Source organism: Panthera onca, chromosome A1 (genome assembly GCF_046562875.1).
Source record: "Panthera onca isolate mPanOnc1 chromosome A1, mPanOnc1 haplotype 2, whole genome shotgun sequence".
Taxonomy (NCBI): domain Eukaryota; kingdom Metazoa; phylum Chordata; class Mammalia; order Carnivora; family Felidae; genus Panthera; species Panthera onca.
The window spans coordinates 227,775,656-228,272,831 of NC_138339.1; the positions used below are offsets into that span (position 1 = coordinate 227,775,656).

At 38.2% G+C, this 497,176-nt stretch overlaps 2 protein-coding genes and 1 pseudogene across 9 annotated transcripts; 1 reads left to right on the forward strand and 2 right to left on the reverse strand.

Annotated features, from left to right (window-relative positions):
* Positions 1 to 41,447: 41,447 nt before the first annotated feature.
* On the reverse strand, positions 41,448 to 66,406 carry RFC3 (replication factor C subunit 3). 2 transcript variants are annotated; one of them, XM_060637374.3, is made up of 10 exons: positions 66,223 to 66,406; positions 63,541 to 63,678; positions 60,347 to 60,414; positions 58,256 to 58,353; positions 54,843 to 55,024; positions 53,686 to 53,822; positions 53,502 to 53,600; positions 43,297 to 43,366; positions 43,192 to 43,207; positions 41,616 to 41,749 (listed from the first exon to the last, which is right to left on the reverse strand). In XM_060637374.3, exons 1-10 carry the CDS (start codon positions 66,307 to 66,309, stop codon positions 41,724 to 41,726), a joined length of 921 nt encoding a protein of 306 aa, XP_060493357.1. In that variant the 5' UTR covers positions 66,310 to 66,406; the 3' UTR covers positions 41,616 to 41,723. The 2 variants fall into 2 exon arrangements, with proteins under 2 accessions (XP_060493356.1, XP_060493357.1); XM_060637373.3 differs by lacking the exon at positions 43,192 to 43,207 and having other exon boundaries at positions 41,448 to 41,749.
* A 125,673-nt stretch (positions 66,407 to 192,079) lies between these two features.
* LOC145715376 (uncharacterized) lies at positions 192,080 to 474,235 on the forward strand. Of its 7 annotated transcripts, XM_081795364.1 has the most exons (7): positions 192,080 to 192,273; positions 339,090 to 339,247; positions 348,695 to 348,830; positions 412,473 to 412,551; positions 418,314 to 418,347; positions 453,050 to 453,206; positions 460,181 to 460,360. In XM_081795364.1, exons 3-7 carry the CDS (start codon positions 348,784 to 348,786, stop codon positions 460,317 to 460,319), a joined length of 456 nt encoding a protein of 151 aa, XP_081651490.1. In that variant the 5' UTR covers positions 192,080 to 192,273; positions 339,090 to 339,247; positions 348,695 to 348,783; the 3' UTR covers positions 460,320 to 460,360. The 7 variants fall into 7 exon arrangements, 2 of the variants coding, with proteins under 2 accessions (XP_081651490.1, XP_081651491.1); XR_014137478.1 differs by lacking the exons at positions 412,473 to 412,551; positions 453,050 to 453,206; positions 460,181 to 460,360 and adding exons at positions 472,171 to 472,246; positions 473,230 to 474,235; XM_081795365.1 differs by lacking the exon at positions 412,473 to 412,551.
* LOC132682184 (small ribosomal subunit protein eS24 pseudogene) lies at positions 279,681 to 298,322 on the reverse strand (annotated as a pseudogene).
* Positions 474,236 to 497,176: the final 22,941 nt, after the last annotated feature.

A 497,176-nucleotide genomic window follows, 5' to 3' on the forward strand; every position in this document is an offset into this window, starting at 1 on the left:
CCCTGGCAATCCTCGCTCCATGCACTGAAGGAAATGAAAGTAAAAGCGATAGACCACCTGTAAGGTCCATGTTTTCTACCTTCAGTTGACACAAAACAGGAGAAATATTTGGAAGGGAATAGACCTGGAAGTACAGCTGTAAATAGCAGCGGAAGTACACTCACGACAGACAAACCAGTCCCCTTGCCTACTTCCATTTTTAAAGCAAAAGATTCTATTCAGTTTTGCCTTCTGGAAGGACATTTTCTGAGCACATATGTCCTCATGGACTGAGTCATTCTCAGTCAGACTCACGACCTTCCTAGAACCACAGCACCTCAGATGGAAGGAAAGAGCCCACATTTAGAAAGAAAATACCCAGCTAGCCAGTGGCACTGCTAGGCCAGAACCCAAACCAGCTGGCTGCTAAACCTCAGTCGGGTTTGTTAATAATTTAACAATGATTAGTTAGTGTGCCGTGGAATGGAATGATGGAATGTATGAAAGAGAGTGGTGGCACACAAATTAAAGCAATGCCCAAAATGGGATGTTTTGAAAATGTGCAATCATCCCCCAAATAATAACCTACAACTTCAGAATCCTTGACGATTTAAAGAGAAATGAAGCTTCGAGGAAGACTGGTTCTAATTAAAACGAATAAAAAATTGAACAAGGCTTTGACTTCCCCCAAATAATTACCACTCACACTGACTGAAGCACTTCCTACGAGCCATAAACTGGATTCACATGGGTCCCTCTACTTGCTCTCCCAAGCACCGCCGTTCTGTCTTAAAGATGAGGAGGGCAGGGGCGCCTGGGTGGCGCAGTCGGTTAAGCGTCCGACTTCAGCCAGGTCACGATCTCCCCGTCCGTGAGTTCGAGCCCCGCGTCAGGCTCTGGGCTGATGGCTCGGAGCCTGGAGCCTGTTTCCGATTCTGTGTCTCCCTCTCTCTCTGCCCCTCCCCCGTTCATGCTCTGTCTCTCTCTGTCCCAAAAATAAATAAAAAACGTTGAAAAAAAAAAATTAAAAAAAAAAAAAAAAAAGATGAGGAGGGCAGGCAAAGGTGGGGCTGAGGGGACCGTTTGAAGTCTCTAGGGAGTAAATGTGGACTTGAGATTCTAGGTGCCCGAGTGTAGCGCTCCTGCTTTTGTGGCCCTTTGCAAAACTGAAAGTCAAGTCCTCCTTCTGCCAGTTTGTCACCATAAAACCTTCTTTTGAAGATGTGTGAAATGTATGACCTCACTTCCTTTCAGACACTCCGTGTGGATATTCTCTTAGTCTTTTCACTTAACTGAATTTTTTGGCATAAAAATAAGCCAAAGTCAAGTCAAAAGAGCACTGGATTTGGCACTGAAAAACAAAGGCATCGGAATACTTGGATTTCCCAAGTTTATCAAAGGTCACTTAACCTCCTTCAAAGTTTCCTAATCTGTAAAATGGAAGCAACATCCATTCCACAGATCTGTTGAGAGAGTTTAATGAAAGAACATATCTTAAGAGGCCTGGGACACGATGGGTGCTCAAACATTTTTTAGTTCCAGTGACCACTGTCCTCCCTCACCCCACCCCCCACCCAAATGGAAGAAGCCTGGGTATAAGGAGTTGGTCACTAAGACTCTGGATTGATAGAAGGAATTTTGTGACTATTTTCAAACACTCGTGAAGGCCCTACCAAAGCCCAGCAAAATATTTTCCCTTAATTTGGTCTCCTAAGCATACCAAATCTGGCACATTTCTGACCATGGGCCTACATTTGTTTAGCTCAACTTTAAAAATTAAATGACAATCTTTAAGTCATCAATAAACGTAGAGGAAGCCAACAAGCTCAAATGAAAACATTCCTCATTTATTTTTCATGCAGAATCAATCAACCAATGATGAGATTCATTCATTCAGCACTCTGCAAACATTTATTGAGTGCCTACTATATTTGTTTTTAATAAAATATAATGCCAGGTGTTCCAAATATTTGGAGATTGGTAAAGTTCATATAACTTGTAAATATTTTTATTCCCTCTCCAATCATTCTCCAATAAAGAAATTCAGAGAGTGACGAGCTTAATCTGTCTGTGGAAAGCACAGAAATGACTGAACTCTCCAAGGTGACAACCTTCTCTTGCTAATGAGGCCTCCTCCTCTCCCACAGCTTCCTCACTCCATTGCCTTGGGTAACAGGCACCTCCCTGTTCTGATTCAGCCACTTGCATAATATGTTTAAGATTATGGATAAGCTTTCTTTACCACACACTCTGCCCATTGGCACAGCCCAAGGACATGAAGTCAAACAAACAGATATTAGGCAAATGTTCTCTTATCTCTTGCCATAGAGATAAAAGAAAAAAAAAATGATTTAGACAACAAATGAAACCACCTGCTTTGAATGTTAACAAAAAAAGTCAGGAACATCAGGGCTTTGAATACTGCTGTAAGTCTGAGTACAGTTCAATATTAATTGATTCAGGCAGGGTAGGCCTTCAAGACCAGAGTCTAATGCAACAAAGTTAACCTTCCCCTTTGCTAATCTGTAAAATAGGGGTGATGCTGGCCTTTCACTTATCTGTGGGTCAGGGAAATGGACAGAAGCAAAAATGCTGTGTCAAGTGAAGAGAACCACCCCACTGTTCCATGAGTCTTACTGTATAGTTTTGACCCCAGAAATCTCTTATGCCTTCTACATTGTTTGGTTTCAGGAGACAGGAGAGGGGGATAATGAGAGGTAGGATGGAGTATAGGCAGAATAGTGCCCCCCAAAGATGTCTACATCCTCATCCCTGGAATCTGTAAATATGGCCCCTTACATGATTGAACTTTATAGGTATGACTAAATTAGGTATCTGGGTATGGGAGATTATTCTGGACTATCTGGCTTGGACCTTTGTAATTGCAAGTGTCCTTACAAGAGGGAGGTAGGAGGGCCAGGGGCAGTAATGGAAGATGGGACAGTAAAAGCAAGAAGGTGGAGAGATCCAAGGAAGAGGCCCCAAGCCAAGGAGTGCTGGTGGCCTCTGGAAGCTGGAAAAGACACAGAAACAGATTTTCCCTCAGGCCTCCAGCATGACCCAGCCAGTGAAACTGGTTTTAGACTACCAACCTCCAGAACAGCAAGATAATAACTGTGCTGTTTTAAGCCACTGAGTTTGTGGTAATTTGTTATAGCGATATAAGTGGGAAGCTGTGTTCTCTAGTAAAAAGAGCAAAGGACTGAGGGTCAGAAAGACTTTGGCTCCTGTTAGAAGATTGGCACTACAAGGTGCCTGTGTGGCTCAGTCATTAAGCATCTGACTATGGCTCAGGTCATGACCTCACAGTTGTGAGTTTGAGTCCCACATCCAGTGAGCTTAAGTCCCACTTAGGGTGAGCATAAGCCCCACCTTGGGTGAGCATGATCCTTGTTTCAGGTAAAATATGAGCCCCAGGTGAGCCCAGCTTCTCTCTCTCTCTCTCTCTCTCTCTCTCTCTCTCTCTCTCTCTTTCTCCCCACTTGCTCACTTGGGCCCCCTCTCTCAAAAAAAAAAAGAAAAAAAAAGATTGGCACCACTAGCCATGGGACCCTAAATGAGTCACATTACCTTTCAGGACTATCCATACACCACAGGGTTTAACTCTGGTTAATGCGTTAGTCCCTTCCAGCCCTGAGAGACTTTAATGGGAACAATGCAGATTATATTCTAAAATTTAGTTTACATTCTCCCTTCCATACCATAACTCAAATGACGATATAGCCAGATCACAAACCCCAGACATTAGTACTAAAGATACAGCGGCACACAAAATTTATTTCTAAATCCTGGGATGTATTTGCCTAGTACACAAGACTTTTTAAAACACATGGTGCTTGCCTTAGGTAGTTTTATTTTGGAGGAGTTTCTTAGTTCTGGCCAAACATATGGTCTGGCAGTTCTACTACACCCACTGAGTGTTTATCTTCTCTGCTCCTGTGCAGTAATTTTAATAAAAGCCCTGTACCAGCCTTCACCCCAGGTGGTGAGCCCACCCCACCTGTCTCTTTCTGACAGACTGTTGAACATGAATGCCTTCCAGCAACTAAAAGTCATTATTTTGCCTCCTCAACCTTTCTGCTTTTGCACAGTGTTGTATATTTAGAAACATGATGTCAGCTATTTCTTATCTTGCCATCTTTAAGATGTCATGTGTCTTAGAATTTCCAACAAAACAGATTCCTCCTTGTAGCACTCCCTATTCTAGACACACTAAAGAAAATAAATGGATTAAAGGAATCCCATTATTTTATCTGGGATTTATCTATTTCATCATCTTCAGAATAAATAAGCCCACCCACCCAGGCACTTGGTGCTGGAAGTAAGCTAAGGAGGACAGCCAGGTGATGCTTTTTGCCCTTCACTGGCCCTATACAAAGGACAGGGCCTTTTTTGTCTGAGACTGAGCTGTTAATTGCTTTTAATCAGACAGATCCTTTGAGAACATTTTCACCAAAATCAAAATAGAAACCAAAATATTCTGAGTATATACATTTAAGAACCAGATCCCAGGAACTTGGCAATTCTGAGAGTTCGTGAGAACACTCACTGTATTTTGTCAACTTAACAAAGACTCACTCTTTCCCTTTGTGAAGCTAGCAAACATCAGGAAAAGAGAGAGTTAGATTTTTGTATTTCTTTCTCTCAGACTTTTGCGGGGGGGATGGGGGGAGAGGGTTTCTGTACCGACCATCTTGAGGAATCTGGAGCCTCTGAAAGCTTAAACAATAAAAGGGGGGCCTTTTAGAATGTGACATTAAAAAGATGATAAAAATTATTTAGGAGATTAAGATATAAGAGACATGCTAGGAGATTAACCTTCACAGTGCAGAAAGGTCTGACCTTTGTGATACTCCTCCTGAAGGCCAGATGATAATGAAATTCTTTTCTTTCTCTTCCCTTTACTTGTAGGATCTGAAGCACTCACTTCACCTTATCCTGCACCTGCAGGCCAGTTCCATCCAGCAGTGGAACCACATGAAGATGAGAAGGGCAAATAACCCACACTGGAGACACAAAGGCAGAACTCTGCAGGCACAAGGCTAAGAAAAATTCAATAGTATCCTTCTCTGCAGAGAAACACTCACCTCCCTGAAAAGAGTTTAATTTCCTATTAGTGGAAATTATTCCACATTTTTTTCCTACTTTTTACTTTGTTATATAAAAAAGTAGATGAGTAAAAAGAACAACAATCATAAAAAAAAAAAAAAATCTGCAGCATTTTTCATGTAGCCCTCGATTTTTTGTGGTTCACTGTCCCTAGACAGAAATCAAATGTTATCCATGAATCAGTCTTGTAAAGGTCAAGGTTCTTGGTTGCAAACAATGGAGACCAAATATCACTAACCTAATGAAGCAGCAAGGCATTTATTAAAAGAATACTGTGTTGCTAACTCAGTCAACAGGAAGGCTAGAGGGCCCAGGCTAAGAAAACAGGCAGGGCCAGAGTACAGTGACCCAGGAACACCCAGTCAGGATGTGACCACCAATTACCAGCACCACCAAGAGCTCAATGTTGCCACCACCGGACACTTCATGGCCTTGCCTCCAGAATTTTGACACTGACCACTGCCATTGCTGAGCTCCACGAATCCCCAAGCTAGCACCAGGAAGTGGTGCTACTACTTTTTCACTAGCTTTGTGACTTAGTGCCACTACCCCAGGAACGCTACAATGCTCCTCAAGCCTAGGTAATGGAGGCTTATCCCAGCACTGGGGGCCAGGCAGGAATGTCTGGCCATTTTAGCTTCTATAATGGGAAGTGAGGCCTGCGTTCCACCAAGGTTCGCATTTTGCAGGATTTCCCACCAATGGAAGGGTGTTGGGACGCCAGGTAGCCAAGCAATAGCAGATGTCCAGCACAGTCCAGTGCTTTTCTTACCAGATTTCTACATACAGTCCTCACTCGCAAATACTCCTGGTTCATCATGAAATGCTCTTTAATCAAGATATTTTCAGCCCCTCCCAACAAAGGAAGGTAACCTTCAGCCTTGCTAGTTCTGCCTCTAGATCAAAGTCTGAGACCTCGGAGTAATCTTTTTTCCTCCATTTCTGTTGAATGCCTACTTAATATTCTGCAGCATATAACCCAAAATGTAAAGTTATTCAACAAAATTTATTTAGAAATGGTGTGGGAAAGAGGTAGGAAAGGAAAAAAATAGTTAAAATACACAAATCTATACATGACATGGCAAGGAGGGAAACAGTGGTCACAGGATATATAGTTGATTTCTCCTTCTATCACACATTTTGTTTACCCATCGTCTTTAGCCAGCATTGTAACTGGTTATGGGGTCTTTAGCCACATGGATGATACAAACCTTCTTTCTCACCTGGGGTATCTCAGTCCTGTGGGTTAGCCTATAAGGGGTATTTGTAGTGTTTCAGTAACTCGTTTAACTTGATAAAGTGGTAATAGGATGCTTCCCAGGGAATTACCTGTACTCATCTCTGACTCTTTTCAGTAAGTGAAACTGTATTTCTTCTCAAAAGTCAGGATGCATCACCCCAGTTTACCACCATGATCCTCCTTTTCCTCTGTTTTACCAAAAGAATGAGTGGTCTGAAATGGTTAATGTTAGTTTCCAGTTCAGTTGAAAACTATTGCTATTTCCTCTGAAAGAAGTATTTCTCCTTGGGGTACGATAATTAGTAAACTAACAGAATCCAGAGTCACAGAACAGAAAACAAGGTTTATAAGTGGGTCATTAGTCATACTAGGTAAAGGATCCACCTTACTTCCAGTTCATTATTCTTGGACATGCACATTCTGGCTATGGGAGAAAGAACACCATATTTCAGTTGTCAGTTCAGAGCACGTTCTGAATTTTGTAAGACAGTATCCAACTTCACTAGGCATTGGCACTAAAATTGAGTACCTCATAGTCCATTGCACCATTTCATAAAGCTAACTGCTTCTAGTCATAAAGATATAAATTTAGTGAATTCCATGGACATCAACCATTGCCTTGTTTCTCATACTGTAGCTTAACTTCCACTTGGCCCTTCCTACCATACAGTCTTTACTTAATGAATCAGAAAACTAATGAAGATATGCCAATCACTCGGGATACTATTCTATGTAATATGTATACTTACCTTACATTTATTTATATATACATATATATACATCTAAATTTATAGGAACTAGGTAAATAACCATGTATACAAACACACTGAACCTGCGATAAGGTGGATCTGAGTCAAAACTCTATTATCTCGCTTTTTCAAACCCCATTCTTCTTGGTAGACCTTAGTGGAATTTGGGGTCACCAGAAACTAGCCTGAATTAGAACCATTGTGAAATCCTCCCCAAAGTAACTCGGTATTATACATTTACAATGGTAAATGGCTATGAGCCCTTAAAGAACAAGTAGTGCCTAAAGTATGTAAAGAGTACACACTTGTTTGTGACTTTCTAATATGTCCTTTTTTAAATTTTTTTTAACGTTTATTTATTTTTGAGATAGAGCACGAGTGGGTGCGGGGCAGAGAGAGAGGGAGACACAGAATCCGAAGCAGGCTCCAGCTCTGAGCTGTCAGCACAGAGCCCAACAAGGGGCTCGAACCCACAAACAGTGAGATCATGACCTGAGCCGAAGCTGCACGCTCAACCAACTGAGCCACCGGGGCGCCCCTCTTGTCCTTTTGGAGGGGTCCCAGAGCCACCTTTCTTCAGGGTCTCCAGGTCTGTGATGTGGCTCAGGGCTGGGCATTGGGTGAGGAGACACTACTCTATCATAGAAGCTCGTCAGGCCTTTTTTCACCACACCTACAGATATTTTTATTTTTTACTTAAATACATCAGGGACCACAGAGAGCTTCCAATCAGGTATCCCATGATCAATTATCCACCTCCAAAACCTGTATGAGTCACACTCTTCTAGTCAGCCATTATCCCAGCTGCCTGTGAAGGTAACCACACCAGTTTGCCTCTGTCAATAAACACCATTACCTGGCCTGGGCATCTGGGTGCTTCCCATCCCCACTGAGTTTATGAGTCCATTTTCCTGCAGCACTTTCCACTGCTATCGCAGCCTCCAGAATAGAACCCCTGGACTGCTTCTCAAAGCTGCTCACCTCATCACTGCTTTACTCAGGCTTTGGTGAAGAGTTTCCTCTGACGCCTCTTGGAAGGCATAGCTATAGGAGTCACACTTGATTAATGTAATCAAGGACTCCTGCCTTTGTAGACACAGGCTACCTTGCACTATTTTCTGACAGATCACGTTTATTTACTCTAGATCTCTGTGAAACCCAGTTTCCACTCAACTAGCCAAATCAACATTAAGAACTACTTCCAGCCGCTTGGTCCAACACACAGGACCCAGAATCCGTGGGGCATATGCCTGCACTGATAAATTCAGTCGACTCTGTGATTCTGTTCTTCCCTCCTTGATACAGCTTCCTCAGAAGTCATTCCCCTGTAGATTTTGCCGACGTGAATTAGCTAGCAAAGATGTTTACTTCTTTCCTTACGTCACCTTCTCCTCCTGTGTTTACTTTTGTAATTTCCCAAGCACCCACTCCTCCATCACCCACATTCAACACACACTTTGGTTTCAAGTCTAAAGACATCACTAGGGTGAGTAAGTGCAAAGAGAAAAAGTACTTCTTCCAGGGCAACTCTCTCAACGTACTGTGAAATAGAGTTGCCTTACTCTGAAATTCAACAATGCTTATAGAAATATTTTTGCATATTTTACGGGCTTTCCAGGTGTTCTGAGTTGAGAGGATTACTCTGAACAGCAAAAGCACCATATTCCTGTAAAATTCTCCTGAAACATTTGATGCTTGTAATCACTGTCCTATTTGGAAACCCTTCTCCTTCTAACCTTCTATCCTTCTCCTTCTATCCTGTGTCATTTCATGTTCCTGGTTTTGACTTTCTCCCTCAGTTTCTGGCCATTCCTCACTATTCTAAGATAATCTATTATCTTCTCTATCTTCTCTCTTCACTTCCCATAGTTCCAACCACAATCAATTATTCATCTTTTTTCAACCATAGCTACATGCCTAGGTTTTCTCTCTCTTGTGAACTCCATTCCCACATTTCCAGCTGCACAACAGACACCCCCAAAGTTGCCACTGCAACAAGACCAAACTCCCCTTCTTCCTATAAAATAAGTTCACCATCACCCAATTTAGGTTCTGGGAATCATAGTTCAGTTGTTCTCCCTCACTCACATCATCTATGCCAGTTCCTTTCAAATATCTCCAGTCTCTAGGATCCATACCATTTTTATGCCATTTTCTGCTAAAATATTTTCAAAAGGTTCCCATTGCCTTGGAAAAAAAAAAAAAAAAAAGAAAGAAAAATCTATGTAGTATAAAAGGTCAAGCTATCAGTAATCTACAGTCTTTTCCCAGCCCTATCAGTCTCTAAGCAGATCTCCAGTTCACCCCTTGACCTCCAACCATACTCCCCAAGGTAATCTCAAGTGTCTACTATTTCTGATATTCACCCTTCACGAATTCACTTCATCATCTCTGGTCATGCTATTCCCTCCACCTTGCCACTCCCAACCCTCCTTTCTCAACTGGATCAGGTAAAGAACCCAAGAACTGGAGGATAGATATAATAACAGAAACAGAGAGAGAGGATGCAACAATGATGTCCTTGAGAGGGTATCCTATGCTTAGCCATCTCCTTTCCTAAATTATAAGGATGAGGAGGGGGAAAAAAACTACAAAAACCTCCAGATGGATGTTTAGGAGGCACAGAGCAAAAGGAATCTGTGCTCTATGCCCAGTAGAACCCTGAAAATTGCCAAGATCCTGGTGTCCTAACCTCAGCATACATGGGAGAACAGACTAGATATAGCAGTGGAGTGGGAAATCCAGAAGAAGAGCCTTACATGGTCTCAGAGAGGGCCTGGGTGCACATTCAATGTCACACAAGAGAATGAATGACTTCATTGCACCAGAAACAGTATTTCAGAGCAGCAAACAGCATGGAAGAGGTGACTCAGCACTGACAACCCCTCAGTGGCTGAGAACATGCTTATGTTTGGAATGGAAGACACAGGAATTGCCTGGGTGAAATAACTCAAGACCAACAGGAATGAGAATGTCTCAGCTGATGTCGGAGAGGTCAGTCACAAAGACCCATGCAGCATATGGCCTTTCCAATGCCTGAATATCATAAAGCTACTCTGCCTTCCCTCAACCCGCTCTCTCTTTTCATGAACATGGCCTTGGGTTGAGGAGGGGAAGGGTGCTAAATCGATGAAGACTTAACACCTGCTACCTAGCAGACTGAGGACTCTGAACAGAAATTAAATTCATTTACAGAACAATAATCATTTCTTAATCACCTAATTTTGTGTTTGAGATCCATATCTGTATATATGTATTAAGTATATACATCTACGTGTATATATATTTTTCCTTTCATCCATAAACCATCAATGTGTGTCTTAGTCCGTTTAGGCTGCTACAACGAATATCACAGACTAGGTGGCTTATAAACAGAAATTTATTTCCCACAGTTCTGAAGGCTGGCAAGTACAAGATCAAGGTGCCAACAGATGTGGTGTCTGGTGGACTTGCTTCCTGGTTCACAGATGGCAGTTTTCTCGCCGTGTCTTCATGTGCAAAAAGGGACAAGGGGGCTCTCTAAGGTCTCTTCTAAAAAGCACACTAAAATCATCCCAGAGGGGGGCACCTGGGTGGCTCAGTCAGTTGAGCATCCGACTTCAGCTCGGGTCATGATCTTGTGCTTTGTGGGTTCGAGCCCTGCGTCGGGCTCTGGTCTGACAGCTCAGAGCCTGGAGCCTGCTTTGGATTCTGTGTCTCCCTCTCTCTCTGCCCCTCCACCACTTGTGCTCTCTCATAAATAAATAAATAAATAAATAAATGGATAAATAAATAAATAAATAAATAAAATCATTCCTGAGGGGTTCCAATCTCATGACCCCCCCAAAGGCCCCACCTCCAAATACTAGCCCACTGGCAATTAGATTTCAACGTATGAACTGGGGGAGGGGGCACAAATATTCAGTCCATAACAATGTGGTTATAAATATTGTGACGAAAGATAATCTGTCAGTAAGAGGAGTTTGTGACTATAGAACATCATTCTAAATACTTCTAGACATGAAAATCAACCAACTGGTAAAACAAACCAAAGTCCTCTGCGGGAAACACTATCCTTAAGGACCTCCAGGAAGTCATTTTCTAAACTTTCTTGAAAACTCAAGTAAGAGTTTATTATAAATAATAGAATCTGACAGCACTGGGAGGCAGTTTGTAAATTCCATTCTATGATGAAATCATGCAGCTGGAAACTTGAGGAATAGACTAAATAAAATGACCTTAGAGGTGACTTCAAAACAGCAACCCTCATTATATTTCTGGATCCTAAGTTTCCTACTTCCTATATAATTTCAGGACATTTAAACTGCCAATTGCAAGAAGAGATCAGATGAAAATACTCAGGAATTTAAGACACAACTATAGAAAACATATATCAAAATATATATGTTGACACACACACACATATATATACACACACATACACATACACGCATAAATAGTAAAAATACATAAATATGTAATACATAAGAACTTTTTTAAACCTTTTACAATTTTGTCTCATTTTTTTAAAGTATTTGCATATGTGTGTATGTGTGTGTATATGAATCAGTGGGAGACATACTGATTTATATAAAATCATGGACAAAAGTAGCTTATTGATGTAGAAAACCAGCAGAAAATACAGGAACACATCTAATTATAAAAGATGGGAACTATAAATGGAAAAAATTGCATAAAGACATTGAAGCTGAGTCAAGTCAAAGGAAGTCTCCAAGCTCTTCTTTTAAGAATAACTGTTAAACAGATTTCATTGAAATTATACTTCACAACATGTTAATTCCCTGTCCCTAAGGGATTCCATTTTGCATAGAACCTAAATAAACTGCCTGAAGAAATTTTGCTGAGATTGGATTTAATTACCGACCTAATTCTTCAGTAATGGAAATTCAGCCAAACAACTGGGAGAAACTGCTGACTGAATAGAGACCTGAGTGACCTAGCTAACTGGAAGGGAACAACATTTTTGATTAATTGAAAGGACAAACACTTCATCTTAAAATATCTAAAGGTGAGACGTGTCGCACTAAATAAATCTACAACACTGTTTGATAGCACTTTCCCAATAACCCTGTGGAGTACCTTTTCATATGATAATATATTAAATAGCAAGAAGCATAATTTTGCAGGCACCTTTCTACACCCAAAGTAAAATTTAGCATTTTTTAGAGGCTCCTGAATAGGCATTTCTACTACCCATAAAAACAATCTCTTACATTTTCAGGGTTATTTTTACCGCAAAGGTCACCAATTGTAATTGGTTGCAGTACTTTTGTATGGCACACTTTTGTTTGAAGTTGGTAAGAGGCTGTTAAGTGAAAAATCATTTTGGGAGAATCTAAGTGGAGTTGTAAATGTCTTTACAAGATAAACTGCCTCCATAGCAATGAACTGCAATGATTCTACATGTTATTTGAAACATGGAAATGTCACAATTCTTCCCTTTGCAAAGCTATCCCGAAATCAGCAACAATTAGTATGGTTGTTAAAAAAAAGGTGACTTTACTGATATTAAGAATTCAATGCCACACTAGAATCAAGTTTATTATCACTGTTCTAATACATCTTGAAATTAACATGCCGCCTTTAAATGGTGTGTTTTGTTTGTATGTTAATACGTTTATAAGTATTGTATGATCTGTTCAAATATGTTTCTTAAGTAATAGGAGGGGAAAAACAGGTTTGGCTACTTTAAGAAGTCATTGTAGGACTTGTTTATGAAAATGAAATATCACTAACTAGGGGAAAGTTATTTAAAGGGACATAACATGATTGTTGCCAAAGTAACCTCCCTTGATTGGAGGAAAATCATGACAGGGAATCATGCTGCAGACAGAAACATAACACATCTCATTTTCTTTCTTCTCTCCTTGTTTTAGGCTAAAGGGAAAGAACAAGGAGTTTCTCTCTCCTCAGAGCTGCCTGGAACTCATATGGAGTCTAGAGTCACATAAAGAAGCCAAGGGATAAGCAGAAACACATTCAGAGATGAGCAACCGGAAGGACATGAGACTGGACACCAAGTCACAGGATGTCTGGTTTGGAGAGGGGGCAACTAGGGAAAAATACAATAACTAATTTAAATATTTGGAGTTCTTTCTTTAAAATTCATTTTACTTAAACTAAAACCAAAAACAGTTCACCTGTTTCCACCCCCCATCCCTCCCACCCTCTGCTTCTAGGAACCACCAACCTGTTCTCTGTATCTATGAGCTTGGTTTGGTTTTTAAAAATGTTTTTTTAGATTACACATATAAGAGAAATCATATGGCATTTGTCTTTGTCTGACTTATTTCACTTAGCCTAATGCCTTCAAGGTCCATCCATGTTGTCACAAAATGGCAAGATTTCAATTATTTATGGCTGAATAATATTCCATGGTATCTATATACCACAATTTCTTGCTCTATAATGTAGAATGTGTCTTTAAATGTGTTTGTGCAGGGACAGAAAGCAACATTTACCCACATCTGGGCAAGCATCTGAAGGTAGCACCCTGCCCAAACTGCAGGCAATGGACTTCTGGCCTTCTCCTGCATATTATTATTCCCTTGATTTTCTTGTGGGGGACTTTGCTCCCTCAGGTTTCTCCCCTGGGTCTTTTCCCCTTTTTTTAAAATACAAGTAACACAATTAGACAGAAGTAAGTCTTATTTGGTCATCATTATATAAAGGATGCTATTTGCTTGGTCTATAGGAATCTTTATTATTTATTTCAAACTGTAAATATATACATCTATGTGTGTGTGTGTATGTATATATATGTTTATGATTTAATTCATGTTCCTTCGAGGGAAAAATTGGAATATGTAGAAAATAGAAATTATCCATAGTCCTGCTACTCAATCACTACTAAAATTATGCTCCTTTTCCTCATGACTTTTCTGAGTATTTTTAAATTTTTTTTAATGTTTATTTATTTTTGAGAGAGAGAGACAACGTGTGAGCAGAGGAGGGACAGAGAGAGAGGGAGACACAGAATTTGAAGCAGGCTTCAGTCTCTAAGCTGTCAGCACAGGGCCCAGCATGGAGCTTGAACCCATGAACTATGAGATCATGACCTGAGCCAAAGTTAGACGCTCAAATAACTGAGCCACCCAGGTGCCCCTTTTCTGAGTATTTTTGTAAAGTTCTAATCTTTGTACATAGTCACTTTTATAAGCAGTTCTCCTCACTCATTAAAACAAAGATTTTTATGTTCTTAAAAATACTTTAGAATCTTTAATGATTTTATAGCTTTCTATTATAATATTATTTAACTATTTTATCATTTTGGGGCATTGAGAGTGATTATCAACTGTCCCTGTTGTCAATATGTTGGGTTAATCTGTTATTAACCCATCTGGGGTTTTTTGTTTGTTTTTGATTTTTTTTTTCCCTGAAAATTCTCACTTTGCTCCATGACCTCTCTTTTGGTCATTTAGGCTTTGCCTCAGGGAAAGGACAAGAGGGAAAATGAAAAGAGTCCACACTCAGCTCCCGAGATTTAAGGTAGACTTCTGCAACTTGCAGCAAAGATGAACAAAAAGTTACCTTTGAGCCTTAAAAGCCTGACTTTTGAGTGTCAAATAAAATCATGATGTTTGTGGTATTTATACCATATACAATAAATTTGAAAGCATGTGAGATTAGCCAAAACAGGTTAGAAGGGATAAAAACATACAAGAGAGAAGTCTGAGACATGAGGGTAGAGCCATGGAGTTAGATGGTGTGGGTCTCTGAAAAGAGATCCTGCCCTCTGACCATCATCACCAGAGCCAAAACTCTTGGGAGAGGGTGAGGGCAACGAACCCCAGATAGGTTTGGGGCTTTGAGTGAAGAGGAGACCAGTGCCCCACTTCCTGACTAGAGACTAGGCAAGAGGCAAGTCTTATAGAGGGCTCTACCTCAGCAAGATGACAGTGGGTAGAGATGATGCCATCGGGGGGGGGAGGGGCGGTCTATAGGGAGACACCTAAGAAAGCTCCACAGAGTTTCCTTTGGCCACATTGTAGAAGAGAAGAAGAGCTTAATTTTGCCTGTGCCCCACTGAGGCATGGAGTCATTAAAAGAGAGCTCACGCTCTCATTAAAAGACATCTTAATGACATCTTATTAGTGTCTTAAGAGACATCTGTCTTAAGATGTCTTAAGAGATATCTGTCTTAATGTTGGGATTAATGACTGAAAGGTGTGCCAGTGGAGTATAGCAACTAGACCAATGAGAACCCAGATGCCTCGGCAGATGGTGCAGTGGAAAAGTTACGGAGCCCAAGGATCAGTTAGAATAGTGTACATCACCAGATGCCAACTTGGGTAGAGAATATCCCAGGTGCACCCTTTTCTTCATGCATTGATGTAATGTAACTTCTTCACAATTGAGATGTAATCTCAGAAGGGGGAATCCTGAATTTACTGAGAAAACCATAATTTAACTCAGTCTATCCTGAATTGCCTAAGATTAACTATCCAAGTAGAATACGGAGCGCAACAACGTTAATTTTAGTTGGATAAAAATTATTACATTTTTGCATACCCAAATCTTACACCACACTTCACCACTCGCTGATTTGCAGCAGTAAGAACTTGAATGCCTTTGTATCTGGTTTTAGTCATTTACCTTCATACTCATTTATTCCTTCAATGAAATTTTTGAACACCTATTTTCTAGGCACTATACTAGCCACTAAGGTTAGAGCATGGAACAAAACAGATATAGCTCCTCTCTGTTTTCATTGACTTCCAGTTAGGAAGACTGACAATGGAGAAGTTATTACAACAAAGTAATGTGGCCCTTTTGACAAAGGAGGGGTACTAACCGGGTCTTCTTTAGGCAAAGCATGAGAGACTCAAAATCCCAAAGAATTAACAGACATAAGTCAGAGAATAGTATCCTAGTATCCTTTGGAAGAAAACAGCTTATCCAAAATGTCAGGGATCAGAGAGAGAAGGATGATATGGCCATACATTAACAACCATGCACTTAGCATTTGAGAATGTATCTTGTGTGTCTTATAAACGGATTTTCAAGCACCATGTTGCTACAGTTTAAATAAAAAGGTAGGACTAAGGGCTAGAATTAGAAAAATAAATTCTGTGAAAAATACACCCTCTGTATTTGATAACCTACCACTTTTATTTCCACTTAAATCAGTAAATAGATACTTCATTTTTCCATGACTGGAAAAGAGACAGATAATTGCCTACCTCAATATTAATTTTCTACTTTTTCTCTGATTGTAAAAAAGGATTTTACTCAGTACAGTCATATCCTCAGCTTTTCTCCAATTTCAGATGTGACCAGGGAAATAAATTCTGGTCATCTAGAAATAAGCAAAAGTATAGGAGGTACCTTCAGGAAATCTTCTTAAGTTCCCTTCACTCTGCTGCCATCCTAGAGTGCAAGCATGATATATGGATCTCCAGCTGTCATCTTGAAACATGAGGACAACACTTATACTGCAAGATTTGTGGAGTGAAGAGTGAGAAGGATCTTGGTTACCAATGGTTTTGTAAAAGCCACCAGACTAGCTTCAAAATTGCTTTTACATGAGAGAAATAAACTTCTCTCATATTTGATATATGTTATTTATCAGGGATATCATATAGGTAGCCAAGCCTAATCCTACCTAATACAGTGTGGTAAGGAGCTGATTTAGGATAGCTGAGAAATATTCTAAATCTGTGGCAAAGGTCCAAAACAAAAATCAGAAAACTCTAAGGCTTAAAAGAAATGTAGAAGTCGTTATGTCCAACCGTTTCATTTTGTTTAACCTGATCATTATCACTCTCAGGGTTCAGGCTGTTCATCCTCCTCATTGATAAGATGTCTTAAGTCTAATAAGCTTCTTGAACAGTATGATCTGGTTCCTTCTACTCACCATCCTTATTTCCTAACATTGAAATTATGCTTTAAAAAAAATGAAGGAAGGAAGGAAGGGAGTGGGAGAGAGGGAGAGGGGGTGGAAGAGGGAGAGAGGGAAGGAGGAAAGGAGGGAGAGAAAGAAAGAAAAAGAAAGAAAGAAAGAAAGAAAGAAAGAAAGAAAGAAAGAAAGGAAGGAAGGAAGGAAGAAAAAGAGTTGTATGCTCAGGAATTATCAACTATTTCTAGTATCCTGATATAACTTGCATCTCTCCATCAAAAATATGCTTCCCCTGCTTAGTCATTTTGCTCAAAAATTTACTTCTCCATGACAGCTGCCTACCTCCAAATTACCAGGCAGGCTGATCACTTCCTCCTTTGTGTTATCTTTTTGGTGTATGTGTTTTTCTAATATTATATATAAACATGTAAATAGTCACTATCTAATGAGACATTGTTTATTTCTGTATTCCCAGGGTCCAGCACAATAACATATAGTAGGTGCTGAATTTGTTGAATTGACTTTTATTTCAAATTAGAAAAATTAAGAACTCTGAAAAACTAATCAAACTAGGTTGTAACACAGCAAAGAGACCCAAGGGTTATATCAGGGGCCAAAACAAAAAAGATGAAGCCAAAACATCACTTTTATATATAAAAGAGGTCAAGTTGGAGGGCTTGGCCTGTATATTGACACCCATTAACACTGAACTCCAGAACTGGACTAGCAAGGAAGCACTGGAACGGGGCTAGGCTTCCATGCGTCATAATAGGGGGAAACGCATGTTTACTTCTGAGGCAAGGAAAATGGGAGCTGAGCTGAGCATGCCCTACTAACTGAATTCAGAGGCTAAAAATCTCTCAGAGACAGAGCAATTAACAGGGAAGAAGGGAGCCCAGAGTTATAAGAACTTGAGCTCCTCTCATAAGAACAAAGCCTCAGGAGTGGGGAAGAGGTGAACCCCATCAACATCCCCCAGCCTTTCATTCTCTTAACTCATTGAGCTTAAGCATGAAGGCTTTGGTCACAAGAGTTGTGGCTCTCTCCCTCAGTAGAACTTTACCCCTGACCCTCATGAGACCACACTCTACACCAATTTCTGCTCTTCTGGGTTTCCTCCTGGGTCCAATGGCAAAGCTTAAGCTTTTAAATGTTTAAATATTTAAATGTTGTCCCCAGAAGAATCTGCAATGGGTCAAAACAACACATTCATTGTATCAGCTTTGAGTCCACTCCATGCCAAAAGCAGAAAATGTATTTCCTATTCTATTTTCTGTCCAAAATTCTGTCTAGGCATGCTGTCCAATGTAGCATGACAGAGGTTCTGCAGAGATTAAATGCTATCTTAAAGATACTTCAATAATAAAATGACTTTAAAGAGATGGTTCATATTTGAACACAATTTCCCTTCTATTATTAAATTCCAAGAAAGAAATTAAAGCCCGAAGATTGCATTCATTTACAAGTTGAAGACATTAAAATCCGAAAGAACTAAAGCCTGAAATCAAATTGTCTTGTCCTGTGTGTTGAAGTTCAAAGTGTAAAGTTCAATGGGGCTTCTTCAGCAACTGTAGCAATCTTTCCCTGGAATGGGTTTGGAGCTTCAAAAGCCTCAGAAGTCATAGTAATACAATGCCTAATTTCTCAGAAGCCTCACTTCCAAAATTCCAGAGTTAACAGGTCACACAGAATTATCCCAGGCCTTTTCCAGATCTACCTAATATAGAAAGCCATTCTCCTGCCATTAAGTCAATTAGTGCAGGCCAAATTACATTCCCAGCACCAGGGCTGCCGAGACCCCAAGAGTAATCCCATGATATCTGAGAGGAAAGGAAAATATTCTTGGCCTCAATCTCAGCAGGAAGTCTGTCATTCAAGACCAACGGTCTGGATTCCATGACCTGTTTACTTAAGCCAAACTAAGAAAATTCTCCCAACAAGTTATTTGAGCCTACACATTTAGCATTTTCATTTACACTTCTTTACATTTTTGTGAACAAAATAAACCCATCTCTGATTCCTACATCCTCACATGAAGTGTCATGTGAGGCATTTCTGTCCCCTTCAAATAATTGCAGTGGGGCTTCAGGTGATTTCTTCCACATCCAGCATACCCAGTACTTCTTAAATTTTTTTGTTTGTTTATTTATTTTTGAGACAGAGAGAGACAGAGCATGAACGGGGGAAGGTCAGAGAGAGGGAGACACAGAATCTGAAACAGGCTCCAGGCTCTGAGCTGTCAGCACAGAGCCCGACGCGGGGCTCGAACTCACGGACCGTGAGATCATGACCTGAGCCGAAGTCGGACGCTTAACCGACTGAGCCACCCAGGCGCCCCTACCCAGTACTTCTTAATCCCTTTCCCATGGAGTCTTGGGCCCCTAACACCACCCTGAGGACAGGTTCTGTCTGGTGACACAACTGCACCACTTCCTGGGAACAGGTATTTTCTGTCCTGTGCCACAGTGGTTGTCTCACTGCCTCTAGCTTGGGGGTTGCTTGCACTGTGAGACCTGCCCCCTTGGGAAGAGGTCTTAATTCCCCCATTTGTTTTAGCTGAGGAATCAGATTCCTGCACGAAGAGATGTTGATGCTTCTCAAGCTTGTGCCCTGAGGAAAAGCCGTTTCAAATGTCTTGGGGTCTGAATAGCTTTTTTTATTTTTTATTTTCCTGCTATATCTTTTTCTGAAATACTGGGACATACCACTGGTATTTAATTTCCCTCTGCTATTTCCTGACAGCTTTCAGGAAGGCTATTTGAGTTTGTTAACAATTTAATCTAATTCTTAAAGTGGCCTCTTTCCTTCTCTAATCCCAAGAGCTAATGTTGCTTTCTGGAACTCAGTGCCTCCCTTCTGTTTACTTTATCTTTACTTTCTGGCCCAGATGGTTATTTTTATAACAACTCTGCATTATTAATAATAAAAGAGAAGAAATCAACAAGTTCTGGGTTTATTGTCCAAATATTTTCTATTCTCAAGGAGATGGATAATCCCCACCTCCCTGGAGATATTCTTCCATCAGACATGTAGCTAAAGCTTGAACTTGTTCTTTGTCACTGGATTTCTTCACATCTCTTCTCTACTTTCCTTTAGGATCCTCACTTCATAAATTTACCAGCTAGATTCATTAAAAGTTCCTTCCCCAAAGTATTATTTCAGTGAGCTTCTATGTGACAGAATCATAGTATACAGAGAAACAGGCAATGCCATTTCCCTGAGTAATATATGAAATTGTTGAATCATTACGTTGTTCACCTGAAACTAATATAGCACTGTATGTTAATTATACTTGAATAAAAAACCAATTTGCCTATTTCACATGCATTTCCTCTCTCAGTTCTGCCCAGATTTTTTTGTAACCACTTGGGGTTGCTGTCCCACTCTCTAAGAAGTGGTTCTTCAATTGTTCTGAGTGATGGCCTGTGACTTTCAGAAATCATCTCTCAATGACTTGGCCTTTCTTGGAGGAATCACTCAAGGTTGCTGTTAGGTTTGTTTGTATCCCAGTCACCATTTCTGCTCTAGTAACAACAAAAATATCTTGTCTTCTTAAGAGCAGTTAGAATCTGGATACTTTTCTCCCCTGCTTGCATTTTTGTCATTCAGGATGCCCTTTTCCCCTTATTCTTTCTTGAATGAATAAACAAAAAAATCTCTTCCTCCAGTTTAATCAGCTGTGTTCCTTTATTTTCTTAATCTTTTTGTGCTCCTGGGTTTGACAGTAAAACTGAAGTACCCTTTTCTTTTTTTAAAAAAAATTTTTTTTTTTTCAACGTTTATTTATTTTTGGGACAGAGAGAGACAGAGCATGAACGGGGGAGGGACAGAGAGAGAGGGAGACACAGAATCGGAAACAGGCTCCAGGCTCTGAGCCATCAGCCCAGAGCCTGACGCGGGGCTCGAACTCACGGACCGTGAGATCGTGACCTGGCTGAAGTCGGACGCTTAACCGACTGCGCCACCCAGGTGCCCCTGAAGTACCCTTTTCTTTTTTTTTATTTTTTTTAAATTTTTTTTTTTTTCAACGTTTTTTATTTATTTTTGGGACAGAGAGAGACAGAGCATGAACGGGGGAGGGGCAGAGAGAGAGGGAGACACAGAATCGGAAACAGGCTCCAGGCTCCGAGCCATCAGCCCAGAGCCTGACGCGGGGCTCGAACTCACGGACCGCGAGATCGTGACCTGGCTGAAGTCGGACGCTTAACCGACTGCGCCACCCAGGCGCCCCTGAAGTACCCTTTTCAAACCACTCTGGTTTCTCCTTGTTTTCCTAAGCAAATGGGATTATTACAGGCAAATAGTTCCAAGCATAGAACATTTTTGTTTCTAACTCTGTGTTTGTAATAATGTAATTTGGGTGACTTTCCATCTTAAGGGGATGGCATTTTCTTTCTAATAGGGGCTCACATCTCTTACCTGTTCATTAAATCTAACATAAGTTTATGGTGAAGCCATGTATCAAGTCAGAGTTAGAACTTATACCAACATAAAGCCAATGTGAGATTCTATAATGGGACAGTGAGTCATAAAAATAGGCAGAAATGCCACATGAAGTCAAGGTCTCTCCACGGTACCCTCCTTGATCCTGAAAGAGGAAGAGAATGTGGAATACCCAATGTAGTTGCCTAACCAGCCATGGTACTAACTGTATAAAGTTAGGGCATCTCTAAGTGTTCTGTTATCCATGCAGAATTCAGCTGCCCTTCAGTTTAAAAGTAGCAAATATTCTTTTGTCAGCCAGTGACTAAAATACTTGCAAAATTCTCTACAATGGAATCTTTGCCTTGGCTAAAGAAAAGCTAGCCTGTGCAGTAAGCTAAAGCAGCCTCTACCTGAAGTTCCCAACACAGCTAACGGGTTCTCTTATTTTCTCACATAAGTTGTGTAAGTCATAAGCTGCAGTCACCTGCCAAGCTCAAAATACCTCGTGATAGCTAGAGCTTCTTTCCTAGGCTACAGAAGTTCAAAGACATGTGCAAAAGTGTAAAAACATGTTTGGCCTAAAATAAGTCTCTGTAAACCAGGCATAAATATCTTTTCTTGAAATTTTCTCTCTCAAAATGTTCTTTTATTTCTCAATGTTCCTGATGAATAAACCACACCTGTGAGAGCCCCTACCCGATAAATCGCACCCTTATCCCACACTGTTTATTTATTTTGAAAGTGAGAGAGCACACGGGAGAGGCAAGAGAGGGAGAAAGAGAATCTGAAGCAGGCTCCACACTCCCAGTGCAGAGCCCGACCTAGAGCCTGAACCCATGAACCACAAGATCATGACTGGGGCCGAAATCAAGAGACAGACACTTACCCGCTGAGCCACCCAGGCGCCCCCTACCCTCAGTTTAGAACAAGTTGAGAAATACAACAAAACATAAGAGTGGGAGGCCAAAATAACACCTGTTACTGATAGAGAGCAGCCTCTATGGCATGGTTTGTTTGGTAGGGCAGTGCTGGACTCGGGTAGGCCTCCCCATTATGTAGGAAGCCTGACTAGGTAAGGTTTACAACTTAGAACACACAGGCTCATTCTCAATAAGAAAAAAAGTTGGAGCTAACTCAAGCCGGTTCACGTACTTTTCTCAATGCTGACATTCAAATAAAACACTTCATCTCTCTAGGAGCTGAATAGATAAAGGATAGAGAGGCCTGGAGTTACATTAATAGAGCCCACTTCCCAAGAAGGAAATATTAGGAATGGAGAATTATTCGCAGCTAACAATATTTGCAAACACAGTTGAAATCCTTGCTTATTCGTTTTTGAACGGACAGTAACTTTTCTCAAGATGTTTGTGTTATTCTGATGGTATAATATTCTCATGTTTTTAATATCATATTGCACTGCAATTTAATAAGTCCCATTCATGGAATTCCAATGTTTAAAATATCAACATTATTTTCATAAAATTTGACATCAGAAAGTCCATTTTAGAATTCAGTCTTCCACTCTACAAATGGGGAATGTATTCATAGTAAGCTCTGTTATTTAAATATCTGGAAATGGATTTCCCATAAAATTGTAGGCCAGATTATTCAATTATTCCCTGCCAAATAATTTCCCAAATCCAACTTCAGTAGATGTATCAGAAGAACATAGATGTGTAATGGTATAACAATAACTCTACATAGAAATATTCACTGTTTACATGTGTTGTATTATCAACTAAAGAATCCAATTTTTGCAAAGCAGGAGGTTGGAGGTGGGGAAAGTTAAAAGGATGTGGTTAAGAAATGTACCAAAATGGAGGATGCATACTCTAAACAAAGCCATTCCTCAGCTCCAATGAATTAAATTCTAGAAAGGAAAGGAATGCCTATTTTTTTTCTAAAAAAAAAAAAGAAAGAAAGAAATTCATTCTTTATAGGATATTTCTAGATTTTTAAATATTGATAACAAGATATTTTAAAGCAATGTGTAATTCAACACTATGTAAAGCAAATTAAAAACTTTGTAAGCCAGGAGTTTGCAGCCAAATGTTTATACAAAGAGTAACTAATACTCTCAACCCAGTGGCTAGATTCTGTTAAAACATAAACCTGATCATGTAATTTCTCTAAAACCCTCCACTGACCTCCTTTCTGGAAGGAGCAGCGGAAGGGAAGGAAGAAAAAGAAAAGAAAGAGAAAACTTAATTGTGGTTTATAAGACTCTACATTAGTGGTGTGCTGGAGAAGACGTACCAGCTCACAAGGTCTAATAAATTTTATGGAATTTTTGAAAGCTCGTTGTTCTCATGTTAGTAGCTTGAAATTGCCGTGGCAGGAATATTTACACCAGAGAAATTAGTAAACAGTGAAAACCAGGGATTTTTATTAATTTTGCCCCCAAGGAGCCAGCTGTTAAAACATTTACCAGCACACCAGTGCCCTATATGATCTATCCTACTCCATGCAAACCCGATGCAGCTCTGACATCTTTTACCACTTCCCCATTTTACCCAACTCACTCCACTGGCATGTTCCTTCCTGCCTCAGGTCTTGCCTATATTGTTTATTCTGCTTAGAATTCTCTTATCCCTGATTAGTTCTCTTGTTGAAGAGGTTTTCCCTGACCATCCTATGTAAAACAAACCAATGCTCCACATCCATAACACATCTGACACACACTATTTTATCTATCATCTATCTTTGTGGTATAATGTAATTCACAAGGGGAAGTGTTACCTATTTTGTCCTGCTATATCCCCAGTGTCTTTAAAAAAATACCATGGCACATAACAGGTGCTCAATAAATATTTTTCTGACCTAATGAATGGATAAAAGTTGCACTTAGTGGTCTGAATCTAAATATTTATAGTTATGTGTATCTCTTTCTTGCACAGAAATTAGGTGCTAGATCACTTAAGGCGATGAGTATGAAGAGTTACAGGTTTTTTTTTTTTTTTAACACATATCTATGTTTTGCATTATATCCATGCTTTCTAGAAATCTGTTGTGTCATCAGAGTGAGTCTAACCATGAGTCCACATAGTCAGTCTGTTCTCAATTTAGTGGCAGGTACAATTAACTACATACACCAAATGGGACAAGTACAGAAGGATGAAAATAATACTCATATATCAGAGAAAATAACCAGAACCTGACAACTGGCTGTTTTAAAATAAAGGGAGAGGTTAATTTACTCCAAAGTTTTGGGGGGTTTTTTAAAAATTTTTTTTAGCATTTATTCAGTTTTGAGAGACTGAGACAGAGTGTGAGTCCGGGTGGGGCAGAGAGAGAGGGAGACATAGAATCTGAAGCAGGCTCCAGGCTCTGAGCTGCCAGCACAGGGCCCAACACGGGACTTGAATCCATGAACCATGAGATCATGACCTGAACCGAAGTTGGAGGCTTAACCACCTGAGCCACCCAGGAGCTCCAATTTACTCCAAAGTTTTACACCATGTACTAGGAGAAAAGTGGTGTACTAACACAAGCAAGAAGCTAAGAGGAGTAGTTGGTTTAACAGAAAAGCTGGTGAATTATTTTTTTGATAAGCTAAAGTTAGTGAAGATGATGTTAGGAAACACACCAAATGTCTCAACATGTGAATCATTAGCATATGCATCATTTATAAACCCCAAACTGAGTTATCTCAGGCTACATATAAACTGGTCATTGAATAAAGAAAATTAGATGGAACCACAAGAAATTCCAACAGTTGTAGAACATGAAAAACAATCCAAAAAGATGACTCTGAGAAAAGAATACCGGAAAAGATCTAGTTGGGAGCTGGGAAGATCAAAAGCTCAGTTTGGGACATGTTCCAAGTTGAGACGTCTTTGATGTATTTGTGAATAAGTATCAGAAAGGTGTTTAGGTGTAGAAGTCTAAAGTTCAGAAAAAGTCTGAGCTTATGTAAATGAAATTATTGGCTACAAAGTGGTATCTGAAGCCCTAAGCTTGAATAAGATCACTCAAGGAGAGTCTTATGAGCAGAAGAGTAAAAGATAAAGCCATATTCCACATTTGATAGTTTAGTAAGAATAGCCTGTAAAGTTGAGCACCCAAAGAAATAGTTAAAGAAAATAGAAGACAGCATTTGTCTCAAGGAAGCCATTAAAAAAAAAAAAAAAGAGGAATTCAGGAAAGAGTAACACATGTTGCTGAGGTCAACCAAAAGAGTTCACTGGATATAGAGCAGATATTCATTGTGTGGAGATATAAACATATACCTGTTTTTTTGACTAGATGGGTTTTTGAAATTATGAGAAGAAAAAAGATTGAAAGGGATTGAGAAGTGAGAAAACTATTGCAATGAGAACAGAAAGCATTATTTAGAAGTTTGTAAAGAGTAGTAAAAAAGGCCCAAAGATGGGGCTACAGTCATATAAACAACTTTTTTTCTTAATAGGAGGGACTTGAATATATTTACAAGCAATAGGAATAACTTTCTGCTTTTTGGTTTGGCTGATTACTTCTACCAGGCCAACCTTCCAGTAGATAACAAGGATAAACATTGAACAAAATACAAATAGCAGTTGCTGTACAGAGAAGAAAAACAAGCAGAAACTGGAAGGGAGTCAAAGTGGGATATGGTGGAGCACCAGAAGAGTTTCCCATTTTTTTAGGGCTTTTACTAAGAGCACGCCCTCATCTGCATTAAGATAGGTATCTAATATCTCATGGAAATCCAGTTTTATTGAAGAACTAGAAGACTAGGGTAACCAAAACTGCTAGAAAGTTGTAGAGACAATCCCTGAAAAGAGAGAACAAGAGAGCCTGAGCTCCAATTCTGCACATACACTCTCTGACTAATGCCTGAATCATTCAGAACTTCTGGTGCAATTCGCAATTATTCAATATACAAAGAACAGGACGTATCAAGAGGAAGGATGACCCACACAGACCAGCCCCATAGAATCCAGATTGTGAAATTCACACACAAAAATACTCAATGCAGTGACTATAACCAGGCTCCAGGATATAAAGGAAAATACACTTATAATAGATAGAAAAGTACCAGTACTGAAATAGACACTGTTAATAAGAACAACACAGAAATTCTAGAACTAAAATACACAGTATCTTAAACATACACTGAATAGTCTTAATGGGAGAATGAAGATGACAAAAGAGCTGGAGAACTAGAAGTCAGATCTGTAAAAATTATCCAGTCTGAAAAACAAAGAGACAAAAATGTTTTTAAAAATGAAAACACAGGGATCTGTGAGATAATAGCAATAAGTCAAATATATGTGTAACTGGATTCCTGGTAGAGCTGTAAGTGAATGAGTTGTAAAAAATTTTCATAAAATAATAACTGAAAATAATCCCAAATTTGGTGCAAAATATAAATGCATAGATAGGAAGCTCAATGAGCCCCAAGTAAGATGATTACAAAGAAAACACCAGGCATATCATAGTTAAATGTTAAAATCCAAAGCTAAGAAAATACTTGACTGAGGACATTTTGCTAAGTGATATAAGCCAGGAGCTCAAAAAAACACAAATACTGTAGGACTCTACTTATATGAGGTACCTAGAGTAGTCAAATTCATAAAGACAGAAAGTAGAATGGTGGTTGCCAGGGGCTAAGGAGAAGGGGGAAATGGGGAGATGTTATTTAATGGGTACAGAATTCCTGTATTGCAAGATGAAAAAGTTCTGGAGATGGATGTTGGTAACAGCTGCGACAATGCAAATGTACTTAATGCCACTAAACTGCATAGTTAAAAATGGTTAGGGTACCAAATTGTGTATGCATTTTATCACAATTAAAAATAATAAAAAATTTAAATAAAGAAAAATCTTCAAAGCAGGCAAAGAAAACAAATTACACATACAAGGACAAGAACACATATGACCAAAGACTTCTCATCAAAAATAATGAAGGACAAAAGGTACAAACTTCCAGTTATAAAATGAGTAAGTGTGGGGGATCTAATATACAGCATGATGACTATAGTTAACAATGTATTATATACTTGGAAGTTGCTAAGAGAACAGATCTTAAATGTTATCACTACAAAAAAAAAATGTTATGGACATGTTAACTGACCTTACTGTGGTAATCATGTCACAATACACAGGTGTACCAAATCATATTATACACTTACAGGGTTATAGGTCAGTTAGATCTCAATAAACTTGGGGGAATAATCAGAGAAGAAAATGTGAGGATGGAAGCAGAGTCAGAGAAACATTTGAAGATGCCACATTGTTGGCTTTGAAGATGCAGAAAAAAGGAATGAGCCAAACAATTCAAACAGCCTCTAAAATCTGGAAAGGCAAGGAACTAATTCTCCCCTAAAACCTCCAGTGAAACATATTTTAGACTTCTGACCTCCAAAACTGAAAGATAAGCTACTAACATCAACATCATCATCATCACCACCACCATCATCATCTAACAGCAGAGCAACAACTAAAGAAAATTCTGCCAATCTAGAATTTCACATCTAGTGAAAACATCCTTCAAAAGATTAAGACAAAATAAACACTAAGAGAATCTGCCAACAGACCTACACTGTAAGAAATGCTACAGAAAGTTACTCAGGCTAAATGGAAAGCAAAACAGATCAAACTCTGGATATTAAGGAAAAAATGAAGTTCCAGAAAAGGTAAATAGTTAATGTTAAAATCTATTATCTTTTAATGTTTATTTTTTAGGGACAAAGAGAGAGCACAAGCGGGGCAGGGGCAGAGGAAGGGGACACAGATTCCTAAGCAGGCTTCAAGCTCTGAGCTGTCAGCACAGAGCCCAACACAGGGCTCAAACCCACAAACTGTGAGGTCATGACCTGAGACAAAGCCGGACACTTAACTGACTGAGCCACCCAGGCACCCCTAAAATCTATTTTTCCTCTTAATTTCTTTTAAAGTACTTGGGTCTATTTGTTTAAAGCAAATTAATACTGTATTATAAGTTCTACAAGGTTGTAGATGTAACATGATAGTCATAAATCACAAAGCACTTTGAAGACAATGGACATCTTGAGTCTTCAAATCCAAGACAAATTTCTCTATTTATATAGGTGTTCTTTAATTCCTTTTAAGAATTTATTTTGAATATACAGGTCTTGGGGGCAAGGTTGGTTAAATTTATTATTTATTATTCTAGGGGGTCTCTGATGTATTAGAAATTTAATCAATTATTTAAACTTTATTTTCCACTAGTATCCTGCTACTATGTAAATTGACTTCTGTACATTAACTTTACATCTTGTGATCTTACTAAATTCACCCATTTGTTAAAGGAATTGTTATTTAGAATTTTTCTAGGAAAACAATCATTTTGTCTAATACGAAGACTTTTCTTCCATCCTTTTGTTTCCTTATGCCTGTTATATATTTTTCTTACCTTATTCAACTAACTTGTTAATGATGTATGTGCTAACAGTCTTGGGAAAAATGTACTGATGTCTGTAACTTGCTTTGAAATGTAGCAAAAACATGAGGACTGAAAGATGGAAGGATAGACATATGATAAAGCAAGTACTGGGACACCTGGGTGACTCAGGGAAGCATCTGATTCTTGATTTTGGCTCAGGTCATCATCTCACGGTTCTTGAGATGAAACCTTGCACTGGGCTCTGTGCTGACAACACGGAGCCTACTTGAAATTCTCTCTCTCCCTGTGTGTGTGCGTGCGCGCGCTCTCTCTCTCTCAAAAATAAACTTAAAAAAAGAAAAAGTACAGTTAAAATTCACATTAAACATTAGTATGAATGCTGTCAATATTTTCCAGTTTTCTGTATGTTGGAAACTCTGATGATAATATGTTAGGAAAATCAAAAGCAACACAAGGGTCTGCTTTTGAGAGGACTGAAAATACAAGACAGAAAGGACAGAAGATACTGCCACTTTTTTAGACACAGGCTACAACTGATGAAGATTAGACTCGAAACAAAGACGACAGCTTCTCTTTATATAAGAGAATATGCATGCATAGATAGTACATAGGATGCATACAAATGAACATATAATACAGAATGCATACACATTTGGTTTTATTAGCTGGTTGATAAAGAGGTAAGTTTTAAAGAGGCATTGTGGAGACTTGATAGAGAAATGTAAAATTTATTAGGCAGTATTGAAGACCTATTTCTTGGGTTGGTGGCTTTCAATTCATTGGAATAGAACCTGTGCTCAGCTGCCTGGATCGTTTTCCCACTTGCAAAACAGGGTAGCTCTGAGACTATTAGGAGAGTTAAATGAGGATGCCAAAAAAAAAAAAACAAAAACCTAGCACAGTGCCTCACACAGAGGTACTTAATGCTATTCTGGAAAGGCTGTGTGGAGTTCTCTATGTGCCTACTATGAGTGATTATTTTGTACAGCTTCTCTTCAGGAAGTTGCTAAAGTTTCTTATGCTGCTGTATTAAAGAGCTGGTAACTTCAGTAGGCAATCAGCTAATCAAAAGAGCTGCAACAGGCAGAAGGTACCAAGTCACAAAGGTACCATACAGTGTTTATAACCAGCATTAGGCTGCAATTCAGACATGAGCTAAGGTTCAGAGGGACCACTATTTTTGCAAAGCTACTGAGAGGAGTAATTTATTGTTAAGTCATGCATACCACGATCAAACTGATAAATAGCATCTTGTGATAATGTTCCAAATTTCCATAGGAACTATGAACAGAAAAGAAACTGGGGTGAATATCTAGTGGAATTTAGTTCACCAATTTGAAAAATATGAAAAAAATTATGTTTTTCTTGAGAACTAGGTACAAGGAAAATTGCTGCCAAGACTTGATTTTTTACTTTTTATGAACTGTGTTTCACAACTTGGAGTGCTATAATTTGGAAAGAACATTTAAATCTCTATCATTCAGTTCTGATATATCTGAATATAAAACAGCACTTTATTAAAACCGCAACAAACCTTTTTGTTGTGATGTATATTGCACAACTTCAAATCTTAGGAACAAAATTTTAATTTATATGCTAAAAACATAAAAAGAAAGGAGAGTCAGCATCATAACAGCTTAAGTCCTCCCTGGTTTTTGTCCCCCATCCACAGCAAAACTTTGGTATCCATGGACAGAAGTGCCTTTGAGAAAGCTGTGGGGTTCAGCCCCATATGTCAAGGGACTCTAGAGGAGTCTCACCCACCTGTGCAGTGGAGTCACAGACAGACCTCGGTCCCCGTTGTTGACCCTACAGTGGCCTGTAAACTGGGTCCAGGCCCTCTCCAATCACAGTCCCCTGAGAACATTGAAGAACACTAACTTAAGACAATCATTTTAAAAGGAGAGAACCTTTGTGGAAGTCCAGGTTTCTAAGAAGTTCTAGCACTCCACTGGAGCAAAAAAAAAAAAAAGAGTTTCAATGAATTGTAGTGGGTAACAGTAACAGTTTAACTTTATCCATATCACCTCCTCCCCAAGGCATCACAACTTAGGGCCAAAAGACACCTTCCTTCACCATTATTTGTCCCACAGGGGAAGAGTGTGTAAGCCCCTGGCTTCATCTGTACATGATGCTGCTCAAGAGGTCCCTTTCTTTATTGCCCCATCACAGTGCAGAATCACGAGCTACATGACAGGAAAAGATGAGGAGAGTGGCAAATATAACTACTGGATGAAAGTAAGGGACTCAGATCTTAACTAGATCACAGATTCCATCAGAACTCTGCCAGTGAGCTGATGGGAGCACCTCACTTGTCGATCACTTCAACTGGCCCACAGAAACCTCTAGCACTCTGTGTACCTCACGTACAAACCTCCCTATCTTGTGGCCAGCTATCTGTGCTCCCAATGGTGGCAACAAGAGTGAGCTCTGGAAGATGGCCAGTGAACATGTACATAAGTTGGCAAATCTGCGGGCCAGGGAAAGACCACAAATTTGAACTTCAGTACCACCTTTAAGGGGAAACAAAAGAGAAACTGTTAGCACTTGGCGTGTTGCATTATAGAATACAGGAAAGGCTTAAAGCTTAAGCACTCTGCCATCGAGGGGCAAGAGGTATGAACAGCTGGACCCAAAAAAGATCTGAGATAGCTTCAGAATATCTCATGGCTGATGGAAGGTCTCTCTCTCCCAAAAACAGTTAGTAAAGCCCAGAAGAGGTGACTCCTACTTCAGAAGTGAAGAAAGCAATGCAAAACTTCAAAGAGCATGAAAAATCAAGGTAACATGATTGCACCAAAGGATCACAATCATCCTCTGGTAACAAAATCTAAAGACAAAGAGATCTGTGATTTACCTAGTAAAGAATTTAGGCAACCTAGAAAAAAATGGATAAATTCCTAGAAACAACAATCTACCAACACTGAATCATGACGAAATGGAAAATCTGAACAGACCAATTACTAGGAAGGAGATTTAACTGGTAAAAACCCTTGACAAATAAAAGTTCAGGACCAGAAGTCTTCACTGGTGAATTCTACCAAACATTCTAATAATTAATACCAATACTTCTCAAGCTCTTCCAAAAACTAAAGATAAGGGAACTCTTCCAAACTCATTTTATGAGGCCAGCATCACTCTGATTTCAAAATTCAGACAAGAATACCACAAAACAGAAAATTACAGGCCAATATCCCTAACAAGAATAGATATAAAAATAATAAATTATTAGCAAAGCAAATTTAAAAATACCTTAAAAGGATCACACATTATAATCATGTAGGATTTATTCCAGGGATGCGAGGATGGTATAAAATCTGCAAATCAGTCAGTGTGATACACATTTTAATCAAATAATGAATAAATATCATATGATCATCTCAACAGATTCAGAATAGACAGCTGACAAAATTCAACATCCATTTATGATAAAAACTCAACAAAGTGGGTAGAGTGGAAAAATACCTCAATATAAGGGCCATATAGGACAAGCCCAGAGCTAACATCATACTCAATAGTAAAAAGTTGGAAACCTTTCACCTAACATCAGGAATGAGACAAGGATGCCCACTCTTGCCACTTCTATTTAAGACAGCAATGGAAATCAAAGCCAGAGCCATTAGGCAAGAAAAAGGTGTAAAGGGCATCAGAACTGGAAAGAACAAGATAAAACTGTCAGTGTTTGCAGATAACCTGATTATTATATCTAGAAAACCCTAAAGACTCCATCAAAAAAGTGTTAAACTAAAACAAATTCAGAAAAGTTTCAGGATACAAAATCAATACACAAAAAGCTTTTGTATTTCTATACGCTAATAACAAACTACAAGAAAAGGAAAAAATCTTTTTATAACTGTATCAAAAAGAATAAAATAAACTGGAATGAATTTAACCAAGGAGGTTAAAGACGTGTATATTGAAAACTACAAGAAATTGAAGACAGAAAAGATATTCTGTGCTTATGAGTTTGAAGATTATTAAAATGTCCATACTCCCCAAAGCAATCTACAGATTCAGTGCAGTTGGTAGCAATGGCATTTTGCACAGAAATAAAAAATCCTAAAATGTGTATGGAACTACAAAATAACCCCAAATAGTCAAAGAAGTCTTAAGAGAGAAGAACAAAGTTAGAAGGATTGTGCTCCCTGGTTTCAAATTATATTACAAAGTTATAGTAAATAAAACAATATGGTATTGGCATAAAAAGACATAGAGATCAATAGAAAATAGAGAGCCCAGAAATAAACCCATGCATATATGATCAAATAATTTATGACAGAGGAGCCAATACTACAATAGAGAAAAGACAGTCTCTTCAACTAATGGTGGTGGGAAAATTGGACAGCCACATGCAAAAATAATGAAACTCAACCACTATCTTATACCACACACAAAAATTAACTCAACATGGATTAAAGACTTGAAGACCAGAAACCATAAAATTCCTAGAATAAAATATACGTGGTAAGCTCCTTGACACAGATCGAGTGTAACAAAGCAAAACTAGTTAATTTGAATTAAATCAAACTAAAAAGCTTCGGGGCACCTGAATGGCTCAGTCAGTTAAATGTCCAACTTCGGCTCAGGTCATGATCTCACCGTTCCTGGGTTTGAGCCCTGCATTGGGCTCTATGCTAACAGCTCAGAGCCTGGAGAATTCTTCCCATTCTGTGTCGCCCTCTCTCACTGCCCCTCCCCTGCTTGCACTCACGCTCTCTCTCTCAAAAATAAACTTAAAAAAAAAACTAAAAAGCTTCTACACAGCCATGGAAATCATCAATAAAATGAAAAGGCAACCTACTGAATGGGAGGAAATTATTTCTGGAACATGTCTGATAATATCCAATATCCAAAATATGTATCCAAATACCCAAAATACGTACAGAACTCATACAATTCAATAGCAAAAAAGGAAACGATCCAATTAAAAAATAAGCAGATCTGAATAGGCATTTTTCTAAAGACATACAGATGGCTAACAGGTACATGATCCATGATTCAGCAATCCCACTTATGTATACCTCTAAAGTAAAGGAAAATGGAAAATCTAAGGGATATATGCACTCCCATGTTCATTGTAGCATTATTCACAATAGCCAAGGATAAGAAAACAACCTAAATGTCCCTCAACAGATGAATGGTTAAAGATGTGATGTGTGTGTGCATATATACATATGTACGTACACATGTGTACACACACACACACACACACACACACAAACGATGGAATTATTCAGCCATGGGAAAGAAGGAAACACTGCCATTTATGACAATATGGATGGACCTTGAGAGCATTATGCTAGTGAAAAAGACAAAGGCATATAATGTATGACATCATGTATGTGGAATTTTAAAAAGCCCAACCTCACAAAAACAGATAGTAAAATTATGGTTATCAGGAACTGAGAAGTGGGAAAATGAGAAGATACTGGTCAAAGAATATAAACTTCAAGTTTTAAGAAGGGTAAGTTCTGGGGCTCTAAGGTACAGCATGGTGATTATAATTAACAACACTGTATTATATACTTGAAAGTTACTGAAATCTAACGGTCTCACCATAAAAATGAAATAGTAATTATTTGATGTGATATGATGATAGAGGTGTTAGCTAAAACTATGAAGATAATCATTTGGCAATTATGTATATCATATCAACACACTGTATAACATAAACTTACAGAATTTTAGATGTCAATTATACCTCAATACCACTGGGAAAAAATACATTAAATCATAGAGTTTTACAGAAATTAGGGCTTTCAGTTAAAATCTTTAAGACTTTCACTACCAATTATGTAAGAGTAACTGATACTGGACTTGCTTTCCCACTGGAAACAACTAGAAAACTAGACAAAATACATAAAGCAACTCTGTAACAGATGTTGAACAGAGAATGCAAGACTGTAAGGCATAAGAGAAAAAAACAATGAGGTAAACTAAAGTCACCTGATTTTTGCCTAGAGGCACTTTCCTGCAGGATAAGAAGGGCAAATCCAGGCAGACAACTGTGATAACAATGAGCTGGAGAAAAGAGAATTCAGAAGCTAAGGTGGTTGAATATGCACAGCAGAGATCTGGAAAAAGAGCGAAACAGAAAAGGCGTACAAAAATCTGCATAAGGGTTTCTTTTCTTGCATTTTTGGATGATTACTAAGCTACATATGCATTGAGTGTGACTCCACAAAGCCAGACCCAAAAAAAAAAAAAAAAAAAAAAAAAAAAAAATACTGGGAAAAGATATGCTGAAAAATTACCAGAGCTCACACAGGGCTGGAAGACATTTGATTTCTGGTGATCCAAGACACAGACACCTTAGTGATCTCCAGGGTATTGAGTAGAACACCAGAAAAGTAATGTCTCAGTTGTCAAGCTTAACTACTCTAAAAAAGGTGAAAAACAAGCAAGAAAAGGGATCAAGTAGTTAATCAAATAAGTGCCCGCTAAAACAAAGTTCGAAACTGTTTAAAGACAACAGAATTCAGACATTCAAAAATGTAACATTACCATGTAATATTCAAAATAGCCAGCATCCAATAAAAATTAATGCACATACAGAACAGCAGGATATATGACCCACAACCAGGAAAAATACCAGTCAACAGAAACAGATCTAGAAATGACAGATGGAATTAATCAAAGACTTCAAAAGGGCTATTATTATTTTTTTTTTAATTTTTTTTTTCAACGTTTATTTATTTTTGAGACAGAGAGAGACAGAGCATGAACAGGGGAGGGGCAGAGAGAGAGGGAGACACAGAATCTGAAACAGGCTGCAGGCTCTGAGCGGTCAGCACAGAGCCCGACACGGGGCTCGAACTCACAGGCCGTGAGATCATGACCTGAGCCGAAGTCCCGAAGTCGGATGCTTAACCGACCAAGCCACCCAGGCACCCCAAAAGGGCTATTACTAATATAAGAATTTTTTTAAAAATCATGAACAGAATAAGAAATGTAAAATACAAAAAAAGAATCAAATGAAACTTAACTTCCAGAGTGGAGGAACTCAGTATTTAAAATGACAATTTCACTGCATGGTCTTAAAAGCAGATTAGACTGTGCATAAGATTAGTGAACTTGAAGGTAACAGAACCTATTCAAACTGAAGGACAGTGAGAAAAGGCCTAGAAGAAAAAGAGAGACTCTACATGACACTATCAGGAAGTCAGAAATATAAAACTAGAGTCTCAGTGGACAGGGCAGAAAAATATTTCAAGAAAACAGCCAAATTTTTCCAAGTCTAATAAAGTATATAAACCCACAAATCCAAGAATCCCAATAAATACAAAGCAATATAAACAGGAAACTACAAAGAAAAATAGGTCAAGACACATCTTAATCAAACTCCAGGAAACTAGTTATAAAGAGAAGTTGTAAATCTCACAAGTAGCCGTAGTAAGTAAAATAAAAGAAACAAAAACACATAGGGAGAAAAATTAGGATATAAATCTCTCTTCAGAAAAAATGTAAACCAAAAGACAAAAAATATTTTTCAAGAAAAAAAAAAGAAAAAAACCCCATCAAAGTACAATTCTATATCCATTAAAAATGCTTTCCAAAGAACACTGCATACTAAAGACATTTTAGGCCCCACCAAAACCAAAACCAAAACCAAACCAAACCAAACCAAACCAAACCAAACCAAACCAAACCAAACCAAAACAAAAAACAACCCTGAGAGAATTCACCAGATCTGCCCTGCAAGAAAAGCTAAAAAAAAAAAGGTTTTCAGACTAAAGGAAAATGATATCAGATTGAAATTTAGACCTACAAAAAGCAATGAAAAAATGAATCAGTGAAGGGCTACTTATGCTAAGTGAAACAGGAGGAAATTGGGTGATCTCCCTCTACAGAGAAGTATTAAAAATGAGTGGATAAAACTGTCAAAAACAACCAATCGGGATACTTAAAACTGATCCAAATTAGGCAAATTAAACAATGTTTATTGCTAAGAAACTAGCTTTACATAAAAACGGCAGCAACTCTATGGCCATCTCCACCTGGTGTTGTTAGAACACACCTGTCACTTGGTCAGTAAAAATTGTAGCTTTGTAAGTTCAAGGCTGATTGCAGCCAGAGTAGTGGACTCAATTCAGGATGTAGACATATGAAAACCTATGGCTTTGCTGGATAAAAGTGGCAGATGTGGTTCAAAAAGGATGGGGAAAATCTATAGCTTTGCTAGCCCAAGGTTACAATTCTAGTTCATGACCACTGAGAGACCAGTCAGTTATTGAACTGAGATTTCCTGGAAATAAAAGAGCCATAGAGGGACTAAGATACAATCTTGACTGACACATAACCAAATGAATGCTAAACTGGGGAAGTGAAAACCAAAGGATACTGAGAACTGGTTGCAATCTTGGAATGTGTTCCTCAGCCCACCTATAGCTCAGCCGACTTCAAGCCTCATTTAAGATGTTGAGCTCAAACTGCCCAAATGATTATCTGGTCACGAAACTATGCAGACAGAAAGATGAAGCCAGGCTTAAAAATAATAATAATAATAATAATAATAATAATAATAACTGAGCAGAAACATCAGAGACTGCACAGTGAAAGGAAGATAAATTACACAGTTTAAGTCTACGTAAGCTATGAAACAAAGAAAAAAATCAGAAAAAAAAAACACATAAAGATGGCTAAAATGTATTATCTAAAATTAAGTTTTCAGCCACAAATTACCAGACATGGGGTTATGGGAAGGAAAGAAATATACTGATACTGAGTAGAACCAGATGTTGAATTTAGCAAAGACTTCAAAGCAATTATAAATATATTCAAAGAATTAAAGGAAAAAGATAACAATGAGACAATAGGGAATTGCAATAGAAAAACTGAACCTACATAAAAGAGCAAAATGGAAACTCTAGAGTTAACATGCACAAACATTAAAATGAAAAATTAAATATCAGATTGCACAAACATTAAAACAAAAAATAAATTAGCTATCAACTATGAAATGGCATAAGAAGGAATCAATGAACTTCAAGATCAATGAAATTATCCAGTCCAAAGAACATAAAGGAAAAAGACTAAAGGGGCGCCTGGGTTGCTCAGTCAGTTGAGCGTCCGACTTCAGCTCAATCATGGTCTCACGGTCTATGAGTTCGAGCCCTGCATCAGGCTCTGTGCTGACAGCTCAGAGTCTGGAGCTTGCTTCGGATTCTGTCTCCCTCTCTTTCTGCCCCTCCCCTGCTCATGCTCTGTCTCTCTGTCAAAAATAAATAAACATTAAAAAAAAATTAAAAAAAAAAAAGACTAAAAAAATGAACAAAGCATCAGCATGGGGGGGGGGGGGTGGACATCAAGCATTCCAGCATATAAATAATGGGACTCTCAAAGAAGACGAAAAAAAGGATCACAGAAAAGATATGAATAAATAATGGTTAGAAATTTCCCAAACCAGGGGCACCTGGGTGCCTCAGTTTGTTGAGTTGGCTCAAGTCATGATCTCATGGTTCGTGAGTTTGAGCCCTGCATCAGGCTCTGTGCTGATAGCTCAGAGCCTGGAGCCTGCTTCAAATGCTGTGTCTCCCTCTCTCTCTACCTCTTCCCCACTTGTGCTCTGTCTCTCTCTCAAAAATAAACGTTAAAAAAAAAAATCCCCAAACTGATACTACAATACTACTACTCATAACAATCTAATCCAAGAAACTAAATAAAACCCAAGATAAACACAAAGAGAATTAAAACTAGACACGTCTTGGTCACACTGCTAAAAAGCCAAAGAAAAAATGAAAATATTGAAAACATCAAGAAGAAATAACAGAAGGTAGTAGAATGAAATATTTAAAATGCTGGGGGGGGAAAAAGTAAAATCAACCAAGAATTCTATAGATGAAGACAAAACAGATACATTCCAGATAAAACTGAGAATTCATTGCTAGCAGAACAAGAAATATGCCTACCATGCAAACTCTCATCAAAAGAAAGATAGAGAAGCTATCTTAATATTAAAGTAGATTCAGAGCAAGAAATATTATCTGAAACAAATATTATCTGAAGTAATGACAAAGGTGTCAAATCACTAGCAAGACATAATAATCCTAAATATGTTTGCACCTAATAATGAGATTCAAAATGCATGAAGTAAAACTCAAAAGAGTTGAATGTGATAAATCCATAATTATGGCTGGAGATTTCAATATTCCTTTCAGTAAGTGAAAGAAAATTAACAATAAAGAAGACTTAAAAATATATCTGGAAAATCTTAAGTATTTGGAAATTAACACATTTCCAAGTAATAATTCAAAGAAAAAATCATAAGAAAAACGAAAAAATAGTTTGAACTAACGGAAGTGAAAACACATGATATCAAAGTCTGTAGAGGAAGCTAGATCAGTATGCAGGGTGAAATTTGTAATTTTAAATGATTATTAGAAAAAAAACGGTCTAAAATCAATGATCTAAATTTTCATGCTTAGACTCTGGAAAAATAAGAGCCAACTAAGTCAAAAGTAGAAGAATGGGATTAATAAAGATAAAAAGGTAATCAATAAAATATGAAACAGACAACAATACAGAAAATCAATGCAACCAACCAATTTTATAGGAACAACTAGAACTCTCTTTTTGTTGACAGGAATGCAAAATGGTACAACCTCGTTGGGAAGCTTGTTTGGCAACTTCTTAAAAGTTAAACTTACACCTATCTTACGTCCAGTCATTGTATTCCTATAAATTTACTCAAGAGAAATGCAAACAGTATGTCCACAAAAAGACTTATACAGAAATATTCAGAGCAAGTTAATTTATACTAACCAAAACCTGGACACCCAAAGGTCCATCAAGAATAGCCTTAAAACATACACAAACATACTGATCAATAAAAATTGAAATTAGTGAAACATACGTGTTTCAACAACATAAAGGAATCTCAATTATAATTGAGACAATGAAGCCTGAGAAAAAGACCATACAGTATTTGACTTTAAATTCTTGAACAGGCAAAACTAATCTATAACTACAGCAAGCAGATCGGTGGTCACTTGGGCCAGGGTAGGGGTAGAGTGACAGCAAAGGGATGTGGAAGAAACTGAAGTTGATAAAATCTGTATCCTGATTGGGATGGTGCTACTCTGAATACATTTGTCAAAAATCAAATACAGACAAAGTGGGTTTTAGTATAAATTACACCTCATTCCTCTAAACTTCAGCCTCTTTATTTTTATAGAAGATAATACCTCTCTCCTAGAGATATAAGGGTCTAATAATACATAGAAAGTCCCTAGTGCAACGTCTAGCATATGTAAGCATTGCATTCTCCGACAATTTTCTAAACATTTCCTGTTTATAAGGAACTCTCAAGCTTGCCATACAATTACAAGACAGCTGCTGTTAGAAAGTTCTTCTTCACTTGCAACTAAAATGTCTCCCTTTAATCTATGCACACTGATCCTAAGTACACATTCTCTAGAGCAGTGGTTCTCAAACTTAAGGGTACACCAGAATTCCCTGAATAGCTGATCCGATTCCCATAGTTGCTGATTCAGTAGATGTGGAATCAAAGTTGAGAGTCTATGTTTCTCAGTTCCCAGGTGATGCTGGTGCTGGTCCAGAGATTCTACTTTGAGAAGCACTGCTCCAGAGGAATAAAAATTATAAGACCACTCAGACTTCCTAAACATCAGAAGACAGTCACAATATTTTCACTTTTTGTTTTTCAAATTAAAAGTCCTAACTCTGCCAAACCTCACTTTCCCAGTTCTTTAGTTATAGTCAATATCCTTCCTAGCATGTAAGTGCCCCAAGGACTGGGACTGCTAACTGGGGCCTAACTAGTACCCCCAAAACAAACAAACACAAAAAGGTCATCTTTCCTGACCTTAACACTTTCCCATAAGCCTAAAACTGCTACGCGTTTTTGTATGTGTGTAGCTGTGTCCATCAATTAAATACTTCCTGACTGATCACTAACTACTACAAGAAGTCTCCCTATTATCCTCACAGAGGTAATTTAACTTATTGGAACTTAAAATCTTTTATTTCACCCTTGTTGGTTTAGCTTTTGAGTCATGCTTCTGTTGCCCCAAATTAAAGAAACTATTCAGGGCCTGTCCTACAAATCTGTCAAGCAAATTCTTTGTTCCATGAACCAAATATCTAATGAAAAAATGTTCCAAAGGATAGGATCAATGACAGAAAAATACACTTGTTCAAAGAGTAATTTCTATACTAATATACCTTTGCTGTGAAACACATGATGCATGTTCTTCAACAATCTCAAGTATTCAATGAAAACATTCTTATTTCTTAGTAGCCCACCTAATATGTGAATTACTGAAATAAAATTGGATTTCTATAGTCTCAACAGGAATGGTACCAACAATGTTCTTCACACTCAGGCTATTTTGTTTCAAAATTAATCCTTATATTTCCTGAAAAAAAAAACACAAAAAACCACAATTCTTGACTGAGAGAAAATATGATTAAAGGTAATGACTTGCCAAGCAGAGTTATGTGCCTGTGGCCAAAAATGGTCATTTAGAGGATAGAAAACAACCTCTGCTTTTGTATGTAGTAAATTTCCTCCAACAGATGAGAGAAAGGATGGAAAATGGGAAGACCAACACTGCATAGTTGAATAGCAAATTTTGAAAGTATATTAAACTCTGAAATCATGTTTCTGGACTCTGAAGTTTCTAAGTTGTGTCCTTTCAATAACTTCAACAGTATAAAAGAGCAATTATTTAAGTATAATAATTAATAGTTCACAGAAAAATTACTACCAAAAAAAACCACAAAACACCACAAATAAGGCATGGTTAAGTGAAGTTAGTTTATTTTACCTGCAGCTCTTCCAATATAAAATGGATGTAAATGATGATACTGAGATATATTAGGAAGAATTAAGGATAGCTGTCAAGATGTCAAAACATCATGCCTTCCAATCCATCCTCCATGAACTTCTTATAAAGCGCCATAAATTTGGCTACAAATGCTTCCAAGTGATAAATGGCTTTGCTACCCAGCTGTAGACGATGTTCATAGTAAGCTGCCATCTGGGCCACTTCCCCTTTCAGCTGTCCATCACAATTATGTAAAAGTTCTGAGAGAAGGCCCTGAAAAAAAGATAACCAGTAATTTAAAAAGTAATCATTAAAAAAATAATAAGCTGAACAAGTTTTATTTCTCATTCAAAAAAGAAGCAAAACCTCAGTATGTTCTTTTTACTTGTGCAATCTCTTTTGTATGTTCTTTTATATGGTAGTTTTCATCCAAAAACAAAAAAACCGCATACCTTTTCCATAATGTAAAATGTGGTAGCTATCAATCATATTCCAAATGCCAAATACTTAATGTATGAGGGTGCAAAGAGAGAAGTAAAAAGATGCTCACTGCAATGTTACTAGTTACAATAATAACGTGTAGCCAACCTAAAGTTCCACCAACAGCATCATATTCAAAAAACTATGATATAGTCCCATAATGAAATTCCATTCATCCACTAGAAAGGATAAAATAAATCCATACTGTCATGAAATATCATCCATGCTACATTATTTAAAAAAAAACAAACAAACCACAGTGCAGAACATTGTGAAGCTTTGTGAAACTATACACACACAGCCATACATATGGGCATATTTCTACGTGACTAGAATACAGGTCTGTTGGAAGTGCTCACTCTTGTAGAAATGGATGGGTAGAACTCACTCTCTTTTATATTTGGCATAATTAGAATTTTTTGTGAGTGTTGCCATATAACTTTAATAAATACAAACAAAACCCCCTGCATTCCCTAACATCTAAATCAGTCAACACACATGGCTTAGACCTACCAGACCAAACCTAAAGCTGTGCCTTACAAAATGTAACAAAGTCTAGACTCTGCCTACTTCTTTAATGTCATTCCCTATGTGCACTAAACCTCACTGTCTGAAATACAGCTGACCCTTAAACAACGTAGGGTTGAACTGTGAGGGTCCACTTTTAAGCACATTTTTTTCAGTAAGTCCAGTAGCATAAATGTATTTTCCTTATGATTTTAATAAGTTTTTTCTCTAGCTTACTTTATTGTAAGAATACAGTATATACACATCTACATAATGTGTTAATCCAGTGTGTTATCAGTAAGGCCTCTGGACAGCAGTAGACTATTAGTAGTCAACTTTTGGGATAGTTAAAAGTAATACACAGATTTTCAACTATGCAGGAGGTCAGGGTCTTAACTACCACATCGTTCAAAGCTTCAAGGTTTAAAGGTTAACAGTACTTGTTCCCCAACTATTTACACGCTGCCTCTCTTTTAATCTTCCAAGTCTCAGTTTAAACACGCCTTCCTCACAGAAGCCACTGCTGACCTTCCACAGCCCACCTTCCATTATTACCATTTCACCTTCTTACTTCCTTTGTAGCACTTATAACATTCTGAAATCCTTTTGCTTCTTGTTTCCCATTTCACCCCACTAAAATGTATATTTTCTGAAGGCAGGGCCTCCCAGGTCTTCCTCAACACTCCCCTAATGGTATCTGGCACACACAGGAAAGGTTCAATAAATACCTGTTGAATTAATGAGCTGGAGAGAAAGAAATGACAATGTGTCTCAGTACTGCAAAAGTACAAATTTCATGGTTATAAATGGTTCAGGAACTGAAATCAGATTACCTTCATTATAATTTCAGGAGGAATACAATGAGTTAGAAGCTCATAAAGTCTTCCACGGACTTCAAGAAGCCTATATAAAACAAGATAATTAATACTTTGTAATGAAAATAAGACACAATTTTTTCAAGAACATACTGTGCTGTTTTAGTTTATGAATTAATTCCCATACATTTTGTTAAATGGCTTATCATACTTAAGATACACATTTAAGCTTTTCCTAATTTCAGTTCATGCTTCTAAAAGAAAATGTTCAGAACTCATTTAAAGTCAGACATTTATATTCAGTTATTAATTACATCAAAATACCATGAAAGTGCCAGATAAAAATTAAGACTTCAGGAAGAGTGAGGGTTGACATTATTCACACTGCATTTCAACCTACTTTCATGACATATCAAGTGACAATGTTTATTTTTCCTCCAGATAGATACCTCGGACATCTAGAAAATGGTCATGAAAAGATAAGACAATCACTAGTTAATTATACAAGTAAGAAAAGAGCATACAAGCATGATTCTATGTATCATTACATACTACCTCAACTGCAAAGTAAAAAAGCAGTATGGCAAGGAAACAAAGCGGTCCTGTCACAGAAAGGCAGTACAATAGGTCATAGGCAAGCACAGAATCAGATTGTCTAAGTGAATATGAATACTCCAACCTCTGAGCTCTTAATTTTCGGCCCTTTTCATAATAGTTCCAGGAAAGAAAGAATACATATGGCATTTTAAAATGGCAAGACGAAAATGACAAGTAAAATTGTAAGTACACACAAAACAACTATCTTTCTCCGTATATATACTTAGTACCCTAAAGGGAAAACATGTTTTAAAGCTTTTAGTAAAATATTAGTAAGATTTAGGAAGATATTAGTAAATATCACAGATGTTCCATATTTAGATCAGAGAAGTGACTCATCAAAGATTTATTTTCTTTTGCAATACTAGAACACTTCCATTCAAAGCAAGTTTTCATCTTTTTTTTTTTTAATTTACAACCAAGTTAGTTACCATACAGTGTAATAATGATTTCAGGAATAGAATTTAGTGATTCATCACTTACATATAACATCAAGTGCTCATCCCAAAAAGTGTCTTCCTTAATGCCTCTTGCCCATTTAGCCCATCCCCCCCACCCAATACCCCAACAACTTTGTTCTCTGTATATGAGTCTCTGATGGTTTGTCTCCCTTGCTCTTTTTGTTATTTTTGCCTCCTTTCTGTTATGTTTACCTGTTTTGCATCTTCCACATGAGTGAAGTCATATATTAAGCTTAGCATAATACAAATGGCAAGATGTCATTCTTTTTGATCCCAAGTAATATTACATTATAGATATATACCACACTTCTTTATCCATTCATCAGTCAATAGACATATGGGCTTTTTCCATACTTTGGCTATTACCACCAGCACTGCTATAAACTTACCACCAGCACAGCACCCCTTGTATCCTTCGAGACAGCGCTCCTGTGTCCTTTGGAGAAAGACCTAGTAGTACAATTGCTGGGTCATAGGTAGTTCTATTTTTAATTTTTTGTGGAACCTCCATACTGTTCCTTCAGAGTAACTGCACCAGTTTGCATTCCCACCAGCAGAGCAAAAGGATTCCTCTTTCTCCGCATCTTTGACAACTTCTGTTGTTGCCTGAGTTGTTAATTTTAGACATTCTAACAGGTATGAGGTGGTATCTCATTGTGTGGTTTTGATTTGTACTTCCCTGATGATGAGTGAGGTTGTGCATTTTTTCATGTTATGGGTCTGTTAGCCATCTGGATGTCTTCTGTGAAAAAGTGTCTATTCATGTCTTTTGCTCATTTCTTCACTGGATTATTTGTTTGGTGGGTGTTGATTTCGAGCAGTTCTTTACAGATTTTGGATACTAACCCTTTGTCTGATATATCATTTGAAATATCTTCTCCCATTCCGTCAGTTGTCTTTTAGTTTTGCTAATTGTTTCCTTCACTGTGCAGAAGCTTTTTATCTTTTTTTTTTTTTTTTTTTTTTTTTTAGCTATTTTTTTTTTTTTTAAGTTTTTTTTTCAACGTTTTTTATTTATTTTTGGGACAGAGAGAGACATAGCATGAACGGGGATGGGGCAGAGAGAGAGGGAGACACAGAATCGGAAACAGGCTCCAGTCTCCGAGCCATCAGCCCAGAGCCTGACGCGGGGCTTGAACTCACGGACCGCGAGATCATGACCTGGCTGAAGTCGGACGCTTAACCGACTGCGCCACCCAGGCGCCCCAACAGAAGCTTTTTATCTTAATGAGGTCCCAATAGTTCATTTTTGCTTTTGCTTCCCTTGCCTCCAGAGACATGTCAAGTAAGAAGTTGCTGCAGCCGAGGTCAAAGAGGTTGTTGCCAGCTTTTTCCCCTAGGATTCTGAGGGCTTCCCGTCTTATGTTTAGGTATTTAATCCATTTTGAGTTTATTTTTGCGTATGGTGTAAGAAAGAGGTCCAGGTTCATTCTTCTGCATGTTGCTGTCCAGTTTTCCCAACACCATTTGCTGAAGAGATGGTTTTTTTTTTTTTCCACTGGATGTTCTTTCCTGCTTTGTCAAAGACCAGTTGGCCATACGTTTGTGTGTCCATTTCTGGGTTCTCTATTCTGTTCCATTGATCTATGTGTCTGTTTTGTGCCAGTACCATACTGTCTTGATGATTACAGCTCTGTAATACAGCTTAAAGTCCAGAATTGTGATGCCTCCAGCTTTGGCTTTCTTTTTCAGAATTGCTTTCACTATTTGGGGTCTTTTCCGGATCCATACAAATTTTACGATTGTTTGTTCTAGCTCCGTGAAGAATGCTGGTGTTATTCTGATAGGGATGCATTGAATATGTAGACTGCTTTGGGTAGTGTTGACATTTTAACAATATTTGCTCTTCTGATCCATGAGCGTGGAATGTTTTTCCATTTTTTTGTGTCTTCTTCAATTTCTTTCATAAGCTTTCTAAAGTTTTCAGTGTATAGGTTTTTCACCTCTTTGGTTAGGTTTATTCCTGAATATTTTATGGTTTTTGGTGCAATTGTAAATGGGATCGTTTCCTTGATTTCACTTTCTGCAGCTTCATTAGTGGTGTATAGAAATGAAACTGATTCCTGTATGTTGACTTTATATCCTGACTCTGCTGAATTCATGTTTCAGTTCTAGCAGCTTTTTGGTGGAGTCTTTTGGGTTTTCCAAATAGATTATCATGTCATCTGTGAAAAGTGAAAAGTTTGACTTCCTCCTTGCCATTTTGGGTGCCTTTTATTTCTTTGTATTGTCTAATTGCTGAGGCTAGGACTTCCAACGCTACTCTGAATAAGAGTGGTGACAGTGGACATCCTTGTCACATTCCTGACCTTAGAGGGTACACTCTCAGTTTTTCCCCATAGAGAATATTAGCAGTGGGTCTTTTTGTACATGGCTTTTAGAATCTTGACATATGATCCTTCTATCCCTACTTTCTTGAGGCTTTTTATTAAGGAAGGAAGCTGTATTTTGTCAAATGCTTTCTCTGCATTTGAGAGGATCATGTGGTTCTTATCCTCTCTTTTATTAATGTGATGTATCACATTGATTTGCAGATATTGAACCAGCCCTGTATCCCTGAAAGAAATTCCACTTGATCATGAATAATTCTTTTAATATATTAGTGGATCCAGTTTGCTAGTATCTTGTTGAGAATTTTTGTACCCATGTTCATCAGGGAAATTGGTCTATAGTTCTCCTTTTTAGTGGGGTCTTTGTCTGGTTTTGGAATCAAAGTAATGCTGGCCTCATTGAATGAGTTTATAAGTTATCCTTCCATTTCTATTTTTTGGAACAGCTTCAAAAGAACAGGTGTTAACCCTTCTTTAAACGTTTGGTAGAATTACCCTGGAAAGCCATCCAGCCCTGGACTTTTGTTTGTTGGGAGATTTTTTTGATTACTGATTCAATTTCTTCCAGATTTGTCCATTTCTTCCAGATTGCCCTATTGGCATATAATTACTCATAATATTCTCTAATTATTATTTGTATTTCTGCAATGTTGGCTGTGATTTTTCCTCTTTCATTCGTGATTTTTATTTGGGTCCTTTCCTTTTTCTTTTTGATCAAACTAGCTAGGGATTTATCAATTTTCTTAATTATTTCAAAGAACCAGTTCCTGCTTTCATTGATCTGTTCTGCTTTTTTGATTTCAACAGCACTGACTTCAGCTCTAATGATTATTTCCTGTCTTCTGCTGGTTTGGGACTTATTTGCTGTTCCTTTTCCAGCTGTTTTAGGTGTAAGGTTAGGTTGTGTACTTGAGACCTTTCTTCCTTCTTTAGGAAGACCCGAATTGCTATATACTTCCCCCTTATGACTGCCTTGGCTGCATCCCAGAGGTTTTAGGCTGTCATGTTTTCATTTTCACTGGCATCCGTGCATTTTTTAATTTCCTCTTTAATTTCTTGGTTAACCCATTTAGTCATTAATAGGGTGTTCTTTAATCTCTAAGTATTCATGATCTTTCCAAATTTTTTCTTGTGGTTGATTTCAAGTTTCATAGCATTGTGGTCTGAAACTATGCAAGGTATACTCATGATCTTTTTGTATTTGTTGAGGGATGATTTGTGACCCAGTGTGTGATCTATTCTGAGAATGTTCCATGGGCACTAGAGAAAATGTGTATTCTGCTGTTTTAGGATGAAATGATCTGAATACACCTGTGAAGTCCATCTAGTCCAGTGTTTCACTCAAAGCCATTGTTTCTTTGATTTTCTGCTTAGATGAAATGTCCATCGCTGTAAGAAGGGTATGGAAGTCCCGTATTATAATGGTTATTATCATCAATGAGTTTATGTTTTGATTAATTGATTTATATATTTGGGTGCTTCCACGTTGGGGGCATAAATATCTACAATTGTTAGATCTCTTTGGTGGACAGACCCCTTAATTATGATATAATGCCCTTCTGAATAATAATGCCCTCTTGTTACTGTCTTTATTTTAAAACCTAGTTTACTTGATATAACTATGGCTACATCAGCCTTCTTTTAGCCACAAATAGCATGATAGACAGTTCTCCAACCCCTTACTTTCAATCTGTAGATGTCTTAGGTCTAAAATGGGTCTCTTATAAGCAGCATATAGATGAGTCTTGTTTTCTTATCCATTCTGATACCCTACGTCTTCTCATTGGAGCATTTAGTCCACTGACATTTAGAGTGAGTACTGAAAGATATTAATTTAGTGCTGTTGTATTGCCTGTAGAGTTGGGTGTTTCTAGTGATGTTCTCTGGTCCTTTCTAGTCTTTGTTGCTTTTGGTCTTTTTTGTCTTGTTTCATCTTTTCTCCACTCAGAGTCCCCCCCTTAAAATTTCTTGCAAGGCTGGTTTAGTGGCCACGAACTCCTTTGGTTTCTGTTTGTCTGGGAAACTATCTCTCCTTGTAATTTGAATGACAGCCTTGCTGGTTAAAGAATTCTTGGCTGCTTATTTTTCCAGTTCAGCACACTGAATATATCCTGTCACTCCTTTCTGGCCCACCAAGTTACTGTGGATAAATCTGCTGTGAACCCGATCTGTCTTCCTTTATAGGTTAAGGACTCTTTTTTCCCTTGCTGCTTTCATAATTCTTTCCTTGTCTGCGTATTTTGTGAATTTGACTATGAAATGCCTTGGTGATGGTCGGTTTTTGTTCAATCTAATAGGAGTTCTCTGTGCTTCTTAGATTTGGATGTGTCTTTCCCCAGATTAGGAAAGTTTTCTACTATAATTTGCTCACATTAAACTTCTGCCCCTTTTTCTCTCTCTTCATCATCTAGGACTACTAAGATTTGGACATTATCTCTTTTTTAATAAGTCACTGAGTTCTCTAAGTCTTATATTGTTTCCTGTAGAACTGAAACTATGAAGCACTCTATAGTCCATACACTAAGCAGGTAGACAGACCTGTGTTGGACTTTTAGGGGATGTGCCTGGAGGGCACAGCTGGGCAGGGCTTGGTGAAAAGGCTCTGTTCTCCACTAGGTGGTGCTGCTTAGCTTACTGAGCTGGATCAGTGTGATCTGCGCATACCGTTATGCATGTATGTGGGGGAGTTGGAAATGGCTTCACCCAGCTTTCTAGCCTGACAAAGGAACTTTGTGCTCTCACCAACACACAATCAAGCACCTCTCCTTTGTCTTCGGCTTCCATCCACTCCCCACCTCCACCTTGTCCATGTCCAACCCATCAGCCTACCAGGCAGCATCTCCCTCCAGAGTTTTATCTCAGATGGGGTTGTGTTTCAAAACTCCACACTTCATAGACCCCTGCAGCTTAGACCCCTGCTGTCTCTCTGGGGGAGGCGCTCGCTGAGCAATGGCTGGGTGGTGAATTACCCCCAGAAAATGTTTGTGCAATCGCACAGTGGTAGAAGTTCAGAGATTACGGCAAATCCCAACACAGAGCCAGTGCCTGGTTTCAACACGCTCAGGTGTCTTTGTCTCAATAGCAGCAAATGTGGCTGCTCTCAGGGGTCCGCTGGGACCACTGCCTGTGGAGAGGCCATACGGCCTCTACCAAATGTTTTCCAAGAAGGGGAACCGTATCTCCCTGTGTGGCACATGGACCCGTCAGACCCCGCTGCCTGCTCCTGCAGATTTGCCCTTTTTCCTCTCCAGAGCACCACCAGGCATTGAGCTCCAGAATTTCCAACTCTGTGCTCCACAGAGCACAGAGGATTTATAGAATCCTAATGGTATTGAGACCCTCTTCTTCCTTTCTGTCACTGGTTTTAGGGACCAGATTTCTTATTCAGTCACTTGTTAGTGTTTTCACTCTTTCTCTCTCTCCAGCTACTTTCAGGAGAGTGCTTTTCCTGCACTCTCCACCCCTCTTTCCTCTCTCCACAAAAACAGCTCCCTATCCTCTGTGGCTATTCTCTCCCCCAGTTCACTTCTCCACACAGTGTACCTGCCGAGTTCTATGACTCAAGTTATGCATATTGTTGTGTTAATCCTCAGATCAATTTCCTAGGCATGCAAAATAGTTTGGTGCTGATATAGCTGCATTTCAGAGATAAGACAAACAGAACTTCCATGGTGCTTCGCCATCTTGCCTCATCCCCTCATCAAAGATTTCTTAAAAGTAGAAGTTCAGACTCTTCTCCAGAGAGCCCAAGTGTATGAAGTTGTATCACAATAAAATAAAGTGGGAAAAAAACCCAGCATCTTTTGAACATCTGCTATGTGCAAGACACTGTAACAAATTATTTTACTTAAGTCCTCACACTAGCTCTGAGTGGGGGCATTATCTCCATTTTTTTAGATGAGAAAAAAAAAAAAGGCTGATAGTTTAAGTAACCTCACAAAGTTGACTACAGAAGAACCATGAATTAAGAACAGATCTGCCTTACTCTCAAATCCATACCCTTCCAATGTTTGCCAAAGTATTTAACTCTTTCCTCTGTATGAGCCTGACTGCAGTATGCTATTTATACCTCACAACACCATTCTTTTACCTAAAAGAGAGGTTAGGCTTTCATTTAAACTCATGTCACTGAGGCAGAATTTTAATTCAAGTCTGATTCCAAAGGCCTTGATCCTTCTTGGACAGGATAGTATTATCTTTAAAAAAAAAAAAAAAAAAAAAAAAAAAAGCAGGGGTGCCTGGGTGGCTCAGTCGGTTAAGCATCCATCTTCTTGGTTTCTAGTTTAGGTTCAGGTCATGATCTCACAGTTCATGGGTTCAAGCCCCACATCAGGCTCTGCACTGACAGTGTGGAGCCTGCTTGGGATTCTCTCTCTCTGCCTTCTCTCTCTCTCTCAAAAATAAATAAGTAAACATGAAAAAAAAAAAAAAAGTAACCCTGATTATTAAAGAGTTAAGAAACAGATACAAATGACAGATGGTATTAAACCATTTTAGGGAATCTATACACCCAACCTGACATCAACAGTTGCATGCTCTATCAACAGAGTCAGCCAGGCACCCCAAAATTATTCTAATAATTATGCATATCATTTATTTCTAAAAAGTTAATTCAGGATGTTTTCCTCTACAACTGTTCTATGCTGTGTGCATTGTGTGCATGTTACATGCATCTTGTCTTAGTCTGAGTTCATTTCTAATATAACTTAGTTTCTTAAAAATGAATATATTCTACAATTTCTTTGTGTCATTATTTCTTGGGGATTGCAAGTGCTAAAGAGTACAAATTCTTCTGTCAGAGAAACATGGTATTATTGAACTGTCTCTGATTCTTAACTGAATGTCTACAAGTAAGCAATAATCTCCCAAAACAGTTTTCTTACCTATAAAATAAAGATAATAATAATACTTTTCCACGTAGGACTGCTCTATGAATTAAATGAGATGTCACAGTGTAAGAACATTAATAATTGCTCACTAAAATTAGCTGCTATCAAACTAGAAAACTATGACTCTTCTAAAATAAATCAAATAAGAATCAAGACTGTAAATATCACAGCAAGTCTAATGGGTCAAAAATAAGAAACAATTATTTGGTACTGTGTGGGCCAATAATCAGAATGATACCAGCCCTCCTAGTATTTCTGGTCAACCTGAAAGCTTTGAAATTCAAATTTCTTTTTTGTAGCAAAACGAAATCAATTCCTACAACTGTTAGTCTAATCAGGAAATAACAACACCTCTTTTTAAAAAAGTATATTTGTGAGCTGCCCAAACTTGTTTGGAAAATTGAAAGAGATAGCAGCTGCTAGAAGAATTAAGCAAAGCAATGATCAACTAAAGTCTTACGAACAAACTAGTAATTATCAAATACTACAACATCTGTACCTAGCTCTCCTAAAATTAGGAAAGTTCTACAACTGCTCCTACCAAGTTTTCGTCTTTAAAATCAGAAAACAAGAAAGTCATCTTCAATGCAGAAATATTTTACAAAAGTAAAAGTCTCCTAAAACATGTTTTGCATTTTATCTCTTTTAAGGCTGAGATTACTTCACTGCTTAGCAACATTTTACAAAATGGAATGCACACTTTTTCCTAAAGTAAAGTTTTCTCTTCTGAAGAGACTACTTACAATGTTTGGCACTTCTTAAAAACTATTAAATTCTTCCATTAAAATAAATGAATTATAGGAATTCAAAGCAAACCCTGATGAAATACTAAGAACCCATTATGTATGACTATCCACAAATCCACATGGTGGCCAAAGAGTACATGTTATAATCCTTTTGAAGAATCTTTACAAAAATTAGAATTCATCAAATATATCACCCAAGAGGAGAAACAAGGTATATTTTTCTCACGATTATTTTCACATGAACCAACGAAGATTAAACTTTAGCAGATGAACACAGTCCAGTGTGTTTCTTAAAGCAATCAACTACCCTCTCTTAAGTCCAGAGATGGTTTCTCAGGTCTGACAGGCATTAAGAATAGGAGACTACATGTCAACAAGCCTTAAAAACCTCTGGGCCTTAAAACTGCCACTCCTGATTTGGAGAAAAGTAGATGGCCCTTCTCAAAGTTGTCATAAATCAAACAATTAATGGCTGACATATTTTCAGTATGAGCCACTACTGAATAATAGACCCACAGAAGTAAATGAAAACAACTGTTCAACAAATATGTTATAAAACACTTCCTAAACACTGGTGGCATATACACAATATTGTTAACAGAGCTTATCATCATACTTGAGCACAGAGTTCATGTATGTTCTCAAACCATTATCACACAATCTTTTTTGCTCTTCATAGCAAAGGAACAAGTATTCCCGGCAGAGTAATAACAACATCTTCATTATAAAAATGAAAAAGTTAAAACTCGTTAAAATGAAGTTACCTGCTCAAGAGCATAAAAATCAGTAGAGGTATGATTCATAGCCTGGTATCTTTCTAAGATATGATGCATCAATTACAATTATAATATTATTCTTTTCAATATTAGAAAATTAAGCACATTGAGTTATAAATTAAGTCATCTGAGATTCTGAAAGGAAAACTAAAACTTCCAAGATTTGTTTTAATTTATATGTAAGTTCCATATGCAAATGTCAATAGCTTAATAAAAGCCACATTACTACATACCACCTATTCTGAACCACTAAACTTCTAAAATTAAAATCCTATCTTTTCTTTGAAAGTTTAGTATTCATATTCAAGATTTAACTATAATTCTAAATGGCAATGGTGGTAGTATGAAACAGCTAATCCAAAACTCAGACTATCTGTTCTATTTCTATGATCAAACTTTTATGGTCATTTTTGAGACTACTTACCTTTGTGGAGTCTGCTGACTGACAATAGCATTAGCAGTCTCCCTCAGATACACCTCCCAATCTGTTTCAGGGATTTCTTGATCTGCAGTAAAAGGATATCTACATGATAAAAAGAGAACACAATAAATTATATGGAAGCCTGTGCCCCAAAATGTTTCCTGTGGTAACTGCCCCTTTCACTCACTGTTGCACTCTGCAGGCTTCACACATAAGTAGGGCTTTTCGAAGATTCCTGCAGGACTTCTCTGCAAGTCTATGAGCCAGTTGTGAAGGAAGATTCAGACCTTCCTTCTTACACACAGTAGATAACACGTGACAAATCTACAAAAAAGACAATTAACAAAAACGGGCAATCTATCAGCACACTGAAGCAATTTCTGTTGATAACACCTTTATAGACCCTTGTTATTTATTTTTGTCGCTCCCAACCCTAACCCACAGGCTCCTTTAGCAGAAAGCCAGGGGTCAGTCAAGTTGTCAGGAAGAGGCAGCAACTGGTCCTGCCAACTACAGAAAGAGCTGGTTTGAGCTCCAAGTCCTGCTAGCCATCTTGGGGGGCTGGGTGTGTGTGTGTGTGGGGGGGGTGCTGTGAAAAAATACACAAGGCCTCAGGTCTTTGACAAGGACACCGATCAGAGGGCTGCCAAGTAGAGTCTCATAGGCTGAATTCTGCGTGACTCGGGGGGTATTACTTGCATGCCCTAAGAAGCGAATAGTGCCCACAGGAGTGGTAACCTGGTGGTCCCTTTTAACTATGTTACTCTCAAAATTTTTATAAGTGAAACTTCTAATAAAGTTACTTCACCACTTTGCAACTAACACAAGGTGACATATTATTCCTACTTTGCATAAAATCACCCCAAATCTATTAACAGCAGGAAAGCTGCTTATTGTGAGAAATTTGCATTTTTACTTTGTAAGTGTTAAGAAAAGAAATCTATCTCAAGTCTCCTCCAAAGCCAATTAAATCAGCTTGAGGTAGAATAACTAAATAACTAGAATAACTAAATAACTAGCCCTTAACTAGTTTAGTGAAATTCATACCTACTTAAGGTAAAAAATGACTTAAAAGGAAGAACTTCTTAAATATTGATGGCATATATGCAATATTATTCTTAATAAGAGTTTATAATCATATTTTCTATGTATTGGTGATATCTGGTATTTACTACCATACGTATTCATTTATATATCTACTACAGGTTAGTAACCAGGCCATAGCTGTTCCTGAATCACTAATACATTTCACTATGTTTTTACAAAACAAACATGACAAAGATATACACACAATACTCAGAGAATCCGAAATGAATGACTTCTGAAAAGTTTCACTTGACTTACATCTTCAATGCTGGGAGCAGGCACACGAACCGCCAGGCACCTACTACGAATAGGTGGTATCACTTTAGATGTAGAATTGCAACACAAGATCAATCTGCAAGTGGACATATACTTTTCCATGGTTCTACGCAAAGCATGTTGAGCGTCTTTGGTGAGTTTGTCAACCTCCGTCAGTAATACCACTAGTCAAGGAGAAAGAAAACAAATTTTAACTTGAGAATCTATCTCCTTCTCTTCCTTCTCATTATTTGGAGTGAAATTCTAAATAAGAAATCTGATATACTACTCTTCCCTTTGGCAAGGACATATAAAAGTCTCAGGTATGGTGAGAATAATTTATTTTATTTATTTATTTTTAAGTTTATTTTGAGAGAGAGAGGCAGACTTCATAAATGCAGAAGAAGGGCATAGAGAGAGGGAGAGACTCCCAAGAAGGCTCTGCACTGACGCAGGGCTCAATCCCACAAACTGTGAGATCATGACCTGAGCTGAAATCAAGAATCAGGCGCTAACAGCATGGAATCTACTTGGAATCCTCTCTCCCTCTCCCTCTGCTCCTCCCTTGCTTGTGCTCACTCTCTCAAAATAAAAAAATAAACATTTAAAGAAAAGATGTTAAAAGAAAATTCCAATCACACTTAAGAAACTCTAGGCTAAAATGAAGTTAAAGATGTTACTTTTTTGTAGAATTCACTGCAGTCTTTATTATATTTATATGAACCAAAACTCACCAAGACAGAGAGGTACTAGGCTGTACTTCCCCAAAATATTTTATCTCAGAAGCACATTTCTGGGGAACACTTTAAATCTTATCATGCCTAAGAATATACTTTGGAAAATACTGATGCAAGAAACAGAGCCAAAAAGAATAAAGACAGCTGGTCACATGTACTGTGAGATTCCACCGAGCCATAATAAAGGATTGACTTTAAAGTGTTTCAGGAATACTATGTAGCTAGAACTGAATGTAACTATTTATTGTATTTTTCATCGTATTAAGTTATTTCTAGAAGATGGCAGTGGTAGCAGTATAGATTTGAATCTCTCCCACAAAAGTAGAAAGATTCCAAGACCAAAGACTCATGGACAACATTTATATCAAAACAAAGTGATAGGTTTTACCTAAGAACTCCCTAATATGAGCAAATGAGAACAAACAACTATGTGTGGGAGGGTGGCAAGAATGTACCATGTTTCTGACAGCCTTTGGTACAGAACCCAAATCCAGGTACCTGTAAGAACACACTGTGAAGTATAATGGGACAATTTGAGAACAGCACCCACAGGGTTCAATTTATGGGTTAAAGCAAAGGAACCTGGATACAACAAGGTTTGACAAGAACAGAACACTGAAAACAAAATGAAGCTCCCTTCCAAGACAATCCTTCACAGTGAGGAGAAATTCTAGAGATAGAATCCAAATGGAATAGGACAGGAAAAATAGAAACAAGGAGACTGATCCCAAAATCTAACAAATAGCACCTAACATAAAGTACTACAGACCAAATGATACAAAAATAAGTCCTTGGTAGGCAGAAAACAGCAGCATATTTTAAAAATTAACACATCATGACCAAGTGAGGTTTACTCTAGAAATAGAGAGCAATTTCACTAGAAGAGCCAATAATATAATCTACTTGACCAACAGAGCTAAAAAGAAAAATCTTAATACCACATTCACGGATGAAGAAACAGCATTTGAAAAAATTTAATACACATTCACATTAGGAACACTCAATAAAATACAAACTGATGCTTACTTTCTTATTTCTTACTATGATCAAATAGATACAGGGACGCCTGAGTGGCTCAGTCGGTTAAGTGTCCAATTCTTGATTTCGGCTCAAGTCATGATCTCATGGTTCGTGAGTTAGAGCCCTACGTTGGGCTCTGTGCTTACAGTGCGGAGCTGGCTTGGGATCCTTCCTCTTCTCTCTCTGCCCCTCCTCCACTCGAGTATGCGTGTGCACATGCATGAGTGTGCTCTCTCCCTTTCTCTCCCTCTCAAAATTAAATAAATAAGCTTAAAAAAAAATAGATACATCTCAGGCCAAAATCCAGCAACTAAATGGGGAAACCCTAAGGCTCTCCCTCCAAAGTCATGACAAGGATGTCCACTATCTTTCGTACTATTAAACACTATACTGGAGGTATTGGTAAACATAATTAGATAGGAAAGAATGTTGAAAGCCATACAAATTGGAAAGGGAAAAAATTATCTCTATTCAGAGATGATATAAATATATATCTGAAAACTCAAAAGAAACCATGGAAAGGCTATTACAAACAATACAACAATGAATATAGTAAAACATAAAATTAAGATATAAACATCACAGCTATCACATATAACAAAAGTTAGAAAACGTAAGACTCCATTTACAGTAGCAAAAAATAGATAAATGTAAATTTATTCTGAAATACAGTGAACTAAGGAAGATAAAAACCAGCTGAAATATGCATAGGCAATTCACAAAACAGTAAAATGAGCAACAAACAAAAGAAAAAATTATCATACTAACTTAAAGAAAAAACAAACACAATTTATTTTCTCCATTCAAACTGATAAAGGTTAAAAATAATTGACCACAATGGTGATAAATGTCAAGGAATAATGGCACTCCCAAACACTTCAGATGGTAGTATAAATCGACCTTTTGAATGAAGAATTTAGCAAAATGTATCCAAGGCATTAAATTCTGGCATATTATCACAGAATCTTCTATGAGAACGTACACATACATGTGCATACAGGTAATACCGGAAGGTAATGACAAAAATGTTAACAGTAATTGTCTCTGGATGGCAAAATTATACCTGATTTTGTTTAATATTTGATAATAAACATGTAATTTTGGTCCTAGGAACAGTTATGCTTTTTTTTTAAATGTTTATTTTTGAGAAAGAGAAAGACAGAGTGTGAGCAGGGGAGGGGCAAAGAGAGGAGGAGACACAGAATCTGAAGCAGGCTCCAGGCTCTGAACTGTCAGCACAGAGCCCGACGCGGGGCTCAAACTCATGAACCGCGAAATCATGACCTGAGCCGAAGTCAGACGCTTAACCAACTGAGCCACCCAGGTGCCCCAGAATAGTTCTGCTTAAATCATGTTATTTCTTATTTTAAATAAAGTGTTTTCATTACTCATCTAGTTCTAAAATAACAAATGAGTGGCATAAATTGTCCTCTTTCCACCAAAATTCAATTCCATTAGGCTACAACCTACCATGAGCAGAGAGATCATGCCTGTCTTACTTTTATGTCCAAAACTAAGAGAGCATTAATGCTCAGTATAGAACAAGTTAATAAATATTCGCTACATAGATGGAATTTATGTTTCCCCACTACATTTTCCCTTATACTCACTATGTACCAGGTCAGTGTTCACCTTAAAAGAAATATGTTTATCACATACCTTTAAAATCTCTTTGAGAGTTTGTTTCAAGTTGCTGTGATTGTGCCACTGTTTTCAACATCTCTTGAATTACTACCCGGTCACTATTTCCAGCATCACTATATAATACAAAAATAATAGTAAATATAGACTTAGGTATTTAGAAAGTATTATCCCTTTAATCTGTTATTATAAGAAAAACATTGAAGATTTTAAGTGGTTAAAATATTAATCAAAATTATTCACACCTAATGACATTCACAAAACTTTCAAAGTGAAATAGTTCAGGGTCATTAAAATAACAATATTCCAATATTCAATTACAATATGATAGATAACACTGAAAACAGTAAACATGTTCTTATATTAAGTCTACTGTTACTTAAAAAAAAGAGCAACAACTGGGGCACCTAGGTGGCTCAGTGGGTTGTGTGTCCAACTTCAGCTCAGGTCATGATCTCACGGTTCACAAGTTCAAGCCCCGTGCTGACAGCTCAGAACCTAGAGCCTGCTGCAGATTGTCTTTCTCTCTCTCTCTCTCTCTCTCTCTCTGTCCCTCCGCCACTCATGCTCTGTCTCCCTCTCAAAAATAAACATTAAAAAACAAAAAGCAATAACTAATACCTAAGTTTATCAAATACTTTAATACTTCTGTACCAACTATAGTTAGTATCTAGTTACAATTAATTTCTCAATCATCTGTAGTCACTCAAAATGTGAAAATAACTCAAACAAAAATTTAACCTCCATGCCTCTTCTCCACCCAAATAGTAAAGGTCTGAGAGAGAACATGCTTAGACAAGTCTGCTCCCAGCACTAGCATGGAGCTGATTCAGGGTCTTGGCAAGATGATGAGATAAGCAAATGGAATTTAAGATAGTCAGAACTCTGTAAGCTACTGACTTATGATAAGCATTATCTGTCATTTACACCTACATTATTGCTTTAGCACCTAAGTCCTGCACCTCACAAACCAACATAAAGTCACCTAGTTAATTTAGGCTGTCAATTTCAAACACGTGAAAAACAATCAGCTCAATCTCTAATGGACTACTCTTGCCACAGAAGAACTCAAGATGAGAAACAGGGCAAAAAAATCAGCTTTAGTTTATTTTCCCAAATAGCCATTAAATCTTTCTTAATTCACTAATATTGTATCAATATGCCTCAAGTGTCTCTTATGATCATTTCCTAGTCAAGAATCAAAAACATTTCCCTCTGTCTATGAAATTACCATTTTTCCCTACTTTTCTAATCAGACCCTTTCTCACCAGTCATATTTCTCTTAATTTTCTTGGACACATCTAAGGAAAGTAATAATGCCTAAGCTGTTTTGAAAACTATATATAATTATCCATGTAAAGTAACAGTGCCTGTTACTGAATACATATTAGCTTATAACTATATTCCTCCTGCTCCATTCAATCTTGATATAGATGCTCATCCTCATCTCTGTGCCACTGCCCAAAAAGGTTGCCTTTGCCTGAAGATGTCCTTGATTTTCTTCTCCTTCAAGAACATACCAGGCCCCAGACAAAACTGAAGCTTTACTCAACTTTGCTCCCAAGACAATCACTTCTACACTATTAAGCAGTACTACGCTGCCATGGCATGCGTTTTCAATGTGTCTCCCAACAGGAGCCTAATCTTTGATTAAGTCATGATAAATAATATAGACATTGGTTGGTGGACTATTATAACACACTTTAATCAAGAAACTGAAACAAAGGAGAGGCAAAAAAAAAAAAAGATTTGGTAATCCAAAATATATCCTGAAATATTCACTCCAGACATTACAAACTTTTTAGCCATACTTTATCTTGCTATCAGTTCTGCTTGAGCCAAAAGAACAAAAATTTAATGACTATGAAATGTACTTTGTATAAAACACTGAGTTCTATAGAGCAAGAAAACTTAATTATTAAACTTATTTGACTCAGAAGTCAGAGAAAAGGGGAAATGGAAAGGTTCTAGTCTCCCTATTTCACAGTGGGCATCTTTACTTTTACCTATTGCACGTATGGTGTTTCCACACATGATTCTATTTCAAGAATGGGTTTAACTCTTAAAAAAAAAAAGAAGAAGACTTGTTTCTATATAGTAGAAACCTACCTGGGATTAACTTCAAGGTGATAATTGCTCGCAATAGTGCTAATTTCAATTTTCTTTTTAGATGGAGTCTGTGGACAAAGAAAATAAATGTTCTGAATGTGTAATTACTGGCTATTTCTCCTCTTTTCTCTGTTTCACTGTTTGTTTTCAAAACAATTTATTCTTAATAAAAAAAACTTCAGATAACCACCAAGAATATTTTAACTTCATTAACCCCATTTTTTTCTCTATGTGCAGATGAAAGTATTTCTATATAAATTGGGTCATATCACACATCCTGTTTTCTACTTTTCCTTCTATCTCCAGAAATCTACAAACCATCTCATTATGAATGATCATCCCTGTAAACAGTCTGCATATGTCCTTGCATAGACTTTTCCATAACACACAAAAATAAACACATAGATATGTATCTATTTATATATATATATATATATTTAATATATTTCTATAGTGTTTCTTGTAAAAAAAGTTATAAAAAAAAGAGTCAATCATACCCATTTCTCTGTGTTTTACTTTTCCTAGTTAACAACGCATCTACACAATTCCCCTAAGATACTGGTGTAGGTTAGTTGCATATGACCTATAACGTGGATGTCCCAAAGCCAATCATACTGATGGGCATTTTGCTTCTTGGTTTTTGACATCCCAAACTATCCCACAATTATCATCCTTCTCCATACATCTATCATGTACTGACTTCATTTCTATGCAATAGATTCCCAATAAAGGATTTGCTGGATTGAAGAGGACACATTTTCTAAATTTTTATGTATGTATGTATGTATATATGTATAATCAGCCTATCTCCCCAAAAAAATCTAACAATTCAGTTTTCCACGAGCAACAAATACACTTGCCCAACATTCCCTTCTGGATATATCATGCCTTTAAGTTCTGCCAATTTGATAACAGACTCACTGCTTCTCTTTATCAAAAATGACAAACATCTTTACACACATTTATATTTCTCTCTTATGACTCTTTTATTCAGTTTTTTACCAAGTTGTCTTTCATTGTCAATTTGTAAAATCTCTTATCTAACACATTCCTTTCAATTATTTTTTGACAATCATTTGTTTTTCCACTGATTCTATGTACATTATATTCTATAATAAGAACATAAATTTCATATACATCCAAGTACATATTTCTTTTTTTCTATCACTTCCTTATTTTTTAAAAACTTTTTTTAACGTCTATTTTTGAGAGAAAGAGACAGAGTGCAAGCAGGGGAGGGTCAGACAGAGAAGGAGACACAGAATCCGAAGCAGGCTCCAGGTTCCGAGCTGTCAGCATGGAGCCCATTACGGCTCGAAGTCACAAACCGTAGGATCATCACCCAAACCAACGTCACTTAACCAACTGAGCCATCCAGGTGCCCCTGCCCCTTCCATGTTTTCTATTAAAAGGTATTCTCGACCTACAGGCTGCTCATATAGTCTAAGAAATTTAGTGCTTCATTGTAACATTTAAGTTTTTAATTCGTCTGGAACTCATCTCTGTAAATTATGAATCATAGGGATTCAACTTTATTTTCTTCAGAGTAGGTAACTAGTTATGCTAGCACATCTTGCTAACTCAGGTTTTTAATAGTGATTTGAAATAGATTTTCCATCGTATTTCTGGGCTCTCTAATAAGTTCCACTGATCAAATTCTCTATTCCCATGCCAATATACTATTGTTTTGGTTAAAACAGCCTTACAATATGATTTAATATCTCATAACACAAGTCCCACTTCACAAATCTTTTTTGTATGGTCTCAGAAAGGTATTCTTTCATATGTACTTTCAGATCATTTCATGCAATTAAAAAAACAAGTTGGATTTTAATTCTAATTTCACTGAAATTTATACTGTAACTTGGGGAAAACAGATATTTTAAAATATTAAGCCTCCTACCAGAGAACTTGCTGGATCTTTCCATTTGATCTTTTTTTTCCCTTTTATAAGGTATTACCGTTTTTTTCCTACAGATCCCACACCTTTCTTGTTAAATTTGTCCCTGAATATTTTATAAGAGTTCCCACCAGGATGTACCACAAGCCACCTTAAACTCAATGTGTCTAACACAAGCTCATCAATATTAGCTCAAAATCGATTTATCTTCCTAAAGATTCTATTAATAGCACTACTTACCATCCATCCAGTCACTCGGCATTCATTTTTTCAGTGCCTAATATGTACAAGATGCTACACCACGGGCTATGAAGGATATAAAAATGAGTAGGACATGTTCCCTGCATAACCAAAACAAATACAATCTTCTCAAAAAAAAAAAAAAAAAAAATGTATGATAAACTATAATGAAGGCAAAACAAAGTAAGTACTAAAAAGTATAAGCTATGGGTTAAAAAAGGAAAAACTAGGGGTGCGTGGGTGGCTCAGTCAGTTAAGCATCAGACTCTTGATTTCGGCTCAGGTCATGATCTCATGATTCATGGCTTCAAGCCCCGTACTGGGATCTGCGCTGACAGTGCAGAGCCTGCTTGGAATTCTCTCTCTCTGCCACTCCCCTGATCGCGCTTTCTTTCTCTCTCAAAATAAACAAATAAGCTTTAAAAAAAAAAAAACTTCAACAACAACAAAAAAAAAGGAAAAACTATTTCTAATGGGGTTGGAGAGGGGCACACCAAGAGAAGGTAATTTCAACTAAATCCCAACCACTGTCTATAAGAAGAGTATGAAAATGCACTGCATGGTACAGGCTGGAAAGCTCAGCCAAGATAAATCATAGGAATTCTCTGAACATCCCAGAGCTTCATGCTTCCTTGTCTAATCAGTCAGCTGTCTAATCTTTACCATGTTGCCTGATTCCACATTTAAAATTTTTCTCAAAATCATTGTTTTTCCAAATCCATTATTGCTCTCAGAATAATGAACTGTAGAGACTTGAGTTCCAGTTTCAGCTGAGGTACTGATTTGCTAGATAATCTAAAATAAATTCCACTGCCTACATTTTACCCCAAATCTCTGGTTGCTCATATTTCCTCTCTAACATAACTGACTTTGTTCTGGTTTTAACAGTTAGGTCTATAAATCAGTAGCTCTCAATCCTGTGCATGTGGGTTATCTGTGAAATTCTTACTTAAATCACACATTGGGCAGCAATGGACAGGGCCATGGGAATATATATGATAGGACTGGAAATCCCTCCTATAAATATTTGGAAGCCTCAAAGCAAAATGCTTACCGTGATGGTCTGATGTTCAATTCTCAATTTTTCCACTCCAACACCATAAAGTTCACGTAGAATACACATAATCCTTGTCTTTTTTCCAGCACCTGATGGTCCATACACTAAGAGATGAGGAAAATCACCACATTGCACCTGGGGGGAGGAAAAAAAAGAGGCATTTTCCCTAGTCAAACAACTGCTCTAGAGACAATTAAACTACTTTTTTAGGTATCAAATATTTTGTGTCTCCACTTATGAAACTTCAAAAATATGTATGTATGAGCCTATATAGAGACTTTTATATTTACTTATTTTTATTTATTTCCTTTTTTCTGAGAGACAGACAGAGCACAAGTGGGGGAGGGTCAGAGAGAGAGGGAGACACAGAATCTGAAGCAGGCTCCAGGCTTTCAAAAACTCCTAGAAAACTTTTTAAAATAAAAAACTTATTACTGGACCCCATCCATGAGATTAAGATTCAGTAACTAAGAAATGATGCTGACTTAGTTTGGGCTATAGTCTCTTTTTTAAGAATTGAATGTATGTGGTTTATTTGAAAAATAAAGGAAAACTTTGTAGGGGAATAAGGAAGCAAAGCAAGGAAAGGAAGGCAGCCAATGAATGCATTATCTGCTTAACCACTCTGGGCATCTGCGGTTTAATCCTGCTGGGGATACTGTTGAAGCCAGTGTAAAAAAAAACACCACAATAGGGGCGCCTGGGTGGCTCAGTCAGTTAAGCGTCTGACTCAGGTCATGATGTCACCGCTCGTGGGTTTGAGCCCACATCAGGCTCTATGCTAACAGCTCAGAGCCTGGAGCCTGCTTAGGATTCTGTGTCTCCCTCTGTCTCAGCCCCTCCCTAGCTCTCTTTCTCTCAAAAATAAACAAACATTGAAAAAAAATTTTTTTTAAAGAAAAAACACAAACACAACGTTAACCCACCCAAGAGGTGGGGAAGCTGGATTACAATACGCTCTCTCTCATCAATCCTTTGATGCAACTTGCTTGGGAAAGTGGTTCAGATAAAGGAAGAGCATCAATTACCAGGCCTTTCAAGTCTGCTTAGGAGTGTCAGCAAAAGAAAGCCTTCAAGAAGCACAGATCCTGGAAGGTGGAAGTCAATCTGTGCGCATTTATGAGTCAAGAGCAATGGGATGGAGTAGGGCACTGACAGTGCTGCAACAGAGTACAAGACTGTGCTTTTAAAAAACTTCCCAGGTGACCCTGGTGATCAGTCACGTTTGGGAGTCAGTGCTATGAAGGCTAAAAAAACAAAACAAAACACTGAGAACACAGGTCTTAACCTCAGGGGCATAAAATCTTGTGACAGAAGTTTCTAAGTAAGCATTATAGAAAAAAATGAAATAAGTATCTTAACAGAAAAGCTTATTGGGGTGAATTTTAATACTTTGGAAACTCATCTATGTCTGGCACTGAAAAAAAAAGTATCAAGGAAAAGAACTATTCACCTGAAACAGTGCCTGGAAAATAGCAGGTGCTTCACAAATACCTGTTGCCTTTGCTTTTTAAACTCCATCTAGCCAAAAATTAAGGGTATGCTTTAAATGTTCCAGTTTTACTAAATTGTAGATTCAACAGTAAAACAGTTGAACAGTTTTTAAAAGCAAATCTATAGACATCCGACAGCAGTATATTAAATTTCTGTCCAAAATATTTACTCCAAATTCTGTATAACAAAAAGACAGCCATAGAAAATAAAAGGTGTCGTTTGCCTAAGAAAATCAAAGTGAAAGCTATGGTGAGAAAATGCAATTTGTCTAGAAATGGAAGTATAGAGCTGTATACAGCTGTAGTAGAGCTTAAACTACCATAATACCAATAATTAAAAAAAAGGAAAAAAAAAACCTTCAATCTCACAACACTATCAACTTTTCCAATGACTCTGAATAAGGATAGAGTTCTTTTTTTTTCCATTATTTCTCATTTTTTTAAGTACTTACCAAATAGTACCTGTAACAGAAAAAAGGTGGGTACTGAAGAACCTGAGAGCTGAGCAAAACACTTCCGTTAGCATATGGTACTACTTGGTTCTAAAAAGGAGTGAATAAATAGCTTACACAGACACTAGATTTTTCTCAAGACCCTTCTCCCCTCTCCATTTCCTAAAATATTCAGTTTGCTTCTCAGAAAACATTGCCATTAGACACTTATACCAACTACAACACGAAAATACACATCAGGATGGAGAAAAGAAAAAAAATCTTCTATTAGGAATTACACTCAAGGACGATCTAATACAACCTTTTAAAATTAGAAATGACCTCTGAAGTTAATAAATAAAACACCCTCCTTTTTATAAATAAGGGAAATGACACCAGGAAATTTTAAGTTACCCTGTTAAAAAGTAAAGTCAGATGATGTCACTTCTCTGCCCTAAACCTTCCATGGCTTCCAATCTCACCCTATAAGAATTTACTGGATCTGCACCGCCCCCCGCCCCTCCCTCTGCCCACTATTATCCAGCTACACTGGCCTTCTTGAGGTTCCTAGAATAGTCCGGACACACTCCTGCCTCAAGAAATTTGCATTTGCTTTTTGCAAGTGCACTCTTCCCTCATGTTCCTCTATTTCAATGCTTTCTCACTTCAGGGCCTACCACTCCTTAGGGGCTTGAAACTCCCGAGATGGGGGCCTACCCTCTCCCCGCTCTCCCTGCCCCGTTACGCGGACTCACCAGGTTGCGCAGCTGGGCCGCCTGCTCCTTGTGATAATCCAGCCGTCCCAAAGAGCAGGGACGGTACTTGTCCACCCAGAGGCTCATGCCAGCTCGAATTCCCGGGGTCGGCCGCTTGAAAATCCCGCGCGCGAGCGCTCTCTCGGTCCGCACGCAGAGAGAAGTTCTCCCGCGAACTCCAAATCTCGCGACGTCACTTCCGGTCCTGGTCGCTTACGCGACCAAAGAACTAAAGACTACGGAAGCTGGGTCGGGACAGTACTAGCCGCAGTGTTGGTGCCGTCTGGTCAATGATGTTCATTGTCTTATTAATCATTTTTTTTTGTGTTGTTCTTACCCTCTATGACAGTCCAAAAATTACCAAACAAAATTGGAAATTCAGCTCCGGGCTTCAAATACAGATACTCAGAGGAGCCATGTTCCCTGATTAATTTCGTTCGTTCGCTCGTCCACTCATTCGTTTTACAGAAACCTGAAGAATAAATACTGCGTTGGGCCCTGTTCCCGGTACTAGAATATTTAAGACCTTGGTCAGTTCTCACTGGGTAGGCTCTCAATAAAGCTGTTTAAGACAAATTGCTAAAATTAAAATCTAATCTTCACTACCTTTCCTTACTTCAATTCCTCAAGAGTCTTACTGGGTTGAAAGCAAGAGAATCAAAAGGCCACAAGAAACTACAGAAGTGTGCCCTGTAGAAGAGACAATATGACATTAGTATGTTATTTTAAGTCCAGAATGTTTGTAGAACCTTCTGATTAAAATGAGAATAATGGGTGCCCAGGTGGCTCAGTAGGTTAAGCCAGTGAACTCCTCATCAGTCTGTGGGTTCCAGTCCCACGTGGGACTCTGTGCTGACAGCTCCAGAGCCTGAAGCCTGCTTCTGATTCTGTGTGTCCCTCTCTCTCTGCCCCTCCCCTGCTTGCACTCTCTCTCTCTCTTAAAAATAAACATTTAAAAAAAATTTTTTTTTAATGAGAATAATGTGAAACCCTTGGGAAAATATTCTGCAGAGCAAGCCTATGTAAAACTTTCATTGTGCCTCTCAAACTGCACTCTCAAATGCACCCTTCTAGTTGTACATAAAATTCGTTGTTTAATTTATGCTTTTATTTTATATATTGTTATAAATATTTGCTGTCATTAGGTTGCAAGTTCTTACAAGACAGGTATTGATTTCCAAATATGTCTTATAACCTATCAGAGTACCCCCTCTCATTCACTTATTAAACAAGAATTTATTGTGGTCTATGAGTCGTCATATTTACTGAGTTATTTCTATGGGCAAGACATTATTGGGCACAATCAGTAGTATAACCAACTATAAGATATAGTCCCTATTCTAAAGAAACTTTCTGAAACAAGCTCCAGGGGGCTTCTACCTCAGGGCCTTTGAACTTACTATTTCCTCTTCGTGGACCACTTTTGTCTAAGTCTCAACAAAGATGGGTCTCTCACCTCTCTCAGGGTATTTGCTCAAAGTCATCTCTTCAGTGAGGCCTCCTTGGCCATTCTATTTAATACTATGAAACTTTTCATATTCCCTATGTTACTATGTTGAATCAGAATGGAGGGGGAAAAATGTTTGAAATTAGAAGGTAAAAGAACTCGGAAGCAAAGATATTGAATTGTCATCTATGTGGGTAATATAATCCTCAAAAAATGATAATGGAAATAATTACTCAGAGGAAGAAGGTGAACCAGGTGCTGAAATGATCAGTAAACTGATAAGAATGACCCTGAGCATGACAGACAACTTCAAATACAAGGAAGGGTAATAGTGGAGTTTGAAGACATGTAGACACATGTTTCAAAGTTGCCAGAGGTTATAAGGAAGGAGAAATGGTGTGAAGAGAACAATACATAAGAAAGACACTTAGCTCACTTAGGATTGTCAGATTTCATAACTTAAAAATACACAAAGCCCAGTTAAATTTGAATTTCAGATAATTGTCACTAAATATCACTACAAATAATATTTAGTACTACTAAATATTACATAAATATTTCATAGGCATATGTATACAAAAAATATTCATTGTTTATCTGAAATTACAATGTAATTGTGTGTCCTGTATTTTATCTGGCAATCCTAGACTCTTGAATATATGGGAAGTGAGGGAGGGCTGGGAGGAAATAGGATCCTCAGGGGACAGCCAGAAAATGAAAAATATGTTCAGAGAAGAGGTTATACATATTAATCAGTGGCCGGCAAACAATAGCTTCAACAGCTCAATGACTCAGCTTCCTCAGCCCTAAAATAGGGTTGATAAAACCTGCTTTATTTACATGGTTCATCTGAGGATTAAGTGAGGTAATGTAAGCAGCAACCACATCAAAGGTACTCAATAAATAGTGGTTATATTTTATTGAGAAAAGACATTTACGGTGATACAGGGTAAGGGGGCTTGAATACAGAGATGGTTAAGAACACACCAAGTTTAAATTTGCACTGAGCTCATCCAAATGAAAATGATAAAGCAGTCATCTTTTAGCTGTGACTAAGGGCTAGGCAAAACCAACCTAAACTTGTAGAGACGCTCAACATGAAGGAATGAGTTACCTGGGCTTTTCTGCCCCTAACCCTTGGCAGTTTATCCCAATGCACCTCTCTGGAGCAAACCTGTACTTGGCTGTTGCCAGAATCAGAAGTAAGGTATTTTTATAGGCTGGATCTAATTTTGTTGCTTTAAAAAGAAGTAATGAAGCAGATATGTCATGATCTCAAGAGGTCTAGAGAGGAGTCAAGGAGTGTGTGTAATTTTACTTCCTCTAAAGATACATTATCACTTTGACTTCACATGTTTGTGAGTTTTCTCTTTCATATATCTGAACAGATCTGGATCTTCCTTTGCGGAGGGCATACCCAGCAAATTTTGCTGGCAATCTTGCCCCTATCTTAAAGTGAGAGAGTGTTCTGGTCCTTTATACTTATAATGTATTCTTTGAAATTGTCACCGATAGTGTCCAGTTATAATTCCATTTCAACATTTGGGGAAGGGCCAATGGGCAAATCCCTCTCTGCACTTTAGAAAAAACATGAAATAGTAAGGTGGAAAGAATTTTGAACAGAGGTTTCTCAGAGCAGCTTTACATAATGTCACGTTCTTTGATAGCAATAATATGAAATTTAACATTCTGAAATAAGTGAGCATAGATTTTGCTGCAAATAACTTGGGAATAATTTAAAACTCCCAAAGAGAGAAGGGAGAGGTAAAATTCATTTTAAAATTGTGGCAGAGTCAATGCTCTGTGCTCACCATAGCTCCTGATTTTCCTGGATACACAGGTGCTTTCCCCAGCTTTCTCTGTAATTAGTGGAATCACGTGACTGAATTCTGGCCAATGGCAAGTAGGCGGCAACGATGGGCACCATTTCCACTCCTGTCCCATTAAAACTCCCGGGTGCTCCTCCACGCTTTCACCACTTTTGGTCAGTTGGTTGCAGAGAATCTAGTGGAGGGCTCTGAGGTTCTAGGAGACACCTGAAGCACTGGAGGGAGGGGACCTAGATGCCCGTGTCTTAGCCCCAGTTACTCTCCACACAGCTGCAAAGCAAAGCAGGTAATTTATTTGGGATGTGATTACACATACCAGCAGAGATGGACTTAGGAAAGAGAAATAGGGGAGAAGTAAAGCCAAAGCAAGAATGAGTTATCAAGGTCACCTCTGTGGGAAACTGGGGCTAGATCACTATCTGAGAAGTGTGCAGATTTCTTTCAGTAGTCTTCTGAGAGGATTAGGGAGAAATGTTTATCCAGCAGCTCCCATACTCTATTGGTTGAAGGCATTCCTTGAAGATGCTAATCCCCAACACCCACACACACATTTCTGTGGCACTAGGCCTGCATGCTCAGCAGAATCCTGCTGGTGCTGTGCCATCAAAGTCCAACAATCCTACCGTTTCTTTTTCTTACTCATTATCCATCTTTTTATCTACTTATTCTCCCATTCTCCCAAGAAAACAGATAATAATGATTTTGTACTTTTCATATTAATTTGCCATACAGTACCAAAATATCCCAAGATAATAAAGACAACTTTTACAAAAATAATTACAATATAAATGATAGCTTTGATTTATCAGAGAGCAGACAAGTACTTTTCACATAAAAAGCAAAATGGCGCCTCGTTAAAATGGCAGCGATTCTGCGGTTAAGTGGGGATGCAGACAGTTCCTGGACTGGGGCCCCTCTGCCCCTTTTCAGTTGGCACATGCAGTGCTTCAAAAAGTAAATCTAGGAATTCAAACTCTATAGGTCCATTGTATGTTCAAGGGCTGCTTCAGCCAATTGTCACCAGTCAAGAATATGTGCTTGCTGAATGCCCTCTATTACCAGAGTAAATTTTGTTCTAATTTTAGTTTGATTTTAATATGAAAATTGTTTCCCTTCTAAATGTATATTTTTTTCTTATGATAAATCTAAAAATTACACAGTATTAAAAAGAGGAGGGTCTAGGGGTGCCTGGGTGGCTCAGTCGGTTGAGCGGCCGACTTCGGCTCAGGTCATGATCTCGCAGTCCTGTGAGTTCGAGCCCCGCATCGGGCTCTGTGCTGACAGCTCAGAGCCTGGAGCCTGTTTCAGATTCTGTGTCTCCCTCTCTCTGACCCTCTCCCGTTCATGCTCTGTCTCTCTCTGTCTCAAAAATAAATAAACGTTAAAAAAAAAATTAAAAAAAAAAGAAAGAGGAGGGTCTCTGAAATAATGTATTGCAAAAACGAAGACAAAGTACAATTGTGGGGCACTGCAACACAGGTTTTTTTGTTTGTTTTGTTGTTGAGGGGGATGGGGGGTCCGTCATGTGAGGCACTTTGGCTCATGACCTAAGTATCTCAAGTAGACTTCTGTGTCTTTTGGGTGTGAACTGGCATTGCTGGTATCCCTGGCTCTTAGGGTCTTAGGATGACAGGTATTGGTTGTAGACAATGGAAATGTCAGTGCCATGAATCAAAGAGCATGAAGGGTCTTAATCCAATGTTCTCTGAGCCATAGGACCCTGTAACACCTCCCATCCAAACAAGAGTCAGAGCACAAGATCCAGATCTGTACCGGGTGAAAAGGACCTGGAGGTATAGGCAGCTGATACCATGAGGTGCTTTTATATTCAATCTGATCAGTATTGTTACTTATGCTTTCATATACGTTTATATCTGTGTATCCACAATCTATATCAAGATATAGAACATTTCCACCACTCTAGATGGCTTTCTCATGCGTCTCTCCATTCAATACATTCCCCAGGGCAGTCACAATTCTAAATTCTATCATCATGTATTATTTTCCAAATACTTGTACCAGTATTTCCAAATACTTGTACTTCCAAAATACTTGTACCAGTTTACCTACCCATCAGCAAAAACTCAAAGACATTTCACATCCTCCTCAACAAATTTATTTTTTATTATGGTAAAATATTCATAACATGCCATTTATCATTTGAGCAATTTTTAAGTGTATAGCTCATTATCATTAGTACATTCATGCTGTCGTGCAACCATCACGACCATCCACTTCCAGAACTTTCCCATCATGCCAAACTAGGACTCTGTACCTATTAAACAGTAACTCCCCATGATGGTAACCCCCAGGCCCTAGAAACCATCATTCTACTTCCTCTTCTTTATGAATTTGACAATTGTAGGTACCTTAACGAAGTGGAATCATATAATATCTGTCCTTTTGTGTCTGGTTTATTTCACTCACCATGTTGTCTTTAAGGTTCATCTACATTGTAGCACATAATATACTTTTATTCCTTTTTAAGGCTGAATAATATTCCAGTGTAAGTTTATACTTCGTTCATCCATATCTGTTGATAGATATTTGGGTTATTTCCATCTTTTGGCTTTTGTGAATAAAACTGCTAGGAACATTTTTGTACAAATATCTGTGTAAGCTCCTGATTTCACTTCTTTGGGGCATATACCCAGAAGGGGAATTGTATCACATGGTGATTCTATGTTTAATTTTTTGAGTAACAACCATACTGTTTTCTATGGCAGCTGCACAATTTTACATTCCCACCAACAATTCATAAGGGTTACAGTTTCTCCGCAACCTTACCAACCAGCAAGCCTTTTAATTTTAGCCATTCTGGTAGGTTTGTAGAGAAATCTCATCATGGTTTTAATTACCCTAATCATTAATGATGTTAGGAATCTTATGTGTGTGTATCAGTGATCAGAATATTCTCTTGTAAAGTGCGTATTCAAATCTTTTTGCCATTTTTTTTTATTTGTCTCTTACTGATTTTTCAAACACATGTATTGTAAATATCTCTTTCCTATGTGTGGTTTTTGGCTTTGAACTCTCTTAATGGTTTCTTTTTCTTTTCTTTTCTTTTTTTTGCTGATTTCTTATTTTATTTTTTTAATTTACATCCAAGTTAGTTAGCATATAGTGCAACAATGATTTCAGGAGTAGATTCCTTACTGCCCCTTACCCATTTAGCCCATCCCCCCTCCCAAAACCCCTACAGTAACCCTCTGTTTGTTCTCCATATTTAAGAGTCTCTTAGGTTTTGTCTCCCTCCCTGTTTTTATGTTTTTGCTTCCCTTCCCTGTGTTCATCTGTTCTGTGTCTTAAAGTCTCATATGAGTGAAGTCATATGATATTTGTCTTTCTCTGACTAATTTCGCTTAGCGTAATATTCTCTAGTTCCTTGATGGTTTCTTTTGATGAACAGAAATTCTTAATTTGAACGTGTATACTATTTTTTAAAAAATCTTTGCCAACTCCAAAGTCATAAAAATGTTCTTGTGTTTTTTTTAAAGCTTTATTGTTTCCTTCTCACATGTAGATTTTAAATCCACTGAAAATTTTTTGTATGGTGTATGACATAAACATCAAGATATATTTTTTCCCATGTGGATATTCAGTTACACCAGTATTATTTATTGAAGAGAACTTTCTCCACTCTGCTGTAGGATCACCTTGTCATAAAACAGGTGACCATATATGTGTGGATTTGTTTCTGAACTCTGTATTCTGGTCCATTGGCCTATTTGTCTATCCAGGCACAGAAACACACTGTTTTGACTACTATAGTTTTGTAATAGGTCTTGGTTTCTGGTGGTTGGACTCTTTTTGTTCTTTTTAATCAAGGTTGCCTTTGCCAGTTTTTGTCCTCTGCATTTTCACATAAATTTTAGAGTCAGCTGTCAATTTTACAAAAATCTCGGTTAGTATTCCTTTGGGGATTGCTAGTTACAGGCATTTAAATCTATATTTGAACATTGTGGATTTCATCTTCTTGGTCTTGGAAATCGTAAAATGGATTTTTTTCCACCTCAGCACATTACAATCCTTTCACCCATTTTACTCAAGCCTTTATATACGCAAAAAATTTCAAAAGCAAAAAAAGCACTTTTTTCTGCATGATTTAACCGTGATATATATTTAACACCTCTTCAATTGCCCTTGCTACCTTTTTGAAAGGTAATATATTAAAACTGAAAATACTTACTTGCAGATGTTAAAAGGAGACATTTATTTTACATGAAATGGCATAAAAAAACCAATTAGAAATGTAAAAACACAAAATGTCGTTAAATGTCTGATATAAAAAGAAGAAAAGGCCTTTAGTCCTTTGAGGTTCTGTGGCTCTTGTCACTGATATTACCTCATCTCAATGTTTTAAAAATGATCAGTGTGTGGCCTCTGAGAGAGGGATCTTGAGAACAGGAGATCCCATAGTGGAGCAGAGCAAGGGGACATTCCAGGGCACCAGTGCAGGAAAGGTCCAGGCAATAGTGATGGACAAAGCTTGGAAAACGACTACTTTAGGCTGAAGCAGGAGGAAAACTGTCTGCAGAAGATTAAATTAATATCTGATGTTCTCACACATACTCAAATGAGATTTACACCTATGCGAGAGAATCTGAGGGTAAGTTAGCAATAGGTACGTTAAAAACTAAGCCAAAGAGTGCTCGCTTCGGCAGCACATATACTAAAAACTAAGCCAAAGAGAAAACAAGACAATTAGTAACAGCAAGAAACCTAAAAATTATATAGAAGGGTATTTACTATCTAAGAAAGGAAATGTTATAACATCATAGCATGTGGCTGAGCTGTAAATAGTACATATATAATCAAAATTAACATAAATACCATATGTTTACCTGACCAGAAACTATGATATAAATGCACTGGTAATTGCATCTTGGTAGGAGGGGGGACTGGTGGAAGACAGATAAGACCTCATTTTCCTTAGTAGGGAATCAATAGCTAATTTTTCAAAATCAAGAAAAAGCAGGATACGTGTTATCCAGAAATATGGAGTTAATACTAATACACAAGTGCGCGCGCACACACACACACACACACACACACACACACACACACCCCCCTATGCATACACACACACTAAAAGAGTTGAAAGTGTTTTCTCCAGGAAGCCTAAATCAAGTCGTGGGGCAGAGACAAGGGATGTGGGAATGCCATTTTTCATACCAACCTTTGTGGAATTTTTTTGGCTTTTCTTACCATATCCTCCAATAAAAGTAAAAATTAAGTGAACAATACAATGATTAATACAAAGTGAACCCAAGAATATACTGGCCTCTATTGCCACACATATTCAATTTATTTATTTCAGTACTAGCTTTAATCAGGATTTCTAGGGGGACTCACCTAAACAGGTTGGTCAGGAAAGGTTTCTTTCGAAGAGTAACACTTAGAATGAAGTTACAGTTAGAATCAGCCAGAAAGGGAGGAGAGTGTATTTCAGGATACAGGACCCAAACTGGCATAGATCCCGAATGGGGAAGTGTCCGGGCTCCTGCTGAAAGACTTGTTAGCCCAAGAGGAGAAAACACAGAGGAGAAAGTCAGGAGATGTGGCAGGCTAGGCCAGTGAAGAGACTGTGCTAGGCTTTTAATAAGGATATATTTTTATTTTTTTAAATATTTATTTATTTTTGAGAGATAGAGCATGAGTAGGGGAGGGGCAGAGCGACAGGGAGAGACAGAATCCAAAGCAGGCTCCGGGCTCTGAGCTGTCAGCACAGAGCCCGACGCAGGGCTCAAACTCACAAGCTGTGAGATCACGACCTGAGCCGAAGTCGGATGCTTAACCGACTGAGCCACCCAGGCACCCCAATAAGGATTTTTTTTTTTATGTATCCTGAGTTTCCTCTAGTTACCTCACAGGTATGTAACAGGGTTAAGCTGGTCCTTCCCGACTGCAACATTCTGCAATTCTAAAACCCTGAGCTGTTTTCCCAGGGATTTTGCTCAGCGATGGACAACTTTCTGCTGGGGATCAGGGCACAGCTCAGCCTGGCCCTGCGCCGGCCCCGGCTTCTTGTTTGACTTTGGGCAAGTCACTGTTTAGGCCCGAATGGACGTGTCCACAAAGTGAAAGGCTGCACCAGGTAACACCTCCGTGCCCTGCCACCCCTAACACTGTAGCTCCTTGCACTACTCTGTGCTTATGCCAGAAGGAAGAATACCCAGTTCTTACAAGTATTCACACTTTTGCGTGAAACTCCTTTTTTTGACATGATATTCAGCAATTCTTTGACTTCGTAATTTTTCACATGTTTCTACGAAGTGGAATAGAGATATCAGTGGATGTCGGTTTTAGCAAATGTGATGCAGAGATGATGACCTAGGATTGATGGCAGTATATTATTAGACCAGTTCATTGCAACATTGTTTTCAAAACTACAGTTTGGTTTTTTTCCTTAGAAATTAATCATTATTATATACATGTTTATTAACTAGATAACTTGAGTGACATTCTAAGCTTTCCCTGTAATCGCAGCAGCTCGCTACCGTTATTTGATGATTTTTTTTCAGTTCCCATATATCTTCTGCAGCAGGAGCCTCTATGCACCATCTCCCCCCCCCCCAGCGACAAGACAATCCCCTCATCTGCCTGATCCACCTGACTCCCGCCCAGCAGCATTTTGTGGGGGGAAATGGAACGTCGTGAGTGGGGAACAGCAGGGCAGAGCTTTCTCCTATTTAGTTTCTCACTTACACGACCACAATGATCTTGATGGTTACTTTCCTTTTGGCTTACTGTCTTAATGGAGAGCCCTAACACCTGACAGCTCAGATCTCACCAACTTGGCTCAGTCTTGACAACACCCTGTCACCAACATGAGATACAGCACATTTCAAGCTCTAAAACAGCCAGGTGTATGGGATGTAGAAAAGGGACTCTGTGAAACATCGCAGTTCTTGGAGGCAAGACAGTGGCATCTGAGCAATGAGTGTATGTCATGACTGTATTAACATTAACAGGGTGATATCTGGTGTCCCAACTCTCACATTCCCCCTTTGAGGAAGACCCCGCAGGGCAATGCAGCTCAGTCCTAGAGAGAGAGAAGGCCTCATTTTGGATCCTCCAGAACACTGATGCACAAAAAACAAAGCTATGGCTTTATTCAGGCTGAAAAGGACCCTGCTCTGCACTCTAGAACAGCTAGGTTGAGCAGAATCAGTTTGCCTTTTAGTTTAAATGTCCAGGTCTTGCTACCCAGGCTGCTGTCATGAACTGCTCCAGAATAGTCAAGGTGCAGCTTGCTTTCAGTGTTGCAAGGCTTCTGCAGGGCAGAGGTAGAGAGAATAATGAACAGGTGGGAATAATACAGGGCCTCTTTTTAATACTTTGTTTCAACCTCCTTCTTGAAATAGCAACATTTATTATTAAAAAAAAATTTTTTTTTTTTAATTTTAGAAAGTGAGAGAGAGCAGTGTGTGGGCAAGTAAGAGTGGAAGCAAGGGAGGGGCAGAAGAAAAGGGAGAGAGAATCTTAAGCCTCCCTAATGTGGGGCTCGATCCCATGACCCTGGGATCATGACTGGAGCCGAAATGAAGAGTGGAAAGCTCAACCTACTGAGCCTCGCAGGTATGCTGAATGAGCAACATTTAAATCATGAAGGTATTGTTCCCTTTTCCATCTCTTGTCCTTCCTCTGTTTGTAGCAATAAACCGTGCAAGTGAGTTCTACAGCTGTCTGTGTCCCTCTCCCCTGATGGGTGGTAGGGAACAGTGAGCAGCCCACGTCTCACAGCTTTGGCATGCATGTTGTATACGCTCTCTGTTCTTACATTCCTACCTTTGCTACCTCATTTTCGCCGGTTTTAAGATTTATTTTGCTCACAGTTATGTGTCTAACCACCTTCGATCTTTTCGAATAGGACAGGGTGTGCATAAGTAAATACACAAATGATAGATACATTGGCAATTTAGAAAAACAGCAAACAACTGGACAGAACAATTGGAAAGGTCAAGCTGTGGCTAATTTACCATCTTGGTGATTCTCTTTGAAAAAATGGGAAGGAATCGCTACTTCTGCTAGGAGGGGCTGCTAGGAGGGGGCTGATTCTGATGTGGAGTTTTCAAAGGCCGCAGTAGTCTGAAATTTCCGCGAATCAAACCAGATTTCAGGAATGCAGTCATGAGCCGGCCCTGACTAGAGCCTCAAGAGTCTAGGGTTGGAAAGGCCACACTGAAGTCATGGTTGCTGTTTTGTATTATTTTGGGTTTTGTTTTGTTTTTCTTTTGAAATACACTAATGGTAAGAGCAAGAGGAAAAACTTTTATGTAGAAAAAGCAAAGAAATTTATAAAAGTCTCATCCTCCTTTTTTATATTTAAAAGTGTGCCTTTTATATTTAAAAGTAAGGGCCAATCACATTTGTCCTATGATATCAAAATGCGGGTTTTGCTTTTTTTAAGGTGTTGTGGTCCTGTTGATGCAAAATGAACAAACCTTTTAGAATTTCAAAAAAAAAAAAAAGAAAAGAAAAAAAAAAAAAAAAAACAAGGAAGAGAGTTTTGTTTGAGCCCAAGTTACGACAGCTGTCTGGGATATACAAGCTTCACCAGAATAGAGTGCTCCTGTAAGGGAACATTTGGTGTAAAGGTATACACATTTTTTACATAAAAAGTTACAAAGTATTAGACAAAGACCATTTCAGAAAGTTGCAGACCTTAAGTTTCTATTATATGCAGGGCTGTATGACTTTAATTTTATGGGAACCAGGGAAGTTTCTTACTGTTTCTTATCCTCTGTGTTCAGAATGCTCCTTTTTGGTTATTTTCTTTATCAAAGCAGATGTACAATGTGTGCTCCAGGCAGAAATAGAACCCATACTTTGAAGTTTTGCTGAGTCATTTTGACCTTGGGAAATGTTAGAGTACTGCTTCCCTGAGAGCCCAGGAGCAAAGCCCATAAACATGAAAAGTTGCAAATTTCCTTTTTGGGTTCCCAGTTGTTCTTAGATGGTCACAGTTAAGAAAATAACATGAAATATGCAATACCTATGTATTCTGTAACCATGCCTTAGCTTTCATTTGAAAGACTTTATTTTTTTATTCTGCTTGGGGCTGCCACACTATCATTTTAAGAAACAATAGGAAAAAAAAAAAAAAAGAAAAAAAAAAAAACAATAGGGGCGCCTGGGTGGCTCAGTCGGTTGAGCGGCCGACTTCGGCTCAGGTCACCATCTCGTGGTCCCGTCAGTTCGAGCCCCGCGTCGGGCTCTGTGCTGACAGGTCAGAGCCCGGAGCCTGTTTCAATTCTGTGTCTCCCTCTCTCTGACCCTCCCCCATTCATGCTCTGTCTCTCTCTGTCTCAAAAATAAATAAACGTTAAAAAAAAATTAAAAAAAAAAAAAGAAACAATAGATGCAGTGCCATTAACAAAAACCGAGAAATACGAAGAGGACAGAGTAAATGATTCCAAATATGTGAAATGTAAACCTAAATGCAGCTATTTTGACTTTAAGAATTACAAAGAGTTTAGAGAGGTCATAAACCTCTTGGGTTCCTTATTCTCTACGATTTCTACATTTTATTTAAAAACTTTGAAATTTGTCACGAAAACTTCAAATTCATTAATTCAACGATGGAGGTATACTTTTTCTGATCAAGACAGGAAGACCCCAACACATAATGTAGGTAGAAAGAAAAACAAATATATTTAACCTAAATTAACAGTTGTTATTTCTTTGTTTCAGTATCAGCTCATTAAAAGGAAACTAGAGGGTGCCTGGGTGGCTCAGTCTGTTAGGCTTCCAACTTTGGTTCAGGTAATTATCTCCGGTTTGTGAGTTCGAGCCCCACTTAGGGCTCTGTGCTGACAGCTCAGAGCCTGGAGCCTGCTTCCGACTGATTCTTTGTCTCCTCTTTGTGCCCTTCCCCTGCTCGCGCTGTGTCTCCCTCTCTCTCAAGAATAAATAAGCATTAAAAAAAAAAAGAAAAGAAAACCAAAAAAAAGGCAGGTATTTGTCAAGGAAGTTTTTTTTTTTTTAAATATTTTTGTTCAGCTCCTGTGAAGGATCCAATCCATTATAATAAATACATTTGTGTTGAGGTGTTACTAGCACAAGCAATTCCCATGTTTTCTCTTGAATAAAGATTTAAGTTGTGGAGTTTTTAAACCTTTCTCTGTTTCTTCATATCACCGCCCCTCCACCCCCATTCCTCTACACAGAAGTTACAAATAGAAATGCCAACAGGGGCCAGACAAATACTTGGTCCAAGCTTTGGGAGAACAAAACAGGGGGAGAACACAGGAAGTTTGTCTTCAGCTTCACTTGATCCCCCCCCCGCAAACAAGATGCCAGTCACTGGTGATAGAATTTCAAATGTTTTGAGAAAAGCCCTAATGCAGATTTCCCCCCTCAATCTCCTGAGACAAACAATGCCACTGTGCAGGCCTACAGAGCACATCTGCTGGCCAGATTCAGCCTGCACGCCTTGGCTTGCAAACTTTGCTTACACCTTGTAACATTTTGCTCAGATCTTCTCAGAAAAAAACAAAACCAAAACACAAACCAAGCACTATTTGATTTATTTCCCCTTGAACTTAGTGATTTATTACCCGTTGTTTGATATACCCCAGCTAAATTTTCTAGTATAAGAGAAAAGGGGCTTAAAGAACACATAGTTAGCCTCTGCCTCACCAAGCATCTGTGGCTGCATAGATTGTATAATCCTTGTTTGATACTGGAGGGAAACCTTTGGGGCAAGCAAAAGCTGAAACAATGGACTGAAAGGGGAAGTGAGGACTGCATTCTGTCATTGATGCAAACCTTCCCTGCCCCCTACTATTGTGGATTGCCAGCAGCTGATATGTTATCTGAAGCCTATCATTTTGGTTTAATAAGCTCAAGGAGATCTGCCTGTTTTCATTCATAAATATGTTTAATATAAGAAAGTACATTTATTTATATTTTCCGCATTTGAAGACTAATCACATTTACCTACAAATAATAGCTTGCCCACAAATGATACTCAGAGAGGGACAGCAAAGCAAATCTGATCAGTTAGTAATTTCTTTACACAGTAATCTGTTACATGGAAATCAATTCTCTGTTTCATTCCTGGAATGAAAAGGCTCGGAAATTCCTTTAGTTTCATTTATTTTAAGTGATGGGCAATATATGTTACAGCCAATAGTTATCATCTTATGAAATATAAATAGCTTTTATTATACACAACTGAAAAAATGCAAGGATTAGTAATGACTTCTAATAGAACCCTGTTGATTTTCCTTATATTTCTTATACTTCTTTTATGTCTCTGATGCCTTCTGGCCAAATATTCTGTTAAATTCCTTATCCTCTTACCTTCCAATTTAGGAAAGATTTTATAGGAACTTCTTACCCATAAAGGGAATTTTGAATTAATATGTCTTTCCTTTGGTGCTTTCGAATATTATTCTTTAGCAATAGATTTTCAAAAAGCAGTTCTGTTTATTCATGTGGTGTGTGTGTGTGTGTGTGTGTGTGTGTGTGTGTGGTTTATTTATTTATTTAAGAGAGAGAGAGTGCATGCATGCAGGGGAGGGACAGAAGGAAAGGGAGAGAGAGAGAATCCCAAGCAGGCTCCACATGCAGAGCAGAGCCTGACCTCAAGACCCTCAAGGCCCTCACAACTGGGAGGTCATGACCTGATCTGAAATCAAGGGTCTGACACTTAACTGACTGAGCCACCCAGGCACCCCATGTTTATTCACAGTTTTGAAGACATTTGTAGATTTAGATATTTTCCTAATTTATTTGATATCTTAAATTTATTTATACTTTTTTTTCTTAACTATTATAACAAAAAAATTTTCATGCAATTTCCGTGCTGCATTTCATTGGTGAAACCAGACACATTCTAAAGAATGTGATTTTTTAAAATTCTAAATAAAACAGCAACTATTCAAATTAGAACATGTTTTTTATGGCATATAATCAGCCTCATTCATCCACCTGTGACTGTGGGTGTGTGTGTGTGTGTATACATATATATATATGAGTACATATATATGTATATGTATACACACACACACACACACACGTATAAGTATATACATATAAAAAAACTTAGTTTAACAGTAATTTATATTTATAAACACCCCCCCCCCCCCACTGAAAACCTTAGCCAGTCCCAAAAATACCAATCCTACACTAATATTGTGGTATGTTTTCACCAAATTACAAAATTACCACTGCTTTAAGTAGGGAGGAAACTTACTGTAAAAATAGACCCCCAAATGTAGAATTGCTCAAAAATTATACAACTTTATTTCTCACTATGTTAGCTCAAGACTGAGTTATCCTAGAATAGTAGGTGGCTCTTCCAAGAACCAACATGGGGTCACATGCTCCTTCCATCTTTTGTCTCTGCTACCTTCACCAGCTGGCTTCCAAGGTCACCATGCTTGTTTGAATCAAGCCAATGAAAAGGGAAAGACACATAGGATCACATATGAAAGTGCGTCGGGGCCAGAACTGGGAGCAGGACATAGCACATCCCATTGGCTAGACTTAGTGACATGGCCATATGTAGCTTAAGTAGAAGCTGGGAAAAATATCCCACCTGTATGTTCCAGTATGAGACACAAGGGGCTTAAAGAACACACAGTCAACCTCTGCCTTGCCAAATATTTGTAACTGTGCATAGATTGCATAATCCAAAAAAATGAAGTAGAAGAGGACCATACCTGTATCAAGATAGGGGCATTTTCCTACAATACAGGTAGCTTAAGGCTTCACTTGGTCCTTGCCACTCAAAGGGTGGTACCTAAACCAGCAGCCTCTGCAACATTTGGGAATTGTTATTAATACAGACTCACAGGCCCCACCTTGCTGCTTCTGGTCTAGATGTTGATGAGATACCCAGAGAATTTTCATACACATTAAAGTCTGAGAAACACTGACATATATCTCAATTAAGACATCTTATGTTAGTTCAGAATTATTGTTCCATTTGTACAGAATTTATATTTTTGTGTGTGCAGAGTTACATATTTCATGCACTTACATAGACACATCACATATGCCATGTGTTCAGATGTGTGTATATTCATGTGCATTTACATATATATACATATATATATGATTGTTCTAACTTAACTGTGTATACCATATTAATTTGTTTATATAAAATATTATTAAAATATTAAAATTATTAAAATATTATTTCTGGGGCGCCTGGGTGGCTCAGTCGGTTGAGCGGCCGACTTCAGCTCAGGTCATGATCTTGCGGTCCGTGAGTTCGAGCCCCGCGTCGGGCTCTGTGCTGACAGCTCGGAGCCTGGAGCCTGTTTCGGATTCTGTGTCTCCCTCTCTCTGACCCTCCCCTGTTCATGCTCTGTCTCTCCCTGTCTCAAAAATAAATAAAACGTTAAAAAAAATTAAAAAATAAAAAAATAAAAAAAAATATTATTTCTTTTTTTGACTTTATAAACTATGAGTTAAAAATTTTTTCAGACTTTGCTAAGGAAAGAGCACTTAAGTCAGGTGGACCCACTGACAATTTCAAGTAAGGTTTATATTCCAGACAGTGCTATGAGGGAAGCAGCATGTCTCAAAGAATGATGCCTGAATATTGCCTGTTCATTTTAGGGTATGCCTCCAACAGGTAGGGAGACTGAGGTAGAATAGTAATTGGGATGCAAGTTGTGAAATGCATCTATGAGGTGGTACCACTTGAATTGGATCCTAAATGATAAATAGGAATTTTCCAGACCATGAGAGAAATCTACTAAGACACAGAGGCTTGATAGCAAATATTTATTCAAAAAAGATGAATGATATGTTGTCAATGGCTATGTCTCTTAGGATTGCATTTGGTTATATGTCAAAGTGGCCTGAGTTAGTGGCATAACCAAATAGAGATTGATTTTTTTCACACACACCCACACCCATAGAAGAAGAAGGAGGAGGAGGAGGAGGAGGAAGAGGAGGAGGGGAAGGAAGGGGAGAAGGAGAGGGAGGGGGAGAAGGAGAGGGAGAGGGAGGAAAAGGAGGGGGAGGGGGAGGAGGAGGGGGGGGAGAAAGAAGAAAGAAGGAGAAGAAGAAGAGGATCAGAGGCAGGCGCCCCAGTCCTGGTGCAGCAACTCCATGCTATCTTCCATATCCTAGGTTCATTCAATCTCTGCACCCCCTCCAATCTGTAGCTAGTAGCTGTTCTTATCTGCTGTTTTACTTCCAGGCTTCTGTCCACTTAGCCAGGCAAAAAGAAGAAGAAGAAATAAAAGCAAACAAAAAAGGGGGCACTATTTCAAGAAACCAGGGGCATCTGGGTGGCCCAGTCAGTTAATCGTGCTGTCAGTGCAGAGCCTGCTTGGTATTTTCTCTCTCCCTCTCTCTGCCCCTCCCCTGCTCTCTCTCTCTCAAAATAAATAAACTTAAAAAAAGAAACCAAACTCTTCCCATGGCTTTTCGACAGGCAATTGCTTACATCTCTCTGGCCAAAAGTGTATCAGATGATGACTCCCGGCTGAAACAAAGATAAGAAATGTCGTGTGTGTGTGTGTGTGTGTGTGTGTGTGTGTGTTTTAAACTGGGCATATTGATGCCTTAAAATAAACTGGAGTTCTAAGAATAGGGAAAAAGGAGAGATTAGATTTTCAGTAGGCAACTACCAGCATCTGCCAAAACAGGCACAGTGCAAAGATTGGGGAATAGGGAGAAATGATGAGGAACTAGGCAAGTGCCAGATAAGGAAAGCTCTTTTGTATCATGCTGAAGAATTTGTATTCACATGTGATTTAATTCATGTGATTTGTTTAAAATACATATGTAACTCTAGGAGCAGCGTAGATGGTGGATTAGAAAGCATAGACAATAGGACAGATTTTCATATGACACTTTAAAATCAAAATATCACAGAACAGCTGAGCACAGAACAGCTCTGCTAAGCAACCATTGCAAAGAAAATTTGCTTTTACTTAGGGAACTAGTTACTAAATCATTATTTTCCCCCAAGAGTGTTAAGTGTTATACAATGAAAAAGCAGAGTTTTCCATTGGCCCCAGGGTGGTTGAGATTCTTTTACCTGAGTCTTGAATTTGTCACTGTTTTTCCCCAAAGGAAACTCTCTGTTCCCACAGAGCCTACCAAAGCTTTAATTAAAGACCATTCAAAGTCTGCTTCCCAAAGACACAGATTATAGTGCCCCACAGTGGTCGGCAAAGGAACAAGACATTGTGTTTCGCATTTTTTTTTTAAGCCATCTTTTTTTTTTTTTAATTTAATTTTTGTGTAATCTCTACACCCAACATGGGGCTCAAACTCAACCTGAGATCAAGAGTCGCATGCTCTCCCAACTGAGCCAGCTGGGCTCCCATGTTTAGCAAACATCAAAACACAAAAGTCTGTTAAATAAGTCATGGGTTTGGGGGGGGTGCCTGGATGGATCAGGTGGTTAAGCATCCGACTTCGGCTCAGGTCACCATCTCACGGCTTGTGAGTTCGAGCCCCACGTCGGGCTCTGTTCTGACAGCTCAGAGCCCGGAGCCTGTTTTGGATTCTGTGTCTCCCTCTCTCTCTGCCCCTCCCCTGCTCACTTTCTGTCTCTCTCTCTCAAAAATAAATAAACATTAAAAAAAAATTTAAATAAGTCATGGAGATGAAAAGTACAGCGTAAGGAATATAGTCAATAATATTGTAATCATGGTGGGCATTTCATAATGTATATAATTGTTGAATCACTGTGTCATATACCTGAAACTAATTTAGTATTATATACCAACTATCCATCAGTTAAAAATAAAAAAATAAAAGCTATTTCAAACATTATACAACTATGTTTGTTTCCTGTTATTCCCTTAACAGATTACCACAAATTTGGTGGCTTAAAATGACAGAAATGTATTCTCTCATAGTTCTGGATGCCAGAGGTCTGAAATCTGGTTGTCTGCAGGATTGGTTATTTCTGGAGGCTCTGAGGGAGAATTCATTCTGGGGCACTCTCCCACCTACTCTTTTCCTACTTTGCCCATAATCCTTTGCATTCCTTGATTTATATACACATCATTCCGGTCTCTGCCTCTGTCTCACATGTCTTCTCTTTGGTTCTTCTCTGTGTCTGGATGTCTCAAACCTGATGCATGTTGCTTATTAGAATACTAATCATTGTATTTGAGGCTCACCCCAAATCCAGTATCATCTCATTTTGAGATATTTAACTTAGTTTAATGTACAAACTAAGACCCTATTTAGGAAATAGGGAAAGAACCTATTTCCAAATAAGGTCACATTCACAGGTAATGGGGGTTAAGACGTGGACATAATTTGGAAGGACGTAATTCTACCCACTAGAACTACCTCAGGTAGAACACCAAGATTTTGTGATGTCGGGGATGGGGGGCTGCGCACAGACAATGAGACCCAAACTTTAGTTGATTGATTGAACCCATGAACCTAAGAGGAGACTCTATTGAAAATAAATGATCTCGGGGCGCCTGGGTGGCTCAGTCGGTTAAGCGTCCGACTTCAGCTCAGGTCATGATCTCAAGGCTTGTGAGTTCCAGCCCCGCGTCGGGCTCTGTGCTGACAGCTCAGAGCCTGGACCCTGCTCTGAATTCTGTGTCTCCCTCTCTCTCTGCCCCTCCCCAGCTCACACTCTGTCTCTCTCTCCCTCAAAAATAAATAAACATGAAAAAAAAATTAAAAAAAAAAGAAAATAAATGATCTCATGGTACTCTATTCACACTTCTTTTTTAAGCTGATGGAGACAGAGAATCTTGTTTTTACATTTTTCTACATGCTGCATTTTTCTGCTATAAAAATGTGTTTTTTCATTAGTTTAAAATGACAAACGTTTTTGGAATTGTTGAGTCATTATAGCTTTTTCTTTCCCTTATGGTAATAAATCCAAGAAAGACAGAAGACTGCCTACCTTGCTTGTACACCTTTTTCTCTCTATATTGCAATTTTATTCACTAGATGACTTTACCCTGAATATTTTCATATTTCAGTTAACTTTTATTTACAGTTTTGAAATAGGAACCTCTGAACCATGAAAAGGGTGAAAAAAAATCAACTGAAGTTCTTTGATGCCTACATAAATGTGTATATCTGCTTCATAGCTAAATAGTATTAAATACATCTATTGAGACTAAACTTTAGCTTTACTTTAAGAATTTAAAAGAACTCTTAAAGGGAATTAAAGTTTTAAAAAATGCAGTTTGCATTTCGGCGACTTTTGCTTACAGATCTCTCATCAGTAGGTGGCAAATAGCATGGAATATAATTTTATATTTAAAAAATTTTTTTAATATTTATTTTTGAGAGAGAGACAGAGTACAAGAGTGGGAGGGGCAGAGAAAGAGGGAGACACAGAATCCGAAGCAGGCTCCAGGCCCTGAGCTGTCAGCACAGAGCCCGACATGGGGCTCGAACTCACGGACCGGACCGCGAGACCATGACCTGAGCTGAAGTCGGACACTCAACCAACTGAGCTAGCCAGGCGCCCCTATAATTTTATATTTTAAATGATTTTCCTCATCAACACTGTGAATAGAGGTGTTTGAAAGAATTTAAATGTAGATTCTACGTAACTTTTGTAAAATTTCTCTCTGAATTTCATAGTAAAGTTCACTCCGAAATATTCATTGACTGCCTGCTCTGAGCTGAGCACTGTTTTTGTTGTCATTGCTTGTTTTTGTTTTTTTTTAAAGTAAACTTTTTAAATGTTTATTTATTTATTTTGTGTGTGTGGGGGGGAAGGGCAGAGAGGAGAGAGAGAATCCCAAGCAGGCTCTGCACTGTCAGCACAGAGTCCGACTCAAGGTTGTAACTGTGACATCATGACCTGACCTGAAAGCAAGAGCTGGTCATTTAACTGAGCCACCCAGGTGCACTGAGCTGAGCACGCTTTAAGGATCCCATGAACAGGTAGACTAAGTCCCTTTTTTCACTGGGATCATTCCAGTGGGAGGAGGCATGTAAAAAATAAGCACCAGGATAATTTCATATATTGATCAGTGTAATGAAGACCATAATGTAGGGTAACGTGATTGTATGTCACATGGTGGTATGGGATGAGGAGTGTCTGCTTTGGCTACCATACTCAGGGAAGCCCTCCCCAAAGAGATGATTCTGGAATCGAAGCTAAAGGATGAAAAAGTACTTTTAATACGGCAGACGTGGCTGACATTGTATTAGCAAGGCCACATCTATTCACGTTCACACTAAGCACAAGCAATCTGAAGAAAGAAGAAATGATGTCAAATAGCTTCAGGATAAGATTTGAAGCCAGAAAATTTATTTCCAAGATGATGACTCATAATAGAGCTGGTGTATAAGGCCAGAAACCATCTTATACATATGGCCAGAAACTAATTGGGAGTATTCCAGACCTAGGCCTGTGGTCCTGTGCCCAGAAGCAATTTTATTCTATTGATTCTGGGTATGACAGCAGCAAGATCTCAGCACCAAGTAGCTGCAGCTAAGGGCCTAAACTGAAATCCTGGGGAATCTTTCCTCCAACCTGCCATAATTCCCTTTTCGTGACACACAGTCATCACATGGTTTCATGATACTAAATTTGTGGTTTCTAAGGCTTGGAGGGGTCAATCTAGAAAAGCTTGGAGGGAGGAGGACTTAAGACAGAACCTAATTTTTGGTAAAGAAGCCAAAAAAAAAAAGTTTATTACCTCAGTCTGTCAATGCTGCATAATGGTTGCCCGGATACAACAATCCAGCAGAACACCTACCTTAAAGTTATGGTCATATTTTTATTTTGCAAGGAAACCAAAGTTTGGATTCCATTCACTATAAAACCAGTGGTCACCATTACTATTTTTGCTTTGGTTCCCATTTTTCTTTCTAAAAATTCAACTACATTGAGGTAAAATTTATATATCATAAAATGTTTACAGGTCCATGTTGACATATGTAAACATCTGTGTAAATGTCCTACACGAAGAAATCAAGTACTGCCATCACCCCAAGGGTTTACTTGTGATCCTTCCCATCCCATTCCCAACCCCTACTCTCAGTCCCAAGAACACTTGTCTACTTTCTATCACTATAGATTTGTGTTTCGTAGAGGTTTGTATAAATGGAATCAGAGTATGTGGCCTTTTGTGTCTGGCTTTTTCCATTTAGCATAATACTTGGAGGTTCATCTCTGTTGCTCCATGTCTCAGTAGTTTCTAGGTTTTTATTTTTTATTTTTAAAGAGAGTGTGAGGGGGGAGGGGCAGAGGGAGAGAGAGAATCTTAAGCAGGCTTCACACTCAGCACAGAGCCCAACATGGGGCTCGATCCCAGGACCCTGGGATCATGACCTGAGTCGAAATCAAGAGTCAGATGCTCAACTGACTGGGCCACCCAGGCGCCCAGTAGTTTTTACTTTTAATAGCTGAGAAATAATCCATTGTATGGATATAGCACAATTTATCCATTCACCTGTTGATGGACATTTGGATTGTTTCCAGGTTTTTGCCAAAATGCATAAAGATGTTATTAACACTCAGGTACAAGACTTTTGTGGACATATGTTTTCATTTTTCTTGAGTAAATATCTGAGTCAAATTGCTGGGTTATAAGGTTAAGGGTATATTCGGCTTTTCAGAAAACTGCCAAATAGTTTTCCAGCGTGGTTGTAATATTTTACACTCCCACCAGCAATGTATATGTGTTCCAGGTGCTCCTAACTTTGCCAATATTTGACGTCTTGCTTTTTTTTTTTTTTTTAACTTTTTTTTTTTCAACATTTTTTATTTATTTTTGGGACAGAGAGAGACAGAGCATGAACGGGGGAGGGGCAGAGAGAGAGGGAGACACAGAATCAGAAACAGGCTCCAGGCTCCGAGCCATCAGCCCAGAGCCTGACGCGGGGCTCGAACTCACGGACCGCGAGATCGTGACCTGGCTGAAGTCGGGCGCTTAACTGACTGCGCCACCCAGGCGCCCCATTGACGTCTTGCTTCTTTGTGTGTTTGTTTTCAGTCATTAATTGATTGTATAAGTGGTAACTCGTTGTGGCTTTTTTGTTTTTCCTATAATTAATGATATTAAGTATTTTTTCATGTGCTTATTAACCATTCACATATCTTTGTGAAGTGTTTACTCAGATATTTTGCCCATTTTTAATTGAGTTGATCTATTTTATTGAACTATAAGAATTATTCACGTATTGTGGACATAGTCCTTTGTGAGATACATGTGTTGTGCATTATTGTCTCCCAATATGTGGCTTGCCTTTTCATTTTATTAATGGTAATTTTCAAAAAGTAGAATAGTCTCCTTTTATTTTTCCTATTAGGATGCTGATCTTTTGCTTGTTTTTTCTTCTTGTCATACCCCTGAATTATGTATGTTCAGAAACTAAGATTATAATTTGCAATAATATATATTGCTAAATATTAAATGGGTAGAAAATTATGCTGTTATAAAAGTGAAAAAATGATCTATAATTACAACTGCATGTACTAGTTTTCTAGTGACCACAAATGGAGCACCCTAAGAGACACCTATTTATTACCCCATAGTTCTGTATGTCCGAAATATGGTCACATACAGCCCAGGTGGTTCTCCGCTTCCAGTTTCAAAATGCTAAAATCAATCAGTTTCATTCAGGGTGTTGGCAGTATTCAGTTCTTTGTGCTTATAGGACTCAGACCCCGGTTGCTTGCTGCCTGTCAGCAGGGGATTATTCTCAAGGCTGTCTTTGTGCCCTGGAGCATGACCCCCTTCACAGCCCCCACTGGCAGTTGAGTCTTTCTCAAGGTCCCTGTGTCCTTTTGCCTCATTTCTCCTGTCTTCTTCTTCTGCATTTCTCTAACTGACTCTTGTGCCTTCCTATTCTACTTATTAAGGGTTCACATGATTAGATGGGGCCCGCCAAGATAATCCTGAACAATCTCTTTATTTTAGCTTAGCTGATTAGTAACCTTAATCATATCTGTTAAAATGCCTTTACACAAGTAGCTAGATTAGTCTTTGATTGGGTAACTAGGGGATGGGAATGTCAAGAGAACATCTTTAAAAATCTACCTAACACACTGCCAAAAACTAATATCTATATTATGTGTGGGAAAAAAAAAAACCAAAACAAGTTAAAATTAGATTCAGCAAGAGGTTGCAACTAGGAATGCTAAGGAGATATTTTAATTGGAAATAGTCATGCAAATGTTAAATATTAGCTTAGAAATTAGAGATAGTAAGGTAAAATTCACAGCTATTCTGCATAAGCATTTTATTCAAATTGTCAGTTTTCACCTCTAATCACTATCACATTGAGTATGCAAAGAAAAGGAAAACTTTGTCATTTTGCTTTTCTTCTCTTTGTTTAGCAATTGATTTGACTGACACCTTTAAACAACTAATAATTTGTATCTGAAAATCTATAGGTCTAGTAAATACAGGATTTTTTGAGAAATTGTCAACAGTAGAACAATGAAAAAAAAGAAATCATAACTGTAACACATTGTTAAAAGACTGCAACTTGTTCCTCCGCTTTTACCCTCTTTCCCTGCTTTGTCCTTTTTCAACTCGAACTGCTTCTTCAAGTTCGAAGAGGAGTAAGCTATGTGAAATGTATAAGAAAACACACATGGTGTTTTCCTTGTTAAGTTTCCATACTGGTCTGCTACAGCTGTCGTAACAAAATGCCACAAACCAGGTGCTTTAATTGTGGTAAAAAACACGTAACATGAGATCTATCTACCCTCTTGACAAATCTTTCAGATTTTCAGACAAATCTTTCAGTACTGTATAGAACAGTACTGTTAACTATAGGTACAATATTGTACAGTAGGTCTCTAGAAATTCTTCATCTTGCATGACTAAAACTTTATACCCACCGAACAGGAACTTCTAATTTTCCCCTCCTCCCAATCTCTGGCAACCACTGTTCTACCTTCTGCTTCAATGATTTTGCCTTCTTTAGATACCTTATATCAATGGAAGCATGCAGTATTTGTCTTTCTGTGACACCCTTCCACTTGGCATAACATCCTCTAGATTCATCCATGTTATAGTATATGACAGGTGTGACAGTTAATTTTATGTGTTACCTTGACTGTGTGTATCTGTGAGGGTGTTTCTGGATGCAATTAATATTTGAACCAATAGACTGAGTAAAGCAGAGCATCCTCCCTAATACAGTGAGCCCATCAAGTCAGTTGAAGACTTGAACAGAAAGGCTGAATGAGAGGGAACTCTTCTGGCCTGGCTGCTTCATCTGGGAGATCAATCTTTTCGTGCCTTCAGACTCCAACTGAAAAATTTGCTCTTCTCGGATCTTGAGGCTTCCAGCTTTCTGACTGGAATTTATAACATCAGCTCTCCTGGTTCTCAGGCCTTAGGATTTGGACTGGAACTATATCATTGGCTCTTCTGGATGTCTAGCCTGCTGGATGCATATCTTAGGACTTCTTAGCCTACAAAATTGTATGAGCCAATTCCTTGTAGTAAGTCTCTTTGGTTCTATTTCTCTGAAGAACTCTGACTAATACAACAAGATTTCATTTTTTTTGTGGATGAGTAATATTTCACTCTGTGTATATACCACATTTTCTTTATCCATTCTTTCATCAATGGGTATTTAAATTGTTTCCGCATCTTGGCTATTGTGAATAGTGCTGTATTAAACACGAGAGTACTAATATCTGTTCAAGATCCTGATTTCAATTATATTTGATAAATTCCCAGATATAGGATTGCTGGATCATATGGTATTTCTATTTTTCATTTTTTGAGAAAACTGATTTCCGCGGTGGTTTCACAATTTTGTATTCCCACCAACAGTGCACAGCTGTTCAAATTTCTCCATATCCTCATCAATACTTGCTAACTTCTGGGTGCTTTTGTTTTTGTTTTTCATAGTGGCCATCCTAACAGGTATGAGGTGATATCTCAATGTAATCTGGATTTTCATTTTACAGAGAAGCAAAAATGTCAAGCATCTTTTCATATGTCTGTTGATGGTCTGTATGTCTTCTTTGGAGAAATGCTTATTCAAGTCGTTTTTTTTTTTGTGTTTTTTTTTTTTTTTTTTTTGAGATAACTTAGTGTTTTGCAATTGAATTGCAGCATATCTTACACATTTTGAATATCAACCCCTATTGGATAATATGGTTTGCAAATATTGTCTCTTATTCCATGCCTTTTCACTCTGTTGTTACCTTTGCTGCACAGAAGCTATTTGTTTGATATAGTCCCATATGTCTATTATTGCTTTTCAGATTGGGTATCCATTACCATATTTATAGTTATAGTTACTTTTATACTTTTGACTTTTACCTCCTAAAGTGATGTATGCACTTCTGTTACAGTATTACGATATTCTATTTTTGTCTGTATTATTATTGTCTTTGTTAGTTTTATAGTTTCATGTTGTTGTTTGGCATCTTTTGTTTCACTTTGAAGGACTTCTTTCAGTTTTTCTTTTAAGACAGGTCTAATGGTGAAAAAAATCCTTTCGCTTTTGTTTATTTGGGAAAGTCTTTATCTCTCCTTTGCTTTTGAAGAACAGTTTACCAGATATAATTCTTGGTTGACAGTTTGTTTGTTTGTTTGTTTTTCTTCCAGCACTCTAACTATATCATCATAGTCCCTCCGGCCTGCAAAATTGTGGCTGAGAAATGCACTTAGTCTTATAGGGTTTCCTTTGCATGTGATGAGTCACTTTTCTCTTGCTGATTTCCAAATTCTTTCTTCGTGACTTTTGATGATTTGAGTGTGTGAGGTTTCTTTTCTACCATCTTTCTGATGTCACTCCCTGGGTCTTCGCGGATTTAACCAAGTTAAGATGAGATCATTATGATAGTGGGTCCTAATCCAATATGATTTACAAAAAAGGTGTTCTTATAGAATGGGGAAATTTGGATCCAGACATACACAAAGGGAAGACAATGTAAAGACACACAGGAAATAGCCATGTGATTACAGTGATGCCAAGGAAGGCCAAGGATTGCTGGCCAACACCATAAGCTAGAAGAAGCTAGGAAAGATGTTCCCCTGGTGTTGCCAGAGAGAGCATTGTCTGCTTGCTGACAGTTTGATTTCAGACTTCTGGCCTCTAGAACTGTGAGACAATAAATTCCTGTTATTAAAGCCACCCAATTGTTGGTTTGGTATTTTGTAATACGACAACCCTAGGAAACTAATACAAGAGCTTTATGACAAGCTTTACTAAACTTAGTTTCACTGAGGATTCCCTTCTACCAAGAGATATGCATAGACACAACCACTTTTGAGTGATTCTTATTCTCTCCAAGAGAACAACTAAGGGACTGGGGGAGGGGAATAAAAAAATACATCAGGGTTTATTGAGCTAAAATGAATGGTTCTTTTGAGAAATTTGTTGAGGTATCCAAAGTTTAACTTCATAGTGTAATATCAAAAGCAAAATGTATTGCAGCAGACAGTTGCTTATTGCTTCCTTACACCCTCAACAAGTGTCACTAATGCATCTCTTTACCTAGGTGATCTACCCTCTGAGGAATTGTTTAAGCCCTTTTACCTTATGATTCTTTTTATTTAAATAAACATGCATGCAAGAAAAATAAAACAAGAATTAAACACATTACAAAATTACGTAGAGTAGGGTCATGACATTTAACCAAAATATGTTCAAAAAATCCAAATGTGTGAATACCACTATAGCATAAAATAGAGTGAAATACAACTGAAATATTGAAATGACCAATCAGCACTGAAGTTATTCATATAGCGTTTAAAATGTTTCTCCTTCTAAAATGAGTATCATATTTATTTTCTGTTTTCTTTTATTGTACAGTGTACTAGTGGACAGTAGTTTTTGTGACAGAACTAAGCCAATACCGAACTCAACACGTCACTTTTTACTTTATGCAAAACATAAATTGTAAATAAAACTTCTTTACTTTCTTTCTCCTTGCATGTCCAGGAGTAGCAGCAGTTGGCTTTCCTTTGGTGTCTCTTTATTTCACAAAGGAAAAAAGTTTGTCATTTCACAAGAGTGGAGAATAACAAACCAAAAATGTGGTCACCAGGCCAATGCAAGGTGCACTCAAGAGCCAAGTGACATATTCCCATACATCAGCCTCAGGCATAATGTATGCAAATCTCTACATGTCATCAACCTTTGAGGTCAAAACCATAATGGCAAATGGTAAATCCACAAATGCCTACGGGCTACTGTAATTAAAGGTAAGCCCTGACTGACAGTAAACAGGGATGATGTGTCTCTGTCCAAATCATACCAAGTAACAGATATCAGGGGAATTTGTGAGATAGCCTTCCAAATTACTTCCATCAAATACTGCTGGGCTCCTGCAGGATAAATACCACCCTGAACAATACTTGGAACATACCAACACTAAATATCATGCATTAATACTAATTTCAAATTTTAAAAAATGAAACTAAGAAAAATAAGAGTACTGAAGAAGAATACATTTATTACTAAGGAAATCTTTTAATTTATAGAGCAATTGGAAAACATATTAGTTAAAAGTGCATTAGAACATAAAAGCAATAACTTCTGCCCCAGTCAGATCTCTTTAAGAAAAGCGTTCTTTCTGTGTGTGTTCTTTATTAAGAACATTCATCTTCATGCCAATCAGTGCCACCGGTTGGTTTTAAACTCCATGGTAACAACATTAACTACCAGGAATACCAAGAGTAGCAATAAAAATAATAATTATAATAAATGCCTACTTGGGGGAAATTTTCAGCTCCTTCAGGAGTTTGATTTCTCCTTTGTCTCATGGAGGAAAATTATAATAATTGTTTTGTCAGTTGCCACTGGAGATCTTTTAACTTCATATCACATCAATTCAGAGATCCCAAGTCTAACTGTCACTCAGAGAATGTTAAATAACTGTTTGGGACACTGCAGGAAGCCGCTGCTTTCTGATTCATCCCACTGAGTTGTAAGGAATAAAATAGCATTCCCTTGATGCAGCACTTCTCCAGTCCCACAATGCCTCGGGGTTATTTTCAGTCAGATACATTGAAAGGATAACAGGTTTTACAACAACAATGTGCTGGGAAACTGCATATGTGAATTTAAGAGATTGGAGGAGTCTTCAGTAGTGATTTCCCATTCAACAATAACTGACAATTCTTATGTAATTGAGAATTAAATTTTATCAATAAACAGGATTCATGGGGAATAATGAATGAATTGTTTTAGTAATTAAAAAACCCTGTTGTAATGTACCCTTTAGGCCAAAGAATAGCTGTGTAGAAGCATGAATAAATAATATATGGGGAGCGTGGGTGGCTCAGTTGGTTAAGCGTCTGGCTCTGGATTTCAGCTCAGCTCATGATCTCACGGTTCGGTTAGTGAGATAGAGCCTCTGTTCAGGCTCTGGGCTTACAGCATGAGCCTGCTAGGGATTCTCTCTCTCTCTCTCTCTCTCTCTCTCTCTTTCCACCCCTTCCCCATTCTCACAGACACGCATACTCTCTCTCTCTCTCTCTCCATGAAAACCTTAAAAAATGTGTTGGTGTAAGTATGCTTCATGAAACATGTGGGACGTACATATATACTAAAACACTGTTATTTTTCTATTCCCTGCAAATGAGCACAGGGGATGTTTTGGGGGTGATGAAAATGTTCTAAAATTGGATTTTGGTGGTTTCACAACTGTAAATTTACTAAAAACCATTGAATTTCACACATAAAATGGGTGAATTGTACGGTGTGCAAATTATACCTTTAAAAAGCTGTTAGGAGATGTCCATGTTTTATTTTAGATGACTCAAGGCTAACATATTTTTTATTTGATGGCTGAGCTCCTTATTTCTTGTGGCATTATTGTGATGAGCAGATGGGGTGATAATAAATGGAGGGATTTTGTAAATGCTAGAGTACTGTATAAGCACAAGGTAGCATACTAATATTTCTTTTGTTAATTGTAGTGTGTATATTTCATTATTTTATGTTGTTATTAAGATTACTTCTATCTATAATAAACTCTTGCTAGATGTTATTCTTGGATTTTGACTAGTTCAAAGTCACATCACGACAGAGGTAGGGTCATCCCACCAGAAGTCATCTGACCCCTGGCACAGTGTTGTTCTAAAACACCATGGGTAATTAATGGAGAAAAGAGTTATACTTACCCTTTTCTACCCATCTTTTCATTTTGGACTGTAATAAAAATGTACAGATGGAAAAAAAAACACCAAGATAAAATTTGTCAAAGTAACTGCATATAGGTCTTTTATGATAGTCACCATGCCTTTCCTTCAACCTTCAACAGTTGTTTATCGCGTGCTGACTGCATGTTGAGTAATACGTTAAAGATGCAGTGGTCATGAACAGGGAGAACACTGCCCTTGTTCTGATAGAATTCCCAACGGGAGGGGGATCTCTAGAATTTCTGGTTTTTCCATTTTGACCTATATTATTTAGTCTTTTTTTTTTAAGTCTATTTATTTATTTATTTTTGAGAGAGACAAAGAGAGCGAGAGAGACAGAGAAAGAGTGCAAGTGTGCCAGCAGGGTTGGGCGGGGAGGGCAGAGAGAGAGAGAGAGAGAGGGAGAGAGAGAATCCTAAGCAGTCTATACCAAAACATTTCTTACCATTTATTTGAAATTTATGTTTAACCAGAGACTATATTTTATCTGTTTACCCTACCAAAACAGGGACTTTTAAAACTTATTTTTTTAGTATTGTTGATGGATTTACACATGCTTATTCACAATCTCTTCATTAGTAACAAAATATGCTTTTGTAAGATGCCTGACCAAGGACTTATGTTTTACAATTCTTTATACATAAATTACTATTAGAATAACTAAGGAGTTCTAAGTGTTTCTTTTTTTTAACAATTTTTAAAATATTTATTTATTTTTGAGAGAGACAGAAACAGAGTGTGAGCAGGGAAGGGGTAGAGAGAGAGGGAGACACAGAATCCGAAGCAGGCTCCAGGCTCTGGGCGGGCAGCACAGAGCCTGATGTGGGGCTCAAACTCACAAACCAGGAGATCGTGACCTGAGCCAAAGTCAGACGCTTAACCTACTGAGCCACCCAGGCGCCCCAGGAGTTCTAAGTATTTCTAAGGAAACCAATCCCCATGTCCCTTTCACATGTGAGTGCAGTCACCAGAGGACTTCAGGCAGAAGGCCAGGCTTGGTGCTGCTCTGGGATGGTGTGTTTATGATTCTATCTGATGTGTCCTGAGGCAGTACACTTGTACCTCTGGCATTCTTTAAGGCAGTTGTGCATTTTAAAATTAGCTACAGTACGCAGTACACCTGCCATATGCAGTGAAGGCACAACCCACTACACACACCGCCTCTAGTAGAGAATCTAGCAGAGAATGGAAAATCAAGCAACGTGGAAACCACAAAGAAGAGATAGCCCCACTCTATTCATATCCTCATTGCATCGGAGACCAGAACCTCAAGGCTGGGACTGTTTAGTTGCCAGAGACTTTTTTTTTTTAATCAAATAGAAGCTTCCACTGAAGCATTGGTGTTAGGTTTTTACAAGGTGAGGCTAAACAACTGTTAGGTAGAAAATATTCTAAATGACCTCCTCTGGTCTCTGTGGTACGGTTCCTATTTGTTTCCCTCATTCTGTAACCTTGATTTAGTCATTCAATCAATGTGTCAACAAATGCTTCCTGAGGGTATCCATTTGAACACTAGATACCGTTGTGGGATCTAGAAGTTCAGGATAGGGTTTAGTTTTTGTTTGTCATTTTGGTCCTGGTGCCAAGCTCAGTGCCTTGGTGGGTCAGCACCCATATTCATGTGCCAAATGAGTGTGTTCAGCAGTGAGTATGACGGAAACAGTTCTTGTCCTCCACGAGTTTACAGCCTGTCTTCCTGACCTTTCTCAGAGAGGTTTTGAAGCTCAGCAGAGAAAATCAGGCTGCCACAGTCACTGCTGTTCTAGTTTTCCTCTACTTTAGCCTTTGCTTGAATCCTGAAAATCTTTTGATTTCCTATTTTAGCCCTCTGACCTGAAATGGGAAGCAAAAACACTACATGCTTTTTCCATGGCTCACTTCATGGGGTATCATCAGTCAACCTCACCCCAGAACCTCTTGTCTGATTTTCCTTAGATTGAGGAAACCACCTGGAAATGGCAGTTTCCCTTATTTCCTTGGATTACAATTTTCCTTGGATTACATTAGATCAATTTGTGGTAGAGTAGTGTTCTGACAATCCAAAACCCTGAATCAAAACAAAACAAAAACTAGGCAGCAGCAAAATGGCACATTACTAAATTTACTGCTTGAAACTAATGCAGACTACTGAAAGCTCAGTTATATGATAGTCCAGTAATCTTGTATTATTGGCATTTTATTAGTATTTAATAATTACTAACATCACTCAATATTTAGTTAATATCATCTGTCATAAAAAGGACAATAGTTTGGTGGAAATTTAAAATGGTATAACCCAAGCAAAGGAAACAATCAACAAAACTAAAAAGCAACTGACAGAATGAGGAACAATATTTGCAAACGACATATTGGATAAAGGATTAGTATCCAAAATCTATACAGAACTTATCAAACTCAACACCCAAAAAGCAAATAATCCAGTAAAGAAATGGGCAGAAGACACGAATAGGCACTTTTCCAAAGAAGACATCCAGATGGCCAACAGACACATGGAAAGATGCTCAACTTCACTCATCATCAGAGAAATACAAATTAAAGCCACACTGAAATACCACCTCACACCGGTCAGAGTGGCTAAAATTAGCAACTCAGGAAACAACAAATGTTGGAGAGGATGTGGAGAAACAGGAACCCTCTTGCACTGTTGGCGGGAATGGAAACTGGTGCAGCCACTCTGGAAAACAGTGTGGAGCTTCCTCAAAAAATTAAAACTAGAATTACCCTACGACCCAGCAAGAGCACTACTAGGAATTTATCCAAAGGATATAGGAGTGCTGATTCATAGGGGCACATGATAGCAGCGCTATCAACAATGGATTACTACATACAATGGATTACTACCCGGAAAAGAGAAAGAATGAAATCTTGCCATTTGCAACAACATGAATGGAACTGGAGGGTATTATGCTAAGGGAAATAAGTCAGTCAGAGAAAGACAGATATCATGTGTTTTCACTCATATGTGGAATTTGAGAAACTTAACAGAAGACCACGAGGGAAGGAAGGGAGGCAAACCATGAGACTCTCGAATACAGAGAACAAACTGAGGGTTGATGGGGGGTGGGGGAGAGGGGGAAAATGGGTGATGGGCATTGAGGAAGGTACTTGTTGGGATGAGCACTGGGTGTTGTATGTAAGTGATGAATCTACTCCTGAAGCCAAGAGCACACTGTATACAGTGTATATTAGCTAACTTGACAATAAATTATATTTAAAAAAATGGTGCAGCCTCTATGGAAAACAGTATGGAGGTTCCCCCAAAAGTTAAAATACAATTATCATATGATTTAGCAATCCCACTTCTGGTTATATAGCCAAAGGAACTGAAAGCAGGATCTTGAAGACAGGCTTGCACATGCATGTTCATTACAGCACTACTCACAATAACCAAGAGATAGAAGCAACCCAAATGTCCATTGACAGATGAATGAATAAATAAAAAGATATATACATACAGCATAATATTATTCAGCCTTAAGAGAAGAAAGAAATCCCGCCTTATGCTATAAACCCTCTCATGAATCTTGAGGACATTATGCTAAGTGAAATAAGTCAGTCACAAAAAAAACAAATATTGTATAATTTCACTTATATGGTGTATCTAAAGTAGTCAAAATCAAAGAAACCAAAAGAAGAATGGTGATCTCCGGGGGCAGGGGAAGAGGAAAATGGGGACCTTTTGTTGAATGGATATAGAAATTCACTTTTATAAGATAAAAAAGTTATAGAGATCTGTTGCACAATAATGTGAAAGCACCTAGCAGTAATAAGCCATACACTTAAAAGTGGTTAAGATAGTAAATTTTATGTTATGTGTTTTCTAATTTTTAAACACAATTTTTAAAAGAGGACAACACTAGTTATGCTGAGACCCAATATTTTCTTAGTTATAAGAAAAAGGATTGAAGGTTCAGCTTTTAAACCCTGTAATCTCCATATAAAACAAATTTTGTTGTAGACTGGACAGAGATTATTTCCAAATTTGCATTGGAGATTGATGCTAAACATGCATCACTGTGTGTGAATCTAAAAGGGAGAGTTATTTAAAATAGATTAAATGATGTGGAATAAAACTTCCAAAAGCTGTAATTGAAAGTGTCAGAAACATTAGCTTTGAAACAAGTAACATTTAATCACATAGATTATACAGAAGCATAAATTTTTGTAGGTTGTTTTCTTCAATCAAATTTACATTTTAATCTGCTGAGACTATTCATCACTTTTGGCTGTCTGGTACCAAGCAACTTGTCAGAACTTATAAATGCAAACCGCCTACATTGGGAATAGGACTTTTCCTTTAAGCACAAAGATGATGAAAGTTTAATTAGAATACTTCAAGATAGCAGGTGTCTGAGAGTGGTGAGATTAAAATAAAGGGCATTTTGTTTATCTGTATTTTTTCAGCTACTAAATGGTAAAAATTATAATCATTCATGCCTATAAGACTGCTTTAAGGGCCAACAAAATTTAAACTTTTAAAAAATAGACACTTGCCATAGGAGAGAATTTGACAAGATATATACTGCGGTTGGCAGAGGGAAGCCATGAGACAGACAGACCCTCTCTTCAAGGGTTGGGCTGGAAGAGGACAGTTATTGGTCATTTTGGAGGACTTGCTAAGATAGGAGGGTTCCAAGGAGAAAGAACCTCCATATGGGTGCAGATTTTGGCAGTTTTCTTAGGTAAGTATTAAATTCCAACTGTTTTTCACTGTTGTCCAGGGGATTTGTTTTCCATATTATCAGGTTCTAGAGCAACTCTTCATTTTACTGGCATCACAGAGGACTGCTGCTGTACTCTTGATACAGCCCAACCATGTGTGGTTGCTGAGGTCATGGTAACAAACTGCAGTTTGTTGTGTGTGTCTTTATTTATATTATTTTCCAGGACACAAGTGCCACCAGGTACAAGTGTCATAAGGTAGAACAGTTGAAAAATGTGGGTGAATCTACACAAAGGCAGAACTTTCTCAGAACGTGCGTCTTTGGCTAGCAATGACAGTAGGAAGGATTTAAATGTTACAGTGATTAAACATTTTACCAAACTATGGCAGTTATCCATTTCCCCCCAAAAAAATTTATAATGGATTTGAGCCTGTTGAGGAGTCAAAGCCCAGAAGACCTGGCATAATTTGCTACCATTGCATTTAGTAGCAGTTCCTTGGGCATGGCCGATGAGGAGACCATAATATCACCAACAAGCATGTACTGCAAATTTACTTATGAAGCATTATGCTACTACCCAAGTGATCCAACCTGAAGGAAATCATCCCTGTTCTCCACAGATATAGATAGATATAGGTATAGATATAGATACAGGTACAGATATAGATATAGATATATAGATACATACCTAAAGAACTAGAGAATAGGCATCATGAAGACTCAAAGAAAGAATAAATTATTTCAGTTAGAAATTATTTATATAGAGTTCCTGTGTTATCCTCTTTCTCTTTCTTTCTTCCTTCCTTTTTCTCTTTCTTTCTTTCTTTCTTTCTTTCTTTCTTTCTTTCTACTGGGAATCTATCTGAAGAGGGTCAAAAATATGACACTTATATTTTATGAACATAAGAAAAGTAATTAATAGCTTCTTAGTTTCATGATACTAACAGTAAACTGCAAAATCTATTTACTTTAGCATCAGGATAGGATAAATGTTACCATAAGTCTAGTACTGAGTAGTAATTGTAAGGGAGATCTGGGAAGCACAATTACAAAGTAGAATTCTTTGCTTATTATTCCTTCTTTATTAATATCGTTCCTCTATTCCCTGTGCTCAAACAATTCCTTACAGCCCAGTGAGAATTATTTTACCAGACAGCTTCTCTCAGTAACAGTAGGAATCAGCATAGACGATGGCAGGCTGGGGGAAGGGTGTTGGAGTGGTTTAAGATGAGCTCAGTCTTGGCTTCCTTGAGTCTGAGATGTTCATGGACCATCCAAGTGGAAGTGTAAAGGAAAAGCTTGCACATTCACACCCAGAGTTCACAATGGATGTCTACACAAAAGACAGACTTTGGTGTACAGAAGGTGAGTGATGTTGGCACACTGGATGAGATCAACAAGGGAAATCATGCAGTGTGACAAGACAGGAGGTAAAGAATGGAGCCATGTATGCTAGACTTTGAGTTTCTCAGGGAGCAGCCTCTGACAGAGTTTTGTGTTCAGGGTGTTTATTGGAGTGCACCTGGGATCCACACCTACAGAAAGGGTGTGGAGGAAGCAGGATTAGGCAGAGGGAGAAGGTGAGCTGCAATGCCACCCCTAAGAGGCTCTCTCCAGATGGAATGACCTGTCAGAGTTGTCCTATATTTGGCCCAAATAATGAGGCCTTTATGCTCTGCCTTTATCAGCTAGCCATTGGATATGTGTCCTGGGAACAGTGTGGACCTTCCATGAAAGCCCTCTTTGCAGCTGAAGTCACAACAGGCTGAGCTGGAGGCAGCCTTGTCTATACTCTAAGCAGTTATGGTAGAAAGTCCCTTCCTGTAGAGGGACCTGGGAAGCATGTCCCCAGGTCACCCACACTGTGAAATGCATAAATGTCAGGGATGGGCAGAGAAAAAAAAGCCTACAGTTCAGAATTTATGAACAGCAGGTAGAGTAGGACCATAAATAGATTGTACTATGTTGGAAGTGCTAGAGGCCAGAGGAAGAAGGAGGGAGTGGACAACAATGTCAAGTGCTACTTTTAAAACACAAGTAAAATAAGGACCATCAAGTATAGATAGATGTCAAGAGTTGACAGCTACCAGTAGAGGTACAGGCTTCAAGGAGTCACAGCTTTTACATGAAGATGAAGCACTCACGATCCAAAAATGGCATGGAGTATAAAAAGTTGCTGAGGTTAAATCTTAGCCCAAATCTATGTGCGGTTGGAATAATAAGCCAAATCCACTTGAAAGGGCCAGTTCATATCCAGTGTCTTCAAGGTTCATATCCAGTATCTGTCAGGTGTCAGTCAAGGCAAGAGGTGCAAATGGTTTCCAATAAAGAAGCGAAGCATATCAAAGATTTGGCTTACCACATTAAATATTCCAAAGCACAACAGGAAAGCTTAGGAGGCAGAAAAGGAAGGAAATGAAGAGAAAAAGAAGGGAGAGGTAGGGCAATGGGCAATATGATCTTGACCCAGGTGAAAGTGTTCACCCAGCAGTCTGGGAGGGAGTGAGATTATGGGAAAGGAGGGATGCTCAAAGGGGCTTCTAACACTTTGGATGGGAATGGGAATCATGGGAGGACTTTCTAGCCTCAAGATTGCTAACATAACCTGTCCCAGAAGGCTCAGTCTGAGAAAGACACAGACCTCTAGGGAAGGAGTGAAAATTTTGCTTGATTAAAGATGTCTCAAGGGATTTCTCAGGTGAACTACAATAAGGTCGACTTTGTTTTCAGGAATCCTTAAATTCAGCAGAAGCCCTCAGTGGACGGGAGAGCTCTTGGAAGCCATCAAAGAGTGTATTAAAGGGCTATCACAATGGCAATGTTCCTTTCCCCCTTTTTTCCTCCTCTGTTTTGTTATATGTATTAAACAACAAATATTTGTTGAGAATTTATAGTTACAAGTAGCTGTCCTAGAGCTTGGAGATACCGAGATAAATAAAGCACACCATCCATCCTCCAGATACTCAGAGCACAATAATTCTAGCATAGTTATAACTGTCAAGAAAAATGCTATGTGACAGTCATGCAAACAAGCACTCACAACCTGGAATAAATCAGAGCCAGTCAGATATCAAGCTGTTGATAATTAAAGATTTTAATAAAAGTTGAGACATATCCCTTGGCACCATTCTCCACACATTCCTACTTCTACTGCACACTGCTGTCAGGTGCAACATTGTAAAGACATTACACGAGGAAAGGACAGTGAAAGTAGAGTTGCTGACAGATTTTTAGAGAAAATACATGCGTAGTTATTATTCCACTCATTGAAACATCAGTCTGGAAGAACAGAACACGTCAACTGTCTTAGCCACCTACCTTCTGGTCAAGCTTCCCTGCTCACTAGGCAAGGAGGGATCCCTTGTCTTTCAGAGAGGCCATATCCTTCTCTGCCTGTCATGGATCATGACTCATCTTCTTGTTCCATCGTCCGCTTCCTCTCTTCTTGTCAGCTTGCAAGTGTTGGTAGAACAGTCTGCACTAAGGGCTGATGTGGGACCAACCCCAAGAGCTCAGCCTTCCCCTCTCCCCATGACCCCGGTCATCTGTCACCAAAACTAGGTTCTCACTAGTGTATAATTATTCTGGCTTCACATCTTAACAAGGGGTTTTAGCCCTCATTACCAAAGCAAATATTAAATTGTGATAATTTATCCATGAGACATTTGTTGAGTGCTCGCTAGGGCCTCAGAAGTCAAGACAAATAAGACTTGGTCCCTTCGCTAAAGAGTCAAGGAGGAGAAAACAACAAAATATTCTCAGAGAGAAAAATGGATTGCTTAGGGAGCAACTTACTTCTTCCATGGAATAATAAAAGCCTGTAAATAGGTAACAGCTAACAATGTAACCTATTCCTTATCATCACTGACAGGATCCCGGTGCTATAAATCAAACCTTATTTGCATGATCATACAGGTATTTAACATATGTGAACATGTATCACTCATTCATATAGTAATCATACACATAGAGATGTTCAATTCTGAAAATTAAGTGTGTCATGTCTACATTTCACCTATTAATATCTTTTAGGCCTCAATTCTGTGCAAAGGTCTATTAGACGCTAAGAGTGACACAAAGATGAATCAGACACAAAGTCTCTTTTAAAAATATTTCATTTAAAAAATCAATATTAGCTTTCTTATGGATAGTTTTCACCAAATTTGGAAAGCATATTTGGGATTTACTGAGTTAAAATATATACTATGTGGCATACTGGAAATTCACTCAGGGGAACCTTAGAGAACCCCTCAACCAGATGGGCTATCTTTCCAGATATTAGCTATTTGGAGCCACGCAGCATCTAATAGTACCTTGTTTTTTGAGAGAGGCATTACTTTTCTTTGCATGCAATCTTAGCAAGATGGTAAATCAATGTGTCTAGCCCTCTCGCAACAGATGCTGAAGGGCCTCCTATGAGTGCCCCCCATCTCTGAGAACAGCCAGAGGCAGACAGGTGAACTAAGACTGACCAGACAGCCTCTCTCCCAAGACTTAGAATCCTGAACAGAATAATACAAAAAAGAAATAAATTACTGGAGTTGACTCACCCTGTGGTGGATTCTGAGTGAGATTGTCTTCCCCTAGCAATGAAATCTGTAGTAGTTTCGGGTCTCTGTTTTATGCCTGGTTCTTCAGTCTTCCATGGGATTCTGTAAGTTTTCTTACAGTCTTTTAATAAATTACCTTTTAAAAAAATCCATCCAGGGGCGCCTGGGTGACTCAGTCAGTTGAGTGTCCGACTCTTGATTTCTGCTCAGGTCGTTATCCCCGGGTTGTGGGATCCAGCCCCATGTCAGGCTCTGTGCTGAGCATGAAGCCTGCTCAAGATTCTCTGTCTCTCCCTCTGCCCACATGGATGCTAATGGGAAGAGAAATACAAAAATCACTTACACACAGAGATTTCAAATTTGAGTCCCACAGTGTAATTTGTCAGACGTTCCAAACTGCCAGCACGGGTTTGTGACAGAGCCACTTCTCACTTGGACTCTTTGAGGTAGAAACAAGGACTTATTTAATTAATGATGGCTAACATCCTGAAAATGTGGAACTTAGATACAACATGATTAAAATTCAAAAGGAAACAAGGTCATTGTTATAGGAGGACAGGTAAAGTGTTATAGAATGCCAAGTAAAGAAACTGTGAAGAGGCCAAGGAGACATCTCAAAGGAGACAACATTGAGCTAGGTGATCAAAGGAATAAGGTGGGGAATAAGATTAGCAAGTAAATCATAGAGGCATGAAATTATGGATGTTCAGTAGTTAAGCTTTGCTAAAGCTTAGGGTCAGTGATGAGGAGCAGTGGAACGTCAAGGTTGGAATACAAGTTTGTTGATACAACTAGGTGACACATTAAGTTTCATATCTATATCTACTCTAATCAGCAGTGTGTGTGTGTGTGTGTGTGTGTGTGTGTGTGTGTGTGTTACACGAAAGCAAGCATTGAACTTCATGTACCGTTCTATGTGTTGAATTGTCCAGTTTTCAGTTGCATCTACTAAGTTTAGGTATCTAGCTTTAACAAATTGTGGAGAGGTTCTTTTTCTCATGACTTGCTATGAGCCTTTGAGCAGTTTTAAGGAAACCTGGCAAGGTTAATATTGTGCTTGTGTTGTGCTTGTATATACCCCAGTCATAAATTCAGGATGCAAAAGATGTAATCTTTTATTTTCTAAAATTCACCTTAAGTTTTAACCCTCATTCCATCAGTCCCTGGCATGTGGTAAATACCCAACATCTGTTTGTGGAATGAATCAATCAATAAATGAATAAATGAATTTGTTAGAACAAAACTTGAGTCAGCAAGTCTGATTCCCTACCTGTTGCATTAATTCTTTCTGACAATGAGGCATACAGTTTTTTCAAATCATTCTAGTTTTTGCTACTATCTTTAAAAAATATACTGACATCTTACAATAATTGTAACCAATAAGAAAACCATGTGTGCTAGTCTTCTAAGCTAGTTTGGATTTTAAATATTCTATCCTAATGTCAGATCACAAATACAATTTTTGTTTCAGGAAATATGATCCCTGTATACGATTTTTATTTTTACTTTCGTACTTAGCTAATTCTCATCACGTTTGGTTTTCTTCCTTCCTTTTTTATTCTCTAAAGCATTCAAAGAGAGTCAGGAGAGATGACCAGCTGCCATGAATGAATGGAGCAGAGGGTGGGACAAAGAGATGCTCTAAAGCTACCATGAAAGGCAGTTTGACAAAAAGCCTGAACACATCCTGGCTGTGCAAGGGTGGGGGGGCGGCAGGGAGCAGAATGGGGCCAACCACCTGGGTAGCTGTGGGTCAGAAGGGGGGAGTGGTCCAACAAGAGTCAGAGTCAGCACAGGCCACTGAACTGTTACTGACCTAAGTAATAAATGCTGTGCCTTCAAGTCATGGGCCCTTAGTGGGCAATTGTAAATTGATGGCTACATGCTGTGACATCCCATGACTTAAGTGTGTGGCCTTTGGCAGCCTTTCATTTGGAGATATCCAATAATAGGGGTAATCAAGCTAAGTTTCACTTAAGCTGAAAGTATTGAACCAAAGAAAACCACCTAACTTGGGGCATAGTTTTAAATCAACTCCTTTTTATTTACTTTTTATTTTTTTATTATATTTTTAATTAATTAATTAATTAATTTATTTTTATTTTTATTTTTTTTCCAATATATGAAGTTTATTGTCAAATTGGTTTCCATACAACACCCAGTGCTCATCCCAAAAGGTGCCCTCCTCAATACCCATCACCCACCCTCCCCTCCCTCCCACCCCCCATCAACCCTCAGTTTGTTCTCAGTTTTTAAGAGTCTCTTATGCTTTGGCTCTCTCCCACTCTAACCTCTTTTTTTTTCCTTCCCCTCCCCCATGGGTTTCTGTTAAGTTTCTCAGGATTCACATAAGAGTGAAAACATATGGTATCTGTCTTTCTCTGTATGGCTTATTTCACTTAGCATCACACTCTCCACTTCCATCCACGTTGCTACAAAGGGCCATATTTCATTCTTTCTCATTGCCACGTAGTACTCCATTGTGTATATAAACCACCATTTCTTTATCCATTCATCAGTTGATGGACATTTAGGCTCTTTCCATAATTTGGCTATTGTTGAGAGTGCTGCTATAAACATTGGGGTACAAGTGCCCCTATGCATCAGTACTCCTGTATCCCTTGGATAAATTCCTAGCAGTGCTATTGCTGGGTCATAGGTAGGTCTATTTTTAATTTTTTGAGGAACCTCCACACTGTTTTCCAGAGCGGCTGCACCAATTTGCATTCCCACCAACAGTGCAAGAGGGTTCCCATTTCTCCACATCCTCTCCAGCATCTATAGTCTCCTGATTTGTTCATTTTGGCCACTCTGACTGGCGTGAGGTGATATCTGAGTGTGGTTTTGATTTGTATTTCCCTGATAAGGAGCGACGTTGACCATCTTTTCATGTGCCTGTTGGCCATCCAGATGTCTTCTTTAGAGAAGTGTCTATTCATGTGTTCTGCCCATTTCTTCACTGGGTTATTTGTTTTTCGGGTGTGGAGTTTGGTGAGTTCTTTATAGATTTTGGATACTAGCCCTTTGTCCGATATGTCATTTGCAAATATCTTTTCCCATTCCGTTGGTTGCCTTTTAGTTTTGTTGGTTGTTTCCTTTGCTGTGCAGAAGTTTTTTATCTTCATAAGGTCCCAGTAGTTCATTTTTGCATTTAATTCCTTGCCTTTGGGGATGTGTCAAGTAAGAGATTGCTACGGCTGAGGTCTTTTCCTGCTTTCTCCTCTAGGGTTTTGATGGTTTCCTGTCTCACATTCAGGTCCTTTATCCATTTTGAGTTTATTTTTGTGAATGGTGTGAGAAAGTGGTCTAGTTTCAACCTTCTGCATGTTGCTGTCCAGTTCTCCCAGCACCATTTGTTAAAGAGACTGTCTTTCTTCCATTGGATATTCTTTCCTGCTTTGTCAAAGATTAGTTGGTCATACGTCTGTGGGTCTAGTTCTGGGGTTTCTATTCTATTCCATTGGTCTATGTGTCTTTTTGTGCAGGTACCATGCTGTCTTGATGATTACAGCTTTGTAGTAGAGGCTAAGGTCTGGGATTGTGATGCCTCCCGCTTTGGCCTTCTTCTTCAAAATTACTTTGGCTATTCAGGGCCTTTTGTGGATCCATTCACAATTGCACCAAGAAGCATAAAATACCTAGGAATAAATCTAACCAAAGATGTAAAAGATCTGTATGCTGAAAACTATAGAAAGCTTATGAAGGAAATTGAAGAAGATATAAAGAAATGGAAAAACATTCCGTGCTCATGGGTTGGAAGAATAAATATTGTCAAAATGTCAATACTACCCAAAGCTATCTACACATTCAATGCAATCCCAATCAAAATTGCACCAGCATTCTTCTCGAAGCTAGAACAAGCAATCCTAAAATTTTTATGGAATCAACTCTTTTTTAATATAATCACTCTGCCTTGTGTTTCAGTTCCATGCTTTTTAAATATGTGTGAATTGCAAATGGGTTTGCATACACTTCTTCACTTTGACTCGGGGGGAGATAAGCATTCTTCTCAGGCTCTTCTGGTTCATTCTGAAGAGCCTGGGAGCAAAGGTCTCAAATCTCAAGTGTCAAAAGTTAAATTTGCAACCTGTTTAGGACCTCAAGGTCACACTCCTCAGAAACTCATTTTTCATTGAGATATAATCAGGACACATATTAGCCCCAAATTACAACTGTGGACAGAGATTCCAAGAAGTGATGGTAATTGCCCAATGTCACTGAGGGCGGTAAAGTGCACAAACTCTACCAACACTTGCTGGCAATGTTAGCAGTTCTCCCTATATTTCTGAACTCAAACTTGTTTTCTGTGACTCCTGTCGTCTCTAAAAAAAGGGTTGCAAAGATAAGGGCAAATAGGGAAAGAATATAATTGAGAATTTCTCATTTACAGGCAAGAATTTCCTCAAATTTTGAAGTAACTAGCCCCTGTCTTGCACTAAATATCCAAATTCTGGAATTCCAAATTCTGTGAACTTTCTCTTCAAGACAATCTGCAAAGTAGGTAGTCGAGGATTTACAAACATCAGAGGGCTCTGAGCAGATTCTGCCAAGGTATTATTCTTTTTAAACCACCTATTTCCTGGTTTGTAGCACAGTGTTAAAATGATTGATGAACAAATAAGTTCATAGTAGTTGAAGCAAACAGTGCCTATCCAGCTGAACCACTACAAATCATACATCATCTTGCAGCATTAAATCCTTTGCATGTTGCAAAAAAAATAAAAAATAAAAAGCCACACACCCACAATTCTTAACGACAACACATAGGGAAACGGGTGATTTTTGCATCAATCAAATGCTGCTGTTATTCTTAGAAACAGTTCCCAACCCGAAGGCCTCTGTAATGGTGAGCTGTGGGCTAGATATCTTATTCCTTCTTTCTGGGCTACTTCCAGAAACATGTGCAGTAGTACAAGCACATCTTTCATCTTTAATACACTTACAACTGAAGATGAACAAAGCACAATGCACTGCTATCAAGATACTAACCTCATTCATCTTGCAATGCTGTTGAAGTAGCTCATGGTTTTAGTATAGAACAGTTTTCAAGTCAACTCTATACACATTTGTGAAGCACCTATATTTTCAGATTGTGCAGCAGAGATAGAAAGAGGAATAAAACTTGACACGGCCCCTGTGCATTTTGGTTAGGGATATATGAGAGATAAAGAGGGAAGAGGTGACCACACGGTGTGATAAATGCAATGACAAGTGTGCATAAGAGAGACGAAAAGAGTCCTGGAGGGGGCACTTGTCACCCGCTCGGAGTGGTCAGTGGAGACTGCCCAGAGGAGATGAGGTCGGAACTAGACTCCAAAGAATCCGCAGTAACTCTCATTGTCAAGAACATGGGTGTGCACTCTGGGGACAGAGGGTAACAAGTGCAGAGCTATGACCAGCAGCATCTGGAGGCTGCTGAAATACAAAGAAAGGGGGTGCGGAGATCTGTCAGAATACTGTGGAAGGGGAGACAGGAGGCAGCATTTCTGGCCTGAGGACCAAAAGACCTTTGCTTATTCAAATCTTCCCCTCTCTCTTTTAAAAACTCTTCTGGGCTGTACCTGCTGGATAGAAAAGTGTGCTGAATATTAAAAGCAGAATTATTTTTTTTCCAAATAAATAGATTTCTTCCCCTCAAACAAGGCTTTCTAACAAAACTCAGTGTCACAACTGTCTAGTGGTTGGAGCACTGGCTTTTGAGTTAGGCGGGTCTGAGCATGATTCTGTGTCTACCATATATATCCTGAAAAGTTATTTAAACCTTTAAACTTATGTTTCCCTACCTGTATTATGGCTGCTATGAGAATTAAATAATATGTACTTACCACAGTGTCTGGAGTATAATAAGTATCAGAACACAATACCTGCTGCCATTATCATTATTTTTTTTACTGGCAGTTTCCTAGCATAACATTGCTTTAGTGTCAGGTGGGTAAATAAAATGTCTCACTATAAATCCCTCTAACTAAGCTCAATGGCAAATAGACTGGATATCCGGGAGCAAAGCTCCACCCCTGGGGGCTTTAAAATGTGCTAAGGAAAGAAACCACAAGGGTCCTAAAGACAGGACACAATTCCCAACTTAACCTGTCACTTGCCTCCAGTGGGAACTCTCTCAGGTCCCTGAATGATGAAGTGAAAATGCCCAGAATTTAGACAGATGTTCTCATAAAATCCTGATTGTACATGTAAGGAAATCATGGCACCTCCCATCCCAGTGGTATGCTTGCGATGGGAATCTGGAGCCAGGTTTTGATGCTACTCCCTCATTCTATACTCTGCAGAGGCATTTGGTAAAGCCGTACAACGAAAATAGCTTTATTAGCAAGCTCTGAGAATATTTATTCCCTCCACAAACAGTTTCTTAAACAACCTAAACTAGTCATGCAATCTTGAACATCAGAAGAAAATCAGGAGTTGGGGTGAAAGTAGTGGGACAATCACAGCTGATCAACAAAGAGTGAAGAATTCCTTCAGAGTAGAGAAAAGGAAGTGGGTCAGGCCCTTTTCCAATAGGAGAATCACATGTTCGTTTGTGGATGAAAATCTGTTATGTATGAGATTACTCTGGAGTTTTTCAGTGGTTAACTTCCATAATTTCTATTTTCAAAAACATGCCAGTCTTATTAACAAGATGATATCTGTCACAGAAATGAAACTGCCTTATGATTTCTGAAGTATATTCTGCATTGCCAAAATGCCTATCTGGTGCCACCCCCGCCAGCCCTCCCTCACCAAGTTCTAGGGCAGGCCTTTGTTTCCCATGCATTCCCTGGGGGCATGAGGTCACTGGTAAAAGCTGAGCTCCAACACCAAACTTCATGAAAGTCAATTTATGAATTAAACTTCACTGCCTAGCCACCAGATCTCTACCATCCTGGCCATAAACAATCAACAAATATGTGTGTCTGTAGTGGGGAGGTGGTGTCTAGTTTTATGTACAAAACTGTGCTGAGCACCATGCAGAAATGGCAAAGTATAAACCATGCTCTTTGAGATTAGGAATTTGTAATGTCGTGAGGGGAAGAAGGTCACAGAAATTAGTATGCAAACCCAAGAGCAAACAACAGAAGCAGAGCAATGTAGTGTTATTGAAAAGGCTGAATATTGGGGCGCCTGGGTGGCTCAGTCGGTTAAGCGTCCGACTTCGGCTCAGGTCATGATCTCGCGGTCCATGAGTTCGAGCCCCACGTCAGGCTCTGTGCTGACCGCTCAGAGCCTGGAGCCTGTTTCAGATTCTGTGTCTCCCTCTCCCTCTGCCCCTCCCCTGTTCACGCTCTGTCTCTCTCTGTCTCAAAAATAAATAAACGTTAAAAAAAAATTAAGAAAAAGAAAAAGCTGAATATTTAAAACAGAGTAGGTTTGAAATCTTGTTATGTAACTTTGTACTTGTGAAATCACAGCATTAATTTTATTTTGCTAAGTTTCAGTTTTCTCAACTCTAAAATGGGGGTTAGATTTATGGGAGTGTTGTAGGATCAAGCACAATAATCTATGTAAAAAAGTGTTTTTGTAAGCTTCAAAGTCCCATACAACCATTGGATATTATTGTAAGTACCAAATCCTATGGTATATACTTTACATTCTCTTTTATTTTATTTTATTTTATTTTATTTTATTTTATTTATTTATTTCTTAATGTTTTTATTTTTGAGAGCGACAGAAAATGAGCAGAGAAGGGGCAGAGAGAGACAGGGAGACACAAAATGCAAAGCAGGCTCCAGGCTCTGAACTGTCAGCACAGAGCCTGACATGGGGCCCAAACTCACAAACTGCGAGATGGTGACCTAGGCCAAAGTCAGGTGCTTAACCCAACTGAGCCACCAGGAGCCCCCTTTAACATTCTCTCTTAAGTTTTCCTAACAGCGACCACTGAGTGATTTGTAATAGCTAGCTTAACAAGTTAGCATACTACAACAACAGCAAAGTTCTAAGAAATCTAGAAAATGCAAATTGGATTTCTCACTGCATTCAATGATTTTCTTTTATTTAATGTTTTTATTTATTTTTGAGGAAAAGAGAGTGCATGTGAGTGGGGGAGGGGCAGAAAGAGAGGGAGACAGAGGATCTGAAGTGGGCTCTGTGCTGACAGCAGAGAGTCGACGTGGGGGGCCTGAAGTCAAGAACCATGGTATCATGACCTGAGCTGAAAGGGGACACTTAACGAACTGAGCAACCCAGGCATCCCCCACATTTCATCATTTTCTTAGGTTTTTGATTTTGGGTCTCTTAGGCCCTCTCCTACCCCCAATTTTTGAGACTTCAAGTTGAAAAATAAGTGTTAATAGTTTCCAAACTAATTATTCATTAGTTGGGAACCTCGTTGCAAGACAACAGCTTTAGAAGACCTGGAAACAGGCGTGATTTTAACATGATCTTGCCCATATAGATTTTACTTTTTGTTTCTGGAACTATTTTTGAAAACCTGATTTTTCAAGCATGGAAAAATGAAGGATCATGACGAAGTTTCAAAAGATGCCCTAGTACCACTCATGCAGATTTGCACCTGCGTGTATTTACACGCAAACGATTTCATTTGCATGTACAAATTGACTAATTAGGCCGCTAACTATAAGATCAGCAAATGTAAATGCTTATTAGCCCATCAACAAATTTGTGCTCATAAAAAATTTCCAATCATAGCTTATAGTCCAATTTCTTTTCACCTTTTCAATATTGGCAATATTCCTATATGTTCTTTAAATTTCCAAGTATCGGGGGATATTTTCCAAATAAACTTACTCTCTGAAGTGTTAATCCTCCATAAACTTTTCAGTTTCAAACAAAGATAGAAAGATGCTCTATTATTAGCAAAAATGATACATTTCCCACAAAATCCAATGTTGTATATGTGTGTATGTGTAGGTATATGTGTATGCGTATATATATACGTATATATATATTTATATATGTACAAATACACACACACACACACATATATATACTCCTTATTTATAGATACATTTTTTAAATTGAATTTTATTACTGAATCTTACTACTTTGTTTTTCAGACCATAAAACTAAGAAGTAGAATAAACAAATACCTCTAGTTAGTTGCACAGCTGGGGATTTGATTCTAGGTCTCCTGATTTATCCTAACATATTAGCGCATTCCCTCAGCGTCCTCTTAGGAAAGACAGAATATCCAAATAAGGCAGAAAGTTAAAATGCAAAACTTCTGGTATTATTCAAATGAACTTTTTCTTCTTATCTTTTAACAAGATAACTTGAAAAATGTAACATAATTTGACAGTTGGAGCAGAGGTTGACAGTTAGAAAAACTGGAATTCTTAGGCTTTATGAAAGTTTGGGCCTATGAAACTTCACATAATGTGTTTTATGTTGCCAAGGACACTGAAAACAACGACTATAACTCGGTCACAGTGTAATTCATAAAAGGGAGAAGATTCTAGTACCAGAGAAATTGAAAAGATATCATCATAGAATAAAGGAGTATCTTATGTATCAAATGAATTTAGTTTTATGTAAAACTATGTAAACAAAATTTATTTAAACACATTTTTCTCAGTCTGTTGCAGGCAAGTTAGGAAGTTCTTCCATATGTTGGGCCGAAATTGACCTCCTCATACTTTCACTCATGACTTTCACTCATACAACCAGTATGGGTACTAGTGCTCCTTCCAGAACACACAAACAAGTTCAATGTCAGATCGCTGGATACTTAGGCAAGCACTGCATATGGGGCAGAGACAACCGATGTTAAAATAAAGAACCCACGTCTTAAAGGGCAGACAGAATGATCTAATCTTAAGGGCAGACAAAAAGATCTAGAAGACGTTACTTAGGATTTCAGGAAATATCTAACAACATTCCATGCCAAAGACCATTTGAATAATTGTGTCACTATCATTTTTACAGCAATGACCAAACCAGAACTACTTGAGCACTGTGTCACTTGAAGGTAATTTTACATCTGTTATTTTATATTTGCATTACTATAATGGTTACATATATATTTGATAACTATTCTGTGTTTGAAGGCATATCAGAACTTTTTTTTCTTTTAAAAAAAATTTTTTTTAACGTTTATTTATTTTTGAGACAGAGAGAGCATGAACGGGGGAGGATCAGAGAGAGGGAGACACATAATGTGAAACAGGCTCCAGGCTCTGAGCTGTCAGCACAGAGCCTGACGCGGGGCTCGAACTCACGGACCGTGAGATCACGACCTTAGCCAAAGTCAGACGCTTAACCGACTGAGCCACCCAGGCGCCCCAGAACTTTTTTTTTCTAATGAGAAATTATAGGATACAATGAGTAAAAGTGAGCACACCTTGGGATAAAGTGAAAGGCATGAGTGTCTGATATCATAGATTTTAACCTGGGTACCTTTGTTCTTGTTGCTTTTTCTACCTAAAATGACCTTGATCTTATGATCTTGGGAAAGATTCATTATCTTGATTTATTACAAGGCTTTCCACCCTATCAGGTCTCATTACTTTTCCATACTCTTCTTATTTGTACTTTATACCTAAAAGTATTATTGCATCTACTGTTGGGTTTGGCTTGCATCCTTTTCCTTGGTGTACCAGAATAACCTCAAGCACAAAAACTGAATCTTACTATTTTTTATCTTTTTATCATATCTCAGGTTAAATGTCACCTTCTTCAAAAAATCTGTCTGCATGATAGGGTAAATTTTGGCTCATGGCTGGGTGTCAGGTCAGCACTAGCACTGTGCTCATTAGAACCCTTGCCAAACTATGAAACTGCATCGCCTCTTGCCCATCTCACCCACTAGAGAACATCCACCACAGTGCATGGCACATAGTGAAACCTCTGAAATATTCTTGCGTAGCAAAGCGACCCACACAATAGTCATTACTCAATGAACTTTTTATGTGGAATAGTTGATAGAAGTTCAATATTTTCATTATTATTATTATTATTATTATTATTATTATTAAAATATTATTCAACATTTTATTGATTTCCTGCAATTTTCTAGATTTCCTGGAGGGTAGCTAAATAGGGACAATTCAATGGTTACCCCAAGTATAACACTGAATTGCAAAACGCATCATCACCTTCCAAAACAATTTTCTCTACATCTGTAAGGAAGGTGATCCTTCTCCACGCCACTCGAGTTTCCTTAAAGGAAGAGAAGTGTACTGATGCATCTCCAAAGCCTAGTAGGAAGATCTGCAAATAACAGGCATTCAAAAAGTAATTGTTGAATAAAGAAAAGTTTTAAAACTTTGGGGAATTATTCAAAGGCTACAATTGTATTGGTACAAACATTTACATTTCTGGATGAAGAGTACCCAATGTTTGCAATGTAATTTTAACTTATTTTTTGTAAGTCCAAACTATTTCAGACTACAGTTATTTTTATTGTGTGAAAAAACACATAATATAAAATTTACCATCTTAACCCTTTTTTTTAGTGAAAGGTGAAAGATATATTTGATCTTATCCTAAACATTTTCAAGGATACAGTACAGTAGTGTTTACTGTATGAACCTTATTGTACAAAAGATCTCGAGAACTTTTTCATCTCGTAAAACTGAGATTCTATACCCAGTGGACAACTCCCCTTTTCCCCCCTCTCCCAGCTCCTGGCAACCACAATTCTACTTTTTTCCCTAAGCATTTGACTACTCTAGGTAATTCATGTACGTAGAATCATGGGGTATTCGTCCTTTTGTGACTGGCTCATTTCACTTAGTAATGTACTCAAGGTCCATCCGCTTTGTAGCCTGGGTCAGAATCTCCCTCCTTTTTAAGGCTGAGTAATATCCCATTGTATGTATATACCACATTTGGTTTATCCATCCCTCCATTAATGGATATTCAGGTTGCTTCTATCTCTTAGCTATTGTGAATAATGCTGCAATAAACAGGAGTGTGTCAGAAGAAGGTTTTTAATAACTTTGGATCATCTCTGACTCACATATTACCAAGTTCTTAAAGCTTTTCTCAATCTCTCTTCTGTCTCTGCCTTCCTCTCTAATTGATGTTTCTTTCAATCTTGTTCAGGCACTCACCAATTCATACCTGGAGTGCCAGAACAGTGCCTTAATTTTTCTTCCACTCTTCAATTTCTTCCTACTTAGCTATTTTATACAATGTCATCCATCCGTCAACTTTCCTAAAACTACCACATTAATCATATTCACATAGTGTGGAAAACCTTTACTGAATTTTCACTGTCTGTAGTAAGCGGGGTCTGACTTAAAAGATCCTCTTTCCCTTCCAACTTCATCACCTTTCCCCCTAGTCTAGGTTTTGCCAGTTGCCAGCCTGCTTCCAGGCACAGTGGTAGCAGAAAGGTGGCAGAGGGAAGGCCCTGGAGAAAGGAGCAGGTGAACCATGTCCCCAAGGAAGATGCCATAAGACTTAGGGGCCCCAGGACAAAGCCAGTTAGACACATTTGGGGGTAAAAGTTAAGCCAAACAGGAGGAGGAGACAGAGGAGTCACATGCATGCACAGACACATACACAGACACACTGCAGCTGCACCGTAGACTCACCAAGACACAGATATCGGCATACACATGACACATTCATATGCAATGACAAAGCTGTGAGTCACTAGACAGGGATTTGAGCATGAAGCCACATCCATCTTAGTGAGTCAGTCCTCCCACAAGACCAGGGCAGCTGACCCAGTGGTCAGGAGAAAGGAGTTCAGATAACTCAGAGAGGAGAGCAGTGGGTGGCTAGTTGACTTGTTCCACCTTCCCTTGTCCATCTGATTTTACTTAGTTTTAAGTGATGTTTAAAGTTTAAATTGTATTATATGTTCATGTGGACAATTTTGCAAAGATAAACAGGAAAATAAATAATGTACATGTATATAGGCACATATACATGTAGATACAACACCCCTACATTATTTTTTAACGTTTATTTATTTTTGAGAGACAGAGAGAGACAGAGAACAAGCAGGGGAGGAACAGAGAGGGAGACACAGAATCTGAAGCAGGCTCCAGGCTCTGAGCTGTCAGCACAGAGCCCGACGTGGGGCTCAAACCCACGAACCATGAGATCATGACCTGAGCGGAAGTCAGTTGCTTAACCGACTGAGTCACCCAGGTGCCCCCAATTGTACATTATTTTTTTGATGTTTATTTGTTATTTATTGTGTGAGAGAGAGTGTGTATGCATGTGACGGGGAGAGAGAGAGAGAGAGAGAGAGAGAGAAAGAGAGAGAGAGAGAGAGAGAGATTCCCAAGCAGGCTCTGCACTGTCAGCACAGAGCCCCATGTGAGACTTGATCCTACAAACTGTGAGATCATGACCTGAGCCAAAATCAAGAGTCAGACTCTTAATCAACTAAGCCACCCAGGTGCCTTTAACATTCTTATATTATTAAGAATTTATCCTATGCATCAACTTTAAAACTGCATAATATTCCACAGATGTATTTAATCAGTCTTCTATTCATTTACATTTCTGTGAATATATTTTGCAGAATCTGGCCATTTCTGAAAGGTGGATTCCTAGAAGTTTGAATATGTTAATGGGTATAAGCAACTTTAAGATTGCTGATAGATATTGTTCAGCTTCCCTCAGTGAGTCCATACCAGTGTATGAGAACTCTGCCTTACTACTTTTCCCAACACTAAATATTTTAAGCCACTGCTATATAAACCAGGCTGCCCTTCATTCACAAATAACATCAGACAAAAAAAGAATCAGCAGATATTTGAGAGAGTTTATTTGCACAAATGGAAAGAACCAAGATGAGTAAGTAGAACATCCAACTCCAGTGAAAACATATAATTCAAGAGATATAAGGGAGTTTAAAATTTCTTTTTTTATATCCTCAGAGAAATATGAGAAGATATTGAAACCATAAAACAAACGACAGTATAGGATGCTATGAGAAGGAACAATCACAGAAAAAGATATTTCTTGGTAATTAAAAAAAATAGGATTCCCAAAATGAAAAAAAAAAAATCAATAGAAGTGCTATGAGATGACCTTGCAGAAACCTCCCAAAATACAGAGCAAGATAAAGAAGGTAAAAAACCTGAGTGACTAGTTGTCTGGACTGGCCGGTCTTCCCACAGAAAATAAAAACAGAGAGAGAAGTAACAAGAGGGTGGGGGGAAGTACAAGGATTAGAAATATCCACATTTTAATTTATTTTAATGTTTATTTTTGAGAGAGTGAGAAACAGACAGACAGACGAACACGAGCAGGGGAGGGGCAGAAAGAGAGGGAGACACAGAATCTGAAACAGGCTCCAGGCTCTGAGCTGTCGGCACAGAGCCCCACTAGATGCTCAAACCCACAGGCAGTGAGATCATGACCTGAGCCGAAGTTGGACGCTCAACCAACTGAGCCACCCAGGTGCCCCATAAAATACCCACATTTTAAATCAGCAAGTTAGAGTTTGGCAAATCAAGAAAGAGAGGTTTACATGTACTGCTCCAGAGTCAGACAAGTAACCACCAGAAGAATCAAAACTTCCAGAGTCCATCAGAACTTAAGGGTGCCAGAGTTAATTCTCCTTTCATTTCAGTGAGACAAGAGATGCTGCTGATAACTTTTTAATCAAAAATTAAAGAAGTCTCCATATTATTCGGTGTCACAGAGGTAATTGCCAGAATTGCTGCAAGCTAAAATGATTAATTTTAATTTAAAATTATTACTTGTTAATTTGTACTTTTCCATGTTATAGTCTTCTATGCTGTTGGAATTTTTTTCACTAGGTGCATATAATTATTTTTTTACTAGGTGCATATAAAAAATTACATTTCACCAAGATGGGATGATTCACCAAGCTTTTTCAAACACGCAAATGTATGTTTACACCGTGCAGAAGCGATGCATTGGGTGTAGTTTATTTATGAGGCAGCATGTGGGGAGGACGTTGGGGACTAGGCTTGGAAACCTTTCCTCTCTAATTACTCGCAAGAGACCATTCAGGGAGCTTGGGAGGGCATGACGCGGTTCTGAGTATGAGGTTCTTCCATGGTGTATTCCACTGCTATACAGGTAGGACTTGCAGTTAGGAAACATATATTGGGAGAAGGGGACAGAGAATCCTTTACATTCGGGGGAGTTAGTTGCAAGGGACAACAGGAAAGAAGAACAGATAATAGAGCAGCAGATTAGGCTAGAGCTGGTAGGTAAAGGATCTTGAAGATGACAAGAAGGTAAAGATTTCAGTGGCAGGCTCACTTGTCAAAAATTATTGAAAAGAACTAGTAGCCAAATTCAACAGATAAACCACTTTCAGAAAGCTATCTGGTTTTCTCCTAGCACTTCATGTATTCATCATAGCCTTGTGATGATGACCAAAAAAATAAAAAATCATTCTTTTTTCTAAGGTATAATGGCCCATAAAATTACTCCATCCCTACAGCACTGAGATACACACATATACCCTGTGAATTACTCTTCTTCAGGAAGAATCATCTTTGCCTGAAGCAAACATCTGTTGCCTGCCCCTGCAAACACTATTCTACCTGTAGTTCAATTTACTGGGATCACACACATAGGAACCCTTTTTGTTATGCATTTCTTATGGTTATCCAGATTAGAAGTAATGAGCCAGAGCCTCAACATCCAAAGTAACTGAGGAGGAAACTACATTGTGACTGCCATTGTGTTCAAAGTTACACATATGTTGTGTAAACTTTGGAAGAGCATAATCTTCCTCCTTGACCAGAACCTCCTTCTTTGGTTTGACTATCTTATTGCTTAAGCAATATGGCTAAGTTTTAAAAACATCTGGTATCTGCTAAAAAGAAAGAAGAATAGGAGCTCCTGAGTGGCTCAGTCAGTTAAGTGGCCAACTTCGGCTCAGATCATGATCTCATGGTTTGTGAGTTTGAGCCCCACATCGGGATCTGTACTGACAGTGTGGAGTCTGCTTGGGATTCACTCTCTCTCCCTCTCTCTCTGCACCTCCCTCCCTTGTGCTCTCTTTCTATCAAACTAAATAAATAAACTTAAAAAAAAAGAAAGTGGGGTGCCTGGGTGGCTCAGCTGGTTAAGTGAACGACTTCGACTTGGGTCACGATCTTGCAGTTCATGAGTTCAAGCCCAGTGTCAGGCTCTATGTGACAGCTTAGAGCCTGGAGCCTGCTTGGGATTCTGTGTCTCCCTCTCTCTCTGCCCTGCCCCCACTTGCATTCTGTCTGTCTCTCTCCCCCTCTCTCTCTCAAAAATAAATGAACATTAAAAAACTCTTTAAAAAAAAAAGAAAGAGGGAAGTACAAGGCTTCTGGTACTTCTGATAGAAGAGAAAAATGTAAGTAGCATTATCTATAATAGTAATAGTAATAGTAATAATAGTCTTCTGCTATTTCAAACAAGTACTCAGAGGCAACCAGTGAGTTTTTCCTAGCAACTACTGTTAGTGAAAGGAAAGTTCTCTCTCACCTCAGAATTTCTAATGCCTTACCTCAAACAGGCATCTTTTAAATAAGGCATCCATTCTAAGTTTACTCTTATGCTGGATCAAAAATAATAAGCTAGATTTATAGAATTATTTAAGGAAACAGGGGCACCTGGGTGGCTCAATCAGTTAAGCATCTGACTTCGGCTCAGGTTATGATCTCACGGTTTGTAGGTTTGAGCCCCAGGTCGGGCTCTGTGCTGACAGCTCAGAGCCTAGAGCCTGCTTCAGATTCTGTGAGTTTGAGCTCTCTATCTGCCAATCCCCCATTTGTGCTCTCTCTCTCTCTCTCTCTCTCTCAAAGGATTGTCTCAGCTAAGCAGGAGTGCAGTAGAGTGCTGCATCATTCTCAAAAAAATGAACATTAAAAAATAATAATAAAGAAACAGTGTCACACATAAGGAATCCAAGGAGTAACAAATTCCAATGAACTTGAATCTTTACTAAACCATTCTTTGGTTTAAAGATGCAGAAGGGCTCAGTTAGGGAGTGTCATTTTAAAGCAATGGCAAGAAGCTTTGTGTCACTCCTCCCTTTTGTCATCTAGTTGACTAAATGTGCTGGCTGTCATTCTTAATCTGGTAGCTGGTGATAGCTAATTTGTTACATAATCTGGAAGATTCTAAATATCTTCGTTTAGGTATAGGTAGAGGCTAGTGTTTAAGGTGATTTCTTGGACTTTAGTTTCTCTAATTCTTTAATAGGCATCTGGAACACAGTGGTGCCTGCAGTCAGACACTATGAAGAATCAAATTTCCAGAAAGATATTAATTAATAAGGACTCTCTGAGAAAAATGAAATTTGCAATATGAGTATTTCCATTAAAATTGACACTGAGTGTGTCAAAGTGGGTAAATTGTTTTCTGTTGCCTCACCATCCCTTCCCAGGCCTTTCTCCAAGATCTTAATAAACAACACTTTTACCACTGTTGTATTCTAGAGACAACTTGTCTCACCGTGAATGCATTGCTCTGTAGGTGTTCACCATGATCGAACAGAATGTCGGCAAACCATCTCCTACTGGTAGACTTGAAAAATAAAAACAAAACTCCAGAATCCATGGGCTCTTTGGCTTCCAGTCATGATAAATACTTTGAAAGAATACTGGCCAAAAATGTGTGATAAGATCAGGTGTGATTAAAGGTGCCATCAAGATGGCAGCAGTATCAGTGTCCTTTTCTTGGAAATTTGATTGGAACCACAAACTTGAACAAGAGTGGTGGCTGCAGACTTCTTACCAATTTCAGGTCTGAAATGTGAGGGAGATCAGCACTTTCATCTTTCAAGGAGGAGATGAGTTTTTGTTTTTGTTTTTAAGCCATTCCATTAAAGAATGGAGGGTTTTATTTACAAATTCTGGGGAAATTGTCTTGAATCCTCAAGAAATATAAGGGCTAATTTTAGGATCACAGCATTTGCCTTTTGATAATTTTCCCTTCCCACTACCGTCACTAGCGATAACGTGCAATAGAGACTTTAGGTTCACACTCCAGGAGTTTCTAATTGCCAGGCAAGGTAGAAAAATGTATATATTTAACCCTTTTCTTTTCCAGGCAAAATAGGAGACAGATTATTTAAGAATACAGGCTCTAGAGTTAGATTCACCTACTTTAGGCTTACTGGTTCCTTGGCTTACTAGCTGTGTGACCTTGAACCTGTAACCTAATATCTTTTTTCCTCAGTTTCCTCATGTTCAAAGTGAGGATGACACTAACACCTACAGCACAGGGAGACTGGGAGCCAAACTATGTAACATCTGAGAAATACATAGCTAGGGTCCTGATTCCCACTGTTATTTAACTATTTTAAGCCTCCATTTTTCATCTGTAAAAAGAGATAATTATTTTTGCCTATCTTATTATGTTGATGTGAACATAACATTTGCTGAGTCTCTTGGTGCATAATAAGACACTGATAAATATCAGACATTATTTATTGCTCTGACTTTTCAGTAAAACAGCAGTTATAACACCAATTATGGCCTCTTCAGAATGAACTTCAGAAACACTGCCATCTAGCGACCCATCTAAACTTCCAATGCCCTCCCTTTTTCAGAAGCTCTAGCTCTACGCCTTTTATTATTTCTAGCTCCTTGACGAGACATGCACTGCTCAAACCTTTAAAGGTGTGCTTTGAAAATGTCCGTCACTGCCAGCCTCTGCTGCCTGCCCCAGACATCAGGGAGCTAGGTACAAAAGAAAGGAAAACACGTTGGCCACATTAGCCTGGGTGTTTCCAGGTTCTAACAATCCATTTGCTTCTCTCCTAACTGTGTGTGTTGACCCAAGCATGGACGGACACAGTGTTTCCTTAAGCAAACACATCCTGCATAATACTGAAAAATCAATAAAACAGCAAAGCACGAAGAATTAGCTATGGCATTACTCCACCACCCCATACTACTATTAGATCACCTTGGGGTGGAGGGTGGTTACAAAGGCTACGGAAGAGCCATGGCAGTTAAGCAGCAGGTCATGTGTGACCAGAGGCCAGTGAGCTAAGGATTATCTCAGCTAAGCAGGAGTGCAGCAGAGTGCTGCAGAGATCACTGGCTCCCAGTGGCATTTGTGTGTTCAAGGACTAGAACAGAAAATGCCCTAAAACAAACTGAGCAGGTTGAACCTCATCTAAAGAGCAAACACAGAAATGCAGTAACTAATGGTGACCTCTGCGCCATACGCTTCAATGTCATTCATTGTATTTTCATCATCTTGCTGCTTTTTGTAGGCAAACAAATTTGGGTAACAACTGCTCAGGCTCTAACATTGAAGAAAGTTCTCAACTTAACAGTGACTCTTCCAACTCTTTTGCTTCAATTACCCAGATAATAAAAGTAAAATTTCTGAGGGGTGCCTGAGTGGCTTAGTCAGTTAAGCGTCCCGCTTCGGCTCAGGTCATGATCTCACAGTTCGTGGGTTTGAGCCCTGTGTTGGGCTTTGTGCAGCTCAGAGCCTGGAGCCTGCTTCGGATTTTGTGTCTCCTTCTCTCTCTCTGCCCCTCCCCTGCTCGTACTCTCTTTCTCTCTCTCAAAATGAATAAACATTAAAAAAAATTTTTTTTTAAAAAGTAAAATTTCTGAGAGTAGAGATAAAGAAGGAGGTCAGGCCCTAATTGCCTAGAATTCTATTTCTGCTTTCTGCTCGATTTTTTAGTTCAGGGCCCTGCTGTCCAAATCTTGACCCCATCCTCACTTTAAGAAACCTCCGCTGGCCTCAGTGGGGTGAAATTTTCCAGTGATGTTCTCGCTGAACCAAGTTCCCACTTCTTTTCACACTTAGCACATTGCGTTACATTTATGTGTGTGATTGTTTGATTAATGTGTCTTTTCCCCATTTGACTGTAAACTCCATGAGAGCAGGGACCCTAACTGCTTTTGCCTAGCATCAAATGCCCGCAGTTAGTATAGACCTGGTACAACCCACACACTAAATAAATGATGAAAGGAGGGATCATTCCTTGCTGGCTTAGCCAAAGCTGTCACTGAACAGAAGTGGACACGGCCTGTGGTAGAAGACCTTTGGACCTATTCACTGTCTACCCTGCAAGTTAAAAATGACTGTTACAGGGAGGTCAGAGCACTCAGGGAGACAAACTGGGCCTACAATAGCAGAAGAGGGACAAAATCCATTTGCTCAGACATAGGAAAATAATACCTCACTCTGCGCTGTAAACCCAGGACTCAGTTTAAGATTTATATTAGGGGTCAATTCTTCTCCAAAAGCAAACTTTGAATTGGGTCTAACGATTAAAATTCAATTTTATATTGGTGGTATGCAATCAGTTGATATAACAATTTTCCCCCTAAAAGCAATTCAATACGGCTTTATGGGTCTGATCCCAAAATAATGGTTCGTGCAGAACACTGCTTACAGGTTAGGACCCAAACCGACGTGCAAGTCAGGGCTCACTGCACTGATAAAGGGAAGATGGGAAAATGAGACACAAAAAAACATAAAAAGCCATGGATAATCTCAAAAAATAAACCTCAAGTCAAGAAATATCTGTTTTAAGATTAAATACTACAGAATTCCAATTATAGCCTTAGCCTTCAGATTGACAACAATAGCACTGGGCCTATGCTGTTCGTATCAATGATGCCAAATTTCACCAAATATTTTTAATAAGAAAATACATGGGGTTGAGGAATAAAAGAAATGGCCCATTTCCTCAAGGAAACTATATCTCATTTCCATGAGGAACATGTTACATTTGTTATTGTAAAAAAAAGGAAACTGACTTCTTACCCAATAAAAATAACATTTTATTTTTGGAATACTCTTGGTTGAGAGAAATTATATATATATAGATAGATATACACACACACACACACATATATATGTATGTATGTATATGTATATATATGTGTATATATACACATGTATGTATGTATATAATGTTATATATATATATATATATATATATATATATATATATATATGTTCTTTTTAACATTCAGTATCACAGACAGAATTAGTGGTGTATCACAGTGTGTTCTTTAGGACTACTGGGGTTATGGAATATGAAGAACTCTGCTGCCTTCAGCCTAATAAAATACTTATAATGGGGTCAAATAGAATTAAAGGGGCAATTAAACATCCGACAGCAACAGTTTTATAGATTTTGTTTGATTTAAGGAGTATGATGATAGTCTGATAGTCATCATCCAGTGGTTAGAAATTCGCTTTAAACTCTCTGGAAGGCTTATCTAATGAGTAATGTCCCAAATAGCTCCAAATAGGTTCCAGAAAACATGAGCTGTATAGGTTTAGGAATTTTATAAAAGGAATCTAGTTCTGGTAATCAAGGTAGGACCATATATTACATGGAGCCCCATTTTATGTTGGTTTCTAAAAGATTGGATTCATGTAATCACTTACACTCTTCAGCACATTCTCCTGTGAACAAATAAAGAAATGAGAGTTCAAAAAATCCCAATGCATTCCTAGGTTCCAGCATTCTGTGAGTCTCACATCTTACATCCCTCTGACTGATATAATGTTCTTTTTTTTTAATTATTAAATTTTTATTTTTATGATGTGATGACTTTTTAAATAGAGCTAGGATCTAGGACTCTCATAAAAAAAGTGTTTGCTAAGCTGCATGTGTCTCTAACATGCCCTTTGAGATTTATGGTACTAAGGACACAACTGACCCACCCTACAGATTAAATGAAATCACCTCCGTGTAATGACCTCAGCTCATTCATATCTGGCATGTTCTGAGTAATGCAAGTGTTGTCATTTATATTGTAGTATATGTATTACATTATCGCCCATCAATCACTGGTACTGTTTCAGGGAAATAAAAGGAAATGTGCTAAGACGCAGAGCTGATAAAGGAAGTTAATCTAAATTAGAGGTCTTATAAATTTAATGGTAGACTGATTCCTGTTTCAGAAAGTTGGATTGACTAAAAGAAGTGAAAGGAGAAGACAGAATTCACATCAAAGACATAAAATTTTAAGTGTTCTCTCACCCTACATTGGTGATACCAGTTAAATCTGAGTTCTTGCCAATTTCCTAAGGGAACCAAGCTTTCTCTTGGTTACAATATGCATGAATATATTCCTGAAAGACTATATATAATCTAAATTTGTACAAGACTAAATGTATCATATATATTCAAGGAAGTGGTTCCTCCTCCCTACAAAATAGTATGATACACTTTTATGTAGCAATTAGTTCTAAAATATGTCACAAAGAATTTGTTACTATGATGGCTAAATTATTGAGGTTTGTGAATTATTTACTTAAAAAAAAAACCTTGCTTCTGATGTATTGAAACTCAAACTCTCGAGTATATGCAAGGTTATTCCTATAATACTACCCATCCCTTTAATTAATTTGTATTTGGGGCGCCTGGGTGGCGCAGTCGGTTGAGCCTCCGACTTCAGCCAGGTCACGATCTCGCGGTCCGTGAGTTCGAGCCCCGCGTCAGGCTCTGGGCTGAGTTCGAGCCCCGCGTCAGGCTCTGGGCTGATGGCTCGGAGCCTGGAGCCTGTTTCCGATTCTGTGTCTCCCTCTCTCTCTGCCCCTCCCCCGTTCATGCTCTGTCTCTCTCTGTCCCCAAAATAAATAAAAAACGTTGAAAAAAAAAATTTAATTAATTTGTATTTGACCATACTTTCTTAAGTAAAACAAAAAGGGGTAAAATTTCAGCCGTTATACTAGGAATGTCTCTAGGATAAGATTAATTGATCCTGGAGGTAAGTCTGTGCTAACCTCTGTCATAGCATTTGATCATTCTTAAATTGTAACTTTGTGACTTGTCTGTTTGTCACTGAGCTCCTTAAGGACCGCAGCAGTGTCACAGCAAATAGAATGAACTCAACAAATATTTGTTCAATTCATAAGTTGGGTTTATGCAAAAACAAAATAGGGAGTCAACTGACTTTAAAAATTCCTTGGTAGTACATGTATCAGATGTACTTAAAATTATATCACAAAAATTTGATTTGAGGAGTTTTCCTGTTGCATTGCACTCTTTTTTTAATTTTTTTTTTTGGTTGAGAGAGAGAGAGAGAGAGAGAGAGCAAGAGCATGCATGCACACATGAGCAGAAGAGGTGCAGAGGAAGAGGATGAGAGAGAATCTTAAGCAGGCTCCATGGCCCAGTGCAGAGCCCAGTGCGGGGGTTGATCTCACGGTCGTGACCCGAACTGAAATCAAGAGTCAGACGCTTTACCCACTGAACCGCCCAGGCTCCCCACATTTTTTCTTAAAGCCAAGTATATTTGTACTGATTTTCAAGGAATCCTAAACCCTTTATTAACATTAATGTAATTTAATTCAATGAGCTTTATTGAATTCCTACTCTGTGCTATGTGCTAAGAAAATGATGAATTAGACACAAGTTTCTACCCTCACATATTAGAGGTGCAAAGAAACAATTATAACATAGAATAGGAATAGTCATAATGTATGTGTAACACACACACTTAGCATAGAAGAGGGAGGATTAAATCTGCTGAGACAAGTCCAAAAGACTTCCTGATAGAGGTGACAGCTGAGGTTTCGACGATGTGTAGTAAATGACTAATGAGCAATTAGTTGGGAAAGAGGAGGAGAGAATCATTCCGGGCAGAACAATATATGCACAAGCAGAAACATGGAACCTCATGGATGGAGACAAATACAGAAGGTGGGGATGTGCTGGAGAACGTGGCCATAGAGGCAGGCAACGTGATCTTATGTAGGGTCTTGTCTGATATTCTAGGGAGCTAGCACTCAATTGATAAGCAAGAGTTTTAGCACGAAGTACTACACTCATACTTGTCTTTCAGAAAGATGACATTTGTTGCAGGAGGAGGATCAGAGAAAGAGAAGATAATAAGGCACAAAGTTAAAAAAAAAATGCTGGACAATGCCAAAGGGAATACAGGGGAGAGGGTAGACTCAGATTTAACAGGCACATGAGCAGAACTTGGAAAAAAGTTATCTGGGGGTAGTGGTGAGAACTACACTAGGCTAAAAGCATCTATTAGCATTTCTGAAATTCGCCAGACAACTTCTTCTGTACTTCACCTTCTCAAAAGAATCACTTAAGGAGCTGTTTAAAACTCCAAAGCCCAGACCCATGAAATTAGATTTTCTGAAGTTGTAAGCCCATATTAGTGCAATTCCAAAGTGTAGTCTAGGCTGAGGTCCACTGGTGTCGATGGACTCTTCCTTCAAGTTATTTGTGGAGAAAATGAGAGCTTAAGCAAAAGCACTGAAAGTCACAGGAAATGGGAAATAGAATCCAAGCCTCCCGATTTCTAGCCCAGGGGCCTGACCACCAGATCGAATTACACCTAGGAATATCAGCAGATCACTGACAGCGCTGATAAGTCAGGTCTGTGGCATTCATTCATTTATATTTCTGCGTGCTCAAAGCTGGCCGAGACTGACTACAGTAAGAAATAGAAGACATTTTTCCTTCACCTGAGATGATGACGCTTAAGAAGATGACAAACTAATTAGAAAGACCGAATACTTCTTTTTTTTTTTTAATTTTTTTTTTTTTTTAACGTTTATTTATTTTTGAGACAGAGAGAGACACAGCATGAACGGGGGAGGGGCAGAGAGAGAGGGAGACACAGAATCGGAAGCAAGCTCCAGGCTCTGGGCCATCAGCCCAGAGCCCGACGCGGGGCTCGAACTCACGGACCGCGAGATCGTGACCTGAGCCGAAGTCGGACGCTTAACCGACTGAGCCACCCAGGCGCCCCAGAAAGACCGAATACTTCTAAACATAAAGCCAGAGGACCTATATTACCAGATATAGTTAATAGTAGAGGCACTTACTGAAAGAGTCATAGAAATTCAGAGAAGTGAGAGTTCACTCTGGAAGAGATCACTCAAGAAAGAGACAAGACACATCGAAATGTAAACTTGAAATTATGAGCATTTTAAGAGGCAATGAATGGCATTTCATGAATGCTCATGTAACAATCCAATTAATTCTGACAGGTATGCACATAAGTCATTGAGTATTGCTTTTACTAGGTAAGATTTAGTAGATTCAAAAGCAGTTTACAGCCTTTGGATAATTTTTAATTCTAAATCAAACTGTGATGCAGTCATTTTACTCATGGAAAGATTAGGTCAATTGGAGAAAGAAATACAATTATCATTGAAGCAAAATGAGCTATTGAGCTCATGTGGCTCTGAAGAATAGTCTTTCAAAGTGTCTCTACAGACAGAGAGTAGATAATAATCTATTTTTAACTGGCATAGCGATAACATTCACTGTGTCTACATGTAAATATCATCAACTACAAATTTAGTGAATACTCAAGAGTTATTTGGAGAGTAAGACCACTTTTCCATAATATCACAATCCTTAGTCTTCCCATAACCATCATCCCTTCCTCCCTCCTTCCTTTGCACATAGTTGCAACTGGGAGTTCGTCTCTCCTATGACATTGTCCACATTTAGGCTTGAGTTTTGGCTATCTAGGCACACTGTGCTGTACTGTACACCCCCAGAAACACCCCCTGTGACTGGGAGAGGGCAGAATGAGTGACTAAGAGCATGGATTCTGGCCTCAGACTACCTAGGTTCAAATCCTGGCTCTGTAACTCACCAGCACAATCATCATAAAATAAGTGAGTAAAAATATAAAATAGTGAGTAAGTTACTCAGCACCTGTGTTTCAGTTTCTTCATCCCTAAAACTAGAATAATGATAGTATCTACCCTAGAAGATTATGGTGAAGCTATTTCAATCAGTTATAGTAGTTATAGTAGTGTCCTGAATATAGGACAAACTCAGTAAATATTGGTTATGGTGCTGTTGTGATTTATAATAAGAAATATGTATTTGGTCTTTGTTCTGGTCCCTGGCACAGAGTTCCTAAAACGCTTGGAATTTCCTGTGGAGCGGTTAAAGTGTTGTTTGTTATGTTAATGAGACAACTTTTGGAAAAGCAGTGAAGGATGGGGGCTGGTTGCTGGTGGAGCCAACCATGTGATTACAGAGTTGGAACTTTCAGTTCCACTTAGAACTTCAGGGAGTGGAAGAGGGGCTGGAGACTGAATTCAGTTGCCGATGGTCGAAAGTTTAATCAATCACACCTATGTAAAGAAGCCTCCATAAAAAACCAAAAAGATCAGGGTCCAGGGAATTTCGGGTTGGGTGAACACAGGATGCTTGGAGAGGGCCTGGAAGCTCTGTGCCCTTTTTCCAAACCTTGCCTTACACATCTCTGCCAGCTGCCTGTTCCCAAGTTATATCTTTGTATAATAGATTGGTGATCGGGCAAGTAAAATGTTTCTTTGAGTTGCGTGAGCTGCTGTAGCAAAATCAATCAAGCCTGAGAAGCAGGTCATGAGAACCTTTGATCTGTAGCTGGACTTGGGATTGGCATCTGAAGAGGGTGGTGTGGGGTAGTCTTCTAGGACTTAGCTCTTAACCTGTGACATCTGATGCTGATTGTAGTCATTACAAAAACACACTGGAATTGGGTGCAGAATCATAGTTATTACAGTGTCTTATATTAGTAAGTGTTGAATAGATACTGGATGGAAAGGTTGATGAATGGACAAGTGACATAGAAAAAAAAAAACATCTGATAGAAGAATAACAATATCCACTATAATCACAAGACTTGGTCTTTTTCCTGATGTATTTCAATTCAGCAAATTGCTAGACAAGTTTTATAACCTCTCTTTGACCTTTATAAAATAATGACATCAATACATTCTTCCCCTCTCAAACTGACATGGAGATTAATTCTACAATATTTTTTCACGGTAACATTTGAAGATGATGTCTTACAAGTATAAGAATATTATTTTAAAATATCTTAGTTTTATTCCGCTGTTTTCCAGAAGGAATGGGGAAGCTACTTTTGAAGGAATCCTCGAAGAGCTTAATATTATGCTCTTTGTTCAAGTTAACAGATTTGGAGCATTACCTGTGGTAATTCGCTAATAATATAATGAGAGATCTCTTACTTGAGTTTGCCATTTGCTAAAGCACACAGGGTGAAGACAGCTGTCCCTATCTAGGGACTGTGATAAACAGAACACAACTATGACAGTGCCTTTTAAAGAAAATAACAATGAGGTGCATGGGGGGTTCAGTCAGTTAAGTGTCCAACTTCGGCTCAGGTCATGATCTCGCATCAGGTCATGAACTCACGGTGTGGTTTGAGAGTTCCAGACCCGCATCGGGTGCTCTGCTCTCAGTGCAGAGTTCGCTTCAGATCCTCTGCCTCCCTCTCTCTATGCCTCTTCTCTGCTCATGCTCTCCCTTTCTCTCTCAAAAATAAATAAAAACATTAAATAAATAAATAAATACATTTATATTAAAAAAGAAAATAACTTTGTCCTGCATATTGTAAAACTCTAAATAAAACAGGCATAGTTTTTCTCACCTATGTAAAAACATCAAATTGCTACCTATTTGAATTAAAATAATCCTTTCTCTAAGATCAGTGTCTTTTAAGATACACCTAAGGGTTGTAGAGGATGCTTAGTGCACAGCCCAGAGGAAGAAAAGTGTATGTCAACCACTGATTTATCCGTTTCTGCAAAAGTTGCATCTAGGAGATACATCACAGGGGCTGAGTCACTGGAGATCTTCCCGGGCTGAACACAAGCAGCACAGGCAGACTTGAATTTACAACTTGAGGAAAGAAATAAGGAGAAAAACACTGCCAGGAGAAAACCTACCATTCCATTTAGGTGGTTTGATCAACTGTGATTTGTGGAAAGTGCCCGTTTCAAAGCCCATGTGTTTTAGTTTATGAATTTATGCATTTAGCCACATGTTCTGCTGAGGAAGCTGCATTAGTTCTGTGTCTGCCTCCGGGAGGCAGAACAGAGTGCATTTTACACCAACTGACTTTTCCTCCGTCAGAAGATTGCTGTCACTCTAAGCTTTGATCTATACCCCAAATCTTTGAAAAGTAGTGATAAATTATTCCAAATGACAGTTTCTGTATAATTTCACTGCAGGACTTTTAAAGCTGAAAGGAGCTTTAGAGATCATCTAGTGACAACTGTCTTACAAGTAAGGAAATAGAGACTCAGAAAATCTATGAGCCTTGGCCAGGATCATACCACCAGGCACTATTAAAGACAAAATTAGATTCCACAGCCTTAGACACAGAAAGTCTTCTTCAGTTAAGTTGGATTATGCTTTATATTACTTCACATGCTAGAGAAGCTAATTTATTACCTGAAAACAATTCAAGACAATAAGAAGTCTATAAATCAATAATGCAATGATGTGAAATGTATTGTTACTTATAATCAAGATATAGGCAAAAGTCTAAAATGGCAGGCTTCTCGTAAATACGTAGAGAATAATATGCTTAAATGCTTTGACAAAAAAATGTTCATTCTCCACTAGATAACATAGGGCATTCTATTAAAATTTTTTTTTAATTTTTTTTAATGTTTATTTATTTTTGAGACAGAGAGAGACAGAGCATGAACGGGGGAGGGGCAGAGAGAGAGGGAGACACAGAATCGGAAGCAGGCTCCAGGCTCTGAGCCATCAGCCCAGAGCCCGACGCGGGGCTCGAACTCACGGACCGCGAGATCATGACCTGAGCTGAAGTCAGACGCTTAACCAACTGAGCCACCCAGGCGCCCCTAAAAAATTTTTTTAATATTTATTTATTTTTGAGACAGAGAGAGACAGAGCATGAGCAGGGGAGGGGCAGAAAGAGAGGGAGACACAGAATCTGAAGCAGGCTCCAGGCTCCGAGCTGTCAGCACAGAGCCCGACGCGGGGCTCGAACTCGTCAACGGCAAGATCACGACCTGAGCCGAAGTCAGACACTCAACTGACTGAACCACCCCGGTGCCCCAACATAGGGCATTCTAGAGTGAGCAGGGGTATTAGTAAAAAAAAGCTATTTTCAAAGACCTGAAACTCATTTGGCCTCATCTAAAATATTTACAATCTATTGCAAAATCTCATTTTTTTAATCACTGACTTCCTTATAATTCAATCAGATACACATGCTCAGTCGACTACAAGTATTTCTTTCATGCCTACTATGTATCCTTTAATCCTATTCTCAGGATAAGCAGAAGAATACTCTAAAGATGTTTAAATTTGCAAAGAAAAATTAGCTAAAGAAAAAAAGAAATATTTTATAATACCCACCAAAGAGTAGATTTATGTGTTTAATACAAGATGCTTATTACCAGAGAGCACCAACTTTCTCTCTTCTCAATATTTGTAGATATATAGATATACAGGTGTATAAACACAGATATAGCCATAGATATACTTCTCTGTGTGTGTGTGTGTGTAGCATCTCCCTTGACCTTTGCTTTGTTCCTCGGGCACAAAGTAGACAAGGTATCAAAGAGTAAACTTTTCTTTGACTTGGGAATCTTCATACATCAAGGCTATTTAGAAGCTTAGAAATTCTTGAATAGGACAATCTCCCAACAAATAGTGAATGAAAATATATAATTTCATGGTATTGCTGTATAACACACTACAAACATAAACCTTGAGTCAGATCAACTTTTACTTAAGTTTACACCTTTCAGCAGTAAGGTACAATTTTTCCTAATCATTTGCCTTCTGATACTTATAAGAAGCTAGGAGATCAGGTTATTCTGCAGGGTGATGTATCTCAGAGAATCAAAACAGTGCCCTTTGAGCCATTAGAGAAGGCAGTGCCTATCTGGACAGACTTCAGAGACTTAAATGTTTGTCTAACATTGGTCTAGTGTCTGAGAGTTTACCAGTAGTGAAGCATAAATGCAGGTCCTCATAAAACAAAGCAAAAAACTAACCCCCCCCCAAAAAAAACCCACCCCCAAAACGTGTTTTTCCTTATTGCATAAGTAACATATATTAATTTTAGAGTAATCATAAGGTAATGTAAGACAGTGACAAACAAAAAGGAAAAAGACTCCTTATATTCTTATCACTCACAAATAAGTACTCTTAGGTATTATCTCCAAAATCATATATATATATATATATATATACACAATTTTTTGCAGAAAGGAAACTTGGGTGCTTGGGTGGCTCAATCAGTTAAGCGTCTGACTCATGAGTTTGGCCTAGGTCGTGATCTCATGGCTTGTGAGTTTGAGCCCCATGTCAGGCTCTGCTCTGACAGCACAGAGCCTGCTTGGGATTCTCTCTCTCCCTCTCCCTGCCCCTGCCCACTCGTGCTTGCACCCTTTTTCTCTCTCAAAAACAAATAAGCATTTAAAAAAATAAATAAAAAGAAAACTTGGGACATTTTATGTTTTATAATTTGCTTTTCATATTTCTCTCCATATACAGAAATATTCTCCCTTTGCATCATTTTAAATATCTGTATAGTATTCCTTTGCAAAGACAAATGCTTTTAGTTTACAAATCTAACGTTGGACACTTTTAGTTTCAATTTTCCAAAAAGATGAGCAATACTGCATTCAATTTCTTTGTGACTAAGTCTTAAGAACAAATCCATGACTTACCTTATTCCTTAGGATAAGTTTTAGAGTTCCTAGTTTAAGAATATGTTGATGTTTATCCTTGTGGTGACCTCCTAGTCTCCAGGGGTGGGCCTAAGCCAAGCCAGAGGAGGGACTGACATTCATGGAAATGGGGTTTCTGGTCTCTCTGCCCCTCGACGGTGTGTGGAGAGTCCGGGATGGGGGAAGGGGCCGCACCGGGACCTGACGTGACCCCGCCCTCCTGCCCTGCGTCTCCGCCCGGGCGGGGTCCTGCGCTCCCGCAGGGCTCGCCCGCCTCTTGACGTGTTGCCAGGAGCGCTCCCTCAAGGGGGGAGGGCCGCAGGGCCCTGGGCTGCGCACCCCTGGCTCTCTGGAGGGCTCCAGGTCCTTCCGCAGGTGCCCCAGATAGAGCAGTCGTGGCGTTTCCTGTTCCCAGTGAACCCCTCTGGTTAGGGGTGCCGGGGGAGTGCCTGAGGAGCCCAGTCCAGTAGGTAAGGGAGGCCTAGCGGTCCCCTCTGGGGCAGGTGCCGCGTTGTCCCACAGGCGCTGGCTTGGCGGGGACGCGGTGCACAGGGAGGTGTGAGCCATCACGACCCAGAGCTAGCCACGGGGGTGGTGGCCACCCAGGGCTGTCGTTTCCCCCTGTGTGCATGCTTTGGTTCTTTTGCTTTTATTGTTGTTGTTATTTTCGTGTTTGAAAAAGAAAAAAAGGAATGCTGATTTTAAAGCTTTTAATATTATTTCTAAACTGCTTTGTGGACAGGCAATACTAGAGTAAAATCCCTCCAATACCGCCAACGGTGGTTATTCTCATTTCCTTTAGTCTTTGGCAATTTGACACCAAGAACTCAGCATGGGACACTGTTGTATTCTAGGGCCTCTTACCAAATGGCAGCATTTAGTAAGAACTTGTGTCTGGGAAAGAGCATCCAGCGTGTAAGGACACCGCGCGCCGTGCTGGAATGTGAAGGCAGTTGTGCAGTGGTCCCTGCCCTTGAGAACCTGAAGTCAAGAGAGGACGGCTAAAAAGGGTTAAGCCTCCAAAGCGGGAAGAAGTGGGGGTTTGAGGAGAAGAGGGTTTGCTTTAAAGAGAGTGGGGTTAGTGCAAAATGTGTGGTGAGCAGGTTTGCGGAGATTAGCCACGGGACTGGGTTTATACAAATGCATGCCTTGGGCTCTAAAGCTCATTCCTTCTTGGCTCTGCTGAGCAGGGCTGGCAGTGGGCTGGTTACATTTGTAATAAATGGTTCGTGTCCACATAAAGGAACAATGGAGCAGTAATTTTTCTTTTCTAATGGTCCATTACCACTGTCCTTTATGTGAAATGATAACAGTAGGCTCTCTCCCATCCACATCTTTGAAATGCTCTCCTCCTATGGAGGCTGCTGACCTGTGGTTATGCAAGAGTACCTCATTTCTGTCATGTTGGGTCACCATGTTCCCTGCAGTGTGTGGCTCATCGTAATTCTTTCTACTTGTGCTTATGCCTATTCTTTTTATAAGATTAAAATGCATGTGTAGCTCATATCATCAATCCCCAATGTCACTTAACTATGTGTGTTTATACAGCTGCTGACTCCTGAGATACACTCTTGGGAAGTAGACAGAAGTTCTGAATGTAACTTTTTGTAAATCAGTAAATAGTACAGAGTCTGGATGTTTTTTAAAAAACAATTAAAGGTTTTTCATTCAACATCCTTGCCAACAGGGACAGTGGCTATGCAGATACTGGCCCATGGAAAGATCTCTGTTTCAGGCATCTCCTTGAAAGCAACAACCAGTATTTGGAATGTAGGGGGTAATTAAAGAAAACTGGAGTTTTGCAGGATTGCAATACTTTTCCCTCATTGTCTGTTTGATTTGATTTATGAGTAGCAAAATCTGGAAAGAATCCAGTTTTTAGTGGATCTTTCCAATTGGAAGTTGTAGGGTCTCCCTTGGCCTGGGGGACTTCTCTGTTCTATGCAGCTGTGCCGATCCTCACCCAGCTCCTGCCTCCAGGCCTCCTGGGGATGCTTCAGGCTTCCCCCCACCCCCCACTTCCTCCACCTCTGTTAAACAACTCAGTTACCTCAGTTTACAATGTGTCCATTCACTGGCCCAATAATCCTTTGAGGTAGACACAGATGAGAAAGCTGTATCCGCAAGACTACAGCTTGTTAGAGGTCTCCATCTTTTCGGAGGGACCACAGGTCATTCTGCATGCTCCTCTAGGTTATCAGTCCAAAGCGGGTTGTACGATGACTTTCAGCAATAAACCCTGCTGCAGGATGGAAACTTCCGCCTTGGTGGTTGGGTGTGAGGCTGAGTTGGTGGCCTCCACTGAGCTATCTCCAAGTATGTCACCACAGCTCTCTTTTTCTCTTGCAGTTCTTTCAAAAGTCTTACAGTTACAGGTAGTTTCTTTGCATTGTTTATGAAATTTGAGGACTGACAGGAAGTCTGCTGATGGTGAATGATCAAGAAGTCCATTGTCATTCAAAACACACATGTGCTGGTGTAGGTGTGGGGAGCAGTCCACACATGTCTCTCCTCTCTCAAACTCTGTCCTGTTTCACAATGTATGGCTGTTTTTGACCCCAAATCCATTCCGTCATGTTTTAATTTACCCATTCAACAAACACTCATGAAGCTGCCACTTTCCTGGACACTGAGTTTACAATGAGGTCACAATTCCCTACCTATGCCTTTTGCCTCCCCTTCCCACCCCCTGAGAACTCACAACAAAACAGATTTTCAGGGTTTCTTCTTCCCGTTCTAGCGGTGCTCATATCACCAATACCCAGTACAAGTCCCAAGCATCCCGGGGCCTTACCTGGGCAGGTGTGGTCCCACACACAGACTGATGAGATGATGCAGACCAGTTTACCAGGGGTGTGGGTGTGGAGACTGTTTTACTGGGCTCTGGGGCATGTGGAGGAGAAGGAACAGGGATGTGATGAGTGAGTTACTGAGCTGAGCCATTTGAAAACGCCAGAGGCTGTGGAGGGGATAACGTCCGACAGCCCAGTGTCTATAGCATTTGTGGGGGTGAAGCTTGGGTGATGCAGAAGAGCAGAGTTTGGATTAGCCCTTGGGTTTCTGATTGGCAACCTGCAATAAGATTGACAGCTGCTATCACCTCTTACGTATTTACCAGCAAGAGACCTTTGATCAGTTGGCTTGACTCCTTCCACCCTTCCTTCCTGCCAGTCTCTGCCGCCAAAATAACCTAAAAACATAGTGATTCCTTCTCAGTAATTCCACTGGCTTCCTGTTACATTTAGAATAAAACTTAGCAGGCATTAACCTGGACCTCAAGGTCCGATTAGTTGGCCCTCAGCTTGCATGATGTCTTCTACCGCTCCCCTCTCTTCTGCCCAGACACACTGGATCCTTGCTGCTTTAAGCATTCCTGCCTCACACCCCCTCTTTGTCTATTTCTTCTCCTCATTAAGTATTCCTTGGTTAGATTTAGGGTTCTATTAAGATTTCACCTCTTAAGACAGGCACTCTCTGCCCAATGCTGTCTAAAATAACACCCACTGGGCCTCTTTATTTAGCCTCTTCCCCTGCTTCCTTCTATATTTTATAGTACGTACTGCTGTTTGACATTCTATTCTATTCCCATTTGTTGTTTGTCCTACTCAGTAGAATATAAGCTCTCTGAGGGCTGGCATCCATCCTTCTTGATCACTGTTCTATTTTTAATGCTCAGGACAGTATTGCCATATATCTAGGGATCAATAAATAGATGATGAATGATGGCATTAACTAATTAATTATTAATGCTGTCAGCCTATATTAAAAAATTATTTTATTGATAGGTTTGGATTCCTATATGCAATCAAGTATAGAACAGATTAATCGGTGTATATACTGTGCTAATCTTGATGCTGATTTCACTTAACTTCTTCACTAACAAGACAATTTAGTGATGACCCATTTTGTGACTGAAAGGAAATATATTAGGTATTTAATGTAAAAATAGTAGTTCATTGAGGTGAAAGGTAGAGCAGTAATAGGCCATTTAAAATACATAATGGGAAAGAAAATGCCTTCATTCATCTATTCATTTATCCACCAATTTAACAACTATTTATTGATTCCTTCTCCATACCAAGCTGAATGGTAAGCAGTGAGAATGCAGTGGTGAAAAACAGCAGACTCATTACTTGCCCTCAGGGAGCTTAGAATCTAATGGGAGAGTGTCTTAGTTTATTTGGACTCCTATAACAAAACTACCACAGACCAGGTGGTTTATAAACAACAGAAATTTATTTCTCACATTTCTGGAGGCTGAGAAGTCCGGGCTCAAGGTGCCGGCAGATTTAGTGTCTGGGGAAAGCTTGATTCCCGGTTCATAGATGGTCACCTTCTCACTGTGTCCTCATTTGGTGGAAGAGGCAAGGGGTTTTTCTGGGGCCTCTTTTGTGAGGGCACTGATCCCATTCATGAGGACCCTACCCTCATGACCTAATCACCCTAATGGCCCCACCTCCAAAGCCCATCACTTTAGGGGTTAGGTTTCAACATATGAACTTGGAGGTACAGAAGCATTTAACCTATGGCAAGAGATTAACTAAACAAATACTAGGAAATGAATTAAAATTTTGGCAAGTACTAAAATGGTGGCCCACAATATACTGTGAAATTAAATAATGGCAACTAAACCTGTTGTGGAGAGTAGAAAATCCTTCTCAAAGGAAGTCAAATCCAAGCTAAAACTGGAAGGGAAAGAAGGAGTTACCCAAATCAGGAAGAGGAGATGAGCATCTCAGGCAGAGACACTGCTTGTGCCAGGGCCTTGAGGTATGTTGGAGTTTAGTTTATTGCAAAAACTGCAAGAAGATCCAGCATGACTGGAAGACACACAATGAGCAGGTACAGGGTAGGAAATGAAGCTGGTGAAGCTGATAGCAGCTGACTTGTAGGACCACGCAAATCCCTCAAGAGATTTTTTTTTTTTTGAGAGAGAGAGAGAGACAGCATGCACAAGTAGGGGAGAGGGGAAGAGGGAGAGAGACAGAGAATTTTAAGCAGGCTCCACCCTCAGTGCTGACCCTGACATGGGTCTCAATCCCATGACTCTGGGATCATGACCTGAGCTGAAATCAAGAGCCAGACACTCGACTAAGCCACCCAGACGCCCCCATCAAGAGACTTAACAGATGAATGACATGATCAGATTTGTCTTTTTAAAATATCACTTTGTATAGAGCATGAACAGTAGATTAGAACTAGCAAAATTGGAAGTGGGGAGGTAAACTAGGGGCTATTGAAGTAACCAAGACAAGATACGATATACTGGACTAGAGAAGTGACACCACAGATGGATAAAAGTAAGTGGATCCTAAAAATGATTAGGGGGACTGTTTTGGTGATTGGACACGGAAGAGAAAAGAAGAAGGAGATATCAAGAATGATTCTTTATATGTTATGAGTTTAATTATGCCCCCCCAATTTGTATGTTGAAGTACCTCAGAATGTGATCGTATTTGGAAATAAGGTTGCACATGTATTAATTGATCTATGTTAGATTATACTGCCGTATAGCGTAGGCTTCTAATCTAATATGACTGGCATCTTTATAAACGGGAAATTTGGGCACAGACATGCACACAAGAAGAATGCCATGTGATGATAAAGATAGAGATTGAGGCAATGTATCTACAGGCCAAGGAATGCCCAAAGATTGCCAGCAAACCATAAGAAGCTAGGTGGGAAGCATGGAACAGATTCTCACAGCACTCAGCAACCCTGACCACACCTTGATCTTGGACTTTTAGCTTCCAGAAGTATGAGACAATAAATTTCTATTATTTAAGCCACCCATTTGTGACTCTGTTATAACAGCCCTAGCAAACTAATGTACGATTATTGTTTCAAATCATGTCCCTCATCAGGATCCCTGCTGAAGGACAATGGGAAGGCATGGAGGTGCCCTGTCTCACCAACTTTACCACAGAAAAACCTGTCCCTACCAAGGACCTTCAGAAAGCAGATTGAGGAATCTAAGTCATAGACTAGAGAATAACTCATCTATTCATCCATCCATTTATCTAGAAACATTAATTCGACCAAAATTCTTTGGAACCTATACTTTCCAAGTGCTAGATGAATCTTGAAATATTATCCACATGTATTGAAAGAAAGCACTTGTTTGGGGTGGTCAGGAAAATTATAGCCAAAATCTTGGATTCAGTTGAACAATGAGAAAATTTGGCTGACCTTCAAAAAGGCATTCCTAATAATGAAGGCTATTATTCTGCAAAGAGTTTCCCAGAGGAAGTGGTAATAATCCCATAGTTTGAGTCATAGGAAATTTTGCTGGACAGAACATTCAATAACACACTTTGGGGAACAATCTTAAATTATAACGGGGAGTAGGCAGGATTACTTCATTGTTTTCCATCTTTATTTTCTATAAAAGCTCCTTGTGGAGACTTTCACGACATGGGTGGCCGAATTATAACCACCAAATGATACGGTGGAGGATGAATCAAAATGTCATGATTGTTCAAAAGAACACTTCTATTTCTGACTTTTATTTGCTAGCCTTATCCTCTGGATTCTTTCTCCTTAGCATTTTCAGTGATACCCTCTGTTTTCCAATATTGTCTATTATTGTCTTTGTACTTTGTAATTTCAGGGTTTAATTAAGATACGGAGGGTACAGACAGTCTGGGTTTGCAAATCTTTTGGTGTAACTGTGAAAATAATCTTCAGGTGCAAACCAACTGTCAAGAGAATTTGCCCAGTTCTGTGCTTTTAATGGTGTTTTAGTATCACCTCACATTGTGAATAGGAAATTAGCAACAAGATAATCCTCACATATTTTCTTTTGAAATGCTTATGTTTTATGTTTAAAGAACTTAGTTTTAGCTCCCTGGCAACTTTTAAATTGCTTCCTAATCTATTTCTGCATTTCCAGGTGTCTTACTTGGGAGAAGAGGAAAGCAATCTTAGGGCTACTAATTAGCCCAAAGCAAAATATAAGGAAGCTTTGAAAATGTTATCCCCTTCCAGCCAAATTGACTTATCACTTAAGACTCATCAATGTCTGACCAAGGAAAGCAACCTGAACCACAGGAAGTGTAGAGACTGGTCCACATCAGAGGGAACCAGATGTTTGTAGAGCATAAGAACGGCTTTGCTTTTTTGACGTCAGTAAAAGATGCACGGGGCTCATATGACACGTGGGTCTGGTGAGATACCTCCCCAAAGGCCATATCCTATGGTTTTCAGATTAAATGGTCATTTCTGTCTAGGATGCCCCCAGGGCTTGGTTTAAGAGTCTCAGATTGGGTAGCATAGTATGAAGAACAGTTTAGGGAAGAAATAGTTTCTTAGGTAACCTTCATTTCTGGGAAACCTTTCCACAATCCATTGGCCTTCCCATGAAATGCTAGCTCTTCTCTTCTGTAAAACTCTGAGACTCTCAGGCAAATCTCCAGCAAAGAAAGTCCTATGCATCCTTTCTCTGCCCCTGAATATAATGATCCATCAGATAGATGTAAAGGAGCACAATCCTTAGCAAGCAATTTGAAGTAGGAAGGAGAAACTTTTGAGTACAAAAGTTTTGTTTGTTTGCTTAGTTTTAAGAACTCAAGAGGAAGCAGCCAATCATTTTTAAATAGGAGAAACATAAAGCATTGTCTTCACTGTGTACTATGTGGGTGTCGAGGCATATCGAATCATCCGTCCCCATTTCACCTCTCCCAGACACATCCAGTACAAGGGATCATATACTTGTCTCTGGACTCTCATCAGCTTTGGGGAAGAAGAGGGTCAGTGATACTGGAAGCATTTGGCCAGTGACACTGAGGTGAAGGTGTGCATTAATTTCTTATTGTTGTTATAGCAAATTATCACACACTTAGAGGCTTAAACACTTATTATCTCATACTTCTGTGGGTTAGAAATCTGGGCTGTCTGGGCTTGATTCTCCGCTTAAAGTCTCATAAGGTTAAAATCAAAGTGTCACCCAGCTTGGCTTCTATTAGACGGCTCTGGGGGATATCTGCTTGCAGTCCCATTCAGGTTGTTGGCAAAACTCAGTTCCATGTGGTTGTAGGACTGAGGTCCCTATTTTCTCACTGACTGATGGCTGGGAGTCATTCTCAAGCTTCTAGAGGCTGCCCTAACATTCCTTGGCTCAAGGCTCTTCGCCTCCAACTTCAAAATCAGCAATGGTGGGTGAAGTCCTTCTTATGCTTTGAATCTCTCTGACCTCCCTTTCTACCACATGTCTCTTGCTCTCTTCTTCTTTTCCATCTCTTTAACTATTCCACCTTCCTCTTCTGGTTTTAAGGGTTAATTTGATTACAATGTGTCTACCAGGATAATTTCTCTGTTTGAAGGTCAGCCGATTAGTGACCTTACTTACATCTACAATGTGCCCTCACAGCAGCACCTAGATTTGTGTTTGATTGAATATTCAGAGCATGGGGATCTTGTGGCAACATCTTTAGAATTCTGCTACCATAGGGAGCATGACAGGGGAATGGCTTCGGACCCTCTGTGTAAAACATGACGTGAAACCAACTCTTCTGTTGTCTTGGAGTTTCAACAGAGGCCCTAAAGATGGAGAACAAAAATGTAAATGCCAAATTATCCCACATCCTAATGAGTTCTTGGCCACATGCTAAGCAATTACAAAATCTGTTCAGCCAACATTAGCCCCCCGCCCACTCCTGCTTTATAGGAGAAGGATTCACTGGCAGTGGGGACTGTTTGAGAGAGTTTTGCCAGTGTGTTATGCATTCTGAGCTCACCCACACCCTTGAAGAAGGAGAAAGGCATGCTTCCTTCCCCTTCCAGCTGAGGAAATGATGTTTCAAGAACAACCACTCAGAAAGCTTCATACTCATTCCCTAGAACTCGAGGAATACAGAAACAAGTATCCAACTCAGGCCTAGAAAGTTAAAATGAGAGACTACACTTCCAGAGTTTGATGGGGAAAGTAAAGACAGTCTGAATTTCCCAAGGGCCAGGGGTGCACCTGTGGGAGACAGCCAGTCTTGGGTACATTCAAGAAGGACTCTGCCCAAGAGCACTTTTTTTTTTTTTTAAATGAATGAGATGGCCCAGAAGAGAAAGAAGGTAACAGAGGGGAAAGGTATTAAGAGGCAGCCACAGGAGAGGGCTGGAGGAGGGAGAGCCCCAGTCATGGGGGAGAGGGTCTCCAAAGACCCCAACAGGCAGTCCACAAAGGAATAATTAGGATTTGGAATTTTCCATATTTGGAAAGTACCAACACCAGATCACAACCATATCAACCAAGCTAGACCATTCTATGTCTTATCTACCTCATTCCCCACCTCTGATGATCCTGGAAAGATGGAGAAAGAAGAGAAGTGGCTTGGGCCAACGTGAGCTGGAGGAGAGGGAATATTTTACACTGGAAGAGTGTAATCTTATGATTATTATATTGGACTGGCCTGGATTGGAAGAACTATGGTAATTTCTGGTAGTTTCATTTTTTTTAACGTTTATTTATTTTTGAGACAGAGAGAGACAGAGCATGAATGGGGGAGGGCGAGAGAGAGAGGGAGACACAGAATCTGAAGCAGGCTCCAGGCTCTGAGTGGTCAGCACAGAGCTCAATGCGGGGCTGGAACTCACAGAGCGCGAGATCATGACCTAAGCCAAAGTCAGATGCTTAACCGACTGAGCCACCCAGGTGCCCCAATATCTGGTAGTTTCATCAAATAAAGAACTATTTGACACAAGAGATTGAAAGGAGAATGGTGATAAAGAATAAAATTGGCTTGTGTCCCCTTAAATCAAGCTTGTTCAGTAAAATAGTTATATATTATATGTGTCATTAATTGATGACATCACTTACATATTGGAATCATTTTAATTGAAATGAGATCATCGCTCAGCTTTCTTTTTACCTATTTAAATAATATCAGTTCCTTCAACTGAGAATTTTAGTCATCTTTGAGCATCTCCTAAAAAAACCATCTCTCTATGACTTCCATCAAGAGCCAAGATAATTTCATATACCTTGGCTCCAGTTTTTATATGCTCTATATTCTAAGGGAGACTGAACAAAATGACCTCCACAGATATTTCCAACTCAGTAGTTATAAAATGAATTGTTGTTTTCTCCAAGGTCTCTTTGCCTTAGTTAACGGATTAGTGGTCCAGTTAGGGTTGAATCTGATAAACTCGCCAGCAGCTCTCTACCCTTCACAGAACACTTGGTTCCATGAAGAGACAACTCAGGGAATCATCTCCGTACTTCATTTCCCATGATCATCTTCAGTCACCTCCTCCTGGGACCCATTTCACTTCATTTTACCATGCTCCAGCCCTCCTGTTCTCAAATATGCCAAGAAGTACAGTTCTCATTTTGGAACCCCATCATTCCCATTCACTTCATCTCCAATATGCCAGTGTTAGTGAAGTTTTGACAGAAACACTCTAACATTGCTGGATATCCCAGAAGAATAAACTCTGGGGGAAAGAACACTGGCATCAAAGCAAATCTCAACTTATACACCATAGCAAGTTTTGATAGCTATAAACCTGACATGCAAATAGGACATTTTATGGCATATCACTACATTTAGATTAAAGTGCTTTTTAATAGAATATGTAATTTACAAATATGAAAGTAAATTTTAATTGCCCACATATGACTTTTTAAAGAACTTAGGAGTATCAGTAACATAAAATGCAAATGATTAGATGAGGTAGGCTGCTAAAACTAATAATTTAAATAGCAATAACTGCATGAGGAGTAACTAGTATTAAGACAAAATTTTACCAACTGTGTATGGACCCTGTTTTATTACTTTAAAGTTGTATCTTGTATAGGCACATTTTGATGTTTAAAAGGTATCCTTAAGTAGGCACCTGGGTGGCTCAGTTGGTTGAGGTTAGGTCTCTTAATTTTGGCTCAGGTCATGGTCCCAGGGTCATGGGATCAAGCTCCACATTGGGCTCTGCACTGAGTATGGAGCCTGCTTAGGATTCTGTCTCTCTCTTTCTCTCTTTCTCTCTCTCTCTCTCTCTCTCTCTCTCTCTCTCTCTCTCTCCCTCCCTCCCTCCCTCTCTCTCTTTCTCACTCTCTCCCTATCCCTCTGCCCCTCCTCTCCCCCACTCACACTCTCTTTCTCTCTAAAAATACTACTAATAAAAAAGGTATCTTTAAGCATGGTACAAAATCATGTTGTGTGTGACAAAGACAATTTGATATCTATAGCCACCTTTTTCACTTCTTCATACCTCCATCATCCACTATTGTACAAAGTATTGCCATTTACTCCTCCACTTTACTCAGTGTGAGCCATGCTTTTCTGCTTTCTTCATTGTCTTGTCAGCACCCTGTGTTTATCTACTTCTGTTTCATCTGACCAGACAGAAAGCTTGGGATTGGAATTTAGGGAGTCTCACAGCATTTTTCTCTTGCTCTTGCACCATGTCAGATCATCAGACTGCCCCACTGCAAGTCATTGTCTCATACATGAAGTGCAAAATAAGTGAACGAGTGAAATTACAAGATCGTGCGCTTCTGGTCCAGCCAATTAATAGGCTGGTTATTAATAGGAAATTAATAACAGCTGTTGAGTGATGCTCTGAAACCTACTCAAAACCATTAGAATAATATCACTAATAAAGGTATGCTGTGCTACAAGGCAGGACTGGGACAATAGAGTTCATAAAAGCCTCAAGATAAAGTTACAGGTAGTTATGGTAATGTTCGGTAGGGAAACTCAACCTAGCCAGTGGTTTTAAAAAAGTTTCTCTAAAAAAAAAGAAAGAAAGCTTCTCTGGGGAAAGGACATCCAGTGTGAGATCCAGGGGATGAGTAAGTTATCCAGTGTGAAGAAAAGAACATTCTAAGCCCCTAAAACAAGAAGGAACATGGAGTGTTTAAGGATCCAATAGATTAGTAAAGCAAGAGAGAGGGAAGGAAAGAGGACTGATTTAAGCAAAAGTGGTTCAGATGTTGCAGGATGATAATTAGAGAGAGGCAGTAGTGCATGAGAGAGAGAGTCTAGAAGCCATTATTATAATTGGGTACAGAAATGATGTTGGTTTGGACTAGGATGGTGTAGAAGAGATGAAGAGAGGTGGATATTTAGAAGGTACACTTAACACTAGTGATCAATTGCATATTGTGAGTGAGGAAGAGGAGGGTGTTTCTGACTTACACACTTAGATAGATGGCAGTGCCATTCACTGGGCTAGTGGTCATTAGGGGAAAATTGAGTTGCTGGGGATGGAAAGAAGAGGTGCGTTTTGGGCTTACTGATGTTGAGGTGCCTGTTAAATATCCAAATAGCAATGTTGACTAAACCATTGGCCTGGGGCTTGGAAGAAAGTCTGGACTGGGAGTATAAATTTGATGGTATTTAAAGATGTTATATGAAGCCATCAGGGTAGATGAGGTTCCCTAGGGAGAGCATATAGGAAGAAATTAGATTTTAGGAAAGGAAACAGAGGATGGCCTCTGACCAAAGCTTAGGGCACTCTGGTACTTTATGAGCTGGGGAGAAAATAACATGTTGGAAAAGCTGGACATATGAGAAGGTAACTAGTAGGGTGTTGTACCTCAGAAGCTAATGGGATTCGAGTTTACCAGAAAGGAGGAAACCACGACTAGAAAAAAGTGTAAAGTGTAATGAGATGTCAAGTGAAATGAGAACTAAAAGAAGAAAAAAAGTTTTTGTGATTTAGGGATAGAGAGGTCTCTGGTGATCTTGCCAAGAGCCATTTAGAGAGTGAAGAGCATGAATAGGAAAAGAATAGCGTGAGTTCTTAGGGCTTGAGAGCTGAGGAAGTGAGGGTATAGACACTCTTTGGAGTTGGTGTCACCAAATGTCCAGTCTTACCCAAGATAGTTCCAGTTTGGCCTGTTGTCCTGGACAAACTATTAACAGCTCCCTCCTTCATTCTCAAATGTGTTCTATTTTGAGTGATAAATTATGCATCACCCTATGTGAAGGGCAGGGGCAGAATGACAGCTAGAGCGTGACTTGGCAAGAGTAGTAATCCTTAGCTTTCTGGTGCAAGAGAGTGGCCGCACAGGGCTGTGAATGAACCCACATTTGAAGGCAGACAGCCCTGAGTATCATTTTCATTTCTACCACTTATTGGCTATGGGAACTTGGGCAAGTTTACTTAAGCTCTCCAAGGCTAACAGGACTTACGTCTCAGGATGGAATAAGGGTTCGGTATAAAGTGCTAATGTATAGTGTTCAGCATATATGAGTTCCCTTCTCTTTGTTCCCTGTGACTTGTTCTTCAGCCCTTGTTACAATGGTTTGGCTTGATTTCCTTCCCTCTCTTTTCTGTCCGCCCCCGCCCCCCCCCCCCCCCCGCCATCTGTTTAACGCAACTCAAAGATTTAGTGAAAGCAAAAGTTCTTGTTTCTATAATCTCTAATAAAACACTCTGTGTAACATGCTTCATTCTTCAGAATGGTTGGTGACATAGCCTTCTGTCCTGTTATTCTAACCGGGCAAATATACTGATACCCAACTCATTCATGACAGCACATTTCAACTGCTACTTACTGAGTGTTGCTGGTATCCCATGCTCGAAATGCGAAGAGACACCATAGAAGTGTATGATGTGATCCTTTTTCTCAAGGACAGCCTTTTGCAGGGGAGACAACATACTGTGCATAAAATTCGTGCTGCTGCAATTCCTGTATTGCTGATGGTGGTTACCATTTATTGAGTGCCTTAGGTGTACTGTGCTAGGCAACCAGCCTCTTCCTGCATCAGATCTTTACATTACACAAGGCATCATTGTAATCGCTCACTTTTACAAACGAGGGAAGCTGAAGTCCAAAGACATTAAGCGCGCTGCTCAGAATCACACAGCTCATATGTGTCCCAACTGCGATCTGAATCCTGACCCACCTGACAGCACAGCCCATGATCTTTCCATTCCTCACTGACATAGAAAACAAATAAAATATCATCTTAATATTTCACAGTTAAATTAATGTGCTATTTATATATATTGTTTAAAAATTTTAATTAGAAAGTAAAATCAGTTTCTGAAAGGATAAAATTTATTCTAATTACATGTGAAACTAAATGGGACATTATAAATAGAAGTCAAACTGTGTACTCCCTGAGCAGACATGTAGGTACTAGGGGTGCTCAGGGAAGAGAGGGGGCATCAACCCTAAACCAAAGGCTCTGGTGAAGGCTATAAGCAGGGGTGAGACCTGAATGGCCTGAAAGCATAGTTTATGCAAGTAATTGTTTAACATAGACAAGATGGTTTACAACTTGTGAGGCTAGAAATGTTTCCCAAGGGATTAGATGTATAGATTTCCAAGGTCTTCTGTCCTCAGCCTTGACCATTTAAAGCAAATTTTCAATTAAATGCCCCTGAAGTCAAATTGGATAGAATCAGCCCTGCTACGGTATTCCAATAGCTCCAAGCCTCCCTGATGTGGACTCTCACTTTATAAGCACAGAAAGCTGTTCAGGGTTCAAAATTACAGAGTTCACTGCGGTTTACCAATAGCATATTATTTGTTTTTAGTCCTTGCCTCTAGCACTGAAATAGTACAGACTTTATCATGATTGGAAGTGTGCACTTAGAAGCTAGCTGAATAGTGCTTGACTTTCATCACTGCTGAAAGGGTACTTAAAGCACAAACCCCGCAACTGTGTCATCTTCTGCAAATCAAGGTTGATTAATAATGAGATTGCCTCACCCTGGCATCATGCCTTTCATCTGAGCAAGACTGAAGCTATTCCTGGAAAAGATCCAGTTTTCTTTTGCAGCAGTAGTGGGGTGTACTGACCTCAGGGGCAGAAATGAAGGTCAAAGTTAGCATTTGGGTTAGGGCTGGGGGGAAGGAAGTGAGGGGATTGAAATCCATCCTGTAAGTGGGATTAAGGTTCTGTGTGCTCACGGCACAGGGTCGACATCAGGGGTGGACATGGGATTATGCTTCCTCTGTGCAGCCAACCAGGCACCATTTTATGGGCAAGCTTTCTGGAAAATGTTGATATCATTAGGGGGTGTGGTTCGAGGCACTTCTCCTGCCTTTCTTCTGAAAACAAGCAGGCTATTCTTCTACAGAAGAATTTTCAATTCGTATTCCATGGAAATTTGCCATAGATCTGTGGCCTGTTTCAAAAGCAGAACTCAGGCTATGGAAATTTTTGTAAAGGACTCCCCCCAACACACGATTTTCACCGAGAGTAAGGACAGTCTGTCAATATTTTCTCCTGAGTTGCACTTCACCATGTCCTGGATGCCTAGCTCAGAGCACTCCAGCACTATACTCTACATAGTAAAATCCAGGGAAAGAAGCTGTTTTGTGTTGTACCTGGTTTATATAGGAGTTACCTGTATTGCAGTGCCTTTATTGAGTGCTTACCTTTAGGTGTGAAGAAAAGTAGGTCCAGCCTTCTGGGTCAAAAGAGGGGAGGTTGTTTTTTCTCTAGCAAACTTGCCAATGATCTTGATGTTATTTAGAAGCTGTCTCAGCATTCCAAAGAATGTTGTGGATATTTGTTCGGTAGTCAAACTATAGTGAATTTTAGGTTCTGCTATCATCTCTTTGATTTGCATGGATTTGTTTTTAGAGTTTTGGCCATTGGTTAAATCGGACATCCATATAATAGTTAATCACCAGCTCACTACAGAGTGGGTGACACATTCTTCATCAAAAGTAGAGGTCAACAAGCTGACCTAAACTCTTTACCAAGATCTACATTGAACTACTTAAACGTAAATACAGGTCTATTAGTTTAGAGAATTAAAGATTTTAGAGAAAAGGAAACGATGTTCTTTCTATAAAACTTAGTAAGGAAGAGGGAAAAGTGGTATTAGGAATCTGCTATATTCTAGAAACTGTCCAAGTGCTGCATCACCACTCTGGTGGGCCTACAGGAAGAGTGTTGAGCCAAAGAGGATTATTCTCAAGCCCTATTAAAAGAATTGGTCTTGCTAGGTTTTGGACTTGCTTGGGACCCATCACCCCTTTCCTGTTTCTGATTTCTCCCTTTTGGAATAGGAATACCCATCCTGTGCCTCTCCTACCATTATATTTTGGAAGTACATAACTTACCTGGTTCCACAGTTCATAGCTGGAGAGAAATTTTGCCTTGAGTTTCATTGATACCTGATTTAGATGCTATTTAGATGAGACTTTGGACTTGGAATTGATGCTGGAATGTAACAAGACTTTTGGGGTTGTTGGCAGGAGGTGAATGTGTTTTGTATACAAAAAGGACACAAATTTGGGGGAGGCCAGACAAGGGAATGTTATGGACTGAGTTGTGCCTCCCTAAAATTTGTATGTTGAAGCCCTAATACAGTGGGACTGGTGGTCTTATGAAAAGAGGAGGAGATACCAGAGGGCACAGATAAAAAGCTGTCCATGTGCACACAGATAAAAAGCTCTGTGAGGACACAGTGAGAAGGTGTCATCTGCCAGCCAGGAAGAGAGGCTTTGCAAGAAACCAACCCTGCCAGGACCTTGATCTTGCACTTCTAACCTCCAGAACTGTGAGAAAATAACCTTTTGTTGTGTGAATGATGCTGTGTGTGGTATTTTGTTATGGCAGCCTGAGCAGACTAATACACCATCCAATTAAACACCAACAGTTTCTAAAATTTGTCTACCAGCCTAGGAAATTATTATTATTCCATTATGAACAGTAATTTCTTGTCCCCTGAGTGGGAAGCCATGTAGCTAGCAGTATAGAATTAAGAGATCCTAGAAATTAAGTCAGCAATCTCCTCGGGACCACCCCCCCCCCAACATTTTTCAAAATGTATCTGGATAAGAATAAACCATCTGATGGCTATGATAAAGGCAAAATTAATATAATTCAAGTAACAACTAAATAAAGAAAAATTTCTCTTTAGAATACATTATAGGGCTTCAAGAAGATTTCCTTTCCTATTAGTGTTTTACTTGAATTGATTTAAAATCTGGGGCACCTGGGTGGCTTGGTCAGTTAAGCGTCCGACTTCAGCTCAGGTCATGATCCCACAGTTTTTGGGTTTGAGCTTCATGTCAGGCTCTGTGCTGACAGCTTGGAGCATGGAGCCTGCTTCGAACTCTGTATCTCCCTCTCTCTCTCTGCCCCTCCTCGACTTATGCTCTGTCTCTCAAAAATAAACAAAGGTTAAAAAAAAATCTAAAATGTGAGCTCACTGAGCCTCACTGACTGCGTAATGGAGACATAAGCCTGCTTTCTGCAGGTAATGGACAAGATGAAGCATTTACTTGTGAATATTGAGAGCTGACTGTAGGGCATAGGAAGTAGTTCCCAGCTAAGACAGGAAGGCATTTACATGAGATAAAACTTCAGTGAAAGTCTAGTGGAAGGCAGTTTGAAGCCCTCATTCTGTGTTAGGTGTGGGGAGTCACCCTGCATGAAAGGCTGGGGTGAAATGAAAGTCTCTTTTTTGCAGAGAACTAGCAGGACTAGGAAGACAACTCAAGAGATTGTGTTTAGTAGACCAAGGAATAGCCCTTGGGGGTTTCTGACAGTGGTTTTGCTTAAGGGAAGACGAGCATTTTCTTCACATTTGTGCATTCATAACATTTCCAGATGCCCACCAAGTTAATGATTGACACTCCAACACTACGTGTGTCTTTGCATATGTCTTGTGCCCTTCATAACCACAAATTTGCTATTTTTATAAATCAGATTATGATTTAATTGGTGTATGCAGTGTAAACAAATTTTATCCAAAAATCAGAAATATAGCCCAACAAAAGATGCCACTTGTATGATCTTTTCACCAGGAAGAACATGGCTAATTAAGGGAGATTCCTTTCCTTCTTCTCTGTGGGGTCTTTATTCAAAGTTATCTCAGCGCGGCAAATGTACACTCTAAGGAGTGGATCAACGATGGCAAACATACGTAAAAGACAGAACCCTCCTCTTACAACCTAAAAGCAACAGGGCTTTCTGGGTTGAGGGTTTCTGCATGGCCAGCCCCAGAAAGGCCCTGAGTTTGCTCCCTTCTCATCTTCTAACTTCGCATCCTGCAATCGTGTGTATGTTGTGAGACCTCAGACTCAATTTTCCAGATGACTTCATGGGCAGAGAATTGCTAATTTGTTATACTGATCTTGACATTTCCAACTGCAATTGAAAACAGTTTTCCTTAATTAACTAGGTTGTTCCTGGTTTAACACACACACACACACACACACACACACACACACAGACAAAGCTGGCATTTTTTGGGTGGGCAGTGTTTCCATTTTGGTGTCTTTTAAGTATAGTCCTTCAGTCTCAAGTTGATATCCATACATTAATTTCTCAACTTGCCCCATAGAGAAAATTAAATATAAATAAAACTCTACAATGCTACTTGGGAAACAGAGATGTTACCTACACTAGAACTATTTTATCTATATTATCCATCACAGAATTATTGTGAGAGAGATTTTGTGAAAAATCCTTTTCTCAATATAATAGGCAAATATATTACTTAAAAGCGACCTCTCCAAATATGGAAAAATCTTTAGAAAGAAAGTGTGAAATCATCATAGCATTACCTTCAAGTACTTTGAAATTAAGATTGACTAAACTTCCGTCTAAAATACTTACTACTGCATTGTGCTTGCCTAGGCTTTTATTTATATATATTTAAAAATATATAATAAATATATAATATATTTATACATAAAATAATTGTATATTAGATTATATATGTAGATTTAGTATATATAATAATACATGTAATTTGACAGGAGAAAATTGTAGGCTGGTAGTGAACAGAGGTTTTCAAGGGGAAAGGAGCCAGTATTGCTTTTAGTAGTGAAAACAGAGGCCTGCCTCTGTGCCGTGGGCCACCCCACCCCACCCAGGCTTTTGTCCTGCTAGAGGTAAATTCTCCCAGGAACGCAACACAAGGTGGTGCTGTTGTATTTATGCTAAACGAGCAGCAAGCCCATTCAATTTAGGCTATCTGTAGATTTGATCTGAAAGTGTTAAGTGCCAGAGGCAGGGAGGGCTAGAGTTTGCATATGTAAGTGTTTACACTGTAGCCATCCTTTTAGATAAGCAAAGCTAAGTAGAAAGGAGGAGGTGGAAAGCGAGTTTCTTCTATTCGTGGAAGCTTCTGGGAAAAGCATTTTAAGGGTAGAAAGTGAAAGTGCAAATGGGTTCCTTTTGTGACTAAATTACAGCAGCACAGAATGTTAAGGGCTTGAAGAGATACCGTTAAGATATTTTCTAACCCATTCCCCTGTTTTTAGACGGGATTTCATTTATTAAATTATCAGCCGATTAAACTTTTCTGTTGGTTTTAAGGGTTCCCAGGGAAGGAAGTGGGGCAAATTAACAATCCCCAGTGCTGCCATTCTCCCCTCCACGTGTGCGGCAAGGGCTCAGCACCTGCTCACTCCCCTCTCACTCTTGAATTCACATTCACAGGGGATGGGAGGGATTTCACCAGCAGCCCTGCTTGGCAAGGAGCATGACTAGGAAGGAGTTAGGGGGCTTGGATTCCCCTCCTTCCTCTGACTCAGGACAAGCCAGCCCTCACACTGGGCATCTGCAAAGAGAAGAGGTTAGACTAGCATTGGTGGTTTCCACAAATAGTTGGATCACAGAATCACCTGGAATGCTCTTTAAAAAAATACACAGGGTCACACCCACAAAACTGCTCCATCAGAGAATCTAGGACAGGATCTAGAAATTGCACTTAAAAAAAAAAGAAAGAAAGAGGGGCGCCTGGGTGGCTCAGTCGGTTAAGCGTCCGACTTCGGCTCAGGTCATGATCTCGTGGTCTGTGAGTTCGAGCCCCGTGTCGGGCTCTGTGCTGACCGCTCAGAGCCTGGAGCCTGTTTCAGATTCTGTGTCTCCCTCTCTCTCTGATCCTCCCCCGTTCATGCTCTGTCTCTCTCTGTCTCAAAAATAAATAAAATAAACATTAAAAAAAATTTAAAAGAAAGAAAGAAAGAAAGAAAAGAAAAACTGAAGGCTTTTCCCTCCTGGAAAACTTTTTTCCTGTCTGAAGTTCGGGAAATTACCTATCAATTCATAGGCAGGCAGCCCAGCAAAGGACTCATGGCTGGTGAGTAGATACCACTAGATTAAATAACTTTTAAATGCCATCTGGCTTTAAATTTTTCAGGCATCCCACACTCAGAAGCCCTTGAAAAATAAAAGTAAATTTTCCCAGGTCCAAAGTAATGTCCTCTTGAGTGATATTCCCAGCCCTTTGAGCAATCTGTTGTGTAATGATCTAAAACCAAATGTTTTCTAAATTTTTTATATCCATGAAATTGGGAGGTCCAGAACTATTGCTGTGATTGAAAAAAATCTAGGGGCGCCTGGGTGGCTTAGTCGGTTGAGCGTCCGACTTCAGCTCAGGTCATGATCGCACAGTTCATGGTTCAAGCCCCAGGTTGGGCTCTGTGCTGACAGCTCAGAGCCTGGAGCCTGCTTCGGATTCTGTCTGTCTGTCTGTCTCTCTCTCTCTCTGCTCTTCCCCCACTCATGCTCTGTCTCTCTGTCTCTCAAAAATAAAAAAATAAACATAAAAAAAATCTAATAATAGTACACATATTCAGCACACTTCCTACATGGTATTTTATTTTTCTATAATTGTAACTATGAATTGGTTGACAGTTATGAAAATAATATTTGATCATTTCGGTTTTTATTCTTATAAAACGGTAAAATTAAGAAGCTGGTCAAATATCTGGCCAGTATCTAGAAGACCTATCTTGGCCAATTCAGCTGTGTAGCAGTTACTAAACAAAAAGTCATCTAGGAGGATTTGGCTTTCTTACTCCTCTTTCAGACTTTGTGTAACTCAGCAACGTGAAATTCAGTAACAATGGCAGTTCAGATAATTTACACCCCAAATGTCTCATCTGAAAGAATCAGATAATTGAAGCAACATTTGTTTACTCTAGTTTATAGTACCAAGGCAATTAATGCTGCTTTCCATTTTCCCTTGGTAATATAATGTGACCTCAATGTTATTTTCTAAGTAAATCAATTAGGAGGTTTCACTTGCATGTGCAACTCTCTCACAAATGGATCATTATCCCAGCAAACAGAGCCCTATATACTTTTTGCCAACCCTAGTCTCGGTGTCACTTGCAAATGTTTGGTTCTCATTATTTGTAGTTTAAAAGCCATTTACAGGTCTAATTAATTTGTTCCACAACAATCTAAAGATCAATATTTCCAGCCCCATGGATTGAATATATAAAATGATGCATGGGGCCAAAATTAGCATTTAGTTAAATATGAAAGTAAGTCAGTGTCAGCGCTAAACTCCACTAAATGCCTTTTAGGTACTCTGTCCATTAGACCTTTTAAACCACCTCTCTAAATTTGGGCAAGCTACTGCTGTTTATCAGTTACAAATTTCCATATTCCTCCACTGCTCAGTCATGCTTTCCAAATTATCTCTAAGTCCATGTCTTGTGATTCGCTGTATAATTACATCTGCATTTCCCTGATTTTCCATTAGCTTGTGTCATCCTTTCAAGATTGCTCACAAATGCATCTGTTCCCTTTATCAGAAGGATACCAGCGCACAGCTCTTTCTCTGTTTTGACTCCCAAGCCCCATTGAATAAAAATAGCCTTGTGTCCTCTGGAGTTCTCTGAACCATTTAGGAAAAAAAGAATGCCTGTCATGGAATCACTATCATTTGTAATATCCTCTCCAAAAGAAAGCCACAAGGGGGAAAAAAATCCTAGAACTATTTGTGACCTCATGAAACACAAAAGAAAAGAAAATGTACCCTGAACAATACAGCTTTTCTTTATTGTACGGTCCTGACTTCTTTGAGCTCCAGTGATTTCTGTTTCTGAACTTGGTCCTGAGCAGGAGGAAATCAGTTGCTGTCTCAGCAGCCAGAGTGAAATTACCCTGCATTTGGAACCAGGCTATCTGTTTTCATTGACATTACTGTTGCTGGCTTCCAAAGACCCAGGATGCTCTCTCCCTGGATACCGAAAACCTTGTTCCTCCTTCACCCAGAACTCTTTCTCCCTGTTGTGAAGGAACCGGGAGCTGCCATTAACATTGCATTTCTTCAGTCAGCACATTTTTAGCTCTGCCCTTCATGGAGTTCCTGAACTTCTGTGGCTGGAGAAACCTCAAGCATAAAATGGAAACTGTATCTATCTCACAGCACTGTTTGCATTGAATTAACAGTTCCTTGAAATGAAACACTATGACAACAGCCTGTAGTTGTGCCTTGACGCACAGATGTGAGGAGTTGTTGAATCCTAGTTGTGGAGAGCAGCGGCCTCCAACTGGGGGCCCCCAGCCTCAGGAGTGCAAGGCAGTCAAGTGAGGCATGAGAAGAGAACGTTAGAACTTCTATCTGTAACTGTTTGAGCTAAAAAAAACCTAAAAGGGTGTTACGTTTTCATGCTATTTAATACAGGAATTCAGGCCGGTGCCTTCTCTCGGCGTCCCTGTGCAATGCTCATGGGACTTGGAACATGGCACATCCTGTGGAGAGTGCCGATGCCACAACAAAGGGGTGACAGCAGAGTTCTTACACATCCGTACACGCTTTGCACGTTGCAATAGGCTGCAGTTTGTGTATGTCCTGGGTGGCAGGCAGAATAATGGCCCCAAAGATGTCCGTGTTTTAACCTCGGGAACCTGTTTAACCAAAAGGAACTTTGCAGATGTGATTAAGTAAAGGATCTTGAGATGGGGAGGTTATCCTGGATTACCTGGGTGGGCCCATTGTAATCACCAGAGTCCTTACAATAAATGAACCAGGGAGACAAGAGAGTCACAGTGAAAGATGCGATAACTGAAGCAGAGGTCAGACTGACATGACCGTCGGAGGGGTGACAGGCCAAGAAATGCAGGCAGCCTCTGCAGGCTGAAGAGTCAGGGAAGCAGAATTGCCCCAAGAGCCTCCATAAAGCACAGAGACCTGCTCAGACCCAGTGAGACCCGTTTTGGGTTTCCCACCTCCAGAATGGTAAAATATTAAATTCGTGTTGTTTTAAGGCACTAAATCTGTGGTAATTTGTTACAGTGGCAATAGGAAACTAAGTGTTTAAGTGGCTTTGTGAGTACCATTATCTAGTTTTAAGGGAACTGATTGCCACCAAATAGACAAGTGTCCTCTAAAGAGATTTCTGCAGGAAAAAAATGTTGCTGAAAGACAGCCTTAATAATGTAAGCTCAAGTGAACAGCAAATTTCACCTTACTTTTTGGTTCATTTTGAAGTCGAAGCAGTGATGATCTAATATGCTTAATCTTTCTGCTTTTGCTATAATAATTAAGTGAAGACGATGGTTTTTATACCATGAATACATAAAATGAAAATAATCAAATATTACTTTTAACCTATGCATTTTATAGCCATTAATTCCTTTTTAAATTAACCTTTTTAATTTTGAGGTAATTGTAGATAAACACGTAGCTGTAAGAAGTAATACAGAGTGATCCTGTGTGTCCTTAATCCAGTTTCTGCCAGTGGTGGTATCTTAGCTTAGCTATAGATTACAATACCACGACCAGGATATTGACATTGATTGACATTGATACAATCCACTGACCCTATTCAGATTTCATCAGTTTCACATGCACTCGTGTGTGTGTGTGTGTGTGTGTGTGTGTGTGTGTGTGTGTTTAGTTGCATGCGATTTTATCACATGTGTAAATTCGTGTAACCAACACTACAGTCAAGTTGCAGAATAATTTCATCACCACAAGGATCCATCTGTGCTATCCATTTAGTCATATCCAGCCACCCCCCCCCAAGTCTTTAGCAACCGGTAATGTTTTCCATTTCTATCATTATTCATTTGAAAAATATTATATAAATGGAGCAATTCAATATGCAACCTTCTGAGAATGGATTTTTTTCATTCAATATACTCCCTTGGGAGTCATCCAAGGTATTACATATATTACTCGTTTATTGTTGCTGTGCCGAATTACCATAAATTTAGTCACTTAAAGCAACACATATATATTATCTTATAGTTCTGAAGGTCAGAAGTCCAGCAACAGCATGGCTCAATCGCTCAGAATCTCACAAGGCCTAAGTCAAGGCCTATGTTCCTTTCTAGAGGCTCTGGGGATTGAGCAGTTCCAAGTTCCTTCAGGTTGCTGGCCAAGTTCAGTTCCTTGCAGTTGTAGGACAGAGGTTCCCATTACTGTGCTGGCTGCCATCTGGGCCCCAGTCTGTGCTCTGTGAGGCTGCCTGTGTCCTTCTCATGCTTTCCATGTGGCCTGCCCTCAACAACGCAGACGAATGCCTGTCACAGTCAGAATCTGACTGGTCTTTGTTTTTACTATCTGTAAATTGGGGGAGAAATCTGGAGGTCTGCATAGATTTCTAATGTGACATAAGCTAGTATTCCACAAAATTCATTAAGAATTCTCAGACCACAGCTCCCTATATGAAGAACTTTTTCCTATTGTTAAGCACTGGACATATGTTTACAGTCAGGGTTATGACTTGAAAGCTTAGATAGACACAGAGGAGAGAGAATTCAGAATGTTCCATGGTCCACCCAAGCCAAGTAACATCAGAAGGAGTTGGTTTTTTTTAATTTTTTAAAAATGTTTATTTATTTTTGAGAGAGAGAGAGAGAGACAGAGAGATAGAGGGAGAAAGAGGAGCACAAGCAGAGGAGGCACAGAGAGAGAGAGGGAGACACAGAATCCTAAGTAGGCTCTGGGCTCTGGCTGTCAGCACAAAGCCCAACGCAGGGTTCGAACCCACAAACCATGAGATCATGACCTGAGCTGAAGTCAGATGCTCAACCGACTGAGCCACCCAGGCACCCCAAGGTGCCCCTATTTTTAAAAGAATAATTTATTTATTCAACAAATACTTATTTTCTTACACATACAATGCACTGTGCCACATGTTGTGACCCTGATACGTATAGTCTTTGTCCTAATAGGAGGCAAAGCTCACTGAAAAATGCAGGTCAATAAATAAGCAAATGCAAAGAAGTGGCAAGTGCAATGCTAGAAAAATGACAGAGTGCTGTAAACACACAGGAGGAGCGTTTAAGTCGGGAACCATTTGGATGCAAGTGACAGAAACCCACTAAGGGTAGCAAAAATTGATAATTTAATATATGGGTAGAGGTAATTCCTAGGAAACCAAACGGAGGAAATAAACCTGTTAGAAGGAAGACAGCTGGTGTCTTCTTCATGTTCCTGAGGCCATGTGATCTTGCACACTTGTTTCTTTCTGGGCATCTCTTTCATTCTCTGGAGGCTGACTTTTATTTACCATTATTGTTATTATTTCTTTATGCACATGGCAGAATTTGGTGGATACCCCACATTGGCAACCCAACTGAGTTTACCTCTCTTCTTATTTCTAATATGAACTAAAATGCATTATTATGCTCGGTTCCAAACCAAATTCCCAGGAGAGAATCTGGCTGGTCTAATGTGGCTCATGTACCCACATGAGCTGAGAAACACCTTAAATTAAGTCTACTTCAGGGAATATCGATATGTATGCTGATTAGCGGATTCAGGGAGGGTGTCGTAGAGGAAACAGCAACTAATCGAGTTGGCAGAGATGATGTTATCAGAAGCCTAGAGACAGCACGGCACATCTGGAGCCCTGAAGGAAGCTTGGAACAGTTGGAAGTTAATTCAGTTTGTGTGAAGTAAGGGACAGCAAATGAGGAGTTGAGTCTGGAGAGGGAAGAAGGGGCCAGATTAGAAAGGATCTTGAAAGCCATGCAGAGGAGCTGAGTTTTGGCGAGATGGTCTTCCTTGATGTAAACTTTGGTATGAAGAATGTTGTCCCCTACTCACCAAAGCACCATTTATGACTATATTGACTCCAACCACATCCTTCATAAGACTAAATTAGAAGGGTTTGTTTTCGTTTACGGCCACATGGCTTTCTCCCCTGTGGTCTTCCTATACCCGTCCTTGTCTTGGGTTTCTGTGAGTCTTACTTGAGGTGCAGGTATGTATCATCATGGTTTTGCACAAAGGTGGAAACGTTTAATTTATATTACTTTTCTAGTAATGTGCAAAGTGTCTTTGACCTCTTTGACATACGGGAGGAAAAAACCAAGTCCCTTGATCGAACCAGCTACTTTTATTCCCAAAAGAGACTATAAATAGTATAAAAGACAACCCAAAGCATTAGAATAATTCATTTATTTCAAGTTTTCCTTTCTTTGAGGTTTGTCCCCAAGCATGACTTGGAGTCATAATACAACAATTTGGAAAATTCCTAAAATAGTAAAAGAAAATAAACACTAAGGAAAAAAAGAAAAGGAAGACAACAAGCACTAAAATAAGAGAACCTAACAGCATAGATGCCAGTTTAGTTACTTAAACTTGGTTTGTATAATGTGTTTCATATAGGACATGCCTGTATTTTGAAACATTTTATGACAGTCCCCACTCCCACCTCATCTGTTGAACTATAGAGGTTTTTCCAGAGTGTTTCTTCATGTCTGTCAATCATGATTTCAAGTTGAAAACCTGGAACTGACTTTTTCCCATTAGTGCCCTTTCCTTCATCTGCTTAAATTTTCCTTTTAGTGTTTCTGGTTGCACTTCCTCATTTCTACCATCCCATAAGCCTTGTTCAGAACTGGCTAGTGAATTCCACTCTTCATGGTTTCTGATTGTTTTAATCCTGGACTGCTTAAGATATTCACTGGAGGCAGACCAATGAGATTCAACTTAGCTTTAAGAAATCACTTGCAAGGGAATAAACAGTTCACATGACTTTTAGTGGTGGCTCTTTTGCTTTCAGGGCCTTGGGCCAAGGACAAAGTAAGGTTATGTAGGATATTTGCTACTTTGAGACAAATGTGAGTATATTAAATGGAGGGCATCCTCTGGAGGAGTTTATGAATGGCTGTCACCAATTTGTTCCTTGGAACCACAGGAATATACCCACTGTGACACTGATTATTCCCTTCCTTTGTTTCTGGGAGTAGGGCTAAATGCATCTTGGGAGGCTGAGTTGGTGTTCGCCCTGGGATTTCTGTCTGTCTCCCTGCTTGAGACATGGAAAATAAAAGTGAACTAATTCTTGGGCAAAATGCCATTCTTCTTTCTTGGTAGATCCCTACGGGCTACCACCTTTAATAATTCAATACTAAGGTTCACTTCCAGTTTAGAAAATAATTGATTCATACTGAAATTTTAACTTAACCAACCTTCAGAATTTGAATTCAAGAGTAAAGGAGTAGAGACGCTTTTTAACTGCATGACTAAGAGTTGAGGTTCTACTATATAGCAGTTTCCTTAGTAAATTTTCTGGTGCTGGCTCAAATCTATCATTGAGCTGACTTTTACCCAAACTGGCACTTCATGAATAATTCACACTTATGAAAGTACAAAGTCCATGAAAAAATTATTATTTTTGCTACTGACTTGAATAGCCCAGATACTTGTCATCTTTCAACATTAATTTTTGATGGCTTGCTCCTTGGATAACAGAAAATGAAGCCAGAGAGGGCTGAAAGAACAAGAAATACTCCTCCTTTCGTGCTTGGTGATATACAACTCCACTTTTCTCTGACACATGAAAGAGCATCTGAGAGAAATGGAACTATGGCACCAAAGGGTGGCAGACCCCAAAAAGGGAGACTAAAAACCAAAATGCAGTGGATACTTGACCTTTAAACAATATAAGTACTAACTAGAGTAAATGTTTATTAAACTAAATTAAACTTGGTATTTGGAAATCATCAAAAGATTTAAAAGTTAAATCCCAGTAATATTTCTTATCAGTTAGAACCAAAAATAAATTCAGATCACCAGAATTACCTGTAAGAGTTGTACTTTTCAAAACAAGCCCACTCATTTTTAGGGATGGGGCATAGATCAGACTTCACAACTGTCTGTATTTTCCACATGTATTTCACATTAAGCAATCTTCCTGAACTACATGAAACTTACTTGTTAGAATATTTTTCTTCTTTTGTTCTTTTTATAGAACTTATGATTATAAGGTATACCTGAAGTCAGGAAAAAAAATCGGTTTTGTATTGTTCACAGCAACTTCACCCCAAAGAAATTCAAGGGACTTTCCATATCTAAAATATATAACCCACCAAACTTTCTTTGTATGTTATGAAGTGATGTAGTACGTAAAACTCATAAGTACTTCCTCACTCATGCACCCAGCCATATTTTCATTTTTTTTTTTTTTTTTTTTTTGGTTCACGAGATATAATCTCTCTGCTATTATAGTTTCAACTGCTGGCAAATAGGAAAGCAATATAAAAACACAACAGTGAAAATATGAAAATATAGAATTTTCCAGTCTTGCAGTTTCTCTATTTAATTAAATCAGATCTAAAATGGATCACCTCACCATATTAGCTCTTTGTTTAAAGATGTAAATAAATAGGGGTACCTGGGTGGCTCAGTCAGTTCAGCATCTGATTTCAGTTCAGGTCATGATCTCACGGTTCACAGGTTCTGGCCCCACATCAGGCTCTGTGCTGACAGCTCAGAGCCTGGAGCCTGCTTTGACTTCTATGTCTCCCTCTCTCTCTGCCCCTCCCCTGCTCATGCTCTGTCTCTCACTCTCATTCTGCCCCTCCCTGGTCATGCTCTATCTCTTACTCTCTCTAAAAAATAAATAAAAACATCTAAAAATTAAAAAATAGAAATAAGTATGTAATTATCTATAATACATATAGATATATGTATGTATGTATGTGCATATGTATGTATATATAATGTATGTAATTATCTACATATAATACATATAGATAATATGTATTGCATCTATATGATATATGTATATTATTTTTTCCTATCCTACAGTAAATTATAGACCTTGAATTGCTGTGGTATGCATTCATCATCAAGAGTACGGCAAGGAGTTCTTCCTTTAAAGATGACTTTTTGAATCAGCGCTAAGAGCATTTCTTTAGGAGCAGAGCAGAGAGGCATCATAGCATGGAACAATGATTTGCCAATTTGCAGAATTCACACAAAAGGTAAGATTTTATGACGGTTATTTAGTTCCAATGAATACTTAGTTCCAAGTGTATTATGTATTGACTGGTAAGGTAGAGAAGTTGATTAACACCCCTCTCCGTGGCCTAGTGTTCTCAGATATTGTTGTTGCACTGGAAAAATGAGTCCGCTGTTTATTGTCAAAATATGTGCGACACACACTGTGGAGATTCTTCCCTGCACTAGTGACACTTTAGGCTTTCCATGTTGTCCCTTTCTAGAGGTTCTGATACATGCTTATGCTTCTCAAACACTGTGTTAGTCCCCTGAGATGAAGAAGAAATAAATATCAGTGTCTTTATTTTCAAAAGGGAAACTAGGACAGGAAAAAGTAATTTATTAGCATGATCTCTGGCAAAGCAAAAAATAAAAAAAGGAAAAAGACGATTTTCCAGCTAATCGGTGTGAAACTAGGTGATGTTTTGAATACCCTGAGTATATTCCAATACTTTGTATTTGCAGTTCCTGTTTTAGCTTTAGGGATACAGAAGGATTAAAATATTGCACACCCCAGTTTTTCAACCCCATGATCCTCTATCCCTGTTGTAGGATAGAAATATAATTAGTAGTGGTGTTGTAAATCATATATAAATTTCACTGTTTTCAAAATCTAGGAGAGAAAGAAGAGTAGTTCTTTCTTTAAAAGAATGTTTTGTGAAAAGAAAAAAATCATTTATTTGGGGATTTGCACTTCTGGTTTGCCTTCCTTCGTGGAACTGACAGGCCACGGGCCAATCTAGAAGTAGAACTAAATTGGTAGTGACTCGAACTACATGGCATCATTAAACAGGTGTGCTTGACCATCCTAATCAGCAAAGTCTAACTTGGATAATGAGAAATGTGGAAACAATAGGTGTAGTTTGCTAAGTGATAAGAATGAACAAGGGATGGATCTTGGAATTGAATGTAAGGGCTAAAACTGTAAGACTCTTAGAAGAAAGCATAGGAGCAAATCTTTATGTTCTTGAGTGAGGCAATTGTTTCTTAGCTATGACACCAACCGCAGAAGTGACAAAAGAAAAAAGAGACACATTGATTGGACTTCATCTAAATTGAAATCTTTTGTGCCCCAAAGGAAACCATGAAGAAAGTGAACAGATAACCCATAGAATAGAAGAAAATATTTGCAAATTACATATATGATAAAGAACTTGTATTTAGGGACTATAAAGAACTCTTAAATTCAACAGTAAAACTACAAATAACATAATTTACAAGTGAGCAAAGGATTTGAACAGACACTTCTCCAGAGAGAAGAGACACAAATGGCCAATAAGCGCATGAAAAGAAGCATAACATCATTAGTCATTACAGAAATGCAAATCAAAACCGTATTGAAATACCGCCTCGCACCCACTAGGATGGCTAAAATAAAAAAAGATAGACAATAACGAGTGTTGGCGAGGATGTGGAGAAATTGAAACCCTCACACATTAGTGGGAAAGTAAGAGGATGCAGCTATTTTGGAAAAATGGTTTTGCAGTTCCTTAAAATGTTAAACATCAAATTACCATATGACCCAGCAGTTCTATTCCTCAGTAAATACTCAAGAGAATTTAAAACATGTATCCACACAGAAGCTTGCATTTGAATGTTCATAGCATCATTATTCATAATGTCAGACTGGAAATGACCCAAATAATCATCAGCTGATGACTGGAAAAACAGAATAGGCGTACAATGAAATTGTATTCGGCCATAAAAATAACGTGAAATACTGAATACATGCTACTACATGCTACTGCATGGATAAAGCTTGAAAACATTATGCTAAGTCAAAGAAACAAACAGAAAAGGCAACATATTGTATGATCCCCCTTATATGTAATGTCCAGAATAGGCAAGTTCATAGAAATGGAAAGTATATTAACCATCGCCAGTAGCTGAGGAGAGGAAAGTATAGGGGGTAACTCCTAATTGCTATAATGAAAACATTCTAAAATTCATGATGATGGGCATATAACTGTTATTATGCTAAAACCCACTAAATTGTGCACCTTAAAGTAGTGAGTTTTGTTATGTGAATTATAATGAAGCCGTTACTATTTTTTTTTTAATTGCGACTGAGAGTCCACTTTGGGTGACTGAGACGTGGGACAGAGGGAGGTACAAAATAGATGTGGTCTGGTTCCTTACAGGTTGCAGAATCTTTATGATGATTTTTTTTTTTTAAGAATGCTATGTTTTCGGGGGAGCCTGGGTGGCTCAGTCAGTTAAGGATCCAACTTCAGTTCGGGTCGTGATCTTGCGGTCTGTGAGTTCAAGCCCCGCATCCGGCTCTGTGCTGACAGCTCAGAGCCTGGAGCCTGCTTCGGATTCTGTGTCTCCCTCTCTCTCTACCCCTCCCCCGTTCATGCTCTGTCTCTCTCTGTCTCTAAAATAAATAAACATTAAAAAAAATTAAAGAATGTTCTCTTTTCGTATTCTGTGTTCCTCAGTTGGACTTAACCTGATGCATGCAAAGTATGAGAAGAAAGAGTCATTCTTAATTACCAGGGACATTGGGCAATGCTTTCCAAAGATAGGAAAAAATCTGTAGCAGGTCACTCCATGCTCTTTGCATAAGGTAATGCTTCAAATCAAGTTAAATTCCAAAAACCAAGGAAGTCAGTTAGCTCAAGGCAAAATAAAGTCAGTTTCTGCTGTGATTTGATTTTTTTCCCCATAAAAATCACATTCATTTCAAATAAAAGACTGAATTAGTTGCATATAGAGTCATGAATATTTTTTTAAAAAATATAGAATCTTTATTTCTTTATAGAATCTCCCTTCAGCTCAGGTCATGATCTCACGGTTTGTGAGTTTGATCCCCACATTGGGCTCTCTGCTCTCAGCGCAGAGCCTGCTTTGGATCTTCTGTATCCCCCTTCTATCTGCCCCTGCCCTGCTCTCTCTCAAAAATAAATAAACTTAAAAAAATGTTTAAAAATATATAATACCAACTGTTACATATACAGACAACTATTTGTATGTGTGTGTGTGTATGAGTATATATATGTCGTATGGCATGTAGTTACATGTAATACACATATAAAGTATATAACATACAGTTATAAGTGCACACATATGTATAAAATCTTGGTAAATCTAAATGAGTTACCTGGAGTTGCCTCAGATAAAAAATAATTTTGGTTAAACTGGGGCTAAAAAAGGTTTGTTGAGTTTTTCCTTTGGAAAAGCATAATCATTGTTACTTAACCAGAAAAAAAGTTATTAATACAACTGTTGAGAATAAATTATCACAAGGATGTTTTAGTTTGTTCTTGTCCTTGTTATAAAATTCTACAAGTCTATGCAAGCATCTTACCTTTTTAGTTTTGTTCCAGAGGAGGGGAAAAAAAAGATCGAAGTTTTTAGTCCTGAAGTGATGTTGGCAAGGATTTCGTAAATTTGGGCAACAGATGGTGTGTGGTATTTATGAGCCCAGCTGTTGAATGCTTGCAGAGTGACTCATGAACTGATAGCTGTTTATTGAAGGGGAAGAAAGGGCATTATCTTGTTTGAAATGTTACCACGTTGCAGAGAATAGAAACCTCACTCCACTTTGAGCCTGTCTCCTTCCTAGAAAATAGGCATTTTCTTTTGTTCAAGTCATTTATCACATTTAATTCTTTTAATATAGCTTTTAGACACTGGGTCCAGTTTTACTGCAAATGAAAGACAACTGCAATGTGTTTCAATAAATATGTTTTAGCCTACTGCTTTCCATATGTAAGAAAGCATGTCCACATCCATGGATAAATTCATTCAGTTGGCTTATACATCATATTTGGAATTGAGTAAACCAGTGTTTTGGCTTCCTTTAATAAAAAAATGAAATTAGAGGGAAAAAAAAGAAGCATAATGCTATGAATGGATTTTGAATGTGATGAGGTGTGTGGTGATAGGGTGGGGAAAGAATTAGCAACTCTTGATCATTGCATCTTGATCATGTTCGTAGGCCAAACATTGTACATGTGATGGTAATGTGATTCGAATCGTGACTATAGCTGGTGACGACGGAAGATTGCCCAGTGGCTTGAGATACTGGTAATATCAGAATTCCCATTTTATCTGCAGTAACGTTAGAAAACCAGATCCATACCTTGGTTGTATCTCTCCATTCTGGTTTGCTTCTAGTATAGAAAGAGAGAAAAGTATTTAGTTCTGAGTGCTCAGGGATTGAGCTCTGCCCAAAATAGCAACTGAAAAAGAAGTTCTACACAAAGACTCTTGGAGAAAGAGAATGTTTATCCCTCACCCAATAAGCTCTGATTCTCAGGCATGGGTACAAAGCAAACATAACAGTTTTCTATTCCTTAAAAAGGAGATAATGGAGGATGTAGAAGATTAACTGAGCTGATGTATCTAAGTCCTCAGCATAGTACATCGCTAAAAGCAAATGCTCAGTAAGTGGCAACTGCATTTATTTTGTTTTTGTCACTAAAATTAATAAAACAGAGACAGAGCAACCACTCATCGTCATGGAAAAAGCATTAGGAATAAAGAGACAAAGTACATATAATCCTTTACACTACCAATTGGCATTTTATTGACTTTAGAATTAGATGAGTCATTTGATAGATTCCAGAATTACAAAATTTGAGAGCTGAAAGGCACCTTATTCATGCATTTGTTCCATGAACATCTATTGAGTACCTACTATGTGTTTTAGCTGGAGATGGAAAGATGACTTAGACACTGTCCCTGCACTATGGGAGCTTACACTGTGTGAAGAATGACTTACAAACGATGATGCAACAAAGAAGAAATGCAGCGAGAGAGATGTGAAAACTGTGTTATGGAAACTTTTGGTGATGGAGACTTAACTTCTCGTCTCTGAAGATCTGAAGTCCTGGTGGTTAGGGAAAGCTCCCTGGAGTTTATAAACCAAACATTGTGTAAGTGATGGTGGTGTGATTAGAATTTTTATCTACAGCTGGTTAGAGAGGTATGTAACTCACCCAGTATCATAAAAGGACAGACTCAGACCTATGGCGGACAGGCAGGGACCAAAGGCCAATGGAAAGTCTAGTGAGCTGACATCAGGAAAGGCCCTGCTCACTAAAGTTAGGTGCACACACTGGGAGAATAAACACACCTGCATTTGTTGACCTCTGTACAACAGAGTTGAAGCTCAGGACAAGATAATATCCAAAGAGTAGATATTATTTCAGGAAGTATTAACACTAGGAATTCTAATTTAGCACATAAAGCACAGAGACTGTGGACAATAAAATAAATATTAGGTTGTGGTTCTGGGATACAAGTGCATTCACAGCCAGACTCTAGCCAGTGATTGAGAGAATGAAATATGGAATCCATCCCCTGGAAAGGCCTGAAAAACCTGGATATGGATAGATGGATATCACAGCCCTGGATAAGCAAGCTGTGGTTTAGCTAAGCCTTAGAGCGTCAGTAGGGTAGATGACATAGGACCTATAGGCTGTGGAATAGGGAGCAGGTTGAAGCCCATTGCTAAGTACTGGGTCTAGACTGTGAGATATCGTCTAGACTGCTCACACTCCTCATCTGGTTCTGTAAGGTGATGCTCATGGCGCAGCTAATCCCAGCTCTGGCTGGTAGTATGGATTGATCTACTAAGTTGTTGACTTATATCTCCATCCCATTCTCAATAAGACTTAAGGTGACAGACAGCATGACTTATCCCCCATAAGACACTCAGATACTGGTGCCTAACCAGAATTGCTATTTGAGTTTAGAATGCATCTCCAGCTAGTTGGACGGCCAGTGTTAATATCTAGGAACAATTTGTTTGGGTGCCTTATGCATGATAGAGAAGTAGGTGATGGGAAATTGAAAGCATTTGTCAAGTGCTTGGGCATATAAAGTCAATCACTTGTAGGAGGTAATGAAGGAATCTCTCTTGAGAAATCACATGGTTAAGAAGGTGATTTTGGATCTGAATTCTTGGAGGCCTCGGTTAAGACTACCAGGGACCAAATCAGCAGGTACCTCAACTGGTTTCTGCTTTTCGTAAGCACGCTACCACTTGCCAGCGCAGTGCATGGCACAACTGTGGTGGGACCAATCTCTCCTTCTATGGCGGGCACACCTCCTCCTGTACCTCAAGGACACAGACGGTCAGAGTTTGGGTAAGCTGCTCACGAGCTGTGGCCTTCACAGTGTCACGCACGAACAAGCATATTTTTATGCACCAGAACTGCATACTCACTCTTGCAATACTCATGCTGAGCTCCTGTAATCATCAATATAGGGTCGAACTATTCTTTTAGTGAGCCCACAAGTAGCAGCCACTATGGTGGGTATTTTGGCCATATTACTTCCAATTTTTGTAAGTATCCCACAATATAGGTAGAGTTATTAGCTATAGTTTATAAGTAGATAAACTGAGGCTTATAGAAGTTAAACCAATTACCCCTAGAGCAGAACTAGAAGGGGGCTAAGGTTCTGTTCAAATCTACTTCTGTTTGATGCCAAACACGGTACTTTTCCCACCACACCCCATGTCTACATACTTTTGTCACAGGAACTGACACATTGGGCAGTTCCTGTTGTGTACCAAGTTTCCTTTTAATGCATTTACAGACATCCTTCATTTTCTGGATACCTGAAAAAAGAAAATAAATAAATAAGTAAATAAATAAATAATAGGTTAGAAAGAAAAAAGACCCTGTTCAAGTAGAATATAACAACCCTCTGTGTATTACGTATATAATATATACGTAAGTACCAATTATATGTACGCATATTCCATATCTATACACTGTCAAAATTATAAAACTTAACAATCAGTGGGTAAGAAAGAGTTGAAGTCCCAGTCACATTCTTTGACTCTCCGAAAGCAAAGCAAATGCAATTTTTCGCCAGAATAGTCTCAGATGTGAATCTCCAGGGCTAGGAATCCTGTCCTACCTTATTCCTTAAATACCATTAGGCAGACTATAGAGCTGCTTATGTGGAAATGCAGCCCTGGTCTCTTGAACCACTTGCTTTGAGAAGAATTCTAAAACCCAGAGCAAACTCACATATAAAAACCTAGTGTATCTTTCACTTTTCAAAAATTCATTATTGTATGCCTGGGAGAATATTACTCTTTGTTTTTTTTTTTTTTTTTTTTTTTTTTTAAATGTTCTCTTTTTGATGAAAATGTTCAAAGCCAGGACAGAGTGTTCTTACTTGAGATAATTTGGGAAAATAGCTTAGAGGGTGGGCATTGAGAAGGGGCTTGGAAACTGCAGAAAAAGAAAAAAAACACAAAAATGCAATTTTAGTATAATTTTCTTGGCTTTTGAACATCTCTTTGTTGTGTGGTCAAGGCAGCTTTATGGGTTCTTTATGAGAACTAAAGGGAAAGTCTGAATTAATGTTTCCTTGGGAGAAGCCAGAGCTGAGTGTGGGTGATATCTGTTATCACTCATGGACCCAGGGCGGACAGAGTACTCCATTACATGCCAGAAGCGGCGAGGGATTTAACAGTTTCTAGTGTCAGAGGTGAAAACCTTCAATTTAAGGGAGACTTTTTTGCTGTCAGATTTGCTACAGGGAATTTGTGATGCTTTTGATATGTATATTTCAAAGTATGTAAGACCCAGAAATGGAAAAGCCCCCATTGGGAAAATCTCTCTGCTCATAATCCACCCAGCAGAGCTAGTAACCTGCATTGAATTCCTCTCCCATCCACTCTCCCTCTCACACTCACCTCCCACGTACATCAAATACACTTATTTGGAACGTACAGAAAACGTGTGTTCCAAATGTATGGAAGGTCTGTTCTTCCAGTAGGACTTGGCTGGGTAGGCTTCTGTGCCCTCTCCATTATTCTGTGAAAGCTCCCGCCCACCCCTCTCTTATTTCTATCTTGTACACAATAAATGAGACTTGGTATCCAGCTTTTCAGAAGAGATAGACTATAGCCATTTCAAAGCAGAGATACACCCAGTACTTCCAGAGCCACAGAGGAGAGGAACTGCCCCCCCCCCCCCACTGCCTCCTAGGAAACAAACAGATTTAAGTGTGCACGTGACTACAATTTTCGTTGTTCTTTTTGTGGCTGGGAGATGTCACATGGTTTACATGTGGCCATACCCCTTTTTCATACTGCAAATCCACATCTTTCATGCCTGCTTCTGAACGTCTCCGTGGAAAAGGTAATATGGTAGAAAATATTAGGATGGCAATAATTTTTCACATCGAAGATGAGTTTCTTCATCTTATGAAATGATGTGAATTTGCTCTCTCTGAAGGTGAGACCATAGAAATACAGAGAAAATAAAAGAGATACCATAAAGCCTGGTGAATTTTTAATAGTCTCCTAAATCCTTCTGAATAGAGAACAAAGTTACTTTTCATCCTCAAGAAAAGCAACTATAGTCTTTCCAGGCTGAAAATGTCATGGTCGAAATCATTCTTGGCCAGAGGCTTTTGCAAAACTTACAGAACCAAAACCAAATATAATAACAATAAAAAAACCCCTGTAGAATAAGTTGTAAAGTACACTTCAGAACACAGACTGAGTTTCTGAGCATGGAAACAAACAATATTGCATAGTTGACTGCAATTTGTAGAATCATCAGATTAAATGTTATCATAGCAATTGACTGCTAAATCTAAAACATCTTACTCAGATTTTTGAAACAACCAGTGCAAAAAAGGAAAACTCTATATATCACGAATCTGTCTGTGTCAGGCTTTAACAAGACATTCCTCAAATTGTTCTCAAATATATGTGGTTCAGAATAACACAAGAAACTTGGCTTTCTAGACATGGCTCTAGAAATGCTATAAAAAAAAATACCAAGAGGGCGTCTCTTTGATCTAAGGACTCTATAATTAGAGGTTCTTGAACTGCAAAGATTTTTAGTAACTGTTGTCAAACATTGCATCAGGCAGAGTTTAATTGGAGAAAGCCTTAAGGGCATATCTAGGTTTATAAAAGTTGGAAGTGAGCCAACAAACTGATCTAAAATGGCTACTTCATCCTCTGGTTCCTGGGTCTCCAATGTCATGAATTGGTTACTACACACTGGGCTTCTCTTTTCTGTGGGACATGGGCCACTGCAGAGGCATCTTTTGTCTGAGAAGCATAGCCTGAGATGGAGTCACTCACGTAGAGAGAACACTTTGTGACAAGAATTAAGTACTGATTTTATTGACATACAGAGAAGCTGATTGCTAATATCCTAGCACAAGAACCAGCTGAAGCCATAGCTAATAGCCATACTTTCTTTCTCTGCTGTCTGTTGGACCCCATGTTCTTTGGACAAGGATTTTTCAGTGCCTAAAATGTGCCTTGCACTAGGCATTGGCATGCAGGGGTGAAAATGAGAGACAGCTAGCTCTGGCCTTTTGGAGCTCATCTGTACTTGGGGGAGGACGGGCATCAAGCAAACAGTCTGAAAAGTATCTTATTGTGTTCATGTTAAGTGTTATGAAGGAGTGTAGGACACAGTGAGTGTATGACTTGGGTATTAATCTACGTGGGGATCAAGAGGTTTCCCTTAGGAATTTATGTTTATATTGAGATCTGATAAATGAGTCAAAGTTAGATAAAGAGGAGATTAAGGTTCAACCCAGCAAACATAAAATGTGTCTGTCACATGACAGACAAGGAAACTCCTATCCTAAGAGACCTTTCCCCCCATGTTACTTCTTTGCCTTTATTGTCTAGGAGGCTTCTTCTATTTCCTCCATTCTAGTCACCACATTGGTCACCTGGCATGTGTGTGTGTGTGTGTGTGTGTGTGTGTGTGTGTGTGTGTGTGTTTGTGTGTAAGACTTTATTTTTTTAGAGCATTTTATAATTCCCAGTATAATTGCAGGGAAACTAGAGAGATTTCCTATCTCTCTTCCACATGGGAGCCTTTTAAAATGGGATAGAACCTCATCTTTTTGGGGTTGGTATACTTGTGTCCAACCACTTAGAAACAGAAGACCATGGGGGAAGGGAAGGGGAAAAAATAGTTTCAAACTGAGAGGGAGGCAAACCATAAGAGACTCTTAAATGAAGAGAACAAACTGAGGGTTGATGGGGGGTGGGGACAGGGGAAAATAGGTGATCAGCATTGAGGAGGGCACTTGGGATGAACACTGGGTATTGTATGTAAGTGATGAATCATGGGAATCTCCCCCCAAAACCAAGAGCACACTGTATACACTGTATGTTAGCTAACTTGACAATAAATTATATTTAAAAAAAAAAAAGAAAGAAACAGAGGTTAGGTTAAATAATCAGGATTATATGGGGGTCCAACAGCACAGTGATTCTAGAATTTTAATTCCGTGATTATATGGTTTTCTTTTCTTACCAAATGGACTGAAAATAGGGCAGGAGCTGGCTTTAAAAAGCCTGGAAAGGTTGTTTTGCTTGAGCAGTAACACAAGTTCCTCTTCAGGTGTCACGGTCTGGTCTTGCTCACGCAGAATGCCCAGCAGTGCTCACTTCACTGAAGTGCTTGTGGCTGGCAAATGGAACCAAGGCAATTTGCTCCTAGATTAGGCAAGGGTGAGTGAGAGCAGGGAGTGCCTGGGTTCAGAGCTGACATACAAAGTGCGGAAGAAATACAGCTCAGCAGAAAAAGTGACTTGGGGTTGGACGCAGGACACGTATAGAGAAATCACCTAAAACTTTGCTCTTGGCAAGAACACGCATGCTCAGTGGGTGAGCCCATAGTGTTTGAGGGGTGCTGAGTTTGATCCCCCATGGGCCTGTTGCCTTGGCTCCCTTCCTGCACCCTTGGTCAAGCTGAATATCTTGCAAATGCTTACTTTTGGTCATCAGAGGATATTGTGAAATGGGTCAGCACAGCTCAAAGTTCATACTTCTTCAACCTGAATGCATGATACCCTCGCACATGACGAGCATCTTTTTGTGGGAATGAATTATATTATATTAAAAGGGTCTGCTGTCAGTTAAATTTCAGACAAAGATATCAAAAAAATCATTTTCCCTCCTGTGTTAAATCTCAAGTACAATGAACTGAATAAGAGAAAGACATGTCTTTGAGGAAGTTAGTCCTACCTGAAAATTATAAGCCAAAAAAAGAACTTGAACAGAAAAATCAATGCATTGATATGTCTGAGGCTGATTATACCAGTGCCTGATAGGTTTAGATAAAATGGAGTTTACCTAGACAGCAAACTCTGTAGAACATGTGGAACATATAATGCTTAGAATAAAAATACACATTTTTAACTGACTCGGCTATAATGTTGAAAGTGAGAACTAGTATCAGATATCATAACACCAGATTTCAGAAATTGCCGGGTGGGGTTGTGACCATCCCAACGGAAGAATCAAAGGTACCCATAGTTTTCTAATTTTCTTAATTCAAAACTGTGGGAAGTAGACTTTGGATTTTCAGACACATGTTCCTAATCACCACTCCCTGTGATAGAAAAAGAACAAGAGTGTTAAAGTCACCTTAGGAGAGACCAAATTGTTTAAAGACCTCCAATGGGTTTTCAGAGTTCTATATATCTGGGAGCTGCTGCTTCCCCATGTGGGTTCCTACCAGGGCTAGGCCACTGCACCTATTCTTGATTCATTAGGCAAACGAAAAAGTAATGTTAGCAACCTGCCTCTTGGCTTCTGTGCCTTCATGGCCAGCCACATGAAGACGCACTGATGAGCCACATGTAAAACCCACTATAGCTTCCCCAGTGTCAGCTGGGTTTGCTTGGTGAACCTGAATCCATGAAGGCAAATATGGAGAGAAAGGTCCCCAAATCCACTTAGCTACTCTGTAGTCAGAAGACAGGTAGGGGTTATTAGGGCTGCTTCAATAGCAGAGGGACTGTGTATCACAGAAATGGGACACCCGTGAGGGAATCCCTTCAGGTCTAGAGCTAGGGGTCACATTAATTCACAAAATCTCTCCACCTCTTCTGCCTGGGACTGAGTTAAGCTGGCGTCACTGTAGGAGTGTCATGAGAAGGGCTGCTTCAAGTTCCCAATTTTGCTCTCTCAGAGAGCTTCTCCCACTTACCCACACATAGCTCATTTGTTTGGAGGAAGAATGAGAAGGAATCTGTCCTTTGATGTCAGGAAGAAAGAGATAAGAGAGAGGAAGGTTGAGAAAGGAAGAGAGAGATGAGAATGGACAAGGCAGATAATAGGAATTTAGGAATTGCTACAATTGATTGAGTGCCTTCTCTTTGCCAGGCACTGTGCTGGACTGTTGGTTTCCATTATTAGGTGAAATCCTTACAAAGGCCTTGTGAGGTCAACGCTACCATCTTGTTTTGTTGACGAGTAAATCCAGGCCTGGGGCAGTGAAAGAACTGGCCCACACAAGGGTAAAAACTCAAGTTGCTGAACACTACAACACCCTCAACCATACCCCCCAACACAGGATCTTGAAAACACTTGAGAGCAGCCCCCATACAGGTCATTGAATGTAAGAGAGTGAAAGCAACAACTCTCAGAGCAAATTTGAGCTTATGCCTTGAAAAGAGATCTAAGTATTTCTTTTGCCCTGGCAGCCTGTGGACAAAAATCTACCTTCTTGTGATAACAAATGAGCTGTTCAGGGAGACAGAAAAGCCTGGAGTTTAAGGATTTGGGGGAGGAGACTGCCTGAGAAGAAAGGACAGTCCCGGGGTGGGGGGAGGTTGGAGACCATAGGGGTGTCAGGTCATTGACCCTGAAAAACGTGTTTAAACTGAATGATCATTCTGCTAGATGGCAATATTTAAACATGAAAAATAAAAGCAATGAGAAGGTTTAGCCTGCTTTCATTTAAAAATACATTTTGTGTTTTAAAATTATATCTTGCCCACGTCTAACCTCTGGCAGTCCCCAACCCAGAAATCTCACCCCGAACTGATAAACCGCCTGCCATGTACAGTGTCGCAAGTTCTGTTCTCCTGTCCCCAGCCAAAATTCTGCTCAGAACCTCATTTATAGCTCATCATCACTGAATTCTCTCCCTTTTATAGATGAAGGAATCAGGTCACAGACAAAATCCTTAATAATATACATAAAAAGAGAATACCATTTTTTTTTTTTTTTATTTCCAACCACATGACCCAGTTTGGGTGACTAATTCTGGAGGTAGTCTGCGTGTGAATAAGCAAAGTGGAGGCTCAGCATGGTAAACTTGTCAGTGTAGCTCATGGTGTGTTAGAGAGAGCTTTTCTAGGGTCATCACTCTGGAGGGATCAAGAGGTAAGCAAATTGGCTTTTCTGTGTCTGGCATGTCTTGGGCTTTAAGCAGGAAGATTACACTTTTTAGAAACAATTAGATCCCTCCTTGCTGCAAATAAACTTTGAGAGCTCTCCTGGGAAAATGGGTCTTAGCCCTTAATGAGAAGAAGAGACGTTAATTGGATACGTCAGCAGAGTTTCATGTTTTAGCTGTGGGCTTAGTTATAGTTATGCTCCGTTCTATGCTATTAACATCCAAGTCAAACTCCTGGGTGGGGTAATTGTACTTTTCCCTGCCCCCGAAGACTGGGCCCCATAGGAGAAGGATGGATATATTTCCAAATTCCTTTCCAGTGCTGCTCCCTCCCTGGACTCCTGCCATCATCCCTTCCCCTCATGGAGCAACTCTCCCTCTGTCTTCTCAGCCCTTTCCTTCACTAGTGGGATTTCTCAGGGCCCACACTTACCTCTCTTATCTTCTCACTCTGTACCCACTCCTGAGAAAATTTGCTCCCAAGGCTTGTGGTCCATGGCTCTCATTCATCAGTTCCAGCTCAGCTCACTCTTTTCTTAGGACAGCATGGCTAAAAGCAGGGGCCCTGCAATCAAACTGCCTGGTTTTGAAATGCAGTCCATCGACTTGCTGGCTGTGTAAATGGTATGAGAGACCTCTCTGTGTCCTCCTTGGTAAAATGGCAACACTAATCGTACTTTCCTTGTGGAATTATTTTGAGGACTGTATGAGTTAAATGTATGTAAAGCACTTAGAACAGTACTGAGTACAGATGTGCTCACAAATGCTCATGGGTGTCGCTACCACTAATGCTGTTACAGTTCAACACATCTGTGTAGATGTCCCTCTTGTACCTTGAAACCAATATTAATTCAATGCAATTGTGTGTCAGGTAGTTTTGTGTGTGTGTGTATATATATATATATATATATATATATATATATACATATATATATATGTGTGTGTGTGTGTGTGTGTGTATACACATACATATACATATATATATACATACACACACACACACACACACACACACACACACACACACACACACACATAGTGTCAGTCCTTTCACAACCGCTCGGCAATGTAGTGTTCTGGTGTTCTATTGTTTCATTAACAATATGATGCCCAAATAGAGGCATCAAACAGCAACCATTTTATTATGTGCATGAACTCTTAACTGGGAGTTCCAACTGGCACAGCATGGGTCGGTGTTTTTCACAAAGCCTGAGGCCTCAGCTAGGCATGACTTCAATAGCTGGGAACTGAAATCAGCTAAATGTTTCTTCACCCACGTGTCTGGCACCTGACCTAGGACGACATAAAACCCAGGTTCAGCTGAGACGTGACTGAGGCACCCATACATAGCTCCTGATGTGATGTGTGCTTCTCAGAACATGGCAGCTAAGGTTCTGAGAGGTAGCATCCCAAAAGGAGGAACAACTATTCCAAGAGCACGAGACAGAAGCTGTAAGACCTTTTATGACTTAGCTTCAGGGATCACAAAGCACTGATTCTGCCATACTCCACTGGAGGAAGCAGTCACAGGCTTCCTACTCAGATTCAAGAGTAGGGACATAGACCCCACCTTTTCTTGTCAAAGAATTTGTAATCCTTTAAAAAAGTTGCCAAAGGCAGGTCCCATCACTACTTTAATAAAGAAATAGGCACTTAGGGAAATCAAGTAACTTGAAATATGACATATCTAGTAGGAGAGAGAGTCCAGATTTTAACCCAAGATTTTATGTCAGGTATGGATTTATTTTTACTTATCCTCCTGGGAACCTTATATAACTTGAATGTAAGAACTAATGTCTCTGGAAAATTCTCAGCTGTTTTCCTTTTAAAGATTGTTTAACTGCCAATTCTATTCTGTTTTTAAGAATTTCACTAATTCTCTCTTTGACTAGATGGATCTTTTTCATATATATCTGCTTATTTTTTACTCTGCTTATTTTTATTTTACAATTTCTTGGGTTTTTTTTAAATCAATTTTATTTTTTGACCTCTTGCAGGATTCTAAGCTCAATGGAGGAACATGTCAGCATCATATCTAGAGAGCAAGAGAGCCCTTGTCAAAATGCATCCCTTCATTTTCCTTATTGCCATCCCCCACCAAACAGATTTAGCCAGTTAAAGATGGAACCCTGACATGTTTACTTTAGAAATGCTTCTGAGCTAGTAATTCTGACTGCCTGTTTACCTCTCCCACCCTATTCCTGCTATCTCTGTCCCCCAATGGTCACACTCTACCCCCGGGTTGGGAATAATTATTTTAAAATACAGATCTAAAACTACGTGGAGAGGAACCAACATGGCAATATAAGAGGCCCCCGAACCTCCCTCCTCCCATGGAGGCACTGAATGTGTAACTACACAAGGAGCAATGACCTTGGAGATAAATCTAGAAACAAGCTGAGTAACTCCTACACATTGGGTGAATGAGGAAATGGCCACACTGAAATGAGTAGGAAGGCTGAGACACCCCTTCACTATATACCCCACCCCTGATACAGTATCATTCAGTTGGGAGGGAACCTCCAATTCCCAACTTCTTGAGGAGCAAAGTGTTTGCATCACACATATAGCACCCCAACTTTTAAGGCTCTCTCTGAGGGATGGGGACCCCAAACAGTTAGCTTTGAAAGCCAACAGGGCTTTTGTTCACAAGTATCACAAAACTACAGCAAAGAAGTGATTTCCCCTCACCACCAGTTTTATTAAGATACAACTGACATATAACATTGTATTACTTTTAGATGTACAACAAGATGATTTGATATATGTATATATTATGAAATGATTACCACAGTAAGGTTAGTTAACATCTACCACCTCACATACATTTAAATTTTCTTATGAGAACTGTGTTTTGTTTTGTTTTAAGTTTATTTACTTATTTGAGAGAGAGAGAGACAGAGACAGAGAGAGAGAGGGAGAGATCATGAGCGGGGTAGGGGCAGAGAGAGAGGGAAAGAGAATCTCAAGCAGGCCTCACGCTCTCAGCATGGAGCCCAACACAACTTTATTTTTTTTTTTTTTCAACTTTTTTTTTTATTTATTTTTGGGACAGAGAGAGACAGAGCATGAACGGGGGAGGGGCAGAGAGAGAGGGAGACACAGAATCGGAAACCGGCTCCAGGCTCCGAGCCATCAGCCCAGAGCCTGACGCGGGGCTCGAACTCACGGACCGCGAGATCGTGACCTGGCTGAAGTCGGACGCTTAACCGACTGCGCCACCCAGGCGCCCCCCAACACAACTTTAGTTACCATGCTGTACATTACATTCCCAGGCTTATTTATCTTACAATTGGAAATTTATACATGTTGACCACTTTCACCCATTTTGCCTGCCTTCACTTTTCCTACCTTCATTTTCCCCACCCCAACCCCAGCTCTAGCAACCACAAAGCTGTTTTCTGTATCTGTGAGTTTGGGTGTCTCTAGGTTCTACATATAAGTGAGATCATCTGGTATTTGTCTTTCTCTGTCTGACTTATTTCACTCAGCATAATATTCTTAAGGTCCATCCATGTTGTTGCAAATGGCAGGATTTCCTTCTTTTATGCCTGATATATATGTATCTGTGTGTATATACACACACATATCAGATAGTATAGCAGATAATTATGTCAGATATATATCACACATATATTAGATATAGTATATTATAATTATATATGTTTATATCAATATTTATATGTAAAATTTCTGCATCCATTCATCTTCATCAATGTCTTCACTATTGTAAATAATGCTGTAGTGAACATGGAGGAACAGATTTTTTTTTTCCGAGGTAGTAATTTTGTTTCTTTCAAATATATACCCAGAAAGAGAATTGCTTAATCATATGGTAGTTCTATTTTTAATTTCTTGATGAACCTCCCCATGTTTTCCAGAGTGGCTGCACCAATTTGCAGTCCTGTCAACAATACATAAGAGTTCTGTTTTCTCCACATCCTTGCCAACAGTTGTTATCTCTTATCTTGTTCATAAGCAGACACCCTGACGGATGTGAAGTAATAGCTCATTGCGGTTTGATTTATATTTCTCTGGTGATTAGTGCACCTTTTCACATACCCGTTGGCCTGTTGTATGTCTTCTTTGGAAACATGTCTATTCACTTCCTCTGCCCATTTTTTTAAATGAGATTCTTTGTGTTTTTTGCCATTGAGTTGTATGGGTTCTTTGTATATTTAGACCTGATTTACATCAAAGAAGCAATTTTTAATGGGTGTGCAAGCTCTCACTGTAGTTCTCCTTCTTGGGTCCAATGCAGAGGGAGCAGGCAAAAATGTCCATCTCTTAGTCTTCCCTAGGGAGGATTTTGACTTCATATGTTACAAGCTACTGCTTGAGTGTCTGGTCTCTAATTACCATGCATTTAGGTGCTCACTGTGATCCTCCCCAAAGCACCAAAGAGCTGATGGACACTTCCCCACCTTATTTCTCCAATAGTAGCACCAAGTTGTCAGTATCCCTTTGGAAGGAGAATGTCACAGGTACTTTCCTGGAAGGAGAATGTCCACACATCTAGTGCCCAAACCTTTATGTCTGCCACCTGAAGGATGGGTCCCTAAATCACCTAGCTCTGATAGCCAACAGGGCTTGTATTCTTGAATCTCACAGGTCTACAGAAAACAAAGAAGCAGTTTTTAAACAGGTATAGGAGCAACTCCCATAGCAATACACCTGGCCTCAGCACAGAGGGACAGGAAAAAATCACCAGTATCTTGGTTTCTCCCTGGAAGGAGTTCAACTGCATATTTTTTTGAGCAGTTGCCTAAGGGTCCAGCTTCTAAACAACCTATATCTAGATGATGACTGTGATCCTCATCTTTGAGACACTGATGGGTCTTATTACACCCTCAACTACTGGGAAACACTAAGAACAAAGACAGTGGAATGTACAATCACAAAGGTTTGAGAGGCAACCAGAAGCTCATGTTAGGCAGATTGATGAGGATCAACTCCTACGTGAGACCAGTCTGTCAAGAATGAGAGAGGTGACTGTTTTATACACAGAAACCAACACATGGAGTCAAGGAAAATGAATAAATGGGAATATGTTTTTAAAAAGAGCAAGATAGGAACACCTGGGTGGCTCAGTTGGTTAAGCATCTGATTTTAGCTCAGGTCATGATCTCATGGTTTGTGACTTTGAGTCCCACGTTGGGCTCTGCACTGTTAGTGCATAGGATTCTATCCCTCTCCCTCTCTTTCTCTTTCTGCCCCTCCCCTGCTCTCTCTCTCTCTCTCTCTCAAAATAAATAAACCTAAAATTGTTTTAAAAAAGAATAAGATAAATCTCCAGAAACAGATCTTAATGAAATGGAGATAAGTGGTTTATCTGATAGCAAGTTTAAAATAACAGTCATAAAGATGCTCAGCAAGGTCAGGAGAGCAATAAATGTGCAAAGTAAGAATTTCAGCAAAGAGAAAGTACTAAAAAGTTCTAACAGATATGGAACTAAAGAAAAATAACTAGACCAAAAAAATTCAGTAGAGAAGTTCAGGAGTAAACTAGATCAAGCAGAAGAAAGGATCAATGAACTCAAAGTCAGGGCAGTGGAATTCATTCAATCAGAGAAGCCAAAAGAAAACAGAATGAAGAAGAGTGAAGACAGCTTGAAGGTCTTATGGAACAACATCAAACAGAATAATATACACATTATAGGAGTCCCAGAAGGAGAAGAGAAAGAGAAAGGAAATATTTATTCTTTGAAAAAGGAGTTTTTCAAAGAATAAAATAAAATAAATATAAAATAAAAATATATAAACAAAAAATAAAATAAATTAAAAACTTCTCTAATATAAAGAATGAAACAGACATCCAGATTAAGAAGCCCAAAGAGTACCTAAAAAGATGAATCTAAAGAGACTCACACTGAAACAGATTATAACTAAATTGTCAAAAGTGGAAGACAATGAGAAAATCTTAAAAGCATCAAGATTATTATTATTTAAACAGCATTTTATTATGTATAAGGGGAACCTCCATAAGAATATCAGCAGTTTTTTCAGCAGAAATTTTACAGGCCAAAAGGGAGAGGGATGACATATTCAAAGTTCTGAAAGAAAGAAAACTGCCTGGAAAAGTCATCCTTCAGAATTGAAGAAGAGATAAAGACTTTTCCAAAGAAAAGCTGAAAGAGGTCATCAGCACTGGACCATCCTTGTGAGAAACTGTTAAAGGGAGTTCCTCAAGTTGAAATGAAAGGGGACTAATTAGTAATGTGAAAACATGAAAATACACAGAACACTGGTGAAGGTAAATATATATGTTAGGTTACCAAACAAATCTTAATAAACTTAAGAAGGCTAAAATCATACCACATATCTTTTCCAACCATAGTCATGTAAAACTATTATAAGAAGAATCAACTATTCTTGTAATCTTGAACTATTACAAGAAATCAATTACAAGAAGAAAACTGGAAAATAACAGATACACTCTCGAACAACCAATGGGTCAAGGAATAATTCCAAAGAGAAGTTAAAAAAAAATCTTGAGAGAAATGAAAATGCAAACACAACATACAAAGACTTAAGGATGTGGCAAAAGCAGTTCTAAGAGGGAAATTTATACTGATAAATCCCGACCTACATTAAGAAAAAAGAAAGATCTCAAACAACCTAACTACCTCAAGGTACTAGAAAAAGAACACACTAAGCTCAAAGTTAGCAGAAGGAAGGAAATGAAGATCAGAGTATATATAAATTAAATAGATACCCCCCCCCAAAAAAAAACCCAATAGAAAATATCAGTAAAACTCAGAGCTGATTTTTGAAAAGATAAAAATGACAAATCTTTAAGCTAGATGAACTATTGTGACTTAAAACTAACATTTGCTAAGTAGAGCCCTTGGATGCTGGATGCTGAACCTGGGTCAACAAAAGACCACAAAGGAGTTCAAATAGAGAAGTTCCTTGCTCAGAGCTTCTGAAGGAAGTACAGGGCATGCCTCTGGGGGCCCACAGGGAGGTCAAGGCAGTTGCATGCAGAGGGAGTTGCACTACTTGGACACGTGCCTTTATGAGAGTCTGAGGGTGGGTGGAGTGCTTTGGGATTCTTGATATGAGGCCATATTGCCCAATTCATACAAAAAACAAGTGGGGTTTTGGCAAACTTTGTAGGGGATCTTATCTCAAGGATAATCACAAGATAATAAATGCATAATTTAAGGGGCATGATAGGGGAAGGGCTTGTGAGGTAGGGGAATTCTGTATCACAAGGGCCATTGGTGGAGTCATATCAGAACCCCCCCCCCCCCTCTATTTGTGACTCTGTGAACTGTTATCTGGGGCAAAACAAACAGCCCCAGCTTCACTTTTAAGAGGCTAATGTCAGTTTAAGACTGCTGCAGTCCACCTGGCCAAAACAACAACAACAACAACAACAACAACAACAACAACAGCAACAACATGACAGTGCAGCAATACCATGGTGTAGCTTATCTAAACTTTTAACGCTAACTTAGAAAAAGGAAGACTTAGAAACATAAAATCAGAAATGCAAGAGGAAACATTGATAACTCAGAAGTACTAAGTATTATAAGAAACTACTATGAACAATTATATACTCTTTATAACAAATTAGATAACCTATAAGAAATGAATAGATTCCTGGAAGCATACAACTTACCAAGACTGGATCATGAAGAAATAGAAAATCTGAACAGTCCAATAATGAATAAGAGATTGAATTAGTAATCAAAAACTTCTCAAAAAAGGAAAGTCCAGGACGAGATGTCTTCAATGGTGAATTTCGCCAAACATTTAAAGGGTTAATACAAATCCTTCTCAAACTCATCTAAAAATTAGGAGAGGAAGTAATACTTCCAAACTCATTTTACAAGGCTAGCATTATCTCATCCCAAAGCTGGTCACAGACACTACATGAAAAGAAAATTAGGGACCAATATCTTTGATGAACATAGAAGCAAAACTCCTCCACCAAATATTAGCAAACTAAACTCAACAGTATGTGAAAAGGATCATACACCATGATCAAATGGGATTTATCCCTGGGATGCAAGGATGTTACAATACATGCAAAATAATAAATATCCTTCATTGACAAAATGAAGGATAAAAATCATATGATCATCTCAATAGATGCATAAAAGTTATTTGGAAAAATTCAACATCTTTTTTGTAATAAAAACTCTCAACTAACTGGGTACAGATGGAACATACTTCAACACAATTAAGTCCGTGTATGACAAGCCCACAGCTTAACATCATACTCTGCAGTGGAAAGCTGCAAGGTTTTCTTCAAAGATCAGGAGCAAGACAAAATGCCCACTCTAACCACTTTTATTCAACATATTACTGGAGGTCCTAGCCAGAGCAATCAGCCAAGAAAAAATAAAAAAATAAAAAGGCATCCAAATTGGAAAGTAAAAAGTAATGTTTGCAAATGACATGATCTTATATATAGAAAATTCTAAACACTCTCCCAAAAACAAATAAAAACTGTTAGAACTAATAAACAAATTCAGTAAAGTTGCAGGATACAAAATCAATATGCAAAAATCAGTTACATTTCTATATTCTAACAATGGACTATCAGAAAGAGAAATTAAGGGGCATCTGGGTGGCACAGTCAGTTAGGCCTCTGACTTTGGCTCAGGTCATGATCTTACAGTTCGGTTCATGAGTTTGAGCCCCACATCGGGCTCTCTGCTGTTAGAGCAGAGCCCACTTGGGATCCTCTGTCCCCCTCTCTTTTTTCCCCTCCCCTACTTGTTTTCTCTCTCTCTCAGAAAACATTTAAAGAATAGAGAAATTAAGAAAACAATCCCATTTACAATAGCTTTAAAAAGAACAAAATACTGAGGAATAAATTTAAACAGGGAGATGAAAGATCTGGACACTAAAAACTATGAAACATTGGTGAAAGAAATTAAAGAAGACACAAATAAATGAAAAGATTGCTCGTGTTTATGGACTGGAAAAATTAATATTGTCAAAATGTCCATAGTACCCAAAGCAATTTACAGATTTAGTACAATCTCTATCAAAATTTCAATGGCAGTTTTCACAGAAATAGAAAAAAATTATTCCAAAATTGTATAGAACCACAAAAGATCTCAAATAGCCAAAAGTGATCTTAAGAAAGAACAAAGGCATCACATTTCTTGATTAAACTACATGATAAAGCTAAAGTAATCAAAACAGTATGGTGTTAGCATAAACACAGACACATAGATCAATGAAACAGATTGATAAACTCATATGTGTATGGTCAATTAATTTTAATAAAGGATCTATGGTACCTGGGTGGCTCAGTTGGTTGAGCATCTGACTTCAGCTCGGTCATGATCTCACTATTTGTGAGTTTGAGCCCCTTATCAGGCTGGCTGCTGTCAGCGTGGAGCCTACTTCAGATCCTCTGTCCCCTTCTCTCTCTGCCCCTCCCCTGCTTTCCTGCACTCTCTCTCACAAAAATAGTGAAAGAGATATTTTTTTAAAAAATTTAACAAAGGAACTAACTACATATAGTGGGGAAAGGAAAGTCTCTTCAGTAAATGGTGTTGGGAAAATGATATAGTTTTCCCCTGATATCCAAAAGTAGAGCATTCCTATGACCTTTCCATAAGCCAAATGGCATAAATCAAAGAAGCAATTACCATTAATTTATGTGAAAAAAATTTTTAAGTGTTTCCAGACCCCAAAAATAAGCTTTCTTAAGCTTTTCTGATACCTTAGGATACATCTTGCTAATGCATGCACAAAATAAATCAAGATAAAACATAGATGCTCATAGACCAAATTCAAAGCTATGGCAGCTTGATGCTGAGATGCTGTGTGTAGTTCTAGGGAAGGAGCTTGGGGGTGCCACTTTTGCTGCTCTGGGTGTGAGCTGCCTCTACAAATGGCTCACTGCAAAACAAACACTGAACACTATTTTTGCTTTTCACCTTTTTTTCATAAAGGCAAAAATCCTCTTTGGATTTTTTTTGGTTAGTGAAAACAAGTACTAATGTAGGTCTTTTTGTAAAAATGAAGTGGCATAATGTGAACTTTTGAAAAGCAGGAGACATCTGTATATCCATGCTAAAGAATAAAACTGGACACTTGTCTTAGACTCTACACAATAAAACCACTCTACACAGTGAAACCATAAAACTCCTAGAAGAAACCAGGGGGTAAACTCCTTAGCATCAGTCTTTGGCAATGAGTTATTGGATTTGACACCAAAAGCAAAAATAAACTAAACAAGTGGGACTTCATCAAACTAAAATGTTTCTATACGACAAAGGAAATCATAAACAAAATTAAAAAGTAACCTGTGGAAAGGGAGAGAATATTTGCAAACCATGAATCTGATAATGGGTTAGTATTCAAAATATACAAAGAGCACATAAAACTCAATAGCAAAAAAAAAAAAAAAAAGAAAATGAGCAAAGAACCTGAATAGACTTATTTCAGTGAAGACATACAAATAGCAAACAGATACATGAAGACATAATCAACATCACTAATCATCAGGGAAGTGCAAATAAAAATCACAGTGAGATATTACCTTACACCTGTTAGGTTGTCTATTATCAAAATAGGAAAGAGGAAACAAATTATCTGTCCTCAGATCGTTCAGTGTAGGTAATATTATATGGATCAGGAGATTCACCCAGTTGGGCCCAGTAGGTTTGAAGAACCATGGAGATGATAAAAGAGATGTTTTAAGCTACTATGTTTAGGGTGGTTTGCTGTTGTAGTCATGAATGACAAATACCTATGTTGCTTTTCCTTTGTCCCTGTATCTCTTTGTATTCATCAATTTCTCAAATGGTCATATAATCTTGTGGTCAAAACAAATTTAATTCAGTTGAAATCTTGTTTATTTTTTTATTCTTAAATTTTATTTTGAAATTTAGAGTGAAGGCTCTCTCCAGTTAGTACCAAAGCTGTATGTAAAAGAATGATTGCCATCCATTCTAATCCTTGGTCCCTCGAGCCCTCTGGGCAGTGTGTTGCTGCTGTCACTTATTACCTTGTAAATGCTTAGAGCTACGTGAATTACCTTCACTCCCTCTGTTGTATTTGTGAAAGCAATATGAGATTTGAAGGTGGCCAAATTATCTTAACTCTCAGCTGTATACTCACTATTTCCATAGATGGTTCCAAAACATTCCCATAGATGGTCATAGAAAACGTAAATGTTTAGAAAGTTTGGATTATGGCAAAGGGCAGTAACAACTGTAATAAGGAATATTATATTCAACAAATGCAAGCTAAAAATCCATAATAGGATGAAACTGAAAAAAAAAATTAACTATACATTGGAGAAAATATAATCCTCATGCAAAAATGTATATCTAAACCTAATCTTCTTCCAAAGATTTGCCTTACCACTTTAATTTCACTGCATTTGTAATGCACATTACTTCTCCTAGTTATTAGCTTTTTGTCTATTTACTAATGCATTCAACTCATATTTACTAAGTTCCTTACCTGTGCCAAGCATGGACGATGCTAGTTCTAGAAATAAAAATGTGAGTGAGAGAGATTTATTAGTTTAATGAGGTAGACAGATAGGTATACAAGAAATCAAATTCAATTTAAGTACTAACCTAAGAGCAAAATAAAAGATACTCTGTAATAAAGGCAGACTGAGAGACTAAGGGAAATTCCCTGGGATGAAATGACTCAGATTGCAGCCAAGTCTTGAAAGATCAAAGGCTTTGTCTACCATCTCTGTCTTTGGTCCACAGTCTCCTTGCCAGGGTTCATCAGGCAGGGCAAATATTTATTGAATATGTTTTCAGGGCTCTGGCCTTGGTCCCCGATGATTCAGCACTCTTCTCTCTTAACAAGGATGAGTCTCCACTCACCAAAGGGGATTCTTCGCCCAGTCAGAGCTCATCCAGTAGCTCAGGAAGGATTGTAATGGTCAGACCATGAGGACTGAGTATTCCTGACTTTACTTCTGTCTATCGACCTAGAAGAGAATTATTTGGTGAACTTCATTTTGCACACATCTCCAACTTACCACACCCCAACATCTCTCTTTTATTGAGCAAGTCAATAAACCTTTGCTTCCCTTATATAAGTCCCATTGGACCTTTTGCTTTTGCTTTCAGTATTTCAGTCTTAAGATAAGACCAGCAGCATTGGATCCGGTTGGTTTTTATATTGCTGGAACAATATTTTTTTCTCTCCCCTGTGTGGGTTCTCCTGCCTTTTTTTCACTCATCAGATTCTTAGAATGCTAATGATCTCATGGGTCCCACACCAGCCCTATCCAAAGAAAGTCAGTCATGTAAGGTCATCACCCGTGTGGTTACCACCATGAAGTAGGGGAGTGAGGATCTCCAGTGTCACCACAGGAGTACTAGGCAGCCTCTTCTTTAAGTCCTATCTTGACTGCTAAGCGGCTGAAAGTTTCTTTTAGAGACCAATTTCCCTGGGTTTTTTATTTTCTAGCAGGATAAGACTCAAGATCATCTAGTCTGTAAGTCTCAAACTGGTAACCTACAGGGCAAATTTAACCAGCAGATAGATTTTTCTCGGCATTCATTAAACATTTTGAGTATGTGTCTCCACGTATAAAACTCAGGAGATTTCACATAAAAATCTGAACTTCTAGCTTCTTTTTAAAAATCAGAAGATTTGGAAATACCTGGGTGGTTCAGTCGGTTAAGCGTACGATTCTTGGTTTCAGCTCAGGTCATGAGCTCAGGGTTCGTGGGTTCGAGCCTCGCATCGGCAGCGTGAAGCCTGCTTGGGATTCTCTTCCTCTCCCTCTCTCTCTTCCCCTCCTGCACTTGCACTGTCTCTGTCTCTTTCCAAGTAAATAAAATAAACTTTAAAATAAAAAAAAATCATAAGATCATAATTCATCCCATAACCAATTAGGAACCATTATTGTAGAATAATAGCTTCGTCTGAAGTACAGACCTGTGTTTTCCATCTCACCTTAGCCCACCCGGTGAACTGCACTTTGAGTCTTTGCATTTACTTTTCTATTCCTGAACTGGTGCAACTGCCTCATTGGACAAAAACAAACCTGAGATCCAGAGAGACCTCAAGATTTTCCTGAGTGTAGAGCTGATTGTATAACCAGAACCAGAACCTGAATATGGGTCTCTTTGCCCCACTTTCTACTTCAAGGTGCTGCCTTTCTCTCTTAGTTACACCCAGAGCCAACTGCTCATCATGATTAATTGCTTCAGGCTAGAGTCCTAGTAAGGGCTGCAGAAAGACCCAACAGCATCAAACTCTAAGCCTAGGGTAATCATGGCTCAAGTCTTAATGTATGGAGTTTGAAGAGGCTTGATTATTTTGACTTTTTTTTTTTTTTTTTTTTTTTTTTTTTGCCACCCAATACCTCTTTTCTTTCCTGTGGCATGTTGTAGCAGATGGACATGAAAGTAAAAGTAAATGTTTTTCTGGTCGCTGTATATCCATGTCCCATGAGAAGACATGTACTTCCTTTTCACAATGGCTTCTAGTTAGCTTGATGGGGAAAGTCCACTTGAAATATTATGTCACAGATTGATTTTATTGCACAGTGCAGTAGATTTTCATTTTATCTTTGGGCTTGGTGGGGCCTGGTTAGCACACATTATTGTACACTCGTAATTGTGAACTTCCTTCCAATAAAACATCCTGGCAGTTCTTGCAGACTAGACACTTTTCTAAGAAGTGAGATGGAGTTTTAACTGTAGAGCCCTTCTTCACACCAGCCAGGAGCATAGCAGAATTCCAAGAGATAAGCTTTTCCTCTTATCTCTGTGTATTGGTGGGTTGTTACAAGTCTTACTTGCTCCCTAGGAAGCTAACAGAAAAATAACTCTCTATATTTTTAATGAATGGGAGGCCCATCCCAACAAAAGCATGAAAACTACAGATTGGCTAGAGCCCCCCCTTTTTTTAATAACTCTTTCCTTCCCCCAAGACTTAACCAGGACCTCACAATGAAGTGCTTTGTGAGCCTCATGCCAAGGTTGATTTGGCACCTCGGTCACAAAGAGCATGGGCAGACTGTGACAGGCTTTCAGGGAAGCCACTTCCCACATGTGCTCCTCTGGTTTCCTCATTGGTGTTCGGGAAGAGGAGGTCGGTTCCTCCCAGTGAGCTGGGTGCTATGACACATTAGACTTTCACGCAAGAAAATAAATCCTGCACATTTGATGTACTGCTTTAGACTTAAAGACCTCTTGGGACCTGAAATTGTAAGGTAAGCAGCGCTCTGCCACAATTCTTGAACTTTGAAACCGTGAATGTAATTTGAGGACGTTCCTTGAAACTCTTTGTTGTTTAATGTGAAACTTTAACATGCCGCCTTTCCTGCTGCCTTTTAGAATAACAGCTCACTGTCAAACATGCACACACAGCTCTGGTTTAAAAAGACCAAAAGAAAAAAAAAAAAGCCACTGCTTAAAAAAGAAAAATCCTTCCATAATGAAATAGTCACATAGACTTGTTGTGCTTTTCCACTTGTATGGAAGTGCCCAAGATGGGCTGAGTTTTTTCTGTCTGTTCTCAGAGTAATCAGTGTCCTTTAATACGGGATCAAATTATCTTTGCCACTTGAAAATGGGTGTGTGTAAACAGGATTAATTCCGTAGAGAAAAGAAGCTCAGCAGAATTGAAACCAAATGTCAGTCCAGGTCTGTGGGTCTTTACCCCAAGGGTCGCTTGGTGCTTGCTAAGGCCTGGGAGGGGATTGGAGAAACCTGCTGCCAAATTGTGTTGGCACTGCTCTGCATGACCTGGAAGATCTGCTGGGGTCAGGTGCTGCTGGAGCAGACCCGTTCCTTGTGATTGTGGCAAGTTACCGTGGTAAGCTGGAAGTTATTACGATGCAGACTAAGAGCCCGTGGTTTGTCAGACATAAAATGATGTAGAACAAGTTCAATAATATATAAGGCAGTTATGTGTCTCATGTTAACGGCGTCCAGTCTTTTTTGTAGAAATTTACAGGAGCTTTTAATGTTTTTGTTCAAGTTTAACAAGACTCCAAGGGTGAAATACTCATGCTTTTAGCTATGTAGATAATCTGTTTCTAAGAGGGCATCACTGTAGAATATTTCTCTGTTGTAGGGAAAAGTGTTGTTAAATCTTTCTGTGCTCTGGAGACCATAAAGGAGAAGACCTACACTCTATTCACGCAGTTTCTTTTCTCTTAAATCTTTGCCCAGATGTTTCTCCCACTCTCCTACTTTACCTTTGTCTCTTCCCTGGGGAATGTTACTGTGGGCACCTCAGACTTCCCCTGAGACCCCAAGCCCCTTTCTGTGCCCTTCTCGCCAACAGCACCAATGTGCATCCACACAAAGCATCCAGGTTCTTGCTTATCATTGTCTTTCTCACTCTGAACAGTGGTTCGCATCGATCTATCAGCCCCAGTGCACAGTCCTGTGATACAGGTTCCCTCCAGTTTATAAGCTGCGAAGGTGAGGCCCAGAGGGGCTAGGGCACCCCAGCTAAAGTCCAAAGGAACAGCAGTGGTAGGGCCTGGCTTGGACGCCATCTCCCCTTCTCCAGCCTTTCTCCCTTCCAGGACTAAGTGGCCTCACCTGGCTCCAGGTATTTCCATGAACCTACCCTTTGAACCACATTACTGATTAGCTGCACTCTGTTTAGGCAATGTCCTCATTGACTCTAAGGATCAGAATGGCGAAGCTACCTTTGGTCTGGAGGGAAGGAAATTTACCCACCAGGAATTCAGTAGATAATGTGGGGGGTCTCTGGAAACAAGCGGCTATCTGAAGATTTTTCTCTTCCTCTTGCTGCTGTTTCTTGCTAGTCTCGGCACACATTTTTAAAAGAGCTCAAGCGAAAAGGTGAAGATTCCTAAGGAAATGAGGCTGGGGTTGTTTACTTTGGGCAGCCAGGACACCCAGGATGCTAGTCTCAGAAGGATAAGCTGTGGCTTGGATTAGCATTCCAGTGTGCCATTGCCTTGCAGAAAGAGTTATTTTTAACTTGACAACATTTCTACACATATGCAATCTAAATACCCTGTACGTGAGAATAAATATTTAGGCAGTGTGTTAGCTTCATTAACCAGACACTACATCAGAGCCATTCTTGGTAATTCCTTGTCTCCTTCTAATAAAATTAAAAGAAAAAAAAAAAAAGGTTGGGGAGAAAAAAAGGGCAGAAACAAAGGTGAACTATATTGCCTAGGTCAGTTCAGGAAAAATTACCTAATTAGGGACCAGAAAAGCTTTTTTCAAGATTTCTCTATTTCTTTGATCAAAGATGACACCTCTCCACTGAGAGGTTCACTCAGGTTGTTCGGTTTTTCATCTTTGACAGACCTGGGTCTTTTCCTCAGAGTTGTGCTCAGACTCTGATAGGAATACTTGGAGGGCAGTTGCCAAAAGGTAGACAAAGACACTGGAATTATAAACGCTCAAGTAATTATTCTCTGTCATTCTAACAACCAAACCCTGATGGAATCACCACCATTCTAGAACTCATATTTAAACAATGTCTCATTTGTCTCTAGATAGAGCTAATAGTTTCCTTTATTTTTGTTATTCTTACTTTTCATCGTTTATTGAATGAATGAAAGCCTGAAGGAATAGGAAATTAACTACTATGATTTCACATCCTATTTAAAGTACATTCCTTCAATCATTCAAGTTTTCAGAGATTACACAGGCAAGCAAATATTTGTGAACAAACACTGAGAGATGAGATTATTTTATTTTTTTAAGTTTATTTATTTATTTATTTATTTAGAGACAGAGACAGAGCAAGCGCAGGCACGGGAGGGCAGAGAGAAAGGGAAAGAGAGAGCATCCTAAGCAGGCTCCTCACTGTCAGCGTGGAGCTCAATGTGGGGCTCAAATGCACAAACTGTGAGATCATGACCTGAGTGAAACCAAGAGTCAGATGCTTAACTGACTGAGTCATCCAGGTGCCCCGATTATTGTATTTTAAACAAACCCTAGGAAGGTGAGGACAACTTAAAGTTAATCCTGACCAGAGCCTTTTACAAAGAAGATGGAAAATAATTTAAATATTTTGTCATATCTAATATGGTATATTACTTAAAATCATAAAGTGCAACCTATCACCTATTTGCCTGAAGGCAGCACTTAGAAGGCTCAAGAAGACTTGGCTGGCAACTCACAAGAGCTTGTGGTGACTCCTCTACACCTTCCTTCTCAGACAGCCATAAATATAGACCAAGAGCAGGGCCAAGCAGCAATTACTGCCCCTGGAACCACACTGATTTTTAAAATAACAGTGATAACAGTAAGGTGGGTCAAGGGAAAATAGCAGGGGAAAACTATGGGGTGGGAGAATATTAAAGGTATGTCATATTCTTGAATTCATTCTGTAGAGACACTAGAGGGTGGAGAAATTGAGCAATTTCCTTGAGAACAGTGTAAAATACTTGGAATGGAGTGCTCAGACAGCTGAGTTTATCAGCATTTATTTTCAAGTAGGGGGTTACCCCCCATTGGTGTCTTCAGACAGTTTCAAAAGGAACTTACACGTAGTGCTAATTTTCTCAAACTGGCTAGATTCTAAAATGGATTGTTAAAGGAATGGTTTATAGACTGTCCAAAGGAGATGCCAGTGGATCCCTAGGATCCAGCATAGATTCACTTAAAAGGAAATCATGGGGGTAGTCACATTTATTTTCTCTAATATATTACTAGCCTGGTAGATGGTAGTATGTTTTTAGCCAAAAGTAATTTGGTCAAAAGCAAATTGGTCAACACAATACATTAGTTAAAAATGAATCTTTTCCACGGGCACCTGGGTGGCTCAGTCAGTTGAGCGTCTGACTCTTGATTTGGGTTCAGGTCTTGAACTCATGGTTCTTGGGTTCGAGCCTCCTGTCGGGCTCTGTGCTGGCAGTGCACAGCCTGCTTGGGATTCTGTCCCTCTTTTTCTCTGCCCCTCCCTCACTCACTCGCACGCTTTCTCTCTCAAAAACAAGTAAACTTAAAAAAAATGAATATCTTCCATCATTATATGTTCAGGTATGAGTGATAAAACATGGGACAGCTTTTAACACTATAAGTATCTTCAAACACTATGTTAGTTTCCAGAGTTCATCTTCAAACAATTGCTCTGTTTACATTGCAAAGTTTGAACAATTAAGGAATTGCTTAGGGAACAAGAATCCAACAAAAGCAGCTACATACTTGAAACTAATGGAGTGATTGAACAATTGACTACAATTATGATTTATGTATTATTTTAGACTTTTTAAGAAACACATGCTTATTATGGAAAATTATAAATACAAACCAAAACAAATCTTTAAAGATAATCCCACTCAGGAGTGCCAACCATGATTGAGCATTAGTGTATGACATCCTTATATGCATTTCCTATGACTACATATTATATTTTACCTACCATATGGTATCTGGAACCTAGCATATTTTTTTAAAAAACAATACATCAGTTGTTGGACATTTGCTTTCTTCTAATTAACTGCTGAATAGTTATATTATTTCAGTTAGTCTGCATTATAAGCAATGTTTGAATGTTCAAGCCAGCTTGAACAACTGGCTAGAGATGAATTATTAATTTTAAAAATCAAACTATTGAGAAAAAACAGAATATTGACAAATATATATAAGGTACAAAATGGGTCATAGCTCTATCAAGTAGCACACAAAAATTATCAACTTTGAAAACACTGATTGGCATTATTCTTCTGTATCCAGATCGCTGTTTTGACAAAATCGTCTTCTTGACCAAATTGCTTTTAGTCAAATTGCTTTTAGCCAAATTAAATCTGGCCAAATTAGTGGGAAACAAGAGTGCAAGGAAATGCAACAGACAAAATGTTCATGAACTTCAGTGGGTCATTGTGTAATTTCTTCATGATATAATTGGAGATAAGATTAAGAAATACGAGCTGAGCTAATGCAATTAAGCAGATTAATAACTGGTTGAATGAACATACTTAGAGGGAGCTTCTTAGCAACCAGGGGTTGGGGGTGGGCAGTCTGGTGGCTTATAAAAAACTCTGTTCATGGTCCTATCCTAGTAAGTATTTTTGTCAGTGTCTTGGATAGATGTATATTATACAGATTTCTGGATATAAAGCCAAGAAGCATTACTACAGTGCTTACTTCAACAGCACACATACAAAAAGAATTAGTTCATTAGTCTGTTGACATTATCAAAATCCAAGCAGAATCTACGTAGACTATGTAACAGTGGTAAATATAAGATTATTTACTTTGACCTGTAAGTGTAAATGCACAAGTAGTCGTTGGAAGAACTTGCACTTGTGAAATAAGACTTTAGGACTTTGGTTGATGGTAAATTCCATATGGTGTAGGCAAAGAAGGTGATGTGTTTTTTGGTGACATTATTAGAAGCGTAGGGGAAGAGTACAAATGGAATATGCTATATGCCAAGCCCTGTGCTAGTTCCAGTACAAGCGTCTCATCCTAGTCCCACCCCCAGTGTGACTTCCATTGCTTCTGAGTATACATGTCATCCCTGAATTACCCTCAGACCCTGCATTCCAAATGATGGGCTAATCCAGTTGATGACCTCAAGATTTTCCACTCCAAAAGATCTATTTATTTCATTGTTACTTAGGTATTTGTGAATTGGAGAGGAGGGTAATACTTAGCCTAGCAGGGCAGGAGAGATCTTGAGTCTCTATAAGATTAAGAGTGATGATTAGATTTTGAAACAAATTGCGGTTGGACAGTTAGGGCCCTGGAGGGACAGAGTCATAAAAGAAAATATTCTTCATATCATGACAGTTAATGAGCATTAAGTTTCTTGATGGAGACAAGCTTTGGAAGTCTAGAAGGACCGTGTGAGTTCCAGTGGATGATGGGTAACACACCAGCTAAGCGCACACATGAGAAGCTTGACAAAGCAGGAGCACACTCTGAAATGATTTAAAGACTCAGGAGAAAATGGAAATCATCCATGAGCTGGCCTCTTCTGCCTGTCCCGCTGCTAGTACTATGTTTATCTACTTGGTAGAGTTTCTGCATTCCTTTTGATTTGTTTCTACAAGAGTTGCTTTCCAGCATCTGTGCTATTTTTCACCCATCTACATCTGCTGATTATTGGCTTGAGGCTGTCTTTAGTTCTGGTCTGCAAGTGATTCTCAGCAGGCTGTGATTTCCATTGCTCTTAATCCAGTGTCACTGGGAAAGAAGGCAATACCTAGTGTGGTTTCGAGCACAGGCTCAGGTTTAGACCCAGACCCTGCCACTTGCCAGCTTTGGGGAATGCCCTTAAAGTTTCTCAGTCTGTTTCCTCATGGGTAGAAATAAAATCATAATAGTATTGACAAGTTAGGGTTGTCAAGAGAATTAAATAAACTTGTGCGTGGCAAGCCACTTAGCATAGTTAAGGGAACATTCAATTCAATTTTAAATTGCTATTGTTGCTGCTTTTAATTATTCTTTACACCAACCTTGTGTACCCTCTGAGGATGACCAAGTACCGTAAAGTAGCACAGTGGCCTGTGGGTCTAGAAGTAATTTCAAGGACTAGCCAGCTATCACTGTAGTAAAAGGTAGGACCCAGACAACGTTAGCAAAATCAGGTATTCAGAAGGAAGATGAAGGACTAGTGGTAAGCATACCTTCCACTTACCTCATCACTCACAGTCCCAGGAAATATTCTTTTCAGTCTCTATCTGGAACCTGCCACCATGAGCATAGAACAAACCTCCCCCATTTAAGAAAAGCCAATCCTATTTGTGGGAGGTTCTACTACTAATGCTTTACAGACGGAAATTTTTTTCTGAAATATTAAGAGAATAATATACTAAGCTCCCATCATATCTTGCAATTCAACTTGAACAATTATCAACCCATAGCCAATCTTGTTTGATCTATATGTTCCCGTAATTTTTGTGATGTGAATCCAAAACATCATCATTTCATCTATGCATTATTTCAGTTTATGCTCTAATAAAATACCCAGGACTTGGTTTTAGCACTTTATTTTTTTCCCCTCAGATGCCATTTTTGATGGATATTTGAAACAAGTCCAAAGGGTTTTCATGCAATAATTATTCAGCATCCATTAAAAAGAATAATTTTGTAATGGGTTATATGAAACCCCCGCCTTTTTTTTTTTTTTTTTTTTTTTTTACTAATGAAGAATTATCAAGCTCTTTTCATGTTTTTGCATCTCTGGAATCGGGATGAAATTTACAGTTGATGGCAAGTGATCATTTAATTGAGTATTATTTTTCTTTCTTCACACAAAATCTAATGGTCTATCTCAGAGAATCATGTCATAGAAATAAAGAAATGCAATGGTTGGGAAGATAAAAGGCCACACACACATACCCCTAAAACTACATGCTTAACTGCCTATTTAAACACTTTCCTATACATGTCTATATAAACAAGAGAATGAAAACAAATTTAAGTTGATTCCCTAAGTTCTAAGAGAGTAAAGTAGGTATTTCTGAACAGGTTAGGGTACAACTTGGGAAGTCTGGAAAAGAGACGCAAAGCACATAAGCATTTTATCCCAACAGGTACAGAAGCATTCCTAATATGCAGTATGAAGCTTGAAATTCTCAAGATGAAGTTGTCTCTCCTTCTATAACATTTCCATACTGAAAATCTTTATTGCTTTATTGTCACTATTGTCCTAACTCATCACTTCAGCTTTCAGATGTTTTTTAAACGGAAGTATCAGAAAGGTCATAGTGTGGTGAACGTGACAAGAGAGGCAAAGGGGGACGTGTGGTAGCCCCAAGGAGATGGGAAAGCACACGACTGAGTCACATGTGGAACAGCCAGTGCATTTATGTGACCACGCTTTTTCTGTATTAGCTAGCTTGACAGGCAAATGCCTCTTTCAGACATTTTTAAAGTTGCATGGTAAACAAGGTTTTTTAAAAGTCTGATGTGATAAGGGATCACAAGATCTAGGACTAGCTGTGTGATTTGGGGCAGTCAGCTGAGGATTCTCTGAACCTCAGATTAAAAAAAAATGGACTTGGGGTGCCTGGGTGGCTCAGTCGGTTGAGCGTCTGACTTCAGCTCAGGTCATGATCTTACAGTTTGTGAGTTCGAGCCCTGCGTCGGGCTCTGTGCTGACAGCTCAGAGCCTGGAGCCTGCTTCAGATTCTGTGTCTCCCTCTCTCTCTGCCCCTCCGCTACTCATACTCTGTCTCTCTCTGTCTCTCAAAAATAGGTAAATGTTAAAAAAAAATGGACTAAAGGATTTACTCATTACATTAGACTATAACCTTCATGAGAGCAGGGACTTTGACTCTGTTCAGTGCTGTATTTCCGGTACCTAGAGCAGTATCTGGCACATAGTAGGTGCTCAATAGATGTTGAATGGATAGATGAATTTTAGTTCTCAAATTCTGGGACAAAGGCTGTGGGGACAGAATTTATTTCTAGTAACTGCAACTGGCCCAAGAATGTTCACTGAACACTGTGTAAACTGAATAGATCATCTTTCCCATATATATGATTTACCATTTTTCAAACATACAAATGTTCTTTTGTGGTGAATACAAATTTTAAACCATATAATTAATATTATGCAAAATTATTCAATAATATGAGCAAACATTACATAGCACTTAATTTGGCCGATACTCTAGGCATTTTATTCTTCACAACACTCTGTGAATCTCATACTTTAATTATCCCTATTTTGCATATGAGGTCACCGAGGTAGAGAGGTGAAGTGACAGAACCAGCATTGAAATCCAAGCAACCTAGATACAGACTCCCTGCGCTTAACCACAGTGCTCTATTAAGATTGCCCAGGAATCTTCTTTCTAGCTCACTATAGTAACTCCTACACTAACATGTTGTCTGAGATCATGTCCAGCCCATAAATGGTGTGATTCTATGTGGTAAGTCCTCATTCACATATTAGTAACATTAAAACAGCAGCACAGGGGTGCCTGGGTGGCTCAGTCGGTTAAGCATCCGACTTCGGCCCAGGTCATAATCTCACGGTTCTTGAGTTTGAGCCCTGCGTCAGGCTCTGTGCTGGCAGCTGGGAGCCTGGAGCCTGCTTTGGATTCTGTATCTCCCTCTCTCTCTGCCCCTCCCCCACTCATGCTTACACTCTATCTCTGTCAAAAATAAATAAACTTAAAAAAAACCAGCAGCACAAAGTGTATTCACAGAAGCATTGGCCATTTCTCCTGAGATCCATGGAGATGTATAAATTCTCCTCCATTTAGAGATTAGGAAGGATTTCCTCCATTTAGAAATCACGAAAATGTGGCATGCCATTCCGAGAAATTCTGCCCCAAATCCTGAGGTCAAAGGAATGTTTTGACCTTACCACATGGCTTAGTCTCATTTTAGCAGCAGGGTCTCTTCGTTCAGGGGCAAGTCAGGTTATTTTATGCCTTGGTTTATTCCAGATCCCTGTGGTCAAGGGCAAAATATACTGACACATTTAGCTCTATGGCTTGCACTGAACCGGCAGAGTGACATTGACTTACGACCTTCCCCCTTGGGGCCCTCATTAACCATAAGTTATGACACTCTAGAGAACCCTGGAGAGAGTAAAAGCTTGGAATTCATTTTATTTTTAGTCTAATGGCTCCCTCTTCTCTCATTTCAGATCAGTCCTTTCTCAATGGCTGCCTCTGAATGCCAGCAAGCTTCTAGCTGGCTAAACGTTACTTAGCCTCATTATTAGAAGAAAAATAGGAAAGCCAAAATAAAGAAGCACTTTCTTCTGTAAGATAAAAAATAGTCAAGGTAGTAATTACTCCATTGTCTGAAATGATTCTGTTAGGCATTGTCTTTCCATCAAATTTAACCAGTACAAAGAAACTGGCAAGAGGAGGGAGCTGGTAGAAAAAAGTAGTGTTTTCATTTAGCAGCTGGTTAAAAGATGATTTGAATGTGCCTATTACTTACTTAGAGGTACGTAAGTAACCATTAATTCTTGACCATAAGTCAAGATTAAGTATCTATAAGATTTAGTATCTATATATTGTTTTCCTTCTTTTTGTCCTTTACTTGATAGCCAAATGAATGCTTTGTAGGAATACATCAGGAGTCCTCAACTTTTTTTTTGATCATATACTCCTTGAAAAATGCCACAGCATTGCTCCTTTGAAGATTTTTCATAAATTTCATAAAATGTCCAGGAGTCAGGTATTGTCTTGCTCCACACCCCACCCAATGAAGAGTAATAGGTAAAACACAATCAAGAACTTACTTAAACAAGAAACAGGAACTTGCCTTTGAGGAGCCTGGGCTGTGTTGTTGGATGATTCACTGACTGGTGCTTGACCCAGTAAGGAGACCCCCCTCTGGCCCTCCTTTATTCTAATCATTCTGACATTCATTACACAGTTTATAAATAGTCTTTTGGGGGCTCCTGGGTGGCTCAGTCAGTTAAGCGTCCGACTTCAGCTCAGGTCATGATCTCATGGTTAGTGAGTTTGAGCCCCGTGTCCAGCTCTGTGCTGACAGCTCGGAGCCTGGAGCCTGCTTTGGGTTCTGTCTCTCTCTCTCTCTCTGCTCCTCCCTTGCTCATGCTCTCTCTCTCTCTCTCTGTCTCTCTCTCTCAAAAATAAATAACCATTAAAAAAATTATAAACAGTGTTTCACACAGTCTCATTTTATCGTTTTGGCCAAGAGGACTAACGTGAGTTTAAGTTTGGTAACTGAGGTTCAAAGTGGGCAACAGACTTGCTCCATACGGCAGCAAGAAGAAGAGATAATGCCAGCACTGAAATCAGGTCTGTCAGATTTCTTTGAGGTGAGAGACAGCATTGTTCAGCCCATCAGATGCAGCAAGCTGTGAATACCTTAAAGGGAATTTTCACCCAATGCAAATCACCAGTTCCATAATTTTCAGAAGGAAAACCTCAAATGAACTGTGCCATTTATATGGAAACCTTGGTCTTTTGTTCTTTCTCACCATGACCCCCAAAACTCAACACTTGTAAAAACTCATTGCATGTGCCTGCTACTAAATCCTTACTTAGTGTAGTGTTACATGTGACAGTGGGCCACAAAGAGGAAATAGGTAGAATGCACAAAGCCTCCATGGGTAGTTTCACTTGGTGGAAAGGCAGTGAAATGAAGGTATGGTGTTGAAAAATTAGTGCCTTCTCAGCACTTTTCCTCTCAGGTCCTGTGTGTTGACTGGAAAGGACTTGTGATTTCTTGGGCCATAGAAACTTCTATATTTTATCTCTGAAGGGACTGGAACAGAAGAGAAACCAGTAGCCATGGCTGTTTGTCCAGCCCAGCTCCCCTTTCTCCTATAGAGGCAGCGCTAGTGTTCCCTTCCTGTTATAAGCTGTCCAGCTCCCATCAGAGTGGTGAGGTCAGAGCTGATCTCCTCCTTCAAGGGAGTTTGGAATCATGGGCCTCTCATTTTCCTTCTGGTGAAGCTATATACTAGATCCTATCTGAGACAGCCAATCTGCCTTCCTCTTTCCTGTTCTCCTTCTTCCCTCTTCTATCCCCACTTCCCTCTCTCTCTATCTCTCTTTTTCTCCTTGTTTGGAAATTATGGGCAGGGAAATGTGTTTGTAGACAGTTAAGAGTCTGTTGGACTTCCTCTCTGTACATTGACAAGCTATATCTTCTTGAAGACCAGAATCTCACCACCTTGTAATATACAAGTTTCATTTTACAGATTCAGGAGATGGATGTTCAAAAGGTTAAGAGATGGTCCAAGGACAGAGGCAGCTTGGGGGCTCGAAGTGATTCCTAGTGATGCCTTCTCTCGATTACACCAAATTGCCTCCCTAGGTATTACTAGTGGGAAGAATGGCTGAGCTGAAGGCTGATATGTGAGTATGGAAATAAATGAGGACCACCCAAGTGAGAACAAATGGAGGTAATTTATTCAACGTTTACCATAGCAGGAGAGTCAGCCACCATCACATGCATTTGGCAGAGATTCAAAGGCAGTCAGAAGAGTAGAAAAGCTTTACAGTGGAAAAAAGAGAAGGCTCGGGGTGTGACCCAGTTGGAGGTTGTCGGTGTGCAGAGACTGGAGGAGGGCTAGCTAGAAGTGGGCCTTCCTATATGATTGCTTAGAGAAGCATTTTTGGCTGAGAAGTCCTGAGCTGGAAGCAGGGATTAAAAATAGGGCAGCTGACAGTCACTGGCTAAGTCCCAACTACTCTGGGCTCTTGCTGTGGTTGACTTTCTGGGCTGGTTGCTGCAGAGGTGGTGCATCAGACCTCTGTCGTCACACATGGCCTGGCCATTGTCAGCTTGTAATACATCATGTCCTCTCTCAGGAACTGCCAAATTCTGACCCAGCTAGACTCCTACCTCCACTCACCTCATCCTTCAGTTCAGCCAGCAAACTGGCCACTCAGGCTCATGTCCCCAAACTGGCTGCCTTTTGTGACACTGAAGCCCCAAACAAATGAAACAACACCTAACATATCTCTATCCTAATCAGTCCAGGTCAAATTGGTAAAACCTTCTGCTGACTTTCGAAGTCCCTTCATGGTCTTGCCCACATTGCCAACCCCTCTTTATTTCCCCTATCCTGTAAGACTACTGCCTCCCTACCTCTCCAGCACTGTGGGCAGGAACTGATGGAAAGAAAGGCCCTGGAATAGGCTCCTAGTGAATTCTGAGTTTGATCCTCAGTTAAGCTATGTATTTTGTTTATGTTGCATGGTCACAAATTGTCCCCTCACACCCAGTAGTCGCCACATAGAAATATGTCAGAAGACCAACTCCAACTCATCTTTTAGATTTTTAAGGTATTTTGTGACTTAGAAAAGCATCGTTAATGCTCACCCTCTCAAGTAATTATCATAACAAACCTGGGGGAAAGCTTAGTGCAATATTGCCCCCATTTTAGAGGTGAGAAAATGTAGGCATTCATAAATTATTTACCCCAACGTTACACTGATAGTAGATGTCAAAAATAAATGAGTACAGAATATTTTCATGGTTTCCATTCTTAGAACCATGCTCTGAGTATCCGTCTGACCACTTGTATATATATTTTATCTGACAGCTGTGAACATTTGGACAATAATAGAAAATGGTAAAAATTAAAGAAAAAAATCACCTACACTCATACTCCCCTCAGGATAACCACTGCTAACATTTTGTATATTTCTTTGCAATTCTTTTTTTTTACTAGTTTGAAATAATTGATCCCAAAGCCTATATAATTTGCATTACTCTTTGTTTTATTTTATTATTTTTTAATGTTTATTTATCTTTGAGAGACAGACAGAGAGTGGGGGAGGGGCAGAGACACAGACTCCAAAGCAGGCTCCAGGCTCTAGGCTCTGAGCTGTCAGCACAGAGCCCAGAGTGGGGCTTGAACCCACAAACTGCAAGATCATGACCTGAGCTGAAGTCAGATGCTTAACTGACTGAGCCACCCAGGCGCCCCACGCATTACTCCTTGTTGATTAAATATATGATGGAAGCATTTCCCCATGTTTTTTAAAATTCATGATAAATAAATTAATAACAAACAGTTGATGCATAATATTTCCTCTTTTGCACATACAAGATGTAATAAACTATCTCCAGCAACTAAACATTTACTTTGCTTACAGTATTTCTGTCTTTTAAAATGCTGCTTCAATTTTTTGTTCATTTGGTATCCTGGATCTTTTACTAAGAATAGTGTCTAAGATTTCTATCATTGAAAGCAATATTGTTGGATATTAGAAAGTTATTTTCTAGAAAAAGTGCTTTAATTCAAGCTACTCTTGGCAGGGGAAGGTAATAAACACCTCATCTTGCTCTCACGAACCCTGAATTCGATATGTTCTCAAAACCTTGCTAAGTTTATGGAGAAAACAGTGAGGCCAATTTTTTTTCATACATTCATTAGCTTTTTATATTTCCTCTTTGGGAAAACTTTATGTCTCCTTGCCTGCTTGGGTGATGGGGTTGTGGCAGTTTTCAAATTAATAGGTGGGCATGAGCTTTAGAACTTATTTTTAGCCCTTTGTGATTTCTTCTGAGGCAACTTTGGAGGAAGGATAGAGCATGGCATACCCTTACTTCCACAGATACCAATTTTTTGTTTCCTTAAAAAGCAGCTATAAGCAAGGAGCTACATCTGGTACAGAGGGTGAAGGTTTTCTCAATAAAACTGGATTGAAAGTCCTCAAGAACAGGCATTCTATCCTCTTTTTTTTGTATCCTCAATCCTGGGCCACACTAATGTACTGTGCTTCAGTACATCAACAAACACTTGGTTTATCAGCTTAGGAAAATGCGGAGAAATGTAAAAGTCAAGCAAAGGTCCTTGATTTGCCACAGGGCAAATCAGGGGTAACCTATACCCTTGACCAGCCACATACTAATTGGACTTCCAAACCCTCTGGTCAAGTCTGTTTAGGAAGAGAGTATTAATGCTTTCTAACCGTATTTTGCCAACATCTCTGGTAGTCTTTCAATTACAAAATGTTCAAAACAAAACAAAATTTAACTTCATTTCATGTATGCAATAGAGTATCTACATATAATCAAGTTAACAAGTGTGATAGGTTTACATTGATTGGGGATCTCTGGTAAACGGTTTTGAGGGCTGAGCAAGAAATAAATCACTTTAATGATGATATATTTGTGAGCCTATATGTATATTAGAACATAATCAGATTTGCTTTTCTTTGTGGGAAGTCATATTGCTATTCTCTTTTCCTCTCCTCCTCCCTCGCCCTTTCCTACACACATACATGTACTCCCTAGTACAGTCTCTATCTACCCCAAAGTTTTCAGAACTAACAAAATTCTGTATGTGTCAGAGCCTGACTTACCCTCTTCATTCCTCTTCCCTTGACTAACTTTACAAACCTTGCTTTTCAGATTGGTCACTGGGGAAGGTAAACTTTATCAGTATCCATTTCCAAAAGAGAACCAGCAGTTAAGAGGCAAATCCTCCTTATCTCTTTTTCTTGTAACCCCAGCATTGTGGTTTGGTATCATATTTAGGTGACTCCAAATTACTAGGCTCAGTCTGCATTACATTTACTGGCATTTGAATTCGCTTTCTGGATTCAAGAGAAACTGATTCTGTTTTTATTAGTTAGTGACGCTACAAGCTCCAGCTCATTGAGTAGTCTTCCTTGCAGAAATCTAAGGAATAGGGTTGTCAGATAAAATATAAGGCACCCCGTTAAATTTTAATTGCAGGTAAACATCAAATAAATTTTAGTATAAGTATGTCCCAAATATGGCATGGAACATACTTATAAGAAGTTATTTGTTTTTTATCTGGAATTCAGCTTTAATCAGGTATGTTTATTTGCTAAATTTTGCAACCCTACCAAGGAAGAAACACCATCGAGGAACTAAAAGTACCAATCAAATACTTATGTTGTGTCCTGCCTCCCTGACACACCAACCAATCCCCAAGTGATACCATAATGAAAGCAACTGCACATCGCAAGGGTCTAGGACTAGTCAGGACCAGCAAGTGAAGGAGAGAGCAGACATCCAGGCAAACCATGGGACTCAGGATCGTTCCCACTGATATGAAATTATTCTAATTGGAGAGATTTTAACAGTGGAGAATTTTCACAATGAGAAGTTTTAACTGTCAGAAATATCTTTAAATTTTTAAAATTTATTTATTTTGAGAGAGACAGAGAGAGAGAGAGAGCAATCTGGGGAGGGGCAGAGATAGAGGGAGAGAGAGAATCCCAAGCAGGCACAGAGCCCAAGGTGGGCTCGAACTCACAAACCATGAGATCATGACCTGAGCTGAAACCAAGAGTCGGACGCTTAACCAACTAAGCCACGCAGGCTCTCCAGAAATACCTTTCTAAGCAGCGGGAAACTATGCTAGTACCACAGCTGGTAGTGCTATTTCAAAAATCAAAATCTTGTTTAATGTTATTGATGTAAAGAAACATGTGAATTTAGTGAAGAAAAAAACTGTACAAGTATAAATCAGCTACAGGAAAAATCCGGGTTCTACTTGGGCCAGAGCCTCCTCGGGAAGAGCTTCGTTGGGCACACACCATCGCTGACCCTGCTCCGCCTACGTACCTGGCCTCTACTCCCCTCTCTCAAAGGTCCTCAAAGGACCTCTCAACTTTTCAAAGGCTCTGTTCAAACAGAGCATTGGCATCTCTGGAATGTAATGAAGATTGTTATCCAAGAACAGAATGTGAAATCATATCAGGTATGATTTAAGCCTGTGAGTAATCAAGATTTAAATATTTTGTTTGGGCCACAGAGATAGTTTCCCAGCTTATAGGATGTGCAGTTTGAATTTTATCAGCAATGGTGTAGTCGGAGTGGGGGCAGAGGGTAAGGGAGACACTAAGTCTGGATTAGTTAACCCGGAATGTTATTTTGCTAGAGAAGCAACAGCTGCAACTGATGCCTGAAAGATAAATTTTAAAAATTGATTTGCCCCCAAATTTGGGGACTACCGATTTCGTTTAGCATGCCCAAGTAAAATAAGACTTTTGATCTGTCCTCCAATTGCGTCTCAGTGAGGATATTTTTGCCTTTGCTTCTCTGGTGTCTTCAGCTGGTGAAGAATCATTGGCATGAAGAATAAAAACTATGTTGAGAAAAAGATACTTCAGGCTAAGAGGCAGAAACTGTCCCTGAGTTCACAAGTGACTTCAATAATTTGGATTTTGTATTTGCCAGAAGGGGAGAATACTATCTACTCTATTTCCCATAGGGCTTATAAATTACAGACATAAGCATACTTTGCAAAGGTAAAAGCACTACAGAAGCATAATAATTCTGTTTGTACACTTTTGTTCATAGCATCATAACTCACAATACCAAAAGGGGGAAACAACTCAAATGTCCATCAACTGATGAATGGACACACAAAACATGGTATATGTACAACTGAATATGATTCGGCCTTAAAAAGGAATGAAATCCTGCAATATGCTACAATACAGATGAAACTTGAAGACATTATGCTAAGTAGAATAAGACACTTGACAAAAGGACAAACATTGTGTGATTCTACTTATAGAAGTTACTAGAGTAGTCAAATTCATAGAGACAGCAGAATGGTGGTTGCTGCGGGCTAGGGAGGAGGAAATGGGGAGTTAGTGTTTAGAGAGGACAGAGTTTCAGTTTGGGAAGATGAAAAAGCTCTGTGGATGGATGGTGGTGATGGTCACGCAACAATGTGAATGTATTTAGTGTCACTGAACTATATGCTTAAAAATGGCTAAAATGGTAACTTATATTTTATATATTTTACCACATAAAAATATATACTATATATATTTTTTACAGAAAAAAATACAGTGATTAGAAACAATAGGGGGCTTGCTGACATAAGTAGGTTGGAGAAATCCTTCACATGATATTGGACTTCTCTAAGAGGCTGGCTCAACTATTTACATCAAAATATTATGGAACGTTTGCATATATAAAGTGAGGAGGCAAGGTGACCTTTAGACAGTCACATCTAAAACTTTCAAAGCAAATTAAGGATTCTAAAGGAAGTTTCTATGCCTGTGTTGTAAGAATAAGTTAAATAACCCGTAACCTTCCCCAGAATATCCCCCCAAGCGGGTCAGGGAAAAGTTTTGAATATCTGCATATTTTCTACACATTATTAGTTGAACTTTAAATCTGCAGTTTTAGAGTCTCTGCTGTATGTTTTGATATCTTCTTGTGCTTCCAGTATTTTAACACATGTCTTACTACTTACTGGTCTTCTTTTCCTAGTAATCCTGTGAGGTGTGTGGCTACTTCTTCAGCATTGAATACATAGCTCCTACACAGGGCTGGGCACTTAGCAGGCACTGAATAAATATTTGTGGAATGAATGAACAGATGTGCAAGGGTGATGGACTCATATGTTAAGCATATTTTTGAGCTAAATAGACCTTGTAATTTCTATCACTCCAGGGGGTGAACATGTCCTAACATGTTTACACCCAAGACCTTCACCGGAGAGCGGCAGGGTTGAGTGCTCTAGGGAAAGTTCTTGGGAGAGTGGGACCAGTACATAGGCATAAGTAGGTGAAATAAAATGTGTCAGGTGCTTAAACACACACACACACACACACACACACACACACACACACACACACAGGAAGATTACTCCAACCTGGGGAGATTAGGGCTGGAATGGGCTAGGGAAGGGAGAGACTAAGGATGTTTTCATTTGAGAGCATAGCAGTGATTTGCAAAGTCTCCATTTATTATAGACTTTCATGTCATTAAATGATGACTGTAATGTGTTAGCTTCCTGGATTAATATAGTAAATTTGGTATGGAAAAATACCATCAAATCTTGCCAATAAGTACATTTCTTCTCTGGAAGAAGTATCCATTGTTGCAAGCCTGATTTCAGTTGCATAATACTTAGCCAGAATTTTAGTTCATGCAATCAAAAGGAAAGTTTATTATAGTTGTTTATCTACTATAAAATAACATTTAAATTCAAGTTAACCTCTTGCTAACAATCACATCTGAATTTAGAAAGACATTAGAGATTAGGTCTGCTTGCCCTGTTAAAAGTCAATTATAAGAAATTTTCCATTTTCTATTCCTATTATAAATTTCTATCTCTAAAGCACACAGAATTATAAAATGCCATGCAGTTATTTTGTGTACCCTCATTCTCAGCATTGCTTCAGGGGGCTAGAGACAGGGCAAAAAGTCCCTTTTACAAAGAGTCTCTTTTATAAATGAGTCTTGCCATGACTTGTCAAGGACCACAGGGTGGGTATGCAAGGTAGAACAAGAAGCCACAAAGTCTGACTCCGTAGTAGTATTCTTTCCATCAAAGCCTCCTTCCCTTCAATCAGCTGCAGCAAACTTAGTGATATGCAAAATTCAGGCAAAAGTGCTTCCAAAACTTCCACTTTTGACTAACAAAGGTAAAATCATGAATTACCCTAACAGCTTTTGCACCATGGGCAGAATTCTTCACACAAATTTACCTGTTTTAATGTTCAGTAAATTTTATTTTAACTTTCTATCTTATTCTATTGCATTTTTGAGATATAATTCACATATTATCAAATTCACCCCTTTTAAAGTGTATAATTCCCTGGTTTTAGAATTTCTGCGATATTGTTAAGTCATCACTGCTAATTCTAGAACATTTTCATTACCCCAAGAAGAAACCCCATACTCATTAGGAGGCACTCTCCATTCTCACCTTCCCCAGCCTCTGGCAACTACCCATCTATTCTCTGTGTCTATGGATTTGCCTCTTCTGGACATTTCATATAAATGGAATCATACAATATGTAGGCTTTTGTATCTGGCTTCTTTAACACAACATAATGTCTTCAGGGTTCATCCATGTGGTAGCATTTATCAGTGCTTCATTCCTTTGTAACCATTGAATAATAATTCTGTTATATGAATATATATCACATTTTCTTTATCAATTCATCAGGTAATGAATATTTGGATTATTTCTACTTTTTGACAATAATGAACATTCATGTGCACATTTTTGTATGGACATATGTTTTCATTTCTCTTGTTTGTATATATAAGAATGGAATTACTGGGTCATATGAGAACTCTTCCAAACTGTTTTTCCAGAGTGGCTACACCATTTTACTAACCTACCAACAATGTATGTGAGTTCCAATTTCTCCACATCCTGCCAACACTTGTTTGTCTGTCTTTCTTACTATAGTCATCTTAATGAATGGGGAGTGGTATCTTACTGGGAAAAGCTTTGATTTACATTTCCCTAATGACTAATGAGGTTGAGCATCTTTTCATGTGCATGTTGGACAGTTACATATCTTCCTTTGGAGAAAAGCCTATTCAAATACTTTGCCCATTTTAAAATTCGGTTGTCTCCCTTTTATTGTTGAGTTTTAAGTGTTTTTTCATGTATTCTGAATTCCAGTCCCTTATCAGATTGTGATTTACAAATATTTCCCCCAATGTTGTGATTTATCTTTTTGCTTTCTTGAGAGTACCCTTGGCAGAACAAAAGTTCTTAGTTTAGATGAAGTCCAATTTATCTCTTTTTTTTTTTTTTTTTTTTTTTTTTTTTTTTTTTTTTTGCCGCCTGTGCTTCAGATACCTAAGGATCTGTTGCTTAATCCGAGGACATAATTTTCCCCTTTGTTTTTTTCCTAGAGTTTTACAATGTTACCTCTTGCATCTAGGTGTTTGACCCATTTTGAGTTAATTTTTGCATATGATATAAGGTAAGTTATAACTTCATTCTTTTCACGTGGTTATCCAGTTGTCCCACCTACGTTTATTGAAAATACTGTTCTTTCCTCACTGAATAGTCTTAGCACCTCCATCGAAAAGCAGTTGATCATAGATGTATGGGTTTATATTTGCACTTACTTCTAGTCTATTGGTCTATATGTCTATTACTATTCCAGTAGCACATTTTTTTGATTACTGTAGGTTTGTAATAAGTTTTAAAATCAGTAAGTCCTGTGAGTTTGTTCTTCTTCCTGAAGATTGTTTTGACTTATTCAGGGTCATTTGCATTTTCTTATGAATTTTAAAATCAGCCTGACAATTTCTGCAGAATAGGCAGCTTGGGTTTTGTTAAGGATTACACTGAGTCTGTGGATTAATTTTGAGAAGTATTGTGATCTTAATGACATTAGGTCTTCCAGTCCATAAACAAGAGATGGCTATTGGCTTTAACTTCTTTCAGTGAGGTGTTCTGTTTGCAGTGTAGATGTCATACACAACTTTTGTTAAATTTACTTCTAAGTATTTTATTCTTTTTGACGACATAAATTAAGGACACAACTAGTACTATCTTTAAAAAAAATAGCTACTATTGCAACTAGATACCAGATATTGGACAAATCTTTTGTCTCTTTAAACTCGCCCTACAACTCTTGGAGATGCTATTACTATTCCCAATCCACAGATGAAGGAACCAAAGCTCAAAGAAATGTAGTAACTTGCCCAACATCATCCAAATAAGTGATTTTCTGGGATTAGAAATCAAGTGTAACTGACTCTAAATTGGGTGCTACTAATGCAAAATTTTTTGTGGCCCATTAAATTGATGTTGAAGATAAGAATAATTTGGGAATACATGTGTTTTTATATCCAATGAACCATGAAACTGTTATGAGTGTTACTTTTAGTACCTATGTGAGGAGAAAATTGTTAACTGAGTGTTATAAATGACTACAGAATAACTTTTATTGACAATTATTGTTTAGAAATCTGGAAATTGTGGTTTATCATTGTCCATAATACAAATGTGATTTTATCACATATGCAATTATTAAATTGTTACTTAAATTAGTCTTCATCAAAATATTAACTTGACCCAAAAACATTAAGCTAAATTATAGACATCATTGTCTTTCATTTTTATCTTGTATGCAGATCTTTTATCTAATTATGTGGAGCTGGAGCTGAGGAGAGATAATATCAATAGCATAGCCCCGGATGTCCAAATGTTGGGGCATTTTGCTTAATTCAGCTCTAGAAATATTTATTGAGGGTCATTGTTTTGATTTTTCATTGTTGTAAAACAAATCTATGGTGGCTTAAAACAATAACAATTTTATTCTATCTCACAATTTTGAGGGTCAGGAATTTAAGGCTCAGCTGAGTATTATATTCAACATGGTGACACTGAGTCCCTCATTTTTATCAGCTGCTAGCTGATCTGCTCTGGAAGGTCCAAGATGGCTTCACCCACATGCCTGATGCCTTGGTGGGTGAAGTAAGTAGAAGGTGGTTCAGCAGGGCCCCTTTCCCATTCTCTGTCCACATACTTTGTTCAGCAGAATTGAAGGATTTCTTAAGACTGTTTCAGAAATCCAGAAAGAAGGTGAAAGCTGGGCTTGAAATAGACATTGAATCACTTCCAACATACTGTAGTGGCCAAAGTAGTCAGAGACTGGCCAAGATTCAAGAAAAAGGGAACTAGAGCCCACCTCTAATTGAGAGCAATATTAATAATTTGTATCCATCTTAAACCTATACCAGACATGATGTTAGACTTTGGGGAAAGAGATTAGAAAGACACTGCTTCTTTACCAAAATATCTCAAAGTTGAATGACTATTGTTAGGGTGATCATATCATATAATTTGTTGTCTAAGCCAGATACTTCTGAGTGAAAGGAGGGGCTAGTAATTATTATGCTTGGATTAGAGGCATGGCATGGAATTAGACCATCCAAACTGGAATATTAGTGCTCATTTTGATACATTGAATCTTAGTATATCTAAAGAGTTGTACCAAGCTTAAATTTTATTTTCTAGATAATTCACTTTTAGGGAAATATCTTTTAGTGCATGCACTTTTATTCTTGAAAGAAAGTGTGTTGGGGAATGGTTTGAAACAGTAGCAATTATGAGACTCCTGTGTTTACCCAAAGTAGTCAGTGATAAAGATCACATTATGTTATTATGAAAAAAAGATCTATATCCTCTCTCTAAAACTCTATTTCTTGCTATATACCTGACTTCTTAAAAAAACACAAGAAAGTTGTTCAGTAAACTTGTGACAAAAGCCAATATTTATGAAGATGAACGAGTTCAAAATTATCCTTGGTATAATCCACTCCATCTGTCACATTCTTCTATCTTATTTCTGCAGTGCCCATTACTGAATTTTATTTTTACCTACATTCTTCTTTAGAATAACGTTTACTCTAAGAATTCAATCCTCAGAGTTCTCTAGGGTAAAGAGGGAAAAACAAATGCCCCAAAGCTTACAACATTAAAAGGATTTTTTTTTAATTGGACTCATTTCATATTCAGGTGTAGAGCCAAATAAGAAACACCTACTGGGGAAATGGAAGAGAGGTGGTGTTATTCTTCATCCCCATAAAGGCAGTTGAGGCTGCAAGTCACTTAATGTGAGTCTCCAGATTTGGCACTCAAGTGGCAGGGAGTAATTTCTGTGACTAGGAGAAAAAGGAACATGAAACTTTCCTGGCAGAATGTTTCTAAGGAATTAAAAACTTCTGTGCTAAAAATAAAACTTCAGGCAAGCTGTATTTCATGACTATTCCTGCTTGTATTAATTACGAAGGTTTTAAAAATTCGTATTGGTTCTGATTAAGTATTTTAAAGTCAGTCATTCATGGTAGTTGAATGTGCTGGTTTCACTTTCTATTTGAATGAGACAGGGGTTTCATTTGTGACCTCTTTACCCTCACCACCCAGGCCAATTATATATTTATTTGTTCATTTGAAACCTAAATTATCAAGCCATCATCTGTATTTTGAAGTGTTTTAGATCTTTTGAGGAAAAGTGATGGATGGGTGGATTGATGTATGAGTGGGAGGTGGATGGTTAGGTGAGCAGAGATGTTCATTCACCCAGTAGTTCTTTGAGCCTATGAAGTGTCAGGTTCGGACTTAGGGCTGGGGATACCAAAATGAAACAAATGCTGAAGAGCTCCTTTTCATGGTATTTATGTTCTGGTGTAGCCAGAGGAACAGTAAACAGGTCAATTGTAAACACGATAATTACAGATTGCGTTAATTGCCTCTCAGGAAATACACAAGATGACATGATGGAAAGTGATTGGCTGAGGTGGGAAGGGAGGCGTGATTAAGACTCCCAGCAAACGCTGCTGCTCGAGGAGGTCTCATTTGAGCTTTGACCTGAAAGATGAGGAGCCAGGAAAAGTCAGGAGAAGTGCATTTCAGACTGAGAGCACAACGATGAATGCCCTTTTATACAGTAACATATATGCAGTAAATGCATTAGGTAGCCTGGACCAAAATCCAAAAACAAACAAAATACAATAAGTAGAATTTTGCTAATTACCTAGAATCTAGGTTATCTGGATTCTAGATGGTTTGATCAAACTACATCTGAATCTCATTCCAGCAACAAAATAAAAATGACTACTATGAGAAAGCAAACTACTCACTAACTAGCTGTAATTTGAGGTAGGTCCCTTCTTCTCTCGGTCTTAGTTTTCTTACCTATAAATCAAAACTGCACCCGCTGCTTTCCGAAGTCTCTATAGCTCTAGGGCCTTCCTTAATGGACAGAGGGGGAAACTGAGGCCCAGGCAAGGAGGAAAGTGAAGGAACTAACCTTTACTTAAGGACTCCTCGTGGGAAACCCTTTCCATATTATGTCCAATTTAATCTTCCCAGTATTCTGGGCTAAATAGTATCCTTCCTATATTACAAACAGAACATGAGAGCACACAGAAGTTAAGTAACTTCCAAGTCTACCCAGTTGATTAGTGGCAGAGCTGAGGTTTGACCCCAGAACTGCTGACACTAGATCTCACTGAAGCAGGTAAGAGCATGAGCTCTGGAGTCTGAAAGACATGGATTCAAATCCTGCCTCTGTTCATCAGCTGATGAGCCTGGGCAAGTCACTTACCGAGAGACTTGGTTTCTGCATTTGGAAATAGAGATAATACTGCCTATTGGGACTGTTGAAAAGATTAAAATAAAACTTGGCTTAAAAGTACTCTGTAAGCTCCTTTCACAGAATGAGCCTTTAATAAATGTCAGCTTGTTTTTATTTCCCTAAGATCGCATAGCAGATGAACCAATCTTGTCTTTTACATCTTAGAAGAGTCCTCTTATCATTCCCCATATGAGATGACACTATATTAAAGAAATAAATATGTTCACTGTATACCTGACTAAATATACAATACAATGAAAATAAGAATGAAAATAATGAAGATGTCCACATGTCAGGAAAAGCTTTTGGATACTATTTTGCCAGATGCTAAGACTGAATTCTGTAGGATCAAAACCTTCCCTAGATCTTTCCCTTTTACATCATCTTGAGTACACAATCACATCATGATTCTAGATATATCAGGCTTGTTGTTCAAGGTCCTTGATGATAGTTTCCTGGTAATAGGACTGTCGTTATCACTATAAAAAAATTGAGTTTGGGTAAGTATTTGAATTGTTTGATCCATTCCTAGAGACAAACTACATGATTTAGACCAAATAATTTCTTAGGCTAGGGAAGAACAGGGGGCTTTTGAATGACCACTTAGGATCTGAGCTACTAGATTCTCATCCTGGACTGGTTATAATTGAGTCAAGGGTACTATGGGAGCTGCTTGTTAACTGTAAATATTGAATATACTTCACTATATAATTATTTTGCCCATGAAATTATTGCTCTTTCAAAGTTTTGTTTAAAAGTCAACAAATAAATAAATCATTGTATTGATGATACTTTTTTTGTTTTGAAAGCACTTGCGTGTAACATTTCACTGTTTAGAGTTCTGTGAGAATGTAGTATCTCAGCACCTCTCCCTCCCCGCCCTTTGGCTAGAATTTTGGAACACTTAACAGTTGATCTAAAATTAATTTTTTTTAAATCAAACTTGAGTATGATTTCAAAAGGTGCAAAATCATGGCCCTGGTGCCTGTGTCTCATCCCCTGTTGCAAAAGCAAAATCCTTTGGATGCCAATACAAGCTAAGCACTAACATTTTTATCCCCAGAGATGCTGTGCCTAACTTTTCCCATTACAGAAGTCCCCTAAAGCCAAGACAGGTGCTGAGAAACTCATAGCCAAGATATGTGGGAGTTTGAAGTATTTTTAGGCAGAACTTCCTGGAGTTCTTGGATTCCTTTATATGGAATCCATGAGTGCTTAATGTACTCTTCTCCAAACATCTGCTGGACATGAGGCAGAATGTTTTCTCCTACAAGGGGGACCTCGAGAGAGAGAGAGAGAGGCAACAAGAGCAACAGGGTGTTTATTTTTCCATGTTGCATTTTAAGATTTTTTTGAATAGCATGGAGATTATTCTTCTTAGCCAGGGATGAAAATTAGTCGGGTCAGGACCAGTGGCATTCCAGTGTAGGTATTCAGTGAAGAAGAACAGGACCATGCACCTGGAACATGCTCTCTTTGTGTATGCAAAGTCATCACATGGGGGGGGGGGGTTATTCTTGCAATTGGATTTAACCCCCATTACATTTGCTTTGATAAGCTTTTTGTCAATTTGAAAAATCACTACCATCTCTCTGACAGCAGCTGGTGTCAGTCATTGCTCAGATGTGTGTGCCCTGTATAATATCTTCCAACTGAAACAGTCACAGAATTCTCAATTAGTTGCAATCGTTGGCAGAAGGGAAAGAAAAGTGAAAACCCCTGTGTGATGTCACTGCTGATACATGCAAATAAGATCCATTTTAGGTGATATCCTGGCTTTAAAAAGTCTGCCTTCACTCCCCAGGCATGCCTGTAGGCAAACTTTTTCACATATGAAACAACCCAAAAAGCAAGTACTGCCACCCCACTGAAATGCCACTTCCCTGTAGCATTAGGGAGAACTCCTGCTCATTACATTACTTAACAATAAAATGTTCTCTCAAAACAACAAGCTCCTAATAAGATAACCCTGTGAGATGAGCCTTTTCAATTCTACTGTGGGCTAGTTGCTTCAATGGCCACCCTGGTTCCTACTGGACAGTGGCAAAAGACTACCTGCTCATGATAAGGAAAGTGGTATACCCTTGTGTGAATTTTCATCTATTTCTTTGTAACAAAACCCCCGCAATTTGGCAGTTGAAACACACTCTTTTTTGGTTAGCAATTCTGTGGGCCAGCAATTTGGGCTGAGCTCAGTGGGGTGGTTCTTTTGGTGCTTGGTCTTGACCAATACACTCAGTCATCTAGCAGCTTGGTTGGATGAGGGGATTGCCCAAGACATTCTCACTGCCTGGAAGCTGGTACTGGCTGTGAGCCAGGCCTCTCTCCCACTATGCTCTTTCATCCTCAAGGAGGATAACCATTCTTGGGGCCACAAGGGGGAGGAAGTTTCAAGACCTCTCGAAGCAGAGGATTGCAAATCATATGACACCACTTTTGCCACATTCTGTTGGTCAACACAAGTCCCAGTGCCTCCCAAGAGTTAAGGGGAAGGGAACCAGACTTCAGCTCTTGAAGGAAGAAATGGCAAGGTCACATTGCAAAAGATTGTTGCATCTATCTTTGCAAGCAGTCTACCACAAAGAGCTAGATGCAGAGTATTGGTAATAAAGCCACGGCATGATTGTCTGCAGAAAGAAAATCTCCATGTGCTTCAATTTACTATTTCTGATCTGAGGGTTTTGTTCTCGAATGATGCAAATGCATATCTATCACATGCATATTGTTCTATGGGAGCCATTTCTGAACATTTGAGTGTCATTATTCCAAGAAAAGCCCATGTTTAAGTTGTGCACAGCATAGAGAATATTGTACATCCTCTGAAATAATTTGATGGTCAATCACTCAGCCGGTTTTACAGATACTGTCAGGGAGCACCTTAAAATACCTTTTGCCAGAAAATAACTCTTTGTTCCTTCTATTTTGTTAGCAGCTTTTTTTTTTAAGTCTGACCTCAGGTGCAGTTCACATAACCAAATGGGGAGGTCTCCAGAGTTCTGGGTGCTTCTTTTAGCTCTCAGTATGGGAGAGAATGGCTGCCCTCAGATGTGTCCAGAGAAATTCCTTGAGAAGAAGTGGGGTATTCCAGGAGGCACTCTCATTGTTTTCATTTTATGCCTTTGGAACAGCGATTCACCAAAGTTGCCTCAAGTAAATTGCTAGTGTAATTTTGTTTTGTTTAGTCATTTAAACCAGGGGATGGGAGGGCAGCTGGAACTGCAAAGGTTATAGCTGTTGACTTTAGGAACCGACTTCTCTCCCCCTTTTATGGCCTGATACTCTCTCTCATTTTCCATCTTTGTCTCTTTCTCTAGTTGTTGTCGCTCTCACTCATATTATCTGTTCTACATTTGTCTGCTCTCTACCAATAGGCTCCTCTTTTGATTAATTTCCATTTTAGAATTTTAGCTAAGACCTCAAAATTGAAGCTAGCAGGTACAGAATCCCTGATTTTCAGACAGAATGTGGAAGAACAGCCAGATGTCTCCTCCCTCCAGCCCTTAGTAAGAGGTGACCAAAGATGGCAGAGCAGTATGGAGACCCTGAGCTTGTCTCAACCCTGAAATGCAGCTAGATAAGCACCAAACCATTTTTTAACCTAGGAAATTGATCTGAGGAGTAACACAACAATATGCATAACTTGAGCCACAGAACTCAGCAGGTATGTGGTATGGAGAGGTGAACTGGGGTAGAGAAAAGCTGCAGAGGGCAGGGAGCTGTTTTTGCAGAGAGAAGACAGAGAAAGGGGGAGAGTGTGGTGCATCGGGAGAGTGCAGGAAAAACACTCCCCCAAAAGTAGCTGGAGAGAAAGAGAGAGAAAGACTGAACAAGAAATCTGTTTCCCAAAACCACTGACTGGAAGAGAGGGTTTCAATACCATTAGGATTCTATAAACAGTGGAGTGTAGAGTCGGAAATTCTGGAGCACAGTGTGTAGTGGTGCTCTGGTGAGGAAAGTGGGTGAATCCCCAGGAGCAGATAGCAGAATCTGAGGGGTCCGTATGCCACACAGGGAGAAGTGGTTCCCCTGCTTGGAGAACATTTGGTGGAGGCCATATGGCCTCCCCACAGGCAAAAGTCCCAGTGGAACCCAGAGAGCAGCCACATTTGCTGGTATTGAGACAAAGACTCCAGAGTACGGTGAAATCTGGCACTGGCTGTGTGTTGTGATTTGCCATAATTTCTGAACGTCTGCCTCTGCACGAACGCAGGAACATTTTCTGGGGCAAGTGAGCACCTGGCCATTGTTCATCAAGACCCTCCCCCAGAGAGTCCATATGGATCCAGGCTGCAGAGTCTCTGAAGTGTGGGGTTTTGAAACACAGCCCCATCTGAGATAAAACTCTGGAAGGAGGTGCCACTGGGTAGGCTGATGGCTTGGACATGGACAGGGTGGAGGCAGGGAGCAGATGGAGGCCTTGGACAAAGGAGTGGTGCTTGATCACAAGCCTGTGAGAACACAAAGTTCCTGTGCCAGAGACTAGGGATCTGGGTGAAGCCATTTCTACCTCTCCCGTGCAAGTACATGTGTGCATGCACACTGATCCACTCCAGTAAGCTAAGCAACACCAGCTAGTGGAGAATGGAGCCACTAAACCAAGCCTCACCCAAATGTGCCCTCCAAGCACATCCCTTAGAAGACCCAACTCAAGTCCCTCCACCTGCTTAGTATATAGACTGTAGAGGGCTTCATACTTTCAATTCTAGGGGAAACTGGATGTAAATTCATTAAGGTTTCATTCTGTTTGTGGGTTCATTTATTAGTTTGTCTTTTTTTGTTTTACTTCTGTTTATGTTTAATTTTTTTTCCTTTCTTTTTCTTGGGTACAGAAAGAGAAAATTTTTATTTTTCTGTTCTTTTTTTTAATTTAAAAAAATTTTGAAGTTTTTTTTACTTTATTCTTTATTTTTAAATTTTTTTTATTCTATTTCATTTTCTTTATTTCATTTTATTCTATTTAATTATATAATTTTTTTAATTTTTAAATTTTTTCTTATCTTTTTTCCTTTCTTTTCTTTCCTTTTTTTCTCTATTCTATCAAGCTTCTTTCAGCAAGCAGACCAAAGCACCCCTAGGATCTAGCTTCCTTTATTTGATTTTTCATGTTGTTTTTAATTTTTTAATTTTTATTTTATTAATTTTTTTTTCTTCCTCCAAAATGACAAAATGAAAGAATTCACCTCAAAAGAAAGAACAGGAAGAAATGACAATCAGGGGCTTAATCAACACAGATATAACTGAGTTGTCTGAACTAGATTTTAGAACAGTGATAATAAGAATATTAGCTCGGGTTGAAAAAACATAGAATCCCTTTCTGTGGAGATGAAAGAAGTAAAATCTAGTCAGGACAAAACTAAAAATGCTATAACCGAGATACAATCTCAAATAGATGATAGACATCTCAAATAGACAATCTCAAATAGAGATAAATACAATCTCAAATAGGGTGGATGAAGCAGAGCAGCGAATCAGCAGTATAGAAGACAAAATTATGGAGTATAATGAAGCAGAAAAAAAAAAGAGGGAAGAAAGGGCAAAAGAGCATGATAAAAGACTTAGAGAACTCAGTGACTTATTAAAAAGGAATAATATCTAAACTGTAGGAGTCCCAGAAGATGAAGAGAGAGAAAAAGGAGCACAAGTTTATGTGAGAAAATTATAGCATAAAAATTTCCTAATCTGGGGAAGGACACAGACTTCAAAATCCAAGAAGCACATAGAACTCCCATTAGATTCAACAAAAACCTGGGGTACCTGGGTGGCTAAATCAGTTGAGCATCTGACTTCAGCTTAGGTCATGATCTCATGGCTTGTGAGTTCAAGCCCCACACCAGGCTCTGTGCTGACAGCTCGGAGCCTGGAGCCTGCTTTGGAATCTGTGTCTCCCTCTTTCTCTGTCCCTTCCCCAGCTCACACTCTGTCTCTCTCTCTCAAAAATAAATAAATGTTAAAAAAAATTTAGATTCAACAAAAACCATCACCAAGGCATATCATAGTCAAATTCACAAAATGCTAACAAGGAGATGTAACAACTGTAAGTATTTATGCCCCCAACATAGAGGCACCCAAATATATAAATCAGTTAATCAAAAACATAAGGAAAATCATTGATAATAATACCATAATAATAGGGGACTTCTGCACCCCACTTACAGCAATGGCAGAAAATCAACAAGGAAACTATGGTTTTGAATGACACACTGGACTGGATGGACTTAACAGATATATTCAGAACATTTCATCCTAAAGGAGCAGAATACACATTTTCTGGAGTGCTCATGGAACATTGTCTAGAATAGATCACATGCTGGGTCACAAATCAGCACTCAACAAGTACAAAAAGATCACAATCATACCTTGCATATTTTCAGAAGACGATGTTATAAAACTCAAAATCAACCACAAGAAAAAATTTGGAAAGACCACGAATACTTGGATATTAAAGAACGCCCTACTAAGAATGAATGGGTTAACCAAGAAACTAGAGAGGAAATTAAAACGTACATGGAAGCCAATGAAAATGAAAACACGACAGCCCAAGACCTCTGAGATGCAGCAAAGGTCATCATAAGAGGGAAGTATATAGGACTCCAGGCCTTCCTAAAGAAGGAGGTAAGGTCTCAAGTACACAACCTAACCTTACACTTAAAACAGCTGGAAAAAGAACAGCAAATAAAGCCCAAAACCAGCAGAAGAAGGAAAATAATAAAGATTAGAGCAGAAATCAATAATATCAAAACGAAAAAAAAACCGTAGTAGAACAGATCAATGAAAGCAGGAGCTGGTTCTTTGGAAGAATTAACAGAATTGCTAAACCCCTAGCCTGAAGGATCAAAAAGATAAAAAATGATCAAAAAGAAAAAGGAAAGGACCCAATAAATAAAATCATGAATGAAAGAGGAGAGATCACAACAAAGACTGCAGAAATACAAACAATAATAAGAATATTATGAGAATTATATGCCAACAAATTGGGAAATCTGGAAGAAATGGACAAATTCCTAGAAACATATAAACTATCAAAAGTGAAACAGAAAGTAATAGAAATTTGAACAAACCCATAACCAGTAAAGAAATTGAATGAGTAATCAAAATTCTCCCAACAAACAAGAGTCCAGGGCTTCATGGCTTTCCAGGGGAATTCTACCAAACATTTAAAGAAGAGTTAACACTTATTCTTTTGAAGCTGTTCCAAAAATTAGAAATGGAAGGAAAACTTCCAATCTCATTCCACAAGACCGGCATTACCTTGATTCTAAAACTAGATGAAGACTTCACTAAAAAGAAGAACTACAGACTAGTTTCCCTGATGAATATGGATACAAAAATTCTCAACAAGATAGTAGCCAACCATATCCAACTATACATTAAAAGAATTACTCACCAAGATCAAGTGGGATTTCTTCATGGGATGCAGGGCTGGTTCAATATCCACAAATCAATCAATGTGATATATCACATTAATAAAATAAAGGATAAGAACCACATAATCTTTTTAATAGATGTAGAGAAAACATTTGACAAAAAAGCATCCTTTCTTAAAAACTGTCAATAAAGTATGGATAGAAGGACCGTACCTCAAGATCCTAAAAGCCATATGTGAAAGATCCACCTCTAATATTCTCAATGGGGAAAAACAGAGTTTTCCCCCAAATGTCAGGAACAGAATAAAGGATGTCCACTCTCACCACTTTTATTAAACATAGTGTTATAAATCCTAGTCTCAGCAATCAGACAACACAAAGAAATAAAAGGCATCCAAATTGGCAAAAGGAAGCCAAACTTTCACTCTTCGCAGAGGACATGATAATCTATGTGGAAAACCCAAAGATCCACCAAAAAGCTGCTAGACTTGATCCATGAATTCAGCAAAATCACAGGATATAAAATCATTGTACGTAAATTGGTTGCATTTCTATACACCAATAATGAAGCAGCAGAAAGAGAAATCAAGGAATCAATCCCATTTACAATTGCACCAAAACCAACAAAATACCCAGGAATAAACCTAACCAAAGGGGTGAAAACTCTATACATTGAAAACTATAGAAAGCTTATGAAAGAAATTGAAGAAGATGCAAAAAATATGGAAAAACTTTCCATGCTCATGGATCAGAAGAGCAAATGTTGTTAAAATGTTGATACTACCCAAAGCAATCTACATATTCAATGCAATCCATATCAAAATAACACCAGCATTCTTCACATAGCTAGAACAAACAATCCTAAAATTTTTATGGAACCAGAAAAGACCCCAAATAGCCAAACTAATCTTGATAAAGAAAACTAAAGCTGGAGGCATCACAATTCTGGACTTCAAGATGCATTATAAAGCTGTAATCATCAAGATAGTATGGTACTGGCACAAAACAGACACATAGATCAATGGAACAGAATAGAGAACCCAGAAATGGACCCACTAACATGTGGCCACCTAATCTTTGACAAAGCAGGAAAGAATATCCAATGGAAAAAAGACGGTCTTTGCAGCAAATAGTGCTGGGAAAACTGTACAGCAACATGCAGAAGAATGAACCTGGAACAGTTTCTTACACCATACACAAAAATAAACTCAAAATAGATTAAAGACCTAAATGTAAGGCAGGAACCATCAAAATCCTAAAGGAGAATACAGGCAACCACCTCTTTGACCTTGGCTGCAGCAGCTTCTTACTTGACATGTCTCCGGATGCAAGGGAAACAGAAGCAAAAATGAACTATTGGGACCTCATCAAGATAAAAAGCTTCTGTACAGTGAAGGAAACAATCAGAAAAATTAAAAGACAACTGACAGAATGGGAGAAGATATTTTCAAAGGACATATCAGGTCAAGGGTTAGTATCAGCTTATCAAACTCCATACCCAAAAAACAAATAATCCAGTGAAGAAATGGGCAAAAGACATGTATAGACACTTTTCTAAAGAAGACATCCAGATAGTTAACAGACACATGAAAAAATGCTCAAAATCACTCATCATCAGAGAAATACAGATCAAAACCACAATGAGACACCATCTCACACCTGTCAGAATGGCTAAAATTAACAACTCAGGCAACAAAGATTGTTGTTGAGGATGTGGAGAAAGAAGGTCCCTTTTGCACTTCTGGTGGGAATACAAACTGGTATAGCCACTCTGGAAAATATTGTGGAGTTTCCTCAAAAAATTAAAAAAGGAACTATGCTACAATCCACCAATTGCACTATTAGGTATTTATCCAAAGGGTACAGGAGTGCTGTTTCTAAGGGGCACGTGCACCCCATGTTTATAGCAGCACTATCACCAATAGCCAAAGTATGAAAAGAGCCCAAATGTCCATCGACAGATGAATGGATAAAGAAGATGTGGTATATATATATATATATATATATATATATATATATATATATACACACACACACACACACACACATACACACAGACACACAGACACACACACACACACAATGGAATATTACTTGATGATCAAAAAGAATGAAATCTTTGGGAATGCAAGCTGGTGCAGATACTCTGGAAAACAGTATGGAGGTTCCTCAAAAAACTAAAAATAGAACTACCCTATGACCCAGCAATTGCACTGCTAGGTATTTATCCAAGGGATACAGGTTTGCTGTTTCAAAGGGACACATGCACCCCAATGTTTATAGCAGCACTGTCAACAATAGCAAAAGTACGGAAAGAGCCCAAATGTCCATCGATGGGTGAATGCATAAAGAAGATGTGGTATATACATACAATGGAGTATTACTCAGCAATCAAAAAGAATGAAATCTTGCCATTTGCAACTATGTGGATGGAACTAGAGGGTATTATGCTAAGTGAAATTAGTCAGTCAGAGAAAGACAAATATCGTATGACTTCACTCATATGAGGAGTTTAAGAAACAAAACAGATGAACATAAGGGAAGGGAAGCAAAAATAATAGAAAACCAGGGAGGGAGACAAAACATAAGAGGCTCTTAAATATGGAGAACAAACGCAGGGTTGCTGGAGGGGTTGTGGGAAGGAGGGTGGGCTAAATGGGTAAGGGGCATTAAGGAATCTACTCCTGAAATCATTGTTGCACTATATGCTAATGTGGTTGTAAATTTAAAAAAATAAAATAAAATAAAAAAAAAGAATGAAATCCTGCCATTCACAACAACGTGGATGGAAGACTGGAGTGTACTGTGCTAAGTGAAATAAGTCAGTCAGAGAAAGACAAATATCATATGACTTCACTCATGTGGTAATTAAGATATAAGACTGATGAACATGAGGGAAAGGAAGCAAAAATAATATAAAAATAGAGAGGAAGACAAACCGTAAAAGGGTTTTAAATGCAGAGATCAAACAGGGTTGCTGGAAGGGTGTTGGATGGGGGACCCTCTATGGGCAAGGGGCATTAAGGAGGACACTTGTTGGGATGAGCACTAGGTGTTACATGTAAGTGATGAATCACTAAATTCTATTCTTGAAATCATTATTGCACTATATGTTAACTTGGATTTAAGGTTTAAAAAAAGAAGAAAAAATAAACAACAGCCTCCAGGCATAACAAAATAATAAAAAATAAGAGGTGACCAAAGTAGTCATTTGACCTTTATTCCCACCTCTACATCATGTAGCCTCTCTCAGCAGAAGACGAGAATTTATTCAGGGGAGCAGGAAAGTGTAGAGAGTTCACTGATGTAAGACATTAGTTTGAATTAGGAAATTGTTGAAGGAGTGTAGGAAGGTATCTAGTGTGAGCTGCTCACACAGGCCTCAGACCAAATTCAAGAAGCTCCAAGAGACACTGACATGGTCCTCCCCAGCTAGAAGTCACTGACCTTCAGAGTCAAAGTAGCAACCAGAGTACTGGGCAGCAGAAGAGGCCTTGAGAAAGCTTGGGCATACACGCACGTAGGGCCTGGCTGTTGCTTCTGGCCTTGAGATTGCTAAGGTGAAGGCTGACTACAAAAGCCGGGGTGCACAAGTGAGTGGGGAGGACCAGCGGACCAGCAGACCCCAGCTTTGGGGATGGGGCAGGGACCTGAGACTTGCCCACCTTCAAGTATGTACCGTAACGGGTAGCTACACTGCGGCTGTCTGAAAGTTCTCCCTCCCTCAATTCCTTCCTGCCTGTGGGGAGACCAAGAAGAGAGGAGCTGTGGGATTGACAGCCAAAAGTCAGGGCTGAGAAGTGTTTCAAGAGATCAGAAAGTGCATTGCCTAGAATAAGGGATGGGTGGTACGAAAAACCCACGGGTATGCCCTGCCGGGGAAGAAGCATAATGATAATACCAGTAACCAAAATACAGTAGCACTGACCACATACAAAATATCTGTCCTTGCTCTGAGACTGTATTACTCCAAGATGGAAGACAGAGGAGCTATAAAGAGCAACAGCGAGTGAAAACACAGACTAGGCTTCCCTTCCCCAGCATAGGGCCCCCACCTTCAGTTAGTCCTCAGCTAGGAGTCTAGGGGGTAGGTGACAACTTTGAGTTAGATGTGAAGTCGAAATTTTTTTTTTTAATTTTTTTTAACGTTTATTTACTTTTGAGACAGAGAGAGACAGAGCATGAACAGGGGAGGGTCAGAGAGAGGGAGACACAGAATCTGAAACAGGCTCCAGGCTCTGAGCTGTCAGCACACAGCCCGACGCGGGGCTCAAACTCACGAACCGTGAGATCATGACCTGAGCCGAAGTCGGCCGCTTAACCGACTGAGCCACCCAGGCGCCCCTGAAGTCAAAATTTCTAAAGTGGCCTGTGCTACACTTCTTAATAAGCAAACGTGAATCATAATCACTGAAATATGGAGATAAGGCCTTTGTAAAATAACTGAAAGTAAATAGAGACCCGTGGTGTCTGCCTGAGGTCTCACTAAGAGAAACACAAAAGGGAAATGCAAAGGAGGCATTGGTTGGAGAAAAAAAATAATAAAGCCATTTCCTTTCTTGCACCTCAAGAATAAACTGATTTTAAGTATGTTCTCTCAATTCACAGTCCCAAGAAAGTCTTATTGCCTTAGCCCACCTTTATTTGGAGCCACACTGTAAATCTGTAGCCAGTCTGTGGACTGACTGCCTGTGCTGGGGCCACCTCTGGTCCAGTCTACTCTGTGGCCAGGGCACCATCAGATGGAAGCCCGGACAAGGCCTCTGGCTCTTCCTGTTAGCCGGCACAGCAGGCAGGAAACTTCCCCTGTGGAGGTTCTGGGCAAAGTAAGCAGATACTCAGCATTCTCTTCTCCTCAAGGGACTTGCTTAGGGGCTTCTGAAACAGGACTCATCTTCCTGACCTGGGCTCAGAATCAAACAAAAAAGATGCTCAAGCTTTCCCTAAACATTCATGTGTGTGTGTGTGTGTGTGTGTGTGTGTGTGTGTGTGCGCGCGCACTATTTAAAGTACCCAAGTTAGTTACTTGCATTCAAAAGAATCTCAAGGTATAAGCGATACACATTGTATAGACACATGTATACATATGTACTAAGAAAGCCGGTCTCTCTTTCCAAGCCAGTATAAAGCAGTGATCATCTTCTAGGCTTAGGGCTCAAGGTAATTGCTTAATCAATGTTTACTCTTTGCAATAACTCTGTCCCTGTGTGTGAGTTCACTCTGACCTCTTGCCTGAGTCCAAATCTGATCTTCCTTGATCTCAGCTTTATTTGCTCTTAAGCAAGTAGAGACTTCACGTTTGTTTGTTTGTTCTCAGAGTTCACGGCCCTTTGGCAGTATCTGGGGGAATCCCGCAGCCCCCACTGTCATACAGCCTCTGAGAAATGCAGAACAGTGGACAGATCAGGGACTCTGGTGTCAGCCAGATGTAACTAAATCTGTGCCACCTAATAGCTGTGTGACTCAGGGTGGGTCACTTAAGGTCTCTGAGCTTCTTTTCGTAACTTGTAAATGGAGATCTCAGTAGTCACCCCAGAGAGCTGTTTGGAAGGCTTACACAAAAAAAGTAGTTTCTGTGGGTGCCTGAAGCACAGGAAACACGCAGTTCTTAAAAAATTTTTTGATGTTTATTTTTGAGGGATGGGGAGAGAGAGCAAGAGAGAGAGTGAGTGCAGGGGAGTGGCAGAGAGAGAGAGAGAGAGAGTCACAGAATCCGAAGCAGGCTCCAGGCTCTCAGCTGTCAACACAGAGGCTGACTCAGGGCTTGAACTTGTGAACCGCGATATCATGACCCGAGTCCAAGTTAGAAGCTTAAGCGACCGAGCCCACAGGCGCCCCAGGAAGCACACGGTAGTTCTTAGTAACCTACCCAGCAGCCCCCCTGCCCGCTCTGCCCACAGACTTGCTCTCCTGGGGCTCCTCTCCTGGCTCCCAGACTTTTGCTTAGATCCTCTCTATTTTTCTTAAAATGTCTATTATTTTCTCACATTGGCCACTGTATGCAGCCTTCTGCCTGCGTTGCTAGTCATACCTTACTGCTGTCAATATTTTCTGAATTCAGGTGTTTATTTTTTAAACTTTAACTTTATTCACAACTCTTAATTCCTCCAGACTGCTGTCCTTTTCTCCTGCATAACCATAACAAAATAAGACCCTCTCAGTAACTCTCACTGATTCGTTAACTCAGTCATTCCTTCAGTTACCCTCCGGAATATTCTGTATGGAGACCAACTTTCTCAGTGGGATCATGGAAAAGGGAAGAAGGAAAGGCATCAAAAAGGAAAACGATAAATTACTATTTTCTAGGAGCCTATGGTCTAGTATGGCCACTTCATTGTTAGTATCTGTCGTTGCTATGTGATAGTTGTATCTTGAAATTAAGTCTTAAAGTCAGTATTTCTTTTTCCTTTTTACATTAGGGTAACAAAAATACTACCATTGTGTTCATTTCTGTTCCAGTAGCTTTCTCGGACAGTCTTCATTTATTTTTAAAATGTTTATTTATTTTTGAGACAGAGAGAGACAGAGCATGAACGGGGGAGGAGCAGAGAGAGAGAGGGAGACGCAGAATCTGAAACAGGCTCCAGGCTCTGAGCTGTCAGCACAGAGCCCGTCGCGGGGCTCGAACTCACGGACCATGAGATCCTGACCTGAGCGGAAGTCGGACGCTTAACCGACTGAGCCACCCAGGTGCCCTTGTCTTCATTTTTTGGTACAGAAAGTTACAAGGTCAAACGACTCAAATTTTTTTAAATTCACTTTTCTCTTCTCTATCTGTGGGAATAATAGTATCTCACAGGCTTTTTCTGAACATCAATGGAGAGAAAACAAGCATCCAGCTTTGTTCCAGAAATACACTAGGCACTCAATAAAGTTTGTGACTCTCCCTGCTTTACTTAATTGGCGTAGGGGAAAAGAAAAAAAAAAACAACTTCTTTTCTCCATTCACTGTGAGGAAGGATATGTTTCCCACTCCTCTCTTCTTGCTCAAAGATTGGGATCAATCCCATTCGGGGTACTGATGTACTCACTTCCTCCTATTGCCCTAAGGGCCTCCCTCAAATCATATTGCTGAGCAGGATGTTTACAAACTTGCATCGGACCTAAGGATCTGCTGTCTATCAGATCTCACAATTAACTGACAAAATGACATTTATTTGACCAGTAAGAAAGCCATCTGCCAAATCCATCATTAAATGGCAAAGTATCCAGGTCTCTTGTGCTTAGTTAGAGAAGGAAGGACCGTCTGTTTTCAGTAAAACATTGACTGGAACTGCCAGGCTGGAAGGTGAATGAAGGAAAAGCCACTATCATTAGTTCTGTTTCCCTTCCCTGATGCATAATACACTGACACCCTCCTTTGCATGGGCTATTAGGAGGTTATTTATATTCTGATCACAAGCCATTAAAATATTGCATTTATATTCTAATTACAGGGTTTTTTGAAAGCTCATTTGTTTTCCAGGGGGGACTGAGGTTTAAGGAGAAAAAAAATAGTCAGTGGTCTGGAGCTTTGGTCGCAACAGGACCCAGTGTGCAGAAATTAAAATGAGAAAAGGTGCCTAAGAAACAGAAACTGCTGACCCCTGTGGGTGTGTTAGGGGAACACTAGGCAGAAGCACAAATAAAAAGGCATATTTTTCACTGTAATTGAAAACAGCAGCTCATGGTGGATTGGACAACAGCTTCGAGAAACCAGCAATACAACCCACCAAGCACCCACTCTTAACGCCCTTTCCTTGGGCAAGACCTCCAGATGATGTGTTGTACTACAGATACTCAGATGGGAAAAAAATTAAACACATGTACAAATTAGTGTTTTAGGAAAAAGGATTTTTGGATCAATGACTAGAATGAGTAAATGCACGTTTGTAGAATGTGTTGATCTTCTGTATACAGAGGCCCTGGATATGACGTTGGAAGTTGCTACGAAGTTCAGCATAGAAGTACTACGCTCAAAAAATATAAATTGTGCCACCTCTAACATCATCTACGTGCTTCCCTGGCTTTACTAGGGATTTTTCTCCTTGCCCTCTCATTTTTTCCGTGTGTGTGTGTGTGTGTGTGTGTGTGTGTGTGTGTGTGTATGCGCGCGCGCGCGCATGCGTGTGTGCCCGTGCGCCTGCGGTCTCCACTGGGAATATAATGAAAAATGATAAAAAACACTGGATAAGGAGTTGAGAAACCTATGTTAGAGATTTGGCTTTGCCACTGATGAACTAGGTGGCCCTGGGCAAATTCCTTGGGGAGATATCTTCTGACCTGTTGCTCTGCCCGTGGAGATTGGATTACTCCTTTCCTTCCATTGCCATGATGGTCGGGTTTGTCCATCATGTCCATTTTCCCTACCATTCATGAGCTCCTTGAAGGCAGGAATCTTATTTTCCTATGAGACAGTGAACTTCATGAGAGCAAAGACCATGGGGATTCTTGCGTAGCTTTGAATCCCCATCTCCAGCACAGCCCTGGAAAATAGCAGAGTTCAAGGCCTTGGACTTGCTCCCCCCACATCCCAACATCATCTTTGCCCAAGTGGTTCCAGGACTGATCTCCACTGTAATGCCTCTTCAAGCGAGGTGTCCCTGAGCACCTGCCTGAAGTAGCCTCCTCCTGGTTACTCTCCGATGCTTCTCCACACTACCCTTTGCACCCTGTGTAGCATCTGTCATCACATGTCATTGTCTTATTTGTTCACTTGTGTCTTGTTTATTTTTTTTCCCCTCTGATTCGAAACTATATGAGGTGAGGGAGCATCTCAGCTGTGTTCATTATTTACGTCCAGAATTTTGAAAAATGCCCGGTTTACAAATATTTGCAGAATGAATGAATCTGTTAACTGAGAAGCTGACTAAAGGCTCAGGTAGTTCTGATTCAAACACATTAAGTCTATAGCCTCTGGCTTTAGGAAGAGGAGAACCGGTTCCTTTCACAGAATATCTGATATCCACAAATATCTGAAGGCAAATGTCTTTGGAAGGGTGGTGATGATTTGTTGTGGTGCTTTACCCTGCTAGAAATACCGGGTCGTGTGCCCTTACCTCCGGTGTCTTTATTGCTCAGCTGACCATATGGCACTGTGGTATTGCAGTACTACATTTTAGAAACATATAACAAATACTATTATATAAAATAGTATGTGCACATCAGAATTTTATATTATTATTGTTGTCATTGTTATTATTTGGTATCTCATTATCCCTTCTGTTCTACCCCTGCCTGATTTGTTTTAAGTTTATTTATTTATTTTGAGAGAGGGAGCACTAGAGAGTGCAAGTGGAGAAGAGGCAGAGAGAGGGAGGGAGAGAAAGAGAATCCCAGGCAGGTTCTGTACCACCAGTGCAGAGCCCAGTGTGGGGCTCAAGCTCACAAACCACGAGATCATAACCTGAGCCAAAGTCAGAGCTTAACTGACTGTGCCACCTAGGCACCCTTACCCCTGCCTGATTTTTTGAGAGAGTGAGGTTATAAGAGGATACTTAGGTATAAAGTCAGTGACAACAATACAATCAGGTTGGAGAGAATATGTGATTTCAACTATTATGGGAATGTCAGCCTGATATAATTTCTGCAGATCAGAATCATTTCTTAACCTAAGTATTTCAAATAAATGAGTTGCCACTGTATTTCAGGAAGTAAAGCTCTGTATACAGTATTTCCAAATTTATAGTTATAAAAGCCTTGGAGGAGGATGTATCTCACACTAGGTTTCCAAATCCAGCATTCAAATCAGGGTAAAATATAACAAATATGAAGTAACACAGATTTATTCAAGAACCTGAGAACTTGGTAAAAGAACACAAGAGGAAATATGGAAACAAGCCATTAGATGCTCCAAAAATGAAGAAATGAGTGAATGAATAAATTGATGAAAATATAATAAAAATTTAGTTGAAAGTTGAAAGTCAATAACTTTGAATCTAAAAAAATAAAAGTAAAGAGTACTAGCACCGTGATTGAAGCAAATCAAATTCCTATTTAAAGGAGTCTGCAAAACTGAGTTCAATATGTGGTTTCATGAATATATTTTTTTACCTGTTAATAAAATTGACCTTGCAAGAATCAAAATTCAAAATTCAGACCCATCTTCTTTAGATTTCACGTGAATCTTATGTAGCTATGTAATTCAAATCAATTTAACTCATGTTTTTAAATTACTTCCTGGAAGCAAATTATCTGAGTTAGTGTAAGTTGTAGCTTCTTTGAATTTCTTTCCATATGATAAAATGTGTGAGTCTATTAGAAACTGTCTTTTGGTCTTTGGCAAAATCATTATCTAAGCCCTTGAATGTGCTGCAAAATAATAAGTGTTAACTGCTAAGAAGCTTGGTAGAAAATGTCATGAAAGTTTAAAGTTTCGTCGCATGTTGGTGTTCAGTGAACATTTGTGAGAATTTGAAATGAGTTTCCAATGAGCAACAGAGCAATCAGAATGATATATTCCAGGACTTTCAAGTTACAATATGAAAACTGAGCATTTTCCAGATGGCTGTGTGTTAAAATGTACCTTGTGGATATTTATCCAATTGAGGACAACTTTGCTCTCATTTACACCCTAGGCCAGAGGATAGCAATTGGAGGGCATGAGCCATGGAAATGACTCCTTCACTCTCTAAATTCTCAATAAATTCTGTTTCTTGTAATCCAGTGTTGGAAATTTGGAGGCCTCTTCTCTTCTGCCTCTCCTCTGCACTAATGGCACAGGGGTTAAGAACACAGACTCTGAAGTCCCACTGTCTCCATTCCAAGCCACACTGCAGCTTACTAGTTGCAAGACTTTGACTAATTACCTCTCTGTATCTCAGATTCCCTTCTTACCAAGTGATGACAGTGCCTACCACAGAGATTTGCCGTGGGGCTTAAATGAAACAATGGTGTTTGGCACATAAGACATTCCCAATAAAGATAAATGAGTATTATTCATTCCCTCATGGTGCTTACAGGCGGTGTGTGTTGCTCACAACTTGAATTGAATGCTACTTTCAGAAGGATGCAAAATCTGAATTTTGAAAAGATAGTGTATACACCGTAGTACTTCAGGTCTCCAGAAGATTATAAACAGAATTCTACACTGTTGGAGAGCTCAGAGGTCCCTGGTCCAATTTTCTGATTGTATAAGTGGCATGACTTGGACCCCAACTGTGATAACACAGCCAATTAGCTGTCAAGAAGGGCAATGAACCCAGGAGTCCTGATGACCCAACCAGCATTTTTGACATAGACATATTAAAGCAGTAATAATGCCTTGTTGTCATGACTCATTATTATTTTAATTATTTTTTCAAGTTTACTTATTTTGAGAGAGAGAGAGACAGAGCGAGTGAACAGGGGAGGGGCAGAGAGAGAGGAAGAGAGAAAGAATCCCAAGCAGGCTTCACTCTGTCAGCACAGAGCCTGACACTGGGCTTGAACCCACACACCGTGAGATCATGACCTGAGCTGAAGTCAAGAGCTGGACGCTTAAGTGACTTGAGCCACCTGGCTAATTATTTTTTAATGGAGTGTCTGAATGGAGAGCAAGGGCACTCATTTCCTATTCTTCTTCAAATAGAAGAATAGGTTTTTGAGAAAATTAGCACCTTTCCCTCCAGGTTTAGGCTTTGCAACAGGAAGAAGGTTTAGGATCTCAGGTTGCTGAGTAGTACAGTAATTAGAGTGGCAAACTCCCAGTTTTCTAGGGAGAGCCCAGTTTATTCCCGTTGCCCTAGTGCCCCATTGGATTAGCACCCCATTTCACTCTCAAAAATATCCTAGTTTGGACAATGAGTCTTACGATCTCCCTATCAACAAAAGTAATGGCAAGTAAAGTTACTGAACCTCTAAGTCCTCCTTTCCAGGAGAATGGGGAGAAATGCTATTTCCCATATCCTTTAAAATAGAGGGTTAAGAAGAAAGCATGTGTCAGTAATCATTACAGTAATCACCATAGTTTTGTTTACTACTATGTATTGAGGTATTGAGCATTTACCATGAGCAATGATCTGAGCTTAGTGTGTTACATCCATTTTCCTACAACTCTATGAGGTAGGTATTTAATTTTCACTTATCAAGTAAGAACACTAAACAAAGGATATAGAACAGGATATGGTAGGAGCCAGGATTTAAACTTAGGACAGTCTGGCTCCATGGTCTGTTCTCTGCTCGGTTGTACTATTTATTCTTCAGTACATTTTGTACATGGACTGAAGAGTTCATAAAGTGGGCACTGTAAAAGGTTTCTCTGAGCTTAGGAAGCATTTTCTAAAGAAAAGGGAAGAACTGGGTTTAAGTCTTGAGATATTCATCTTCTTTGTTTTATTCTATAATTTATGGTGAAATAAAAAATGTTCCTCAAATGTCTCTTTATGGTAGTATCTCCAAGGGAGAGCTGGCACATAGCTGCCTTTCCCCTCCCTCCATTGTACATCTTGCACCCACCAGGCACTAGCAAGGAGAAATCATGAGAAAAGATGAGGCCAACTCAGATCACACCCAGTGTTTCATCACCTCGCTCCACCCTTCATTTGCAGCTACGTCACTTTCCCTGGGGCCCAATGAACATTGTTTTTCTCTCTGTTAGAGGGGCAATCCAATCATGTGAAAGAGAAATAGGAGAATGGGAGTGAATGAATGAATGTGTGTGTGTATGTGTGCATGTGCGTTAAGTTTTTTTAAAAAGACAACAGTAATTTAGATCATTTAGCTTCTGTCCAAGGTAGAAGCACTGTGTTGAATTAATATACCCCTCATGGCTCCTTTCAGGATTTAGACCTAGAGAAAGAATTTGGTGACCCCAAATAACTTTAAGGTATCTATTCTAATCCGACATTTGAAAAAAAAAATTAAAAAAGGAAAGAAAACAAGAAAGAAAGGTAGGGGAGGGAGGGAGAAAGAGAAGACTGGAATAGAAGCTCTTTTTAGGTGTCTATTTCTTTGGTAAATCAAATTTTGCAAACACCATGGGGTTGTGGATTTAGAAACAGTTCAAAAGTTCTAGGAAACGCCCACTGATAACAATGAGAACTATTCCATGTATTTACTGAACAGTTTCTACCATTGGATCATTAAGGCATACTTTAACTGTGAGGTCACTGATGTTGAGTAAGTCTAGAATTCATGGAGTGATCTGTTCCTTAAAGGAGTTCTGACATGTCTTGGCAAAAACTTTCACATGCTATGGGTTGATGCCATGCTGCGTTCTTAGCTCGCGGATATAAATCAGGTTGTAGCATGAATAAGGTATATTAGATGCTTAATTTTCTGGTATAAGATAAGAGGGGAATGAGATTATTTAAACGATCATGTTTATCTGATGGCCATCTTTTAATGAAAATTCTTTTCAATCTATTACAAACTATTAGTAAATTATCAAATATAGTTTTGTCCTTTGAAAGACAAAAGAGTAGTGTTTAGACTGTCTGAAGAATCCATTTGAATGATGCAAACAAATACGGTCTTGTTGTCATCTCTGAGTCCTTCTGAAAACCCTGTGTACAGAGTTCAGATTGGGAGCCCCAAGAGGGCGGCTAGCAGTGAAAATGCTCCCCACTGGGTCAGCTCATTTCCCAACACCACCCTGAGAGGTAGGGCCACAGGTCCTGCTACCAGATTACATCACCCTCTCCTCCTGACCTTAGATGCCAGGCTAAATCCTTCCATTCTGCAATTTGGTTTTTACATAATACGGTTGAATAATGAAACTTAGAACCAGCCTGAGAGGAAAGTATATCGTATCATCTGACTTCTTTCCTTTTTAACATTATTCTGAAGATGCAATCAAACACAACCTAACTGTTCTGTGCAGTGATTACATTTTAAAAATTGTGCCAATCATTCATGTAGAGCTTGATACAGAATAGGAGGCTGCAGATGCAATCTATGAAGGACATTAAGCAAAGAATGTGCTTTTTCCCCCCATATTTTACACAATTTAACATCCACTAAGCTGGATAATGACTAAATAACACATATGAAATGTGAATTTCGAGGCCAATATTTTTTTGTTTCTTTGCATTAGCTACATTCTTTGTGTTAAGAACCTTAAGTTCATCTTATGGATAAGGCAAATGGGGTATGATCTATGGTACTATTTAAAAGAATCGGCTATAAAGCCCTAGCATTCATTTAGAACTTCCATTTATGTGCCATAAAAAAAAGGTTATCATATGATTAAAGGTAACCATCAAATTCTTTGGTAAATAGCATTAGACGGCATTTGGATGACAAGAGGAAATTAGAAGGTAAGGTCTTTCTAAATGCCCGGAAGGGTTAAATGCCATGAATGACATTGCTGAATAATATAGCTGGCATTATCAAGCACTATTTATCATCAATGTCATTTACAATTCACCACACACTTCTTAATAGGAATTGAATGAGTCTTTTGGAGAATTTCAGGGTAAGTTCATTGTACGAAATAAAAAATGCTAGCTTGGGTCCAGTGACATTTTTGCCCTTTTGAAGCAGTAGGGTTGACATTTTCTAGCACTAATGCCATGTTTATTCAGGTCTTAGGTTATCATTTCATTGATTGTTATTCAGTTCTGTGAATGATCATTATGCTTTTGAAAGACATTATGCCTTGCTCATTGCCTCTTAAATAGAAATGAAAACAATTAGAATATAAGACATTGTGACATAATGATTGATATGTAGAAAACAATGAGAATTTATCCTTGTAGAAAAGTAGCTGATAGATTTCTTTCTTTCTGAAATTCATTTTTCTAGCAGAATAAAACTGTAAATAATAAGATTGGAAAATAAAATATATATCAGTAAGGAGAAGTAATAAAATTTGGTGATTATTTTGCCAAAATATTTTTTTCTACAGAAAGAAACAAAAGTTTTGGCTCCCACTTTGATCTCAGTCCATTTTCTGGACTTAAGGAATAAAATACTTCTACACTGGAGCAAAATTTCTTCTTAACTACATTCGAGTTGACTTCAAGATAGGTAGGTAGAATACAGAGACAGTGAAATGGAACTAGCCTACTGATCTTCTGAATATGAATTTATATAAAAATATTGTTCTTTAAAAATTTTGTTAAATGTTTATTTATTTATTTTGATGGAGAGAGAGAGCTAGCACAAGCAGGAGAGGGGCAGATAGAAAGGAAGAGAGAGAAAGAATCCCAGGCAGGCTCCACGCTGCTGGCACAGAGCCTGACACAGGGCTCGAACTCACAAACCGTTAGATCATGACCTGAGCCCAAATCAAGAGTCGGATGCTTAACCGACTGAGCCACGCAGGCACCCCTGAAAACGTAGAATTCTAATAGGATGCCATAGACTAACTCACAAGGTTCTAAATAATATATCTGGTCAAAGTAGTGCTGAATATTGCTGATTAACTGGCTCACTAATGCCAGAATTGCTGGAAAGCATATTTCAGAGAAAGTAAGCAATTGGATTAGATCAGAAATGACTGTACAAGGGCTCAAAAGTTGACACCTTAGGCCTAGCCTCAATAACTCGTATATTCTTCTGATTTAAGTAAATTACCTATAATGCACTGATTGTATGTATTAGCTGTAGATGGACAATATCACAATCAACCTGTATCAATTAGTGCCATTTGGTAAATTAAGCTAGTAAATGCAAATAGTGACAATGTCGTTATAATGAAAACTGGTTTCTTGCAGCAACAGTATAATCAGAAATTTTGCTGTGACTTAACAAACTCTATTTAGACTCTTGTGATGGATGATTTTCTTTTTACTTCAGATCTAGTGGAAATGTGTTACCATGACAGAATTCTTTCTTTCCATTATTGTAACCATCATTTTTACTCCAAATTACTTTTATCTCCTCACCAGCTATCATGATAAGATTTTCACCTGATCTTTGAGTATGGCAGTTTGAATACTGGGAAGTGTTCATATTTCTATAAACATTTGAAGAAATAAAAGTAAAAATTAGCAGCCTATACAGCATCTTAATTGTTACTCTACTCTAGAAATCTGAAACTCCAACTGATTAAAATGCAACAAATAGGACTGCCGTGGAGATTTATTAAAATAACAAGCAAACACAAATAGCCCTGTTTATTTCCTAGCTTTGGCATGTTTTAGTCCAAAGCTCATAGCTGTATCTACATGTCTTGTACAATGAGGTGTGGGAGTCAGCATTATGACATGGAATGCTAAGACTTCTTCAATCATCAACCAGACAAAGTCATATCTTTTATACACTATCTATCAACATAAGAACACAAAGAGGATATTCTAAATGCTTTAAGGAAAGAAAGCTAAAAACAAACTTATTAATGTCTGCCAATTTTAGGAATAGTCCAGATAATTTTGATTTTAACTTAGCATAATACCTGGCTATTTTGAGAACTAGATAAATGGTTTTGTATAGAAAGATGTCACCTGGTATTCCCATAAAAGGAGGGTAATATATTTTGCATGGTCACTAAAATTACATGTGGTGTTATAAATCCCTATTGCTTATACTAGCCAGGGATTATTGTTTAAGAAAGAGAATACCAAGTAAGTGCCACTCCAAGCTCATAAAATCAGTGATTTAGCACTGCCCTGGACTGGACCTACTCCTTATACACCCTGCGATATCAGCAGGGACTTTGCATCTAATTCACAACGACCAGAGCATCTTTTTTAAAATGCAGTTTTATATATCAAAAGGATTCATAACAAATGCCAATTGAGTTCATTTTTAACTAAGAAGATCTGCATCTTTCTAACTTGGGAGTCTAGGATCGTACTGTCTACACAGTAAGACAAGGATGGGGAGGTGTTAGAAAAGAGAGAGATTCCTTTCTTGCATTTACCATATTACAGCCATTAGAGTGATGAGAGAAGGTGAAGAAAGATTAGGACGGTAGGATTCACAGGTTCTCAGGACAGAATATGTACAAGAAAATTTGTGTCTGAGCAGGTAGGTAGTGATATGGGCTGGAGCGTATCTAGTACCATGAAGAGCAAGATAAAATTCCACAGACTTGGGCGTTTACAAAAATTCTTCCTCTTTGTTTAATTTTTCCCACACTTTACCTTTGGATAAGATTCTATTAGCAAGTCAAAGGGAGTGAAGGTCGTGAGGGACCAGTAGAACTCAATACTGCACCTCAGAGGAGAGTGGATACTGTGAGTTTCTGTAGGAAAGGCACACAGTCAGCACCTCTGAAGGGAAAAGTGATACGCAGTGGCCACAGCAGGCCAGTTAGAAATACGTATCAGCAAATTAACTTTTCCGTAGGCTTTGGAGTAAATCTTTCCTAGAGGCTAGGAAATTGGTGGAGTGAAAGGAAAAGGGCCTGAAAACCAGCCAAAAGAAGGTCTCATGGGCTTCATTAAAATAAGCTGAGGGTAAGAAGCTTTTGGGGTGTGAAGAGATGAGAGGAACTGGGACTTAGTGGCTAATGAGTGAGGGACTAAGGGACAGGGAATTTGTGCCATCTGGATCAGCGACTGCTTTGCTGGGGCACTCTGGGAAACTAGCTTCATTTCTCCATTCCTCTGGCACCTTGCCTTTAAAGCAAGCTACTCTCACTTAGCTCACGGGGTGGCTGTGACAAACAGATAATAAAAGTGAGCTGGAAGTCATTAGCAAATATACAAAAATTATATAAATGTGAAAGAGAAGCAAGGACTGCTGGAACATGTTATATAAGTTATATTTGATTCAATAAAAGGCTCTCATCTGCCATTGACGTGCATTTTATTCCTTTTATATTCATAAACCCAACGATCCTGGGCTTGTATGAGTTATCTGAAAGACTGAAAACCTTCTGAGATTGTTGCTACATTAGAAGCAAATTAAAGATTTACAACACATGATAGTGTTTCTGATAGAATAGGGCCAGGGAGAGAGGCAATGAGACTGTATTGATTTTTTGTCCAGTGATTCCTTGGCTCTGGAGAGTTCAAAAAATGATGTTAAACCCCAGCTGTTTTTCTTTTCCATCTGTTTTGTATTCTTGCCCATATAAATGTACTTGTATATAGGGTATATGCTTATAAAAAGAAGAATGCCATATAATATCATCCATAATTCTCCTACATGTCACTTACCTAATTCAAAGTAGATTTAACTCAGAAACTGTAGTGTTTCCCTAGCACACATGCATATTATTTTCCAGACTTTGACAGAGTGAAAGCCCAATAAAAAAATCACCATGAATCATTTGAATATTTATCTGTGGCCAAGCCACAAATTTGGCTCGTTCTAGAAATCTCTAACAAACAATATGGAACATACAAAAACTCTGACTGGTAACATTGTTTTCTCTTCTAAATAAGACAGCATGTGAGAACAGTGCTTGGCAATTTTGTTATTAGTTTAGTTGTGGAGGTTCAGGGTGGCTGTTGTGATAAAAAGGGTACATTCTTCTTAACCTTCCTACATCAGTCCTTCAAAGAGTCTTGATTTCTCTAAGGTGCCCCTTCTGCATAAAGAATGGGTTTAATTTTGCCAAATTTGACTCTGATTATGTGAGGTTCCTGCTGAATGAAGCCGAAGTTAATTACCTGAATGCCTATTAGAATAGTTTTGTTTTAATATAATCCTGAGAAAAAGAGAAAGGACTCATTCTGACTCATATTTGATCCTTCAGCTTGATCTTCGAAGTTGCTCAGAAGCAACTTTCTGGTCTGTAGGGAAAAATGTCTGGGGGAAAAGTGACTAGGCTGTTCATTAAGGAATAAATTTATTAGTGCCATGTACAAAGTAGAAAGAATAAAGACATCCCTGGTTTAATTTCTGGAATAAATAAAAGGAAAACATTGTAAATGTGTGTATATGTGCATGTGTGTGTGTCCAGAACAAGAAAAAATGTATTAATCCCAACTCATTACCCTGTTAAATAGAAAAACTACTGCCTTAGAAGTAGCCTAAAATTATGCAAAGTAAATCTAGGATGACTTACACTATAGTATATTCTTTATAGCCATTCAAAAATTAATAATTATACATGGAAAAGTAAATACCAAATTGACGCTGTCTAGATCTAAGCAGAAAAATACACTGACATCGAAAAGTGAAATAAAATGGTTTAATGATTCTAAAAATAAAGGAGGGAAGAATACTGATGAAGGCAGCAGTGGGCTTATTCTGTTTTCCTTTATAAGAATCAATTTTGTAATTATATTATTTAAGGTTTATTGATCTTTTGATCTTGGTGGCCATGTTTATTTGTTTGTTTGTTTTTGACTTAAGGCACAGTCAGTGTAGTAATTTACAGATAAAAAACCATGTACCAAAAATAGTGACTTCTCAACATGGACTCAAATACAAGTGAGTCTCTAACATTCCAGACTTGCCATTCTTTTTTTTTTTTTTTAACAAATTTCTTTTAATGTTTCTTTATTTTTGAGAAGGACACAGAGTGTGAGTGGGGAGGGACAGAGAGAGAGAGAGGGAGAGAGAGAGAGAGAGAGAGAGAGAGACAGAGAGACAGAGAGACAGGATCTGAAGCAGGCTCCAGGTTTCGAGCTGTCTGTAAGCTGTGTGTTAGCCGCTTAACTGACTGAGCCACCCAGGCTCCAAGACTTGCCATTCTTGAGTTGGGATATATATTGGGCTAATCCATACTCTTCCTTCTAGTGATGACAATCCTCAGGCTGCTGGCATATAGTGCTACTTGCAAAGATAAGAAAGGGGAGTGGGTGACATGTTTCTTAAGACGGCTTGTTAGAGTAGGTCAGAAAATTATGTGATTCTCCTAACAGAAAATACTTCCCTACTGTTTCCAAAATTTGAGAGTCAGTTGGTGCAAAAGTTTCTCTTTAGAGATAGAAGTGGTAATGGCTTTATTTTGTTTTAGATTTCACCAAGTGCTTTCTCATATTCTGGAGGTTAAGTGTATTCATTGGTTATCCATGCTTTATTTTCTTTTCTTTAATCAGATTCATGTGTAGCTAAAGTTCATCTAGAGAGAATAGAATAGTTGATTGGGAGATGAGGGTGAAGCGCAGGGTACTGAAGGAAGAAGAGACCTGTTTAGTTAAGACAATGAAAATATTCGTTTGACTTTTACCCTTATACAAATCTTCCTTTTCTCCCTCTCTCCTCCTGTGTCTGGTGTTGTCACATCTGATTTCTGATGTTCCCAGTAGTTACAGCCTATCCATAAAAAATGCCAAGAGACTTCTATATAAACATTTTCCTGTTTAAATTCTATAAGAAGCATTATATAAAGCCAAATCAGAACAGAATTATGTTTTTAAATGTTTATTTATTTATTTTGAGAGCGAGAGAGTATATGTGAGTGGGGGAGAGGCAGAGAGAGAGAAAATCTCAACAAGGCTCCCCATGGTCAGTGCACAGCCCGATGCGGCACTTGAACCCACAAACCGTGAGATTATGACCGGAGCTGAAATCAAGAGTCAGATGCTTAACCGACTGAACCACCCAGGTGCCCCAGAACAGAATTATTTTAAATGGAATTTAAGATGACTATGAGTGGAATGAATATACATTTAAGAATTCTTCTGAGGGGCGCCTGGGTGGCTCAGTCAGTTAAGCGGCCGATTTAGGCTCAGGTCATGATCTCGCGGTCAGTGAGTTGAAGCCCCGCATCGGGCTCTGTGCTGACTGCTCAGAGCCTGGAGCCTGTTTCAGATTCTGTGTCTCCCTCTTTCTCTGACCCTCCCCGGCTCATGCTCTGTCTCTCCCTGTCTCAAAAATAAATAAACGTTAAAAAAAAAAAAAGTTTAAAAAAAAAAGAATTCTTCTGATACCATTAGGTAAATAAAGTTGCCTTCTAACCAACAGAATTTGCAAAATTTCTAAATATGTTGTCAGACACTATTATCAATTTTCTAGGCTTAAGTTTAGAATATATTTTTCAATTTTTGCCAAGGTTACACCGGCAGTTAAGGACAGAATTAGTTTCTACCCACGCCCTTATCCCAGGGAAGATGATTCCTAATCGCCTTCTCAAGCATGAAGAGGCTAAAATGTCTCACTCCCCTTTTGTCCTCCGCTCACTTCTGTACCCAGGCTTGCTCCTGTTCAGATCTCAGCAAAAGAGTTCTGCTCTGCCCCCTCAGCCAGGAAGTAACAAAATAGCAACTGTTGTCCTCAGGATGGCACTGCCCACCTCACCTCCCACCGCTGCCATCGCGCTCCAGCCAAACAGGATGGCATCCCCCTTTCAGGGATTCTGATAGGCTGCGCCGTTAGTAAGCCAGATCCCAACTAATCTGCGCAAGCATTTGGTAATAAAAACAAACATTGAAGGAGAGACCTATATCAGAAGTCCAGTTCTTACATACAGGTAATGAGAGTCACTTGTTACCTAACAGACACTAAGTAACAGGGATAACTATTCCTGGCCCTAGAAAACTCAAAGGAGATAAAACGTACCTCTCAGGGTTCTTTAATCTTTCTCAAATATCTATTGAGTTTAAACACTATGTTCAGTGCTGGGTGGGATGTTGGTGATTCATAAATGAGCAAGACCATCACTGACTTCCAGGAGCTCTTGGTCTGGTGAGAGAGGTGAAAAGAAACCATATATATTCCCAATGCTCTGTTTGAAGAACAACTGAATGACACCAGAGGCAGCATCTTACTGTGTCTGTAGTGAGGCCAGTGGAGGTCAAAATCTCTCTGAGGGTCGCAGACACTGGAGCTGAGTCTAAAGAGAAGTAGGTTGTTTTCACAAACATTTATAGAGTATCTTCGCAGTACATGCCTCAATAGTCCATCATTTTTTATTGCTAATTAGTACTCCATTGTATGAATATACCATGATTTGTTCATACATTCTGTTGAAGGACATCGGGTTATTTCTAGTTTGGGCTGCTTGGAGTGTTTCTAGTTTGGGACTATTATGAATACAGCAACAGCAAACATTCTTGAATAAGCCTTTTGTAGGCATACATTTTTATTTCTAAAATGAATTTACAGATGGTATAGTATATTTATTTTTATTTAGCTCATAAAAAATCTGCCAAACTTTGCCAAAATGGTTGTGATTTACTTCATCAGCAGTGTGGGAGAGCTCTATTCACTCCACATCGTCTCCAACAGTTGGTGTATGTCTTTAGAAATTTTAGCCATTCTAGTCAGTGTGAAATGCTATTTGGTATCTTTGATTGCATTTCCGTGATGATGAATGATGTTGGACATCTTTTCACGAGCTCATTAACAATATCTTCTATTGTGAAGTGCCTTTTTCAAGGCTTTTGCTCATTTTTTACCGATTTGTCTTCTTATAAATATGTGTGTCTGTGTTCTTCAAGCAAATATTTTCTCCCAGTCTGTGGCTTGCCTTTTTATGTTAGTAATGTCTTTCCATTAGCAGACTTTTATAACTTTTAATGAAGTCCAATTTATCATTGTTTCATGTCTAGGGCTTTTTGTGGGCTTTCTAAGCAAATTGCACCTACTTCAAAGTAGCAGAAGTATTCTGTATTTTTTTCTGTAAGATTTATGGTGTTAACTTTATGTTTAGGTTTCAAAATAATGTTTGTAAATGGTATGACATATTGGAAATGGCATTTTAAAATTCATTTAAAATTTTATTTCATGCTGGTTTGCTGCTAGAATATAGAAGCTGATTTTTGTATAGTGGCCTTATATTCTGGAATGATGCTAAATTAGCTTGTTAGTTTTAGTAGCCTTTTATAGATTGATTAGAATTTTCTACATAAATAATCATACCATCTGCAAGTAAGACAGTTTTACTTATAGATTTTTAATGTTTATGGCTCTATTTCTTTTTCTTGCTCTATTGCAATGTTTATGAACCTTACTACATTGCTGAATAAAGTGATGAGAACATAAATCTTCCTGCACCCAAAATTAGGGAGAAAACATTCAGTATTTTACCATTAAATATGATGTTAGCTGTAGGGTTTTCACAAATAGCCTTTATCAGAATGAGGAAGTGAATTTCTATTCTTAGCTTGCTGAATTTATAATGAACAGGTATGAATGTTGTCAAAAGCTTTTTTTTTTTTTTGCAAATATTGAGATGGTTCATATGAGCCCCCCCCCAACCTGTTTTATTCATTTAATGTGGTAAATTGCTCTGATTAATTTCACTGATTGCATTCCTGGTATAAAAACCCATGTGGTCAATTTACTTTTACTTTTGTATAGTATTGGATCGATTTGTTATGTTAAGAATGTGGATTTTCTGTGTATATTCATAAGGGATATTGATCTTTATTTTTAATATCTTTGTCAGATTTTAGTAGTAAGGTTATTCTGGACACATAAAATGAGTGGAGAAATGTTCCCTCATTCACTGTTTTCTAACAAAGTCTATGTAGATTGTTTTTTTTCCCTTTAAACATTTTATAGAAATATTGGTGAAATCATCTGGGCTTGGAGTTTTGTTTGTTGAAAGATTTGAGTTATAAATTCCATTTATTTAACATATATAGACTTTTCAGATTTTCAATTACCTTTTTAATCTGTTTTGGTAAGATGAGTTTTTCAAAGATTTGGTTGATTTTATATGTTATCATATTTATTGGCAGAAAGTTGTTTATAATATCATTTTTATTATCTTTGAATATGTAGCAATATCCATTGTGTTACTGTTGATGTGTTTTCTCTTTTGCTAATTTAAAAATTTTATTATTATTTTATAAAAACGATGTTTGACTTTGTTAATTTTCTTTATTGTTTACACATTTTCTAATTCATTTTGCTTATTCTTTATTATTATTATTACTTCCTTTCTTCTACTTACATTGGGTATAGTTTGCTCTTCTTTTTCTAACTTAAAAATTCTTTTTAGGGGCGCCTGGGTGGCTCAGTCGGTTAAGCGGCCGACTTCAGCTCAGGTCACGATCTCACGGTCCGTGAGTTCGAGCCCCGCGTCGGGCTCTGGGCTGATGGCTCAGAGCCTGGAGCCTGCTTCCAATTCTGTGTCTCCCTCTCTGTCTGCCCCTCCCCCGTTCATGGTCTGTCTCTCTCTGTCTCAAAAATAAATAAAACGTTAAAAAAAAATTTAAAAAAATTCTTTTTATTTCACTTAACAGTGAAAGAAACAAAAAGCACTTCCATCCTTGTCCTACAAATATAAATTCTAAAATTAATTGAGCTTCTTCCAGTGCTGGTTTTATTTCTTCTTCCAGTACTCATGATGAAAATGCTCAAATGAAATCTATTTTCTAATTTTTTTAAGACGGAAGCTCAGCCTGATGGTTTTACATCGTTTTATTTTCTAATATAAACATTTAATGTTATAATTCTCCTTATACCACTTCTTTAACAGACTCTCACAAATTTTGGCATGTTGTGTTTCATTTTCATTTTGTTTCTAATATGTCCAATATTTCCCCTTAGACGTATTCTTTGATCCATAGGCCACTTAATGTACTCTTTAATTTCCAACTATTTGGAAGTATTTCTAGATATTTTATTATTATTTATTTATCTTATTGTTACTGATTTTTAGTTTAATCTTATGTTGTAAGATTTCAGTGATTTGAAATGTATTAAAACACAGTCTATCTTAATGAATAGTGCAGTGCACTTGAAAGAATGTGTATTTTAAAGTGTTGGGTGTAGTGTTCTAAAATGTCAACTAGGTTATGTGGATTGATAACATCTTCCCAATTGCTATACTTAACTAACTTTGCATATATGTGTTTGTTTGTTCTATAAATTACAAGGAGAGGGTTTTAAAATCTCTAGTCATTATGGATTTGTATTAGTTTTGTCAATCATTGGCTCATTTATTATGAAAGTCTGTTAATAAGTGAAAGTATATTGGGACACTTGGGTGGCTCAGTTGATTAAGCGTCGACTTCGGCTCAGGTGATCTCACAGTTCTTGAGTTCAAGCCCTGCGTCGGGCTCTGTGCTGACAAGCTCAGAGCCTGGAGCCTGCTTCAAATTCTGTGTCTCCTCTGTCTCTGTCTGCTGCTCCCCGACTCACACTCTGTCTATCTCTCTCTCTTTCTCTCTCTCTCCCTCTCAAAAATAAACATTTAAAAAAATTTCCAAGAAAATAAAAAAATAAGTGAATGCATATTTAAGTTTGTTTTATCTTTCTGATCAATTTATTCTTTTATGATTATGAAGTTCCTTCTTTATCTCTGTTAATATCCTTAGTCTTAAAGTCTAATTTAGATGATATTAATATAGCCACACCAACATCATTATGTGTATTATTTATACAGTATACATTTTCCATCCCTTTACCTTACCCTGTCTTTAATGTGTGATTCTTATTGACAGTATATAATTGAGCCTGCTTTTTTATCTGTTTTATTATAGCTTTTAATTGGAATGGTTAGCAAATTTACATTTAATGTGGTTCTTGATATGGCAGGGTTCAAACCTATCTCATTATTTATTTTATATTTGTACCTTTTTTTCATTTCATTTTGTTTATTTTTGTTTTGTTTTGGTTTTCGCTCTTCAATTCTTGCTGGGGTTTTTTTGGAAGATAATTTTTTATTATTTCCTTTTAATCTCTATTGACTTTTTATCTATACCTATCATTTTAACTAGATTTTTTTAAATATTCTAAAATTATTATAATGTAGCCTAATTTTTCAAAAAGTAATGAGACTTATCTCAGAAATTAATTAAAATCAAATCAATATTATACTACTTTACTTAAAGCACTATATTTACATTTATCTACTCTATCCCTTGAGTTATATGAGTAATATCTATATATATGATAATCCAATTTGAAATGTTACCATTTTTGTTTTCAACAGTCATTTTTAGAAGATATTAAGAGATAATAAAAGAGAGCCTTTTATATTTACCTGTGTATTTGTCATTTTCAATTCTCCTTTTTCCATCCTCTAGATCCAAGTTTCAACCTGGCATCATTTTTCTGTATGCTGAAGAACTTCTGTTAGTATTTCTTGTAGGCAGATTTTTTGGCAACATACACTCAGCTTTTATTTATCTGAATATCTTTATTTTACCTTCATTTATATTTTTTTAATTTTTTTAGTGTTTATTTATTTTTGAGAGGGAGAGAGAGACAGAGCATGAGCAGAGAAGGGGCAGAGAGAGAGGGAGACACAGAATCAGAAGCAGGCTCCAGGCTCTGGCTGTCAGCACAGAGCTGGATGTGGGCCTTGAACTCACCAACCACAAGATCATGACTTGAGCCAAAGTTGGATGCTTAACCGACTGAGCCACCCAGGCACCTCTACCTTCGTTTAAAATTTTTTTTTAATGTTTTTATTTATTTTTGAGACAGAGAGACAGAGCATGAGCAGGGGAGGGGAAGAGAGAGAGGGAGACACAGAATTGGAAGCAGGCTCCAGGCTCTGAGCCATCAGCCCAGAGCCCGACGCGGGGCTCGAACTCACGGACTGTGAGATCATGACCTGAGCTGATGTCAGACACTTAACCGACTGAGCCACCCAGGTGCCCCCCAACTTTAAAAAATTTTTTTTTTTAATGTTTGCCCCTACCCTCATTTTAAAGAGTATCTTTACTAGGTATAGAATTCTAGATTGACATTTATTTTTATTTTTGCACTTAAATGTCATTTCATTATCTTCTGGCCAGATTGTTTCTGACAAGAAGCCAGCCATCAATTCCCATCATTGTTTCCTTTTAGGTAAATGTATATATATGTATGTAATGGCTGCTTTTAAGATTTTCTCTCTATATGTGATTTTCAGTGGTTTACTGTGCTGTATCTTTATGTCATTTTCTTTATTCTCTTTACATGTCATTGAGTTTTTGAATCTGTAGGTTGATATTCTTCACTAAATTTGGAAACATTTTTTTCTATTCTTCCTTTTTTTTCCCTGCTCCATTTTCCTTCTCTTCCCACCTTTGAGAAATTCTATTACAGATATGTTAGAAAGCTTGATGTTTTCTCATAGGCCCCTGAGGTTCTGCTCATTTTTTTTTTTTAATATTCTTTTTCAGAATGGGTAATTTCTATGGATTTGTCTTCATAGACCCTTTCTTCTGGATTCTATAATCTATTTTGAAGCCCATCCAGCAGATTTTTCATTTCAAATGTTACACTTTTCTGTTCTAGTATTTCCTTTTTTAACAGCTTTTATTTATCTGCTGATATTCCTCATGTAACTTGTAAGTTCCACCTTTTCCATTAAATTCTTGAGTGTATTTATACTCTCTTGCTTAATCCTAATTCCAACAGCTGAGTAGTCTGAGTCTGTCTTGGTTGTCTTTTTTCTTGGTTTTTATGCCACGTTTTCTTTTTTTTTTATTATGAATAGCAATTAATGGATTGTACATTCAACATTGACATTGTGGTTAATACATTGTAGAAAATCTGGTTTACAGTGTCATTCATTAGAGGGAGTCATATTTTGTCTGGCAAACAGTTAAATTACTTGGAATCTTCTCTGTCCTGTGAAATGTGTTTTGGTTCTTTGTCAGGGCTTGTATGGGCCAGTTTTGTCTTTAGTCCTAGGGTATAGCTCTTATCTGGGGTATGGTCTTTGCTCACAGGGTGTGGTGCTTTTGGAGTCTTAACTAAATACCCACGATTCTCAGGAATATATGCCATTCTAACTGGGTCAGAACTCCATGTTCTAGCATTATATAGTTTCTATCTCCTATTCTGCTTTCAGCCCTAAAGCAATAATTCTCTTTCAGGACTCACAACATTTTCCTTCTGAATTCATAGGCTGGCTTGCAGCCAAGGATTCACCAAAAACGTGTACACAGATTCCTAGGGTGGTTCTCTCCTCAGATCTCCCCTTTCCAGGATCCTGCCCTGAATGTCCCGATGTCTTAGCAGTCCTGCTCACACCTATTAGTCTCCACAGCTCAGCAAAATCACGTGGTCTGGTTGGGCTCCATCTTCCTGCACTGCAGTCCAGGAAATGCCCCCAGTAGGAAGCTAGGACAAACAGGGGGCTTACCTCATGTTTTCTTTTCTTAAGGATTGACTGCTGTTCCACGGTGGAAACCTTTATATATATTTTTTCTAGTTTTCTAGTATGTCAAGTGAACAAATTTGATAGCAGTAACTCTTTCATAGCTGAAAGAAGAAGTCTCATCATTGATTAAATTTGTATCCTCGATGTATGACCTACAATCCATCAATGTAGGATGGATGGATGTGTATATGAATGGATGTATGAATAGTGGAATTAGTGGAGAGAGGATAGAAAAGACTTGCTGAGCTTTTTCTTAAGGTTATTTTTTTCTCCTTAACACTTCTTACAGTCTAATATTTTCTTTTGTTTCTTGTGTCACTCCCACTAGAATGTAAGTGGCACAATGTAATTGTCAAAATGACATTTGCTTGTTTTGCTCACTGATTTATTCCTAGAACTGGAGTAATGACTGGCATATACAAAGTGCCCAATAAATATGTGTTGTTAGGGTTAACTGATAGATTTTTAAGGATAATCTGTCTTACTTTTATAGAAATATGCTTAATAATGAAGCGAATTCAAGCAGGTATAAAATCTGTCAATGGATGGTTAATGCTTTTGGGGGAGGGTCATTTTAGAATATCCTGACAACTGGCATGTTCAATCCAGCTATATCAACCCTTTTTATGTTCCTCATTACATATGCCAACCTTCTTCCTGCCTTAGAAATGTTGTTGTCCTGGGGTGCCTGGTGGCTCAGTCGGTTGAGCATCCGACTTCAGCTCAGGTCATGATCTCCTGGCTCATGAGTTCAAGCCCTGCGTCGGGCTCTGTGCTGACAGCTCAGAGCCTGGAACCTGCTTCAGATTCTGTGTCTCCCTCTCTCTCTGCCCCTAACCCACTCACATTCTGTCTCTGTCTCTCTCAAAAATAAATAAACGTTAAAAAAAAAAAAAAAAGAAATGTTGTCCCAACTCCGTGGAAACCATCTCCTTGCTTTTCCCATGAACAATAGTTCCTTACATCATTCAAAGGTCAACTCGAATGCTGCCATTTTAGAGAGGCCTTCCCTGATCTCAAATAGAAGCACTCACACCCCCAGTTTTTCTCTATTATAACACCATGCTTGATTTTCTTAAGAGAACGTATCCCTGTCTGAATTACCTTATTTTATTTTTACATGTTCATTGTCTTATCTATTTCCCCAGAAAATAAATTCTGTAAGAGCTGTACTCTTATAGAGCTGCTTCAAGGTAATGCCTAGAAAGTAACATAGTGCTTGTGCTTGGCTCTCTGTAAGCACTCAAAAAGGTTTTCTGGTGATAGGTAAGATTCTAAGATGGCTCCCATGATCTCCATCCCTTGGTATTACTCCTGTGATTTTGTTATGCAACAGGATAAAGGGATTTTGCAGATGTAATCAAGGTTATGAATCAGTTACCTAATCAACTGAGCCCTTTCAAAGAGAGTTTTCTCTGGCTGGCAGCAGAGGAGGAAGTCAGAGAGATTCCAAGTGCAAGAAGATTTGATGAGCCACTGCTGACTTTGAAATGGAGGGGAGCACATACAAAGATCACAGAGAGAGAGGCCTCTCTGGCAGCCAACAAAGAAATGGGAAACTCAGTCCTACAGCTGCAAAGAACTGAATGCTTCCAATAGCCAAGTAAACTTAGAAGCAGTTATTTCCTAGAGCTTCAAGGTAAGAACCCATCCTGGCTGACATCTTGATTTGGCCTTGTGAAAACCTAAGCTGAGAGTCCAGTTGAGCCTGTCCAGACTTTTGACCTTCAGAACAGTGAGATAAGAATGGATACCATATTAAGCTGTGAAATTTGTAGTGACTTATTATGCAACAATAGGAAACTAATACAAGCTCGGAACAAATAGTTGTGCCTTTTCTTCTGCCCCAGCACAACCTCTCAGTCTCACAGATGAGTTGTCTTCTCCTCTACAGAGGTGACAATAGCCTACAGGTTTGTAATCCATTGACTTAACTTCATCATGAGTCAGAAATGTCCCTTGACCATCCCTCATCTGCAAAGTATCTCTTTATCTTTGCTCACCTGTCTTTTCCTTCTTGCTCATCTGTGAGGAAGAAAGGCTTCTTTTGGAGTTTTATCATTTCACTGGTGATTTTAAACAGAGTGTGACCCGCTTTGTCGGAACATTGCTTCTTCTGCTATCGCCTCTTTTGCCTTTTATGTGCCATTTCCCCATCAGATGCTTCTTCTTTGTCTACAAATACAAATTAGCAAATATATCATCTCACTATACTTGATTGAATGGTCAAGCTTTTTGAAAGCAGAGTCAGCACTTACTTCTTCATTTTCCCCATCATCAACCAATTTCTGAAAGTACAATTTTATTTCTTTTTACTAGAATTAAGGTATATACACTTTGTACAAAATCCAAAAAACACAAGGGTATTAAATAAAAAAAAAAAAGAGTAAGCCTTCTTCCCATCCTTGTCGCATTGATATCTAGTTCCCCTTCTTAGAGAAAAGTATTTGTACGTATGTGTATCTTTCCAGGGATAAGTTGTGTGTGTGTGTGTGTGTGTGTGTGTGTGTGTGTGTGTGTGTGTACATGTGGACATGCACCACACACACACACACACACACACACACAATGTGCACTTACATATATATTTGTTTAATGCCTAACCTCACATTCTAGCTCCCACTGATCCTATTTTCATGGAAGGCACCAATACTTCTATGTTTTGTTTTCCTTATTTCATTGCTCTTTGTTAACTTCTCACTTTTCTTGATTTCCAGGAAACATTTGACATTCTCAAAACAGCACCATCATCATGCCATCTCAAACTCTTTTTTTTAAGTTTTTTATTTATTTTGAAGTGGAGGGAAGAATGAGAGAGAGAGAGAGGGAGAACACGAGTGGGGAAGGAGCAGAGAGAGAGAGAGGGAAAGAGAGAGAGAAAGAGAGAGACAGAATCTCAAGCAGACTCCTTGCTATCAGTGTGGAGCTTAACTTGGGACTCAGTCTCATGAACCATGAGATCATGACCTAAGCCAAAATCAAGAGTCAGGTGCTCAACTGACTGAGCCACCCAAACACCCAACCTCAATCTCGTTTTAAAAAATACTCATTGTTTTCATAACAGTGCAGTCTTTAGATGGTCTCCTAATTCCCAGGTTACTTCTTGTCCATTTTATGGCTGCCTCCTCTTTTGTCTCCTATCCTCTCAGTGTTAGCACCTAAGGCTCTGATCTCAAGGATTTCTATAGTTTTCACCATTAACCTATGTGGATGATTGCCAAACTCATCTTTTTGGATAGCCTAAATGGATTAGCCAAATTCTAACTCTTTATTTCAGCAGGCTGTGAGCTTTTTCTTCCCGACATTCCCTAAGTCTTTAGGATAAGATTTCTAAAGCTGAGTCGTACTTCAGCTCTTTCTGGGGAGTTGGGAAATGGGAAACCCTAAAAGCAGCAGCTCTTGCTGACATCCCCACTAGCATTAACTGTTCCACTTAGGCTCTACCCTTAGATTTATAGGTAATTCTTTCCTCTCTCTCTCAGCTCGCACATAACCCCCACACAGTCTCACATAACCAGACACAGTCAGCTCTTGGTTTCTAATCTCTTTCCACCTGTTCCTTCTTGCTACACTCACCCCAAGTCACACCTAGATAAAGTCTGCTAAATATTCTCCATGCTTCTACACTCTCTCCCCCATCCATTCTGCACCATTACGTTGTCTAATTCAATTCTTTCCCCTTATCCAAAGACTTAAATGACTCCCTATTGCTTATAAGATAAAATAAACATCCTTTAGCTTATCATTCAGAGTTGAAAATAATCTGGCTCCAACATACTTATGCAGTTCATTCCTCACCCAACCCTCCATTTATCTTGTATTGTGGCCTGACTGGAATTTTCCCTGTCCATACCATCCTGTTCCTGAACCTTTCATCATAACATAATGGCTCGCCACACCTCCTTTCCTTTCAATTTCCTGCATCACTGACACTTTTTGAAAACCTGTCATCAATTCAAGGCTAAGTAAAATGCCTCTTCATCTACTAAGTATTCTCTGATGTCATCCCTCTTCTATGTAGTTAATAGGCATTGCGTATGCACTGATGGCTTATGTGCAAAGAGAAGAGAATCAAACCTACTGAACACCTAAAATGCATTGGTCACTGTGCTAGGCACTATCATCTCATTGAATCCTTACAACTGTGTAGTGCTCTTGCATCAACCCAAGGTCACACAATGAGGTTATGGAGCAAGGAGCTCATTCTGGGTTGCCTCAATTGAAAAAAATAAAAGCAAAACAAAAAATAAAATAAAAACCTAGGAATGAAGTAAACAAAGAACAAAAGGACTTTGTGTCTGTTGTTCCATTTGAAACTATGCTCATGGCAATGATAAGGTCAGGTCATATTGCAGTACTTAACAGATGTGTCCTATTTCCACACGTAGATCCACAGTTCTTTAGGATCCACAGTTCTGTTTCCTCTTACCCCTTTTCCTGGTTCACTTGTACTCATCATTCGGGTCTCAAATGGAACATCATTTCTTCAGAAAACCTTTCCTGACTTGCCTCTTGTCCCCACCCAGGCATGGTGTTTTGTTAAGTACTCTCACTGTATTTTGTACTTTCCCTGGGTAGCATCATTACAATTCAATTAAAGAATTCCTGTAGTTACATATTTTATTACTTATTAGTATCCAGGAAATTGCTTATTAAATTACTAAAGCATGAACTAATTTAAGGATGGATACCATATCTCTTTCCGTGACAAGTGTGTCACTGAAAACATTCCCCACCATCATTGAAAATATTCCTTTTGTGGTGAATTAATGAATGGATGGATTGATAGATAAATTAACAATTCTCAAAACTCTCCTAGTCTAGACTTCTGAGATTGGCACCCCAAGAATGATAAATATGTGGGAGAAAAAGCAGAAAGTTGTAATTGTTTAATATCTTTTCTTGCTGACTATTAAAATCATCTGCGTACCTCCTGTCCCTATAGATTTTGCCTTAGAGATTTTCTTTCTTCCTTTTTTCCTTCCTTCGTTCCCTTTCTTTCTTTCTTTCTTTCTTTCTTTCTTTCTTTCTTTCTCTTTTCTCTTTTCTGTCTGTCCCTCTCCCTCTTTTCCTCCTTCTTCCTTCTTCCTTTTTTTTCTTTTCTTTCTTTCTTTCTTTCTTTCTTTCTTTCTTTCTTTCTTTCTTTCTTTCTCTTTTCTCTCTGTCCCTCTCTCTTTTTTCCTCCTCCCTCCTTTCTTCTTTCTTTCTTTCTTTCTTTCTTTCTTTCTTTCTTTCTCTTTTCTCTTTTCTCTTTTCTCTCTGTCCCTCTCCCTCTTTTCCTCCTTCCTCCTTCTTTCTTTCTTTTCTCTTTTCTCTCTGTCCCTCTCCCTCTTTTCTTCCCTCCTCCTTTCCTTTCCTCTCTTCTTTCTTTCTTTCTTTCTTTCTTTCTCTCTGTCCCTCTTCCTCTTTTCCTCCTTTCTTCTTTCTTTCTTTCTTTCTTTCTTTCTTTCTTTCTTTCTCTTTTCTCTTTTCTCTCTGTCCCTCTCCCTCTTTTCCTCCTTCCTCCTTTCTTCTTTCTTTCTTTCCTTCTTTATTTCTTTCTCTTTTCTCTCTGTCCCTCTCCCTCTTTTCCTCCTTCCTCCTTCTTTCTTTCTTTTCTCTTTTCTCTCTGTCCCTCTCCCTCTTTTCTTCCCTTCCTCCTTTCCTTTCCTCTCTTCTTTCTTCTTTCTTTCTTTCTTTCCTTCTTTATTTCTTTCTCTTTTCTCTCTGTCCCTCTCCCTCTTTTCCTCCTTCCTCCTTCTTTCTTTCTTTTCTCTTTTCTCTCTGTCCCTCTCCCTCTTTTCTTCCCTTCCTCCTTTCCTTTCCTCTCTTCTTTCTTTCTTTCTTTCTTTCTCTAATTCTAGCAAGACATGTGTCTTTAATATGCTTGGGATAGCTGCCTCTGCAGAGTGAGAAAATATTAAATAATACAGCACAACATAAATAATACAAATAATGACAGTACTACATTGTTAACATTGAGCTGATTCATTTAAGGACTGGCAGCATCAAGAGTTGTTTCAAAGAAATTTAACACTTGAAGGTACTGTAGATACACAGTAAGTATTAACTGGTCTGAATAGTACTTACAACCCATGAGAAATTTGTTTTCCCACATAGCTATTTTCATCTGAGGCTAAACACAAACACAATGAAAGGCATCTTTGTTTGGGTGCAGTGTGATGCTATTGAACCAGTACCTAGATGTCAAGATAGTGTCTCTAACACGGTGGATTTACACAGCACCATGCTTCACAGAAGCTTAATTGTGTTGTTGTTTTAAAGACAAGCTCGTGCCAAAGATCTGGCATTCTGCAGAAGATGCCAGATGGTTACCCTGGAAAATCTCTTCTCAGAAACAGGTGGGTGTTCCGTCTCACTGTCCTGCCCACAGGCAAAGCCTTAGCTCTGTACTGTTCGGAGGTCTCAGGGCGAAGCACTTTGCTGACAATGGAAAATATTTTTCTTTCAGTGGTTCCCAGTACACAGTAAGCCCTCAAAGATACTATTGATTGATCATTGAAGTTTAAAAATCAGTGTTTCCTACCCAATTTTACTCTGAACCTCAGCTTCCAACTGCCCACTCTGCGTGTCTCTTCTTGAATCTCTGCCCCTTGAAAGTCAAAGCAGAACTGTTGATTCTTATCCACCCTCCCAACCCATGCCTGAGGCCAAATCAACTCCAATCCAGGGCTTTTCCTCCTCTGTAAATGGTACCACTGTCCACCAAACAGTTTACGATGAAAATATAGGGGTTCTTGTGGATTACTCTTGCTCTGGAACATCCCACTCAAATCTACTTCCGAGTTCTGTTGACTCAACCTCTAAAACATCTCTAACTCGGTCAAAGCCTACTCTCTAATTGATTCAGCTGTAGCCCAACAGCATCCTCTCTTGCCTAATTGGCCTCTCTCCTTCCACTCTTGTTCTTTTATTTTTTTCACTCTTGTCCCTTTAAAGTTCATTTTCCACACAGTAGCCTGGGTGAGCCTTGTAACAGCGCAAACCAGACCATTTTACGCCCCTGACAGCTTCCAAAAATAGAATGAAGTCACCAGCATTGCCCACCAGACATAAGGCCTATTGATCTCCCCTTGCCAAAGGAGAACCCCATCTGCTGTACTTTTCCCACTCACTCCCCACCCACACGGGCCTTGTCTTTGACCCTCCAACATACTGAGTGGTTCCAGGTTCATTGGCTTGGTGCTTGCTGGTCCTGCTTTTTAAAATGTATACCTCCCAGATCTACATGGGACTTAACTCCTTCTTGTCTTTCGGGCCACAGTTCAGACAAGAGACCACCTTGTGTCTTTTGCTCTCCCAATCATATTACTTTTCTCATACCACTTGATTATATCTGATAGTATTATTTGCTAACATGCATTTGTTGTGGGCCTCCCCACTAGTTTATAAGGTCCATGAGCTCAGAGACTGACTCTATTGGTCACTGCTTCATCCTCAACATGTAAAAGTGTGACTGGCTGGCTGGCTAACAATGCACATAATGCCAGCTTGTCTCAGTGGGACCAGGCATCTTCCTGAGCCCCGATTTTGAAATTTTTTTTTATTAAAATCTTTTTTTTAACGTTTATTTATTTTTGAGATAGAGACAGAGCATGAACGGGGGAGGGTTAGAGAGAGAGGGAGACACAGAATCCGAAACAGGCTCCAGGCTCTGAGCGGTCAGCACAGAGCCCGATGTGGGGCTCGAACTCAAGGACCGCGAGATCATGACCTGAGCTGAAGTCGGACGCTTAGCCGACTGAGCCACCCAGGTGCCCCCCGATTTTGAAATTTTTATGGAGCAATATTTGGCTAGGGTCAGTCACAGACAGTATAAAAGAATCTAAGTTCAATATTACACAAAATAAAACAAAAACAGACTCATCGACACTCAGCAGCCTGGACAGGGACCACTTCCCTTCCCTTACTCTTGCTTCATAGTCTCTGTGCCCTGCACACCCTTTAGACCAGCCACACTTGACTATTTCCTAAGGGGCCTCCAGGTCTCCCTTCTCCTATATGGCTGTGCTCTGGCCACTCCTCACCCCATTCGCCTTCCCAGTAGGACTTGCCAGTTGAAACCCCACCCATGCTCCCTTAGGCTTCCCTACCTCCTACCCCACCCACCTCACCTCACCCTGAGGGCATCATCTCCCTCTTCCTCTGGGCCCACGACTCTGTTTGCACTGCTGTTGTGACAGTAAGGATGCTCTTGTCTTCTCTGAACTGTGGAGGATGCCTGCACCTGTAGGGAAGGATATGATTTAGAGCAGAAGATTCAGTTGCTGGTCCCACTTCAACTCATGCTATTTGTGTAATCTTGGACTGATCCTTTCTGAGCTTTATCTGCTTTACCTATAAAAAGTACATAATACCATCTACCTCTCAAAGCTGTTGTGAGTGTCAATATATGTGAAAATAATTTGGAAGCTTTAAATGTGAAGCATCCTTATTCCTATTTGCTATTTGAGGGCAGGGACCATTTCCATTCATCTTTGCACCTAACCTCCAGCCCCAGTGCATGCCAGTATCTAGCAGAGTCCATTCTCTTCAACACAGTTCTGAGAAAAGCAGAAGGGACCCATTCAGACTCATTCTTAAATCCCTCAACTTGAACTTTCAAGTTGCTCAGTAGAGTTCTTTCTGATCTGGAGGAGAAAATGAACAGAAGAAAAGTTTTAGGCTATTTATTAACTGCTCTACTTGAATAGCAGGTTATTTGGGGGTAGGTCCATGTGAACCTCTGAAGTTAGGACTCTTCTGGATGTTTCATGTGCTCTCAAAAGTCTAGCCCCCGGTTTTGGGACATCCTAGCCCAGGAGCTTTTTGAGACAGAATTTGAAAGGGACAGTTTAATTAAGGCAGTGCAGATTTGTCTGATGGCCAGGGTGTATGGTATATTTCCAGAAGAGGGGCTAGACAGGAGGAAAAGAAAACGGGATCCCTAAACTCACTCTGTGAAAAAGTCTTAAAGAATGGTACAGCCTCTTGCAGCAAGACTTGGATGATGCAGAGAGTAGATGTTTTAGGGGAAGCTATGCTTGGATTTCCTCTTGCCCAACTCCTTTCCAGTCTTGTTGTGTTGGATCACCATGACTGGTCATTCAGGTTGTGCACTGAACAAGAATGCACATAGGAAGATATTATTTACATAGTATATTTGCACATGCTATTTTTTTTTTTAATTTTTGCAATTTTTCTGCCAAAGGAAAGCCAAGTGTCTTAAGGAAGCGATGACTTTTTGTTTGGAGCAGGGGAAGCCCTGGCAGGGCACCCTACATGGGGAGGTCTATTAAGAGTAGAAAGAACTGTGCCATTAACAGCCCGATAGTTCCATGTTAACATTCCTTCAAAAAAGTTGGTTTCATGAAGGAAGTGGAAGGAGTGTCCCTCCTTGTCATGGTAGAGAAGAGTGCCAGAGCCCAGTGGTCCAGAAGTGATTGACAGAGGCCTGTAAGTAGTAAGCAGAACAGAGCAGATGTGGTGTCTGTAGGGAGTGGGCAGTTTCCCAGTCCTGGTTAAACCCACTGCTATGAGAGCACATACACAATTAGATCCTCACTATGTGTCTCTTCCAATCTAGCCTGCCTTCCCCAAACTCCTTAAAGGGAAGACGTGTCTCATTCATATTTATCCCCTGAGAACCTAGCACAGGACCTGGTGCATAGTATTTACTCAGCTGGTTGTTTGATGCATGCTCATGGGTTTATAAGTTTTATCCAGGAGACTTCAGATATCCCATTTTCTCTTCATTTCTTCTGTGTTTTTTTCCCTCAGACTTGGGGTGTCATCGCAGGAGATAATATTTTCAATAAACCATATAAATCTTCACTCAATACACAAGTTAGAAAATATCATGGCAGGAACCCCTGGCCAGGGGTGGGGGTGGGGGGGCGGCTTTCTTTCCAGGCACAGTTTTTCCACCTTTCCTCCATTTCCAAGTTACCAGAAGGACTTTCCTACACCCTAAAGTCCGGGATACTGATCAAGTCAGTTAAGAAGCTTTTATTCTAAGCCTTCTGGGTATAAAGGACTGCATTTTACCCTGGGAAGGTATTCAAAGTCTTTCCAGATAAATGACCTGCTTGTCTAGCTGTCAAAATGTGAACTTCATTGGCACTCTTAGCATAGTCCTAATTCAAGGTAACGTGCCAGAAATAGAACTTGTGCCTTTCAGATTCAACCAGGTCTTCAGACCATGGCCTTCTTGCACAATATGGAGTTGCTATTAGAGCAACTAAGGGTATTTACAGTGCGTTTAAATAATGTAGTGCAAAGAATAGGAGGTTTGAAAGTCTGGCTGGGAGCTGGAGCATTGACTCCCATAAATCTAAGACCCGAAAAATACCTTTTTTGTTCAAATGTTGGAGAGAATTTTGTCGACCTTTTTGCTTCATTGGGATTTCTTTAAGTTTTCCCGGTAACCAGAAACAAATTTCACGATTTGTGTCGCACTTGGCTCGTGTTCCACGACTGAGGGAAAGCTGGTTGTTATTTCAGTAACCCCTGCACAGTGGAGTATGGAGAATTCAGCACCGAGGACGTCTGCCAGCAGCTCACCCTGCCAAACCAAACAGGAATCAGTGTGGACAATAGGAAGATTATGTGGTGGAAAACGGATACCCCGAATTGAGGCAGGAAAGCCATGTCAATTATGTTCAGAGGCAGCAACTCTCCCCCAGGTTACAAAGCCATCCGTGCAAACATTCGGAAGATTTGCTGTTTCACCAAACACCCACCCACAAAGGGTCAGTGGGGGAAGCTGAAGCAGAATGCTTTTCTCTTATAATTCCCTGTGTGCCTTGATACCTGGACACCAATCCTTTTGTGACCACTCTGTCCTTTCGTTCGCACTAGATCAGGCCTTCCAGTGCTCCCAAGAGAGGAGATAGACAGAGCCCCCGCTGCCAGGAGCAAATGCAGAGGGCTTAGCAGCACCCTCCAGAAGGTGCTGCCCGTGCCAGGCTCGGTGAAGGACATGCTGTGCATCTTCCTCCCTGCTTTTATCTTGACCTGCAGGAGAAGAGAAGCAAAAACAAAACAAAAATCAAGCAAACAAAACACCTGGGTTTTCTTTTTTCTTTTTTTAGTTTGTTTATTTTGAGAGAGACAGAGACAGAGCAAGTGGGGGAGAGGCAGAGAGAGAGAGAGAGAGAGAGAGAGAGAGAGTCCCAAGCAGACTCCACACTGTCAGTGCAGAATGTGATGTGGGGCTCGAACTCATGAAACCATGAGATCATGACCTGAGCTGAAACCAAGAGCTGGATGCTTAACTGACTGAGCCACCCAGGCACCCCAACACTTGGGTTTTCTAAGCCACAAAGCCCCAGTGAGTACTGAGATGACTAAGGATGACTCCTAGTGGCCCAGGCTGGTCTGTGTCAGTCACTGTTGTAAGTCGAAGGCAGAGTGGCTTCCCACCCATTGCCAACCTATGGCCAGGCTTGGCCACGTCTCCTGCCAAAAGATAGTTTCAGCAATGTGCTTCAGGCTGAGAACTGACTTCAGGGGGTGCGTGCTATGTTCTGGAGTGTGATTGATTCTTTAATCCTTGTCTCTTCTTTTTAAAAAAACAAAATCAAATGAGTGATTTTTCATCTTAACAGTGAAACAATCCCAAAGTACAACATATGACACTCATGTATTCATCACCAAGACGTGTAGGTGTTATTGTTATTACAAACCCACCTTGTTTGTTCATTGTTCTTGTTTTTAAAGAAATGAAACTTTAAAGATATAGTAAAGCCCGCCTTCATCACCCCCTTCCTTAGAGGGTACCTTCTAAAGCTGGCACGGATCATTCCCATGTGACTGTTAGGATTTTTACTATGTGTTCTTATTCATAAATATATATATGATCTTGCATAGTTTTTTAAATCTACATAAATGATATGTTTTACATGTATTTTTTCAGTTTACCTTTTTGTACTCAAACCAATGTTTTTGAAGTATGTCAGTGTGAATATTGCTAAATCTAGCTTTTTAATACAGATCTTTTTAATACAATTTATTGTCAAATTGGCTTCCATACAACACCCAGTGCTCATCCCAATAAGTGCCCTCCTCAATGCCCATCATCCATTTTCCCCTCTCCCCCAACTGCCATCAACCCTCAGTTTGTTCTCTGTATTTAAGAGTCTCTTATGGTTTGCCTCCCTCCCTCTCTGTGTATAACTGCCCCCCCCCACCACAGTCTTCTGTTAAGTTTCTCAGGATCCACATATGAGTGAAAACATACGGTATCTGTCTTTCTCTGACAGACTTATTTCACTTCGCATAATACCCTCCAGTTCCATCCATATTGCTGCAAATGGCAAGATTTCATTCTTTCTCGGTGCCAAGTAGTATTCCATTGTGTATATAAACCACAATTTCTTTATCCATTCATCAGTTGATGGACATTTAGGTTCTTTCCATAATTTAGCTATTGTTAAAGCGCTGCTATAAACATTGGGGTACATGTGCCCCTATGCATCAGCACTCCTGTATTCCTTGGGTAAATTCCTAGCAGTGCTATTGCTGGGTCATAGGGTAGGTCTATTTTTAATTTTCTGAGGAACCTCCATACTGTTTTGCAGAGCGGCTGCACCAATTTGCATTCCCACCAACAGTGCAAGAGGGTTCCCGTTTCTCCACATCCTCTCCAGCATCTATAGTCTCCTGATTTGTTCATTTTAGCCACTCTGGCCGGCGTGAGGTGGTATCTCAGTGTGGTTTTCATTTGTATTTCCCTAATGATGAGTGACGTTGAGCATCATTTCATGTGTCTGTTGGCCATCTGGATGTCTTCTTTGGAAAAGTGTCTATTCATGTCTTCTGCCCATTTCTTCACTGGATTATTTGTTTTTTGGGTGTTGAGTTTGATGAGTTCTTAATAGATTTTGGATACTAGCCCTTGATCTGATACGTCATTTGCAAATATCTTTTACATTCTGTTAGTTGCCTTTTAGTTTTGTTGATTGTTTTCTTTGCAGTGCAGAGACTTTTTATCTTGATGAGGTTCCAATAGTTCATTTTTGCTTTTAATTCCCTTGCCTTTGGGGATGTGTCAAGTAAGAAATTGCTGCGGCTGAGGTCAAAGAGGTTGTTGCCTGCTTTCTCCTCTAGGGTTTTGATCGTTTCCTGTCTCATATTCAGGTCTTTCATCCATTTTGAGTTTATTTTTGTGTATGATGTAATAAAGTGGTCTAGTTTCATTCTTCTGCATATTGCTGTCCAGTTCTCCCAGCACCATTTGTTAAAGAGACTGTTTTTTCCATTGGATACTCTTTCCTGCTTTGTCAAAGATTAGTTGGCCATATATTTGTGCGTCCAATTCTGGGTTCTCTATTCTATTCCATTGGTCTATGTGTCTGTTTTTGTGCCACTACCATACTGTCATGATGATTACAGCTTTGTAGTAGAAGCTAAAGTCTGGGATTGTGATGCCTCCAGCTTTGGTTTTCTTCTTCAATATTACTTTGGCTATTCAGGGTCTTTTGTGGTTCCATACAAATTTTAGGAATGTTTGTTCTAGCTTTGAGAAGAATGCCAGTGCAATTTTGATTGGGATTGCATTGAATGTGTAGATTGCTTTGGGTAGTATTGACATTTTAACAATATTTATTCTTCCAATCCATGAGCAGGAAATGTTTTTCCATTTCTTTGTGTCTTCTTCAATTTCTTTCATAAGTTTTCTATAGTTTTCGGCATACAGATCTTTTACATCTTTGGTTAGGTTTATTCCTGGGTATTTGGTGGTTCTTGGTGCAGTTGTAAATGGGATCAGTTTCTTTATTTCTCTTTCTATTGCTTCATTATTGGTGTATAAAAATGCAACTGATTTCTGTACATTGATTTTGTACCCTGCGACTTTGCTGAATTCATATATCAGTTCTAGCAGACTTTTGGTGGAGTCTGTTGGGTTTTCCATGTAGAGTATCATGTTGTCTGCGAAAAGTGAGAGTTTAACTTCTTTGCCAATTTGGATGCCTTTTATTTCATTTTGTTGTCTGATTGCTGAGGCTAGGACTTCCAATACTATGTTAAACAACAGTGGTGAGAGTGGACATGCTTGTCATGTTCCTGATCTCAGGGGGAAAGCTCTCCTAATGAGGATTAGCTTTAAGATTATTTAATAGTCCTTTAAATAAAACAAATTATTTTGGGTGCCTGGGTGGCTCAGTTGATTATGTGTCTGACTCTTGATTTTGGCTCAGGTCATGATCGGGAGATGGAGCCCCATGTCAGATGGAGCCTCCTTAAGATTCTCTCCCTCCTGGGGCACCTGGTGGCTCAGTCGGTTGGGCTTCCGACTGTGACTCAGGTCATAATCTCATGGTTTGTGTGTTTGAGCCCTGTGTCGGGCTCTGTGCTGACAACTCAGAGCCTGGAGCCCGCTTTCGACTCTATGTCTCCCTCTCTCTCTGTCCCTCCCCCACTCATGTTCTATCAGTTTTTCAAAAATGAGTAAATGTTTAAAAAAAACTTAAAAAAAAGATTCTCTCTCTCCCTCTCCCTCTGCCCCTCCCCCACTTGCACTCTAGCTCTCTCTCTCAAAGAAGAGTCCTTTAAAAATCTAATCTATTCAAGGGCAGGCATTTCCCCCCACTATTTTGTAAAACAAAGAACATAATCAATATGCTTATACATTCATCTCAGCACTCCTGTCTAGTGTTTACAGATACTATTACAGATACTATTGCTGAACCATATTTCAATGTAAACTTTGCCAAATATTAGCAAATTGCTCTCCAGGAAGGTTGCACTAATCCCACGTAATCTTTAACGTTACACCAAAACTTGGTGTCAACAGATTATGTTTTGCTCATCTGATGGTTTCAAATGGTACTTCACTGTTTTATTTTTCAATTCCCAGATACCAAATGAAGTTGAGCATATTTTCATATGCCATTATCTATTTGTGCTTCTTGCTTTTTTTTTTAAGTTTATGTATTTGTTTTGAGAGAGACAGAGCATAAAGAGGGGAGGGGAAGAGAGTGAGGGAGACAGAGGATCTGAAGTGGGCTCTGTGCTGAGGGCAGAGTGCCCAATGTAGGCTTGAACTCTTGAAGTGCCACATCATGACCTGAGCTGAAGTCAGACATTTAACCAACTGAGCCACCCAGGCTCCCCTGTGCTTCTTGCTTTTTCAATTGCCTGTTCAAGTGCTTTGCCTATATTTCTACTCTGTTATTGTAAAGATTCTTTGTGGAGTTTTGGATTTATATGTGGGTCCCATTGATTTTCCCAGTCTGTGACTTCCTTTTTTACTTGGTTTATAGTAAATTTTAATTTTTAATGTAATTAAAATATACTTTCTAATGTAGTCAAATTTTATTAACATTTTTTCTGTACTTTACTAGTATTTTACAATATTTTTTAAAGAAAATGCTTCTTTAGTTCTATATTCTAAAGATGCCTCCATGCTTCATTCTAAATTGTGTGTGTGTGTGTGTGTGTGTGTGTTTAAATTTCAGACTTCACACCATCTGGGAATGTGAATTTATAAATAAAAATGAAGTAAGGGCTTAATTTTATCTTTCCATATGGATAATCAGTTATCCCACATGATTCATTGAAAAGTATACCCTTTCCCCCCTACTGTATAATATCACTTATCATATTACAAATTTCCTTGTATTTGTGGGTCTGTTTCTAGATGTTTTCATCGATCAATTTTCTATAGTTTTATAATTGCAATAGTTTTATCAAAAGTCTTATTATAAATGAATTATTTATCTCTTTTTCCTCCACTCCTTCCTCCTCTTCCTTTTCCTTCTTCCAGATTTTATTGGCTTTTGTTGGCCTTTTACTTTTCCATAAGATTTCAGAATCAGCTTGTCCAGATCGTCAAAAAATCATGGTGAGAAGAGAACTGCAATTATATTGAATTTATGAGTTAATTTGGGGAGAATTGACACCTGTATAATATGGAGTGTTTCCACTCATGAAGACAATGTAGCTCTCTAATAGTGAGGTCTTCTTTGATGTCCTCCAGTGAACTTTGATACATTTTTTTGGAAATATCATCCATTTTTTTAGATTTATTTCTAGACAGCTTACCAATTTAGTTACTAATATGTTACAACTTCTAAAATTGTATTTTTTTATTATTTGCTGCTTTTTATACTAATCAAAGAATATTTTATATTATATGCAATATCTTAATAAAATCCAAAAGTCCTTATTTGTTCTATTAATTTGCATAAGTTCTAGGCTTTTCTATGTGGAGAGTAATGCCAATGATGAAAGTTTAGTCCTGCCTTTCTAATAAGTATAACTGTCCCCTCCTCCACTTCCAATCTGCACCATCAGAAAAGAAACAATGATAGCTGGAAAACTTTCTCATTCCTGATTTTAAAGAGTATGCTTTTGTTTTATTTTTATTAACATTTATGACAGATTTAAAAGATACCTTTTAAAAATGTTCCTTTTTTTCTAGCGGGCTAGTAATTTTTCTCTTTTCATGAATTTTGGCTTATTTGCTTTTCCTTACTTGGTTTTCTTCAGCTATTAATGATTTGTTACTCCTCCCTCTAAACTGTCAACATTGTGACATATTAATAGAATATCCAAATTTAATACTTAACCATAATATATGCATGGTTTGATTTTATATTTTTCTAGAATCTTTGTACTTAAGGTCATGAGAAAGATCGGATTTTAGGATTTTTGTTTGTTTGTTTTTCCTGTACTGTCTTTGTCTAGTTTAGGTATGAGATTATACTGGCCTCATTAAATGAGTTGGATTACTTTTCCTGTTGTCTGAATATCTGAGAGAGTATATATAAAATAGAAATGATCCATTCAGTGGAAGCTTGAGAGAATTTGCATATAAACCATTTTGGACTGGAGGATTGTTAGAGGGATAGGTGTTGATCCATTAATCCATTTTTTGAAAATGGCTGTAAATTTTAAATTTGTTTAAAATTTTATTTTTCTGTTAAAATTTTCTATTTCTTCTTAAGTCAGTTTTTATAAGTTGCAGTTTTCTAAGACAGACTTTCTTAATTCACTGCAGACCCATATTTTGTAAAATATGAAATTATGTGCTTGGATATTGCAGCAGTATAAAAAATGCTTTCCCTGGTTCTAAGTACTTACTCTCAATTTCTGTACTTACTTCATGTCAGACTGGTAACAAATTGTTTCAGACAAGTCAGCTGACCACACAGAGTAGCACTGTTCAGAAAATCATCCATTTGTCAAACTTCTCAAATCCATTAGCATAGAGTATTGTTCATGAAACTCTGATATTATCTTTAAATATTGCTATTGTATGTGTAGTTATGTTGGTTGCTCAATCCTAGGAACAGGAAGTGTGGTGTAATGGAAAGATTTAAAATCAGAGGAACGAGCTTAATCCACAGCTTTGGTGTTTATGAGCTGCATAACTTTGGGCAAGTTAATTCTCTGAGTTTTTGGTGTATGTTTTGTGGTAGATTAGGTCAGGGCTCCTCAAAGATTTTTTTTTTTTTTAATTCCTTCCTACATCCCAATGAAATATTATCTTCAAATAGAGCTTAACATTAAAGCAGATCAAAAAGGAATTGTCTTTCCTGGGGAGGGAGTGGGTATTTCCCCCCTTGTCCTCCTGCCCTCTCCCACCTTCAAGAAGCCCTGAGGCACTTCACAAAGCTCCTAGGGCTAGTGTTGAAAAGGAAAAATTTTCCTCTAGCCTTCAAGATTCTTCTGGCTGGTCTAAGAGAAAAAGTGACAAGAGACAGATTAACAGGAGAAAATCAAATTTAATTTGGACATACTATGGGACCTAAGAGTGACCAAGGTGGGCAGGTTTTATACTTTTTAGACAAAGAAGCATAAATCTGTGAGGAATTGACAAAGAAAACTTATGTTTGGGAGCTTCGATTAGTAAGGAATTCTAAACAAAATTTGGGCTAGGGTAATAGATTAGTAAAAGTAACAAGGTTTACTTATATAGGTTTTTCCACCCTAAATTCCCTATCCTGGATGATAAAGATATCTCTCTACCTCCTGGTGCAGAGAAAGTACCTTCCACATGGAGGATTTATTTCCTCCATCTGAGACAAAGGAGAATCAGAATATTCTTGCGCTAGCTATTTAAGTAACTCAAAATAACCCGTATGCTATTTTGGCATATTTGGGGGCAGCCTGCCCTAGGCCCCTATGCTAGTACAGTGTGCCACTCCTAGTTTACGTTGCAAAGGTTTGAAGTGAACCTTCCTTGAGTTGGCATCAAGCCAAACAGCCAGTAAATAAGCAACCAAAGTGATTGCATTAAGCGTGGTTTCCATGAGGACTAAAAGAGCCTTCCAGGTTTCCTAGCAACAGAAATCAAGGTCTGCTGGCCACGGCAGAATAAAAAAACATTCTTTGGAACATGGGGAAAATGGTTAATTGAGTTTAACCCTTATTCTCTATTGTGATACAACAATAGAAATGATCATAAGGTGACAATTTTCTAGTTTTTACACCTTAAATCTTCCAGCGTCTCCTGAGCTGCACATGGCAATCATCAACTATAAGATGAGGGTAGTGGAATTCTCATTGTATTAAAAACTGAAGGGTAGCTAGTCACATTTTCCTTTGATGCACATTTTACTTGAGAAAGGAAAGGGAGGGAGGAGAGGAGAGTGAAAATAATTTCAGCATTTCCCCTTTCATACCATAGTACTTAAAAGAAGATATTAAAACACAAGTTTTGGGATACCCTTGGTTTCTTTGTCCTTTTTTTATAAGCATCATCTCCTTACTTTATACGTTAAAAAAAATTATTTCTGGGGCACCTGCGTGGATCAGTCGGTTAAGTGTCCGACTTCGGCTCAGGTCATGATCTTGCAGTTTGTGAGTTCAAGCCCCGCGTTGGGCTCTGTGCTGACAGCTTGGAGCCTGGAGCCTGCTTTGGATTCTGTGTCTCCCTCTCTCTGCCCCTCCTCCACTCACACTCTGTCTCTCTCTCAACAAATAAACATTAAAAAAAACTTAAAAAAAATTATTTCTAAGCCAAGTGACCTAAGATCACACACCTATTAAATGGCAGAGCCAGGAGAAACCAGGCTTTTTTTTAAGGTCAATTTATAATTTTTATTACAGTTTTAATTGATTATAATGCTTTTGTTCAAAAGTTGATATCTTGTATGTTTTCCCCCCTACTTTTTACTTTGAGAAATTAAACTTACACAAAAGTTGAAAAAATAGAATATGAATACTGTATTCCCTTCACCTAGATTCACAAGTTTACATTTTACATTTTTGTTTTTCTTCTTTGTATGGGGATATATGTATATGTATGTGTATATGTGTCTACATACACATGTGTAAAACATAAATATACATTTTATGCTGAACTACTTAGTTACTTAAGAACTTGCAACTCATGGATAAAGACTTTTTAATTTTATATTATATATATTTTATATATAAATATCATATATATTTATAAATTATATATTTTGTATCATATTATATATAATTTTATATTAAATATATATATTTATATTCTAACCAAAATACCATCAACTACCCATGAGAATTAAATAGATTATCATCTAATATAGTCTATTATTAAATGTTTTCAATTGTCTTAATATTATCTTTCATAGATTTTTAGAATCTTGGATCCAATCGAGATTTACACTATATATTTGCTTTTGACCTTGCTTTCTTTCTTTCTCTCTCTCTCTGTCTCTGTCTGTCTCCCTTTCTTTATTTTGTGACACTGACATTTTTGAGTTCAGATAAGTATCTTCTAGAATGTTCCATTCAGAATTAACTGAATTTGTATAACTGTTTCTTCATAATTTGATATAGACTGAATGTTTTTAGCAAGAAAACTGCATAGGTAATATTGTATATTTATTGTACCACATCAGGTAGCAAATAAAGTCAGGAGGTTTCCCTATTGGTGAGGCTGTCTGGTCACCTAGTTAAGATGATGATTACCAGATGTAAAGGTACATTTTCCATTTGTAATTTGTAAATAATCTGCATTGTGAAACTTTGAGATCATGTAGGCATTCAGTTTCATGACAGTCTTTCAGCCACAGGGTTTTAGCATCCATGTTGACCCTGATCTTGCCAGAATCACTTATTAAAATGAAGAGTTGCAAAATGGTGATTGTTTAGTTATCCATTCCTTCCACATTAATTAGTGTGCATTCTAAGTATAAAGAAGAGAGGTGCGTGGGTGGCTCAGTCAGTTAAACATCCAACTTTGGCTTGGGTCATGATCTTGCAGTTCGTGAGTTCGAGCCCCACATCAGGCTCTGCACTGTTAGCAGAGCTTGTTAGCAGAGCCTGCTTTGGATCCTCTTTCTCCCTCTCTCTCTGCCTCTCTCTCTCTCTCTCTCTCTCAAAAATAAATAAACATTAAAAAAATGGGGCGCCTGGGTGGCGCAGTCGGTTGGGCGTCCGACTTCAGCCAGGTCACGATCTCGCGGTCCGTGAGTTCGAGCCCCGCGTCAGGCTCTGGGCTGATGGCTTGGAGCCTGGAGCCTGTTTCTGATTCTGTATCTCCCTCTCTCTCTGCCCCTCCCCCGTTCATGCTCTGTCTCTCTCTGTCCCAAAAAAAAAAAAAAAAAAAAAAAAGTTGAAAAAAAAAAATTAAGAAGGGATGCCTGGGTGGTTTAGTCAGTTAGCATTTGACTTAGGCTCAGGTCATAATCTCTCAATTCATGAGTTCTAGCCCTGCATCGGGCTCTGTGCTGACAGCTCAGAGCCTGGAGCCTGCTTCGGATTCTGTGTCTCACTTACTCTCTGCCCCTCCCCTACATGCATGCATGTGCGCGGGTTCTCTCTCTGTCTCTCAAAAATAAATGAATAACATTAAAAAAGTTTAAAGAAGAGTCTTCTCTTTCTCTCAGTCTCTTTCTCTCTGTGTGTCTATGTCTCATTTCTAGTTCAATAATCAGTGTGCAATGCCTCCTTAGACTTTGTTGCTTTTGACTAAATTTCTACATAAAAAGGCCTTATGGAAAATGTGGTTGTCAAGGCACAGAAATTTAGGATTCTGTGTCCATGGTGCCTTCCAGAAACTTAATGAGGAGGATAGAGCCAATTAACTTTACCTGAGCTTCTAGGAATGAAGTTCTTAATTATTAATAAGGAAATTGGTGAACAATATTATTAAGTAGCTAATAATAATAGAGAAGTGTCCATAAAAGATAAAAAAGAGTAGGAATCTTTTTTAAAGAATGTTGCTGAAATCCTAAAATGTCATTTGATTTTAGCTAAAGGAAAGAATTTGAGATGTGTTTCTTTGGAAGCTTCTGGGCTGCCCAAGGAAGATGGTCTAGTCCCAGTATTGGGAGTATTATCAGTGCAGAGGGCGTTCACAGAACATGTAAAAACTCTTAAGGCTGGCATGCAGTATTTCCTTAATCGCTGCTTTTCAAATAAATCGATGAAGGCAAAAATAAATATAGTTGGGTCAGGATGCTTGAAATAAAACCAAGCACAATATGAAAAGGAAGGGGATATTTCTCAAGGTAAGTTGAAGGAGAAACTACTGGATGGTTTTTTAATTGAAGTTCCCGCAATTGAAATTCCCGCCTTGTAGATATCACTCCCAGAAACTTTCTTAAATCATGGCAAATCATGAATATTTCCTTAGCTTGTGGTAAAGGAAAGAACGCTCTTGAGATCCAGATGTCTTATGATTATGAATTATTCAGGAAACATTTAAGGAGGGCTCTTGCTTTCTTGGCATAGATTTACAAGTTAATAATCCAGAGGAGGAAAAGACTTAGCTTCTGTCTGGTGGTACCTCCAGAATTTCTATCTAGAAGTTTAGAGATGACAATTTAGGAGCTAAGAAACTTGTCAGTAAACTATGTTTCCATTTCAAGTGAAGTTTCTAAACTCAGATTATTTGCTACAAATCAGTCTAAAAATTAGTGAAGTGAGGAGCGCCTGGGTGGCTCAGTCCTTTAAGCATCTGACTCTTGATATTAGCTCAGGTCATTATCTCCCAGTCATGATATCGAGCCCCTTGTCAGGCTCTGTGCTGAGCATGGGACCTGCTTGGGATTCTCTCTCTCCACCCCCTCTCTCTGCCTCTCCCCTGCTTGTGATTTCTCTCTCTTTCTCTCTCTCAAAAAAAATCAACTTAAAAAAATAAAATAAAAATCAGAAAAATGTTTTTGGAAATGTCTGTTCATTATTTGTGTAAGACTGAGAAAATATCAATTATGTTCCTATCCAGGTGGGGGAGAAATTACTGATGGAAATTATGAAAAAGCTAAAGCTTTTTCTCTCGTGTCCTATGATACCACCACTATTTCTAGATTTGAAGACCTTGGTTTTAATAGGGATAATAGATGCATAAGCAAAAAATTATAATAAAATATACTATTAGAGGGATAAATGAATGAACAAAAAGATATTAGTGAGTTAAATGGGCAAAAATCATTCATTTGAGATGGAGCCTCACCAAGGGCACAACAATGAGATTTTCCTTCAGAGACATTCAAAGACAGTTTGAATCAGAATTTGGTCCTCTATACCTTAGCCTTTTGTTTCTATAATCAAACCAAATGTTCCTGGGTAAACTTGACACTCATCAAGCCAGGTGTTTTCTCTTACTGTGCAATAGTTCTAGGGAACACAAAATTCAAAGGGGGCCGTGTGAATTGGGTTATAGGGTACAGAATATCTCAGGGTTGAAGTCAAGAAACTGTGAGTACTCACAAGAAACTGTGAAGTCAAGAAACTGTGAGTACTTTTCTCTTAGCAGAAAAGGACACTGATGTCAGCCAGGGTAGAAAAAATCATGGGCCACCTGATGGCCATGTCAAAAGTGCCCTAGAGGCTGAGGTTCACTGGAAAGATGGCATGAATAAAAGTCAGGTTGTTGAAGAAAAAGTGTAAAACAATGGCTTTATTCAGACACTCATTTATTCTTCTGTCAATAAGATATGCCACAGTTCAAATCTATCAACAAATAAGCATTAACATTCATTCAAATTTGACCTGACTAGGTTTTGAGCTTCTTGAGGGCAGGAAGAAAATCTTATTTCCCTATATTTTATGAATGCCTACTACCCTACTCACCACAGTGTAGAATAAAGGTTGTATGACTAAATGGGAAGACTCTTGAAAACTCTCTAAACCAAAAATGTAAAAGCACATTAGATGATATAATAATATATAATAATATTATATATTATTTTACATATAATATAACAATATAAGACAGTATAATAATATGTAGATTACAGACATTCCATTTATATCTTTGGGTTCATGACCTAAATCATTGACGTAATGACTCTAATAGAATAAGGCACTTTTTAATAGGATATAAATAAAAATATAATTTGATGATTTAACCCTATTACTTGGAGATTTTTGCCCATAATTGGAATGATAACACCAACAATTAGCATTTGAAATAGGATTGTTAAAACAAATACATCACTTTCTATGGTGAATACATGCTGTTTCCATGTACGAGCAATCTCTGATGATAACAGCTACCAGCTTAATACATCACAGCTTAGTAACGACTATTAATTCACGCATTGTATAGTGACTTGCTTATAGTCTTTGGACTTTAGTCTGTTGAGTAACACCTGGAAGAGCCTCAAACTCAGGCTACACATCTCAGAAATACAATTCATGACCAGTACATAAATACAGGATTAGTTCTTCTAATGGTAGTTTAAGCACAACTTGTAGAAACACAGTTAGGAGCTGTGTTTGTTTGTTTCTTTACTTTAACAGAGCTGCCTTGCAGGAATTTGTAGGAGATTATTTTAGGATATGATTAAATCACTGGGAATTAAAATCTAGCCATTTCATAATTGCTGAAATCCATGCCATGCTGACACCACAAGGCTTTTCCAAATGGCTGGTTTATTATTCTGCAATAAACTGTAACTAGGTATGTAGTTCCCCTGAATAAATCTGTTCTTTCAGGTACACGTTAAGTCATCTGTTTAAAGTAGATTTCATCTATGTATGCACATCTCATTTATCTTAGATTGAAGATCTTCGCTGTTTTTAGGAAGACTTAGGTATCATTGAAATTAAGGATAACTTTTTATATTAATAATTTATTTCATAACTTTATAGTATTTCAAACTCTGTTTTTATTATCATTTAAATTGTCTATTTAAAAAAACCATTTAAACCTAGTGATCCATTTTATTTTCAACCCATGGTATCTTTCTCTAAAATATTATGCCAGGGAGAGGTTATTAAAATCATTTAGTGGACTTCCATAGTTGACATGTTCTCTAGATAATCCACATCTTTGGGTCTTACTGGATAGGGATTTTCTACTTTTTAGTTGACTCTCGTGCACTTTATTTGCCCCAACTTTGGCACACTTAAGCTCTTTTTCATAGACGATGAAATAACATTCTCCTGAAACCCCAATTGCATGCATTCATGTATGTAACATGCATTCAAATTCATTTTAGTTTATCTCTGAAGATGTACTTCATATGTATGTATGAAGAGATGAGGGTGGCAAGAGGCTATTGGTCAACATCAGGTTCAAAAAGCAATTTTAGGGGTGCCTGGGTGGTTCAGTCGGTTGAGCATCCAACTTTGGTTGAGGTCATGATCTCATGGTTCATGAATTTGAGCCCTGTGTCAGGCTCTATGCTGATAGCTCAGAGCCTGGAGCCTGCTTCAGATTGTGTCTCCCTCTCTCTCTGCCCCTCCCCTGCTCACACTTTGTCTCTCTCTCTCTCTCCGAAATAAATAAATATTTTAAAAATTTGAAAAAGTAATTTTAAAACAGTATGGCAGTTCCTCAAAAAATTAAACAGAATTATCATATGATCCAGCAATTCCACTTCTGGGTATATGCCCAAAAGAATGGAAAGCAGGGACTCAAAGACATATTTGTACATGCATGTTCTTAGCAGCATTATTCACAATAGCCAAAAAGTGGCAGTGGGCAAAGTGTCCACTGACAGATGAATGGATACACAAAATGTGGTGGATACATACAATGAAATATTATTCAGCTTCGAAACGGAATGAAATTGTGGAAAGACTCTTGAAGACAATATGTTAAATGAAGTCTGTCACAAAAGGACAAATACTCTATGATTCCACTCTTAGGAGATACTTAGACTAGTCAAGTTCATAGAGACAGTAGAATGGCAGTTGCCAGGGGCTATGGGGAAAGGTGAATGCGGAGTTAGTGTTTAATGGGTATGGTGTTTCAGTTTGGGAAGTCAATAAAGTTCTGGAGATAATGGTAATGATGGCTATCCAACAGTCTGAAAGTACTTAGTGCCACTGAACTATACACTTAAAAATGGCTAAAATGGTCAATTTTATGTTATGCATATATTACTACAATGTAAAAACTAATTTAAAACAATCTTAATATTTTAGTAAAGTCTGGAGAAAAGCAAACTCTAACTTTCACTGTTTTAGCAAATCATAGTCCTAGATGTTATTTTAGATTTGTGCAACCAGAAATGAGATGATTAAGGTAGACAGAGCCTTGGCAGAGATAGGACTTCAGACGATACCTCCAGTGGTGCTTGGTAGGCAGGGCTTGCTGAATCAAAAGCCCATGATTTTTCTATGAGTCTCAGAACGTAATGGGTATCTTGGTGTTTATGTGGGAGAACATTACAGGAATTAGAAGCAGGTGCTGCGTGAAGCGCTCAGGCAGCTGCCACTGGGAATTCTGTCAACCTTGGGTATGGGAGGTGGCCCTCCCATGTCTCCCATGAGACATTCTGGGTGGGTGATTCCTGACATAGGAATCTTATCCAGAGACTGGGGCTCTGGATAAGTCTCTGGGACTCTTGGGAGGGGGTAGTTTAAATAAGTTCATCGCAGGACCTGGGAGAAACTGTTATTGGTATTTGGAGCTCAAGTTAAGAAAACGTAGTCACTTATGCTATGACTCCTTAGAATTGAGCATGGCCTCTTCAATCCTTTTTCATTAGGCGAGACTGGCATGGGGCTCAATCTGTAGATGGATATCAGCTGGGTCTAATTATTACAGAAGAGAGAATTTGGAGGTTGTGGGTGCAGCCTGGATGGAAAGGCTCAGGTTAGGTCCTGAGAGTTTAAAGTTCAAAGAATCACTCTCAATCTAGTTGAAAGTCATTGGCCATAGTTTCTAGAGACACACATATCAGAGCCCCAGCCCTAACATGCTAAACCCTTGTACCACTGAGCATCCCTAAACCTCTTCCCATTCCTCTATTAGCTCCCCATCACCATCCCTCTGTCCCACTGGCCTTCCACCCTCTCCCCAAGATGTTTGGAGCTCCGACACCCCCAATTCAGGCTTCCTCTTTCTGATCCACTCCAGTGTGCACATGGGAAGAACTCTTTGAAAGGGCTGGTGCTTTAGAGCTGCATTAGAGTACTCAATAAGCATTTATTGAATTATGTTAAGACTTTCTGTTGCCAAATAAAACTATTTCAGTGCATTAAGTTTCTTAAGTTTGCAATGTATTCTGGTGCCAGAAAATTGGCCTGGGGAGGAACCAGGAGCTGCATATTAACAATTCCTATATTCTTAGGCAAGTATTTAATTTCTTTGTTCTCCTTATAAAATTAAAAAAAAAAGGGGCACCTGGGTGGCGCAGTGGGTTGGGCGTCCGACTTCAGCCAGGTCACGATCTCGCGGTCCGTGAGTTCGAGCCCCACGTCAGGCTCTGGGCTGATGGCTCAGAGCCTGGAGCCTGTTTCCGATTCTGTGTCTCCCTCTCTCTCTGCCCCTCCCCCGTTCATGCTCTGTCTCTCTCTGTCCCAAAAATAAACGTTGAAAAAAAAATTATAAAAAAAAAAATCAAAAAAAAAAAAAATTAAAAAAAAATGTTAGGCCCTCAAAAAAACATTCTGGCTCCAAAATGTTAGATTCTCTGGACCCACAACTGCATCTTTGAGGTCCAGAATCTCCCATTCTCCTATAAACAATTGATCCCTGACCCAAGGGCATGAGGCCATAGAATTCTCTTTCATTGCCAATCTCCTAAGCAGTATAGGGTCTCTTTCTGATCATGATCCTAACCCCTCCAGATTTCAGGTCTGAAATAATCTTTTGAGGTTTTGGAATAAATGATGGCAAAAACAAGTGGTTAAACATAACACATGACACAATGACTTAAATGATGATGCAAATTTATTTTTTGAGTACCATTTCTTGATTTTTATTTTTTGAATACCAAAGGAAAATTGATCTGTATGCAAAATAACTAAAAATTCATCTTTTAATGCCAAATTTTAAAATCTATCCACCGGTCTTAAAGCTAATGAAAAACATCAAACCATTTGGCTTTGCTGATGTTTAACTACAATAAAGTGAACTAATGCTGATTAAGTTTTGGGGAGAAAAAAAAAATCAGCATGAATGACAAATTATATGCCAGATATTGGCTTCCTATGATTCAAGACCATGTTGCTGAAGAGCAGGCTGCTGACGGATCTTTAATTACTAATATTAGTAATATGGACATATAAGCCTAATGTGCAATATGAATATAAAGTACACAATTAATAGAAAATGCATACTTTCAGACTTTTAATTAATGAATGAGCATCACTATTGCATTAGCTTTCTTAAGTAGGTCAGAGCTTAAAGCTGTCCAAATAATAGATTTTATGTTTCCTTTTTTTTCCTCCATCTATCTAAGGGCAAGGAATTAATTTTTTCCTGTTCCAATGTCATCACTAGATTAATGACTGTCATATGTGGAGCCTAGCTACAGGGAGCTCCTCATACACACAGCCGTGTGTGGCTTCTGAAAAATGAACGGAATCATTTTTTTCACAGAATGTGATTACAGTGGGATATCAAGTAGATTATTTTTTTTCTCGGAGAGAAAGACTGTTAAATTTGTTCTGATGACAGTGGTGAATGAGATTTAGAAATACAAATGCCTCTCCCTTCTGTCATGCCTCACTTATGTTGTCATAGATACCATTTCAATTTAGAAAGCCTTATTAAGGACAGTGTGGAAAAAGATAAGATCCCTGCACCCCCCCCCCCCCCCCCCGCAAAACTTATATTCTAGTAGGGGATATATGATCCCGCCACCATCCACTGATATATGCATATAGCACATGCAAATGAACATTTTTATTGAAAATGCGGTTCCAAATTGGCATTCTATCCCTTGTTTTAAACATAAATAAGGTCAAGTTTATATATATATATATATGTATATATATATATATATATATATATGTATATATGTATATATATGTATATATGTATATATACATATATATATATATATTTAAGTTTTAATTTATTTTATTTTTTTTCCAAACAACTAGACACATAAAAGTTCTTAGCTTATTAATCCTCTCATGAAAAATCTGCACAATCGCCAGATAGTCCCTGAAGCATCTTTACCCCTTCTGTTGTCCAATCTCCAGCTCACTTTTTGCCAGCACCAACATTAGCTTTTGCAGTTCCCTTGACTTTCTTCATTCGGTTCTTGCGTTCCTTTCGCTGTTTTCTCGACGTCTTTTTCTTCTCATACAGGCCATGTCGTGCAAGTCTATGTTTGGGTTCATTTTTCTTTGCATAATCCAAGGAATCATAAATCATGCCAAAGCCAGTTGTCTTGCCACCTCCAAAATGGGTTCTGAATCCAAATACAAAGATGACATCTGGTGTGGTCTTGTACATTTTGGCTAGTTTTTCCCCAATTTCTGTCTTAGGTACTGTTGCCTTTCCGGGGTGAAGAACATCGATGACCATCTGTTTCCGCTGAAGTAGTCGGTTGGTCATGAACTTCCTGGTCCGGATAGTTACTGTGTCATTTGTGATGGCGGTCGAGCTTTAGGCAGCCAGGGAGGAAAAGAGGATAATTTATTTATTTTGAGAGAGAGAGAGCGTATGCACATGCAAGTGCAAGTGGGAGGGGCAAAGAAAGAGGGAGAGAGAATCCCAAGCAGGCTCCACGCCGTCAGCATGGAGCCCCATGCAGGGCTCGAATCCACAAACTGTGAGACCATGACCTGAGCTGAAATCAGGAGTCAGGCAGCACTCAACTGACTGAGCCACGTAGGTGCCCCATGGTGAAGTTTGAACAGAGAGAGTTTTTTAAAGTAAAAAGTCTACAGTGTTACTCCAGACACTAACCATCAGCTGGACCTTCACATTTGGAAGTCAAGGTGAATGGATGCATGTGATGACAATGCAGAGTTCTGGAGACATGGCTTTTGCCTGAATACATCTGCAGGGAAGCTCTGTAGCCCTAGGACTGCAGTGAGAACATGTAAGAAACCTCTTGAAGGAGGATGTTACTGATAGGAGCTAGACAGGTCTTAAAAATGAAATGAACACAAAATTCCAAACTTAATTAGATTATAAAAATCACAGATGTTAAATTTTAAGGGACTCTTTTCCATAATATTGCTCCCTTACGTAAGTGCCAAGGACCTTTTTTTCCCCTTTTTTTTAATTGCATTGTGGGAAAAAATAATTTTAAGCCCTAAAAGCATCTTCAGAACTAGATATGTTTAATTCCCTTTCAAAATGCATTGAGGACTTAGTATTTTTTGCCAACTACATAATGACACTGATGAATGAATGGTCAGAAAAGTACAACAAATTACCAAATTTAGTTCAGAAAACAGTAGGGCAAGAGAATGTTCTGGAAATTGCCTTTTATTTAAGAAGTTGTATGTGTCTGAGTCTTGCATTGGACTGTGTTATGAATCCTGGGGTCACCAGGACCTGGCTTATTATAGGTGTTCAGCAAGTCTCTTATTGAAGGAGTGTCCCTGTGGGTTAAGTGAACAATCGAGTGAAGAATGAATTAGTGCATGAGTGCATGAATACATGAATGAATGAATGAATGAATGAGTGAATGAATGAAGATTTACTGGTCATTACATTTAATACTAGGGGCCAGTGATCCTGGAATCTCAAGTTGAAGAAGAGTAAATGCTTCTTAAATCCTGTTTGACATAGCATTTGTAATTTGCCCCTTACTTCTAACCAACAGCTTTCTCAAGTTCCTCATGGTACTGAAAGAGAAGCAGTCACCTTCTTTGTTTTTAAGCAATTCTCTTTCAATCAACTTTTAATTATCCTAAAGGTGGAAACCAGTGGTGCGGATAATCCCAAATCTCTTGTTGGAATGCATTATAGGATGGCTTTTTACAGTAGTTTGCCTTCCTAATTATGTTTTGATTAGGTTTCTATTACAGTTACTGGAATTCCCTTAGCAGAGAGGACAGAAGGTAGGACAGCCCAAGAACACAGTGATCAATACATTAAGGTTGGCTGGGATTGACCCATACCTTACTGTGGGCCCTCCTTTTTAAAATGCAGTGTGCTAAGCACGTTGAGGCATACAAAATCATAGCAGACCTTTCAGGTTCATAATTTATTCAGTGATCATCATCAAGAATCTATTAGAAGGTAAGTACTTCTCCGGAGGCTGTCAATATAAGGAGGAATAAGATATAATCTTATACAGTGAAGAATGCTATATAAGCTTGGAATTTCAGGAACTCACTGCTTAGTCAGCACAATGTAGGTATGTGACCTTTAGCAACACAAGGCCATATGTGCTAAAGGATAAATAGGCCACCTATTCAGAGGTTGTCTGAAGCGAGAATACAAGGAAGACACTAGAGAAGGTTGACTTGAATTAGCTCTTTAAGGTAAATAACATTTGAACAAGTGGAAAAGATTTAAGAGGATTCTCCAAAGCAGTACTGTCCAACGGAAATACAATGTGAGTCACATATGCGAGTTAAAATTTTCTAATAGTCAATTTAAAAAACTAAAAAAGAAATGGGTGAGGTTGATTTTAATAATACATTGTATTTAACTCAATATATCCAAAATATTATTTTAAGGTGTAACCAGTATAAAAATTACAAGATATTTTACACTTTCCTTTTTAGACTAAGTCTTCAAAATCTGGTGTGTATTTTACACTCACAGCACATCTCAATCCAGACTAGTGTATTTCAAGTGCTTAATAGCCATATGTAGCTAATGGCCCCCATATTGGAAAGCATGGTTCTAGAAACCTTCTTCCTAAGCTATCGTCTGGGGATCAGGTGCATTTGGCAGCATCTGGAAAAATGTTAGAAATGCAGAATCTCAGGCTCCAACCCAGACCTGCTGAGTCAAATCTGCGTTTTTAATAAGATACTCTGGTAATTCCCATGTGCATTAAAATTTGAGAAGCACTGGTCTAGACAGGGAAAAGTTTGAAGAACAATTCAGAGTCAAGAGTGCTGAAGAAATGTTTAAGGTCCAGCCACTATTAGAACACGTGAGACGTAGAACCTAAAAGTATATGGGTAGTTGTTTATAAGGGATTTGATAAAAACATTTTAATCTAAGTGTCTGTTTCTCAGTCTTCAAAATGAAACTAATCCTGCTTATCTTGCAGGACTGATGTTAAAATTAGAGGCAGCGATACAGCAATTCACATGAGGCCTGGCTTCCAGACATGGAGGTCTTATGTAATTCCATTAATGATGGGTAATAGTTGCAGATGCAGACTTTAGTGCTACAAGATTTTAACTGCAGTGAAAGTGTCTGAAACTATAAGGAAATTGACAAATAGGGAGAATTGCAGACCACCACTGCTGTCACATGCCAGGATTCTGTGTGCTTGGCAAGAATCTCAAATGAGAACTAATGTCAGAGCAGGTTCACCCAAGGTAGGATGGGAGAGAGGGCAGTCCCACAGGAGCAACGCAGGTGTAGGATTCACACATCATGTTCGCGAGCCTACTGTGGCCATCCTTCATCCAAATATGTTGCACAACTCTGGACATCTGGTTTACCAACAAATTAGCGGGACCAAAAGGATCAGATAACTGGTTCCTGTGCTCATTTAACATCTGGCCCTTTCACTACGTCGGCATGTTGGATCAAGACACCTTATTCCAGCTGTCGAACTGTGTCAGCATGTCTGGGAATGTTCTCCAGCTGTAAGTAGTGCAGTACTGAGAACTGGAAACCCTCTAATGTTGTTGTTAGAAGGTTAACGATGCCCCTTTTCTTCTAATGACAGTGTATCAAAAATGTCAACTGTCCCCAAACAAAGGGGGGTGGGTGGGTGGCTAACTCTGGGACAATAGAAAATTCTGGTCTGAGAGTCAGAGTTACTTTGGTAGGATAGTTATCCCTTTGAGCTTGGCATAAAATTTCAACCCTTATACATATGAGTTCATCAGAGTTCAAAGGTTCACACCGTTAATAGTGTTTGTTTCCATGTGCCCCTTTTCTCACTATGATAAATCTGTGATTATCACTGGGTTAATGAATTAGTGAAGTTGACTGACAATGACAATTTCTTTAAAGTAAACCTATTGACTTCTGCAGATCATGCCAATTCCAAGTAGCAAAAGAAAACACAAAGCAATTGAAACCATTTTCCTGGTTTCCATTATGTCATTATGAAATGAATTTGTTTTGAACAGTGTCCCAAAAAGACCACTCACAGAAAATCTTCAGGGCAGGAGGGAGAGGGTTAGAAGAGGCTGGGTTGAAAAAAGCACCTCTCTGTTCATCCCCACTATCCTGACCTTTCCAAGAAAAGTTGGAAGAATTGGTAGAAACTGAAATTGGTTAGGGGATATAAGAAATAGGATCCCTCTTCTTTCAAAATTTCACCTCTGTTCTATGTAAGTTAGAAACAAATGTAGGTTTACAAGTTTCTCTGTGAAAATGAAAATATTTCTCATGGCTTAATCAGGAACTTTTGTGAGAAAGAGTTTAGGTTCGGGGTACATGTCAGGGCACTCTGGACATTTTGTAGTATATCTGCTGTGTTGTACCGTGGGAAAGTCAGAGCCCTCTGCAATATTTTAAGAACTGTTGGCATGCTCTTAATTCTACCTTCTTCTTTTGGGAAAAATGTCGAGAAGAGAGGATGTTTGAGGATGTCATGATTTCAGATGTTCAGATCTCTAGTCTTCATCTCTCAGAGGCAATGTTTGATAAATAAAAGCATGAGAATAGGAGTCAAAAACATTCAAGACATGTATCCCAGCTTTTCCCCTTAATAGCTGTGTAACCTTGGACAAATTACTTAGCCCTTCTCAGACTCAGTTTTCTCATCTGCAATTGCTTAAGTAATGATAGTTGGCTGTGTTGTTAAATGATAAGGTACAAAGAGTGCCTGGTACACAGTAGATGTTGGGTAAATGTTAGTAAGTTTCCCTTATTGTTTTGTTAAATTTAGGAGTATGTATTTATTCATTCATTCAGCCTCTCATTCTACAAGCATGCATTAATATGTATGTGCCTAGTACTGTTGAAATCAAATACAACTCTTTATCAAATCATTCATTTTCAGTATGTGTTATCTTCTCCATGAAATGTGTTAGCTTTAAAAATATTAATTCCTCCTGAGTTGTGTAAAATAAATTAGTTACTTTGTATTATTAAATATTTATATTTGATTTTATGTACAGTATATATAAATAGGATGAATAGTAAATTGAAATGCCAGTTTGACAACGCAACAGACAACAAATCTCTTTGAGGCCTAACAAATTTAAGCGGATATTGTTGGTAAACCCTTGTTATTATTTTTTTTTAGTTTATTTATTTATTTTTGAAAGAGGGCAAGAGCATGTGCACACAGGTGGGGATGGGGGGCAGAGCGAGAGGGGGAGTGTGGGAATTCCAGGCAAGGTCCGCACTGTCAGTGCAGAGCCCGATGTGGACCTCGAACCCATAAACTGTGAGATCATGACCTAAGTTGAGATCAAGAGTTGAACACTTAACCCAGTGAGCCACCTAGGCACCCTGACCCTTATTTTTTAATATAAGATGGAATAGGATTATTTTATTATAATAACTACTGAAAGAAATTATAGAATTGATCTTGTGCCCACTGAGTTCATAGCACTCTAAAAAAATACTTTGAGAACTTTTCAAAGGTTTTTATTTAGAGTTTCATAGATCTCCTCCAGGATTATGATGGGAAAAGCTTTGGGTGACCGTCTAAGGGAAATTCTTCTATGACTGTCATATTTTAAGACCAGAATTCTAGTAATGGATCGATAAATACTGAATACTAAAATAGTCTGACAATCATCATTTTGTACTCAAAAGCTAAATTATGGTGAAAATGGGCATGATGAAAAAGGCTAATTGTCCAAAAAATTGTCCATTAATTGTCCAGAAAATTTTCTCATGTTTATGATGTATTTTAAGAAATCAAATTCTACTTATTTGAATTTGGTTAGCAAGTATTAAATTAAACAGAAGAAGGTAAATAATGTCCTTAAGGCCACTGAACTATAATATTTTGGAATATGTGGGAATATTTTTTAATGTTTTTGTTTATTTTGAGAGAGAAACAGAGAAAGAGTACAAGTGGGGGAGGGGCAGAAAGAGACGGAAAGAGAGAATCCCAAGCAGGGATTCTCAAGCCCATTGCGGGGCTTGAACTCACGAACCATAAGGTCATGACCTGAGCCAAAATCAAGATTCAGATGCCCAACCAACTGAGCCACCCAAGCGTCCCAATTTTTGTGAGAATATTAAAGCTGGGCTTCTTAAGAAGTATCCATTTAATTATTATCATTTTGATACCTTTTTTGTGTTTCCCTGGGAGAGTTGGAGAAGTGTATATGTATGTGTATTTTCTAATCTTGAAGTCCTGATACTGTAAGTCTAGCTTGCTTATAGGTAAAGATAAAAATTTGAGCCAAGCTGGCTTTGAACCAAGGTGATTTCCTTCCTTTGATTCTTCTTTACCTCCTTCACACCCTTTGTGTTTTGTTGTTTTAGGCTCATAGAAAAACTGTGCAGAAAGTACAGAGTTCCCATATATCTCATCAACCTCCTTCCCTGCCCCCAACACTGTCTATTTCCCTTACTAGCATCTTGGATTAGTGCGGTACGTTTGTTACAATTGATGAGTTAATATTAAAACAGTATTAACTGAAGTCAACAGCTTACATTAGGGTTCCCATTTCTATTACACATAATGTACATTTGACAAATGAGTAATGATATATATATCTACCATTACTGTATCATAAGGAATAGTTTCACTGCCCTAAATATCCCGTGTCCTCCACCAATTCATCCATCTATCCCTCTCTCTGAATCTCTGGCAACCCCTGATCTTTCAATAGTCTCCATACTTTTGTCTTTTCCAGGATATCATATGGGTGGGATTATACAGTATGTGGACTTCTTAGGTTGCCTTACTTCATTTTAACAACATGTATGTAAGTTTTCTGTGTCTTTTTATAGCTTGATAGCCCATTTATTTTCATCACTGAGTAATATTCCATGTCTAGATGTGCCACAGCTTATTTATCCATTCACCTACCAAAGGATTTCTTGTTTGCTTCCAAGTTTTGATAATTATGAATAAAACTAAAATAAACATGTGCATACACGTATTTGTGTGGACATAAGTTTTCAACTCACTTAGGCAAATACCAAGGAGCACTATTGTAGGCTCATATGGTAAGAGTATGTTTTGGGGTGCCTGAGTGGCTCAGTTGGTTAAACATCTGACTCTTGATTTCAGCTCAGGTCATGATCTCACAGTGTTTGAGTTCAAGCCCCACATCGGGCTCTGTACTGACAGTGTGGAGCCTGCTTGGGATTTTCTGTCTCCCTCTCTCTCTGCCCCTCCTCTGCTTATGCTCTCTCTCTCATAAATAAATAAATAAACTTCAAAAAAAAAAAAGACTATATTTCATTTTGTAAGAAACCTCCACACTGTCTTCCAAAGTGACTGCGCCATTTTGCATTCTCATCAGCAATGCACGTGAATTCCTCTTACTCCACACCCTCACCAGCACTGGGTTGTCAGTGCTTTAGTTTTTAGCCATTCTAATAGATGTGTGTTGGTAACCTGTTGTTTTCATTGCAATCCCTGATGACAGATATTGAACATCTTTTTATGGATTTATAAAAATTTGCCATTCGTGTGTCTTCTTTGGTAAGGATTCTGCCCAGATTCTTTGCCAATTTTCAATTGGATTGTTTGTGTTCTTATTGTTGAATTTTAAAAGTTCTTTGTAGATGTGAGATACCAGTCCTTTATCAAATACATGTTTTGCAAAGATTCCTTTTTTTTAACCTGCCTTTCATTCTTTTAACACTATCTTTCACAGAGCAGAAGTTTTGAACTTTTAACGAAGTCCAACTTACCAATATTTTCTTTCATGAATTATGCTTTTAATGTTTCATCTAAAAAGTCATTGTCAAAACGAAGGTTGCATAGATTTTCTCATCTGTTATATTCTAGGAGTCTTATAGTTTTGCATTTTAAATTTAGGTCTATGAGGGGTGCCTGGGTGGCTCAATCTGTTGAGCATCTGACTTCTGCTCAGGTCATGATCTTACAGTTTGTGGGTTCGAGCCCCGCATTGGGCTATGCTGACAGCTCAGAGCCTGGAGCTTGCTTTGGATTCTGTGTCTCCCTCTCTCTCTTTCCTCCTCTACTGCTTATGCTCTCTCTCTGTCTCTCTCTGTCTCTCTCTGTCTCTCTCTCTGTCTCTCTCAAAAATAAATTAACATAAAAAATTTTTAAAAAATAAATTTAGGTCTATGATTATTCTTGAGTTAATATTTGTGAAAGGTGTAAAGTCTCTGTCTGTCTAGATTCTTTTTTTTTTTTTTTTTTTTTTTTTTTTGCGCATGGATGTCCTGTTGTTCCAGCACCATTTGTTAAAAAGACTATCTGTTCTCCATTGAATTGCCTTTGTTCCTTTGTCAAAGATCAATTGATTACATTTGTGTTGGTCTCTTTGTGGGCTCTCTATTCAGGAGCTCATATTATTATCAAGAACTCTGATTATTTACCATCTTTTGCTTTATGGCATTACGGGGTATTAATAATTTCCTTCATGTTTTTGGAGGTAAAATTTGCAAATAGGAAAATGCACAGATCTCTTCCCTTTTTAGTACCTGATGAACTTCTTTGTTTTTGTAATGCAACAGCGTGAAACAATTTATATTTTATAGTGTAATATTTATAATGAGGTTAAAACACTTTAAAGAGTGAAAGTCCATCTTTCTGTGAGCTTACTGTTTTGTAGACTAGAGGTTGTCACCATCACAATCACCCCTGTCATGATCAAAACAAACATCAGTGGATCTGGTTTAGATTAGTTGGAATCCAAGGTCTGTGCTGCACATGCTTGTAGTACTTTATGCAAATTATTTAATCAAGAATCTGCTTCTGTGGTTAAAGAAATGGAAATAATTATGCATAGCTGTCAGTACTGTGATAAAGATTATATAAGAAAACATATTTGAAAGGGCTTTTGTAAAATAGGAAATTCTGAACAAATGCTGGCTATTGTTTTCATTGAATAATAGCATTTTAAGGGACTGTTTTAAAGATGAGTACTTCCAGCTGCCATCAGACAGGTGATGGTTTTAAACCAGCAATTAAAGCATTAAAATATTAAAATCTCTAAGAATGCTTTTATAAGTGCCTTCCAAAGAAGAAGATTCCACTGAATCCCATCAAACTATGTTGAAGATTGTAACTCTAAGCCATATTATTGTATGTCTAATTGAAATCTCTCACACTGTATTGCTTTTTATCCTATCTTTGGTGAAAAAGATTCTAAATTCCCTTCAATTTTGTTACTGTGAAGAAAAACACTTGAGGAATAGACCATCAATAATGTGGATAACTGATATGTAGTTTTTATTTTTCTTAATGAGAAAATTAGCCAGTTGAAAGCAGATTTATTACAGGTATCAACCATCAAAAGAGTGGCACCAACAATAATTCAAAATATTTGAAGAAAAAATAGCCAATTGGTGTAGAAACAATGTGTTATCTTAACTGATCTAATAATATTAATCTACTAACTAGTTCATTAATTCATTCAATGAGGAGTTAAAGCTCCGACTGAACTAGATGCTGTGGTAGAATCAAAATACTTTGGAAATAGACCTGCCATCTTTTAAAAAAAATTTTTTTAACGTTTATTTATTTTTGAGACAGAGAGAGACAGAGCATGAATGAGGGAGGGGCAGAGAGAAAGGGAGACACAGAATCGGAAGCAGGCTCCAGGCTCTGAGCCATCAGCCCAGAGCCCGACGCAGGGCTCGAACTCATGGACCGTGAGATCGTGACCTGAGCGGAAGTCGGAGGCTTAACCGACTGAGCCACCCAGGCACCCCTAGACCTGCCATCTTTGGGGCTCCTGGGTGGCTCAGTCGGTTAAGCGTCCGGCTTCCGCTCAGGTCATGATCTCACGGTCCGTGGGTTCGAGCCCCACTTCAGACTCTGTAGTGACAGCTCAGAGTCTGGAGTCTGCTTCAGATTCTGTGTCTCCCTCTCTTTCTGACCTTCAGCCATTCATGCTCTGTCTCTCTCTGTCTGAAAAATAAATAAATGTTGAAAAATTAAAAAAAAAAAAAAAAAGGAAATAGACCTGCAATCTCAAGCCACTGAAGATATCAGTCCCATGTTGATTTTTTGGGGCACTATTAGCTGTGTCCACATCATTCTGCTTGAGCATTAGATGCTGTGGCTACCAAGGAAGGAGAGGGGCATCCTAGGTAGAAAGAATGGCATGTGCAAAAGCATAGCAGTTCAGAATGGGGTGCTGTGGCCTTCTTTCTATCTGTTTCCCTATCCCCCAAAATACAGAATTTTGGTCAATGGGGGAGGAAGTCCGGTTGTCTCTTCCAGACTCTGAGTTCAATGCTGGTGCCGCTGGCACAGGGATAAAGAAATAAGTATAAATTCCTTTGCTCCAGAGCTCACTGGGTTGGTCAACTATTTGCTCAGCTGTAGTAAAGAAAGGATTGGTAAATATGTAAATCTAACACTATTAAGAAATCATAATAACTCAGTGAATAAAATTAGCTAGCTTTTGGGGCACCTGGGTGGCTCAGTGGGTCAAGAGACTGACTTTGGCTTAGGTCATGATCTTATGGTTTGTGGATTCGAGTCCCATGTCAGGCTCTGTGCTGACAGCTCAGCGCCTGGAGCCTGCTTTAGATTCTGTGTCTCCCTCTCTCTCTCTGTCCCTCCCCTGCTCGTGCTCAGTCTCTGTCTCTCTCAAAAATAAATAAACGTTAAAAAATAATTTTAAAAAAGGGGCACCTGGGTGGCTCAGTCAGTAGAACATCTGACCTCAGCTCAGGTCATGATCTCACAGCATGTGAGTTCAAGCCCCGCATCGGGCTGTGTGCTGACAGCTTGGAGCCTGGAGCCTGCTTTAGAATCTGTGTCTCCCTCTCTCTATGTCCCTTCTCTGCTTGTACTCTCTCTCTCTCTCTCTCTCTCTCAAAAATAAATAAACATTAAAAAAATAAAAAAAAATAGTTAGCTTTTTTGGGAACTTTTCAAATGTAAGCTTTTCCTACATTTTTCTTAACCCATAGATACATCTTATTTTTTTTCTTAAAAAAGGACACATAGTAGATAATGAAAATGTTATAGCACTTTCCAAGCCATAAAGTGCTAAGTTAATTAAAATAGTTGATATTCCTTATTCATTTTCATTTAAAATCTAAATCTCTTATTTTCTAAATGTTTCAACCACATAGTTTTATTAATCACCCAGTAAGTTTTTTTTTTTTTTTTTTAATTTGGATCCTAAGAATGAGCTGTATTTTAAAGAAATGATCAGCTCCATCTAAGGTTTTTCCTGTACAAGATTCTATACTCCTTCTTCCTATGATGAAAAGCAGCAGGGAGAAGGTGGCAGTGGGATTAGTTTAAAAACTCTTGGTACCTACCTGAAATGAACTTGCTGGTTGTGCAGATTAGATGAGCAAGTTTGACAGCTAAACTCAAATATATCGAACATGTTGAAATTTCGTTTGACACTTGATTTTGAAAGAATTTATCAAAATATACACATTAGTCACCTCTTTAAAAAACTTAGAGCAACTAAATCCTTGATATGATCAATGTGGAATGAATGTTAGTTACTTCAGAAAGAAAAACAAGACAAACTGCTAGTGTCAACCCACTACCCATATTCTGCAAACATTTAAAAAAATTTTTTTAATGTTTATTTATTTTTGAGAGAGAAGGACAGAGTGCAAGTAGGGGAGAGGCAGAGAGAGAGGGAGACACAGAATATGAAGCAGGCTCCAGGCTCTGAGCTGTCAGCACAGAACCCAACACAGGGCTTGAACCCACGAACCGTGAGATCATGAAGTTGGACGTTTAACCAACTGAGCCACTCAGGCGCCTCTATGAACATTTCTGATAGCATATCCCTATTAGTAAAACATTTAAAAATATATCTCCAGCAAATATTAATGTGTTTATTTACATATTATACCATTTATTACTAGTTATTATATACAATATAAAATATGCATAAAAATAAAAGTTTTTAAAAGAATGGAATTAAGGAGGAACTAAATAATATTTTAAATGATTGGCTAATTGTTTTAGACCTTTCTTTTTTTTTTTTCAATATATGAAATTTATTGTCAAATTGGTTTCCATACAACACCCAGTGCTCATCCCAAAAGGTGCCCTCTTCAATACCCATCACCCACCCTCCCCTCCCTCCCACCCCCCATCAACCCTCAGTTTGTTCTCAGTTTTTAAGAGTCTCTTATGCTTTGGCTCTCTCCCACTCTAACCTCTTTTTTTTTTTTTCCTTCCCCTCCTCCATAGGTTTCTGTTAAGTTTCTCAGGATACCACATATGAGTGAAAACATATGGTATCTGTCTGTCTCTGCCTGACTTATTTCACTTAGCATAACACTCTCCAGTTCCATCCACGTTGCTACAAAAGGCCATATTTTGTTCTTTCTCATTGCCATGTAGTACTCCATTGTGTATATAAACCACAATTTCTTTATCCATTCATCAGTTGATGGACATTTAGGCTCTTTCCATAATTTGGCTATTGTTGAGAGTGCTGCTATAAACATTGGGGTACAAGTGCCCCTATGCATCAGTACTCCTGTATCCCTTGGGTAAATTCCTAGCAATGCTATTGCTGGGTCATAGGGTAGGTCTATTTTTAATTTTCTGAGGAACCTCCATACTGTTTTGCAGAGCGGCTGCACCAATTTGCATTCCCACCAACAGTGCAAGAGGGTTCCCATTTCTCCACATCCTCTCCAGCATCTATAGTCTCCTGATTTGTTCATTTTAGCCACTCTGACTGGCGTGAGGTGATATCTGAGTGTGGTTTTGATTTGTATTTCCCTGATAAGGAGCGACGTTGACCATCTTTTCATGTGCCTGTTGGCCATCCGGATGTCTTCTTTAGAGAAGTGTCTATTCATGTTTTCTGCCCATTTCTTCACTGGGTTATTTGTTTTTCGGGTGTGGAGTTTGGTGAGTTCTTTATAGATTTTGGATACTAGCCCTTTGTCCGATATGTCATTTGCAAATATCTTTTCCCATTCCGTTGGTTGCCTTTTAGTTTTGTTGGTTGTTTCCTTTGCTGTGCAGAAGCTTTTTATCTTCATAAGGTCCCAGTAGTTCATTTTTGCTTTTAATTCCCTTGCCTTCGGGGATGTGTCGAGTGAGAGATTGCTACGGCTGAGGTCAGAGAGGTCTTTTCCTGCTTTCTCCTCTAGGGTTTTGATGGTTTCCTGTCTCACATTCAGGTCCTTTATCCATTTTGAGTTTATTTTTGTGAATGGTGTGAGAAAGTGGTCTAGTTTCAACCTTCTGCATGTTGCTGTCCAGTTCTCCCAGCACCATTTGTTAAAGAGACTGTCTTTTTTCCATTGGATGTTCTTTCCTGCTTTGTCAAAGATGAGTTGGCCATACGTTTGTGGGTCTAGTTCTGGGGTTTCTATTCTATTCCATTGGTCTATGTGTCTGTTTTTGTGCCAATACCGTGCTGTCTTGATGATGACAGCTTTGTAGTAGAGGCTAAAGTCTGGGATTGTGATGCCTCCTGCTTTGGTCTTCTTCTTCAAAATTACTTTGGCTATTCGGGGCCTTTTGTGATTCCATATGAATTTTAGGATTGCTTGTTCTAGTTTCGAGAAGAATGCTGGTACAATTTTGATTGGGATTGCATTGAATGTGTAGATAGCTTTGGGTAGTATTGACATTTTGACAATATTTATTCTTCCAATCCATGAGCAGGGAATGTCTTTTCATTTCTTTATATCTTCTTCCATAGACCTTTTTGTTTTTAAAGTTTATTTATTTATTTTGAGACAGACACTGTGAGTGGGGGAGGGGCAGAGAGAGAGAGAGAGAGAGAGACAGAATCCCAAGCAGGCTCCGCACTGTCAGCCCAGAGCCCAACGCTGGGCTCAAACTCATGAAACCAAGAGTTGGATGCTTAACCAGCTGAGCCACCCAGGTGCCCCTAAGTGATTGGCTAATTTTGATGGTTTATGCTGTCATTAGCTAAGTGAATGTAAGAGTGAAGTTCTTTGTCAATGGTAATAGATAAAAAGGCATATTTAAGACGGTCCTCTTGAAAATTTCAAAAAGTAGTTGGACTAGTTCTTGTAAGAACTAATGAAATGACTTTTGTCTCTTAATGGAGTTGACACAGAGCTCATAGTAGAACAAGGAGCAGGGCCATTCAGACATACTCTTCTCCACTTGTGCTTATATTCTCAGTGTTGTCTGCATTTGCTGGTTTCTTTACAGCATCCTTTTGCTTCACGTCTCCCTTATGTGAAGGTTAGTTAAGTTAAAGCTAGGTAACATAATGCACAAAGCCACTGAACCAAGCACATATAAGCTGTAATGGGCTGAAATGGCCTGGACACGGGGTGGGGGCAAAAGTGAAGGGGTGGTTGTGAGCACGTTGTGTAGGCTAGTTCATTCTTGGTCTAATTAATATTTACCATCGAAGCTTTCATTTGTAATAGTAGCACTAAACAAGAGAAGACAGTCATCAAAGTTATATTGGAAGTCCGTATTTTTACAAACTACAATGTAGAATTCCTATTCAGTATTTAATATGTAAGACAATAACCAGACAATAATCTCACTAAAAAGTCATGTAAACATTCAACATGGCAATATATGCAAAGAGTAAACCTGAAATTAATGGTGATTTTTCATTTTAAAATAATTTATCTAATAAATTATACTTTAGACATACCGTATTAGGGCCTTTGGGTTGTTTTTTTGCATTATGGCAAATATTTATGTACACAAAATAGGGAGGTATGTGTACCATCACTGTGAAAACAGTGGTTTTAGATAGAAAATGTAACAACTTGTGCTATTTGGGTGGGTCTGTATCCCTACGTAAATAACTCCATCAAATTTAGAAATATGTCTCAACTATATTTTATTGCTTTTTCATTCGTTATTTTTCCATATCTCTAAGTAAAGTTGAAATAATCTTTTTGGTCTGGTACAATTTAAAGGAACCTGTAATCTTGTAAATATTAGAAGTGGGGGCGCCTGGGTGGCTCAGTTGGTTAAATGTCCAACATCAGCTCAGGTCATGATCTCACGGTTCATGAGTTCGAGCCCCATGTTGGACTCTGTGCTGACAGCTCAGAGCCTGGAGCCTGCTTCTGATTCTGTGTCTCCCCCTCTCTCTCCCCCTCCTGTGCTTGCACTCTGTCTCTATCTCTCAAGAATAAACTTAAAAAAAAAATTAAAAAAAAAAAATAAATATTAGAAGTGGTTCATTGATGTCAAAATCTTCTGGTAAAGATGAGACCAAAGTCCTTCCTCTGGGATGATCTTTGCTTTCATCTATTATGTTCTGTCACGGATTAAAAACTTTGCCTTTTGGGGTGCCTGGGTGGCTCAGTCGGCTAAGTGTCTGACTTCAGCTCAGGTCATGATCTCATGGTTCTTGAGTTTGAGCCCCGTGTTGGGCTCTGTGCTGACAGCTCAGAGCCTGGAACCTGCTTCAGATTCTGTGTCTTCTTCTCTCTCTGCCCCTCCCCTGCTCACGTGCTGTCTCTCTCTCAAAAATAAATTAAAACATTAAAAAAAAATAAAGAACAATTGTCTTTAAAAATATTAAATAAATAATATTATAGGAGGTACAGGGATGTGACAAAAACCATGAATGTTGCCTAACCAATGGGAAAAGACTGGGGAGCCCTGGATGAGAGGCATGTGGGGGGCTGGTGCATGAAGGGATGTGGTGCCAGGTCTCATTTCATTGAGTACGCTGCAGAAAACCATAATTAGTGAACACACCATTAAAAGCAAGTGCTGCTCTGGGTGGCTGGGTGGCTCAGTTGGTTGAGCATCAGGACATGATCCCCCAGATCAAGGGTTTGAGCCTTGCGTTGGGCTCTGTGCCAACAGCCCAGAGCCTGGAGCCTGCTTCAGGTTCTGTGTCTCCCTCTCTCTGCCCCTCCCCTGCTCATGCTCTGTCTCTCAAAAATGAATAAACATTAAAAAGAACTTGTTTAAATAAAAAAATAAAAATAAAAAAAATAAAAAGCAAATGCTTCCCCAGTAACATGTTTTCTTTCCAAAATGCCATCAAGTTTGTAACTTTGATATGAAATATGGAAAAAGGCAAAGTTTTTTTTTAATATTTATTAATATTAAATACCAGGGCACCGTGGTAAGGTAAAAAGGTACAACCAGGCCAAGAGGATGCCCTAAATCTAGATATTTTCTGAATCTGGTCTCACCAACTAAACTAATAAAGGAACAATGTATCAGTTAAAATATTTGGTGTTCTTCTGAGGTACAGTTCATAGATTATCTACCTTTGCTCCATAGAACATACCCCAGAATACCTATTTACTTTAAAACATGACCAACAAAACTTTAATACCTGTCACCATAATACAATCTAATTGTCACTGGAGATGTTCAGTAACCTGAGGAAAATCAAGGCTTTTGTATATAACAAGTACACCCAGACTTTCAGCCATTTAAGATCTCTATAAGATATTTCAATAATGATTTACATATTTTATAATGGGATCAATACTAATGTATTTTCCCTTTAAGAGCTCTGGGAAAAATTGAGCTTAACCTGCTTTTGGTGAAATAAAATTGTTATTCCTAAGTAACATTAGCTCCTATATGTGCTGTTTTGTTTGTTTATTTGCCTCAGGATGAACTAAATATAGGATGCATGATTATAATATAATATGACATATTTCCATTTGCCACACATAAAAATGAATCTCATTATTTGATATCTTTGCCTTTTATAAAATAAGGTCCCTCCTTTCAAAGGCATTACAAAAAGATGGGGAAGCAAAACTAATAAACATGAACCAATAAATGAAAAATTAAGTGTAATGTATTTAATTGTGTAAATTGTGTATAATTCCATGAAACTAAATTTATTTCACATTGGTTCAAAAGTCAGTATTAGGATTCTTTTATCCTGTTAGTTTTCTTTTTCATATAAAACTTCTACAAAGGGTTATAGTTTACATTTTTTTGTAGCTGTTTGATAAATGTTACATAAAATCATTATAGGCTCAGATCCCCTCAGATTTTTTTTCTGTTATACCTATGCAGGGCATTCTGCCCAGGAAGCAATCAAGTAGGAAATAGATCAAGAGGCAAAATTTTTTATTTAATTTATTGTTGAAAAAGAGCCTGAAATTGCTAATCTGCATAGATATATTGTGCATATGGCTTTTATTTTAGAATAATAAAAAGTTAGGAAAATACATAAAAAAATTGTCAAGAGTAAAGATAATGGTATTTCCAGTTATTTTTTTTGCAACTCCTTAAATACAAATTATTTATTCAATAGAAATTGACCAGTAAGCCCTCTTTAGAGTGTAGTGTATATATAAAGCATTGATTCAATGTTGTATTGACCTCATAGCCATTTGTTTAAGAAATACCTGTAAATAAATAAGTTGGCATATACAATGTCAGATACTTAACTAGAGCACACATTTGTCAGGGACTTCTAACCTTTATGTGACTCCAAATTATAACACTTTTTTTTTCTACATAGATATAGATTGTACTTTATATTTTTTTTTAAAATTTTTTTTTAACGTTTATTTATTTTTGAGACAGAGAGAGACAGAGCATGAACGGGGGAGGGTCACAGAGAGAGGGAGACACAGAATCTGAAACAGGCTCCAGGCTCTGAGCTGTCAGCACAGAGCCCGACGCGGGGCTCGAACCCACCGACCGCGAGATCGTGACCCGAGCCGAAGTCGGACGCTTAACCGACCAAGCCACCCAGGTGCCCCTGTACTTTATATTTTTAATGTTTACAGTTTATAAGCTGAGATGTTTTCTTATGTAAATGCATTTATCCAGGCTTCTCAGAAGTTGCCTGGGGCCCCTGTAGTCTAGACTATTTTTGCAACTAGGCAGGATCCCCAAATCCCCCACTTTTCACTATAGGAACCTAAAGGAATACAGTATAACTTGGGAAAGAGAGCAGAGGCCACAGAGTCATGATTCTTTGTTATAATAATGTAGAAATGGGATGTATGTCCTGGGCCATTGAGCATATTAAAGTTTATATTTATAAAACAGTATAGAGGATATTTTGAAAAGTAGTTTGTAACCCAGAGCCATTTGAAAAAGTTGTATCATATGAAAGAATATCTGGTACCCAGAAAGAGAAACCCTAGACAATTAAAGATTAAAGATTAGGATGTTACTCTGCAGGCAAGGCAGGAGGGAGGGAGGGAGAGACAGAGAGAAAAAGAGAGGGGGGGGGGGGAGAGAGAGATCCAGCACCTTGCTTGCTTATTTGAGCAAGTATACAGTTCCTTATATCCGTTTTGCTGTGCAATTCAATTATTATTTACTAGGCTTTGATGTTTCCCAGCACGCTGTAACTTCAGGTGCTCAGAACATTCAGAACATTGGTCTAAAATCCCCCCTTGTTATTTTCTCTCTTAACCATTCTTGCACTGGCACCAAGTTTTTCTCAGTACTTCCCTGGTTCTCAGAATCCCATGGGGTCTTATACCCGGAAGAGGAATATTTCCGGGTCCACTCAAATCTTTTTCTCACAGCATCTAGTCCTATTGCAGAAGGGGAGTGTGCTGTTTCTGTGTCTGGCAGGCACCTGCTATAGGGCAGGCCACACCTCCTTTCAGAACGCCTGCATAGCATCCTCATCCCGCGGAAGAAGGGAAAAAGTGGAAGGGCCCACTGCCCAAGTTAGAACCCATTCGTTTCTGTTGGCGATCTGGTGAACTTGAACGTGGAATAACTTCTGGCCACAATGGGGCAAGAATGTGGCCCTGCTGGCAGAGCAGGGAAGGAAGCACCATCCAAGTCCCTCTTTGTCCTAGCATTGGGTATTTGAGTCATGTAACTAATACATAAGATAAGGTATGCAGAAAAATACAAGCAGTAAAACAACCGTCACACTACATTTTTAACTCTCTACATTAGCTATTTCTCACGTATTCTCAAAAGTAAAATAGCCTTAAAATAAGTTGAGTTTGTGGTTTGTTTTGTGAGGGGTTGCTCACCTGGGTGCTAGCGACAGAATGTCACGTGAATTATAATTGCCGAACGAACCAAAAATGAAGCTAATTCTACTTGTCCTCCTCTAATGCATAAAATTCATCAGCATGGAATCTCAACTCTTCAGAGAGAAGCAGATGTCTTCTCCTGATGTATCCGCTAAATGCCCAAAACCTCCAAGTGTGTACAGATGGAGTTACAAGACTCCACCCTGGGAATTCCTGCCAATCCACGGGAGCCAGAATCTCTACCAAAGCATTCCTCCTCAGGGAGGGAAGCTCTTGCAGCCAGGTGCTACACAATGGCCCCAACTCTCAGGATGTCTGGCGGCTTGAGCATCGTGAGGGATGTAAAAGAGGCGAGTCATGGGAGCACATCCTTTACCGCCATAGGGGCAGAAGATAATATTTCTATTTCCTCCCTTGAGAGCCGTGTCTCTTTACACGTCAAGCAGTCAGAGCTTCAGAGAAAAATCCAAAACAAACCCTGAATAAAACCCAGCACAATGTTTTTTGCCAACCATCACCGTACAACCCTTGCTGCTGACAGAGAACTCAGGATATGTGAGGGGACAGCTGCCTCACTGATGCGTTGGCAGAAAAAAAGAAGGGGGCTAGGGGTTATTTTCCCACAACTGCCCCCTGGGAAACACCTGTAAAGGAACCCCTGTCAGGAGCTTTCCCCCAAAGTAAGCACAAAAGATTTGCATCGTGAAGAGAGTTTCAGCCCAAGTTTTGGAAACAAACTAGGTAAGGACAAAAGTGAACAGAAGAGCCATCCATCTGGTGATGAGTTGTTACCTAATGGCGAGGACTGATTCCTACAAGTGTTTGAAGGATAGCCCCTCCACCTTCTCAGTTATAATACTCTGGTCAAGAAAAGTGAAGGGCAACAAGATCATTAGTAAGGCTTTATATGGGGGTAAAATTGGTAACAAATTATAAAATTTAAATTATCTGTTCATTTTTCAAGCATCAGTGGCATTACCATCCAACTGACAGAAAAGTCAAATCCCCGAATGATCCAGCATGCACTTGAGAACCAGTAGCTGGGATTTTAGGGACTGTGACTTCCTGTGTCAGCTCTTTCACAGATCCCTTTGCTGATACACAGTGCCAACGGGGGGGCCTAGCTTCAAAAGAGACACTGAGACAGAATATTCATTACTCTAAACTCGTGCTTAGCAAGAACCACGTGCTGGGGGCGCCTGGGTGGCTCAGCGTCTGACTTCAGCTCACTCGTGACCTCATGGTTGGTGAGTTCAAGCCCCATGTTGGGCTCTGTGCTGACAGCTCAGAGCCTGGAGTCTGCTTTGGATTCTGTCTTCCTCTCTCTCTCTCTGCCCCTCCCCTGCCTGTGCTCTCTCTCTCTCAAAAACAAATAAGTAAACTTAGAAAAAGAGAGAGAAATAGCCACGTGCTGACTTCTTCTTTGGACAGCAATTTTTCTTCAATTTTCATTTTTTATTAAGTTTTTATTTTAATTCCAGTATAATTCAAAGATAGTGTTATATTAGTTTCAGGTGTACAAAATAGTGATTCAACACTTTGATACATCACCTGGTGCTCATCACAAATGCACTCTTTAATCCCCATCACCTATTTCATCCACCCCCCCACCCCCTTTCCCTCTGGTAACCATCACTTTGTTCTCTATAGTCAAGAATCTGTTTCTTGGTTTCTGTCTCTCTCTCTTTCTGTCTCTCTCTCTCTCTCTTTTCCCTTTGTGAATAGCAATTTTATTACACAAACAAGCATCAGTCTCTTTATTTGTTTTATCTGTGTCTTAACCTGTTAACTAAAAGGAAAGTTAATATTTGTCTGAAAGTTTAGCTAATCATTCACTCTGTTGCCATTTCATCACAACCCAAATAAATACAGTACAGTATAATTTATACTATATATTAAAGTTTGAAAGTCAAATAATGTAAATAAATTACAATTTAAATTCCTGATGAATTATTTGTGTAATTATCATTTCCTTACTGGTGCAGGTTTTTTTTTAACCTTTCTTCCAATTGAGATGTCACCTCTACATGCTGAAGCTTTCTATTCACTTTTTCCTCATTTAATGCCCTTTTGCCTTTACTTCATGCCTAATTATTATATAAAATTATTAAATCCTTAAAATTTCTTTAAATCCATTCCCATAATTAAGCACAAACTCTCCTTTAATTATACATAATTTATCTATTTGGAAAATTTAGCCCAGGCAGGGGGCTTAGGGAAGGTTTCCAGAGATTTTTTTTCTTATTAATTTGCATAAGCTCTTCATGTCGTGACATTTACCTATATTTACAACTCGTGTTTAATATTGCCAAACTTCTCCTCAAAGTATTCAACCATTTTACACTTTTAACAGGAATGTAAATGGAAAGTAGCACTGAGGTTTACATTTTTTAGACCAAATGCTAAATAAACTTGGCCTCTGTGCTATTTGCAGTCGATTAAATCAGAATGAGTAATCTTCCCAAAGAGACAGTCTCATATTTGTTGTCTCCTAAACTATTATATTTTTTATTTCTTTTAGGAGAGTAATGGTTATTGGTCATTAAAAAAAAATGATAAGGCAGACCTACAGGAAAACTCAATTATTTAGCTTAATAAATCACTAGAATAATTCTGCCCCAAAATAAAACTCAAGTGTATTTCTTATTCTTACTCTGAGTTTTGTGCGTGTAAGCAATCCTACTGCAGTTAGGTAACAACTCATCATTAAATGGATTGTGTATGTGTATATCTATACATCTATAATCGAATAAGTCTTTCTGAAATGTGGGCTGAAAAATCTCCCTTGCATAAATATAACATGTAAATTCTGTAATTTATGCTGAGCAACATGTAAATTCTGTAATTTATGCTGAGGCCTTATAAATACAGTAAATAGACAACGTTACACATTGATTGCATTCACTTTAATCCAGTCATTCATATCTGGACTTTCTGATAAATCCCACAAGCCAAGAAGCTAATTCTTACTCAATTATTTAGTGCCTGGTGGCAGAGAGCAGCTCTGTGCAGACCGGGGACACCACAATACCAAAGTTGGGTTGGATCACAAATGAAATTAAATTGATAACTTGCCTCTGGGACTATACTACATCTGTTAAATGTTTGATATCTCTATGACAGAAATATTCAAGGAAAGTTTCAGAGCTCTTCTTTCCAGCATTTTATTAACAAATAATTGCCATAGGGGTGTGCTAATCGCCTTACAGAACATTACAGAAGTCATTAGGCCCTGGTGAGCTAGGTAATGTTTTACCTGCCTTGCTACCACAGGTAGTCTGTACCTGTTTGCTACCCTCTCCACAAGCTGGAACTTCCTTCTCTTTGTTTTTATCTACATTCACTGGAAGTACCAAAGCAAACAGCAGGAGTCCCCAGGGAGATACCCACCCTGCTAAGCATTCACAGTACAGATGATTAGGAGTGACTGCTCAGGACTAATGCTTGGAAGTTAATAATGCTCATTCAGCAAAGCAAATCTAGTGTTCCCCGTTGTTTTCTCCTTGCCACCTCATCCTTTAAAATATATTAACTATTCCTTTAAATGGTGCTACCCCCAAAATCCTTAAATGCCAGTATCTGTAAACAAAACAAAAACCTCTCTCCTCTCTTCATTTCCTAAAGAAGAAATGCAAACCCATAAATACATTTTAACATAGTGACGTCTGGCCCTGTTTACATACAGATGTCTAAGAGGAGCATCTGTGATTTTAAGGGGTGGGGGGGGCATCAGTCACAAGATGCACATGGGGCACTTTGACACTGGGGATGTTCTGACCCTGTATTTTTATAATTACAAGTGTTTCAAGAAAGTATAAGTATGCTGACAGTAAGGAAAAAAATATTCCATAGCAAATTTCATTAAATTTAACCAATAGCTCCATTCTCTACACAATGCGGTTGAAGCATGTTCATTTTTTGTCACTTTGCTTTTTATTTTTCTGAAATGGTCTGTTACTATCACTTTCCTATATAAATTACATGAATATTTGATTCCCAGAATAGTTTTGTCCATATTAAGTTTTCTCAGTTATAGCTTCACCGTTGTAAATTTGCTCTTTTGGCCACTATTTCTATGAAATTCCATTTTCTATGAACTAAATATCACCCAACTTTGATTTTTCTGTTGATGTATAGTCTGCAACAGATTCTGCCTTGTGCAGTTTCAGCTGCCATCAGTTATATTTTGTTTATTATTTGTACTGAGATTCAATTTTCCCTGGGTCACTAATAGCTGTTTTCACCAATATGCCATCATTCTTTAACTGTGCTCTCCAGTTAAAATTCAGCCATCATCAGTTTTATTTTGTGTTTGTTATTCTTATCAGAATACTTGCTAGGAATTTTATAAAAAGTATTTTTCTCTTGAAGCAAACAGTATAGTGGTGGGTTGTAGATACCAGGCAAGGTGGAAACATTCTGCTTCAGCAATATAAAGTGACCAAGCGAAGCTTAAAGAAAGTTTGCAAGAAAAGCCAATGAGTGCAGTAAAGTGTAAGAATTGCGCTGTGAGAATACCGAAAGGGCATGCAGTGGCTTGCTTAAGATGTAGAGGAATAAGAAGTTAGTCATCCATTAGAGTAGAGAGTTGAGAAGCTGAAAACACCTAAGGCCAAAAAGCAAAATTATTTAGTGTACATGTTAGAACCTATCAATATGGTAGGTGATAACGGGCCTGCTGCAAGCTAGATAAGATAAGAAATAGACCATGGAAGGATGGAATTCGGACACAGCAAGGACTGCCTCGTAATAGGTGGTACCTGAGGACAGTGGCCGCTCTTACTGCCTAATCCGATGAAAAACCTCCAGTGGGAATCAGGGTGTGTCTGACTCACTTCTCACTTCTCCCAAGTTACTTGGGCTAATAATTTTCAGGAGGCAAGGGGAAAAGGCTTTATTCACCATGTCCTTGATCATGTGATCTTTTGTGCCTCTTATTTGTAGGTTCTGTAGAAATGAAAGTGAGAGCAACTTTAAAAATGATAAAACACGATGTCTATCCTAAGACGAAGTGCTCTGGTCATAATGAAAGGGGAATTTCTTTGCTTGTCCGATATCTTCACAAGTGCCAGAAACTTCTCGTGGTTGGACTTGCACAGAAAATCAGACATAGTCCCTTGAGTCCAGGCAGTTAGAAAAGATGAGGAGGCATAAATATTGTGGAACGTTCCATAACAAATATAAGTCCAAGTGCTTTGAAATCACAAAAGGAGAAAGTAATTCATTTAGCTTGGGAAAGCATTCCAAAGCAGGTGGCATTGGTTTGGGCTTTGAAGGATGAAGAAACGGGAAGGAGTTTATTAGGTGGAGAAGAAAAGATAAGAGAAGAGCTGTTGGCTGATGTCAGTGACAATAATGATGCACATCTATGACATACTTATGACATATTCTTTTGATCCTTTTTTTTTTTTTACATTGATTTATTTTTGAGAAACAGAGTGAGACAAAGTGTGAACAGGGGAGGGGCAGAGAGAGAATGAGACACAGAATCTGAAGCAGGCTCCAGGCTTTGAGCAAGAGGTCAGCACAGAACCTGATGCGGGGCTTGAACTCACAAACTGTGAGATCATGACCTGAGCCAAAGTCGGGCGCTCAACCGACTGAGCCACCCAGGTGCCCCATCTTTTGATCCTTTTAAAGACAGAGTACTAGGCAGAGAAATTTGCCTGAGACTATGGGCAATTGATGTGCTCATGCCCTCTCCATTCCTGGGGTAGGAGGCCCAAGCATTCTGTTTAGAGTCACCAAGTAGAGGGGTGCCTGGTTGGCTCAGTCGGTTAAGCATCCGACTTCAGCTCAGGTCCTGTGCTGACAACTCAGAGCCTGGATCCTGCTTTGGATTCTGTGTCTCCCTCTCTCTCTGCCCCTCGCTCGTGCTGTCTCTGTCTCTCAAAGATAAATAAAAATGTTAAAAAAAATTTAAGTCACCAAGTAGATTATATATTTTCTCAAAATGCACCTTTAAAAAATATTTTTAAAATGTTTGACCAAAAGCAACAAGGGTAGTTAAAATTTTTATTTTATTTTATTTTGGTAAACCACAGTGAAAAACCCTTAGTAGTATCTTACCACATTCTTAACAGCTCCTGCAACAGCTGATGCTCAATATAATTTTGCCTTGATGACAAGGGTTTCCATGGCTTTTATTTTTCTTCTCAACTCCCAGCTCTCACTCTAGGAAATACTTTAAAATTTATATAATTTTACTTAGACTTATTAATTGGTATTTTAATAATATTACATAGCATATTTGTAAAACATGGTTTCATTTTTTTTTAATGAACAAATTCAGGTAATTTTTTTCTTTTACCTACAAAATTCACATTGTTTTGCTATCTGCATAGTTCATTTATTCAACAAACCAATGACTGATAATTTGGTTCTCCTGGATAGATTAGATGAGATCCTTGGGCCTTGGAGAATTAAATGGTGTGCATTTAAAAAGTGTTGCTAATTAATAAGCATGTGATATTGAAAGTCTATATAAAGTACTATATAATTTCAGACTAAAAAGAGCCATTATTTTTTGTGGAAAATTCAGGAAGACTTCATGGAGGCAGTACCATTTGATCTGGGCCTAAATGTTGGCTAGACAACGGACTCATGGGAATGGAAGAAGGTTGTTCTAGGCAAAGAGAAAAATGGATGAAGAGGTATAGGCAGTCACATTGAAGGATAAATAGAGGTCAGCGTCACTTGAGGGCATAGCCGTAAAAAAAAAAAAAAAAAAAAAAAGATGGATGATAGAGTTTTCTCAGTTAAAAAAAAAGCAGTCAGTAAATAACTAAAATTAGTGTGAAGATTTGAGTCTCTATATTTGAATGTTTTATCTTCAAAAATTACCACTCGTATGCATTAAGTCCCAAATTTACACCGGCTCTTGGTATCATAGAAGAAAACATTGAAATTAAGTCCAGAAGCAAATAACATTCAAGAATATAAATCTATTATCCTCAGATAACAATGGAAATGTTACCTCAGCTCTGGAATATTTTGAAAACTTTGAAGTGAGATATTAAGCTGCTAAAGTTGAAAAGGATGACCATTTCTTTGAAGTGGACTGAGAAAACTGAAGGCCAAATGTGTTACCTTTTGATTTGTGGTTGTGGTCTAAACAGAAAGGACAGAGCATTAGTCACATCATGTGGTACAATAATGTCCTGAGTGTGTGGTAATTATTAAATGATGACACCTTTGGAATTGTTACACTAATGCCATAAATCATCTCTGTCCTGTGCAAGAAAGCATTACAGTATGATATTTTGATGCTTTGGGATTGCCAGGGATAAGCAAGTAGCTCCAAAAAGCAACTAATTTAGGAAGATTTAAACTAAAGAGCTGTCTGAAGTTTTGTGGCTGTTCATGGCATTAAACTTGATACACTGTTTCAGAAGTATATCAAGGTAGAAGACAGTGTTTCAGTCAGGTACAGGGGCACAGATCACTGAAATCCAATTTGTAACACCCATCTAATGTCACTTACAAAAAAAGACATTTTAAAAAGACAAATGTAATGAAGGAAGAGAAACATGTCTAAGCAATGCAATTTAAAAATAACAAGATAGAGTATTTCTAACAATCACAGGGATTACACATATCAGGGGGAAAATATCTTCAATTTGGAAGTAAACAGAACTTGTAAAATGAACAGAATAAAAGAATTCAAGTAAATAATTTTTATCAGTGTGACAAAACATGTTCAGGTTTTCTGCAAAGGTTTTGAACTCTAGAATAAGTTGTACAGACCGTTTTTTTCTTTTTCTTTTTTTTCAACTTTTGAACTAAATTCACAACACTGAGGATTTCAGCTTCATGCATAGCTCACACCTATCTTTTAGGAATATAGACCAAAAAGGAAAAATCTTTTTAAGTTAATTGGATTAATACCTTACAAACTTATGAACTTCATAGCAAACTAAAAGAAGAAGAAAAAGTTTAAGGAGGTAACATGGAAAGACAAGATTCTTAAACATGTTTTAAGACAGTGGTGACAACAGGAGTCTCCAAGGGGAGTAACACTTTCTAAAAGCTTATTAATAATGCTCAAGGCATTAAGAACAATATGCTATTGGTATAAAGGATGTAAGTCTTCTGAGCTGTTGTCAACAGTTTGAGAACAAGATATGGAAAGAACTCAACCCAAACACAAGATTGCATTTAATCGTGTGGGGCTTTATTTGAAGGGCCCTGATTTTGTGTCTCCAAATCCTTTTCGTCTAAACAAAACAGAACAGTAAAAAGCTAACACTTAGCTGATAATGTTGCTGATTCTGAAACATGAATATATTTAACCTAAAGATGAGCAATAAGGTGTTTTAAGAATTTGTCAGTGGTTTGGGGCACTTTGGTGGCTCAGTCGGTTGAGTGACTTCAGCTCAGGTCATGATCTCACGGCTCCTGGGTTCAAGCCCAGGGTCAGAGTCTGTGCTTGACATCTCAGAGCCTGGAGCCTGCTTCAGATTCTGTGTCTTCCTCTCTCTTTGCCCCTCCCTCGCTCACTCTGTTTCTCTCTGTCTCTCTCAAAAATAAATAAATATTAAAAAAATTAAAAAGAAAAGCATTTTTAAACGGTGGATAGCTTGTGTGCTTACAAATGGATTCTTCAGTTACATATGCACAAGGGTGGTTGGTTCTCTCTGGGATGCTGCTGCCACGACCTGTCCAATTTCATTTGGCAACAATTTTTGCGATGCCTGAAGGGCCCCTTCATTGGATTGCAAGACTGTTATGCTCAGTCCATGCACGTTTGGAGGTGGCATTTTCCATCCATGTTTTTTGCCACCTAGGTTTTGTGGGAAGGGAAAAAGAAACAAATAAACCCAGGCCTTTCTTCTTCTGAAGCCTAATCTTTTTCCCTTTATAATAATTTCCTCAAGATACTATACTTTGAAAGCCTATAGAGGGTCTGTTTTTGCCATTAAAAAAAAAGTCTAAACTAAGACTTATGAATTTGAATTGGTTTCCACACTATGTTAAAGTTCTGTTAGAGAAAAAAAAAATTTGTTGAAAGTTATATGGTGTAGCTGTGTGGACAGATAGGTAAAGAAACATACCCTTAAGATATTATCTACAACGCCAGTAACTTTCTTATTTTACATTGAGCTTCCAGGACCTGAAAAGAATATCTACATGTGTTATTCAGCTCAATCTTATACAACAAAATACTATATAGACTGGGTGGTTTAACAACAGCCATTAATTTCTCACAGCTCAAGAGGCTGTAAAGTCCTAAGACCAAGGCTCCATCAGGTTTAGTTTTTGGTGAGGGCTCTCTACCTGGCTCACAGATGGCCATCTTCTCCCTGGATTCTTATGGAACAGAGAGAAGTTCTGGTGTCTCTTTACGTTCTAATGAGGGCACTGATCCGATCATGGGGGGCTCCACTCTCATGATCTCATCTAACACTTAGTTACCTCCTAAAGGCATCACCTCTGAATGCTCACATTGGAGGGTAGAGCTTCAGCATATGGTTTTTTGGGAGGATGCAAATACCAGTCCCTAACACCAAATGTACGATATTTTGAAGCACCTTAGCTTCTCTGGTCTCTAGCTTTACTATACTGCAATTGTATTCAAATTCTTTCAAAGCTACAGTGTATCTGAATTTCACATTTTGTGCTTAAATGGAACTTCTTTTAGTTAAAAAAAGAAAAACATGTGGTGCTTTTGGAATAAAACAACATCATAAAGAAATATTATAAGTAAATGTAGTAGGTTAATATAATTATCTAAGAGTATTAGACTTCAAAATAATTTTCAGACCTCTTCTGTAATTTGTGAACATAGAGGAAATGAAGAAACTCAGTAGCCTTTGCAATCACCCCAAAAGATTGTTTTCTGGGAAACAGAAAAATTTAAATGACAATCTATTAAATTTGTAACATAGTCATGCCTGTCAGATGCCTAGAAACATAAAGAGCCAACTATTATAACATTTAACATTTTATTGGCTTTTTAAAAATATTTTTAAAGTTTATTTATTTTGAGAGAGAGACAGACAGCATGAGTGGTGAAGGGGCAGAGAGAGAGAGAGAGAAGGAGAGAGAGAATCCCAAGCAGGCTCTGTCCTGTCAGCATGGAGCCCAATGTGGGCTTGAACTCACAAAACCGTGAGATCATGACCTGAGCCAAAACCAATGGCTGGATGCTTAACTGACTGAGCCACTCAGGTGCCCCAACATTTTATTGTTTTTAATCCTTAGGATATGTGCTAATTTCCACACAAATGACTTGGTGAGTGAATTCCTTTGTTGATATCAGCACTGGGTCTATATTAGTGTACAGACTATTACAATAACCACCTTTTATTATTCAACAGACTAAGTATTAAGAATTACATGAGAGAGGGGTACCTGGGTTGCTTGGTCAGTTAGGTGTCCGACTTCAGCTCAGGTCATGAACTCTGGGTTCATGGGTTCGAGCCCCACATCAGGCTCTGTGCTAACAGCTCAGAGCCCACTTCGGATCTTCTGTCTCCCTCTCTCTCTGCCCCTCCCCCACTTGCTTGCATGTGTTCTCTCTCTCTCTCTCTCTCTCTCTCTCTCTCTCTCAAAAAATAAACATTAAAAAAAATTACGAGAGATACTTTTTATTTCACTTACCTTCATTTTCAGACCCTAACAGGTCATATAGTCCAACAGAAGTCAGAAAGTGAGAAAAATGATTGTACTATGATCTTATGAGCACAGTCAAAATTTTTAATCTTGTTCTGCCAAACAAAACAAAACAAAACAAAACAAAACGACTTAGTATTCCTTTTTATGTTCTTCCTTCCTTTCCTTCTTTATATCCTTCCTCCCTCCCTTTTTTCTCTCTACCATAAAGATAAACTAGTATTTTTTTTAATTTTAAGAAATAAACACAAATAGTTAAAGGCAAGCTGAGAAATATGTATCTTAGCAACAATGCCACATTTTCAAAGAAAATATATAAATATAGATTAGTAGGGATATTACTTTTTTATTAAAGTTTTCTTTTTTTAAGTGTATTTATTTTTGAAGGAGAGAGAGAGTGGGAGAGGGGCAGAGAGGGAATCCCACAGGAAGAGAGAGAATCCCAAACAGGTTCCGCCTTGTCAGCACAGATCCCGCCACAGGGCTCACCCTCATGAGCAGTGAGATCAGGACCTGAGCCGAAATCAACAGACACTAACTGACTAAGCCACCCAGGTGCCCCTGAATGATTTAATCCTAACAATCCTGTGAGGCAGGTACCATAACTGTCATCCTCAATTTACAAATAAAAAACCTAAGGCATAGAGGAGTACCCTTCCCAAAGTCACAGAGCAGGCAAGTGATGTATAGAAAGATTATGAATGAAAAAGTGTTAGAATTTGGAAACTGTGTCCTTTTTCCTCTTAAAGTTCTACTTTGTTTCTGTACTACAAATGAAATTGTGTTTTAATCTTTACTGCAAAGGTTTTAGTGTAGTTGCCTTTTAAAATCTTGACCTTTTTATTCTTTTAAAATGCTTATTAGTTTAAATTACACAGTGGCTCACTCCCTTGTGCTCCCGATACCCACACTTGATACCCACCAAAACCCACCAAAACCGATACCCACCAAAACACTTTTGGAACACCTACTATGTAGCACCAGACAGAATGCTAGTCCTGAGATCATGAAGATAAATGACACACAATTACCATGCTGAAGGAGCTACAATAAATGATACAGCACTAAAGCTTATGAGGAACTTGAATTCTTCATATGGTTCAAAAAAGCAAGCAAGAATTTCCCTGAATAAGATCACTGCAAAACTAATGGCTACAAGACTCAAAATAAATTTTTTTCTTGTAGAATATCATATGCAAGTTCATTTCTTGGAAACAATCACAAACCATTAAAATGTCTCAGTGAAGTTTGAATTTTTAAAAATAATCTTCAGTTTACTTAAGTTTCTAAAGGAGCAATATATTATGCTAATTGCTATATATCTGTATCTATGTCATATATATATATGTATAATATATATATATATATACATATATATATATATATATCCTAAATGTTACATATATATCAAAGTATAGTATTAAGGAAACAGGAGAAATTATTATAAAGGAAAATTATTATAAAGGCCTATTGTTCCCTACAGACCAGTACGAGAGGTAGGAGAATTTTATCTGGTTGGGTGTTGCTCTGGTAAATGTTTGTCTTTTCATATGATGAATGACCCAATGTCTATTTAAAGAAATCATATTCTTTCTTAACCTGAGTCTCTGGCTCATTATCAGGACGATAATTTAAGCATGTAGAAGTTCATAGCCCTACCATAAACCCAGAATGTTTACAGTTCCTTTTATAAAACTGTCATTTCTAGAATGGAAATAAGTAAGTGAGAAATAAGAGCGAGGAAGAAAAAAGGAAAGGAGGGAAGCAGGAAGAGGGTGAACAAGCATGGGCAGCATTCTTCACAAATATCTAAACATCAAGGATTTCATGTCTGCGTGGGTTCCCCGTATGTACACCTATTAAATTTAATTTTCTCTTGTTAAAAAAAAACCCCAAATAGCTAAACATCATTATTCCAAAAGAACAATTAAATATTATTTTGATTTTATAACTTCCATTTCCTCATGAATTTCTTCATACGAAGTCTGATATACTGAAAGTCCACTATGTTGTGCCGAATGCCAGTCTTAACAGAAAACAGGACAGCATTAGCTTTCATGTGCTACTACTTTTGCCAGTCCTTGCTTCCCCAGTGAAGAAGCCCTGTGTCTGTGAAAGCCACACATCCGTTGTCCCGTCATGTATGTTTCTGAGGACAAGAAATGATTATCTCCAGGTCTGGGGCTTCAGGGACAAGTAATACAGCAGCACCAGACTACAAAAATGGACCTGATAATTAACTAAAGACTGAATGGAAGCAGAAGGCTGAGGTAGCAATACTAACGTCAGGTGAAATAGGCTTTAAAATAAAGACTGTAACAAAAGACAAAGGCATTACTGTACATAATGATTAAGAAGTCAACACCTTAAATAATAATTAAATAAATAAATAAAATAATGAATACCACAGACTAATGAGCAAAGATGTTTCACCTGAACTCTGTAATGAGTCTCATGACTCTGATGTAAGTACTTCTACCTTGCTCTCTCAATTTTCTAGGTAAAGAAATGAAAGTTCAGAGGTGATCAGGAATTTGTCCAGGCTCACTAAGCTAGAAAATAGCAGGGAAAGACGCAGCTGGTGTTTTGTGACGCCAACTGAGAGTAGAGACTAGCACTAGAACTGAGAAGTTAACCAGGGCACTGAAATTTATAGCAAAAACAAACCCTCCCCTTACAACAAAATTTCAGGGGGAAAAGAGTTTATATCTAACAACTCTTTTCTTTTCCAGAACTTTCATGCAAATTTTGCACAGACAGAGCCGTCCGGTTTCTCTGCTGGTCTGGCCTCTGCCTAAAAATTGACAAGTCTTCTTCCCTGCAGAAGGTTGGCTGGGGCCCAGCTGATTGGATGCTGGGCTGGGAAAACCCAGGTCTGAGGTCCTGGTGTGTGAAAGAGCAATGGATTAAGAGTCACGGCACTTAGATCCTAATTTCAATTCAGATACTAGCTCACTGCACATGACCTTAAGCCCATTTTGAAGCCTTTTGTGATTACTTTACTACATCCTTCATAGATACCTCAGAACACTAGCTAGTCTCTCAAATAGTGGTCCTCAAATCACCAGCCTCATTCCTAGGAAGGGTTGGGGGGGGGGGGTGCTGGTTCTTGTTGTGAATGCAGATTCCTGGGCTCCATCACAGACCTACCACATCAGAATATCCTGAGATGAATCCAGAAAAACCCAGGTGCACTTTTAAATTTTGCACACTAAAATTTGCAAGCCATCGGGAGGGTCTTTGTAATAAGTCACATATATTTTGATCCTAATCCTAATGTTTATTGGCAAGTTATTTAATTTTCTCTCTGGGGAATTTGCAACCACAGGTCTTTCTTGTGTTATTTATTTATTTATTTTTTTTTGAAAGACAGAGACAGAGAGAGAGAGAGAAGCAGAGAGAGGGAGAAAGAAGAGAATCCAAAGCAGGCTCTGCACTGCCAGCCCAGAGCCCAACGCAGGGCTCAAACTCATGAACGATGAGAGATCATGACCTTAACCAACTGAGCTGCCCAGCCACCCCCACAATTTTTTTCTTAGTCACATCCAGCCAGCTCAACCTTTCTGGCCTTCACTTTTCCCATCTCTAAAACGGGTATGACTACTTCTAACTTACTGAGTGAATATGAAAGACAAATATGATATTACATTTATAGCTTTAATGTGCCCAGTAGAATTCCTAATATGACAGACTTTCATAAGTGTATGTTATCTTTCCTTCATAATAACAGACCATTAGCATAATGATAACAGATATTTATTCAGTACTAACTATATATAGCACCAGGCACATTACATGTACTCACTCACATAATTATCATAATAACCCTATGAAGAAGGCAGTGTTATTATCCTCAGTTCCTTTCCACAGGGGGATCCTGAGACATAGAGAATTAGATAACTTATCTAAAATCACATAGACAGTAAGTGATGGAATTATAGGCTCTCTGTGGTTCTGATACAAGATAAAGTTTGAAAATTGCTGCCTTGGAATCACTACCATGATCATCGCATTCAAGAAACACATGGCAGAACAGCATCTCACCCAGAATCTATGGGGCTGGAGCCCCATGATTTTGATACACACAATCTTGAAATTTCATTGCCAAAATCAGAGGCTAACAGAGTTATATTTCCTGAGTATTTTGTTTAATTAATCCCTATATCAGTATTACTATTACCCCAATTTAATTTTTACATCTCTAAAATACAATTAAATGTCTATTAGTATTCTTTAATACTAATCATGTAGAGACGATATAATTGAAACACATAAAATCATGAAAAGAATAAGCACTTGGCATGTTCACCAAACCTGCAATATTATACAACTCAGATCTCAGTAATAGAAATCTTTTTTTAAAAAAATGTGCTATGAATTTTGAAAAATAAATTAGCTGTGAATTTTTAAATTTTGATATAATTATTTAAAACTTTTAATTAATAAAAATGTTTGCTTATTTTCATAATTGCAAATTATAAATGAATCTAAAAAATTCTACTCAGGGGCGCCTGGATGGTGCAGTCGGTTAAGCGTCCGACTTCAGCCAGGTCACGATCTCGCGGTCCGTGAGTTCGAGCCCCGCATCAGGCTCTGGGCTGATGGCTCGGAGCCTGGAGCCTGTTTCCGATTCTGTGTCTCCCTCTCTCTCTGCCCCTCCCCCGTTCATGCTCTGTCTCTCTCTGTCCCAAAAATAAATAAAAAACGATGAAAAAAAAAATTTAAAAAAATAAATAAATAAAAAATTCTACTCAGACTACAATCAGACACAAAATTACAATCTGTGTATGATTACATATTGGTGTGTGTATTTCTTATTATTCACTTTATGCGGTTATTTTTGTTACATTTATGTAGTTATAATCATACCATTTATATACTTTTACTAACATAACATAAAATTTAACAAGCAGTATCTCATAATGACATGCTATTTATAATCATTTTAATAACAGCATAATATTCCTATCTGTGAGTTGTAAGTTAACTAAAGTTATCTTAACTCATCCCTTACTCAGGTTTAGGTTCTTTCAAATTTTGAAACAATTATGAATAAAGCTACAATTAATATTTCCTCCTCGCCCTATTTTAGGATTATTTCCATAAAAGAGATTCCCAGGAGTATAATGGCCAGGTCTAATTCAACTCTTTATATCGACAAATATTATTGAATTATTCATTTCCATTTGTGTTGTGATGTCTTTTAATATGCACTGCAACATATAAAAGGTAATATTTCTTTGATATTTTGTTCAATTAACACTCTTTTCCTACATCAGTGTTACAATATTTATATTATCATAGCTGAAAACTATGGTTCAATGTCCAGTATCACTTGTGTAACTCATTTCTCTTCCTTTCAAACTATTCTAAGCATTTTTCATGTATTTAACCTTTCAGATGAACTTGAGAATGATTTTGTCAAATGAAGCAAACAAAACAAACCAAAATTTTTTTCGAAAAACAAAATAATTTTGAAAACAAATCAAACCCAAATTTCCTTATGATTTTAACTGGAATGGCATTAAATCTATAAGATAATTTTGACATAAGTGAATCCTTGAAATGTGTGTTTTTGACATACAGAAGTGTTGTTTATCTAATTTGTTTCTACTGTTTTCTCAAAACTCCATCACTTTTTATTCATGTTAGGCCACAAATATTTGTCATTAAAGTTATTCTGAAAGTTTATACTGTTGTTGCTGTGGCAAATATCGACTCTTTCACTCATTTTTAACAGGTTTATTGAGGTATAATTTCACATAAAATTTACATTTTAAGTGCACAATTCAATGATTTTTTAACAAGTTATAGAGTTGTTCAAACAGCACCACAGTCTAGTCTTAGAACATTCCCAACACCGCAAAAAGATTTTCCTTCTTGTTGCTGACTTCTAATTTATTTTTGTTACAATTGGAGAACATACTTTATATGATTCCACGCCTTTTAAGTACCTTGGGATGTGTTTTATGGCCTAGCATGTGCTCTATTTTTGAGAATGTTTCATGTGCGCTTGGGAAGAATGTCCATTCGTTTTTGTTGGGTGGAGTATTCTGTGGGGGTCAGTTTGTCAAGTTGGCTGTTGGTGTTAAGTGTTCAGGGATATGAAAGATATCCTTGCTGATTTCCTATCTAGTTGTTCTATCAATTCTTGAGATTGGAGTGTTGAAGTCTCCATTTACGATTGTATTGCGCTTCAATTCTGTCATTTATTGCTTTATGTACCTGGGGGTATATGTTAGGTATGTATACATTTATAATTATTTTATTTTCCTGTTGAGTTGACCCTTTTATCATTATGAAATATCCCTTTTTATCTCACTTTTTTTTTGTCTTCAAGTATATTTTGTCTGATATCAGTATATTCACTAGTTCTTTTATGGTTCCTATTTGTGTGGTATATCTTTTAAATTCTCTTAACTTTCAGTCTATATGTGTCTTTTTAATTTAAACCTTGTCTCTTGTAGGCAGCATATAATTGGATTTTTTTTAAAAAATACAGCCTGACAATCTCTGCTTTTTGGTTGGAGTATTTAATCTATTTACATGTAATGAAAATATTGATAGAGTTGGACTTCTGCTATTTTGGTTTTTTTCCCCATATGTCTCAAGTCATCTTGGCTTCTGTTCCTCTTTAACTGTGTTCATTTGTGTTAAATAGATATATCCTAGTCTATTACTGTAATTCATTTTTAAAGACTTTTTCAGTTTTTACTTGGTAGCTGCTCTTGGCATTAAAATTACCAATCTACTAGATTAATTACAACCTACTAGAATTAATCACAACCTACTTCAGATGACTAATAACTTAATGGCAGTAAAATATAGAAATTTTGCTGCAACATAGGTATATTTCTTTTCCCTTAATGTTCTCATTGTCATATATCATATCATTACATAAGCTCAATAACAGTTTTGTAATTATTGTTTTATGCAATTGTCTTTTAAATCGGTTAAAAGACAAAAGTAAGTATTTATACAGTCCTTATATTTAGTTATGCAATGACCTTTTCCCCCCACATTAGGACTTTATCCTTTATAGACGTTAGAGGTTTACAAATTAAATTTGAGAGGGAAGTACAGAGATTTACCATATACCCCATGCCCCCCCCCCCCCCCCACCAGGCTAGCCTCCCTTATTACCAACATCCTCCACCAGAACGGTACATTTATTACCAGGGATGAACCTACACTGACACATCATAATCACCCAAAGCCCATAGTTTACCTTAGGGTCCCCTCTTGGTGTTGCACATTCTATGGGTTTGGACCAATGTATGACATAAGTCCATGATTATAATATTATACAGAGTATTTTCACTGCCCTAAAAATCTCTGTGTTCTGCCTATTCATCTCCACCTTGCCTGCAACCACTGATCTTTCTAGTCTTCATATTTTGCCTCTTACAGAATATCATATACTTGGAATCATACAGTATATACCCTTTTCCGATTGGCTTCTTCCATTTAGTAATATGCATTTAAGTTTCCTCTGCGTCTTTCCATGTAATCACATTTTCCAGTGTTCTTTATTTTTTCATGTGGATTCAGTTACCATCTGTTGTCATTTCCATTCAGCCTGAAGGATTTTCCTTATTATTTCTTTTGTATTCTGTCTTTGTTTCTCTGAGAATGTCTTTATTCTCCCTTCAGTTTTTTGAAGGGTAGTTTGCTAAATATAGAATTTTTGGTCGACAGTTTTTTTTTTTCTTTAAATATGTCATCCTGCTGCCTTCTGGCCTCAATTTTTGATGAGAAGTCAGCTTTTAATCTTATTGTGGTCCCACTGTTATGTGATGAGTCATTTGTCTTCTGCTGCATTCAAGATGCTCTCTTTGTCTTTCAACAGTTTGACTATAATGTATCTTGATGTAAATTTCTTTGGGTTAATACTTTTTGGAGTTTATTGAGCTTTTTGGATATGTATATTAATGTTTGTCGTCAAATTTGGAAAGTACTTATCATCTTCACACATTTTCTAACCCACACATTCTTCTATCTCTGTCCTCTCCTTCTAGGGCTGCCGGTGTGTGCATTTTTGTATATTCATGTGTCCTACAGGTCTCTGAGACTCTGTTCATTTTTCTTTCTGTTCTTCAGGTTGCATACAACTAAGAGAGAAAAGCCATATAGTAATTTGAACAAATTTAATATGAAGAATTATCAGCTAGAGGTGGGTATTCAAGTAATGGGGTATTGACTCATAAAAAGTAAATAGAACTCTTAAAAAATGCAGGACTAGGGAACTAAGAAGAAACCATTATACATATAGAGCTGATATTAGAGCATCTAAGAAAGACTCCCCTCCTCCCCTGCATCCAACAGGTGAGATCTAGATCTGGTTGGAGTAGGCATGACAGTGGCTCACTGAATGGCAGAGAAGTCACTGTGGAGCTGCATGGGCAGAACCTGCTGGAAACCTCCCTCTAGCATGCTGGCAAAACCTCTTCATAAGGAGGCATCTTCCTAAAGGCACTCTCCTACAAAATTGCCCAATGACAATTGCTGGGGGGCATGGCTGGCCAATGGATGCTGCTCATTGCCATGCAGTGCAGGAGATGGATGCTGGAAAAAGCTGCCTGCACTGCAAGAGCTGGGAGCAGGAGAAGCCACACAGGCAGCATGAGGATCCGTTGGGTCCTACCTAAGAAGGAAAACCCCTTCTTCCTGCACTGTTTCTCCCAGCACCCTCTCCTGACAAAGCTTATTGCCAGCTGGCAAAGAAAATAAAATTAAAGGCTCCAAATGCATTTTCATAGAACAGGAAAGGAAGAGAATTTGGAACTGAGAAGCAATATATTGATAACTGGCACATTTCATTCCTTTGGCCATTCACTTCCATATGCAACCTTCTACACACATTTGAATTTCTCTATAGCAACAAAATATATGTCCGACTAACAAAATACAGTTATCCATGTTGCAAGCAAAGAAGCCATCCCCCTTTCCCAAAAACTGGGAGGTACATAGTCCCAAGTCCCAACAGTTATTATGTCCAACACAGGCTACAATAAAAGCTCCTTAAAGTTGGTGACAGTTTCACTGAGTATTTTGTTACCTAAAGACAATAGTGTTAGCTTCTAAAAGCTTGTATATAAAATAAAGAAAAGGAGAAAATGGTATATAAGTAAACATGTGCATATAGCAAGAAGAGAGAAAACATACACAACTAATATAGTCGTTTCTGTAATTGTCTCAAGGTTGTAGATGATATTTATGGATTCCATCTTTACCCATTCCGTTTTTCCCTTACTCTCTTCCAAAACCTTGACTGCTCTGAGTTCTTTTCCTGAATGACCAAAACCTTCATTCCTGAAGGGTGTGCATCCTCAATTGTTCTGCCTTTCCTTGGTTGCTACAGTTTTACATTAACTTTTACTATTGGACTTGAAAGTGATAAGATGTGCCCCTGAGAATCCCCTAGGTTGCAAAATGTGGTCTTTTTTTTTTTTTTTTTTTTTTTTGTCTCTAATCAATTTCTAGTTGGGAATATAGATTAATTGCTGCATCTCTCTCTCTCTCTATTGGTTTGATGATACAGGAGTCCCAAATTGCCAGTTGGAAGTATCATCTTCCAATTCAATGGAATAATTTTTTCTGTCCCTGATGGAAGCATTCCATGCTTGGGGACTAAGGCTGCAAAACTAGAAGAACTCAAGGTTATGGGTATGGAAAGCAAAAATTGTGCAAGTGGTGTATCACATGTATCACATGTATCACATGCTTATACTGTCTAGAATTTGTAGGGCATTTCAGCATAAAATTGGTGAAAGCAGAATCCCCTATTTTATCTGGATGTAAAAAGAATGACTGAGTATTTTATATTTAAATAAGGTAAAAACGGCTACTGGCTTGAGAGAGACATCTTAACATATGAAGGAGTTAACCTTCTAAGTCACACTTTTGAAAAAAGATTTACAAATAAGTATGGGATTTCACTAAATGACTTTTGGAAATCTAATGGAAATAATTGTAAAGATTTTTCTTATTTTATCTATTAATACAATGTGATATCAATACATTTCTCCATACCGAACCATCTTTATTGTATTAGCTTTTGCTGCAGTAACAAATAACCCCCAAATCTTTTTGGCTTACAGTGTAAGACAAACATGTTACATTAAGGCTGTAGATTGCCTCTGTTACTGCTTGCAGACTGATTATAGATCTGCCCCATTGTCTTCTTCCTGTGTCCAGGATGCACAGGCAACAATAATCGTAGTAGAGGGATAAGGCACAGAGATTGAAATGAATCATTCACTTGCTTTTAAAGCTTCTGCTTGAAAATGGCAAATCTGACAACCATTCAGATTCCATTGGCCAAAGCAAGCCACATGGTCAAGCCCAATGCCAATGAGGTGGGGAACATACTCCTTCAACAGTCTGGTGAAGGGAGAATGGGTATTTGTGAAAAGTAATGCAAACTATCATAATTACATTCAAAGAATAGATATTTCCTGGTCATGGTAAATTACTCTTTTAATATATTATTAAGTCTATTTCATAATATTATATTATGCATAATCACAAGTGACATCTATAATTTTTCATGCTTTAAGAGTTTGGTAGGATGGTTATGTTTGCTTAGTAAAATGAAATGGGTAACTTTCCATATTCTTCTCTATGTTCTACATATGGAGCTATCTATTCCTCATAAGGATAAGAAATTTCATCAGCACCATTTAGAACTAAAGGCCTTTGGGGGAAGTAATTAATTTGATAACTTGAAACAATTTTTTTTTTTTTTTGCTATGGGTAGAATATCACTAAACTTTTAAGTAGTTTTGTTTTTTCTATAATTATCCACTTCATAATTTTAAAAACTGACAGTGATAAATATGTATATATTTAACAAATGTTTTCTACATGTTATAACTTCTCTATGATTTCTAATTTTTACTGGGATTTTCCAAATTTACTATTTTGTGATTTGTTCACTTTTTTCCTATTTTCTAATGCATTTTCTATTATTGCTTTTATTTTTACTAGTCCTTTTTTTTTAATTTTGTAAGTATTTAATAAAATGATTAGTCTTGCTCACAGAATAAATTTAAAAAATTAGCTATGAATTTAAGTTTAGCAGTATTACATAGTTCCATTAAAATGAAAACTCAGTGAGGGCTGTATTTCTATTCCTTTGTTCACTAATATCCCCAAGGTTCTAGCACTGTGCCTCTGCACAGAGCTTCACAGGTAGCATTCATAGGAATCTGTTTTTGCATTATCTGTTTCCTTTTTGAAATTATGATTATTTCTTAATTTCAACAATCTTGGATTTTTGTTTAAATTTTCATTACTTTATCTAGTTTGGTGGTTCTCAGACTTTAGCAGGGCTCACTTGGAGAACTTGTTAAAACACTGATTTTTAAATTTTAAAACATAGGTGCTACTCTCAGAGTTTTTAATAGGCTTGAGGCAGGGATCTAGAATTTGTATTTTTAACAAGTTCCCAGATGATGTGAAGTCTCACTGGGGTCCACACTATAAGACTCATTGTCCTGGTTTATTTCATTTTATGAGAATGTTAATTACTTGCTTCTGCTTTAGAGAATTTAATGAGGTATCTTGGTGACTAATAGATCAATGAGGTATGCTGCCTTTGCTATAGATATTCTACCATCTTATGTTTTAAAAGTTCTAAGTGTCATCATTTGTTTTTGTGTAATTGAGAATAGACGAATAGTTGTATAATAAGATGTATATTAAAGTGGCAGACTGATGAATTCTCTAAACTAGTTTATAGTTTAGTTGTTTACCTATCTCTGCTATTCTCTGAAAGACTTGATTTTCCAAAACTTTACCTACAAGCAAATCACTCACCTGAGCCATTACTTTGTGATTTGGGCACATTTTCCTTAGTCCACCACTAAAGAAATGACTTTAGTCCTTTTCATGGATGTCGTGATACGCCTTGTACATTTGGATTTTCTTCAACCAATGGTTCCATGTTAAGAAGTGCTTCCAAATTCATTAATCAGTTTTTCTGGAGCCTGCTGTGTCCTCTTTTTCTCAATTCTATTTTCTACTTCCAAAAGTCTCACTTCTCCTGACTTTAACTCATTTTTATTTTTTTTTAAACATCTGCACTTTTTTTTTTTTTAATGTTTGTTTTATCTTGAGAGAGAGAGAGTGTGTGAGCAGGGGAGGGGAAGAGAGAGAGAGGAACGGAAGATCTGAAGGGGGCTCTGACCTGACAGCAGCAGCAAGCCCTATTCAGGGCTTGAATTCAGGAACCATCAGAGCATGACCTGAGCCGAAGTTGGAACGCTCAACTGACTGAGCTACCCAGGTGCCCCGTATTATTTTAAAATTATCCTATGCACTGATTTCTGCCACAAATTCTACCTAATCTGACATTAATATTAATACTGATGCATTCTTTAGTAGGATTTAAAGATGCTCACTGCTTCATTGGTAAATTTTCTGAATAATTCTTACATGCATCTCTATGAGTAGTAAACCACTGGATTTTATTTCATTATACTCTGAGAGACTTTTTAGTGAGCGGATTTAAGCAATTTACAATTTTTTGTAACTTACACAAGTCATTTCATTATAGAGAAATCATAAAGTACTAGTACTACAAAAAGAAAAATAATTAGCCAATATGTTAAATTTTTTAAAATGATTTGACAGACTAAGGACATTTTTTTCTAGTTTACTTTATAAATTTTAACACACAGACTTTAGCATTTTTATGTAGCAAGAATTATCAGTTGTCTTTTCCTTTGATTTCTGATCACTTTTGTGATTAAAAAAGGTCCTTTCTTTTCAAGAGATTAGATACTCATCTTCATCTTCTGATTTTTAGTTTTGCTTTCTTTACATAGATTACTTTGTTATCCCTAGAATTTATTTGATACACGTATATTTTACTTCAAACAAAAATATAGTTATTTTATACACAATATTTTTAGGCATACTTTATTTATGGCATTGTCATAAACATTCAATATTTATAATTATTATCAAGTACTAGAATTGTTTTAACTTTATCCCTTCACTTAGCATTAGTTATCAACATGATAAGTTACACTCCCAAATACCGTAATTGTAAGAGAAAATAGGAATTAAGTATTTAAGACATGCAGGTAAAGCAGGGTCAGGGGACTGTAGTAAAAATGAACCTAAAAGAAATCAACTCCTGAAATTTTCGGTATTTTTAAAACAGTAATAATCTACATTGTTCAATTTTCAAAATGCCTTATGAATGTATTTTGGCTTTGTTGTAAATATACTGTAAGAAGTACTTTTATTTGGATCTCTACCAAATGATCAGTGTTGTTTTCAGGTTTTTTTTTTTTTTATTCAATTACCGTATTTAGTTAGGACATTGGAAGAAAATGCCAGTATACTAGAAGACATTCTTCAAATCTTTTCTTTTTTTTTTTTTTTTAATCTTTTTTTTTTCAACGTTTTTTTTTTATTTATTTTTGGGACAGAGAGAGACAGAGCATGAACGGGGGAGGGGCAGAGAGAGAGAGACACAGAATCGGAAACAGGCTCCAGGCTCCGAGCCATCAGCCCAGAGCCTGACGCGGGGCTCGAACTCACGGACCGCGAGATCGTGACCTGGCTGAAGTCGGACGCTTAACCGACTGCGCCACCCAGGCGCCCCTTTCAAATCTTTTCTAATGCATTGTTTTATGTTTAAGATAATTTAATACTGGTGCAGAAATGACCATGGCAGAACATTGCTCTATCTCTAAAGCTTTGACATGTTTCAATTCCTTTCCTTTAGTTTACTTTGCCTCAGTTCCCTATATTTCTCCCAAGGTTACATTACAAAGATATCTACATACACTTGCTTTTCTATTTATTTTATCTCCTTTTTCTCTTCCCAATATCCCATGATTTTATTGTAATTAAAAAAAATTATCCCCTGGGTGCCTGGGTGGCTCAGCTGGTTAAGCTTTGGACTCTTGATTTTGGCTTAGGTCATGATCTCACGGTTTGTGAGATCTCACGGTTTGAGATTAAGCCCAGCATCAGGCTCCATGCTGGTGGTGGAGCCTGCTTGTGATTCTCTCTCTCCCTCTCTGTCTGCTTCTCCCCTGCTCATGCTCTCGCTCTCTCTCAAAATAAATAAACATTATATATGTATATATATATATTATATATATACATTATATATATACGTTATATATACATGTGCCTTAAAAAGATTATCCTCAAGAAAAATTACTGTTTGCAAATATAGTATCCTAAATTCTCACATTAATGGAAAAAGTACAAGTATGCAAATCCAAATCTGTAGATATTTGTACAGCAGGAATTATTGTTGGGGAGAGATTATTGTAGTCAATACAAAGTGTTTAGTAACAAGAAATTTGCCTAATGGGACTGCATTTCATCTGGTATAGAAACACAGTTAAGATAGTAGAGTTGATACAATGACTATATATAACTAAAGCACCAAAGCTACTGAGGAAGAGCTACGTAGTTGATTCGGTAGTGTAAGTGACTAATTCTAATCAATACATGGCTGAAATGTTAATAATAAAACAGTTTACCATAGCAGGTGAAAAAGATCTACTGGAAAATGGCTGTTGTGGTAGTATTTAAAAGCCATATAAAAATACCTTTATATTTTTGCTTTTTCCAAAGTATTATAATAATTGGCATTGCTCAAATTAGTATAGTAAACTTAGATATTAAAATATTTTATCCATATCAAATGTCAAGGGCTTTAAATGTGCTATTATAATAAATGTATGATCGGCATCAGTACTCACGACTTTAAAAGAATATTTTATCCTTATATCAGATTATATCAATTATCATCAAAACATGTCCAGTATATGAGGCTTCTATTTAAGTGGATTGAAAACCAAAAATTTTATTATTTTAACAATACAATAACAAATGTAGCTCACCATCAGGGAGGACAGCCATTAAAATGAATACAGCAGAACAATTAATTCAAATTTATTTCCAAAGAATAACAGAAATAATAGTTTGAGTGAGATTTAAAATACAACAAGCCAAAAGATTAGAAAGCCTAAGAACTGCAACTCAAATACCATAAAAAGGCAGTAATAAGGCTTCCCAGATTCAACTACTAGTGACTGACAAAAGTATATATATTGCCAGTGTACAAAGAACTAAAAACAGGTTTCAATATGAAGTAAAAATGTGAGTATCAGTACCATTAGGCTAAAATCCAAAGTATTAACAAGGTTAATGATTGTAGCAAAAATATTGATAAAGGGATATCTGAAATAGTTAAGACACTGGAAGAGTTGAATCAACTTATTTCAAAATTTCTCCTTGGAGAAATGCTTCTTTCCACAGATGCTCATTATACATCCATTTATCTATTATAGTGTTTTCTTAAGAAATTTTAAAAATTTTATTTATTTACTTTGAGAGAGAGAGAGAGCATGAGGAGGGTTGGGGAGGGGCAGAGAGGGAGAAAGAGAATCCCAAGCTGATAGCGCAGAGCCAGGCGCACATCAACCTCAGGAACCGTGAGATCATGATCAGAGCCGAAATCAAGAGTGGGACAATTAACCTACTGAAGCACCCAGGTGGCCCTATGTTTTTAGGAAGTAGGGGGAAAGATAAAAAAACAGAAAATGGAACCGGAAAGTAATTAATAGAAAATATTTTTGAAAGCGAATCTGGCACTGGAGTCTTAATTACTATGTCAAACTCCACCAGTCCTTGATTAAAAGTAAACTACATCATCTCACATGATGCTTAATGACAAAATTAGCCAAGATAAATGCTGATGTTAATAGCCATAATAAATAAATATCACAAATTACTAATTACATTTAGTCAACAAAGTAGCGTTGTTAATAATGCTCCCCAAATACAACAGGTAGCATTTCTAATGAATAGTTGGGGTTTACATCACACCTCTGTTTATCATGAGTGAATTCATAACAAGCTTCATTTAAAATGAGTCACAGAACATGTGCCTTTCCTTTCCTGGTTTAAATGGTTAATCAATAATGACTCAGATACAAAAGTACTAGGACTGTTAGGGCAATGCCATTGTTTTAGGACAGGTTTTCTCAACCTTTTTTTTTTTTTTTTTTTTTCTCTTTTCTTTCTTCCTTTTTCTGGTGGAGGCTCATTCATGCTAAAAGGGAAAAGAAAAGGACTGGAGTCCAGTGAACAAAATGATAATGATTTTTAAAAATTGAGGGGTAGACAATAGCCAAATGAACGCACCTGGCAATTACAAAAGTACAGGAACAACTCACAAATATAAAACCTCACGTAATTCTAAAAAGGTAGTTAGTGGGATAATAGCAATAATTAAGAACAGTTAACACATCTCAATATAGCACTGATGATACCCTGGCAGGAAAGCAACCTTCTTGAACATTATGGAAATTCTGACTGCCTGCATGTGTGCATGTAAAGTAAGAGTCTGTAAAGTTGCCAGGAGTCGGTTGCACCACACAACTGAGTGGAGTACTGAATTAGAATCCTCAGTTATTTGTGGTAATGCAATAATCTTAGTCTATGAATACCAAATTTGGTAAGCCTTAATAACTCATTCAGCAGGTTACAACTAAGAAGCACTTAGTTGTCAGTAAAGATGAATGTATGAAATTGGCTCATTCATATGTATCAAAAACGAGCCTTACATTTTTCCATGTGGAGGGCTCTCAAAACCCATGAATTTGCTTTAGAACAAGACTGATTTGGGGGCGCCTGGGTGACTCAGTCAGTTAAGCTTCCGACTTCGGCTTAGGTCACGATCTCAGAGTTTGTGGGTTCGAGCCTCATGTCCGGCTCTGTGCTGACAGCTCGGAGCCTGGAGCCTGCTTCAGATTCTGTGTCTCCCTCTCTCTCTCCCCCTCCCCCACTTGTGCTTGGTCTGTCAAAAATAAATGTTAAAAACATAAAAAAACAAAAACAAAACTGATTTAGGGAACCCAATGTCTGACACAGACTTCAAAATAAACAATCTGGACCTAAAATACACAGAAAGAAAACATGTGATTGATATCTGATTTTATAAAAACACATAAAGACCAACCTCACTGATCTAACTTTGTGATAATTTACTTATATTTTAGGCAGTATGGATTCCTGAGTTTACAATAAATTCATTCGTTTAATCACTTCAGCGATGTTATTGTTTTTGATTCATAAAAACCTTACTACATTATTGCAAAAGCAACATTTGAATTATCTTTGTTCATCTTTAGATATACTAATTTACAAATTAAGGTTATATCAGTAATTTCTATAGTAAAGGCAGTCACACTACTGTATTCCAAATTTTTTACTGATTTTAGGAATAATTTCAGCTATGACCGTGACAAGCCCGTGTAACGATTTGTATTTCACTTAGGAGCAAGAACAAAAGTGTGTCGTGTACTATCCTGTGTGAGGGTCAATAAACACAATGGCAGAGTTGGGATGTGACAGAATTAAGAGGAAAAGGCCTGCAGAGAAGATGAGATAAAGCCATTTTTACTAATGAGAGGGCCATTTTTACAAATGAAAGCATTGTGTCCATTTGTAAATGGCACGATGTGGGTGAAGTGAAGTGGGGTTGGTAAAGGATTAGGAGAAATAAGGGAACTTGGAGAGACTCAAAAGGCCGCTGAAAGACCCTGGCATCTTCCAATGGGTACAATTAGAATGGTTGTTGGAACAATTTTGTCCTTAATTTTAGTAATTTCTGACTGACTTTTAACAGCTAATGTGAAGGGCAGAAATTACTGCAAAATAACTGAAACATTTAGCATACCTGGTGCTAGAGCACCCTCTATCACATGATCATATACTGAACATACATATGTACTAGTCGCTTTAATGGAATATTCATTTACATCTAACTTTCCCAGTTCTAAGGCTTAATTTATTACTTTCCAGCAAAGGGGTCAAAGGCCTACACATCTCTCCAGTTCTAATATCATCATTATCTCTCCTGCAATAGCAAAGAGCATTAATGACAAAGCAGTCCTGAACTCGAAATTATTCCAGGTGTGGTCCTTGTACCAACAGCTTAAATCTCACCGGAGAACTTATCAAGCCTATGATTATCCAGCTCTGGCCCTAGCTGTTCCCAGTTAGAAACTCAGAAGTTACAACCAATGTTTTAATAAGCCTTCCAGGGACTTCTGATGCATGCCCAAGTTTAAGAACCATGCCTATAGATGGAAACAGAGGAGCAGCCAAGTTAGCAGGCACTAATATACGAATTCTAAAGGAAACTTATTTCACTTTCATTATATAGTTTGATACTCAGTTAAAACACCATTCCAGGGGCGCCTGGGTGGCTCAGTCGGTTAAGCAGCCGACTTCGGCTCAGGTCATGATCTCGCGGTCCCTGAGTTCAAGCCCCGCGTCAGGCTCTGTGCTGACAGCTCAGAGCCTGGAGCCTGTTTCAGATTCTGTGTCTCTCTCTCTCTGACCCTCCCCCGTTCATGCTTTGTCTCTGTCTCAAAAATAAATAAAACGTTAAAAAAAAAACAACAACAAAAAAAAACACCATTCCAGTAAAACACTGAAAACAATCTCATGCTAGCTACCTAATATCGCCAGGCCTACACGCTTCCAGGGAAATCTAGGTTTTCAAGTAAGAATTCATTATCAGGGCAGACTTTACCACCATTTTACTGACTTTAGGGAAATTATTTTTCCTCTCTGCTTATCAAATAGTACGCCATGCGAACAAATCTACACGTAGCCTGAGTGTTTCTGAAACTAAGTTCCCAAAATTTCCTTATCCTGTTTTGTTTTTAATTTTAAAGTTTTATTTAAATTCTAGTTAGTTAACATATAGTGGAATATTAGTTTCAGGAGAAGTGGGTGAATCTAGCCTATTTTTTTTTAATTTTTTTTTTAATGTTTATTTATTTTTGAGACAGAGCATGAATGGGGGAGGGGCAGAGAGAGAGGGAGGGGCAGAGAGAGAGGGAGACACAGAATCGGAAGCAGGCGCCAGGCTCTGAGCCATCAGCCCAGAGCCTGACGCGGGGCTCGAACTCACGAACCGTTAGATCATCGTGACCTGAGCTGAAGTCGGACGCTCAACCGACTGAGCCACCCAGGCGCCCCGAATCTAGCCTATTTTTAATAAAAATTACCCACTAACTTCCACACTTGTGGAGGGGCTCCAAGCAGACACACTCCACGCTTTTACAACACTGCCTTAATACGTGAAAGGAAACAAAAGCTTTTACGTAAGAGGCCAACGGAAGCCACAAAGCCTGAGCCATCTTCCCACCAAGTGTGAAATGGAGGACCCCATTCCCGACACACTAAGAAATTCACACCGCGGTGACTGGGAGTAGCTCAGAAACAAGGCATGTGGAAGCGTAAAAAGAAAAACGTTTTTTCTGGGCTTAAAACTAGAGAAAGAAATCTGTTGGCTCTCCATCTTGTAAATACACAGACACTCCTACAAGCGGCAGCCGCTTCAAAGTCCTGCGAAGTCCCTCCTGCGCGGGAACTCCGCAGGGCGGGGACTTGGGCCCCTCCCTTCCGGGGGACGAGAGAGAGAAACGCTGGGGTCGCGATTTCTCTGGAAGGTTCGGAGAGAAAGGTGCGCGCTCCCCCTCCGCAGGCGGTGGGAGACAGGGCACCAGATGGCGCTGCCGCACCGAGAGCCGGAGTCGGGGTGGCTAGGGGACGGGAAGACGCGTCACCGGATCCTTTTCTTCGTGTCTCTCGCCGGAAATGCGCGCTGGCGCCAGCCTCTGGTCCCGGATATTAAGACTTCTGGAGAGTTCCCGCGTGAGGGCGGGGCTAGAACCGGAACCGAACGGCGACCGTCGGGCCGCGGGGCGGAAGCCCGGGGCGGTGCCAGCGGGGGCGGCCTTGTGGTGCGCGCGCCTCTCTAGGCGGGTGCGCGAGGCGGAGAGCGCGGAGGGGCGGGGTCTCGCCGTGCGCCTGCGCACTTTGGGGACGTAGTCGTCACTGGCGTGAACGTCTTTCTCTATCTTAGCACGTTTGCGGCCCGGCGAGAGGCGGAAGTGGTGACGTAGTAGGTTTTTTTTTTTTTTTTTTTTTTTTTTCTTCTCTTCCCCTCCCGCCTACAGGGCAGGGTTTGGGTTTCTAGCTGTGAGTCAGGTTTCTGGAACTCTCTGTGGAAAGTTAATGGTATATGAGGTAAAAACTCGAGCTGTGTTTTCCTCTGGACTCTAAAGTGAGCCAGATGTTTGCTGGGCGCGGTCCCAGTGCTGGTATAGACCCAGCTTTTCCCTCTAAATCAGACTTTTCCACTAAATCTCTGATCCGGCGTGATCCACCCACTGTTTCTTTAAGCATCAGTCATGAGGCGGTCCCAAGGAAAGGAACGCAGGCAAATAGACTATTCCTGCGGAACCCAAAACAGTTACCTAAGGAAGCGTGCTTTTGCTTTTTAACAGCACTTCGCAAGAATTGAAGTTCATCCGGCTTTACTTTTCTGTTTTCGTTAGTGTAAACAATTTAATTATTGTGCATCTTGTGGTGTAGTCTTAGTGTTTATCACACTTCGTTAACTAAGGCTGCTTGTACAAATCGTTACAAAGGAAAATTCTGCCCTTTTTTCATTTTTGCAAAGTAGAGGTAAACCACTTTTACGGATGAACCATAGTAACTAGTGAAGAGTGTACTAGTTTCATTTTGTTTTTAGATGCAGCATGGAAACAACTAAGTACGTTGCAAAAATAAATCTGTGTCCATCCTGTTTTAATTTTAGGTTGGAGAAGTGTCAGCTGCAAAGTGACAAATTTATTCAGTTTTAGTAAACTTTTACCTTCGTTTTTCAGAGCTCTTTTTGTGGCCTATATAAGACGGAGTACTTGCGAAAGCCAGAGCAAAAGGAATAGAGACTTAAGTGGATATACGGGGAGAAACAGGTGGACCGAGGAATACTGGAAAGTTAGATTGTCTCTAGTAGCCATATGAGGACACTCTGCTGTTTTTCGATAAACCCTCTTGGGTGGTCTTGGTAGTAGGTGTAAAGAAAGCTGAGGGCCATGACATGTTTTTATGAAAAACCAAGGAAAAAAATGTGGGCAATATTGCAGTAGCACCAGAAGGACCAGAAATAGGACAAGCAGGAACCAAGACGTCCAGGAAAATTAAAAACAAACACAGTGGAAGATATTAGAAAACATTGAAGGGGAAAGAGCAAAGATGTGATGGATGTGACTGATTTAGAAGACAGGGAGGGAAAATCATTTTTAGACCTCAACCTGAATGTGTAGAGTAAGGAATAAATTCTTATTGTTAGATGTTTCAGCTTTGGGTAGTTGAAACATGTAGTTGCAAGAGTGCTTCATTTTGCCACCATTAGTAATTTACGCGAACCTAATTCTTCGTAGTTAAAAAAAAAAAATCAATTTATTTAATTTATTTATAGTCACAAATAGTGACATTTACATCACTTGTCTGCAAATACCTCACTCAACTCTTGTCCCTCACTACTACTTGCCTGCAAAACCCTGCTCATGTAGGAACTCATGCATTTATGTTTTATGTGCTTACACTCAACGGCGTAACAATCGGATGGACTAACAGTGATCTCACACCTAAATGGGCTCTCCACTGTGTCTAGTCCTCCAGCTCCTTTTCCCTCCTTATCTTGCTTTCTTCTGGAAACCAGATACTCCATTCTTCCTCCTCCTTTCTCAAGTTACCATCTGCCTCCTCAACCAATGACTTTGACTCATACTTGATTAGAAACTAAAATTGTGAGTCTAAGCGAAGAATTCTGCCCTCCTAGCATCCACTCTACCTGCACGTGTACTCTTTAAACATCTTCCGTCTCATTTAAAAGGATTTAATCTCATTTAATCTCAATTAATCTCATTTAATCTCATTTAAAAGGTCTGTCTCAAATGCCAACACCTGATGCTGTTAACCTTTAGTTTTAGCCATTTGAGTGGGTATAGGTGTTAATTTAATTTTTATGAAGTGTGTTTAAAACTTTTGCCCATTTTTAAAATGGAGTATTTCTTTTTTTTTTTTTTTTTTTTTTTTTAATTTTTATTTTTGGGACAGAGAGAGACAGAGCATGAACGGGGGAGGGGCAGAGAGAGAGGGAGACACAGAATGGGAAACAGGCTCCAGGCTCCGAGCCATCAGCCCAGAGCCTGACGCGGGGCTCGAACTCACAGACCGCGAGATCGTGACCTGGCTGAAGTCGGACGCTCAACCGACTGCGCCACCCAGGCGCCCCAAAATGGAGTATTTCTTATAATTGAGTTGTAAGAGTTGTTTATATATTATGTTTGCTGTTTTCTTTATTGAATTATGAACGACATACAAAAAGCTGTACGTATTCAATGTGTACAATTTGATCAGTTTGGAGAGAAGTGTACATCCACAAAACTATCACCACAGTGTCTATTGTAAATACATTGATCACCTGCCAAAGTTTCCTCCCACGCATTTTATTTATTATTATTTTGTGATAAAATCACTTCACCTAAGATCTACCCTCTTAGCAAATCTTTATGTATATTATACATTATTGTTAACTATTAGCTCTGTGCTGTACAGTAAATCTCTAGAACTTACTCATCTTGTATAACCAACATTGTAGCCTCTAATACCTCTCCATTTCCCCTTCCGCTTATACACATTTGTTGCCAAAGTGTGTGTCGTGAATATCTTTCTACCAGTTTGTGGCCTATCTTCTCATTTTCTTAATAAGGTATTTTGAAGAGCAGTGTTTGTGAGTGGTATTTTTCTAAGAATTTGTAGATATTATCCAAATATTAAAGTTCATTACCATAAAGTTGTAAATTAAATCCTATTATATTTTTAATATTCGCAATTAATACATTTAAGCCTATTACCTGTTGAAGGTTAATTCGTCTGTATGGTATAACAGTAGGAGTTGATATTTATATTTTTCAAAATGAAAATCCAGTTATTCCAGCAGCATTCATTGAAAGGATTATCCTTTCCCCCATTGAATTACTTTGGCATCTTTGTCTGATTTTCTGAATATCTACTTAGTTCCATTGAAAAGTATTTGTCCTTATGCCAACTTATTCAACATCCTTTTTTCTCAAAATTGTTTTGATCATTCTGAGTCCTTTGCATTTTAACATAAATTTTAGAATTGGTGTTTCTGTTTCTAAAAAAACCTGGTGGGATTTTGATTGGGATTCTGTTGAATCTGTTGATGAGCTTGGGGAGAATTGACATCTTAACAATATTCAGTTCTCCAATCTACAATCATGGCATATCTTTCTATTTATCTTGGTCTTTAATTTCTCTATGTAATTTTCAGCATACAAGTCTTGCACATATATTGTTAAATTTTTTCCTATTTCTTGTTTTGTATTTTTTATAAATGTGTTGTTTGAATTCAGATTTTCAGTTTTAAGTCATTGTACTTTTTAGTTCTAGAATTTGTGTTTGATTCTCTCTTTATTTTTCGTGTTTATTTATTTATTTTGAGCATGAGAGAGAGAGAGGAGAGAGAGAATTCCAAGCCTGCTTTTTATTGTTATTTTGGAATTATCTCCTCTAGAATCCAGGAACTGTGAGATCATGACCTGAGCTGAAATTAAGAGTCAGATGTTTAACCAACTGAGCCACCCAGAAGCCCCTAGAATTTTTACTTGATTCTTAAAGATTCTGCTTTTTAGGTGAAATCTTTAAGTCTGTGCCTCATAACTCCAATATTTAAATCATCTGTGGATATTGTTTCTATTGACTTTTTCTTATTCCTGTTTCTTCATATGTCCAGAAATTCTTAATGGAATGCTGTCTTTGTTTATGAAAAAATTAGACTCTAAACAATGGTTTTACTTCCATAAGGGATTTTACTTTTGTTTCTGTTAAAAAGGTAGGCCAAGGGTAGAGTACCTTAATCTGTATGGTTTTCAGTCTGTTAGATCTGGTCTATTTCAGGTCCCTTCTTACTCCTAGGATGGCCCTTTTCTGTGTCCCAACCAAAATCCAAAGGTATTTTTTTTAAGTTTTTATTTATTTTTGAGAGAGAGGGACAGAGCGAGAGTGAGGGAGGAAGAGAGAGAGAGGAAGACACAGAATCCGAGGCAGGCTCCAGGCTCTGAGCTGTCAGCACAGAGCCCTACGTGGGGCTCAAACTTATGAACTGTGAGATCATGACCTGAGCCGAAGTTGGATACTTAACTGACTGGAGCCCCAAGCCTGAGGTATTTTTAAAGGCCGTTCCTCATTGGTTGTCCTTGAACTCCAATTTTTATTTTCTCAGAAGCACGGGACTCCTGAAAGCTATTCTTGGCTTCTCTACTTCTTAATTACCACTTTCTAAGTGACTTCCCAGCTTCTAAATTGGCAAATAGGTAAAAGGGAAGAACAGTTGAATATGGACAGACTTCTCCACACCTTCTCCTGTCCTCTTTAAGAAACCATCAAAAAGATCCCTTTTGTATTTTTACACAGCTTTTCGAGTTATTCACAGTTGAGAGGATGGGTCTGATTAAAAGGAAGGAGAAGAAAAGTGAAGAAAAGAAGTCCATCATTGGCAGAAGTGGAAGTCCCTTTTAATTTGAGAGTCTCAGTGATGCTAATAAAGAGTATTCTTTTTCTTTATCAGTCACTGTTTCTTGTGACTGTTCTTCCCAAATACCAGAAACAATCCAGGAGACACACCAGTGGCTTTCTGTCTTGCTTCTGGATGGGTCTCTAGGGCCTCCTGGAAGTGATACCCCCTTGCCACAGATGGGTTCCTGGAAACTACCCTATTCTTTAGAGTTTGCCTACCTATGTCTTCTGCCCTTTGCTCCTCCTGCGGTGGGCCCAGGTCATTCTGTTTTCACACAAACCAAACACTACTGTGCTGTAGCTGTAAATTCACTCTGTTGCTTTCGGTATTCTTATAATACAAGCATATATTGCAGTCAGGCAAGAAGAAATACATCCCTTTATTTTTATAGATATCAATAAAGAAATATATGCTCCCCAGACAGCAAATGGATTTAATTTCTTATTGTAATTTCAAGCAATAATTCTATAAAACTTTGTCCAACAGCTCATAGGTGTGCTCATAGGTATGAGCGCATAGGTATGAGCAGGACATTGTCCCAGACTCCCCACTTCTTGCAAGGAGGAATTGAGTAAGTTATTTAAGTTTTCTAAGCCTCAGTTTCTCTAATTTGAAAAACAAGATGTCTACTTTCCAGGGTGATTGTTGGGTTCAAAAAAAAAAGGTACTATTTGTAAAGTGTCTGATACATGATAGGTTCTATTTTTATGTATAAAATTATTTCTATAGATTTCAGGGAGGAACAGGTCAGCCATAACTTGTCCACATGGCAGCAGTATTTCAGAGCCCCATAATATTTTAAGATTTCTGTTAATCATGTGATCGACCTTTTATTAAATACTGAACACTACACTAATACACTAAGATGCAGAAACTATGAAACAACTTGCCTCACAGATATGTAGAAATAGCTTGTCCATTTTATTAGAAGCCTTGGTCAGAACTGTTCCGAAACAGTCTGATCACCCTTAGGGTTCAAGTATAAGACTTTGTGATTTTGTTCTCTTGCTGCTATTTAATGAATCCTGAAATAGTTTTTGTTACCTAAAATAAAATTTGATAGAGTTTAACTTAGAATAAAATTTAATATAAAGCGGCTCTAATATGGGTCATTTCCAAGGGAATTTTATTACTAACAAACCAATAGAACATTATAGTGAGGCAGTTTCACTTAGAAAACTGTATGACACAATGGAAAGGGAGCTTGGCTTTAGCATATTAATAATTAGCTTAATTCATCCAGAGGTTGGAGGAATAGGCTGTTATCAAAAGTCTTGGGAAGTTCTGTTTGGTGTGCTGGCAGAGAGCTTTCTTCTTTCTTTAGAGAGGAAAACCAGTTTATTTTATAGTAGAATGTTTGTAAAAAACTATCTGCTGACTTTTCTCTTTTAACCTTGTTCTTCAGATTATTCTAGCCTTGACACAGCTGTAAACCCCTTGAATACAAACACTTTGCCCAGGTTTTATCATGTCAAATCTCATACCCATTTCTAAGGTCTACCTACTGAATTTCTGGTTTATCAAGGGGGCATAATAGTTATGCAATAAATGTGGACTGAGTAATAATATAAGATTCTCAGATCCAATAGATTCTCCTGTCATAAGAAAATACCACTCAAAATAAAATATTCTATTTTCTGATTTTGATTTCCTTTATTATATGGTGGTTTGTTTTTATTCTACCAATCTATAGAATAAATAAATGTAGCTTGGAACAGATAAAATAAAAAAGCATTCTTACATATGGACTATAGAATTACTCAAATTATGTTCCACTGATTAAATTTCCCAATTTCCTTGCTTTAGAAATACATGTGCAAAGAAGTAATGGCAATACAATTTAGTACTCTAATTCATCATTTGTCTTGCCTCACCATTTTTTTTCCACATTTGAGTTCCCAGTTCTTTAACTGTATTAATCAGGTTTCACATTTAATTGTATCTATTCTGTAATTGGGTAAACTAGAATTATTTGTAATTCTTTTGGAACAGTCACATATTAAATTTATTTATATGCACACACAGAAAATTAAATGTCAAGTCTAGAGTAGCTTTCCCATAACCCTGCCCTATTAATGTCTTAAAAATCACCAAATGCTCTTATTCCAGATCATGATGAGGTCAAGCTGGAGTGTTAAATCTGACCTCTATGTATTCTATAAGGGATTGCTCAGTCCTATTACAATCTAGTAGTTTAAGTATAGATTTTCTGACAGTCATCTTGCCTTTTATAATGTGCTTAGATGGAACAGTAAAACAAATGTGCCTTTTACTGCTCTGAATGGGATTATTGTAGAGCTATAAGAAGAAGCCATAAACAAGGGTGCAGCATTTCCTTTATTCCCAAAACACAAATAGTCACATTGAGGACTGGAAAATATTTACTTCAGCTTTCGTAATAAGAGAAAGAATATAAACTTTCTATGTTCTAAATAAAGTTGATGTTAGAACATAACAACTGATATAGTCTAAGAAGTACCTCTCTACCCTGCCTTCCTTTGGAGCAGCCCTTTGTCATATCCCTTTAATTCATGTAATTGAATTATTTTTAAAATTAAAACAGTAAATTGATAATTGATAATCTCCCAATTATCTTTTTCTTGAAGTTTTATTTTTAAATTACTAAAAATCAATTATATCCTTAGTTGATTGCCTTTGGTTTTCTTTGGTAGAACTTAAAATACAAAATGTGTTTTACTTAAGTGTATTAATTTGAAATTGTTATAATTCAAATATAAGTCCATGTAACTCTTCCTCAACTGCTTTTAAATCATAAATAATCATTATCATGATTAAATATTTAGTTATCTATGCTAAATTGCTTTTAAGTCATCAATATGAATGTTCACATGGTGCTAAAATTTCCAGTTAGTGCATTTTTTACTTTGGTTTTTATTTTTGGTTAGTCATATTCAGATTTATTTGATAATAACGACCCATTTCACTTCTTGTATTTTATCCAGAATTTGAAAAAGTTATTAGATTAAAAAAGAATGATGTCTTCTTTCATCAAAAAAACAAAGCATTTTAATTTTCCCTACTATCTGTTTTGGGGGTTACTGTTTCATTTGTAATGAATAGTTTGGATAGTAGATGATCATAGTTTACAGATTAATGAAAGAAAATTAAGTTTTTATAAAGTAATATTGAAACAGACACAATCCCTACCCTCGTGGTATTTACAGTAGGCACTTAGTAATTAGATTCAGGAGGTAAATATCTCCAAAGACCATTGAAATGTTCTATAGCCATTTTTAATAGTGTTTCAACAGTGGATTGTATGTATAAAAGAAATATATTAGAAAAGAAAATGTTCTTTTCTGCTTACATAACAGCATACATGATCCCAAAATTGAGGCTGAAAAAATGCATGAAAAAAAAAAAAATCAAGCATATGACTTCAAACATCTTTATTTATTTATTTATTTATTTATTTAATTTTAGAGAGCATGTGAGTGGGGGAAAGGGGCAGAGGGGCGGGGGTCGGGGGGGAAGCTTAAGCAGGCTCCATGTTCAGTGAGGAACCCAAAATGACCTGAGCCAAAATCAAGAGTCAGATACTCAACTGACTGAGCCACCCAGACACCCCAGATTTCAAAAATCTTTAAAACAAAGATTACATGATTACATGATTAAATGATTAAGAACAAGAGACTTTTTTAAAAAAAGTCTATCTTTGGAATTATATTTAAATCCAAGTAAAATATCTTTCTCCACTGTCTTCAATTATTCTCCTTTTTTGGTTCACAACCCTTACACAGCTTAGAGGCAACTTTACACACAATAGCACATCATCCAGTGAAGACATTTGGGTCTCATTGAGCTTGAATATCTGATACTCCCAAATAATATAATTTTTAAAGGCCTCATCTTTTATGGTAGGGGACTCCAAGATGTAAAATAAAGAGACATTGTATTGATAATGAGAACTCTGAGACTAGAAAAAGTGAAAAGCTGACTAGGTTAACAAAAGGTACTATTTCAGGGTTGCTGATTGGCTTTTCTTGACAGCCCCAAAGCATTCCTATTTTAATGTTTTAACTCCACTTACCTCTACTTATTGATCAGTAGATAATTATTGACAAATTCTAAGTACAAAGCTCTTTCCAATTTTCTGATGAATATAAAGAAAGTATAAAATATGTCCTTCCTTTTTAGGAACTTTGAGAATAATTGGCACTAATCGAATGGAAAATACCTTGTAATCGAGTATGAGATGGTATCTCAGACTGTGATAGTAAAGAAAGGCACTGATAATGACAGCCACCATTTTGTTAAGGGCCGAATGTGTGTAGAGCTTTCCTCCAGGGTAGGACAACATTGAAAAGATTGGGGAAAAATAGCCAGGTTTACATGGCCAGTAGTGTAACAATCTGGAATCGGCATTCTTAAGGCTTTACTATTTAAAGCAGGCTCCTTAAAGTTCTCTGCCTGGAATCTCCAGCAAGAGGCTTTTTCCTGACTGGTTACTTTAGCCTTCAACCAACACTTAGCTGCGGGCATTTGATGAGTTCACCTCATCCAGATTTTTTCCTTTGGGTTCTCAAAAAAAGTGATTCTCTTCCTTAAGTATATCTCTTGGGCAAAGCAGTCCTTTTTAAAGTCTTTTTGGCTGGATTCTTCATCTGGAAGGTGCACACATCTTTGGTCCACACAAAACACTTGTCCTTCCTTGGCTAAGCTGTACATAGAAGTACAGTGAGTTGCTGCCTTAAGTGAACATGGGCACTGTTACACTTTACATTCTTCTTATCTGAGTTAGACACCAGATATGAATCAGACTAATTCATAATTCCATGAGATACAAGGAAACAATTGCTCAAAAGTACAACTTTTTTGATAAACCCAAGTATCATAAATTTCTCTCTTATGTTTTCATGACAAGAATTGTGTACACACATCACACTATACACAAAACTCAGTTTCAGGTGTATTATGATCTTAAGAGTGAAAGTCAAAGCTTGAAAACTTTTGGAATGTTTTTATGGCTTCAAAATAGAATTTCTTAAAAGATACTAAAAAAGAAAGCCACAAAAGAAGATGAAAATTAAATGAAGGGATCAGAAGAAATGCTAAAAACTTTTTTCAAAAAAACTTTTCTGAAATAAAAAGGATTAAAGTTACATGTTGAAAGAACTCATCATGCATCAACCCAGAATGACTAACACAAAGATATTCTAGTACAATTATTAGGTTTAGGAGAAAAACGAAGTGTTATTTGACTTTGGGGGTGGGGGAACACACAATTTATAGGATATTATAAGTAGATATACGTTAGACTTTTCAAGAGCAACATTTTATGTTCAAAGACAATAAGATTCTCTCATTTCTTTCCTTTAGATTCTCGGGGAAAGAAGATGCCAGCCAAGCATTTTGTATCCAGTGAAACTGACTTTCAAGTGAAAAAAGCCAGGGAATCTTCAGCTTTTTCTGAAAGATGTATCAGAGTTTGAGCTTCAGGTAGCCTAATGACCAGAGGGACATCGACAGAAGGACTGGTGAGCATTAAGTATGTAGTTCTTAGTAGGACTAAGACTAAATGAAGGCTAAGAGAATCAGAGTGTAGTATATAATGCTAAAAATGTCAGAAGGGAGGGAGAACTGGGAACAGCATATGCAAAAAAAAAATTTTTTAAGTGCTTTTAGTATTCATGTAGTGGTAGTATTGTTATTTTGAGACTATGCTGTGTATTATATGAGCTAAAAACAAATGAGTTATTATGGGATATTCTAATTCTGTGTCCTTGGGAACCAATATTCTCATGTAGAAGGAAGGATAAACAAATATACTAGCTTAGAGATTAAATACAACTTTTGTAAATCCTAAATTTGAATTTTGAGTTCAATATGAACTCCTGAAGCACCTCTCTGTCTCCCTGTTGAAAACAACTAGAAATGAATGATCAAGACGGTAACAATAATTATCCCATTGTGTGGAATGTGTTCTTGGAATACAATTTCTCATTAAAAGAAATCAGAGTTTCTTTTTTTTTAAGTTTATTTACTTATTTTGAGAGAGAGAGAGAGAGAAAGAGCACAAACGGGGAGGGGTAGAGAGAGAGGAAGAGAGAGAATCCCCAGGAGGCTCCACACTGTCACTACAGAGCCCGATGCGGAGCCTGATCTCAAAAACTGTGAGATCATGACCCAAGCCGAAATCCAGAGTTGGATACCTGACTGACTGAGCCACCCAGGTGCCGTGAAATCAGAGCTTTTTGAAGAAGTTTCTAATTCTGGATTTAGAGGACGAAATGTACAAGATGAAACTAGAATAGCTTGTCATTTCATGGCTAGGTAGCTACCAAATACTACTAAGTTCTCAGGAACCAACTTGAAAAGTTCCCTATTGGCCAAAGGTAGAACACTGTGAACTTTAATCATGGGAATAATTGCTGGATTGAAAGTCATCAAATATATTTAAATCCATGTGTTCATAATGATATTTTTTTTAAAAAGAACTGATCATTTTTAGAAGATGATAGGGAACCAGTTCACTATCTTGAAAACTAATATGTAATGAAGTGAAAGACTCAAACATTTAGCCTATATGAACTGTAACACTGGGTAACCAAATAATAAATGAAGAAAACATTCCTCTATAAACACATTCCAACTGATAAATGAAAAAAATAATTAAAATATAATTGTGTTGCTACCCTCAATGAATTCATAAATACAGCTAGTTAGCATTAATAGCTGCTAATATCATAAAAAAGATAATCAGATATTATATACTTCTTGATAGAAGCACTCAGCACTACAAGAATCATACCAAAGGGATGGAATCCAAATCTGATTCACAGTCTGATTTCCAGAAAAACAGAAGATAGGAACAAGTTGAAATTACTATTGAGCATGCAATTTGCAAATTCGGACTATGGAAAACTACAGAGTGTACAAAAAACTTGGGTTTTTCAACAGATAAATTTGACAGAAATAATTATAGATTAAGAAAGTTCAAAGATATCAAAAAATTTATAAAGGGGACTAAACTTTAGCATCTAGGGATACACATTTGACTGATAAAGCTATGAAAAATACAAGGAAATAATTACTGTAAAAGTCAGGATAACAGTTCCTTTTGGGAATGAACAGAGTATGGAGTATATTGGGAGATTTTGTTGGGGGAGGGGGCAGAGTTCTGGCAAAGTTTTACTTCTTGCCCTGATGCTGGTTAAAAGCTTCCTCAAAGTTGAGTAATTCATTAAGGCATGCATCTGTTTGTGTGCTCTTCTGTATCTCTATTTTACAATAAAGACATTGTTTTGAAAAAGCATTTCCAAAAAAAGAGAAGGAGCAGAGGCAAGGGAGTGTTGAACTCATAAGAGAAATCTTAAACTTCTTGATATTTATTGTTTAACTTTCTGTATTGTTTAACTTTCTCCGTTGTAAAATACTACAACAACAAAAAACCCACAGGGTTCTGATTACCTACAGAAAAAAGTCCAACTCCTTAATATGCGGCTTCTTATCTGGGGACCCCCATTTCAGTTTCATACATCATCTGTTGCCATTATCCACCAGTTCCCATCAGATGGAGTCAGGTAAAACTCAATGTTCTTTAAATATGCTGTATTCTTTCTGTGCTTTCACGTCTTTGGGCTTCTCTTCCCCTGAAACAGTACACAGTACTGTTCCTTCAGAACTCAGTTTAAAGGTTATTTCCTCTATGAATTCTTCCTTTTCCCCAGGCAGAATTATTTGCTGTTTTGTCTGTGTTCCCACACTGTTGTGTATACACTTTGGTTTCAATCCTTGTAATATTATCTGCCTACATGGCTCCTTCTCCCCAGACTAGAGCTCTTCAGGAAAATACATTCATTTTGCTTGGATAGTGCTTGGCATATGAGTGAATGAATGAATGAATGGAATGGCTCCAAAGATCCTTTGCCTAAGGAAGCCACTGGGGACAGGGGAAGGATATGGATACTACAATCAACTGTGTACAAGTGATAAATAAAGCCAAAAAACTTCTGAAGCTTGCCCTATATGTCACTACATTAAGTAGAACTGTATGTCATCATGAATCGTCTGTGTTCTCACATCTTATGTTTTGTTCTGTCACTCCTATATCCATCTTCTACAGATCCCATGGAGGGATTTGAAAGAGATATTCAGGTTCTTCAATCAGCATGGCACTAACATTTTCTTAGTCTGTACATGTTGGGTCTCTAAGGACTATTTTGTGGTACTTGATCCATCAGAAAGGGTGTAGTCATAACTCTCATAGAAGTTATAACACAATTAGAGCTCTGGCTTCCTGAAGCCCTAACAATATCTTGATAAAGTGTGGGCTAAAAAACAAAATGGGAAATAGTAGATAAAATCCCATTAGTAGGTCCTATTAATATCCCCATTTTAATCTAATGAGATGGCAGAGACATTGAGAACTCAAGTAACTTGCTCAGGTCACACAACAGTTAGCAGAGGAAGCATGACCTGAATTTGAAGAGTAGCCTCCTTTTGCTACACTCAGTGTAAGCACTGTAAATTTGCTACACTTTAGTGTAAGCACTAAATAAGTAGTAGTTATCATTATTGTGATAGAAAAGAAAAATTTTGTGTCTAGCAGCAGGAATATGAAAAACTGGAAGGCCTCTCTCAGATGGATCTGGAATCAAGTATGTCTTTCTTAGTCTAATTTAGCAGGATAAGTAAGTTAGTCCCATCTATAGGAAGAATGGATCAAAAACATTGTCAAAAATGAATTCAATATAAACTATTTTAGCTCAGCTCAAGAAAATTTTCACATGTGCTTAAATTTCTTCTTTGTGTTTTTAATGTTCCCTGAAGGTTAATTACACAAGCTTCTCTTTTTGAGATACAGAACACATCTATCACTTGAAAAATAAATGGCAAAGGTGACTTTGAGTCTATGCATAGCTTTGACCTTTGGCTCACTTCATTTACATTTGGGATCAAAAACTGATGTTATATTATTTATGCCTATTGTTGCAGCTGGACACTAAATATTTTAAATGTTTGGAAATATGGATATTTCTTTATAAATGTTGTGCTGTCCTCTAAAAAATTAAATGTAAAAATCTTCAATTTCCAAAGTAGTTAATTGGTAAGATTCTTCTTTGCAAATGAGGAAATTAAAGAATGGCATGCTGTACTTTTAAATAATATATAAAAATTGGAATATTATATATTATATTGTAGAAATGTCCTAGAATTTTTTAAAGAAAAAGATTATTTATCTGTCTCTTTCCATTTTTTATTTCTTTTATTCTGAAAAGAGCAAAACGAGTAAAATAATTTTCTCTTTATCTAAGCTTGGACAGTCAACAAACCACATCACTTCAATTACTGGTGTTTTGCATAATTGCAAATATCTTAGACATTTTTTCTTAAGCTCTCTTTCTATGAAATTTTGGCACACATTAGGAAGATAATTTCTTTATTGGTTTCTTGCAGTTCTATGTCATGACTCAGTTGTATATAGGAGAAAATATTCAAGATTATTGTATCAGTGAAGTCTCATACTTTAGGTCCAATATGTACACATGGCAACCTTTGAGAATGATGATAAGGATAGCATTTTAAAATTTCTTTGTCCAGGAGAAAAACAAATGATGAGGCATTGTTTGAATAATGTATGAACTATAGAAAGTAATAAATAAAGATCTAGAAAGAAAACATATTTGGAAAATCAGGTTATTTCCAAAAGAGTTATCAAGGCTGAAGAAAAATTTTAATTTAGGTATTTGGTGGTAGTTATAAAAACATTAAATTAGGGACACCTGGGTGGCTCAGCCAGTTGAGCATCTGACTCTTGATTTTGGTTCAGGTCATGATCCCAAGGTTGTGAGATTGAGCCCTGTGTCAGGCTCTGCACTGAGCATGGAGCCTGCTTAAGATTCTCTTTCTCTCTCCCTTTGCCCCTCTCCCTGCTCACACTCTCTTTTTCTCTAAAATAAAATAAAAATAAAAAAATAAAAATGAAAACATTAAACTGTTGAAAGTGCATATTTAACATAACCTAGTTGTATTATTGTAGAGGCTAAAATACAAAAGAAAAATTCCAATTTAAGAAAAATATTCCAATTTTTTGCTCCAAATAGGAATAAATCCTTATTAAATATTTCTCTGGCCTTGTCACTTTTTTCCAAAGAAGAAAACAGTTCTCTTTGGTGTGGCCAGTGGGGGTTTCCATTTGTAATGGTTCTAATAAAACACTCCAAATAGTTTTCATTATTTAAAATTCCTATCACTTGATCCTCAGAACACCAAGAGGCAGATCAAATATGATCATTATTTTCCCTATTTTTATAAGTTCATTATACTTTTATCCATTCATTTACTTGTCATCTACTAATATAGTAATAGCTATCATGAAGTCATCACATACTGTGTACCAGTATTTAAAGTGTTTTGCATATATAAACTCCCTACAGTACAGCATTATTATTTCTAGTTTTACAGAGAGGCAGCTGAGGTACAGAGAGGTGAAGTAATTTGTTTATAGTCACACAGCTAGTGAATGGCAGAGCCTAGCTTTGAAACCTGCACTCTAGCTGCAGAGTGGCATTTTAAATCACTCTTCTGGTCTTCTGGTATGGTAGCTATAAAAGTCAATTAAAACTTATGGTCTTATGGAAGATACAGGCAGAGTCAAACATCGGAACAATTACTTGTTCATTCAAAGATTTACGGTGTGTTTACTCTGTTTCAGACAATGCAAGATGTTTGATGGTAAACTAGACATACCTCGTCTTTACCTTCATAGAGCTTACAGTTTAACTTTGAAGGTGCCCATTAAACAAACAACAATAATACTAAAAAACAAATGTTTTGATAGAGGAAGTATGGAAATCCATAGAAACATCTAGGAGTGATGCAAGGTTTCCCAGAGGCTCTAGTGATTAAGCTGAGACCTAACAAATGAATTTACCTGTCTGCCTTAGTGTTGAGTCTGTCTAACTTAAATCTAGGCTCTTTCCACTAAATAACATAAATAAAATTAGGAACAAGAAGGCTATAATATCAGATATAATATGGTTTATTTATTTATTTATTTTTTTAACATTTATTTATTTTTGAGACAGAGAGAGACAGAGCATGAGCAGGGGAGGGGCAGAGAGAGAGGGAGACACAGAATCCGAAACAGGCTCCAGGCTCTGAGCTCTCAGCCCAGAGCCCGATGCGGGGCTCGAACTCACGGACCGCGAGATCATGACCTGAGCTGAAGTCGGATGCCCAACCAACTGAGCCACCCAGGCACCCCAGTATGATTTTAAAAGTACAAGAGTACACATGGGTATGCTAATAAATTTGAAAGACTTTGTAATGGACAATGTTATATTAAAGTATGTATCATCAGAACTCAGGAGTTACATACCAGAATAGACCAAAAGCCAATGGGATAAATTAAACACATTCTCAAAAAAAAAAAAAAAAAAAGTACCTATGCCTAAGAGCCAAATGGTTTTCTGTGAATTCTTTGAAATTTTCAAAGAATGGACAATTCTCATGCAGTATAAAATTTCTGAATCTCATTTGTAAAAATGCATAGATTTCATATTTATTTTACAGAACCAACATCTTCTTGATACAAAACCTTGACAGAGAACAAAAATGAATATGGATGCAAAAATACTAAAGCAAACAATAGCTAACTGAACTAAGTAATATTAAAAAGAATTGCTTATCACAACCAAGCACAGTTGATGTCATGAATATAAGAATGGTTTAATAAGTGTAAATATTTTGGGCTGCCTGGGTGGCTCAGTTGGTTAAGTATCCGACTCCTGATCTTGGCTCAGGTCATGATCTCACAGTTCATGGGATTGAGCCCTGCTGTCGGCTCAGAGCCTGCTTGGGATTCTCTCTCTCCCTCTCTCTCTGCCCCTCCACTACTCACACACGTGTGCATGCATGCTCTCTGTCAAAATAAATAAACTTTAAAAACAATAATTGTAAATATCTTAGTATAGTGTGTTGATATGTCCAGTTACCTAAGGGAATTTGGTAAATTCTAAGAGTCATTATGATAAATAATCTTTAAAGACTAGAAGGGTACTTTGATAATATAGTATAGGAATGCATGGTTGACTTCATAGAAGATTAGTATGATTTATAAATTAGAAGATTAAAGAAGAAAAATTTGATTACCTTAATAGATGGAGGAAATGCATTCAGTAAAATTCAACATTCTTTCATGTAGAAAGTTTTGATCACAAGAATGGAACTGCCTGATTAAAGCAAAAACAAAAACCATACAGTCAGTATCACACTTAAATGGAGAAGTATTAGAAGCATTCTCCTTAAAATCAGAAATAAGATCAGGATATCCTATCTTAGCACCTCTAATCAACACTGATTAGAGGTCCTAGACTAGTAATAAGGAAAATGAAAGAAAGCAAACTACAATGGAATGGAAAGGAAACAAAGTATCATTGGTCCCATATTTAAGAGTACAAAGACAACACCCGCAAATATATAAAATTAATAAAAGAGCTTACATATATTTATGGATACAACATCAATTAAGAAAAATCAATTGAATTTCTATATACCAATTACAGAACCTAGAAAATCCTTTTTCTTTTTACAAAAGGATGTTATTTATAACAGTGTCAAAAATATAAAGTGCCTTAGCACACATTCGTTAAGTGCTGTAAGTGGCCTTACCTCTGCCTGGGAGCTCGAAAAAGCTGCTGGGTTACTATGGTCAATTCCTTCCTGCAGATTCAGCCTCAATCCCTAATCTCTGTGGGCATCCATCATCTACAAGGTTTAGGGGAACCCAAGCCTGTTAACCACCTGAACAAGGGCTATGATGGGATTTAGACAGAAGAGGTCCTTGTAGACATGGGGCTGGGCAAGCATACAAAGAGAAATATGGGGATGTAGAGAAAGCACTGAGAAGGATCAAGAGAGCTAAGTGTTCTCATTTGCCATGTGAGCCTGGTCAAGTAACTTATTCTCTTTACAAATTGTTTTATAAAATCAGAACAATAAGACCCAGCTCACAGAGTTGGTGGGAAGAAGAAAGTGAAGTAATATATGTGAAAGTATCATACATGGGATCTTGTATTTAATAGTCTGTCAGCAAATGTTAGTATTTTTCCTGAATAAGATATAGTTCCTAATTTCCTAAAGGAAAAGAAGACCGTCCCCACCTGCTGAGTTAAAACAGCAGCAACAACACTTAAGAGGCTTTCATGCAGTGCACTGCAGCCTATTGAAATAGCTGCCAGCATCATCTCACTTTACAAACGAGCCCACAGTGAGTGTTGCTCTAGGCATCTGTCAAATTGTCTACACTAGTGGCAGAGATAGACATTAGTCGTAATCAGCAAAGTGTAGCACTCATTGGTCAACCCAATGGCCAACTCATTGTATTGTCAGCTCCCCCGGCTGCCTGTTCATTATAGTCCTATTTGTTGCTGTTTTTTTTTTTAATTTAATAATTCATACCTTTAAAACTCTGTGGACTTGAAGTAGTTTCTGCATGGCCTTTCCTCATGGGCAGAAGTGTGTACACACTCTTCTATATCCTGCAAACCCTTCTAGGACACATTTTTGAGTTAGTAAATTTTCATTGTAAAGAACACATCACGAAATTGTTTTAAAAAGGTAAATATATAAAACACATAACAGTGCCTGTCAAACAGATATTAGCTACCATTATCATCACCATATCCCTATCATTCTCATCATCATAGTCAATTCTTTTCCCCACAGGGGAGTTGTTGCAAGCATCAAGAGAATTAATGATTCCACTTAGACTTGGCAGGTTCTTACGTACTCACATACCATTGGTCAAATATGCCAGGCACAAAGAAGTGTTCAATAAATGCCTGTGTTATTTTACAGGTGAATAAATTAAGATTTGAGCATATTAACTCCAAGGTTATAGAGCTTGTATTTGGTAGTGCTACATTCATATATAATTCAATAAAGTTTGTTTATTCTAGATCTTTTATCCACCCCGCCCCCAAACAACCTGATGATCCATGAACAAATTTTTAGTTAAATGAAAAATTCACATTTCTAACCTTCATACTTCTGCAAAATTTGATACTTTTTCCAGAAGGAATAGACCAGGATAAAACTTTGCACTAGAAGCTTCTAGGTAAATTATAATAAGGAACTTGGCCCTAGAGAGATGTGGAAGACTTGCAAGGAATGGGAAGAAATAATGAAGATAAACTTAATTACTCCAATTCAATGAGAATTTACCCAGTATTCTAGAAAAAGGCTTTTACTGTATCTGAAAAGTTTAGGATTCTCTTTATGCTAATATGTTTTTAGTAATTTTAGTTCTGTAGCTAACCCTCAGAAATATAAATTTACACTTTGTTCCCTACTTTATAAAATACATAAACTGAGATCGTAAAGCCTAAAGGAATAATGTGGCTGTGTATGAGCCACACCTTATTTCCATTTTTAAAACACCTTTGGTGGGCCCTTGGGTGGCTCAGTCAGTTGAGCAGCTGACTTAGGCTCAGGTCATGATCTCCAGGTTTGTGAGTTCAAGCCCCATATTGGGCTCACTGCTGTCAGTTTGTCAGTGCAGAGCCTTCTTTAGATCCTCTGTTCCCCTCTCTCTGCCCCTCCCCCACTTGTACTCTCCCCCCAAATAAATAAATATTAAAAAAAATAAAAAAATAAAACACCTCTGGTTTTACATTTTAGAAAGTTTATAATATGCCAATATAGTACTATATTTTACCTTGGTAGATCAAAAGTAATTTCAGTTTATAAATTTACATTTACAGAAGGTTCTTAGGCTTAACTAGGCTGATCTCACTGATCCTAAGCATAAATGTCTTTGGAAAAATTATTAATATTTAGGAATATTCTCACAGTTTATGTTACTTTTCAAAACCATTTTTTTTTAAAAATGGATTTTCATTGACTAATTTAGAAGAATTATTGCCTAGGAATAATTCTTTGTATGTGAAAAATAACCTGCTTAAATTTTTTTTCTGCAGAATTCCATAAACCTGAAGAGTAAGCTTTAAAAAAAATCGTCAGAGGAAAGGAATTTGCAGAAATAAAACTGGAAACATCGAGAATCTTGATGGTGTGCCAAACCAGATGTCAACTGGAGCTCTACCAAAACCTAAAGTAAGTAGCTTTATTACAGAATATTCTGGGTGGAGTGTCATGTCCCATTCATGCAATAAAGTCAGCACCACATTCGCACATTCTCTATTACTTTTTTGTTTTAAATTTAGCATTAAGGCTGACCTGTTTTTCATTATAACATGATTTGTAATAAACATATATATATATAGTTAATATTTATAGAATTGGAAAAAAATGCAGTCAGTGATTTTGTTAAGGTAAAATGGTTAGTTCATTGCAATCCGTAGAGCCATAGCAGAGGAGGATTATATGTACTTCAATTAATTTCTTCATTGTTAGTGAAAATTCTTGCTGCAGTTGAAAATATTCTTGAACTATTATTACAAAAGTCTTCCCTATTGGGATGGTCCATATCCCACCATGGTTCCAGAAATGAGGTATCAAATTGGGGAATACATCTGTGAAACATCAGCCACAAACATTAACTACACTTTAAATAGTTGTCTTTGCGCTACAAAGCTAACTAATAATACCCAGGGATGTTTTTTTGTTGTTGTTGTACTTTTTGGTATATTTTAATGAGGAAAAATTGACCAGCCTTTCTCATAGATATTTTACAACTTTTATAACTTTTTCCCAAATCTCTATAATTTTTTCCACTTTTAAAATTGAATCTAAAAGTACATTTCATAAATCCTGACCAGTGTTGGATATAAAGGGATGTCCGTAATAACTTGCAAGATTTTGTAGAGTTGTGTATGGTTCTCGATTTTACGATGCCTTGGCTGCTTTACAATGTTAAAAAAAAATAATGATTTTGCCAATAAATATGAAGGGCAAACATTATGTGTCTTCCTGACAGGAAATGGCAGAAACTTTCTAAATTACCTCAAGGGATAATATAAGAGATTGCTTATACAGGGATGGTCAGGGTTAAGGGAAGCCAACTGTAAGCTGGTTGCCCAGCAGTCACAACCAAACTACAGCCTGACGGAGAAGAGGTGCAGAAGTAAAGACCTGTCTCTCTCACTCCCAACTTCTAACCTCCTCTGGGACCTCCTGCTGGCTGATCTCATCAGGAAATCCGAGGGAGGAGTACTCAATTTAGAAATTGTGCCCCACAGGCAAGATGGTAAAAAGCAGAGAACAGTTTTTAAAAGGTCAAATAAAAAGTATTTAGCATACATTATAATAACAATAGCATGGTTAGCTACCATTATTAAATATGTAATGTGTTCCAGGTTTGGTGCTAAGCTCTTCACACACATTGCCTATTTAATTCATACAATAGCTCTACAACATAGACGTTAATACCTCCATTTTTTTTGGAAGAGAAACCTGATCTTCACAACATCATAAAGTTAGTGGGATAGGTATTAATGTTATCCTGATTTTACAGATGAGAAAACCAAGACCTAGTGAAGGTAAGTGACTTGCCCAGAAGGGCAAAATTAGTACTTCAGTGTGAGCCTTCATACTCTTTCTCACTTTGCCATACCAACATACATGGCTTTGGGAAAGTTTTACAATGCCTTTAAGAAAAAAGATGAATATTACTTAGTGAAAGAAGCCAATCTGAAAAGGCTACATACTGTATAATTCCAACTATATGACCTTCTGGAAAAGACGAAACTATGGAGAAAGTAAAATGATCTGTGGTTGCCAGGGGTTAGTGGGGAGTGATGGATGAATAGGTAGAGCAGAGGATTTTTAGGGCAGTGAAACTATGGTGTATGATACATGTCATTATATATTTGTCAAAATCCACAAAACTTATGCCACGAGTCAACCATAGGGCAAGCTAGGGATTTCAGGAGACAATGACGAATCAGTGTAGGTTCATCAATTGTAACAAATCTAGTACTTTGGTCAGGGATGTTGATAGTGGAGGAGGCTGCATATGTGGGGGCAGGGACATATGGAAATCTCTGTACCCTCTGCTCGTTTTTCCAATGCACCTAAAACAACTGCTCTAAAAAGTAATGTTTATTTTCTAAGAAAGGAAAAGAAACGTGTAGTACATCTTAATTATATTTGCTATGATCCAAATTTTCTTTCTTTTTTGGTGAAGAATGAGAGATAGTGTAGACTTTAACAAAATTTTTTTTAATGTTTATTTTTGAGAGATACAGAGACAGAGCATGAACAGGGGAAGAGCAGAGAGATAGGAAGACACAGAATCAGAAGCAGACTCCGGGCTCCGAGCTGTCAGCACAGAGCCCGATGCGGGGCTCGAACCCACAAACCACGAGATCATGACCCGAGTCGAAGCCTGATGCCCAACTGATTGTGCCACCCAGGTGCCCCATAGATAGTGTAGACTTTTATATAAGGCTTTCTTCTCAGAAACTTCCTCAGCTCAAGAAGAAAATGCTTATTACAAATTAACTTATTTTTTTTAAGATTAACAATGAAAGTTAAAAAGAGGAAAGCCATTAGTTTTAGTGTGATGCTATATTCCATTGCCTATTGCCTCTTAAAGGAATATAATTTATCAAAGAGGCATTTGGGACCTGTTTTAGCTGATTTTCTAGTTTTTTTCATTCTTGTTACTTTGTTTTTACAGTAAGCTCTTAACTATCCTGGGACAGGTAATTTATTTCCAAATTAGCTCATTCAGGATGGGGTAACTTTGTAAATTATTAGGTAAGAAGTATTTGGGAGTATTTTATTTTTTTGGCCAATTCTGAACAAGATTGTAATCTGAGTCCTCAGTCAATTGTTACTGACATGGAGTGGGGAGCGGAGGCGTATATAATCTCAGATGTTAATACAAGAATATTTATATGCTCTGAAAATCTTTTTCTGTAATCTGTTTTCACTACCAATATATGCCATTGGGCATTCCTTCTAAGATGTTCACTAATAAATGGAGCATGCAAGCAGGGGCCGGCTTGGTAGAATAACTGCTTTTGCTGTTACATCTGTGAATCTTTAGGTAGATGGACAGTGTAATCTAGAAGTTTCCCTCTCTGTTCCCTATTCTAGGGAACACTTTCTAAAGAACCAGCTTCTGTTTCCTCTGTATATATCACGAAGTCAGAGACTTCATAGGAGAGAAAGTTTGCCAATGTCCAATTTCTTCAGAGATAGGAGACAAATCCTTCCACACAGATTTGTGGCAGCCTAATGTACATTTGTTCATCTGACATATTATCTTTTTCTTATTTGCTCAGGCTAGCCTGCAAAACCAAATTTCAACCATAAAGTACTGGATGTATAAAATTCACTGCCCTGTGGAACATGCATGAGGTCCATGTGCTCATTTCTGAACATGGCCCTGGCTGCCAAATACTGAGGGCAAGACGTTTCCTAGTCAAGGCGTGTTTCCTACAGGCCTATGCTATGCAGAGGGTGGAGGATAAAGGTTTAACCCTTCACTGCATGTCAAAATTTCTACATACTTTTAGAGGCCGACCGAAGTTGGGTATATGGGCTTCTACCTTGGCAGGATTATTCATGTCTGTTCCTCACAGGTCTCACTTGCCTAGGGAAAAGTGAAGCGTAAAAGCTGTTGATGGTAGCTGCAAGTAAGACACAAGAACTGTTCAGGATTTACACGGGGCATACGTATTCTTACCAAAGAGCCAGATAGCTCAGTCCAAAGCCAGATCAGAGCTGCACAGATGGTATGCCTTGCACAAGGCCCACCTTTTCTAATTAGCACAAAGGTATCTTCTGACACTACACTATGAGTCCTTGAGATAGTTAATGCTAACCAAAGAGGATGGTTTTTTTCCTAATGTTTATAAAAACGTCTTTTGGGCTAGCACAGGCTATTGCTTGGCTAAGGGGATGGTCCAGGCTAGGTTGACAGAAACAATAAAGAGTTCATGGGGCCAAGCTATAGCTTTGGACAGCCAGGTTGCCAAGGCTAAGAGAGGTGTTTAAGAGAAAGCCAAGCCCAAACAGCTACCATTTGAAAATGTGGGGTTATTCTGGCTCTCTGTTCTCAACTTCAGAGAGCAAGTTGGGTACATTTCTGAAGGCAGTGACTCATGAGCATCTTGATTTATGTTTACTTCCTGGACACATGGTGGGGGGGGGGGGTAGAAGGGGTAAGACAGTGATGTGGGCATTATATTCTGGGAAGGGCAGAAATCAGGGGGTGTGGGCTGGCCAGCTCCATAGGGTTTATTCTCTATCATCTGTAACTGCATCCCCTTCTTCCTTCTGAACTCAGACTCTTGTGCCTGCTTGGCTGTCTTGGCATGTCTAATGCACCTCAAACTCTGTCTGTCAGGTCTTGAACTTTACCATTTTCTCCTGTGTCCGTGAAAGGCACTTTCAGTCAGCTGATCATTTGGGCCAGAGACCTGCAAGTCAGCCTAGTTTCATTCTTCTCTCTTAAACTCATAGTCACTGTCACCAAGTTCTCTCTAGTCTATACTTCTAATGATGTGTCAGTGCATCCCCTTGGAATCCCTAATGCCACTGCTCTGAGTCAGGTACTTCTCACCTGAAATGCAGCCTGTTAGCCTGGGCTTGATGTCAAATACCCCTGTTCATTATCTAAAATGCAAACAGAATGATCTTTTATAAAGTTAAATCTCATCACGTCTCTGTTCTATGGAAGACCCCTTCAACGTCTTCACCCTTTCTTTGGTAGAAAATCAAATTTCTGGGCATGTTAGACAAAGCTGCTCACGGTTTAGCCATGCCAACTTCTGCAGTCTCTCTTCTCACCTCCTCCACCTTTCACTAGTGTTCCGTCCGTGTCGAACTGCTTTGGGATCCATCTCATACTCCTTGTGTTTGCATCAGTTGTTCCTTTAACCGTAATTCCCTTCCTGTCTTCTTCACGCCAATTAACGATACTAGCTTCTTAAGACTCAGTCTCCAGGAAGGGCCCTGTTCTTCTAGCACTTATTACATTAATAATGTCTATGTATGTTTTTGTTTTTCCCCCTTCATTGGACTTGAAGCAACTTAAAGTCCAGGCTGCCGCTTACCTCAATAACTTAAGTGATTAGCATAGTGACAAAAGGGCTGGCACTCATACAGTGTTTCACACTATAGTGTGTTCCAGTTTTTCTTACTCGTAAGGTCTCCTTTCTGCTCAGGGGTAGTGGCGGGAGTTGCTACTGAGACACAATTGGACTAATGTGGCAGGGTTTTAATAATGAAAGGAAGATGGATACACATTCACACCACAAAAAGTTAGTGGGTTCTAGGATGTCGAGAACTGAAGAGTTGTAAGGGGAGAAGACTTTCTATCTCGGAGGAATTCTGAGAATTTTTCCACCTGGCCAGAGTTGTGGTTACATCCCTTTTCTTTTCTCCTGAGACCACCAGAATGTGGGCAGCACATTGCTGTTTCCATTGCTGCCTTCTTGGCTTTCAACTATTATTTCTTTTATTCCTTGACTGATGAGAAATGAGTAGTTTCAGCAAGGACAACTCTTCCCTCCACAGTTTTTCTAAGGGTTTGTATTGGAAATTATAAGAAAGAGATAATGGGAAAAGGGGCTCCACATAATATCCTCCTATCAGTACTTTTTATTTTTCCCAAAAGAGTGTTAAAGGGAGATAAGACACAGATAAGTGGTGGGTCTCATGTTGTATTTATCTATACTTTGAAGGCCACCTAGGTTCAGTGAGTTTCCTGGAAGCTAAGGAGGAGTTAAGAAACAACTGGGGGGCTGAGTTGGGATGGAACAGGGCTAGAGACTGGGCACGTGATCCTGCACCTTGGCTGGTAGAAAGATAGGTAAGAAATGGGGGGGAGGAGAAGCCATGGGTGGTGATGCTGGGGGTACGTATCCTGCCTCTTATTAATTCTTCCTTGCAGTTATTTCCAGCATAACTACTGCATGGATTCCTGGTTGGGATCCACAGTGGGGAATCTCAGAGGATTTCTGCATGGTCAAAGGGATGAGAAGAATTTGTGAAATATATCCTCATAGCAGCAACTGTCAGGGAAACAAATGAGGCTGAGGTTGTAATTCCCAGAAATTATCTGTATGTAAACACTGGTCTAGCACATGTAAAATAGAGACTATACATTATTTTTTAAAGTAATATCCTAGAGAATAAAGCGCTGTTTTTTTCTGTTGTCTTCCATGATTAAGTCATCCCTGACTATTCTAGAATGTGTAGGTCTTTCCTTTTGTCGCCTCCAGATTTAGAGAGTATTTACCAGAGCTAATACGTACAGAGCCATGTCTGTGTACGTTTGTACACATCTGTTTCAGGAACGCAGCCCAGTTGTGTGATTAAAAATATGCTGTCACAAGCCGTATGCCGCCACTGCATTCTTGAAGCCCTGACTAGTTGTATTTGCCCATGAAATCCCGCCAGCTACCAACCAAGAATGTTTTTTCTCTGAATTGTTAAAAAGTATTTTAAGCATGGTGTATCTGAAAAAGTCAGAGCTTTCATTTTGGTTTATTTTATAGCCTTTATTGATTATACACATTTCCTCTAAGGCTTGAGTGGATAACAGCATCAACTGTTGTAATACATTCTCTACTCCACAGACCTGTGTATCACATATGCATGTGCCAAAGCTATGTACCAGATGGTAACTGCAAATGATTTGATATCTATGGTGAGATGGTACTGAAAGAAATACATTTGCATGTAAAACAGGGTGGACATTTCACAGTGAATTTTAAAGCAAATTGAACAAGTCAGCCAGCAAATATTTACTGAGTGCCTACTCTGGGTAGAACCTTATAAGGATTGCTGTTTTTGTGTTGGGTTGCCTGGATGTGAGGCTTAGAAGTGTTGCTAATGCATCATCTTCTACAAGAAGTTTGGATAAATAATGATTTCCTAAATTTTCAAGGTCTCTCCACTAGGATGCAAAGATTTTTTGTGTTATGAACTTGGGACAGGAATTAAGAACATTGTAGTCATCAAGAATTATGTTTTCTGTGGCTTATTGAGTTAGGCATGTGTTGTGATGTTAAGTGACCTGTGGAAGACAGGATGCTGGGTTGGCCCGAGTCATAGGTGGGATCCGATTAGAGATTGTAAATGGACTTGGTCCATAAACAACATATTAGGGTCCTAAAGACTTTGAATATCCAGTAAAATCTTTATCAAGACATACAGAGTGAGGAAGTGACTGAATTTCTGGTCATAATTGTCATTGTCCTGAAATGCATGTTCTTTAGAAATTACACAAGTGTTCCTGGAGAGTGAGTGGCAGGGGTGAGTTACTGAACTGTGCCTATGACCCCTGATTTACATAGTCTGTCTTCCCTGTCCCCCTCTCAAGACCTATAACCAAAAATGAAATGTTCTTCCCCACAGCTAAGACCACAGGACCTTAAACTGATGTCCCACCCCACCTTTTAACTCCATGAAGTAGAAAGGAAATTTCCTCAAAGCTCCCTGCTTTCAAATCATTTTACTGCCAAGAGGCAGTTCCACTAAAAGGAAGAGCACAATGAATTTGCTACACTGAAATAAAATGTCTTGAAAGACTTGACATGACTTTTTTTAGCAGCTAAAATGTTAATATCTTAGCATATTTAAGAAGTAGCCACATGTAGGCAGCTTTCTAATCCTTTGTTTTGGAATTAGATTTCTGTCCTTATTTCTGAGGAAGACAGGGAGTGAATGGGCTGCTAATCACAGGAGAGTAGAGAGGCAATTTGATTGAATAAATTCACACTAATGTGTAAATTACTGAAAGCCCTTTAACACTCTCAGGAATATTTGCATTTTTAAAAGATTCTCATTTAAACCAAATAAATCTGTGGTGGGGTTGGGTAATTCTGGTAGTGTAACACAGGGAAATAAAAGCAAATCAGGCAATGCACAGGAAGCTATTTCAGAGGCTAGGGGGTGGGAAGTGGGGTAGCAGGACTGGGAAGATCAGCCCTAAATGGTTTCTGTTTTCCCACAGGCACCTTTTCACTGATTCTCTAAAAGCTTCATTCTCTAAAAGCTTTTAACCAGTCCCAGGCAGAACTTGAGGCCAGAGGAAGAAAACATGGCCAGGAGGGGGCAGTAGGTAGAGAGGGCATGGAGACAGGGTACGTGGTTCTTTGTAAATTCTGGTCATTGTAAATCAAGTTTGAATACATCAGGGATTAACAGTGGTTTGATGTAAACATGTCTGTACATAGATTGATTTGTCTGTAAAAATATCGGAAGTGTAAAAATAATGGCAAACCACAGTGGAGAGAATAAGTTTTGCTGTTTATGTCAAACACTTGGAAAATATTCAGCCCATTGCTCCCTTGGGCTGGATTGATACTGCCTATGAACTTCCTTCAAGAAAAATACAACCGGTTTCACCATCCATTTTTATTAACTCCACACTCTCAGAGGAACCTTTATGCACTCCTTGAATAGCAGGACTAAATTTGTTTCACTCCATGTAGCACTGTCTTACTGGATGTAATTTTCTGGGAAGCTGGTTTTGCTTTCCAAGACCAGCAGGAATATCTGTGAATATTCTGGTCTTGCTCTGCTTCCTTTGTTTTGTCTCCAGACATCATTTCAAGAATAAGGAAAACATTTGTTTTTCTTTCTAATGGAATAACTTCAGGGCCAGCATACTTGTGATGAGTGGCAGTGTGTACAAGTACCTATTCCCCAACATATGCAGGCTGAGAAATTCTTTTGGCTACGGTAGGTGTAATCAAAAAGGGTTGTTAGCTCAGCAGGGATGTTTGTGCCTATGAAAAAAGAAAATAGGCCAGGAGATTGGGTTTGGATTGGGAGTGGGGGTGGGGCTCAGAGGAAGACCTAGGATGCAAAGGTAAAAGCTCTAGGTCAGTGCTGCCTCTAGAGGTACAATGTGAGCCACGTAGGTAATATTACATTTTCTAGCAGCCACTTAAAAAAAAAGGAAAAGGAACAGGTAAAAGTAATTAATTTTAATAATATATTTTATTGAAACCAGTATATCTAAAATGTTACCATTTTCATTTTGACATGTAATCAGCACACAAAAATTATCAATAAAATATGGCTTTCTCTTTGGGGTTCTAAGGTCTCAAAATCTGCTGTTATCTTATCCTTAAAGCATCTCTCCATTCAGACTAGCCACGTTCCAGGTGCTCAATAGCCACATGTGGTTAGAGCAGCCCTGGGTGATAAACCCTGAGGAAAGATAAGATGATAACCAAAACCATTTATATATTTGTTTACGAGTAAATTATTATAAATAAATAATCAAGAAATAATCTTGTGGAACCGAAGTTAGGGAAAGCAATAAGAAGACAGTGAGAGAAAGAGAGAAAGTTAAGAGATTTGCCTAACTTTGAACAGTGACTCCCAACAAATAGACTGATGAAGGGCATATTTATATGACTATGGTATGGTTCACTGAGTGAGACTTCAGGAAGTTGTAAAGGGATCAGTTTCTACTTGGATTAAAGGATGAACTTGGAGTTCATTCACAGATGGTGTTGGTTTTCTTAAGGTAAGTCTGAGAAACAACTCTGTCCCTAGAGCAAGACAGGAAGAAAAGGTGAATTCCAAAGGCAGTGACTAAAAACTCCATGAATGTATAAATCTAAAGGGCAAAGAGACATCCTGAATCTAATATGCATAATGACATACCGATTTTGAGTGAACCCCCAAATCTCCTTTCTGCAATAAAGTAATTTTTTTTTTTAATTTTTTTTTTCAACGTTTTTTATTTATTTTTGTGGGACAGAGAGAGACAGAGCATGAACGGGGGAGGGTCAGAGAGAGAGGGAGACACAGAATCAGAAGCAGGCTCCAGGCTCTGAGCCATCAGCCCAGAGCCCGACGCGGGGCTCGAACTCACGGACCGCGAGATCGCGACCTGGCTGAAGTCGGACGCTTAACCGACTGCGCCACCCAGGCGCCCCTAAAGTAATTTTTATCTATATGAAGTGCTTTGTTAATTATGAAACTCCTATACATACATGGGTTATTGTTATTGGCTAAAGAAAAGGCTGTTCTATAAAGATGAGCTGCCAGGGAAAATTTTATCACCCCAGACATTATTAAATGTCAGAAACTTGCCCCCACCCCCAGGTGTGTATCAGAGAGTTAGTGGAGGTGAGGGAGGGCTGTCTTTCTGTTGGGGGCAATCTTAGACTTGTTTTATCAAAACATTTATTACCCATCTTTAGAGCCTTCAGACCATTGCTCTCATTATATATTTAGTGTGAGGGCATGTACTGCTCAATAATTATTTTTTTTCCCTCTTAATGTGGGCTTTTGGTGGCTTCATAAACGTGATAAATGGCTCTTCTTAGACACACAAAATAGAGATTGGCAGGCAATTTAAAGTTAAGATTTCCCAGTAGAACCATTGCTACCAATGAGATCACACGCTGACTCTCCTATACTCTGAGAAATGTTAAAGTAAGGCCAAGATTTTTATGGTTTCCACTTTCTATGCCCAAAAGACTTTTCTGTCCTTCATTTCTCCTGTGCCAGCCATAGCTGCATTTTCCCAGGTATGTCCCCTTGGAGTAGACAGACATACACAGATGCTCCTAAAATCAGTCATGTGAAGGAACTTTAGGTTTCTCTGAGACAATTGTGTATTTAAGAAAAGTTACTTGGAAAATCACTTTGGAAGACACAGAAACATTTTTATATCAGGTGACAATGGGATTGGTGTAGTCACAACCTTTTCTCAATAGCCTCTTCTGCAATAGTCTAGAATTAAAATAATGGCACTTTAGGGGCACCTGGGTGGCTCAGTCAGTTGAGCATCCGACTCTTGGTTTCAGCTCAGGTCATGATCTCACAGTTCATCTTGTGGGATTCTGTCTCTCTCCCTCTCTCTCTGCCCCTCCATGCTCGTGCACTCTGTCTCTCTCAAGATAAATAAATAAACTTTAAAAAATGACACTTTATTAAAGTTTGGGGTTTTCTCACACAAGATCCCATTTGAGCTTCACAATAACCTCGTGAGGACATGTGAAAGATTCCACTTTTTCGATACAGGATCTGAAGCCCAGAACATCTGAATGCCCTGACCAAGGTCACACGAGAGATATTTAACAGGATTAGCACTCTAGTGCTTGCCTCTCTACCATATTCCCTTCTCTTTTACATCTTTGTAAGTTGTGTTTTCCAAGCCATGCAACCTGGAGCAGGTTTTAAGGCTCCACTTCCATTTATTATAACCCCGACTCTACGATTTCTGCCAACCAGCTCCAGGAGTCTCAGGGTCTTTTTTCCCCTAGGAATCTTGTGGAGGGAGGAGAAGGGACGGGGGAGGAGTTCACATATGTTTGTGACTTGGATTTGCTGGTTACATGGTGGCAGGCACTGTTTTCATTATTTTGTGATCCAGTTTGGAATCCATGATGTGATTTATTACTGCCCATATGCTGAAGCAACTGAAACCCTCCTAAGGTACTGAGGCTGCCCAAATGTTATGCTCTCTCGTTTGTCTGGTTTAGCTCCAGGCTGTTCCAGGGTGCAGCCCAGACTCCAGCTGCAGGGTCACCCCTGAGTGGGGAAGTGCCCTTTTGCCCCACCCCCCACCTCACCCCCAGCTTCCATTGTTACAAATGCTGTTAAACACTGCCCTCAACAGAGTCTTAATGGAAACTGCCCTTTTCACGTTTATTCCCTTTTTATTGTATTTAGCCCTGAAAGGTCCACAGAGGCTGAGCCAGAGAAATGTCCAGGTAACAAGCTCCAAGCTGTTCCCAACTGTCGTGTTCCTCCAGCAGTGCCCCATTGAATTTAAACACAGCTGGCCTGCCTTTGGGGGGAGTTATTTCCCTGAAAATCCTTAGATCTCTCTAGCCAACAGACTCTGTGGCTTCCCCTGCCTTCCTTCCCTCTGGCCAGACAGGTCCATAGTTTAGGTTATCAAGCTGATATCTCTACATTCACAGCTGCTGGAACAATTTTCCCTAAAACTCCATTTTCTCAGTTACCTTTTGTACACATCTGTTGACTCAAAGCCAGATTTTTCTGCCTGAGTGTCAAGGCCTTTTACCAACCGTTCATTTTATATTATTATTTTTCATGCCTCTCCCTCCATAGGATGTCAGAATTTGCTTGTAATGGGCATTTTCCATATATATCAATGGGTTCATTGAGTAAATGACAAGCTATGGGTGACAAACTAGAGACTGAGTTTTCTTTCTCAGGTATATTTCTAGATATTTTTATTAGTGCTTGAAATGTGGTTCAAATTACATAGCTATTATCATCAGTCTTTTCCATCTTCTCTTCCTCATGAATCTACCTGAATAATATTGTCGGTAGTGGATTAGTAGGGTCTCCTTCATTAATGCTGGAAACCGCATTAATTAGCACAGCGTTATGCTGGTCGTTAAAAAACCAGACCTTAAGTTCAACAAAAACATGCTCAGGAGTTTATAATGTGAGGGAGATGATAGTACTTAGATCTATTCTGTAAAAGGACATCCAGATACTTACATAAATACATGATGTTTTAGCATAAAAAACCATCTAAGTTGTGTGAGCATTAGTGTAAGCAGTTTTATGTGGTCTAGAATTTAAGAATGAGTCATGAGAATTGCATATCCAGAGAGGATATGGCCAGGTTAAAAAATAAATCAGCACTCACTTCCTCTTTGGAAACACTTCAAGAAGGAAATGAGATTTCCAACACTCTTTTGCTATGAGGAGGAAGAAGTTGAGGTTTGTGGACGCCCGTGAACCTCATAACTCTCTTCCAGATTGAGACCAACTGAGAAATACATACAGGTGTCAGAAAGAGATCAAAATAAAATATTTACTGCTGATAAGGCTGAATTGTAGACCATGCCTTGGACCCCAAATTGCCTTCCTATTTACCCCTTACTTTTATCCTGAACAGAACTTACTAGTGACAGGAAGGTCAGCTGGACATTTCCAGACCTCTCTGTGGGAGAGAGGGGTTGACAAAAGATCAGCAGACAGTTATTGAAGGAGAGATACAAGGAAAATGTACTGGGTTTGACTAGTGACCCTTTCCCCTATCTTAACAATCACATAAATCAGGAATCAGCAAACTGTATCTGTAAAGGACTAGAGAGTAAATATTTTAGTCTTTGAGGCCATATGATTTTTTGTTCCAACTGCTCAACTCTGCTGTTGTTGCATGAGAGCAACACTATATTAACATATAAATAAATTAGGATGGCTGTTGTATTAGTTTTCTATGACTATTGTGCGAAGTACCACAGAATGGGTGGCTTAAACAAGAGAAATGTATTGCTTCACAGTTCTGGGGGCCAGCAGTCTGAGCCCAAGGTGTGGGCGGGGTTGGTTCCTTTCAAGGGCCGTGAGGGAGAATCTGCTCCATGCCTGGCTCCTAGTTTCTAGTGGTTTGCTGTCAATCTCGGCATTCCGTAGTTTGTAGAAGCATCAACGTGATCTCTGCCTTTATCTTCACCTGGCATTCTCCCTGTGAGCGTAGCTCTGTCCAAATTTCCCTTTTTTGTAAGGACACCAGTAATAATGGACTGGGGGCCCACTCTACTCCAGTATAACTTGTATTAACCAGTTATATCTGCAACGAATGGCCCTTTTGCAGATTAAGGTCACATTTTGAAGTATGAGGAGTTAAACATATGAATTTAAGGGAGACAATTCAACTCATAATGTTGACATGAAATGTTAAATTTCATATGGCATGTGTTGAGATAATCTTCTCATTTTTTCCCCAACCATGTGAAACATGTAAATGTATGTAGGCTGTATAAAAACAGGCCCTGGGCTATAGGTTACTAGCCTCTGAGATAAGTCCCTCTTCCTCCAGAGGGGAGGACTGAATGAGGGAGAGAAGGAGGGACCCCAAGTGTTCCTTCCTTCCTAATCCCTCCAGGGGCATGAGTGAGAGTTCCTTGCCCTCTGTGGAAATTTTGAGGATATTTACATAGGCCAAAAGACCCTGGCTAGTCAAAAGGCAGAAAAGGAAGATATTAGTAAGGGTGGTAGAATGGGAAAAACGAACAAATGAAGGGACTAAAAAACAGGAAGGTAAAATAAATTAGAAGGATTTGTAAGCATAACTTGCAATCTTGTGTTTTAGAGCATTTAAAAAAATACAGTAGGTCCTGTGAGGAATTGACCAACATGGTCAAAGTAAATCATGAGAAGAAAGTAGTTGAAGTAAATCCACAAGTAGGAAACCTGGAGAGAAAGATCATGCAGAAATCTAGACTGAGGTTACAAGAACTTTACTAAAGCTATGGTTGAAGAATGATAAAAAGTATTCAATAAAAACAAAACAACAAAACAAAACCAAAAAAAAAACTCTTTCTTTGCTCTAGGGAAGGGACTTTGTCTCTTCTCTAAGACTCTGAATTCCAAAAGCTCTTTGTTATATGTTCTTATACTTCTTATTCTCATTGTGGAAGAAATGCAAGTAAGACTTTGATTTTCATGATAAAACTTTGCTCACCCTATAGGGGCTTTGTGCACATAGATATCTTTTTAGTCAGCCGTCTGCTTTAGATACTTAATTTCCTTTACTGATCTTAGTCTTTAGTTTCCAGTGGTTTTCTTTATAACTTTTATTATAAGCTTTTATGAATCAACAGATGTTTGTGGGGAGTGGTCTTAAGGGACATACTACTCTCATCTGCTTTTCACCTAGAATACTCTATAAAGTCTGCTTCTATATCATGCCACAAGACTAAGAACAGATCATGTGTGCTTCATTATTTTAATCTTCCCCCCAGAATTGCCTTCACAGATTTATAATTTAACAAGGGCCTCTGAGCTTTAATTAAGGGTCAGTTTTTCTATAATAGCCATAAAAAGGATATTTCTGTATCTCTTATGAAGCTTCTGTTAAAGACTCTCAATTATATTATTCAGTGCTAGTGTATGAAGAGCTAGGTCATAAATTGTTTCTAGACTTTAGTGTTAGAAATAAGATGATCTCTCTCTGATGAAGTGGGTACTTTAAGTAAGATAACCATGCTACAAAACTTCTTAATACCCATTTTACTTTGCCTTTTCAGAAGCTCAGAGACCAGTTTTGTCCTTGATTCTAGCAGAGAAACTCAACCTAGGATTTTTAGTTCAACCCTCTCCTTCACTTTATAACTTGGATATTTTGACTTTTAACTTGCTTCAGTGTTTTTTTTTTTTTATTAGATAGTGCCTTTTATGGCAAAGAGATACAAAACTTTTTTGAATGTAAGTAGGATATAAATAATAAATGGTTGGCTCTCATCACTCTGTCCTGGGGCATTATCCTCTAGAACAGATTTTTGTGACTTTAATTAGTTTCTAATGCTACATCAAGTTACAGTGATTTTCCCCCTACAGAATCCTTAACAACTTCTCTCCTGACATGCTATATTTGTTAAGGAAGCAAATACATATTGGACTCCAGAAATACATGTGATTTTTTTTTTAAAAGAAAGTATTGTTTTAGGTGAACGTTCAATGATTTCTCTTTAAAAAAATAAAAATGAAATAAAAATCACTTTATTTGGTTATGTATATTAGGATTCTTTTGTTTGAAAATGACAAAAGCTTAACTCAAACTCATTGAAGTGGAAAAAGATAATCTGTTGGCTCAAATAATTTGCAAAGACAAAACTAATCTGTCTGTCTAGCATTACATAGGGCTAGATCCAGGAGTTCATAAAGACTTTTTTACTCATCTCTCTGCTTTGCTAAACTAGCTATTCGCTCCATTATTGGGTAGGCTCTCCCCACAATGTAGCAAAAATGACTAGCAATATTTCTGTGTTTGCACTGTACTGGCAGCTGGCATTCCTAATGAAAAAATACAAAAAAGTCTAGTTTCAATAGCTCCAACCAAAGTCCCAGGGGGAGCTTTTATTGGCCTGGTTTTGATCATGTGACCATCCCTGGATGTAATCACAATGCCTGAAGAAATCGAGTACTTACTTAACTGGCCAGACTCCTGGGACTGTGCTTGCTCCTAGAACCAAGTAGATGGGATCAGCCCACCCAAACCACTGGACTCAGAATGGGGAAGAGATAGTGTCCCAAAGAGATTTGGGGCTGAACAAAACACGGGTTAACTACATCTCGCATTGGCTGCCCCGCATCCATATATACCTTCTTTGGCACTTACATAATTCCCCAAATGGCCCTGGCTAATATAATGCAAATACACCTATACAAAGAAAATTTGCTTTACCTCCACTCTAAAGGGAGGTAGCTGTTAGGCTCCTCCAGTTACTCTTTTCAACTTTAATTCCAGAATCTCTAAGTTATGATATTTTTCTTGGTTGTACCTAAACTAGCTCCTCGTGTTCAGGCAACCTCTGGCTAAATGTTGTGTTTAACACTACCAGTTAACAGTGGCAGAGAGAAAACACTTGCTGCAACAAAACTTCCGTTTGGCAAAGGGAGAGAAGAAAGGCAACCACTAACAGCGATCTCAGTCTCATAGCAGTCATCTCAGGCTGGACAGAGAAAGCGAGGACTACCTGACCTGGCAGTGGAGGGAGTTCTTTGTTCAAGAATCTGGCCGGCCTGTCACTGCTTTCTGGGAGCTACTCCCTTTCCATTGTCCTACATAGCCACATGGCAGATGCACACTGGGAGGCTTTCGTCTTAACAGCTACAAACATTGCAGTTCCTCCTTGCTGTTGGTACAGGTTTGGGGCCTGAAATCTGCCTTATAAGTTGGGCATCCTCAGGTCTGTTTGGTGAGCCTCGGCATTTCTCTGGCAATGCCACCGGATCTCTTGCTAGGACTGGCATGCTGTTTATTTCCTGGATATTTTCTGGATTGACTCTTGTATAGTCATGGCCCACCACTCTGGTTCCAGCCCTCATTGTTTGTTCCTCTGAACAATCTGCCTTTAGACTCTGCCCCTCCCCCAGGCCATCTGGAGCCCAAACTGGGAGACCATGAACTGACATCCTGCAGATCTTAGTCTTCCCAGTGGTAGGAGTCCTGGAGATGGCTTTCCTGGAAGAGTTGTAACTGTTCTCTGTTAGTCAGGGGACGTGTTTGGAAATGACCCTCCAGCTCCCCTGGTTCACCAGGATCTCCATCCCTTTTCTCATTGTGCTTTCTACTTGCACTGACTTTAGCAAGAGGCAGATAATTATATATCTACCACCACAAAAGACACATGGTTATCCGCTATTGACCATTTTAGAGTGCCAAGCATAGGCAGAAAGGACGACTCTCAAGAAAGACTGAATCCCTTTTCCTCTCTGCTTTCACAACTGCCAGATTAGGCCGCAGGCTGTCCTTTCCTCTGAAGGCTGAAAGAAGGAGCCAACACCCTCCAAGAGTTTGACACTTTTTTCCTGATCAAAAACTCTATCCTTGATATTATGTGATTTGAGTTCTAAGATACATTAGGAGCCTTTTAACTGACACTTTGCTATCAGATAATAGCTTTTACTCTTTCCCTAACCTGGAATGGGTGAGTCCTCGACCTCATCTCAGCTGAGCTAATATAGCATTTTAAAGTCTGTTTTTTTTAACGTTTTTATTTATTTATTTTGGGGGGGGGGGGATATGTGCTTGTGAGGGAGGGAGGGGCAGAGAGAGAGAAGGAGAGAGAGAATCCCAAGCAGGCTCCATGCTTCAGTACAGAGCCTGATGCAGGACTTAAACTCATGAACCATGAGATCATGACCTGAGCCGAAATCAAGAGTCAGATGCTTAACTGACTGAGCCACCTAGGTGCCCATTTCCAGGTAGTAAATTCTGTATTAAGATTCATTTTGGTGCAAGCAATAGGAATCCGGTTTATAAACACTGAAGTAGAAGGAGTTAATTGTCTTTCATAACCAGAAAAGCCAGAGATGTATCCATCTTCAAGCACGTTGGTTATAGAGGTTCAGTGTCATCAGGACACATTTTTTTCCTTTTGTCTTTACTTCCTGTGTTGGCTGCATTCTGATAGTTTCCCTACTTTTTAGCAAAGATATCCACCCACAGTTCTGGGCTTGCATCATTCTTAGAGCTAGCAGCATAGCCAAAATTGTAAATGCAGAGATTCCTTTTTTTGGCCTGTCTGAGTCATCTTCCCATTCCTCAGGGGGGTTGCAGTACTCTGACAGGTAAAGCTGTTTATGTCCTCTTGATCCAAGAACAGGACCAGCCACTTGTACTGAAAATAGCAGGTGGGTGGTTTTCCTGAAGAGATGCTAAGTCAGAAAGCCTATATCTCCTACATTGAGAAACTCATCTTTAAAAAAAGGAAGGCAAATTCTGAACAAAATTCAGTCTTGGCTATATACTATCATCTAACTAATTATTAAACATATTATTTCTAAATCATAGTGGTTCATAAATATCTTGGCCTCAGGACACCATAGCTCTTCTTAAAAATTATTGAGGACTCCAAAGAGCTTTTGTTTTTGTGGGTTACAACTACTGATATTTACTATATTAGAAATGAAAAAAAAAATTCTGTATTAGGAATTAGAACAGAAATTTAAAGTTATTTTTCTTAAATTAGTACAAATAATAACAATAAGACTATTACTTAACATAATTAGAATATTGAAGTGAAACATTACTATATATTCCAAAACAAAAAAAAATATTTAGTGAGAAGAGTTTTAAATTCATTTTAAACTGACTGCTTTGCCACTTCTTAAAATATATTTTTTGCAAATCTCTGATGACTGACTTAATAGAAGACAAATGTATTTTTTTAAATTTTTTAAATATTTATTTACTTTTGAGAGACAGAGACAGCATGAGTGGGGGAGGGGCAGAGAGAGAGAGAGAGACATAGAACATGAAGCAGGCTCCAGGCTCTGAGCTGTCAGCACAGAGCCCAACGCGGGGCTCGAACTCACAAACTGTGAGATCATGACCTGAGCTGAAGTCGGATGCTTAACCAACTGAGCCGCCCAGGCGCACCATAACTGGATTTTTATATCTGCTTTTGCTTCAATTTATTGCTGTGTTGTTTTGGTGGAAGTATATGAAAAAGTATAGCCTCATATAATTATGTGGTTGGAAAAGGAGGAGTATTTTAATAGCCTTTTTAGATAATTGTGTGTAGGCTTCTTTTATACTACACCAAAACCTAGCAAGCAGTAGTTTCAGAGATTCAGAAACTGTATCAGTGAGCTTTTCATATTCTGTTACATTGAAATTGACTGGGTATATTTTGACTTTGAATGTATCTTTTATTCATGATTTTATAACATTATGTTTTGGTTATTTGGAAAATGTTGGTTTATGTAGATCTTCCAAATGTTGACACATTTCATTATATAGTTTCCAAAAATCACGTTCATTTACGCCACACAATTCTCAGTAGCCTTTGAAAGCTATCAAGTTTATAATGGTAGATAAAAGTTTTCCAAAACTCTAATTCTCTCTCTTAAAAGCTTGAGTTTTATCTTTGGCAAAAAATACTGTCACTTTTCCTTGAAGTGATAATCTCACTTTGTTAATTTTTGTTTAATGTTTTATTTATTTTTAAGAGAGAGAGAGAGAGACAGAGTATGAGCTGGGCAGGCACAGAGAGAGAGGGAGAAAGAATCCACAAAGCAGTCTCCAGGCTCTGAGCTGTCAGCATAGAGCCCAACGCGGGGCTCGAACCCGTGAACCATGAGATCATGACCTGAGCCTAAGTCGGACACCCAACTGACTGAGCCACCTAGGTGCCCCATCACTTTGTTAATTTTTGAGATGTCTGTCAGATACCCAAGTCTGAATAAGTATAGTCTGTCAGTTCATTCAAGTAAAAATAATCCTTCATGGGAAAAGCCTCTGTTTCAGTTTGCTACTCAATCGTACCTGCTTTTCCTTAAGCCAACCATCATACTTTCCTATGCAGTGAAAGTGCTTTCTGGGGTGTCTGAGGGGCTCAGTTGGTGAAGTGTCCAACTTTGGTTCAGGTCATGATCTCACGATTCATGAGTTTGAGCCCCAAGTCAGGCTCTGTGCTGATAGCTCAGAGCCTGGAGCCTGCTTCAGATTCTCTCTCTCTCTCTCTCTCTCTCTCTCTCTCTCTCTCAAAAATAAATAAACGTTAAAAAAAAAAAAAAAGAAAATGCTTTCTGCTTCCTTGCTATGTTGTCACACAGAATATTTAAAAGATGTAATATTCAGGGTTGAAATGTAATAAAACAATTTTTACTGCTTCATCAAGGACACTCTTAGGTGAAACTTGTGCTTTGTTTTTCCACTGCTAGTGCATGGCATTGAAGAGTACAATGATTGCAGGTATAATCTGGGGCCACGTTGTACTAAGGCACCATGAACAGTTTTACTTCTGTGGTTTTGCACCATTAGTACAAGTATCAATATAGTGAAAGAGGCAAATAATATCTTAGCCTTCTAAAAAAATTAATTTTGACTTCACAAATGTCCTGAAAGGTCTCAGAGACTCCCAGGGATCTGCGGGCCACACTTTGAGAGCTGCAGCTATTCTCATAAGCACTGAAATAAAGACATTTTACTGAGATCCGTCATAAAAGGACCCATGAACATGAGCTGCTGTTTTGACATGTCCATTGATTTTCATCGGTCATTTTTGTCATTGTGACAGTACGTGTCAAACTAGCTTTGAAATACTGTGCTCTGAATGTCTTTTGAGAGTTCAGGGGGGAAAGTCAGTTTAATAGAAGTATTGAGTCAGGATATCGGCCCTTAGCACACTTGTTTGCCAGACAAATTTAAAAATGGTCTTATTTTTATTTAAAATGTTTTGTTGCTTAAAAATAATTTTAAGGGGTAATATTAATGTTTTGATAATATTTTTCTATCTATCAAAACCATAAACAGCTTTTTGGGTTTATAATATTTAATTTTGTTCTACTGTATATGATATTTCATGCTTGTGAAATGACTATGTCTTTCTTTAAAAACACTTGTGAGGGGTGCCTGGGTGGCTGAGCGTCCGACTTTGGCTCAGGTTATCGTCTTGTGGTTCATGAGTTTGAGCCGCACCTCGGGCTTGCCGCTGTCCACACGGAGCCCACTTTGGATCCTCTGTCCTCCTCTCTGCCCCTCTCCCTCTGGACTCTCTCAAAAATAAATATAGACATTAAAAAAAATTTGTGAGTTAATTCTGTATGAATTTTTATTTACTTATTTAATTACATACTGAAATGTCTTTCAGGAATAGAGAAACTCGAGTTTGCATTCCAACTATACCATTTACCAACTAATTGATGATAGATTTTTAACCTTCCTAAGCTTCAGTTTCCTCACTCATAGGAAATTGAGGGCATTTTGGATGAGTGATACAATGATATCATAGATGTGAAACTTAATACTGTTTGCCATATAGAGGGCACTCAGTTTTCATTTCCTTCTTTTTGTCCATTAACTTTCCCACTCCAATCATGTTTTCTGTTTGTTTGTTTTGAGAGAGAGAGAGAGAGCGTGTGTGTGTGTGTGTGTGTGTGTGTGTGTGTGTGTGTGTGTGAGTGGGGACAAGGCAGAGGGAGAGAGAGAATCTTAAGCAGGCTCCATGCTCAGCTTGGAGCCTGTCCTTGCAGGGTTGGATCCCCAGACCCTGGGATCATGACCTGAGCTGAAATCAAGAGGCATATGTTCAAACACCTGAGCCCCCCAGGCGTCCCCCAGTCCATACTTGTAAGAACAAGCACTGATTACAGATTCAGGTCATCAGGAAGGGAGTTTTGGTCTTCCTGCATTCAGTTCTAACTGAAGACCCCAGCTTCCAAGAGCCAGCTTTCTTTGGGGCAGACCATGATGCAGGATATAACCGAAGGACTGTCACAGAAGTAGGGCCTTTCTAGAAATTTCTCAGATAGAACAATTGCTTCCATCCTCCTGATATAATTTATTTTTTAGGAGAATTATGGAAAATTAGGGAGGGAATTAGGGCAGGTAGAGAAGGGAAGTGTGGTGTCATGGTAATCTTTTGTAGTTGTCATTACTTTTTCAAGTTCTTTTTTTAACACCATAAATTTTTTCTAGTAGTTAATACTGTTATCCTTAAACAAGCAGGCATCCTATAAATATAACATTCACACTGAAGCATTATTTGGTAATCCTTAAAACAAGTTTGTCATCTTCGTCATACAAATTTGATAAAAGAAAATCCTTGCCTTCATATCATGTAGTTAGAAACTAGAATTATGGTTAGAATGTTTTCTCTTACTGCCTGACTTCATGAGTGGTGCTCCCCTCAGGATAGACTCCCTACTGTACTGGGTTCTACTTGATTAATACTTGGCAGTTCTTGAGTCCTTTTACTGCTAAATATATAAACAAAATGTTAGAAAAAGTTATCACAGTCTGAGACAGAAAGGGTTTCATCAAGCATTCAATCGATTGTGTCTGAAGAAATAACAAGGCAAAGAGCACCCGGAATGGATTTATTTAACCGCAAGCAAAATTTTTCATTGATTCATCTCTAAAATATTCTGTTCAGGTGCTGTTAAGGCTAATAATTAAAAAGGAACAGGGGCGCCTGGGTGGCTCAGTTGGTTAAGCATCTGACTTCAGCTCAGGTCATGATCTTGCAGTCCCTGAGTCCCAGCCCCGCGTCGGGCTCTGTGCTGACAGCTCAGAGCCTGGAGCCTGCTTCAGATTCTGTGTCTCTCTCTCTTCCCCTCCCCCACTCATGCTTGTGTGCAAGCACTCTCTCTCTCTCAAAAATAAATACACATTAAAACAATTTTTAAAAAGGAACATAGCTAAGTGACAGGATAAAAAATATCTTCATACATGTGACTATACAGAACTACAAGAAATTGTCCATCTTATTTCCCTTCTCAAATGGTTTTCTAATTCTTAGCTTTATTTTCTTTTAAAAATTGCATAATTAAATTTAAATGTTAAATAAATTAAAATGGCTTGATAATTTGGTCTGAAAAGATGGGTGGCCAAGGTTTCAAGAAGCCTGGATGCTTGTCCTTACTTTCACTCTAAAAATTTTTTTACTCATTCAAATCAGTTAACTTTTCTTAGCCTTACTTCTGTAATTCATAAGAATAAGTGTTTTGGACTAAACAATTTCTGAGGTTAATTCATGTGCTAGGATTTGAACTGTAATGTACTCAAAATAGTTTAGTTGCAGTAGGGAGAATTCAAGACTATTTCAAAGTTCCTCTCTCGATTAATTAGTATTTCTGAAGCATTGTGTATGAAAATATGAAGGAGGCACAATTAATGTCTTCTTTTTTATATTATATTATATTATATTTTATTTTATATTATATTATAACTTTTGGATCACACTGTATAAAGTATTTACTTCTGATTCCTCATGATCTTTCTCTGTAATTTGCACTTCTATTTATTTAATACAAGAATTATTTGTCTTTCATCTTGTAAGGAAGTTATTTGAGATTGTTATTTTATGTGTATTATTTGGATTCCTTTAATAGAAAGCATTTAGACTCATTTAATCTTATTGGTTATCTTTTTACCTAAAGCCCAATCTTATCTTTTTCTCATTATAATAGTAGAGATCCTATTATCTTATCTCTTGACTGTCACAAAAATGCAAATATTTTTAAATGTTGGATTTTTTAATACACAACAATATTCTGAAATAAAGGGACTATAAGAAGTCTTATAGTAAAGTGATCAGAGAAATTTGAGTGTTGATCTATTTTAACTCCCACCATATCATTTCCATCATAACCCTTTTATCAACATTGGGATAGCACTTTACTCTGGAGTACAAACTTAGCAGAGGATGATTCCAAATTGCTCAAATTAAAACACATCAGTTGCTATGCTGTTCTTGTAAATATTTTATGTTGGCTTAAGGCTTGAGAGTAAATGTGTTATTATTCTCTGTTTGCAAAGAAATAGATGCTTTTAAAACTTCAGTTCACATATATGGAGATATCGGTGGCATTCTAGTTGGTTTTCCTGAAATCAGTCTGTTGATACCACAGCTCTTTTTTATTAGACACTATTTTAATGACTTATATTATACTACTAAAAAATTGGTTGCTGTTGATGTACGTGGTTAAAGGACTTTCTAGTTCATATTACAGAGCCTTGCATATGTGTACTTTTTTAACTCCCATGGTACTAAAGTAACATGAGCTAAAGAACCACAATAATAACCACATATGCTCCAAATCATTTATCATTTCAGAGTTTCAAGGATTATACATTCCAAGAAGCCCTCACACATTTAACTCCATCTTCACCAAATCCAATCCTCTCCACAATGACTGGGGCTCATAGGAAATGGGCCCATGAGAAGACACAACAGTGTCCAACATACTTGTTAATTGTGGATGTGACAGCATGACATGACAGCTAGCTCTAAATAGAGAAGGAAAGACTGATTATGGTCTTGATAACAGATGATACATAAAATCAATAAATCAGCTAATTTGGCCATCAAATCAACTTGAAAGATTTTCATATTGAAGAGACAAGATAAATAAAGACATCAATGTAAAGGTAAATGGGAGGAGGGACTCAGTGGTTGAGCTGTGATTTAGTACTACAAACTAGTATTCCCACCTGTTTACTACATGTTTTTACTACATGTTTTACTACAGGTTTTGGAAAACCTGTCTCACTTCTTTATCAGTAGGAGATTGCCTAAGGTAATAGGTAGTAAAACCCAAGCTAGACTGTGGTTGAAGATGAGATACTCATTGACACAATGGTAGCTGTAAGTCTGTTGGCTGATAGTGGAAATGAAATGCAGCCTGAGTGTAGTCTTCAAGGCAACTGACATTATTCATAGAACAAATTGCACGTTTAGTCTTCATGGAAAGGAAGTAGACTGTATGTTTTTGGTTATGTCTGGGTGGCCAGCACATAACATCAGCAACATACGTCGATTTTCCTAGGCAGGAATTAGATTAAAAATTTTGGAAATTTGAAGGTTTCAGAATATGATGGGACTCATTTGAGGTTGTTATAATTAAGCTAAGCACATATATATATATATATATATATATATATATATATATATATACTCAAAGCTTTAATAAGGAAAGCCAAGGTCTGTTTTTCTTGACATGAAAGGATAACCACAAAGGAAGTCTGGTGTGAAAATAAGTCCAAACAGCTCTTAAAAAACATCTGTTTCTTATATATCTGTTTAATTGGGAAAAACAACACTCATAGGATAATAGCAACAAAGCAGAGTAGATTATCATGTAACCAAAATTTATCCTGAAATGAGACTATAGAGTTAAAAAATTGAAGATAAAATAAAGTTTAAAATGTGCCTTTTGATACTGAGACAAAATGGTTCACATACCTTCTTTATTTAAAAACAACAGTCAGACCAATACTTTTACCTGCTTTTGTACCTTGAGACCAAATATCAGCACAGTAAAAAAGGTAAATGATAGTTTAGTATCATTGTAGAAAAACTTTTTCCTTATATATCTGAAAGCATCTTGGGTACACCAAACATACATGGTTCAGATATTAAGAACTGCTGTGCTAGAGTGTAGACTTGGGTCCATGTTCTATCTCCCAGGGTTGTTGAAAAAATAAAAGGTGTAGTTAGTCAATATAAATTGTACTAATTGCAAAGCATAAATGCAAGTTAGTAGCAATAGTATTGATTAGTTATTATGGATAGTTATATTGACTTGACACATGAAATGTCTATGTATTATAACTGCAATAAAGCCTTAAAACTAAAAAAAACCCAAAAAACAAAAAACAAAAAAAACAACAGTCAGTATATAGAAACTGTATCATCTTCAGCAGCAGCATTATGAAATTTAAAAGCACTCTTCTACATGTACCACTGTCCTAGGTATGGTACGGAGTGAACAAACCTGGGAGCCCTTTGGTTGCTTAACATTCAAAACCTTATTATATGTACCTGGACATACAGGTGATTCAGACAAAGTAATTAATATGACACAAGTATCTGATGTAAATAAATACTTGAATAATAATATTCATATTCTGTATAAGAACAAAGGAAACTGCATAATAGAGTAGGATTATGTGTTAGGGAGAGATTTGCAGATTAAAAATCTGCAAGACCAGAAGGAAGTTTCTACCATGAAGATATTTTAGGAACTGACCAATCGTTCTAAATAATTTGATACTAATTATTATTACAATTTTAATAGTAGTAATTATAAGCACTAATTTGGATGGAATTATATTTACTCTGCTATTTTAAACTTTTCCTTTAAAAAAATGACTTTAAGGTTAATTCATTTTTTGAGAGACAGCATGAGCAGAGGAGGGGCACAGAGAGAGGAAGACACAGAATCTGAAGGAGGCTCCAGGCTCTGAACCCATGAACACAAGATCATGACCTGAACTGATGTCAGATGCTTAACTGACTAAGCCACCCGGGCGCCCCTTAATTTCTTATGTTAACACTTGCTTCAAAGACATTTATCCTTGCCTGAAATAAATGATAAAATATACTAACTGTAGAAAGATAGTGAGCCCAAGATCAAAATTGATTTAAATCACCATTATAGAAGTATAAAAGACCGAGAATAATGCAAAACAATTTGAAACTGTAACCTCCTCCTCCTTCCTGCTGGCTTTATTCAAAAGTAATGTATACACAGCAAGTATTTCTATCCTGTTTAGAAGATGGGAAAACTGGGGCTCCTGGGTGGCTTAGTCAGTTAAGCTACCAACTTCGGCTCAGGTCATGACCTCGCAGTTTGTGAGTTCGAGCCCCGTGTCAGGCTTTGTGCTGACAGCTCAGAGCCTGGACCCTGCTTCAGGTTCTGTATCTCCCTCTCTCTCTGACCCTCCCCCACTTACACTCTGTCTCTGTCTGTCTCTCTCTCAAGAATAAACATTAAGAAAAAAAAAATAAAGAAGATGGGAAAACTGAGGCATGTATATTTTAAAATATTTTACCCAACACGATAAGAAAGTAAGTGATCCACAAAAAGTGTTGAAGATTTTCAATCTTTTATCTTTAAGTCATGCTGCCCTTAAAAACATTTATCATTTATTGTTGAGGGCTTCTTAAATAGTACTGTGTATAGAGGAGCTCATATTATTTGTTAGCATTTCCATAAATTCTCTAATGTAAAACAGAAGTACTTTGTTCCCAAGTTTTAAGTGATATCAGAGAAAACTTGATGTAATAGAATTCTGAATGTTTTTTAAATGGCTGGTACAATTACACCGTTTTTATTGTCGCATGTTGTATATTCTCTAAACACTTTTTATGGTCTACACAGGCTGAACTAGAACTATCTGGCATAGCTACATGTGAAATACAAACTCACAGTGAGGTCCAGAGCTAAAGGAAGTGTAGACAGGAAATAGAGAGTCACTGAGTCATGTCATGGGAATGTATGGCTAGTGAGCTTTGATAACATTTAGCTAAACCACACTGTTGATTTTGGAAGATTTGTCGTGGGAACCCTAAGTAGAGTTCCTACCCTTTTGGGGTGCATTTATTTTTAAGTTTCCTACTGTGTTTAAGTGGTTTAGGCTAGTAATTTCTTTTTCTGGTGTGGCAGCAAAGAAAACCTTGAAATGATAACCTCTATAGAGTGTGTCACATAAGCTCTCTGTTGGGCTGTTGTCCTAAGTGGCCACCTAGTCTTATTTTGCTAACTATAGGGGAGAAAAACCAAGGCTTCCATTTCAATCAAAAAGCTATTTTGCTCAAGCCTCCTTTCAGTTTTACTGGGATTACAATTCTATCAGCAAATCCTGTTGACCACTGTTCTATCTTCAGCGTTCTTCTCTCTGGTAGTAGACAGCGACCCAGTGCAATGTGTCAAAAGTAAACTGCAAAAGCTAGTGCAGAGTAGCAGGGGAGGTATAGCAGCGACCCTTAAATTCTAATGATTCTGTGTATAAGCCTTTTTCATGCCTTCTGACAATTGCCTCCATCAGGGCTGTCACTGCTCAGGTTCCCATGGCCTGGGCTCCTGGCACACCTTTCTGTTCCAGTGTCCGTGCTGCCATTAGACTCTGTTCTTCCGAGTGTACATTCATTCATTCATTCATTCAGTTCGTCAAATATGTATGGGAGGTATACTAAATGCCACGTTCCATTCTAAGGCTAGAGATACAACAGTAAAAACAAAATCTCTGCCCTCTTAGTGCTTATGCTAGTGAGGCAAGAAAACAATAAAGTCAGGTAAAATGTATAGTATGCTGAATGGCAATGAGCACACTGGGGGAAATAAAGAAAGAGAAGACAAGAAGTGGGGGTAAAGAGATAGTAGAAGTGGAGAGTTTGCAGTTTTGGATTGGGTAGTTGGTGAATGTGGCACTGAAAAGGTGGCATTTGCATCAACATGGGAAGTATCTGCGTTGTTTCTATACTAAGGACTAGTGTTCTAGAAAGAATTGTAGCTCTTTCTGACACAGTTGTAAAGGGACCTTTGAGGTGAGCAGTTAATCCTGGTAATCTGATATTCTGATGAATACAGCATCCCTAAAGTCTTTCTGGATTTACCCAAAAAGGTCTGCTGAGGAACCTACACCAACTCATTCAGGTCTCAGAGGCAGGCCATCCACATGGCACCAGCCTAATTCTCTCACAGACCTCTTCCATTAAGCCCTACCCTTTGACGATGCAGCCAACCATGGGCCACTTTCTGTGAATGTGGTAGAAACTGTAGGTTTGGGGGCTAAGGAGATAGGAGGCTGAGTAAATCTTAGATTTGGATTTTTTTTTGACTTTAACTTTTCTTTTTCCGAATATATTAGGAAATAACTAACTTAAAAAAACTAATAAAGTCTAATTTTTAGAGCAATTTTACGTTTTCAGAGAAATTGAACAGAATGTACAGAAAGTTCCTAAGTATTCCCCACCTGCACCAACAACCCAGTTTCCCTTATAGTTAACATCTTGTGTTAGTGTGGTACATTTGCTAAAGTTGATGAAGCAATATTGATACATTATTACCTAAGGCCGTCATTTGTATTAGGGTTCACCCTTTGTGTTGTTCAGTTCTAGGGGTTTTGACAAATGCATAATCAACTTTACTGATCATGTGATATCTTATCTGTGTTCATCCTGGGACTTTGTGGGAGGGTGAGAGGAGTGTTAAATGTGGTGGGTCAGGCCCCAGACAATAGCTCCACTTTGTAATGAGTTGTGTGGGGGTCTGAGAGTTGGTTCCACAGTGAGGTTTTGTTGAAGTAATAAGCTATGGCTCCTAAAGGTCAGGTGATCATGGTAAAATTTTTAGGTATCCCACCCCGCCTACACACTAAATGCTGATAGTCTCTGGGAGATATGACGTGCTTATAAGTACCTATGTCCCTCAGGGTCACAAAACTTCATTTAACAAAAGAAGAATACCCCAGAAAATGTATGCAGGAACAGATGTCGGTTCCTTTGGTGGGACATACTTGAACCAGTTTGGTATAGTCTGTCGTGCACAGGATGTATTCAGCATTTGATTGACCTGAGCAAGTTAATCTCTCTGAGACTCAGCCATCTCATTATAAAAAGGTATTATGATACTTAAACTCAGCATCAATGAGATAAACTCCATAAAGTACTGAGATAGAATAGACAGTCAGTGAATGGTAACTATAGTATTATACTATCCAACTCTAATCATTTCCCCACCCGAAGGAGCTCTTGCCTTTAGGTTCCTCTAAAAGTCTCTTAATACAATGGTTTTTAAACTTCTTCCTCAGAATTCTAGGATTCCTCATTGGATTGTGTGGAGTGTCATGGAGAGAGAAAATGGGCTGGACTCCAAATTCGCATTTTTAACTTATTTATTGGAGTTGCACTGTATAAATAAAGTTTATAAACCATTTTTCTATGAGAAGTTGCTTTTAGACAATGATCCTTTATTGTGTCTTATAAAGTCTACAGTATAGTGGGCCTAGGTTCTTTGCTTGGTTAGACCCTGCTCTTAAATTTCTAAGGTACCACTTTAGCATTTAACTACAACTAACAGATCACTGACTCATATACCAAATACTTCATACTCTTTGGAACTGTTGCTAAATTCTTTCATAGGATTTAAAAAAACAAAGCTAAACAAAACAAAACACTTAAAAATTTCTCCAGATTAGAATATGTCCTCTTTTAATAAATTATTAGGATTTCTTTCAACAAAGTTTTTTAGGATTCCTCAGATCTTAGACAATCAAATCACTAATATTTCTGATTTCAAATTAATGTCTCCTAAGCTGACTCAGCCTTCTTTCATGCATTTATTCAAAAATATGTGTTGAATGCCTACTGTGGTGCCAGATACCAGGAATACGATGGAGGAATGCTTTTCCATTTTACATCTGGCATTTTTCCAAGGTCTGCTCCCTTTTCACCAGTTGGGTTCAGCTTAGAACTTTCATTTTAATCTTTTACTCCAAACAGGCTGCCCATCTGCTATTGGCAAATTCTCCAGTATATTATAAGCATGTCACATGGCCAGGTGGCATAGTTAATACCTACAAGCATCCTTCAACGTATGACTTGAAATGATTTTCCCAGACCAAAAGTACATGTGGAATTCCATAAAACAAAACAAAAAAACACAAACTTTTGAAATAAGACAAACTGTTGTTATTAAAGTCAATTATAATTAAAATCAAGTTATAATTTATAATTTACACATCAGATAAAATTATTGTCATGATTATTTAAAAGTTATTAAAAGTTTAAAACAGTATTTTTAATGGGTAATATTATTTATGTCATTTCCATTCCTTGCTTAACACAAAGTTCCTTCTTAAATTCGTTATCGATCTATTTGATTTTTTTTCTTTTCACCAATGTTCTGACCTCAAAAATTATTTTTACCCTCCAAATAGAAGGAATACAATAGGTCACATTTTTAGTTTGATAATTTGCTTAGAATCCTCATATGAATAATGAAAACTAGCAAAGTAGGCAGAAATGAAGAAAAGAGAAGTTGAAGTGATTAGCCCTGTGACCCATGGCTGTTTCTTGAGTTTTTAAAATGCAAAGTCACCATTGTTCAGATTAATAAAATTAACACATTCAATTCTGATCCTAGAAGAAGCTGTATAAGTAAATTATATGGTACTTTTAACTACTGATTTAAATACTTTAAAAAGAAATGTAAAGGGAAGTTTTAATAGCGAAATTGTTTTCAGATGTCTATATTCATCCTGTTTTTTCTTAATTGGTTCACAGTTGACACACATAAAAGTAACATTTAATTCTCTAAATCATTTATTAGAAATTGGTCCAAGGAAGACAATGAAAAATAATATGATATCTTCTCAGCTTTATTACAAATAAGTATACAAATGTCTGACCACTAAACCACTAAATTAATTTTTATTTTGGTTTACCAAGAGATAATTTTCAATAATACCCTGAAGGAATTATAGTGAGTTGTCTTATGGAAGTGTAAAGAGAAAATAAAACCATAACAGTTAATTGACTACCTATGGATTATATAACTTATGTTTATTTTTCTAAATTGAGACTTGATTTTTTTATTAGAAATTCTAATCAGTTGATTAATAATTGATCAGAGGAACAAAATGAACAATAAAATGTGATGATTTGAACCATCGTATTAACAGTGGGGAAAGGGATGTGAATATATTTGAAAGATACTTAGAAGCTAGAATCAATGAGACAAAGTGAGAGATGAGAAGGTGGAGTGATCAAGAATGACACCCAGACTTCTCTCTAACTGGGAGCCCAGCAGGAAGACCAAGTCTGGTAAGAAAGGATGTATTCAACTTGAGACGTATTAAATTTGATGGACTCAAGGGTTAACCCAGTGAGATGATTGTTGGGCAATTAAATATGAGTCTGAAATTTGGGTGGAGAATATTTTAAGGAAGTGTGACCTAAACTCCTTAAATAAGTGTTAACACAAAATCCCATGTGATAAAGAGTGATTTACTCTGTGAACCAGTATCAAAGAAGACTACAGAGAGAAAATGGTATTTAAACTTAAAAGATTGGTAGGATTTCAGTAGATGGAAAGAAGGAAAGGATATTCCAGGTTAAGGCAATATCATGAGCAAAGATTCAAAAGCTTGAAAGTGTTTGACGTTTTCAGGAAATGTCTAGCAGTAGAAAAAGCAAAGTGTTCATGAAGATAGTGGAGATTGAAGTCCAAAAGAAAAATTAGTGCCAACTACTGGTAATCTTTTAATCTTATTCTAAAGAATTTTCATTCTATTTTCTAGGGGTAATTGTGATGCTTTGGAGATTTTTGAGGAGAAAAGAATCAGATATTGGAAATGAGACATTGCAGACACAGAAGTAATTGGGTTTGCTGGTTGAGTTTATGTGGGATCGCTACATAAGTCCAACCAGAGATGCTACTGAGATTTCTACACTGGAAACCTAGGGTTCATAGATATGCCATTAATTAAAAAAATAAGCACAGAATGGGAGCATGTCTAGGTGGACGTGCATAGTTCAAACTCCTGTTGTTCAAGGGTCTACTATACTACTATAGCAACAGCAGCAGCAGCTGTTAAGATTTCCTTTACTTTGTGCTAGGACAGTGCCAAGAACTTTCCATGGATTATTTCATTGAATCTCCCCCTCCCCCCATAACTTTATGAGGTGGTGACAAGTAATGTCTACCATTTGCAGATGACAAAATCCTGTTTAGGGAGGTTAAGTTGTCTAAGGTTACAAAGCTTGTAAAAGGTAAAAGAATATGACAGAGACTGATACTATACTTTGTAAAGGTCGTTGTTTTAATAAACGGTTACTCTTGGCTAGTGGTGAGTTAAGAAAAATGGTTTTGTTTGAATAACTAGTTCCCCCACAGAAAATTCAGGTTGCCAGTGGTGCAACATAGCAAGCAGCACTACTTCTGTGGAAGAAGTCTTTCCAGGGTGGAAAATGAACTACTTACCCTACTTCAGTCCTAAAAGGTCACTGTGGAGGTACTCTTCCAAATGTTATTACTTTTCTTTCTGGCAGACAAAAGATAGGCAGTATTAAAATGCCAGAGTGTGTGTTTGGGAGGAATAGTTAGTGGGTGAGAGGAGTAGCCTTGGTGAAGTTAAGTGATGTGTCAGTAGGTAGAATTGTGGAAGACATAAGCCATGCAAATCACATACACAGAAACAACCATGGATAAAAGATGGGAAAAGTATTATCATGTAGGAAACAAAGAATTTGAAGCTTCCAACTAAGCAGATGCTCCTCTTATGGTTCCCACCCTAACCCTTTTATATTTGCTGCCTGGCAACCATATTTATACTGCAAAGCTGATTCACCTTCTATTAGTGTCCCCTTTTGGGGTCCTGGGGTCCAAATCCCAAGAGATGACTCTGATCTTCTTTTTTCCTTAGAGCTGCTCTAGGCCCGGGTTGATCTTAAAATGTGGGTGAAATCACTGAGGAACTCTTTGATCATGATTTATAAGTAGGGCAGTCAAGGGGCCACAGTAAGTGTTTTTCATAATTAGCACTCTGAATGGTACACTTTCTACATTCCACACTTTAATTTTTCCAATTCACCAAAATATACTTGACAATTAATTCATTATATTTTAGCTACTCTAACCCTTATTTCCTTCTTGCATCTCTGCATGGTTTGCCCTTTCAATAATTTGAAACCGAAAGATTTATGATATTTCAACTACTGGTAATAATCATAGTACTTTATATTTGTATACAAATTCATATAATTAAAAGTAATTTGACTCCATTTAAAGTGAATAATGGACATTCTGTGCCCTTGGAAGACAGATTTCTGAGCTCTTTTTCAGGAAATTCTTGAGATTCAGCCATTTCCCCAATACCCTCATACAGCATAAGAAATTTTCCAGGTTTGGAAATTGTTTTATAATCTATATTGTTCTTTCAATACATCAATATTTATTTATTTTCTAATGAATTTCTGTCAACAAAGCATTTTTATAAATATTTCAGAACCAAACATTGTGGGTATGTTATACATACGGACATAATTCTTTATTTTCCTGGAGCATTTTTGGTTAAGTTAGAAATATTATAAAAGCAAACATGTTTTATTTTTTAAACTGGTCTCACTTGAAAGCATTTTATAAGATCATGGACCATTTCAGTTTTGTAATTAAAAATACCTTTGAATTTCAGAAGAACTAAACAGTAGTAAAATTATTAATCATTTACTTATTTTTCACATTCATTTAATTTAAGGCAATCTAGATACATTTCCACTAATTGCATTTGCACTTTACCAATTAAAGTGCAAAATATTGCACTTATTTTGGGGAAAATATTCTTAGGTTTAGTTCATAAATCTGTCAATAATAATTGATTTTGAATAATAGGGATCAGTTCTTTAGTATGTGCATTTGTGGATTCCCTATATTGCAGTAGTTTACTTAGTCTGCTTGTCTCAAGTATCAGCTAGTTAGTCTTTAAGGTTATGAATGGTAAAAAGAGAGAAAGCCAGAGGTGGAGGAAAGTGTCTCCTTAAACTGATTTTTTTAGGTTTAGGTGACCTAAGACTTTGAAATTGAACATAAATTGAGTTGTTGAAGTATTATCTTATGAGGCTACATGAACTTTATTTCTCATTTTTCCTTCTCCAGCTCCCAGCCTACACTTGTAAATGACTTCTTCCTAATTAGTGGTGAAATACTGAACTTAACCATATTGGAATTTTTTTCAATAGTTTTATGCTTATGTAATTCTCAAACACTGAGAATACCCTTGCTAAAGGTTAATGTCTCGTTTCGTTTTCCCAAGAAAAATCATGTACCTTATATACAGCCATAATTTGTAGTTATTTTTAAGCATCCTGAGTTATGGCCAAAAGTGATTATCAGTTATTTTCAAGCCCTAATTTTCTCACTCTTTTTTTTCTGATTATTTATTTAGTGGGCCCTGATATATAACATATCTATCATTATTTTAATTTTATTTTTTTTTATTTTTTTTTTTTTAAACATTTTATTTATTTTTGAGACAGGGAGAGACAGAGCATGAACAGGGGAGGGTCAGAGAGGGGGAGACACAGAATCGGAAACAGGCTCCAGGCTCTGAGCGGTCAGCACAGAGCCCGACGCGGGGCTCGAACTCACGAACCGCGAGATCATGACCTGAGCCGAAGTCGGCCGCTTAACCGACTGAGCCACCCAGGCGCCCCTTTTTTTTTTTTTTTTTTTTTTTTTTTTCATTATTTTAATTTTAAATGTCTTCTGAGGCCACCTGGTTTGGACCAGACAGTCTTAAGAGATCTACATCTGTTCTAGATTTTCATCCACAGTTAAAATTAATTCCAAAATTGTATTGTTATTAAAAGTTTTCTAGGTTGTTCTGGATGATTCTGTGTCATCAGAGAACCCTCCAACTAACTCCAAAGTACTTCACCACCTTGACTCACTTCTGAATCCTGTTATTGTCTTGCCAGGGAAGAGCCAGTGGGACAATTCTATATGGAAATGCATTCGAAAGGTTTTAACTAATCCTAATCCAGACTCTAATCAGAATGGTGGTCAAGGGTGTCCCTAGATCAATGTCTATACCCTTTGGTCAGCTTTAAGGTTATCATCTTATTCCCTCCCATATGATTTGTACTTCCTTCCCATGTGCTTAATTAAAAAAAAAAAAAAAAAAAAACAATAAGAAGAAGAAAATTAAAAAAAATAGAAACTAGTCTGAGAATTTTATCTGAAACCTTTCTTTGTTACATTATGGCTAGACTTCAAACTTCAAACTGGATCCTACTTGCATTTTATATATTTGTCTGGTACACCAAACGAACAATTAAAAAATGAAGACTTCCATAACCAAGTCTCCATAAATTTTCCACACATTATTTTAAATGATGCATTTAGATAAAATATTACTTTTATCTTTGATAATTATTAACATTTATTATGTTTAAAATTTCAATTGTATATTATCAAAAACTGTAAAAAATGAGATGAAATTTTAACATTTAGACTCATATCACTCCCAGAAAATTTTTAAATATAAAAAATCTACATGTGTATACTTATTTTTGTTGCAGAAATATGAATAGGTGATTAGTAAAATGCTTTTATTAATGTCTGTTTACATTAGGATAAAATTCGTATGGGTAAGTGGAATGGATTTCAAGGAGAAAAAGAAACACTATAGTATTTCCAACTGATGGATGTTTTTGTCTTATTATGAAAATTTCTAAATATGTAAAAGATTAGGAAGAAGAGTAACAACAAAAAAATAAGAGTAACAATGACCCCTTATATATCCATTACCTAGCTTCCATAGTTATCAATATCTATATCCCCACCCGCATCTCCCTGACCTATATTATTTTGAAGCAAAATCCAATCATTGTGTCAACTCGTCAGTAAATATTTTTGTAAGTAAGAACTTAAAAAAATAATAACCACAAATCAGTCTTATACCTAAAATTACCAATAAATGTAGTGTCAGAAAATATTCAGTCAGTGCTTATATTTCTGACATTTTTAAAAAAATAAGGATCCAAATAAAGTCCTCATGTTAGAACTGGACTCTTAAGTCCCTGAATTTATAGGTTCTATCTTTCCCTTTCTCTCATTTTTTTTTCCTTGTCAAATTATTTGTTGAAGAAATGGGGTTGTGTGTTCTATAGAGTTTCATAGACTGGACTCGGATGATTATGATTGCATTTAACATATTCTTTTGTTCTCTGTATTTCCTGTGAATTGATAGCTGAATCTAAATGTGTAAATAGTTTACCAATATTTTTTTGGTAAAACTACCTCACAGGTGGCATTGTCTTCTTCTGTTAAGAAACATCTAATATCTGTTTATCTACCCTTTTTTGTGTGTGATGTTAGCAGCAAGGGCTATGAGAGGCATAGATCCATTTTTTCCTTAGGGGTTGCTTATGGTAAAATACAGAATTAACATATTCTAATTGATCATTATTATATTCTGATCATTCTGTTTTTATTAACTTTCTTTCATCTACTATTTGGTTTTGCCTTGGTACAATTCATATAGGAAAGGCAGGATTAATGCTTGGTTCCATCTTCGTTATCCATTCATCTGTCGATGGACATTTGGGCTTTTTCCATACTTTGGCTATTGTCCATAGTGTTGCTATAAATACTGGGGGACATGTGCCCCATAAAAACTGAACTCCTGTATCCTTTGGAGAAATACCTAGTAGTGCATTGCTGGGTCATAGGGTAGTTCTTTTTTTAATTTTTTGAGGAACCTCCGTACTGTTCTTCAGAGTGACTGCACCAGTTTGCATTCTACAAGCAGTGCAAAAAGGTTCCTCTATTTCTGCATCCTTGCCAACATCTGTTGTTGCCTGAGTTGTTAATTTTAACCATTCTGACAGATGTGAGGTGGTATCTCATTGTGGTTTTGATTTGTATTTCCCTGGTGATGAGTGACGTTGAGCATTTTTTTCATGTGTCTGTTAGTCATCTGGGTGTCTTCTTTGGAAAAGTGTCTATTCATGTCTTTTGTCCATATCTTCACTGGATTATTTGTTTTTTGGGTGTTGAGTTTGATAAGTTCTTTACAGATTTTGGATACTAACCCTTTATCTGATATGTCTTTTGCAAATATCTTCTCCCATTCCATAAGTTGCCTTTTAGTTTTGCTGATTGTTTCTTTCCTTCACTGTGCAGAAGCTTTTTATCTTGATGAGGTCCCAATAGTTCATTTCTGGTTTTATTTCCCTTGCCTCCAGAGACATGTCAAGTAAGAAGTTGCTGAGGCTGAGGTCAAAAAGGTTGTTGCCTCTTTTCTCCTCTAGGATTTTGATGGCTTTCTGCCTTACGTTTACGTCTTTCATCCATTTTGAGTTTATTTTTTCTGTATAATGTAACAAAATGGTCTAGGTTCATTCTTCTGCATGTCACTCCAGTTTTCCCAGCACCATTTGCTGAAAAGACCATTCTTTTTCCATTGGATATTCTTTCCTGATTTCTCAAAGATTAGTTGGCCATATGTTTGTGGGTACATTTCTGGGTTCTCTATTCTGCTCCATTAATATATATGTCTGTTTTTGTGCCAGTGCCATATTGTGTTAATGATTATAGCTTTGTAATACAGCTTAAAGTCCAGAATTGTGATGCCTCCAGCTTTGGTTTTCTTTTTTAGGATTTCTTTGACTATTTGGGGACTTTTCTTGTTCCATACAAATTTTAGGATTGTTTGTTCTAGCTCTGGGAAAAATGTGTTATTTTGGTAGGGATTGCATTGACTATGTAGATTGCTTTGGATAGTATCGACATTTTAACAATATTTGTTCTTTCAATCCATGAGCATGGAATGTTTTCCATTTTTTGGTGTCTTCTTCAATTTCTTTCATAAGGTTTCTATAATTTTCAGTGTATAGATTTTCCACCTCTTTGGTTAGGTTTATTCCTAGGTGTCTTATGGTTTTTGATGCAATTGTAAATGGGATTGATTCATTAATTTCTCTTTCTGCTGCTTCATTATTGGTGTGTAGAAATGCAACTGATTTTGGGGTGCCTGGGTGGCTCAGTTGGTTAAGCGTCCAACTTCGGCTCAGGTCATGATCTGCTGGTTTGTGGGTTCAAGCCCAACGCTGGGCTCTGTGCTGACAGCTCAGAGCCTGGAGCCTGCTTCGGATTCTGTGTCTCCCTCTCTCTGCCCCTCCCCCACTCATTCTCTCTCTCTCTCTCTCTCTCTCTCTCAATAATGTAATAAATAAATGTTAAAAAAATAAAGAAAAGAAATGCAACTGATTTCTGTGCATTGATTTTATATCCTGCAACTTCACTGAATTCATGGATCAGTTCTAGCAGTTTTTTGGGTTTTCCACATAGAGTATCATATCATCTGAGAAGAATGAAAGTTTGACTTCCTCCTTGCTGATTTAGATACCTTTTATTTTTTTGTCTTGTCTGACTGCTGAGGCTAGGACTTCCAACACTATGTTGAATAACAGTGTTCACCTGCCCCCACCCAAATAATGCTGTAATGCAATGTGCATTTATCCTGTGTTCCCCCTACTCTCTTTTTGATGCCCAAACCCAGGAAATGCATCTGTCCTTCTGCTTTTTGTCCTGAGTATATTTGGGATAGTGGGATAAATGTATTTTTAGATCCAAGGATAAATATATTGACAGCTTAGACAGATATTGCCAACCCCCTCTTCATAAGGGTTGTACCATGTTTGCATTTCCCACCAGCAGTGTGCAGTGCCTCTTTCCTCTTGCCAACAGAGAACGCTGCTGAATTTTTAGAGGTGTACTAATTTAATGGGTGAGAAATAGTACCTTAGTATACTTTTAATGTGCATTTATCTTACTATGTGCAAGGCTTGTCATCTTTTCAGATCGTTAAAAGCATTATGCGCCAGTTTTCTAGAAACTGTGTTCATTTCTGTGGCCCATTTTTTAAGCATTGTCAGAAGCTCTTTATATATTTGAATATTAACATTTTTTTCCAATTTGTCATCCTTATATTTTTCTTCATTTTTTAAAGTGGGTGATGGTGGAAAAAACTTGGTTATATAAGTTTAATTCCATTGGACACATGGAAAAATTGGTGTCACAGTTTTATTATAAAATATAATATTTACAGTATGCCAGAACTTAACATCTTCCACTGCCATTTAAATGCATTTTGAAAAATTTTGGATATCAACTTTAAAATGTATGAGGTTTCCAAAATTATTTTAGGAGGTCCCTGAAGAGGTTCCTGAGGAACAATATTTGAAGATGTGAGGTTCTCACCAGTAATTTCAGTAGTGTGGCGCCTCCAAAACAGTCTGTGCCAGTATCAGGAAAGGTTATCTGACTTTGTGGTCTGAAAAGTTGAAGTCCAAACCCTGCTAGTTGGTACAGGCAAGTTATTAAATCTATTTGAGCTTCAAATTTCGTCATATGTAATCTGTGGACACAATAATATACCTTCCACAGAGGGTCACTGTGAAGATTAAGTAATAATGTTGATGTGTCTGAAACATAGCAGACCATAAATATTTTCACACTGCTCAGGTTGTTAATGAAATGAAGGCATCGTTTGCCTTACCAGACTATCAGTTATCTAGGGTCAAATTACTTCCCTGATTTTTCTGCTTGCTTTTCACAGCCAACGACCCTCCCCCTAAAAGAAAAAAAAAGTTATTACATGCTGGTATGGTGATGATTGGAATGCCAGTCATTTATTTACTAATATGCCTCTATGTATGTTGTGTATAGCAGGCACTATGCTGGGTATAGCGATTCAGAGATAAGACATGATCCCTACCCTCAAGTTTCTACCTGTGAAATAAGAGACACTAACAAGCAAACAAATGTAGTCAGTACTGTGCTTACTTTGCTATGGCAGAGGTATACATGCATTGGTGCTGGAGCACAGAGCTCTTAATTCAACTTGAGATAGTCAAAGAGTGTTTCCCAGTCAGATAATGACAAGGTAAAATACAAAGAACATATAGAAGTTGGCTAGATGAGGAGGGGGTATTCTGAAAGAGGAAGGAGAATGGGCAAACATTCAAGAATGAAAGAATCTGGAAGCTGCTGTTCCTTCAGTGTGGCTAGAACAGTACATGCACATGAGTGACAAGAGATGGGCCTAGACATGAAGACTGGAGCCAGACACGGACGGATGAGCAGGCACTGCCGAGGAACTGGAATTCATGGTGAAGTTCTGTCATCAGACTTGTGTTGTCCAGAGACCATTTTGGCTTCATCGTCAAGAGTTCATTGGAAAAGAAACTGCACACAAGGCTTTCATGGTCATACATTCATTCATTCATTTGTTCAGTTGTTCAACAATTACTTACTGAGCAGTAATAATTAAAACCTGAACTAAAGCACTGACAATATGAACCAGGAATTTGTTGATCAGCAAAAGGTACGGAGGGAATGAATGTAGGAGAAGGTATAGCAAAAGGACAGATGTCTGGTTTATGTGTCTAGATAGATTACCTTTGAGGAGGAATTTACCTGGTCCGCTTTTTTTAAGCTTTTTGATAAAGCGTCATATGTACTTTAACCAAAATATACATTGTATGTGTCTACCTTGATACATACCTTTGCACACCTTGATATAATTCAATATACCCATAGCGTCAGCATCTAGTTCAAGAAATAGAATATCACCAGCCCCCCAGAAAGTTTATATTCCCAATGTAAAGTCACCAGTATTTCCCAACTTCTAATAAAATTAGTTTTTTTATTAGATTGTTTTTTTGTGTTTTTGTTCTTTAAGTAAATACAGTGTGCGCTCCTTTGTGTTGACTTCTTTCACTAAAAATTATTTTTATGAGACTCATCTAAATTGTTGTGTGAGACATAGCTCATTCATTCTCTTTGTTGTATAGTATCTCATTGTGTGAATATGCGATAACTTACTTATCCCTTCTACTATAGATGGGTATTTGTAGCTTCTAACTTGTGGCTATTACAACAAGAGCTTTGGAGCACATGTGGGTACATTTCTCAGTCCATGTGGGAGTGGAGGTGCTGTAGGAGTGGATGTATACATATTCAATTTTGGTAGATACTGCCAAATAGTTTCTGCTGCTCTTTGTATACCAGTTTGCACTTGAATCTCACCAAAATACGTTTGCTGTTGTCAGTCTTTTTACTTTCAGTCATTATGCGTAATGGTATCACGTTGTGGTTTTAATTTACATTTCCTTGCTGACCAACAATATTGAACATAATTTCATATGTGTTTTGGTCATTTGGATATTTTCCTTTGTGTCTCTTCAAGGATTTTGTCATTTTTTATTGGGTCTGTATTTTCCTTTTGTTGTGTAAGATATATGAAAATATTCTTCTCAAATATGTATTTATAAATTGTGTGTGTATCTTCTCTTATTCTTTGACTTTCCCTTCTTGATGTCTTTTGATAACAGATGTTTTAAATTTTAATATAGCCAAATTTATCAATTTTTTATTCTTTTACACTGAATGCTTTTTGTGCTCTGTTTAAGAAAACTTTTACTTCTTCAAGATCATGAAAATAGTCTCTATTTTCCTCTAAAATCTTCGTTATGTTTATTTATTTAAATTAATTAAAGGAAAGGCTCTTACCAGACTGGGGGTATTGTGATTAAAGAGGGAAGAGAAAATGTGACTTGTCACTATGAGGGAATGTGACAAGTTTAAGGCCCTTTCATACTTCATCACTCCAGAGAATGTTGTTCCAGTAGTTTGATCCAAAGTGTCTTCTGTCTCTCTTGAAATTTGACAGCAGTTTTTGTCTATACCAGAGCTTTCCAAAGTTTTTCACCTTGTGGTACTCAGGAAAATAGATGTTTTTAAAAGCATTTTGGGGTGTATGAATGGGGATCCTCATAGGTAGATGTAATGAATTGGGGCCTTGGCTACCCCCAAACCACCAGGTGGTTGCAGGGGCCAAGGAGATTAAGATTTTGGTATACCTATAACCCATTCATGGCACACTTGTTACAAAACTCTGCTTTAAATCTTTAATTTCAAGTTTACTTACCCTTTTTTTTTAAGAGAGAGAGAGAGAGAGAGAGAGAGAGACGGAGAGCATGCATGTGTGTGCAAGCAAGTGGGAGAGGGTCAGAGGGAGAAGGAGAGAATCTCAAGCAGTTTCCATGCCTAGCACAGACCCAGATGTAGGGCTTGATCTCACCACTGTGAGTTCATGACCTGAGCCTTAATCAATAGATGCTCAACTGACTGAACCACATAGGTGGCCCTCAACTTTATCTACCTTTTATTTAATAAACTGTTATATAATGGATTGTTTGGTGCTTCTTATATGTTAACATTCAGCATAATCACCTGAAGGGCTTATTAAAATACAGTTTCTTGAGCTCCATCCCCAGAGCTTTTGATTCAGAAGGTACAAGGCAGGGGTTTTGGCTGAGAATTTCCCTTTCCAACAAGTTCCCAGTGATACAATGCTGCTAGTCCCAGGACCATAATTTGAGAAGCACCTGATAACTTTTAGCACAGTGCCTTTGTGCATAATTGGCTTTCAATATTTTTTTTTATTTTTGGCCATGGGAACAAGTAAATGTGAGATGACAAATAACTCTTACTTATCCTTATAGGTTTCATGTAAATACCCACTCTTCTATGAAACTATCTCTTACCCTCCAAAGCAGATTTAACCTCCATTTTCTCCATATTATTGCTGAAACTTATATTTATTGGTGTGGTTAGCACATTCTATTCTAACTATAAGTGTGTCTAAGAATACACCAAACAATATGACTTCACATGTGAATTCTGACACTTAGAAACTCTGTAAAACTGAGTAAATTACTTAACAGCTCTGAGTATTAGTTCCTTGTTTTAAAAAATGTGGATGACACTACCTATTCTGGACTTTGTATTACATAAAGGTCCATTGTAGGGCCTTAATAAATTATAGTGTTCTTTGCATTCTGGACACCAGACCCATATCCCTGATGTCTACAACTGTACCTAACATGTGCAACACACCTGATGAATTGTAAATCAACAAGCCACCCAGCAAGTCCAAAGATACTTCTGAATCTTATGTATTTTTATCCTAATTTTTTAAAAAATCCTATACTTTTCTTTTAGTGTATGTTTATGGAGAAATCACCCATGAATAGAGTCCCTGAGGCCAAGCCAGATCCTTTCAAGAAATAGCTGAGCTGCTTGAATATGGAGTAGTATGGCCTTTCCAGATACCTTTGAACTACGAAAGAGCCAAAGATATTCTAAAATCTAAACAATTTCACATTCCTCTTGGACTTGGCCAGGACTAAATGGGACCCCAAGGGCATGGAGAAACCATAGGATGAGTAATAATTTGTCTACAGATATTCCTTTCAATGTTAAACTTCCTCTTCACTTAAAGAGCCCCAGGTCCCATCCTCAAATACACATGATTCTACAATGTCCTAAATGGATTGGAAAGCTGAATAGTTCAGGGCATTTCCTAGGTGCATCTATGCTGTATGATGGGTTGTTGCATGTTTTACTTTCTGGTATTGAGCAATAAAGCTGCACTAAGTTGCATAGCAGCATCAGCATATGTCAGTAGTTCTCAACTGGGTTGTTTTGCTCCCTGCCCTCCAGCCAGCTAGTGGACAATTGACAAAGTCTGAAGACATTTTGGGTTGTTAAAAGTCACAACTCGGAGGTGGGGTGGGGACACTACTGGTATCTAGTTGGTAGAGACCACAGATGCTGCTAAACATGCTACAACAGACAGGGGGGCTCCATACCCCCTACCACTATATGACAAAGAATTTTCCAGCCCCAAATGTCAATAGTGTCAAGACTGTGAAATTCTGGCATATGTTTTTCTTTTTTATAATTGAATTTTGGAAAAATAATTATAAACTGATGACAAGCGCTATAGAAAAAAGACTTGTTATAAAAATAAATTTAAAAACTTTTAATTTATTTTAAATAGTGGCTAAATCCACATTCTTAGGGGGATTATATATAGAAAAAAAAGGCACCATCCATTTTATAATTTGATGAAAAACAAGGTAAGTATACTATGTAATTTCATTTGCCAGGATTTTATTTTAGAAGTGAGTTCATGTACATAAATATTGTATCTCCCTCTGAATATTTGCTTTATATAAAGGATGTATTTTTTTTTTTTTTTTTTTTTTTTTCAAAAAAAAAGGGGAGGCACCTGGTGGCTCAGTTAATTAAGCATTTGACTCTTGATCTTGGCTCAGGTCATGATCTCATGGTTCATGAGATCGAGCCCCACTTTGGGCTCTATGTTGACAGCACAGAGCCTGCTTGGGTTTCTCTCTCTCTCTGTCTCTCTCTCTCTCTCTGCCCCTCCCCAGCTGGCTCTCTCTCTCTGTCTCTCAAAAAAAAAAAAACTTAAAAAAAGAATTTATAATGAAAGAATATTCTTTCTGTGTAGTTAACTTCATTTCCTCTTTCAGCTATGTAGAAAATTGTAAATGTGTCTCTAATGCTGTGTAGCTTATTTATAGTGCAAGGATTTGTGTTCATTTTGAAAGGATCTTTGAACATTTCTCAGGAAGGTCACTTTGTTTTGCTTTAAGAAATGAAAATATGTTTGTCTGCATTGCAGATAGGCAAAAAATCAGTTGGTCACATGGCTTTTTCCCCAAGGAGCCAAAAGAAGCAGGGAGCCTAATGTGACTGAATGGTGAATGTATCCACTTTGGTAATCAATTACTTCTGAAACACAGCCATACGCATGGTATCTTTTAGAATGGAAAGAGCCCTCTGAGGGACTATTAAGTATTCCTTTCCATTCTGAAGTAGAACTTGCTTTGTGAATCCAGCAAATAAAAAAGAATTGGGAATTTACTTAAATTGATCTGTGTGCTTGGAAGCTAAGGGTGAAATATTGTGATTCAGCCATCTCTGTAATGCATTCACAGGAATTGTGTGCTGCTGCTCTACACGACTGGCTTCTATTTTTGCATCGTGCAGAGACATCTTTGTAGCACATCTCTAGAAGCACATCTCTTCCTCTTTCTGTATGACTATATGGGGAGGGCAATTTCATATTTTTTGTCTTTTCCTATGAAGCTTTTGGTTAAAAACCTTAGGCATATCTTAAGATTATCTTAGCAGTAACTCTTTAGAAACAATACAGCTAGTGTCTTATAAACTAATCTCCTCTCATCCACACCCTTCTTGAAATAGATTCTTTGAGGTTTTTGTGGTCAAGTGACTAGGGTCTTACTTCTGTCCCTATCATTAGCTCATTATATAAGATTGGACTAATCTTAAGCCAAATGTCTCAATTTCCTCTTACATAACGTGGAATAATAATGCATTATTTTGCTGTCTTACAGATTGTCGTGTGTACCTAATACCTTTATTAAATATTCCTATCCCCTCTGCTCTAATATTACCTCTTTGTCAGCATATCCATTCATGTACCCAATGTCTATGGAACATTGTTCATTAAATAATTGTTGAATGAAATATAAACGATTTCAGTTTTAAAATTCCTACAAATACTCAGGTTGAGGGGTATTCCATGTGAACTAGACTTTCAGTAATTCAATAAGCCAAAATGTTGGAATGTCTCTCAAAAGGGTCCCAAGACAAAGAAACAATGGCACCTCAACTTTGAAGCTTAAAATTATTGTTCTTTTATTAATTGTGAAAGGGGTCATATAGTATTGGTTAAAAAGTGGGGCTTGGAATTAGGCAATCCTGCTTTTAAACCTGGTTCTGAAACTTACTTGTGACATTGCACAAGTTTCTTGAACTATATAAGCTCCAGTTTTGTTTCCTGTAATAGGGGAATAGTAATAATATATTCCTCATAATATTTTTTTAATGTTTATTATTTTTGAGGTTGGGGGAGGGGCACAGCAAGGGAGACTGAGGATCCAAAGAAGGCTCTGCGCCGACAGCAGAGAGCCTGATGTGGGGCTTGAACTCACCGAACCATGAGATCATGACCTGGGCTGAAGTTGGACACTTAACTGACTGAGCCACCTAGATGCCCCATTTTCTTCATAGTGTTATTCTGAGGATTAAATGAGGGTAATTTATATAAAGTGCTTAGCACAATGCCTGACAGTAAGTATGTATATTAGGGTATGCTAGGCTGTGGTAACAAACAGATGCCCCAAATAAATGATGACTCAGCATATTAGTTTGAGGCATATATTTTTGGTTAGCACGTGGCTCATCTGCAAAATTAGAAGGGGAAGAGTAGAGAGGGCCTTGGCCAGGAAATTACCATATCACTTCTGCTCTTATTCTATTGGTAAGAATTACTCACAGGGAGTGGAAAGAACAGACGGTTGCTAAGTATTACAAGCTGAATCAATGGAATAAGCAATAAGAGATCAAAGCTAAAGATAAAAATGTTTCAAATGCCTGTAGAGATATCAGTGTTTTTAGTATCAATTAGGCATGAAGGAAGATAAGTAGGCTAGAAGTAGAAAATTATGAATTGTGATTTAGAATATTGAATTAGATGTCCAGAAGCGTATCCACTTAGGGGAGTCCTTCAGGAATTTAGAGATGTAGGATTATAGCTGGCACGAAGAATTCAGGGTGGTCCTGGCTTTTTTGGGAGTCATTCACATAGAACCAATGTGACTGAAAACAGTTGCTAAAAAGATAATGCACCATTTTAACTTCCCTTATTTCTGGCACCCTTGCCACTAGCTTTGCATAAGTCTGATGACTCATTAGAATTTTCCAAAAAGTGACTAGAATGTAAAGACCTTAATAACCATCCCCTTGAACAGTAGTTCAAAAACACCCTTACATCAGTCCCAGAGACTAAGGAGACAAAAACATTCATAGTATGAAAAATATTTACCATCTATAAAATGGAGATATTGAAAACATCTACCTCATTAGGTGTGAAGATTAAAATAGATGGTACATGTAAAGTATCTAGTGCTTGGACATGATAAGTTCTATCATCCTACTTACCTACTTCCAAATGGTTTTCTTTATTATTACTATGCCCTTAGCCTGAATACAGAACCCAAAAATATCCAACCTGTGACAGATTTAATAAGTGCCCTCATTTTGCCTTAAGAAGAGAGTCCTTGTACTATACTTACGTGACTTCCAACTTCAACATCAATTTCTGATATGATCCTTCCAGTTTTCTACAGAATAGCAAGCTTTCACGAGGAGGTTTCCCTTCTGTTTAGTGTACCCATGGAAAATAAAAATACCTGCTACCCAAACCATGCACTGATTTTACTCTTGGAAAAATTTTTATTTTTGTTTTTGCTATGATGTAGATCAGGGGTCAGGAAGACTTGACAAGTATGTGTCTCCCTTTTGGATTGTCTTAAATTTGTATTTAAGACTTTCGAGTTCACAGAAGTCTTCTGATTCCTAGAGTACTTTACATTTATGCTGCATTTTCTTCTTTGAAAGCAATTGAGAAATACCAACTAATGATATAATATTAGGCTACTTATCTAGGCTTACTTAGCTTGTTTGTTAGCAGTATTTTTGTTTATAGTTACTGTTTTCATGTAGAGATTTTCATTTAACTTCTATGCAGCCTATACATCTTTATATGATGTCAGTATGCAAGCATATTAAAGCTTGGTGAGACATAATAAAGTATAAACAAATAGTAAGCACGTTTATTTCATGGCATAATTTTGAGGCTGGAAGTCTGAAAATACTTTAAAATTGCTTGCTAAGAGAAGAGGGGAATTTTATACTTCTATTTTAGTCTCATTTTTCCCCTTAATGTCAACTATATTAACCTAATGATTGACAGGAATCTGGTTATGGCAGTGCCAGGTTATATACTTCTGTATTTCCTTTGGAAGGATAATATGTCACATAGAAAATAATTGGCAGACTTTCCCCCCTAACCAGCCTGGAACACATCTGTGGGATAACACATGTCATTTCTTCAGGGAGGCCATTTGAACTGTTGCAGGCCAGATCCTGTAAGTTCCATCCTGATTGTAATGGGAACCAACTGTGGGGAGGAGTGTTATCCGATGTATCTACATTTGAAGCTTATTTTGGAGGATGAACTATAGAAAAACAGGAATGGACGCAAGAGGACCAATTAGGAGACTGCTAGGAGATAGATCATTTGAGTGGTAGAAATAAAGAAAATAGAAGTGAAGGTTGTAGAAATCAGGATGGAAGAGGAAAACTGAGGACATGAGGGAAAGTAGAGTGAACAGGACTTGATAATGAATTGGATATATGGAGTGAGAAAAAGAGAGGAAGCAAGGACAGATCCCCAGGTTTTGACTTGAGGTTATGTTTTTACCAAAGTAGGGAAGATGGAAGGTTTTAGTGACTACCTGCAATCTGACTTCCCTGTTAGACTGAGATGGGACTGGATGGGGCCATTGCATCTAATGTGGCATTTAGCACATAGAAGGCCTTCAGCACATTTTTTAAATGAATAAAGAAATATATGGTATGATTATGCAAAAGTAAAATCAGACAAGCACAGATCTCCAGTATTTCAGTTATGGCTTTAAGGGCATTGTGGCATGGACACAGATTTCCTTCCAGCTGTGAACCTTGGTGTTATTGTTTATCCAAGATAAGTTTTGGAGGGACACACATGTAAAAATAGTGGACTTGTATGAGTGAGAATATTTTGTGCTTCACTAGACATCTTACCTTTTTAACCCTAAATCTTTTTTTAAAAAAATTATTATTGAGATGTTTATATACAGACAAAATTATAGACTAGTATAATAAAACCTCATGTATCCATCCCTCTGCTTCAGTAATTACCAACAAACTAGTTTTGTCTCATCACTATTCTCTTTTAGCTCATTTTGAAGTAAATTCCAGACGTCACACCATTTGATACATATTTCAACAACCACTGACCTTACTTTATCGTTATGCATACGTTTTAACATCTAATAGGGATAACACACAATTTCCCACCAGGTTGCCTGAGGATCCTACAATATAATATGTGGCCGCACACGTTGCTGTTTGTTTTGTTTTGTACCTCCAGGCCTGGGTTAGCACAGCCCAGATCTCTAGGTTACCATACTGAGTTCTATGCAGCTGGTTCTGCTTTCTCCGACTTTCTTTGGCACTTCTGGAGACTTGAAAATCATTTCCTTATTCCTTTATTCACCAAATGTGCTGCCCATGTACTTATTAAGGGTAAGGCACTCAACTAGGTACAAGGAGAGGCATAGAAGTGTGTAACAGGACTCCTGCCCAATCATAATTTAAAAAGTGAAAGAGTAAAGGTAGTATGCAGACTAATAAGGTGGTATGTGATCTCTAAGAGTTAAGTGAATGGTCTGGACAATGAATATTCTAAGAATTGGGAAGAGGGAGTTGATCATTTCTGGTCAGGATGAACAGGAAAGATACCAGGGCTGAGGCAGCATTCAAACATATCTTTACAGAATATTGAACATTTTAGGGTGGACTTCATTCCTGAAAGAGAGAGTAACGTACATACAGGTTCAGAGAAAAAAAGGCAGAATATATAGACAGGGAAGTAGGTGATAGAGCAGATGAGGCAGCATTCAGGTTTGTGACAGAGAAGAATGGGTGGTAGGCTGGAACAGAAAGAGAAATAATATTCAAATTTATTTCTTCTTCTATTGTGGTTGTGTTTATAACACAAAGAGAAATTAGAAAAAAATCATTATAGTTTCATTCTATGGCAAAGCAAATTACAAGGAGATGGCTGCTAGTTAAACTATCTGGACTTTAACAGAAGGTGGACATGTGATGTTGTCTACATGATAGATTTATTTCTGATTCTACTGGACATCCTACAACATGTCTGTATTCTAGGTTTTAAATTTCATACAAATGTGCATATCATGACACATGTAAACAAAGAAAAAGCAGTATTACATATTTAAATATTTCATCTCAATCTTGAGTAGTCTGTAAAAATCATCCTAATCTGAAAAGCCTAAACCATAACATAACTTTACAAAAACCTGTGATAAGCAAGGGTATTGTTACAAACTAACAACCCATCAGGGGCGGATGATACTTAAGACGCTAGTAAGCAAAAAAGCCCGAAGAGACCTGTACTACTGTAGAAAAGGCAAAACCCTGAAATAAGACTTAGCTCAAATTTCAGGCTCCCGCGGAGAGGCCTTTAATTTCACTGAGTCTGGGCTTCCTCATTTGTAAAATGTGGGAACAATGAAAATGCCTGCCTCGCACGGTTGATGAGGATTGGATGGCAAAACCTAGTACCAGCACTGACCACTGCCTGGCACAGAGCAGGTACCTGATGTATCCTTTATGCCCTTCTCTATGAATTTACGAGAGAGATACGTCACAGGATTTTTTTTTCCAATTTTAAAATCAGTGTTTTTTAAGCAGCTTTATTGAGGTATAATCAACATATAAACTGCACACATTTAAAGTGTATAATTTGATAAACCTTAACATATGTATAAACCCAGGACACCAGCACTGTAACCAAGGTGATGACCATATCCTTCACACCGAAGGTTTCCTCACGCCCCTTGGTAGTTTCATTACCGTCATCCTCATGGAACCACTGACCTGCTTTCCGTCATAGTAGGTAGTTTGCATTTTCTAGAATTTTGCAAATATGAAATTATTCAATATGTGCTCTTTTTTGTCTGATTTCTGCCACTCATCCTGATTGTCTTGAGATTCATCTTTGTTGCTGCATGTATTGGCAGCTCTTTCCTTTTTATTGCTGAGAGCATGCCATTGTATGTCTATCATACATATTTACATTTTTAAGCAGGCTTAAAATTGCCAGGATTTCAGATCATATAACATAGTTTTAAAGTATATAACTGGCAATTTTAGTTTAGTGCAAAAAAGGTATTGCTCTTTTTGTTCACCATTTTTTAGTTGATTCTACAGGATGCTTTAGAAATCTAGCAAAAAAATAAACATGCTCGTGATTTTTATTTTTTAATTTGAGATAGTAAATGCTCTATTGGAGAAATGAGCCAGCGGTTAGTTTTAAAAATGAAAGTGATATATTGTCAATATTGAAAACTTAAGAAATCCAGAAAAGCACAAAGAAGGAAATAAAATATCAGCCCAACCCCATGACCCAGAAACAACTTTCGTTAATATTGTTGACCTTCATCCCCTAAATCTCTTGACAGATAGATAGGAAACAAATAATTTTGCAAAAACACATTTGGGACTTCCCACTATCAGCTAAGATAGAATAATGGGAGCTGGCTAAATAAACCCTCCCATTTTAGATAACAACAATAACGACATCAAAAACAGATGAAATGTATAAGAGTGGTTTCAGACATGGGTCATCTGGCAGTACAGGACAGTGAACCCTAGAAAAGGGGAAATCAGTAAGTTGAGCCTGACAGTTGCTCCCGCTTACTTCCTGAGGAAACTTTCTAGCAGGTGCAGGGAGGGGGAACCCAAGCAGAGCCTGATTGTCTGCCTGACTTGAGGAGTCAGTGTTGGGCCACACAAGAAGGCCAGGGCAGCTGGAATCCAAAGGACAACACTAAAACTTCACAGAGAGACAGAGCCCCCTCAGGGTGGCGGGGGAGGTAGGGGAGCCTGAGCCTTAAATCTGCAGCTGAGTACTGATCAGCACATACTGGTGAAAAAATTACCCAAACCTAGGGAAAAAACCACAAGAAAAGATCAGAGGTAACAATCCCAGAGTTTACCCAGGGCTGAGAATAGTTTGTGCTCTCTTCAGCCACAGTTAAAAAAAAAAAAAGTCCTTGTAATTCTCAGGAGATTGGGTAGTATACTCTAAGGAAATTGCTTAAATAATTGGGAAAAATGAGCCCTAGAGTAAAGACTGCTCTGATTTCACATAAAAAGCTTAACAGCAAGCTTTGGAAGGATTAAATCATTTCCAACTAAGCTAACTACATCTCAGAACAAAGCTAAAGAATATTTATAAGAATATAAAAATATTCAGTGCTCAACAGGGAAAAATTCACCAAGACTGACATTCAATTAAAAATTACCAAGAAGGCAAGGAAGCAGGCAAATAAGACCCATAACGAGGAGAAAAAATTAATTAATAGAAACAGGCCCAGAAATGTCATAGATAATAGAATTCTTAGACAAAGACATTAAAACATCTACTGTAACCACACTGCATATGTTCATGAAGCTAGAAGATTAAGCATATTAAGTAGAGACATAAGAGATATAAAAAGATATCCAAAGTGAACTTCTAGTAATGAATGAGATAAAAAAAAAAAATGCACTGCATGAGACTAATAGCAGTTGAGACATGACAGAGGAAAATATCAGTGAGTGAAACTGAAGACATAAAAACTATCCAAAATGAAACACACAGAAGAAGAGTTGGGGGAAAAGAAAGAGCACACCTCACCAAAGAAGTTATACAGATGGTAAACAAACATATGAAAAGATGTCATACAACGTATGTCATCAAGTGAAAACAAACTGAGATACCACTACATGCCTACTGGAATGGTCAGTATCTAGAACAACAACACAGCAAATGGTGATGAGGATGTGCAACAATAGAAACCCTCGTTCACTCCTGGGAATGCAAAATGGTACAGTCACTTTGGAAGGAAGTTTGGAAGTTTCTTACAATATTAGTCATACTTTTACCTTGTCATCCAGCAATTGTGCTTCTTGGTATTTATCCAAAGGAGTTGGAAACTCATGGCACTCAAAACCTACCCATGAATGTTTAAAGCCATTTTATTCATAATTATCAAAACTTGGAAACAACCAAGATGTTCTTCAGTAGATAGTAAAAATAGATTAATAGATAAATAAACTGTGATACATCTAGACAATGGAATATGATTCAATGCTGAAAAGAAATGAGCTGTTGGGCCATGAAAAAACTGGGAGAAACTTGAATGCTATTTCTAGGTGAAAGAAGCCAATGTGAGAAAGCTGCATGCTGTTTGGTTACAACTATATGACATTCTGTATAACTCTATAATTGTGGACACATGTCATAGATTGGTCTAAACCCATGGAATGTACAACACCAAGATTGAGCTCCAATGTAAACTATGGACTTTGGGCGATAACAATGTGTCAATGTAGGTTCATCAGTTATATGATTATACCACTTCATTGGGGGATGTTGATAGTGGGAAAAATTGTGGGTATGTGGACAGAGGGGTATGTGGGAACTCTCTATACCTTATACTTAATTTGCTGTAAACCTAAAACTGCCTTGAAAAATATAATCTATTTAAAAAAGTCAGTTGCCTATAACTTCAAGCATCCACGTATACAGGTAATTAGAATTTACAAAGGGAAGGAGAAAATGGAAACAGAAAAGTATTTAAATAAGTAATGACCTGATTTTTCCAAATTTGATGAAAACTTCAAACCACCAGAACCAGGATCTTCAGTGAACTCCAAGCACAGGAAATTTGAAGACTACACTAAGGCACATCATAATGAAATGATTTAAAATGAATGATAAAGAGGTAATCTTAAAAGCTGCCGGGGTGGGGGTGGGGTGGGGAAGATACATTCTATACAGAGGAACAAAGATAAGAATGACCTCAGATTTCTGTCTGGAAACAATGCAAACCAATGGAGCGGTGTTTAAGTACTGAAAGAAAAACTGTCAAATTAGAGTTCTATGCCCAGAAAAAATATTTTTCAAATAAAAGTAAAATAACAGCTATATTATGCATAAAAAAGTATTCATCATCAGCAGAACTGCACTACAAGAAATATTAAAGAAAGTTCTTCAGGCTAAAAGAAAATGAGACTGGATGGAAATTTGGATCTACAGAAAGGAATGAAGAGTGCTGGAAATGATAAATATGTGGGAAATGCAAGTGAAAATAATTTTAATCTCTTTAAAAATAATTGAGTGTGTAAAGCAAATAACAACAACAATGTATTTAGAGATTTGTAATAGATACAGAGGTAAAACGTGTAACAATAATAGTCCAAAAAGAGAGGGGCAATGGAAGTATAGTCCTGTAAGTTTTATGCACTATACGTAAAGTGGTATGATATTACTTGAAGATAGATAGATTAGTAAGTCAAAGATGAAGACTGTAAACCCTAGAGCAAGAACTAGGAGCTCTATCAATGACAACAACTATTAGAAAAACCCCAAAGAGTTATAGCTTATAAGCCAACAAAGGAGATGAAATGACACCATAGAATAATGCAAAAGAAGGCAGACCGAGAGACAAAGGCAATTCAGTAAAGAAAAAGATAGTCTCTTCAGCAAATGGTGCTGAGACAACTGGATGTCCATATGCAAAAAACGAATCTGTGTCTGTACCTCTCACCACATGCAAAAATTATCTCAAAAGGGATCATAGAGAAATGGAAAATCTAAAACTATAAAAATTATAGAATGAAACACAGGGGAAATCTTTATGGCCTTGGGTTACACAAGGATTTCATGACACTAAAGATAACCTATAAAATAAAATTGATAAATTGGACATTTTCAGTATTAAGAACCTCTGCTCATCAGAAGATTCACTGAGAGAATGAAAAGATGAACCATAGACTGCAAGAAAATCTTCACAAATCATTTATCTGATAAAGGACTTTTATCAATAATAAAGAACTGTAAATATGCAATAATGAGAATACAATTAACCATTTAAAATTTTTTAATGCTTATCTATTTTTGAGAGTGAGAAAGAGTGAGAGAGAGCGAGCACGGGGGAGGGACAGAAAGAGAGGGAGACAAAGAATCCAAAGCAGGCTCCAGGCTCTGAGCTGTCAGCACGGAGCCTGAGGTGGGGCTCGAACTCACAAATTGTGAGATCGTGACCAGAGCTGAAGTCAGACACTTAACTGACTGAGCCACCCAGCTGCCCCACAACTAACCATTTTAAAAATGGACAAATAGGGGCTCTCAGGTGGCTCAGTTGGTTGAACCTCTAATACTTGATTTCAGCTCAGGTCATGATCCCAGGGCCAAGGGATTGAGCCCACATTGGACTCTGTGCTGAGTGTGGAGCCTGCTTAAGATTCTGTGTGTGTGTGTGTGTGTCCCTCTCCCCTGCTTGCATGCACTCTCTAAAAAAAAAAAGAAAAGAAATAAAAAGGATAAAGAAAAAAATATATGAATAAAAAATGGATAAATACTTTGAAAGACACTTCATCAAAGTAAGTATAGAGATAACAAATAAGCACATTAAAGAGACTCTGCATCATTAATTATTAGGGGAATGCAAATTAAAATAAAAAATATTAAAACCACTACATACCTATTAGAATGGCTAAGATTAAAGAGACTGACCATTCCACGTGTTGGTAAGGATCTGGAGTAACTAGAGCTTTTCTGTACTGCTGGTGGGAATGTAAAATGGTACACTTTGGAAAACAGCTTGGCAGTTCTTAAAAGGTTAAATACATACCTATCACATGTTTTCATCACTCCACTTCCTTGAGAAAAGAAGAAAATATCAATAAGAAGAATTACAAGTGGATGTTCCTAGCAGCTTTAATTGTAGAACCAAAAACGGAAAACTACCTAAGTTGTCCATCAGTAGAAGAATGCATAAGCAAATAGTGATATCTCTATATAACGGAATTCTCAACAATAAAAATGAAAACTCTTTTTTTAAAAAAATTTTTATTTATTTATTTTTGAGAAAGAGATAGAGAGAGAGGCAGAGAGAGAAGAGAGAGAATCCCAAGTAGACTCTGCACTGTCAGCGTGGAGCCCAACACAGGGCTCAAACCCATGAACTTTGAGATCATGACCTGAGCTGAAATCAAGAGTTGGATGCTTAATTGACTGAGCTGCCCAGGCATCCCATAAACAAACGCTTGGTACATAAAACAATGCGAATGAATCTCAAATGCATTATGCTAAATAAAAGAAACCAGAAAAAATAGATACTGCATGAAATAATGGTCAGATCAGTGGTTGTCTGAGGACTGGAGGTAGGAGGCAGGAAAGAGTGTGAGTGGTGATTACAAAGGGACAAGGGAACTTTCAAAAGGCAGATATGTTAATTATTTGGGATGATGGTTTTGTATGTCCAAATTTATCAAATTATAAACTAAATTACATCATAATGTATAATTATATAAATATACATTTATATAATTTGTATATATAAATATATACATCATAATGTATAACTATATAAACAAATATCTATATTTATATATTTATATATTTTGATGTATATATTATATATATTTATATATTTATATAATATATATTATTTACATATTAAATATTTATATATTTATAAATATATACTTACATATTTTTAAATATATAACTATAAATAAATAATATAGCATAATTATAATATTAGTATAATTAATAAACTAATAATTAATATTAAATTGCTGATAAAACATATAATAATTACAATATAACATAATGCATGATTATAATAATTCTGTATAATTGCATAATTATAAGTTATGTAAATATATTTACATACATATAGATATATATAGTTACATACATAAACTAAATTATCAGTTTATTCTATGTCACTTATACCTCGACAAAGTTGTAAAATTGAAGAAAGAAATGGTCATGAGATTAATAATAATAATAATAATAAAACATGCTGTGTAGATTGTTCCCTGCTCAGAGGAGCCCTTCCAAGGGAGTGACTAGGCTTTGAAATCCTGGGGTCATCTATCAAGATGAAGGTGGGTCTTTTGTAACTTAGAAACCCAGGGGAACCCTCTTTGTGTAATTTTTTTTTTTCAGCAGATGTTGCCTTTTTCTAATTCATGGAAAAGTTCTCTTTGTGTTAGCAGCAATCTTGCCAAATCTACATGTAATCATCATCATAATTTTTTATAGTTCAATTTTATTTGATGGTAAGAAAAAGAATCCAGTGAGAGTAATGGAGTTGCTAACCTTAAAAGTTTCTATACACATGAGAAAGCAGATCATAAAGATTCCTTAAAGTTAATAGAAGACATGAAAACCATTAAGTGATTGGGTTTGTTATGGTTTTGTAAACTACATATTTCAACTTTACTATCTGCTAACTCTTGTTATAAAAGATAAGGAAATCAGCACATTTGTACCTCCCCTTACATGCCCTTCCCCACACTTTTTGAATTATGGTTTTTATATGATTATTTTGGCATTGTCAGGATAAAAACCTAACTGTATGAATTATAGTTATAAAACTAAAACTATGTAAGCCTGTGTAAATACCTTGATTCCGTATTTAAATGGATTCGGTGTCCACTACCTGTCCTTGTATCATGGTTTCCCCAGCTCTGATGATTTTTCACTTCTATCTTCCTCTTGGTAGTCTTTGTTAACAAACTATATTTTTCAAGGAGGTGCATTGGATATTCCTTGAATTCTTGCAATCCTACCTGTTGTTTTTATACTTACAGAACAACTTGATCAGGCAGATGCTTTGGGGCTCACATTTGATTTTCCTAACACCTCTGTAGACAAATGTTCATTGCTTTCTGATTCGAGTGTTTCCATCCAGACACCTATATGATTCGTTTAAAGGGCAGTATCAGCCAAGTTCACTGGCACTTAACATTGTAGATTTTCTGGAGCACAGTATGTCCTATCAAGTAGCAAAGTTAAGTTGTTCTTTTATTTCAGAAACTTTTATGCTACTGTTTGAATTCTGTGTCCTTATTGTTCTCTTCTCCAGAACACCAATTCTATGTATGTTACACTTTTCTTTTTCTTCCATATTTATCCTCATACTCTGTACACAATCACTTTCCACCTCTCAAATTCTTCAAGCCTAACTACTGCCTGTGTTTTCTGTCTAAACTAACTTTTTTAGTTTTGTGGCTTCAGATGTAGTTTTAACATCTTCAACATTATGCTGTTTCTCTTCTAAGAGAAAGAGTCTCTTCTCTTCTAAGCTTAGGCCTTAGCTTTTAAGGTTTCATAATACATTGTTTTAATAGGTATATGTCTTTTCTGTAGCTTAAACACTTGTAAGAAAAGATCATGTGGAATATAATTTCTTTGAAATGATGGAGAATGATCATTGTGAATTTTTATTGAGTTCTTCGTGTAATTTATTTTGAGATGCATGTTCGCTTATGTTCTCATCCTCCTACTCTAAAATCTGCTACCCCCTCTCCACTTTTTTCTTCTGGGTTTCTTTGTACATGTCCCTCAGTGGTTCCTCTGTGATTGTTACTCATATTTGAATATTATCTACTGATTTCAAAGAATAATATGAGCCTAAGACTGAGGTGGAGGACAAACCGAGGACTCTGCTGTCTTATAATAAATACTCTGTTACCAAATCTGTTATTTCCTCTCAATTTTTTGGATATTCTTGGAGAACCTCTTAAGTGAAGGACAGGATAGTAAATATTTTAGGTTTGCAAGCCATACAGTCTTTCTCTCAACTACTCAACCTGGCTGTTGTAACCTGTTATGGACTAAATTGTATACCTTAAATTCATAGGTTGAAGCCCTAACTCTCAATGTGACTGTATTTAGAGATAGGGCCTTTAAGGAGGCAATTAAGGTTAAATGAGACCATCAATGTGAGGCCCTAGTCTAATAGGACTGGTGTCCTTAAAAGAGGAGGAACAGACACCAAGGATGTGCATACACAGGAAAAAGGCTATGTGAGGATATAGTGAGAAGGTGGTCTGTGAGCCAAGGAGAGAGGCCTTAAGAGAAAACAACTCTACCAGCACTTGATCTTAAATTTTCAGCCTCCAGAATTGTGAGAAAACAAATTTCTGTTGTTTAAGCTACCCAAACTGTGATATTCTGTTATGGAAGCGGCCATAATAAATAAATAAATAGCCTGAAAGCAGCCATAGAAAACATGTAAACAAATGAATATCGCTGTGTTTCAATAAAACTTTATTCCTGGATGCTGAAATATGGATTTCAGAAGTTTTCTTGTTTCACAAAATATTACTCTTCATTTGATTTTTTTAACCACCTAAAAATATAAAAACCATTCCCAGCTCATGGAACAAAAACAAGCAATGGCTGGATTTGACCAGCAGGTACTAAATGCAACCCCTATGCTAAAGGGAAGGTTGATTCAGAGTGAAGCCTAGTGAGTCACAAACCTTTGTGTTAAGATCTGATGATTGGTTATTCCCCTTGGTCCTTTACCCTCATTCACTTCTGGGTATAGAAGTTAATATGGCACATTAGCCTGTGCTCATGAGCCCTCTTCTCCTGCCTTCCTTCCATGATAAGGAACTGCACACAAGAGCACCAAGAGCACTCCCTGCTTGTCTCAAATTCTCCTAGTACTGGTTATTCTAATCAAAGGATCATTGGCTAGACCTTCCACTATTGTGATGCTTATTTCTGGAGAAGTCTGCATCCTGTTCAGAGTCTGAGGTTTGGGGCCACTCTCAGTGCCCTCATGTTGGCAGAACTTTCCATGGTAATTGACTTCTGTGTTTCATAGTCTGTGGTTTAGGCTTATGGCCATCTTCTTGATACACTGGTGGTGGAGGGTTTGGGTTTTTTCTTTTTTTCCATTATGTCTTTGGTCTTTAAGGTACTGAAGTACAGTAAAAGATCCTTTACACACACACACATCTTTGAATGGAAGTCAACCAAATGCTTCTGGACAATTAAGAATGTGTCTTTTGTTTTCTGTCTTCCCAGAGTGTAGCCCAGAGCTCGGCCCAGGGTTAATACCTGCTGAATCAAAAATCTGTTTTCCCTATGAAATACTTCCCCATCTCTTCTATCTACACTGGAACTGTTGTCACATGTGCCACCATCATCTCTTCCTTGGCGATTGCACCAGTCTCCGAACTGGCCCCTCTCATCTGCCCTTGCTCCCCTTCAATTCATTCTTCACTTTGCAGCAAGCAATCTTATATCACAAATATGAGCATGCCACCCAAAGAAGTGCTCTTTATTCTTAAGATAAGGCCTGGAACCAGGCATATAGAAGGCATTCAATAAATAAATATTTGTTAAATCAAAGATTGTGGGAATCAGGAGCCTCAAGCCGTTGAGTTATAGTATCCTCTTTGTCAGTTTATTAAACCTCTCTTTGCTTCAGCTTTTCTGTTTGTAAATACCTGCTTATGACCATAAAACAAAAGCAAGATAGTAGGTGAATATTTTAGTTAATGTCTTCCAAGAGGCAGATACCAAGTAGGATTAGACATGCAAGAGATTTATTGAGAAAGGGAGCAGGGAAATGTGGGAAGAGCCTCCATACAATATCGGAGGTCTGATACCAGTGGGAGGAGAGAGGGAATAAGGAGCCACAGAGCAGTTCCAAGAAAGATTTAGCCAGGCCAATGGGAAATCCTGGAGCAAAGTCATCCATAGAGAGTGTCCTGGCTGGAAAGGGCCTATATCAATACCCCTACGAAGTTCATTCACTGGGTCAGAACAGCCTTTGTGAAGTGCAGCATCAGCACTAAATGGGTGGTGGTTCCAGGGGGGCATTAGCTCCCTGAGCAGAAGATCAGAGTAGTGTATTGTTATAATTGCCACAAGTAGGAACCCCTTGAAGTTAGAAGAGGAGGCATTAACTGAACACAAGAAAAAAAAAGGCATCATTCAGTAGTTGTTCAAGGACTGTCTGCTTAGCTTGTGAGTTTCATATCATAAACTCATCAGCCTTGCCTTTTAAGTTCCTTCTTCCTGCTGTGTTCCTTTCATCCTTTTCACTACTCACCAACACCTTTATTCAGAGGTTGCAGGAACAGAGAAGCAAGAATTCAGACCATTTTTTCAACAAATAGCAAGACCAAATAGCCCACCTCCCCCATTTTTATTTTCTTTAGCTCCTTCTTTCCTCCCTCCCTCCTTTTCTTCTTCCCTCCATTTCTTTCTTTCTTTCTTTCTTTCTTTCTTTCTTTCTTTCTTTTCTTTCCTTCCTTCCTTCCTTCCTTCCTTCCTTCCTTCCTTCCTTCCTTCCTTTCTTGCTTTCTTGCTTTCTTTCCCTTAGTGGTAAAATGCAGCAAAGTGTTTATACAAGTGTTTTTGTCTAAAGATGATGTTTAATTATATTTTGATACATAATAGTTTTGAAGTCCCAGACCTCCATTAGCACAAACAAAATTAGTGATATTATATTATTATTATCTCCTAGATTTCATCTCTTATTCTCATTTTGTTAAACTATTGATTTTTCTGTGACTTTCAAATTCAGAAGGAAAAGGGTGCTCCAGGAAAGCCAATATCACCAGTGTTTCTTCCATACTCAGAAGAAAATATGTTCTTAAGAGTCATTTTTGTTTTTTAAAGTACTTAGGATTTATTCAGGAAGTTACTTGAGCTGAGGCCAGACAGAAGAACAGACCATCCAACTTCTGACATTTTCCAGGGCTGTGTGTCCAGAACGTGGTGACCCAGTTTTTCCCCGTTGGCCTATATTAAGCTGAACATGTCACGGCCTAAGTCATCAGGCTTATGAGATGTTTCGTATTTTTAAACCCAAAACCACTCTTATAAAGAAAGTGAAGCATTAAATAAAATATGCCACTATAATTTTTGAATAATCTTAAAAGCTGGCAGTGCTGGTCTATAAAAATAAACCAGAAAGCCAATGCAAATAGGCCTATGAAGCAGTCAAACCCAGGGGTTGCCCAAGGAGGCCGGCCATGTGGTAACAGACAGACCAAACTCTTGATTTTGATTTCTCACTTATGTACACCTAAAAGCGAGGTGGGGTTATGATTACGATAGTACAGAATTGGGGTGTGGTAGAATTCCTGCTTTTCCATAACTTTCTTAATGGGGGGCAATATTTTTAAAGTTAGAGATGAAACCGAGTATAGTAGTTGGACAGAAAGATATTTTCATATAGACACACATAAGTGTTCACTTTACTCGTTTATTTAGAATGCATAGAGTAAGCATGTTATGTGCCCAGTCTGATCCTAGATACTGTGGATCAGAGATGGTCCACAATTTTTAATTTAATCTTTACATTTCTATGGAATCTCATTCAAGTTGAGAATATAGTTTCTTCTTAATCCAACTGGATGTCCAACAGCACACCCAATTGTAGTGAAAGTTTTTTACTACTAACTTTAAGGTGTTCTTAAACATGTTAACCTCACTTATCTAAGTCAGTTAATTATGTACTGTAATAAATTCTTCACAGAATAGCATTCTAGTTAGTTTATGTGTGTATGTCTTATATCTTCTAGATTATCAAATCTTGGAGTTTTTTACTCACCCACAAATTGTCTTAGAATGAATCAGCCCTCTTATAAAGCTAGATAGCTGGGCCAACACATTCAAAGTATTTCTCACTGAGCCTATGATATTACTTGGCTAGGAAATCTGTGTTTAAATCATGAAACCAAACACTTTTTATGATTATTAAATAATTCCAAACTAAATAAGGAGAAAAAATGTTTGATTTTGAGCTGATTAATTCATACTGCCATTTCTCCATTTTTAACAGATTAATTCATTGGATTTGCAGTCAGAGTTTTGTTTTTTACTTTGAGTGTCTCATAACATGATATTATTACTCATAACATAATATGTTATTACTATCTGGTAAATGTTTGTGTAAGTATAGTCATTAATTTTCAAATTTTCTAACAAAATATAATGAAAATTCATATGATGCTTTATAGTATTGCATTGATGTTCCCAGATAAGTAGTGACATCTTCTAGAGGAAAGGGTCAGGAACTGGTATGTTGGGGTCAATCTGGGGCAGCCCAAGTCCAATGTCCAAGTTGGAAGGGGACACTCAGTACAAGGTCTAAAGGAAGGAACACAGGAAGTCTGAGCAAGCAGGACAAGACCCATATTTTTGGTTCATGGTCCAGAGACAAGAGGAACATCTGGAGGCTCCATGCCAGTCTGGTTGTCCCTGGAGCATCGTGCTCAGCTGCTGCTTTCATACAGACTCCTGGTACAGGCTGCCTCGAATCAAAGGATTGGTCAACTTTGCCTAGTGACACTATGGTTATATGAAAGATGGAAGTTTTTAGGTCCTTATTTTTTTTTCAGTTCTGGAAAACTTAATTCAAATATTTATCCAGATGTAAAATTCCTTGGATCATTGTTTAAAATGAACTTTATTAACTAAACTGGATCCAGGAAAATTCTATAATCAGTTTTGTTATTAAGAAATGAATTTTTATTTGAAGCATTCCTTTCTTCCTTCATTTATTCATTTCTGGGACTTGGTCCAAAACTTATATAAAATATACACAGAAAGAGAGAAAACAAGTGGCCTCTTTATATAAACTAATCAAGAAGGAAATGAAGCCACCCAAATGTGGCCTATGCCATCTGTGCTCTGTGATAAATAGCAAAACTGCAGTCATGTTTTTTCTTTAAATGTTAACTATAAAATATAAAATCCTTTTTATTAACACCAGATGTCAAGAATGCTTATTAAAATGCCATGGTTTATTAAATAACATCATTTTAGACTCACTGAGCCAGTAAAGACTGGTGGGGTTTTTTTGCATTTAGATTAAGCATCTGAAATTATGTATTACTTACCAGATCTATCGAAATATGTGAATGCTAATATATATATATACACCAAAATTTAAATTTAGAAGTGGAAAGATTTATACATCATGGGTTTGACCAAAATATTTTTAAATCTGCAAAGTAGATTTTCATTTGGCTGTTATGTTTAAGATTTATTGAGATTTTTATATGCATGAAAAAGACAGTACTTTATGTATCTCAGGTCTAGAGGAAAGCAGAGAAGTTCGAATAAAAATAAACAGTAGCTCTAAAATTATGTATTTTCTCTATCCTTTTTAGCAGCCTTTTCTTTGGCTTTCATAACAAACGTAATTGTGAGGAAATCTATTCTCTTCTGTTTCTCCACATTCCTCACCAAGTAAGAGTTCCTACAGCCTTTTCTCAAGCCGAGTCAGGGAAGGAATAGCTTTGAGAACTACTATATAGAATTTTTGCAGAAATCAGAAATAAAGAGTTTTGGGAAATTTCTCTGCAAGCCCATGCTTGGAATATTTTGAATTCAAATTTAAAGTCAATAATGAGAGTTTAACATGGTGATTAAGGAACATTACATATTCATTTTTTTTCTTCATGTTTTGATACTTTGGTTGAACCTCTCTTAGCAGGGCTCCTTGAAACAATTCTGGAATTGCAGAGCTTAATGCTTTGAATATTTTCTTTTCTCTTTCATTTTTACATATAGTTTATACATGACCTATTAGGTAGCTAACATGAAGATTAGGAAAGTTATTTTGAGATGTAAATTCACCTACATCAATGTCAGTCAGCCTTAAATTACTTAGGCCAAAGTCAGTGTTTAATACTCATCTCTTGTATTTATTTGTCCAAGGAAACCAACTTTCTAATGGTGATCTGGTGATGAATCTTATTTGCTCATTGCTACTTAGACATTATTTTGTAATGTTTAAATCAGGGTCACCCCTGAATATTATTTATTGAGTTTGAAACCAGCAGGTGTATTCTGGAAAAGTAAAGAGCAAATAGTAAAGTGGCTTACATGTTTACCTAAGAGTTTATTTTCTTTGATATTTTATCTGCTGCTTTGGGTTTTAAAGGTTTACTATGAGAGCATTAGGAACAAATGGGCCCTTTGTTTTTCAGGAGCAGCAGGTGTTGAAACAGCTTTTCAGTTTAACTTGGACAATAGTAGTTAATGTATTTATTGACTTGATTGATCATTACATGCCCCAAGGACGATAGCCTCCCAATAAAAATTATCTGGATATTTTTATGGTTATCTGGTATTGTTCTGTTCATTTAATCTGCGTATTTGTCTATGTGGGCAAGGGATACGTGTCTGGGTAAATTTGCTGCAAGAAGCAATTGCACTTTAAATCCAGCCATATCATAAGACAATTCCTAAAATGTTGTTATTCTTAAACCATGTGAACATGGATTTATAATTACCATGGCTTTAGAGGTATTATAAACTTAATACCTTGTGGAAGATCTCACCAAATGAGGCAAATGATTCTTAAACTTAGTTCAAAGGAATTTACTATGACTTATCCATGAAATAATTCTAACAGTTCTAGAGTTCCTAAATCTCCAACTTTAATTATTTACTTGCCCCAGCCATCTACACAACAGAGACAAAGTGTCAAACATGCAGCATAATGCTAGAAATGTGTATTTCTATATATTGACAAAGCACTCAACAAAGACTTACTGAATAAAATATTCAGAGAAAAAAAACCCATTGGTGGTCTAGAGACATTTAATTAACTAACCTGGCATCAGTGAATGGCATTATCCCACATTCTGCTCCCAAGTGCACCCTTCTTTCTTAGGTTTAAAAAAAGCATGTTTTTTAAACGTTTATTTTTGAGAGAGAGAGATAGAGCATAAGCAGGGGAGGGTCAGGGAGAGAGGGAGACACAGAATCTGAGGCAGGCTCCAGACTCTGAGCTGTCAGCACAGAGCCCGACGTGGGGCTCAAATTCCCGGACTGCGAGATCATGACCCGAGCCGAAGTTGGACGCCCAACCGACTAAGCCACCCAGGGGCCCCTTTAAAATTTTTTAAAATATTTGTTTATTTTGTAGAGGGGAAGGAGGGGCACAGAGAGACACGGAGTCACAAAATCCTAAGCAGGCTCCAGGCTCTGACCTGTCAGCACAGAGTCTGTCGCAGGGCTCAAAATCACGAACCACAAGATCATGACCTGAGTCAAAGTCAGATGCTTAACTGATTGAGCCACTCAGGCACCCCTTTTCTTTCTTATGTTTCTGAAACTGACTATAATCTAATGATAACTTTAGATGAGTATAAATAACTATCTCCAAATTAGTATCAGTTCCTTTATTATCTGTCCATTAGTCACATTTTAGATCTTAGACCTATTCTGTTCATGTGATGTTTCTGATCTAGGGTCTACAGTGCTTCTACCCTATCATTTGGGTTTCCAAATAGAGGGGTTTGAGTTACAATAGAAGGCATGTATCTAGAGAGTTTTATGTGTCTTTTTTAATTGTGAAAAAAAATGTATATAACATAAAATTTATTATCTCAACCATTTTGAGTGTACGGTGTAGTGGCATAAGTACATTGACATTGTCATACAACCCCCACCGCCTCCATCTCCAGAATCGTCTCCATTTTGCAAAACTGAAACTCTTTCTTCAATAAACAATGACTCCCCATTTCCTCCTCTTTTGGGCCCCTGCAATCTAGTGGTTTTTAGTGGAAATTACTATGCTAAAATATTGCTGTATTTCGATAAGGATGTTTATGCTCACCATCACATTTATGAATGTTTAGGACTGATGGATTACAGAAAATACATATGATATATTTATTTTTTGCCACATCAGTTTTCTGAGGTAATGGGTGTCCCTACTTCTACTTCTAACTTTTCATGTACTATTTAGATGGTTACATGTGTTAAGGGTTCAATTTTAAATATCTCTAAAATCTTGGAACTTCAGTAATCTCTTCCAAATATCTTCAGTTTTCAAAAACACTAACTTTTGTTGCATTAATTTCAGGCACTTAATTTCTACCTTTTTTCTCATCATGTCATTCAACATTAATGTTTTTCGTATTTCCATGTCACTTTATGTACTTATCAAACGTAAACTCTATATACCTTTTAATGTAACGTTCTATACTTAAGACTAAATAATACTCAACCATACTTTTGTCAAATGGTCTATTTTATCTGAGAATCCCTATTTCATCTGGGTTGCATTGTTTTATTTTGGAATCAGGTAATCTGACTTTCAGTTCTTCTGTCAAGGATTATTTGTTATTAATGTATGAGTGGCTATGTTAGCACTCAATCTCAAGGAGTGGTGGAGGAAGCATACTGAATATGTTTTGTTTTCTTTTTAAGCTCTCAGGCTGAAATTTCTCTGCAGTAATTGTTTTCATAAGTCAGAGTTTTTAAACAGCTGAGCTTGAATTCTGCTTTATTTCTTTCTATGATGATTATTTCTTTGTATGATGATTTCTTTGTATGATGATTAAATAATTTATTTCTTTGTTTCTTTGTATGATGATTATTTCTTTTTATGATGATTAAATATTATTATGATATTTAGAAAATAATTCTTAATATTTTATTATGTTCACATAACAAAAGTTACTTTCTAATTTTATTCTACTTACTATTCCAAGTCAAATAGTCATTAAATAAATTTGCTTCCAAACCAAGTCAAAACCATTTAAATATTCTATACTACTACCTATAGTCAGGTTGGATTCTTTTTAGAGCAGTGAGTAGTCACCTAGTGGATGTTACCTGAGAAATGTAGAGAGAGATTTTTCTCCTCGGTCTCACATGTCTGAAATTTTACCATTAAAGGTTCAATACTTGGTGTCTGCTCTCAGATGGTACCCTTTATTTTTATTTTTTTTTTGTAATATAATCACCTTTTAATAAATAATGACAAAAAATCCTATGTATTTGTGAATATATGTATGTATGTACGTGAGCTTATATACTTTTTTATGATAACATGAGCATAGAAAAAAGAAAGATACATCTCAGGTTGTTGGTGTGGGTTACAGATGGTACCCTTTAAAATGTGAAGATCCTTGGGAAAAGTGACTCTTCTTATTGTCAGTCACCAACTCTTTTGGGGATTTGTTTTATCCAGGGTAAGTTCAAGTGGAGGTATAGAATAGGGTAAGAGAGACAGAGAGAAGGAGAATAAAAAATAAGGTAGGTAGGAACTGAGGTAACAAGGACAAAGCTTTTACTGCATCAATAGTTTGCCTCTTTCATCCCTGACTCCCATGGAGTATCATTTACTTGATGCTTTGAAAAAGTCAGTAAAATTTAGGTCTCTTTTTCAGAATTTCCTTCAGAAAAATCAACAAATATCCATTGTATGTCTCTTCCATGCCACAGTTGCTGCTCAGCACCTCACATGAATTATTTTACTTACTCCATAAAGCAACCCCATATGACTGACAAGGGAATGAGGTTCAAAGAAATTTGGTAACTGTCTGAAGGTCATGCAGCTAGTTACTATCATTCTGATTGCTAAGCGTATGATCTTCACCTCTAGACTGTATTTATTCTTAGGGTTAATGGGCAACCATTGAACGTTTTCAAGAAGAGTGACCTGATGAAATTGTATTTTAGAAAGTTCACATGGGTGTGACTAGTTTGGAGGGGACTAAGACTAGAATCAGGCTAGAAGTTAGGAAGCCATTACAGTTATCTAAGCAAGACCTGAATGTTGCTCATAGGTGGAAGGAGGAATGAAAAGAAGTAGATGGATTCAAGCAAGATTTGGGAATAGGCATCAACAATGTATTTAGAAGGACAGGAAAGAGTCAAGGATGATCCTTGGGTTTCTGATTTGAGCAACCGGGTAGATGGTTGTTTTAGTCAGTTCAGGCTGCTATAACAAAAATACCATAACCTGGATGGCTTAAACAACAAACATTATTTCTCTAGGTCTGAAGGCTGGAAGTCTCAAATCATGGCACTGGCAGGTTTGGGGTCTGGTGAGAGCCTGTTTTCTGGTTTGCAAATGCCTGTCTTCTCGCTATGTCCTCACATGACAGAGAGAGAGCTCTGAGCTCTTCATCATCTTAAGGGCATTACTCCCATCTTGGGGGATCCACCCCCATGTACTTATCCAAACCTAAATATCTCCCAAAGTTCCCGTCTCCAAATACTATCACACTGGGGATTAAGCTTCAACATATGAACTGGAAGGTCAGGGAGACAGTCAGTCCATAGCAATGGTGAAGCCATTCACTAAGATGGAAACACAGAAAAAGGGTCAGCAAGAGACTGTGGGGGTGGGGGTGGGGTGGGGGGTAGATAATGTTGAGCTTTGGACACATGGAGTTTGAGGTGTCTGTGAAATGTTCCAGTAAAGATGTCCAATAACAGAAAAAAAAATTTAAAAAAAATTAAAAAAAAAAAAAGATGTCCAATAACAGTTTCCTCTATTGGCCTGGAGCTCAAGGAAATAGGTATGGGCTGGAGGTATAAATTTGGAGGCTATCAAAATATGGATGGAAAGTAGATGAGATCACCCTGGAAAATGTGTAGAGTGAGAAGAGAAGGCCCTGACCAATGCCTGAAAAACAAAATAAAACAAAAGTAAATGAAATCAACATATAAGAAGGGCACAGGCAAAGAAAGAGCCCACTGAGAAAATGAGAAGGAACAGCTAGAGAGGTAGGAAATACAGCAAGGACAATGTAGGAGAACAAAAGCCTAGAAAAATAAAATTTCAGAAAGGAGGAGTGCTCAGCTGCCTGAGCTGTTGGACTGTTAACTGAGAAAGTGAGGTAGGGACTGGTTTTAGCATTAGGAGGTGACACAAGGGCAGCAGAGTAAAAGATAAAAACTAGACTTCAGTCTTCTTTTGGCTACTAAATGGATGCATAGGATTACATAATACAGAGGGAAAAAGTTAAACACATTTCCCTTGTGAATGACTATCTTAATTATGTTTATTATTCCAAATGATTTGTCCAGCCTGAAATCATTCAATCCTAATACCCATGTGGGAATTTTATTTTCATTTCTGGAGGTCATTCAATTCTAATTTTACAATCTGATGGGTTTTTTTTTTCAAACTTAATGATGTCATTTTTGATGAAAGCAGTGGAATTTTGAGATATTAAGATAGTTGTGATTTTTCCTTGCAGGTGCTCTCTGGCAAACGAAGCAAAGAGAGAGCAGGTAAGTCTCCTTGATGAAGGATTTTTTTACTCTATTTGCTTATCAAAGTTGTTTGAAGAGCCTTGCCTCATCACTATAAATTTAAGCATGACATGAGTTTTGCAGAATAATCGATAGTCACAGTGTAAGGTTAAATTAGAATATGTCCTACATCCTGAAGACTGGATCAGTTCACTTAGTTTTCTGCTAGTTGTCATTCAGTCATATTATGGGTTTAATCCTCATTTTGAAGAGATAGTTTTTACACAGAAAGAAATCCCTTTGTCTAACCAGTGTTTATCTTGAAAATATACTGTAGATTCCATATAGAGTACACCTATATGGAAACAACTGCCTAGAAGATGAGTCTTCCTGACAATCATGAAAGGTAGCAATTTTTATTTGTATGGCTTCCATATTTGGAAATGTTCTGTGTAAATCAGTATGTTTTGCACCTTACTTTACTTAATTTCTTATTTAAATAACTACATAAAATAACAGCTGGCAACTCCCTGAACCACCACTTCTTACCAACTAGGTAGTAGCTGTTTGTATTATTTCAACGGTATTTTTTTTTTTAATTTGAGCAGTCATTGTGGACACATCATTCTGAACTTTCTCATTTTTCCTTACTTCATATGGCCATTTAAAGGCTTGTACATAGAAGGAAACCACTTCAAAAACTATGTGATTTTCCACTATACTTTTCTTCTTATATTGAAGATTATATACTTTTAGAGGAGTTCAAATGTAAATTTAAAGCTTCTTTTCTCTAAGTTTATATCTTTAAAGCATGTTTTGGAAATAACCTTTTCAAATAATGCCACTAATTATAATCCTCTAATGCTGTCCTTGTTTGGGTGACCATGATTATGTCCATTTTTCCATTATTTCCATTTTTTAATGCTCCCTTTTCTTTAATTGTTGGAGAACCAGTTTTAGTTCATTATTCAAAAACACAAGATCTCAGCTTCAGTCAAATTGGATCAGTATCAGCATTGGATCTCTGAGATATTGTCATCTGCTGTTCTATCTCTTAGGGAGATTTGCAAGGAGACTCTTACACTGGACCACCAGGCAAAGTGACTGGCTGGAACTTTGTAATGAAAATGTCTTTAGTGAGACAGTGGGGCCCAGCAACTCTGCCACTAAAACCAACAGACTTTATCGCTGCTATTTTGTGAAATACTTGTAGCATCAAGTATACGTAATTTTGTCCATATTCACTTCTTTATTTGAGACTTTGACAGTACTGAACCCTCAGCCACCCAAAACCTCAGTGGAGTGCAAGCAAAGCCCTCTTTCAAGTTCATGTGAACGTGTCCCAATAGTAAATTGTGCCATAAGTAGAAAGCTCTGTGCTTCACCTCTCGTTTTGAAATTCCAACCCGAATTCAAGGAGTCGATACTACGTTCACGTCAGCAAAGAGGGTGCTTCACTCCAGAAATGTCCAAGTGAGAAATTTACACAAATGAACAGTATGTGAAAGTTTTAGACAAAGTGTTTCCCCTGGATATTTGATAACTAGAATATGTTAGATCTGTTTTCTTTTTATCATAAGCATATCCAACTTAGGATAATTTCCATCATGTAAAAGCTATAGTCAAGGGAGCAAATAGAAAAACAACACGGTCAACTCCCAGCAAGAAATGACATGTAGCTTTCTAACAAATCTCCAATGAGGAAGTTCAGCTTTAGTGGCTCTGATGTGGTGAAAAGTACCAGTGTGGATGTGGAGTTTATCTACGATTCAGGTATCACACAGTGGGTGTTCCGTCTACCAGAGACTACATTTTTAGCTGCTTATCAATTCTGCCAGCTGGTGTCATTTTTGACAGAAAAAAAAATTGAATAGGCAAGCAGGCCAGCAGAAACTAGAAAAGAGTCAAATCACTTCTCACATAAATATTTATGGAAAACACTCTGGGAGTAGGCAATATTGGTGAAGGATGTCTGAGAACAATTTTTCTGCACATGTAAATCAGAGGAGAATTTTTGAAGCCTAATTCAAATTTCCCTGAGAATGTAACATAGTCCATAAGTTTGGGGTGTTTCAATGATAAGTTGTCCTCTTTTTTTTTCCAATCTCATCTTTCAAATTAAATTATTTTCACAATTAAAATTTTTAATGATCCTTCCTTCTTGACATGTGTAAAATATGGAATGGGCTCCCCTTGCTTCTAATTTCGCTTTCTATAATGGCTTCTTGGTTGGAGTATCTAGGAGCTTCTCTCTGTATGTTTTACCAAAGATGTAATAGGGCAGCCAGATGGAAGATATATTGGTGGCTGCTTAATATATACAGATGGAAGGTGTAATATGACATAGGAGGAGGATGTGGCTGTGAGCCAGCCTCACTGTTTGCCCTTGTAAGGTGACTTCTGATGATTCTTTCTTGTGTGTTAAAATGGCCTGATCCACACTTTCCTGTGGTTTTAGTCACTGGTAAGGGATAAATGTGGAGCCCAATGGAATAGCGATCTTGAGCAGAAAAGCTGAGGTATGATGATGTGGCCTAAAGTCCAGTCATTGTTATTGCTTTCAATAATAGATTAAGAGAGAGTGTCACAAGATAACCATACTCTTTTTTTAAAACAGTGTAAACTGTCCACTAGGACCAAGAGATCTCAGCCTAGTGAAGAAAAAAACATTTACTATGGTAACAGTGCAGTAAATTCTCTGAGTTCATGCCTATCATCCTTTGGTCCTTGTTGGATAAAAAGTCAAAATAGAAATACATAGTACATATTATGGAATGGATTCTGTAATGGAATGAAAATTTATTTTTAAAAGTGAATATAAATGTTCATAAATAGGGGCGCCTGGGTGGCTCAGTCGGTTGAGCGTCTGACTTAGGCCCAGGTTATGATCTCGGGGTTCGTGAGTTCAAGCCCTGTGTCGGGCTCCGTGCTGACAGCTCAGAGCCTGGAGCCTGCTTCAGATTCTGCGTCCCCCTCTCTCTCCGCCCTACCCCTGCTTGTGCTCTGTCTCTCTCTGTCTTTCAAAAATGAATAAACATAAAAAAAATAAAAAAATAAAAAAGTTCATATATATATGTATATGTATATATCATATATATATATATATACACTTTAAAAATTAACTCATACAGCTATGGTTGACTTAATCTGTCTTTAAATTTAGTTTCTCGTATCTATTTTTCATTTCTTTAAATTTGTAAATAGGATAGCAAAGCCAAATTCCAGCATTCCTCACTATCAAAAATATTTGATTCTTGCACTGGTGTGCTATTCTTGCATATATTGTACATATTTTGCTTTGAGATTATAAAACATTTCTCTTCCGTGTAGAAAACAGTTTTAAAGCCTAAGGAAAAGAGGATCACGTCTGAAAAAAAAAACTTGCTTTTTTTTTTTTTCTTCATATTTTCACTAGGGCAACAGGGATAACTCCTCTAAGAACAGTTTCAAAAGAAGTTTTGTGGCCATAACTATTCATCCTTTCTGCAAGTACTGTAATTACTTTCTGCCTCCTCAGCTTCATTGTGTTATGGCGTTTTGTTAGGCCTATTATCAAGGTTATGAAGGATCTGTCACAAACAGAATTCCACAGGCATTGAAGATACAGAGTATGCACAGAGTCAAAAGTATGGCCAAACCCAATGATTGCAAGCAAAAATGAATACTATGGAATGTGCGTATTTTTCTATTTCACTGGAATTAATTGTAATGATGAATGCCTGAGCTTGAGAGAGTCTTGGTATCCCTCACCAATCCGAATTAGAAACTATAACTTCATTGTAATTCATCAAGTGTATGTTGAGCAACTATGTCTCTGGCACTATGCAAGGTATTAGCAACACAAAGATAAATAAGATAAAATTATCCCTCCTTCAAGAAACTTACCTACCTTAATCCTCTCTCTAAATGTTTCTTCAGTGAAACCAGTGCTTTTCAGTATATTTATAATAATTCAATAAGTTTTACAATTGTGATTCCCTTTATCTGTATAAAGATGAACAATTATCATTTTGTTGCAGTATGCCCACATGAGGCAAAAGGAGAGCACACGTGCGCTGAGAGGAACCTTAGTTTTATTTTATTTTAGTGTGAATCTCTATCCTGAATTGCAAGTGCCACATAAGCAATATAAATCTAGCTACATAATCTTTCCCTCTATATTTGAGCAATGCCAGTTTATTCTGAACACTTAGTTACAGGCTTTGCAAGCTGCTAACTTAAATACAGGGGGGGAAGAGAGTGATTTTTATCTGCCATTCCTACATCTTGCAGCTGGCATTCAAAGTCTCCGCTGCAATACTTCCCAAATATTTACCAAAAATCTCAAAATAACAGGGAGATTGCTAAACCAGCAAATATGAAATTTGTTTTATGTGAAGAAGTCATGTGACTTTTGCATCGCTGTTCCCTCTGCTTCAAATGCTCATCCCTAGGTCTTCCCATGTCTGTCTCCTCATTATTCAACTTAATGCCACTGCTTTTAAAAGACTTCTCTGTCCGCTCTGTCTAAAGAGGTTGGCCCCTCCTTCCACTAGTTTCTATCTCTGTAATTTCTTTGTTTCCTTCACAGTACTTGTCAAAAATTGTAACTTCCTTCCTTCCTCCCTCCTCCCTCCCTTCCTTCCTTCCTTCCCACTGGACTAGAGGATTCATATCTTATTATTTTATCCCTTGTACCCAGCAGACTGATGTTCCATAGCAGGTGCTCAAAAACATCTGTTGAGTAAATGCATCCATGAATAAATGTTTTATATTAATATAATTATGTGTCATCCAGAAAAGCATATGCAACAGGATGACCATAATGTTTATCCAGTGGCTTTGTGGCCCTCTTGACACATTGCTGAGGACCCAGTCTGAAGAAGGTAAGTCTGGGATATTAGAGGAAGATAGAGGATCAGTATTTATTGGGTGCCTTTTATGTGCCAGGCAAGCATCATGATACATTGTGTGAATATTTGTTCATTCAATCCTCAAAAAACCTGTATAACATAGGAGGTATTGTCCTTGCTTTATACATATAAAACAGTAAGGGTCAAGGAGATTGAATTGCTCAATGAATGTCTACATTAGAATTTTAACAGGGTTCTGTTTGCTTTTCAAGACCATATACTTTTGGGGCGCCTGGGTGGCTCAGCTGGTTAAGCATCTGACTTCGGCCTAGCTTGTCATCTCGCCGTTCCCAAGACTAAGCCCCACGTTGGGCTCTGTGCTACAGTTCAGAGTCTGAAGCCTTCTTCTGCCCCTCTGCCCCTCCCCCGCTTGCACTCTCTCTCTCTATCTCAAAATTAAATAAACATTAAAAAAAAAGACCATATCCTTTTCACTAAACAAATACTTTCCCAGGAGTATAGTGCATGAGGGGATGGTGGCGGGGTGGGGGGGGGGCGGGTAGCGGTGGTGGTATTGCTAGTTGCCACAGCTTGTCTCCCCATAAACTTCAACCACTGGGTTTTATGTATATAGAAGTCTATTGAGTGGGTATTATAACTCATTACATAATGGACACAAAGAAGAAAAAGACAGTGTCTTTCCTCAAATGGCTCAGGGTTAGTGGAGAAGAGAATAAATAAATAGATTACATAGAGCGAAATTATATAGATATTTTCTATTACGTTTATATTTCTACTGTTATTTAGAATATAAATATACCAGGGACACAAGCAGGATCCTTAAAATCAGGGAAACAGTCATTATTTTTGCAGATATGATTAGTGAACCTTTATTTAAATATCCTCTAATAAGTAGCAATTTTTTAAATAAAAGAATGAGTTCTAAACACAAAACCAAAGCCAAGCAAGAGGTTTGTCTTCCTGTTGCTGTTGTTGCTTCTAAAGTGCCTTTGGAGGAAACCAGACCTGAGCAAACCCTAAATGATAAAAGACAAATCAGTACCTGGTTTCTTCGTTTTGTGGTCTTCTGGGAAATGAGGCAGGCTCTCCTAGAGGATGACACACCTTGCAAAGATGAGATCATGACCAGAAAGCAGAAAAACAGAAAGCTATTACAAGACTTGGTAGCTCATTTATTGTCAACAGGGAAAGAAGATTATCTTGTTACAAGAATCCTTCTTTGATATAATCAATAATTTCTTCAGTCAGAAACACAGAAGCATCAATTCGCTTTGTTGTTCAATACCATTTATTGAAAATAATATACTTTAGCTGAAAAACATCCTTCTAGCCTTACATCCTATTTGTTTCATGATCTGAAAGGAAAAGATTAAAAATCTCTATTCAATAACATGATTTTGCCTTATGTGCTGTCTAAAAAACAGGACTTTCTACTTTTATGTGCAGCATATTGATTCCTTAAATAATGAAAATAAAATATGACTTCATTTTCAGGTTCTACAATATACCCACAACTTGTAAATAGATTTGTGATTAGTCAATGTTTATTTTTATTATTCTTGAAACCACAATTTCTGTAAAAAGTGTGCTAAAAAAAATACTAGAGTTAAAAGGCAGCCATAATTTTGCTTCTGAAATTGATTTTTATAAGTATGTTATGCCCAAATATATAATCTTGAATGTATCATTCATGTACCATTATTTTCATTGCAATTTTAATATAAATAAATATAGTCCCGTGGAAAAATGTAAATCATATTGACTGCAGCATTACAACAGATGAATAACTTTGATATATGTTTATTTCTAGCAACTAATTCAGTCTTTGGAAATACTGGAAGGTATTTCTTGTAGGTACAAGTTGTTTTGTGAAGCTGCTCCTTCCTCTAGGGAGCCCTGCAATTATCCTGTTGAAAATTATCCTTTTATGAAGCATTGTCCTAACCCAAAGAGCTAAGCATATGCTTAAAAAAAAGGGAATATTTTGCCCCATACAGTTTTTTTACAGATATTTTTATTGAATGCTATTCAGTTAAGTCTTACTAATTTATATCTATGCTTTTTGTTAACATATTCCTCTAAGAAAGGAATAAAGATTCTAAAATCACATTAGAATATGGGCACCGTTGCCAAAAGCTAGCAAGTGATCGTGGTTCCTCTTTTTTCAGCTGTCAGCACCAGAACCTTGTAACCTAGAACCTTCCAACACTGGAAACATGGCACTACCTACCCTACTCCTTTACTTTGCAGAGCCGTAACTGCCCTGCCCTCCTAACCCCGTCACTAGGCATACCCTGCTCTTTCACACTTAGGAGAAAGGAAAACAAGATACTCCCTGACTTCTCTATCTGGCAAATTCCTCCTCACATTCAAGAGGCAGATCAGAGGCTAATCCATCTGTTGAATTTTTCCTTAATCCCACAAGCAGAGTTAACCAGTTACAGACACTATCATGCTGTCTGTTAAGGCTCCTATAAAATTTGTAACTTCAGGGCACCTAGGTAGCTTAGTGGGTTAAACATCCGACTCTTGATTTCGGCTCAGGTCATGATCTCATGGTTCGTGAGTCTCATGGATCATGAGTTCAAGCCTGCATTGGGCTCTGTGCTGACAGTGCAGAGTCTACTTGAGATTCTCTCTCTCCCTCTCTTGCTGCCCCTCCCCTTGACTCAAAATAAATAAATAAAAAAGCCTTAAAAAAATGCTTGTAACTTCTACTGTAAGCTGCTTGAGAGCAAGTACCAGAACTTACTACTCTTTGTATCCCTGGTACCTGCACACAGTAGATTCTTGATAAATTTTTGTCAGGTGAATAAACGAATGAAATAATTATTCATTTTATATTTGTAACAACCCCTGAGGCAAGCATATAGAATTATCTTGGTTTTACCAAATAACTATTAAATGATTAATAGGTATTAAATGATTCATCAAATTTATGCAGCTCTTAACTGGTAGGCAAAACTAAAATTGAAACTTTAGTCAAATAATTTTTCCAGCACACTAAGTATTGAGTTTCATTTGTTTGTTGTTTTGCTTTTGCTCTCGACAAAATTTTTCCATGATTCAATTTTAAGGTTGGTTATTTGAAAACACATGTGGCTCATAACAGTGCTAATAGAACCATAATGCAAACCACAAATGTGAGCCAAATATGTCATTTAAAATCTATTAATCTCATTAAAAAAACTGGTGAAATTAATTTTAATAACATTTTATTTAGCCCATATCTCCAAAATATTATTTCAACATATAATAAAAATTTTTTAAGTTTATTTTTGAGAGAGAGAGAAGAGAGCAAGTGTGAGTGGGAGGGGCAGAGGAGAGAGGGGGAGAAAGAAAATCCCAAGCAGGCTCCGTGCTGTCAGCTCAGAGCCCAATGCAAGGCTTGAACCCATGAACCATGAGATCATGACCTGAGCCAAAATCAAGAGTCAGATGCTTAACTGACTGAGCCACCCAGTCACCCCAACATATGATAAAAATTAAAACTATTAGATATTTCACACTTCTATATTAAGTACTTATAACCTGGAGAGTATTTAATACTTTATAGCACATCTCAGTTCAGACTAGTCACGTTTCTAATGCTCAATAGCCACCTGGGTTGGTGTAATTCTACCATGTTGGACAGCGCAAGTTATAACATCTTTTTATAAGTCAGTCTGCTATTTGTTATTTGATGTGGTCCTGTGGAGAGCAGTATTGTGTGAATCAGTTCCAAACGGTGAGAAAGGGGAGATCATCATGGCATGGTTAGTGAAAATCTGTAAGCCACTAGTGTGAATTATAGTGTCTTTTCCTCCATCATTTTGATTTGGAATACTTGTAGGAATTATTGATTTCCTTAATGGATTCATTCAGAGCACTCTTACCTTACTCTGAAATTCAAAATAATATTTTTAGGTTTCACATTTCTTAATGCAAAACTAAAGAACATTGTTCTTTTTGGAGACAGAACACCTGGGTGTTGGAAGCAGAGAGGACTAAGTGTGAGTCTGGGCCTGTCACCTCCTCATCTCCTCATCAAGGGCAAGTTACTGAACTGTTTAAGCTTCATTTTCCTCCTCTGTTGTCATAAATAACAACATACCTATTAGGCACAATTATTATGGGGGTTGTATGAGATAATAGATGGAAAGTTCTGAGTATGATGCCTGCTTGTGGTTGATGCATGGTGGCTATCACTGGCATTATTATTAATAATAATTAGCTCTATACAAAGTTCTCATAATCCATTCCAACTACAACATATTTACTGAGTACCCAAATGATGAATGATACAGCATTTTAATGGTCAACACAAGTTCATAAACTGTGAATGGAGGGAGCAGCAAGGTTCTCTGACTTTTGAGATATCAAAGCTCATTCTTTATGCAGTATCTTGGTTAAGTCACATTCTGTTTTCTTGGATATAAAATGTGAAAGGTGTTTTGTTACAATAATAGGAGTACAGTGCCACTTAACAATATTTCATAAAAAGTTTTATAACAAGTACACTCTATTTACTATTCTGAAAGGTAATTTATAATTAACAGATGCCTGTAATTTCAAAAACTGATATAATGCCTTAAGTGTAATAAGTGAAATAAAAATGAAAGCAATTTTTAGTTAAGTGATTATATATTTAATATATAATGTTCAGGTTGGCTACATGAGAAGGTATAATGAAATAGTCCAATGCTTATTATGAATAGTTTTATATTTAAAAGAAGTAAGAATATGAGAAGCCATTTGGTAGAAGACTTCTAGGAAAACAGCTATTTTACCAGCAAAATGAATTTATTGGGGAATAGGAGAGGAATTGCAATTTGGGACATGCAAGTTATAGTGAGCCATAGGCCACTCCAAAGAGACAAAGGGGAGGTCAGCTTTTATTACGTTTTAGGACGCAATTTGGGAAGGTTGTTTTAAACAAAAGTTCATTGGAGAAGAACAAGAGTTCCAGGTCGTGGCAGTTTCTTAGTGGCTGCAAGTCGTTAGTGTGTGGTTGCTGGAACAGGGAGGGATCTGCCTTCTTTTTCTTAAAACCAGAAGATGAAATTCCTATGTGACAAGTGTTGTCCCTTGTCATAATAATTTCTGTCTTTCTACATTCTGCTGGTTATGGAGGCTGCAATGAGTGGTACATGCGGGAGAGCTTTTCTTTCAGGGCTTCTTAACTCCATTTTCAGTGAGGTCTCCTTTATTCATTTGCACAGAATAAAGTATCACCAAAAACCTATCTCCTTTCTTGAAATTCTGCCACATATCAGTGCATCCAGTCAAGCTCATCTTTCAAAAGACACTAGAGATAATTTCCTTCAATGAGCAACAGAATATTAAGGAGGGATTAGAAAAAGTAGCTCTAGTACGAGAAGCTATAGTAAAAGTGTGTTAAGTGATGTATGAAAACAGTGTTGAAAAACCTAGGTACCTAAAAAATAAATCATTTGAACAGAGATGATCATATTTAGCATTTTAAAATAAGGACAAAATAAGACTCAGTATCAGTCTTCCCCCAATGTATATGGTGGTTCAATTGCTGGATAATTCAGTACGTATTAAAATCATACTTGTTTGTATCTAAAATGGAATTAGAGTTTAGTTTCAGAGAAGGTCAGATAACTTAGGTGGCAGGAGATTTGGAAGTCATGTTGAATGTAGGGCAACTCTTCACTCTGCAGTCCTGTCCTGTGGTTTTCAAGATAGTCACTAAATTCTAGCAGTTCCCCATCAATGAAATAAACAAAAATGGACTCCCTTCATTTTTTCCCCAAGGGCACACATTCTAGTAGGTGTAGGATCTCCATTGAGAAGCACTGGCTTAGAGAGGAAGAGCAGCCTCGCATTCGGGACTTTCCACACAGGTGCACGGCATGTCTTGAGGTTCGGGTACCACCTGGAATAAGACTGGGTGCACATTTGTTACCCGTTCCTTCAGCTGCATGGTGCCAGCCTTGGCGTGCCAGTTCTGACAGTTCCTAGACATGTCAAATGCTTGCTGGACACTGCTTGTTGATGACTTAGATGAATCTTTTTCCAAGTAGGAGGCATAGGCAAGGTTTCATGTTGCCTACAGTACAGTCAAAAAACCAGACCAGAAAACGAAAAACAAAGCAAAAAACCCCACAAAAAAACAAAAACCCCCAAATCCACCATAGAATAAACAAGTATACAATGCATATCAGCTACTCCGTTTGAATAATTGCATACATGTGGTTTTCCTTTTCACTGAGCTCTTATATAAGGTGAAACTGCAGTTTTCGTTCATCTCTTGAGGGTTTTAATGAGATTTAAAGGCTTCCATGATCTATTCTTAGCTCTAAAACTCCTATCAAAATCAGTCTGTCATCATTTAATAACAATCAGATCAAATTAACAAATTCTTAGACTCTCAGAGGATTTTAACTTATCATTAAAAGTCATCTTTCAATTGTAGAAGCAAACCAGTTTCTCTCCTGGAAAATTCACTAAAGGCAAGCTTGTCAAACTGTGTCTATTTTGAGTAACATGGCAAGATTCCTGAAAGGTACAACTGAGCTATATAATAACATGCAAGACAAACTTGGATTTTTACACATAAAAATATATCCTCATTCCTACTGCATATGGCCTTTTTTGATAAGGAATCCTATGTTCCCTATTACCCACAGGATGAAATCCAGAAACCTTGTATGGCCCTCAAATTCCTAAGCAGACTACCTGCCCTTTTCCCCCCACCCTCTCCCACACTGCCAGACAGACCTCACTTCACTCACTCCGTCTGATGGCCTACGCTTCCCTCCTCACAGTCTCACTCAGGCCAGATGCAGGAGACCTCGGACCTGTAGTTGAACCCCTATTTGGTCCCTTAATCACTTCACATTCAGAATCATTTTTTCCCATAAGTAAGTACAAAGCAGGAGGAATGAGCTGCAGCAATGTACAAAGAAGGCTTACTGAAGACCCTGGCACAGATTAGATGCTGAAAGTGTTAGTGCCTTTTAAGGTCTTTATCTTATGATCTAAAAAAACACTATCTTTGAAACCGGCCCAAATTCTGCCTCTGTGAAAATTTCCCTTGAGATCTCAGCTGGAATTAATCATTCATTTACAGATGAAGAAATTTTGTTACACAGAGATAAAGAAACTTGCTCAGAGTTTTGTAACTGGTAAGTGGTAGAGATTCCATCCTAGGTTGTCTGGCTCTAGAGTCTGTATGTTTTTATTTTGTTTTTAAAGTGCACAGTTCAACGGTTTTTAGTATATTCACGGACTTGTGCAACCATTCACCAAAGTACATTTGAGACCGTTTTCCTCACCCCAGAAAGAAACCCCACACCTGTTAGCAGTCACTCCCCATTTCCCCCTGTATCCCCTGGCTACCACTAATTTACTTTCTGTCTCTGGATTTGCCTATTCTGGATACTTCACATAAATGGGATCATATGCTATGTGATCTTTTGTGACTGGTCACTCTCACCATAATGCTTTCAGGGTTCATCCATGCTATGGCAAGTATCAGTATTTCATTTCTATTTATTTCTGAGTATTCCATTGTATGGATATATGGCATGTAGCTTATCTATTCATGAGTTTATGAACTTTTGGATTCTTCCCACTTGTTGACTGTTATGACTAATGTTATCGGGAATATTCATTTACGCGTTTTAGTGTGAACATATGTTTTTATTTCTTAAGTACATATTTGGAATTGCGGGGTCATACAGTAACTCTGTGTTAAACTTCTTGAAGAACTGCCAAACTATTTTCCAAAGTGGATACACCAGTTTAAATTTCCACCAATAATGTATGAGGGTTCCAATTTCTCCACGTCCTTGCCAATACTTATTATTGTCTGTCATCTTAGTGAGTATGAGTAGTGGTACGTATCTCATCATGGTTTTGATGTGCATTTCTAACTACTAATGATGCTGGACTTTTTCCACATGCTTATTGGCCTTGTGTATATCTTCCTGGAAGAAATGTCTGTTAAGTCTCTTTGTGAAGATATTTTTAAAGCCCATTTTTAAATTGTCTTTTTTTTTTTTTAAGTGTTGAATGGTAGGAGTTTTAAAATACTCCCATTCTGGGCTGTCTTTTCACTTTCCTGATGATGTCCTTTGGAGTAAAAACTTCTGAAAATTTGATAAATTCAAATGTATCTATTTTTTCCTTCTGTTGCTTATGTTTTTGGTGTTACGTCTAAGTAGTCTTTGCCTACTCCAATCCAAGTTCATGAGGATTTACTCCCATGTTTCCTTCTAAAAGTCTTACAGTGTTAGCACTTACATTTATGTCTGTGATCACTTGGAATTAATTTTTATGTATGGTCTAAGGAAGGAGTCTGACTCTGTTCTTTTGCATGTGGATGTCCACTTGTTCCAGCATTATTTGCTGAAAAGAGTATCCTTTCCTGCCCTGAATTGACACCCTTGTTGAAGAAGAGCCTGTGTACTTAATTTTAATAGTGTGCCGCTTCCATCATTTCCAAAGCTTGCCAGTCAGATCCATTCATCCTTACAAATGACATTTTCTTTCTCAGTCACATCATGCTCTTCATACTTCCTTGCTTCCCCACATTCTTACAGCCTGTCTGGAATATAGTTCCTGATCTTGTCTGACTGCCAAACTCTTGCTATCCTTAAGAGGAGCTCAAATGGAATGTACTTTGTCTCGTTTTTATGGCTTTACCTCCTGCACATTATTAATCTTTTTAAATGTTTTACTTTTCATATTAGGTCATTATCTTGTTATTGTCAATTCCTCTCTTTTTTTCTGAGGCTCTGATTCTCTTTCTCTAAGCCCCTGCCAGCACACAGTAGACACTATAGATATAAATCTGTTGAATTGAATTAATGAAAATGGCCTTGGCCAGGAATTTTAGGGCCCATAAGAAGCCCAGGAAGATCCTAAAGAAATCAAGTATTCAATAAATATAAAAGTTAATAAAAATGAAAACTGCAACCCACAGCGAAAACATTATCATTTTCTCATGCTTCTGATAAATTTCCTGCAGACTTATCATTGCTGTATCACTGTTCAGAACAGAGAAGCTGTTGACAATTTTACAGGCTGATAAAATGTTCTGTGAGCTAATGCACTTTTCTAATGTATCTTATAGACTGCATTACTGAGAATATTTTAAAATCAATTTTGTTAATGCTGATCTCTTGCTTAGTTTTATAGCATATTTAAAGAAGATTAAGAATGTTTTAGTTGCCAATCCACAGCCACTTTCAATGCATAGGCCCTTAGTTTTAAAGAAAATTGATTTATAAATGTGTTTATGAAACAAACATTGTATACAAATGTCTGAAATGGAGGTCTCCAGAATGCTGCAGCACATAGAGAATAACAGTAAAGTAAGAGCACTTTTCCAAAGGTCAATTCCAACAACAAAATGGAACATAGAACATTTTTATTTCCTCTTGTAAATTTTTTCCGCATTTGATTTTTTTCAAATTGTAGAAACCAGTGAGGTAATATAAAGACATATAAGCTAACAGTTTATCATCTCCCCTTTCATTCTTATTGCCACTGCTAAGCAGCCACTCTTGATAGGTAAGTTTTTGTTCATAATGTTCTCTTTTCTGGTCCAAACATTTACATATCTATAAACATGTCTCAGGTATCTATTGCTGCATAACATTTGTCCCAAAAGAGGTGGGATGGGATGATTGGTAGCTGTCCTTACAGACATTGGTACCCCAACATTCATACCTAGAGGTTGGGTGCTTTGTTTGATCTGCATGAAATAGAGGCACAATACATATTACTATAAAACTTTTCGGGGCTCCTCGGTGGCTCGGTTAAGCGTCCAACTTTGGCCCAGGTCATGATCTCACGGTTTGTGAGTTTGAGCCCCATGTCGGGCTCCGTGCTGACAACTCAGAGCCTGGAGCCTGCTTCAGGTTCTGTGTCTCCCTCTTTTTCTACCTCTCCCCCACTCACGCTCTGTCTCTCTCGCTCTCAAAATTAAATAAACATGAAAAAAAAAAAAACTTGTCTTCCTAATATAGTAGACATTCTCGTAGATCACAAAGATCTAATTCTAGCCATCTTCCTCTATTTTTTATGCATATTACCCACACATATATGTATGAAATCAGTGAAATTTCCCTGTCCTCTTTCTTTTAAAAAAAAGTTTTTTTTATGTTTATTTATTTTTGAGAGAGAGACAAAGCATGAGTAGGGGAGGGGCGGAGAGGAAGACACAGAATCCGAAGCAGACTCCAGGCTCTCAGCCATCAGCACAGAGCCCAAAGCGGGGCCGAACCCAAGAACTGTGAGATCATGACCTGAGCTGAAGTTGGACACTTAACTGACTGAGCCACCCAGGCACCTAGTCCTGTCCTCTTTCTTTATTGCATTTTAGTAATCCCTTTCTCTCTAGCTTCTCCCATGGTGCCCTCTCTGCCTCACCTGCATTAAACAACCATGTTGAGAAATGATGTGTTTTCTTCCAGACTTTTTTACTTAATGGTTTGTGTCATTTTCTAACAAAAATGAAGTCATACTATGCTTCTTTTGTGCACCATTTTTTCTCCTCATTCAAAACTTTGTCATTGAAACTCTAACCAAGTCAGTTGGTGTAGAAAGGAAGAGAGAAAGAGAGAGAAAGAAATTACCGTTCTTTATTTCCTTCCTTTCCCTTGTCTTTCTCCCTCTCTTTCTGTCTTTCTTTCACACTTCCATTCCTTTAAAACTTTTTTAAAATTAAACTTTTTATTTTGAGATTCGCATAGATTCGTATGCAGCTGTAAGAAATAATATAGACAGCTCTCATTTACCCTTTATCCAGTTTCCCCCAATGGTAACATCTTGAAAACCTATGGTGCAATATCACAACCAGGATATTTGACATTGATACAGTCGAGGTCACTCTGGTCACTAAAATTCTTTTTATACCTACACCCATTTCCCTTCCACCACCATCCTTCTTCACCTCTGGCAACCAGTAAGCTTTTAAAATTTTTTTCTATAATCTTGTCATTTCAAGAATGTTACATAAATGGAATCAAGGAGTATGTAACCTTTTGGGATTGACTCTTTTCACTCATCATAATTCTCTGGAGATCCATCCAGTTTGTTTGTGTATCAGTAGTTCATTTCTTTCTGTTGTTGAGTAGTATTTCATAATATAGATTTACTATATATTATGAGTAATGCTGCTATACATAGTCATGTACAGATTTTTATGTGACCATGAGTTTTTGTTTTTCTAGATAAATGCCCAGGAGTTCATTTGCCAAGTCATATAGTAATCCCATGTTTAAAATGCTTTTGAGAGGGTTATATCATTTTGCATTCCCACCAGCAATGTATGAACAATACTGTTTCTCTGTATCCTAACATTCAGAGTTTTATTTTTTTAACCACTTTGATAGATATGTTGTAATATCTCATTGTGGTTTTAAGTACATATATCCTTAATGGCTAATGATGTCGAAATTTTTTCATATACTTATTTATCACCCGTATATACTCTTTAGTGAAATGTCTTTTCATGAATTTTGCTATTTCCTTTTTTCATTGTTGAGTTTTGAGAATTCCCTGTATGCTGTAGATGCTAGTCCTTTGTCAGATATACAGTTTGAAAATATTTTCTTTATAGCTTATCTTTTTATCCTCTCCACATGAGTGTCACAGGGAAAAATTTTTTAATTTTGATACAGTTTGTTAATTTTAATGATGTTTTCAAAGAACCAACACTTCGTTTTGTTGGTTTTCTTTTGTTTTTGTTTTTGTTTTGTTTTGTTTTCAATTTCATTGATTGCTCCTCTTATTCTTATTTCCTTTCTTCTCCTTGCTTTGGGTTGATTTTGCTCCTTTTTTTTTTTTTTTTTTTTCAGATTCTTGAGGTGCAGTCTTAGATTACTGACCTGAGACTTTTCCTATTTTGTAATGTGCATGCATTTAATGCTATAAATTTTCCCCTGAGCTTTAGCTGTGTCCCACAAATTTCGATATGTTGTATTTCATTTTCATTAATTTAATGCATTTTTTTTCTTTCCGTTGAGACTTCCTCTTTGACTAATAGATTATTTACAAGTGTGTTATTTGGTTTCCAAGTATTTGTAAATTTCTGTTAACTGCTATTGATTTTTAGTTTTATTTCATTGTGGTCAGAGAATACTTTCTGTATTATTTCAATTTTTAAAAATTTGTTGAGGTTTATTTTATGGTGCAGGATATGATCTGTCTTGGTATATGTCATATGACTTGAAAAGAATATGTTTCCTGTTGCTATTTGGGTGGAGTGTTGATTGTACCATATTAGATGATGTCATTGAGTTATTCCATACCCTTGCTGATTTTTCTTTACAGTTATTCTATCAATTGTTGAAAAAGAGATGTTTAAGTCTCCAGCTGTAATTACAGATTTATTTATTTCTCTTTTCAGTTATATCAGAGTTTGCCTCACCTATTTTGTTTTTATTTTTTTATTTTTTATTTTTATTACTATTATTATTTTTTATTTCAGAGAAAAGAGAGAGCATGAGCAGGGGAGAAGGCCAGAGGGAGATAGAGAGGGAATCTCAAGCAGGCTTTATGCTCAGTGTGGAACCCGTTATGGGGCTCTATCCCACAACCCTGAGAACATGATCTGAGTTGAAATCAAGAGTTGGACACTCAACTGACTGATCCACCCAAGTGCCCCTGCTTCACATATTTTGAAGCTCTGTTTGTTGGTACATACTTGTGCAGGATTACTATACTTACTGGTGAATTTACCCTTTTATATTCATTTAATGTCCCTCTTTATCTCTGATAGTTTTCTTTGTACTGTGTCATACTTTATTTATATTAATATAGCTACTCCTGACCTTTTTTTTTGGTTAATTTTTGCATGATACATCTTTTTTATTCTTTTATTTTAAAACTGCTTATGTTTTATATTTGAAGTGAGTTTCTGCCACTTAATTCTACCAATTTCTGTCTTTGAATTGATACACTTAGACCATTTACATTTAATGTAATTATTAATGTGTTAGGGCTTAATTGTACCATTTTAATTGTTGTTTTGTTTTCTCTGTTTTTCATTTTTATTTTCTTTTTCCTGCCTTCTTATGTGTTACTTGAACAATTTTAGAATTTTATTTTCATCTAGCTATGGTGTTTTTTGAGTGTATCTTTTTGGGTAGCCTTTTTAGTCATTGCTCTAGGTACTACCTCATCTATACATAACTTTCCACAGTTTGCTGGTGTTATTTTATTAGTTCATATAAATCATAAAACACTTATCTCCCATTGCATCCCTTTACTCTCCCTTTACAATATTTAATTGTCTTAAATATTTTCTCAATATACATTTGGAACCACATCAGACGGTGGTATAATTTTTGCTTCAACCATCAATATAATTGAGAAGATGCAAGAGGAGAAGGAAGGCCTATTGTTAATTACCCATAATTTTGCTCACCATGTTCTTCCTTCTTTCTTTTATTGTTTTCTTTTGGTTTAGAGAACTTTGTTTAGCTGTTGTTTTAGGGTAAGTCTGCCAGCAACATGTTCTCTTTTCCTTCATCTGAGAATGAGATTTTTCTTCATTTCTGAGGAATACTTATGCTGGATATAGGATCCTAGATTGATAGTTGTTTTTTCTTTTTTCCACACTTGAAAAATGTAATGCCATTTCATTCTGGATTCCATGGTTTCTGATGAGAAATGTGCCATCTTTCCTCTCTCATTAGTTGCAAGATTTTTGTTTTGTCTTTGATTTAAAAAAAATGTTATGTTTATTTATTATGAGAGAGAGAGAGAGAGAGAACAGGTGAGGAATGGGCAGAGAGAAGAAGAGACAGAATCCCAAGCAGGTTCTGCACCATCAGCACAAGATCATTACCTGAGTCTAGATCAAGAATTGGAAACTTAACCGACTGATCCACCCAGGTGCCCCTGTCTTTGATTTTTAGACTTTTGTTTTTCTCTTTTAGTTTTCAGTGTTAGTATGGATTTCTTTGACTTTATATTGTTTGGGGTTTACTTAGCTTCTTGAATGTATACATTTATCTCCCAAATTTGAGGAGTTTTCACCCAATTTTTTTTTTAGTATTTTTTAACTCCACCCTCTTTCTCCTATCCTTCCAGGACTCTGGTGTTTGAGCTTTTGTTATAATTCTACAGGTTCCTGAGGCTTTTGCTTTTTTTTTTTTTTTTTGAGGCTTTTGCTTTTAAGTAGTATTCTGTCTGTTGTTTTAATGGGTAATTGTTATTTTTCTGTTTTGTCGTTCATTTACAGTTCACTACAGTTTTTTTTTTTCTTCAGTCCACTCCACTCCATCCTACTGTAGCATCCATTCATTAGTTTTCTATTTCAGTTGATATGTTCTTCAGTTCTAAAATTTACATTTGGCTCTTCATTATACTATTTGTTTGTGGAGAATTTCTATCTATTTGTTGAAGTTCTCTATATTTTATTTGTTTTAAGTTTATTTGTAATTGCTTTTTGAAGCATTTTTATAACTGCTTTCAAATCTTTGCCAAATAATTCTGATAGTTCTGTCATCTCATTGTTGACATCTGTTGATTGTCTTTTTTCACTCACTGTGAGATCTTGCTGGATCTTGGTGTGACAAGTGAATTTCAGTATTCAGTATTCAGGATTAAGTTATGAAACCCTGTATCTTATTTAAGTCTTCTGTTTTAGCTTGCTTCTTCAGACACTACTCTGACTGGGAAAGGATAGGTCCCCTTGTTACTGCTTAGTGAGCATAAAAGTCGAGATTCTTTATTTGGCTTTCATATACCTGGGGGTGGGATTGAGAATTGGCTCCTTGTTATTTCTGGATAGGGGTAGAAGTTCTGGCTCTCCACTAGGTCCCTACTGATCCATTCCTGTCTGGGAGGGTTAAGAGTGCTGTAGCAATAACTCTCCAGCTAGCCTCCACTGTCACCATGACATTGACTCTTCCATAAGAATGGTCAGTGGTAAAAGTCCTTATTCTTCTCTAGTCTGGGCCTCTTCCAACAACACCCTGTGGGGAGGGGAAGAGGAAACTTATTACTGATAAGTGATGATGAAAATCTAAGCTCCTTACTCTGCGTCTTCCAACACCATCCCTGGCAAGGAGCATTGGGTCCCTTGTTAAAGTCTGGTGAAGTCCCCATTTAACCTTTGCTGATTTAGCTGGGGGAGGGGATACAATTTTGGTTCTTTTCCTGTGGTGTTTGGCTGCAGTAGAATAATCATTTTTAAAAAATTTCCTGTCTAACTGGGCCATCCCTTTCATGCTCCTTTGGCTAGAGAGAGCAGGCTTTTGTTGGACCTCTTTTGGTCTGCACCCAATGGCGTTTCCAGGTTACCAGCTTCTCCAGCAAACAGTCTTGGATGTATGAGGCAAAAAGAAAACCCCAGGGAATTAACTGCATTTAGGTCCTGAGGTCTTTAGCTTGTCTGCCTTCTTCCTTCAGACGCTGCTTGTATTTGTTTTATGTATAATGTTCAGAGTTATCAGTTGTATTTAGCAGGACAAATGAGAAATGTATGTCTACTCCCTCTTGCAGGAAGCAGTTGTATTTCTTTTTTTTCTTTTTTCTTTTTTTTTTTTTTTTTTTTTTTTTTTTACATTCTCTGCGATATTCCCTGTTGTGAATGTGCTACAGTTCATCAAGTATCCCCTACTGAGGAATATTTCCACTAAGAAAATACTGGAATATTTATATTGGTACTTATACCCTAACATATTATTGCATTTATTTCTAAGAAATGCAATGGGGAGTGGGGTTGGAGATGTGTATTTTAAAGTATAGTAGCTATTACATTACTTTATCAGTTCACATTTCCACCAGCAATATATTTAAAAACCTTTTTTCCCACATGTCTATTTACAATGGTTATTATTGACCTTATTGTATTTTTTCCAATATTAGAAGCAAAAAATGATATTTTACTTTATTCTATATTATCTTTATTCCATATTTTTGTATATTTATTGCCTATTTATAATCAGTTCTGTTATTTGTCCCTTCATAGCTATTACCCTTTTTTCCCCATTGGGTTATTAGTCTTTTTTTACCCATCAATTTGTAAGAACTATTTGAAATTATAGACCCTTTATGTGACATATGCCTTATCAATCATTTTTTTCAAAGATACCAATTGTTTATTGATGTTGCTTCTGATGTCTTTTGGCATATGATTTTTTAAATTTTTATGTAGTCAGAGATGTTTATAATTTCTTCTATCAGACTTATTATTATCATAATCAACAGTTTGATATGTATACTTTGCAAATATTTTATCTGAGTTTTTGTTCTTTATTATCCAGTAACTACTTGCTCAGAGTAAGGCTTGGTCTGGTTCAATGAAATCTAAAATCTTCAGTACATTTGGTTATTGAAATTAAAATCTTTCTGTCTTATAGGCAAATAAAATTTACAATAATTAGTGTTTTGGTGAAAAATAACTAATTTTATCTTCCCCCCAATATTTATACTAATTATTTTATTTTTCTGACTTAATTGCAGTTTCTCATAGCCGAAATCCCTAACTGTATTCTTATTTGACTGAAATGGTTTAAATTTGTTTTACAGTTTTGAATAAATTTCCTGTTAAGTTTTGATAGTTTTCATCAAACTTTAAGGATTTTTTATTACCATCATTTTGTTTAGAGTTTTTATTTAATGGCTGCATAATCTTATTTGATCAAATGACATTTTCATATGTATTATGTACTTATTTCTTTTTTATTGATTCAAATCATTCCTGCATTCCTAGAAATGATTTCATTGGTCATAATATATAATTATTATTATGCTAATATTAACATTCTTCTTCTTGAAATAATTTCTAGTTTACAAGAAATTTAAAAATAGTTCAAAAAGATCCTATATGCTCTTTGACTCAATTTATCTATATAATCATTACTCAAACTTAACCAATTTTTAACATTTTATCATTTTTAAGACATTTTACCCATTTGCTTTGTCATTTACAATCCCTCTGGTTAACTCAGTTTTTTTGTTTGTTTTTTGTTTTGTTTTGTTTTGTTTTTGCTAACCTAAGCAAATACATGTTTACTTTATTATTTCCTCTTCTTTTTTCCCCACAAAAGTTAGCATTCTGTTTATACTTTTTTGTATTTTTTTTTTTTGGTATCACTTAATATATCCTGGGGAGCACTCCATATCAATTGAAGATTCTTTCTTGTTTTAAATATTTGCATAGCACTCCCTTGTTTGTCCAAACTGTCTTCTATGTTTGAGCTTTTAGGTAAGTTTCCAACATTTTGCAAATACAAATAATGCTGAAAAGCATAATCTTACACATATGTATTTTCATATCGCAAGAATATGTAAAGGGTAAATTCCTAGAAGTGTGATTGCTTGGCCAAAAAAAAAAAAGGCTTATATCCATTTGTATTTACACCAGCAATATATCAAAGTGCTTGTTTCCTGCAGCCTCACCAACTGAATATAATAGCAGGCTTTTAATTTTGCCAGTCTGGTAGGCTAAAATGATATCTCAGTGTACTTTAAATTTAGATTTCTCTTATTATGAGCGAAGATGAGCATCCTGTCATTTGTATAATAACTGTTTTGGGTTTTGTGTGTGTTTGTGAATTTATATTCATGTCCTTTGCCCATTTTTCTGTCAGTTTTTTAAAAAGTTTATTTATTTTTGAGAGAGAGATAGAGCACACGAGAGTGGGGGGAGGGGCAGAGAAAGAGAGAGGGAGACAGGAGATCTGAAGCAAGCTGTGTGCTGACAGCTCAAACTCACAAGAGCCATGAAATCATGACTCAGCCAAAGTAGGATGCTTCACTGACTGACCCACCCAGGCACCCCTCTGTCAATTTTTTATCTTTTTCTACCTTCAAGTTTTAAAAGTTCTATACATATTAGGAATATTAGCTCTTTATTTGTAATACACATTGACAGTATTTTCTGCTGGTTTGTTATTTGTCTTTTGCCTTTGCTTATACAGTTTTGCCATACAAAAGTTTGTTTTGTTTGTGATGTTTTGCCTTGCCCGGGTTGAATTTATCAATATTTTGTTACATTGCATCTGGACTTTGAATCACAGTTAGGAAGCTTACTTTCCCCACACCTAAATTATTATGTAATTCACTCATGTTTTCTTCTCATTCTTTTTTTAAAAATATTTTTAAATTTATTTTTGAGAAAGAGAAAGAGAGAGAAGAGGAGAGAGAGAGAGAGAAACAACACAAATGGGGGAGGGGGAGAGAGAGATGGACACTCAGAATTCGAAGCAGGCTCCAGGCTCTGAGCTGTCAGCAACGAGCCTGATGCAGGGCTTGAACTCATGAGCTAGAGCTTTGAGATCATGACCTGAGCCAAAGTCAGATGCTTAACAGACTGAGCCACCCAGGAACCCCTCTTCTCATTCTTATATGCTTTCCTTCATTTTATTTTTTTTAACATTGGGTATTACAATACTAATATGTTGCTGGATATTAGCTAATTTTTAATTTTAGAATCTTGCCCCTATCATAATTAGGATTAATTACAATTTTCTATATATTTCTATATCTTTAGTATAAAGTTATCCTGGTTATATAAAATAAATTAGGGATGTTTCTTTTTCATGATAAAAATAGTTTAAATACACATCCCTATCAAAATAACACCAGCGTTCTTCATAGAGTTAGAACAAACAATCCTAAAATTTGTATGGAACCAGAAAAGACCCTGAATAGCCAAAGCAATCTTGAAAAAAACAAAACAAAACAAACAAACAAAAAAAACACAAACCTGGAGGCATCACAGTCCCAGACTTCAAGATGTATTACAAAGCTGTAATCATCAAGACAGGATGGTACTGGCACTCAGATCAGTACAACAGAATAGAGAACCCAGAAATGGACCCACAAGCATATGTCCAACTAATCTTTGACAAAGCAGGAAAGAATATCGAATGGAATAAAGACAGTCTCTTCAGCAAATGGTGCTGGGAAAACTGGACAGCGACATGCAGAAAAATGAACCTGGACTACTTTTTTATATCCTACACAAAAATAAACTCAAAATGGATGAAAGACCTAAATGTAAGACAGGAAGCCATCAAAATCCTCGAGGAGAAAGCAAGAAAAAACCTATTTGACCTTGGTCATAGCAACCTCTTACTCAACATGTCTCCAGAGGCAAACAAAAGCAAAAATGAACTATTGGGAACTCATCAAAATAAAAAAGCTTCTCGGGACGCCTGGGTGGCTCAGTTGGTTAAGCAGCCGGCTTCGGCTCATGTCATGATTTCACGGTCCGTGGGTTCGAGCCCCGCGTCGGGCTCTGTGCTGACAGCTCAGAGCCCGGAGCCTGTTTCAGATTCTGTGTCTCCCTCTCTCTGACCTTCCCCCGTTCATGCTCTGTCTCTCTCTGTCTCAAAAATAAATAAACATTAAAAAAAATTAAAAAAAATAAATAAGCTTCTGCAAAGAGAAGGAAACAATCAGCAAAACTAAAAGGCAACCGATGGAATGGGAGAAGATATTTGCAAACGACATATCAGATAAAGGGTTAGTATCCAAAATCTATAAAGAACTTATCAAACTCAACACCCAGAAAACAATCCAGTGAAGAAATGGGCAAAAGACATGAACAGACACTTCTCCAAAGAAGACATCCAGATGGCTGACAGACACATGAAAAAATGATCAACATCACTCATCATCAAGGAAATATAAATCAAAAACACACTGAGATATCACCTCACACCTGTCAGAATGGCTAACATTAACAACTCAGGCAACAACAGATGTTGGCAAGGATGTGGAGAAAGGGGATCTCTTTTGCACTGCTGGTGGGAATGCAAACTGGTGCAGCCACTCAGGAAAACAGAATGGAGGTTCCTCAAAAAATTAAAAATAGAACTACCCTATGACCTAGCAATTGCACTACTAGGTATTTATCCAAGGGATACAGGAGTGTTGTTTTGAAGGGGCACATGTACCCCCAATGTTTATAGAAGTGCTATCAACAATAGCTAAAGTATGGGAAGAGCCCAAATATCCATCAATGGATGAGTGGATAAAGAAGATGTGGTATATATATACAATGGAGTATTACTTGGCAATCAAAAAGAATGAAATCTTGCCATTTGCAACTACGTGGATGGAACTAAGTGAAATTAGTCAGAGAAAGACAAATATCCTATGACTTCAGTTATATGAGGAATTTAAGATACAAAAGAGATGAACATAAGGGAAAGGAAGCAAAAATAATATAAAAACAGGGAGGGGGCAAAACATAAAGACTCTTAAATATAGAACAAACAGAGGGTTGGTCGAGGGGTTGAGGGAGGGGGAATGGGCTAAATGTGTAAGGAACATTAAGGAATCTACTCCTGAAATCATTGTTGCACTAGTGCATATATATATATGCACTATATGCACTATATGCTAATTAACATGGATGCAAATTTAAAAATAAATGAATTAATTAATTTTAAAAAATAAAATACGGGAACAAAAATTGCATTGCAATGATCTTGTTTTATAATAAACTAGAACTTGAGAGATATTTACTTACTTTTTATCCTGTTTTATAGCAAATATTCTGTTTAACTTCTGTTGCGGATCATTAGGCAATTTTCATTTTCTTAAGAAATCATTCATTTCCTGAACATTTTGAAATTATTTGTCATAGATCTGTGTATAGAGACTTATACATGGTCAAGAGAGACCAAATGCACCCTCTCTATAGACTATCTATTAAGAGAGAATCTTAGAATATTGGGGGTTTTAAATGTTTATTTATTTTTGAGAGAGAGAGAGGCAGAGCGTGAGCAGGGGAGAGAGGCAGAGAGAGAGGGAGATGCAGAATCCGAAGCAGGCTCCAGGCTCCAAGCTGTCAGCACAGAGCTCAACATGGGGCCCTAACTCAAGAAGTGTAAGATCATGACCTGAGCAGAAGTGGGACACTTAACAGATAAGCCACCCAGGCACCCCACTGGAATATCATTTTTTAATATTAAATGTTATGATTCTAATTTGTATTACAGTACTTATTCCAGTATTATTCCTATAAGCTTCCACATAAATGGGTAAAAATGGAGGGAAAATCACAAACTGTAGGCTTGTTTGTTTTATTTTACACAGTGCTAAATAATTTCTTTTACTTAATAAGCTAGTGGGTGTTTTTTCATGTAGGCACATTCTTAGTGTAATGTTTGCATGTGGATTTTATGATATATTAGAAATTCTAATTATAGTGAATGAAATTACTAACTAAACATAGTGTACCAGAGCAATTGTAAGAAATCAAGAAAATAATGTCAAAAAACAAGATCTGCAATGTGCCTTTTCCTGTTTCCTTCTTAGTGATCCAAATATAATAAATAATTGACAGCCTCAGGAAAATAAATTGTTTCATTGATCATCAATATCATTTAGACTCAGGGAGTATTAAAGCTGGAAAAAAGATTAGAGATAATTAGTCCAGCTCTCTCACCCTGTAAGGGAGGAAATGGAAACCCTGACTTTATGACTTGCTCAGACTTAGCCATCACATACACGTGGTTAGCAATAGACCAAGAAGCCAGTTTGCCTGCCTCCTGCATCCTAGTCCAGTGCTCTTTCTCAATTTCCCCTTCATGTTTAATGGGGAAGGACTCGAATGTTGGGCTTAGTGCAGATTCTTGCAGACTTCTGCTTTCAGTCAAAATGAATCAGTGTATGCAAAAGGAGATGATCCTCCAGGACAATGAGTGTGCTCTTGGCAATTCAGAACTAAGCTTTGTGATGGAGTTATTTCTTCAAGATCCATTAGTAAATCTCACCCTCCCATTGGAAGTCCAGCAGAAGAAACAAATCTGTTGATGTTTGGCCTTCGTTATTATTCTCAGTGTTACCCTCTCCCATTGGAGATTTTTTCCCAAAGATCTTCAGAATCCTCAGATGCCATTCAATGAGACTGTAATTACAAAATATCATGAAGGTTGTTATCATTTGGTGACAAAATTTGGCCGACAATCAAATGTTGGATGTATGCATCTATTGTTCTAGTGAAGCCTGAAGAGTCTGAAGTGAAGCTGACCACACAGGTGGTGTCTTCAGGCATACAGGGCCCATGGAATGGTCTCAATCATTTGCCAATTGCTTTGTAAGTCACCTACAACAAAGCAAAATGCAAAATTGAACCAAGGAGTTTCAAGAAGCTAGTTTAAAAAATAAACTGAGTAAAGAATATAAAGAGAATGATCAAAATGATGATTCTTTATCCAACACTCATAAAGATAATACTTCTTTATTTTTTAAAAATATCATTTCCAAAGAAATCTATCTCTTTCTATGCCTGCTAAATTAAGATCCCTCTTAGCTTGTCTCTGATTGGGAGACTCTTCCCACCTTCTCTGTGTTTTCTCAGAACATCAGCCTAGACATTGCTGAATTGCACACCAGTGGAGCCCCCTGCCAGGGTGCCCAGGCCTTAGAAGGATCAAACAGAAGTCAACGGCAGAAATGCATTTGAGGGGGGTGGTGTCTCCAGAAGGTGGACAACAGCCGAAATCCCAATGAAAAGAATGGAATCTGAAGTGATCAATCCACTTCTGGCAAATAAGAAAGTAAATAACAAAGAGGGTAGAAATAGTCTTTGCCTGCTATCTGTCATATTTATGCCTTTTATTCTGGAGAATGGTGCTTATTTCCACTGACAGGAACTAACTCTGTTAGGGAATTTTCTAAATGTAATTAAAAAGCCGTGGTTGTTAATGAACATATGTTATTTCTCTAATAAATTCTAATATTATATCAGTGATATAATAAATCTTGCTATGTTTCAATATTCAGAAAACCAAGTATTTCAAGTCAGAGATAATTGCCTTGAAATAGATGGAGCCAAAGATATTGTAGTGGTATGACTAGCAAATTAAAGAGCTGCTCTTTTTAAACAACCTTTTAAACACTAAAAACTTTTGAGGCCATTTTGATACTCAGAGCAGCTGGATTGGGGGAGGCATGGCTAGGAATAAATGTCGAATTTCTAGAAGTTGTGAAGAAAATGAACCACATTCTTCCTTGAGCTGGTAACACAATGCCCTGCTGATGTTTCAGGCTGGGGATTGGCAGCTCCTGCCTCCTGCCTCCTGCACTGTTCTGTATTGAGCACAGACTGCAGAGGCTGTCTGCCAGAGTGTTCTGTGTGGATCTAGAAAAGGATGAATGCAGGGAAGTTCGTGACTCCATTTTACCACACCATTTGTGAGGGTAGTTCAAAAGACAAAAGTCGAATTATTTTGTGGAAAGAGTCTAGTTCTCTTTTAGTGCAGGCAGATGGTTTTAACCATCCCTCATAATGGGTCCCCTTTTATAAGGGAAGGCTCTTCTTCAACACAGAGAAGGTAGAAAGCCAAGCATTCTGGGTGGGTGCTGCAGATTATGAACCAATGACAAGTCCTTCTTTGTTACCGGAAAGGAGTGAGTTCTAGAGTAGGAGATAAAGCCTGGTGGCTGTGGAAGTTTGTAACCTTGGCCTTTTGGTTGGAAATGCATTAGGCATCCTAGTTCTAATTTCTCTTGAGATGTTATTCAGATCAGGCAAGATGTCCCCAGTCCACACATTAGCCTTTTTGCTCTCAACAAGTCATTTGAAGGAGAGGGTGTATAGTACCTATTCTTCTCCATCTGTTCCCTGCTTCTGCTTCCACTTATTTGACCATTAGCATATTCCATGACACCAATAAAATGAAGGTGGCAGATTATCTCAGAAGATTTTCAATAAATCACCCAACAACTACCTCACCTAGTCATATATCACAAGCATATCCCTACAGTGGAGAGGCACACGTAGCTATTGATTTTTATCAAGCTTGCATTAAGCACTTAGGAGTAGACAGCAATAAATTAGTAATCACCTCAGTGTTTTCCAAGTTCAACTGAAGTAGCATTAGAGGAATTCTGAGATGCTATATCAAATATACACTCCATGGCGAAGGACACAGAGAAGAGAAGACAGGAGAAAGAGGACGTTACATGGGAAAGATAGGGGAAAATTAAACTGTAAAGAAGATGTGCTGGGAAAAGTTATTGCTCTCAAGGTTGACATTTGTGTATAACACAAAGGCAAGTTGAAATTATGGAGTATAATCCTTTCTTTGTAAGGTATTAGCACTTTCAGTTAAGACTGGTAAATACAGATGGCTGTATCTTATTTCCAGAAGGATGTTTGTGTGTCCTGACCTGCCATGTTCTGAAACAAATTTGACAGTATTTAGTCAGGCAGGTACCATGCTAATTTCCACTGCCCAAGCACTGAGCATGATATCCAGAGTGGAGAAAAACTTCGTGTGCCAGGGCTTTTCTCTGCCAGCAGAGGAGAAAAGGCAGCAGAAATATTTTCTCTTTCCACCCTGTGCCCCATAGCATCTATAATTCACAGTACAATTTGTCACCAAACAAGAACATTGTGATGCATAATGGGAAGGAGAAAACTCGCCACCTCTTTCCTCTCATTTTGTAATTGAAGTGTTATTCTCTTTATTCCTTCACTCATAGTGTAATGGCTAAGATTCTGGCACCACACTGTTTGAGTTACACCATGTTTCCATTCCACACCAGCTGGGTGACCTTGAGTAAGTTACTTGACATCTCTGTGCCCTCATATTATTGTGCAACCAATCTCTAGAAATATTTCATCTTGGAGAACTCTGTACCCATTAAGCAACAGCTCTCCTTTTCTTCTCCTTCCCAGCCCCTGGCAACCAGCATTCTACTTTCTGTCAGCCCCTGGCAACCAGCATTCTACTTTCTGTCGCTGTGGATTTGACTACCCTTGGGACCTCATATGAGTGGAATCATAGAGTGTTAGTCTTTTTGTTTCTGACTTTTCACTTGACGTAATGCCCCCAAGGTTCATCCACGTGAGCCTGTGTCTCACAATCTCCTCCCTTTTTAAGGCTGAATATATATACCACATTTTGATTATCCATCATTCATCTGTCATTGGATACCTGGGCTACTTCTACCTACTTCTTTAAAATAGTTAAAATTGTAGACAAAAATATGACAACATATGCCCTTGGAATGAAGTTGATTTTGTGCTCTTTTTAAAAAATTTTTTAATGTTTATTTATTTTTGAGAGACAGAGAGACAGAGCATGAGTGGGGGAGGAGCAGAGAGCGAGGGAGACACAGAATCTGAAGCAGGCTCCAGGCTCTGAGCTGTCAGCACAGAGCCCAACATGGGGCTCGAATTCACAAACAGTAAGATCATGACATAAGCCGAAGTCGGACGCTTAAGGCGCCCCAATTTTGTGCTCTTTTTAAACTTAAAAATTAAGTCTATTTCTTAGAGATAAATGATCTGATCATGGCCATGTGATGCCAGCCCATTTTGTATTTCTCCTCATCATACTGGCTGCACAACAACATGAATATACTTAACGCTACTGAACTTATACCTAGAAATAGTTAAGATGGTAAATTTTATGTTACATATAATTTACCACAATTAAACATTTTTAAATTAATAATAATAATAATGCAAATTCTATGAGAATAGACTAAGATTAAGGGGCATTTACTTTATTGTAGACTTGATGACTTTCTCCCATGACCTTGCTCTGCAAGAAGAGCTGCCACCTGCCACCCACGCAGGTGAGGCAATCTTCCAGCCTCAGATACAAGCATTGCCAAGAAGCTCCCGGCTGCAACTTGGGCACTAATGGAGGAAATAACATGGCTCACTTAAGTTCAGAGATAAGGATGCGAAAGACCCTCCGGGGAATACGTGTAGTCTGAATGCTTTTAAAAATACCAGCTACTACAAAAATCATAATTAGTCATGATTAGTATTTTTCACAATTATGACTAAACTGTCTCTACCCATTATTGCTTAGAAAAATGCTCTCACAACAGGAAGAAATGACAAAATAAAAACAAAAGCAAAAGTGCAGGACGCCCAGGCAGCACTGTGCATGAGTTCCATTTCTGTTGGCGTCCTATCCTTGTGGTGCTTGAAGCCTTTTTGTTCCCCTGACATTTAGCCACCAACTGCATGACAGAGCTCTCGGGCTTTTCTGTGGTAGAGAGGTAATGACCGTGAACGTAGCCTAGATAGGAAGGGAATGTGGTAGTAGGACCTACCAGCAGACTTGAAGGAGGTCTGGGTGATGGAGAACACCCCACTGCTTACCTGAGTTGGAATAAGCAGATGCAAAGACCACATATCCATGGGGCCCCTGGGTGGCTCAGCTGGTTAAGCATCTGACTTCAGCTCAGGTCACGATCTCACGGTTCGTGAGTTCAAGCCGCCTGTCTGTGCTGTCAGTGCAGAGCTTGCTCTGGATCTTCTGTCTCCCTCTCTCTCTGCCCCTCCCTAGTGCTCTCTGTCTCAAAAATAAATAAACATTTAAAAACAAACTGACAAAAAACAAAGACCCTCTGTCTTTAACCTCTGTAGCCAGAATGTAAGATATTATTCCATATGTATTATTGGAGAATGGTTTCAATTGGCTAAAATTACAGTGGGAACCTATATGAGCTGCTGTTTCAAAGAATAAGCTAGTACAACATTGCCTTTATTCAACTTAACTGCCATGATTTCCTTCAAGTGATTCAGTTGTACCATTGATCCTCATTATTCATGGATTCAGTATGTGTGAATTCACTTCCTTGCTGCCCCCCAGAGTTAATACTTGGGATGTTCTTGTGGTCATTTGTGGACATGCACAGAGCAGTGGTACAGGTCCCCAGCTGAGGTTGAACAAAGCTATGTTCTACCTTCCTGTTTCAGTTCCTATACTAATAAACAAACAAGTATCCTTCCTTCTCATGGTCTATTTAGTACCACGTTTTCACATTTTTGTGCTTTAATTGCTGATTTTACTGTTTAAAATGGCCATTATGTGTAGTCCTAAAGTGCCGTCTAGTGTTTCTAAGTGCAAGAAGGCTGTGATGTGCCTTTCAGAGAAAATATGTGTGTTGGATAAGCTCACTCAGTCACGGGTGTTAGTGCTGTAAACTATGACTTCAAGTTAATGAATCAACAATATAGATTATATAAGGTGTCTTTAAATAGAAAACACACGCAAATAGATTACATATAAATGTTCTGACCAGAGTCTGACAGGCAATAACCCTGTTATTTTCCCTAGGAGTAAGGGCTCAGAATTCACTAGTTCAGTGTTAATAGCTAATGTATGGGACATAACTATGACGAATAATGAGAACTATTGTTTATCAACCTAGTTGATAGCATAGCCTGCATGTTTTTATTTATCATTCATTCAACAAATATTTATTATGCACACAGAACCATGGGACTGGAAGGCTGCCAAATTACTTAACGACACTTATATTAAATTTCTAAATACAGAGTTAGATCCAGGTCAATCTGCTGGCAAATGCCTTACAAGGAGGACCATATTTAGATAAGTGCCAGCATATAGAAATTACAGAGCTCTCAACAATTCTCAGAGCAGAGATCATGTCTTCTCTGTCCTGTGTAATAGTATTCTGAGTAGTGTGAACACAATGAACATTTGCTGCCTTCCTCAGGCAGGCCGCATGAGCACCCTTGCATGTGGAGAGGGGGATGCCTTGATGAAAAGGTGGGGCCATCTTCTGTGTATTTAGTCCACTCTCTTCCCGGCAGAGCTGGGAGCCCAGCCCACAACACAGATGGTCACATGAAGCAGGGATGTACACTTACTGAGATGGTGGTTCTCAGCCTACTCTCTGCCCCACCCCACCCAAGTGATATGATAACCCACTCATCAGTAAGAGTGGCTCCTTTGGGCACTAACTCTTCAGGAGGAGGTAGAATTGTAAGCAGTGGTGGTGGGGGTTGGGGGTGGTGGTGGTGGAGTCGTCAAAATTTCTTTGAGCTTGAAAAAATCCCAGAGGTGATTTTGACATAGTCCCTCCCTCAGCAGGGTGTGACATTTCCTTCTCACACTTCTGTCTGGTGAGAGAACGTGCCTTATTATTTTACAGAATGTTCAGTTCTAACTCAGTAACCACATTTGGTGTTTTCCTAGCTCTAGATCTTATTTTATTGTTTAGAGTGACTTGTTCTTAGTCATGCCTTTAGGTAGCTTAAGGGACATATCTTAGATTCTCTCTCTGGATCACTACCTAGTCCCAAGTCACCACTCATGCATTGCAAACATCAGAAATACTCATTCCTGTAAAAGATCGTTGTACCATTTCTGCTTATGGTCCATGATTTCTTCTGTTAGTATCTCTCTTTCTCTTTAAGTTGAATAACAGAACAGCACTTTACTTTGATCTTCCTTGTTTGTGGCAAAACACATCCTTTTTGGACTCCTGCCTTTAAAAAAAGACTTCAGTAGGATATAATATAGTTGAGAAAAGATTTATGTCAGCAGATAATCTAGTTCCTTTTTTGTTCTCTTTGAATCTGCTTCTTATCAAGATGTCCTTTGTAGTATCATAGCTCCTTTATTTGTATTCCAGGGGCCATTGAGACATTTTTTCCACTATCTATGAGAACATATCTCGTTATTATTTATTTCAGTTACAGAAAAAACCCACAATGATTGTCAGCCTCTTCTGCATATTACCGTTCATCAATAACACTAGCTGTTAAACTAATTAAAGATGAAAGTTTGCTTATGATTCAAGAGATCTAAAGAGAAACATGTAATAGAATGTTCCTATTATTAGCCTTTAGAGTAATAGAAGAATCCAAGGGAGAAAAAGGATAAAAGTTTTAGCCATGATTTGTGGAGAAAATTGAACCACTGATTTGGTATGATTTCCTTATCCATATAGTTAATGGTGTTTTGGTTCCCTTTATGAAATATTGTCCATGTTCATGAGTTCTAAAAATATAGAGTAGACAATAATTGTTTTTATCCTATAGTCTGCTACCCGATTGGACCAAAGATTTATTAAGGGACAACAACCTTAGGCAAGATGACAATTTACACATTGATAGTGCTTTCTAATGGTGTCGTATGGTGGCACATATTTGAAATCATGTCTAGGTTCAGCCTCTTATTAATCACAATATTTATCGTGATATATTTATTTCTGGCCTATTTCATTTCTTATAAAAAAAGTGCATGAATTCTATGAGCTAATGAAAGGTATAAGTATGTAGTACCTTTTAAGTGCTTAAGTATGTAGTACCAAAATTATTTTTAATATTAGCATGGATATCCGTGATAAAAAAAATTTTTAGTTTATTCTCTTCCTTACTTGCCAGGCATTACCTTGGCCTCCACGCAAATTATTTTTGAAACAATTAGTTTGAAAATCCATAGCTCCCATATAATCATTTCTAAGCCTACATACAAATGAACTATGCCCTTATTACAACACCAAGTATTTTTTTTCTTGAATTATCACAGTAAACAAAGAAGCAAACCACCAAATCCCTATTTAAGGGAATCCAATTACATTGCTTTTACAAGTTATTTCATTTAGAAGATAGTTCTTGATATTCTAAGAGCTGAAATTTTTATGCTGTCATCCCTACTCTAGTAACAGAGAAAAAGAACTACATGGCATATTTTTATAGCAAACTACAATTATCAACACATATGTGCAAAATACTATAGGAGGAGATATACAATTTGATTATAAGGGTACTGCCCACCTTCTAGCTACATATAATTTACTATTCTTATAATTCTCTAATATTTTTCAATTTATGAAAACATGGACTTTTCTATACTGTCAGGTCAGGCTTATTATAGATTTTGATTGTATGATCAAAAGGGCCTGTCATTTGACTATTCCGGTTTAATACTTTTACTCACAACTTGAAGAAGACACATAACTACTCACCGTTTTTGGACCTCATAAAGGTGGGAAAAGTAACAGAAGTAAAAGAATATAGAATCATGATTCACAAATACCTTAATTTGTTGGAATAACGGACCTTAAGCCAACAAGATGGAATTAAATAGGTATAAATATAAGAGAATAAAAGCCATCAATGGGCCTCTATTGCTATAAAAGGTAATCAAATATTGGACTATGTATTTGTTCAGGTTCACCAAGAAATAGACATCAAAATGAGATTAAATCTATAAGGATTGTATCGAAGAGAATGCCTATTAGAAAAAAATGGGAAGGGAGCTGGGAAAGGATGGGCGATTCATCCAGTTATGATGCAAATCTGACTCCTAGTGAAGGAGAGAAAGGAAGGTAAGTTGGGTAAAAGTGTTTTTGACCTCCATTAAGTCTAATGAAAGTTCATCAAAGTGACTGGGGTGTCCTTGCGCCAAAACTAGCCTTCTGGAAAAAGACCTATGGCTCTCAGGAACAAGCTGCCTTAGTATGCGTGCTGCAATCAGTCATGGGCTTGGAGTAGCCCACTGGAAGTATGGCCTCAGTGCAAATGAAGCAATGCATTTCCAAATGTGACAGGTGGATGTGACCATAACTAATGGTCAGTTAATGTCCCTGTAGTTGGAAGTCTGCAAGGTACATTCTCAAGGCATTCTCAAGACAAGCCTACATAATTTGGGTTTTTAAAATGCCATCCAAGTTTTGCTTAGAAAATATTACAAAAATATATTTTTTAATTAGTAATTCAAAACCAATAAAACCTGAGATCCTAAAAGTGCAATAATAGCACTTCAGAATCAAAAACTGTTTCAGAACAGTTACTACCCACAGAAAAGATGTTTAAGAAAATAAAATTAAATTCTGGTCTTTGATGTGAGTGTGTGCACATGCATGTAATTATGGAGTAATGTCTTTTTATATATTCATTGTATTTTTTCATTTTATTTTTTTAAGTTTTTATTTACTTATTTTGAGAGCAAGAAAGACAGAGAGAGAGCATGAGCGGTGGAGAGGCAAAGAAAGAGAGGGAGAGAGAGAAAGAGAGAGAATCCCAAGCAGGCTCCACACTGTCAGCCTGGAGCCCACAAGGGGTTTGAACTCACGAACCATGAGATCATGACCTGAGCCAAAATCAAGAGTCAGACGCTTACCTGAGTGAGCCACCCAGGTGTCCTCCATTGTATTTTAAGCATCCACAGCCATCATCCTCCTTTTGTCAATTTTTGTCAGTGGGAATTCTTTTAAGGTTGGCTCTGAATCATTGACGTAATCATGTTAATCTCTTTTTTGAATCTGTGGATTTTTTCTTTTTAAATCAACTTTATTGAAGTACTATTTATATATACTGAATGTACCCATTTTAAATTTACAGTTTGATGAGCTTTGACAAATATATCTCCCATGGAATCACCATCACAATCAAGAATAGCCATCCACAAATTTGCCTCGTGCCACTTTACAACCATTGCCCTCACAATCGCAGCCTCAGGCAATCGATGATCTGCTTTATTCCACTGTAATTCACTATACCTATTCAAGAATTTTACATAAGTAAAATCACATAGAATGTGCTCTTCTGTTAGTTTTGGCTTTGTTTTTTCACTCTCATAATGTTCTGGAGATTCCTTTGTGTTTTTCCATCGATCAGAAGTCCATTCCTTTTTGTTTTTTGACAAGTATTTCCTTCTGTGGATATACTACAACTTGTTTATCCATTCACCCCTCAATGGACTTTTGAGTTTCTAGTTTGGGACTATTATGAATAAATCCATTGTAAGCATTCATATAAAAGTCTTTGCAAAGACATATGTTTTCATTTCTCTTGGGTAAATACCAAGGAATGGAATTGCTGAGTTATATGGTTAAGTGCATAAGAAAACTGCCAGAGTACTTTCTAAAGTGCTTGTGCTACTTTACGTCCTCTCCAGCAATGTGTAAGAGTTTTAATTGCTGCACATCATGACTGATACTTATGTGCAGTATAGTATTTCATTGTGATTTTAATTTGCATTTTCCTGGTGCTAATGATATTGAGCATCTTTTAAAAGTGCTTAGTGACTATTTGCATGCCTTCTTTTGTGAAGTGCTTGTTCAAATCATTTGTCCATTTTAAATTGGATTCTTGTCTTTTTAATTAGTGAGATGAGTAGTTCTTTATATATTCTGGATATAAATCTTCAGATATATTTATTGTAAATATTTTTTCACTTGATGGATTGGTTTTAATTTTCTTAACAATGTGTTTCAGAGAATAGAGGAACTTACTTTTGATTATGAAATTCAATTAATTTTCACCAAGTTTATATTTCTGTATCCTAAATATCCTTTTCCTACCCTCAAAATCTTGATTTTATTTTATCTTGCCTTCTTAAAAGTTTTATAGCTTTAGCTGTTTTTTAAATCAATTTTGTGAACATTGTAAAGTCATTTCAAGGTTAATTTTTTCCATATGGATATCAAATTCTCCCAGGATGAATATTATTATTAACTGTTACAACAGGACTGACCTGAGGCTGACTGCAAAATTGGTTGAGGAACAGCATCCCTCCTCCTCAAAGGAGAGTCAACAACAATCAAGGGAGTTGTCTTCAGTCAATTTTCTGATACTCAGCCTGTAACCACCTCCTAAATCCTATTCAATAAAAGCCAATAAAGGGGAGAATCATTATTTTGCCCCACTGACCATGCAGTTTGGCCAACAGTTTGCTGTGTTTGCTTATCACCAAACGGTCCAAATCTATGAAAGGTCTGAGGTCTTACCCTACTTGCAAGCTAACAAGTTAGCCAGCCATAGTTTCAAGGATGTCAACAGAAGACATGATTTCTGGGTCAGGGACAAAGAACTTTATTACTCATCATAGGAGTAGGTGCTGGAGTGTCAATATTCGCACTACCTTCCTGAGTGCTAGTTTTTCCAGGGCAATATCTGCACATGAAGTACAGTGTGGTAAAGGAGACGAACCCTGAGTTACAGAACCCGAATCTTTTATAATGGGAAGTAAGTTTTTCTACCCTTTGCTCCTGAGAGAGACAGTAGCTCTATCCTTGAAGGCTATTTGCTATATAAACATCTCTGGGCGGGGGGTGGGGGGGTGGGGAAGGTCTAGAATAAATGTAGTCAGTACCTCTGGTTGCAAGGTATGGGGAAATGTGAGCAAACAATGGAGAATTGTCACTCATGCTTACAGCTCCCTAGTTGTTCGTTTATGGCCCCATGGAGTTTCTTTCTGTGCATCCCAGTTTAGTATTTTGCACAGACTCAAGGCAATCCCATGCAGATTTCTGTAGGTTTTTATCTGCATAATTCCCTTCTCTCTGATTCTCTGTTCTGTAAATTCTAGTCATTTCAGCTTCCCTGAATTCTCCTCTTTGTCTTCTCAATTTAAATATGACTGTTGTGTTTTGCTGGGGTTCTCTCTCTGTGCCTCAATTCAGACAGTACTCCCAGGCAGAAAGCCTAGGAAATTGTAGGGCTCCCCTTATCTAGTTACCTTCTGTCAGGGATCACAGTTTTATGCTCTCTCTTTTATAATGTTTGAAACAATGATTTTGTACATTTTGCCCAATTTTCTATTGTTTACAATGGGATTATAAATGTAGTACCAGTTTACCTCAGCATGGTAAAAGCAGATGTCCCGTTTTTAAAATTTTTCAATAGTTTCTGAGACAGTCATTAAATATAATTAGTCTTTAAGTGGCATATACATAAAATTAAAATTAATCACATACCTAAAATGGAACAGAATAAGAAAACACTTATACTGACACATGAAACACTTCTGAAGCAGAGATGCAGTCTGAGAGTGCCTTTCAGGGAGGCTGGCGGGGTCAGTCTGTCTGCACTAAGGCCAGTCAGGTGGATGAGGAGACATGAGGGGAAGCATTAGAGATGCCCCAGAGGCTGCTCCCTGCTCCTTCTTTGAGAAGGCAATTCATCCAAACCTTTGGGAAAATGTCAGATTGATTTTTTTGATGCTGTTATGTACTTCATAGTAAATGTTTTAGTCCTGAACAGAAGTATCTCTTTCTCCATGATTAAGTCAGGGCATCCAATCTCATAATGGTTATGAAGAGTGCTAGCTTACTCCTAGTTATGGGACTGGAGCCATCTCCTGGCCCAGACACATTGGTTCACAACCACAAGGCACAGATCTGGGCTGAGGCTTCATCAGGGGAAAAATGGTTTGCAGCATACCCTCACTTATTTACCTCAGGACCAAATTAGTAGAACGGGAAAAAATGAGAGAAGAGTCTGTCACTCATTTTACCAAATCTTTTTCCAAAACGAACAAAACACCGCTGGCACAGTGAGGATGCCCTGGCTTATCTCTCATATTTCATATTTCATCCATCTTCCCATTTTATTTCCAGCCTGATAACTGTCCGTCGTTTCAATTCTTTCATTCTGTAATCTTATAAAGCCAATTAGTAGCATTATAAGTATTATAAATATATTAACCAAGAATGGACTTAAGCTGCTTTCAGTAGATGACTGAAGTTCTCAGGCCATGCTAATAATCCATTTTACCAGCACATATTTAACAAAGCACTTAATGTGTCCTTTTAGTGTCATTATTGTTTAATGTCAAAAAATCAGTAGATATTTTGAAAGTCATTCTAATTTGGAACTATGAGGTATTATGATTTGGAGGTTAGAGCTCAATAACATTACCACAAGAAAATCCAGAACTTGTTTCTCAACCTGTGACCGAAGACACCCTCCTCACCTCTGTCATAGTTACCTTCCTGAAAGATGAAGCTATGCCAGTCATGTCATCCACATCTTTAAGACTCCTGATGGCTCCCTGTGGCCTAACAGATAATATTAAAACATTTTAGGGAACACAAGATCCATTAAAATTTGAGCCTGGTTTTAACCTTCAACACCTGTTTCTGCTATTGTCTCATCTTGGGATTCTACCATTCTGAAATCACCTTACACCATAACCAGGTCACAAGGCTTTTTCAAGATTTGGTGCCTTTGCTTGGGCCATTTCATCTGCCTAAAAAGCCCTCTTTAAACAACTCTGATGGCTGTGGCCAGAGCTATTTGCTCACTTTCCCTCACCCATTTCTCACCTCTGTGGGGCTAAAATGCAACGGTGAACATATCACTGCCAAGTCCTGTGCTTTACCGAGCAGAGAGCCTAAAAGATTAGGGTTAAGATAATTGTCCAAACTTGATGCCTTAATCTTCTCTCCTATTGATTCACAATACACCCTACCTCTTTCCAGTAGCTATCACCCTAAATATCCGTGCAAAATCCCCTGATATGATTACATATGTAACTTTGGGGCACCTGGGTGGCTCAGTCCATTAAACATGTAGCTAGTGGCTACCATATTGGGCAGTGCCATTCTAGAATCCTCGTAGGCTTAGAGACCAACTCATAGGACTATTATTTCAGGGCTTAGGCCTTTAATTGTAAAGAAAAGAATTTTAGAAATGGACAACTGATCATAAAAATAAGGTGCTAGTAGGGTCATATGTTTGCAGGAATTTTTTTCTTTTTCCATTCTTCGGGACTTAATTATCTACAATTGAGCCTATATAATTTTGCATTAGTTTTCATGCTGCTTTTTAAATGTTCTACACCCTTCCTTTTGTAAGTTCTGCCACTCTAGAATAATAATGCTAATTTTCTATTTTGTTAATTATGTATTTATACCTTTGTGAATGTGCTGCATATAGACAACATGTATTAACCTAGTGATTGGGCTAGTCAATGAAGTATTAGACAAGAAAGATTGCTTTTATGTAATACATGAAAACATACAATCGCCCCTAAATGAATTCAGATAGCGTTCATGGTGGTTAAAATAGGGAAGGCAATACAGTGTGGAAGTAAAAGCACAAATGTAGGTGCGAGATAGACTTTGGTGAAGTTATTCAACCTAGCTAATCTTCACAGTTTCCTATTCTGGAAAATGAGGAGGATAAAAATAGTATGCTACCCAATGACATAATGCCTGTAAAGCTCTTAGGTTAGTGTCTGGCACAGGGCAAGTGTTTAAATGTTAGTTGGTATTGTTACTGTGATAATGATTATTTTTATTTTATCAGTGTTCTCATTGGGGTAGAACTTTACAGTTGACAAAGCACTTTCAGAATGTAATCTCATCTGACCCTCGAAACAGCCTTCGAGGCAGGTAGATAGTCCCACTTTAACAGAAAAGTGATATTTAGAAACTTTAAGCAACTTGTTCAAGCAACAAAAGGCAGAGCTGTCTACAGACTCCAAAACCCACACACGGGCCACTATGCTGCTGCCATCATTACTGGTAATCGTCTTGCTGCCTTTTTAGAGACACTTATTAATTCAATTCTTCATCTTCAAATTCTTATTCTTAATCAGGGTTTTAGCAAATATCCCTGTTTCCCAGGAATACCCTCTCCATAAGGTTGCCTCTCTTCCCAGCCACATGCTGCTATTGTGTTTTAAATTTGTTTCTTATGTGTTAGGCAAGCAAATGTTTCGTAATATGTGGTAGTGCCTTGCGTAAGCATTGGCAAATGGATTTTTTGAAAAACTCTTATCCATATCCAAGAGCAAACACTTATGGTTTACTTCTGAAAAGCCAGGCCAGCATCTGAAGCTGAAGCTCAACAAATGTGTCTTTGTTTCAGCTGATCTCAACATCAGTTATAAAACTCTTAGGCATCTGCCAAGAGCCTTTGCCTTATTGTACCTTACAAGTAAGAGACAAAAGGCTTTGGAATAATTAAACAAAGCACAATTTCTACATTTTGTTTACTCAGGACCCTATCCTGTAATTTTTTTTATGCCAGCAAAATTTAAATGGAAGTTAGCTGAAAGGTGGCTTATGTGAGACTCAGAAGATTGGGTTCGTAATCCATACTCATAAAAGTGTTTCTACCAGTGCCTATTAGGAGATATTAAGATTTGACTTCTCTTCTTAATTAGCCAGAATACAATGATGTGACTAAATAAATGCAAAACTCGATGACTACCTTCATTCCGCCACGTCAGACCAAACATGATGGTATGGCCAGATGAACACAGCATCCTTCACATCCAAAGGCAATAGGAGCCTCTTCAATCTGTGTAATGATTTCCCAGCCATACCTCCAACCTGCTTGGCTTGGAGCCACTGGGCATGAACACTGAGCAAAGAATGCATAGTCAAACACAACTTGGCTTAAGGAAAAACAAGAGTGAAGAAGCAAAGCATATCACAGGGTGTTTGGGGCCTCTCTGCATTTTAATTTTCTGATTAATAAAGTGTGAATTAGACTAGTGCTTTATAGGGATGTCTATATAATCATGAGAAACTCAGTTTCTGTGTTTTTTTTCCTTTTACATGTAAAGCAAAATACTTGAGGAAAGAATTCCTACAACAGAATCAAGTTTATATGGGCTCATCCACATGATGCCAGAACTGGCCTATCCTGAAAAACTGTCTCGTGGAGCAGTGCAACTAAGGCCTCTTACAACAACAATACTGTAGGATATTACACAATAAAGGCTTTTCAGAAGACAGTCACTTTACAGTTGGCTGGGTTCTTTCCAGAATATCATAGGGTGTTTGAGGATTTTTCTCTAGCATCCTGCCAAGAGGCTCCCCACACATAGTGGGTGAATGCTGCTCTAAGGTTCCACTGAGGGGTTCCTACAACTTCTAACTCAATTCAGGTTGGAGATGTTCATGATGAGTGATAAGCAAACACTGACCCCAAATTGAGAACATGTGGTCTGTCCTCCCAGCTGATTTCCTGAGCTGTCCTGGGCATCTTTACCAAAACACTCCCTGTTCCATAATTTGTGAAGTCCAACTAAGAGTTATTTGTAAATAATTCTGCCCCACCCATAATAACTTCCTACACATGTTAATATTTGTAAGAAATGTTTCTGAATTATGTGTTAAAGTAATGTGGGGGTGCGCTTGGCCTCTAAATCAATCCTGCATGTACTCTACACACTTACCTTGCTATAAGGACACTGCTTTTGCAACATTGATGTACAGTGATGTTCTGAGTAGCAAACAGAACAAAACAAACATTCAATCTGATTTAAACATAAATTGCACACCTTTCAAAGAGCGAATACTTTGGTAAATGCAGTGAATGTTGAAAGGCAAAACTGGTGACATCTGACCCACTCATTTTGAAGACTTTATAGTTGTGGTTTTTGTTTTGCCAATGGTAAAAGTTGTTTGATCTGGCATTCCTTACCTAAAGCAAGTAGTAACAATGTTCAAATATATCTAATTGCTTTCCATTTCGTAAGATACAGCCATTTGCCTTAAAATAGAATAAAGTAATACATTCTTCCTAAGTCAGGGACATTTTCTTGTATTTTTACTGTAACCTGGACTGTGATGTTTTCTAGTCATTGAGAGGGGTAAAAATCTGCTTTTTCTGGCCATAAACACAAACACACACGCTTAGAAGGTAACCTGCTGAGTGATTAAGAGAATTCAAGTGCTTCTGTACAAAATTAATATGTCATGGAAAAGAAATACGGAAACAGTGACTAGGCTTATGAAACTGCACCTGAAAATACCATATATACTCCTCTACAGGTATAAAAGGGGCACAGCTTTTCAGTGATACATATGCAACTATTTTCTTCCTGGGCCAGTATACAAGATGAAAAGAATTCTTGCATTGTGGTGATAGATGGGATTTCCTAGACACCAGCATGATGTTCACCAAGCTAAAGCTGTCTGGTTTAGCCTGGGTTATTCTCTAAAGGGGCTAAGCCAGAAAATCTCTCTTCTTGGGCCAGGAAAAACAACACCCTCCTCATACTTGAGCACAGCATTCTTGGCATGAGCAAATGTGTTCTTGAGTTATATTTCCAATAATGCTGATTTGCATTGATCCGTCTTTATCCTCTTGTTTCTGCTTTGTGACAAATGATGTGAATTTATGAAATGGCTGGATACACAAGTGCCATCTGTCGTTGTAGAACAGAACAAGGCCTGAGCTGCAAAAAAGCATAGAACTGGTGCCCTTGGAATCCTCGACTTGTTCTAACATACTAAGGCAAGTGGACAAGGACACAGGGTAGCCAAACTCAAGTTCTGTCAAAACCCAGAGCTGCTGGTAGAACAAATCTTGCATCAGTAATCCCTGTCAGTCATTCTGGTGGTGATGGAGGGCAAAGCAACCCAGGGAATGCTTTTTGGTTCTGATTTTGGACGTGAACTTACACTCGGCAATTCTCCTACCTTTTATAAAATTATCAAACATGGGGATTAAGTCTTCTTTTTCTCTTGAATTTGTTAACAATAGTTTATAAAGAGAAGTTCATAGGGGAAGCACTCAGACATGCTTTTCATTGATTTTTCAGTGTTTTACCTTTTCCAGCCTGTAACATCATTCCTTCAGTTCTAGATTTTATAGGTTCCATTCATGGCATGACATATCTGCTGCCTGGAGGGACCTCCACACCTTGTACCAAAGAATAATGACTAGTATTCTTGTCCCAGAGTGGGTCAGTCTTGTTTTTGTTTAGCCAGTTGATCTTGGGGCGCCTGGGTGGCTCAGTCGGTTAAGCGGCAGACTTCGCTCAGGTCATGATCTCGCGGTCCGTGAGTTCGAGCCTGTGTCGGGCTCTGTGCTGACAGCTCAGAGCCTGGAGCCTGTTTCGGATTCTGTGTCTCCCTCTCTCTCTGCCCCTCCCCTGTTCATGCTCTGTCTCTCTCTGTCTCAAAAATAAATAAATGTTAAAAAAAAAAATTTTTTTTTTTTTAACCAGTTGATCTTTTTAGATAACACTAGAAGGTGATCTTTTTAGATAAGATGGTAGGGACACCTGGGTGGCTCAGTGGATCGTGCGTCTGACTTCAGCTGAGGTCATGATCTTGCGGTTCCTGAATTTGAGCCCTGCATCTGGGTCTCTGCTGTGAACCAGAGCCCATGTGGGATCCTCTGTCCCCTTTCTCTCTTTTCCCCTCCTCCTCAAAAATAAATAAACATTAAAAAAATTTTTTTTAGGGCACTGAATTCTACTCCTGAAACCAATATTGCACTATATATTAACAAAGTAAAATGTAAATTTAAAAAAAAGAAAAAAATAAATAAAAAATAAATAAGACTAGAAAATAAATCAGACTTTTAACAGTATAATGCTAAAAAAATATTGTAATTACTTCCAGACTTGTGAAGATATTTAGATCAAAGTCACAGGACAGTCTTGCTTCCTAAGCATTAAATAAAATGGGTATAATATAGAAAATTGATTTTAATTGCCATTGACATGATTATTAGACTATATGACTATATAATATAGATTTAAGGGACATAAATTTTTAATTTTTATTTATACATCTATAAGTACTGAAATGTGAACATATGGTTTGGATATCAGAGAATGATTAATTTCCAATTGAGTTAATGGAGTGTTTTCTGTTTTTGTTCTCTATAGTTTATGATAGTGAAAGATTTGCAAACTCATTTTATTACCATATGACAAGAAAATAAAGAGCTACAGGTGGTAGGTGATGGAGAGGATGAGTGAGAAGCAACCCAGACCTTCCCTGGCTCAGCTCACCCCCCTGCCTCCTTTACCAGAAAGCTCCACAGCCTTCCTCCCCCAGAGTTCCTTCTACTATAGCACCCCCAGTCAGGGCAGGAAGGAGCCTCTTCCTCCCAGAAATGTCTGATTACATGGGTCATTTTTCCTCATATACCAGTTACATGTGCCTTATGCTTCAGCTATTATTTTAGCATGACCTCGACCCTCTGAAAGACTGATATATGAGGCAAAAATATGAAGAGTCAGCAAGGCACTGGGGGCTTGGGACACAAAAGTCACCAGCAGCAAAAATGACACAAGGTAAATGTCTGCGGTAAGGCCATCAATATGAGAATTGGTGTCCCAGGCCATGGCAGAGCTTAGCCTGCCAGTGTGAGTGACATGGGTATAGCTGCCGGGCTGTAGGACAGGCGCCAAGCAGGCTATTTTGGGTCCTGTGCTTCACTAAGTCAAAGGATAGGGTGTGTCTACAAAGATGAATTGACAATGCAGAGCAACATGTTGCTAATTTCCTAACTCCTCTTAAAATTCAGAGGAAACAGACATCTCGGTGAGGCTCTAGAAAAGATATGACTTAGGTGAGCTCTGAAGAAAGGACAGAATTTAAGTAAAGTAACCCAAGAGGAAAGCAGGAATCTCACCAGTAGGATTTGAGCTTCGGCATCTTCTTAAGCTGCTTCCCTATTGGGGTGCTCAGCCCGTGGCCTCTCTCTGTAGGCTTCAGGCAACAACCACCTGGGCTCAAGAGCTCTTCCCGACCTATACAGAGTTCCTCCTGCGCCACTCATCCCCGCGGTCATAGCTGGCCCTTAACTTTGCCGACCCACTCTGGTACCATGCTTCTTCCAACAAGTGAAGGCAAGCCACAGTGGCCTCATCTAGGCAACTTCTCTTGATCTTGGCCCATTTACTCTCAACTGGGTATTTTTGTCCGATTTTCCTGTAGTTCTTAGAACCCAGCCTTGATACTGGTCTCTGGTCCCTACTCTTCTGCAACCCAGTAGATGTCCTCTGAGGCTTCCTGGACCCTGACTTCCAACTCTTGGCTCTTCTCACCTCCTGATTTTGGCATTTCTCGTGGGGGATGAGAAACTCTATGTGGCAGGTCCAGCCTTATATAAACACACCCCCTTGATCTCCCCACACTTGTGCTTGTCCCTTTCCCCCCTCACAGCCCACGAAATACTCAGGTGCTTTGGAGAATAAAGACCACCTAAAACTCGAACACAAAGTGTGGCGAAGAGGGCAATGTTCCCTACACTGTGAGCTCCTCAAGACAGGTGACCTCGTCTTTTCATTTTGAATCTCCAGCACCTAGAACAAAGCCTCGCATAAAATGGGCACTAGCTAGATGTTTCTTAATTGTAACCCTATGATAAAGTAGAACCATTTTATTTAGCTTCAGCTGACATTCCCTGCTATGAAGGTCAAACCATCAGGTGCCAGGCCCCTCCACTCCTTGCCCCAATTCCAAACCAAGATACTAGAAGGCCTATGCAGGGTTTGCAAAAAGCATAGTTAAAATTCTGTTTTGTTCTCAGCACATCATCCACCTCAAAATTTTTAAAGGGTGGAAATTGAAGAGTAAGGAAGGCATCTCTATTATTGGGGGAATGGTCACTATGCTGTGTTTCTCTCTCACTTTAAGACAAATAGAGAGACTCCGTGGGCCCCACTGCATGAAGGGACCAGAGAATTTGACTGATATTCTCTGGACTTTATTGAGGGCCAGAAAATGGTGCGTAATTCCTTTCTGAGGAAACAAAAGGCAGAGGTGTGTGCTTTGAACGGCCTGCCACAATGGTGGAACAAAAGGAGAGAGACATGGGAGAGAGCTGCTTTCCCACTGATGGCAGCAGGCATGGGTCCTTGTCCTGAGCCAGATGTGGGCCCTACACAGGAAGTCAGCACGAGAACCGTCTGTAGGGGAAACTGATCGCGACAGAGTGGGAATGCCACCAGATGCCCAGCCAAGAAGGAAATCCAGCATGTGACCTCATGGGACAGGATTGGCGCTAGGTATCTGCCTCATCCAGAGGGCACCAGCCAGCTCAGCACATAAGACCTTTTGTTTTTCTGGCTTCAGATCTCTCCACCCATTGTGAGCCCTCAGGAGGCAGGCAAGGGTGATCCAGTGAAAGCTGGGTGGGGTGAGGGGCGTGGGGGGAGACAAAAGGAAGACTGAAGAGCAAGGCTGGGAAACAGAAAAGCTTTCATCTGGGATCAGATTTGAAGCTTTTTATAATTACAGTGGACTGGATATTTCAGTTGCTAAAATGAGATTGTTCTTATGATCAAAGGTGACCAGATTACTTTCAATCATCTGTGTGATACGAAGAACCATGACCCTTCAGATTTCACCTCAAGAATGTTGAAGAAATGGTTAACAGAGGATCTGAAGGCCGAATGTTGAAGGGAAGCTGCTTTCTGTTTCATGAACTCAAATTCAGCTGATATAAATATAACAAATACGTAATGAATTAATGAATACAAAAGCAAGGAAATAATTACAAATTCAGTCATATTACTCAGTGCGACTCACAATGTTATTTACCATCAATTAGACTTTTACAATTATCTCCAGTTCCCCTTCTAGTTTACTATTATCTCTGCTCTTAACCAGGTCACAACCCTGGTCTCTATTTTTGGACCATTTCAGGCGAATACTCTTTTCCTTACAGCTGCCAGTTCCTCTGGCTTCTGCACTCTTAATTTTTACAGCAATTTTACTCTTGAGCTCACAGCTCAGGACAGCTGTACCCAGGAAGTCTTTGCCTTTTTTTTTTCTTCTCCAGAACTTTCCTAATTTGCTACTCTGTGGATGTATTTAAGACATGTATCCCTTTCCTGCTTTTTAGAATCCTTTTTTTTTTTCCAAAGTAAAAATCTAGGATTTGTTGGCATATTGGACACTTGGACACCAGAGAAGCTAGAGCTATTGTCAAGCCATACATGATTTGGGAAGAGGGTTATATATGTTTTTTTTTTTAATATTTAAAAAAAATTAATGTTATTTATTTATTTTTGAGAGACAGAGAGAGAGAGAGTGAGCAGGAGAGGGGCAGAGAGAGAGAGGGAGAGAGAGAATCCCAAGCAGGCTCCAGGCTGTCAGCACAGAACCCGATGTGGGGCTCGAACCCACAAACTGTGAGATCATGACCCGAGCCGAAATCAAAGAGTCGGATGCTTAACCAATTGAGCCACCCAGGTGCCCCTATATATGTTTTTTATTTTTATTTTTATTTTTGAGTCTCTCTTTTCTGCCATCATTTTGGTTCCATCTGTAGGTCACCTACCCTCTGCTATGGTTCACTATTTTAGGTCTTCCCATGGAGCTGTGGGCACATTTAACTAATTTCTCTTTCCCTCAGCACAGCAAACTCTTTGGAGGTAGAGGTGGCTGGAGTAAGGATTAAGCAGAGGTAAATTACGGTTGCTCTAGGGATGAAAGAAATGAATCTGAGGATTACATCCCTGTGGACAATGGGATTGACAATGGGATTGACTAACCATCAGGATAGTTCTTTTTTTTGTTTTGTTTTGTTTTAAGTTTACTCATTTATTTTGAGAGAGAGAGAGAGGATGAGTCAGGGAGAGACAGAGAGGGAGAGAGAGAACCCCAAGCAGACTCTATGCTATCAAGGCAGAGAACGGCAGCGAACTTTAAAAATCTACCAGTTAGTACTATAGCACAAGTGTAAGTAAAGCCTGGAAGTATCACAGTACAATAGTTATTTAGCACAAAGATACATGATTTAGCACAAAGATATATGTTAAAATGTCCTAATTTGAATTATAAAATAACAACTTGAAATATAAAGTCAGAACTATCCTGAGGGTGGGGCACCTGGTGCCTCAAACCCACAATCCATGACATCAGGACCTGAGCTGAAGTCAAGAGTCAGATGCTTAACCACTTACCCAACTGAGCCACCCAGGCACCCCACCATCAGGATAGTTCTTATACTTTATATTTCAAGTTGTTATTTTATAATTCAAATTAGGATATCTTAATGCATATCTTTGTGCTAAATAACTATTGTACTGTTATACTTAGGGGCTTACTTACTCTTGTGCTATAGTACTAACTGGTGGATTTTTAAAGTTCTCTGCAGTTTATTAATATCAATTCATTTGATTCAAAAACATTTGCTTTCTCAAGACAATTGACTCAGCATTCTCTTAAGGAGCATTAAAGTATTAATTGGTCAGTGTTTAAAAGCCATGTTGAGTGGTTTTACGTGATTTGGTTTAGCAGCCTGCCTCCTGGATTCCTGGCTTGGCTGACAACATTACAGTGCTTTAACCATCAGTTTAGAAAACTGAAGAGAAGGGGAGCCTGGGTGGCTCAGTCGGTTCAGCGTCCGACTTTGGCTCAGGTCATGATCTCGCGGTCCGTGAGTTCGAGCCCTGCGTCGGGCTCTGTGCCGACAGCTCAGAGCCCGGAGCCTGTTTCAGATTCTGTGTCTCCCTCTCTCTCTGACCCTCCCCCGTTCATGCTCTGTCTCTCTCTGTCTCAAAAATAAATAAACGTTAAAAAAAAATTAAAAACGAAAACTGAAGAGAAGTATTTCCCTTCAATCATTACAAAGTGGTCAACAGCTAGGATTAAAGCTAGAGGAAGGGTCATCTAGTTGTAATTATTAGTCAGATTTAAGGTATTTTTATATGAAGGCAATCTCACTTCCTTTCATCTGAAGATGGTCTGTGATTGGACCACATCGCGCAAGACACTGTTCTTAAGGCCTTCATCATCTCTGCTTTAGCGCTGGGTTAGTCAGCCAAGTTGCTCTTCCAGGGCTAATTTATCTTACAGGTGACACATTAAATAGAAGCACACAGTCAAAGTCTGAATTCCAGCTTCTATGTTGTCTTGGTCTGTCAGGTCAAATTAATCACCTAACGGTGTGCCCCTGAACGAGCTGCTTGCCGTATACAGTTAGCTGTCCAAACTGCACCCCCCTCCCCCAACCACAGGAAGTAATCCCCTGGTAAGAAAACAAGCTCACAAAACACCCAGGTACCAGGCAGGTGGGACAGGAGGATGACTAGAAAGAGGATGTGCAGTTTTGTTTTTCAAATGAAGAGCTAATGGTGTGCTGTTTCCACTGGAGGTTGCCAGAGTCCTCTCTGTGTGTGGTATCCCACAGGAACTCAACCTCAGAGGAAGCATAACTCTACCCATGTGGCATTTCTGTGGAACACCGAGGGAAACATGGGAGAAATATTATGTCTTGTGAAAGAATCTAAATATATTCTGAAAGCTTGATTTCCTGGATTTTTTTTCATCATTATAATGGGAGATCCAACTAGATGTCACCCACCAGCACAGCCCAGACCGGATCCACTGAGAACTAAATGCACAGAATACTGTCTTTGGTCTAATGCTCCAGTGCCACAAAGGGACTTATAAATTAGAAGTTTGGAAAGATCCACAGGAATAATAAAAGCAATAGGGGAGAGTGATTTCCGGAGCATACTAAAGGAACAAACAAATGTGTAGTGTGGTGAAGTAATAGTGAATAGAACGTGAGGCTAAAAGCATTTGAAGTGTATGAATGCCAACTGGAAGAATTCGATTACACATACAGAGAAAGTACTCTCTAGAAGTTAGACGTCATAGGATAAAATTAAAGGCGGGTAAGTTTAAGCTGTTCACCAAATATAATAGTAATATTAATAGCTAATATTTATAACTAGGAAAATAAAGCTATTATATCAATAAGCTCTTATCAGTGGAAGAACATTTCTCTGTAGTTTCAAAAAGAGCCTTAATTCTAGAAATGGGGTCTATGCTGTAGCCAATTCATGAAGAGTCTCACTTTCCATTCTCTTAAATTATGAATTCTTGGTGTTCTTTGATCCATGTTTGTTTAACATTTGTGTGCTACATGCTGCAACACAGTACTGAACAGAAACAGAGCCCCTGCCTTCGTGGAGCTCATGGTCTACAGACAGGACCAATGATAAACAAATAGCCACAAATGATAAACTTAACATTACAGCTGACGTCAGTGCTAAGTAGGAAAAGACAAATGATATTCCAAGAGTTGACAAGGCGGCCTTCCCAGTCTGGGGAGGATGGTAGGAGAAGAGACAGTTCAGTGAGGTCTGAGGAGGAGTTCCCTGTGGGGAAAGAGAGGGGGTAGAAGAAAAAGTTGTGAGGGAGCAGGAGACACCTCTGTGAAAGCCCTGTGACACCAGCGAGTAGAGCACAGTTTTCCTAACTGAATTAGTTTAGCGTGAGACCTGATATGCCCTGAAGAAATAAAAATTAAAATGCAGTGTAAATGACCTGCAGTTACCCAAGAGAACCCAGAACTTCAGATAATTCCACGAAGAACATTCTATCTGCGTGATTTAGTGCCCATAAGGTATGACAGGCCGTATTTATGATTCTGCAGTGCAGCCTGGGCTCATCTGTGCATTCTCACTGGGGGTGGGGAAGATCTGCCATGGAGTTGGAGGGGACCACTGCTATCCCCAGTGACCATAGACAACATTCGGTTCTTTCTATGTTGGAAAGGTAAAGGGGGACACTTTGGGGAAACTACTGGATGGTCTTTTGACTTTGGTGTATCATTCTATAAAACCATGGTGAGGAATAAATTTCTTATATTCCATAAAATACATTGGAGAGAAATCTAAAAGGAGATCCTTCATATCACATAAGGGAGGAATTACAATTTCTAAAATTCCATGAATGTTTTCTCATGAATGATTTTCTGAAGAAGAGATGTGTAATCCACACACATAGGGACACTCCTGGGTCACACCCTTATTGAGAATGAACATGGGCCAACTGTGAGGTGTTTAGTAGGTGTTCTGTAGGCGGGAAAAATTAAAACAATGTTTAATGACTTAAGTTCAACAGAGGCTGAATTAAACAAAGTTAAACAGACTTTCTTACTGCCCAACTGGCCAAAGTATTTAATATTTTTATATTAATATAAATTGTAAAACTCTTGTAATAAATATACTATTTGACATCTTGAAATATACCATCCTCAGAACTGAGTATTCCTGTATACTACCCATATAGGTGATCTAAAATAAGCAAAAAGTCATTACTATTTTTGGTTCTAGAATTTCTTGCCACTTTGTTGCCTTTGTAATTAAGTCTACAGTTCTGAGCTGAGCTGATAAACCAATCACTGTCTGGACCCAGTCCAATTTTTTCTTCCATCTTTTGTCCCCGCAGCAAATGTACTTTATGTTCCGGCCACACTGACTTCTCCCTTGCCCTAAACATGCCTCTCTTTCCCCTATACCTGTCTGTGCCTTGCACATTCCCCTCTGCTGGAAAGCTCTTGGTCCCCACCCTTGACCTCCCTCTGCCCCAGGCCCCACTTTTGCTTGTCAAGGGCCTGTCCATTCTTTAAAATCTAATTCAAATATCTTCTCTGGGACCTTTGTTCTTTCTTCTTTTAAAACGCTTTCGCCATTATATTCTCATTTGTCTGTTTCTCTGGCCCTTTCCTGCCTTCTGCCTTCCCCTGGCTGAATTTCTTGCTTCCAGGAACGGCAGAGATAGTGGTCCGGTTTGTACACAGTCTCACCTAATACAGCATGCAGCACACAAAGGAATTATCTATGCCTAGTGCATGAACTTGAGTTTGTGTGTGCGTGATATGTGTGATGAAGGTATTCTCCACATTTGAAATAAAACAAGTCAAACTGTAAACCATTTCTCTGATGAGAAGCACACCTTTCTGTCTTGCATGCATTTATTATTGCACTTACCATAAAATATTAAAATTATGTACATACAGGAGTCATGTGATAACATTGTCCTTGAGCACAGGGATCTTAGCACATTCATTTTTCATTCTCAGCACTTAGCATAAATCCTGACATTTAGTAAATGGCCAGTCAATGGTGCTTGAATTAAATGGAATTGAATCTTGCTCAACTCCTTGCTGCTACCCCTGCTGATGTAAAGATTGTCACAGCAAAGTGACAAAATGTGTGAACTCTGGGATCAAAATGTTTGGTTTCAATCCCAACTCTTCACCAGCTGTGTGACCTGAACCGTTTTGTCCTTCACTCTGTCATCTGTAAAAAGAGGATGTTCATATTGTCTACTTCTGGGGCTGTTGCTTTAATCTTAGTCTATATTTATAATCTATTTCTGCACCTATTCTATTTATTTAAATTATATAGAGTGTCCTTCCCAAGGCTTCCCAGTGAGAGAACATTTAAGTGGTGTGCTATACAAAGAGAAAACCTCTACCCTTCTAAATTCTGTTAAACGTCAAATCAGAGATGTGGATCCTGTCCATAAAGGAGTTACCTGAACAAATACGAGGGTATAAATTGCATTGTGTAATGATTATAATCTGCCCAACCAAAATTATCATAAAGTATTCTTATTTCCCGACTTTTAAACATTGTCATATAACTTTTATGAAAAACTATGTAAATGTCATAGTAAGTACTATAGGACATATTTTTAATTTGTACTGTTTTACAAGGTGCTTTAAAAAACATGTTGTCTTGAGGAGCCTGGGTGGCTCAGTCTGTTGAGCGTCTGACTTTGGCTCAGGTCAGGATCTCACAGTTTGTGAGTTTGAGCCCCATGTCAGACTCTGTGCTGGCAGCTCAGAGCATGGAGCCTGCTTCGGATTCTGTGTCTCCTCCTCTCTCTGCCCCTCCCCCCACTCGTGCTCTGTCTCTCAAAAATAAATGTTAAAAAATTAAAAAAAAATACATGTTGTCTTATTTGATTCTCATAGGAACTCTGTACAGAAAACTAGATCTGGGTTATACTAAGTATCAAATGCACTTTTTAAAAGAATAAACACGGATTTTCACAGAATGAAATTATTCCTGAGAACCACAGTGGGGTAAAGATATCATAGAGGACGTGGAGCTTCAGGTGGGCCTTGCAAGGTAAGATTTAGGCAGTTGTAAAGCAGAAAGGTAGAGCTCAGCATGCATTTGGTATGTTTAGGGTGATGAGCTCACCATATGGCAGCAGTGGAGGCTCAGGCTGGTCCTTGAAGCTAAGTCCAGTGGTCTACACTGAAATGTAGAGGCTTTGGCATGCCATGCTGCCCCAAGCATTCCTCCAGGTTGAACTGCCCACTTCCCTGCAGAAACCACTGACTAACAGCCTCCATGAATTACAAGTCTGATAGCCAAGGAAGGTCTGGAGACACCCCTCCCCTGACCCCAGGGACCTACAGCCAGACATTGGCTTTCCCCCATTAAAATAAAGCTTTGCTCAGCTGTTTCATTCAGTAAACAATAACCAGCACCAGCATTGTTCCAGCACTATAAAAATAGTCATTTAGCCACTAAAATGTACCAAACATTTCTACCAGAATTGTATTGGCTATTGAGAATGGTTTAATAACAGGATTTTGCTCATTTGGTTTTTAGATGTGTTATTACTGATTTACCCATTCAATCAGTTTCTATTTCCTGTGTTCCCAGCCCTACCCCCTGGTTTCAGAATCAGAAAAAAAAAAAAAAAAAAGACAAAAAGAACTACATCATAACCACGGAGAGTAATCACATACTTTCCTGTTCTAAGTTAGGATTTTCAATTCTGATATAGGTTATTCAGGGATATTGTAGAGTCTTCCCTAAAAGTATTACAAATAGGATGCATTCTTACCTTCTGTGAACACACTTCTGTGTGTGTGTGTGTGTGTGTGTGTGTGTGTGTGGTGTGTGTGTGTAGGGGGAGGAGGCTAGCCTAAGGGTCAGAGCGAGAGTGATTTAAATCCTCTGTTAACATTTCTTGCAACACCATGAGGCTAAGGTACCATTTTTTTCTATTGTCAGGTAGAACTACTGGAATTAATATGCATACGAACAGCCTTAATACTGACAATTCTGGATAGATAACTTTGTTTTTTACCTTTCAGAGAAAGCCCAGTATTCTTCACATGGTGTCCTGAAGTTCACATGCACATACCTCAGACTTCAGTCTTTCTTCCCAAATGCCTCCTCATATCAGAAAAAAGACATGAAGCAAAATTAAATGTTTTTACTAGAATATGGTTCTTGTTTGCTACTGTAGATTTTTAAAATGCACAAGTGCCATTATAACCCATTCTCATGGTAATCTTTTGAGGAAAACTGTACACTAGTTATTGTTGAACATTGAGATGCTTAGAGCTTTTGCTTTATTTTGTTCCAAATCTTCAGGAATAACAACTACAAAAAGGTTATTTTTATTGACAATAAAAAAGTGGCAGCAAGAAATAAGTTATGGCAGCAAATTATCATCTAAGAATAAACTAGACCCCTTAAGAGTCTCGGGACTTTTTCTCATATGTAGAATACCATGTAGCATCTTACTGACCAACCCCCAGGGCACAGTGCATTGTTTCCCAGAGCTGACCACCCCTTCCCCACAGGGGCCACCTGTCCCAGATCTGTCTCCTTGACCTTTCAACATTTGGTATTTTTACCTGGAGGGCCCATGACCTCCCTGGCTTCTATCATAGAGCAGTACTTTGGTACTTCTTTTAAGGCTCTGACTGCTCCTTCACAGGCTCACTGACTCCTCCCTGTGTTCCCTCAGTGCAGGCAGTGCCCATGGTCTCCAGCCTCAGGAAGGCATCTCACCCACTCTCAAAGTTTCTTCCTCCATAAAGACCAAACCTATATCTAAACCTGCATCTTCCACCCTGTTGAATTTGAATCCCCCATTCTTGATTCTGTGTTTGACACTGTCCCTGGCAATAAATCTTGCTGCACCTTCAACTTTGCTCCCTTTCCATCTCTCCTCAACCTCCACTTCTGGAACATGTAAGTCTCCTCTAGATCAGAAATTCTATTAGGGCAACCCTTTTGGTTGTTGTTATTTTTTTGGTTATTTATTTATTTATTTATTTTTGAGAGGGGGAGAAGAAGGGACAGAGAGAGAGAGAGAGAGAGAGAGAGAATCCCAAGCAGGCTCTGCACAGCCCAACGTGGGGCTCGAATTCATGAAGCTGAAATCAAGAGTCGGACACAGGGGCACCTGAGTGGCTCAGTTAATTGGGCATCTGGCTTTGGCTCAGGTCATGATCTCATGGTTGATGGGTTTGAGCCCCACGTCGGGCTCTGTGCTGACAGCTCAGAGCCTGGAGCTTGCTTCAGATTCTGTGTCTCCCTCTCTCTGTGCCCCTCCCCTGCTCATGTTCTGTCTCTCTGTGTCTCAAAAATAAATACAAACATTAAAATAAATTAAAAATAAAAAAAGAGTTGGACACTTAACCGACTCAGCCATCCAGGCACCCCAATTGTTGTCATTTTTACTTAACCTTAGATATCCTCAGCACTTTGAATAATGCCTGGCATATAGCTGACATTGGGTAGATGTTGAATGAATGAATGAGTGAATATCACCCCCTCAGGACCCACTGCAAACTAGCCTAACTCTCCTCTACATCCTGGTAGTCACCTGTGCTACCATATTATTTATCACCCACAGTGGATAGGAGGAGACAGTATTAATTTTTAGTGTGGAAGGGGCATAATTAATTATTATTCTGGGACAGTAGTCATAAATTTGGAAAGTCTTGGGAAAACCTGGTTGAGTGTGTATTCTAATCATCAGCATTTTTTTTAACTTTTCCTCCTCATACGTTCCCCTGCAGGGTCAGCTGCCAGGAGATATATCTTGCCTGCCCCTAAACTTTCCCCTAGCTTGATCTCCACTTTGCACCTTCATTCTCTCTCACTTGCCTGTTTCCAGCTTCCCCACATCTAGCCTATTTACTACATGACTGGCCTTGTTGATCCATAACCAGTCTCCACAATGTCTGTCTTGGCACATTCTATTCCCACTACATGTGGCTGCCAGATTAATCTTCCTAAGGAATAGTGGCTACAATAATACGATATCCTTACCCAGAAGAGTTCCAAACAATAGCCTGCACTGGCATTGCTTTTTGTTAACTCTACAGACTTCTGGTTTTCAACGTTCTTAACCTCGGACTAATCTACATTCATAGGCATACATATTGGACACCTGAGCTGCTCAAAACAGCTCAGTTGGTATCACTTGGGAGCTTATTCAAAATAAAGACTTTTGGACCCTACCATTAGACCTGTAGAGTCATAATCTACATTTTAGCAAAATTCCTGAGTGATCTGTATACACATTAAAGTTTGAGAAACACTGCTCTAACTTTAACCTAAATGGGAGGAATCACAATTCCAAAACCCCACCCCCAAAATTTTACTTCCATGCTTTCTTTATACTGGTCTCTTTTGAAAAAATTTTTTTGTTTTATTGTTTTACTTATTTATGAGAGAGAGAGAGTGAGAGTATGAGCAGGGAAGGGGCAGAGAGAGAGGGAGACACAGAATCTGAAGATCTGAAGCAGGCTCCAGGCTCTGAGCTGTCAGCACAGAGTCTGACAGGAGGCTCAAACTCATGAACCACAAGATCATGACCTGAGTCAAAGTTGGATGGCTAATGGACTGAGCCACCCAGGCACCCATATACTGGTCTTTTTTTACAAGATACCTGCTGACACCTTCTCTCATTGCGGTTTATCAGTCTTCTGAAGGTAGACCTCAACCACTATATAATCTATAAAACCTTTTCTGAAATAGTTCCTATCTTTACATTCTGTGAACACCATAGTGTTTAATTTCTACTCTTACTACTATGTCACTTACCTTGGGTACTAAGTTTACATACATGTGCATTCCCCACTGTATGGTAAGCCCAATAAAGGCAGGGACTATCTTTTTTTTTTCTTATGATAAAAGATATGTAACCCAAAATTTACAATTTCAACCACGTTTAAGTGTATGACTCTGTGGCATTTAAGTGCATTCACGTTGTTGTACACCCACTACCGCCCTCCTCCAGAACTTTTTTTACTGTTCCAAACTGAAACTCAAACCCATTAAACATCAACTTATCATTCTTCTGTCCCTGCCAACCATGGTAGCCACAATTCTGCTTTCTGTCTCTGAATTGGACTACTCTACATACTTCATATAGAGGGAATCATACAGAATTTGTCCTTTTGTGTCAGGCTTATTTCACTTAGGATGATGTCTTCAAAGTTTACCTGTGTTGCAGAATTTTCTTCCTTGTTAAGGTTGGATAATATTCCAGTTTCTTTATCCATTTATCTGCCAATAGGCATTTGAGTTGCTTCCGCTTTTCTACTATTGTGAATAATACGGCTGTGAGCATGGGTGTACAAATATCTGTTTGCGTCGCTGCTTCCTGTTGGGTGTACATCCAGAAGTAAAATTGCTGGGTCATATGGTAATTCTATTCTTCATTTTTGGAGGAATCTCCGTGCTATTTTCCATAGCAGCTGCACCATTTTATATTCCCACCAGCAGTGCACAAGGGTTCCAGGTTTCTACATCTTCACCAACATTTGTTTTTTTCTGTTTTGGGTTTTCTTTGTTTTTTGTTGTTTGATTGTTTTTGTTTTGTTTTGGTTTTAGTAATAGCAATTCTAATGGGATGGTTATGAGATGGTATCTCATTGTGGTTTTGATTTGCAATTCCCTAATGATTAGTGATGTTGAGCATCTTTTCATGTGCTTATTGGCCATTTGGATGTCTTCTTTGGAGAAATGTCTATTCAAGTTCTTTGCTTATTTTAGTCAGGTTGTTCGTTTTGTTGTTATTGTAGGCATTCTTTGTGTATTCTGGGTCTTAACCCCTTTTCAGATACATGATTTGCAAATGTTTTCCCCATTCTGTATGTTGCCTTTTCACTCCTTTAATATAGGAACTGTTTTTATAGCCCTACTATAGTTAGCCTTGAAGTGGTGTCTGGTCAATATTTATACTTTCAGTTTAATTGAATTCTTAAATGATAATTAATGATTTCTCACTTGCTTAAATTTATGACAAAATTAACTAAATATAAATTAACTTCGCTTTAAAACTATTCGGAACAAATCCAATGAGATTGAGGACCTTCAAATATAATTGTGAACATTTTCAGGCTTGAACTCTACTAAGATATATAAAGGAGGCTTCAAAACACTGTACTGAAAATTTCCCATCGTTGTCCCTAGATTTAGAATTTTGGCAACTTCCACAAGGAGGCTTTGAAAGTTAATTGCTCTTGTATGACAAGAAAGAGCTGAGAAATTATTTGTGGGACAATCAGATGAAAGTTTAAATTTTTATGTTTGGCTAGGGGCTGTCCCATGATCAAAGACAGATGGGAAATAGAAAGTAACTCTGAAAGAATGAATTTTCAGGGAAGTAAGGATGTTTATAAAAATTCTGAATGTACCCTGAAGCATGACTCCTGTTGGTCTTTGCTCTAATCAGATGCATCATTAATATGACAGTAGTGAATAAAAAAAAAAAAGCTAGTGAATATTTGTAGGATGGTAAAATGAAAGAGGTAGTAGGTTCTTCATTATTTCCAAACTGCCTTACCTGGCTCATGTAGAGGTGAAGAAAGCTACTAATAATAGCTCTATTAACAACTTAGATTCTTTTGCTTTCTCATATTCTGGCCTTTCTGCTTCTGTGATTTATTTTTAGTTGAAAAACTTTCTACCACAAATTATCTTCAGGCTACAGAGTCACATTAGTTGTGTACTGTTGTGATCATGTGCCCTCTGTAGACAACTTAATGGAAATTCTGATTGTTCTGCTTGGTTCACATTTGAAAGGATTACATAAAACTTCTTTGAGTATTAGCACTGCATCCCAACAAAGAGCTGGTTGATTTTTTGCAATAAAAGGTCAAATAAGAGAAAGTCATTTATAAAGCATAAGAGATTGCCTTCCTGGGGTAATTTTTATTCTGAATTATGAAACAACTTCAAAGGCATGAGTCAAGCACTTAGTATTTCTGGTGCAAAACATTACAACTGAGTAACCGTAGTTCAAGGACAAGATCTCTACTGGATTAACATAACATAAATGAGAGCTAATAATGCTCCATTCATGCACACGATGTAGGTATATTTAAAGGGTATGTGTGGGTAGTTAACCAGGGTCATACTTAACCTTCATTATAACTCCCTATTTACTCTATTTACTCAACCCCTGACTTTATGATGAGCGATCCATTTGGAACAAACTTTTTATGCCCTTTCAGATATATAAAGGTTACACATTTCCTCCAACTGCTTCTATTGAGTGCTTTAAACATTTTTCCTCTGACCTTGACTCATTCACTCACCTATGTTCTGAAGTGATTTGTCTGATTGTCTACATTAAAAGAGATTAACAGGAATAGAGAGTTAGAGCCAGGAATCTGTGGACCTTTCCAATTTTGATTGGTTGTATCTTAAGTCTAAAACATGGCAGGTGTTTCTGAAACAAGATCTATTGGTTTAAGTCCCTTTGAGCCTTAGTTGGAGTTTAAATAGAAATAAATTTTGTGACCACCGACCACTTTTTCTCCATTTCAGTTCTGGAATAAAAGCAATATGGTATAGTATAAAAAGCTTAAACTGAAAAGGAGAAGTTCATGTGTTGAGTATCAAACATATACCTGAAATCATACAATTTTAGAAAAAAGCCCTCAGAGCATATCTGTTCTGTTTCTCTCAATTCACAAATGAAAACCAGTGAATTTAAGGGACCAACCTAACGTGATATAGCTCACTAAGGACAGCGCCAGGATGAGATTCAAAAACTGCGAAGTATCACGGTTCAGTGTCTTCACTATTATGGGTCGTCTTCCTTCACTTAATCCTTTTGATAAGCGCTATATTAATCGATTATTGCCTTTTTAATGAGAGTAAACCATGCATGATGATGGAATCAACAAGTTGTTCCTTTATTAAACATTGAAATTTTTCTTGTCCTTGTCCTGAACTTCCTACTGAAAAAAAGAATGCTAAAGCAGCCAATATTTTAACATTTTGTTAAATGTTAAATTTTAACATTTTATGTTACCCAGTGTGAAATCCTTAATGACATCAATCTGAAATGTAGAATGGTTGATACCTACATACACAGACTTAAGGAGGGTGTGCTTTCTTAGCAGTTTTTCAGAAATGGCATAGTATTAACAGATGTTTAAGCAAAGCAGATGTACAAAGAAAAAATGAGCTGAACTTTTCTATATAATATGTTTTCAGATGCTAGTGAAGGTGAAAACAGACAAGACAGCTTTACAGAATTCCTTTGCACTCAGATAGTAGAAGCACTGACAATTGAAGAAGGAAAGAACTGATAATCCTTTCTCCTATTAAGAATTATGTTAACATGCTTTATACCAGTTTATTTAGAGATGAAAACAATTACTATCGCTTTAGTTACAGAAAATATATCACATTAAAGCAAGGCAACATTTAGAAAGGATACTTTTGTCCTGCAAATGTATGCTATGCAAAAAGCCAGGTAATCTCTTCAATTATAACTAAACAATAAAATAAATCCTAGGACATTTAAAAAATGGTACAGGTATGTTTTCACATATTAATTTCCTGTTGCTGAAACTAGTACAGTATGAAAAACATTTTTCCCTACCACCCAAATCCAGGTAAAAATGAGAAAGGTGTGGCAAAATTAAAATTCAGCCTAAGTGATATTAGCAAACTTTTACTGTATATTAATTTCTTACTGTCTTTATGAAACTAATTGTGCTATGAAAATCAGCATTTCCTGTTCCCCAAACCCAGCTAAGAATGAAAGATGGAGCAAAGATTCAGCAAAATTGGCTCATAAATACAAAAACTAATTTCCTCTTCTAGGAGGATCAAAAGTAGTAAGTATAAGTATTTATAAGCAATTAATATAAAAAAGCTCATAGTGATGGATAGTTTTATGTGCCAGGCCCTGTTCTAAGTGCTTTGTAAGTATGATCTTATTTAATATTCACAACTGTCCAATGAAGTAGAGTACATTATTATCCCCATTTTACAGGTGAGAAAGCAGAGACACAGAGAAGCTGTAACTTGTTCTAGAAAGTGGCAGAGCCATCTGGAAAAGACAAAGCCCAGATAAATATATAGATAGATATAGATATATAATAAATATAATAAATATAACATAATATAATGTAATGTAATATAATATATATAAAAGGTAAATATGCTTCTGTACTTTATCCTGCAGCTTATATCCATTTGTAGTAATATGAACTGTCATTTCTTTTGAATATAAAATCAGAAATATCTGGGGAAATTAAAAGATTATGAATCTGTTGATATTTCTTGAATTACTTAGCAAATACTTGAATTACTTACTGAAGACCAACTATGTACTAAAACCAGGGATTCTCTACTCATTAAAGATAAGTAGCTCCCAAAATAAGGGAATTTTTCTTCCAGTTGCCTTCAGAACAAACCTGACCTAAAACACATATAATGTACATCTGTGTGTAGGAACATAGGCACACATTTTTTAAACAAAGAGAAAGGGAGCTTTCAGATACATCTTTGTTTACAAGCCTGGAACAAGTGGCAGTTCGTTGGAAGACATATACCTTCTCAGGATATGTTCAGCTTGCCTTGAACTACTAGACCTGTTTCCAGACTTTGTGCAGGATGGTTTTAAAAAGCCTCCATTAGAAAATTTTCTTGACTGGGGCACCTAGGTGACTCAGTTGGTTGAGTGTCCGGCTTCAGCTCAGGTCATCATCTCACGGTTCGTGAGTTCCAGCCCCATGTGGGGCTCTGTGCTGACAGCTTGGAGCCTGGAACCTGCTTCAGATTCTGTGTCTCCCTCCCTTTCTGCCTCTCTTCCACTTGCATTCTGTCTCTCAAAAATGAATAAATGTTTAAAAAAAATTTTTTAAAAAGAAAGTTTCTTGGCTTACATGCAAATTTCTTTTTCTCTTTGGAAGGGCCATTTATAGATTTCTTTGATAGCTACCATAAAGTGCACTGAACTGGAATAAAGCTAACACTTTTTCAAGGTGTTTGAAGGGAGAAAATCTCAGTAAGAGAAATAACCATTTTCACTGGAAAAGACCAAATTTAATTTGGCTGTGAGCATCAAAAAGCAGGTAGGCTTTCAGCTGTGTCAGCACAAAAAAACAAAGCGAACACCTACAGAGGCACCTACTAAAGGTCTCAATGTTTTCAGAAGCCGAGAACCGCAAGTGGGAGTTCAGAAGTTCAGTACTTCTGAACTGGTATCTGAGACGCCCAATAGGCTAAATAGAAATGAAAATATTATCCCACTTTCAAGGGTGTCAGCTAAAACACAGAACAATACACATACAAATACTGCATGGGACATACTTCTACTAAAAAATGATATGTTGTTTATCTGAAATTCACATTTCACTGGCAATCCTGCATTCTTATTTGCTAAATCAGGCAGCCTTAGTCACTTCCCACACCTGACTCTGGCTCCTCACTTCTGGTGGTCCCCGTTGTCTTGGTCAGAGATTCCAATAGGGGCTGTGTGTGGTGATGGGAAAGGATGGAATGTGATGGTGTCTCTACCACGGAATACTGGGAGGGCCTCCCAGAAGGCCCTGAGTTGAAGGCTGGAAACTCCTACCTATAGAAGCCCTTGGAAGACACACTATAGTGGGCCAGCCTCATGTCCACAGCCACCCCCTTATTTTTGTTGAGGATGGTTCTTACTCTCAAGTTTTTTCTAGTCTGAACTCTTGTGTAAGTCTCTTCATGGCACAGCATCTTTTGTACTTGATTCTGCTATCTCCAGCCTCAAGCAGAGAGCCCAGAACATACTACAGGGTCAATAAATGTTTACCAAACTTGAGGTTCTCAAAGGTTTGTGCTGTTGATGATGTTTTCCTGATAATAATGGTAAGGAGGAAACTCAGATAAAATCGTTCCCTCCTAAACCCTCATCATGTCTCCTTATTTATTTATTTATTTATTTATGTTTTTTTTTTTTTTTTTTTTTTTTTTAACATTTATTTATTTTTGAGACAGAGAGAGACAGAGCATGAACGGGGGAGGGGCAGAGAGAGAGGGAGACACAGAATCGGAAGCAGGCTCCAGGCTCTGAGCCATCAGCCCAGAGCCTGACGCGGGGCTCGAACTCACGGACCGCGAGATCGTGACCTGGCTGAAGTCGGACGCTTAACCGACTGCGCCACCCAGGCGCCCCTATGTTTCTTTATTTTTGAGAGGCAGACACAGAGCATGAGCGGGGGAGGGGCAGACAGTGAGGGAGACACGGAATCCAAAGCAGGCTCCAGGCTTTGAGCCATCAGCACAGAGCCCGACGCGGGGCTTGAACCCACGAACCGTGAGATCATGACCTAAGCCGAAGTCAGACATGAAACTGACTGAGCCACCCAGGTGCCCCTTTATTTATTTATTTATTTATTTATTTATTTATTTTTAAGTTTATTTATTTATTTTGAGACAGACAGAGATAGCACAAGCAGGGGAGGGCAGAGAGAGAAGGAGAGAGAGAATCCCAAGCAGACTCCACACTGTCAGCACAGAGCCTGATGTGGAGCTTGAACCCACAAACTGAGATCATGACCTCAGCCAAAATCAAGAGTCAGACGCTTAACCGACTGAGCTACCCAGGTGCCCCTATTTCTCTTTATTTTATTTTTTTTTTAATTTTTTTTTTTAACATTTATTTTATTTTTGAGACAGAGAGAGACAGAGCATGAACGGGGGAGGGTCAGAGAGAGGGAGACACAGAATCTGAAACAGGCTCCAGGCTCTGAGCTGTCAGCGCAGAGCCCGACGTGGGGCTTGAACTCACGGACCGCGAGATCATGACCTGAGCCGAAGTTGGCCGCTTAACCGACTGAGCCACCCAGGCGCCCCTCTTTATTTTTAAAAGTCCATAAGGAAAGAAAGAATTGCATACAATATCATTGTATCATGTACCAAGCATGGTGTCTGCTATATAGGATGTAAATATTTGTTGATTGAGTGAATGAATGCTAATTATGACATTTGAATAAAAGAGGGCTGGCATAAGTTCTATCTGCATTTTGTAGAAATGACCTTTCATCAAAAGAGCTTTTCTGTATAATAGGAGCTTGGTCAGGATTGGAGAGGGGGCTAGTTAGATGTTACTGAGCTTGGGACATATTGAGGAGAAGAGGTGGTAGAGGGGTGCCTTGAGGAAGTGGGGAGAGTGATTACTCATAGGGTTTACTCCCCTAAGATAAGAAGTCTTTGAAGTAGGAGGAGAGACTGGAGACATAGGCACTACCAAATAACAGTGATAGAAGGAGGAAGGGGAAGGAAATTGCAAACCCTGTTATCAGAAAGGGGAGGAGGGTTCCTACAGTTACTGAGCCCTCTGGGCCCTTTTTCTGAGTGGCCATATATCTGAAAGTGACACATCTAAATCAATATGCATTAGTTAGGGACTACCCACAGTGGGAGAGATTACTAAATTCTTAAATTCACATAAAACATCAAGCCTTCTTAAATGTAGTTCAATTTTAAATACATATTCCACTAAAATATTTGATATGGGCAAGATAAAAATACTATGAGTCATAACTGAGTTTTCCCTTAAATCTTCTCTAATTGGTTTACATTATACAATTAAGGCAAAGGCATATTAGATAGGTAGCTAGCTGCCATTTTATCTTGGGATACTTTTCCCACCAAGATAAAAGCAGACACAGAACAAGTTAAGATAAATTTAACAATACCACACTCAAGAATTAAGCAAATAGATATTAAACCATAAAGTTCAGTTTTTAATACTTGAAGAAGTTTTATTATTGCTTTTAGTGGTCAAAAAAAATTGTTGTTCTTTGTTTTTTAGGAGCTACTTACCATTGGGAAGCGATAGTTTCAATCTTTTCTTCTCTATTGCAGTTAATCAGAACACAGCTATCTTAGACTGAATTTGATTGAAGCCAGCCTGTATGTGGCATTGATTAACTGTTTAAGGCAGAGAACTGCCTTCAGGTTTCAAAACTCTGCTTAAAGTTGTTACCTTATTAGACATAAATTAAAAGAAGATTCCAGAAACAGCTGGAAACAGTCTTTTTTGACTAACATACATTTTGTAAAATAAAAATGGTAAAAAAATTAAATCATTTGGACTATGATATATCACATCTCTGTCTTGATGAAAATTCTGTTTCCCTTTTTCTTGATATATTATCTACATAGTGACAGAAGGGTGATGAGTGTTCATGCTGTTAATGCTGTCATTAGTCATTTTGCAATATACTTATTTTAATGTATTTTTAAGGCAAACTTGGACTACTGGATACTTATACAGTACTCTTTTATAGGACATGGATAACTCCTGTCATAACCTTTAAAAATCCTTCCTAAAAAAATAAACTTTTAGCTCGAATCCAAAAGTTTAGCTTTCATAATAGTTCATCTTTGAGCTCCCAGCAATAATCTCCTTTCACTAAATGTTGATATAATATCCGGCCTATCAAGAGAAATCAGTGTTTAATGCTTATGAAAGGCATAGAACTGTGCAAATGTGATGTTTTATAAGGCATTAATCCAGAGATCCAATACTATGTACAGTGAACTTTATCTTGACAGGTAAGTCAACCCACTGCTAAGTAAAACAGCCAGACAATACTATCCTTGTGAAACTGCAGGTGTTTAAAAGCTGGGAGAACGAAGGAGAAACCCAACAGCCTCAGATGGCAGGAATAAAGGGTGGTGAAGGAAGAGAGCTTGGTTAGTCAGGTAGGCAGGTGCCTAGGAAATTTAAAGGAGAAAATAGAAATAAAAAATCAAAAGCAGGTGTCTGCTTAGGTTTTATGGCTTTACTAGAAGTAATAAGAGAGCTAAGGTTAGGAACGCAAGGATTAAAATAGTTATTTCTAAGAAATCTTGGCTTGGAAGAATGAATTAACACTTTGGAAATAGCCCTGCTTTAAGTATTAATTGTGTCCAGATTAATTACAGGGAAATCCTGTTAAATCTAAGGACAAACATATTTATCAGCCTCAGAAGTATTTATTAAATCCCTCTAGTGTCTGTGGCAGAGTTCTACCTTCTATCCTATCTTTCTTAAGCAAACCAGATTAATCTTAGGAAACATTATTTGCAAGAATTTTTAACAATTGTAGCCAAATGATAGAAACACATACACATATATGTATGTATATGCCTACACACACACACACACACACACACACACACACACACACACTCGCACACTTAATTTGCTTACAGAGCCAAGTTTAAGCTTTTCTGTACCTATGATTGATACTGTACATAGAGAGAAAAAGCCATATACCCCTCTGATACGAGTCTCCAACCAAAAGTATTAAGAAAAAACTTGCTTAAGATAAAACAACCGATGGGTGAATTTTGTGTTACACCAATAATGTCTTGATGAAAATGTTATTTAAAGACATGAAAGTGGAAAAATAAAATAAAACCATTAAAGATAAATTAGGAAAATAACAGGAAGAATTTGTGAGCAGGGGTAATTAATGTCTCAAGTGAAAATGACTATGTTTTGTAGTTATATCAAGAAAAGTACATTGAGTAGAGAGAAGACAGAGCAAAATATTTTCCTGTACAGACTCCTGACCCGCAGTGAATTTACAGTTCATATAGGAGGCTTCCAGACAGCTTGATTTCTTCTTCAAGGTACTGAAAGCTGAGGGATTGCATTTCGTATTTAGTTCACCCATGATTCTTCTACAAAGCTCATTTGATGAAATACATGGCATTTCATCTGCTAAAAAATTGTGTGTTCACTTTTGATTTCCACCACTTACGGATCCAATGGTAAGAATCTCTAGCCTTGCCACCTTGCTTTAACGTCCCTGGTAGGGCTCTCTTCTCCAGCCCCAACTGCTCTTTCATGTGAGATACAGCATTGTTCTAAGGCACCTGTAGCAGTGAAATGAAGTGCAGGGACACCAGCTGTATATTGTTGATGTGCATCAGAGGTGGAGGCTGATATTGCTTAGTGTCCTTTGCCCAAATTAAAGGTGCTAAATGACACCTTTCCCGGTTCCTATTACTAGATTTCCCAATTTGAATTCTTTGTGGCTATGGATTTTTGTTCAATCCACTACCCCAGACCCTCTGTTCTCTGCAGTCTCCTTTTCTTCTAAGGGGACCAGGGTCCTTTCCTACTTGAGGCTCAGATGAGTCCAAATCAATTTGTTTTTGTGATTGCCTCCTGCTGTCATGGAAAGTGACCGATTCTTTCTTACTCTGGAGTTTCCACCTTTTGCAGATGGCTTCCTCCAGATGAAATTCTAGTAGGTTCTGTTTTTGAGGCACTACTTGGTAGGTAGTATTTTGGAGCCCTTCTTTGTTCCTTCTGGTTTCATTTAGCTGCTTCCTTTTTGCTCTTACCCACATCCTATAGTGGTTTTGTTTTGTTTTGTTTTGTTTTGTTTTGTTTTGTTTTGTTTTGTTTTTGTCCTCTTTCTTTTTCTTAATCATTATTCTATTTTCCTTTTAAACCACATACACTTTCCTTTAGATGAGACATTGTTGATTTTTTGTTTTACAATACCGTATTCCTATTCAGATAACCCCAACAAGTTTGCATGTTAAATTAACAGTACACTCTTACATATTAACCCAATTCATTTTTATTACATATTTGAGATATTGATGACTCTGCATTTATAGACTCCAACCCTGGTTTGGGTGAAGGGAGGGAGTTAATTTATGACTAAATTAGTTTTCTCAAGTATTAAAAAAATGCAGATTTCATAGGGAAAAAAAGAAACCTAAGTAATGTTTTAAGTTAATCAACTTGATTAAATATTTGAGAATAGTTAACATTAACTACTATTTATTTATACTATTTATTACTAATTTTATTACTAGTTTTCTATTTATTACTTATTTATTTATTTTTTATTTATATTTATTTACTACAACTTATTACTATTATTTATTACTATTGTTTCCTGTCATTCTTGGTTATTTTATCAATTGTGACTCAGTGCGTATCTGTTTGTATGCATATTTTACCAATTTCTGTCTAACGGATTGGTGCTAATATTTCAATGTTTTTGGATAACAAACACATGGTCATGCCCAGCTTCCCTAACCCACTCTTTAGCCCCAATTTCCAATTCTTATTCATTCCATAAATATACAGTAAGCACTTACCGTGTATTTGGCACCATACTCCAGAGAGGGATTAAAGACTTCCTACCCTTCACGGGGTCACGGTCCAATAGGGGAATGAAATAGTTACTCTCTGGAGTTTAGGTTTATCTATAGAAAGGAAGAGCCAGTGTGTTCCAGGCAGGAAGAACAGGTGCAAAGGTGCTGAGGCAAAAGAGGGTGTGATGCATTCAAGGAACTGCCAGTTTCTCAGTTTTCTCTGTGAAGCATCAGGCAAATGTCAATGCCGAGGGCAAGGGGGAAGAAGGCGTGTGTGGTTGCTTTATGTGAGGTACCTAGAGTAAACAAGTTCAGAGAGACAGAAAGTAGAATAGAGATCACCGGGGCTGTTGGCAGCAGGGAAGGGAGAGTTACTGTTTATGAGTAAAGTGTTTTTGTTGAGGATGAAGAGATGGTTGTGACTTTTATACGACATTGTGAATGTGATTAATGTCACCAAATCGTATACAACGGATAATTGAAATGATAAATATTATGTGTACTTTACCACAGTAAAAGAATGATTTTGAGTGTGCATGGGCCTTGAGGAGAGTGGTGAGGTTTTGAGAACAGAAAAAGACCCAGGTAGAGACATGGTGAAAATGTGCTGGCACCTCTCAGTTCACCAGCATTGTGTCACCTGTCCATGCAGTTCTGGGATTTCACCGACAGCCTGTGGTGGCCTGGATGGAAGAGTGGATATCGGGGTTTTGTCAGATGGGCGTGGAATAGCTAGAAACTGAAACAGCTGTGTGAGTGTGTGTGTGTGTGTGTGTGTGTGTGTGTAATGAAAAAGTGGTTGAAAGGTTGGCTCATGGAGCTTAAGCCAAGGCTTGGAAGGGTGTGAGGCCAAAGAGAGGGACTGATTAAGTAAAGGAAAAGCAAAAGCAAAGATCATGAGACAAGATGAGGAATGCTGAAAAGATAAAAGATCATTATAGAAGCTGGGATGAAGGTTGGAGATTTTGGAAGCACAGCAGTGTGACTGGTGACTTAGCCCAGGGCGTGTCCAAGGGGCGTGGGGGTGAGTAAAGGCATGCTGGAGACAAAGATCCCTGCAGTTGTGAGTTGAAGGAACTAAGCTCTCCAGAAGATACGGGACAAGATCATGTGGTCACATGAGCTTTCCTAGCAAATGATGTATTATTTATTCATTTGTCACATGCATTCATTAAGTGTCTACTTTGTACCAGACACTGCCGTAGGCGCTGGGAATGAAAGTCCAGAAAGAAAGACAATTCCCTGCTTTCCTGGAATTTACAATCTAGTGAAGGGGCAAGTTAGGCAATAACCAAAATAAACAAACACAAAATATCATGTGGGCATGTGCTATGGTCAGAGTTAGTGAGGCTTGATCATGTAAGAGGGGCACACAGAGGTGGTCAGAAAAGGCCTTTGAAAGTAGTAACAATTATGCTGAGACCTACAAGTTAAGAAAATCAAATTCAGTCATCCATTTTATTTATTTAGTTTTTGAGAACGCCAAGCACAGTTCCAGGCACAAGGAATGCAAAGATACATAAAACAGAGGCCCCAGCCACAAAAATATAATAGAGATATCAATAAATAACAATTAAATCTGCAAAGACCTCCCAGGACTCAAACGATGGATTTGAAATTTTAGTTTTTTCCTAATTAATATCAGGTATTTTTATTTTAAATGATACTTGAAAAATATTTTACTAAAAAATAAATCATACCAACAATATATTATTAGTAATGAATGGCCAATGGGGCATAACTGAAGTGATATAGGAAATACTTATTGTCCCATATGGAAAAAAAAGTTTCAACTAAGAGGAGAAGACAGGAGAAAAATACATATTACCTGATAAAAATAATTTCCATTGCCCCAGAAACTTTTTTTTAAATTAATTTATTTATTTTGGAAGAGAGAGAGAGAGAGAGAGAGCACAAGTGGGGGAGGGACAGAGAGAGAGAGAGGGGGAGAGAGAATCCCAAGCAGGCTCCACACTGTCAGTGCAGAGCCAGATTCAGGGTTCGAACTCACAAACCATGGGATCATGACCTGAGCTGAAATCCAGAGTCAGAAGCATAGCCAACTGAACCCCCCAGGCACCCCACCCCAGAAACTCCCTTTGTATTCACCACATAATAACTCCCTTTGTATTCACCACATTATCATAAGGCACAACAGGAAAACACTTAAAATTTGTAAAAGTCAGCTACTTTTAGACAATTTCTGCTGAAGAGATACATCTTGAAGTTTACACATTTAAAAATATCAGAAATTGACATATACTTTATAATATTGTTTTCACTCTTTAGAGTTTTGTTATTGATAACAAGGAAATGTCTCTGGGTGTTGACAGAATTCAGTCTGTCCTTATAACCCCTCACTGCATCTGAAAAAATTAGGGGTTGGAAGACCGAAGTTATTTTGAAGTCATCATCTCATGAAAATTGGTTCAACTCCAAAAATTATATTAAATAACCAGACTTTTTCCAACAGCTTATTGATAGATTTGAATGCAGATTAACTCTAGATTACTTTAAATAATGAACAGATGCCATTTCTTTAATGATTATAATGCATTGTCTGACAACCTCCAGAGTTCTATAGGCAAAGGATCATCAGTGATGATGGACTAGGGCTCTGGAGAGTGGTAAGGGGGCAGTTGGTGGGGGGCAGTGCGGGCTCAGGGAGAGCTGGACTTAGCAATAGAGATCAGCTATGAGTCTCGGTTCTATAATTTATTAGCTGATAATCTAGTCACATAACTTTTCTGAGCCTGTTTCTTTGTCTTTTTTTAAGTGAATGCCTACTTCATGTGTTTATTATGTTAAGTAATACATACAAAGTGCTTTATCCTAGGTAGTGCTTCACTAGGGCAAAGGCTTATTAATGAAAAAATTACTAAAGAAAATGCCAGATCTACTCAGATTAAGTAAAAAGTTAGGAGTTACTGCTGAGCTATTGCCAAAAGATTTTCCTCTAGAATGTGGAATATAGGCTGCCTGTCTTTAAAGATGACAAAGGTTGGCTCCATGTGTATCTAGGGAATAAATATAATTGCAGTGGGAGATATAATTCCCAGGGAAGGGGCTGAGGGTCCCAGCCCCTTTTGACTGTCCACACCACACACTTAACTGACTTTAAATCATGTCAGCAGGTTGGACACAGGGCCACCAGAGGAAACCTGTGTCGCTCAAGAATAAAGACACTTGTTGAATAAATACATTTATTTTTTATTAAAAAAAAATTTTTTTTAACGTTTATTTATTTTTGAGACAGAGAGAGACAGAGCATGAACAGGGGAGGGGCAGAGAGAGAGGGAGACACAGAATCAGAAGCAGGCGCCAGGCTCTGAGCCATCAGCCCAGAGCCTGACGCGGGGCTCGAACCCACAGACCGCGAGATCATGACCTGAGCTGAAGTCGGCCGCTTAACCCACTGAGCCACCCAGGCGCCCCTAAATACATTTTTTTTTAATGCGAGTAGGAAACATACCAGGTTGGACACAGGGCCACCAGAGGAAACCTGTGTCGCTCAAGAATAAAGACACTTGTTGAATAAATACATTTTTTTAATGCGAGTAGGAAACATACCAGCTCCAAACGTAGATTCTCTCCAATCTTTCCTATTATCTACAACAGCTTTGAATTGATAAGACTCTCTCATATGTAGTTTAACTTTGATCAGGGTAAGTAGAACAAATGTTCTCGTCTGCATTTGACAAATAAGAAAACTGATGTTCAGGGAGGTTAAGTGGCTTCTACCAGTCCTACAGCTTATCATTCTCAGAGCTGAGGTTTGCATTCCATCCTTATACGTCCCCAGTTCATTGCTATTCTCTAACACTCTTTGGTGTCTTCTTGTTACTTAGTATGAGGCTACGCAGAACTTAGCTGGACTGGAATCTCATGAGAATTGCAGAATTGATGTAAGCCAGATAATATTACTAATGATAGCTAACATTTAATGAACGTTCATTATATGCCAGGAACCATTCTAAGTATTTTACGTGTATCATTGCATTGGATCCTTGCCAAAAATCCTCTGCGGGAAGCACTATTATTATTCCCATTTTATAGATGCCAAGGCTGAGGAACAGAAAAGAATGGCAACTTGTCAAAATCACACAGCCAGTTGATGTGGAGACAGGTCTGTCTCCTTAACCTTCTTCAGGCACTTTACTGCCTAAGTGAGCCAGGGAGCTGCCTTTCACAGCTCTTTATATGATATGTTTACTGACCTTAAAGAGCATAGTAGCACCAAGACAATGCTTCACAGTATACATTTCAGTGTCCCCAAAACATGCTGAGGTCTAAAACTAGCCTTGTTTATAGGCAGTCACAGCAAAATGGCTGAATCTTCACTAATCAATTTGCCTATATCAGTGTATTAAAGTATGGTTGTGTAGGAAGTTAAATTGACTCAACCTTTATGGCGGAGTAAACGGGCTGAAGGATGCCACAGTGTGTCCTCAAGCAGACATCAAGGTGATTCCAATCACAGGACACTTCTTCAATCCAGCAGCCTGTGAGTATAATAAGTGATTTGTGACATACTGACCCAAGATCTCCTGGGTGGTAATGATAGTCCCCACAAGTGTATGTGAAAAATACAGAAAGGAATTATAATATTTGTAAAGTCAGTGAAATATTATGACATGACATTAAGGCTGAAGATTCCAGGCATTTCCCAGTGTACATGAGTATAATACTAAACATAGGCAAAGATACTGATCGGCAGTGCAGAGCTCACAGCTAACACTGAATTTGCTTCCAAGAAAGCATGGAGCCCAACAATGTTTTAATTAAGAGAACAAAACCCCAAAGCAATCAAAACTATTAGCAGTAGAAGATTGGCAGATTCAGAGCTTGGCAATGGGGCACTAAGATACACCCACCAGCACAGCCACTGATTGGTGATCCTGAGCCAAGGATCCAGCGTGAAAAGCCAGCTTCTCCAGAACTTTCAGCAACATCTTTTATGAGGAAACAAATGAGATTGCATTTCAGAATATCCATAACAAGACCCTGAAATACAGCCTGAAGGGAGCACTGAAGGAATGGTTGCCACATCACATCTCTCTTGGGGAAAGAACGTGCATGGAAGGAGTCACAGTGAGCTCTTTACCCACTACTGTGCAGCGAGGGGAAATGGGTCACTGTAAGTAAGGTGATTTCCTAAACTAAAGCTGAAAAACAACCTGAAATAATGGATCATAACCATAGGCTCCTGGCAAAGGTTTGCTGGCCTGGCACAGTTAGAAACTGAATTCTTTTCTTAAGCAGAGGCTTCTGACAACAAAATTCTCAGCAAGTGAACAGAATATGCTTCTCCATTTTGGGTATAAGGGGTGATGGCACATAATGAGTTAAAAGAAGGGGGAGCAGAAGAGATAAGAAGTTAATAGAATTGCAGTCTTATTTATAGAAGGGTACGTGGCAAGTCCTGCTTATTGTTGTGGTTGTGGGTGCAGTGGTTATGAGTCTTAATTATATAGCATTAAGAGAAGATGAAAGAAAAAAGATCTTTTTTTTTTGCCAAAGTTACTAATTATGACATTATTTGTAATTTCAGAAATTTGGAATGAAATGTCCAAACTTAGGAAGGTTTTAAGATAAATTATGGTATGTCTATCCAGCAGAATTTTGCACATTCACCAAAAAGTATATTTAAAAAAACTTGGGGCACCTGGGTGGCTCAGTTGGTTAAGCATCCAACTTCGGCTCAGGTCATAATCTCGTGGCTCCAGTTCAAGCCCCACATCAGGCTCTCTGCCTTCAGCACAGAGCCTACTTTGGATCCTCTGTCTCCTGCTCTCTCTGCCCCTCCCCTGCTCTCTCTCTCTCAAAAAATAATAATAATAATAATAATTTTAAAAATTTAAAAAGCTTAATAGATTGGGAAAATTCTCATGATCTAATAACACTAAGTGGAAAAAGTTTTTTCAAAATTTGGTATGAAAGTTATTACAGTTTTTTTAAAATATGCAGAAAAAAATTGAAAAGGAAAATTTTCAAATGTTCTCAGTCCTCTCTTCCTGGTAATATTACAGGTAATTTTAATGTTTCTTTTTATAATTTTCTGTGTTTAAAGCTGTAATCATTATTATGTATTCTCTACTTAAAATTAATAAACTAGATATAAGAAGATAGAGGGATAGTTAATGACAATGAAGCAACACAGCCATAGGCATAATTAAAATTTACATTTATACTAAGAAGCAGACCCTAGGAATAACCAGTTATCCAAAACTATAGTAGAATATTTAGTCAGTAAATGATCCCACTATGTTCTTTTCACTAAAGATGGCACATGGGATTCAGAAATCCAAATACTAGTTCTAGCTGGGGGAACTCAGGACCAGGGGGAAGGCTGAGAGAAAACAGTTACCCACAGTGCTCCGTGATTTCTGGGCCCAGGGTGCTATGGGAACACAAGAGAGGAGGAACACCGCAGCCTCCCTTCCAGGGATCTGTGGAAGGCTTCCAGGAGGAGGTGACATCTGACTTGAATCCTGAAGAATGCATGAGGAAAAAAAAAAGTAGGGGAAGTTCTTTCAGCAGAGGAAATGCATAAAGACAGAGTTGAGTAAAAATAGTTTTCCAATGAGAATCTCATAAGAAGAAATTCAGAGAAGGAAAGGAGAAAACTTAACCAAACCCAGTCCTCTGGAGATAGAAATACAGAGAAAAATTAAAACAATATTAGGAATTCTGGAGGAATTTAGAATGTCTTTTAGGTATCTCTCTTGGACACTCGACAGGTGGTAGCATTACTGGCTAATACAGGAAACATGGACGAGCAGGTTCAGAGGGAAAATTTTACAAATATCCGTTAGTAAGGTAAATGATATACAGTGCTGGAGTATAATCATTCATTCTACACGTGAGTACTGAACATGACTGTACAGACTGTTCTAGGCGCTGAGTACGCACTAGTGAACCAGGCAGACAAGGCCTCTGCTCTCATGAGGTTCAAGGTTTGCCTGGGAGACAGACCACAAACAAACAGGAAAATATCCAAAGTGATAAGTGCTGTAAAGCAAACTATAGCACTCGTGGATGCCATGAGAGGAAGTGATGCAGTTATTTAGATTGTGTCAGGAAAGGCCTCTTGGAAAGGCTCAGGAAAGATTTGGGATAGGACAGCAATATGATCATGATAACGATAGGGCAGCAGTGCGGTAGCATTCGCTGACTGAATCCTTTCTTTGTGCCAAGTGGATTATTTCATTAAATCCACAATACAATCATATAGGTAGGCGGTGTTGAGGGGCAGAAACTTGCCAGTCAAACACAACTCTGCCTCCAGCCACACTGGACACAACTACTTTTGCCTGTTCCACGCTGGGCCTTGAGAGGTGAGGATTGGAACTGTGACAAGGAACACAATCATCCAGGGACACCAAAGCAGAAGGAAAAGCAGGGGGGTGGGGGGTGGAGGGGGGTGCTGAAAACTGAAACCTAGAGAATGCCAACACTGAGCGGGTAGATGAGGTGCTCTGAAGACAAGCACCTCAGCCATGTGGCCTGACAGCCACGAGACAAGCCAGCGTCACAAGGAAGGGAATGAATGGTCAGCAGTGTCCTGTTGTCCACATGACCTAGAGAGGACAACAACCACACAAATCATCCATCAGATTTAGCAACCAGTTATTGATGAGCTTGGCCAGACAGGTTTTAGTGAAGTAGTGAGGGAGGGCCAGACTGCAGGGTTGATAAGGGAAGATTTCTTTTCCAAGAGATACAGGGTAGAGGCCGGACGACTTGCTATGGTGGTTGTGGTTGTGTTTTGGTTTAAAGAAGGGAGAGACTTGAGGGTTGAGCCTTTAGAGAGGAAGGTTGAGGGCAAAGGAGACAGAGGAAAGAACTGCTGGAACAAAGTCCTTGTAGGGACAAGGACAGCACACAGAGCGCAGCAGGGGGACCGGGTCTTAGTAGGCAGCGAGGCACCTCTTCTACTGTGATGGGAGTGGGGGGGAGTAAGTAAGAAGGTAGCACATGTGGGGATTTCTTTTCTCTGAAGTAGACCTATTGTCCTCTGCTCAAGGTGAAGACCGCAGGGAGAAGGTAGTCCTTCTGGAGTCCTACTTAAGGTCCAGCTTTGAAACAGGGCATGTGGGTGTTACTGACCTGTATAAAAGACTCCAAGTAACCCCGAGGTTCCTTTTGAGTTTGGAGCCCTTGCATCTGTGCCAGCAGCATGTGCACAGCTGTGAGGTGTCCTGCTGCAAGCCAGCGAGCTGGGCTGAGCTGTGTGGCAAGCTGCTCCGGTGGCACCTGTTCCGGGAAGATCACTTTAGCCTTTCATCTGGCTTCTCTTGGACAGTCCTGAATTCATGGGCTGTCCTACAGCCAGAACTAAACAAATTTGCAATGCAAAAGTGTATCTTCAAATTAGCCCTTTAAAGAAACCCCCTAATCCGTGCCATCTGAATATGAAATATGTATTAACATAGAAAATAGTAGGGGTCCAGGATCTTTGGAGATAAAATGATCAGTGAAATAGCTGGAATATTCTTGTATTGTCCTATTTCTATGCACATAATGTTACAGCTACTGCCTATGTTTGATTCAATTTGATCCTTTTTAAAAGTTAAATACACAGCTTCCCTGGGCATGTAATTGTGAAACATTTAGTTGATATGCTATATCGCAGTACTTTAAGATAACACAGGTCTTTCTCCTTGCAGAGAATTTCGTTGCCACTACGTGCATACAAAACAGAGGGTGTAATCAAAGGGGTATTTGGCATGCATCCAGAACGCTATCTGGACTAGTCTGTGACTGGCTGCCATAGTTTCCAGTCCATTTCTGATCCATGACTTACTGCTTCATAACTGCCAGTTTCCAAGGTTTATCAGGATGGCACACAAGAGCTCAGTCATTACTTTCTAGCTCATTCTCAAGTGTGTTTTACTAGTAAACATTTTGATTATTTAAAATAACAAAATAAGACCATCAAGATTGTTTTTACCATCATTTCTCCATTTTCTACCAACAGCATAAGCTAGTGCAGGGAATGTTTCCAAAAAGTGTAGAATTGTAGCAGGAATACTTCAGGTAGCTGATAGTTTCCATGCCTTAAGCCAGTAGCAATTTGTGTAATAGAGAAAGGATTAGACAATTTAATTTTCAAACTTCACGTGAAGCACCTGAATTATTTTTAAAAACACCAGCCGACAACTGCTACTCTGGCAGTCTGGTTCGAAGACATTTACAAAGAACAGAGATTCCGGAAATTTTAGTGTTTAAACAATTCAGAATTTTTCTCTTGCAATATATCAATTCCTCTCACCAAACTTGAGCTGTGTGACATGAATCCCATGGTTGCATTACATCGAATGTTTTCAAAATTACTTTCTCTGAGGTCCTCTAAGCACTTTAGAAGCAAAAGATTGAGGATAGCAGGACATCCTGAGGCCTGAACGAGCACTGTCATCATCTTACCTGTGAGGCTTTGGAGCCTAGCAGACTGAGTTGGACACCACTTCTCAGGTAGTTTCGCAAGAGCCAGCCCCCCTTTTCCCTGCAGGAATCAGTTCATTTCTAATAATAAGCCTACTTTATGTTATTGACTAAAATACCTTAAAAGTGTTCAATTTTCATATTTCACTTCCTCATAACACCTAGTTTTTAAACTGCATGCAGATTTAAATGCCAAGCTATGTAAATCTATTTAATGTAGGTTCCTAGCAGTTTGACCTCAATATTTGCAAGTTAATTTTCCTCCAACGCAGTGGCTGTAATATTTTGACTTAAAAAAATTTTTTTTTTTTTTTTACATTTATTTATTTTTGAGAGAGAGTGAGACAGTGCATGAGTGGGGGAGGGGCAGAGAGAGAAGGAGACACAGAATCCGAAGCAGGCTCTGGGCTCCCAGCTATCAGCACAGAGCCCAACGCGGGGCTCGAACCC

Coding starts and splice junctions, on each gene's coding strand:
- RFC3 (XM_060637373.3), bottom strand. CDS start 66,309: ATGAGCCTCTGGGTGGACAAGTACCGTCCCTGCTCTTTGGGACGGCTG. Junction 63,679..66,222: donor CGGCCCAGCTGCGCAACCTG/GTGAGTCCGCGT, acceptor TCCTCCCCCCAG/GTGCAATGTGGTGATTTTCC. Junction 58,354..60,346: donor CACCTTGAAGTTAATCCCAG/GTAGGTTTCTAC, acceptor TGTATTATATAG/TGATGCTGGAAATAGTGACC.
- LOC145715376 (XM_081795364.1), top strand. CDS start 348,784: ATGGTGTGCCAAACCAGATGTCAACTGGAGCTCTACCAAAACCTAAA. Junction 348,831..412,472: donor GAGCTCTACCAAAACCTAAA/GTAAGTAGCTTT, acceptor TATCCTTTTTAG/CAGCCTTTTCTTTGGCTTTC. Junction 418,348..453,049: donor ACGAAGCAAAGAGAGAGCAG/GTAAGTCTCCTT, acceptor GTATTTGTTCAG/GTTCACCAAGAAATAGACAT.